Source organism: Camelus ferus, chromosome 17 (genome assembly GCF_009834535.1).
Source record: "Camelus ferus isolate YT-003-E chromosome 17, BCGSAC_Cfer_1.0, whole genome shotgun sequence".
NCBI classification, from domain to species: domain Eukaryota; kingdom Metazoa; phylum Chordata; class Mammalia; order Artiodactyla; family Camelidae; genus Camelus; species Camelus ferus.
The window spans coordinates 22,444,680-23,021,260 of record NC_045712.1 but is presented as its reverse complement, the minus strand read 5'-3'; the positions used below and the strand labels follow the sequence as shown (position 1 = coordinate 23,021,260).

Genomic DNA, 576,581 nt, shown 5'->3' with positions numbered 1-576,581 from the left:
ATCATTTGAAACTTCCGTTTCATCTGTAAAATGGGGATGAGGCCACATGGTACTCGGTGTAACTCTATCTCTCATCTCTTGTTTATCCCCCTCCTTGCCAGAGGGGTCTGTGTCTGAGTTCTAGAATGTATTTCTCAGGAGCCCTTGCCTACTTGGGAAGGGGAAGGAGCAGGGTAGGAGAAGAAAGGGAGAAGTTGCCACCTGGCTGGGTGAGGCTGGGAGCCGAGCTCCCCATGTGCCCTCCTGCAGTGAGGAGACTGCTGGTGTCCCCCTGAGCTCATGCAGCTCTCTGTCCCCACCTCCTCAATGTCCCGTTCTCAGCTTCCTGTTTCTTTCTCTTTGGCTGTCTCTGGGCACAGGCCTCAGGCGGGCCCATCCTCCAGCGCCTCTGGTCCAGCCCTCCGCCCTGGTCCCTGGTGGTAGGTGAGGTGCCCCAGCGCCTGATTGGCTGGCTCTGGCAGCCAAGCAGCTGACTTCCAGAAAGTTCATTTTTCTGGGCTGAGGTACAAGTTTCCACAGCTGGAGAGGAGTCTGGTGAGGTGGGGTGGGGCTGGTGCTGGCCAGGGGAGGGGGCTGGGGGATGGGGGCCGAACCTTTCCCAGAGAGAACAAGTGTCCCCCTCCCCTCTCCACTGCCACCCTCTCAGGAAATGTTTGAATCCGTGCTGTGCATACAGCAGTGAAAATCCCAGAAGTGGGGTTTTGTCCCCTTGGGCTCACAGTCTGATGAGGTGTAGACACAGCATGGCGTGGGCTGTGCTGGGGGGGCGCTGGGGCTGTGGGAGCCCACAGGAGGTGCCTGGGGATCCCTGTCCCGTACCTCTGCTGCAACACACAGGCCCCAGAACCCCCTGGGCTGTCCAGTGTGAGTTTAGAAGAGAAATATGGTTGGTGTTTGAATCAGAGCCTCTCACCATCATCCTGCAGCTCCAAAGCAGAGCCTTGCACCCAGAGCCCCAGTTTCCTCCTGTGTGGAGAGAGGGAATAAACAGTTTATTAGCCAGAGGCAGTGGAGGATGGTGGGAAGAACACAGTGCCTGGAACTGAGGGCCTGGAGTGTGAGTTCCACTCTGCCACCCACACATTGTCACCATGGTTTCTTCATCGGGCCTCAGTTCCCTCATCTGTAAAACGGGACCATTATTCCCTGCTGCCTTGAGCTCCCAGCTCCAGGGAGTCCCTTGGGGACTGATGCTGGGTACCCCGTGGTGCTGGGCAAAACCTGGGGGATGGGGAAGCAGCTGCCGGGGACACTGCCAAACTGCCTGGGAGGTTGTGCAGCTCCAGGCCTGTTCCCAGAGTTGGGTAGGTGCCAGGCTTGAGTGGTGGCCTCAGGAAATGCCTATCATACCTGGGCTGGGCCCAGAGCCACCCTTGCACTGGGGTCTGGGGGTCTGGAAGCAGGCAAATAGCCCTCCACCAAGTAAACGTGCCAGCAGAGCAATGAGCTTGGTCCCTGCTGCCCCGAAATGTGTGCCAGGCCTCACTCAGTGCCAGGCAGACTAATACAGATGCAGGAGGGCCTAGGGGGCAGGAGCAGGACACTGCTGTCAAATGGCCGTGTGTTCAAACCTTGCATGTCCCTAGTTGTGTGACCTCAGTGACAACCTCCTGCGGCTCGTTTCCTTTACGGTAAAATGGGGATGCAGGCTGACCTCACTTTGTTGTGTTTTGCTTTATTGCACTTTGCAGACATCGTGTTATTTACAAATTGACGGTGTGTGGCAACCCTGCATCTAGCAAGTCCATCAGCATCATCTTTCTAATAGCACTTGCTCACTTCGTGTCTCTGTGTTGCATCTTGGTAATTCTTGCAGTATTTCAAACTTTACCATCATTATTCTATTTCTTATGGTGAACTGTGATCAGTGATCTCTGATGTTGTAATTGTTTTGTGGCACCACAAACCACGCCCATATAAGGTGGCAACCTTAATCGATAAACGTGTCTGTTCTGACTATTCCACTGACTGGCCGTTCCCCCATCTCTCTCGCTCTCCTCTCAGCCTCCCTATTTCCTGAGACAACAATTTTGAAATTTGGCCAATTAATAACCCTTCAATGGCCGCTAAGTGAGTGAAAGGAAAAGTTGTGTGTTTTAATTCAAAGCTAGAAATGATTAAGCCCAGTGGGAAAGGCGTGTCAAAAGCTGAGACAGGCGGAAAGCTAGGCCTCTTGTGCCAGTTAGCCAAGCTGTGAATGCAGAGGAAAAGTTCTTGAGGGAAATTAAACGTGCTATTCCCATGATCATACCAATGATAAGAATGATAAGAGCTGAGGGAGACTGGATTCACGCTCGTCTGAGAAGAAACCACATCCTTACAGAAGAAAGGAGTTAGTGTCTGGAGGGATAAAGGACAACATCTGGAGATGGAGTCAGTTCTTCCCTTCAAAAAAGATCAGAATTGACTTCCAGTAAGGGGAATTACTTTTCCCAAAAGAGCGGCCTGAATCCCGCGATAAATGGGCAAATCTCGCGAGACTTGGCTCCACCTGCAGAGGATTAGTAGTGATCACCTGAGAGAGGCTGGGCTAGTGCTCGTCTGAGAAGGGAAGACAAATACACTGTTTAAAAAAAAAAAGTTTTGTTTCCAGGACTGCCAAAGGGATTCCTCTCCCCTGAACAGGGGACTTAATCTCGCGAGAGTTCGGAGGCTCTATGAGAAGTTTTGTGTTTATGAAGCCGAGGGAAACTGGATCCATGCTCGTTTCAGAAGAAAACGCATCCTCACAGAGGAAAGGAATTAGTCTCGGGAGTGATGAAGGACACCACTCAGAAATGGAGTCAGTTCTTACCTTGCAAAAAGATCAGAATTGATTTCCAATGACGGGAATTACTTTCCCCTGAAGAGCGGCCTGAATCCTGCGAGAAAAGGGCAAATCTCGTGAGATCTGGTTCCACCCAAAGAGGATTAATGGTGATCACCGTCGAGAGTCTTGGCTACTATTGGCCTGAGTATGGAAGCCATACATACAGTGAAAAAAGCTTTTATTCTCAGGAGTGCAAAAGGAATTCCTCTCTCCTGAACAGGGGGCTTAGTCTGTACTTTTTTTTTTTTTTTTTTTAGAGCTAATGCTATTGCAAACTTAACAGACTGCAGTATAGTGTAAACATAACTTTTATGTGCACCGGGAAACCAAAATTTCATGTGAAATCATGCTTTATTTCAGTGGTCTGGAACCAAACCTGCAAAATCTCCGAGATGTGCCTTAACCATGCTGCTGCTTGTGGACTAGGATGATTTCTGTAAGCACACCTCACTGGCTCAGGACACAGTAGACGTTTAGTAAACAGCAGCCACTGTGACTGCATCTCCTCAACGGGATGAAAATGTTCAGGGTAGTGGGCCTGCCAACTGTACATTGAACTGTATTGCAGGAGGGCACCTTGGCAGTTTCAGTTAAAACCTAAAATGCACCCACCCCATGGCCCAGCAATCCCCCTTCCCAGACAGAGCTACCCAGAGGAACCTCCCCTACAGGCCCCAGAAGGCTGGCCAAGGATATCTACCACCGCACGGATTAACTGAGAAAAACTGGAAGCAAGAACATCCAGCAGTTGCAGAGGTGATTGATTTTCCTGTTGTAGAAAGTGGTCCAGGGCCAAGAGATCAAGAAGAGCAGGTTAGAGACCCAAAGTTCAGAGTGGTTCCACCCTGTGCTTCCATGTGCCAGCTTGTGAGGACACCCAAAGGTCTGGGAGCACAGGGCAGGGCTGCTGAGATGAAGGATGAATGAGTGAATGAATGGGCTGCCCAGACCCCAATCCCTTTAAGGCAGTGACTGGTAGTCCGTGTGCTAAGCATACTGATAAGGTCCACTATGCCAAGTTCTAACCAGCAGGTCTCAGCCCTGACGCTGCATTGGAACCCAATGCCCATGCTGCCCAGGTCTATTTCTAAGATCTCTGGAGGAGGCCTCACATCAGTACTGTTAAAGCTCACCACAGTACAACATGCGTGCACCAGCATTGAAAGCCAGATGGTTGAGGTCCGGAAAACTGCATTTTGCCCAGTCTTGGTGGAGCAGGGAGATGCTGCTCTGAGCGGCTCACACCCTGGAAGGCGAAGCAGCCAGTACCGCCCAGCTCATGGAAGGCCCCACCGTGGGCCCCCGGGAACCCTGCTGGAGCGCGGACCAAAGGCGGAAGGAGCCCGCGGCCCTGGTGATTACAGCGCCCTCTGGTGGGCAGCGGCTGCAGACCCAGGGAGGACCACTTTGTGCTAGGTATGGTACTGGGTTCTTAACCAACCTACTCCCTGTCATTAGTCCCTGGGGAAATATTCCCGCAAGATGCCTGAAGACCATTTTTCAGAGACTCAGAGATGTGGAGGTTACACATCTAGACGGCTCCCTTGTCATTAGAGAGTCTCTGGGCTGCCCCAAATTTCAACCCCTTTCCCTAGCATCCATCACACTACTAGAGTCACATTTCCCCAATTTATTCCTTATTAAGGTGTGAATGACGGATATGAACTGGGACTCCGTTTACCACAGGTGTTAATAGCAGGAGGGGGTGTGCCACATTTATTTGCCAGAGTGGGAGGGGCTTTGGACTCCAGCACATCGTCCCCACTACTGCCCTTGGCCTCATTCCAGCAGGTTGGGGTTTCCACCACTGCAGCCCACTGTGCACCTGCCTCCTCTTCAGGCACCTCTAAACTTATGGGGCCTCCGACTCGTTCCTGCACCCTGACTGTGCCCAGCAGATTACCTCAGACTGCCCTCTGTGAGCTTAGAGGCTGGAGAGCTGGTTTGGGGGGCTGGGGGCACTCCCTGGGTCTCTCATATGATTGAATGCAACCCCCACCAACTGTAGCCTCCGTGACTTGTGTTTGAAACTTTAACACCAGTCCCCAAATCAGGCTTCTTAGAGAGGCATTAGAAGACCCCTCTGCTGTGAAACACATACTCTGAAGGCCCTGACACTTGCTGCTCAGCCCACATGAAGCACTGTACAAAGCCCAAGGCCTCTTGGGGAAGCTGTTTTTCTTTTTTCTTCTTCCAAGAGGGACATTTAGCCTTCTATTGATTTCACCTGGGATGAGAGGCGCATGCACTGCGGGAGGGGCAGCAATGTCGGGCTCTGTTTCCAAATTCGTACATCCCTTGGTAGATCAGGTGCCTGCTGTGCCAGGAGCCTGGTGGGTATCACTTGGAACTGTCACTCAACAGGCATGATCACTGTGTGTGGCTCAACGGATCATGACAGTGACCCTCTGGGTCCACACTGTGCTTGATGCCACCCCTGTGGTGTGGACTGCTGTTAATTCTCATGACAACCCTGTGAGGAAAAGAAATGCTAGTTAGTCTCCCTGTTTTACCAGTCAGGGAGCTGAGGCTCTGAGAGGTTAAGGAAGGTGCCCAGCGGCTCTGGGCTGGAGGTTCCCCTGTGATGCTCCTCCAGAGATGAGCACCTCCCACAGTTCCCCAGGCTTGTTCAGGCGCTCTCAGGGAGAGAGCAAATGGGCCCCAGGAAGAGGTACGCTGAGCCTGGTGGAAGGCATGGATGGCAGAGGGCAGCTTGGATGAGGTGCAGGTAGGCCATCTTGGAGCTGGAAGGGCCTTTGGGGATCTCTGTGAATTCACAGGGAAAAACAGGCTAGAGAGGGGGAGAGGCTGGAACAGGTCGCACAGGGAGACCCTCAGAGGACGCAGTGAGGTCCACCCTCCGCATCCTCCCTGCCATAAGGCACAAGCCTGGCTCCCTCTCCTCTCGGCCCACTGCAGGCTCACGGTGGGTGATCATTAAACGCTGATGAATGAGCACAAGTGAGTGACAGACAGGATATGTCCACTGAGAGTTTACTGAGCTCCCAGCACCCCCAGTGCTTACTCCTGCCCCTTGCTATCTGCCTGCCTCCCCTTGCTCTGGTAATGGTAAGGAGTAGGTAAAAACAGGGGTAGCTGCCAATCCTACCTTGTGGCTTTAGCAGTAGCAGGTGACTAAACCCAAGGAACTCAGAAGTCCATGTCCTCCAGCTGGTGGGTGGCATTGGCCCACTGCCCCAGCTGAGGGTTGGGACCTGGTTCCAGAGCAAGACAGCCTATTAGAAACCCGCCATTAGTAGTATCAGCTAGACCTCTCTGAGCCACTTCCTGGGTTTTAAATCAGGAGTTCAGAAACAATTAAGCCAATTAGACCCACTTTGCATCAATAATAAATAAAAAATAACTCACTTCACAGAAGGTGTGCACTCCATGAAAAGTGGATCTTGTTAGCTTTTTTTTTAACATTTTTTTATTAATTTGTAATCATTTTACAATGTTGTGTCAAATTCCAGTGTAGAGCACAATTTTTCAGTTATACGTGAACATATATATATTCATTGTCACATTTTTTTCTGTGAGCTACCATAAGATCTTGTATATATTTCCCTGTGCTATACAGTAGAATCTTATCTATTCTACATTTTGAAATCCCAGTCTATCCCTTTCCAGCCCCAGATCTTGTTAGCTTAATTGTTCTTGTGGAAACAAGGTATGTTAAAAAGAAAGATTGTCTTTAAACCCTGGCTCAGGCTTGCAATAGCTGGGTATCACAAGTGCATAGTGCACCCACACTCAGACTCACCCCAGCGTAGGTCAGGAGATGGCAGCACTGATGACAAGCTGTGGGATGCAGGCTTGGAGTTGGATGTGGGGCTAAACCTGCCCGCTGCATCCCAGGCTGTTACTCCACCTCTTTGAGCCTAGTGTCCTCACCTGCAGCTTGTGCATAATTGTACCCTCTTTACAGGATGGTTATGAGGCTAAGGCTCACAGTAAGTACTCATGAAATCGATGATTGTTCTCATTCTTAACTCTATGAACACCTTACCTCTGTCTTCACGCACGTTTGCCGCATCACTGTGCTGTAAGTACAAGGCATGGCGGGGCCCAGGCTAGTGCCCAGAATCTTGTAGAAAGAGGACACAGTTTTCCTGGGTGGGAGTGGAGTGGGTTCCAGACACAGCAGCAGGGTGTGTCCCGCCCTCCCTCGCCACGGACTTGGGGCCACCAGCCAGAGCCACAGCAGGAAAGTTAAGTGTCGAAGGCTGATATGAATGGCAGGTGGGCCTTGTATGGTTTTAAATTATAGAAAAGAATATTTGAATGTCAGATGCCTCAGTTCTTGGCACAAACTAAAAACAAATGATATGAAAGGCAGTAATTCCCACTGTCACAAGGTTTCACTGGAAGTTGCCACAACAGCAGACAGAGCGACAGATGCCTGGAGTGGGGCCCCTCCTATGCTCCCTCTTGTTTGCTCTTCTGGCCACACTGAAATCTCTCCCTCGACCCCCAGAACCTTCCCCAGCATGTTCCAGAGGCAGAGCTGGAGGACCCTCAGGGGGCCCCCCAAATGTATCCCCTACTGGTAGCATCTGGGACACAGACACGTGGGTTGTAACGATGTTTCTTGGGCAGCTACTAAGGTCACATACTGCACTGGACGCTTTTCTGGTACATTTGTGGTGGTGACTCTGAAGTGAAGGCTAGACTCGTCAGTTCACTTTGTGGGCATTTAGCAAGCTCTGACTGCGTGCCTGGGGCTCTGCAGGATGGTGGGGAACTGTGCAAACAGGGAACAGACTTGCGGTCTCCTGGAGGAGGCAGATTGGTCAGCAGACAATTACAGTACAAGGGATGGGGAGGCCTGTCCTGCGGGTGGTCGGGTGGCCTGCCCCCCGCCCCGCGCCCCGCGCCTGGTACAGGAAGGTGGGGGTCGGGGGTGGGAGGCCTGATTCAGTCCTGAGGGAGGCTCTGTAGAAAGTGAGCTCTCAGGGTAGGGGAGTCCGCTGGAGGTGAGGCAATGGGCTTGATGGAGTGGCTTAACCCCCTCCAGGTGTGGTAAGAAGCGGGCGTGCGGCCTGCAGGTGGGGATGATTATAAGCCTGGCAGGAGGCGGCGGCGCTGGTGCGGGCGCGTGGCAGCGTGGCCGCGCGGCGGGGAGAGGGCTGAGCGTCCGGGGCGGAGGCGCCGAGGAGCAGCTGCCGCTGAGCCCCCGAGGTTCCGCTGAGGCCGCCTGCACCAGCTCGGTAGGCTTCTCCGGGGCTTTGGGAAGGTTAGGGGAGACGCAACGCGAGCAAGGATGGTGGGACTGTCACGTTTTCCCAGCGGAAGCAAAAAACAAGCCTCAAGGGGAAAAGTTATTTCTTAAACTCTCCCGCGTTCCTTCTGCATCAGCGATGGGAAGTCAGACCCCGTGGGGTTGCTCAGGGAAGGAGGGGCACTGGCATCGCGGGAAATGTAGGGGATTTATCTGACAAGTCATCTTACTAAGAGCACTCTTAAAGAACAGTGTAGAGAATGATCCTGCCCCAGACTAAGAAATGAAGCATTAGAGATAAAAGTGCTGCCCCTTGTGCCTCCCTCCCCGACACCCCCTCCTTTCCTCTGCATCCTTCCAGAGGGAACCAGCACCTGCTTTTAGTATGTGGACCATTTCTGTGCCATAGGCATCCCTGAACATTGTCTAGAGTATTGTTTTGCACGTTTTTAATCTTCTTTATAAACAGTATTGATGCAGAGGATTCTTCTGCTGCCCGATTCCCTCCTCCCAACCCCGCCCCACATGCTTTTGAAACTGACCTTTACTAACCCTGTAGCTCAAGTGTATTTTCTTTCTTTTTGTGAGGGCTTTCGGATGTAATTCATATTACCATACAATTCACCCATTTAAAGTGTACAATTGAATTGTTTTCAGTATGTGCATAGAGTCATACAATCATTACCACAGTCAATTTTAGAACAGTTTTATCACCCCAAAAGGAAACTCCATATCCTTTAGCCATCAGCATCCCACTTCTCCCAGACCTGTAGCTCTTAGCAGCCACTAATCTACTTTCTGACTGCATAGATTTGCCTACTCAGGACACATCATATAAATAGACTCATATGATATGTAGTCTTTTGTGACTGGTTACACCATTCCTTTTCATGGGCATATGATATTCCATCACATAAATTTACCGCACTTTATTTATCCAAATAATTGATGCAGAATCCTGCTTTCATCCTGCGAAGATGGAGTAAAAGGGACTGTATTTACTTTCCTATCTGAAAAAAAAATTTTTTTAAGGTAAAATTAATGAAACAACAGTTCTACAGATGCTGGACATGAGGCAACAAAGGGCAATGCTCTCTGAGAGAGGGGAACATGGAGGTGAGCCCTGTGATTGCCCAGCTTCACTGCCTGGAGACAGTCAGTCTCCAGGCTGAGGCTCAGGGAGGGGAATCCAGGTGGTGCCCAATGGGCTCCTCAAGTTGAGAAGACAAAGCTAGGAGTTCAGTGAAACCAAGGTGGCTAGAATTCACAGTGCAGCCTATTGGAGACAAGAGAGAAAAGCCCAGAGATCTGCAGAGAATCCTTCTGGAGTACTCAGCGAAGTACTTTTCCATGCATATGTGCGAGGAAACACACCAAGGCAGGGGAAAGGATCATCTGAGTGGATGAGAGGGAGAAATTCTCAGAACTCACACAGGCTTGGGAACAGTGCCCATTCCCAGCAGCCAGACTAGAAAACCTCATGATCAGCCCCTCAGAGTCACTGTGTAGAGTACTGAGAGGGTACCACACCCTAGAAAAAAAAAAAAAAAGAATACTTATGGAAATATAAAAAGTATCCAGCACCCAATCAGGTAAAATCCACAATTTGTGGTATCCGATCAAATATTATCAGGCATCAAAAGAAACAGGAGAAACATCAACCGATTGAAACTTACCCAGAACCAACACAAACATTAGAATTTGAAGACAAGGACATTAAAACAGTTATTATAACTGTATTATGTATGTTCAAAAAATTAAGTAGAGGATGAACAGGTGAAGCACAGAGGATTTTAGGGCGGTGAGTGAAACTGCCCTGTATGATACTGTAATGATGGATGCATGCCATTACACATTGTCCAAACCCATAGAATGTATGACACCAAGGGTGAACCCTAATGTAAATATGGACTTTGGGCAATAATAATGTGTCAATATAGGGTCATCAATTGTGACAAATGTGCTACTCTGGTGGGGGATGTCAGTAGTGGCAGAGGCTATGCATGTGTGGAGCAGGGGGTATATGGGAAGTCTACCTTCCACTCAATTTTGCTGTGAACCTAAAACTTTTTTTTTAAGGCCTATTTTTTTTAAAAAAAGCAGAGATACGGAAGATACAGAAAAACAGCCCAGTCACACAATGATGTCTGAGATTAAAAAAATATGCTGACTGGAATTCATAGCAGATTAGACAATAAAGATAAACAGATGAGTAAACTTGAAGAGACGGCAATAGAAAGTATCCAAAATGAAACCCAGAGGGGGAAAAAAAAGGATTTAAAAAATTACCACCACAGGTGATTCATGGTATAATTTCAAGCAATCTAATATATATATAAGTGGAATCTCTGAGGGAGGAGGGGGTGATGGTACAGGAAAAAATATTGGAAGAAATGATGGCAGGGAATTTTCTGGATTTGAAGAAAACTATAAATCCATGGCTCTGAGAAGCTCAGTGAACTTAAAGCACAGTAGACACAGGGAAAATTACACCAAAGCACATCATCATTGAACTGCTCAAATCCAATGATAAAGAGAAAGCCTTAAAAGTATGCAAAGGAAAAACGCATGTTATAGGCAGAGAAACAAAAAAAACAAGGATGACAACAAATTTCTCTTTGGAAACAATGCAAGTGAGGAGACAATGGGGCAAGTCTTTAAAATAATGAAAGACACACATACAGAATTTTATGGCCACCAATGGGGTCAGGAGTTTTTCAGACATCCAAACCTAAAGTAATTCATCTCCAGCACTTATAGAAAATATTAGAAGACTCCATCAATCAATCAGAAGGAAAATTATTCCAGCTGGAACACAAAGGAACAATGACTAGTAGAAATAGTACCATTACAGGCAGCCTGGTAGAGTAATGAAGTTTAGGGGAACTGTTATCTGGAATTGCAAAGGCAGGCCAGGCCAGTTAGTTTCAGAGGTCACATGATTTAACATTTCTTTATAAAAACATCATTACTGCTCTCAGGGGTGGACACAAGGCAGGAAAACTGTTTTTGCAGATAATGAAGGGCAGGAACTTAGCCACGCATCTGTATGTGCACCTTCCTTGACCACCGCGATGAAGTTTCTCAGATTCATTAATACTCTTTTGCTACTCGTTTGTCTTTCAAAGATGAACCAGAAAATTACCCGGGCTTACAGATTTCACAATCTAGAACAAATTGCCATAAAAGAAGGTAACAAATACAACTCCCTTATGAAAGGAAGAAATACAGAAGAGGGCAGGCAGGGATTTCTCCCACCCAAGGAGCTAAGGAAGGCCATTTCCTACGTCACCCTCCAAGGCATGAGACTTTAGAAATACTTAGTTAAGAAAGGTTGCCTCTTATCTGTCATTTGTTGGCAACTTCTGATTAAAACATTAAACTTATGGTTAAAATAGAAAATTTCTCCTCCTGCTTCATCCTCTTGCCTTCTGTTGCCCTAGTAGGTTTTAAACTGGAGAGGGGAGAGGATGAGGAGGGGAAGAGAGAACAGATAATGAATGGAGAGCCTGCAAAGTGGAGGAAGATTGTTTCCACCACCAGAATATCTCAGTTATCTCCAGAGGTGGCTGGTAAGAGGGTGAGTGGCCTTGGAAATTATGACTGCAATTTGGGCTGGAAGATTTCTGAGATGTGCAGGGGATGTGAATAGAAAGATGATCTTTTAGTTTGGGAGGTTTGGAACCTGTGGAAAATTCTGATTCATTTTATACTTCAAGTATTCTGAGTTTATTTCCCTTTGTTTTCTCTTGGTTTAATGAACCCTCTTTTGAGAATGTCAGCCTGTCTTGTCTTTGCTCAGGAAAGCCACAGAAAGGTGATGATTTGGACCTGGGGCTTGATGTGTGTGGAAATCTCCCATTCTGTTCATTAGCCAGGTTTGGGGAATCACTGGCTTGGAGCACAGGAATTAGGGCTGGTCCATCTTTGGGTTCCTCTTTGCACAGGACCGGGTCAGTGGAAAGCATTCAGTAAAATGTTGGTTGGAGACGTAAAAAGAAATTCCTCTTCCTACAAAGGTAAAATTGGAAGTCTTTTCAGGCATCGTTGATATCTAAATCAGTGAAGTCAGCATTCAAGGCTGCATCCTTCCACCCTCTCCATGTGCCCTCTAGTCAAGCTAGACGTGGACTGTCACCCAAGTAGCCTGCACTGTCCTCCTGGGAGGCCTTCACCACTGCCCCCACCCCAGCTCACTTGCAGTCAAAGCCCAATCTGCCCCTGATGCCTGGCTTAGGCACCATCTCCTCCCAGAAGTCTTCTCTGATTCCCACCTCCCCCCCAAGCTTTCTCTTCCTCCTCTTCAGTCAGCATTTTCTTCCTCTTGCCAAACTGCCTTATTTTCCTTGGTGTTAAGGGTTCAATCACTCACCCGGACTGGGGAGGGTTGGGAGGCAGAAGAGGGAGTGGGAGAGACCACGGAGGAAGCAACAAAGTGGGGCGCCAGGGCCTGGAAGCCAGGGGGAGCGGGTGTGGGGTGAGGCTGGAGCTGGGCAGGAGGAGGCCGTTGGGGCCAGAGGCTGGGCTTCATCCAGGTGGAGTCATGGGGGAGAGGATGTGCTTGTGTCAAGTTCTAGAAGGTTCCCTTCGAGAGAGGGGTGGAGGTTGGAAGCCATCTGGAAGCCACTGACTGTTGCTCCGTGCAGGGAGAGGTGGAGGTCTGGGCCGGGATGAGGGCAGAAGGTGGCATATTTGGGATCATTTAGGAAGCTAAACCAATGGGGCCTGGACGTACTGGGGCAGAGTCTGTCCAGGCCCATGCGGTTGAGTAATTGCCCCAAAGCTCCCTCTGCGCCCCAGCTTGCATCTTGCAATGTCAGTGTGGTGTGACTACTGGGAGGCATTGCTGCAGCCAGGGTCTCTGGTCCGTAAGTTAGCCCCTCCCTGGCCCTACAGGTAGGGGTGCAGGCTCCTCTCCCACCTGGGCCACTGCTTCCCCCAGTGATGCAACTTGGGGCTCTGTGAAGCGATGAAGAGACAGGCTAGTTGCTGAGGTCTGTGTCCCTGGGATCAGCTCAGATGAAATTCTTGGTGGTTCTAAACTTCAGTCCCACTCACCACCCCCAGCCTGGTGGACCCGGGCTTAAGCAGGTGCAGAGCCTCTGGCTTGTCTCCAAATACCTCTTGTAGAGCTTCTCATCCAGTTCTGAATTGTGGGGTGGTTTCCCCAGTCATTTTTTCCCCCAGACTGTTCAGCCTTGTGGAGTAGAGATGGAAACTTCCTGAATTTAAGGTGCAGCATGTGGATAGGAAGTTTTTGGTAAAACTCTGGTCAGCTGCCCCCTGCCCCATGAAGATATGTGAAAAACGTATTTATTGCATGTTCAGCTCTGAAGTCACTGATGGCAACATAAAAATGCACCATGCACAATTTATGTACTAATAAATTTATCCTTGTTACTTCGATGAGGACTGAGGCAGAAAGAGACATTTTTTTTCCCCAGAAAAGCATTTACTTATGTTGGAAACTGTTGCTCTTTTTTGCAACAGTTAAGTGAGTCCTGGATGAAGGATGGGGCCTCTGGGCTTCCTTCGCCCTGGGCCCAGGTGTATGTTGGGGGTGGTCAGTGACCTGTCGATGAATTTCTTCCTTTTTAAAGAACCTTCCTTCTTCCCCTATATATTTATCCCAAATATTTTCCTTTTTCTCTTAAACATCAAGTTCTAATGTCCAGATGAGTGTGCCCTTGGGAGATGATGGGTGAACCGTGAACTTGGCAGATTTGGAGGATGCTATGCACTGAATTGTGTTGTTCCCAAAAGTCATAGGTTGAAGCCCTAACCCCCAGTGGGATTGTATTTAGAGATGGAGGTATTTAAGGTTAAATGATGGCATAAGGGTGCAGCTCTGACTGACAGGATTAGCATCCTCTTACTTAGAAACACCAGAGTGCTCTGTCTCCACTGGCACACCAAGGAAAGGCCACATGAGGACCACGTCTACAAGCCAGAACGCAGGCCCTTGCCAGAAACTGAATTGGTTGGCACCTTGATCTTGGACTTGTAGCCTTCAGAACAGGGAGAACTGAGTGTCTTGTTTAAGCCACCCAGCCTGGGGTATTTTTTTTTTAATGGCAGCCCGAGCTTAGACTCGGGTGTCAGCAGCTCTTGGGGCCCTCCTTACTGACGTTGTCCCTCCCTGTTCCCAGGGGGCTGGGGACAGGACACCTCCTGTCTCAGGCTTGGGTTGTAGGGCCAGTAGCAGAACCCCTGACCCCGAGAGCCCTTACCTGCCTTGCCAGCTGGACCAAAGCCTCACTCTGTCGAGGCTGTGCCTGACCTAGAGGGAGGCAGCACCAGCCCGGCACAGCTGCAGACCCTGCGCCTCCATCCAGGACTAGACTCGAAGGAGACACATGTCCCTCCTCTTGCCCTTAGGGACACATCTACATGACCTCCTTTCTCTGGAGGACAGTGGGGACATGAAACCTGGCTTGGGGGTCCCACTAAGCCACCATATGTGGGGGAAGGAGCCTTGTCATTCATCCTTTTATTGCCTCATCCTTTGCTACTTTTTGTACTTACGTATTTTCCCAGATTCATATTTGAAATCCACACGTCTGTAACACCTAGATCCCCGAGGATCAGTGATTTCTGGAATCCTGTCCAGGGCACTTGCCATTCAGTGTCCCCTTTTTCTCCTATTATCTTCCCCCTTCCCAGAGAGGGACTGAAGGGCACAGGGGAGCCCCAGGCAGGGCCTTGTCTTGGGGAGGAGGACTGGAACCTGCCTTTGAAATGCTTTAATTATTAATACCCTCTAACCCCCCTGAGGATGCAGGTGTTGGCTCTCTTTGTGGCAGAACCTGGATCCCCCTCTACGCACACGATGGGCAAAGGGGGGGTCTTTGGTGGGATGAGGGCACAGTTGTGACCCCAGCCCTCTGGAATCATAAGGGTCCTCACGGGGTTCAGGGGGAAGGAGTGCTTAACCTCCTGGCTGCAGTGAGGCACCCCACACTCTGCCGCCGTGTCCTCATCACAGAAAGGACAAGATGGTAAGACAGGAACTGGTGCAATCTGAGTGAGGTCTGTGGTCATCTGAGACGCTGTGCAAATGCACATGTCCTGGTCTTGGTAATGCACAAGGGTTCATGTAAGTCGCCACCCTTGAGGGAAGCTGGGTGAGACCTTTTTTTTTTGCAGCTTCTTCTGAGTCTACAATTATTTCAAATGAGAAAGACTTTTTAAAATGGCAGACCCCTGGAATGGGAGAAAATATTTACAAATCATAAATCTGATAGGGACGTGTCTCTGGAATATATAAAGAGCTCTTAAAATTTGTCTTAGTCAGTTTGGACTACTGTAATCAATTACCGTACATTGGGTGGTTTAGACCAACAATCATTCATTTCTCACAGTTCAGGAAAGTCCGAGATCAAGGTGCCCTCAGATTTGGTGTCTGGTAAAAGCCTTCTTCCTTGTTTGCAGATGCCTTTTTAGTGATGCCCTCACATAACCTTCCTGTGTGCACACAGGAGAGACAGATTTCTTTCTCTTTGAAAAGGGCATTAATTACATCATAAGAGCCCTACTCTCATGACCTCATCTAACCCTAATTGTTTTCCAGAAGCCCCACCTCCAAATTCCAGCATACTGGGGACTAGAATTTCAACATCTGGATTCTTCCTAAGCATCGCAGCCACACAGCCTAGTGCCAAATGCCACTCACTCACCCTGCCAGGCACCCTTGCTGTGACTTGTTGAGAATCACAACTGTCCTCTGAGCCCTTGATTCCCAGCATCATGCTGCCCTTCTTTAATACAGCAGCCTTATGAGGTGTCACTGTTATTCCTACTTAACAGATGAGAAAACTGAGGCTTGGGGAGATGGTACAGAGCTGAGAGTGGTGGAGGTGGGATCAGAACCCAGACCTGTTAGGCCAGAGCATTTTGGCCTGTGGAGCTTTGTGTGGCACTTCCTGCCCCTTTGTCAGGCTCAGCCTCACTTGAATGGTAGGAGGACTGAGAAGTCCCCAGGGCACCCTCATCCCCAAAGCCCACACACAAGCATGGCTGTGGTGTGGTGTGAAGACACATGGTCTCTGGCCTCCCCCCCTACCAGCTGGGCTGGGGGGCCCTTCACTGGTACCAGAAATTTGTCCTGAGGATGTTGGGGGACCCTGCTGACTTGCCTCCTTGGCCTTTCTTAGGCCATGCTGACCTCCCACTCTGACACCTAAGCCATGAGTCCTGGCCAGGACTTTCTGGCTGAGAGTTTGGGCCAAAGAGACTTGGGCACTGTCCTGGCTTCTCATACCCCAGGCCAAGGGCTGAGGGGGAAATGGTTCCTCCGGCTCCCAAGAGGGCCCAGGTGCCTGGGCTTCCTGCATGATCGTTACCAACCACATTTTTTACTAAGTCTTCTTAGCGAAAGAGAGGAAGCGGGGTTCCAGTGGCTCATCATGGCCCCTGGATCCCTAAATGTCCCAGTTTCCTCTGTCCTTGATGTCCTAGGACTGGGTCTGAGACCTTGGGAATATTGTCACTCCCTCCGTATCCTGCCCAACCTGGCCTTTGTCTTCTCCTTCACAAGATGTGTGGGCTTCTGAGAGGCTGGGCAGGCTGGGCTGAGGTCAGCCACCTCTCCTGTCCCTCTGCGTGGATGAGCCAGGGCTGCCCAGGTCCCTGGGGCCACAGCTGATGCTGTCAGGCCCAGCAGGCCTACCCCAGCCTCTCTGCAGACCTGGACCTGTGCCCATGGCTCAGGTGTCCTTGTACCACCACTTGCTTCTAGAAACCTCTCTGCATGGGCCTGTAGGCCCCTAGGACCACAGGTGGCTTCGTTGACAGTTGTATAGAATCCGAGCTCCAAGCTGCTTCCTGTACACTCCCCATGGCCACTGTCCTGCAGGACCCAAGGCCCTTCTCCAGGGGACTGCGGTGCAGTAGGGTGCAGAGGCTGGAGTCAGAGACCCAGGTTCCAATCCTACCTCTGCGTTTTACTCACTGTGCTGGAGTAACTGGTGTCTCCTCTGAGCCTCAGTTCTCCCTCATTTATGAGGATAATCCTGTTGGGAGGGCTAAATAGACGTGTTCACATAAAGCACTGGCTTGCAGGTGTTCAGCAATGTCACCTTCACCTCCCACTCCTCACCGTCCCTGGCTGGCCCCTCAGTCCTCAGACTGAGCCCCCGCCTCACTCCCGGGCTCAGCTCCACATAGAGGCTCGGTTCCAGGCATCACAGTACCAGTGGTGACCACCAGGTGGCGCCTGCCCCCAGCTCCCCATCCCCAGGCTGCTGCTTGCAGAACTTCAGGGATTTCTTTTACTTTCCTTTTAGTTTACTGTTTTTATTTTGTTTTGGTTTTTGTATATATGTATTTTTATTGAAGTACAGTTTACAATGTTGTGTCAATTTCTGGTGCACAGCATAATGCTTCATACATGAATATACATATATGCATTTTCATATTTTCACCATAGTTTACTACAAGATATTGAATATAGTTCCCTGTGCTACACAGTATGAACTTATTTATCTGTTTTATATATAGTAGTTAGTATCTGCAAATCTCAGAACTCCCAATTTATCCCTTCTCACCCCCTTACCCTCTGGTAACCATAAGTGTTTTCTTTGAGTGTTTCTGTTTTGTAAATAAGTTTATCTTTTTTTAGATTCCTGTTGTTTTTATTTTGGACTATACAAGAGGCATCTCAGTTGTGTCAGGACCCAGGGCTCTGGCTGAGAACTATCCTCTTACCCCCACCCCACTGGTCCTGGGCAGGAAGAGAGGGCCTGCCTGCTCCCCTCTCTTCCCCCACCCACTTGGGCTTCCTACAGTGCCCGGTGCCCCCAGCCTCCCTGGTGTTTGCCTGGACCTCAGCTTCTAGTGCTGAGGTCGCCTCCAGCTGGTGCCAGTAGGCTGAGCAGCCCTGGCCCAGGCCTCCTCCCCAGCCCTGGTCTTTCTGGCACCCTCTGGAAATGGTGCGGATGAATGCAGAGGACAGCCAAACCTGGCTGCGTAGCTGTGTGAGCAGCGGTTTGCTGGCTGTGGGTGTGACTGGTTCACTGTCCAGATTGTTGGATGGACAAACAGACATGTCTGTGAATATGCCTCATCCTCCCCAAGGACTCTGAGGATTTCCTGGGAACCCCACCAGTGGCTGAGAGCACCTAGCCCTCTTTCCCCAGTGTTATTCTGTCCTAAGCCAGGACAAAGTTCTATGCATCTGGCTCCAAGCAAGGCCCACCCCAACTGATCCCAGGCAGCAGGGGTGAAATAAGCTGTGGTCACAGGAGTGAGGGAACCAGTGGAGTGAGCCAGCAGTGGGTAGGGGCTGGAGCTTAGGCCTGCACGGCTTTCTAGGTGTGGCCAGAAGTTCCTGGAAGAGCTGCACTGGACACGTTGAGGGGAGGCAGTTCTGTACATTTGGGATTGAAGACTCCTGGCCTGTGGTGCCGGGTAGAGCTGGACCTTCTTGGTTTTCCTGCCGCTGTGCAGCTCTGATGCCAACCTGAGAGCCACCTTCTTCCCCAGGATGGGGCTTCCTCTTTTCCTCTGCTTCTCCCAGGTCACTGGTTAAGAGGGCGTGGGGAGGAGCTGGGATAATAAGCAAGTGCCCTCCTTCCCCCAGGAGACTTCTGACCACTGGGCCTAGGGGCCTTGGGGAAGGTGAGGCCGCTCCCCAGCCCCTGGGGCCAGGCCAGCTGAGGGTGAGGGTTTCAGTGAATGAAAATGAAAAACATTTCAGGGGTCAATTCATTTTACTGAAAACATGTTTACCACTCCTCTCAGGACATCTTTGAGCACCTTTGCCAGGATCTTAGGAATGTGTGGAACTCCCTTGCTGCACCCCGCGCCCTCTCTAGGCCTTGGCAACCAGGCCCCGCACGGCTTGTGCAATTGCATCCCTGTCAATACCGAACATCTTCAGCAGCTCCGCTGGCTTCCCGCTTCTTGGCACCTGGCTGACAGCCAGGCGAGCGACAGTGACACCAGGCTCGCCCACTACCTGCAGAGGCCACTGCCTCACCTATGCCACCTGCACAGGGGAAAGAAGGTGAGTGAGGTGATGCGGCCTCAGGGTGAGTGATGGGTGGGTGCCCCTGGAGCCCCCAGCTGGCCCTGCAGTCCTAAATCAGTCTGAGTTTATTCCCTTTCTCAAGGACGGAGGGACAGCATATACTCCAACCTGCCTGTGCCTGGGGCCAGAGCAAACACCACCACCAATCACAGTACTTATACTTTTCACAAGCTCAAATGTGGCCTCAGATCATTTTTAACACTATCCTCCAGGCAGCTGTTGTTAACCAATGAGCATCTGCACATGACATCAGGGTCTAAGCCCATCTCTTCCCCTGGGGCCTGCCTTGGAGGAAGTGGCGATGTGTGATGGGGGATGGCGGCTTTGTGAAGAACTCATCAAGACGGGAGTTTAGGTTGCTTTCCCAGTTTGATTCTGAGCAACAGCCTTAATTTTCACCTACTTCAGGGACACAGCCACCTTGCACTCTTAGCAAGGTCAGAAGCCTCATAGGCTTCCTGGGTGGCAGGGGCTGCAAGGAGCCATTCCAGCAACTGAGTTCTGAGGCCAAGCCTGAGGTCAATTAAGAGGCCAAGTCCCAGCTGCTCTGGGTTTCCTGGGCTGCGGGGTCCTCCTGGGGCTGGGATAAAGGGAGGATGTCTAGCCTGTAGACTCCAGCCCCATGCCCTGGCTCTCTGGCCATTACCTTCATAGTAGTGGTCCTCCACAGTGAGAATCCTGCCCTTGGTGGCACGGGCACTGTCGAGAATGAGTTTCTTGTCCAGAGGCTTGATGGTGAAGGGGTCCAACACACGAATGTTGATCTTCTCTGTGAGGGGAGGAGATGCACTGTGGGTCTGCCCTTTGATGTGCCCCCCTCCTGCACAGCTATAAGTTCAGCCCGCAGCCTGTCCCCATCCTTGGGCTCATGGTTGCCCACCCTGATGGCTCACCCTGTTCCCTGCTGACCTGGGATGCCCGCGTCCTCTGGGATTCCGCACCCACCCCTCCACCTGGGAGCCTGCCCTGGCTTGATTTAGGAGCAGCTCGTCTCAGGGAAGAGAGAAGAGAGCCCCTCTCTCCCCGACGCCCTGGGCTGCGGGATCTCAGCCATCAGATTGTCAGAGAACTTCCCTCCATCCTCCTAGGTGCCTTTGAAGATAAAGGGGAAGTCACAGGGAAGGCTCCAAGGCTCTGGCCCAAGGTAAGGCTGGTGGGGAGATGGGGAGGGGAGCTGCAGCTGCAGGCACTAAGGGTTCAGGTCAGGGGGACAGGTCAAACGGCCACGCCTGCTTCAGACTCTCAGCCTGGATCTCCACCTGGCCCTCCCCCAGCTCCTCAGAGCTCTGTATGCACCGGTTCTCTAGCCTGGGCATCAGTTCCCTCCCACACTGAGGACACCCACGTCTGCCCTCTCCTGTGTACTCAGCATGGCTGAAACGTGGCATCTGTTGTGATTTTTCTGCACGGGAGGCGAATGCCTGTCACTAGCTACCACATGAAGCTTGAAATGATGGTAACAATGCCAGTCACATTTATTAAGTCCTCAGGGCAGCCCCATGGCGAAGGTGATAGTACCTCCATTGTGGATGGGGAAACTGAGGCACCACAGTGCTGAAAAGCACACTTAACCAGTGGCCCGCTAAGTGGTGATTTGAGCCCTGCTGGCCCCAGGGCCTTTGATCTGGACAGGTGCCGGGCATGTCATCCCCAGGCCGTGGGGCAGGGGCTGTGCCACTGCAGCCCCAGCACTGAGCACCACGCCGGGCACCTGGGAAGGGCTCCCAGCCTAGCTCTTATTAATATTGTCATCATTTAGTTACACGAGATTCTTTCTCACCCCCAAGACCTGGTCCACAGCCAGTGCACCATCTAAGACTTCTTGGGTCCCACCCTCCTTACCTTTCTTTAGCAGGTCAGCTGCAGCTAAGGCCTCATGCAGGGTCACCCCTGCCCCGATCACAGTCACGTGGTCATCCTTGCTCTTCAGGACCACCTGGGGGTGATATGGGGGATCAGTGCGGCTTAGGAACTGGTGGCCTGGGGTGGGAACAGACCTCGGGCTCGCTCTAAGGGGCCTCACTGGGGCACCAGCCACGCTGACCTTGGCTTGTCCGATTTGGAAATCCTCGTTGTTGTTATAGATAATGGCGTTTTCCGGGCGGCTGGTCCGGATGAAGCAGATGCCCTGGAATGAAACAGAATAACAGGATCCAGGACATAGCACGTCCAGTCTCGAAGACTGAAGTGTTTCCTCTGTAGCGTGTGCCTCTCCAAACACTCATCCTTAGACAGAAGCCCCAGACAGAAGATGATGTCTCCAAGAGGGCCCACCGCCTGCCCTCAGGCTGGGGAGTGGGAGGAGCCCACACAGGGCACTCTGGTCTATGGCAGCCCACCCCTGTCAGGACCATGTAGCTCCGCTCGTTCTGTCTTGGAGAAACCGACTGTCAGGTATGGCAGAGAGGCGTCAACCCCCAGCTTGGCAGGGGCTGCCAGGGTAAGATGTTCAGAGGGGAAAGAGTGAGCTGATCAGTTAGCATGTCTGCTGAGCAGCAGGAAGGGTGGTGTGTATTCCATTTTTCCTGGTCTAACTTCTGCAGGTGAACACCAGGGGCCAGGTCAGGGGACACCACTCTGAGGCAGCAAATGACCAGCTCTGGGCCTTCCTGCTGGCCTCCCCTCCTGTCCCTCTAGGGGAGTGCTAGCTGCCAGCAGAAGAAAGAACAGCCATGTGACCCACCTTTGTGTTGGCTGCTAATTCCACTGCCTTCTCCGTAGACACTCCATCACTTGGGTAAAAGACAGTTGACATGGGGACGGACCGAAACATGGCCAGGTCTTCCAGGGCCATCTGAGAGGGCCCGTCTTCCCCTGAGGTGTGGGAAAGGACATGGTGAGATTAAGACTTCATCCATGGAATGGACTCCTGGCCCTACCCCCCAGCTCCTCCAAAGTTCAGGACATTATGGGTATAAGCGCCCCGGCCCCACTCACCGATGGACACGCCACAGTGGGAGCCGCACAGGTTGATGTTGCTCTCGGAGATGGCCTGCCATGCGGATCTGGTCGAAGGCCCGCGTGAAGAAGGCTGCAAAAGTGCTACAGAAGGGCACGGTCCTGCCGCGTGTGGCACATCCCACGGCGATGCTCACCTGGGGGCAGAGTGGGCGGTGTCAGCCCCGGTGCAGGAGAGGGTGGCCGGGGAGCCCAGGACCCCCCAGGGCCACTTCTCAAGGGTGGGGGGTTCAGTCATCCTGGGAGCTTCATTCTCCTCTTCCCATGCAAGCGTCCTGTGTGCCCACGGACTTCACGGTCTGTTTTCAAAGTCCTCTGACTTGAAACAGCCATTTCAAAAGTTCTCATAACTATTCTATGTATTTTATTTTTATATTTATAGCTAGTAGTTAAGAGAACTTTTGAAATGGCTATTTCAAGGTGAAGGACTTCGGAAACAGACTATGGAAAATAAAATAAAAAAAAAAGTCTTCTTAAGATCATTTTCCTTGGGGGAGGGTACACCTCAAGTGGTAGAACGCATGCTTAGCATGCAGGAGGTCCTGGGTTCAATCTCCAGTACATCCTCTAAAAATAAATAAATAAACAAACCTAATTACTACCCCCCCCAAAAGGCCATTTCCCTGGGGAACACTTCTAGCAACTTGCAAAGCCTTTGACAGAGTGGGCTAAGCTTGGGCACAGATGGTCATCCTTCCCAGGTGGATGGTCCCTCTACCATCTCCCTCACCACCCCAAGTATACCTGAGGAGGCCCCAAATCCCTGACCCAGAAGCACTGGGCTCTGAACCCTGCCACTTGACATAAGGCCTCCTTCCCCAGGCCCCACACCCCACCAGTTTGCCTGGACCCTCCAGCTGCCAAGGCTAGAAGCCAGACACCTTCAGGTTCAGCTGGAGGAAGAACCTTGGATGCAGTAGAGCCTGGTGGCCTCCCAGAGTCCCTGGGGCCTGCAGGCCAGGCTGGGCTCCTTGGCCAGAAGGGACAGATATTTTGAAAAACAGGACAAAACATCCTTCGTTATTTCACAATCTCAGTTCCTGACACAGGACTGCTAACCCAACTGTGTGCATGGCAGGGGCCCACAGAGTCTCTTATCTCTGCACCCCGCAGGGTAGCAGGGCCAGAGCCTTGTGCGTGAAAGGGCTCAGCAGACTCTGGCTTAGACCCACATGTTCCAGCCTCCTGCCTGTGCCTGCCCTTCCACCTGGAGGGCCCTTTATCCCCCAAAAAAGCCAGTCCACCATGCCTGGCCTGTGTGCAGCATCCCCTGCATGCACCCGCAGCTCCATTCAGCTCCCCTATTTGCATTCACCCAGCGCTTGGGTATCACACACACATTGCCCTCACCACGGGGGGTTACTTGAGGTCGAGAGTCAGTGCTGGATCCTAGCTGTTCCTGGGATCGAACAGGCACCTAGCACTGCCACCACAACCCCTCAAAGCAGCAGGAGGGCTTCAGCCCTGCCCCTGCACCCCTCAGACCTCAGCCGCAAGCTGTTACTGGCCCCGCACCCACCATGTTCTGCTCGGCAATGTAGCACTCGATGAAGCGGTCCGGGTGCTCCTTTTTGAAGAGCTCTGAGAAGGTGGAATTCTTGGTGTCCCCATCCAGGGCGATGATGCGGTCACTGGCATGGCCCAGCTTGGCCAGGGCCTGCCCGTAGGCCTTGCGGGTGGCTATCTGCGGAGGAAAGTGGGAAGGCTGAGCACCTCTGCGGGCCTGTGGCCTGCAGCCCTGCTCAGCCCCCCGGGCCACAGTTTTCAGGGAGGAAAAGAATAAATTAGGGAAAGAAAAAGGAAGGCCAGCAGCCTATGACCCTGTAGAAACTTCTGTGAGGATGCCAAGAACTGGTACAATGACTGTCTAGGGAGTCCCCACAGGCCCTTGTCCCCAGCCGGGCTGTGAACCATCTAAGCTTCAAAAGATGTCCTAACTCCCCTTTCCCCCAGCTCCATGACAGACGCCTGTGGTCTCGCCCTACTCTGCACTGAGGGCCTGGGAGTCAGAAAGCTTGACTAAGGTGGCATCGGGTCCACACAGGGAAGGGCCTGGAACCGGGCAGCCCTGCTGAGCCTTTGCCAGATGTGGGAAGGTCCTGAGCTCAGGTCCAGGCCAGGATGAACCAGGGCCGTGGGGAAGCAGGACCTGTGGGCTGTGATCCCAGTGCTGCCAGAGATTTGTTGTGTGACTGTGGGCAAGTCTCTTGCCCTCTCTGAGCCTCTTCAGGTCAATAATCCCAGAGATAACGAGCCAGCAGGAACACCCTGAACTAACCCCTCTCTTCCCTTTCCCAGCCCTTGAGGAGCTGGAGAACCACTGCCACCCCAGCCCAGCCAGTCCAGAAACGTGAGGGCCAACTGGGTACCTTGTCCCCAACTTTATAGCTGGGTGGGGTGGGCATGCGGATGTTGGTGAGGTCCACTGAGGGGGCGTCCTCCTGTGGGGGAGTCGCCAGGATCTTCTTTTTGCTCTGGATCTGGCTGTAGATTTCTTGGATGATATGATCAGCCATGTTCTGGGGGAGGGGCTTCCCATGCCAAGACTCCTTATCTTCTATCCCTGCAGGTACAAGGCAGGAGGGCAGGTAAGATAAAAGTTCCCAGAAGGCAGGCCACGACGGGGTCAGGAAAGGAGGACCACGGTGACAGCACCCAACTGCAGGCCCCCACTGAGTAGCTGCCCAGTCCTCTAGGCACTCCCAGTGGGGAGGGGGCATGCCACCCCATCCCATTCTCCCCCACGTCACCTCCTCACCCCAACCTACATGGTCTGTCTGCTATAGAAATCAGTTTGTTGAACTGGTCGGGAGGGGAAGCCCTGAGGCCCAGGGCAGGGCGAGCAGCAGATGGGGCTCTGTGAGCCTCTAGGTGCATCCCTGCCCTGGTGTCTTGCTATGTGGGGACCAGCGAGGCTTAACATTCCTCTCCTCCAAGGTCACCTCAGATGTCACCACAGCCCAGGGAGAACCAAGGACTAACCGTCCCAGGCAGCCCCTAGAGGTGGCAGTGGTTAACACCTGAGGGGTCAGTGTTAGGCAGCAGCGCTGAGGCTGTGACAGTATCCCAGAGTCCTCTTCCAGAAGGCTCCCAGATAGCAGAGAATGTCCCTAAGCCCACACAGGCAGAGGGAGATGTGCCCCCCCAGTGGGCAGGGGACAGCCAGGGCAAGGAGTGCGATGGAGCCGGCCCGGAGCCTGCAGCTAGCCCCTTCCAGTGCCAGACTCCCTATATCTCTGGGCAAGTTCCTGGCCACTCTTAGCCCATTTCCCCATCTTTACAATGGGCAAGGGCCATCCCGGTCCTGAGGTCTGGAGCACGTGTTTGGGTACTAGGGAGGGACTTATCCCTGCATGGCTCTCAGGCCAGGTGCAGGAACCAACTTTCAGACCCTTCTAGGTTCCCCACCCACACAGGCCTCTGGGATCACTTTTCCATTGCACTGAGGTGGTACCCTGTTCACCTCCCAGGGGAGGATCGAGGTCTCCCCAGGCTCTCTGGGACTCTCTGCATCAACCCTTAGGCTCAGTAGACAGCTGGCACTGTCAAGGATGCTCCACAAATGCCAGCTGGGGAAAGTGTCCTCTTGCCTTATCCACAGGCCTCACCAAGTCCCTCCTCTTCTCCTGCCTATGCACGCCCCCCAGTCCAGGCTAGCTGACCAGGGTCTAAATCCTGGCTCAGCCACGCTGCCCAGTCATTGCAGGCAGCACAGGGTCTCCTCCCCCCCACCGCCGTTCCTTGGCCTGGGTGCACTCTGCAGAGGAAACAAAGGGCTGGTGCTTCCCAGACACAGGCTTTCAGAGGCACCCCCAGCCCACCATTGGAAGCCCCCACCTCTTCAATCAGCGCAGGGCCCAGTCCTGGGAGTGGGGTGGGAAGGGAGGTCGTACAAACAGACCTGAGATGCCTCTGCCCTTGAAGGTCTTGGCAATGATGGCTGTTGGCTGGTTCTTGACCTGCCCGAAGGCCTTGCACAGCTCCTCCACGCTGTGTCCATCCACGATGACAGCGTGCCAGCTGGGGAGAGAGGGGGCGTGAGGGGTGAGGGCCGAGGGGAGGCCCGGGGAAAGTCTTGCCCTTGCTCCACGGCAGGGCTGTGAGTGGGTGAAGAGCTGGAGGGGCTGGGAAGCCTCAAACGTGCCTGTTTCGAATTTGGGTTTAATTTTCTCTTTTCACATTGTTTCACTTCCTCTTGTTTGCCTTTGAACAGACTTTCTTTCTCTCTCCTAAGTAATGCAAAGCTTACTTCACTTATTGTTTTTCATTCCTGAGCTATTCATTTCCTTCTGAAAGCTGCTTTGGGGACAATGAACTGGGTTTGGAATCTCCTACTAGATTCTTGATGAATTTTTTGTCCAATTTTTATTTAAGGGACACAACTGATCACTCCACAGAAGCTGAACATGGTGCTGGAAACTTGTATAAAATGAGCCATGTTGTCAAATATCCAGAGGAAGGAGCATTTCTCTTTTTTTAACTTTTTTTTTTCGGGTGGCTGAGCAGGGGGGTTAGGTTTATTTATTTGTTTTTAAAAGAGATACTGGGGATTGAACCCAGGACCTCATGCATGCTAAGCATGCATTATACTTCTGAGCTACACCTTACCCCCCCACCAGAAGGAGCCTTTTGCTTTAAGGCAATCCCTTTTGGACTCTTTTGGCATATTAATAGTAACAGAAGTAACAGCTCATACTCTGTGTGGGTACAGGGCTGAACACTGCACATATTAACCAATTTAAGCCTGTTGTTGCCTCCATTTTATAGACAAGTAAACTGAGACACTGAGGGTGGAGTAACCTGCCCAAGGTCACAAAGCAAGTTAGCGATGGCTTCAGCCCCTGCACTTGCAAGGCCTCTAGCGCAGAGGTCTTCCGTGCCATGTGCGTGCTCAGGCCACGGCCTCGTACATACCCAAAGGCCTCACAGCGCTTCTGGTAGACGTCCATCTGGTGCTGCAGCGGGGTGGGGTCGCTCTGGCCCAAGCGGTTGATGTCAAGAATGGCGACAAGGTTGTCCAGCTTGTAGATGCCTGCGAAGGCCATGGCCTCCCACACGGAGCCCTCTGACAGCTCCCCATCTCCCAGCAAGCAGTAGACGCGGTAGCTGCAGACAGAGGGTGGGTTAGAGCCCGGCCCCCTCCCCTGGCCCACAAGCCCCTGGCCTTTCCCTCTTGGAAAAGGAGCAGACACGCACATGCAACAGCATCAGCTGTGCCCACTCCAGGTCCACACTCTGCGAGAAAGTGGCTGTGAAGAAAGTTGTCAGGAGCTCCAGAAAGAAGTACTGGCTGCCAAGAAACAGAGCTCCGAGACAACAGACCCAGAAAACTGGGGGTTGTCAGGACGTGAAGAGAATGGTGATCGTTCACGGGAACTAACTACTCACGATGGGCAGGGGGGTAGAGGGGACCTGGAGCTGCCTGCTGCAGGGGTGCACCCGTATCCCTTTGCCCTACCATGAACCAGGAGTGTTGGGGGAGCCCTGGGACCCTTCTGCTCAGAGGAGCTGGGCGGGGGAGGCCCAGGCAGCACCCAAAGCTTCAGGTGAAGAATGGGCTGGGACCAGGGTTGGGGAAGGTCCTCTCAAGGTCCTAGGGCTGGTTCTTGACCAGGAATGGAGCTGGGCCTGGGCTTTCTCTACCCCAGGGGCCATCTCCTGCATTCAACACAGGCAGCCATGATGGTTCCAAGGCAGTGTGACATGGTAGAAAGAATAAGGAAGCTGGGATAAATTATCTAGCAGAACAGAACCTTCCCTGGCTGGAGGCCAGGAGACCAGTTCAGGGACTCTGACCCCCCACCCCCTCTCCCCTCCACCTCTGCTTAGTGCTGAGTAATCCTTTCAGGAAGGTGAGTGCAGTTGTTATTCCCCAAAACCACAGACAAGGAAACAGGCTCAAAGGTCAAGGGACTTGTCTGAAGGCCACGCAGTTGGGGAGCAGCTGAGCTAGGATTCAAACACAGGCCTGACTGCCCAGCCCAGACTCCACTCCCTGCTGCCTAGGATCGCACATGGTGGGGCGGGGGGAGTGAGGCTGGTGCCTGGACAGCTCAGAGGGGACACAGGAGCTGTGCAGCTGAGCGGGTTGGGCCACCAGGCTAAGGCAGGAGGAGGTGGAGAAGAGGCGGGGACAGCCAGGGCACCGTCAGCATGACTCAGCACCCCCGCAGGCCTCCAGTCAGGGAGGGCTCCGGCCTCCTTCCCCTGCCATGCCAGTGCTATGCCTTCCCTTCTGTGGCCTCCAGCACCCGGGCCACTGGCTCCTTGGCCAGGAGCAGAAGGTCCCAGCACCCACACTCACAGAGGCTAGTCTGAAGCTGGGCCTTGCAGGCTGCAAGGGGGGCCCAGAGATGCTGCAGGGGGTGGGAGGATTCTGGCACAGGAGCTCCCAGAAGTGACCAACTTGATGGGGCTGAGCCAGAAAGGCCTATAGGGAACTCCGACTTCCCCAGAAAGGGATTCTTGAGAAGCAGACTGGATGCCTTCCCAACCCTACACCCACTTCCAAGGAAGTTGAAGTGGGTCCAAGAGCAGAGTCCGGGCATAGCCTCAGATTCAGGTCTGGAGGGCAGCCTGGGATCCTGAGGAGACCCTGGGGGAGCCTGAGAACAGAAAAGGGGGCCCCACAGAAGCCGCATTGCCTGAAGCTATTGTTAGATATGGGGTTGGAGGCTGCAAATACCCAGAGTCCTGAACCACCAGGAAAAGAGACTCTAACGAGACGGCCAACATTTGCTGCCTATGAGTTTGGAAACCACCTCAAATATCCAACAACAGAGGACGGTCTAAATGTGTGGAAGAAGCCCCGTAAAACATAATAGCATGCACTCATTCAAACTAGTTTGACAGCTGACGATGCGAGAAAGTGTTCACATTTAGATTTTTCTAAAAAGCATATAGTAAAATCATACAAATACTAGGATTACAAATCCATAAATTTCTCTTCACAATAATATGGATGAAATATGATATACACTGTTAAGTGAGAATGAAATGGGGGGAAATGGTTAAGAATAAGAAAAATATTTGTTTCTTTGTAATGCATTTCTGTATTATAAATGAGTAGGTATTTTATAATAAAAAAAAAGAAAGAAAGAAAAGAGAAACGGAAGAGAGCCAATCTGACGGGTGCTGCCTGGGAGACGTGACTGGACGTCTCTGCTCTATCAGGACGCCAGCTCTGGCAGCAGGCATGGCCTAATAATTCCCTTGACCCCAAGGTACAGTCTGAGGGCCTGAGCCTTAGCCAACCCTAGCCGCTGGGAACCCAGCTGAACCCCCTCTCCCTACACTGGTTTGTTCCATCGCGTTACGGTCAGGAAATGACTCTTCACGAGGAATTATTTCAAGCAACTGTAGGGAATAATTAACTCACAGCTCTGGTTCTGTGCCAAATAAAATACTCTTAAACATACATCCCGTTCTCTGTGACTTTCTCTCACTTCGTGGTGAATCACTGCTGGGTGTAGCAGAGCCCGGCCCCAAAGCCCAGCCCGGGAGGAAGGCAAACGCTGTGCTGCCAGTGACACTGGCCGGAGAGCCTGGAAGGCCTCCCAGCCCCAGCCCACCTGGAAAGCAGTCTCAGGAGCTGCTTACCCTGCACTCAGTAGGCGCTCACTGGGGTGGAGCATCCAGTCAGGCTCCCCACAACCACCTGTCCTCAGTGGGCCCCTGTGACTGCCTTCGCCGTGGCCCTTCCCGCTGCCTGCAGGCCAGGCTCCCTCTATCTCTCTAGGAAGCTTCCTACCCACTGGGCTCCCCGGCCTCCTGTGCTTCCCTTGGGCCCCTGAGAGCAGCATGGGGACTCTGAACATGGACTCTGGATGGACACCCTGGATTCAGATCCTGCCTCCACCACCAGGCAAGCATTTTACCTCAGTTTCCCACCTGTGGGAGGGATAATTAACACCACTCAGCCCACAGTGCATTGAGCAGTGTGAGTATAAAGCCCCAAACAGTAAAGGAATGAGGAAACCATCTGCTTTCCTTAACAGCCTGAAGCCAACACTTCTCCCTCTGCAACAGAGACCTGTCTGCAGGTGTAGGGGACAGCCTTGTGGCTGAGATCTGCCTCAACGGGGTCTTGTCCAGACTGCCTGGTGCTGGAGCAGCAAACCTTCCTGATCAGGCTGCTCACCCATCCTCCACAGGCCAAGTTCTTCAGCGTTTGTTTCTTCCCTAGCTGATAGATGGGGCTCAGGGAGGCCCAGAACCCTCCAGAACACGCCATCTTCTCCTTTCCCAAGGTAAAGGCGAGGGGCTCAGGCCTGGGTTCACGGTGCTTCATCAGGCACTGGGGGTGGGGCCTTCTGAGACTTCAGGGTCCGGGCACCAGGCAGGGGGAACTCAAGCCAAAGCACTCTGGTTGAAGAGCACGGACTCTGGATGCAAACTTGGCCCTGCCAGTCACTATCAAGGGAACCTGGGCAAGTCCCTTCACTCCTTTGAGCCCATTTCCTCATCTGAAAACGGGGCTGGTCCTGGCACCAGCCTCAGGCCACACCTTAGTTACTCAGCCCCTACTCAGAGGAGGTGCCTGCAGGAGGCGGGTAAGGCTGGGTCGTCAGGACCCCTTCCAGGGTGGGCTGGAGGTGGGGAGTGGGAGTGTTACCTGGCTTTGTCGAAGTATTTGCCCGTGTAGGCCATCCCGCAAGCAGCCCCAAGACCCTGGCCCAGGGAGCCAGTGGCCACATCGGTGAAAGCTTGTTTCTGTCACGACAGAAGACCCCAGTTAACTCACGGGCAGGAGGAAGCAGTGTTTCCCAGAGGCCCCTCCCAAGATCCTGGTCCTGTGGGAGCCACACAGCCATACCCGACCCAGGCCTGGGGGTGCAGGCGAGGTCTGTAGAAGGCAGAGTGTGACTTCCCCATTCTCCCACTGCAGTAATTGTGGGTGCGGTTCAGATAGCAGCTCTGCCCACCAGGGAGCTGTGCGACCTCTGGCTGGGGACTGAAACTCAGTTCCCTCCTCTGTAAACAAAGCCCATATAATCCACCTCACACAGTGGCTGGGAGAATTCATGACAAAACTCAGTAATTGGCCCTAGGGGGTGCTCCAATGGGGGTTGAGAGGTGAGTTTTCATGGTGACACATGAACTCCAAACAACTGCAGGGATTAGCGCCCTGAGGAGCACACTGGACCCCTTCCCTGGGGCGTCACCAGCAACCTGTTGTGACCTCATTAGACATTCCCTGATGAACTCCCCTCCCAGGCTGTGTCAGTGGCCAGGGAGGCCCAGTGTGGAAGAGAACTTGGGTCTCTGGTGCTTGGGGTGAATAGAGTATGCCCCCCAAACACCCACTTCTTCCTTCCTCACATCAGTGCGCTCCTCCAACTCCCAGCAACCTCGACTCCTTGGTGGGTACCCTGCCCTCCTTCCCGCATGCCTCAGGAAACAGGAAGTGGAGGCAGAGGCCCGGCGGGGCTCCTGGTGGGGCACACTTACCGGGACAGGGTGCCCGTCCAAGTCGGAGCTGATCTTCCTCAGGTTCAGCAGCTCTGTCTCGGGCAGAAAGCCGGCTTCAGCCCAGACGGCATACAGGATGGGCGCTGCGTGGCCCTGCCAGGGACAGACAGCGGCGGAGGGGGGGTCAGATGAGGAGCTGCACACTGAGACCCAGAGCCCAGCTGAGCCTGCTGGCCAGGGTATCCCTTTCAAGGAAGGAAGCAAGAGAAGGCTACTTCCTCAGCTTTGATCCCCCTCCAGCCCGAGGTTCCCACAGCCAAGGCTGAGCCCTAGGACAGGTGCAGGGGGAGCACAGCTGTGAGGCCGCTGAGGCCAAAACCCCAGCAGGCAGCCGGCTGCCCTAATCCCTGGTTTCTGGCATATGAGCAGACTTGGATAGACTTCTAACTGCTCATGCCCGCCTCGAGAAACCAGAGGCCATGGAGCCAGGCCTGGGGACAGGTGGATTCCGGGGGTTTGTGGCCATGGTTCTTGTGCAGGAGGGGCGGGACAGGGCACCAGCACTCCTGAGGAAGCGAGCCTCGGCCCAGGGTACTGGCTCAGCACAGACAGACGCGTGCAGAGCTGTCAAGCTGTACCCAGTCCTGCCTGTCAACACCAAAAGTGGGTGGAACACCCAGAGCATTCCCACTGTCCCCTACGTGAAGGGTGGCAGGCTGGCCTCCTACCTTGGAGAGCACAAAGCGGTCATTGTGAGGGTTCCGGGGGTCCTGGGCCTTGTAGCGCATGGTGTGAAAGAAGATGACAGCCATGATCTCGGCGGCGCTGCAGCATGACGTGGGGTGGCTGTGGCCCAGGAGAGAAAGACATGTGCGTCACGGCTCTGGGCCCCTGACCGACAGGGCTCACCTCAGGCCCGCGGACAGTGACCTAGGAGCGCACGTCCCAAGGAGTCATGGGCCTGGCTTGTCAGAGAGCCATGTGCTCTGGCCCCGAGAGGGTTGCATGGGGTCTCAAGGCCACACTGGCAGCATGGGGGCTGTACCCTCCCAGGGGCCAACAGTCTGGACCCTCAGGGTCACGGCAATGGAACAATTCTGGGGTTGGACTAGAGGAAGAAAGGAAGAGGGGTCCCCTCGTGACCAATGAGCTAAGTCCCAATGAGACTGCCCAGAACTCTGCCCACTTGTTGGGGTAACTTGCCCTCTCATGCCCCCAGGGGCGCTGGGCCTCAAGGACACAGGCAGGGGCTGTAGGGGCTGAGGCTCCCAGCAGCCTCCACATACAGGGTTGGTGGTCTGAAAACTGGGGCTTCGGGCTCTCCCAGAGCACCACTGGGCCACACGGCAGCTTTCCAGTGGGCATTCTGAGGGCTGGTATAGCCACTAGAAACCATGCGTTTGCACAGAATTTAAAAGGCAAAGCAACTTCTTATCTTCGACAAAGGCTACAATTATGAAAAAAATAAAAATGCCTTCTGCCAGAGACCAGGGCTGGGATAGGGCTGACAAGAGCAAGGGCCTGCCCTTCCAGCCCTGGAGCAGGTGGGGTCAAGGGGTCTCCCCTTCTTAGGCTCTTGTTCTAGTCACTACACAGTTATCTGAAAGGCTAATGGGCAAAGGACTTAACCATAGAATAAGGATTACGTCTTACAGGTGAGACTTGTTCAGGTTTCTTAGGACCCACTTGATTAATCTTGTTCCAGCCCCCAAGAGTGGGGCTGGAGACTGGGGTTCCTGGAATGACATTCCTGTAGCCCTCTGGCCCACAGTTTGGTTCAGCCTCAGGGCACGTGCCTCCCAGCCGCCCCCTCCATGCAGCTCAGCACAGCCCTCTGACGCTGCTGAGGTCCTTCACACTAAAACATGCCCACTGCCAAACCCAAGGGCACATGCACCACGTGGAGTTCACGCGGGCCTCCCTCCTCCCTGCCAGCCGGCTCCCCGCACGGGTTAGGGGTGAGTCACTTCCAGAGCAGACACATTAGTAGAGAAATCCAGAACTGTCCATGCTGGTTTAGTACCCACGTCCCCAGCACACAATTGTCTTATACTTAACCATTTCTATGAACTCCTGGTCATGGGGAAAGACACTAGACCTGAAAAAGGGAGGTGAGGAAACGTAAACAAGAAACCTTTCCCTGCCTGGCAGGGACCCAACTCCCTGGTCCCTAGGGCCAAACCTCGGCTGGCTGGGGGACATCCAACACTGGCCAGGCTGACCTCCTCCCCTTTCCCTCCCAGAGCAGCCCCATCCCCGAGGAATCCTGTTACAAAAGTCATGACCCTGTTAGGAGAAGAGCAGGGGAAGGATGTGGGTGGAGAGCGGGCCAAACTGCTAGAAAGAAGGCAGGCAGGCCCAGGTCAGAGGCTTCAGGGAGAAAGGGCCGTGGCATAAGCACTTTCTGCAGGTGGCAGGAGCACATCCCAGCCTGGGCAAGGTGGAGGGAGGGAGGTCAGCCAGGAAGAGACCCCAGAAGTTGAAAAGCAGTCGATTTTAACCCTTCCTTGCTAGGCCTTCCTTGCTGGGCAGGGAAGCCTACAATATTTGATTCCCTTCAAAGCCTGCATCCTAGACATACTGCTGGCCCTACCTTCATATCCGCCAAATAAAAACATACAGAATAGTGGGGAGGGTATAGCTTGAATGGTAGAGCGCATGCTTAGCATGCATGAGATCCTGGGTTCAATCCCCAGTACTGCCTCTAAAAATAAATAAACCTAATTACCCGCATCCCCCCCCCACAAAAAAAAACTTAAAAAAAAAAAAACATACAGAATTAGGGCTCCTTGGAAGCCAGTTGTCTGCCCCACCCCAGAGGTTTCAGGGAACCTCTGCGAGGTACCCCAGGGTGGGAATAGGGGCCACATGGGCTTTGCCACTTTGGCAAGTGCTTCACCTCCCTGAGGCCCAGCTTCCTTACTGGTAAATGGGGTGCCATGCCGGAGTGCCCAGGAGTCCCTAAAACAATGCCAAGTGCCCAGGTCCATCAGTCACCATCATCTGCTGGAAGACCAGATGCTACCCCTCTCAGTGCCTCCAACCCCTCATCTGCACGCTGGGACCGTGACCCCCTGCTGACCACATGGCCAGCAAGAGGGAAGAAATGAGCTGAGGATTGAGACAGGGCTCTGCAAACTCCAAGTGCTGAACACACGGGAGACAGTTACCTTTAAGCTCAACCTACTAGAGGGACTTCATCACAAAGGGCCTGAGCTTCTCCTGTAGCCCTAGCCTGCCCCGGGAGAAAACTGCAGGTGGGGGCCCCACCCCAAGGTGCTGCATAAGGACATAAGGACACACCCTAGAGCAGGGATGGGTGGGGCCAGGGAGGGAGGCTGTGGGGAACTTGATCTGCAACTCTTTGTGATGCACGGGGGCTACCAATTTGTTCCAAAACCCTGCCTTACTTACTCCCAATTAGTTCAATCTATGAAGGTGGTGCTGAGGGCTTACAGCTGGGCCAAGTCTCCCAAAGGCCCCCCACCCAGGGGAGGACACATACTCTTCCAGATGTTCGCCCTCTTCCCTACAGCACTCACTCCACCTGCTCACGGGCTGCCCCACAGAAAAAAAATGCAGATCCCTCACCCCTCTGACTGGACTCCTCTACATTATCAAAAAATAAAAGAGAGATAATAATCATGAGGAGTCTCAAGGCCCCAACAAATGAACAAACCTGGGAGGTGAGCACCTACAACAGCCTCCGATAAAATGCTTAAAAATACAAAGACAAATAATGTTACGAAAAAGAAATAAGTACCCAAAAGAAAAAGGAACACAAGAGTTGAAAACCAATAGCTAAGGTCCAACTTAAAAAGTTAGGAAAACAGTGAGCTCAAAGACAGTAGAAAGATAACAAAGAATAGAAATTGATGAAATAGAAAGCAAATATACAATTTTTAAAAATTGAAGCTCTTAAAAAAAAAAAAGACTAAAAATTTAGCAAACTTCTGATAAGGCAGGATCCAAAAAAAGGATAGTATTAGAAGTGGAAGGAGGAATATAAGAATAGATGACAAAATATTCCAAACAACCTGATGCAAACAGATTTGAAAACAGGAAAATGTCTAGGAAAAAAACAATGTACCAAAATCAGCTTAAGAAGTAGGAAACCTGAAACATCTTGTAACTGCTAAAAAGAAACCAAACCAATGACTGCAAATGAGCAGTCCCAGCAACTCGACCCCTGGGTGGGTTCACACCCACAGTGAAACCACAAGAGAATATTTGATGACAGAGTGGAATACTATGCAGCAGCGAGAATGAGTGAGCTGCACAGACCCAACCTCAACAAGATCTCACAAATGCGACATGTGGACAAAGCACATCACAGAAGGATCTGTACGGCAGTTCGGAAGACCATACTGATGATGAATATATACAAACAATATAAAACTATAAGGAAAACAATAAAATGCAAAATTCAGGGTATAGTTCTTTCTGGAAGAAACCCTCCTTCTATGAGGAGGGAGAGGAGGTTCTAAAGTGCAATAATGTCCTAGCTCTTAAACCTGGTGGTAGATACACCCAGGTTCATTATTTATAACATGTACATCATTCATATTATTTTTAAGGCATATATTCTACCATAAAAAGAAATACTCAGGTGAGAACCCCAGGATGCCAGGGAGTAACCTCAGAAGCAGTCCTTGTTCTTCCTGTTCCTGGAACCACCTGTGCTAGCTAGCGCCTAGGATGATAGTCTCCACATCTCAGATTGCGAAGAAACAGGTCCCAAGCTACCTCCTCCGAGAAGGCCTCCCTGATTGTACTATCTAAAATGCCTCTTCTTTCCCTCACTCACACTTACCACCTAACATTATATGGCGATTTGTTGCCTGTCTATCCGAGGTGCCAACTCTAGCTCCATCTAGGATAGGAGGACAAGGAGTTTGAGCCTCTTCACTGTCGTAGCCTCGAGTCTGAACAGCTCCTGGCACAAGCAAGAGTGCACCAATGAATAAATGATGTAACCTGGCTCCAAGAGCCTAGGGATGTGTCCTCTCTGAGCCTCAGTTTCCTCAGTGTAAAATGGAGATAGTAGTAGAAGCAGACTGACTGAGGTAGTGTTTGTGTAAAACAGAGCTGGGCAGAGTGCACAGAAAAATGGCAATTACTCAATAAGCGTTCGCTTGTAAAATATCGGCTATGAAGTCTAACTTCCTCCTCATCTGAGAATGTGACCACCTAGGTCCACAGAAGGAAGTGCCTCGCCTAGGGTCACAAGTCTGCCATCAGCTAGGATAAAAGCAAAACGCTAGGAGAAAGTAAAGAATGGCTAAACAAAATGCAGCACTATCCAAACAATGGAATGTTCAGCAACAAGAAGAAATGAAGCACTAATTCATGCTACAACATGACCTTCCAAACACTGTGCTAAGTGAAAGAAGCCAGACCCCAAAGACCTCATTTTGTAGGATTCTATTAACATGAAATAGCCAGAAGAGTTAAAATGGGATGTAGCAAATTCACTAAAACTTACTGTAAATCACCATCAACATACATTTACTAAAAACCACTGAACATACATGTAGAAATCAGACCTCACTAGAGCTGTTAAAAGATTTGTCTTTAAAAGGAGGAAAAAGGTGCTGAAAGCCCAGTAGAGGGTGCTCTTTACTGTCCACACTCCCCTGCCCAGGTGTGCAGCCCTCAAAGATTACGTCCAGGCCATGGGTGCAGCTGACTTCTGAGCAAGAAAGCCAAACAGCGCAGGCCCTGGTTGGCCAGATCCATCTGCTGGTAGAATCGTCAGCTCCCACAACCCACCCCACTGAGTGGGCTTTGCCTCACTGTTCAGGGCAAGAAGCTGTGTGTGGTCTGCAGCAATAAAAGGAGTTCCTGATTTTGTGGGACTGGGACTAGTGACAACCGGCCTGCCTAAATGGGCAAAGTCCAGGGGGTCAGAGCTGCAACAGGGGCCACAGTGTGGTCAGCTCACGGGAATGTCTCTGCCAGACCCTAACCAGGTGGTGGCACCAGGATCCCAGCTTCAGGAAACACTGCCCATCATCGGGCCTGCTGCGATCAGAGGTAAAGAACTTGGTCATTCAGGACAGTCAGGTATCTGCACGAGTTGGGAAAGGCTGCTGCTGGGGTAATCTCAACGGGCTTGCTCTTGCCTCAGCCGGGGCTGGGCTGGGGTGAAGAAAGCCCAAATGGAGAAGCAGGCTGAGGTGGCGGTTTTCTGTCCAGAGAGGCTGGCCTACATGGGCCAGAGACCCAAAGGGGCCCTCTGAGCTCTCAGACAAAGCCTCCCTGCACCCAGAGCTGGGCAGCACAGATGCACTTCCAGCCACTTCAAAGTTACGTGGACTCCCAGGATGTGAAACCCACAATAGCAGGTGGCAGGACCCCAGAACTTGCTCATTCTGATCCTCCAGCCCCACTTCCAAGGGACCCAGTTTGAAAACCACATATGTATGAACCTCTTCTTTAAAGATGGGGAAACTATGGTGCTGGGATGGGAAGGGCCTTTCTGACAAGAGCACAGACACTTGGAACAGAGCCGGAGTTAGATCTCTTTTCCTGTGCCCACGAGTCAGGTCTGGCCAGACCTTATGTCTCTAACCCCAACACTGTGGGTCAGAGCCCTGGGGACCTATAAGCACAGCTGGCACCTCCAGATTTAGGCCTGATTCTGATGGCGTCCTCAGATGACACTTAGCACTGTTTGGATAATGCCACAGTCTAGCCCTGGAATCTTCACCACGAGCCCCAGGAGTCAGGCCCCCTCTGACAAGGCCATCAGGGCTCATCTTTTTAAAGCCTGGATGAGCTGGACCCTTGCCACAGCTTCCCCAGCACGCAGAGGGAGGTGACCTGCAGCAGCTCTGGCCGCTGTGGGTGCTGCCTCCACAATAAGCCCTCTGTACGGGCTCTGTCCCTCAGCTCTGTGACACAGAGGCCAGTGTCTTCACTTCCTGGGGCCTGGTGAGGCCCACTGACACTCAGTCAGCGATGGCACAGGGAGGGGAAAGCTACCGAGAAATCCTGAACCCTATGGCCTGGTCCTCACTGATCCAGTGTCTGAGTCCAGCCTCGGCAGTGACTGTGAAAAGACTTTGGCCAAAGTGCTGTATCACCACTAGGAGTAAGTGCCCCCAGAACGGGGACATCCTGACAGGGTGATCACTTTGGCTATGACTGAACAGCACCAGGGCCTCAAGACAAACATCTGGCAATGGGAGCACTGCCATGTTCTCAAGTCTTCCTTTACTGTTTTTTGTGCACACAGAGCTCTTGGCACATACCTTTCAAAATCCCTCTTGTGACAGGGATTGCACAGCAATGTTACTTCCTTCTGAAAAATTAAGGTTTTTTCCTAAGTATTTCTTTTCTGCATCTTTGACACATGCTCACAACACACAGGAATCACTGTATTTTACACATTTCCTTTTTGCAAATGGACACTTTTTTGAGTTCAGTGAGTTCTTCCCCAAGGCATTACAATGTAAATCTGAGTGTAACTCTCATAGAAATCCAAGTTTAACGAAAAAAAAATACAGCGAACCCACTGGACAACCTCTCCCTTTGGAGGCCCTCCCTACATTTATTTATTGTATATCTTACCAAGTGACTTCAAACTGGCTCCACCTGGAGCTGCCCACCTGCCCAAGAAGTCTTCCTTGATGTGAACTGGACAGCATGGAATAGCCACCAATGACCAGCCTGGGCGAGTCACTTAACCCACTAGCCTCAGTTTCCTTATCTATAAAATGGGATATAACAGCCTCTGTCTCATAGGGTTATTCTCAAAATGCACTAGACAATATTAGCAACAAAGGATGTTCTATGTCACACCAGGATTCCTATTTGGTCACTCAGTGACCCTGTAATTGTCTATAGGTTGTATCTAGCCCTGTAAGATACTCAAACGTGTAACACTGTTTAGTTGGGTAACTGCTGTGTCTCTCTAGCTAGATCCTCAGGAATCTGGCCAGACAGCTCCTAGCACACAGTAGGGTTCAACAAGGCTCTGCAGTGTGAAGGATCCCTTGAAACAGTCAAGGGGACCAAGGAGCACTCATCAAGCAATACAGGTGTGCAGACCTCTGTGTGACAGGCTGGGGGACAGGGCACAAAGAGTAAGCCACGTTCCCAACGGGGCAGGGTATTCCTCACACAATGGGTAGGACTACATAAACCCAATGGAGATAAAGGTTCCCAAGTGTGCATGGGGAGGGGGGTGCTGGGGGGATGAGAGGGCAATGATCTGCTAGGAGAGTCTAATCCCTTCTGAGAATGGGTGTCTTAAAGGCACACAGAGTGAGTGGCTACTTACTCTGAAGGTCAAAGGAGGTTTACTTATTAATAACATATCCTGTATGAAATTAGCCAGAGGCTAGAACCTAGTCTTTGTTAAGGAAAAGACTCGGTTAGGAAGGTTCCTGGAAACCATCCCCCACCCAGAACTCAACCATTTCATGAACCCAGCACATCACTGTCTTGGCAGCCTCATGCCAGGCCCCAAAGGAGGGGCTCGATCCTTGAAACCATACAGTGTGTAGGAGCTACCGTTGTTCCCATTTTACAGAAAGGGAAACAAGTTCCGAAGTAACTCGGTGGCTCACGCTCTAAACTACCCCCATTGCATGGTGGCCGGTTATTATCACTTTCCCTGTCACCAGCCACCTTCAGAGGAGGCTCCTGGGATCTGTAACAGCCTTTCTCTACCTTCTGAGCCAGAAAGGCTGGCTTGGAGCTGGGCTCCTGTATTGGGGAAAGCTGTATTGGAAGCACGCCCTGCATTTTCACCCCAGAACCCTGGGACTCGTTCCTCGGTTCTCTTGGCCTCGCAAGTCTCCCCTCCTCCACCCCTCGCCCACCTCCCGCCCCCGCCCTAGAGATCTTAGACCTTTCTTTCACACCAGGTGCCAGAGTTCTGAAACCACGTGGTCACCTTCTTCCCCACGACTACTCCCCATCGCCTGGCTTCTCAGCACCCCTGCTCCAAACTCGGCCCCCAATCCAAGGGTGGCAGGAATGTGCAGTGGCGAAGGGGAGGGGTAGTTTGAAGTAGGGAGAAGGCCGGGCCCCAGGCTCCCTCCAAGATGAGACGTTAAAATAGGCAATCTCGAGTTGGGCAGGACGAGTTCAAATTCCAGACCTCAACGAGTGCTACCTCGGGCAAATAACCAACTCTGAGCCTCGGTTTCCCCACGTGTGGGTGGAACGGGTCTTGGGGCCGCGTGTGCAGAGCGCACGGCACTGGGCCGGGCTTTCGGCGAGAGCGAGCGCACTCATGGTGACCTTCCCGGCACGGCCGGCGAGGGGCCTCTGCGATGCCCTAGCCGCGTACCCCTCGCCTTACAGCAGTGGGGAACAGGGGCGAGCCGGCCTGAGGCGGCCCAGGAGCCGGGCCCCAGCGGGCGGAAGCCGGGCTGAGAGCCGGCGCGGCGGAAGGCGCCTCCTGCCCGGGCCTGCGAGGCGCGTGCTCCGCCATCTGACCGCGCCCCCGGCAGCCTCCCTCGTGGTAGCACCGTGCAGCGCGCGAAACGGAGCCGGGGAGCCCGCGGCCCTGACGCCCCCGCCCCGCGCCCCCCTCACCCGGAGCCGGCCGCCGTGGTGGCCTGGATGGAGCTGATGCGCAGGCGGTTGGCCGTGTCCTTCAGGGCCTGCAGCTTCTGCTGGTCAGGCTTATGATAGGCCTCCATGGCGCGGCCGGGCGAGCAGGCGTGTGGAGACGCCGAGGACCGGGACGAAGACGTGGAGACGCAGAGCCGCGCGGCGGCTTCAGCAGCAAAGGACAGCGCCGGAGGGCCGGCGACGCGCGGACGCGCGTTAAGACACTCCCCCAAGCGCCCGCCGGGGCGGGGTGTTCGCATCACCCCAGATTGCTCCGCCCCTCCCTCCCCGCCCCCGCCCCAGCCCTCCCGCGCTGTTAAGGAAACTGTGAGTTTAGGCGTCTCCGGACTCAGCCTGTCCTAATCTCTTTCTCCCTCCCCCGAAATCTGCGGGGCAGCTGCGGGCTGCGAGGCTTCTGTGAGTGACTGTCCTGCCGGGATTAACCTCACGCACTAATAATGTGACCGTAATTCCAGGTTCTAGGCTTGGCTCAGGGTTTGTCTGTTGACTCGCATCTTCATTGCAGACCACTCGCCTTCCTCCACACAGGCCTGGGTGGAACTGAGAGCGGAGGCTTCACTGACAATCCTTTTTTATGGACGAGCAAATTGAGGCTGGCTAGGTCAATTAAGATCACGGGCCTGGTGGGTGCGAGGCTCTGCCCTAGCAGACGCGCCCATCCGCAAGTCCCAGCCCCAAGAGAAGGAACCCAGGGCTCGAGGGGCCTGTAAGGATGATGGAGATAACGAAAATGAGAATACAGAATAATAGTAATGGTGATACCAGCTCGTGTTAACTAAGAAATTACTAGAGTCAGGCCCTTTGAAAGTTACTAGGGCTTAATAGCACTGCTGACTCTTAGGGAGATTACTGGGTTTGGTTCCAGGTCTGGTTCCAGGAGCACCTACCTCTGCTCTTATCCAGATCTGGCCTCTAAGGGATGAAGGTCCCCAGAGTAGGGGTAGGGAGGGCACTGTCATCACAGACACATTGGTGGAGTCCACCCACCCCACAGGCCCCATGAGGTTGATACCATTTACCACATACAGGAAGAAGCTCCATTTTACAGAGAAAGACAGCCTGTCAAGTCAGTGGCTGAGCAGGGCCTGCATCAGAGAGAGCCCCTGAGGGAGCACTAAGAGAACCAAGGGAGGCACGTGGCCAGGCGCTGTCTGTGCTCCCTCTGCGTCCTTTGCATCACCCACACTCTGAGCCATGGGTCATGAGGGACAATGGACTGAATATGAATGCCTCACCCCACCTCCGGGTGCTCCTCGGCTGTTCCTCTGCTGGCCTGGCTTCCAGATGCCCAGCCAGACCCTAAGCCAAGTGCATCCCATAGCACTTGGCTCCTGCTGGCCCAGCCCACGGAGACCTGCCTACCTGGCCTTTAGAGCAGTAGCTTCCTATTCCAAAATTCAATTCTTCCATCTGCCCAGTGGGACTAATCCTTGCCACTCTGCACCCACCCTGGTCTCTAATGGTGGTACAGGTCTCTCCATGGTGCTGAGGGCCCAGCAGTGGTGAAAGAAGATGCCCCACCACCTGCCCTACTTTGGGGCTCTAGGAACCCCTGAGGCAGCTTATTCTCATCCTGGAGTTCCAGGTGAATGAGTCCCAGTTTGGTGTCACCACAAAGCCTGGGTGCCTCAGCTAAGGCACAGGGCAGAGCTTAGGTCCAGCTCCTCCTGTTGCTCAGCCCTGGGAACCTGTCGGACCCTCGGACACAAAGGCTCCCACCATGCTTGTGTACTTCCACTGGGAACTCTGTGCCTGGGAGATGATGCTGAGGGAAGCTCCGCCTGCAAGCATGTCTGTGATGGCAGAAGGCAGGGGCTGTGGCCACCTGCCTGGTCATTTCACCCAATCAGTGTGAAGAACATACCTCCTGAGACATGGGTATATTCTGAAGTATATTGGAGGGATCTGCGGGGAACTGTAGCTCCTAGTGTCCTTAATCACCAGACATGACAGTCCCCTAGCTGGCTGGGTCATAGAATTGCCTGCAGCAGTTATTCCACACACAGATCCCGGGGCACCACATCTAACCTTCTGAATCAGAATCTCGGTGCAGGGCCTGGGACTCTGCGTTTCTAAGAAGATCCTCAGGCAATTCTGTTTGGGGTTCTGAGAACTCTTCAGAGGAAAACACTAGAAGACCATTAGGACTTGGATTCTGGAGCTGGACAGACCTGAGATCAGTGCCTTGCTGGGTGCCCCGTGGGCTGAATGAAGAGCTGAAAGTTCAGCATGTGGTGGGGAGATGTCTGTGATGTTAATGAGTTAAAAGCAAGGTATAGAACAGCAGGTAGAGTGTGATATCCTATTTCTGTTAAAAATAAATAAAAGCGTGTGTGCATGTGCACATATGCCTGTGTGCGTGTGCACCCATGCATGTGCATGTTTGTAAGTGTGCCCGGGCTAAACAGAGGCTGCAAGACAAGCTCCAAGCCATGGGGGACTCGCAGGGTTGGGTTGAGGGGCACTTTTGGTTTCTACTTCACAAATTTCTTTTGTTTGAATTTAGTGCTACTGAACATTGTTGACTCTTATAATCCCCAAAAAAGCAAAATGAAATTCCATCTTGAAAAAAGTACTGTTGAGATTGGGAGGTGCACTTTTATGAATGTGCTTTTTTCTTGTAATTTCTCATGATTATGTAAGGATGCCCCTGTGTTTTATAAGCCAGGCTGCTGCCTGTCCTGGATGTTTTCGGGTTGCGAGCAAACCCCCAGGCGGTGGGCGCTCACCAGTGAGGGCCCCTCCTGCCCTTGCTTTGCTAATGGCATGAAATTCAGGGCAAAGCCATCCCAATGTGCCCCGGCACGTTCCCTGAGTGGACACCGATGAGGCGTGAACGGGTCCTAAGCAGCTGTGTCCCTGAGTGACAGCACTGGGCATCACTTTGGCAGGTCAGGCCTATTTGTGTGCTGCTGAGGCACGCCTGGGCTGGCACTGGGGGCCCAAGCCAGCACTGGGCTTGCAGTGGAGCCAACATCCCAGTCTGGGTCCTCAACACACTTTTCTTAACTCATATCCAAGGCTTAAGGCCTGCAGGGGCCTGTTCTTGGACACTCTGTATAGGCTTGTAGGTTGATTAATTGAGTTTAAATTTTATTTTGTTCTTTTGTTTTTCGTTTGTTGTTGTTGTTGTTTATTTTGGGGGGAAGGTAATTTTATTTATTTATTTAATTTTTAGAGGAGGTACTGGGGATCGAACCCAGGACCTTATACATGCTACCACTTGAGCTGTACCCTCCCATGATTGAATTTTAATGAACCCATTTCTCCTCTCAACGCCTGAAATTTCCTTCCAGAGGCATTTTGGGGGAGATGTTTCTTTTGATAACGTTGTCTCCAGGAAAGTGAGATCACACACACACAGTTCAACTCACAGAACCTCCTGTTTTTCTTGATTTGACTTTTGTTTTTGTTCTTGTTTTTTAAAAAGCACTTTTCCCCCTTAAACATAAAAGTAAAATATGCTCATTGTAAAAACCTGAAAGGTATAGAAAATTTAAAAGTAAACTCAAATTGGGGGATGGGGGTATAGCTCAGTGGCAGAGTGCATGCTTAGCATGCATGAGGTCCTAGGTTCAAGCCCCAGTTCTTCCACTAAAAAAAAAAAAAGTAAATTCAAATTGTACCTGATCCCAAATCCTACCCAAAGAGGACCACTGTTAAAGTCATTTGTTCACTTGACAAAGATCAACTTATTATAATTGTTATGAAACAATAAAACAAGGTCAAAGGTCAGGGGCTGAGCGAAGTGGGGTTATTCTCAATGTGTTTGCTATTGTGGGATTTTTGGGGGCACATTGTCAGGATCAGATACAATTTATAATTTTTCTCTTCCATTTTCCCATTAGCATGCCAAAATTTTTCAAAGATGTCATTTTTACTAGCCGTTTATTGTTCCATCATGGAACTGTGTCTTCATTTCCTAACCATCCCTTAGTGAGGGCTTCCAGTTTTTTCCCCAGGATATATTATCCTGCAGTTAACATGTGGTACCTAAATCCTTGTCCTCCTGGCAGGTCATCTCCTAATCAGAGTTCTACTGGGTCAGAGGGTGGCGACCCTTCTAATGCCCTTGATCCATCTTTGGCAATGAGCTCTCTAGAAAGTCTGGTTCTGTGACCTTTGCCTTAGTAGAGAGGTCCCAGCATGTGCTGGGGGAGAGGGGAGGCCTTGGGTGGAATCCCTTCATGTCTTTGGGCTGCTGTTTCATCACATCTGTAAAATGTTCTCAGAAACACACAGAGGTGTTTTCTCATTTTCCCTTCTCTGCCTGAGGGAACCAAATTCAAGGGTGGAAGGCTGCCGTCATTTTCACAGGACAGGAAGCTCTTCCCAGCAGTGGTATGTAGGCAGCGGAAGGTATTGAAACCCCCGTGGCCAGTGAGCAAAGGGAAAATCAATGAGAAGAGAGTATTCTGGGATGAGTTTTGTAGATGGTTTTCTTCAGGACAGCTGCAGACTCTGGGGTCCTGGGCCCTGGGCAAGAGCTCCATGACAGGGAGGTAAGGGTGAGAAAAGGAACCGGGAGACAGGATAATTCAACAGCAACTCGACTTTGCTGGGAAGCAACTCACCCAGGTACATGCGGCGCTCTCTCCTCCTTCCTTTCTCATTTATTGCTTAAAAAAAAATAAAAATCACAGCTTTATTGAGATATAATTAACATATCATGAAATTCACCCTTTTAAAGGGTACAATTCAGTGATTTTTTGGTATATTCATAGACTTGTGCAGTTATTACCATGATCTAATTTTAAAACATTTTCGTAACTCCAAAATGAAACTCATACCCGTTAGTGGTAGTTCCCTATTTCCCCCTCCCCCACAGGCCCAGCCACCTCTAACCTGCTTTCTGTCTTCATGGCTTTGCCTATTCTGGACATTTCATCTATGATGTGTGGTCTTCGTGAGTGATTCCTTTCACTTAGTTTTCAAGGCTCATCCATATTGTAGCTTGTATCAGTACTTCTTTTTATTGATTAATAACTTTCCATCCTATGGATAACATCCATTTTGTTTATCCATTCATGGGTTGCTGGACATTTGTGTTGTTTCTACCTTTTTGCTATTGTGAACGATGCCGCTCGAATGTTGACACAAACATTTTTGTGCGGATATACTTTCAGTTCTCTTGGGTATATACCTAGGAGTGAAATTGTTGGATCATATGATGGTTTCACGTTTAACTGTTTGAGGAACGATCAAACTGTCTTCTAAAGTGGCTGCACCATTATACAATTTCACCAGCAATGGATGAGGGTTCTGATTTCTTGGCTGTCAATATTTGTTAACATTCATCTTTTTTATTTTAGCCAGCCTTGTAGGTGCAAATTGGTATCTCATGGTGGTTTTGTCATTTACTGCTATTTTTAAAAAAAAAAAATTATATAAGTAACACATGTTCCTTGTAGAAAATTTGAGAATTTAACAAAAATAATGTGATGGTCTTTCTTATGTGTCTATTTGGCTGGGCTACAGACACAGTTTGATCAAACACTAACCTAAATGTTGCTGTGCAGGTATCTCTTGTAGGTGTGATTAAAGTTTGTAATCAGTTGATTTTAAGTAAAAGAGATTATCCTAGATAACCTGGGTGGATCTGATTCAGTTAGCTGAAAGACTGAAGAAGAAAAGGTATTCTGCCTGTGGCAGCTCACCTGAGGGTCCAGCCTGCCCTGCAGCCCCCCCATGGAGCAATCCAATTCCTTGCCACAAATCTCTTAACTGAGGTCTGCAGGTTCTACTTCTTTGGTTGGACCCTGACTGATACACAAAGAAGACAACTTCATTCTCCATAATCTCACCATCCAGGGGTCATCACGGACATCTTGGTTATTTTCCTTCTAGTCTTTTTTCCCCCTTTCTATCCATGAACATGAATGTTTCAAATGAAGTCATGACCCTTCTGTACGTCTTGCCAGTTTACATTGCTGGGCATCTTAAATCCTTCGTTACAGAGTCCATGTGCTTTTCTCTCCCAGGAATATGACTGGTGAAGAGGAAGGTCACTCAGTGTCCCACCTTGGGTGGACATTTGTGTTGCTATCGTGTTTGTATGGTAACAAATATCACTCATGCTTTCACTCCACCAAGCATTGTGCTTCCGGAAAAGAGGACTTTTTTCTGGTCACACACCACTGTGTGTCCCTTGGCCAGTCCCAGGACCAGGTGTAGTGGCTGACCTTCCGAGTCATCTCAGAGGGCCAAGGCTGGAGACACCTGGCACTCCTGAAAGGTGAGCACCAGCATGGAGCCTGGCCAAGCTATGCTGGGCCTGCTTTCCTGGCTCACAAAGAAAAAGTGCCTAGTCACTGTAGCTTGTAACTTGAGGAGTGGAGCCTGGGCACCTCCCTGGGTAGGGAGCAGGAAGCAGCCTCAACAGCCCCCATCAGCTGCTGCCTAGGGGCGCCAGGCCAGGCTGGCTAGGGCAGCCCTGTTGGCGCCTCTAGGCCAGCTGGGTCCCACTTGCACCACCTGCGGGAGGGAGTGCAGAGAGATCACCATCCTGTTCCCTCTCCTGACAGCTCCTGGTTTCCCTGGGCAAGCTGGCGTGGTGGAGGTGGCCTTTGTTCCCCTGGATATTAAAGATGAACGTTTTTGCTTTGCTGTGGGGAGATGAAGTGGATTTTCTCCTGCACAGTTGTTGAATAGCTGAGGTGATGGTTACTGAGGGTAGGGCTGGAGCACTCTGGAGAAGGGCATGGTTGTTTCCCTGTTCTGAGCCACATAGCTCCTCCTGGGAAACGTGAAGCCATACCAGCGCCTCCCTCATAGGTTGGCTGGGAGGAGGAGGAGCTTTGGGAAGGCCCAAGCTCAGGAGGGTTACCCTCCAAACACAATGGCTTTTACTATCTCTCAGCCCACCCCCACCTTCAGAATTAGCAATGACATCTAGCCAGCCATCCTGTTCTTGTGACTTAGAGACTCCAAGGCCTCCAAAAAGCGTTTGCTCTATGCTACTGAGCCAGACAGAAACGTACTGCTGGTGCTGGTCACCCAGGCAAGACAGTGACATGGTTTTGCCATCACTGACCCTTTGATTCACTCATTAATTCACTTGTTCGTTCCATTTACCAAGGCCTGTGTGCTGGCACTGTGCTAGATGCTCAGGGAAGATGATCCTCTCTCGGTTTTTGGTTCATAGGTCACAGGTCACAGGTCAGCAGGGGCTGTGTGTCCTGCGGCCCTGTCCTGTGATCTGTACAAAGAATTGCCTGCTAAGGCTGCAGATCAGGGAAGGCTTCAAGGAGGAGGTGACCATCAAAAGCACATTTTGAAATAACAGTATTCCTTGTCACAAAACTGTACCTGTGTCAAGCTGGGATGGGTGAGAGGGACTGAGACAATAAACTTGTTTCAAATCTTAAAACCCTGACTTGGAAAGCAGCAATGGTGGTGGAGGAGAAAGGAGTGCTGGATTTGCACCCACCTTCTGCCCTGGGCCTCGGCTTCCTCACTCCACCGGTGTCCTGGCAGGATGCCTCTGAGCCCCGCTGGCCCTCCTGCTCTTATGAAGCAGGATCCATAAACAGTGAGTGAAAACATCACCAGAAACAACCAGGAAGCCTAAAATCCCAACCCCTACAGCTCTTGTTTAGGACCCGGTCACCTTAGTTTTTCATGAAATCCTGATGAACATGATTCCCTGGTTTCCTAGCTCATGACAGCTGAAAAGTAGCAGGTGAGCAAGTCACTCTAGCTTCGAATAAACAGTGGTAACGAGTGACCTAAGGAACTATAAAAAGCAATCTAGAATATCTGTCATGGAGGCAACAGAGTCAAGAAAAAATTCTAGACCAGCTCTCCGGTCTGCTGGGCTTTAGGTGCTCCACTCACCACTGGCTTAATGAGCAGCTGCCTTTGGCACGTCCTCAGTCACGCTCAGCTTCAACTCCCTTCTCCCTCACATGGGTTATTGTGAAGATCAAGAAAATAACGACAGCAATCCTTCAGTGGTGAATGAGCTTGCATTAGTGATGACTGGTATGTGTGTACAACATAGTCACACAGCAAGAGTTAAGCCTATGCTCTGCCCCGAGAAAGCAGGCAGGTATAGCAAATATTTTAGGGAGAAGTATTTGGAAACATACTTAATGTGAACAATTATTAGGGAGACAGGATTAACGCTTTTTTCCCCCTCTATTTCCCATAATAATCATATTTTACTTTCTTCCCACCCTCTTTTCCTCCTTCCTTCTCATCCTGGATGCCTGGCACATATGACAGCTCATTACACATGAACTGAGTGAATCTGGGAAATGACCCGGCTGGAAAGCCCCTATAAAACAGTGTTTTGGGCCGTAATTAGAACTGTACCCTCGATCTGGGGACACCTTAGAGGAATAAATAAAGTTCTCTAGATGTCTCCTCTTGAGTTACACACTGAAAATTTAGCTACCAGGGAGAGAAGTGCTCATGTAATGCAGAAACCCTGGGGCTCAGGTTGGAAACAGGGAGACAAGAGTTTGTTGGTTTTGTTCTCTTACCCCACACCCCCTCACAGTATGAGGCTCTGGCAAAGTGCAGCAACTCATCCAAAAGTTCCTGTTTCTGTAAATGCAATAAAAACACAATGAAAATATAGTAGGTGCTAAAACTTGGTTTTGAACTTTTATTAAAAAAATATATTTGCAAACATATAAAATTTAGGATGAAAAATGCTCATTTGAAAACAGGTAATAACTTAATATTTGCAAACATACACAGATGGTATAAAATCCATACCATTAAAAATGTTAATGATGCCGTATTGCGCTCATGGAACAGAAATCTTGCTGTAGTTCAGAGCTGCTCACCCCCACATTGCAGGGAGCTGAGACTCTGGTACACTGAAAATCATGGGAGCCACATGGCCAAAGCAATAATACAGAATAAAAAACCATTTAGAACACATATTTTAAAAACACGTTTCTTAAGGAATCACACAGATAAAAGGGAAACACAATTGTGCATTTTCCCCATTCAAAGTGAACGATATTGCATCTCAGCATTTCAAATGAAGATGTCAAATACAAAACCGAGTGAAACATTGCACACATCTCTCCTGCTGAATTTGCTGAAAAACAGGCTCCTTGAGGCCCCGGCCCACTCAGAGAAATGTTCTCAAGCACAGCTTTTAAAAAGCCAGTGTAAGTTGCTTTACTTGGTTCAGATCTTAACATTTTAGACACCTGAACACACAGGGCACCATTGATTCCAGAGGGCCCTCTGAATACAAATGAAGAAAACCAAAGACAGGTAAGAAAGAAACACATGCTCAGCAGCAAATGCGCAGCAAGAACGTGGGACGCACGTCTCTGTGATTCCTCGTCTTCGCTCACGCGGGCTGAGCCCACTTGTGCCTGTGCCACCTCTCATCCCTCTGTGTTCTACGTCTTGCCCAGAGATACAGTATGATGGCTGATTTTGTTTTTTAAGCAGGTAGGCACCTTCAATTTCATGTTGCATTGTTAGTAATACAATGGCAGTTATGGCCTGTACTACCAAAATGAGAAAGTTTCAAACTACATTCTTTGGGGAGGAGAGTAATAAAGCTGCATGGTTTAAAAATATTTACCTAGTAGAAGATCTGATGGGGTTTACAATTTTTACAAGAAAACATAGGTGGAAAAAGAACAAATACTTCACATGCAAAATCGGGTCATATTCTAAACTAAGCCTGTGCATCCTCTGGCAAGTAAGGACCCAGGTCAACTTAGGGCTCTTAACAAAACCCCTTGGTGATGGCTACCCAAAAGCCTTCGATGCTAAGCTGTGGACATTCACGCTCACATGCAGATGGCATGAAATGCTTCTCCTGACACTGACAGTCACTTGAAAACTTCAGATTCAAAGTCAAACCTTATAAACCTTGGGAGAGATGCACAATGAGGAGGAGCTTCTGCCTTAAAGGAACAGGTTGTTTGGGAGGTGAGAGTCCATTCAAAGACATCACATTTACTACAACAAAAGAGTAGTGCCATCCACAGGGGTGAGGGTGGGTGTACAGATAGGGGAGCCTAAACGCCGGTCACCTGGAGTCCTGCAAACCCAGCAAGAAGCATCTGTTTTGGTGTACATTTTGATTCAACTAAGGTTTAAAACTAAGATTCCAGTAAAGTCACTGCAGTAATGTAAACATGCAACCTAAACGAGCATGAGGTTCTGGACAGAAGCCTGAAAAAGGAATAAGGCAACTGAACCACAACTTTCGGGCCAGGGTCATCCAACTGCAACTATTCAGGCTTGGCCTGACTTCTCTAGGGACTCATTCTGGCCTGAACTTCCTGGTAATAATGACGGTGAACTTCTGGCTCCTGAATTTTCCCTAAATGCTTCCCTAATGAATATATAAATTTGGGAGTTGAAACAGGTTTACCCTTTTCAAGCCTCCATGACTCGGGCACTTAAAAGTTTACTTTCACACTAAGGAAAACTTATCACAGATTCTCTTTACTGTCTATCATATTCATTCCTTGGATTAGAGGGTGGAATTAAACAGATTTGATTACAGACCCCCTTCAGGATATTCTCTCTTAACTCTATCATACTATTACACATACTCAAATCATCATTTCAATTCAAATGTCTATCGTAAACAGAACCCTTTGATTCTTCCATTTACCAAAGCCCAGTGAGACTACACTTGGGGGTGAGCAAACCTACTAGTGCAACTGTTTTCTGAGAGCAGTCACGTGACTACATGGACACCACCTCCTGGCGTCAGCAACACTCCTTATCTTACTGTAACTTTCTCTTTCCCCGCTGATGCACGAGCAATTCATTTTTGGTTGCTGAATATTTATACTACCTTTGAAAACAAACTATTCCTAATTGAATATGAGAACTTAGAAGCTTCCCTGACATCTGCACAATTCACAAATAACTAGGCAGACAGCAATAAAAGACACTAAATAGGGAAGCAGAGAAGCTGTACAGGAAGTGTGTTTAGATTAACAAAATCCAATCAAAGTATTCTTTATGCTAAAAAACTAAGATCAAACTCAAACAAGTATGTCATTCACAAGTAATTTTCTAAAATCTCAGCTAGAAAAAAAAATCTATGGATTTATGATTGAGTTACCATTAAAGCTTAAATGATTGTTCCCGAGGAACCATCACATCTGTCAGCATTATTCACAGCTAATCCTTACGCTAGCTGGTTGAGCCAATTGGGTTTTGACCCCATCATTAAATAGTGCTCAGAAAAGTAAGCAGTGCATCTTAATTGGTTAAATACTACAAAATGACCTGTATCATAGAAATGAAGACACTTTCATTCAAAGAATATCTTAAAATTACTATTGCTGAAATAAATCAAAATCTACATTAAAATATTACTAATCACCATTACATGCCATAAAAGAATAAATATAAATCATGGCAGATCAATAGCAGCATAACAAAGCATCTTTACATATTTTCACACTTTGGGCTGCAAAAGTACTCAGCCTAGGAATACATTGGTAAAGTTCTGAATTTTACACTTTGTTTTTAACTCCATATTCTACAATAACGTAAGGGCAGTGTGAGTAACAGTTCCCTTTTCTGCATAGCTTTAAAACTAGTCTCAGTAGACTTGAGAAATGGAACCAGAATGGCTTTGTCAGATTGGTCCACTGGTCTTTTTGTCCAAGTGTTAATAAGGAAAACAATTAACAATGACTTGTAACTGTGTTTAGACAGAAAAGGAAAATAAGGCTATGATTCACACACAAACTTAACATTTTCAAAACTACTGGAGAGTCTAACTTATAGTGAAGATTTTTGATAGAATTTGGGCTTTAACCCAGCATTTACTTCAAAGGTGTGCCATGCCTGCTCCCACACCACCATGGCCCAATAGGGCCCAATTCTAATGCTATCACTGTACTGGGAGCCCGCTGCATGGCAGCACTGGGAACACTTAAAAACAAAACACAATTAAGAAATTTCAGAACTTTTAAGGCCCAAATGGGGCAGTCACATAAAATATACTTCACTTGAACAAAGCAGTCTGAATTTCTCAACTTAACCTCTGATCCTTAAAACTCGAAGCTACTTTGCACAGAGCTGACTTCTGCTCTTTTCAGAAACTGACTACCAGCCTAACACTCAAGTTTTTAGGGGGGACTGGAGGGGAGAGGAGTGTGGGTTGGGCTGAACTCTTTTGCAAGGCTGGTGGTGACCCCTCTTCCCCAAGACCTTGAATGTAAAAGCGAGCTGAAAATCAGATTTCTTATTTCACAAACTTGCTTAGAGCTGATGAAAACACCCACACAACTTAACTTAACACAATGGTCTTTTTTTTTTTTTTTTTTTTTGTCAAAACAAAGGTCTGCTGGTGATGCTTCACAGTGAAATCTCCATTATCACTGAGAACGTCACTTGGAAAACATTCTTAAGGAATGAGTCTCTCATAGGCTCAATTTCAGGATTCTCAAAACTCAGTGTTCTGTTTAGAAGTTTCCATGATGAGGCCTATTTGTTTCTGAGGTCAACACTGCCTTCAGATTTACTCTGCTCCAGTCATAAGTTGTGGTTTTCTTTGTTCTTGGTCAGAACCTGCAAGTAGACTTCATGAAGTGTACTGAGGAAGCTGGAATCATTCTGGAAGAGATGGTAATGTCACGTTTTCCTCATTAGAACTTACTTCCTTAATAACACCTTAGGAAAAAGCTGTATAAATGATTTGTATAACTAATTACCCAAAGAATTCCACCACCCAGAGACAACCATGATTAATATTTTGGAATTCACTCGGGTATTTTTCCACCAGGAGCATATGCTCAGGAAGAGAGAAACATGAGTCCTGGCTAGTCTTGAATTTTCCTTATGAACTGATTTTCTAAGAACTCATACAATTTTTTTTTAAAGAATGAAAATTCAAAGACTAAACTGATATCCTACATACCTTGATTAGATGTATCAGTGTATCCTGGAGCTGAGACTTGCTGAGGATAATAGAAGGCTTTCTCTGATTTTCTGATGTTCCAACAGTGAGAGGAGAAGAGGAGCTTGCTTTCCTCTCAAGGTCTGAGGACCTTGTAGCTGTCTGCTCAAAAACACTTGGGGACAGCAGGACTGAGGACGCTGCTGTGGTTGTTGCAGTAACCAGTGGGGGGCCTGCCACCTGCAGGGGAACAACAGTCATTCGGCACGGAAGTGTGGAAGCCAGCAGCCAGGCCCTACAGTGGGACACCTGACAACAAGCCTGAGCAGTAGGAGACTGGAGCGCAGAGTCCAATGCTAGCCATTTGGGATTCAGATAAACACTCAGGAGCAGCATTTGAGTATTTTACATCTGGTTAGGAAGCCTGTTAGCTAAAAGATGAAGAGCCCATTTGTATGATGAGGACACTCTACAGTTGTTATCAGAAGCCAAGTCTGATCATCACAGAAGGGGAATCTGATAAATAAGAGCAGGATATGCACAATAAGAACAGTCCTATGAGAAATCAAAAATGTAAGGTTTTTGAATTTATGAGGGGGCAGAGAAATGACTGGAAGAGGGTATGAAGGAACTTTCTGAGGTGATGGAAATGTTATTTATCTTGATTGGATGGTTACCCAAGGGATATACATATGTTAAAACAAAAAAAAAACCTGTATTTATTTATTTATTCATTAAAATTTATTTTATTAAAAAAATTTTTTTGGGGGGGTGGAAGTAACTGTTTATTTATTTATTAGTATTTTTTAAAATTTAACTAATGTACTGGGGATTGAACCCATGACCTCGTGCATGCTAGGCATGCACTCTATCACTGAACTATAACCCTCCCCCCCTGCATTTTATTGTATGTAAGTTTTACTTCAATAAAAATGGAATTTTAAAAAACCCAGTTATATGAAGTATTAGTTTCTTTTGTGGTGTTCAATATATTTATTACATCATACAGATATCAAAGATACAATTAAAAAAAATTAACATCTACTTCCTTCCCCGACTTAGATGTACTTCTAGGCTAATAATGGCTAACCATCAAAAGATACCAAACAGTCGTAATGAGTTTTTAAACAAATAATCCTCACTTTTGATACAATCAACAGAGATCTAAATTTTTCTTTTCCTGCCACCCTCCTCATCTACAAAGAACCAAGAGTTTTAAAAGCGTAGTTTCTGGGTTCTGAGCCATGTAGTTTGTCTTCTGGTGCAACGCCAGGCTGAGCGCTCCCACCAATCACCAAGCAGCAGGACAAGTTACAGAAAAGACCAGTTAAGGCCAGTGAGAGCTGGCTTTAGTTTAAATTCTGAGACTTGAGGAGATGTGTAAAGACTCAAAGGCAAATGGAACACAAAAGTTTAGGAACTGAAAAAGAAAAGAAGTGTGCATGTCAAGGCTGGTAGGTAATGGAGGATGGGGACAACTTTTAAAAAACAAGGTGGGGGAGAAGCAGCAAGGGACAGAGGACAGGCCTGGGAGGCTCTGCCATCAGAGCAATGGGAAAGCCAACCAGAGCAGGGCAGCCACACTGCCCTCTGCTTACCGGGACACCACAGCTCTCACCACAGCTACTCACAGAAACCAGGCCGACATGCTCTCAGCCGTGGCCCACTCGTGAACACTGATGAGTGCCCACCCTGTGAATGGCCCTGCCCTCGCACACACATAGTCAGGAAAGACATCGTTACAGAGATGACTTGAGGCCAACAAAGGCCTCAGCAATGAACACTGCCTGGGGGAGGCAAGGAGCGCTGCTCTAGGAGCGGGCATCTAAGACAGGTCTAGGCTTGAAAGCTAAAACTTTTCCCTCAAGTGACAATGTTTTACTTCATACACAGCATAAGAATTTAAACATAATGTGCTCTTCAGGAAAAGGGAATCCTTACCGGAATGGCACTGGATAACACCTTAGGCTGGGCAAAAACTTCAGGATCCTGGTTTTGCTGCATAGACTGCAATGTTTAAAAAGAAAAGTCAAATAGATGTAGCAAGCTTCAATTAAGATTTCTTAGTTACTGGGGAAAAATTGAGCTTAGCAGCAGTAAGGAACAGTTCAGACATGAACTAGATCCTAGATTCCTGAGGGGAAAGGCCGACAAGAACTGTGACAGCGCAACCACTGACTGGACTGCAAGATGAGAGCCACAGGACAGCCCCCGGCCTCCTCCAGCTGCACCTGAGAGCAGGGGTGTGTGCAAAGCCTTTACGGCGTCTCTAAGGAAAAACCTGAAACCTGTGTCTCTTCTAAGAGCTAGGGACAGCACAAGCACGTTTGTGCTGTTGAGTCTGGCAAGATACTGGCAGCATGATCTCTCTTGATAAGGTGATTAAGCTCTGGACAGGTGGCACTAAATAGTCTTCATCCAGTGTTACACTTCCATGTGCTAAATTCTATCCTCATTCATTGGGAGACAGAGAACTTGTTGTAGAGCAAACACACTAGAACTCAATGAAGCCCCAGGTCCTAAAATTCACCACTGCCATGTAAATGAAAACATACATGTATGCAAGCTTCCGTGCAAGGAGGCATGCCGGAGAGCAGGGTGCTGACCCAGAGGTCAGAATCTGGAGGGGGCGGCACTCAAGACTGCTGGCTGTACTTCCAGAACAGTAGGAACAGTGGCAGCAGGCACACTTCAGGGGTGGGATTCCTATCTGTTACACAGAACATTCTCTCTCCTCCTTACATTGCAGAGCGCCTCAACAGAAATGGCAAAAATTGACAATTTAATGATGAAGCTAAGACATTAAGTTCTTTCTCTTTCTGTACAGAATTTCAAAGGAATGGAACAAAATACTCCTTTAACTAAGAAATAATGTTCAATTATTATGATAGGCTCTTTTATATAATACTATTTGGCAAAATGTTAAGAGTTGGAGACTATTACTATTAAAGGGCATGAGAATGAAACCCTGAATGAAGGCAATGAATATTGTGATCTTGCATAAGTCACTTCAACTCTGACCTGATTTCCTCATTTGTAAACTCAACAACCTTATAAATTATCATGGGCAAACCTCTCCTTCACCCCCACAGCCAACCTACCACCAAGTCCCATCGATTACACTTAACAAATCCACTTGTCCACACTCCCCATTGCAGAGCCCCATCAGCTCAAGCCTGGGTGACTGTTCCAGTCTCCTTCTTAAGAGCTGTCCCACTTCCGTCTTCTCCTTTCCCAGCATGCCACCCTCAGCTCAAAGCCCTTGAAAGACTACCCAGAGCCCTCAGAAGAAACCTCTAACTCCTTGACACAGTTTACAAAGTTTTGCTCATCAACCAAATACCTGCTCCTTCAAGTTTCCTACCACATAGATCCACCAGCACTACAGTCCTTTAAGTTCAGAAAACACCTTCTCATGTCCAGGCCTCTGCATGTACTGTTTTCCTCCACACACTCTTCCTACCGCTGGCTAATTTCTACTGAGTTTTCAGATCTCAGCTGAACATCAGTTTCACCAGGAAGCTTTACTTGACCTCACAGCTCCAAATCTGAGATGCTCTCAGGGCACCCCTAAGGAGTTGGGCACAAGGCAGGCACTCAGTGAGAATACTGAGGGAGCTGGGAGTGGAACAAAGCTTGGGATACTCTGGGTCCATGGCCCTGAGTCAAATAAGGACTCCTGGAACTATCAGGTAAAAATGAACAAAACCCCTAAAATACATACCCTGGAAGGAAAATACAAATACCGTGTCTTAGCTTTTACCAGCTGAAGTAATTCTGCGAAGTGGAACTGCGTTACAACACCATCAATCAACCATCTGGTTAATCACTGCAGGGGTTCTCATCTCCCCCTTTTTCTAGCCCCTGCCAGACTCAACATTTGTCTCTTTGAATGACTGTCTCATGTCAGTCAAAATCTAGGTTATTATAGTTTCATTCCGTCTAGTTATGGTCACCCACCCTCCCGCCAGTACCTGAAGGGGAGCAAGCACCATGTTGCTCAGGGAGGCTGAGGCTCTCGCTGCTGCTGTCTTAGGGGGAGGCTCTATGAAGCTCTCAGGCGTGGCCAGCTGGCCAGCTGCTGGAGAAAAGCTGGGTGCCACTGCACCTTTCCCAAGTGACTGTGTCTGTATTTGGTCATGCTGTGGGGTCAACCTGAGTTTCTGGAGAAGATCAACGTTTGGGAGGGGTGTCCCAGCTGTGTTTGCCATGCTCAGCGGGCTTCTGAAGGGACTCTGGTTGGCAGTCAGACTGGCGTGGCTCAGCTCAGGGACTGGCTGACTCAGGAGTGGAGACCTCTGTCTAGGCGTGGTCTTCACTGCCTGCATGATGGTGGTGTTTCGGGGTAGGCTGGGAGGAGCCTGTGCAGTAGAAGCTTCTGCTGGTAGAGTGGGACTCAGCACAGGGTGTACGTGGATCGCATAGCTTGGGGCCTGCTTTTCACTGGACTGTGTGATGGAGGCAGGAGTGATTAGCACCGGGGTGGTGACTTCAGGTTGGACTGAGTGGTGGGCAGCAGGATGGACACCCAGGTTTTCTGACTGAGGGACCCCTCCTGACTGCTCAAAGGAAAATGGTAGGAACGAGCTGGGCTCTTTCTGGGAGGCATCTCCTGGCAGTTTCTCCACTTCTTCTGAATCCAGACCCACAACTGTTGGCTGATCCTTTGGCAAAGAGGTTCCAAATAATTCTTCCACTGTCAGATGTTTGTGTCCAGATGGAGCAGACTGAAAAACAAATCAAACCACTCAATGAAAGAAATCTCTTGCAAACTAGTGTAACTAAACTTCTTTTCTATCAACCAAAACAATTTGCTGAGGCAAGGACGGATGGAGTCTGAAAATAAGGAAATGGAACTATAGATGTCCTCAGGATTAAGGCCAAGGTGCCTCTAGTCCCCTCTACCTGATGGATAGAAATATGCATTAGTCATAACATTCAAATGTCAGGGATTCCAGGTCAAGTAGCTTATACTTCATTTACATTCTTATAAAATATTGGCTATACTTCCTATTATATAGTATATCCTTGTATCTCATTTATTTTACACATAGTAGTTTGTACCTCTTAATCCCCTACCCCTATTATGCCCCTCACAATTTAACCATGTTTTTAAATTGCAGGCCATTCTTCCTTCCTACTCCCAAATCACAGAATTCTTAAGAAAAAGCAAAGCATTTAAGCCTAAAAATGTTTAATTTATATATATTTTAGTGATCTGGCTTATTGATACTACTGCAGTGATTCAAAGGAGAAATGTTCAAGTTTTCTGCACCTTCCTTTCAAGCAGTATTGCCAAATTCATTTAACATTTACTGAATACCCACAGAATGACAGGTCCTGCTCTGACCTGGGCCCAAGGGACATACTAGGGAGTAACAACAAAAAAAAGCCCCACCCTGACAGAGCTTATGTTCTGGGGGGAGACAAACCTAAGTACTTTGAGAACACAAGTAGCCTCAACTTACGGTTTTACTCCTGAAGTGTGTGGACTAAGTGTACTTAGTTGTTTATATATATGTTTATATGGAAAAAAAATTCACTGAAACACATGATTTTCAGGGCCTCAGAAAGTCTATAAAGGTCCTAAAGTACACTGCATCTGAAATGTAATAATGATAGCACCATGGTATGATCACATTTCTACAGGAAAACAAGCTCATTTTCCCCCAAACATTGGTTGCACCCTCTTGACAACTAATTGTGGCATTAACCAGGTACCACTGTACTGTGAAGGGCTGGAGTGGGGAAAAGAAGAGACAGGGAGCTTTTGGGCAGCAGGAAGGGAAGGGAAGGGGGCTTAGGGATCCCCTCTGTTGAAGAGAAACAACAGGGAAAGGAGGTCAGCACTGAGGACTAAGGATGCAAAGGAGTTTTACAGGTGAAGGACAGAAAAGTTTCGCGGATTTTGTATATTTTCTCTGGTGTGAGGACAGCATCACCTGTGGGGTGAGAGAGACGTAGCAGAGCAGGTCTGAAGAGATTGTAGATGGTGTGAAATAACTGTGGAAGAGGCAGAAGTCTCCTCCAGTTGTAAAAAATTTAAACTTCACACCAGACCATCATAGCATAGAAAATATTCAATAAAGAGAATTCTTTTAATATTAAAAAGCTAACATAATATATCTTGGCAAGTTAATGTGACAAGAGGCTTTGTTTAAGTGAAGGAACTCTCAAATGGCAAATTTAGGTCCCCCCCACTAATAATGCTGTAGTGAGACTAGCAAGACTATCTTGTCACAACACTTCCTAGCACTTCCAGGGATTTTCCAGACTCAGACTCTCACTTCAAATATTAGGCAGCACTTATACCTAACTATAAACTGTGGATATAAAAAAATGCAAAAAATCTTACATGGTTTAATTTCCTTACATTTTTATTTCTGGAAAAATGGTAGCGCTTGGGGTCTGAAATCAAAAATACTTAGGTTTACTACCTAAGGAAGCAAAAGACCTGTACTTTGAAAACTGTAAGAACACTGATAAAAGAAACTGAAGATGACACAAACAGATGGAAAGATATACTGTGTTCTTGGACTGGAAGAATCAATATTGTTAAAATGGCCATACTACCCAAGGCAATATACAGATTTAATGCAATCCCTATCAAATCACCAATGGCATTTTCCATGGAACTAAGAACAAAAAATTTTAAAATTTGTATGGAAACACAAAAGACCCTGACACAAAATAAACCCAACCACTATGGTCAATTAATCCATGGCAAATGAGGCAAGTATACACAATAGAGAAAAGACAGTCTCTTTACTAAGTGGTGCTCTGGGAAAACTGGACAGCTACATATGAAAGAATGAAATTAAAACATTCTTTATACAAAAATAAATAGATTAAAGGCCTAAATGTAAGACCAGATACTATAATATTCCTAGAGAAAAACACAGGTAGAACACTCTAAGACATAAATCGCAGCAATATTTTTTTGGATCCGTCTCCTAGAGTAATGGAAATAAAAATAAAAAGAAACAAATGGGACCTAATTAAACTTAAAAGCTTTGCACAGCAAAGGAAACCATAAACAAGATGAAAAGACAACCTACGAACTGGGAGAAAATATTTGCAAACAATGCTACTGACAAGAGATAATTTCCAGAATACACAAACAGCTCGTACAGCTTAAAATCAGACAAACTATTATATAAAGCAAAAAGAACAACAAACAGCCCAACCAAAAAATAGGCAGAAGATCTAAACAGACATTTCTCCAAAGAAGACATACCAATGGTCAACAGGCATATGAAAAAATGCTCAATATCGCTAATTATTAGAGAAATTCAAATCAAAACTACAATGAGGTATCACCTCAACATCAGTTAGAATGGCTATCATTAAAAAGTCTACAAATAATAAATGCTAGAGAAGGTGCGGAGAAAAAGAAATCCTCCAACTCTGTTGGTAGGAGTGTAAATTAGTGCAGCCACTATGGAGAACAGCATGGAGGTTCCTTAAACCACAAAAATATAGTTAACACATGATCCTGCAATCCCACTCCTGGGCATATATCCAGAGAAAACCCTAATTTGAAAAGATACTTTGACTTCAATGCTCACAGCACCACTATTTACAATAGCCAAGACATGGAAGCAACCTAAATGTTCACTGAGAGATGAATGGATAAGAAGATGTGGTATATATATACAATGGAATACTACTCAGCCATAAAAAATTGAAATAATGCCGTTTGCAGCAACATGGATGGACCTAGAGATGATCATATCAAGTGAAGTCAGGCAAAGACAAATTTATATCACTTATATGTGGAATCTTAAAAAAAAGTGATGCAAATGAACTTATTTATAAAACAGAACAGACTCAAGATATAGAAAATAGCCAAAGGGGAAAGTGGAGGGGTGGGGATAAATTGGGAGTTTGGGATTAACATATGCATACTACTATATATTAAACAGATAAACAACAAGGATCTACTATATAGCACAGGGAATTATATTCAGTATCTTGTAATAAGTCATAATGGAAAAGAATCTGAAAAGGGAAATATATATGTATAACTGAATCATTTACTGTACATCTGAAACTAACACAACATTGTAAATTATACTCCAATTAAAAAAAATAGTTAAAAAATACCTAGGTTCAATTCACAATTGTTAACTGGGAAAATAACAGGATTTCTATTCAAAAATGGGGGCAACTGGTTAATCATCTCACAGAGCTGTTGTGAACATTCAATTCTCAATATAAAATCTGGTGCGTGACAAGCATTCAATAATTGGAAGTTAGCTATTATCATCATTATACTGAATACATTTTAAGAAACATCAAGTAATATACTGGAATACAAAAAATCCATCAAATCCTTCCGGAATGTCATACCCCATAAAGCAAAATAATAACAACAAAACCACTTGATGGAATATTGAGGCTGTACTATTACAAATCACCTTCATTGTTCCCTGATACAAGGAGTCATTAAAGACAGCTGTTTGTTTAAAACTCACTGGTAACATTTCAAATCCATTCAACGTAATCCAAAATAGACAATGAATCCTCAATTGGGACAGAGGTCTCTTTCTCTGTCCAGGCCACATTAACTGTAGTAGAATGCATAGGTTCCATTATCCAAAGCTGAACACTATGATTTATTCACTTTCAGATCCCTAGCATCATAAGTGTCTATTGATAAGCACAGAGATAATTCTTCCCCCTCCCATTTCTAAAAATTATGGTAAAATATATGTAACAGAAGTTACCACTTTAAACATATTTAAGTGTAAACTTCAGTGGCATTCAAAACATTCAAATGTTGTGTAACTACCACCACTATCTATTTACAGAAAATTTTCACACACACACAAACCAACAAAAACATGGACCATAATGGGACTATTTTGCAGAAATTTAAGTCTTTTCCAGGTAAGGATACTACTTTATGTTTTAAGAAAAGGAGCTATCAAACAACAGGACATGGAGAAGCTTCATCATAAAATACACCTTAGGCTTCAAAAATGACATGATCCATGTAGAAATTTTCACTTGTCCAGAGGAACACAAATCAACTTTTGAACAACTAAAATCACCCACATTTACATGTGAAATGTTCCTACACTTATACTTAAAAACAGGTATTTCTAATGGTTTAAAATCTACTTCATATTAAAAATGAAACATATGGTGGAATACTGAACCCTGACTACAAAAGCAGCAGAAAGTTTCCAGATTTCTCCATGCTGTCTCCCTGCAACTTCTGCCAGGCCAGAAACAGGTTCTCAGACTTTCTGTGGAATAGGGTGTGTGGCAAAGCATTAGGGTTTCAGAGGTATCTCACGTAAGTGAAGCTGCAAAGGCAGTAAGTTACCACAGACAGAAAGCTCATTATATGGAGGCCCCATGCTACACACTTTACATGCACTACGCAACTAATTGGTGAGGGCAGTACTATTATTATTGCCATTTTGTAGATGATGCCCAAGAACAACAACGGAACCAGACTCCAACCTAGTTCTAACAAGACAGTCTACATTCTCAACCACTATGCCACCACACTGAGATGTCCATGAAGCAGATTAGACTGCTACCTAATCAACCAGTGATATGATCCCCTGGAAAACAGAGGTGCAGCTAAGGCTTGAATAATGAAGAGGTAAATATAGGTCAAAATGTACCAACTTTTGGAAATATGTTAACTGGCTGAATCAGTCACAAGAGGCTGAGTGAGCACAGCATGTGTGTCCACATGAGCTCCCCAAAGCTTCATAGCCTGGAAGTTGGAGAGGACTCTCTCCACACTGACAAGAAAAATTGGCCACATTCCTCTAGTAGTTGAGCTTATTTATTCATGGATTCATCTTCCATCATCCACAGAAAAGCTGAAATTTTATTCTTTACTCATGTCTGAACATGCTTAAAGTCTGGATTCTGAGTTAGGCAATGCCTCACTTGATTATCAAGTTTTAGTCTGACCATTCCCTTCGGAAATGGAGTTCAGTGAGTGACAGCACATCTGGTACACAAAAAATTCTAATAAACTACATCAGGTGTTACATTGTTCCTTCCTCTCCCCATAGCTCTTGCTGTTCAGAGGATTTCCTATTTCTGTTTGGACTTACTGTTTCCAGGTCAGATTTCCTACCTGACAGTAAGTACACTGGTCACACTAGAAGGTAAGATTATTCTTAACCACAGGAACCAAAAAACAATACAAAACAAACTAGGGAACTAGTCCCAAGTGAATTTTAATACATGAATTATGAAACTGAAATAAAATGTAATACTATTAAGGCTTGACAGCAATATTTGCTCCTCAGCACTAGATGGCAGTGTTACTAAACCAATGTACTATTTGTGTGCAGGGGCTGATTATGGATTTAAGCTAATTTTACTCGATCACATGGCTCTGACAATATCCAGATCTCGATCTGACAATATCCAGATCTTGATTTCAATATTTTACGAAATGTTGTCAGTCTAGCCTACAAAATGGAGTTTTTGTGGGTCCATTTCTTCATTTGGGCCTCACAGTAAGTCTGAGTTAGGCAGTGCAAGAATCCTTAATCCCACGATTCAGAAAGGAAAGGGAAGTGACTGGCCCACTGAACATTCATGGCTGAAAAACCAGACCAGAAGGAATCTGGCGACTCTGCCCATTCCATCCCTGCCTCTCTTAAAATACATTTTTTAAAAATTAAATTTTACATAGCACTGCTTTTAATACATGTTTGACCTTCAAGATTCTAAATCCAAATACAGTAAAAATGGAGCACAGGAATGTATTGTATAAAATTTGGTTTAAATTAGTTATCATTTACACACATGAAGACATTGTTGATACATTGCTGATGGGAATGTAAAATGGTACAGCCTCTCTGGAAAACACTATGGCAGTTTCTTATTAAACTAAAACATGCTATTACCAGATTATCCAACATTTGCACTCTTGTACATTTATCCCAGAGAAAAGGAAATTAATGTACAAAAACCTGAATACAAATGTTCATGAAAGCTTTATTCATAATAGCCCCAAACTGAAAACAACCCAGATGTCCTTTAACAGGTGAATGGTTAAAACATTAATACCACTCAGCAATAAAAGGGGACTACTGACATACTTCACAATTTCAATGAATCTCCAGGAGTTATGCTGAGTGAAGAAAGGCAATTCCAAAAGGGTATATACTATATGATTCCATTCATAGAATATTCTTGAAATGACAACATTTTAGACCTGGAGAAAGAGCAGTCGCTGCTCGGGATAAAGGATGGGGGTGTGTGACATGGAAGTCAGCGTGGTAACAAAGGGCAACACGGAGGATTCCTTGTGGAGATGGAAGTCTTCTGTATCTTGACTGTGGTGGTAGATACACAAAGCTCTACATGAGATAAAACTGCACAGAACTTGATACACACACACACACACACACACACACACACACACACACACACACAAATGAATATAAATAAAATTGAGGAAATGTGAACAAGATGGGCACATTATGTCAATATCCTGGTTGTGACAGTGTACTCAATTTTGCAAGCTATAACCAGTGTGGTCAATGTGTAAAGGTGACATGGACCTTTCCATATTATTTTTTACAACTGCATATGAATCTACAATTATCTCAAAATAAAAAATTAATGAAAAATTATGATTTTCTTTTAATATCTATTCACGTATCAAGCCATCAGTTATGAAGAGAACTAATTCACTCAACAAATATTTACAATGCTAGATGCTGAGGATACAGCAACAAACAAGGTAGATGAAGCTGCATACCGCCAAGGAGCTTACATTTTGGTGGGGAGCAGATGGACAGTAAACAAGAAAACCACAAACCCTGTTAGCCGGGTAGAAGTCTTTGGGAGAAAATAAATCACAGGAGGACAGGGGTAGGGGAAGATTGTTATTTAAAATGGGTAGTCAGAGAAGCCCTCACCTATATGGAAGACACCAGAGACCTGAAGGAAGAGAGAGCAAGCCACCTCTGGGAGGGAAGTCCTCCAGGCCAACGGGACAGTAAGTGCAAAGGCCTACCCTGAGGCAGGGGCAGGTCTGGCACATTTGTGGAAAGGCAGAAAAGACAATGAGACTGGGAGCAAGGCAGAGAAGTAGATGAGGCTAGGGGTAGGGGACCCAGATCAGGAAGGGCCTTGTGGACACTGCCATGACCCTGGCTTTTGAGTGAGACAAGACACCATTTGAGGGTTTTAAGCAAAGAAATGCCGTGATCTAACTTACGCTATACCAGGATTATGCTGGCTGCTGGGTTAAGAACAGGGAAGAGCATCAAGGGCAAAAGCTGGGAAACCAGATAGGAGGCTACTGCAAAATCCAGATGAAAGGCAGTTACATGGACCAGGGGATATGACATGAAAGGATGACATTATGTTGCTGTTTGTACATAAATATATACCTTGACAGATGAATGGCAAATCAAACTTACATTGTGTTAACAAAATCCTTACAAAATGTTAACTCTGTGTTTGGTTACCTCGGACAAAGCTAGGGCTTTAGCTGTACAAACCTTATCCTGTGACCCTGATGGCGTCTCTTCCAGAGTCTCAGTGCTTCCCAGATTAGAGATCTGAGTACTTGGCTGTAACCCAGGGCTGGAGATATGTGACTCACCCAACTGATTCTTAAATTAAAAGGAAAAATACATCACGTGAAACAGTTTGGCTTACAAAAAAAGAGTATTCAAGGTTATTAGAAACACTACTTTAAAAATCAAGCAAAAAAATCCTCCAAAATGTTTGCTTTGGACCCCCGTGTAAATAACACAAACAATAAAATTTCTAGAAAGCTGAACACTTGATTTCAGACAACAGTGTTAGTAACAACTGTTATTTTTGTAACCCCTTTAAGGAAAAACCAACAGCACTACTTTATCATGTATTCTTTTCCATTTTATTTTTTAAGTTAACATATGGTGAAGTTAACTTTAGGAGTGTACAGTTCTGTGTACTCATCACCACAATCAGGAATATAAAACAGGTCTATCACCCCAAAAAATCCCTTTGTGCTATCCCAAATGCAGTCATGCCCTCCCTCAACTCCTGGCAACAAGTGATCTATTCTCTATTACTACATTTCTGTCTTTTTGAGAATGTCAGATAAATGGAATACTGGCTTCTTTTATTTAGCATAATGACACTGAGATTCATTCAAGCTGTTGTATGGTATTAATGTTCATGCCTTTTTATTACTGAGTAGTGTGCTACCATATGACTGCATTATGTTTTTTAACCTTTCACCCATAGGAGGACATTTGTATTTTTGCCAGTTTTTGGTGATTAAATACAGCTTCTACAAACATTCATGTACAGGTTTTTGTGTGGACAAAAGCTTCATTTCTCTAGAGTAAATTGCAAAGAGTGGTATTTCTGGGTCATATGGTAAATAGAGATTTTGCCTCAATTTTTATAGTTTTATGTTTTACATTTAGATCTACTGATCCATTTTATGTTGATTTTTGTACAAAGTGTCACATTTAAGTTGAGGTTTTTTTTTTGGATATGTGGATATCTAATTACTCTAACACTACCATATATGGCTAAAAACTAAACTAAAAAGGTCTCTAAATATTACTATCACAGATGACAAAACAGTTGTCAAGTGTACAAAAATTCCTGTTAACTTGTATTTTTGTTCTTAAGAAGAATCCTAAAAAAAGATCACTAGATGGACATGGGATTTTTAGAAACTTAAGTTATATCTGGGCTATCTGACCGAGCATCTAGTGAGCACTATCTGTGTCAAAACAGACACCAAAAACAGTTTAGAACACTTAAGAGACTGGCTTAAGTGGCTTAAGAAAAAAGAAGCAGTTCTGAACTTCAGAGACACATAACTTTCTTGATACCATATTATGAAGATATATGCTTAGTATAGGAGTAGGTACTGAATGCTAAATGAATGGATAACAGGCATTTTTTCCTATTCAAATAAGTTAATCCTTGTATTAGAATATTATTTATTTAACATTCCCCATTTAAATAGGAGTGAAATCGTCTATGAAAGCTTATGAAACATCTTATCTTTTAACATACCTCTTTGTGAAACATAATCATCAACCAGTATCAATACCTTATGAGGAATGTTTGTAACTGAATTATATTAGAGAAAATATAAACTCAAAACACTGTTCTTAAAATGGAAGGTGTACATGTTTAGGAAAAATTTAAAAAATGAGAATTTTCATATAAAAATCCCTGCTTGTCATTTTCAGAGAGAAGCTGGATAATTTGGCAACACCAACCCATTTGGTAATAACTGGCTGGAACTGAGCTACAACTGACCCAGTGACACAGGGGGCAGGCTCTCCATTCGAGTCAATTCCACCCTGGCCCACTGTGGGCACCATCAAGGCCCACATGGTTTTGAGGACATTGGAGTTTGCAATACTTAATTCAACAGGAGCTAGAAGATGGGTTGTACTTTAAATGGTTTCCAGTGGGGGATGGTATATCTCAGTGGAGAGCACATGCTTAGTGGGCATGAGGTCCTGGGTTCAACTCCCAGTACCTCCATTAAATAAATAAATAAACAAATACATAAACCAACTCAATTACCACACTCCCCCAAAAAACCCAACCAACCAATCAAAAAAAGGTTTCCAGAACTTCAAATATTTTCTTACAGTTTTGCAGGGCCATTCTTGGAAGGCTTTTTTTGTGTGTTTGTTTGTTAATGAGAGTAACCAGTGTTTATAAGGATTGAGGGAAACGGACAATCACAAACAAACTTTCTGGAAGATAATTCTGCAATATTTGGTAAAAATCTTAAAAATGTCAAAATCTTTTGATCTACCAATTCCACTTCAAGTAACTTATCTTAAGAGGAAATTAATACTAATTAATACACCTTGCTCCTTGAACACTGGGTGTGGTGAGGCTTAAACAAGAAAAGCTTAACTACCAATGTCAGTAAAGAGTAAAATGAAAATGATAATTATGCAGAAACAAATTGCAGCAGTGGAAACCTTCACTCCCACTTCAGTGAAGCTTTGAAGGGCTGATGTCAAATGAAAAGCCAGGACAGTTCCAAAGCCACAAGGTTTGAAGACCACTGAGGAGAAGCTTGGCACGTAGCGGACAGTTCATAAATATGTATTGAATAAATTAATGAATGCATCACAACTTCCATTTTATTCAACTTTGGGGAGAGATGTTATCAGTTAACTTTAAATTAAAATACAAAACAGAAAGAAAAAAAAAGAATTCTAGAAAAGCCTCTCATTTGGGTAAAATTCCAAATGATGCTTAAATGAAGGCTGTGCATCCAACACCAACAACAGACTGTAGATATATGCTTTAGTATTACAGGGTGCAAATTATTAGAGTACTTTTCAAAGACTACAAACATTTCTAAGACCTAGCAGAGCCTACAGCGGGGAAGAAGAGGCGTGAAACTTTTCCAGAACTAACTCCTGCAGTCCAAAATCATTTTCTCCCATAGTAATTTTACAGAAATAGAAAAAGAACATTCTAAATTTTCTAAGGTATGAAAATCTCTTTCCCTATCTTTTAGGCTTAAAACTATAAGGTACATATACTTATTTCTTTTTGAACTACTTATTTCTGCTGGCCTGGAGCTGGCTCCCCAAGTCCACAAAGCCCCTGCAGGTCTCCTCCTCCCTTCTGGTCCTCCCAGTCAGCATGCATTCTCACCCTCTCATACTCATCCTTGGCTCTGCTCAGCATCTCCAGGATGTCGATGGGCCTATGGTCACTGCAGCCGTTGGCCTGGCTGGGACTCTGCTTATCCCGAGCTGCTTGCTGGGACCGCCTTGTCTCCTCTTCTACCACACTAGAGGAGGAGAACCAGGTGTTAAAAAGACCACTTTCAACACAATCTGACCTAAGAAATCTTTTGGTGTCCATCTTCCAAGGCTACAGGAAGAATGCCAAATGATAACACCGTCTCTGCAATACAAAACACAATGCTTGGTTATCTCATCCCAGGAATAGATGACTAACTATTTCACCATCTCATTCACAACAATAACAATATATTTCACTATCAGAAGGCCCAAAATTCCAAATTTCTTTCCAGAGTTGGTAGAAGTAGGTACCTTAAAAACTCTACTAAATTATATCATCATCATCTCTCTCTCTCTCTCTCTCTCTTTTTCAAAAGTATCTCAAAACCAGTCAAACTAACTGGGAAAAAAATTTGAAATAGACAATGCCACCGAGATAAAAGAGGGCTGCACAGCTGAACAACCTCTGTGGAAAGTGGGTATCAATATTGGGCTGGCACAAGGAGAAAGAAAAAATGGAGGTCTTGGTGAGTCTTCAAAAGTTAATGAAATCTAAAAAATAGTACAAATGAACTTATTTACGAAACACAAACAGACTCACAGACACAGAAAACAAACTTACCAAGGGTAAGTGGGGGGAGGGATAAACTGAGATTAAGAGATGCACACCACCATACATAAAATAGGTAACGATCTACTGCAGAGCACAGGGAACTATTCAATATCTTGTAATAAACTATAATGGAAAAGAATAAAAAAAACCCAGATATGTACATATGTATATGTATATCTGAATCACTTTGCTGTGTACCTGAAACTAACACAACACTGTAAATCAACTATACTTTAATAATAATAAAAAAAGTTAATGATAGCACTGCAAGCAAACTAAAGATTTCCCTTGATCTTGCCTTAAAAATCACTAAGTGGGTGGCTGAGGTCAGCGTGATTGTGGCAATGCTCTTTATTCTGACTGGTGCTGCTGAAGCTAAATTCTGCACTTGAAAACATATGAAGCAAGCACAGTTGAGGGCTGGGGCCTTCAAATCTATCTGAGGGGTTTCATTTCTTAGGAACATCCTCTCTCCCCAGCATAAAAGAGCTGAAGCAGTTGTAGCAAAATGTGAGAAACTGAAAGCTAGGTGGTGAGTACATGGATATTTTCTTGTTTCTTATACTTTTCTTTACGCTTGAAATAAAAACAATTAACTTTAATAAGGCAATTAATCTTTTTTTCTTTTAAAGATCCATTTAGGTTTCAATCCCAACTGTAATGAAGAGGCCTACCTACCACAGGATATTATGGGCACAGTCACAACTTGATAAATAACTGAGAACTTTCCAGACAGTGATGATGACAGGCAATAAAATAATTCAGTAGTAAAAGGTTTGTTCTTAGGGAATAAGAGGAATGGGACAAGAACAGGCCACCCAGTGTGGGCTCACTGCCTTAAAACAGCCTGTCCAGAAACTCCCATCAGTGTGTGTGGGATGGTTCTTTTATTTGAAAACACTAGGTTAAACAATAGTAAACAGTTTTTTTTTTTAAACAGCAAAATCATTCTGAGTTTTTAACATGCTAAAATGTATTATGATTCTCTAAGGATAGGTTTCTAGATTTCCCCAAATTTATTTGACCATAGAATCTTCTCTTGAAGCAGGATTCATATTTGGAAAATGCTGCTTTAAGATAATGGCATCGTTTCTCTGTTTAGTCTTACAGTTCTTAGTAGAATTATTATTTCTAAAACAAATGTAGAATCATGGACTTAATGGCAGACTCAACGAAGACTAGCATGTGATACGAGGACCAGACCGATTACAATAAATATTGCTTCTTTTCTGTTCATACTGGTAGTCAACTCTTGGGAAAGAAATATTGTATGTGACGACCGTGAGGCCTGCTGCAAAGGAAAAGAAGATTGGAGAGATATACACTGGTTATCTTTTGATGGTAGATTACAAGCAATTTCACTTTCTTTTTTTGTACTTCTCTTCATTTTCCATAATTAACAGGCACTCCCCTTTAATAATTAGGAAAAAAGAGTACTATTAAAATAGCTTATTATTTAATGTTCAGTTACAGGCCACATCAACCTGCATCCACCTTCATCAAGGATGGGTCACATAGCCTGTTTCTACTCAACACCTGCCATGCTGCCTGGCTTGCCCATGTTGGTATTCACCTCTCCCCTGACCTGGACTGGATCTGTGATTTTGGTTTAAAAGAAAAACATTTCTAATAATCACCGCTATTCACTCAGGAAAAGGTCACCTTAAAAACCTCACCACTGCTGAAAGCAGAAACTGGGTGGTGTGGAAGGGACCATAGCATGAGCCAGGCTTGGACTTTAAGGCCTCTTCCAATTCACACCCTGTGAAGAGTAATCTTGCCTCTCTTCCTTCCTCTTGAATCCCTAAATATGCCCCTAAAGACTTCTGTAAGATCAGGAATAAAGCTCACTTCCATGAGTTCTCCAAATTTTATAGTCTATGTATAGGCAAACATTCAAATAAGTTCTTGTTAAAATAAGTTTCTGGCAGACTGAATTTCCTCTTTTAGGAGAGTCAACATTTTCCAAGTTTAGTGGATTTTCAACTTTGCCACTGATCAAAGAGAATTTCCAAATTTAGATAAAGTACAGGTCTAGAAGTTTGCTTGTTCTCCTATATAGCTTCTCAGTTCTTATTAATATCTTTTGGAATAAATCGATTTTTTATTTGGAGAATTTTTATTTTATTGCAGCTGTCAAAACAGTGATGGGAAGAACTAAATTTAATAGAATGGGCAATGACAGGCACATTCATTTAGACACACAATGTGCCAAAAACAATTCTGCCTGTATTTCAGGTTAACAGAGGTAATATTCTGAAATATGTAGCAAACAGAAGCTGTATGCAGGCAAAGTTAGAGCAAAGAAAGATAAAGTACACGTTTTTATCTTTGGTGACCAGAATGTCATTTATCACAAAGTTAATGTTAACATATTAGGTATTCTCTTCTGCCATAAATAGGCCAGACACTTGAAAACTCACTATCAACACTTACACAGGGCATTTGTTAATCACTTTCAATACCACCCCTGCTTCTAGTAATACAAGCTAAAAGCTTAAGCAAATGTCTCTTTTTTGAGCATTTCTAGTGAAGGAATCCTGAATGCCCTTCTTTTTCCTCTCTGCTTCCTGTTTCTAATTTCTCATCCTATTTCTAGGTTCAATACAATATTTTCACATAGGTCTTCAGATTTCTGCTTCATTTACCATCTGAAGCCTTGCCATAGGGGTATACCACCTGTCCTGATAGAGAAAAAAGCTCAAAATAGTTTCCTGTGAATAGCTGTTACCATATTTTCTCATTTGGGTTCCAAAAGCTCTCAATCTGCAGGAGAAAGTCTATATATTAATATACTCCAAAGTTTAGATATTTAAGAAAAATATTCTGGATTTCAGGATAACCAAGATTCAACAAATCTGTGTCTTCAGAAGTAATCTGTGTAATCAGAAGTAAGCTGCCTCTACTATCACTTTCAAAAAAGCAGTCAGCAAATAAATGTCTTTGTAAAGAAGTAATTTTTATCTTTTTTAGAGAAACCTTCTAAAAAGAAAGTCTGGTTCTAGAGAGCCAATATATTTTCAAATGAACAATACAAATTCACATGGAACAATGTCCTCCGGGTGCACACAGTAATAAATCTGGCCTGCCAGTGAGCAAACAAAGCAGGAGGCTGATGAACATCCAACTGAGACATACGAGCAGTCCTGGACTAAAACTTGGTTGTAGTCATGTACACATGTTTTAAAATGCAAAAATACCTGGAACTGAGATTTGGGGCCTAATCATTTATTTACACTTCCGTAGGAACTAGTTAAAAATTACACTGTTAAAAAAAAAAAAAAAAAAAAGACTGTTTTCTCCCAACATGTAGGTAAAAACCTTGTAAGCAAAGGGAATCTTGATTTGACAGAAGGGGAAGAGAGGTCCGCATTTCTGAGGTGATTCAGGCAAAAACTGCAAAGGAAACATAAGTGCACCAGAATTCACTGCCCATTGTAGCACCTCAGGGCCCCTCTAGCATATAAGTGGCCTGGGCTCCCAGAAACTGGACTGCAGACTGGCAGTACCAGCAATACAGATAAGCCACAGGGGTGGGAGATGGGGATGGGCGCTTCTGTGGGCCACTCTGAGAAAGGACAATGAACCTGAACCATCCCTTAGAACATCAATCCAATGACAATTAACTTTCCAAATTTCAAGATTCTGATTTAGAAAAACTCAATTGGAATATAATCCATTAGATGATTGGGGATTACTAAACGTAGAATCTGTATCAAAAATAAGTTCACTTACGAGATAATACTGTATAGCACAGGGATCTATATACAAGATCTCGTGGTAGCTCACAGCGGAAAAAAATGTGACAATGAATATATGTATGTTCATGTATAACTGAAAAATTGTGCTCTACACTGGAATTTGACACCACATTGTAAAATGACTATAACTCAATAAAAAAAAATGTTAAAAAAAAAAAACACCTGGGGACAAAAAAAAAAGTTCACTTAAAGAAAGCAGTCATGGATTTGTGTGAGATGAGCCACTAAACACAGCTCCACCTGCTCTGGTGGAAATCTGAAAAGAACCCAAGTCAGATGCACTGCATGTGGTAGTTAGGCTGTGCACTGGATGTACAGGATACCCTCTGGAGCTAGGCAGCTCCATGGCCCTAACCATATGTTTAACAGTAAGGTTCTGGTTAAGTTACGATCTGTCTGTAGGATTGGATACAATGTAGTCATTATAAATACTAGAGAAGACTATATAATGCCCTGGAAAAATGCTGTTGACATGAAAAGTAGGATGTACAGTATGATCCTTTTTTGTAAGTGCAAAGAAAAAAGTGTTGCCCATCAATTCCAATTCTACAAGGATCAAGCCATTGGCCACTGCAGTTGCCCACTGACAATACACCCTGAGAGGAATTCAGTATGCATAAAAATAGGAAACATTCTGTGCTTTGGATATACTGGCCCTTAGATAATTAAGATGCATAAAGGAATGATTTCAATGACCTCAGATCCCTGCATCTTCAAAGCAAAGCACTAAAATCATTAACTTGAGATATCTGTCCTTTATTGTTAGCAGTAATCTTTTGATGTTTGACTAGGTGTTTTTCTCATCAAAAAAGTTCATGTGTATCCTGGCTCCTTCCTTACCTCTTGGGAGCAGTAGTTCCTCAGAGCTATCTGAGAGGCTGTCTCCCAGGTTATAGTAAGGTCACTGAATAAAAATTAACTCACAGCTTTTATGTGCATTTTTCTTTCTGGATGTAAGAAATAATCACACACCTCAACCAAAGTACATGCAAAGAAAAAGACTAGAATGAAACAGACAAAAATGACAATACTGGTATTAGTAGGATTATAGATAATTTTAGATTTCTTTAAGCTTTTCTTTTTCAAATTTTTGTCAATAAATAGGAAATTGAGGGAAAATACATGAGTTAGTAGACTCTAGTAACAAAAAAAAAAGGGGGGGGGGAGTCTTTTTCATCTCCCATATATAATTAGTTAAATCTATGGAGTAATAGAAATACTTACTCTGCCATGAGTTTGGCTATGCGGTGACAGTCATTCTTGTCGTAAAACCAGATACTGTATATTGACACTTGAAAAACAAAGGAAAACAAGATAAGGGGAAATGAGGTTTCAGTATTTGGGTATATGTAAGTAATATATTATATATCACAGAATTTACCATCAGATCCTCAAACTGTTAACAGTTCCTCAAACAAAACAAAACAAAACAAACAAAAAAACACAACCCCCCCAAAATCCTCCCCCCAAACTGTTTAATAATAATAAAATTATTAATACATTTAGGACAGGTAAAATTTTCAGATGAAAACTGTAAGAACAGTTGGTTTCAGACATCATTACCAGATCTCATTGAACTTAAGATGCCACTAAAGTGTAAAATGCACTATAAGACAAATTCAGGATAGAGACAAACAGGAAACATTCCATGCTCTGGATACTGGCCTTAGATAGTTGCATATCTAAGGAATAATTTCAATGAGCCTAGACTCCTAAATCTTCCCATACTTGAGATGTTTGTTTTTTTGTGATCATCTTTTGATGTTTCAGTAAAAAAACTTCTATATATCATTGCTCCTCCTTTACCTTTTTAGAACAGTTCTTCAGAGCTGAGAGGCTGTCTCTTGTGCTACAGTCCCCAGTAAGGTCCCTGAACAAAACTTAACCTGCAACCTTTGGGTTGTGTGTTTTTCTTCAGTCAACAATTTTAAGGTAACTTCCAAATTGATAGTCAAATATGGGGGAAAAAATGACTTAATCGTTGAAAACCAAGTTTTAAAACCAAACATCAGAATTTTTACGAGTCTCTTGAAACTTAAAAGTATAAAATTGATACTATATTACAGTAAAAACAAAGCTTTAAAAACAAATACAAGCTCCAGACTCATCCTATGATGAACCCTAATCACACGTGAAATGGAAGTGCCAAGGCTGAGCTCTGTGTAACACTTCACCAATCTTTTATTCCCAATATGGAGATCACCATAGATAGCCCCCCAAAACACTCGTGAATGGATAGATGAGTGTTATTATTAAAGATAACTATACATAAAAACCACTGTAAATAGCTTCTGGATAAGGCAGATTATAATACTGAGTATATACATCAAAACAGATATATGGATAGGCATGGCTCATTGGTACCATGTGCACCCACCATGACACTCAAAGCGCATCTTAGACTGCACTCCTTTCTATACTTACCATGAGTCTCTGGCACAGGAAGGGCAGGTATAATTATGCTTTTTTTTTTTAAATTAAACTTTTAGTTTTGAAATGTAGCTTCACATGCAACTGTAAAAAATAAAAAGACCCTGTGTGCCCTTTAATTTGTTTCCTCTAATGGTAACATTTTGTAAAACTATAACATAATATCAGGCCAGACTACTGACACTGATACAATTAAGATACAGTATAGTGCTTACTTTGGCAGCACATATACTACGTATTACAATTGGAAAAACACAGAGAAGATTAGCATGGCCCCTGCGAAAGGATGACATGAAAATTTGTGAAGTGTCCATATTTTTTAAGGGATAAATTGGGAGTTCGAGATTTGCAGATACTAACCACTATAAATAAAATAGATAAACAACAAGTTTCTACTGTATAGCACAGGAAACTATATTCAGCATCTTGTAGTAACCTATAGAGACAAAGACTATGAAAAAAAAAAAGATACAGTACATTTCCATAGCCACAGGGATCCCTGATGCCCCTTTATAGTCACACCCATCTCCCTTGGTCCCCGTCCCCCTCTCTGACCCCTGGCAAACACATTTGTGCTCCATCTCTATAATAATGTTGTCAATTCAAGAACGCAATATAAATGGAATTACAGGGGATGCAACTTTTTGAGATTGACTTTTCTGACTCAACACAATTCTCTGGATATTCATCTTAAGTTGCTGCTTGCATCAATAGTTTGTTCCCATTTTTTGCTGAGGAAGTATTTCATGGTACGGATGTATTAGTTCATTTAACCATTTATCTACTGAAGGACATCTGGAGTGTTTCCAGTTTGGGCTATTATGAATAAAGATGCTATAAATGTTCACGTACAGGTTTTTGTGAACCTAAGTTCTCATTTCTCTGGGTTAAATGCCCAAAAGTACAGCTTGTTTTCAGTCTTAGAGGGAAAACATTCAGCCTTTCACTTATAAAATGGTGGATTATACCGATTGATTTTTAATACTGAACCAGCTTTGCAGATATGGAATAAAGTCCATTTAAGGCATAATTTATATTTCTTTTCTATATGTTGTTGGCTTTGCTAATATCTGGTTAAGGATTTTTTTTCATCTAAGTTCATGAGATACTAGTTTGTAGTTCTTTGTACTGTCTTGTTTGGGTATTAGAGTAAATACTGGCTTTACAGAATCAGTTGAGAAGAGTTCTCTCCTTTTCTGTTTTCCAGAAGAAACTGTGTTAAAATTCATGTTAATTCTTTGAATTCTCCAGTAAAACCCATATGGGCCTGGAGATTCCTTTTTTGGGAGCTTTAAAATTATGAATTCAATTCCTTTCATGGCTACAGGATTAATCGTGTTATCTATCTTATTTTGGTTGAATTTTAGTTTGTTGTTTTCAAGGAATTGGTCTATTTCTTCTAAGCTGTCAAGCTGATGAGTGTAAAGTTGTTCATAGCATTCTCTTACTACAGAAGACATATAGTAACATTGTAAGTAGATAGAGTAGAGGGTTCCCAGAGAAAGAGAACCAAGCTTCTTGACAGAAGAGAAGCCATTTTTGGCCTAAGCCATTTTGTGATCTAAGCCTGGCCACAATGCTTGCCCTTGAAGAGGTCTCAGTTATTAATGACCCTAAGAGAATAAAAGAATGCAGAAACAAACTCTTATCAGGCAAGAGAAGTAACAGGAAAGACAATATATCAGTTGTAAAGCCTCCCAATTCTGTTTCAATGAAAAGATTAGCCTGAAGCACTCAACCACCAAATCGACTGGAACCTAAGGGATGATGATGTTGACCCTTTCTGACCCTCATGACTTCAATCAACTAAAAGCTTGGACTCTGTTGACTGCCCAAGCCCCATCATGAATATGCATGTATCCTTACCTTAAAATTTCCCCAATTTTGCTGCTGGGGAGACCCAGCTTTTGGAAAGAGCCCTGGTATTCTCCTTACTTGCTGCAAGTAATAATAAATCCTTCCTTCTCCTAATCTTCCTTCTCTCCAGTCTTTGGCTTGGTTGTGTCTTTTGGCTCAATACCCACCAAGAGGTGAACCCAGTTTTCGGGTAACAATATCCATTATTTCATTCCTGATACTAGTAATGTGTGCCGTCTTTTTACTTCTGTTAGTCTTTATTAAAGGTTTATCAACTTTAGTGACTTTTTCAAAGAACTTTTGAGACAATGAGACAACTTTTTGTCTCATTAATTTTTTCTCTATTTTCATACTCTTATTAATGTCATTGATTTCTGCTCTCATCTTTGTTCTTTCCTTACTTCTGTAAGCTTTGAGTTTATTTGCTCTTCTTTTTCTAATTTCTTCAAGGGGGAATTTAGTAGGCTCTCAGTCAGTGTTGCCTGAAGGAATGGGAGGAATTTCCCATGGCTAGGTCACCAGGTGTGCCTTCAGTGGGGAAGGAAGGATCTGACCCTCAAAAATGAAGAGTGTTTCCCAGGCAAGGCTAGTTGTGATGTGATTCCTCCCCTACTCCCACCTCCCGTTCATGGAAAAGGAGGGAAGATACTACCCCAGTGGTCATTACTGTCAGTAGGACTTCCACTCCTTCCTGCCAATCTTGCTGGGCTCACCCGGTGTTGTCGGCAGGATTCCCATTCGGTCTAGGAGAGGAATGAGCCTAGCTGGGATACCTTCTGTTGCTATGTTGGAGGTCAAGAAACTCCAGGCCTGGGTCCCCATCCTCTGCTGGGTGGGAGGGCTGTAAGACAACCTGCTGCTGTGTTCTGCTAGTTCTGGGTCCTGAGCCAGTCTTCTTTCTACCTTTCAGAGTTTTCCTGATTGGCTCTTATGTTATTTCTGGTTTTTATAATTGTACTTAGCAGGGGAGAAGCAAGGGAAGAAAAACCTATGCCATTTTGTTTGGATCAGAAGTCTTATTATGTATTTTTATTTGAAAGGATGGGAAAACTGAGACTTATTAATTAACAAAACCAGAGAAAAACAGTCTTATGAGAAGAACTAGAACTCAGCCTTCTCATTCCTAGGCCAGTAATCCTGCCACTACATACCCAATGCCTCATTAGTTGAAATAACATAAAATATTTTGGTAGAAACAAGAAGTTAGTAACCTTCAATTATGTTTGAAGGCTAAAGCAACACATAAAGTATAAATAATTGAAGAAGTTAAAAATTATACACCAAAATAATGACAGAATGTAGAAAATACAAATGCAAGCACAAGAAATTTCAAATGAATTAAAAATCCCCTTTTTATAATTACAATTTGAATTCCATCAATACATATTAATATACATTTATACTACCAGTATACATTAATTTAGAAAGCCACTGTTAATAAAAGCTTTTTTTTTAAAAAAATTGAGGTATAAATGATATAACATTATATTAGTTTCAGGTGTATAGAGTAATGATTTGATATCTGTGTATATTACAAAATAGTCACCACAATAAGCCCACTTAAAATCCATCACCATATTATAATCACAAAGAAGATTTATGTGGTGAGAACTTTCAAGATTCACCCTCTTAGCTACTTCCAAATATACACTGCAGTATTATTAACCACAGTCATCATGCTGTACACTACACATCCCCATGACATTCATTTTATAACTGGAAATTTGTACCTCCTTCACCTACCCACCGATTTCACCTTTTTGCCTCCCCATCTCAGGCAGCCACCAATTTGTTCCCTACATCTATGAGCTCTATTCTTTTTATTTTTTTTTGAAGATTCCACATATAAGTGAGATCATATAGTATTTTTTTCCTCCTGTCTGACTTATTGTGCTTAGCATGATGCCCTCAAAGTCCATTCAAGTGGAAGGATTCCATTTTTTTTTAAATGGCTGAATAATATTCACACACACACTCTTTATCCATTCATCCATCAATGGACATTTAGGTTGCTTCCATGTCTTAGCTATTGTAAATAATGCTCCAGTGAACATGGGGGTGCACAAATCTTTTTGAATTAGTGTTTTTATTTTCTTCAAATAAATACCCAGAAAGTAGAATTGCTGGATCATATGGTAGTTCTAATTTCAATTTTTTGAGGAACCTCCATACTCTTTTCCATAGTGGCTGCACCAATTTACATCCCCACCAATAGTGCACAAAGATTCCCTTCTCTCCACATCCTTGACAACACTTAATATTTCTTGTCTTTTGATATTAGCTACTCTAACAGATATGAAGTAATATCACATTGTGCTTTTGATTTGCATTTCCCTGACAATTAGCTATATTAAGCATCCTTTAATTTACCTGTTGGCCATCTATATGTCCTCTTTGGAAAAATGTCTACTGAGATCCTCTGCCCATTTTTCTTGAATTTTTGTTCTTTTGCTATTGAGAAGTTGTCAGATATTATCAAAGGTATGATTTACAAATATTTTCTCCCACTCAACAGGTTACCTTTTCATTTTGCTGACGATCTCCTTTGCTGTGTAGAAACTCTGTAGTTTGATATATTCCCACTTGTTTATTTTTCCCTTTACTACTTTTATTTTTGGTGTCAAATCAAAAAAGTCATGATCAAGACTAATGTCAAAAAGCTTACTGACTGTTTTTCTCTAGGAGTTGTATGGTTTCAGGTCTTATATTCAAGTCTTTAGTCCATTTGGAGTTAATTTTTGTGCATGGAGTAAGACAGTGGTCCAGCTTCATTCTTTTACACGTGGCTGTCCAGTTCTCCCAATACAATTTATTGAAGAGACTGTCCTTTCTCCATTATCTTTTCTTGGTTTCCTTGTTGTAAATTAATTGGCCACATATGTGTATGTTATTTGTGGGTTCTCTATCCTGTTCCATTGATCTATGTGTCTGTTTTTATGTCAATACCACACTGTTTTAATTACTATAGCTTTAAAATATAGTTTGCAATCAAGGAGTGTTAATACCTCCAGCTTTGCTATTTCTCTGAATTGCTTTGGCTCTTCAGGGTATTTGTGGTTTCATACAAATATTAGAATTGTTTGTACTATTTCTGTGAAAAATGCCATTGGAATTTTGATAGGGATTGCACTAAACCTGTAGATTGTTTTGGGTAGTATGGACATTTTAACAATATTAATTCTTGTAATCCATAAGCATGGAGAATATTTCCATTTATTTGTCTTCCTCAATTTTTTTGATTAATGTCTTATAGTTTCCAGGGTACACTAAAAGCTATTTTAATGGTGATTTTTTAAAATTCAATTTGAAGATTTATTTTGAGTGTTTAGGTCCCCTGACTAATCCAAACTAGAGTTTCATGCTGGGGTAAAAACCTTTTATTATTAAGAAAAATCCTAAGGGTGAATTTCTTTTGTCTCACCCTGAATTAAGGTCATTATATTCCTCAGGAGACACTATGGCCAATCACAACTTTAAAAGTTTCCTTTTCAATGGAAATAAAAGTTTAATTGGCTTTTTCTATTGTCACTGTAGAGTTAAAACATTATTGATATACAGAGTGAGTAAATGACTTCATTTTAATCAATGAAGATCAAAAACATGGATATTTTTCTCTATCCTGTTCACAAGGGGGTTTTTCTGACCCCACGTCTGGCCATGTGTCCTACAGGTGACCGCATGTACTACCATGAAGCAGCTCATGCTTGCTTCTGTTCTCTGAGTCTTCAGCACACTGCTAATAGTCCCCTGTGTTCAGAATCCATTTTTATAGCCCCTCTTCTGTTCACAGAACTTCAGAACACTACCAATACTTCAAACAGAATCAATGTCCAATTAATAATGGATAATTCTGGAATATTTTACATGGGACACAAGTCAACAGATTAAATTTAGTTTTGACATCCCAATGGAAGAAGCACAGAAGAAGCTTTGTTACAGAGGAGATAATTACTTAGCATTATCTACTGCAGGGTCTTAGTTAATGTTTCTAGCAGCTAAGGATTGCTCCAACTTAGAGTGTATCAGATTGGGGCTCTGAAAAGACTCCATATATGGCAATTACATACAACTACCTTTCTGTAAGTATGCTTCTTCCAACCTTGGCTAAAGAACATACAAAACGTAAGAGACCAAAACCAAAAGATTCCAATTTTTCTCTAATGGACACCTCATACAACTTATAGGAATGAGAAAAATGATGATATGCAATACACCAGGCTCAGAGAGGACACAACATTTCTAGGGAGCTAAACAGAGGTTATTTAGGTATGTTTTCATATGGGATTTGCAAGCCAAATTTTAGGAAAGAATTCCACATTGATAATCAAAATAAACCCGTCAGACCTATCAACTTATTTTGACAAATCTTTACTTAAGCCCCCATGTCCTGCTCCTTTGAAGAAACACAGTATAATTTAGAAATAAGACACATGCTTTCCACTCTTGTACATTATCAAGTAAACTGCTAAAAAAGAGCCAAACACTTTCAAAGGCATGTTGCAGAAGAAATAAAGATAAGGAAGCCATAATGATAGCTTAATGGGTAAAGGATAAGAGTCACACTCGATTCTGCCAAAAGCAGACCTGTAGAGGTTCAGACACGCATCCAAGAATCAGCTCTGTCTGCCAACATATCAAACGCTCAGTCCATGCAACTGGCAAGGAGGGCCAGGGAGCTGCCACTGAGCCTGTCACTGTCACTGGTGAGGAAAGACAGACAAGTTTACCAGATAGCTAAAACCATGGAGGACCTTGTCTCCAAACCAAAGCTAAGTATTTTTCCCTCAAGAGAACTCACACTCAAAGGCCCAACACATTCTGCCAAAAATTTGCTTGCTGAAACATCCTCAAATAATTTTCCTTGACTAATTATATCACAGAGGACTTAGGGATTTGGCAATACAGTATTATTTTGCTATAGTAATGATGGCATCCTGTTTTATAAACGGCTTTTCTCAAGATAAAAGGAAATTATCCAGTTATTGGACACCCATCATATAGCATGACTATTAATAGTTGTCCCAAGTAAATCATGCTGTATTGGCAAGTCACTGAAGAGTCAGGGGGTGTGGCAAGACATTTAATTACCTTTAGGCTGTATTTCCTTGAAAAATACTAAATGCAGAAAGTATAATCAAAATTAAATATTTCCATTGCTTTTCAAATGACTGCCCTTTTCTTTTGAAAGTATAAAAAATATGACTGACAAAGATTAAAATTATTGGATTACTTGATATCGAGAAATTTTGAAAAGCTGAGGAACAAGATTTTCCCATTTCCCTAGAGAACCCATCTGAAGTTCCAGCAGCCTACTATGATTTGACGTTATACTTCACTCTGCTTCTCATCTTGAGTGGTATATGGCACACATAAGATCAAGATCAAGATCAAGTGGTATATGGCACACACAAAATCCAAATTAATTTGGAGCCTCTGTAAAGTCCCTTGAGATTTCTAGACATCCTGTGAAATGTCACAAAAAAAGAGCTGGGAATCACTCTCATGCACATGTTGTCTTTTTGATTCATTTATTATTTAGATCTGACCTACTTTCTAAAAGGATTAGAGGAGACTGGAGATTTTCTCACTATGGTGCCAAGCAGAAAAGGGGGTTTGATAAAAGCTTTTTGGCAATGGTTTTAAGAGTTATACAATTTCTAAGGAGGATACCAACAAAGATCCCCTAGACCAGGAAACACAAACATGAAAATGCACTTTGAACATAGCCAAAAACATTTACTCTAGAGCAAGGAAGACCTTTCTGATTATAAAAGTACTATAAGAATGGAATGGATGATAAAACCGAAGCCTGCCCTCACAAGTGAAAAAGCAGATGCCTTGACAGATCATTTCCTTTAAGGCAAGAATAAACCTGGTGGCTCCACATCAACATCAATATGTTGGGAAAGAAAGAGAAGAGAAAGGCTCTGAGGCGGGGGTTAGAATACACACTTACAGCAAAAAAGGACAGAGCCAAAGACTGACCGACCTGGGGTTACGACAGGAGACTGTGGTAGACAGCAAACAAGCAGGTGAGGAAATGCCGTGAATCTGTAAGTTAAGGCTGGTAAACGTAACTTGGGTACCTCAGCAGCTTACCTTTTCTGGATATGAGAACACACATACTAAAACAGTACTGAACACTAACATGGTAGAGAAAAAGTCTATTTTCTAAAATTTAAATTATAATGTCTATTTAGTGAAAATTGATCAAAAGACAGGCTAGGGAATTTTTTAAATGCATTCTGCAAGTTCTTTGGTTTATTATTTTTAAATTTGGTACCCCACCTCCAAATTAAATCAAGTCTGAAAATATTCATCAGCAAGTGCTGCTTCCACAGTTCCTTTAATCCTGTAATTTCAGTATAGGATTCAGACACATGAAATGACCACTAAACTTTTTTGGGGAGTAGGAAAATAAACCTCAAAATATCACAATTGATGATTCCTATTTATAAACTTTTTATTCTTAAATCATGGGCAACCCTGAAAAAAAACAGTGAATGACACTAGGGTTTACCTCTGCTGTTAGGATTTCTTGCCACTCTTGTCACATAGCACTTGCCACTCCTTAAGACAGAGCCTCCCCTAAATGTATGCTGCAAGTGATTAGGGGAGTGCCAAATGTTGGATCTACCCAATCCCTACTAGGGGTCTATTCACCCCAGTGTCCCATACAGATTCGTATTATCATTTCTATGTATCATGAGGGACAACAAAGGGTGGGAAGCATGGCCCTTGGCCTCCGTGCAGTTGAGATCCTGTTTCCTAGGCTTCCAAAAACCTACACTTAAGGCTTTGGGAAATAGGTCAGACACTGGTGTAAGAAAAAAAGGCAACTTCTTTTCTCTCCTTTCCCTAACTTCTCTCCTACATGGTTTTCTACCAATTTACTAAGGGATCATCCAAACCAGGGTTGTAAGGCAAATGCTGACAGGGGTATAAGAGACCTCAGGCAGTGGCAGATCAGAGAGGCTGGGGTGGGCATAATGGCTATTAGTGCTTGCAGGAATGCAGGTGCTGTGTGGCCATACATGCCATTTTGCCACAAGAAGAAAAGGCAGATATCCAGATGTGTGTGTGAAAATACCCTAATTTTAAAATGTCGGCAGCAAATGCTTATCCTAAGCCTTCCTTTAACAAAAAGGAAAAGCTGAACATGCCTGGAAGCACTGATTCTGTAAGTAGCTCAGATCTGCCTGGACCCTCTTTAGAGGGCTGTCTTGCGGTTTATTCTGCTCACTCCAGAGCAGCTTCAAATGTTCTTGGACTAGTGGTTACTCTGTGTTTCAATTTTTACCTCCACAATGCACTTCACTTTATTAACACAAGGTGAAAACCTACAGACATACATATTAAGAACACATTTCTGCCACTTAGATACAAGTAATCGTTGCTTTCCTTTGTGAATTCTCAAAAGAGAAAACTTTAATTATCTAAAAGGGATAAATGGAGCACGCATGGTTAACTTTTAAAATCTTTACAATTAAGATAACACCACACACACAAAAAAGATAAAAATTCTTTTTTATCTTTCATAAAAACCTGACAACACTGCCTTAGGCGGGAAAAGCCTGTAATTAATGAGGCATAATGAAAATAGTCTGCTTTGGAAATTCTGAAATGTTCATGAACTCACAAAGTTAATAAGAGAGTACCTGATGGAGGTTCTACTAGAATACTCAGTAGCAGCCTATGACAGAAAGCATGAAAGATTTTTGAAATGTCTGACCTAACAGTGTCACCAGGACAGCCTTGGAGTCTAAGTCACTATGTTTTCATTGTGTTTTTACCTCTTCAATCTACAAATGTGACAACAGCAAGGCTCTTTCCTTATCTTGGTCCAGAAGGCCAGACTAATGCAGTGCCACAGATCCTTTCTCTTTCACTGATTGCAGAATCATACCAACCACAGCAATCCTGCTGCTGCTGATGGTGGAAGACTGCCTGCCTTTCTTCAGGCTAAGTAAGAAGCATTGTGCTTGATTCAAACATCACAAAGAATGAACTGTGGAACTTTAAAAATTGTTTATAAATTCCTCTTTCAGTTTGGAGGTAGAACTCACATTTTTTTGAGTTGACAAATTATAAACTTCTCTTGCAAGGAAATTTCCTGCAGTATGCTTTAAGTCTGAAGATTCATGCCACATGCCAACAGCCACCTACCATCTCTACTGTTCTGAATTTTGCCCTTGAATTGAGAAAGGACAAGCAGAGACTAAGGGGAGGGGGGAAGCACACACTACAGTACTTCTTCTGCTAAAACCTTCCATTTGGCAGCTGCATTTTCAACACTATGGAAATGAATCTCTCTTTTTCTAGTGATCTAATTTTAATTAAAAATGCTCTATATCAAAAGACTGATGCTCGATACAAAGGAAAAGTTGTAAGTGAAGCGGAAACGAAGGGGTACTTCGCGCAGGTTTTTGGAGGTAAGTTTTTAAAAATATTCAGTAGCAATTATATTTTTATTTTCAATTGGTCTTGTTATGATGATTTTGTTGTTGCTGTTAAGCAGGTTTTAGAGTGAAACTTTGTTGACTTTCCCAAAAGTACTTTTGGACTAAAGAAAACATTTTAAAATATAAAAAAAAGTGGTGTTTAGTAGAGATCCATGCCTTAAGGTTGGGTGAGGGAAACATAAAGAGCTGTCCTTGTTAAAATCATTTTCTTTCAGTAAAAAGATATCAAGTCTAACATGCAAACAAAGTAAAACAGTCACTTCTCTTTTGGCTAAAACCACCACCACACACTTGTCTGAGGACAGAATAGTTAGGTGTGAGAAGAGAAAATCTAGACTGTGTTACTCCTTCTAATTCATGGATCAGTACTGTTGCTAAAAATGAACAGGAAAAAAGCCACATAAATACCCTCATAATCTCTCCAGTGGATCACATTTTCACTATAACTGGCTTAGTCATTCAAACTGGCTACTGATTAATCTCAAATCACAGATCTTAAATCATTAATTTTTACCATTAATTAACAGGGTTGTTTCAGGCAGAGCTCTGACGTGAAAAGTTCTAAAGCAATTTAATGACTTTTGCTTATAATTTTCTAAGAAAATACAACAGAACCTCAGAACTAGAAACATAAATAAAACTCTTTGAAAGTACACAATAGTTTTAATCAAAATGACATGGCACGTGGTAAAGTGCTTAGCAAATGACATTTAATAAACATCAATGAATTAGGGTGTGTATCTGAATTAAATAATTACCTTGTTTGTTTAAAAACAAAGTAAAGGACAAAACAAATAGTTTTTGCAAAAGAAAGTCATTAAATGCCAGAATTGATTTTACAGAGCTCAATGGTCCTACAAATCTTTATCTTAATATTTTGATTAACTAGGTTATACTGTAGACTGTCTAGCTGAAAAGAGAAAAACCAGTTTTGCTTGCTTTTATCTTCTTGTTGATACACACATTAAATTTTGGATTTTTAAAGAACTGCTCAGAACCAATCTTACAAAATATTCTTGAGGCATCTCATAATTAAGTCACAAGTAAGCATATATATAAATAACAGATCCAGGTTACCACGTTTACTCTGAGAGGTACCCACAGAAGTGGAGACTTTAAACCAATTATTTTACTGTGAGTCCATTTATTCCTAAGTTTTATTACAGCATGTTTTTTCCAAGAAACTGTCCATATAATCGTTCTTCATTATAATTTGTTTTCACAAACTCTGTATCATCTTTAGTTGCAATATATATAATATGTATTATTCCCAATATTGCCTATTATGTCTCTCCTTACTCTTTGCTGTTGGATCAATCAGGCTATAGGGGAGTTTTTGTTTTACTGATTTGCTCTACTGTTCTATGGCAATTCCTACTTTCTGCAATTAATCTCTACTCATCTATATTTTCCTTCAATGTAACTCAGATTTCTCTTTTTTTTCTTTTTAACTTTTGGGGCTGGGTGGCCTACACATGGTAATTTTTATACAATTCTATATGTACTTGAAAAAATGCAAATTCTTGAATTGCTAGAAGCAGGGTTCTTTATGTATCCATTAGATTAAGCTTAACTGTATTGTTTAAATATCCCATAACTTTACCGAATTGTCTGCTCTATCTGTTAATTACTGAGGTGGCCTGTTTAAATCTCCCTCTATAATTACAGATTTTAAACACTGGGTATGTAATTCTGACCTATACTAGGTATATACCAGTTTGGGAATTGTTTGATCTTCAATGTAATTTACTCCTTTTATCATTATGTGGTAACTTATTCCTGATGTTGTTTATCTTAGAATTTATCATATGTGATTAATATAGCTACATTAGCCTTGTTTGGTTAATAGCTGCTTGATATGTCTCCATCTCTTCACTTTCAACCTACTCTGGTTTTTGAGTTTTAAGTTTCTTTAAACAGCATTATTGCCATACTCTGTATCCAATCTCAGAATCTCTTTAAACTAGCAAGTATAGTTCACTTAACTTTTGTTCTAATTACTGATTTATTTGTTTCTGCCATTTTATTCTGGGCTATTTCCCATGGTTTCTATTTACCTTTTTTCTATCCCAATTTTATACCGGTTTAAAAGTTAAGACATCCTATTTTTGTTCTGCAGTAGTTACCCTGAATCTTTTGAACATACATAGCTTGATTTAAGTCTAGTTAAATTAATCAATTTATTTACCCTCACTTCAGTCTTGGGATGCTTTAGGTTTGGAAAGCTTTTATGTTAGGTTATTGCTGTCTAGTATTTTTGCTTCATCTTTTTAATACCTCTACTCAAACTGGTCATTTTATTATTTTATACAGTCAATGCTTATTGTGATTTACCTCCTTTTTTTTTGCTCATTATTGTTTCTTAAATCTCATTACGTCTATGTTGTTTTATTTCTGAATGATAGCCTTTAGAACTGCACTATTAAAGTTAATTAAACAGTTTAACTTAGTTTAATTAAAATTAAATACAGTTAAAAGCTCAGTTGCACTAGGCATATTTCAAGTGTTCAACAGTTACATGTGGCTACTGGCTACCGTACTGGGCAGTACTGCTTTGGAAGCACTTACAGCAAGGGTCTGCTGGACACAAAAGTTCTGTTTTTGTTGAAAAATGTCTTTATTTTGTTCTCTTGAATTACTGAATTATTGTTTTTTCCTCAATACTATGACAATATTATTCCTTTGTCTTCCAAGCTCAGTAGCTGCATCTAAATATGCTGTCAGTCTAGCTGGTGCTCTTTGTAAATAATCAATCTCAAGCAGCCTTTGGTTGCTTCTGCCTCTTTGCTTCTGATGTTTTACCATGTGTCCAGGTGTGTATTTATTTCTATTCATTTTGTTTAGGGCCTTATTTTACTGCCTAAGTCTGAGATTTATGTCCTTCATGGATTCTGGAAAATTCTCAGTCATAATTTCTTCAAATATTCTCCCTCTCTAAATCTATTCTATCATTCTGAAATTCTTCTCTGTCATATGTTAGACTTTCTAAGACTTTCTAAGTCTATCCTCTCTGTCATATTTTCCATTTTTCCCCTTTCTAGGGTGCATTCTGGATAATTTTCTCAGATGTCTCTTCCAGTTCTCCAATTCTCTTTTCAGTTGTTATAAAATAACTGTTGACTCCAGGTAGAGAGTTTATTTCAATAATTACAATTTTAATTTTTAGAAGTTTTACTTGGTTATTTTTCAAATCTGTCATTTTATTTTACAATCTACACCTGATATTTATATTCATTAACATCTCTATCTGATCATTTCATTAACTAAAGTTTTGGGGAAGCACTGGCTACTCCTGCTGTTTGTTGTACCTTATCTTTCATTGACTGTGAATTATTTCTTTGTACATATAGTAATTTTGGATCAGAAGGCTTAGCAACAAGATCCCTGGGCAATCTGGATTAAGGATATTTCTCTCCAGAAAGGTTTTGCATTCGCTTTTGCCAGGTGTCCTAGAATATCCAACAGTTAAGGATTAATTTTATGTTAATTTTTTGGTCTGGGTAAGAAATTATACCAAATGAATGGTATAACTTGAACCCCAAATGTGTACAAGAGAAAGCTCATGGTTTACATTTGCAGAAGAGACATTTTTCTTTTAACTCGTAGCCTACCTTGAGATGGATAAGCTTGCTTGTCATTTCCCTAGGTTAGTGGCCTGATATCTTTCTAATTTATTAATATATAACCCATTAGGGTACCTGGCTATATGTTGGTATTTGCATCTCAGTTCCAATGTGCCACTTTGTGAGGGTTCAAGGTCTTGCCTCCTGATCCCATGAAATTACAATGGAGTCCTCATATTAAGGAGAGCTCCCCATCCCCAAGAACCCCATAGCCAGCTGGCAGCAAATGCCAGCATACAAGCTTCCCACTTTAGCTTTCAGTTTCCACTTTGATGCTGATCCACTGAAATGTCCCCGATTCCCTTTTAGGCTATGCTACACAGTTAATATTTTATATAGGATTTCTAAGTGTTTGTAGGAGGAAGGTTTTCTGACATCGTATTGCTGGACAGGAGTTGAAGAATATTTTCTTTAAAGTGCCTATGCCATAACTCCTAGAAGTTCACAGTCTCCAAAGAATGATTTTATAATCCAGTTAGTAAAATGGGTTCTGTTCACAAATGAAAATAGAAGATCAGCAGACTGGTAGTAATGCATGTTTACACAGCAAAAGAACTATGGTTTTTCAACTAATCACAGGTAAAATTAAAACTATCATAAATGTTTTTTAGGGAGACGTGCCCACAGATTAAAACAACAATACATTAATCCAACAAATTTTTGCCCCAGGGGTGTGCTGTGTTCCAGCACTGTGATGAAAACGAATACCATGACCCACAGATCAGAACTGCTTCTGTTGTTTTAAAAAATTTGAAGGCTTTAAGATTTCTCTTTTTAATATAAACATATTTTCAACTTATCATATCTCAGGCTGTCTAGTAATTGCCCTTACAACATTTGGATATAATATTTGTAAAGATAAACAAACCTCCAGTTTGTCATGGTGCTAATCAGAATGGATGGGAAGAAGCACACTATGGGCCTGGGTTATAAGAGAGCCCAGATAATATTAAAGTCCTTATGACTCTTTCACTAATAAGATTATTTGGCTTTCGTCCAAGGTGTAGACACAGTCTGTATATATTTTGTATTTGTAAATGCCTAACAAAATACCTTCACATATGATGCTCTCTAAAGATAAGTGGGTCAGATCAGTGGTTTCAGTGATTTATCCAAGGTTACAGTTGGTAAAATGGCAAAGCCTAGAACAGAATTCTTGTCTGCAAACTAAATTCCACGCCAAAGAGTGTTACCATGGCAAAGCCACCCTCAGGGATATCTTCTGCAGCCTTTGTATCTAGAAATCATTTGTAAATTTTAAAAAGGAATGACTAAATGGGAAGCACAAAAATCTAATCCAAAGCTTCCCAAGTGCTTATTCAGTTCAGGTATGGTACAACAAAAGGGTGTATTTCAGCACAGATCCATGCTTTAGACCTCTGTTGTCCAATATGGTAGCCACTAGTCTCATACTGGCTATTTAAATTAAATAAACTCGGATTTTTTTTTTCTTGACTGCACCAGCCACATTTCAAGTGCTCAACAGTCACATGTGGCTGGCTGATGGTTGCTATATGGGACAGTACCAATATAGAACATCATCACAGAGTTCTATTGGACAGCATTGTTCTAGAATGTGGACTGATGAAGTAAGTAATTTTATAGTTGCAATAAAGTAGAAAGAACATTGGCTTTGAAGCTCAACAGACCTAGATTTGAATTCTGTCTTTGTCATTTATAACCTTTGTGACTCTTGAGCAAGTTTCTTAACTTCTCTGGGACTCTTGTTTCCTCATCTGTAAATTGGGAATCAGAAAAAAGGTGCTGGGAATATCACTTCTGTTTAATAACTACAGAATCTGCAGTCTCCTCAACCCTCACTGAAGCCTCACTGGGGTCCTGTGGCTACCAAAAGGTCCTTGCACAGTGTATAAAAATAGATTGCTCCCAAAAGGTTCAAGAGAATCCAAACCTAAGCCTCTGGTGGGTGTAAGCATTTCCTCTGTAAGATTTCACCTTTTGCTTGGTTTAGGGGGAGGGAGGGTTGTATAAAGAAAAACTAAAAAAATAAAAATAAAGTAAAGCAAAACAAACAATTTAGAACTGGAAAAAGCTATAGCTCAATATTTTATTATATTAACTCTAAAAATTGATTTGAGTGGAGGAAGCTGGATCTGAAGGTTGTAACTTGAGTAAAATGGGTCAGGTGTCTTGGTGGTATTTCCCACAAGAAAATGACAGAAGAGCAGCTACAGAATCATGTATAATTACCTATACACAATCAGACCCTAATTAAATTTTTACTTAAAGAACAAATCCCTAAATAACTCTACAGCTTGCTGACCTGACAAGACTACTTTCTACTATTAAGACTAGGTAGACAAAACATATACTCAAGAGAGGTCTTAACACTTCCAGAATCAGTATATGCTGTCTTGCCACTTCTCCCCTATATACCTATTCCTTTAAATACTTTCCCCAAGCTCCTCTTCTAGACTGTTTCTAATATACCCAGAGTGTTGTACTTGACCTTTTCAGGCTTTTTTTCTGGTCTGAAAACAAGCTGACGTGCTCCTGAATTTCTAATTAGCAATATTAGAAACTGTATGATCCTTAGGAAATGATTCAGTGCCTCAATTAACTGGGGAACGGAATGACTGGTTAAGTGTGTCTTCTGTTTAACTAAGGAAACCTTTGTTTCAACCTCTTATTGAAAATCTTTCTAAAATAAAATGCATTACTGCACTTTTCTGCTGAAGAATATTTTAATTAACATAAGAAACTCTCCTGATGATTTAAGGTCTTACCTCATCTTTACAACAAATTAATCTATGATACTATAGTGGGGTTAAAGTTATAGAATATTGACCCCAAGTAACACTTGAAAAATTTACTAAATTTTCACAAAATAAAACCAAACATTAGCTTGTTTCCTTATAATTTGCCTTCATTTCTTCCACACATGGACTATAGAAACATTTCCAGATATTTCAGGCTCTGGTTAGTTAAATTTTGGTTAATCATAGTTCAGCTATATTTGTGTTATCTTGCACTTTCGACTTCATGAACTTTATTTGTGAAAGAAATACAATGATTCACTTCAGCTTATGCTAAATGGTAATTAAGTTCACGAGCCTCTGATAATTTTCGCTACTGACTACTAATCAAACTTTTCTTAGAGACAACACCTAGATTAAGTTTCCAAATAATAAAGAGCAGAATTAAGCAAATTTTCCTTTAAAAAAATCTATGTTCATTTGCAGAATTTCCCCTTTAACAGAAAGTCAGCAAAAGGAAAACAGCCATCTGAAATAACTCTACTGTTAACATTAGTTTAAATAAATCCATCTCAACCTCCACACAGAGGTAGTAAATATTAGTCAGAAGACAGGCAGTTTGTTTGGCATTGATGGTAGGGATATCAAAACTGGCTATAGTAGTAGGGTAATTGTACTGGAACTAGCCTCTAAGGAGATACATTGCTTCTAACTTTCAAAGTTATGGTATTTGAATTTCACTTGGCTGCAAGGTAACTGGCATGAAGGGATTGTAAGTATAAAATGTAAAAAAAAAAACAAAAAAAAACTACTAGAAATTATGCATCTTTTAATTCCCTGAATGAGAAATGACAAGTGTCATTTTGAAGCTAGAAACCCCAAATTCTTCTCCCTAGCACACTTTTAAGTATCTAAGTGAAATAAAATCTCTTTACTACCTCTGTCTTCTGTCCTCAGATACTCATACCTTCAATATCCATGTAAAAATACTGGAACCACATATACTTTTTAGTACTTTACTTCTTGAAAGGGCCACTCTAGAATTGCTGGCCACATCCAACCATTTTTAAGAGTCTGTAAAATGCATGAAAGGACCCTGGACTAGGAAGCAGAAAAAAGCATTACAATCCTCACTCTCCAACTGAGTAGTCACCACTAACCCCTGAGTCTCAGCTTAACTTCCTGTCTACTCCACATAGGTTACTGCATCATTAAAACTAAAGTACAATAGCTCTTGGCCCAATGCTCATACCCAATAGACACTCAACAGACTGAAAAATACCATAGTCAGGACAAAGATAGTATTTTCTTTGTGGACAGAAATACTAGTATCTGTCCCCATTCCATGTCTCTTAAACTAAGTTCTGTAGCTCAGGGGCATGGGCAGCCAATAATTCACATCATAACAAAGAAAAAAAGGATGGAACTTTCAAAGAACAAACAACAAGAATATAATGTAATGCTATTACATGGAATAGTATAGTTAACCAAAGTAATGTCACTGTATACAAGAGTGTTTCAATTTTAGAAACCCACTTTAAAAGCTTTGATCTTAGTAAGAGACTCATTTATAACCATGAGTATACAGACCATATTTTTTATTGTACCTTCAACTGCCAAGAATAATGTGCTGATAGAAACTAGTCACTCAGTTTTAACTGCAAATATATGAACTGTAATAAACAGATACTTACAGCTTGCATTTCTATACAGAAGAAATGGTTCGTGGAGCTGAAATTCCAAATCTTTATTCACTGGTTCAACTAGATTGTGCATATTCAGTCGATTCACAATGGTAAAACCATGGTAAGGTGAAGCCGACCTTCGATTTAACAGAAGAAAAAAATGTGTTGTTTTATTTGCAGAAATGTTATCTACCTCTTTATTTCCATTTCAAAGAATGAGTATGTTACAGAACTTAAAATTGTAAACAAAAAATTTAAGTCAGATCATACCACTCCTCAAAAGCTTTCAAGGGACTCAGTCCCTCAGAGTAAAGGCCAAAGTCCTTATTAAAGCCACCAAGGCGTTAGTTGATGTGCAGCCCCTTGACCTCATCTTCTGTGCCTCCTCCCTCACTCCTCCTGCTCCAGCCACACTGGGCTCCTTGCCATTCTCCCCACAGGTATGCTTCGACCTAAAGACCCCTGCCTGGACTACTCGCCCAGTATCTACAGTTATCTCACTTACCATAAGCCTTTGCTCAAATGTCACGTTCTCACTGAGGCCTACTTGAGAACTATCCTTTTTAATGCTCCCAACCTCAATACCTCTAAACCTCTTTTCTTTTTTCATACCACTTATTATTTTTATATTTATTGTCCTTCTCCACTAGACAATAAGCTCCATGCAAATATGGTTGCCTTATTTTTCCAGATATGTCCCAAGATAGACACAAAGTAGATGTTTAATAACCATTTGCTCAATGAAAATATCATTTACTTACAATATGGTACAGGTTTGGTTATAATAATTACTGCCCCTCATGACAATGATTTTTATTGCATCAAATATGAGAACTATGGAAAGACTTGAGTTAGAAAAAAATGCCTGGAATCCTACAATACAGAACATCCCTAGTTCTCACATCAGGGTGATTCAGTACATGATCCTTTAGAAATTCTTCACTTGTATATGACACTTCATGGTTTCTCATTCCGTGTACTTGGGAGATTTTAGAATCCTAATCTCTAGATTAGGAAATAAGCTCAGAATGATTCAGGCCTGCACCCAAAGTCACATAAATAATGTAACCAGGATTCAGCTATAGGTTTTCTGATTCCAAATCCAGGCTTCATTAAGGTCTCCAAAGCGATTTTCTGACATCTTGATATATCTTTATCCAAAGAACATAAAATATTCACACACTTCCCAAATAGAGTTTCTTTAGTCTCCTTTTATTATAATTAATACTATGTAAGCCTCCATAATTTTTTTTAAGTCACTCATTAAGCTAAATTTCACATTTTTTTACAATCAGTGGATCTGTACTCTACTGTAACAATAACACCAGGAAAGTACTTTCCAAATACCAAGGTTCTAACAAGAGTTTCTACAGATTTATATTGGTAATGAACAATAATGAAGTAAGTAAAGGGTAAAGGCCTTTTTTCTTTTAAAAGGAGAATATGACTAACAAGGGACAAATTGTCAAAAAATAAAGAGTAATATCAAAGCAGTTATAAAGGAGGAAAAAGATTGGTGTTTTTAGATAAGATCTCAAAATTATATAACAAAATTTAGAAGAATATTTGACAAATTCTTGTTAATAACCATCAATGAAGAAATGAAGGAAGGCAATCCTAAAAACATAACTACACACACACACACACACACACACACACACACACAGAGAACCAGATGTCCCTAATAACTCCTGCTGAGTTCCCTAAGCTGTAGAAACCATGGGAAGGAATCTGCCCCAGTCAGAGTAAGACCTAAGAGGGATATAGGAAAACAATGAACTCCAATGACAAATATACCCTGTCAGCTGCCTTTAGGCCATGAAAGTTGCTGAACAAAACAAAAGTTGCAACTTACAAAACAATCATATTTTAAGATGATAATTAATTCTCAGAGAAGTAAAAAATAAAAAATGTGCAATTATGAATAATCTAGGCTTTCTAAAGGACTCTCAAACTAAAAATATACACTACTAAAGACACTGTATACAATCCAGAACTTTGTGGGGGAGTTGGAAAGGGGACAGAACCAGAGTCATAGAAGATAATCTCTCATCCAGTAATCACACAACAGCTAGTCCAGGCATTATATTTGTCTCAACTATGTATCTTTGTTTTCCTAAAATGGGGGGAAGAAGGCATCTGTTTTAGATTTATTTATTACTAGAAAATGTTTTTGATTCTGTTAGGTTTCTAAGTAAGTTCTAGTTCTGTCTGATTCTGAATCACAGGAAGGGTCAAAGAAGGGACATTACTTGGTTAGGATCACACAGCTAGGGATGGATGAATACTCAAATGGTAAAGCAGTAAAGCTCCAAAGACAAACATACAGTAGGGCTGAATCATTCCATATGACACTGTTCATCATTACATTAAAAAAAAAAGCTTTTTAAAAAAGCTTACCTTCGATATACAAATAAGGTCCCTTCTATATCTGTCTTCTCCTATAATAGAAAATGAGTCAATTAGTTTTTTTTCCCATAATCCAACCCATATAGTCCCAAAGGAGAAGAAATACTCCATGATTAGGAACAACTTATTTATATTAAAATCAATCACTTTGAACAGGTCAAGTAAGTCTCTCTTACTCCACAAACTAGAGTTACGAGTTTCTTTTGTATCCTTTCTAGTCTATTGATGCATATTAATGGATATGCAATGTTCAATCCAGCAACATGCCTATGTCTGCAGCATTTTTCTTTTTTTAAAATTTAAAGAAGAAAATCCTAGGATTAGATTTCACTTTTTAAAACTGAAATGTTTTAGCCAACTTTCTTAATTTTAAAGCTAAGGTCTTGTGTACAGCAATTTCTTCATCTTTAAAATTTATCAAAGTTAATAGAAAAAATGAGAAATTTTACCTTATAGTCTACTTTGTTTCATCATTGGGGTATTTTGGTATATTTTTATCAGCAGCAAATATTGTGGTTAGTTAAGAATTGCTATCAAACACAATTAGTTATTTTTTAGAATTCTGTTGAAGAATCATGAATATTTAACTGTATTCTGTCTTAGTGTAATTCTTGTAGGGCTTACAAATAATTAAAAACTTTTTTTTAGCTTAAGGTGAATGTTTTGATCAAAAGTACAACTCGTATCATCTTTCATTTGCTGTGACTAGAGTGTATCTAGACTTTAAACAAAGCTACAGTGTTTTAAAAAAAAAACCAAATAAACATTAGTCTGTAGTTCAAAGCTCAGACAGAACCTAAATATTTTAATGTAACCAACAGTCAGGAGAGTTAAATATTAGTCATATTAAATTGAATTTGCTGAGATGAAAAAAAAAATTTTTTTAAAATATTTACCATCTTGATTTCTTACAGTATTGCCCTAGCTTAAATAACATCATGGAAATTTTCCTTCCTAAAAATTCAGAGGATTTTTCTTGCATTTCAAATGCTAAGTTTTTAATATAAGAAATTGCTAATCAACTGTTTCACAATGAAAGAAATAAACCATTGTGCAAAAGTTACAACTCACTGTGAAATAATAAAGGAAAAAAATTTGGTTATGTTCCACGTGCCATAATCCAAATGAACAATGGCAGCTTATTTTTCAATTCAGATTATTATAGCTTGTATTTCATATTCAAAGGAGAACTCCACAATTAAGATTCCAAAATATTTCAAGTCTGTGACAAACTAGAAATAAAAGCTTGTTAATAATAAGTCCCTGCCCCAAATCTTCACCACTTGTCTGCCATCTATATTCCACAAATCTATATAAAGAGCAAGAAAAGAAAAATGATTCAGAACAATTCGAAATAGAGCGATATCTTAAAACAGCTACACTTAAGAAGATAAAATAAAGCAAGATGATTTTGAAAACTCTCTTCATCTGGATTAACTGTTTATAAATGCCAAATGATTTTCACTAAATTACTGATTAAATATAATCTATGTATCTTGCATTACATTGTAAAGGACATATTATGATGACAATCTTTCAGAGTTCTGTTATTATAAAGATTTCATTTCTTACTGAAACGTGAACGTCAGTCATTTATTAATTCAACCCAACAAACATGGATTATTTTCTAAGGAATGCCTATAGCTGAATGAGTTAAGAAGGTTCAACTATTTTAAAAAAGGGAAATTATGTCATTTAAACAACAAACGAAGCTTCAGACGAGCCAACAAGTCAGTGAACAGAATGAATGTAACTTTTCGGATCCCCTCCCTTGCAAAAAAGTCCGAAAGTACTTAGTCTGATGGGAGTATTCAGACGTGACATCACCACTAGCATAGTCGGAACGGACACATTTACTGGGTCTCTTTTTCAAAGGCTTCAAGGTAATCCAACTAACATGGAAGCCCTTTAACTAAGTGCCTTGAAGTCTTTTCCAAACTCTGGAAATACTGTGTAGTTCGAGAAAACCGGGACTTACCGCCACTCCTTTTCTTCCAAGAATTTAAATCACCGGATTTCAAGCTTTAAATCTAAATGACCTCTGTGAAGGGGGCTCTTATTTATGTGTCTGTTGAGGGGAGGAGTGTTTGCTTTATAGATTATGTATATATAATTTATCTAATAATCCTCAAAGCATCAAACACAATCTTTCAGGCATCTTTCTGACTCCACCAGTCTCAAATTCTCGAACACACCTGCAAAGAAGGCAGGTCGCCCACGTCCTCGGACCCGACCCCATGGGACTGATCCTCCTCCAATCCTCCCCTCTATCGGCTTTTCCCCCGGATGTTCAGCCCTACTTCTCTCGCTCCCCTCTCCGGCTCCCCGGGGCCCCCGACACCCCTCAGAAGCGGGAGAAGCTCTCCTCCAGTCCCTGATCTCGCCTCCGCCGCCCTGGCCTCCAGCATCGCCCCCCACCCAGGGCGATTTGCACGGCCCCTTTAAGAGACGGCGGACGGGCGGGCGACCTCAGCTGCCTGGCCGCACTCACCCACTGGTTGGCCTTGGGACAGAAGGTGTACAATGCGACCTGGCCCGTGAGGTCTGCGATGCTGGTGATGTAGGGGTCGTGTTGCTTCAAGGCCGCTAAGCTCATCTCCTGCCCAGCTCGACTCAGAGACTCCATCTTGAATTCCGGAGCCGAGCCCCTCTGGCGGGGGCGGAGTCGTGGACAGGAAGGTGCCATCTAGGCAAAGTTCCCCCAGCAGCATCAGGCCTTCCACTTCCGCCTCTTCGCCGGGCCTCGCGGCGGGTTGGTACTGTAGCTATTATGCTCCGCTGTTCCCACGTCCGGGGCGCTAGGTTCCGCGTCGTCAGGTTCCACTGTCTCAACGGTCATGGACAGCGTTCGCCGCTGCGCGTCCGAGCTGGCATGCGGGGCCCTGTGCTTCCTTTTCGCGGGCTGAAAGGTCCTGGCGCCAGGATCAAGGCTACTCAGGAGCTTTCTCCGTGGAGGCTCCCGGGGCCACAGAATGAAAATCTCGCTGTGGCAAGGCAGGGCTCCACTGGCCGTTTAGAAAGAGCAGGGAAACGGAGAGGTCAGAGGGAATTCCGAAAATTACCTCAGATCTCGGATTTCGCTAGATCACCACCATTAGAAGTTTGGTGTTTTTCTGAGGGAAATTTTTGAAAAAAGCCAAACTAACCCACCTGTAACTACTCGGGAGTGTTGTCTACTATCCATTTTTGCTCCTTATTTTCCTCGTCTGAATTCCACGTAAATCATTTCATCCAGTCTTGGGACGAGCCGGTGAAGGCTTGAACTTGTCGTGCATTGTTTAAAGCTCTGAAAAGAGAACTTATTCTTTTAGCAAACATCTGTTGAGCATTTTAAGGGATTTTCGAGAGCCAACTACTAGCTAAAGAGTGAAACAAGGTATGGAGTCTATAATATGGGGCCCCTTCCACGACCCCTCCCACCAGACTTGTTAAAAATATTTTCTTATATTGAAAAGATATCCCAGTGGAACTGAAATTTTTTGAAAGAAAAAGACGGCTATAAATTTGTATTGTTTATGATTTTACATCCCAGGACCATTTGTTAATGGGAGGAGACTTCATGTCTTAACGTTCTTCTCAGAATCCTGTGAAGAAGCCGTGCACGATGCAGACAAGGAAACATGTATCACTCATTGACCGTTCATTAAGCACGTGTTTACTGAACTGGTAGCCCCTGGGAAGCTTCCAAGACTGTTTAAGACAACTTCCTGGCCCTGGGAGAAACTGAAAGAAGTAGGATAATGCAAGGAAACTGGGGCAATGCTAGAGACCTTTCTCTCGAAACCCAGGGGATGAAGTCACTAACTCCATCTGGTCAGGAAGGGGCACGAAGGCTTCATGGAGGTGGTGGTGTTTGAATTAATATTCCAGGGATGAGTAGGAGTTCATCAGAGAAGAAAGGCAAGTGCTCCCTTTCATTTCAGTTTAATGGTAGAGAAAATGTGTTCGTTCTCATTTGACAGATGTTTTAATTGAATTTGGGTGGAGAAGTCACTGGTTCAAAAGTGCGACACTCCTCCCTGGGGATCTGGTATTAGAATCCAGGGCTACTGCCTTCTACCTGAGTCCTTTCCTCCACACCATGTCTGCATTTCTTTGTCCCGGAGACAGAGCCTTACTCCCCTTCATGTACTTTCAATTCAACATTTAAACAATATGTACCCTGATTTTTTTTAATGTGTTTTTTGAATAGGTAATACATTCCCTTGGTACAAAATTCAAAGGCACACCTGAAACTGAATTAATTTTTAAATTTTTTTTAAAATTGGGGCATAATTAACATAATATTATATTAATTTTAGGTGTATAACATAATGATTTGATATTTGTACATAGTGTAAAATGATCACCACAATAGTCCAGTTAACATCCATCACCACACATACACACTTTTTTTTTCTTGTGATGAGAAATTTCAAGATCCACTCTTGTAGCCACTTTCAAATATGCAGTGCAGTATTATTACCTATAGTCATCATGCTGTATGTTACATCCTTGTGAGTTATTCATTAATTTTTTTCTTAAATAGATTACCTAAAGTCATCTAAGACATTTCCTTTTTTATTTATTATTTTTGATTCAACAGGGCCAGACTAATGAAGAACACAAAGGTATTTTAGGGATTTTTCATATTCAGACTAGAAAATTGCTTCAAAATACATGTTTTCATGGCTCCAAACATGTTAACATTGACTTTAATGTGCTATACAGCTCTTAAGATATATTAAAAAGAATGTGAATATTTTGGAATTGAAAATGTTTCTCATTTACTTGGAGGCCTAACTTTATATTTGTGAATCAAACCTTATGACCTTTCTTGTGTATTTTAGACAACAGGCTTTGAGAGGTCAGAGATTGCATCTTAGTCTGTTATGTCTCTGGTACCTAGCATAGTATCTGGCACAGCGTAGACAATACATACAGGTGAAAGATTGTCATCTTAAACCCAACTCCTTTAGGAAGACTAATGGGAGGGGAGGGGAGGTGCCTGGTTGGAATCATGGGATCAGGAGTGGGAAGGAGTCTTACACTGCCCTGGAAAACCTTCAGTCACTTTTAAGTTGTGTCCCATGAGTGACAATTTTTTAAAAAATAAATAAATAAATAAATAAAATATGAAAACCTAAAACCCAGTCAATCCAACCCCCTGTTTCTTCCACTCTGAGTGGCTTTGTGGTAAAAAATAACACTTGCCATTGAAAATTGTGGGGTCTAAGGTAAAGGATACTAAAATACCAAGTCAGAAGATCAGTGTTTTGGTTCCAAATCTGCCAGCTGTGTAGCTTTGTCCATCTCAGACTTCCCACTTCTCCAGTGTAAAATCCCAGGTCCTTGTCATGGCCTAGGAGGAGATGTTGCTGGGCTTGGTCATCTGCTATCTTTCCATCTTTTCATCTTTTCATCTTTTCTGTGAATTGCTCTTTCAATTTTTCCATCCCAGCCCATTGACCTATATGTGCCAAACAAGTCTTGCCCCAGGGCTTTTGCACTTGTCATTCTCCCTTTCTGGAACGTTCTTCTCTCTGATATCCCTGTGATTTAATGATGGCTCATATCCTTGCTCTCTTCATAGCACTTATCAGATGAGCCATAATTATTTTGTTTACCTATGTTTTTTCTGTCTCAGCAGCTCAGAGAAGCAGGAACCATGTTTGTCTTATTTATTATCACATTCTGGCACAGAGGCTAGGCCTAACAAATATTTGTTGGATTAAATAGAATGTTAAGATATTGTCTATCTGTCACATTAAACCTGAGAGAAGGGATGGTTGGTTTCAGCTCCACATCCAACAAAGCGTTCGTTTGTCATAAATGCTAAATAAATAATCATGCCTGATTTACTTGTATTAATATATTTGATTCTTAGACTCTGTGCTTATTGCTTTTAGTATAGCTCAGAACAGTCATTCAACACTTTTTCAGTCTTGCAACTTTCTCCCATCTGTTTTCTCCCCATCTGTCTCCCCTTTCTTCCCCATTCTCCCTCTCCCTTTCTCTCTCAGATTTTAAAGATTTATTCTAGAAGTATCTGCTTATTACTGCTTTCCTTTTTGGGCAAAGAAACCAAGCTAACTAATTTTCTCAAGGTCATATAATGATTCATTTGCTGAGCTGGTTATTAGCATCTTCCAGCCTTGGTTTTCAGGTAGATCATGTATCTTGCTTCTAGCCTGCCAGGTACACTCTTAAATTACACTGTCTACACGTTAGGGAAACTTGTTTTCCTTGTGCTACTGTGTCACTACTGATACTTATTTTACATGATTGATACCGAAAGATTGTGGACTTACTATAAAACTTACTACCTCGTCCTTACCACGTGGTTAGGATGGTAGTTCTTTTCTTTGGTTTCTCCAGAAAGGTCTCACTCCTCTGTATTTTTACTTTATGGAAGTATTTTAAGTGGTGCTAAATGTTTTCTAGAACAATATTTCTGATATGTTGAACTAGTTTAGTCTGTCAGTTCTGAAGCAGAAATAATTATACTTTCATCTAGGAAGAAATAAATAGCTGTCCCATATGGAGTAATGTAACGAGAATACAAGAACGTGGGATTAGAACACCATATAGTTTACCCCTCTATGGCCAGGCAAGATTTCATTTAAATAGTCTTTCTTTCTTCCTTTCTTCCTTCCTTCTTTCTTTCTCTCTCTCCCTTTCCTGTTTCTTTCTTTCTTTCAACATAATGTTTTTGATAATGTTCTTTGGTAGAAAATTCTATGTTGTTTACTGTTACTTTACGCAATGTAATGTTTAAACTGACAATAGCATAGCAGTGGCATAAACTGTAGCAGTATGTATCCATGGAACTCAAAGTGCTTCACAGGCAGACCTTGAAAGGAAAATGAAAATGAGTCACTATTGCTAAGAAAGCTCTCTAAAATGTAGCCTGGAGGCCACTGAGCAATTGTGACTTATGCACTTCTCATACTGTATGGAATCTGACCTTCTGACCACTTACTGTCCTAATGCAAGCATCTGAACATCTGCCAGGAACTCAAGATACTTATCAGAACCTTACCCTAAAATAACTCATTATTCTTTAAGGACAAATATTTCATGACTTGCGTCAGAGTCAATCACAGTTCTTACCAGGCAACTTTAACAACGTTGTGGCTTTTGTCTTCATAAGCCCCTGACTCTTTCTTTTCCATGGAACATTCTTTCAGTTTTTCCTGAATCTGTGTCTCCTAGATTCTCCAGACCTCAAATAAACTCTTTTCTTGTTTTCTGCCTTCTGCCTTTTTTTTTTTTTTTTTGTCGATGATACATATTCATAAGCTCTCAACATTGGTATTTGGATATAGATCATTGTCACCCATTTGTAAGTGAAAGGAGTCAGAGGCACAAAATTAATTGACCTGCCTGTGGCAGATTTTCTGCAGTTCACCAACCATATTTTTATCCCTTTCCATTGACTGAGGCATAGCTGGGCTTCATCTCCCAAGCTCCTTTGAGTTAGGTTTGTCTCTATGACCCAAGTCAGGCCAGTAGAATGTTAGCAGAAGTGCTGGGTGTCTTCTCTAGGCCAAGGCTTAAAGGAGCACGTTGATTCTGCTCACTTTCTTCTCCCCCTGCACTGGGTTGCAGGCCACTGGGAGACCAAGAGGAGTGGCAGAGGCACAGAATGAAAAGAGCCGACACCCTGAATCACAAAGAGGAGAGCTGCCTGCTGCTCAGGGCATCCTTCTCAAACTATTGTATGAATGAGAAGCAGACTCTATTGGGTTTGAGGGATTGTATACTTTGGAGTCTTTTTGTTAGCTCAGTCTAGCCTATCCCAATTAATTTTACTCCTCCACATTGTTTAGAAAGTCAGCAGTAACACTTCAGCCTTCTGAAGTAAAATTAAAAGGAAGCATATGATTTGCTAGAACACTGCTTAGTGCTTTGACAAGTCAAGATTTTAAAAGAACTCCAGCCAGAGCTCTGCATTTACAGTCAGTTATAGGCACAGATTTGCAGAGTCACAAAGTGGCTAAAGACCAAAAGTATTTTTATGTATACCATTAGGCAATTGATTTGGCAATTGCATCGTGAAGTAACCTGCTAAGCCAAGTGGGAAACTGTCCTTCTCCATGTAAAATGCACTTCTACATGGGAATTTCCACAGATACTCTCAGATTTCTTTTAATTTTGCCTTTTCCCCCCCCTTAAAATACAAGTGTCTCTTAAGTCAACATCGTGAGGAGTTTGAGTTAGGTAGCTATCTGTTGTGTCAACTCTGAAACCTGAAAGCTTTGTTGTTCACTCTCTAGATAAATATGAAAACTCAAGAAGTACTGATAACAGAACCTATAGATTCTCTTCATGAATTCTCTTCTGTAGCTCCCAATTTTACTCCTGGGTTGCTTCTAGTCTTATATTACCATTATTTATTTACTAATATTTATTTATCTGGCAAGATTAACATCCTAATCATTTATACCTGTGCATTTAATTCATTTAATAAGCTTTAGTTCCCTTGAATCTGAAATTTGACTGTTCAGTGGCTAGGGCATATTAACAAGTTGTAGAACTCCTACGGATTGAAATTGCACAGAAATACCTGTAGGAATGAATTATTTATCTTCATTCTACCCTCCCACTTTGAGATAAAACCACAGTGTTACATACTTAAATCGTTCAATGCTTTCTGTTTTTCTGTTTACACGTTGTCTTAATTTGAGTCTCTAACATGTGGTCTACTTGAGGCAAAACTGATGGAGGATTCATTGGGAGTCTTTTTTTGTGTAAACCACTCGTTATATGATTTGTGGAATAATAAATGTGGTCCAGATACAGTTTATGTTAAACCTGAATTCATTTGTCCTAAAGCCTCAAGTACTAGGAAATTCTCTTTCCCCATTCGATTGCTCTTATGAGATAGACATTGATGTTAAACAGGATACATTAAAAATCACTCTGAATTTTCAACTGAAGCACTCTAACTTTAATGGAGATTAACTGTCACAATATGAAAAGCCATTCACTTATCTATACATTGCCTGCAGCCTTGAATTTAAGGAATATTACCTGTTCTGGGCTTTGAAGGCCATCTCAAAATTCATTATCTAAAGAGAAGGGCGTAAATTACACTTTGCCATTCAATAAGCATTAACCCAAAAGATAATAGGATAACCAGTTTCTCTTGCACAATAAAATTATTGCCACAACTGTGATAAAAGAGGTTGAACTAGGTCAGGAACAGTTCTTTTTACATTGCTAAAGAACACTAGAAGAATTAAAAATTTATAGATTACCTCCTAGAAACAATGATCTGGTACAGAAATGTAATAAAACACCCAACTCTCCTGTATCTTCCTAAGCTGCTCTGTGCCATTTCATTTTGTGATTGTGTTGGTGTGACAACTTTCCAAAGCTCTTTCCAAACTGTCTTTTGGCAAAGATGATTTTCAGAGCAAAGGATTTTTTATTGAAAATCCAGAGGCAGATGGTGTAGAAAGGTAATGTTAAAATGTGAACCAAATAGAATTTCATTTTGTGTATATTCTATATACTTACAATTTAATTTTACTTATATTGCTGATAAGTACAAGACAAAAAAAGTGAAGAAGAAATTAAAAATGGCATTAAAATATCTTAGAATATAAATATCCTTCTGGATAAGATAGTATGAAAATACTATAGAATTATTTTTATGTGATATCTTCCAGTAGCAAAAGCTGGCAAAATTAATTATTAAAAGAGCTATACCTAGTTTTGAAAAGTTATTTATTAATGTTTCTTTAACCTTTCAGATACTTCTAAGTCTGTTGTTTAGAGTTCCTTAAAGCAGGTATATTTGTGTAATATTTAATGCTGGAAAATAATCTAAGTGGGCTTGTTTGGTGATAGACATAACTTGGTTTTAATGGATTCGGGAGGAAACTGGGGTATTTTATTTGCAAATGTCTAAAAATCATATGATTCCTAAGTGTTGATAGACGCTTTTATATAGAAGGTTTTTTGTTTTTTATTTAGTGACTCCTTTCCTATCTTTGTTTTCCTTTGATGGCCTTTTATTCTTCAATAATGAAACACATGAGAACATACACAGTTTCAAACTTTCCATTGATCTGTTTTGAGCTAAATCGCCTTATGGTTTAGTAAAGGTAGTGGAAATATGATTACTTAGGTGAAACATGACTGCACAGGCATTTTCTGCTTGCCACAGATTTCTGCATTTAAGTATCTACTGAAAACTGAGACTTGGGAAGAAAAAATGCCCATCTACAGTTTATGCCAATAGAATATATGTGAATAAAAATCTCAAAATTTTTAGTCAGTGAATCCCTGAGAATGGAGGTACATCATCCTTAGAGAGCAGCCAAGAGATCTGTTGAAAGGCATAGCACATCAGAGAAATGAGCCGTGTAGCCTGCAATTGCTAGAAATACATCAGCTGAACCAAACTGACAGGTAATCTCAATGTCATATTTTGGCATGCCTTCTCAGAATAAGCCAGGAGTCTTTTCTTTCCCCTCAAAGAAGTCAACTCATTTTTAAAGTGTTTGGAATAGCATGGATCTTTACTGGTGTGAGCTGGAAAGTTTTTTTTTTTTTTTTAAGTTATCATTGACCATGAAAAAGGAGCAGTCTTTGGATGTCATCCTTCAAACTGGAGATGGGTAGTGCAAAAGAGGTTTCAGAGGCAAAGCCAATGAGTTCATGCCATTCTTCTTAAGTCCGGCAGAGTGAAACAGAAGAGAACTGACCTTTTATGAAAAGGTAGGTTAGGCTTGCATCTATTAGACCTAAGTATTTTATAGGACTGAGCAGAGCAAAACTAGCTGCTGACTGTGCAATCTCATGGTGTGGCTGAGCCTTCTGCTGTAGGGTCACCTGTCCTCCAAGATGCAAATGGGGTGAGAAGAGCATTTTGAAAGCTGAGGGAAAAACACAGATAAGGCTTTGTTTCACTCTTCTATCTAGCTTTCGAATCCAATTTTATTTAAAACCATAACCATGAGATGTATGTACACTAAAATACTTTTAACTTTAAACTGAAAATATAAACAACAAACTTTTGAGGACTCAGTTGCATTGCTTCCAATAAATATTTAAGCAGTTTGATTTTGTATAGAATTATTTGACCAAACAACCTTGACCTGACAGTTCCAGGATAAGGACATTGATAAGCTACATCTGAACTTTGCCGTGATGAAATAGCACCAAATTCTGGCACTTTGGTCTTTTAATATGCTCCTTGCTGTAGGGAAGGAAAGAGTTTTCCTCAACCTTTTTAGGGTCCATGGCTGGGTCTAAAAATTAAACTGATGAAGATTAACGGGAGAAGAAGTGTACAGATTTATTTAAGTTTTATGTGACACAAGAGACTTCATAATGAAATGAGGACCCAAAGAAATGATTAAAGCTGAGTGTTTTTGTGCTAGTTTGGAGGAAGAATGGAAGCCATGGAAAGATGATGGGATGAAGAGTATGAGCTAAGTGTTGTAAACTGGAGGAAACTCAGCAAATTCTGAACTGTTTGTTCAAATTCCTCTCTGTCCCTTTGTCTGCTGAGATACTGATACTCCTTTCCTCTGGGCATTGAGAGGGCACCTCTCACATGAGGGTTTTATGACCTGCTTTAGGGAAAGGTCAGAAAGTTCTTCCTACACCTGCCATTTCTCAAGTTCCTTCAGCTTGAAATATTCAAGGTGCCCTATTTTGGGGTAGCATGTCCTGAACCCTATCACTGCCAGAGAAACATTTGTCTCTTCCATTGAACATCCATACATATTATTTCCTTTAACACTCAACCCAGGACAAGGCAAGGATGTTTATCCTTGTTTCATTTAGGGGAAAATGGGTGCTCTGATAAATGAAGTGACAGAGCCTGCCTCCACAAAGGTGGAGCCGGCATCCACCGCCACAGGGCCCGTCCAACTCTGGGTACAGGGGCTGATGATACAATCTGTGGAATGCCCAGGATCTTTACTTTTTTTTCAACCTTGAAAAAGTTGAGATATAATTGACATACTGTGTTTTAGGTATACAACATAATGATTTGATATTTGTATATATTGTGAAATGATTACAACAATAGTATTACAACAATCACCATATATAGTCACAATTTTTTTTCCTTGTGGTGAGAATATTTAAGATCTTACTCTCTTAGCAACTTTCAAATATACGATACAGTATTTTTAACTGTAGTCACCATGCTGTACATTACATCCCCATGACTTATTTATTTTATAACTGGAAATTTGTACATTTTGACCACCTTCACTTGTTTTACCACCCCGCCAACCCCTCCTCCACCCTGCCTCTGGCAACCATCAATATGTTTTCTGTATTCATAAGTTTTGTTTTTGTTTTGTTTTGATTCCACATACGAGTGAGATCATACAATATTTGTCTGACTTATTTCACTTAATGTAATGCCCTCAGGTTCCATCCATGTTGTCGCAAATAGCAAGACATCCTTCTTTTTTATGGCTAATACTCTGTTGTGTGTATATATACCACATTGTCTTTATCCATTCATCCATCAATAGAGATTTACTTTTTTTTTCTTAGCATTTCTCTGCTTATTAGAATTTCCATTAGGTAGCTAAGAGTTCAGAACATAATTAGAAGAAAGGAAAGTAGTAACATAAAGCAGTATATGGTAAGTGCCAAATGAGTGGTACTGCTAGCCAGGGCTGAGTTCCAGATGAAGGGCACTCAGAGGAGCCAGCGGAGGAGGCAAGACTGGCACCGAACCTTGGTGGTGGGTGGGGTTAGGATAGGCTGAGAGAGAGGAGATGCCAACTCCCTTCTTTTTCTACATATTTTGTTACAAAGAAAACCATATGGATTCTCTTTGTGGTTACATTCTCGAGTAATATTTCTTGGAACACTCTTGGAAAGAATGTTCTCCTTTTCTCCTATTTGCTGGGATATGCTAAAGCAGTATCTCACCAGTAGCTTTAAGACACCCAACATAGAGCATTCTAAATCAGAAAGTCAAATGAGAACTCCAGTCTTGACTCTACCACCCAATGGCTGGCGCCTCCGGAGAAGTCATTTAACTTCTCTGGATCTGTTTATTCATCTGAAAAAATAGGGTTAATAATACCTACCTCCCAGGCTTGTAGAAATTGAGAAATTTGCCCACATTGAGAAAATGTGGGCAAATTAACTAACATAGTGCCTAACGCATGATAAGGGCTCAGTCAGTGACGAGGTGCTCCTTCCTCCTCAGTAGGCCATAAACGATAGATTTGTTTTTTGAGTAGGGAACAACCAGCATAGTTCCTGGCAGCATGTGAAGAATGTGATACCTCTGCTGAAATGCTTGTCTCTAGAATTTTGGTCAGCCTTCTTGGAAACCTAAGGCTGACCTCTTGCAGGTGGCCGCCCACAGACCCTTATCCCTGTCTGGAAAATAAGTGGGGGCACAATGCTTCACACTTCCTGGTACTTTGCCATCCACAACCATTGAGAGCCCTGGAATACACACACACTGTCAAGAGGATTAAAGGGCGAGTTTAGGACTGAAAAGTGCTGAGGCCAGGCATTTATGGTAAAGTGTGGACAGCTGTTAGCCAAGGACAGGTGCATATTGCTGGGTAATTAGAAGTTTCCCAGTGAGCTAGCACAGGACAGAGCTACAGTGGTTTTTTTCTTGCATAGATTTTTTTCTGGGCAGCCTTCTAAAATCCTGTGGTAGTGCCATCAGATGGGGCAGATGCAGTGGTTAACCCTGCTCTCTATTAGCAGACAGAGAGGGAGAAATGGCCTCAGTGATCGTCTTAGTTAATTAAAACATCTTACTGGGAAAGTGGCTGTTATGAAGGGGAGAATCTGGTTTGGGAGCTTAGAAAGTGGGAGGCTGCGTTAGCACAGGCACCCCAGCAAGCTAAATAACATCCCTTTGAAAGCTAAATATAATTTCAGAGTGAATCAGGTGCACACTATCAGTCCTGTGTCTTTATGCTCCAGGGTTTCTGTTGTATTAACAATAATACCAAGAACGATAACAACAAATGACAAAATACTTCCAGTCAGAAAAACAGATCCAAGAAAAAACCCCCCCTCAAAGCCCAAAAGTTTTAGCGTTTACTACTAACATAGGAAGGGAGGACCTTTTGTGGCTCTGAGGGAATTGCTTCTACTGGGAATCCATCTCTGGCATAGCAAGGCCACCATCTTCCAAGTCTGCAGGGGCCTCTATTCTCTATTTCTCCCCTGAACACTCAGAGAATCGGTAGAGAGGGACTGGATTCATGTTTAAGAAAGTATTTATTCTTTGGGAGATGAGGTTAGAGTTGGTGCTGGGGACAGGGCCTTAGAGAAGTTCTTAGAGGTGAGAAAATGATGTCATTGTTATTGGCCTCTTTCCCTCTTTTTCTCACCTTATTAAATAGTGAAAAGAGGGTTGCTTTTTTGAAATGCTTGAAAATAGCCTTTTAATGCTTTAGGCAGCTGGCTAAACTCTTGTTCTGAGTGGCCTTTGGACTGGAAAATTGGATAGTCATTTTGTGGAAAAGGGAAATTAAAGGTAGTTTTAACCATGTGAAGAAAAAATGGATATGATCCTTTATTGTTACTTATTGATGTTGTTATATGCAGACTCCATTTCGATAGGGATTTGAGCCTCAGGAGAGCGATACCATAAGACCCCTCAGAAAAGGGAACCCTAAGGAGAGAAGAGGATTTGAAACGTGGTAGAAGAAAGATTTTCTTTAGGAGGCTGTTTTTCCACCCAAAAGTCATAGGTAGGTTACACTTTCTCTGCCCCTAAGGGTCATATTTCTGAAGTTAATGATTAATTGATGTTATAATGAATCCTCTATTCCCTCCACCCCTCCTACCATATCCAGAGTCTGGATTTTTGTTTGTTTTGGTTTGGTTTTCAGTGTAAGTGAAGACTCAGCATCAAGTTATCACTGTATAATGTAGGTCAGACCTTAATTTCAATATCTTTTTTGTTGAATAACTTTTTCATTGGAAATTGAAATTGAAATGTAATTCTGTTCTTTTAAAAAACATTTGAAATAAAACATCTCAGTGTTCAGATAGCCTGAGGTAGTTGAGCTTATACTGAGATATCCCTAAATATCCAGTCAGGCTGAGAAGATTTGGCACATATGTTAAATTGAATTAAAAGCATGTTGTGACACTGACTAAAATGTTGTAGACATACCTGGGTGTAGAAAAACTAGGAGAGGAAATCATGATTGCAGTGTTTTAGATGGCCTTTAGAAATTCTGTGACTGCCCTGGGATTAGAAACAATGTTTTGTGTATCTGTGTTTTTGTCTCAGGAGAGGATTGGTGGCTCCTATCGGATTCTCAAAAGGGGCCATATCTCCCGAAAAGAATAAGAACCACAAATATAAAAAATGCTCAGTACACTGGACTAAATTTTAAAAACTGAGAAAAAGAAATTTCTCTGGGCATCTATACGTTCTTTCTACATTAAAGGCTTAGAAATTATGTATTATAGGATATACAACTTACTATTCTAGTATGAGTTTTAAATCCGAATACAATAATTATAAAATTATTTCACAGAGAAGCTTGATTAAAAAAGAGATGCCTTGTCTTAAGGTGTGAGATGGTCTTTGTTGTTGTTGTTGTTTTAGGGGGTAATTAGGGAGATGGTCTTAATAAATTCAAATAAAAAATTTCCTGGGAATTGGTGGACTCTGAAAAGATGGAAGCCCTGGTGTTGTGGGTGGAAAATGTCACCTGAGTGCCACTAGGAGGCGCTGTGGCACAGAGAGTGAAAGGAACCCCGGTCTGATAAGGCCTCAGCTTCCAACACCAGTGAGACCTTGAGCAGGTCATTTAGTCTTACCCTGGATCAGTTTTGTTATCTGCAAAATAGAGAATTCTGCTTCAGTGTGTTCAGTGAGACTAAGATATGATAGATAGCAAAGCGCTTTTAAAGGAGTGCATTGTGGCCATTAAAATAGCTGTGTTGATAAGGATTGCTAAGATGTGCTATTAAGCATAAAGAGTAAGGTGCAGAGTTATAGTATAATGGTTTCATGTATGAGTTTTTATTCAAACACACATATGCTGATAATATACAGCATTATTATTTTTTACTAGAAAGATAAAAAACTGGTTTTGTTGGGGGAATAGAACTAGGAATGGGGAGGGAAGCGTCTACTTTTCATTTTATTATTATTTGTATTAAAATATTTTTTATTACCTTAAAAATTTTTTTTAAATGAAAGTACTGGGGAGTGAACCCAGGACCTTGTGCATGCTAAGTATATACTCTACCACTATAAGCTGCACTGCATCACGCCGCCTCCCTGCCCCACCCCCACCCAATTAAAAATATAAATGGGTTATTTGAGCAATGGAATTGTGAGGTGTTTTTAAATTATTATTTTTTCTTAAAAAACTAAAAAAAATTTAAAAAATGAAGATGAAAGACCCTTGGGAAGAGAGTGCTCTGGAGGTGTTAGGTGAAATTATTATTACTGAAGAATAACCATGGCTGACTTAAGGCCTGATCACCCGTCTGGGTGTTTTCAGGAAGATGCTTCCCAAGGATGAAGAAGTACTTCAGACTCACTTCGCTGGGTCCCTGAAATAGGATGAACCTGGAGACAGGTTTTCCTCTCTAACCTGTATATAGACGGTATGTCCTTGCCTAAAGTGACTGTGAGAATTGTGCTGGATTTATTTGCAGGTAACAGCCTGATCCCTTCACTAGAGCACGGCTCCAGCAATTGTCCCATCTCCCAGAGTTCTCCCTTCCTTCTGGATCATTCTCTCATCGAATAGTAACCTTCTCTAACATCAGCCATTTTCAGAAAACATCGATCCCAAGTTCTTTTCTGGCAGCTACCCCATTTCTCTGCTTCTCTCCCAGCTTCTCTAAAATGTAGTCCGTACTTGCTGTCTTCAGGTCCTCTCTTCCCATTCTCTCTTTCAACTTGTGAGTGAGTGAGTTTTAAACTGATGTCATTGCAGAGAGAATAGTAGAAGAAACCCCTAGATATCCTCACCCAGCTTTAATAGTGAGCAATCACCGCCACTTTTGTTTCGCCTATATCCTATTCACTTCTCCTTCCCCATATTTTGAAGCAAATTTTATATATCATATTCCTTCATCTGTAAATATTTTAGTGTGTGTTCCTAAAAAATAAGGACCCTTTTATTATAACCAATACCTTAAAAATTAATGATTTTTTAATATTATTAAATATCCAGTCAGTGTTGAAGTTTCTAGTGGTTTCATCTATGTCATAACTTTTTTACGATGTTTGAAACAGGATTCAGATAATGTCCATTTAATGTATTTCTTCTCTCTTCCTCACTCCTCCCTCCCTTGTAATTTGTCTTTTGAAGAAATCATGATCCTTATCCTGTAGATAGTCTGGATCTTGCCAATTGCATTCCTGTGGTGTAGTTTAATGTGCCTTCTGTATTTCCTAAAAATTGGTAGCTGAATCTAGAGCCTTGATCAGACACAGGTTTGATTTTGGGGGTGTGGAGCTAGGACGATTTCATAGGTGCTGGTGTGTTCTTCCATCAGGAAGCTTATAAAGTCTTGTTTGTTTCTCTCTTGGTGATCAGTGCCTATTTCCTATTAATTCATTAGGGGTTCCAAAATATATTAGGTGATATTCTACTTTTATCATTCTTTTTTCATTTATTTATTAGTTGGAGTACCTTTTAAAAGAGAAATTTACTTTCATTTACTATTTGAATACCCAATGGTATAATTTATATAAGAAAATCAGGATAAATTCTCGATTCTTTTTTTAATCACTAGTCTCAGAATAATGAGTTGGTTACCTAGCATCCCCAGTTTGATTTTGGATTTTTTTGTGTGTGTGTGATTTTTTTCAAGAATCATTATGAACTCTTTCTTGTATTTAAACATATTAGATGTGTTTTAGTCCATTACATTTTATCCATATTGATGGTCAAATTTTCCCATTCTCACTCTCTCTTAAACTCATTTCAGTAATCCCCACCACTCTTGTCAATGTCACCACTGGCTTAAATGTCACAAAATCCAATAGTCAATTCTGGGTTCTCTTTTTAAAAGATATTTTAAAAATGAAGATATAATCTACATACTGTAATATTCACCCTTTCAATGTATACAATTCAGTGGGTTTTTAAGTTTATTCACAAAGTTGTGCAGCCATCACCACTCTCTAATCCCAGAATATTTTCATCACCTCCCCAAAAGAAACCTCATACCTATTAGCAGTTAGTCTCCACTTCTCCCTCCCCTAGCTTCTGGTAACCAGTAATCTGCTTTCTGTCTTGATGGATTTGTATATTCTGGACATTTTACATAAATGGAATCATATGATATATGACATTTTGTGACTGGCTTCTTTTACTTACTGTGCTTTCCGGGTTCATCCATGTTCTAGCATGAATCATGAGTCCTCATCTTGACCTATCAGGAGCATTTGACACGAGTGATCACTTTTCTTTGTTCTTTTGACTTCTGGAGCACCCTCTCTCTTATGTTCTTCTTACTACACTGCCTACATCTCTTAGTCTACTTAGATGCCTCCTCCTTTTCTTCCAGTCTTCTTAATGTTGGTGAACCCCAGTGCCCCAGACATCAGACCTCTTCTTTGTACTCACTCTCCTGGCGCCTTCATCCAGTCTCATAGGTTTACATCCCATGTGGTATGCCATCAACTCCTAAATCTGGATCCCCAACCAGGAACTTTCCTCTGAATTCCAGAGCTTAATCTTCATCTCTTCTTGGATAATCTAATATGCATTGCAAAAGCAACATGTCCAAAATTGAACTCCTGAGTCACCACACCCTCCTGCTTTCCAATTTGTTCCTCCCACAATCTTCCCTTTAGGTGTTTAAACCAAACTTTGTAGTCGTGCTCGACTATTTTTCTTTCTCCCCACATCACCTCTGTCAGCAATCCCGCTGGCCTTTCTTTCAAAATACATCCAGAGTTCAGCTCTTTCACATTAACTTCATAGCTAAACCCCTTGTCTAAGCCCCCGTCACCTCTTGCTGGATAACTGCAATAAGTTCCTGACTGCTGTTCCTGCTGCCACCCTTCTATGGTGTATTCTTAGCAGCCTGAGAGATCATTTTAAAGCCTAAGTCATGTGTCTCTTCTGCTCAAAATTATTCAGTGGATCCTTACGTTGGTCAGAATAAAAGCCAAAGTTCCTACAGTGTCTTCCAAGCCCTATGTGATGTGTCCTCCCTTCACCCCATCACACTCACCTCCTGCTACTCTCTGCCTTGATTCCTCTGATTCATCCTCACTGGATTCCTTGCTCTCCCTCAGAGACAACTCACATGTTTTCACCTCAAGGCCTCCACACTTACCGTTTTTCTGCTAGAATGCTATTCCTCCAGATACCTCAATTCCTCATCTTTCAGTTCTGTGTTTATATGTCACCTAATTGATAAAGCCCATTCTGTTTAAAATAATAACTTGCACCTAACCCCTTCCCATTCCCTATGCCACTTTCTCTGCTTTCCTTTGTTTCCCAAGCACTTACCTACTAACACATACACACACTCATAAGTATATGTTTCCACATGCTCACATCTGTGCACACATGTACATCCACTTGTGTACTTGTTTGTCTGTTGCCTGTCTTCCCCACTAGAATGGAAGCTTAATTTTGTTCCCTGCTATATTCCCAGCATCTGGAATTGTACTTGGCATATCATAGGCTCTCAATATATTTTCATGGAATAAGTGAATGAATTGTCTGAATTTGTCTTTCCCTCACAGAGACAAATGGCAAGAAGCTTTAAAGCACTATTTTGGTGGCCATATAATCCAGCAATTTCATTCCCAGGAGAGTTGAAAATGTATGTTTTCGTATGAAAACAAGTGCATGAGAACTTGTACATGAATGCTCATAGCAGCAGCATTAATAGCTAAAAGGTGGAAATGACTGAAAATGTCCAGCTTCTGATCATTAGATAAACAAAATATGGTGTGTCCAAATGATGCAATATTATCCAGCTCATAAAAAGGAACAAAATACTAATACGTACTACACCATGGATGAACCTTGAAAGCATTATGCTAAGTGAGAGAAGCCAGGCAGAAAAGGCCACATATTGTATCATTTCATTTATATGAAATATCTAGAATAGGCAAATCTATAGAGACTGAAAGTAGATTGGTGTTTTCCAGGGGTGGGGGGAGTGGGGAAGTTAGGAGGAACTGCTAACAGATAAGGGGTTTCTTTTTGGTGTGATGGAAATGTTCCGCAATTAGATAGTCATGATGGTTGTACAACTCTGTGAATATTCCACTGTGTTATACATTAAAAAATGGCTAAAACAGTGACTTTTATGTCAAGTGAATTTTATCTCAGTTGAAACAAATGGCATTTTACAAGCTTTAAGTGATTCACATATTTGAATCTTCTTATTGAAATTAGGTTTCTGTGCTCTTTATTGCAAGCAAGCTTTGCTTCTTTTTATATCTGTCAGAGTTTGATTTTAAGGCAATGCCAGGTTGGGGTTAGGGCATGTGCTACTTGAGTTGTATCAGGCTTTTACTGTGGTTGCTTTGCCTCAACTCCTGCCAGGCTAGTTCTATAGTACAACCTTCAGAAGGTAGGGGGAAACCTGGACATCACCAAAACTGGGTCTGCATAGTGGCAAAACATTTGATGGATTTGGTTTAAAGCTGGAGAAAATAGGCTCTTAGAGGTTGGGATTGTGGTTTTTTGCCCTTGATGATCAGGGGAAAAGGCATAATGGTGTCTCAGAAGGAAACATGAGGAAGGTTTCTGTAGCACTGTAGATATTGTAATTTTTGATTTGGATGCTGGTTCATGGGTATGTTCAATTTGTGAAAATTCATCCAATGGTACACTGATAATATGTGCCCTGTTCTGCATATTTGTAGTATTTCAATAACAAGAGAACAATTCAGTTTAACCTCCATATGTGTTTATGATATCAACAAACTGCTGTGATTAAATGGGGACCAGAAGTCACTGAATTGACCTGTTGCCTTGGAGATGACATCTAGCCAGAGCCATTCTGAAAGTTTGTTTCCATGGATAGGGCTCTGTAAGTGCTCTCTGAGCTCTGCATCAGAGCCCTGTCTCTAAGGCAGTGAGTGTATCTTCACCATCTCCTAATCATTGTTTTCAAGAGCAAGGTCATGGCTAACCTGTGGCTACTGTGCATTGGGGCTGTTGGAATATAAGACCCCTAGACGAGGTGATGCTCTGAGTCAGGGATGGAGCTGCCAGGCAGGCGTGCCCCACTCCCTGCTCTGTCATCAATGTCAGACACCCAGAAGCTACCCACCATAGTGCTTGCCCTTTCTACCTGGGCCCAGAAATGTCCTTATGGGTGCCCACTACAAGCAGATCTGATTGGCTTGTTAATGGGTTTGAGCCCACAATCTCATACCTAAAATACTTGGTGCCAGATGTATTTTGACATCCAGGCATTTGGGGGTTTTAGAAAGGTGATACACCATATATTATGTAATAAGAGTTGCATACACCGTATATTATGTAATACTGCCAACATGGCTTGGGGAAGCTCTCTGCAACAGACAATGATGAATATTTACACTGAGTAGGATAAGGACTACAAACGGTGTCATGTCAGTTCAGGCCAGGACATGCTGTCAAAAGCGTTTGCATCAAAGCTCAAAAGGTTTTTTTGGTTTCAGAGTTTGGGAATGTGGAGTTGCTCATGAGAGAACATGGATCAGTATCAGTCAGTGTTACCATTAAGTGAATGAGTCCCAGTTCTTTCTGGACAGAGGTTTCAGTAGGCAGAGGTGCTGAGTAGTCAGGGGAATGGGCGAAGGTATCAGATGCAGGGGGTGTCACAATCTGCTTAGGTTGAGGCTGTGCCTCTGAGTCAGTAAATGGAGGTGGAAGAGTTGCAAGAAGGTAACCTTGATGAGGTGGAGCAGAGATGACTGGTGGAATACAAGCCTTCTTTGGATTCTTCTCTCCTCCATGGCACCTGTTGAGCTGTCAATGCTTGTTAACATTTCATTGATTCCTGCAACCCATTAGGGCCTTCCTGGAGCATTCAGCTGTAGCTAAGTTTATGATGTAAAACTTCTGGAGGCTAATATTTATCTAAATCAATTTAATTATAGGGATGATAAAGCTCACTTAGACATATGTTTTGAGGAGATTAGAGTTGAATTCCCTAAATGAGGAGCCTTTCCTGGAAAGCAGATTTGCCATCAGTCCTGCTGATCATTCAACAGCATGTAAGTTTACTGTGGGAATGGCTTCTAAATGTCTTTCTTCAGGATTGTCGATAGAGGTTGGAGGGGAATAAACAGTTAAGTCTCACATCACACTGGGAAAGTGTCCTCTATGACCTCAAACATGTTAATCTTGGTGTGAACTGTTTAAAAGGAATGATAAAGAAGGTGAGGGGTTGTTTACGTGCTTCTGCAGGTAGAAGATGGTAGCCAGTAGTGGGGGTGGTTTGTTAGCGGACCCTAACTGTAGTTGGTGATTAGATTTTACTGTGATATAGTATTTTTTTAGTTATGTTACAACCTCAGAGATCTTTTCCTGTCTCCCTCTTGTCTCCTCCACCATCTTCTGCCCATCATCATATCTCATTTTGATCCATTCAATACACATTTGTTTACTGAGTGCTTTTGGTGGTGCTGGAGAAGCCACAAAGGTGCAGTAGGTGCTAGAGAATTAAAGCTGTTAAGATATGGTCTTTGCCCACTAAAGCTTATGTCCTGGTGAAGAGAGACAAATAAATTTAACAGTTGTGTGCATATAGTGTCGTAAGTTAAGTCCTGTGACAGAAGTATTTGTAGAGTGTTATGCGGGTACAGAGCAGGGGTATCTGAATCAGCTGGTATTAGAAGTGGGGCTTAGGGAAAACTTCCTATAGGAAATGACACTTTTTTTTTTTTAACATTTTCTATTGACTTATATTCATTTTAAAATGTTGTGTCAAGTTCCAGTGCAGAGCACAATTTTTCAATTATACACGAACATATATAGATTCATTGTCACATTTTTTTCTCTGTGAGCTACCATAAGATCTTATGTATATTTCCCTGTGCTATACAGTATAATCTTGTTTATCTATTCTACAATTTTGAAAGCCCAGTCTATCCCTTCACATCCTCCACCCCCTTGGCAACCACTAGTTTGTATTCTATGTCTATGAGTCTATTTCTGTTTTGTATTTATGCTTTGTTTGTTTGTTTGTTTTTAGAAAAAAATACATATGAGCGATCTCATATGGTATTTTTCTTTCTGTTTCTGGCTTACTTCACTTAGAATGACATTCTCCAGGAGCATCCATGTTGCTGCAAATGGCATTATGTTGTCAGTTTTTATGGCTGAGTAGTATTCCATTGTATAAATACACCACATCTTCTTTATCCAGTCATCTGTTGATGGACATTTAGGCTGTTTCCATGTCTTGGCTATTGTAAGTAGTGCTGCTATGAACATTGGGGTGCAGGTGTCATTTTGAAGTAGGGTTCCTTCTGGATATATGCCCAGGAGCAGGATTCCTGAGTCATATGGTAAGTCTATTCCTAGGGAAATGACACTTTGAATTAAATCTTTTCTTGTTGCTTCCTGTTATAAACAATTTAAATAAAATGTACAGATTGTAGCATAGTTCAGTGAATTTTGACAAATGCATACATCCATGGAAATGCCACCCCAATCAAGATACAAATCATTTTCATTACCACAGAAAGTTCTTTTGTGCTCCTTTCCAGCTAGCACCCCTGTCCTAACCACCACCTCATAGGCAACCAGATGAATTGCCTTCGATCTAGGAATTTACACCAAGAATAAGGGAGGAAAGGCAATTCTACTGAGGAAACAGTTTGCAAAGGCATGGAGATGTGAGAAATTGTGTTATTTGTAGGGGACCTCCTGTCCCTTGGTTATCGTATCTCTGGGGCTGAAGCCATATCATCTTTATTGGATGGAAGTTTGACAGAGGTGAGGCTAGGAGCCGGGTCACTTGGGATGGGCAGTCAAACAACTTCCATACTATAAGACAAAGTAGCATGGAAGGGATTCAGGCAGGGTAGTGGTACTAAGACCAGTGTATTTATTATTATTATTATTATTATTATTATTATTATTATTATTATTATTATTATTATTATTATCTAATTAAAGTTTTAAAAAATTACCCATCTTTTTATTGAGGTAAACACACACACCATCAATTTTACCCTCTTAGCCATTTTAAAGTGTACAGTTCAGTGGTATTAAATACATTCATATTGTTTACAACCATCACCACCATCCATCTCCAGAACTCTTTTCATCTTGCAAAACTGAAACTCTACCCAGTAAGCAATAACTGCCCATTCACCCCTCCTCCCAGCCCCTGACAACCATCATTCTACTTTCTTTCCATATGATTTTGACTGCTTTAGATACCTCACATAAGTGGAATCATATAGTATTTATCCTTTTGTGGCTGGCTTTTTTCACTTAGCATAATGTCCTCAAGGTTCATCTGTGTTGTAGCACATGCCAGAATTTCCTTCCATTCTAAGGCTGAATCCTTTGTATGTATTCAGTGTTTTGTGTAAATGTATTTTGCTTATCCATTTATCTGTTGATGGACACTTGGGTTGCTTCCACATTTTAGCTATTGTGAATAATACTGCTATGAACTTGGGCATATAAATATCTATTCAAGACACTCTTGCAGTTCTTTTGGGTATATATCTAGTGAATGGCTAGATTGTATGGTAATTCCTTGTTTAATTTTTTGAGAAATCATTATACTGTTTTTCACAACAGTTATACCATTTTACAATCCTACCAACAGTGCACAAGTGTTCCAATTTCTCTAAATCTTTGCCAACACTTGGTGTTTTCTCTTTTTTTTTTAATAATAGTATCCTAATGGGTATGAAGTGGTATCTCATCAGAGTTTTGATTTTCATTTCCCCAATGATTAAGACTTTAATTTTACAGAGATCACCTTTGCACCCAGTGTTTGGGGAAATGGAAGCAGACCTTGAGTAGAGGCAGAGAGATCCCGTTAGGAGTGATTATGGCAACCCAGAAATGATGAAAGCCCAAGTTAAGACAGTGGGTGGTGGAAATGGAGAAAAAGAAATGAATGGAAGAGGAGTTAAGGAAACAGACTGTCCAGTACTTGATGATTAGGTGGAAGTCGGACCTACAAACTAAGGCACCTACAAGGCAGTACATACATGATATTTTCATTAGTAACACCAGATTTCGTGCCTCCCTATATTTCAAGATTTTGCTTTTTCAAAGATACCAGCAGACTAGTGAAGAATACTAGAACTCAGAGCCCTGGCTCCCAGCCCAGGTGGGGAGAAGTTTTTTCTACCGTATTTTTAGGGCCCCTTAAATATCTCAGAAATGGGCCTATTGTTATACTTAAACAGATCTATCCTTGTCTCCCTCAAGATGTGATTGGTATAATCAATCTATGATTTTTTTTTCAATTTGTGATTTTTAAATGACAGCTTTATTATGATTCACATACAATGCAATTCACCCATTTAAAGTGCATAATTTAATGGTTTTAATATATGTGCAGATTGTGCAGCCATCACTATAATCAATGTCAGAACATTTCGCCACCCAAAAAAGAAATCCTATACCCATTAGCATCACTCCCAATTTTCCCCCTGCCCCAGCCCCCAGCCCTAGGCAATCACTAATCTACTTTCTGTTTCTATAGATTTGTCTATTCTGGAATGGTCACATAAATGGAATCATACAATATATGGTCTTTTTGTGATTGGCTTCTTTCACTTAGCATAATGTTTGCAACTTTCATCCGGCTGTAGCTGGTATTAATACTTTATTTCTTTTTACTGGTGAATACCATTCCTGTTTGGATATGCCAAATTTTGTCTGTCCATCAGTTGATGGACATTTGGGTTGTTTTTACTTTTTGGCTAGTATGAATAACCCTGCCATGAGCACTCATTTACAAATCAGTCTATGGTTTTGAACGGGAATAGTTACCTTATAGGGTTGCTGCAAGTTTATCTCCTTTCTGTATTCCTTTCTCTCCCTCCCCCAACTCCAATTCATATCTTAACATTATTGGTGGTTCCCTTATGTATGTCTTAGCACTTGGTAGCTTGAGGACAGGGCCACAGTCTGTTACTCTTTGGGAATGACAGTGACTAAGCCTAGGGAGCATATTAGGTGATGGCCAGGAAATTACTGCTGCAAAAAATCTAGAAGGATTTTTCTGGGTTTTAGGGCTCTTAACCAGGTGGCAGAACCTAATGTGAGGTTTTCAACCATAATTTTCCAAGTTTTACAGTTTCTTTTTTTTAGATGCAAATGCTCAGAGATTTTTGTCCTTTAATCAAAGGAATGCTTGGGTGTTTTCTACACTACTGTGCAAGATAATTAGCTTTCAAAGGTATTTGTCTTAATATTAAATTATTTTTATTGATGCAAAGAAAATAGAAAACAACTGTGGAGACAATTTGCATGTTAAAGTTCAAGAGGTTAAAACATTTTCAGGGCAAAGTTTTATTTTATTGGTAGGAAGTTGTTAAACTCCTTCCTCTGTATAATACAGTAATTGGTCTTTTTACGTGAAGAGAGACATGTATCTAATTAAATAATGTTCCTTGACATCAAACAATTGATCTAATATCTCAGTGAAGACAGTTTTATGTCCAGTGTTGCTGTTGGATGGTGTCTGCATCTGAAACTCCCTTTCATATTAATTTAATATGTCACCAATCTCTCTCTTTGACTCACACAAAGGAACAGAGATGAGTCTTTTCTGTAGGGAGGACTTCAAAAGCAAAACTGAACTGACACTGCAGAAGAAATGAAAAAAAATTTATCAGGCCTTTTTGAAGGTATGTTGTGTGGGTGCACTTTCTTCTGACTAAATTGATAGTTTATTTGCTTTTGAAGTATGAAAGGGAAAAACAGTTAGTTACCTGAAAGAAACTTCCCATCTCAGGAGCAAAGATGACCTGACTCTGGGAGTTCTTAGTCTGTTGTTGACAGGGTGTTGTGAACTGCTTTTCCTTATTCTTCTTCAAAGAAAACACTACAGTGCAAATTTGTTTTTAAAATTAAGTTGGTTTTCATGCTTCAGAAAGTAAACTTGTGTGAGTAACCACTCTCTGGGCCTCAGTGTTTTTATGCAAAAACAAAGGGAGTATAGACAATGAAAGTGTACCAGAAAGACATGCTGGAAGAATAGTCAAGTAGAGCCATATACTGTTTCAGAAGGACTAAGAGACATTAAGAAAATGATAAAAGATGTAAAAGAACCTTATTCATCAGAATTAGAAAAACTTACAAATGAGGTGACAGAATTCAAAAAAGAACTAGAAATAAAAGGGAAAAAAATCACTTTAGAAAAAAGACTCAGTTAGATAGAAGAAACAGTAGAACAGAGATAATAGAAGGTAAAAAGAAGTATAATTTAACAATAAAAAAGAAATGAAGAAAGAAATGAAAAGGACTTGAGACTTACCTGTCTATACCAGATAATAGGAGGGGAAGAAGACCAAAGGAAGGGAAAAAAGAAGTGTTAAAACTGAAAGTCGTCCGGAAGATGGCGGAGTAGAAGGACGCTCGCAGGTCACCCTCTCCCACAGATACACCAAGACCCACAACTACAGACCCACTCAGCCAACCAGAGCACCTGTGGAACTCCGACAGAACATCGCCCTCTTCAAAAGATAAAGACGCCAAAAATCTGGTAGGAGAAAAGGAAAAAAGAAAGAACAAAAGGCAAAGCAGCGCGGGACGGGTCCCGCGGGGAGGGAGCGGCAGGGGAAGACTGGCGCTCGCTTGCTGGGTCTCCCCTCTCCAACTGAGAGGCCAGCGGCACGGAGGGGGAGCCTCCGAGGCTCGGATCTGTACAGAGCAGCCCTTGACTAACAGAACTAAGTTAAACGGGCACAGAGCGTCCCCCCGACACCCAGCCTGAGACGCGGGCCGGCAGCCGCGGGCAGGGCCAGGCTGCACAAGCCGGGCGGAGGACGGAAGTGGCTGCACGGAGGCAGCCCCGGGGGAACGCAAGGGGCTGCGCGCCGTGGCTGTGGGTGCACAGGGCAGAACAACCTGAGCCCTCCATAAAACAGCAAGGTTGATGTGCTCTCGGGGGAAGGGTGCACACCCCCATCTCTGAAAACCCGCGGAAAGTTTTCGGGGGAAGAGAGGCGGGGCTCAGGCACAGCCGCCATATCCTCCGCGCTGAGCACTCAGGTGGGGGCGGGGGCGAAACCTGCATCCCCACCGAAGGGCTTAGCAGCCTCAAAGGCCAGACTGAGACTGGCCTGCAGCCCGTGGCAGATAGGATCCTTCCATCCTGGTCCCTCAGAGAACTTGCTCCACAAAGACAAACAAGGAGCTGGGTTTTGGCTCGGAGCAGGGACAGGGCTGTCCCTCGGTCTTCCCCAGCCCACCCGCAGAGCGCCGGCCAGGGCGGAGCGCCGGCCAGGGCGGAGCGCCGGCCAGGGCGGAGCGCCGGCCAGGGCGGAGCGCCGGCCAGGGCGGAGCGCCGGCCAGGGCGGAGCGCCGGCCAGGGCGGAGCGCCGGCCAGGGCGGAGCGCCGGCCAGGGCGGAGCGCGCAGCCGCACAGAGCAGCGGAGCTACCGGCGGCGGCGCAGGTAGAGCGAGAGCGGCCCCCGCCTTTCGGGCAGGAACACAGCCCCTGGCCGAGGTGCTGGGAGGGGGCACGACCCGCCCTCCTACCCGGCCAGTCTGCAACATCTGACTGCGGCATCCGGAGGGGCAGCGACCCGCCCGCCCACAGCAGAGACCTGCACCTGACCCAGTGTTAGGAGGAGGCGCGATCTGCTTGCCGACAGGTGCTGGGAGCAGCACAGAAGAGGGCGCCAACGGAGGGCCTCTGAAAACAGCAAGCTGAGCTTCCAAAACAGGACGAAGACAGAAAGACTTCACATTAAAAGCACACAGACTCCAGGAGAACACCGACAAACCACCCCTCCCTTTTTTTTAAATCTGTTTTTACCTGTTCTATTTTCTATTACTCTCTTAATCTTTACTTCTTAATTCATTTCTATTTCTCTTGGGTTTTGATGTCCTGCTATTGATTACACACAGGTTTCAAATACATCTATTCATCTCCCCCCCCCCTTTTTTGTAAAGGTTTCAAAAGGACGTCTCAACCCGATTAATACTCTGCTTCAACTCACTCTTCTATTATTCATTATACACTGTTTTCAAACCCTCTTTCTCCCTTCTTTTAAAATTCTTTCTCTCTCTCTCTTATTTTTTTTCTTTTTTTCCTAAGTTCTATTCCTAAATAGTCATCAGATAGATAAAATCATTAAGGACCAAAATAAACAACTGATAATCCATAAACCACAGTGCCAAAGAGGTATGAGCAAGATGAAGAAGCAGAAAAACCTTTCCCAATTAAAAGAACAAGAGAAATCCCCTGAAAGAAAGATCAACGAAATAGACATCGATAGCCTACTAGATCAAGATTTCAAAAAAGGAGTGATCGAATTGCTGAAGGAATTAAAAGAGATAGTGTTTAGAGATGTAAAATATGTCAAAAATGAAATTGAAGCTATAAAGAAGAGCCAAGTAGAATGGGTAAACTCATTGACAGAGATGAGGAATGATCTAATAGCTGTGCAAAGCCGACTAGATAATGCAGAGGAACGAATTAGTGATGTAGAAGACAGGGCAATAGAAAGCACCCATTCAGAAGAACTACAAGAGAAGCAAATAAAAAATAATGAAAATAGCATAAGGGACCTATGGGATAATATAAAGCGTCCCAATCTTCGCATAATGGGGGTCCCAGAAGGAGAAGAAAGATCAAAGGGGATTGAAAAGGTTTTTGAAGAAATCATGACTGAAAACTTCCCAAACTTAAAGAAGGAATCAGATATCCAAGTACAGGAAGCTCAGAGGGTCCCAAACAGGAAGAACCCAAACAGACCCACACCAAGATATATCATAATCAAGATGGCCAGAGTCAAGGATAAAGAAATGATTCTAAAGGCAGCAAGAGAAAAGCAAAGAGTAAGTTACAAGGGAACCCCCATAAGGCTCTCAGCTGATTTCTCTACACAAACACTACAGGCCAGAAGGGAGTGGCAAGATATATTCAAAGCCCTGAATGAAAAAAAGATGCAGCCTAGGATCCTTTATCCAGCAAGGCTATCCTTGAGGATAGAAGGAGAAATAAAGAGTTTCACAGACAAAAAAAAGCTGCAGGAGTTTAGCAACACTAAACCCATGCTAAAAGAAATATTGAAAGGGCTATTCTAAATAGAAAAGTAGCAGGATGCTACAGAAATGAGAAACACACAACTGGAAAGGTGATAACTCATGAATTACAAATAAAGTAAACATGAAATTATAAAAGAAGACATACAAATCACTGAGAGTGGGAGAGGGAGGCAGGGAAATATAGAATATTTTTTTTCTTTCTTTTTTAAAATTTTTTAACAGTAGGATGGGTTTGAGATCATGTTACTATCAGTTTAATAAAAACAGTTACAGTAATGGGTTGATAGATTTACAAAAAAGGGTAACCACAAGCCAAAAATTTACAAAGGAGTCACAAAAATTAAATAAAATCCATGATAATACAAAGGAAAATTACCAAGCCACAAAAGGAAGAAGAAAGGAACAAAGAGGATATACCAATTCAACTGCAAAGATAAGTTCAAAATGGCAATAAACACACATCTATCATTAATTACTGTAAATGTTAATGGACTAAATGCTCCAGTCAAAAGACACAGAGTGGCAGACTGGATAATAAAGCAAGAACTTTCAATATGCTGCATACAAGAGACCCACTTTAGGGAGAAGGACACATATAGATTGAGAGTGAAAGGATGGAAAAGGATATTCCATGCAAATGGAAAAGCCAAAAAGCAGGTGTTGCAGTACTGATTTCAGACAAAATAGACTTTAAAACAAAGGCCATAAAGAAAGATAAAGAAGGACATTTTATAATGATTAAAGGAGTGATACAAGATGAGGATATTACACTCGTTAATATATATGCACCCAATATAGGAGCACCTAAGTACGTGCAAGAATTACTAACAGAGATAAAGGGGGATATTGATGGGAATACAATCATAGTTGGAGATTTTAACACTGCATTAACATCACTAGACAGATCTTCCAGACAGAAAATAAACAAGGCAACAGAGAAATTAAATACTACAATAGAAAAACTAGATTTGGTGGATATTTTCAGAGCATTACACCCCCAAAAATAGGATATACATTCTTTTCAAGTGCACATGGAACATTTTCCAGGATCAATCATGTACTTGGACACAAAAGAAACCTCAACAATTTTAAGAAGATAGAAATTATCTCAAGCATCTTTACTGACCACAATGCCATGAAACTGGAAATCAACAACAGAGAAACAAAGGAGAAAAAAAGGAAAGCATGGAGATTAAACAATATGGTATTGAAAAAACAATGGATCAGTGAGGAAATCAAAGCTGAAATTAAAAAATACCTTGAGACAAATGATAATGAAAGCACAACCACTCAAAACCTATGGGACACAGCAAAGGCAGTGATAAGAGGGAAGTTTATAGCGATACAGGCCTTCCTCAAAAAAGAAGAACAATCTCAAATAAACAATTTAACCCACCACCTGAATGAATTAGAAAAAGAAGAACAAAAAGCCCCAAAAAGCAGCAGAAGGAAGGAAATAATAAAGATCAGAGAGGAATTAAATACAATAGAGATTAACAAGACCATAGAAAAAATCAACCAAACCAAAAGCTGGTTTTTTGAAAAAGTAAATAAAATCGACAAACCTCTGGCCAAACTCACAAAGAAGAAAAAGAGAGAGCACAAATTAGCAAAATAAGAAAGGAAAATGGAGAAATTACAACAAACAAAATAGAAATACAGAATATCATACGAGAATATTATGAAAAACTATATGGAACCAAACTGGATAACCTAGAGGAGATGGACAAGTTTCTGGAAACATACTGTCCACCAAAACTGAATCAAGAAGAATCTGAACACTTGACCAATCCGATCACTAGAAAGGAAATAGAAATAGCAATTAAAAACCTCCCTACAAATAAAAGTCCAGGACTGGACGGCTTCACCGGGAAATTCTACCAAACATACAAAGAAGAACTCATACCAGTCCTTCTCAAACTCTTCCAGACGATTGAAAAGGAGGGAATACTCCCAAACTCATTCTATGAAGCCACCATCACCCTGATACCAAAACCAGGCAAAGACACTACAAAAAAAGAGAATTATAGGCCAATATCACTGATGAACATAGATGCCAAAATCCTCACCAAAATTTTAGCAAATAGAATCCAACAAGACATAAAGAAGATTATACATCATGACCAAGTGGGGTTCATCCCAGGGACACAAGGCTGGTTCAACATACGCAAATCAATCAGTGTAATACATCACATCAACAAGAGAAAGGACAAAAACCACATGATCATCTCAATCGATGCAGAAAAAGCATTTGATAAAATTCAACACCCATTTAGGATAAAAACTCTCGCCAAAGTGGGTATAGAGGGAACATATCTCAATATAATAAAAGCTATATATGACAAACCTACAGCCAGCATAGTACTCAATGGTGAAAAACTCAAAAGCTTCCCACTAAAATCTGGGACAAGACAAGGATGCCCACTATCACCACTCCTATTCAACATAGTCCTGGAAGTCCTAGCCACAGCAGTCAGGCAAGAGAAAGAAATAAAAGGGATCCAAATTGGAAAAGAAGAGGTAAAAGTGTCATTATATGCTGATGACATGTTACTATATATAGAAAACCCTAAAAGGTCCACACAAAAGCTACTAGAGCTGATTGAAGAATTCAGCAAGGTAGCAGGTTACAAAATTAACGTTCAAAAATCAGTTGCATTTCTTTACACTAACGATAAATCAACAGAAGAAGAAAGTAAAGAAACAATCCCCTTTAAAATAGTACCCAAAGTAATAAAATATCTGGGAATAAATCTAACCAAGAAGGTGAAAGAATTATACACAGAAAACTATAAACCATTGATGAAGGAAATTAAAGAAGACTTTAAAAAATGGAAAGATATTCCATGCTTTTGGATTGGAAGAATCAATATTGTTAAAATGGTCACACTGCCCAAGGCAATCTACAGATTTAATGCAATCCCTATCCAATTACCCAGGACATATTTCATCACAGAACTAGAACAAATCATAATAAAATTCATATGGAACCATCAAAGACCTAGAATTGCCAAAGCATTACTGAAGAGAAAGAAAGAGGCTGGAGGAATAACTCTCCCAGACTTCAGACAATACTATAGAGCTACAGTCATCAAGACAGCATGGTATTGGTACCAAAACAGACATATAGACCAATGGAACAGAATAGAGAGCCCAGAAATGAACCCACAAACTTTTGGTCAACTCATCTTTGACAAAGGAGGCAAGAATATACAATGGAATAAAGACAGTCTCTTCAGCAAATGGTGTTGGGAAAACTGGACAGCAGCATGTAAAACAATGAAGCTAAAACACTCCCTTACACCATATACAAAAATCAACTCAAAATGGATTAAAGACTTAAACATAAGACAAGATACAATAAACCTCCTAGAGGAAAACATAGGCAAAACATTATCTGACATACATTTAAAAATTTTCTCCTAGAAGAAATAAAAGCAAGAATAAACAAATGGGACCTAATGAAACTTACAAGCTTCTGCACAGCAAAGGAAACCAGAAATAAAACAAGAAGAAAACCTACGGAATGGGAGAAAATTTTTGCAAGTGAAACCGACAAAGGCTTGATCTCCAGAATATATAAGCAGCTCATACGACTCAATAAGAAAAAATAAACAACCCAATCCAAAAATGGGCAGAAGACCTAAACAAGCAATTCTCCAAGGAAGACATACAAATGATCAAAAAGCACATGAAAAAATGCTCAATATCACTAATTATCAGAGAAATGCAAATCAAAACTACAATGAGGTATCACCTCACACCAGTCAGAATGGCCGTCATTCAAAAATCCACAAATGACAAATGCTGGAGAGGCTGTGGAGAAAGGGGAACCCTCCTACACTGCTGGTGGGAATGCAGTTTGGTGCAGCCACTATGGAAAACAGTGTGGAGATTCCTCAAAAGACTAGGAATAGACTTACCATATGACCCAGGAATCCCACTCCTGGGCTTGTATCCAGAAGGAAATCTACTTCAGGATGACACCTGCACCCCAATGTTCATAGCAGCACTATTTACAATAGCCAAAACATGGAAACAGCCTAAATGTCCATCAACAGGTGACTGGATAAAGAAGATGTGGTATGTTTATACAATGGAATACTACTCAGCCATAAAAACTGACAACATAATGCCATTTGCAGCAACATGGATGCTCCTGGAGAATGTCATTCTAAGTGAAGTAAGCCAGAAAGAGAAAGAAAAATACCATATGAGATCGCTCATATGTGGAATCTAAAAAACAAAAACAAAAACAAACAAACAAACAAAAACAAAGAGTAAATAAAGGACAGAAATAGACTCACAGACAGAGAATACAGACTTGTGGTTACCAGGGGGGTGGAGGGTGGGAAGGGATAGACTGGGATTTCAAAATTGTAGAATAGACTACACTGTATAGCACAGGGAAATATACACAAAATGTTATGATAACTCACAGAGAAAAAAATGTGACAATGAGTGTGTATATGTCCATGAATAACTGAAAAATTGTGCTGAACACTGGAATTTGAAACAACATTGTAAAATGATTATAAATCAATAAAAAATGTTAAAAAAAACCAAAAAAACCCCTGAAAGTCAAGAAAACTTTCCTGAAATATTTCCCAGAATATTTTGCAGTACAGATTGAAAGAGCACACCATGTACCTAAATATGTTGACCCAGAACCACAAACACCAGGACACATTCTAGAACAATTGCTGGGCTTTAAAGAAAAATAAAAAAATTTCTTTGCACACTTAAGGCACACATAGCATGTGACTTATGAAAGAAAGGAAATTAGATTATTATCAGACTTTTTGACAGCAAAGATTTATGCCAGAAGAAAATGGAATAATATACTTAAGATACTCAAGGAAACAAAATGTGAGCAAAAGATTTTGTATCCAGTAAGATTGACACCAACTGTGATCAACATGCAAGAACTCAGGGAATATTGTTCTCATGGGCCCTTATTAAAGTGTCTACTAGAGATCAAGTCCACCAGAAACATTAGAGAGACACTGATGCAAGAATTTGTGGTGAACCTGAAATAAATTGTTGCTTGTAGAACTAAGACTTAATTAGGGTTAAAAGAAGGATATTATAATCTGTAAAGTTTATATGATCTCTCAGCACAGAACTAGTACAACCATTAAAAAAGGGGAAAGTGAGGTTAGCCCAAGAAAAATATTTTTAAAGTGTTTTCTCTAATCGTATTTTATGGTGGTATTATTATTATTGCTGTTGTTATTACTCCAAGATTAGTGTACAGTTATCATAGCTTAGAGAAAATGATGTAATATTCTAGTTCTATCACCCTCTGGGTCCTTGAGAACTAGGATTCTTGGTATGGGAGAAAGTGTTCAATCCCCTAGTAACAATGAGTAGCTCTAGTGCCAAGATTATGGCCTTGAAATACTATGTTCCACTAAAAGAAATTAGGGTTTCCTGGAGAAATGGCTAGTTCTAGGTCTGGAGTAGGAAAAGTACAAGATGAACTGGGACATCTGGACCTACCATGTTGCAGGAAGACTACCAAAGTCAACTAGAGGGGCAGATAGAAGGCTCAGGGGCCATTTTGAAGAGATTCCCACAGGTCAAAGGTGAAACAATTTGAGCCTTAATGAGAATAATGTTTATATATATTTAAATCCATGATTTCATAATAGTATCTTAAAAGAAAACTAATTAGGTCACCTTTTGAGGCTGGCAGATAACCAATTCATTATTGTGAAAACTATACGAATAAAAACAAAAAACTGACTGTTCATCTTGCCTCTCTTTTATGAATTGTGCAACCAAGTGGGTAAGCAAATGGAAGATGAGGGAAAGTCTTTCTTTATGAAATAGTTCCAGCCAATAAATGAAAACACTATGATAGAATTAGAATATCACCATCCTAACTATCTCAAAGGAACTAATTAACCCAGGCATTGAGCACTAACAACAGCCAACATTAAAAGAAGATGAAAACTAGACATTATGTACCCCCTGGTGAAAGAACACACCACCACTTCATTTTGTAAAAGAAACAGAATCTGAGTGTCTTCAATCCTCTGGATCCAGCAGTCAGTTTGCAGGAAATATAGAGCATAGAGGAACATGCTGACCTGCACCATCAGCAAGCAGTCATAAAAGTCCAAATTGGAGGAAACTGTACAGGTGAAACAATCTAGATCCTTCAACAAATATAGTGTAAGGGAAAGAAAGGGACAGAGGGGGATATACCAAGTTAAAAGGAGAAGTAGACTAAACTAATATGCCCACTTGGGTGATAAAACCATAAAGTAACAAGAAGGGGATTATATTTTCAGGGGGAGTTGAGGCACCTGGGGCATACTTCAATGCAGTGTTCTATTATTAACATACTGCTATACTTGCTTTATCGTATATGTAGCCAAATCTATCCCTCCATCCATCCATCAATCCATCTTAATTTTGGATGATTTCAAAGTAAATTACAGGTATTTGTATACTTCCTCCTAAGTACTTCAGTCCTCTGATACCATTAATCAGAGTTTAATATTGACTTACAATTTTTTCTTTTGATGTAAAATTTACATAAAGTGAAATGCACAAATTTGTAGTGTACATTCACTGAGTTTTGAGAAGTGCATACACCTGTGGAGCTCAAACTTGTATCAAGATATACATTAACATCACCCCCCAAATGCCCTTATGTTCCTTCCAGTTCTCTAAAATCGGAATATATTTTCCCTCAAATGATTAAATTCAAGAAAAAAATTGATTTCCTTTTGAGTAAAATGAAAAAATAAAGCCTGTTTTACTTTCTCTTTCCTTCCCCTGATATCACTAATTTTTGTAGATATACTCCAGGAATCTCACTTTGGATTATTGTTAGTAGTACTGAGAGGAAGTCTAGAATAGTGGTTAAGATTTTGGAACCAGACCAGTTGGGTTTGAATTCCAGCTCTTTCCCTTATCAACGGTGTGATGACATTGCTTACTTACATTCTCTGCCTCAGTTTCCTCCTTTGATAGATGAAGGTAATAATAATACCTTTATCAAAGGGTGTTTTGAGGATTAAATGAGGTAGTACAGTCGGCCTTCCATATTGGTGGGTTACATATCTGCAGATTCAACCAACAACAGGTTAAAAATATTCTTTAAAAAATTCTTGAAAGTTCCAAAAAGTAAAAAAGTAAAATTTGAATTTGCCACACATTGGCAACTATTTGTGTAGAATTTATATTGTATTTACAATTATTTACATAATTTTTACATTGTAATAGGTATTATAAGTAATCTAGAGGTGATTCAAAGTGTATGTGAGGATGTGTGTAGGTTATATGCAAATACTAAGCCATTTTATATAAGGGACTTGAGTCTTCATAGATTTTGGTATCCTCAGGGATCCTGGAATCAATGCCCCATGGATGCCAAGGGACAATTACATGTGTAAAGTACTTACAACAGTACCCGGCACATAGTAAACAAGATATAAGTGTTTACTTTATTGTTATTAAATCATCATTTTACACTGTGTATTATTCCATTCAAGAACCATTTTGATGATTGCCTTCAGATTTAAAATTACATTAACAAGAATTATATTAACAAGAATTATTCAGACTTAACTAGATTTGAGGTCTGTTGGAGGCATCCAATTGCTTAACTATAGGTCATCTTTATAATCTGGAACCATTTGTTCTAGTATCCTTCAGAGACCATTCTTCTAGTATAGGTCCCATGTGGCCTTGAGGAGGCCTTGTACCTTCTTCTCTCTTTGGTTTCCTTTTCTATGAGATGTGAGGAACACCATAGACTCATACAGGAGGTTCATCAGACTCATCACAGGAACTGCTTGGTTATAAATTAGATAATTCATATGAAAACTTGTGGAAGTCTCTGGGAAGTCAATACTCTTACAAATATTTGTGATTGCTGTTATTTATCATTCTCCAAGTGAGTCAGTCCTACTCATCAACCCAGGCAGTACTAACATTAGCAGACAGGGTCAGCTTGCAGATGATCCATTATTGGTGCCTCCATTTTTCTTTTTCTTTGCGTCATTCTCCCCAGTCATGCCCCCCTCCCACTCCACCTCCACCTTTCAGCCATTTCTCCTATGTGACAAGGTCAGCCACCGTTACAACAACTCCAGTCCATCCAGGACTCTCTAGAGGCCAGATCTACATTTTTTTCTGTGCAGGAATATCTCTACCATTTCTTTGAAATAATTAGCTTTGCAGCTATGGAATTTTGGGCAGTCATTTGGAATTCTGTTTGACTTTTACCTGGTGCATGTTTCCTCCTATGTGATCACACTGCTGAGGTTTACTGACAGAATGTGCAGCAGAAAATTTATTCCATCAAGATGGATTTTCTTGGGATAATGTTAAAATAATTCTTAATTTCTCCTTACTCTCAGACAAGAACCTACATTTAAAGTTAAAAACCACATCAAAGCTGTCAATATTTATTGTCTTATTAAGCAGATTGAATTTTAATTTTTGCATTTCATGTTCTCTGCATATATGATAAAGATCTATCAAATTCATGTTAAAAATTTCAAAGATTCAGTAGACTCTTATTTCTGCATTAAATTTTAAAGTGTCTAATATATAAAAATATGAATTCATAGTACCTCTAGAAAACTGACAGGAAACAAGCCTTAAGAAGGTTCCAAAACAATCTGTGATGTTCCTCAATCTACAGAAGTTCAAGTGTGTCATGTCTGCAGAAAGATTACACTTTTCCTTCCCTTTCTGTTGTTTCTGTCCAAATAATCTGCCCTTTGTCTCTGTTGTGTTCCTTATTATCTGTATCTGTGAGATACTTCAGGTTACAGTCTCATGGCTGACCATGCTATATATGAGAAAAGCAACTGGATTGTCAGTTATGCCTTTTTTGTTGTTGTTAACCAACTTTTGCATGAAGCTTTAAAAATTCAAGTGCATATAGCCTTACTCTCCCAGAGGCAACATGGCTCAACTCTTGCTCATTGCTATGGCTCTGGGATTATTTTTCACTTCTGGCATCTGGATGTTTTCCTTTCTTGCTTTATAGATGCTCTAATTGTTTTTAATTTATTTAAAGTAGATTAGTCAGCATTACTATGTGTTCAAAGTAAGAGCAAGAGCTTCTGCTCTATTAAGTCTGTTCTGTAGCCCAGAAGTCTGGCTCCTCTATTCCCTCAGTCTGCTTCTTTTTGAGTGTCTACCTACTCAATAGCCATTGGCCCAGTGAGCAGATATTTTATGCTAGACCGCATCATATGTTAGCAGCTGGTTTATGGATTTGTGGCTTTGGGGCCAGTCTAAATTACTGAAGTTATGCTTCTCTGTCTTCCAACTGCATGAGCTCACACAGCACAGAAGCGTACCAGCCAAGAGTACCTTATCCTTAGCGATGTGCAGAAAACTATCCTGACCCCTTATCTCCCATCTGGCCTGTGAATTTCCAGGTGTTATGTTCTCGTGGCCACCTCTAGGTTGTTCCTTTGAACTCTAGATTTGACTCAGTTCTTGCCTCCTTTCAGATATTCTCTCTCTCCTTGATGCTTGCCTAGACATGGCGCACAACACTTTTTCTTTGCACGTCCCCAAATGCCATATGCAAAAAGCATTGTGTATCACAGATTTAGAATTACATGGCAGTTTTTAAAACTAGTTTTCAGAGACTGCTGTCCTTCATTGCCATTCCTCCCTGGGGGTTCCCTCTCTCCCATCACATTGCTAGCGCTGCTCCTAGCCCTCTCTGCCACTTCTCTTTTCTTACTTCTCCACCTAATCTCATCCCTAAGTTTCTCTTTATTTTCTGGGCAGAAGAGTCTAGCTATCTCTTGGCTTCCTAGTTTTCTTCCATCTCATGAATGAGGCCTCACTTTTGGGAACCTAAATCAATGTATATTGCTACATAAAAGTTATGGTTCTGGAGAGAATTGTACCAATTCCACTGGGTTAGAAGAGATTACACCCAGAAGTATTTTTAAGTGGCTGTGTTCAATTTTTTCCTGTACCACTCAGTACGGCATCCAGAAGTTGACTATGATCATGTTGGAATTTTGCTAGCAATTGATCTTGTCTTAGTTGAGTCTCTTTTTTTGATTCTAAGTAAAGTAATATTGAAGGTCTTGGTTTTACCTAAATAGCACTCTGAAAACACTAGATTGACTCCATAGAGTCATTGCTTTTTATTATAGACACTGTCTCTGTGTTGACATTTCTGCCTATAACTTAATCACTTCTTATGTAATTGAGAGGTGATATCTTGATTCAATAATACAAATTTATTAAAATTGATTTGGGCTGCTAGTTCTGGAACAAGATGCGGGACGGTGTAGGGGTGGGGGGTTAAATGCACGTTTCTCTGATTCTTTCCTCCAAATACAACTAAACGCACTTGGAGTTATTGAACAGACAATGATAACAAGACTCTGAAAGCTAGAAAGAAGAAGCAGACTGGTAGGAAACGTTACGACATGAGGAAGGACAACATGATGAGTTCCTGGGGTTTTCATTTTATTCCCTATATACTCCTGGCCTGGGTGCCACAGGGGCCTGCAATCTGGAACCACCAACAAGGTTAGACAAAAGAAATCAAAAAAAGCCTGCCCTCTCTGGCCAAAGGTCCAGGAAAGGGGAAGCCCAACAGAGACCCAATGGGGAGTCACAATCTCTGTTTTACATCTCGGACCAGTAGGCAGTCTAATCTGTTGGCAACAATGCCAGTAGCAAAATCCCCAGCCATTCTAGACACTGTTCCACAAGCAGGGCACTGGAGGCAGTCTGATCTAAGCACAGCAGCACAGCAGCACAGCAGCACAGCAGCACAGCAGTGAAGTGTCTCCCTGCCCTCTATCCATCAGCATAAGACGACCCAAACCCAGTTGTTTCTGCTCCAGCTCCTCCCCCAGAAGATCATCCGGTGACAGAAGTGGCTGAAGGAAGTGCCTTCTGCCCCTGCACACGGCACCAGAAGGAATTGAGCAGGAACCCTAGCAGCTCCAGAAGAAACAAGAAAACCAGAATAGCATTGTAAGGGCTCTCAAAACTGAATTGTCACTGGATCTAAAGCCCACAAAGTAGGCTAGCACTTATAGGCTAAACCTAAACAGAGTGACAGTCTGCTTAAAGAGAAACTTAAAAAAAAAAAAAAAAGCTTTGAATAGGATCAAGAATATCAACACTATAACCAAATTGTCCAGTGATTAAAGAAATCACTCATCATACTAAGAATTAGGAAAACCACAATTTGAATGAGAAGAGACAACCGATGCCAATACTGAGACAAATCAGATGCTGGAATTTATTATAAGCATTTTAAAGCAGCTGTCATAAAAATGCTTCAGCAATCAATTACAAATTCTCTTGAAACAAGTGAGAAAGTAAAAAAATGTCAACAAAGAGATAAAAGTTATAAAAATAACCAAATGGAAATAGTAGAATTGAAAAATGTGATAATTGAAATTAAAAACTCACTGGATATTCTCGATAGTGGAGTGGAGCAAACAGAGGACAGAATCAGTGAACTTGAAGACAGAGCTATAGAATTTACTTAATCTGAACAACAGAGAGAAAATGGACTGAAAAGAAATGAACAGAGCCTCAGAGATCTGTGGGGCACTAACAAAAGAACTAACATTTGCATCATCACAATCCCAGAAGGGGAGGAGGAACTCAGTAGTGTTAGAAGAGCATTTGAAAGAAAATGGCTGTAAATGTCCTAAATTTGGTAGGAGACTTAAACTTTCATATTCAAAAAGTGAGTGAACTTGAATAGGATAAATAAAAAAGTCCACACCAACGTCTGAAATCTACCAAATTCTGAAAAAGAAAAAGAAAAAAAAATTATAACAGCCAGAGAGAACACACTACCTATAAAATGACACTAATTTAAATAATAGCAGTTTTCTCATCTGAGACCTTGGGGTACAGGGTGAAGTGGCACATTTTTCAAGTGCTGAGGGAAAAGAATTGCCAACCCTAAATCCTATACTCAGATAGATTATTCTTCAGAAAATGAAGGGAAATGATGACCTTCTCAAAGGAAAACTTGAAGAATTTGTTGCTAGCAGAACTGCCTTTAAAGAATGGATAAAGAAAGCTCTACAAACACAACAAAGGATAACAGAAGACCTTCAGAAAGGATAGAAAAACAGTAGAACGGGTAAAAATAGATATAAAGATAATAGAATATGCTATAACATCATCTGATATGGTGCTTGATATACATAGAGGAAATACTTAGTATTTGAAAATGCGGAGAGTAAAGCCATCTAATGGAAGTAAGTTTTCTACACTTCTCTTAACTTGAAAATATCAACACTAAGAGGCTGTGATGTTTATATATATATATATATTACTAAAAACATTATAAACAAAAATGTACCCAAAAGAATTGAATATATGCCCAAAAGAATTCAAAACAGGGATTGAACAGATGTTTGTACACTGATGTTCACAGCATTATCCACAATAGCCAAAGGGTGGGAACAACCCAAGTGTCTATCAGTGGTTGAATGGATAAACAGAATGTGGTATATACACACAGGGGAATATTATTCAGCCTTAAAAAGGAAAGAAATTCTGACATGTGCTACAACATGGAGGACACTATGCTAAGTGAAATGTCAGATACAAAAGAGCACGTACTGTATGATTCTACTTAAATGTGGTACCTAGAAAGTAAAATTCATAAAGGCAGAAAGTAGAGCAGTGCTACCAGAGGCTGGGGGAGGAGGGAATTGGGAGTTATTGCTTAATGGGTATAGAGTTTTCTCTTTGGAGTGTTGAAAATTTTCTGGAAATAGATAGTGGTGATGGTTGCACAAGACTGTGAATATAGCTAATGCTACTGAACTGTACCCTTAAAATGATTACAATGGCAAATTCAGTATTTTATATATACAGATATATGACATAGATGATAAATATTATATGTATATACTTTACCACAATAAAAAGAATGTAGTTACAATATGCAGCTCCTGTAGCCCACTGGTGAAGGCTGGTAAGGGGGAAGAAACATGTAAGTTATTACTATCCTTTACTGGCCTGGAGTAGAGGATCTTTGCTCCAGGTAGGTCTCATGGGTAGCCTGTGTTTAGTGGAATCTTAAGCAATTAAGACAAGGGATAGTATTTTAGAAAAGCTACTTTCTCAACTGTCAGGTATGAGGATCTTTAAGTAGAATGTCAGTTCTCACCCACAAAGTTGGCTGATCTTGGTGTAAACAGGTGAGTGAGGCGAGCTTTGCCTCACTTATTTTCCCTCCTGTGATTTTCAAGTACAAATCTGATTACCAGCTGCAGAGTGATAAAGCAGATGTGCTGATCTAGAGAAGAAAGGGCTCAGTGTTCACAGCCAGGGCTACTGGAAAAGCTCATGTTGGCCTGATCTGACTCCACTCCCTTTGTGTTCCCACATCGATTAAGTCTCCATCCTTGAGCCACCTGGCATCTCAGTAAAGTGGAATGCTCAGACTCCACTTCACCATGGGATCGGTGTGTCACACTCTCAGTGACCTAACGCATGAGCTGCGTTCCTTTACCAAGACCCAGATTCCCAGGGCCCCTTAGGTTGCACAAATAAGGCTGTTTTGATGGCCCATTGACTGAGTTATCTTTGAAGTTTGGCTGTTGAAAGATTAATTTGGCCTTAGCCTATAAAAAAAAAAAAAGAGAACATTAATATAACTTGTGAAGCATTAAATATATGATTTTCAAGAACCAGATCCTTTATATAAACATTTGCTGCACACTTTGCATGTGTTTACGTTGAATTATTAAATGTGTCAGTTAAGTTCCTAGACATTACTATGGTTTAAATTTATCTGGGTGTGTTGAATCCCATGCAGTTTGTATCCAAGGAAGCATCTCATACTGTGTATTGCCAGCTGGGAGATCATTCATTCATTCATTCATTCAGCATTAGTCAGTTAGTATATTCAAGGTTCTCTGCTGTGCCTTGAGTCCAGATCTAAAAGCACTCTCCCTATCATCTTTACTGCCATCAATACGACAGAAGCAGGGGACTTCCCTGGGAGGCCTTGCAGGATGCCTCACCCTGCACAAAAGCCGCTGTTCCCTAGCAAAGCTAGAGTTGCTTTAATGACTTCCCAGGAATTCAGAGAACAAGGTCACTGGTTCTTAGTGTTTGGTATATGATTTTCTCTTTCTTTTGATCACATCAATAAAGATGTGATTTCTTTTTTTTCCCATTTTTAAAAAAAACTGAAGTATAGTTGATTTACAATGTTGTATTAGTTTCAGATGTACTGCAAAGTGATTCAATTGTATGTGTATTTCAGATTCTTTTCCATTATAGGTTATTACAAAATGTTGAGCATAGTTCCCTATGCTATACAGTAAATCCTTGTTGCTTATCTATTTTATATATGGGGGTATGTATCTGTTAATCCCATGTTCTTAATTTATCCCTCACATGCCTTTTCCTCTTGGTAACCAGAGTTTGTTTTCTATGTCTGTGAGTCTGTTTCTGTTTTATAAAAAAATTCATTTGTACCATTTTTTTAGATTCCACAAATAAGTGATATCATATGATATTTGTCTTTGCCTGACTGCACTTATGATAATCTCTAGGTCCATCCATGTTGCACACACACAATGAAATACTACACGGCCATAAAAAAGAATGAAATAATGCCATTTGCAGCAACATGGATATCACTTATTTGTGGAATCTAAAAAAATGGTACAAATGAATTTTTTTACAAAACAGAAACAGTCTCACAGACATAGAAAACAAACTTCTGGTTACCAAGAGGAAATATATATATATTACACACACACACTACATCTTCTTTATCTGTTCATCTGTTGACGGACATTTAGGTTGCTTTCATGTCTTGGCTATTGTAAATATTTCTGCTATGAATATTGGGGTGCATATATCTTTTCAAATTAGAGTTTTTATCTTTTCTGGATATATACCCTAGAGTGGGATTTCTGGATCATATGGTAACTGTATTTTTAGTTTTTTAAGGAACCTCCATGCTGTTCTCCATAGTAGCTGCACCAATTTACATTCCCATGAACAGTGTAGGAGGATTCCCAATAAAGGATTTTCTTAATTTTCCATGTCACCAGGCATTTTCTCCTAAACACCTCTTGAAAACAGACAGGCTTTATCTCCCCTATAAGGTGGAACTTGAAATATAGATATGAATTGGCCAGCTTGAATCAAGTAGCAAGTCATCAACAGAATTGGGGCTCCCAGGTTCTAGGAAAGGGAGGCTCATCTCATTCACCCTTCAAGGTCCTGACAGTCTCCTCTCCTTTGAGAAGGCTTCATGTTCCCAATCACTCCTGATCTCTCCACCTCTTCCCTATGGAACCCAGCCTTCAAGGTCTCAAGTCACACAGTTTTGTACTGTGTCTCATTTCCACAACTGAATTGTAGGCTTCTTTTCTCTCAAGCAGAGTGTAGCACAATGTGCTAAGATACAACACTTTTATAACTTTTTATCTTCTCCACTTTCCCTTGCAAAATGTATCTGTGCTTTTCTATGTCTCATAGAGTAAGAAAGAGTGATATTCTGACACATTTGGTCTATATTACAGTTATGATTGGCTATTCTTGGGACAGTCTCTTACCTGTGTCTTCTAATTGAAAGGAACTATTTTCCTTTTGTAGGGGCTTTGAAACACCTAAAGGAAAGGCAGAGAATTAAGGTCCAGCTAGAAAACATGGTTTTCTGTCTTTTGAAATAATTATTATAAATATTTGACATATACCTACATGTGTGTATATGTATATATATATATGCATGTATACACACAAACCTACATGAAAGTCATGAAGGTTAATAGTAAAATGAATATCAATGAAACTGATACTCAACTAAATAATAAAAGATGACCAATACTTTTGAAACTACCTTTGCATTTCTCCTTAACTTTATTTCTCTGCTTTCCCAACCCTGCCCCAGTGAATCACTATCCTGAATTCTTTTCTTTGTAATTTTAATACATAGGCATATATCACAAAACAATGTGTCATTTAGTTTTACATTTTTAGACTTTAGATAAATTACATCATACAGGTTGGTTTTTTGTTTTTTGGTATCTTTCTTAGCTTTATGATTTTCAGACTTTAATGTTCTTGTGTGTACCTGGTAGTTCACTTATTCTTAGTGCTGTGTGATACCACTGTGTGAATATTCTGCAGCGTTTTAACCATTCTTCTGTTGATGGACATTTTGGTTGTTTCCAGTTTTTTACTAACAATGTTGTTAGAACATTCTTGTTCCTGTCTCTTGGTAAAGAGAAGGATGAGAATTTTTTTGTTTTTAAGATTGGATAATTTTTATGATCTGTCTTTGAGTTTGCTAACATTTTCTTCCGTCAAGTCCATCCAGTGAATTTTTAATTTCAGTTATTGTTCCTTTTAATTCTACAATTTCCATTTGGGTCTTTTAAAATATTTTGTTTTATCACTGAGATTCCCTATATGTTCACTCAGTAAGACCATATGCTCCTTTAAGTCATAAAATATACTTATAGCTGCTTAAAGTTGTCTGCAAAACCTAACATCTGTGCCATCTTGGGGTCACATTTTCCAGTTTCTTTGCATGTCTAATACTTTTGAATTGCATACTGGAAGTTGTTCCTGATACATTGTAGAGACCCTGAATACTGTTGTGTTCATCTGAAGAGTGATGATTTTTGTTCTATCAGGTGTTTCAGTTACTGGCAGGTCACCTTGAATTTGTGCAAAATTAGTTTTATGATGTCTTAGAACAAAGCCCGTATCTGTGGCAAGCCCACACCCAGCCCCTTGAACTTGGCAGGACTCAAACTCCAAAACTATGTCTTCCTCTCAGATCTTATCAAGGCTATTAAGTAGTCTTTTTCTTAGATTATATACTCTGGGTACAAATTCTTTGTTCCTCGAATGTGTTGCAAATACATCTTCTCAGATTATGGCTTGCCTTTTCATTTTCTTTATGACATGTTGGTGGATAGAAGTTATTCTATCCATTGTAATGCAGTAAAATTTCATTTCTTTTTTTAAGGATAGTGCTTTTCCCAACTTCTTTAGGAAATCTTTTCTTATCACAAAGTCATAAAAATAATCTCTTCTAAAAATTTAAGTTTACCTTCCCCTGTTAAGTCTTTAAGGGATCTGGAATTGATTTTTATACCTGGTGTGAGGTAGGAATTCAATTTCCTGTTTTCATATGGATACTCAGTTGTGTCCGCTCCATTTACAGTCCATCTTTTCTCCAATGTCAGTTTTGAGATATATGACATATGCATCTAACTCTTTCAGGTTGTTTTGTTCTATTCCACTGGTTATTTTGTCTATCTGTGTGCCAATAAACATTGTTTTCATTACTATAAGTTTCCAAGTCTTGCTATATGGTAAGAAAGTCTGCTCATACTATGATTCTCTTTCAAGAGTGTCCTGGCTGGTCTTTGACCTTTGCTTCTCTCTCTCTTTCTCTCTCTTTCTCTCTCTGTGTCTCTGTGTCTGTCTCTCTGTCTCCCTCTGTATATATTTATATATATATATATATTAGAATCAGCTCACTCATCAAATTCCTATGTATGAGGGACCTATCATGTTTTCAGCTGAAGAAGAGTGGTTTAAGAATATGTGATACGGTCTTTATTTATCATGTGCTTACATTCAAATTGTAGAGAGGATTAATATTCATGAAACATTGAAGAACATAAGATGGTATGTAAAGTGCAGTATTGTTTGGAATGTGTTAGATGTAGAGGAGGAGCCCAGAAGAGAGTTGGATAAAGAAGGTAGGAGAGATTAGTGAGACCTCAGAGAAGAGGGTAGGGCTTAAAGGGTGAGAGGAAGAGAAGGAGAGGTATTCTCAGAGGTGATAGAAATAAAAATAACCTGAGTGTTAATGCATATTCGTTTACAAAGTGCTTTCATATATATTATCTCATTTGGTCCTCAAAGAATACTACTGGGTAGCATTTTAGGGGACATAGAGGGAAAGTGATTTGCCTGAGAATCCTGTTTGTAAATGCTAGGCTGAAACTTCGGACCAAATCTTCTATTTCTAGTCCAGAATTCTCTCCCCTGTATCCCCTTATCTCTCTGTATATAAGAATTGTTTCATATAAAAGAAATCCAGGAGGCCTGGAACTGAGGTCTGTGTTATCCATGTGCCTTTTTCCTTACCCACAGTGTGTCAGGAATCAGGACAAGCTGCTTCATTTGAGACTCTGTGTAAAGCTTTTAGCATCCAGGCAGACTTAGCTAGGGGGCCTGAAGAGGGGATTTGGGGAGCAAATAAAATAAGAGTGGCAGATAAGAATCACATGGCCTCAAAAAAATCTTGCATACCTCTTAGGAAATTAAATTTAATATAGAATCAATATGTTGATACCATGGCTCTATTATAACAGGCTTGTTTTTCCTTAAAAAAAATGTCATGAAGTATTTGTATATTTTTATCAGGCAAAATTTGCTGGGCTTACATTTGGCACAATATTGGTTTGGGCGCAGAACTAGTCCTCCAAAGCAAAATAGTTGAAGTTTTAAAGTTAATTCTCACTGCCAGCAGTTTCCCTTTCTTCATCTATCCCTAACTCTTCAATCGTTGAGTCCCGTCTGGTAGCCAGTGCCCTCTTCAGGACTCTCCCTCACTCTTAAGCAACACCAGTGTTCAAGGTTGAATGTGACTGATGCATGTTAGGGTAAACTGATTTATGATAAGCCATTTTGATAGCTTTCAGAAGCATATTCATTTGATTAAAGCAAAGCTTCAAGCTGAAGAGATAAAGGTATGTGATAGTGGACTTTTCTAGCAGTTACCACCGTTGAATGGGAGGCAGGCAGCACAATTAGAGAAAGAAAATTTTAGTTTTAGTCTTTCACCTTATATCTGAAGTCACAAGTCAGCAAGTATTTGCTGAGTACCTACAAAGTGCAAATCAGCAAACTTTTACTGAATGCCTACAATATGTCTCACTATGGGATGTATGGTTTAATCTCAAGAAATTTAGGGTCTATTAGAGATGATATAACTTGGGAATTCTTTTTAAAAAGGTTTTTATTTTTTATTGAAATATAGACCATTTACAATGTTGTGTTAGTTTCTGGTGTACAGCATCATGATTCAGTTCTCTCTCTCTCTCTATATATATATAGGTATGAATATATATGTATATTCATATTCTTTTCCATTATAGGCTATTACAAGATATTGAATATAGTTCCCTGTGCTGCATAGTAGGACCTTGTTGTTCATCTATTTTATATATAGTAGTTTGTATCTGCAAATCCTGAACTCCCAATTTATCCCTTTACCCTCCTTCCCCAGCTGTTAACCATAAGTTTGTGATCTATGCCTGTGAATCTGTTTCTGCTTTGTAAATAAATTCATTTGTGTCATGTGTTATTTTTTAAGATTCCACATATAAGTGATATCATGTGGTATTTTTCTTTCTCTTTCTGCCCTATTTAACTTAGTATAACGATCTCCAGGTCTATCCATGTTGCTGCAAATGGCATTGTTTTATTCTTTTTCATGGCTGGCTAGTATTCCATTGTATATACATACCACAACTTCTTTATGGGAATTCTTAATTTGGGATCTTTAGGAATTCTAGGAACTGTCTAAAATTCATGCAGTAGTATTTTTTTTTCTGGGGCGGGGAGGGCAGAAGGGTCTAGGTCATTCATCAGAATCTCAAAGGAGTCTATAGCCACCTCCCTCCCCCCAAAGCTTAAAAATTACTGGCAAGAAGTTCTGTATTCCATCTGCATCCAGACTCCAGGACTATGGTAGGGGTGGGCTCGTTTCCTTCTCAAATAATGACGTCGCGGTCAGGATTTGGAATCACTTCTCAAGGCTTGCTCCAGCTTTGTCACTGCTACAGGTTAGGTTGGGAAGCAGATTCTGCAACTGATAATAGCCTTTAGGAAGTTTATTAGGGAGTGCTTCTGAGATTAACACTTGTAAAAGGGGAGGGAGGAAAGCAGGATTGGACAGAGGGAGAAATTTTAGTGCCATCTCAGAGGATGCTGTGGTTGATCACACAGGGAGTTCTGAAGCTTGTCTCCTGAGCTGGGGCCAGAGGCTTGGCCTATGCACCTCCCATTGTTCAGTGATTGGATGAGGACTGCCCCTGTGAGGAAGAATGACCTTGGGGGAGGTGGCCATCTCCATCTAAGGTAGTTCCAGGGGCAAGGGTCAGGTAGGGAGGGACAAAAAATGGTGTAATTCCTTCCTTTTCAGTGTTCACAAGAGTCTAGCTCTGTGCTGCTCAGATCCATTTTATTTGTGTGTAAGGTCTGGGAGAAACTCCCCCAGGATTCTAATTAGACTGTCCTCTTGGGTAAGCTGATTTTACGGGTGTGACAGTAAATTTTTGTCGACTTTATCTCCCACCTGTGGAAAGCATATGTCTTAAAAGTCCTCCAATATGCTAGCCACTTGTCCATCTGATCCTATTATCAATATAATCATCATCTATATAGAGCATCAGTGTGATGTTCTGTGGGGTTTTCAGCCAGACAACCAGGTTTCTTCAGAGAGTGGGAGAGTTAATATAGCTCTGGGACAAGGCTATAAATGTCTCATAGCCACCTTAATCTGCTCTACCGAAGACAGCACATCTGGAACAGCAGCTGCAGTTGGGGATACTACTTGGTTGGGTTTGCATTGATTTCCTTTCATACTCCAGGACTTGCCTTATTTTTTTTTTTTCAGGAGCCAGACTAGTAAATTAAACAAAGACATGATGGAGACCACCCTCTTTGCATTGTTTAGATCTTTTAAGGGTAGCACTACTTTTTGCCATTTCTCCAGGATGCCACATTGATTTGGCTTTATTATCTTGGCTTGTTTGTAAGCCAAGGGGTGGGGGTCAGTTTCAGAGTTTTCACTTGGCCTTCCTCATTATGATAGCTCTTACCCCACAGGCCAAGGAACTGATACAGAGGATCTACCAAATCTTAAATGTGTCCTTCCAGTTTTACGTTTGGGGATCCAAGAAATGACTGCTGTGGGTATTGCAGACCCAGGGGATTTTCTGTGAATAGGATCTGGGCTAGGACAGTTTTTACTAAATCCCATATGACCCCACTGTAATGGGGGACCTTGTGCTGTTTTAGGTCTCCGGAAATTAATGTCAGTTTTGACCCTGTGTCCAGCAGTCCTTTTGGAAAGTCCCTTTCCTCAGTGCATGGTTACCTGAGTAATGGCTACAGAGGCCCACGTGGGGAGAAAACATGGGGAAACATTATGTGTTCGCTTGCTGTTATGTTACAGGAGCATTCCATTTGGGAATCTGGCTTCTCTTTCAGGCAAGTATTTCTGTATCTGAACACTGGCTCAGGTTCAGAAACCAAGCAAAGGACCATGACGTTTTATTGGGACCTCGGACCTCAGCTTCCTGATTATCCATCCTTGATTTATTTTGATTTTATAGTTTTATAGTTTGAGTAATACCCTTGTCACCATTCCACTTATTTTGTCCTTAGGGATTGTTTGTTCTATTAATCGTCTCCGTAACTCTGTGTCTCAGGCCTTCTGGCTATCCCCCAACTTGCCCGTCACTGTGATAATTACATCCACCTGACCTCTGCCTGTTAAGCATTGCTACCTGGCTATGGAGGCAGGGGAAGGTGCTGGGCGTGGGCCCTTTCATCTTCATTCTCATTGTTATCCATGAGTGGTTTTGTGATGGCATCCGTACCATCAGCCCTGGTTCACAGAAGGCAGCCACCATTGAATTTCTCAGCTTTGGTAAGTGCTGTACCCTCTGGGGTTTCCTGGCCTTCCGTGGTAGATCTGTCTAGCATGGCTCACCCCTGCCTTTCAACCCTTCTTCCATGATCTGCCATGGAAGTTCTGGTATTTCTACTTCACTTAGTGTGGCCCATTGACTTTCCTATGCTTTTTTTTGGTCTTTAACTCTTATTTTTTACTGAAGTGTAGTTGATTTACAATGTTAGGTTCAGATGTACAGCAAAGTGATTCAGTTATACATATATATATATATTTTTTCAGACTCTTTTCCATTACAGCTCATTAAAATAAATTGAATATAGTTTCCTGTGCTATACAGTAAGTCCTTGTTCTTTATCTATTCTGTATATAGTAATGTGTACCTGTTAATACCAAACACCTAATCTATCCCTACCCCCTTCCCCCATTGTAATCCCAGTTTGTCTTCTATGTCTGTGAGTCTATTTCTGGTTTATAAACAAAATTTGTATTTTTTTAAAATTCCATATATAAGTGACATCATATGATATTTGTTTTTGTCTGTCTGACTTACTTCACTTTATATGATAATCTCTAGGTCCCTCTATGTTGCTGCAAACGGCATTATTTCATTCTTTTTTTATGACTGAGTAATATTTATGAGTGAGTAATATATACCACATCTTCTTTATCCATTCATCTGTTGATGGGCATTTAGGTTGTTTCCATGTCTTGGCTATTGTAAATAGTGCTGCTATAAAGATTGGGGTGTATGTGTCTTTTTGAATTATAGTCGTCTCCAGATATATGCCCAGGAGTAGGATTGCTGGATCATATGGCAAATCTATTTTTAGTTTTTTAAGGAAACTCCATGGTATTTTCCATAAGGCTACACCAATTTACATTCCCACTAACAGTGTAGGAGTGTTCCTTTTTCTCCACAGCCTCTCCAGCATTTATCATTTGTGGACTTTTTAATGATGGCCATTCTGATTGGTGTGAGGTGATACCTCATTGTAGTTTTGATTTGCATTTCTCTGATAATTAGTGATTTTGAGCATCTTTTCATGTGCCTGTTGCCATCTGGATATGTTCTTTGGAGAAATGTCTGTTTAGGTATTCTGCCCATTTTTTGATTGGGTTGCCTTTTTTTTTTTAAATTAAGCTGTATGAGCTGTTTGTGTATTTTGGAAATTAATCCCTTGTCAGTGGCATCATTTGCAAATATTTTCTCCCATTTTGCAGATTGTCTTTTCTTTTTGTTTATGGTATCCTTAGCTATGCAAAAGCTTTTAAGTTTAATTAGGTCCTATTTGTTTATTTTTGCTTTTACTTCCATTACTCTAGGAGCTGGTTCAAAAAAAAATATTGCTACAATTATGTCAAAGAATTTTTTTTTAATAGTGGTATTGGGGATTGAACCATTTAGCATGCATGCTAAGCATGTGCTCTTCCACTGAGCTATTACCCTACCTGCTCTTTTGCTTTTAGGAACCATCCTAGGAATGTGTCTGCACATCTCCTGGGATCCTTGCCAGGGTGTTATATCATGTATCCAAAGAGTGTGTTCCCAAAGTGATACACTCTGCATTATTCACCCTCACGTTCTGCCCTTCTTGATGGAGCATGCTCAGGGTCCAGGCCCTGTGTGCCCTCCTCACCCCTGCTGCTGCGTGTGGACTGGGCCCTGCAGCTTCTTTGTGGCCCCTTCCTTCCTACCAGGCTCCAGGGCCAGATCCTTTTTTCTCCCTTCCTTCCCAGCTTGCCTACACTTAAACAGCATTTCCTATTTATGATTACACAGTTGGATTATGTTGTAACTTCAACCTTGTTATTGGCCTAATGATTGGAAGGGGAGGTGAGGGTCAGTCCTGAAGGGGACACACGTTGTTTTGATCGGGAGAAGCCTCAGTGTTACCTCCAAGCAAGAGGAGGGTACCAGCCCCTAAGAAGGAGGAGTGGGCCACTCCTGCAGGCTCAGAAGGTTAGGGGAAGTATAGGAATTTGGCATTTTCAGGTGGATCAACCCAGATGCCTCCATCCCATGTGTTGTGATCTGGTTCTTTTCCAGCCAGGACTCTCTACGTGGGTGGGGAGTTTAATCTACTCAGTGTTCAGCTGCTCTTACTAATAAGTTCTGGGACTGACCCTCAGCCTTTTCTGCCCTCCCACTGCAGGTGATGACAGCCTCTTCATACACTATGAAAGATGCCATCTGGCTTTTACATTTAGCCTTTCATTGATGATTAATTACTTTCAGCTTTTTATTATCTTTTCCCACAGTGTCCATTGTGTTTAGCAACAGCCTCACAATTTCGTTATCTCCATTATTACTATTTTGTTTAAATTTCTCCAATGCATGATACATCATGCCAGCCGATGCCTTTCTTTCCACCAGTATAGTACCCCAGTTCACCCCAGGTAAAAATTGTAAGAATTACACTGCTACCTTATGCCACCCAGTACCATACAACCCCACCAGTGTTGGGATACTCATTGCCAACTAGGTGATCCAGTTTCAAAATCCTAACGTCCACTTTCTCTGACTACCCCTGGTACCAACTGAAGATTAGCGTGCAAGGGATTTGCTAGGAATTGCTATTAGGATCAAAATCTATGGAAAAGTAGGGAAATTGTGCAGTCCTAGTGGAAGCTTCAGCTGATCCCAGAGTGAGTTCAGAAGCTGGGATGGCATGGCCCTTTATGATTACCCCAAGCTGGGGTAATAGGGTTTAGTATTAAACCCCACATATCAAAGAGTCATTGGATGCAGGATGGTTTGTAAGGGCCCATGACCTTGGCAATACATCTGTCTTGGCCACGGTGATGCGTGTAGGGCCTGACAGCTGAGGGCTTTGTGCTGGCAGCACTCCTAGGAGCTGGGAGTGACTTTCATCCCAGAAGGGAGATCCGTGTGGAGCATCACACTATTTAAATATAGGCACTAGTTAGGATTTTTAAAATCTTGCAAGTGACATCCCCAGACCTCATCTGCCTTTGTTGATGAAATAGATGTCATTGTCTTAATAGTAAAGAATAAATAGTAAACTTATAGACTAAATGCTCTTTTAAGGTTGGGCAAGCTAGTTGGAAGTGATAAGAGCAGGACTGGACTCTATGTTCTTGAGCAAATCACTTCACCTTTGAGCCTCTTTCCCTCTCTGTAAACTAGAATGCCAGTCCCTGCCCTGCTTGTCTTCTGTTGATTCAGGGTCTCATTAACCATTTTAGACAATGTATTTGAACGTGATCTCTGATTTCAAAACTTCAGCCAACCTAGCACAGTTCCCTGTGCATAGTAGGACCTGTTACAAGTAATAAGTGGTGGCAGGACCCCCTTATCCAAAAGGGTTTCCGTACAGTTAAAATTTTATTTCATTGGAAGTCTTTTCAGAATGCTAAACCCTTGAGAAAGAAAGCATATTAAGTTCCTATCGCTGGTTCACACCCTAGGATGTATGGAGGAGCCTCCCCATGTAAAGAGAGGGGTCCCAAGAAGGAGATATGTGAGAATGTTGAAAATATGCTGCCTGGCCCTGGCTCTGCATCAACACTTGCATTGCTGGCTGGGTTAGCTGGGATGAGTGGGCTGTCACTTATTGGTTTGCTCTGATGAGAAGCTTGGAGCCCTCCTACAGCAAGAAAGGGCTTGCCCATTTTTCCAGTTAGATTCTAACTCACCTAAGTTTCATTCAAGTCTACTGAACTCTGCAGGAACCCAGAGTCCCTCAGAGATCTCCAAATCCTAGCAATCCTGGCAGTGTGTGTAAGGGACTGGGCAGGTATGAATAGACAGGAATTGCTCACTGTCTATTCAGTAGAAATTGAGTGGAAAAAGCAAACTGATAAAACACAGTCTCAAAATTTACCTCATTCATCATTTCTAATGTTTTAGATTACAGCTAGTGCACTCCATTCAGTCACTCCTCAACTCCTGGCAGGAGGTAATAATGACACCTATTTTTGGCAGAGTGGATAATGATAAAAATCCTTTGCATCCACAAAGAGACTGTTTGCAACGTTGTTCTCTGCTCACAGAGCCCAACTAAAATCCGCCTGTGTCTGTTCAAGTCCATGGAGAAGCAGACTCCAAGGTGGCATGAGAAGCCCAAGTGATTTCTTGAGGGGGCAGTGGGGAGCAGGAGAAGGCAGACATGGTGATGCAGGTCTGACACCTGAGGAAGGAAGAAGGGAAGGAAGCAAGACTGGGTAAGAAGAGTCTTTGCAGCACAGTTGCAAAAGAGGTTCAGCCAGGCCAATGGGGAGTCCTCAAGCTGGTTATACACTGGGGAAGTCCTGCATCTTGCTGGACTGGGCCTACCTTAATCTCCTCACTGTGCTTAATCATTGTCAATTACACACCCCACAGCAGGAGTTCTGAGCTGTGCGTTTTCGTCACCACAAGCGTCCAGGCCATGCACTGCACAGATCTACTTCTTTCCATAGCTCAGGGAGCAGCTTCTGCATAGTTCCCCATAGCCTCTCTTCCTGAGAGGAAACCTAGAAGAGTTTAATGGCCCATCCTCTCCCTCCTCCACCATCCATCCAAATTCCCCTCACTCTCAGCCATCACCTTGGCAGGTCATGGTAATTCCCAGTATTGTGACCCAAACCTTCATCTCAAGGGGCCTGAGCTCTTAGTAATCATACCCTTCTCAGGCTGGTGTTGCTACAAATATCTGTTTACAGTTATAAGGCAAGGGAGTTCCAGTAAGCACGACTTGACTCCCTTCCTTCCTGAAGTAAAGAGCCAGCTACTGGTCACAGCTCTGGAATCTATTCTCACTTCAGGCCACTTTGACACCTGTGCATGACCAAGAGCTCAGCTTGTATCTTCACCCACTGGGAAGGTTTTTCTTCTCTGTTATCTTTCTAGGACAATTCTGAATGTGCCTGTAACGCAGCTGCGATCCGTTTTCAGCTTGTATCTACATACAGCTTGTGACCAACATTTTAAAAATTGAGATATAATTCATGTACAATACAAATTTGTGAGTCATTGGCAAGCAAAACTTGGGTCTTTTCCTGCTTCTTCAGCTGGTGGTGTAGGACTCCCTGTATGGCCATAGATGCAAGCTGAGAGAGAGGCATTGGTGCAGCCATGGTGGGTGATCGGGCGTCTATAACCTCTGCTCCTGCTCCGGCTCAGTCACAGATGTACCATCTCATCTGAAGACGGACCGTGGCTGGGCCTGTCCCACTTTACGACTTGGCAGGTCCAATAGCATGCAGCTCTTAGTGGACAGCTGTGTGGTCACTTGATTACCCCAGGGCCAAGCATTCTGTCTCTGTCAGGGTCCCACCAGGAACTATTTTTCAAAGGCATAAAATTCTCCACTGCAGATGGCATGGCCTTCCTCCAGAATCCCAGGGACCTGCTTTGTGATTCTCCAACTGGGGCTTGCCATAGATTCCACAATGTATCTTTTTTTCTCCTGCTAACACCCACTACATGATAGGATCTGCTGGATAGTATGGCCCAAATAGCAGGACAGGTCTGTTGTACCTGTCCTGTAGCCCTTTCCTGCTCTGAGCTCCACCCAATCAGGCACCCCCTTATTATTAGACCTCTAAATGGTTCTCTGAAGTGGCAAGCCACTGGTGCTTCAAAGGTTTATCTTCCACCAGTGCCACACATGTGTTTTATCAAGACCTCTAGTGTACTAGTGACCTTTTGTTCATCTTGTCATTGATAGAATGGATCAGCATAATGTTCTGTGGGATGGCCAGATGGCCAGATCTCTTCAGACTTTATCTCAATAGAAGGCGGGAGAATGAACATAACTCTGAAGCATTACTGTAAGTGTAATATTGTATTGTCATTGGTCTCACATGAATGCTGAATGGAAAAGAATGCATTAGTTAAATAAAGTCCCATACTCCAGACCTTATTCGTCTGCTCTAGCATTAACACTAAGCCCAGCACAGTGGCTACAGTTGGGACAACTACTTGGTTGAGCTTGTAGTCTACCTGCATCCTCTGGGAGCCATCTAGCTTCTGCAGGGGTGAGACTGGTGAATTGAGTGAAAAAATGATAGGTCTTAACATCCTGTAGGTCTTTAATGAAGGCACTAATCTCCATCCCTGCCAAGTGATATTATGTTTGATTCACTATCTCGGCTTGCGGGGACTCACTTTCAGAGTTCCCACTTGGCCTTCTCCACTCTGACAGCTCTTACCCCACAGGTCAAGGACTCAATGTAAGGATTACTCTGACTGCTGAGTATATCAGTTCCACTCATATGTTCAGGCACTGTGGGAGTGAGCACTGAGTGGGTCCGTAGACCCTGTGGGTTCACTGTGAGTTGGACAGTAGCCAGGACTCTATTTACTATGTGGCCCCACCTAAAATAATAACGGGCGGAGTGATGATGCTTTGGGTCTCTAGGTATCAATGTTAACTCAGATTCTGTGTCCAATAGTTCTCAGAAAGTCTGGAAATTTCCATATCTCACTATATAATCACATGAGAAAATGTCCCTAGGTCCTTTAACTGTCCCTAAAACTCTGCGTGTCTGGTCCCTGCAGCCACTGTTACTTTGGGCCTCATCCTTCGCATAGATATTAATGAGCCTGCCTATGCGATGGCCTTTCCTATCATGAGATCTGACCTGCCAAGGAGAACCATCACTCAGCTTCTTAGTGACGCCAGGTGGATGGGGAGTCCTCAAGCCAAAGCTGCCTGTCTGTCTTGCTGAAATGAGCCTGCCTTAGTATCCCTGCTGTGCTCAGTCATTGGTTGGGAGTGGCCAGCAGAAGCCTGGCACAAATGTGGTGGCAAATCTAGAGGAGGAGTAGCTGAGCCGTCAGTCCGTGATGCTCCCTGCAGCAGGGGGCCTCGGCACTTTTCCTGGCTGCTGCACAGCCTCTCTCAGGAAGCATCCAGGAGTGGAAAGGGCCTCTAGTTTAACATGGTAACAGGAAGGAACAATTGTACCCAAGACACTAGGCATAGTTTCTGTTTTTTTTTTTTTCCCTAAAATATTTCTGGAAAATTCACTTTCAAATACAAATTCTCCTATATGCCTGACATTTAAACAATTGAGATATAATTCACATACCATAAAAGTCACCTATTAAAGTATACAATTGAGTGGTTTTTACTATATTCACAAAGTTGTACAAGTACCACAACAGTTTCAGAACATTTCATCACCCCAAAAAGAAACTGGATACTTCTTAGCAATCACTCCCCACTCCTCCCTTCTGCCTCATCCCAGGCAACCACAAATCTACTTTCTGTCTCTATGGATTTGCCTATTCTGGATATTTTATATAAATGGAATCACAATACATGGCCTTTTTTGTGGGGCTTGTTTCACTGAGCGTAGTATTTACAAGGGTCATTCATGTTGTAGTATCAGTACTTCACTCCTTTTTATGGTTAAATGATAGTCCTTTGTATGGATATACCATGTTTGATTTATCCATTCGTCAGTGGATTGTCATGTGGATTGTTTCCACTCTTTGGTTATTATGAATAATACTGCTCTGAATATTTGTGTACACACTTTTGTGAATGTATGTTTTCGTTTCTCTTGGGAGAAGAGTGAGTTGCTGGGTCAGAAGGTAACTCTATGTTTAACTCTATGAAGAACCGTTTTCCAAGCTGTTTTCCAAAATGTATGCTTGACATTTTTATAGGCATTTTGGAAGATACGAAAGTGAAGATAATCCCTCATTCCAAAGAATTTATAATTTACAGTGGATGAGGCAATGAGATTAACCTCCATACATTAAACCATAATTATAATACAGCTTATAATTAAGAGCCAAACCATGCAGCACTAAATTAAAAGAGGCTCTACAGTGATACACACTTTTAGAGCGGGAAGGGAAGGATGCATGTGTATTAAAGGGCTATGCCCCTGAAAGCCTGCATTTCCACAACCCTCTTCAACAAGATCAGCCTGGGACTACTTGAGACAAAGAAGTGGCAACTATTCCAAACTCTAGAAAGACTGCCCTGTGTCAGGGATGTTTCCTGCTTTCTTCGTTTTACATAATTTTTTAAGATAAGAATCTGATATGGTGGATGTAGTTTGAACTTATGTTTTAGATACTATCTTCAAGAGCGAACATAAATTTGAGTAAAACTACTTCCACTCTCTGATCTGGTCTCCCTTGTGACGCATGGTACACATTTGCTGACTCACTTGTTAGAGCTATGGTTCAAATCTGTGGCGAGGAGCAGAAGAAAGTGACTAGTTCACAGAGGGAATGAACCCGAGGCCATGTTAAGAAATATCTTGGGACGTTTTCTATTTCATGCTAAAACAGTATTGGAGCATTAGTATTCTACCTCCTTTCCTTCAGTGGTCTTCTTAATGGATGGGGTCTCATACTTTCCATTTGCTGTTTGTTTATTTTTCAGAGACCAAATACTTGATAGGATGGGAGTTATTCCCACTGAATTATTCTGAGGTACTTATTAAGTAGGACTGGCATCACCTCTGGTCCATTTCATGTTGATGTTTGCAGTTGATTTCCCACTCACTGAATTTCCTAATCCCCCTCTCAGCATCTGGACCTTGCTGTTCTCCTTGAGGAAATCAGCAGCTGCTGGCAGCCCTAGAGGGCTCTGCTAACCTACACTCTCACCTGAAATTGCTCACCCAATTTGTCCTTCACGGAGAGATTTGTTTTGAACCTTACACACCCTCCTCTCTGAGCTCCCTCCCCTTCTTACGAGGATGACATTCATTTTGAATTTTAAGTAAGAAAATATGGGGAGTGGGGGAGAAGAAAGCCTTTTCTGTTTGTGCACTAAGGAGCGTGTTCTGTATCCCTTTTTGAAGGAGCAGAGACTTGATAATGGACTCGTCCCCTCCATTTGTTAAAATTCTCATCTTTTAGTAATAAAAAAACCCCAAATTGCATAGTGAATCTGTCTTTATTTTCTCCATGACTAAACACTGCATTTTTCAGCACTTAACAAGTCTTTGTTCTGAAAAATTGGTTTCAGATCAGACCCTGCTTCCTAATGAGGCAACGACTTAGTTGGTAACACATTTTTTTCCCCTGGACTGTAAACAGCAGCAGACATGTAAAAAGGCACAGAAGATGGATGGGAAACAAAAGTATGCAATTCTCCCTTTCCTCACAGGGACTCACAGGGTCTGTGAGTAATAAAGGATTGATGAAAGACCCAGGTCTTTGATTGAGATTCTTCTAATTAGAAGTGCTAATTAATACCTACTATATAACCAGCCCTGGTCATTGTTTTTTGAGGACCCCAGAAAAGACTTGCTGCAATCTAATCTGAGAGGGAAGATTTGAATCTTGTTATTTCTAGGCTTCCTATCTGTCACATCAAGTCGGAATCCTTCTCTTTGCTTGGAGAGCTTGTGTAACCTGTGATTCACTTGCCATTTTAATTTTACTTCCCATTTTCTTCCCCCAAAGGAACTCTTCTAAAATCTGTCTGGTCTTCTGGGTCATTTTCACTGACCTTCACTCATTGCTTTCTAGCTCCTGCATTCCAGACCCCAAGCTTTCCATCTTTCAGAGTCGGACTCCAAAGAAGTAGCTTTCACTTCTTTTGGAAGCTTCTCTGATCACTATAGCATTTCCTGATCATTTCAGTCTATTTTCTCAACGCTACAGCAGGAGTCTCTGTTAAATAATTTGGTTCTTTTTAAAACTGAAGCATAGTTGATTTACATTGTTGTGTTGAGGGGGAGGGTATAGATCAGTGGTAGATGGCATGCCTAGCATGCACGAGGTCCTGGGTTCCATCTCCATTACCTCTGTTAAAATAAATAGATACATAAATTTTAAAAACCTAATTACCCCCCCCAAACAAAACAAAACAAAATGTTACGTTAATTTCTGGTGTACAGCATAGTGATTCAGTTATACATATATACATTCTTTTTCATATTCTCTTTCATTATAGGTTATTACAAGATATTAAATACATAGTTCCCCATGCTATATAGCAGGACCTTGTTGTTTATTTTATATATAGTAGTTTATATCTGCAAATCCCCAACTCCTTTTTAAATTTTTATTTTATTATTTAAAAATTATTTATTTATTTATTAAAAACTTTTTTTTTATTGAAATACAGTCAGTTACAATGTGTCAGTTTCTGGTGTACAGCACAATGTCCCAGTCATGCATATATATACATATATTCATTTTCATATTCTTTTTCATTAAAGGTTATTACAAGGTATTGAATACAGTTCCCTGTGCTATATGCACAGAAGAAACTTTTTTTTTAAAATCTGTTTTTATATAGTGGCTAATATTTGCAAATTTCAAACTCCCAAATTTATCCTGTCCCACCCTTTCCCTGGTGACCATAAGATTGTTTACTATGTCTATGAGTTCATAGTGTCCTTTTTCTTCTTTTTTTTTTTTAGATACCACATATGAGTGATAATCATATGGTATTTTTCTTTCTCTTTCTGGCTTACTTCACTTACAATGATGATCTGTAGGTCCATCCGTGTTGCTGCAAATGGCATTATTTTATTATTTTTTATGGCTGAGTAGTATTCTATTGTATAAATATACCACAACTTCTTTATCCAGTCATCTGTTGATGGACATTTAGGTTGTTTTGATATCTTGGCTATTGTATACAGTGCTGCTATGAACACTGGGATGCATGTATCTTTTTGAATTAGAGTTCCCCCTGGATATATACCTGGAATTGGATTGCTGGATCATATGGTAAGTCTATTTTTAGTTTTTTGAGGAATCTCCATACTCTTTTCCATAATGGCTGCACCAAACTACATTCCCACGAACAGTGTAGGAGTGTTCCCTTTTCTCCACACCGTCTCCAGCATTTATTGTTCAGTGGATTTTTGAATGATGGCCATTCTAAATGGTGTGAGGTGATACCTCATTGTGTTTTGATTTACATTTCTCTGATAATTAGTGATATTGAGTATTTTCTCATGTGCCTATTGGCCATTTGTATGTGCTCATTGGAGAATTGCTTCTTTAGTTCTTCTGCCCATTTTTGGATAGGATTGTTTGTTTTTTTCTTATTAAGTCGTGTGAGCTGCTTATATATTCTGGAAATTAAGCCTTTGTCAGTCATATCATTTGCAAATATTTTCTCCCATTCCATAGGTTGTGGTTTTGTTTATGGTTTCCTTTGCTGTGCAAAAGATTGTAAGTTTAATTAGGTCCAATTTGTTTATTTTTGCTCTTATTTCTATAGCCTGGGTAGACTGCCCTAGGAGAACATTGCTAAGATTTATGTCAGAGAATGTTTTCCCTGTTTTCTTCTAGGAGATTTATCATGTCTTGAGTTATATTTAAGTCTTTAAGCCATTTTGAGTTTTTGTGTATGGTGTGAGGGAGTGTTCTAACTTCATTGATTTATATGCTGCTATCCAGTTTTCCCAACACCATTTGCTGAAGAGACTGTCTTTTCTCCATTGTATATTCTTGCCTCCTTTGTTGAAGATTAATTGACCATAGGTCTGTGGGTTTATTTCTGGGCTCTCTATTCTGTTCCATTGATCCATATGTCTGTTTTTATGCCAATACCATGCTGTTTGTAGCTCTGTAGTATTGTCTGAAGTCTGGGAGGGTTGTTCCTCTAGCTTTGTTCTTTTTCTTCAGTATTGCTTTAGCAATTCTGGGTCTTTTGTGATTCCATATAAATTTTAGGATTGTTTGTTCTAGTTCTGTGGAAAATCTCCTGAGTAGTAATCCCCAATTCATCCCTCTCCCCCCGCCTTTTCCCTTTGGTCACTGTAAGTTTGTTTTCTATGTCTGCAGAGAACTTGGTTCTTGATTATAAATTATTCTGTATTGTTCAATAGTTCCAACTGCCTTGTGATAGTTTCCTTCAGAGTTGAGAAAATATCTTAGGTTGCTTGTCTCTCTTAGGGCACTTAACATTTATCTATCAAGTCAACAATATTTATACTCATTCTGTATCAGATCCAGTTCAAGGCATGGGAGATACAGTTCCTGCCCACATGGATCTTCTACTTTAGTGGGAAAGGCAGACAATATATAAAGCAAACAAATGGATAATCTAATATCAGATAGTGGTAAGTGATAAGAACAGTCTTGAGTACATGTAAATTCTTAATCAATCATTCATTTTGGAGAATGAGTGGAGACCAATTAGAGAATAATATAGTAAACAATCTCATGCAAATTATTTGTGCATTTTGCAGCATATCTCTGGTATCATCTTGGGTATTTGATTTTGCAATGCTTCTTCATCTCTTCATCATGCTCATGTTCCATAATGTGTATACACACAATCACATCAAACACAATATCATCATCATTTCCACACTCCAGTGATGAGACTTAGTTTTACTTGCATAATTCATTGGTCTGCCAACTGTTTAAAACCAAGCTTCTGATAATTATTCTCTGTTTTGATTCCTGTTGAATTAAAAGGACTTTAGAATCATCTGATCCACTCCTTTACATTATAGGTAGATAAATTGAGGCCCAAAATATGTGTCATTTCCTAAAACTTTATAGTAACTTATTGGCAGAATTAGGACTAGAACCTGAGTTTCAGATAGTCTCCCCAACTCCCACCACATGATTTCACCATCTAATCTGAAATGGCTTCTCCTTGACCCTTACCAGCTGCCAAGATCAGTACTGTATTTTCTGATGTGGGACTATTTTCCCACTAAAAAAATGCTCTGAAAGCCCACCTTATTTAAGGCTGTATCCTCACTGTTTACTGTACTGCCTGGCACATGGATGTATCCACTAAATGTTGGATGAATGAAGGTATTAGTGAATAATTTAAGTACATCTTACTTTTGCAAGAAATGCATTTCTAAAAAGTGGTGTGTAAAATGAATTTCAGCAAATAGAATGTGACTTTCTTCTTGATTTCCCATTCAAAGAAGAAAGATGACTATCTTTATTTTTAATTTGCCCTTGATTCAAAAGTAATTCCTTATATTTTAAACTTTAAGTTTTTCCCTCCCAGCTCAGGACTTTGTAAAGCAGTTCATAGCATAAAAGCTAACACTGTAGTATACTAAAGAACTGCTACTTAGAGTCACTGTGGTTAACTTTTAGTACGTTGGGGCATGATTTATTCTGTCTCTTTCCTCAACCTATTATGTATCTACTTACCACTCCTGGGTTTCCCATATTGAATTTTCTTAAAGTGAAGCCCACCTTTGAGGTATGTGTGTGTGTGTATGTGTGTGTTGAGAACCAATGCCAAGGTTGGAGTGGCCCAGGAGTGAGGAAGAAGGAAGAAGTGCAAGCCACATCACAGAACAGGAAGTGTCAGGGTGAAAGGCTAGCAAGTGAGAAGGAAGACCAGGAGGAATACTGAGTCACATTCCATAGAGCCTTGAGTATCAGGAGAAGGAAAATACATTTAATTTGGTAAGTTTTTGAGGAGTTTTAGCAGAGTTTATAATATCCTTGATCTGCTCTCTACAGTTCTTTCTAGCCTCACTCCTTATACATCCCCACTCGCAGGCACACACCCAGTGAAATGATAAGCTACGTGCAGTCCCTGTTCTATTGCTTCTGTGTCTTACTTTCTCTCCCATCCCTTTATTTATGATGAGGTTTCACCTATCATTGCCTCAAAAGTCTTCTCTCTCCCCTGCTGAGTTGGACACTGGTCCTGTGTGTCCCCTTGCCCCATGGTCACCCTGTCATACCACCTGTTTTTGAACTCTAACACTTGCTGAATGTCCTGTATCTGTCTCCAGATAGTAAGCCCATTCAGGAGGGACTGTGACGTGCTCACCACTGTATTCCCATTGCCTGGCACCTAATGACACAAGTATTTGATATAAGAATGAAAGAAAGAATGAACAAATAAATTCATGGATGGAATGATATAATTGGACCTGTACTTTAGGAACCTTATCTGGCAAGATGAATGGAGAAAAGAGAAAGATGGGTTAGGCAGTTCCTGTGGTATCCAGAGGGAAAAGGAGGAGGCTTAAATTAGTAGCAGAAAGAATACAAAATGGGGACGTAAAATTTCAGAGGAAATCTAGCAACTGATTGAGGGACCAGGAATATTCTAAAGGCTGAGGTTTTGAGCTTGGAAGAATAATGGCACCCTGAATGGAACGAGGGAAGTCAGAAGGAAGAGCTGGTTTAGGAGGCAGTGGTAGGGGGATAAAAGTTTGATTTTTAGATAAACACATGTTTAATATTATCTACTAAAGCTAATTTTATGGTTAGTTTCCCCCGGAAGTTAATGTTGTGAGCCTGACTCAAGGTGTTGGAATTTAGCCCATTGCCATAAGAGTCCTCTCAAGTGTCATGATATTGACTGGTGATGTTACCTTCCTTCCCTGCATCCTGGGTCATATGTGTGCTGAGACTGCAGAAGTGGGACTCATCGGTCATGGCAATGCCACTGCTAGGTCAGACGGCAAATGAAATGTCCTCTCTAGTAGGACTGCTGTCAGGATTAACTTTTGGCTAAAGAGTACTGCTGAGGACGTTTGTCTGTGGCTTTACTTTTGGTCACTGTTTCTCTCCACATCCTTTCTTATTGGCCTTCCCCACTTAGACATGCTCCCCAGTGTCTGATCTGGGCAGGAACCTTCTCTAAACTTCTGGGCTACTTGACAAGAATAAGATCATACCATTCAAACAGAGCTGTTAATGATGGACATTATCTTACCTCTCTTCTCTGTGGCATTCCTATTTTAATAGATTCTTAGTAATATCTGAGAATGTTGGAAAGTTGCTTGCTCCAGTGTTATGGCCCCTGAAGGTAGAGAGAGGTCCTGGGTTCTGTCCCTCACACTGTGATTGACAGACTTTGAAACCTGTACAGATTAAATGGGTAGAGCCCCAGTTTCTTTATTTATGAAATGAGGCAGTTAAACTTAATCAGTGATTTTCAGCCATATCAATGTCTTCCCTTTTTGAAGCTCTTCTTTTACTATTCTGAAATGAAATTCATAGATAGCATGTTACTTGTATCCATGATTTAAAAAATCAATACAGTACCTTAACTTTAACAGAAAAATAAAGGGAAAGTATTTTATATAAATTAATATGTATTTCAATATTTAAGTGCTCAGGCCCACATACACCAGAAGATATAAATTCATCAGATATTTGCAGCTATATATAGAATCACCATAAATGTGACAGCTACAAATGCTACAACTATGAGTGTGTGGTGTTGACATTCATTTATCATTTTTATTGGCCATCAAATACAACTAGTGGCATTGTTGTCAGTGATGTGATTTTCCAAAATGTGAAAGTTTCTTGGTAAAGTTCCAAACAAAATAAAGCATGATCTTCCCTTCTGGGTTGTTATCCTAAAAAAATCCAGTATATGTTTAAACTGTGCAAAAAAAAAAAAAAAAACCTCTAAAAACAAAAAACCGTGTGTTTATATGTAGAAAGGAGCTTTTGTTTTAGGCTCAGATAACTGCATACACACTTTTCACTTAGGTAATTTACTGGATGGACATTGGGGAGTCAGGGGAGAAGTGAGACTATTCCCTCTGGGTGGGACTTTTCTCTGTATTGCAGGATGTTGAGTACTCCTCACTAGCCCCCACCAAATGCCACCAAAGTTTCTCTCCAAATTCCTGCAAAAACAACAGAAACACTCACCACAGTTTCTAGAACACATGCTGGAGGTGGGGAAGGGATGGCAGTACTACCTTCCTTGAGAATTACTGAACTAGATGATATTCTAAGTCTGCAGAGACTCTATCATGGGCAGGTCCAGTTATTGTAGGGCACAGAGTTTATTCAGTTTGGGGTCCCCTTCTTTAAACAAAGAATCAAAATTACAAAATTAGGTAGAACTTGGGCATTTATTTACAATAAGAAAAGAAACAGCAACAACATACAAAAATTTTTAAAGCTGGTAAGTGTCACAAATATCACAAGCACCTAGTATTTTTTTAAATTAATAAACTGCCTGTCACACCTAATAATTCTTCCCTACATTTTGGGCAATGTACTCTGGTCATCTCTTCCCATCACAATGCATATTATTTTCTATAGAGATAAGGAAGGATAATTCTGTCTTTCCCTTAACATGGTTGATCAAGTTTTGTTTCTATTAGTGATAATTTAGAAAAGTTTCTTTTAACTTCATAGCTCATTATTGGTTACCATGTAAATTGTTAAGATTGTTATCAAATCCAGGGAAACTTCCAGTTTCTTTTATATGCAAGCTATAACCAATAGCTTATACAGTAACCAATCATAAATAGTCCTTAAATTGACAATACTCATTAACCACTTTGTCACTGACGTTCTTGTTGTAGTGGCTTAATGTTAATAAGCACTATCTTCATCAAAGTCATAGTTCATGTTAAGTCAGCAAAAAATTTAAAGACAAGAATTCTGATAAATTCTATTTTGTATGATTCCCACCAAAAGAGGGGGAAAAATGGGTCTTTTGTATTTATATTGGCCTTATTATCAAGTATGTTTCTTTTAGGAGAGAACTTCTCTTTTGACTTGGCATCAGTGAAAACTTTATCCTTTGTTCACAGTTTCACATGACTGGTGGTTGGGAGAATTTTCCATAGGCTGGCTTCTAGTTGTGTACATTTCAAACCTTGCTTCTCCACCACTACTCACATACTTCTGGGGCTGGAGGATACAGGACACGTTCATAATCATGATATGGCCTTACTTCTGCACCTCCATACCATGAGAGATACCAGATCAGCCAGCCAAGTGGACAGTAGGAACATTCCTGGAAGTCTTTCTTAAATTGGAAGTGAAAGCAAAAAATTAACTCTATGTAGAAGTGACTCTGAGCCATACAACCCATTCCAGATATTCCAGAATATACCAGATAACCTAAGTGTTAAATGGATTTGGAGGAGAAAGTGAGAAGTACTCTCTACAGTCAACAGTTCTGATAATTCATACCTTTTGACCCTGTAATTGCCTTTCTAGGACTCTGTCTTAAAGGAATATCAGAAACTTGGATTAAAAAATATAATTATGTTCATCACAATGCTAGTCTTACTGTCAAAATGATAGAAATCAGAGCAAAATAAAATATGATACTTTCGCTGGAATATTATTCAGACATTAAGAGAGATATTTCTGAAGATACTTCTAAAAAGTCAAGAAAAGAGATTTTAAAAGACTGTTTAATGACATAAGAAAGAGCTCACAATATGTTAAATGATTAAAAACAAGATGCATATACATTATGTTTATTGTTAAGAGAGCTTTGAAAGGTACAATTAAATGAAAAGCCATTTAATTTATTTTAAACCAGTTAAAAAGATTTTAGAAAAACAGTTAATGAGATACACAAAATGAATGTTATATGCACCAGAAAATACCAAAAACAGAAAGCATCTGTTCTTTCTTAGGTACCTATTGCTCCTACAGATACATGTGAAAGGGAATAAAGCAGTTGCTCCTTTTCAAGGAAACCAATTACCTTTCCTTCAGACTATTTGATAAACTTATAAGCCTTTACCTTCCAGCTTTCCAAAGTAATCTTTGTACATACTTTAAAAGAATGACTTTTTCCAATAGTCTGCTAAACTTTTTAAAAAGCCCTATTCTTAACCAAATTTGGAAAAGCTCATCAATGTTCACTGCACAGAAAATCAGTGCGTTAAGTTCATAGAAAAGTTCTTCAGCATGTAGGACAGTTTTAGAGTATGCAGATGACAAGTACTCTAATATTAGTTATCAATGCTTGAAGAGTTTAATTCAGGGGAAAATTATTTACTTAGCGAAGATGTCAGTTCTTGAACCTAAACTCTTCACTACATAAAATGGATGTTGGGAAGTGTTATGGCTCAGGAAATAATCATCACAATGAACTTTCATGCTCAGCCTGCATTCATCTGCCCAATTCACAGGCATAGTAACTAAGAATGTTCTAGGAGTACTTCTTTGCCCTTGGGGGAAGCAAAAGCAAAAACAAGAAAAAGTTATATTAGGATTTTTTTGTCCTTGTTTTCCTTTCTCTTGTTCGTTTTGCTCTTTCTCTCCTCCAAGCTCCACTCCCCTCTATCCTTAAAAATGGAGGTAGGGAGATATATACTATCTGTTTGCATTTGCTGTTCTAGTTCCAGAGGAGCTTCTCACACGCCCATGGCCTGACAATTATCTGTTTCCACCCTTCCTCTCTCCTATATTAGTACTGAGCATCTTAGTATTTAAGGCATCATGTGAGACTCATGGCCCCAAGGAGCTTATGATTGAGCTCACAACTCAGGGTAATTCACTGTACCATGTTGTGGTACAGGTCGACATGTAGAGAGTGCATAAAGTTATGGGTAGGTGCCATAGGAAAGAGCTTCTGCTTTGGGCATTTAGCTTTTTGGAATAGAGGGGTTTTCCTCCTTTGGAATTCCTCTTGAATTTTATTGTTACAACCATGGTTTTGTATCAGACTTCTTTGCCCAAGAAAGTTGGAAGTTGACTGCTGCACACTTGGAGAGAGGAATTTCCCTGCATTTCCAAAGAATGGGAGGATTTGTTTGGTAGAAATATTAGACATAGGTACTTCAGTTAAAAATATAGAAATGGACTAATTTAAAAAGGGTGATATTCTCTCTTTTTATATATTTCAAACACTTGAAATTGTTTTTTTTGTTGAGAAAATTTTACTGATCAGAGTGAAATTTCTGAATTAGTCACCTTAGAGCTTCCATATTCCAGACCTTTTAATTCTCTGACTTGACTTTGAAGGATCTAGCATCTCTTTAATATTCTTGGATCCATGTGGCAGTAGCCATTATTTGAAAGGGGAGGTTTGGGATGACAGTAGCATTTCCGTAGTTCTGTTATTAAATCCTGTTCCCAGATCTCTAAATATAAAACAGATCATCCTAGAGCCCCACTACAACAACTGTAAAGTTGAGTTCAGTATTAACTCAGTTTGTTTTGGACCTTCACAAGGAGGTTTGGTCACTGAAAGGCAGTTAACACTAAATGCATAGGAAGAGTTTAATATATAGTGATTCCTAAACGGATGAATCTCTTGGGAGCAATGCTGTTATATTTCCAAAGAATTCCCATATATTTTGTAAAGCATTGACCTTTTTTGAACAACTTGTTTGTGCAGCTATGTGGGATCAAAAAACTATGGCTGATGCACCCCAACGTATATAGCAGCACTATATACAACAGCCAAGACATGGAAGAAACCTAAATGTCCATCGACAGATGAATAGATAAAGAAGTTGTGGTATAGTTATACAATGGAACACTACTCAGTATAAAAAAGAATGAAATGATGCTATTTGCAGCAACATGGATGGACCTAGAGATTGTCATTCTAAGGGATGTAAGCCAAAAAGAGAAAGAAAAATACCATATGATATCATTCACATGTGGAATCTAAAAAAAAGAAAAAAAGAGGACACTAATGAAATCATCTACAAAACAGAAATAGACTCATAGACATAATAAACAATCTTATGGTTACCAGGGGAAAGAAGGTGGGAAGAAATAAATTTGGGAGTTTGAGATTTGCAAATATTAGCCACTATATATAAAAATAGATTAAAAAACAAATTTCTTCTGTATAGCAAAGGGAACTTTATTCAATATCCTGTAATAAACTTTAATGAAAAAGAATATGGAAATGAATATATGTATGTATATACATGACTGGGACATTGTGCTGTACACCAGAAATTGACACACTGTGACTGACTGTACTTCAGTTAAAACAAACAAACAAACTACAGCTGAAAGCAAAGAGGGACTGCCCTACTCTACAAGGAGAAAGAAGGGAGATTTAGATACATTTCAGAGCCCAGCTCAATCCTGTGAAGGCTTCTCTTTTCACCTGAGTGTTCATTGCTCTCCCTTGGCTTTCAGATCTTACAGCCTCTGCACAAAATTTATGGCTCCATTCATAAGTACAATAGCCACAGCTCTGTTTTGGTAACTGCTTTGTTACCAGGGCTGTACCAGGAGCTAGATGACCAAAGCAGACATAGTGATTCCTGCCCTCCTGGATGTTAAAAAGGAGTAGGCAAGACAGGCAATAAACAAGTAACAAGAATAAACAGTTCGTGGATTCTCAGTTCATTTGGATTTATATAACCTTGAAACAGCTTAATTTTTTCTCCTAGTGACTGCTTTCAATCTTGTTCACCCAGCTTCCTACCCTTTAGTGAATGTTTGGCAGATCCTATAAATTTCCAATCAATTTGAGTGGTTAAAATACAGTTTAGGCAAGCTTACAAGTCAACCTGACATCTAATTCAAAGTAAACTCCTCCCCCACTTACATGTGGTACTTCTGTTGGCCTCTTTTCCTGGGAAAAGAGGTTCTGGTTGGCCTCTTTTCCTGGGAAAACCTTTAAGAGTGAAGTTAGAGGGATGAAATACCTTTCTACTGTAGCTGGTCTCAAGGCTGCAACTGACAGTGTGTCCCTCCTCTGTGTTCATTCTAAATTCCCCTCCCCCTTGGCTAGCACAGCTGCTGGCTTACTTTATGTGGGGAGGGCTGAACCCCTGGTCATTCCTGAAATATCTGAGATCCACATCTGCTGTACTTGTCCATGTATCATCACATTGGGCAGTGGAATACCAAGGGTGAGATGATGGTCACTGGGTCCCTCTTGTGTAGTAGCTGTCCTACCTCCTGCTGATGAGCAAGATCTGTGACCTCTGCCAGTATGGTGACACCTTCCCTTGTCTGCTGGTCTTTGACTGGGTGGCAGCTGTAGCTTAAAGTGTAATGGAACTCTCATGTCTCCCCGACAGAAGTGTCCTCAAGACAGGACCTCAGGACGCACAGAGTCTGAAGTTGCAGGGAAAAGCAAAACATATACCCTTAGTGGTTCGCTGGGGACTCTTCAGCTGAAAGCAAAGAGGGACACTTCAATGTTTCCCCTATAGTTCCCAGACCCATGCATTCTTTCTCTTGGGGACACAGCACAATGTAATGGTCATTGCTTTCAGTATAAGCTGTGTATATATATATATATACCTGTGGGTATCATCTCCAAGCTGGCACCTCAGTTGTCCCTTCAATAGGCTGTTCTGTCACTCTGTCAATGTGGCAGCTTCTAGAGAGATGAACAACGTAGTAGGGACCAGTGGATTTCAAGATTTTGTGCCATACTGCATCACCTCCTTAGCTATAAAAGGAGTCCCTTGGTCTTGTGCACTGTTGTGCAGGATCCTATTGGTAGACCAAACACTCTGAAAGTCCTCTGATAGTGATGCTTGCCAAGGCCTTGTAGGCATGGAAGACAAAGGTAAACTGTCAAATTGCAACAGATGAATTGCTGCCCCTTCCAAGGTGAAGGGGTCCAGTGTAATCAACTTGGTGGCTGGTCGGTCTTTCCAGTGAATAATGTTGCATCAGGCACTCAGTGTTGATTTCTGTTGCTAGCAAGTTAGATATTTGGCAGATTCAGTAGCAAGATTAGGCTTGTTGAATGCATTCTGTTGGACACACGTATATCCTTCATCCCTGAGCCATGGCTACTCCATTTGTGAGCCCATCATGCCAGCCCTGGAGTAGCCAATGACAGGCTGGCTGATATCAGCTGGCTACATCTTTCTGCTTACTTGATAGCTTAACATCTTTTCTGGGGTGGATGCTATCTGGGGAGCATTAGTATGTGATATAAATATCTCCACACTTTTGTTTCTCCCCATAGTTCCATCCATATGCCTCTTCCCTAGACCTCCTTGTCCTTGACCTTCCATTTTTCTTCCATGCCCCAGTCGAGTCATTCACTGATGCTGAGAAGTCTATATGTATTCGTGCTGCAGGCTACTTCTCTTTCCGCGTACAGTGGATGACCAGGTACAACACACATAGCTGCTATCTTTCAGTGTCACCCCAGAGTGCAAAAGCACTCCACTTTTGGCTTGTAGCTACGTATCAAGTCATTCTACCTGTGAACCATGTTCTGCCTTTTTCCTCCTCTGTCAGCAGTTCACAAAGGACTCCCAGGTGGCCATAGGTGTGAGTTGAGGGAGAAATGCTTACAACAGTGGTGGAGCACATGGGTGTCTGGACTACCTGCTTCATTTTTTTAATTTAAAAATTTATTTTTTAATGGGGTATAATTGATTTACAATGTTATGTAAGTTTCAGGTATACAGCATAGTGATTCACAATTTTAAAGGTTATACTTCATTTATAGTTATTATAAAATATTGGCTACTATGGAAAACAGTACAGAGGTTCCTTGAAAAACTAAAAATAGAGTTACCATGTGATCCAGCAATCCCACTCCCAGGCATATATCTGGAAAAGATGAAAACTCTAATTTGAAGAGATACACACACTCCAATGTTCTTAGCAGCAGTTATTTACAATAGCCAAGGCATGGAAGTAACCTAAGTGCCCATCTACAGATGATTGGATAAAGAAAATGTGATACATATATAAAATGGAATATTGTTCAGCCATGAAAAAGAATGAAATAATGCCATTTGCAGCAACATGGATTGACCTAGAGATTATCATACTAAGTAAAGTAAGACAAATATCATATGCTGTCACTTATATGTGGAATCTTAAAAATGATACAGATGAACTTATTTACAAAACAGAAATAGACTCACAGACATAGAAAACAAATTTATGAAAAAGAATATGAAAACAAATATATATATATATATATATGTATGGCTGGGACATTGTGCTGTGCACCAGAAATTGATACATTGTAACTGACTATACTTAAACACACACACACACACACAAATTTATGGTTACCAAAGGAGAAAGGGATAAATTAGGAATTTGGGATTAACAGATACACACTACTATATATAAAATCGATAAACAACAAGGTTCTACTATATAGCACAGGGAACTATATTCAGTATCTTGTAATAACGTATAAAGGAAAATAATTGGAAAAAGTTATATATATATAAAACTTTATCACTTTACTATACACCTGAAACATTGTAAATCAACTATACTTCAATGAAAAAATTAAAACATCTACTTAAAAATAAATAAATTTATACTCATTATTAAAAAATTGGCTGTATTCCCTGTGCTATGCAATATATCCTTGTAGCTTATTGATTTTATACATAGTGGTTTGTACCTCAATCCCCTACCCCAACTTGCCCCTTCCCCCCCCCTCTCCCTACTGATAGTCACTAGTTTGTTCTCTACATCTGTGAGTCGTTTCTTTTTTGTTATATGCATTAGTTTGTTTTATTTTTAGATTCCACATACAAGTGATATTGTGCAGTATTTGTCTTTCTTTTTCTGACTTATTTCACTATACCTGCTTCATTTTTTGTGTCCTCTGTCCCTACCCATGCTCAACCCTAGAGATACTACTTCAGTCTTACGATGTGTCACTGTTGTGCCCATCCTATGAGTTGGTGGATCTCACAGAACTCTGTATATGCTGGGCAATTTCAGCTACATGGTCACTTGATGTCTTATGACAAGACACTCCATCTCTCTCACAGCCCACTAGCACATTAGAAAATTTTAAGATAGCATATAGTTCTCTGCTGCAGATATCATGGTCTTGCTCCAGAACCCTTGGGATTTCTGTTGTGATTCTCCTGCAAGAGTTTACCATAAATTCCTCCTGGCCTTTTTTCCCCCTACCAAATACACCTCTAGAATCACAGGTTCTGCCAGGTCGGATGGTTAAGTTACAGTACTGAATGCATCACTGCTTGGACTTGTTATAGAGTCCTTTCCTACTCTGGACCTACGTAAAACTTGTGGTCTTCGTGCCACTTAGGAAATGAGTTTGAACAGTATTTCCAGATGTGGAATATGCTGCTTCCAGAACACAGGGGCAGACATGGTGAAGGAAGGTGCCTAATATATGCAAGCAGGGAGGTTTGTCTGAGGTGGGGAGAGTACAACAATACAAGGAGAGGGGCAAGGATATTGAGGGCGTTTGCAAGGACGTGGTTATTAAGATGGAACATGGAATCCAAAGAGTATAGGAGGAAACTAGTGAGGGAGAGAGAGAAAAACAATGGAATGTTGTGAGAAAGTGCATTGCAGTTCCAAAGTGATATTGAAGAATTGCTCTAGTTGAGGTACTTGAGCAAGTAGATCAAAAGACTGGGGGATTGGAGTTTGAATTTGGAAAAACAGAAGCAATGTGTGTGAGTGTGAGTGTGTGAGTGTAATGATGAGGTCCAGGATGTCATCATGAGAGTAGGTAGGTTGCTGCATTGGAATAGAGGAAAGAGTTTGTTTAAAATTAGAAGATACACTATTCTTCTTTATTTCTTGTAAATTTCATCGTGGTGTATGTCTTCCCTAATAGACTCCAAATTCTTATATTTGGCACCAGACACAGTGTTGAGCCCATTGTAGGAATTCAGTATATGTATGAGAGGAACAGCCTTGAGACCTTACGTTTCACAAGGAAAGATCAACATGAGATTCTAGACATAAGAGCAAGAGCTATTTAAACTGAAGCATTTACCTGTTGGCAGACACAGTGTTACTGTTTGTATCAAGGCCACAAGGAGCAGCTATAGAGGGTAGATTTATTTGCATTTGGCAGGGTGCCTGGGGAACAGGAGACATGACCAGAACATAGCATCGGTACAGAGGTATTGTTGTGTATTATTTCCAAACTTACTTTTTTTTTCTTGTACTCAAGTGTCTGGTTCATTATTTTTAATGCCAAGGAGAGCCTGTACAGATATATCTTTTCCCCTTATGTTACAAATTTTTGTTACTCTTCCTCTCTTCTTCCACAGAAAACAGGATAGCTTTGATTTTGGGGGCACCAAGAAATTCTTTAGCTAGGATGTGTTTCTGCTGGGGGGCATGTGGAGAGGACTTTCCTAAAAGGGGTTGGCTAATGCTGAAAATTCCTTTCAATAGTATAATGTTTTTCTTCTATAAAAGAAAAGGCTTAAAATGCAAACTCCTGGGGGAAGATAACAAAGCTCTATGTAACAGTAAGGTGCAAATCACTGAAGCTAGAGTCTTTTCTGAGAGAAAGGTATATATCTTTTGTTGAGAGAAAGGGGAGGAGGGTCAGAAGACAGTGATGGCATGGGCACAGGGAGAAATTGCTCTCAGGGGAAGCTGAGATGCAGGATCCAAGCTTTTTGCCTGGTGCTGGCTCTGCCACCTATGAGCCTCTGGGTTGCAGGGTTCAGTGGTTGTTGACCTAAAACAAAGATTGTCAGATACTTCTCTAGCAAAGATAGGTTTATTAGGGGAGTAGCAGAGAACTGCAATTCAGGGTTTGCAGCCATGACAGATCACATTCAAGTTCCCCTACACAAGGCAAGGAAACCACTTTTATAGAGGGGAAAGGAGGCTGGGAGGGTTATAGTGAACAGAATCCATGGCTTCTCATTGGCTGAGTCTTTACTAGGAAAAAAAAGTCTTTCTTCTTCTCCTGGGCTTTACTTCATGATAGGGCAAAAGAGCTCCCCCTTCTGGTCTCCTGACTATTTAATTGAGGTTCTGTTTTTTAAATTTTTGTTTGGTGAATATGGTTTATGAGCTCTGAAGTCATGGTAGTGGTCTCTGAATGACTTTGAGGCCATGGAAACATTCACCTCCCTATAGGGCTTTGCTCACTCACTCTCTCCTCTAAGAATTCATCTGGCTTATCAAGTTTACATTTCCTCAAATGGCTGAGAATTCTACATCTGCCTAGTTTTCCTCTCTATGTGTTCCAGATCATTCTTTCAGCTATTTCTTATGACCTATGTGTACAAATGAGCCAGTTTACATAGGCACTACTCAGCCATCCAATTAAAACAGGACCTGTTCCAATGCTTAGAAAAGTGGAATTCTGAGCTTTAAAACAAGTAAAGTCTTTCAAGAAATTGTTTTCAAGCTGAAGTCAACTGAGATTCCAAAGCTCTGAGTTTTATTTCTAGCTCTACTACTAAATAGCCATATGACCTTGGATGAGTTATTTTATTTCAGGGGCACAGTTTCCTCATCAAACACGAGAAAGACTGCATTCATGCAATTAATGTATATTAATTACTTGATGATTTCAAAACAGCTGTATTAGATGGCATCATTCATGCTGTGGTTTGAATCCTGGTAAATAGCCCACAGTTCACAGCTGCTTTGGAATCTGGTCAGACTTCTGCTACTTTTGGTCATTTGGTTTTTGTACCTGTTCCAGGTGGTTGAGGGCAGAATTAAAACCATTGATGAGCTTTTATTCTGGCCATGCTATCTTCCTGAAAGCTAATTCCCATGCTTAAAAGTTACTGCTGAGTCAGATCTTTCCCGCTTTTCTCTCCCAGAAGTGGTGTTGATGTTTCTGACTTTCTACTTCTGCTCTCCCTTGAGGCCTCTTAAGTTTGAAAACTCATTTAATTCCCCATCTCCAGCTGGGAGTGTTCTTGAGTTCTGTTTTTCCTCCAAGATCTTTAAGGAGACTGCTTGCTCGTTCCTAGATAGGCTTTTCTTTGTATTTTCAGAATTGAGTACACTGCTTGACTTTCATTTTCTGCATTTTCCTTTTCTTTTCTCTATTAGTCTAATTTTATAACCATTGCTGCTTCCATCAAGAATCCCCTTCACCTTTAGTTAGATCCAGTGAGTACTGGACACCATGGTTCTTTCAACATGCATTATTTATAGCCTAACTCCTCTACTTCAGTTCCGACCCTCTTGACGTCATGAAAATTTAAGAGTTGCCTTATTCCCTTTCTTTCCATATCTAACCTTATAGCTCTGGCTTGACCAGGGAGTCTGGTAGCATGCATAGAATTATACCACTTTGTGTTTTAGATGGATTGAAATTTATCTACCAATCGTGGAGTCACACAATATGAATTTTCATTCCAATTTGCCATCTACTTGCTGTGGGATATCAGGGAGTTCACTTACCTTCTCTTGAGTCTCCTGATTCCTTAACTGTTCAATGGATGTAATAATTTCTTACCTACTTCACAGTTACAAAGATGAAATTAAATGTTTTATGATATGTAAAGCTCTATATACATGTAAGTGATCTTTGTCAGCATTATTAGTTATCGCTGATTTTCCAGGAGTTTACCATCAATATTATCATAATAATGTATTTATGGAGCCCTGAGATTGACTGGCTCACTGGAACACAGGAAAGGTACTGATAGAATATTTGAGAGAGACAGAGTGACAGAGTACTGCTGAGGTACACGAGGTGCCAAAGAACGTGAGTATGCTAATGAATATAATGACTCGGACACTAGGTCCTATCTTTAGCCCAAGGTTAGGACCCTCTGTCTTCCTTAGCATGCCTTCTCCAGTCTCCCTCATCTTAAAGCCCATTGGCAGTTTCTCATTTCCTATAGCACTAGCTATCCATACCACTTATGTGATTAAATCAGGGTAATCAATGCTGTTTATGTTTTTAATTTTCACATTCTTTCTCCCTTACCAAATTGCAAGTATTTCAAAGTCTGGAACCATATCATGCATGTCTTTTATCCCATAGTGATAGCATATTATCTTGATTTGTACCGGGTTGGCACCAGAAATGTGTGGTATTGCAGTGCTGGACCATGTTTTTCTTTGTTGAAGATTAGAAAGAAGTGTCTTCTGTATGTGTTCTGTTATTCTCTAAATTTTTTTATTTTTAACAAAGTCATAAGTGAAGATACATTAAAAAGTTAAATAGTAGTAAAACTTATAAAATGAGTACTCCCTGTCAACCACACATTAGAATCTGTTCCCTAGAAGTAACCATTTCTCAAATCTTTAACTGTTTCCCCCTCCTGGGTATTGTTATAAACAAATAAACAAACAAACAAATACACTATCTTCTGGTTTATCAATTTTATACATTATATACTAACCTAAACGTTGGTAGATGAAGATTTTTTTTAAGCTCTTTTTTACTCCTCTATTCTCCTCCTCCTGTAATCTGATATACTTATAACCAATTTTGGTTAACTTTATTGTCAATGTTCTGGTTATCTACTGATGCTTAACAAATCATCACAAAAGTTAATGGCTTAAAAAAATTACAGTCAGTTTATTTTCTCCCACAGTTCCTATGAGTCAGGAATTGGGAAGGGCTTGACTGGCTGGTTCTAGTCCATGTGTTTCATGCAATTGCAATCAAGAAGGAGCTGGCCAGAATGCTGTATAGTCAGTATAATGCAGTATGCAACCTTTTCAAATTCGCTTCTGTCCCTTAGTAATATGCATTTAAGTTTCCCTCATGTATTTTCATCATGTGGCAGCTCATTTCTTTTTAGTGCTGAACAATATTTCATTGTTTGGGTGTACCAAAGTTTATTTATCTATTCACCTACTGAAAGACATCTTGAATGCTTCCAAATTTTGTCAATTCTACATAAAGCTTCTATAAACATACATTTGCAGGTTTCTGTGTGGACATAAGTTTTCAACTCTTTTGGTAAATGCCAAGGAGTGTGATTGCTGGATCGTATGGTAAGAGTATGTTTAGTTTTGTGAGAGATTGCCAAGTTGTCTTACAAAGTCCTGTATCATTTTGCATTTCCACCAGCAATGAATCCCTACTACTCCACATCCTTGCTAGCTTTTGGTGTTGTCAGTGTTGCAGATTTTGGCCATTCTAGTAGGTGTGAAGTGGTATCTTCATTGTTGTTTTAATTTGCATCTCCCTGATAGCATATGATGTGGAGCGTGTTTTCATATACTTCTTTGTCATCTGTATATCTTCTTTGGTGAGATGTCTGTTAAGTTCTTTGGCCTGTTTTTAATCACATTGTTTCTTCTCTTATTGTTGAGTTTTAAGAGTTCCTTGCATATTTTGGATAACAGCTCTTTATCATATGTATCTTTTGCAACTGTTTTCTCCCAGTCTGTGGCTTGTCTTCCCATTTTCTTGTCATTGTTTTTCACAGAGCCAAAAATTTTAATTATAATGACATTCACTTTGTCAATTATTTCTTTCATGGATTGTGGATTTGGTATTCTATCTAAAAATCCATTACCCTGTGCAAAGTCATCTTAATTTTCTCCTATGTTGTCTTTTAGGAGTTTTGTATTTTTGCGTTTTACACTTAGGTATATGATCCACTCTAAGTTAATTTTTGTGAAGTATATAAGATCTGTGTCCAGATTCATTTTTCACATGTGGCTGTCCAGTTGTTGAAGAGACTATCTTTGCTCCACTGTATTGCTGTTGCTTCTTTGTCAAAGATCAGTTGACTATATTTATGTGGGTCTATTTCTGGATTCTCTATTCTGCTCCATTGATATTCCACTAAAATACCACACTTTCTTGATTATTGTAGTTTTCTAGTAAGTCTTGAAGTCAGATAGTTTCAGTCCTCTGACTTTGTTCTACTTCAATAATGTGTTGGCTGTTCTGGATCTTTTGCTTTTTCGTATAAACTTTAGAATCTGTTCATTGTTCTCTACAAAATAAATTGCTGGGATTTTGACTGAGACTGAATTAAATCTATAGATCAAGTTGGGAAGAACTGATATCTTGACAATATTGAGTCTTCCTATCATGAACATGGAATATGTCTCCATTTATTTAGTTCCTCTTGTTTTCTTTCATTACAGTTTTATAGTTTTCCTCATATAAGTCTTGTACATGTTTTGTTGGACCTACAATTAAGTATTTCATTTTTGGGGTGCTAATGAAAATGGTGGTGTGTTTTCAATTTCACATTCTACTTATTCATTGCTGGTATATAGGAAAATGATTGACTTTTATGTTTAAATTTGCATCCTGAAACCTTGCTATAATTGCTTATTAGCTATAGGAGATTTTTTTATTCTTTTGGATTTTCTACACAGATGATCATGTCATCTGTGAACAAAGACAGTTTTATTTCTTCCTTCCCAAGGCATTGGTCCATTTCATCTGGGTTATCAAATTTGTGAGCATAGAGTTAGCTGTTCATAGTATTCCTTTATTAACCTTTAAATGTCCATAGGATCACGAAGTGATGGCCCCTCTTTCATTCTGATATTAGTTATTTGTGTTCTCTCTTTTTCCTTAGTTAGCCTGGCCAGAGGCTTATCAATTTTATTGATCTTTTCTAAAAACTAACTGTTGATTGTATTGGTTCTCTTTATTGATTTCATGTTTTCAATTTCATGGATTTTTGCTCTAATTTTTATTTTTTCCTTCTGCTTATTTTGGATTTAATTGTCTCTTCTTCTAGTTTCCCAAGGTAGAAGCTTAGATGACTGATTTTAGACCTTTCTTCTTTTCTAAAATATGCATTCAATGGTATAAATTTCACTCTAAGCACTGTTTTCACTTCATCCCACAAATTTTGATAAGTTGTATTTTCACTTTCATTTAGTTCAAATTATTTTAAAATATTTTCTTGAGATTTCTTCTGTAACCCATGTGTTACCTAGAATTGCATTGTTTAATCTCCAACTATTTTGGGATTTCCCACCTATCTTTCTAGTTAATCCCATTGTAGTCTGACAGCAGACATTGTATAATTTCTTTCCTATTAAATTTGTTAAGATGTATTTTATGTCCCAGAATGTGGTCTATTTTGGTGAATATTTCATGTGAGCTTGAGAAGAATGTGTGTTCTGATGCTGTTGGGTGAAGTACATTATATCAGCTGACTGACAGTGTTGTTGGATCTAAATGTCCTTACTGATAGGTCTGCTGAGTCTGTCCATTGCTGAAAGAGGGGTGTTGAAATTTCCAACTATAATAGTGAATTTATCTATTTACCCTTGCAATTCTGTCAGTTTTTGCCTCATATAGTTAGATGCTTTGTTGTCACATACATACCCATTAAGGATTGTTATGTCTTGGAGAATTGACTCTTATCATTATATGGTGCTCCTCTTTATCCCTGATATCTTTCCTTTAAAGTCTGCTCTGTCTGGAATAAATTTAGCTTTTAAAAATTACTGTTAGTATGGTTTATTTTTCTTCATCCATTTACTTTTTTTTGAAGAAGACTTTTAAGCCCTAGGGGATGTGGCAACTCCAATTCCCTAAATCAGTGAGTGGAGAAGAACCTCCTGTTAACCAGAATGTTTATGCTTAACTGTTAGATGAATGTGAAATAAACATTTATTTGGCTAAGTCACTGACATTTTGAAGTTTACTAGCAGTTAGCATTTAGCATTACCTAAATAATAAATTTATCATTGCTAATATTGTTAATTTATCTGGTCCCTTTTTAAAAATATATTGATCAACCATGGTAGAGATTTATCTGTTTTACTGATATTTTAAAGAAACATCTTCTGTGTTTGATAGTACTCTCTATTTCATTAATTTATATTACCTTCAATATTTCTTTTCTTCTATTTCAGTTTAGTCTATTCTTTTTCTAAGTTCTTGAATTGCTTGTGTAGATCATAATTCTTAATACCTATCATGTTTTAATATACGCATTCAAGCCTATAAATCATCCTTTAAGTATTAATTTAGCTGTATTTTATAAGTAGTTCTAATTATTTAATGACATTTATTATAATTTAAAAACTTATTAATTATTCACACATGTGTTTTATTATTTTTCTAATGTATGATCTTTGGGGGGTCCAATTATGTCATTGCTTCTTAGTTGAACTATATTGTATTTTTAGAAAGTCCATCCATTTACTTTTTTTTGTTCATTTACTTTTTATTAATATATTTTTATTTAAGTATATAGCCTCATTTGCTTTTAATCTATGTGTGGCTTCATATTTAAAGTGGGCTTCTTGTAGAAAACATAGTTTGGTTTTGTTTTTTGATCCACTCTGACCATCTGTCTTTTAATTGGTGCATTTAGCCTGTTGACATTCAAGGTGATTATTGATATAATTGGCTTAATAGATACCATATTTGCTACTGTTTTCTATTTGTTGCCCTTGTTCTTTGTTATAATTTTGTCTTCCATACTTTGCTTTTTGTGGTTTTAATTGGTCACTTTATATGATTCCATTTTCTCTCCTTTCCTAGAATATCGGATATACCTTAAAAAACCCCTTTTTTGTGGCTGCCCTAGAGTCTGCAATATACATTTATAACTAATCTAAGTTCATTTTAAGATAACACTACACTGCTTCACTGGCAGCATGAGTACCTTGTAATAACAAAATAATCTTGATTCCTCCCTTCCATCCCTGGTGTCATTGCTCTCATTTGTTTTACTTACACCTAAGCATACACAGATACATGAACATACATAACCAAATGCATTGCTTTTATTATATTTTGAAGAAACTTTTATCTGTTAGGTCAATTAAGAATAAGAGAAATAAAACTTTTAATTGTACCTTCACTTATTCCTTCTCTGCTGCTCTTCCTTTCCTTATATAGAGCTGAATTTCTGACCTATATCATTTTCCTCCTCTCTAAAGAACTTCTTTTAACATTTCTTGCAAGGCAGGTCTACTGGCAACAAATTCCCTCAATTTTGTTTGAGAAAATCTTTATTTCGTCTTCACTTTTGAAGGATAATTTCACAGAGTACAGAACTCTAGGTTAGTAGTTTTTTCTCTCAACACTTTAAATATTTCACTCCACTCTTTTCTTGCTTTCATGGTTTCTTAGAAGTCAGTTGTAACTCTTATTTTTGCTCCCCTATAGGGAAGGTGTAGTTTTCCTCTGGCTTCTTTCAGGATGTTTTCTTTAGTTTTACTTTTTTTTTGTAGTTTAAACATGATATACCTAGGTGGTTTTTTTTTGTTTTTTTTTTTTGAGGGAGCATTTATTCTCCTAGAGTCTCCCTCATGAAATAATAGTACAGTGTCAGCAAAGGATATGGGTAGAGTTTATACTCAGTTTTGGGATTGTACCCTCTGTGGAGCCCTTCTTTCTGGGGTTTCCCTTATAATTCTCCAACCTCTCTGAACTCTGTCCTTTAAAACCTCAAGGCAGTAAGACTACAGCTTTTTGCCAGCCCAGACTGCACAGATAAGGAGTGTCCTCAGGCAAAAAGCCACATACATCAAATCTCAGCCAGTACATTTCCCATCTTTCAAGGATTGACTTTCCTCCAGTTTCTGCCTCCTTTTGGTCACTCTCCAATATTTTCATAGTTACAAAAACAGTTTTTTGGTCCTCATTTCCTAGGAGTTATCTGTAGGTGGAACACTTTGATCAAGCTCTTCTACTGTAATCAGATTGAACTTCAACTATAGCTTTTTACATTACCTGGTAACCCAATTCCTGTGATTTTCTGTTCTTTTGTATGTATTAGTTTGCTTCCTGTTGAAATGTCTTTCTGGAGGTACCAAATTTTTACCTTCCTCTGCTCTGCTCAGTCATTTACCTTTCTTGTTATGTTTTCTCTCTTCATGTATTGTGATTCAGGGTTACAAATGTCTTTAAGTTTCATCGAAGTTGAATATTTTTCCTTATTATTTTTATAGTAATTTCTGGGAGGAGAATGAAGGTAGCATATCTTTACCTGGTCCTCTTGAAACCTGAAGTCTCTTGAGTTATTCTTAAATATGTTTGGATTGTAAATTCTTCTTGGACAAGGACAGTCTCTATTTTGTGTTCTCTCAACACCGTGCATTTATAGGAGCGACATTAACAAAGTGCATGTTGAAATCCAGGTGCTTTGGGCACACAAAGCTCTCCGAAAGGTGTCTGTGTTTCTTGCTGGTTTGACTTGCTGCTGTCCAAGAAACTGACTTCAACATTCCTGCCTTCTTGGAACCACTGCTCTTGGCCCACTTAGCCAGTTTTCTTACAGGGCTCTAGCTACCCTTTGTGCTTTCTCAGGGATGTGTAGATCATCCGGAGAGAGAGATGAAAATCTTTTCATAGGCAAGGCTGAATGCTCTCCTTGGTTTCAGGAAAAGTATCATCCTTTAAGCCTTTTAAACGGTGTATGAGTAGGAGGTTTGCAGCAGTGCTAAAGTTCAGCATTGGGAAAATATGTTTATTCTCAAGGTTTTCTCATACCTAAGACCTTTCTGAGAAAAATAATGTGAAAGAATCACTTCACATATCCAGTGGCAGATCTGATCTGCCAGAGCCCTATTCATCTTGAAGATGAATCTAGCAATCTGGGTTCGTGGCTGCACCAGATACTATCTGTCTCACAGCAGCAGCTGTGGGTTCTCCTCCTTAGCCACTAACTTTCTCATGAACTGATAAACTCCTTTGTGCTTGGAAGCAGTGATGCAAGTAGACATCCTCGTGTGTCCTGGAAATGTCTGTGTTTCTGTGTACAAGTTTGGCTGATCCAAGGATGAAGGGTGTACGTGGGAACCTCTGTTTTTAATTAGCCTTTTGGGCATAGCCAGCTCTCCATGCGCTGTCACAACAAAGGGATCTTTATTTCTTTAGGAAATAGTATTAAGATGCAGGAGTTGGAACTGTATACTTGTCATGTTTGAGACAGCTTTTATCTGCTTTTTCATCAATGATCTTTGACAACTGATCTTCAGTTCTAGCTTAACCATTTACTAGTTGTATAACCTTAGGCAAACTCTTGTTCCAGCTTAATTAATCTAGTTTACTGCTTTATAAACTGGCAGAGAGATATTTTCCCTGACCACTGACCTTAGAGGCTTAGTGAGGCTTAAAGGGTAGCATGGAAATGGAAAAGTGTGTTATTAAAAATACAAAAATAAATTATTGATATTACAGCTTATAGAAGTTTTTCTCACGAGGAGGGATAAGTTAAAAAAGGAAATCTTGGTTGTCTCCTGAGAGAGTCCTATTCTTGGGGGTAAAAACGGAACATGGGAGTGGGAGGGTATAGCTCAGTGGTAGAGTGCATGCTTAGCATGCACAAGGTCCTAAGTTCAATCCCCAGTACCTCCATAAAAAAATAGATAAATAGATGAATAAATAAATAAATAAACCTCCCTTCAACCCCCCAAAAGACCAAAACCCAAAACCAAAATAAAATAAAACACAGAACATGGTACAATGTGGCACTGAGTTTGCAAAAGATTCTGCCACCACTGCCACCTTTCCCCTCCTTTTCTCAGCCCTCCCTGCCCCCAGGTGGAGACAGAAATTGACACTGGGCAGGACACCCCTCCCTGTGCTGCCAGGCCACCTATGCTGGACGGCTTTGTCAGAGGGCTGACAATCAGCTCCCTGCTGCTTTCTGATCTTTTAAAATCCAATTAAACATCTCTCGCCACAGCGTGACAATTGTCTGGGCTCCACTGAGTGGAACTTCACCCGAAGTGGCATTAGGAAGCCAGAGGAGAAAAGAAAAGCTGCTTTATCCTGGAAAGATCACACCCTCAGTTCCTGAAAGGGTGGGATCTTTGTGAGGTCTGGTCTCATGTTCAGACTGAGCAGTTGGCCAGCTGAATTCCAAACGTCAAGATGATAAAGGTCATGGAGCAGATTTAACCTTGTCCACATGGGCTCTTGTGCCTAGGAGTGGTCTGATGGTTTAAGAATCAGCAATGGCATAAGGTGTGTGTGAGAAACAACAAGTTTGAGTATAATGTCCCTGCAGGGAGGAGTGCTGGAAGGTTAGGATGGAGCCAGATTATAGGGGACCTTGAAGCCAGATTATTGGAGTCTTACAATGAACTACAGGGCCTGACCTCTTATGGAAGGCAGGAGGATTCTGTCGTGGGTAGAGTGTACTACCTTGCAGACTGCCATCTTATAACATCTTGCCATTATATGTGTTTCCTAGGTTTATCCAGCCCCTCTAGTCACAGTGCATTGACACATTGTTTAATACAATAGTGACTCACCTTAAACACTAAGGAGATGCTATATCTGGAAGAATCAAAAGCTTCTTGTTCTGAAATAAATGCCATACAATTACTGGATCAACAAAACAAAACATATAAAACAAGGAATGTGTACTCTGATCCTGAATTTGCTACTAACCAACTGGTAATGTGAGGGACCTATCTTCTGCTTGAGGGTTCAGCTTCCTTATCAATCAAATGACGGAGAAAGGGACAGCTAGAGCAGTGATCTCCAAAGTTCCTCTCAACTTGAATGTTCTGAGGAATAATTGTAGCTGCTAATTTGTGTGCATTTTGTTTATTATCATTTGTTTTATATGTCCATAAGACCATTCTATTGGACCAAGTTTCTGAGGATGTTTTAAAGATAAAGTGATGTTAAAAAAAAAAAAGACTGCTGATCTATTTTGTCTTTACCAGGTAGACTTTCACCATTTGGGGCATTTTAAACGTTGAGATATAACTGACATACAATATTATATTGCTTTCATGTGTACAATGTAATGATTTGATATTTGTATATATTGTGAAATGATCACCCCAGTAAGTCTAGTTAGCATCTGTTCCATACATAGTTATAGAATTTTTTTCTTGTGATGAGAACTTGTAAGATTTATTCTTTTAGCAACTTTCAAATATGCATTACAGCATTATTAACTATAGTCACCATGCTGTACATTGTATCCCCATGACTTATTTATTTTATAATTGGAAGTTTACACCTTTTGACTCCCTTCACCCATTTTGCCCACCTGCCCACCTGCCTCTGGCAATGACAAATATGTTTTCTGTATCTATGAGCTTTTTTTTTTCTTTTTTACTCCACATGTAAGTGAGATTATACAGTACTTGTCTTTTTCTGTCTGACTTATTTCACTTAACATAGTGTCCTCAAAGTCCATCCATGTTGTTGCAAATGGCAAATTTTCATTCTTTTTTATGGCCAATATTCCATTGTGTGTGTGTGTGTGTGTGTGTGTGTGTGTGTATAAACACATATATACATATAAATACATGTGTGTATGTATGTGTGTGTGTGTGTGTGTGTGTGTGTGTGTGTGTGTGTACATATCACTTCTTTATCCATTCATCTGTTGATGGACACTTAGGTTGCTTCCATATCTTGGCTATTGTCAATTATGATGCTATGAATATAGAGATGCATATACCTTTTTGAATTAATGTTTCCATTTTCTTTGGATATATGCCCAGGAGTGGAATTGTTGGATCATATAGTAGTTCTATTTTTGGTTTTTTGATAAACCTCCATACTGTTTTCCATAGTGGTTGCACCAATTTACATTCCCACCAACACTGCAGGAGAATTCCCTTTCCACAAGAATTGTTAATTCTTGTCTTTTTGATAGCCATTCTAATAGGTGTAGGATAATATCTCATTATGATTTGATTTTCATTTCCCTGATGATTAGTGATTTTGAGCATCTTTTCATGTACCTATTGGCTATCTGTCTTTCTTTAGAAAAATGTCTATTCAGATCCTTTTCCTATTTTAAATCAGGTTTTGTTTTGTTTTGCTATTAAGTTGTATCAAATGTATGATTTGCAAATATTTTCTACCATTCAGTAGTTGGATTTCATTTTGTTGATGATTTCCTTTGCTGTGCAGAAGCTTTTTAGTTTGATGTAGTCCCACTTGTTTATTTTTGCTTTTGCTGCCTTTGCTTTTCGTATCAAATTTTTTAAAAGTGATGGCAAAGACCAATGTCAAGTTTATTACTGCCTCATTTTCTTCTAGGAGTTTTATGGTTTCAGATCTGACATCCAAGTCTTTAATTCATTTGAGTTTATTTTTGTGTATGGTGTAAAATAGTGGTTCAGTTTCATTCTTTTGCATGTGGATGTTCAGTTTTCCAAATACTGTTTGTTTAAGAAACTGTCCTTTCCCTGCTGTGTACTCTTGTCTCCTTTGTTGTAAATTAATTTGACCATATATGCATAGGTTTATTTCTGGGCTATCTCTTTGTTTCACTGATCTATGTGTCTGTTTTTGATTATTTTAGCTTGGTAATATAGTTTGAAATCAGGGAGCATGATGCTTCCAGCTTTGTTCTTCTTTCTCAAGAGTGCTTTGGCTATTTAGGTCATTTTGTGGTTTCATATAAATTTAGGGTTGTTTTTTCTATTTCTGTAAAAAATTTCATTGGAATTTTGATAGGGATTGCATTGAATCTATAGATTGTTTTGGGTAGTGTGGACATTTTAAGAATATAAACTCTTCCAATCCATAAGCACAGAATATCTTTCTGTTTATTTGTGTCTTCTTCAATTTCTTTCATCAATGTCTTACAGTTTTCAGTGTATAGGTCTTTTACCTCCTTGGTTAAATTTATTCCAAGGTATTTTATCCTTTTTGGTGTAAATGTAAATGGGATTATGTTCTTAATTTTCTCTTTCTGATGGTTTGTTATTAGTGTATAAAAATGCAACAGATTTCTGTGCTTTAGTTTTGTATCCTACAACTTTACTGAATTCATTTATTAGTCCTAACAGATTTAGGGTGGAGTCTTTAGGGTTTTCTATACACAGTATCATGTCATCTACAAATAGGACAGTTTTATCTCTTCCTGTCTAATTTAGATGCCTTTTTTTTCTCTTTCTTGCCTGATTGCTCTGAGTAAGACTTCTAATACTATGTGGGAAAAAAGTGGTGAGAGTGGGCATCCATGTCTCACTCCTGATCTTATAGGAAAAGCTTTCAGATTTTTACCTTTGAGTATAACTTTAGCTGTGGTCTCATCTTATATGGCCTTTATTGCCTCACAAGGCAATGTTGAGGTACGTTCCCTCTATATCTACTTTGTTGAGTTTTTTTTTTTATCATAAATAGATGTTGAATTTTTGTCAGATGTTTTTCTGCATCTATTAAGGTGCTCATATTATTTTTATCCTTTATTTTGTTAATGTATCATGTTGATTGATTTGCAGAACTGAACCATCCTTGTATTCCTGGAATAAATCCCACTTGATCGTGGTGTATAATCCTTTTAATATATTGTTGAATTTAAGGGCATTTTTCAGAAAGGGAAAATGACCTGCCAACAGTTACAATGTGTCAACAATGGTGCCCAGTTTCCATATCTTTCTTCTTCCAGTTTTCTTCTTGCTGTCAGACTGTAGAGCTTATCATATGATGGAATGATCACCACACTTTGTATAGTTGTGGGAGATTAGAGGAAAAAGGAATTAATAAACCATAGAGTGGCTGGGGAAGACTAAATGGCAGAAGAGGGCCTAGGTTGGGTACTGACTGAGGGGTAAGATTAAACTAGGCAGAGAGATGGGAGTCAGTCTTTCCAAGTAAACCAGGATAGCAAGGCAGGGCTAGTGTGTTAGGAGTCAGGAGCTGTACTGGTGACAGCAGGAAGCATGGGAAATGAGGAAAGGCCTTATAATCATCAAAGCCCCCAGGTAATGCTGAAGCTCCTGCACTTGATATGCTAGGACCTTGAGACCCAAAGTATGGCCTTGGAACTAGTCTTGGGGCTTGTTAGAAACATAGCATCTCAGGCCCACCCTAGCTCTATTGAATCCAGAACTTCATTTTAACAAAATCCAAAGGCGATTCCTGTGCACCTTAAAGTTTAAAAAGTGCTGCCATTCAGGACAATGGTTTTCAGTGATGTGATGTCTGGTCCCCAACACATAGGCCTCCTGAATCAGAATTTTCTGGGGATGGGGCTTGGACACTGGAAGTTTTGAGAAGCTCTAACCTGTAGCCAGGGTTGAGAAGTACTGTTTTCATGGCTATAAAACAAGAATGAAAATATTGAATCAGAGAATAACACAGTGAAAGATTTAATAAAGATCAGTTAGGCAGCAATATGAAAACTATACTCAGGAAACAGAAATTAGTGGCAATGAAACAAATATACAGAATGAAAGAGAAGACAACTCCACCATGCTGAGTCTTGATGGTTGAGAAAATGGTTGGGCTAGAAGTTGCTTGGGGGAGCTGGTTTGGCTTAAGATACTTCTACTTAGATTTGTTGGCAACTACATCTGGAAGGTCTTAGATGGTGTGGCATTGACGCTTAAATTAAAATTAAAGTTACAGGTTAAAGGGCAGCACTGAAAGTGTGGATTTGTGATCCATTATTCCAGAGTTGGGAGCTTGAGTCATACAAATGGTACAAGAAGACCAGATAACAGAATAAAGGCTTTTGTTGTGTGTAAATAGAATGGTAGGTATGGAGGAATTTTAGAAAACTTTAGACCAAACTTCTGTGCATGATCCAAGTGTCCTCACCGCAATGATAGTACAAGGAATATCCTTTCAACTTGACCTCAGTAACTGTCAGCCTAGATCAGAGAAGGACCATGCCCTGGGCCACCTTGTAGAGCCCCACAGAGTTCATTGCCAGAAGAGCCTGGCCTGTGTGAAGTTCTCTTGCCAGCTCTGTGACTCAGCTACACACTTCCACAGGGATATTTTCAGAGTACTAATTATGTGTGGCAGAATCTCTTTTCCATGGCTGACAGTGTTGCCCATCTGTGGAGCTCTGTGCTCTAGAAATAGGGAGGAGGTACTCAGTGGGAGAAAACTGGGAGCCTGCTTCGATGATGGGAGCCTGGGATTCATGCTCTGCACCAGGGCTCCACAGCCCTAGCACCATTTCCTAAAGGAATGGTGGGAGTTGAGCAGTAACACACAGACCACCTCAGTGGTAGGATGCAAACCAGACTGGAACCCTGAGACACACTGAGACAAAAGAAGTAGGCTTGGAGTCGAAAAGCCATGGTTCAAATCTAAGTGAGTTCTACTACTTACTGACAGTATCCTTGCCCAAGTTTCCTCCTCAGCAAAATGAGGAATTTTCTCTTCATGGGCTGTCAAGAGCAAATGAAATATTGCATGGAAGAGTGCTTTGCAAACTAAACAAATATTTTTATAAGTACTATATTTTTTTTACAAAGGACACCAGAATGTGAGAGGTACAGACAGATGAGGAAGAAGAGGACCAAATGAAATTGGAAGATATGTTTTCATGATAGTTTGGGAGGTTTTCTATCTTTCCTAGTGCACCAAGAGTAGGAATCTTCCCATTTGGTTCTGTCTCTGTTGTGGTCTGTTCATTCTTGCTCCTTCAGCCTGAGACTCCCCAAGCCAATCATTAAGTTTTTTTAACACACCTATGATGAACACCTGGTTGTGTATGCATACCTGTCCTTGGGCAAAATTGTGAAGGAAGCAGAATCGCCTATGGTGACTCCAGATCCCCCTTTAAGGTATGATTCCCAAAGCAGATGTGGGTATCCCACTTTCTGAGAATGAGACCCTTGTGTTCTCTTCCTTCCCTTTCCCCTACCTGGGAAGTAAAGGGCTCACTGTCATATTTCCAGGGATGCTGGCATTTCAGGTGGAGGACCAAAGTTTTAAGCTGTGATGATGAAATTTCTGGCATCATTGAGCTGGGTGGAAATATGTGGAGTTAGATTTTTCTGCTGTCTTTGAAACTATAGCTTTCATCGAGGTGTTGGTATGGCTTTGTGGTGGTATATTTCTGCCCTCAGAGGTCATAAGTCATACAATCCCTGTTATAAGTGCCCTGGGATTCCATGAAATGCATCCAATTGCTTTACTTTGTCGGATTTTGTGAGAATCAAGAAGAGAACAGACGACAGTAAGCCACTGTGCTCCTCCTGCAATAAGTACCACTGCAATACAAGGGCAGTAACATTCCTGATACTGGCAGAATCTATTCAGAACCACAGGATTCTACAACCAGGAGAAATCTCATGAAAAGCAATTCATCTGCAGTGTATTCAAACTTTAGCAGGTACCAGAACCACTTGGAGTACCTGTGAAAGCTCAGAGTTTCTGACTGAATAGGTCTGGGTGAGTTGGAGAATTTGCATTTCTAGCAAGTTCTCAGGTGACCACTCATGCTGCTTTTTAAGGAGCTACACTTTGGAAACCATGGGTCCTGTACTTTGTAATATATAAAACACTTCCCCCTCTCAGTCTTCTATGAGCCTCTTATACCTTGTGACCTCGTGAGGCAGGTATTTCACAGATGAAGAAGTAAGTTTGAAAAGACTGTGACTGCGAAGTTCACTCAGCCAGTGGCAGAGCTGGGACTCCTAGCCGCTCACTCTTCCTGCCATTTCTCTAGTTCTAAAGTGTACCATTGCCAAGTTCTAGGCCGTCAGTGAAGTGTGGCCAAAACGAGAGGCTCAATCTTCTGACTCTTTCTGCAGGATTCTTTTGATCACTTTGCCTTCTTCAGCAGTCTACAGTGAAGCAGGAGCTGAGAAAGGAAGCCAAGGAGAGGCCTGCTGAGGGGAATGAGAAGGGGAAGGTGGGCAAGCTGTGGATAGGAAGTTTAGAATCCTGGAAGACCTTTCATACCACTCAGGCATTTAGCTTCACAGGACAAGATGTGCAATGTTCTGTTTTCTAGCCACTCGGTTACTCTGCCACATCAAAGTCTAGTCTGTTTCTGATGTACAGTGTTTGCAAAGCCCCTCCCACCCACCCTGGCATTCTTTGCTATTTACTATTAGTGTCAGCCTTTGAAAAATTAAGAAGCTCTTGATATGTTTCCCTCTCAGCCCCATGTGTTCCTTGTATTTATCAAAATGGAACACTAACAAATATTTATTCAATTTTATAGACATGTTGACAATAAAGACTACCATGTGTGTCTTCTGCCATGGTGATTATTTTGCTCAATACATGATTGACTGAGATGTCTTCTGTATCATAAACACACATTAAAAATAGCAACCTAAAAAAAGATAAAACTGACAAATAGGAAATTCCATATTTTTGGATGCAATACATTGCCAACCTGGTTATTAGGACACAAAACAGATAATCCTCAGTGAGTTATATAAGCTTGTATAATGAGACTTCAAATAAATGTCTTTTTGGCTTCTACAATGTTCATTTTCATCTATAAAAGTTTTCAAATTGGAACCCTTTTAAAAGTAGCATTTTCCCCCCTGTGTCTATGTTCTAATAACCTAGGGTATATAAAGATCTGGCTACTTTATCAAAATCACAAACTCACGGTCCAATTCCAACTTTTAACATCTACTTATGACCATAATCATGAAGCTAAGAGAGGTTACTGCATTTTCATATTGCATTTTGTCAACCAAAGAAAACGTTCTTAATCTGGCTAAGTATGTTCTACTTTGCTAATCAAAGGGGATTAAGGGAGTCCAAAGCACTCAAGATTTGTGCTGCTTATTTCTAAGTGTGTTATTAAAACAATCTAAAATTGATGAAATGAAGATTCTTAATATTTTTATCATCTCCTACTTAATGTTCCCCCAGAACATTGATTTAAACGTTAAAAAGGCATATGTCAGTATCAAGGATTTGTAACTTAGATTTTTTTTAAGTAGTAAGAAAAGTAAACAGATCTGCATATATTGCAGGTGCCAGTTCTGAGAGATACTGGTGCCATTTATGTATGTATGTATGTATGTATGTATGTATGTATGTATGTATGCATGTATTTTGGGGGAGTGTATTAGGTTTATTTATTTATTTTAATGGAGGTACTGGGGATTTAACCCAGGACCTTGTGCATGCTAAGCATGAACTCTACCCACCTCCCCCCCTACCCCCGCCCCAATGTGGTGCCATTTAAACTTCAGTTTTTGTTTTGCGAATTGAATAAACAACTGCTCTGAAGAAATGAAAGGAAACTGTAATGTTTGAACTATAAAGTTTCTGACGTTTATTGACTCTCTGGATCTCCCAAACAACTTCCTGTCCTTGTAAATTTGCTCCTGTGGTTGATCAGATACAGACTTGTGTTATTTTTCCATTACAACGTGTGAGTATACCAGTTTTATTCCTAGCAGTTGGCTGCTTTTAACCTAGAGGTGACTGTGCAGTTGTGCTGACTAAACCCAATGTTGGATGTGCTGTGCTCTGTGTGTATGTGTGTGTCCACTTTCACATTCAGTATGTGCCGTGGGGCTGCACTTATGTGCATGGATGTGAATACCTATTTCACTGCTATCTCTGTCTTTCTATTTTATCTCCTGTTGGGGTTGTAAGTATTGACTTGAATCTTAAATACTAAAGTGTGTATTGGAAATTAAAATCAAGCAAAGTACAAAGACCTTAAAATAAATCCAACTGCATTCTATTGCTTTGGGACTATGTGGAATGACAAAATGCTGTGAATGAAAAGGAGAGCTTCACAGCAGATTGATCCTAATGGAGGCAAGAGGTTAAGTTTTAAGGTCAGGGCACAAAGGTAAGAACTAAGACCAACCAAAGGAAGGGCATACTCCTGTCAGCACCATTTAAATGGTGCCCTCCCTCCCTTCCTTTCTCTCCCTATTATTGTGTATACTTAAATTCACATAAGGTATATGATTCAACTTGGTGGTATGTGTCAGTGCTTCTACAACAATATTTTAAATCCTTGCAATAAATCAATGAGTGATACTATCCTTGTTTTACCAGAAGAGAGTAAGTGCCTCCCCCAAAGCCACATAGCTGGTAGCTGGCAAGGCCAGGAGTTGAGCCCAGATCTACCTGTCTCTAATGTCTGGGCTCTTTAGTACACCTTACTTAGAATGGTAAAAATCCTTAGAGATCATGTTTTATAACCAATTTATTTCACAGATGGAAAACAAGACTTGCCCCCTTCACTGCTTGCCTCAGTCAGCGTGGATAATGGGGTGTCAGCTGTATATACTAGACTGCCAGGATTTCCCAACTGGGGAAATAGAGAGGATTTGGTGCATCACAGAGTGATGGGTAAGATTTAAGAATTGGGTCAAGGGGGATGGAAATGAACCAGTTAAAGGAACTGGAATTACAGATCCTGATGTGAAACATAAATCCTGCTCTTCAAGTGAATATTTAAGTTGATGAAGGATAAAGACCAGCTGGGCTCCACTTTCCATCCGGCCAAAGCAAGAAGAAAGGCCTTTAAATGTTGCTGGGTAGGAGTATAAGTCAGTTGGAATCAAGAAATCCTGATGGTGGGGTGATGTTGGGAGGAGGGTGGCTGGTTAACACCATGGGATGGGGCCCCCAGCTAGGCTGGAAGCTGCCTTCTGCAGGTCTTCCTGTTTTCCTTGCCCAAGGTTAGAATAGCATTGCCTCTCTTAATAATTATAGTTAAAAAGTAACATTCTTAATTGACCCATCAGAACTTTCTACACCTACGAATGTTTCTACTCTCTGATCCATCCCTGGGGATTAGAGCTATTTTCATGAAATACAACTCTGACAACCATGTCTCTGACCAAAGGTGGCCCCAGAATAACTATTTTCAAAGTGTAGTTTTTGGAACTCCAGAGGTAAGGTTGCCATTTGCAGCAAATAAAAGTATAGGATGCCCAACTAAGTTTGAATTTCAAATAATCAACAAATGATTTTTGTATATTTGTATACCTATAGGTCCCAAGCAATATTTGAGCATCTTGTATTTTATCTAGTAACCCCACCTAGGGTACCTTAAAATATTTTTCAAGGGGTTTTTGAGGTCAAAACTATTTTCACAGTAGCACTAAAACTTATTTGCTGTTTCCACTGTGTTGACATTTGCATGGATGGTGTAAAATCAACAGTAGTTTAAGGTGCTGGCGTCTTAGCATGAATCAGGGCAGTGTAATGGTGGACATCATGTTATGCACAATCTCTGTCATGTACTCACAGTTAAAAAAATTTCCAGTTTTACTTAAGATTCTCCTTGATGACACAGTAAAAATTATTAGTTTTATTAACTCTCAATCCTTGCATAGATGTCTTAATATTCTGGCGTGACTATTGGGACATAGGCATAAAACGTCATCGCTGCATACAGCGTACTGTTGCCTCACTTGTGTGATGGTTTGAGGTGCAAAGCTGACTGGCTAGTTTTTCGGGGAACACCAATTTTACTGACAAACTTCAGTTATTGAGACCTAAGTATTTGGCAGATATTTTCTTGAAAAATGAATGAAGTGAGCCAGTCACCTCCAAGGAAAAAAACTTGACAGTATTTGTGCCAATTATAAAATTTAAGCTTTCAAGTGAAAATTAGAATTTTGAAAAACTTCTGTCTACCACTGAGAGCTTGACAGCTTCCCAATGCTGAAAGACTATCTGATGAGACTGGTGGTGATCACAATGAACGGTGGTTTTTTGGATACTGTGTAACAAAACATGTCAACATTTGGAAAATCTGTGTAACTCAGTGAGCCTAAATGTTCCAAATTACCAATGCATGATGTTACCAAATTATGCCTGGGTAGAAATATCCATTGGAAGTGCAATAAAACTGATTTTAATGTAAAGGTGTAGGAGAAGTTTCAATGTTATGGTTTCAAATTCCACATTTCAGCTAACCTTTAAAAATCGAGTTTTGGTGTCTTACCAAAGAAGAATATCCATAATTATCTAAAAAGGCTATTAAAACAGTCTTCCCTTTTCCAAATACATATCTATGTGAGGCAGGATATCTTTACTTCAACACCAACATTCTATCACCACAGACTGAATGCTGGATAAGAGAATCTGTCTTCTTTTCATCCCGACAGTAAAGAGATTTGTAGAAATGTAAAAGGATGCCATTCTTCTCACCATTTTGTTTTGGAAACTAGAGTTACTTTTCTTTAAAAAAAATTATGTTAACACGGGGGGGGCAGGGGTGCTCAGTGGTAGAGCATGTGCTAAGCATGAACGAGGCCCTGGGTTCAATCCCTAGTACCTCCATTAACCAAAATCCAAAAACAAAACCCCTAATTACTTCCCTCTCCCCCACAAAATTATGTTAACACATAATGGGCTTATTACTATTTTAAAGTGAACCATAAATGATATTTTAAATGTTCTCAGTTTGAATTTTGAATATAGTAAACACTGAGTGATAAAATCTACATGGCAAAAGCTCTTTGGGGGTCTACCATAATTTCTAAGAGTGTGAAGGTGTCCTGAGACCAAAAAGCTTGAGAATCACTGGCCTAAAGGACAAGACCTAGACTGGTGAACAGACACTGGGGACTTTCCGCTATTCTACTCCATCCTGCCTTTGCAACCTCACTTATCACCACTGTCTCTGAAGTGCCCCCAGGTCCCAGCCCAACCACTTACTGATTCCTGCACATGTTCTGGACCTGTCTGCCTGACTCTGTGCATGCCGTTCCTCTACCTGGAACAGTGTCCCTACCCCCTTTCTCCACCTGTCTGGCGGTTAGTGGGTCAGGGCTACCTTCTTAGGGCCTGACAATGGACAGCCTCATTCAGACCCAATTGCACAGTTTGTTTATGGCTATATTCTGCATATAGCCTTCAGGATCTGTTTGTCTTTTTAAATTAGAATTCCTGGAGTGTAAAAGACCCAATTTTCCCTCTGTTTATATTTTTTACCATCTAAGGGCCAAGTGTCCTGCCATAAACTTTATGGAATTTTTGTAAATATTAGCTGACAATTTCTAGCCATATCTGTGGCCTTTTATGATCCTGAGCAGATTAATCAGAGTATTTAGTGCCTGCTGTGAGCAGAACACTTGGCAGTGGGGGGAGGGGGCTAAGGAGGTGATCCTTGCTTAAGGACCTACACTGTGCTTGGAGAGACAGGATTTATAGCCAAGAAGTAATCAAACAAGGCACAAGAAGGTATATAACCGAAGTAATAACCAGGTGCTGTAGGCTTTTAGTGAAGGGGAGGTGGGGGCCATTATGCTTGGATGTTGGCAGTGGCTGGAGAAATCTGAGCAGGCTCCTGGGAGGAGGCAGGGACTTGCTGGGGACTCTTTAAATGGGGAGGGTTTAGTTAGAGGTCAGCAAGGCAGGATTTTGGGTCAGCGAATAAACACCAGCAGGGGCAGAGTCAGAAATGAGCACAGCATGTTCACGGCCTAATGAGGGGACTGCTGACCAAGGTGAAGGTGAATGGTGCGAAATGATAAGGTTGAAAGCTTGTCAGAGGAGTTTGGATTGGGGAAACCAACCAACTTTTTTTGTTTGTTTTTTTGTTTTTTGTTAGGGAAGTGACATGGTATATTTTGAGCACAAGATGGGTTATTTGTGGGAGGAGGGATGGAGATGGGGCATGTTAATGGTCCAGGGGTGTGAGGTGGTGAGGCTCTAGACTAGGGTATCAGCAAGGTTTTTTGAATGAAATTAATGCAGGTCACCATGTCTAGAATGCCAGCGTGGTGCCTTTAAATGGTGTGTTTTATACATAAAGGCCTGGGGATTAAAACTCCACAGTAGTATTTTAGTGACATAATTTGGTCTTATCACACGTGGCTGATTTAGAGCTGAAATCTTATATTCTAGCCTTTCCTCATGTCCTCATGTCTTATTGCTTCAGCTACTAAATAATTGTGTGTGGTTTTGGGCAACTTACTTTAACTCCTTGGTGTCTTGGTTTTGTCTCTTGTTAAATGAGGGGACTAAGAGTACCTGTCTCATAGCCTCATTATAAGAATTACGTGAGGTAATACATGTAAAGCGCCTATATTTGTGCCTGGCACCCAGGAAGCCTTTACAAATATCAACTATTGTTATTTATTTATTCAGTAATTTGTATTATGGGTATATAAATAGTTAAATTACCCAATGGGCCAAAGCATTCAGAGCTGTGCTGAATTAAGTTCCTTAAGCTAAAAAAAAAAACACCTTGCTGGAGACTTTGCAAAGATGGGATTCAGAAGCTGGGATGGAAAATTGTTAAAAATTCAAATTCCATCAACTCATTAAGATCTAAAAGGTAAAACCAGGAGACCTGAATCACAATTTAATCATGTCCCTCCTCAGCTTAAACACCTTCGCTGGCTCCATTGCAGAGATAAATCTGGTCTTCCCAGCAAGCCAGCAAGCCTTCCTGCACTGCCCTTTTGTTGGCCATGGCAGCCTACCTCCCCTAGCCACCCCACCCCCAACCTGGGCCCGGTGGTCAGCACCTCAGCTGCTCTGCACTCCTGCTAATTTTCAAACACATCCTGTCCTGCACAGCAGTCTCCCTTGCCTTCACTTTTTCCCCCAAGCTCATTCCTGATACCCCATTTGTGCCCTATAAAATTAGTCACCTGTTGTTTTTTTTTTTAAATAGACTTTATCTTTCAGAGCAGTTTTAGGTTTACAGAAAAATGGCATAGACAATAGAATTCCCATACTCCCACCACCAACAGTTTCTCCTTTTGTTCACCTCTTGCATTAGTGTGGTCCATTTGTTACAACTGATGAACCAATATCGATACATTATTCTTAACTAGGGACCATAATTTACATTAGGGTTCACTCTGTGTTGTACATGCTATGTGGGTTTTGACAAATGCATAAAAATAATGTCCTACATCCACCATTACAGTATCATACAGAATAGCTTCACTGTCCTAAAATTGCCCTGTCCTCTGTCTATCCCTCCCTCTTTCCCTCTCCATCAGTTTTTAAGAATCAGTTAAAATGCCATCTCTTCTGTGAAAATGTCTCAGATTCCCTCAATTTTGAATCTCTTTGATGCTTGCATAGCACTTTCTTCATAGCTGTTATAGCTCCTATCTTCCAAATAGTATTAGAGATACACACACTCTTTTCCTCCTTTACTGGATAGTATGTCCTTGAGGGAAGGGCTGTGCCACATATTTGTCCCCACAAAACCTAGCCTAGACCCTGTTCTTAACAGGGTGCCTTATAAATGCTGGCTGAATTGAATTGCGAGCAAATATTAGGGTAGGATTTTGCAGAATAGGTCTCAAGAGGCAAAGCTTTAGACCTAGAATTCGGAAAGTGACAAGTGTACTTGTGAATTTTAAACATGCTTCAGGCTCAGGGGTCCATGGATCAGAAACTCTTTCAAGGGAACCAGCTTCTATCCCTTCAGATCTGGGCTCAGAAGCAGCCTCAGTTGAGGTGGCCCAGGACAGCATTCGATTACCAACTAGGCCTCAGGGCTGTCTCTCTCTGCCTCTCCTCCTCTCCAAAAACAAAGCAAAAAGAAGAAAAAAAAAAAAAAAAAAAAAAGAAAGAAAGAAAGAAAGAAAGAACAAGGAGCTTGGTTGTTTCCATCCTCTAGTCCTGATGCCCCTTTCAGGAAGGCCCCTGAAGAATCTATGTTTGGTCCTCACTTTCTCTCCTCAGGTGGCCCCCCAAATTGAGGGGGCTCTGTGTGACTTCTCTGGCCAAGAAGCACCTTCCCTTAATTTCTTAGTTCACGCTGAGCTTTTTGCTTTATTTTTGCTTTAAAGATGCTGTTCTCAAACATTCTAAAACGCTGTAGGAACATGCAGATCGGAACAAAAGCAAATAAATAGAATCTTGGGAAGTAACAAAGCAAATGTCCTTATCCAAGAACTAGTACAAAGCTAAATGAGAAATATCAGTCATGCACTAGAGACAGTAGTTTCCTCTGTAGACGGGAGCTGCCCTTTGCAAAAACCCTCATCCCAAAAATAAGACAATGAAGGTACCATAAAACAAACTACTCTCTTCAGCTCCCGCACGGGAGTCAGCAGTTTTAGCAGGACTGCCTATTCCTTTAAGCGACACAAGCAGTTTGCAAGACCTAGGCTTTTATTTCCCTGTACCTGCCTCCTAACACCCGTGGCGGTGCGGGTGGAGGAGGGAGGGAGAGGGGAAGAGAGGTGTCCCCCTCCCAACCGTCTTAGAGCCCACGGCTGCGCCAGACCAAGCGCTGGGCGGAGGTGTGATGGGGGACGCGCTGGAAATCAGATTACATCCAAAGGTGATGTTACCTGGGGCAGTGAGTGCTCCCCAGACAGCCGGGCGCCCCCATCCTTCCTGCAATCGGAAAGAGCCTAGGAAAAACGGGAGGCTCTCGCCGGGCTCCGGAGCGTTTGGGAGCCAGGCAGAACCCCTCGCAACCCAAGCAACTACCGCCTGCCCGCACCTGTGCTCCCAGGGGGCGGAGCCTCCTTCAGGTGTGCTGCAGGGAGGACGGCGCGGAGAATCGAGGCCCGCCGCGGGAGTCTAAGTGTCCCCTTGCCCCCGCCCCGAAGAAATGCCAGGGGAGGAGCGGTTAATCCGCACCCGGCCACAGCGGGATCCACAGGCTCCGCCTGCCTCTTCGGAGGAAAGGGGAGAGCCCGCGGCGGCGCCGAGGTGGTTAAGAGGACTGCCCGCAGCTAGAGCGCGCTTAACCCTTCGGCGCCCGCGGGTCAGCCGAGCCAGGCCGGGGTGGCGGCCCCCCGAGTCCCACGCGGCGGCCACCGCGACCGCGCGGGCCGGGAGGGGAGAGCTGCGGGCAGGCCTCCGATCGCCCGGGCACTGCACGGCCCGTGGGAGGCCCAGAGCGGGCGGGGGGAGGGAGGGGGACGCGGCGGCGGGCGCGCAGCGTCGCCAGGGCGAAGCCGGCGTGCGGCGCGGCGCGGCGGGCGCGGAGCGAGCGAGCGAGCGCCTCCGTCCCCGGATGTGAGCTCGGGCTGCCCGCGGTCCCGAGCCAGCGGCGGCGCGGGCGGCGGCGGCGGCGGCGGGCACCGGGCACCGGGCACCGCGGCGGGCGGGCATGGGGGGCGCGCGGAGCGGCCCCGGCGGCCGGACCGACATCCCCGCGGCATCCCTCCGCTAGAGGAGGAGACGAAGCCAATTCTCCTTTGCAGCAAAAAATTACATGTATATATTATCAAGATAATATATACATCTGATCTTATTTTTTTTTTAAAAAAAGTTTATTTTGCTCCGATTTTGAAAAAGAGGGAGCGTGGGTGGCCAGCGGTTTTTATAAATTATTCTTATTTTCTGTTATCTGTCCCCGTCCCTCCCCACCCCCTGCTGAAGCTTAAATAAGGGCAGGGACCGCGGCTCCTACCTATCGGTCACCCCCTTACCCGTTCCTCCCCCTCCCCAACGCCCAGCACAGTGCCCTGCACACAGTAGGCGCTCAATAAATGTTCGTGGATGATGATGATGATGATGATGAAAAAAATGCAGCATCAACGGCAGCAGCAAGCGGACCACGCGAACGGTGAGCAGCCAGAGCCTGGGCACCCGCTGCCAAATCTAATCCTTGTCATGGTCCTCCTCTTCCCACCCCCTCTTCCTTCTCACCCCCTCCCGTCTCTGATATGCTGGTGGGTTGAGGGGGTTGGAGAGGCTGCTTCTAGCTCGGTGTCATCTACATAGGGGAGATGCGTGACAGCCACTTCGTTCTCCCCTTCAGGCCTTGAATGTCAGAGTTAATTCTGCATTTGTGGGGTGGGGGCGGCTGTGGAGTCCGTGGAGTACTGTGCGGCCGGAGGGATGGTGAGCCGAGGTGATTCGGGTTTAGTGTCCTCGGGCTCAACTTTCCTCCAACGCTGAGCGATGGAAAGGGGGTGGCTGTGAGTCTTTAGCCTGAGCCCCCTTACCAGCCTCTTCTCGCCTTCCCCTCCTTCCCCGCCCCTTGGTTGACTAGAAAGAAGGTCTTTGGTGGCATCCTGAAAATTCTAGGATTGCCGGCTTTCACCCTTCCCGCCGGTGGGTAAAGCAACCCCCTCCCCTTGAGAGGGAGGCTGGGTCTTAGAATCGCCGGCTAGGGGGTCGGGTGGAACGCGTATTCCCGCTCCCTGCGCTGCTGTGCACACGTCGGTAACCTAGCAATGCCCGGGGAGTCGCTGCTGCTGTGGGGCTCCCCTCCCGAGCCGGCCGGGCACCACGTGCAGTTACCACGCTGGCCCGGCTGGATCGAGGGAAGCTGGAGCAGCTCCTGGCCAGCCCTCCTCCCTCCTCCTTGGAGGTCGCTTGAGTCCCCTACAACTCCCAAGGCTCGAAGCCTTCCCGTGGAGCGCTCCCCAAGGGAAGGCTTGGCACGAATCCTCCCCTGGCTCAGACCTCTGTTGCCCTTCCCTGTGAACCCCTTCTCCGGCGGCTGGTCAGGCAGACCTGTGCTTACTTTGACTCTCCCTTGCTCTTTATTTAGCAAGAATTGGTCTTGCAAATGCCCATTCCTCTACCGCTGTCACCAGTCTCACTTTGACTTGTCTCAGTGAGGAGGTTGTGACCCAAGGCAGGCAGGTGCCTGGAAGACTTGCCTGGGTGTTGGCCTGACCCCAAGCTGGATGGGGCTTTGCACATGAAGCCCCTGTGGAGTTCTACCCTCTGTGCACTTGGATGCCATCCGACACTGAGGTGATTGCTGTTTAGGCCTTGAGGGCCTCTGGCATAACCCAGCCTGTCTATCCTAGGTGTAAGGGTGCAGGCTGCCTGCCTTGTCTGTTTCTCTGGATGCTGGCTTGGCTGCTGCGGCTGCAATTTAAAATGCAAAAAAGCCCTAAAGATGTTTTCTGTTTTCGGAAGCCTGTGGAGGAAATGAGTCCCAAGCATCATGAATTTTCATTTGCAGGAAGTGTCAGTGCATAATCTAGATATTTGTTGTGGGGCTTTTGGTATTGCCCTGGTGCCAGTGGAGGATTTTTTTCCATGCTGAAAAAAATGCATTTGTGGCTGTGGAAAGATGTTGGAGTAACACCCTGAAAATGATTAAGACTATTGAATTATTGGCACTGCCTTTTTTGTGTGTATGTGATGGTAGTTATTTTGAAGAAAAGCTGTTGTGTATGTCTCTGTTAACTCATCAGAGATAAATGGGTTTTAAAAGTGAAGAAAGAAGTGGAATAAAATGGGGGAATGACCTCAGTTTGTCTGAAGAAATGCACTGAAAGGCTCCTTGTGGAGACAGGGATGTAGAGAGGTACTAACCCACTGGGTGTGATGCAGCAGTGGTCCTGTGTTACTGACACTTTGGGCAGAGCACGGGGACTTTTCTTGCTGCTCTGGCTGACCAAACCCTGCTTCTGAAAAGTAGGACATGAGGTCCCAAATGGAACCATGGGGATGATTCCCCCTATTCTTGATGGGTAACCACCTTTGCTTTCTTCTGACACTGGAGTCTTACTGTTTTGTTTTGTTTTTTAATTTTTCTTTTTCTCCTTCTTCCCAGAGGCAAACTATGCAAGAGGCACCAGGCTCCCTCTTTCTGGTGAAGGACCAACTTCTCAGCCGAATAGCTCCAAGCAAACCGTCCTGTCTTGGCAAGCTGCAATCGATGCTGCTAGACAGGCCAAGGCTGCCCAAACTATGAGCACCTCCGCACCCCCACCTGTAGGATCTCTCTCCCAAAGAAAACGTCAGCAATACGCCAAGAGCAAAAAACAGGGTAACTCGTCCAACAGCCGACCTGCCCGTGCCCTTTTCTGTTTGTCACTCAATAACCCCATCCGAAGAGCCTGCATTAGTATAGTGGAATGGAAGTATCCTTTTTTAGGGGAAGTCTTTCTCATTTTCTCTTTTACCATCTGTTCTTTAAAAGGATTTGCTTTCTGAAATGGCACTTACAAAGTGATAGCAGTCTGGAATGTGAGCAACAGAGAGGCTGTATGTAGAAGGTTTCATGGTATATAATTTCCTGTCTCCTCAGGGTGCAGAGGGGTATCTCTGTGGGTATATTTAGAATACTCTGTGTGTGTGTGTGTGTAGTGGTGGGGGAGGGAGTGACAACCTGAAAATTCAAAATGGTAGATAATTAAAATATGAAACTACCCTTGGTCATCTGACTCTAGATAGTTCCTTTAAACGCACCATTGTTTTTCAGCAGCGGTATGCACTGAACCTATTGCAAGTAAGGTGTGCTGATTAAAAAAAGACTACTAGAAATAAATATGTTTTTGACCTTTAGTGGCATCTTCTCATTCTACTGTTTGGAATTTACTTCGGAAACTCCAATTAATACTAAAGCTACTTCTAGGTCTGACATTTGGTGAGTCTGATGTTCAGGTAGCTACAAATATGAACGCTTGCTTCACAGGGAGGGAGCGATTTGCTCCTCAGTGCTAAGACTTCCTGGAATTTCCTTTTGACAAGTTCCCAAACAGCATTTGAAACGTGAGCAGGAGGGAGCCTGTGAAGGGAGAGGTTGGTGTCTGCCTCTTCTTCCTGAGCCTGGCTAAGTTAGAGCACAGCCCTCACAGTGGAGGAATTTGCAGTTGCTGCCTTTATAAAAAAAATTCTGTCTGTGTCCTTGGACTGGAGTTACATTTCTGGGTGTCTCCTTTGTATTTTTAAAACTGAACTCCAAATGCCTCAAGAGGGCTGTTAGCTCCCAGATCTTGGAAAACTGGGTGCTTTGCCTGCTCACCCCCTTCCCCAAACCTAGAGGCCAGGCTCCAGTGCCTGCCACCCTTCAGAAGAGGTTGACTGAGGCCTTTCTGAGCAAATGGCTTTCTAATTAGGCAGATGATTCACTGATTTGCGTAAAACACAGCATTTCCTTTTCCCAGAAGTATTGTGGGGCTACCCAGGGCCTTAGAGCGATTCCCAATGATAGGAAGGAGTATGAACAGAGGGCTTCCCCACTGAGCCCAGTGAGGAGGGGCCACGCTCCACAGGGAGGCGGTCGGAGCCCTGGCTGCAAACTGGAGCTGTACCCCCCTTATAACTTGAGTACCTAGCTAGGCAGCTCTTTGCACACCCTCTGTCTCAGCTGGCTGTTTTCTGTGCTCAAGGATTTGCATGAAAATGAGGTAACTGTCTAGAAAGGTTTTGGAGAGAGTAGCCAAGGGTCAGATTTGAGGGGTTTTCATGTGCATTTCCTTTTTTCAACAGTTGTATCCTCTCTAGAAGGAGTTGCAGAGTCTCTCACATGCCTGGGGTCATGTGGATGTGTTTTCTCTTTAGGTTCTTTTTTGAGCCTGAGGAAGAACACTGGTGTTGGCCCAGGAGGGAGCTAGGTCAACAGGGTGTCCCTCAGCGGCATGGCTGGAGTCAGAGGCAGTAATTGTACTTAGCCAGCGCGATCTCCTCCTCCTCAGGTTGGCTTGACGTGACTCTGAGTAAGCAGAGACCTCTCGGTAGCGTCATTAATTTCATGTGTAGTGAGGTGGGAGGCCTGATGCTGTGTCTCTTGGTGCACAGTAATTTGTATATAGCAATTTATGTGAATGGAGTGAATTCCTGGATCGTCTGGTGGATTCCTGTTCCTGCACTGCGAGGCACATGTGTACAGGAACTAGGGGCTGTGGCTGCCAGTACCGGGAGAAGCCGACCTACCATTGGGACAATCTGTGGAATAGATTCTGAAACGATATATGATTTGTTTTTTCAAATGACAGTTTCCTTCAATTTCAGGGAGCAGGATGCAGACAGCCTCCTAGAGCCAGCTGTGCCAGACTCCATCAGCACTAGGAGAGTGACTTTTTACACGCTTTTAGAGTTTATGTGCAGGCTCGGCATTGTGTCCTGCACTTAGGGGAACGAGGAAGGAATATTTAGGATCAGACCCATCTAGTTCTCTATTGCTCTGTTCTGCTTGGCTTGTGAGAATCTTGGGGCAGTGAGATGGCATCTAGCAATACCTGGAGTCTGAAACTGGACCACCATAAAGGAAAAAATACTCTTACGTTTGGCCTTCCTGAACAGCATTAGTACTTCTCAGATTTGCTGGCTTCTCATTTAGGTACTAGGAAATTAAAAAGGCAGAATGGTGGTGTGGGGGAGAGAAGAGACAGTCAGTGTTTTTCTATGTAGGATGACATTAAGGCAGTTGACTTTTAAAACTTTGGTAGGAACTGCCAGAAGGAAAAATGAAAAGAAGATTCTGAAGTTTTTGAGGTGGACTGTCTTACAATTGGATCCCAACGTAAGAGATTTTGTAATACTAGATGAGTTAAAAGAATAAATATGAGGGAAGGATAACTGGCTTTAAAAATAAGCCCATCGGATGAATAAGGGAATGATGTATTTCACATCCATATTTCAGTGAGTGTTCAACTTCTTCAGGGGGCAGAGGTTTCATGAAATTCAAGGTACCCCCAGAGACGTGAGGGGCCTTTGTTTTCTTTGGCATCATTGGATTTCCCAGAAGGAAATCAGGATGAATTGGGAAGGGTCTGTTCATACCCTCAAAGCTTTAGGACTTGGAGGTGTCTGGTTAAATGGTGGCCTTGTCTTTTGTGGGTAAGCATATGGGAGAAACAGTGCTGTACAACCAAGTCCAGAGTTGGAGATTAGATTGGTATTCATGAAACCTTGCATTTGAAAAGACTGAAAACCGAGAGAAGAAAAACAGTCATTTTGGCAGATGTCAAATTTTGTATTGCCAGTTTTGACAATGTCTCTGAATAACACCAGAATGTTTAAGCAAGTATCTGTTGAAGGCTGCTCTCAGAGTGATTCTTCCAGACAGACCCCCGAGATTTAGAGATGTTAAATTGAACTCTGAAGACGTCTGGTGCTGATTTCTTATTACTTTTTATTTAATTTGGTTGTAAGTTGAACACAATAACAGTACATTATATACAGCTCCAGTCCAGCTCTCATCTGAAACAGTGATAACCACTGATTAGTAAAAGCAGGAGAGGGAGGTGAAGCCTGGTTTGCTTGTTACGGTGTCTGAAGTATTGGAACTGCCATGAGATAGTCACAGGTGGAATGGAAGATGTCTTTGCTGACCGGCCTGTGCCAGTCCAGACAGGAGATTCAGACTGACCCAGCCAAGAATAGCCTCCAAGAAAACAGCTCTAACACATGGTGGCAAGGATTTGTGGAAGAGATTTGTCTCACGATGGCTTCTCTTTGTGTCTGCAACAGCCAGGAATTTAGCTTTCTAAGGCCCTTGTTGCTTTTAAAATGACAGGAAGCAGAAGCTTGGTTTGCACAGTGCCCTAATTGGATGTACTTTTAGGTTTTCATATAAAACGTCCCATAGAAGAATGAGTGTAATGTGAGCCTTGGAACAGAAGAAAAGGACATGGGGAGGTCATTTGATAGGAAGATCCACAGTGAGTTGACCACTGACGATTACTCCTGCTGGAAACTTAGTAGTTGCAGCAGTCAGTGGAATAAGGATTTGTGTGTGTAATTTTAATTTAAAAAGCAATTCAAAAGTGGTGTGATTGGGAGTGTGATGAGAGAGATGGTGTATGCTGACATAACACATATATACCTTAACAAAAATTTTCAGACCATTTGACATATTTATATTATTGGCTATTTTTGCCAATTGTGTGGCCTTAGCTATTTACATCCCATTCCCTGAAGATGATTCTAATTCAACAAATCATAATTTGGTAAGTGTCCTTAGAGTTCCTGCTTATCCTGGTGTGTGTTTGTCATTTGCCTTTGTACCGAAGCTGGCAGCTGGCTTTCTGGGTGGTTGAAGTTTACAGCTACGCATGTGATGTTTCACAGAGCTTTGAAACACTGGTGTGTGTGTGTGTTTTTTTTTTTAACCTGCATTCTCAAATTTATACTGAATGAAAGTGTTTAAAGACATGAATCTTGTATAAATAGATGTGGACCTTTTTATGGAAGACATTTGTAGCAGATTTAAAAATAACTTTTCTCTCCATATAGGCTTTCTTTTGTCTACCATTCTTTCCCTCATAATGTTAGCTTTTTTTTTAATTAAAAAAAATTTAACCCAGTGTTATTTGGGAGCAGTGGGTACTTTGCTCAATTTTTCTGATAAGTAGAGAGTTATTGTAGTTATTATATATGAACTGTTAATTTTTACAGAAGTAGAATATAACAAAACTAATCCACATAGAGCATAATTTGGAGAATAATACAGTATAGTATCAAAGTTCCTGCTCTTAGCCTATGAAATGCTCCAAGATAAAATGATTCTACGGTGAAATAAATTGAGATACTTCCAATACTTTATTGCCCTCTTAAAGATTTATGGTGCACATTAATTCAGTAAAAGCTCCAGAAAGGTCTGTAGTTAAAAAACCAGTTTCATTTTGTTTAACTCAGCTAGTCCCTAAAAGTAATTGGTCATGGATTCTTTAAACATTTTTTGGCAGAACGCATCACAGTGTTTCATGGAACTTCCTTTGGGAAAGGTTGATATAGTTAAAAAAAAAAAAAAAAGAAAAAGCACTAGAGTGGGACTAGGAGTTGTCCTACTTGGCTGTCAACTGGCTGAATCTTGGGGCATTTATTTGCATACCCTTTCTGCACTGCCCACCTGTCCATTGATGGGATTGGGTGAGACAATCAGGAGAGTTGTTTTTACCTCTGACATTCTGTCATCTTTCCTTGATGATTCAGAAGCTGTTTCAGGATTTTTCTGGGGCTGTAGCATCGCCTTTGTAGGGCTCAGTCCTTCCTAACGAGGCCATGCAGAAAGGAGGTAAATGAGGGGCTGGGCCTGGATAACAGGAAACCCTCTCTCTTTTATTGCTTTCCCCTCTTTTAGCTGGTTCCATTTGTTTTTGGTTTCTCGTGTTGAAGCTGTATTTTCGTCTGGCTGGATGTTCTTAACTGAGTGTTGTAAAGGAAAAACTAGTGTGGGGAGAGCTCTGCTGGGTTCTGAAGATGTTGACATTGTGTTCCTGTGATTTTAGACTTCATAGTTTACGTATAGGATATCATATTACACTTAAAATGTGTGGCATATTTCAGCATGATGTCTCTTCATATTTGGCCTTCTGTAGTCTGATGTCTAGAGAATTTTAAAACACTTTGGATACTGCTACTGAAAGTACAACTGTAAACGGAAGTTGGATCACATATACAGCCTCATTATTAGTGTATATTCATCCTGTGCTAGAGATGAGTTGTGTGATTTTGGGTATTTTAAATAGCTTCTGATTTGGTCGTAGACATGTGACATTATAGATAGTCATTTCAAAGGAAAAGCAGAAGTAGTGAAAAGCCCCCATCAATGGGGCTAGGCCACAGATGGTGTCAGCTTGTTACCAAATTTAACAACGTGGATGGTGACCCAGTTTGTTGCTTTTTGTAGCTCAAGAGAACATGATTAAACAAACTTAGAAAATAAATATCTTTCAGAAAGGCAGATTAATTCAGATCAATGGAATAATTAATGTAGCTGCATGTGTAAGTCAATTAATACTCTGATTCTTTTTTCCCAGGGAAATTCAGGGCACTAATGTAAGTACTGTCAGACCATTTGGATTTCTCAGCTAATAAGGGAGGGAATAAAATATAGGAAATGGATAAATCTCCTTTCCTCCCTCTGGCAATCCCTCCCCAGTGGATCTTTTCTTGACAGTTCTTAAACACTGGTCTTTTTTGGGTGGGAGAGGGAGGTGTGTTAGTTTGGCAGGCCTTCCTAAAAACCAACACGTATTCCTTTGACCTCTCAGTATCCTGAAACTCATAGCATTCAAGTTTGTGTCTTGTGCTCACTTAAATGGTCCCATAGTTAGATGAGTTTTGTCTCTGCCTAACTCATTAAATATTTCCTTTCCCACTGTGGGAAGGGAAGATATATGCGGATTTCCCCCTGACTCTTAGCAAGGTCCCATGCCATGTCAGTCCTCTTGCCAGGGAGCAGGTTTTTTTTGTTTTGTTTTGTTTTTTAATACATTTGACCCAATTTGTACCAAAGTGATTGCTCTATTTTTGGGGTTGGTTTAGAGGCAGCTGAACAAAGCTTATTTTTCATCTGTAGTAAACACCTTTCAATTAATGTGAACGGCAAAACAAAGGGCAGAGACCAATACAGTTGTATGTGTCAGGGAGCTGGTAGTTTCCTCTGCCTCTGAGCTCTGTCAGGAATGTGGATGTTGACCACCTGGAGTAAGATTCAGGGCCATCTTGGTGGAAGATGTTTCTGCCTGTTGCAGGTAGTTTGTAGGGAGGTTATTACTTTTGTTGGAGAAGAAATGCGGCTGTCATCCTTGATCCAGTGTGTGTCTGGTCTCGGTTATATGTAACTCATCTAGCTTTGGGAATTTGGAGACTACCTTGGGTGCAGTTAGGTTTTCCCAGAGTTAGATTAAAAAAATATATATATGTATATAAACAGTCTCAAGTTTTTGTACAGCTTTCATTGTTGGACTCTCAGGGACTAGTGGAGGCTGAAGCCATGGAAACGGTGCAGCTCAGTTCCCACAGCAATATCCCTCCTAGATCAGTCAGTAGCAGGGTTTCCTCTCCACTTATTGAAAGTGTATATCATTTATTTAATTTTCTTCCTGGCATGGGGCAGGGGAAAGGGAGTGCTTCTTCAGCAGAGTGTCAGAGTAAGGATGATCACAGTCCTGTACTTCAGTGTGCTAGAAAATGCTTTATTTTGCTTCCCAAACTTCAGTTTCTCATAAGCACACTGCTGTGGCTGAACCGTGTGCATCTGTACATCCTGTTCCTGGTACTCCCACACCCACCCCCAGGCTGCCGCCCAGTTCTTTGTAGTGCTGAATGGCCTCAAATGAGAACTGTCCAGAGAGGGGCGCTCACCAGCCAGTCCAGACTTTCCTTGATGTCTGCTGGTGACTGCAGCCTCTGAGGACAAGGCGTGCGGCCCATGGTGCTCTGTCCCTTGACCAGGCCAAGTGCCTGGTGCCTATCAGGTGCTCAGTAAATGCTTGTTAAACTCAGCGAAAAGTTTACTAAGTCTTTGATTCCCTTTTTGTCCCCTTTGCTGTTGAGCCCATTTATTTGTGGTTTTAGACTGTTGACACTTGGCCTCTGCAAAATCCCTCACATCTTCCCCTTCCTCTCCACTCACGTTACAGCCATGACTTCTGCTAGAGGAGTGATCCTGAGGCTTCAGGGGCTGCCCCTGCCCTGCCCGAGGGGAGGCCAGACCCCATGGCCAGGTCTTTCTTGGTCCGTTCAACCTGTTCTGGTTTATCCTTCACTCCTCTCCTTCATAGTGCCCCCCAACCCCATTTGTCTACCAGCCGTTCCTCAGCACCCTTCCCTCCTCTTCTCCACCCATGGCCTTTTCTCCATTTGAAATGCCTCTTCCTCCTCACCACCCTTTCATCAGTGTCACTGTCCTTAGAGCTGTTCAGGAGTAATCTCAAAGGACGGCTCTTCCGTGAAGCCTTTTTCTTTCTTTCTTTCTTTTAATTCTTATTTTTTATCAATGTGTAGTCTATTTACAATGTTAGTTTAAAGTGTACAGTAAAGCGATTCAGTTATACATACACATTATACATATATATATATTTTCAGATTCTTTCAGTGAAGCCTTTTCTGACCCTGATTGGAAGTAACACACTTATCTGACTGTCTCTCGTGGCACTTGGCACATAAAACACCCTGTATTTTAATTATTTATGTGCACATCTTATCTTCATCTTATCAAGCATCTTTGCAATACAGTTCATAGTGAATCACTTTGGAACCCCAGCAGCGCCTGCCCTGACGGTGTGCAGTGGATCTTCATAAAGGTGGGCGGGTTGTTGATGGCTGAATGCACGCTCTCTCAGGAGAAGCACCTCACCCAGTCTCTCCTCTGAGCCATATTTAGGATTTCCTTGGGTGGCAGGTCTGTCTCTGGACTCCTGGAGGTCCTTGGCTGTGGGTGGGTGGGAAATTCCAAGTGTTTTACTCCTGAAGAGCTTAGGGTCTCGTGACCCTGCTTCTTGTGCACCTCTTGCTGAAGGAGCATCAGAGCTGGGTTTCTGAGCAGAGCAGTCTTGGACATTTTGTGCTCTGGCTCAGAGCTCAGGGTAGCAGAATGGTGGGAGCATCTCTGGAAAGCAGTGCCAGCTGGGGACTCTCGTCAGTGGAACCAAATGCCTTACAATGGCCAGGACCATTGTGGGACAGCCCACTTTGATTGCATTCTCTCCTCCATGGCTGAGACCTCCATGCACAGTGTTTCCTGTGCTTAAAAAGTGAGGTCATTGACTCTGTATGATCGGTAGTTTAGCATCTTATGTAGTGAGCGGTGTGGATCAAAACACCTGAGACACAGTTTTATAACTTGGGTCCTTGGGCTTTGCCTATGGGGTGACTTTTAGTTCTGTACCTCATCTACTCTGCATCTTTGCTCTGTTGTCTTTCTGTTTGAATTGCATGTTCTTCCTTCTTTGTGCCTGGATTCTGTCTGTTTTTCTAGGACAGCTGGTGTGCTGCCCTCAGTTCAGCCTTCTCTGATCCTTGTCCCCACCTCCTACCCCACCTGCTGTGTGTAAGTAATACTTGCTTTCTCCCTGCAGTCCCATAAGCATGGTAAATTCTCCTTTTTACAGATATTAGCCCCTTTCTGCCTTATTTTATAACTGCTGCAGGAAGTGGCTTGGTGTGCAGTGTGTGGTTCTGCACATGGGCTCTGGGGTCTAACAGCCTGACTCTTTGGCTGGTGAACTGAGTGACTTTGGATGAAACCAGTATATTCCTAGAGGCTGAGGCTGGAGCCTGATTGATATCGACGGTGTGGTGAACTTAACCCTGGGTGGCACACAGTAGGCACATTAGGAAATGCATGTGTGATGACTAGGTACATAAATGAATGAAGGTACAGAGGCTCCACGGTATGTCCTTATAGATCAGTAGTTAATTTTCAACAATTGGCTAATGATTAATGTTTGCTCGAGAGGCTGACTTTCATTGTCCAATATTAATGAGAATCCCAGGAAACACCTGTCAGAGTTTGCCTTGAATTTCAGAATTGATCTTTCTTGACAAATTTAACTCTATATCTGAAGCAAGAGAGTAGGAAGACAAGTACTTGATACTTTTTGAATCCCTACGTCATAAGCTAACTTCTGTATTCAGAATTGTGTGTGAGCCATGTGTGAGTAGTGGTACTTGGGTAGGTGTGTGTGTCACATTTCGTGTGAATGTTGGTGGAGGAAGAGCAGCAAAATGACCAGAGTAGATGGACTTGTGTAGTAACACTTAACCCAGAGCTGGTTTCCTGATCATAAACGGTACATAAATATACCTTGTACAAATAATTGCATTTCTTTTGTAGTCTTACCTCATGTTGACAAAGAACAAGTTACCTAGCTTGATCTTTTATTGAACAGGCCTTGAGTATTAGTTGTTTTTCAGAAATCAAACCCAACTCTTAGAGAATTCAGATTTACAACTATTTAAATTCCTTAAGAAGAATTCCAGAAGGGCCTCACTCTTTTGATTGGTTTGTTAAAAAGTGATCTCATTGTTATATAGACACTCTGTGAATACTAGAACTTCCCTGCTCAGACCTTTTAAAAATGAGCCTATCTTGGAGTGAGGCTGTATTGGTGTATTGGCCAGAACTTGTGTGTGTTTTTGTAATTTATTAACTTAGCTAAGGGACAAGTCCAAGAGGTAGACACTATATCAGATACAACTGGAAAGGGGGCTTAAAAGAGGTTATGGAGCAGGGGAGGGTATAGCTCAGTGGTAGAGTGCATGCTTAGCATGCACAGGGTCCTGAGTTTAATCCCCACTACCTCTGTTAAAATAAGTAAATAAATCTAATTACCGCCCCCCGCCAAAACCCCCAAACCAACAACAACAAAAACAAAACAAAAAAAGAGTTTTTTTTTAAAAGAGGGTCTCAGGATCCCACCCTGCACCCCAGCCCTCAAGTCTCTGAGGCAGAGTCTGACTGGCCTCCAGAAGGTCCCCCTCACACACAGTCTGAAATGTGCATCCCCTCAGTCCATTTGGGGCAGGGTCTTCGGGGAGATGCATTCCTTCCTTAACCTCAGCTTAAGTGTGATATTGTAAAAATGATTGTGTGAGAACAGGAGACCCCTGTAGCAGATCTGTGGATAGTTTCCTATTTTAACCTTCACCATCTCCCTTTAATTTTTTTTTATTGAATTATAGTCAGTTTACAATGTTGTGTCAATTTCCAGTGTAGAGCATAATTTTTCAGTTATACATGAATATAATCATTGTCACATTCTTTTTCACCGTGTGCTACCGCAAGATCTTGTATGTATTTCCCTGTGCTATACACCTTTAATTTTTAACTGTCTGTACAACATAAGAAGTATCTGATACAGAGGGGTCCACTTGCCCAGCAGTAGAGACACGTCTTGTGAACTACTGTTGGTGGTGGTGGGGTGGGGACTCCATCACAGACCCTCAGCAGCTCCTCCTCTAGGAAAATCCCTAAGGAAATTGCAGAGGCTCTGAAATCCTGGTGGCTGAGTGGAGTGTTACTGTTGCTTGGATGATGTGCCAAGGGAGGGGATGTTGGTGGGTGTCCTTGCCCTGTGGGGTGAGGGTGGGGGTTGGTAGCTCATCTACAAATAGATGTAAATCTCCTATCATGCTCCCACTCTTGGGGTTCTCTGCTGTCAGCACTATAGGATATGTCCCCAAGTCCTGTTCTGACCTTGTGATCAAAATAAGGAAAGTGCCAGAAGGCATCTTTCCTTTTTAATGTGAGTGAGATTGGTATTCTTGCAGCTGGAGTTCTTGTGGGCAGTGAGGCTGTTTTGCTGGGCAGGTGGAGCTGGCACTGGGAGGTGGGGAGGTGGGCACAGTGAGAAAAACTGAAGATGGGTTTGAAGGAGGAACTTTCTGAGCGTTTCTGTGTGTGTGTGTGTGTGTGTGTGTGTGTGTGTGTGAGAGAGAGAGAGAGAGAGAGAGAGAGAGAGAGAGTGTGAGAGCGAGAGAGCGAGAGAGAGAGCTGGGGGAAAAGTGTAGTGGGTGGATGGAACCTTGGGTGTTTTTGACATGCACCTTCTAGGATGCAGCCTTCTTCTGGTGATGTTAACCAAGCAGGGCCCCAGACACTGCCCATGTGGGGAAAATGACTTTCTTCTCCAGAACCTCAAAGCAGTTATTTCTGCTAATTTCTTTTCCTCCTCCCTTCTGGCTGAGTGGTCATTTTAGAAGTTACCTGTTTAAATTATTGAATGAGTGAGACTCAGACTGGGGGGAATTGGAGGGCTGACCTGAGGGAGGGAAAGCAGGCTGCAGACCACTCAGGGAAGATGCAGCTGGCAGGTGGACCCTGCCTGGGAAGGAAGGCGGAGGTGTCCTGGGTCAGCTTGGCCTGGGGGTTGAAAGCAGGTTGGGTCTGAGGCTCATGCCTTTCCCTGTCTTGGTCATCTTCTGAGGGGTCCAGCCTGCCTCCTTTCCCTACATCCACGGAGAAGTCTAGCATAGCATACTCACAAATATGTTTGTAGTGCTGTAAGAACCCTTGTTTATAAGATAGGAAGTCAAGGCACCATTATTCAACAAATATTTATTGAGACCTGCTGTGCAGAGCATACCTACCAGACTCATGGGTCCCGGCTTCTAGCTGGTGCTGCTGCCAGCTCACTGTGCCCAGCTGCTCTTTCATTAAAGAAAACCCACAACATGGGGTCAGAGAGCAGCCGCCTTTGTTTTTCATATTTTGCATTCTTTAAATCATCATTTGAACTTACACAAGTAATACATGAAGATATTCTTCTGAACAGTTAATACAGATAAATTGATAATCTCCTTTTATCTACCCAGCTCCTTCTAATCACGGGTAACCTGTTTCAGAATTGTTTTTCACTGTGTATGTGTACATGATCTGTGCATTTTGAAATATATATCTATATAGTTTGGGATATTTTAAATTTTACACAAGTGGAAGCAGAATGTATACATTACAGAGCTTTCTTTTTTTCCACTGTATGTGTCTTATAGGTCTTTCCATACCTGTATTTAGAGCTCTCACAACTTCTTAGTTGCCATAAAATATCCCATGTATGTGCCATGGTTTATTTAATTGTTCTCTATTGGATGAGCATTTAGGATAGTTCCTAAAGTTTTAACTATTTTAAACAATGCTGCATTGAATATTTGTCTATGCTTTTTGTGCATACAAGTAAACATTTCTCTGGGGTAAGTACTTAGAAGTAAGCTCTCTGGGTGGGAGGGTAGTGCGTTTTTTTCCATTTCCATACTTAATGCCACATTGGCTTCCACTTCGCCTTTATCGATTTACGTTCCCACCTCCGCGTCTCCTTGAGATCAGCTGTCCTTTAACTCTGATGAGTGACATCATTTGTTCTTTATCCTAGGCCATGGAAAAGGAAACCTCTGGTGGGGGCTGAGGGGGGAGGTACAGGCTCTTTCTTGGATGGTTGGGAGACACCTGGAGCATGTGGTTACAGCAGAAAGTCCAGGAACCCTGAGTGCCAGACTTGTCATCTTTTTTGAACCACAGACCCAGATGAAAGGCACCAAGGAATATTCTTTCCTTTGCTTTGGGTGCCACACACTTGGGGACCATGATTCTTTCAAGGGAAACACTCATTCCAGGTAGCTAATAGGTAAATCAGTCCCTAATGCAAAAATTGAGCCTTAGTTTTGTAGTGTTTGCTTGCTTCCATTGAGTACCAAGACCAATACTGCCTTTATGTTCCCTTTTAGTTGTGGAAGAAAAATATCTCGCCTGCTTTGTTTCTGCTGTCTGGAGGTCTTTGATTATTATTTTTTCACACACACTAGAACTTTGCTTTTATTATGGTATTTATCACAGGGTTTGTACCCCTCTTACTTCCAAAAACTCTGAGGTGACTTAGAAAATGGAAGTTGATGAAAGATGGGGCAAATCAGAACTCCAAACAAAAAGGAGCTTGTCCAGGTGCGCGAGGTGAGTGGATTGCTAACACCTGGGCACTGAATTGGCTGTTAGGTTTTCCAGCAGTGGTGGCAAAAGGGAGCACTTCTAACTTACAGTGTTTTTATTCTCTCAACAATAGGAAGCAGCTGTATTCGTTGAGAGGGGAGCTTTCTAGGAAGCAAATCCTAGCGGGAATCAACAGCATGGGTCCTTGTACAAGGTACTGTTGGGGCAGTGCTTCAAAACAAAAGCCCTGTCTTCACTGTGCTTTTGTTGAAGAGAAATAAATGCCCTGCAAACAGATGGTCTCTGGATTCAGAGTTCTTAAAAGGTTAGGGCACAGCATTAAACTGTGGCATACTGGAGGCACTTCTGTATTCTAGAAGAGTTTTGCCTTTCTTGATTATATAAATTACTATAGAACTCAGGTTGGGAAGATTAAGAGAGTGGTTTAAAACAACTGTCATTTAATCATACATAAATTACTTTCTTGAGCATTTATTTTGTGTAAAATATGGTCTATTAAATACATTCACTTACTGTCTTAACTTGGTTTAAGCCAGAGAACAAAAGGATACTATGAATTAACACAAGGAACCCCTTCCAAACCCTCATTTTGGAAGAGATGTGGTTTTACTTTTTTAATCTCATGTGAACTAAAGAAGTGACCGATATTTTTATAAGAAGACAACCTTGAGTGTTCTTCAGTAAATAGATAACAATGGGGTATAATGAAACATTGTTTATATTTAAATGACTTCTTTTATATTGTACAAAAACAGCTTGAATGGGTAAATTGTTAAAATGCTGCCCTTTTATACCATTAATTAGTCCCTTGGTCCTTTTTTTTTTAAAGGTAATGCAAAAGTGTGCTTCTTTTTGGGTGTTCACAAATTCTAAATTATTGAAATATAAATTAATATGAATCTATCCAAAGCTCTTTTCAGAATGTTTATCTGGTGGGAGTGAAATTAAAACATTTAAAGTTCTAAATTAGAATGTGGAGAAGTAGTGACACCCAGCAAGAATTTGGTAAAAAGAGAGGTGTTTAAGAAGTCTTTTTCTAGAAAGCCACGTGGGATTGTTACTGCTGTAGTCTGGGCAGAGAAAGCTTTGGTGTTATTTTAGGTTGGCAGCTGAATAAGCTAATTGATAATCATTAAAGGCAGGGGTGGGAGGGGTGGGGATAGTAGGTTAGATGGCGGTTCTGATTTACCATGAATGGCACTGAATGTGGATCACAGACCTGGTGAGTTTGGGATTGAGAAGGACCCCAGTGACCTTCAGACGAATGTGTTCCTTTTTCAGACCCAGCAGTTGACTTGCTCAGGGTCACACAGTGAGAGAGGAGCCAGGTGGGGACTCAAGCCAGTGCTTCTGTCTCCTGGTCTATTTCTTTTCCATTCTCTCCAGTTTCAGCTGGGACTCCAGACTGAAGTCAGGCTCTGGGGCAGGGACACTTGAGACATCTGGAAAATCAGATGACAAAAGCATGTTTCTTCCAAGCAAGCTGGGCATTCAGTAGACTTTTATCTCCTCGATTTCTTATCGTCTAAAAGATAGTTTTGATCACTCCTCTCTGCCCTGTTTTACTTCATAAATTATTCCCTTACTTTCTTCATGCATATTAACGTGCAGAAATCATTTGGCCATAGACAGCCTCATGATTTTATGGAGAGAGCCAGCGGGGGGAGGGGGGATTCAGCCAGGCTGGTTCTAGTGTGGCCGGCAGGCTGTGTCTTTCTGACCATAACCGGAGGCACATGGATAATTACCTTTGTTACTAGCTGGTGGCTGACATCTACCGGGCTAGGTGGGCTCAGCATATGTAATCTCTTTAGTTCTCCCTTAATCCTCACTATAAACTCACGAGGAAGAGACTACTGAAATCCTCATGTTGCAGGTGAGGAAGAAAGGCTCGGAGTGGTCAGATTGTTCCCATGTGGCCACGAGGCCTGGTAATTGGCAGGGCCGGGACTCTCCCCGGGCTTTCGGACCTAAGGGCCCAGGCTCCACCCACCGCGCCGTGCGGAGAGGTCAAAGTTCGCCGGGCGGCTCGCGTCCCGGACTCTCCTCAGGCTTTTTGGCCTAAGAGCCCACGTTTTACCCACCGCGCCACGCAGAGAGGTCAAAGCTCCCGGGCCGCTGGCGTCCGGGATTCTTTCCCTGCTTTTTCGCGTAAGAACCCGCGCTCTACCCACCACGCGGTGCGGAGAAGTCATAGCTCCCGGGCTGCTGCCGTCTAAACACTCAGCAGCGGAGGGGGAGGCCAAGGGGCCGAGCGACAGCGGGACCTCCAGGTGGGTCTCTGGGCAGGCTTCACGGTCCTGATTTTGGTTATGGCATGGAACCCAGGTTCGGGGACGTTCTCGCTACCCAGAGACATTTCGAGGTGGAGAGAACCTGGGCGGCCCTCTGCCCGTCTTCTGAAGCATCTTGTGAATCATCCAATTAAAATGGGAATTAGAGGAGTTTAAATTCGGGCATGAAGTAGATTTTATTGTATTTTAATTCCTTGAAAAGTGTTACTTGTGAAAGGCAAGTCTGGGGCTTCTTGGGCACAGGGCAGTCGGAGGAATGAGCAGTCAGGGTTGTGGGTCCCTGAGTTGCACACACCCGCCACTCAGAGCCTGTGAACAGTACAGCCACTCTTCCTCACCCAGCCTGTCTCTTCTGTAAAAGAGGAGATTAAGCGGTCTGTAGGGTTGGCCTGGGCCCTGGCTTCTAGGAGGCATGGACTCTCTGTGGCTCACTATTGCTGGAGCCAGGGTGATGCGTCCTAAAGCCTCAGCGCAGTCCTGGGAGTTAGGGGTGACTGTCCTCAGCTTCACAGGTGAGGAAGCGGAGCTTGGGAAGACGGACCTGCTTGCTCCTGCCCCAGTGAGAGAGTGACACTATGGGCCTTGGATGAGGGTGGGACCCTTCTAGCCACATTAGTTTCCTGAATGGTTTACGGGGTTAGGGGTTTGCTTTCCAAAGCAGTTGTACGGAAGATGTTTTCACCAGACTGACCCAACCTGAAGGGCTTGAGACCTAGCAGTCAGAAAGGGTGTTGCGGGAACCTGGTGAATTAGTGACGGAAAGTTACCCAGCTGGTTGTAGGAGGCCCTAGACCTGGACTGCACTCCATCTTCACTTAGGCAGCAGTGAAGTGCTGTTGATTTCCCTTGGGACACTGTGGGTAGAAGGGGCTGGTTTAGTGATCAGAGTCTGATTTCCACAGCCAAGAAGTTATCCCAGCTGGAGTAGGGCAGCAAAATCTGGAGCTCAACATCCTCCTGTGATGCTTGGTGGTGTCCCTGCGGACACTGTCTCAGCTGCTCGGGCATCCACTTGACCAGCTGTATCTTGTTCCTGTGAGGCCCAGCTGGGAGACCCCTGGCCACCTCTTGATTTAAATGATACTCAGAAGGGGAAAGAAAACAAGTGCTAAAGAGCAAATCAGATGTCAGGGGAGTTCTGGTCTGATTGCTGTGCTCTCAGAAGGGAAGGTGGGGCAATTCTTAGAACCAGAGTAATGGCAGTTATCACTGGTGCCCGTGTGCTTCTGTTACAGTGCCCGTGCATTCTCACAGTGTGAGTAACTGCCTACAGGCTACAGAGCAAGGCCGTTAAATGACTCCCCCAAGACCAAACATCTAGGATGTGGCAGAGGTAGGACACAAAGTCCCTGGGCATAGTGGAGGCCTCCTTGCAAGTGGTTCTGCTGGGAAACCATGGCTTACAGATGGAACATGACTTGCCAGAGCTCAGGGTCCCCAAGACCAGGGATACTGTTTGTTCTTCTCAGCCATGTGACCTCAGATTCTTCACCTGTAAGGTGAAAGTAATAATGCTAGTTCTGCCCCTCATTGCTGAGATGGTTAAAGGGGATTTTGTAAGGGAGCCCTCTGTGCACAGCAAGTGTTGTATGTACTGTGAATTTCCTTATACATCAAGTCTTGCATTTGTAGTTTGCTCTGATTGGACTGCCTCCCTTCTTCTCTTTCTGTTTGTGTTATCATGTCCTTTGGAGAGCAGAGAGTCTGGAGGAAATTGGTCTAGACCTGGGTCTCAGGTTTGCTGCCTACTAGCTTTGTGACAGAACAAATTGTTATCTCCCTTGGCCTTGATTTTCTCATCTGTAAAATGGAGGTAGTCATGCTTGTCTTACCTTTAGCATGAGGTCTTCGAGGAGTCAACAAAATGATATGAGTGAGCCCCAGTTCACCCAAGATGTTATTAATTAATTAATTAATTAATTTTTTAAATTGAAATATCAGTTTACAATGTTGTATCAATTTCTGGTGTATAGCACAATGCGTCAGTCATACATGAACATACATATATTTGTTTTCATATTCTTTTTCACCATAAGTTACTACAAGATGTTGAATATAGTTCTCTGTGCTATGCAATATAAACTTGTTTATCTATTTTATATATATACCAGTCAGTATCTGCAAATCTCGAACTCCCAATTTATCTCTTTCCACCCCTTTCCCCCTCGAAACCCTAAGTTTGTTTTCTATTTCTGTGAGTCTGTTTCTGTTTTGTAAATAAGTTCATTTGTCTTTTAAAAAAATTTTTAGATTCCATGTATAAATAATAACACATGGTATTTTCCTTTCTCTTTCTGGCTTATTTCACTTAGAAGGACATTCTCCAGGGCCATCCACATTGCTTCAAATAGCGTTATTTTATTATTTTTTTTTATGGCTGAGTTGTATTCCATTGAATAAATATACCATGACTTTATCTAGTCATCTATCGATAGACATTTAGGTGTTTCCATGTCTTGGCTATTGTAAATAGTACTGCTATGAATGATGGGGTACATGTATCTTTTTGAATTAAGGTTCCCTCTGGTTATATGCCCAGGATTGGGATTGCTGGATCTGATGGTACATCTATTTTTTGTCTGTTGAGGAATCTCCATACTGTTTGCCACAATGGCTGTATCAAACTACATTCCCACCAACAGCGTAGGAAGGTTCCCTTTTCTCCACAGCCTCTCCAGCATTTATCATTTATGGACTTTTGAATGATGGCCATTCTAACTGGTGTGAGGTGATATCTCATTGTAGTTTTGATTTGCATTTCTCTGATAATTAGCAATATTGAGCATTTTTTCATGTGCCTCTTGGCCATTTGTATGTCTTCATTGGAGAACTGCTTGTTTAGGTCTTCTGCCCATTTTTGGATTAGGTTGTTTGTTTTTTTGTTATTAAGTTGTATGAGCTTTTTATATATTCTGGAAATTAAACCCTTGTCTGTCTCATCTTTTGCAAATATTTTCTCCTATTCTGTAGGTTGTCTTGTTTTGCTTATATTTCCTTTGTTGTGCAAAAGCTTGTAAGTTTATTTAGGTTCTATTTTTTTTTTTTTTTTTTGCTTTTATTTCTACTGCTTGGGTAGACTGCCCTAGGAGAACATTGCCAAGATGTATGTCAGAGAATGTTTTGCCTATGTTTTCTTCTAGGATATTTATTGTGTCTTGTCTTATGTTTAAGTCTTTAAGCCATTTTGAGTTTATTTTTGTCTATGGGGTGAGGGAGTATTTTAACTTCATTGATTTACATGCAGCTGTCCAGTTTTCCCAACACCATTTGCTGAAAAGACTGCCAAGACGTTATTTAATTGGTTAGGAATGGTTGTGGGGAGGGTCTCTTTGCCAACTTTCAGGGTCTGAGCATTGGGGGAGCCTCTTTTCCCTCTGCCCTTAGGGGGCTGTGGAGTTTTTAAATCAGTCCCACGCCTGTTAAGCCCCCTGTTCTCTCATGAGTGCTGCATTTCTTGGCCCGAGGATTTTTGTTTCCCTTTTTCTTAGTGTGTCCCAGTACATGGAGGTGGAGAGAGCAGGGTGTGTGCCCTTCCCCTCTCTTTGTTGGAGCCTGGCCTCTATGCCTGGCCCCGGGCTGGTGGGCAGGGTGAGCATGTGGCTGCAGGGGAGAGGCTGCCACTGATACCACCCCGGTGTTGAGCTCAGGGCTCAGCAGCAGGAGCCCCATATTCCTGGTCGTCAAGGACTGAAAGCAGACCCCCATGGTTTGGGGGTTCTGGGTTGGCATTCGTGGCCACACTGATGTTTCAAATGGGAGCACCCAGGGGCCATGTCTCGAAGCTCCCACCGTTTGATTTCAGGCACCAGTCTCAGATTCTGTACCTGTTTTCTTGTCTTCACAGCAATTCACTCAGTAGTCACTAGTACTCCTGTTTTACAGATGAAGTACGTGAAGCTCAGAGTTAACTGAATGAATCTTTGCTGAGGTCATAAACCCATAAGGTTGTGAACGGATCCAGTGGTCTCTCTGTCTGCTGTTTCCGTTCTGGCACACCAACCCCGCCTCCCCCGGCCCTGTGCACACGAGGCATGTCATGGGAGGATCAAAGAACTTAGAGTTCAGTGGCCTACCTTTGTGTTCCTGCTCTGTAACATCACTCCTTGTGACTCCCGCTATCCTCACTGGTCACAAGGTAGGGAGGGAAAAGTCAAGTGGGAGCTGTGTGAAAGTGTTTTATAATGTAGAAAGCAGCGTGCACACGTGAGGCGTTATCCTTATTATTGTCTGTGAGGGAGTGAGTGACTTCCCAGGAGAGGAAGGCTTTGCCTTTCCCTCTGATCGCTTTGGAAAGCAGTGCAAGGCTGAGCCCTGATCCACCCCAATCCACTCCCATCTCCCCATGAGGCCAGTGCTACACACAGGCCCTGCACAGATGAAGAGCCGTACCCATTGGGGCAGCGCCCCCCCATCTCCACCCCCGGGGTTGTGCTGGGGGGAGGCTGAGGTGCGGGTATGAAGAACTGAAGATACCCGTTGAATCCACAGTTGGAGCTGGCTCTCCCCCTCCACGATTCTCGAAGGCCAGCTGCCATGTGGAGTCCTGACTGTACCTTGAGCTCCTCAGGATTTGTGGACCATGGGGCTGGGTGGCCATTGAGGCTGGAGGTCCTGTTTGTGGTCTCGATTCCTTCCCGTCCTGGTGGAGCTGGTCACCTTCCCTGGGGAGCCTCATGGACTAGCCCCTGGTGGGACCAGCTCTGTCCCCTGAGGCATATGCTTACTTGGGTTTGGTCTTACGCGCTTTTCTTACTTTCAACAGCAGCGTGAACTTGTGTGCAAGGAACCAATGTACCCTTGTCTTCATCCTCCATGGTCCCTGGCACAGGGTGTTGGTAAATGATGGACCATTTAGTGAAGCATCACTGTGACTGCCTTTGGCGTACTGAGGTTGCCTTATCGCTTTGCTGCTTTCTTAACATGGCCTGATAGTCTCTCTTCCCAATCTGGAAACAGAACCCTGGGGAGGGGGATGGAGGGACAGAGCGGGATGGACGACTGGGCAGAGATGGGGGAGGAGAGACAATGATGAGGGAGAAGGAGAGAGACATGAGAGACATAGAGTAGGGAGAGGAAGAGAGAGATGGGGAGAGTGAGAAGAGAGAGTTGGAGAGATGGGGAGTTTGGAGGGAGGGAGGGAGACAGAGAGATACTCCCTTTGGGAGAGACTGTAATTGCTTAATGAGAACATCAGAACCTACAAAACCAAAATGGAGTGTGCTCTTCAAAGTAGTTATTCTGAGGTTGCACCCTCGTCCCAGTGATGCAGGACTACTTGTCTTCAGAATTGCTTTCAGAGCCAGTTTCTATTTTTCATTTTGCTCTACTTCAGGCTAAAAATGGGGTGATTCAGGTTGATCCCTGACCTTATCCAGCAGGCTCTCGAGAGACACGTGTCCTGGGCTCTGGAGAAGGTCCTCGCTGGCATTTTGGAACGCTCTGAGGAGTGGCTGTATTCCCAGCGCCACACATCCCGCCTTCCGAGCTTCCTACTTTGAAGGGAACAACACTTGTTTATGCGACTCTGGTGTGTTGATTAAACAAAACAGCCTTCCTACTTTGCCGTCTCACTTCCCTAAGTCTGCAGTCTCATCTGGCCTGTCTTCTCCTGGTGCCAAGAATCCGTTTACTGAGGCTTTCATCTTTAGCCCCTGGCCCCAGGAACACGGTCAGGTGAGATGTTTTACTCTCAGCTAGAGAATGGCTTCTAAAGGCCTCCCTCATCCCTGGAAAAGCAGGTTTTCATGTTACCCCAGAGTCAGGGGTCTTGAATGTCGGCTTCTCAGGAGTTGGGGATGCCTGCCTGACCCTTGCCAGGGCTCAGGGATCCTGGGAAAAGATGTCAGTGTACCGTTCACAGCTGTTGTGCAGGTGGTTTACACAAGTAGACAGAATTCCTTCAGTTCCCCAGAGTGTTCCTTGGACTTAGAAGAATATGTGTCTGCATTGCTTCTTTTCTTGCCTTTTAAAAAAATGCACTTTTTGATCCCAGTTAGGTTAGACATTTTAATCTTAGCTGCAACGAAGAGGGCTCCACCCTTGCTGTGTGTGAAGCTGTGCGGGACAAGGACTGCTTTAAAAATAGCCCCTTGTTTATAAGTGGGGTGACTTCGACTTAAGTCATGTTCTGTTCAGGTGGTTGCCACTGGCACCTGGCACTGGGACCTGGGGGCAATAAATAACAGAAGTAATTGGTCTCCATTAAGTAGATGGGATGAAGCCATGCACATTTTTTCCTGAACAGCCTTATTGAGATATAATTTACATACCATACAATTCACCATTTTAAATTATACAATTCAGTGGGTTTTTTTTTTAACTACATTCAGAGTCAAGCAACCATCATCAAAATCAATTTGCCAACATTTTTGTCACCCTGAAAAGAAACCCCATACCCATTAGCCATCACTCCCTATTTCCCTCCAGCCCTCCCTTCCCCAGCCCTAGGCAATCACTAATCTACTTTCTGTCTCTATAGATTTTCCTATTCTGTACGTTTTATATAAATTACATAATATGTGATCTATCGAGTCTGGCTTCTTTCACTTAGTACAGTGTTTTCAAGATTCAGCCATGCTGTAGCCTGTGTCCGTACTTCATTCTTCTCTGTGGCTGAGTGATGTTCCATTGTATGGCTGTGCCACATTTCCTGTGTCCCTTCGTCAGCTTGTGGACATTTGAGTTATTTCCATTTTTTGGCTATTATGAATATTCCTTTGAACATTCAGGTACAAGTTTTTGTATGAACTTGCATTCTCAGTTCTCTTGAATATATGTGTGTGTGTGTGTATATATATATATATATATATATATATTCTACTCCTAGGTGTATGTCTATGTATATATACACCTAGGACTAGAATATGCTGGGTCGTAAGGAAACTTGAACATTTTGAGGAACTGCCAAACTGTTTCCCAAAGCAGCTGCATCATTTTACGTTCCCACCAGCAGTGAATGATGATGGTTCCATTTTCTCCACATCTTTCCTGACACCTGTTAATGTATAGCTTTTGGGTTTGAGCCGTTTTAGTGGATGTGAAATAGTATCTCATTACACACTTGCACTTCTCGTGACTAATGATGTTGAGCTTTCCTTGTGCTTATCAGCCATTTCTGTGTATTCTTTAGAGAAATGCATATTCAGATTCTTTGCCCATTTTTAAAATTGTTCTTTTTTTTAATTGAGTTGTAAGAATTCTTATGTATTCTAGTTACCAGTCGCTTATCAGATACATGCTTTGCCAATGTTTCCTCTCCACTGGGTTGTCTCTTCATTTTCTTGATGGTTCCTTCGAGCACCAAAGTTTTAAATTGTGATGAAGTGATTTGTACATTCCTAGACTCTTAGGGCTGACTAGGGCCTTTGAAGTTGCCTGTTTGAATTCTCTTGTGCTGGTGATGGGAGGCTCTGTGGTTCAGGGAGGAGGCACCTTCCTCAAGGTCACAGGCTAAAAAATAGTCAGGACTGGAGTTTAACCTATGGGAATCCTCAGTTTCATCCCCACTTTCTGAAGGTAGGAAGTTTAGGTTAGGTGTGTAGGGAAAGAGAGTTGGTAGTTCTGAACCATTCTCATCTTCCTGGAAGCACACAGATTCCAAACTCTGCTTCTAGATGGGCTGACCCTAAGGCCCCTCCCCATAGTTTGTTTGTTTTTGAATAGAGGAGGGTCCTGTCAAATTTGGTCCTTTCTTTGAGAGGATGCATTATATAAGAGAGTAGCATAGATCAGTGCTGCCTGGAATGGTCTTTGTCACTAGTCACTTGTAGCTATAAGAACATGAAATAGATTTAAATTTTATTTAATTTTAATTTCTCAGTCACATAAGCCTCGTTTCCATTGTTCAGCATCCATGTAGGGCAATCGTATGAGACAGCACACATCGGGAACATTGCCATCACTGCAGCGTGTGCTGTTAGATGGTGCTGACTAGAGAGGTCTGTGGCCCTGTGCACTGGTGTTGTGTCCTCACCTCTGACCCAGGCTGATGCCCTGGACTCACAGCCTTGGTCTGTCCTCTGTATGTTCCTCCTCCACCTGCCACCCAGACTTCCTATTTGTGTAGCTGCCTCTGGGCTTCTTGGCAAAGCCTGCGTGCACCCCCCCCCCCCATTAGATGGTTTGTGGGCCTTGCTGGCAGAGACACTGCTTTTCTTTAGCTTCTGGACTTGGTTGCTGGTAAAGAGACCATTGCCTTTCCTCACTTCAGCCAAAGGATGTGACCCACAGAAATAGCACTGAAAGATGCTTAGAGAGGAGTGTGTTCTTTCTTGGAAAGACTAACTCCTGAAAATGAATGAATGAATGAAATGATGTGCTCTTTGGACATGAAGAAGAGGTTGAAGAACTTTTGAGTTCAGTTCTTTTGGCTATGTTGGTGGATAGCCTTTTGAGTGGGTACTTCCCTTTAGAGGCAGTTGGTCCCAAGAATTTGCCACATTGTGAAGGGCCGTGGGGAGGGAGGCAGGAGGAGTTGGAAGCCCAGTGTCTCAAGATGGTGACATGGCAGATGCTGGCCTAGTCTTGCTTAGCACCCCGGTGGGGGTCACCTTTATTTCTCGTGCCTCTAATCCTGAGGGACATTCTAATCACTGATCTCAAGGTCATCAGGGCCGCTCAAAGAATCTCAAAGGAAGTAAAAAGGATGGAAGACCTTATGGTGGTACCAAGTTGGAGCATTAGAGCAGAGATGAGCTGGGAAGATATCAGCGAGGAGAAGGGATTCACCCAGGCTCACCGCAATTTAGTGGTGGCAAAACTGAGATGAGAACCGGGTCCTGTGGCATCTGGCCTTATGCACATTCCACCAGGGTGGCATTTATACAGCGGCAAACACGGCGACTTCTTGGAGATGTTGCCCAGGCTTAGACACGATTTAATTTAACCCACACAAGGCAGGTCTTGCCTTCAAGCCCTCCTCTGCTGCTCTCATCATTAGAAAGTATTAAGAAACCTTTCAATTAAGGCGGGATCACCCAGGGTTCGCATTCCTTCTCTCCGGCCTATCTCCAGGATCTGTTTTCTGCAGGGAGGTCTGTCCTTGACTTTAAAGAAAGCGCTGGGAAACAGAGACTTGTTTTTGTCCGCAGGACTTCGAGAGCCTTGAGGGCAAGGCCAGCATTGTTTGTCATCACTTGGGGACTGGCACAGCGTGTTCAGTTAGTGAATATCTGTGGACTTTCTCTTTTTCAGGAAAATCCCCTTTTGGATGGATTTCTGAGGTCCCTTCTTTCTGTGGTCCTGAAACTTCGTCAGTTCTAATTTAGAAATAGTGACCAGAAGAAATGGGATCGTTTCTCTGTCTGTAGGGAGAATTGCCCATTTTGCCTTTGAACTTTATAAGATCTGGAAACTTACATGTTTATACTGCGAAAGTCAGTGTTACTTTTTGCTGAATTGAGCAGTAGGTAGATGTAACCCAACAGGACATCCCGGGTAAAATTCCCAGAGCAGTGAGGGCCGAGCAGGGAATTGTGGAAGGCATCCCTTGCCATAAGCATGGACTATCTCGCCTAACAGTGAACATTTCTGCTGTCTTTTCCAGGGGTGAAAAACTGTTCTTTTCAAAGGCAAGCTTAATGACTACTGTGCCAAGACGTGAAATGATTAGATAAATTTCTGTACCAGTTTAGCACTAGAAATGCAGTTTACAAAAGATCTTAAAAACAGTCTTAAAAACAGGGTGAAACATCTTAGGCTCAGCTGGTGTACTTCTAGTTTAGTTATTAGAGACAAGGCTTCAGGGACAGGATCATGAACAGGGATGTGATCCAGGTCAGAGCACCTGTCTACCTGGCCTTTGAAGCCTCTTTTTGGGTTCATTTTAATTAGTTTCTTGTTTCAGTTTTACCAGTACCTGAATTTCTCTGGTTGGAGCAGAGTTAAGTTTTCAGGCTGAATTACTTGGATGATTGCCTTTGTTTTCTTTTTCACATAGCCTTTGGATATCTGGCCTTTTCAGCCAAGGAAAATGGAACTGGTTTTAAACACTCACTTGAGCCATGAATTTCAACTGTGTATTAATTTGCTGCTCATTCTTTGATTTTCATATCTTTTGAGAAGCAGTGAAATGACACTGGGGCAGGCCTTCAAGTTTCCTTTGGAGGGACCTCAGGGGCTTGGAGCTGAGGGGAGTGGCTGGGGAGAGTGGAGCTGTGCCCTCCCACCCGTGTCACCCACAGAGCAGCTCTCCCTCCTCCCTCCCGCCTCCCTCTTCCCCACCACTCCCTCCTTCCCCCTCTTCCCACTCCTCCCTCATCTTTTTTTACTTTCTCCTTCCCTCCCTTGTGTGTTTGGGGGGCAGAAAAGTTTCTGAAACTCATCTTGTAGGCAGTAGAGAAGAGGTTGGTCTGTGTCTCATCCTCACTAGAATCAGCACGGACTCGAGACTGAACACTTAGGGCTTGGTTCTTGCTGTTCTTTCCTCCTAAGAGTCAGCCACAGGCGAGATGCTGTACTAAGGTCTCAATTTTGCCTCTCAGAGCTGTTATTTAGCTCTTCAGGGCAGCAGAAGTAAGAAATCTGGTGTCCTGAGTGAGCACAGGCCCTCTAACACGTGAGTTCCTGTGTTTTATGGACATCTTGAAAAGTATTCGGTGTTATCCCCATTTTTTTTTAATGTGAAAAAAACCCTCCAGTTAGATCAGAGTATGAACTCATTCCTGACATCTTCCAAAATTGTTTTCCTAGGGAGGAGAAGGGCCATATATAACGTGGAAGCTTTGCAGTGGGGGAGGTGGGGGATACAATGGGAATAAGCTGGAACTAACAATTAAATGATTAGTAACAGGCTTTGCACATTCTTACTGTTTTCTGCTTTGGGTATAAGTTTTGCTCTATAAAGACTGGAGGTGACCTGTTTCATCCCCTATATATTGGGAACTCTCAGAATGTGCCAAGGATCAGCCCAATTCACTGAACGTTAATGCAAGAGTCAGAAGTCAGTCTCTGACTGCAGGGAGCTCATAGTTCAATGGGGACGGATGGCCCTTAGGGAACCCGTGTACTCAGACTCCTCTGGTGCAAGTAATGGGCCCAATCCCAGTCAAAGAGGAATTTATTGGCTCACATAACTGACCAGTCCAGAGATAAATCTAGAGTCAGCTTAGGGGCTCAAATGATGTCATCAGGATCTGGTTTCTCTCTCCCCATCCTGACTCCACTTCCTGTGTGTTGACCCCATTCTCAGACATGTCCTCCTCTTTTAACTGCAGGATGGCTGCCAGAAGTTCCTAGGCTTGCATCCGTTCACCTTCCTTCCAGCCAAAAAGAGTGTGAGAATCTTTGTCCAGCCCTGCCAGACAGTCTTGTTTTATCTCATTGGCTCAGACAGGGTCATGTGCACATCCTGACCCTGTCACGTGGCCGGGGGCATGGGAGGCACTGTCTGACTTCAGCCCTGGTCCTGTGCCTCACTCATGAACCCAGGATGGAGCCAACTCTACTCTAAGCCTCTGGGCTAAGAATAGGGAGAAATCAGAGCCTTGATTTCTGGGGGAAGGAACTCCAGACTTGATCCCTTGTCAGGGCAGGCAGAACTTGGGGATGTATTCCCGTCTGACATATCCGTGAGTCAGAACTTAGTCCATGATGAGCAGAGCGTCTTGTTAAGTGTGGTTTAGCTGCGCCATGGATTTAAATGCTGAGCCTTGTCTGTCCTGGGAACATGGTTCTTGCTGGGATGGGGAGGGAAACATTTTAGGGGAGCATTAGAACCTTGACCTTGCGAACATGTTCACAGTGGTGACTGAGACTCTCAAACACATACAGGTGAATAAAGACGGTGCATGGACACCCCTCCAGTCAGCCACATTACTCAGATTAACATGTTTTAATCTTTCTGGGATTTGCATAGCGGAGTGGGGATTGGTATATCCTGTAGAGATTTTGGAGAGAGACCCAGGTTGTTCATCTTGGCTTCATAGCCGAGCCTCATGTTCCTCACCTGAGTTGTGGGAAGTAAATGACGTGCTGTGAGAGAAGCCTAGTGCCTGGAACATAGTACACAGTCCATCGAGGGGGCTGCTTTTATTTCCTCGTGTTTCAGATGAACAGGATGTGCTGCCACATAATGTCTTTGGAGTTTGTTTTCATGTGACCATGCTGTAAATCTGTGAAAATCATTCTTCCACAGCCCATATCTCTGAGAGTTGGAGAGATGCATCTTCAATGGGGATGAGATGGTAGAAAACTCACACACATCATAGGCCTCACCTCGTAGTTCACTGAGTACTTTTGTGTTGGTGCTCTCATTTGATCCTCAGAATAGCCTATGATAAAACAGGCAGGAATCACAATTCCCGTATTACAGGCAAGGAAGCTCATCTATGACTTATCCAAGGTCATTGTGATGGGAGAGGGCAAGTCCTAATCTCAGATATCCTCTGTCCATTGTAGCATTCTGCCACACCAGTGTAGATCTGCCTTTCTGATACAATTCACTGAATTTGTTAGGTATTTACTGTAGTTTCAAATGAGTTTGACTAGAGAACCATATTGTATAGTTCATCTAAATCAGAAGCCTTGAGTTCATTTAGTGAAAAATAAAATTGTCCTTTTCTTTCTTTTTGTTCATTGGCCTGATTCATTGGGATTGTTCTGCAAACCTCTATTGCCATTAAAGCAAATTAGCTCAATTTGTGTTGTTATGAAGTAACATAAGTCAACTTTATAACATTTCGAAGTTATATTCAGTAGCTTCCCAATTAGAGCCTGAAAAGCTTGCCTTTCTGAGGTCCAAGTCATTTATCCTGGTAAAGGTAAAGATTTTTCAGGAAGGTTGGACTCCTGGGAAAGAGTGTCAAATGCTAAATTCTTATTCTGTTAATACCTATCTCATTTCTTCCTAACCATACCCATCAAAGTGTTGTGCACCAGCATATTGCAGTACTGGATAATAATTAGGATGGCACTGAGTATTTGAGAAAAATTGAGGATGCCTAGCAGCCAAGAGACCATTAGAATATTAACATTATCATGTACAGATCTTCCTCAGTTTACGACAGGATTATGTCCTGATAAACCTATCCACTGTAAGTTGATAATGTTGCAAGTCAAAAATGCATTAAACGCACCTAACCTACAAACATAGCTTAGCCTAACCCACCTTAAAAGTGCTCAGAACATTTACACTAGCTCACCACTGGGCAAAATCATCTACCACAGAGCTGATTTTATAATAAGGTGTTGAATATCTCATGGAATCTATTGAATACTGTACTGAAAATGAGAAACAGAATGGTTGTGTGGGTCCACATGGTTGTAAGTGTACTGGTTGTTGACCCTCATGACTGGGACTGACTGGGAGCTGCCCAGCATCCGGAGATAGTGTCTGTCTAGCCTGGGAAAAGATAAAAATCCAAAACTTGAGGTATGGTTTCTACTGAATGTCTGTGGCTTTTGTACCATTGTAAAGTTGAACCATCGTAACTTGGAGAGGTCTGTAGGTCTTTTGGATAGGGCTCTGTTTGAAGATATTTGAAAATGTAGACCAGATTAATCAAATGCATTGTGTGTGCTAAGTGTCTCTGTGTTGCCCTCTTATTCATGTGTGAATGAGGTGGCCATGAGAACCTGCAAAAGCAAGATCATCTGGAGTAAGTTCATCCATTGTTAGGTGGTTTTAGGGTGGGTCACATCTAGTTGACTGAGGGTTGAGACTAAAGCCAGATTACTGGGTTCATGATACACTAGGAACAAGCACACAATGCCTTAACCCAGACTTTGACTCTTAAGGTACACAGATGTCTCTGTGAATACCTCTCCTGTGGTAGAACAGACCAAGCACCTGAGCCCAGAGCTCAAATGAATAGCAACTGTGCTTGGGGTGTGCCATACATCTGGTGAGGTGCATGGAGTGCACAGATATGAACCTTTTCATGTACACACCATGTAACCACCTTGCAGACCAAGTTATAGAGCATCTCCAGTACTCCAGAGGGTTCCTTCATGCCCTTGCCCACCTCCACTCCTTTAGACCTCCACCCAGGAAATCACTATTTGGACTTCTACTAGCATCAGTTAAGATTTACCTATTCATGAACTTCATTGTAAGTGGAATCATGCAGTAGGTACTATTGTATGTTTGGTTTCTTTTACTCACTATAATGCCAAAAGCGCAGGTTTACTGCAGTCAAGATTGGCTTGAGAACTCACCTGGAGTCAAAAGGTTTTGAGAAACCTTGGTTTATGCAGCTTGGCAACATACATTCTGAGATAAGATATCCTGGAACTGTCATGAAATGAAATAATATACATGCCAAGGAGAGCAGAGATCACCTTAAAAAAAAAAAAAAAAACCTTCCATGAAGTTACTTCTAATTGCATATCTTTTCTTTACCTGGTAGTGGGAATTCTCCCCATAACTCCCACATCTTCCACATAGACACTGGAGAGTCCTGGCTGCTTGGGTATAAGGTATATAACATCATGTGTGAATGACAACATTTGAATGAGTATGTGGTGGAGTCAGGGAATGTGTTAGCTGGTATTCTGTTTCAACTATTTCTTCCTGATCTTGGAATAATTCCCTTGTATGTGATGTGAATGGTTGTAAAAGACCTTCTAGAAAGAGATCTTATTTGTTTTTTGTTACTCATATACCTTGTCTTACAAGTTCCTTCTCTTCTCTTGATATCTGTCATTTCCTGTCTTTTTTTGACTTTGAATAAATCCTGAAGAACCTGTCTCTGTTTTGTCCAACTGTAGTCCTTTAAAGTGGAGAAGCTAGAGTTTTAGCTATATTTGAAAGTATTTTTCAATAATGTTAAATATAATCTATGCAACAACTTGGTTTCTTTCTTTCCAGAGGTCTTAGAGCATTCTGGAAATGTTCTCAAATATACACAGCCAGATAATACTAAATAATGCTTATAACCAAAAGGGAAGAGTTGAGTTTGAAGTACAGAATATTTGAAGAGAAATCTAGTCTTGTTACTTTTAATTTTGAAATCAATTTTTGATTTTTTTTCTTTTATGGTTAGTATTTTCTAGGTCCTGAGAAAGACCACAAAGATACTCTGTTTTCTTCTAGAAGCCTTATAGTTTTAGCTTTTACTTTCAGGTCTTTGGTCCCATTTCAGATTTTTTCCTATGGTATGAGGTAGGGGTCAAGTTTCATTTTTTCCCCCAATGGATATTCAGTTCTTCCAACAACATATGTTGAAAACATTTCCCATCTCCATTGAATTGCTTTGGTACCTTTGTTGAAAATCAGTGAACCATATAAATTTGATTCTATTTCTAGACTTTTTCTCTTCCATTGATCTACTTGTCTGTCTTTATGCCATTTCTACACTTTTGATTACTGAAGCTTTATTGTTATAAGTTTAAAATCAGACAGTACAATTTAGTTCGTCCGTCCGTCCTTCCTTCCTTCCTTCCTTCCTTCCTTCCTTCCTTCCTTCCTTCCTTCCTTCCTTCCTTCCTTTCTTCCCCCCCAAGAATCTATTGGCTATTCTGGGCCCTTAGCATTTTCATATAGATTTTAGAATCAACCTGTCAATTTTTGTAAAACAACTTTCTGGGTTTTTGATTGAGATGACATTGAATCTATAGATCAATTTGGGGAGAAGGACATTTTAGCAGTATTGAGTCTTTAAATCACTAAATATTGTGTATCTCTCCATTTACTTAGATCTTCTCTAGTTTTTCTCAGCATTGTTATTAGTGTAGAGGCCTTACACAGTTTATTAAATTAATCCCTAATATTTTGATACTATTATAAATGGAATTTAAAAGGATCTTCCGGTTTTTTTATTGGTACTATATAAGAACAGCTTGATTTTATATATTGCCCTTGGACCTGTTACCTTGTCAAATTTATTTATTAGTTCCAGTAGTTTTGAAGATTCTTTAGGATTTTTTTTGTGAATGCATTCATTCTGAAGAAAGAGTCTTATTTATTGCTTTCTGATGTGCATATATGAATGTATGTATTTTTCTTGCTGATTGCATTGGCTGGAACTCCAATACAGTGTTGAAATCGAAGTAGTGAGAATGGACATTTTTTTTTTTTGGATATTTTATTTAATCCTTTTTTTTTTTTTTTAACATTTTTAATTGATTTATAATCATTTTACAATGTTGTGTCAAATTCCAGTGTAGAGCACAATTTTTCAGTTACACATGAACATACATATATTCATTGTCACATTTTTTTTTTCTGTGAGCTACCGTAAGATCTTGTGTATATTTCCCTGTACTATACAGTATAATCTTGTTTATCTATTCTACAATTTTGAAATCCCGTCTATCCCTTCCCACCCTCCACCCCCTTGGCAACCATAAGTCTGTATTCTATGTCTATGAGTCTATTTCTGTTTTGTATTTATGCTTTTTTTGTTTGTTTTTGTTTTTTTTAGATTCCACATACGAGCAATCTCATATGGTATTTTTCTTTCTTTTTCTGGCTTACTTCACTTAGAACGACATTCTCCAGGAGCATCCATGTTGCTGCAAATGGTGTTATGTTGTTGGTTTTTATGGCTGAATAGTATTCCATTGTATAAATATACCACATCTTCTTTATCCAGTCATCCGTTGATGGACATTTAGGCTGTTTCCATGTCTTGGCTATTGTAAATAGTGCTGCTATGAACATTGGGGTGCAGGTGGAAAATGGACATCTTTGTCTTGTTCTTGAACTCAAAGGAAAGTTGTTTAGTCTTTCATCGTTGAGAACAATGTTAATTGTACATTGTGTATAAATGTCCTTTATTGGTTGAGAAAATTTGTTTCTAGTTTGCTGAGAGTTTTGTTATGAAACGGTGTTGGATTTTGTCAAATGGTTTTTCTGCATGTATTGAGGAAATCATATGGTTTTCCTTCTTTATTAAATTCCTTAGAATTTTGAATGTTAAGCCAAATGTTTTTCCCAGGATAGACCCCTCTTGGTCCTAATATATTAACAATTTTATGTATTGCTGGATTTAATTTTCTAATACTTTGTGAAGGATTTTTGCACGTGTGATCTTGGGGAATATTGGGGTCTTAATTTTCTTTTTTGGTGATGTCTCTGTCTGGTTTTGGTATCGTTATTACGCTGGCCTTGTAGAGTGAGGTGCAGTCTGATACCAGTTGCTCTGCTATGACTGGCAGCAGAGTTCTAGCTTTCTTACTTTGAGTGCATAGAGTGATGGCTGTTGGGTGAAAGAGGTGGAATTACTTTAATAATTGGTTGAGAATTTCTGCTTTAACATATGAAACATCTTTGGAATAGTATATTTGTTGTATATTTCAAGGATGCTGAGAAATATTTTATCTTGAGTAGGATGAACAACTCTTAATTCTCCTTATGCTAAAATTGCATTTATATTTAAGTAGCAGAATTTTTTTTATCACCAAGGGAATGAATTGTCTATCTGACTGTCATCCATTTGTCATTTATGGAATATTCAATTAATAGGTTTTATTGTATGTCAATATCTGATCTCATTTTTTCCTTTCTCTGCCTTCTTCTGGTTATATTTCTCCCAAATAAAAGCTTATATTCATAAGTCAGTGTTTTTTTTTTAATCTGTTGAGTTATTTTACATGAAGTTGGTCACATGGCCTCAGGTAAAATAAAAATATTTTTTCATCTATATTGGTAGCATTGTAGGTTGCCACTACTGCTGCGGTTTCTGTTTTGAGGAGACTTTCCTTCAAAAACGAGGATTATAAATTCAGTCTAACTCAGCAGTGGTTTGGTATAGAACGGAGGTAGAAGAAAACAAACCATCAATTTTGGTGAAGTGGGAATCTTGTGTTAAGCAAGCAGTGAGTGAGAGGGAACTGGGAGCAACCATTCTGGTTCCCATAGTGATGGTGCACCCAGAAAAAGTACAGGGTTAAAAGGAATCATTATGAAAGAGTTTTGGGGGTGTGTTGTGATGCTCCAGGAAGCACGCCAACTTCTACACCTCTGGCTTCAGAATGACGTGTTTAGACACACATCCTACACAATGTGTTCAGCAGTACTTATTGCGCTTCTCTTTAGCCCCTCCAGTCCTGGAGGGTGGTACCTCTGGGGAAGTTAGGTCCCCATGTGATGTAGAAGGATCTTCCCCTCTACTTCTTTCCAAGAGTCCAGGGAAGGTGAGTGAGTTATGGAGCCTAGAGACAGGGGCCCAGAACATTGCCTGGGGCATCTGTTGACCTCTGATGTTCCCTCCCTCCTGGTCCTGGATGGTAGGCTGAGTTGTTCAATGCCGGTGAGGTGGGATGCATGTTTTCAGATGCCACTGGCCTGACCTTGGTGCTGTCTCCTATATCAGTCTCCCTTGTTCCTCTGGGGGGGTCCTTATGAAAAAGGCTTGGGATTGGGGACCATTTCCACATTTACCTAAAATATTCCCCCTGCTCTCCATTCATTCATATCCCATCATTCTTGAAGGCTTACTTTAAGTCCAGCCTCCTTCAGGAAGCCTCCCCTAACTAAATACTTGGGCCCCCCACTCCCTTTCTTCCCTTTAAGGTCTACTTTTTGTGTACTGTTTTTATAGTCCCAAGAAATAACACACTTTGAATTAAGCTGAGAAGATCAAGTTTATATCAGAGACACAGTCCAGGTCTGATATTTTTAACGTGATGCAGAATGGAAGCTCTTTGTTCACTTGACAAGAGGGAAAAAAAAAGTTTTTATACTACGCAAAGGGAAATGAAGCATCTGCAACAGCAGAATTTAGGTTATAATGAGTGTGAAAGCAGAGAATTAAGGCTAAAAGAAGCAAAGTAATTTGGGTCTTGATTTCTCTGGCTTGACCACTCTGGGTTATTGCCTTATTCCCTTTTCTTTTAGACACTGTGGTCAGATTTTTCTACAGAGGTATTTTCTTGTCACTGAATTCTTTACACCACACCCACTCTGTTTGGATTTTTGAGTTACTTTTCCCTTTTGGTTTCTGTACCCTAGCTCTTTTTATTATGGCTTCTCTGCAAGTTGTTTTTAGTGTATTGGTATCAGAGTCAGACATCCCCAGGGCCAGATCCCAGGCTGTGTCATCTCGAGCAAGTCCATCTCACTGTTCTTCTTTTTATTCCTTTAAAAAGGATGATGAAGCTTGCCTAGCAGGATGGTGGCAGAGTTGGAGAGAATGCAGGTCCCGTGCTGGCACATGGCAGGAGCTCTGATGGTGACTAAACAGGTCTCCAGTTGCTCTACCCCAGGGGTCCCCTCTGTCCTTGCATATCAGAGGCGCTAAGTAAGTGCTCTCCCAGTGGGTTACTTAACATTACAGGTAGGGTGACCTTGATAGCTGACAGCCAAGGGGAGGTGTACCCTTGAGCTTGCTGAATTGTTGCAAAGGCATTTTTCATGGTGTTTACTTAGTTGCAGGTGTGACATGAGCAACATAGCAGCCCCGTGATAACAGAACCCATTAGGGTAACATTTGGAAGTCATTAAGGCCACGAGAAGTCAGTGGGTATCTTACTCTGTGTCCTGCAGGGGATCTGGGGATAAATAATGAGAGAAAACATGGAGCAGATATTCCTGAGAAGGTGGGACTTTAACCACAATAATAACCGCCACTTACGGAGCAGCTGCTCTGTCCCAAGAGCTGTCCCCGGTAGTTGCAGCCACAACCATGGGGCAGAGAAGTAAACTGAGGCTCCAAGAGGCTATAATGAGGTGGGTGTGTAAAATTCAGAGAGAAGTGTAAAGTGGGCACTTCAGGGCAGGGGAGGAGAATGAAGAGATGGATAAGGGTAAGAGATTTTAAGCACTTGAGTAATACTAGAATTTTGTCACCTCTTTTGATGTTTAAGAGACATGTCATTGGCTAGAGTTTGAGGTTATGATGTTGTGGTACTGACTTTTGCATGTGTGCTGCTTTTATGTTTATTTTTGATACTCATTTTGTGAAAACTCTTTACATTCATTGGATTTTATATTCTTCTGAAATGGGATGCAACTGATACTTTTATAGCCGGGAGGAATGGAGAGGCGTGGTAAGTGTGCTGAACAGAGGGCTCTGATCCCTTTCCTGTCACCTGGCTGTGTGATCGGTGCCTGACACACCACATCACTTAGTAGGTTGGACTTGGGAGTCTGGCCCCATGGGCTTTTCTCTGGGACCCTTGACTGACCTAGGGTTTGGAGCAAGTTTTTGCTCTGGTGGCCTTGGCAACAAGTGCTTGGCCAGTTAGTGAGGATGGTAGAGATGGAGACTGAGAACCAGGCTCTCGACCAGATCAGACTTTGATGTCTCAGCTGTGCCCCTTTTGAGCAATCTCTCTGTCAGTTGTTCACATATCTGCATTTCCCATCATGTTTTCCTTTTTGTCTTGGCTTCAGAGACGCTCAGAGCTAAATTTATTGCTTGATTATAGTTGCTGGGTTGGCCAAAGTTTTAAATACTTTTTTTTTTTTAACTTTTGTATGTGATTTTTTTTCTTATTTTTATTTTGGTAATCTGCTTGTTTTTGTGTTCTTGATGGCGTATCACCTTAAATCATTTTGAGAAGTAGGTCAGGTATACATTTAAGAATTATTTTTGTAGGAGGAGAGCCATAAGATAAATGAAAACAGATTTGGGTGACCCTCATTTTAAAAAAAAAGTTTGGGATAGGTTTTGTATTTAAACTCCTTTTTATGTTATTGGCTATCAGATGGTCTGTACAGCTCATTTTACTGTCCTCTCAAATGCAGTATGCGTCAGGGGAGAGTTTCTCTTTACAAAAGTTGTTTCCTTGGATATGAAAGTATTGGTGTGGTAACTTTCAGTTCTGACCTTGAGGGCAACCTGTGATTGCCTGAGATTGTGGGGGCCACACCCCTCAGTCTACTCCCTTGTTGGGGCCTGAGGCAGCTCCCTTGGAGGCCCAAGGCTGCTGTAGAGGTGAGGACACTGAGCATGTGCAGCTGCTGGCTAATCCTCCTTGAATGTGGAAGGAGAAGGTTTGGGGCATAGTTACCAGGTGTCACTGCGCCTTTGTTCCAGCCTGGCTCTTAGAGTAGCTCTTATGCACTTGACAAGCAATTATTTGGCATCAACGGTACGCTGGGCACTGAGATAGGTGCTGTATTCTTTAAGCACTAAATGATGACAGCAGAGTTGTGAATAATTACAGATGGGGTAGAATCATCACACAGACAATAAATTTCAGAGGAATCATATTGAAAATACTCCTAGTGGCAGATGTGGGCAACTCGAGTAGATGACCCGAGGGCCCTGTAGAAACTGAGATGGTTACAGTGGGGCGACGTAGGGGAGCAGAATTCCCATTGCCCGGCTGTGCTTCTTGTGTATGAGGGCCCGTTGGGGCATCTCTTCGCAGTAATTCCAGGTATTTGGGCTTATGAAGCAGGTACCTCAGGTCACTCAGCCCTTTGGTGTGGCCTCCAAAGAGATTCTTCCAGAAGTTCTGTGGGGGTGGAGTGTGTAGGCTGGCTGTGCTTGCCCTCCCCTCCCCTCTTTGTGGCTGTTCCTTTCTGTGATTCAACTGATGACTTTTCTTGACAAATGGCTGGCTTAAGCTTTATTTTATCTACTTTTATCTTCTCCAGCCTTGTGCTTCCAGAGCATCACGGGCCTGTGCTCATTCTGTCCCTTCTACTTCTCCGGTGCTCCCTCCACATCCCAAGGGGATTGGGACTGTATTTGCATCATCTCTGCATTTTCTGGCACTGCCAGGGGAGGTGGCTGGCCAGGTGCTTTTCAACCTCTAGAACCTCCCCTCCTCCTCCTCCTCATCATATGTCACTGAAATATTTTGCTTCTTCTAGGCCCAGTCCTGTTCCTCTTTCTCCATCTCTCTCTGCTGCCTTTTGACCCATATCCTTACCACCCCAATCCTGCCCCTTTTTGCTTGCTGACTGGTTTTTCTTACCTTCTGTCACATTTACATGCTCAGTATTTTTTACTCCAAGCATCTGTTCATCTAAATCATGAACTGCAGTTGGTATAATTAAATTTGTAATATGTTTATTTTAATATCAACATGTCGCTTCGTGCATGTCTCTGTAAGAGACCTGACTGTCAGCAGGGGCTCAGAGCACTGTTTGCAGATGTCCACTCCTGCCAGCCTCCCTGGGATGTTCATCAGGTGCCTCATCGGTTGTTTCTCTGCTCTGTGTCCATCTCTCTGGCCTTCGCTGTCTTTCTCTCTCCAACACACATCGCTGCTATAGGCTGGACCCTTTCCTTTCTGTAAATCCTTGTCTGTTGGTGCACACAGATACCTGGGGGAGTGAGGAGGAATTGAACTGCTCAGTGAAGAGGTCACATGCAGGAACCAGCAGAGAACTAGAATTTCTTGCCCTCCTCTTTATTTTCCTTTGTGTAGCTCCTTTAAAACGGCAGCACGTTAATAGTTGGGAACGTGGAGCCTGGGCACCCTCCCCTGAGTATATTGCTGATGCAAAGGAAGGCTGGCAGGAGCAATCAGAGCCTCTCCTCTCTCCCTGCCTCCTGTGGTCCCCAGTGATCCCCCTCCCCAAATGTATGGGAGGGAAACCAGCCCACCTGAGGAGGGGTGACAAGAAGTAGAGGATCCCGTGTTAGAATAGATTATGTGCTGGCTGCTTGTCACTTCTGTTTAAAGGTAAATAAAAATCTATCTCTGGCTTAGAATTCTAGCCTCCTGGCCTGTGGGTGAATATTGACTGGCTAGTATTACCTCCCATGTAGGAAAGCTTGCATGCAAGGCTATAAATTAGAGCTCTGCATTAGGCATATCTTCTTAATGTTTTCTGCTGAGTGGAATTAGAACATGTTGTTTCTTTTGAGGTTGGGAAAAGCAAACAAGGATCCCTTTCCTCCCAGACTAGTGGAAAGTAAACTAATAATTTGCTATCCCGTTTTATCAGCCATAAAAGTTAGATGAAAGCTGGGGCAGATATATTAGAAGATTGTGATGTGTCTTGGACCACAGATTTTTATTCCTTTTCTGGAAGAGAAAAACTGCATTTTAGAGTTAGATAATTTGATTGAGTTTTGTAGACTATCAGATACACAGAACGCTGGGTTAAGTTTCTTGAGTTTTGAGTTTTTTAGCACAATAATGGGCAGGTCACTTGACCTCCATGGGCTCTGGCTTCATCAGCTCTCTAAGGGAAATACAAATTCCTGCCTTATAGGTGGTAGTGATGATCAATGGGAAATTTGTGCCAAGCACAGAGTATGTGTTCAATAAATACTGGTAACAGATAAGCACTTTGATAAGCCTACAGAAGGCCTGGGTTCTTTGGTTTTTGTTTGTTGGTTTTATTTTGTTAATTATAACATATGGCTGGACTTAAAATAATGCATGCTGTTTCTGCTTTTGTGGACACTGGTGCTTTTATAGTTCTTACTGAATTGTCACAGAAATTTTGAAAGAACTCATGACTTCAAACAGTTTTGAATTTCCTTTTTTTTTTTTTTTGGTTTGCAAAAGATTTTGAAGCTTAAGTCATGTAAGTAATAACAGGAGAAGTTAAGAGTCAAAGATTTTTCTTTTACTCTTGTCAGTTTTTAAGCTGAACTTGGCATGGGTTGAAGCAAATCCGTGTCATCTTGACCGTTCACTTTTGTTTTCTTTAACTGAGAGAATAGATTCTATACTCTAATGAAGTAATTGCAAACAGTCCTGTTAACGTATGGTATTGATTTTTCGCAGAAGAATTGTTGAAGTGCATGGGAACTACTAGGTTAAAAGACGTAAAAATAGCCAATGCTTCATACGGTCCAGATGATATCCTCCAGACTAGAGGATCCAAGAGGCACGAGAAACGTTTAGAGCATCTAGAGCAGGAGCGGGAAACCGTGGTCTTCAAGCCAAACCGAGCCTGCTGCCTGTCTCTGCACGGCCTGTGAACTAAGATGATGTTTTACATTTTTGAATGGCTGAAAAAAATCCAAAGATGAATACTGTTTCTTGACGTGAAAATTACATAAAATTCAGATTTCAGTGAAGATAATTCTTTTTTTTTTTTTTTTTTTCTTTTTGGTTGCAGCCACTCCCATTTGTTTACATACTGTCTATGGCTGCTTTTGTGCTACAATGGAAAATTGAATAGTTGCCTAAAATATTTACTGGCTGGGACTTGACAGAAAAAGGTTGCCAATCCCAAATCTAGATGGTGAGGAATTTTAGTTCGAAGATACATGAGTTGATACATGGCTTCTTTTTGAAGTTCAGCTTTTGAAAGTATTAGCTTATTAATGTCCTTTAACAGTGACTGGTTTGTTTTGTTTTTGTAACTTAGAAAAGTATTATGCATTTAAAGCATACTTAATGAGTTCCATTGAAGTTATCGATGCTCATATTTTCCCCTTTTTGGCTACTGTGAGACTTTTTATGTTGGTCCCTGAGTCCTTTTGACAGGAGCTGGTAGTCTTTGATAGCTTTCTTTTTATCTGGTATAAGCTGTTCAAGATGAGATTTCTTGCCCTGGATCTGGAATCAGCCATTTCTCCAGGAAGTCAGTCCTATTTTATTTTAGTGGATAATAATATTTCACAACTACAGTCTGGGCTCAGAGGTGCATATCCACAAACAGCTATTTATAGTAAACACACACACACACACACACACACATAGAAAACGTGTAAAGTACAACACTTGTGTAACCACCACCTTCGTCAAAAGGTAGAACATGGCAGAAGCTCAGAAACACCTACAGGGTCCCTTTCTGACCACAGCCCTCTCCCTTTTCCCCTCAGAGTAACCACTCTCTTGATTTTGATGGTAATGACTTCTTTGCTTTCCTTTTTTGTTTTATCATTTTATATCTCCATCCCTAAGCAATGTAGCTTAGTTTTGTCTGTTTTGGCATTCTATACAAATAGATCATGCTGCAAGAATTCTTTTACATTTTCTCTCATTCAACGTAAGATTAATTTGTTTTCATTTTCTTGTCAATATGATATTCCATTGGATGAATAGGCCATAATTTATTTATTGATTCTACTACTGATGTACATTTGAGTTGTTTCTAGTTTTGAGCTGTTAAAAGATGCTACTAAGTCTATCCTTGTGTCTGTCTCCTGATGCACATGTACATACATTTCTGAAGAGTATGTACTTGGAAGTCGAATTGCTGGGTCAAAAGGTGTGTGTCCTCTTTCCAAACTCTCACCAACGGTGTGTGAGTGTCCTATTGCTTCATATCTTTGCCCACACCTGGAATTGTCAGACTTGTAACTGTCTTGCCAATATGTTGATTGGAAATGGTAGGTAACTCTGCGACTTTAGTTCAGTGTTTCCTCAATTGCCAGTGAGGTCAAAAACCTCTTTATATGTTTAACTAACTGGATTTCTTCTTTGTGATGTTTCTATTCAAGTCTTTGGGTTATTTTCCCACTGAACTGTCTTTTTCTTCTTGATTTGTAGGCATTTTGATTTGTGGGCATTTTTATATGTACTGGATACAGGTTGTCATTGGTTATGTGGGTTATGGGTGTCTTTTCCCATTCTGTGGCTTATATTTTCACTTTCTATATGGTGCCATTTTTTAATTGAAGTATAGTTGATTTACAATACTGTGTTTCAGGTGTACAGCAAAGTGATTCAGTTATATATATATTCAGTTATATATATATATTATTCAGATTAGTTTCCACTATAGGTTATTAAAAATACAGAATATAGTTCCCTGCACTATACAGTGAATCCTTGTTGCTTATCTATCTTATGTGTAGTAGTTTTTACCTGTTAATTGCATGTATCCTAATTTATCCCCCACTTTGGTAACCGTAAGTTTGTTTTCTATATCTGAGTCTGTTTCTGTTTTATATATAGAGTCATTTATATTATTTTTTAGATTCCACATATAAGTGATATCATATGGTATTTTTATTTTTCTTTCTGACTTCTTTCATTTAGTATGATAATCTCTAGATCCATCAATGCTGCTGCAAATGGCATTATTTCATTCTTTTTTATGGCTGAGTAATATTCCATCACACACGCGTGCTTGCACAACCCCCCCATCCTAAACCAGTCACCTGTTGATGGGTATTTGGGTTGTTTCCATGACTTTGCTATTGTAAATAGTGCTGCTATGAACATTGGGGTGCATGTATCTTTTTGAATTAGTGTTGTTGGTTTTTTTGGATATATATGGTGCCCTTTGATTAACACAACTTCTTGTGCTTTTTATGTATTACTTTAGGAAATCTTCCTCGACCTTGAGATAGGTTAGAACATATAATAAAGATATAAAATATTCCATAGTAAAAATGTATAATAAGAGCTGATCTTTTAAAAGCTTTATAGCTTTGTCTTACTATGCACGTTCCCTTTTTAAAAATCTACACAAAAGCAATAATACTGGACCTTACTTTTTCATAAAAAGTTTTATTTTAGAGATCTTTCTATATCATCCATATACAGATCTACTTTTGTTTCTAGTTTTATTTCCTATTAAAACAGTGCTGCAGAAAAACTCTTGTGCTAATATTGGCATAAAATGTGAGTGTATTGATAAAGCAAATTCTAAATAGAATTTCTAGGTCCAATAATTTGGTTGTGTTAACAATGAATAAATATTAATGTATGCTCTCAGGTAATACATGTAAAATAGTCAGTAGTCCAGTTGACCACATCCAGAGAAACTATCTGGATGGGAAGTGAGTTCTTTAGACCTAACTTGCATTAATTGCAATGTGATTATTTTTAAAAGATTGACATCAGTCTCCATGTTTCAAAGGAAGAAATGGCTGATTTAGCTGTGTTTTAGTTTGGAACAAATTTCACAGGAGAGTGTACACTTGAGTAGAGTGTACGTCGTAAAGAACAGGGAGGCAAGCAGATGCTTAACTGTGCTGTAAACTCAGCACAGAGAAGCCACTTTGAATGACTGTGATGTTCTTTGTGACAACTGACTTGAGAGTTCTTGGATTTTTGAGTAATCATCCTCGCCAGAGTAGAGACTATCACCAGCCTTTTGGATCTCAGATTTTATTCAGATTGAAATGATTCCCTTACCCCTCTCTGGCTTTAATAGTTCTTTGAGAATAGCTGTTTTCCCCCCATACATTTCTTACGTACATAACTGTGTTCTAGGGAATAGAAAATGCTGTGGAGAAGATGGAGGATTGGGGTTATGAGATTTAATGCTTGTCTTCACACAGATTGCCATTGCATAGAGTTTAGGTAGTAGTTTACTTGTATAGTGGGCTATTACCATTAATTTTCTATTACTCTCTTCAGGGCATCATTTTTTGGGGGAAAATTTTTGTCTTTTATTATTTTATATTTTATTTTTTAATTGAAGTGTACTTGATTTAAAGTATTGTTAGTTTCAGGTGGGAAGTATAGTGATTTTTTGGGGGGGTTATATTCTATTATAGATTACTATAAGATACTGGTTAAAATTGCCTGTGCTGTACAGTAAGTCCCTATTTTTTAATCTGTTTTATGTATAGTGGTTTGTATCTGTTAACCCCAAATTCCTAATTTATCCCCTTCCCCTGCTTTTGCCTTTGGTAAACATAGGTTTGTTTTCTGTGTCTGAGTCTGTTTCTCTTTTGTGGGTAGATTTATTTGTATTATTTTTTAGATTCTGCATATAAGTGATATATAGTTTTTGTCTTTGTCTGACTTCACTAAGCATAAGCAAATATTCTCTAGGTCTGTCTACATTGCTGCAAATGGCAATATGTCATCCTTTTTTGGCTGAGTAATATTCCATTGTGTGTGTATATGTAATATATATTATATTATATATAAACATTATATATATATACACATACGTATACAGAACACTTCTTAGGCCACCAGTGTGTTGATGGTTACTTGGGTTGATGGCAAACTTAGAGCAGCTGAGCCAGTCACAAAGTCACCATATGTTGTATAATTCCATTAACATGAAAGTCCAGAATAGGGAAATATATGGAGACAGAGTAGATGAGTGCTTGCTTAGGGCTGGGGCAAAGGGGGAATTGGTGGTGATAGCTAAAGGGTACAGGTTTCTGTCCGAAGTGATGAAAATTTTCTAAAATTGGTGAGGATCATTGCACAGATCTCTGAATACACTAAAAACCAATGAATTGTACATTTTAAATGGGTGAGTTGTATGGCATGTGAATTACATCTCAAAGCTGTTTAAACAATGTGAAAAAAAAATCAACGCAGCTGGTTTTCCTCAGGGGGCTCAGTGAGGTTTCCCTGTAAGTTCTGTGGTTGCTTACAAGAATGGACGATATAGAATTCCCACGTTTGGAAGAAGGGTCCTAAAACATATGCCAGTTTCTTACCAACAGATAGGAACTGGTGATTTTTCCTTCTTCATCAAATAGGAGTCAGTGCTGTTCAGAGGCTCTTTAAAGAAGGGGTCAACATTATTCTTGTTAAAAGGGCAAAAAACCCAATCCAGAACATTCCCCAGAGACCCATTTAACCCAAAGCTGTGTGACTTCTCTGAATTTAGAATTAATACAGATTTTAAATGCTCCCACCCCCTATTGCTGAGTAACCCTTTTCTGATGTGGAGGTGAAGAAGAGGGATAAAGAACTTGAGTGTGTACAGCTGAGTTAGTCTTTGTTATTCCCCAGGTGTGCAGGATTCAGGGCCCTCTCGCCAGGTAGGTGTGTGGTATGTACCCAGGAATTGATGTGTATTTATTGAAGTCTTAATACTTGCCTGTCCTTGTGCAAGACACTGGCTTTACCCAGGAATATAGCACCTGAGACAAATGTGAATAATAAACGTTGTCCTAATAACTGACATATGGATTGCTAGCTGTGAGCTTGGCCTGTCCATTTTAAAGTTGTTACAAAAGTGGAAAAAACATTCCTGACAGACAGAGGTCTCATTATCTTGTTTAGTTCTCATATCTGAGGTGGCGAAGTCACTCTTACTGTCGTTTTACAGGTGAAGAGACAGATACAGAGAGGTTACTTGTCTTGCTCAGGATCACATGGCCAGTGATGGGTAGATTCACTCCTGGATCTGCCCAACACCAGACTTTCTTGTTAGGGGAGAGGGGACATGCAATTGATAACATTTGTATTACACAAGTAATATACATTAAAAGACAAGGAAAAGCACAAAGAAGAAAATAAAAGCCACCCATGACTACCACATGGGCATAGCCGTCTTTACTGTTTCTGTTTATTTCCTTCCAGTCTGTTTCCATGCCTTCTGATTTATTTTTATATCCACCCTACCTCTGTCAGCCCATTGGTGAAGGCCATGGCTAATTCATTAAAGAACCTTGGGACTGAGGACACATAAGTAATAAATCAGGATGTTTCATAGGCTGGAGACTAGGGGGCAGAGGCAAAACACAGACCCAAAAGTGCATACCATTGGCCATCTCGAGGAAGGTCTTACTTGTCCCAAGTGTCCCCTTAATCTTTCTCCATTCCCCCAACCATTAAACTACCCCTCCTGTGCAACATTTAAAGAAAAATATCTACAGAGGGACACGTGCTGCAGCACATGCATTTAGGAAAGTGTGGAAAAGTGCAGTGCTAACAATGACGGCTTTGGGATTTCATGGTTGAGTGAGGTGGGTGGTAGAGTTGAGGTGGCTGGAGGCTTCCTGAGAGTGCTGGGACTAGGTCTGGCTCCCAGCAAGTTGAAAACCCTGGGAGAGAAATTTCCAGGTACTATGAAGAGGTTGTGAGAACCTCCAGTCCTGGGAGGGCTAGGTGAGGGAAAAAAATCAGATGCAACTTTACCCGATGAGTCATCAGTCTTTTGCTTGGTGATTGGTGGGGTCAACTGCCATTGTGCCTATTTCCAGTGTTGGGCTGCAGGGTATTGGTTAGCACTTCTTCTCTGAAGTAATATCAAAAGAAGAGCTATATTTCCAGATCGAGCTGCATCTCACATGTGCATATGTGTTTATTTATTTTTTAATTTATTTTTATTTTTTAATGGAAGTACTGGGAATTGAACCCAGGACCTCATGCATTCTAAGCATGCGCACTACCACTGAGCTATCGCTCTCCCCATTATACATGTGTATTTAGATGTAAAGACTGGAGTGGTGGACAGACCAGCTTGAGGGTAGTAAGCTGTCATGGGGAGGGCTCAGGTCCTGGTCCTCTACGGCAGTTCTGATCTCAGCTGTGCTACTTACTAGTCATGGCAGATTGTTCAGCCTCTTATTTGTAGAATGTGGGGACGCCCACGACACCTGCATTTAGTACTGTGCCTGGCCTAGAGTGAGTGCTCAAGAAGGATGAGCTAATGTTGTATAATTCTAGAGGTGGGAGAGAGAGATGTTCAGGTTGGAAAACTATAGATTCATCTCTTTGTGTTCACTCAGGAAACCATGTTATAAGACCTACACAAGTCACTTTAATGTTTGGGGCCTCAGTTTTTTCAACAGTGAGATGATGGGTGGTTCTAAATGATCTCTTTGATTATATTTGTGACTGTAATTCTACAGATCTTTAGTTTTTTTGTTTGTTTTACACCATATATAGTTAAATTTTTTTCTTGTGATAACTTAAGATCTACTCTCTTGGCAACTTTCAAATATGCAGTATGGTATCATTAACTATCGTCACCATGCCATGTGTCACATCCTTAGGACTTATTTTGTAACTGGAAATTGGTACCTTTTGATTCCCCTCACCCATTTTGCCCACCCTTCACCCCAGGTACAATTCTGTCATTTTAAAGAATGTCTCATTGAACACAAGTTACTTGTCAGAATATTTCCTTGTCTGAGCCTCCCCACAACATTGACTGGCAATGACCAATCCTGCCACTTTCTCAGTTAAGGAGGCAGGCTTACAGACCTCAGAGTTTGTGAGAAGAGCTTATTCTAGAAAACGAAGGCCAGGTTCCCTTCAAAATGAACGTGTGAAATATGGATGTACCTCGATTAAGCTTTTGCCCTTGTAGCGAAACTGAGCTGGAAAGGGGTTCTTGGAGGAGCTGTGTGAGGATTTCAGGAGACATGATTCCCAGGAGAGCTTCAGGCTAGGACTGTCACAGTAGAGCAGTAATTTACAGGCTCCTGACAGCTGGGAAAAGGTCATGGTGTTCTTCTTTGTTTATAAATGAAAAAGTAACTTGGGGTTCAGGGGAAAAATGGAAGGGCTTGTAAAGACTGACCTCAGAATCCCCATTATGTCAAAATTCGATTTGTTTGATGCAATTAGCTCAATCTGGACACTTTCTTACTCTAAAAGCAGCTGGGATTCAGGGCACAGGATAAAGCAGCGTTGGGGCAGGGGGGCGGGGAGGAGGCCCTCTGGCAACAGTGGAAAGGCCAGATTGTTTCTATTGTGTGCCCTGATGTAATTCTTTGTCTGTGTGCCCTCTGTGGTTTATCACTTTCCATTTCATGCACCCTTCTTGTAAAGCGATTACAGAAGCAGGGACAAATAGGCAGTAGCAGTGGGGATTGGAGCCTTTTAGAATGGCTAACCGATGCAAACTGGGCATCAGCTGGTGGAGGATGAGGAGTGTGTAAGGATGGGGAAAGGAGTTTCTTCCTTAGAGGAATGATGGTTAAGAAGGGTCATGAATGTTGCATATTGGGTCTCTTTGGCCAGGCCCTCCAGCCCCTGAGTTCCTTCTAGGTGCTTCCTGGCTTTTGGCCACAATGGTGGCTGCAGCAGCTGAGCTGTAATTTAGATGTTACCACTGCTTAGCCATGAAAGGGCAGCGCCAGGCTGCTCTGTCACAGTGCTGGGGGGGAGATTTGGACCCTGGGGGACTGGCAGCTGCATTTGGAATCTGGATGATTCCAGGAACCCTCAGAGCAATGCTTGGACCACCTCAGTGGGTCAAAGTTTGGGTGGGGTCCCCAAACCAAACTGTACCTCTAGGTGCACTGAGTTTATAGCTTTTCAGTTGTCAGGGTTCAGATTAATCTCTGTCCTTGGTTTTATCATAGTAGACTGGCTTTTGGCTTAGGCTTCTGGTGACCAACTGCTCACAACCATAGTTTAGTCCTTGAAAGGCTGTGAGGGCCAGGATTTCACTAGCAGGGATGAGATGCCAACTCTGAAGAGATCTTGCTTCATTTTTGATTGGGCATTTCATCTGCATTTTTTTTTTTGCCCCTTGTCTCCTCTCTGTCCTCCAGTGTCTTTGCGGAAAGTTCTGTGTTCTAGGGCTCAGCTCACCAGCCTGGCCCTGTCAGCATGATTATTATTAAATCCATTGCATTGTCCAAAGAAATTGCAAAGTAAATGGATAGTAGACGGCCCTGCACCCTGACATTGGGCAAGTGGCTGGCGTTTTGTGAGTCTGTGCTTTTTTTTTTTTTTTTTTTAATTTTCATGGTGGGGATAGTAATGCACCATGGTTATGAAGAAACACATGGAAAAATTATTCAAACAGTGGATCATTTATAGACCTAAAATGGAATTCTCAAGTGAGACTTTCTGTAGAAAAGTTGTTTGTAGTAAATTGCAATGCATACGCTACTTATATAGTACTTAATATTTGCCCAGAGAGTCTTTACTTTGTTATTCCTTTTTGATCCCATCAATCATACTGCACAAGAAAGAGGAGGCAGGACTCACTCTCCCCCACCATTTGACAAATGAGGGGAACTGAGGCTCCTGGATATTGTGACTTGTCCAGGGTTATTGACTGAATAAATGCCCAAATCAGTAATAAAATGAGGCATCCTGAGTCTGAGTCCAGTGCTCTTGCCGTCACTGTGCTAAGTGCATAGCACTAGGGCTCTTGGTCATGGCTCCGGGGGCTCACCTGCCTCTGTCTGCCAGCCCCTGTTTTTTGCTTAGCAGCTCTTGATGGAGGGCAGCTGGTGCCCAGGCCCTCTGTTGGGCATTAGAAATGTCATTAATGAGGGGGCCCAGTCACTACCCTCTGGGAGCATACCATCTCATAAGGGAGGTGGAATGTAATAATTACAGTGTCTCTCGATCCTCTTTTTCTTCTGCCTCCTGTGAATGTGCCAGGGCAGGGGGTGGACAGAGACTTGGTTCCCTGACCTTGGCTTTGTCTTTCTCTCTCTCCTTGTCGGAAGTCCTGATAGCCCCTCGATGGGTTCCTCATCTAGGGTTCTGCTTGCCTCTGCTGGAGGCCATAGAGGGTGCACTAGTGTGTGCTGGAGGGCTGGGAAGACAGAAGAGACAGGGAGTTTTCTCCAAGGAGACTCATTTGGAACCAGCTCTTAACGTTGATGACAGTGGTCCCTTGGGGACAGTGCCTCTCCTGCTGGCTATCATGACCCATGGTGGGACGTTGACAGCTTTCGCTGAGACCTCTCGTCCTCCTTGTGAAATTTTAGTACTGGTTTACTTACTCTGAGTAGAGCTGGAAATTACAAGGCAATAAAGTTCTGCCTTTGTCCCTCTAACATCCTCTCCCTACCAGAGCTTTCTCCCAAGGGTACAGTAAGATGGGACCACTTCCTGGCATTGCTGGGCAGCCTTTCTATCATGAGCAACAGGGATTGGTCCTGAAAAGAGGATCTGAGGACAGTTATCCCAGATTTTACAGCTGGCTGGGTGGAGGGTGATCTAGGCTCATCAAAAAAGGAGTTTTTTCCCTTCAGTCAGAGAGTAGAGGTGATGTGCAGACTTCTCTGTGGTTGGTTTTCCTCTTCCTCTCTTGGTCCTCTGATTCATTGTGCCTTATGTCTTTGTTTTCCCTCTTTGCATCTTTCTCTCCTGAAAGAGGATTTGATGGAATGGTTAGAAACATGTTAAATACACTAGCTTTGGGGCTTAGTTGTTGGTGCACAAAGAAACTGAAGAATACACCTTGGCTGTGTTCCTTCACAGATTGTATCCTTCCAGAGAGCCAAATTTTCCAGAGTGCTGAAGCTGAATTTTTATCCATTATGAGGAGCAGACCTTTTCTTTATTTTTAAAAATCCATTTTGCAAGGAAATTCTTTGAAATGTATTACACATACACACACATACACAAACACGCACACTGCTTTTATAAGCAGACTGCTGGGAACCTAACCTGATGTTCTGTCACACAGGGTCACTGTTTGGGACATTGAAGATTATCCTCTGCTGGAGGAATGATGCCTTTGGGTTGTTTGTCCCTATTTAGTAAAAGGCTCCAGTCTCATACTTGGCTGATTCTTGTATCTGGGTCTTGTTTTTTCCTTCCCTCCAGTATGTTAGGTGTTACTTTTGCTTGCAGTTTATCTCCCTTTCTAATCTGCTGTTTAGGAACAAGACAGCAATTTTAGAAATGTAAGAACAACATCTACCATATAGTGGGTTCTTACTGTAGGCACTGCTATAGTACATTACATGAATGTTCTCATTTAATGCCCACACAGTGCTAGCAGATAGGTAGTGTCATCATCTTTATTTTATAGAAGAGGGAACTGAGCAGCAAAGAAGGCAACCACATATCCTTCTTGCCTGAAATACAGGAAATTAATTCAACAGGCATTCATTGTGAGCTTCTTTTGTACTTGTTAAGCATCATTAATTAAAAGTAATTGGTGTCGGGATGTTGAGCAGTATAAGTTAAAGTTTGAATAATGGATTATTTTTAAATAGTCTGGTTATTTACAGGGCTTCATAAATCTTTTTTTGTTGAAGTATAGTCAGTTATAATGTGTCAGTTTCTGGTGTACAGCACAATGTCCCAGTCATGCATATACATACATATATTCATTTTCATATTCTTTTTCATTAAAGATTATTATGAGATATTGACTATAGTTCCCTATGTTATACAGAAGAAATTTGTTATCTGTTTTTATATACAGTAGTTAACCTTTGCAAATCTGAAACTCCCAAATTTATGTCTTCCCATCCGCTTTCCCCTGGTAACCATAAGATTGTTTACTATGTCTGTGAGTCTGTTTCTGTTTTGTAGATGAATTCATTGGTGTCTTCTTTTTTTCTTTTTTTAGATTCCACATATAAGTGATATCATATGGCATTTTTCTTTCTCTTTCTGGCTTGCTTCACTTAGAATGATGATCTCTAGGTCCATCCAAGTTGTGCCAAGTGACATTATTTTATTCTTTTTTATGGCTGAGTAGTATTCCGTTGCATAAATATACCACAACTTCTTTATCCAGACATCTGTGGGTGGACATTTAGATTGCTTCCATGTCTTGGCTATTGTAAATAGCACTGTTATGAACATTGGGGTGCATGTATCTTTTCAAATTAGAGTACTCTCTGGATATATGCCCAAGGGTGGGATTGCTGGATCATATGGTAGGTCTATTTTCAGTTTTTTTGAGGAATCTCCATACAGTTTTCCATAATGGTTGCAGGCCTCATAAATCTTTGTGTTGTTTTACAGTACTTAAAGGGATTTAAGAATGATAGAAACTGTCTGTAATAAAGTGCAAAAGTAGTCTTCTCACTGCTGCTTGGGGTTCAGCTCTGCAGACCAGAGGACAGTTCAACACAGGAGTCATTTTTTGTTTGTCCCCCCTGATGTCATAGTAATTTGTGTTTGTTTATGCAGTCTGATTGTCCTAATCTTGAATGTGCCTTAATGTAAATTCGCTTACATTGCTTCTGCCAGATGGAAATGACATATACCTATGTGTTTGAATTTCCATATGCCTGAGCCTGTGAAACCCTGTAGATATAGTGGACCTGGCTCTAGATAATTAGACAGTAGACTTAGGCTCTTACTTCATGTATACTACTTACTTGTTGCAGGGCCCTGAGCAAAAATGGGTATTCTTCTGGGCCATAAGCTCCTCTACTTTAAAGTGAGGAGGTAAGGAAATGTGGTGGAATTTTTAGTTTGGGACATTCTATGAAGAGCTGATTCTATCTCAAATGACTGTGACAAGAGATATATATCTACAGGTGCTTGCTCTAAAGAGGGCTATGCAAGCAGTAGTGTTTAACCACTAACTTATAAAATTCTCTGAAAGTTGATTCTTTGAAGGATATTATACTTGCCCTTGGAGTCTTACTTGTTTAAAAAATTTTCTTCATATTCTCCACTGGCTTTTCAAGCATTTTCTTTGTAGATAGCCCAGAAATGGTTTTCAGACCTGTTTCTGATGAGTTTATCATAAATTGATAGATTGGTAGGTTTTCTGTTAATGATGCTCTTGTGCTGGCTGGCTGTTCACCTTGGCCCTTTAACACTGAGTAAATTAGAGAGCATCGATGAGAAGTCTTCTTTTCTTCAAATACTCAAAGGGTTGTTTTTTTCTCCTGAGCAGCTGTGCATGTCTGCATAGGACAGAAGTAGAATAAAGGGAGCTAACGTGAAGGCGACTTCAGCTGGATGCACAGATGGGTTGACAGCAGCCTGATTGTTGTGCTCAAACCTCGCAGAACTGCTGGGAGGAAGAGGTGGTGTGTGGTGTTGGCCTGTTCTGGATGGCCCCATGTAAAAAAGAGTGTTTTGACATTCCCCGGGGGAAGGACCTGCTGGAGGAGAGGAAGGAGAGCCAGGGATCCTCTTCCAGGGGTGCTGCTTGAGGGCAGATGGCAGCAGGGTGTTGGCTGGCCTTCAAGGTTCCTTCCTGTGCTTGGGGCTCTTGTCCTGAGCTGATGAGGTATGGCACCTGGATCAGGCAATTCAGAGAAGCAGTCAGGTTCTCCTCTGTTTTTTAATGTTCCCTGATTACCAAGACATTCAAGGACAATGAGTAATGGTGCTGAGTTCCCCCCGGAACCATGGCACAGGGATGACAGCATAGGTTTTTTCCTTCACCCTAGGTCCAGTTCTCTCTCCCTTAGCAGCATCGTGCCACCCGGAGGCGGGTAAGTCTCCCACTCGGCATTCCTTGACTCTTAATGAACTATCAGGCTTTCCCCTATAATTGGGTCAGGCAGCCATGTGACCTGCTCACTGCCAATTTCTTTTTTGAAAAGATGTTCATTTCATGGATCATTTTGAAGATTCTCCATGGATATATAACATGGTTTTAGGAGGTTGGATAATTTTTCAATTGTTCTTTGAGATAGGTTATTTTGTCGGTCTCTTTGCAGTCAGCCGCTGTAGACTTTTTAAAGAAGTTCTCTCTTGCCATCTTCATTTTATTGCTTCTTGTCCAAGGACAACCACGAGAAAAGTTCCCAGACCCACGTGATCCTAACCTGCTCCAGAGGCGACAAGAAGGTTGGGAGGAAAGTACAGATTTTTAAGTTACTGATATTTTAATAAGGGTTGGGGGAGAGAGGTAGTCAGAGACTGAGACCCAGAAGTGTTTTTTCACTTACTTGAGCTTGGAGATGGAAATATGTTCTGAAATTTGTTTTGTCAGCTCCCTCTGAAATAAATAAAATTAGTGATGATATCATTCCTATTTAAAATGTTTGAATAGGTATCAAGGCAAAGTGATTAGAGCCTAATTGTTTGCCAGATTTCCTTTAAAGCTATGTTTTTTTGGGGGGGGATTTCTATGCCAAAAAACATCTTAAACTGATGAACATATAGTTGTCCTCAGTTACTCTGGCCAGTTTTTAATTAGATGACTGTTTTCATCGTTGAGGAAATACATTTGCATTGGGCCCAAGCCCCACGGTGCCAGATTTCAATCCCAGAAAGAAATGCTCTTAGTTTAGTGCGGATGTGCACTTAAATAGCACAGGAGTGAACGCTTTTCCTTGGCCAAGGTCACATGGCAACTTTGCAAAGGGTTGATTGGTTTTGGAGTTGGGCAGGTTTAGGGTCGAGTGCTCCAGCTAGCCCTCTGTCTGGAGGACCCAGGGCTCTCTCCACCTCCCTGTGAGTGCAGCCTCAGAGGAAGTTTACTCAGGTTCCCAAGCCTCTGTCACTGGGGCCTGACTGCCGGGAGCAGAGGGGGATGGGGACAGAAGCACGGTTGCTACAGTACAAACCGACCTCCTTCTTATCCCCACTCTGACACAGCCGCTGCCAGTGAATCACCAGCTCCCTCATTTGTGTGCCTGTTGGTCCTGGGTGCTGGTAATAAACTGTGAGGTACTCACTCTTTGCCACCTGCTGTGCTAGATGCTGGGAAGGATCAACTGTAGTTTTGCTAAAACCTAGCTCTGAGGCTTACACCAATAATATTCTGCAGTTTTTTGCCAACCCCCTGGTCAGACCCTTTCACTGGTTCTTGTTACCCAGGACACGAAGGCTGGACTCTCAGCTAACGTTCCATCCGCTCTGGACAGCTGGGGCCTGCTTCTCCCCCAAACCAGCTCTGCATGTTTGCCAGGCTGTTTCTTTTCACTGCTGGATATCTGACCTGGAGCCTGACACATGGCTTAGATGGTGACTGGGTGCCAGGCACCCTGCCTGCCTTATTGGAACAGTGTGTCTCCTCCTGGGCTGCAGGTACAGTGCTGGGGAGCATTTTCAGACTTCTTTGGCATGTGAGGTCTTGGATGGCAAGGGCTCTTGCTGGAGGCCTGTTTCTTCCTATACCCAGGCCCACTTTTCCACCTGTGAGTGATCCTCTCCCCGGGGCAGTTCAGTCTGTGCCTGGGGAAGATGACAGACTCCAGGCCCTTTTTACCTCTGCCCATGCCTTCAGTGTGGGGTTTCACTCCTGAGGGCTTTATTTCATTTCTGAAGACCGGGGGCTTTCACCTTCTCAGCCTTCTTCTCTCCACCTTGGAGCCTGTGAGTGAGAATCTTTTCTCAGGGTTGCCCTCAGGAGCCTGGGCAGGGTCAGGAGCTCTGCCACACTGCCCTTTCCACCAGCTTTTTCTGGTTCTGTACTTGACATATGCAGTGTAAGTTTGATTTCCTCTTCTTTGATTGCTCCGGGTATTTTTTTTAACCTTTTTTCTAAACTATCTTATTAAATTCATTTTGCTTGACTTTGGAGTAGAAAGATAACAGTAGAAAGATGACTTTACCCTCGTCTGAACTTGGAACTGACAAGATACACTTTATTATTTTTTATTGAATTATAATTGACTTACAGTAGTGTTAGTTTCAAGTGTACAACATAGTGATTCCATATATTTATATATTACAAAATAATCATAATTCTAGTTATCATCTGTTACCATGCAGTTATTATATTATTGATGATATTCCCTGTTCTATACATTATATCTCTGTGAGTTATTTATTTTATAACTGGAAGTATGTATCTCTTAATCCCCTTTACCCATTTCATCTGTCCCCTCAACACCCTCCCCTCTGGCAACCACCAGTTTGTTCTCTGAATCTATAATTCTATTTCTGGTTGTTTTTTTTTTTAAGATTACACAAATAAATAAAATCATACGGTATTTGTTTTTCTCTGACTCATTCCACTTAGCATAATACTCTGTGGGTCCAACTATGTTGTCATAGATGGCAAGATTTCATTCTTTTATTCGGCTGAGTAATATTTCATTGTGTATATATATACACACACTACATCTTCCTTATACATTCATCTATCAGTAGACAATTAGGTTGTTTCCATATTGTGGCTTTTGCAAATAATGCTACAGTGAACATGGGAGTGCATATTTTTTTTGAATTAAGTTTTTGTTTTCTTTGGATTAATATCCCAAAGTGGAATGACTGGATCACATGGTAGTTCTGTTAATTTTTTGAGGAACCTCCATACTGTTTTCCATAGTGGCTGTACCAATTTACATTTCCAGTAACAGTGCACAAGAGTTCCCTTTCTTCCACATCCTCACTAATACTTGTTTCTTATTGTCTTTGTTTTTTTGAGGTGTAGTTGATTTACAATATTATATTAGCTTCAGATATACAGCACAGTGATAATTTTTATAGATTCTGTTCCATATAAAGTTACTATAAAACATTGGTTATATTCGCTGTGCTGTACAATATATCCTTGTAGTGTGTTTATTTTATACATAGTAGTTTGTACCTCTTAATTCCCTACCTCTATTTGCCTTGCCCCCTTCCCTCTCCATAATAACTACTAGTTCTCTATAGCTGAGTTTCTATTTTGTTGTATTTATTGGTTTGTTTTATTTATTTTTTTTCCAAATATATTCCAAATATTCCAAATATAAGTGACAAAGTATTTGTCTTTTTCTGTGTGACTTAATTCACCAAGCATAATATCCTCCAGGTCCATTTATGTGTTTCAAATGCAAAAATTCCTTTTTTATGGCTGAGTAGTAGTTCACTGTGTGTACGTGCATATGTGTGTATATGTATACACACACACACACACACACACACACACACACACACACACACCCCACATCTTCTTTATTCATTTCTGTTGATAGGACACTTAGGTTGCTTCCATATCTTGGCTATTACAAATAATGCTGCTATGAACATTGGGGTGCATGTATTTTTTCAAATTAGTGTTCTCATTTTCTTTGGATATGTACCCAGGAGCGAGATTGCTGGATGGTATAGTATTTCTATTTTTAGTTTTTCGAGGAACCTCCATATTATTTTTCATTGTGGCTGCTCCAATTTACATTCCCACCAAACAGTGTTCGAGGGTTATCTTTTCTCCACATCCTTGCCAACATTTGTTATTTGTGATCTTTTTGATGATAGCCATTCTGACAGGTGTGAGGTGATACCTCATTGTGGTTTAGATTTGTGTTTCTCTGATGATTAGCAACATTAAGTATCTTGTGCCTGTTGTTTATCTGTATGTCTTCTTTGAAAAAATGTCTAGTCAGGTCTTCTGCCCATTTTTATTTGTTTGTTTTTCTTGGTACTGAGTTGTATGAGCTATTTATATATTGTGGATATTAATCCTCTTATTGGTCATATTATTTGCAAATATTTTCTCCCATTCAGTAGGTTGTCTTTTTGTTTTATTGATGGTTTCCTTTGCTGTGCAGAAGTTTTTAAGTTTAATTAGGTCCCAGTTGTTTGTTTTTGCCTTTGTTTCCTTTGCCTTAGGAGTCAGACCTCCCACCCAAAATTGCTATGATTTATGTTGAGTGTTCTGCCTCTGTTTTTTTCTAGGACTTTTGTGGTTTTCAGTCTTACATTTAGGTCTATAATCCATTTTGAGTTTATTTTTATATATGGTATGAGAAAATGTTCTAATTTCATTCTTCTACTTGTAGCTATCCAGTTTCCCCCAGCACCACTTAGTAAAGAGACTATCTTTTCTCTGTATATTTTTTTTAAAAATATGTTATTTATTTATTGGTTTTGTTTTGAGGAGAAAGTAATTATGTTTATTTATTTACTTATTTATTTTAATGGGGGTACTGGGGATTGAATCCAGGACCTTGTGCATGCTAGGCATGCACTCTGCCACTGAGCTATACTCTCCCCCTCCCTTTTCTCTGTATATTCTTGTCTCCTTTGTCATAGATTAATTGATCATAAGTGTGTGGGTTTATTTCTGGACTCTCTGTTCTGTTCCATTGATCTTTGTGTCTGTTTTTATGCCACTACCATACTATTTCAATGACTGTAGCTTTGTAGTATAGTCTGAAGTCAGAAAGTGTGATACCTCCAGCAGTGTTCTTCTTAAGATTGTTTTGGCTCTGAGTTCTTTAGTGTTTCTATACAAATTTTTTAAATTATTTGTTCTAGTTCAGTGAAAAATACCATGGGTACTTTGATAGGAATTGCATTGAATCTGTAGATTGCTTTGGATAGTATGATCATTTAAAAAATATTCTTTCAATCCATGAACACTGTATATCTCTTGATCTGTTTGTGTCATCTTTAATTTCTTTCATCAGTATCTTCTAGTTTCCAGAGTACAAGTATTTTACTTTCTTGGTAGTTTTATTCCTAGGTATCCTTTGTGATATGATTGTAAATGGGTTTGTGTTCTTATTTTCTCCTTCTGATACTTCATTGTTAGTGTATAGAAGTGCAACAGGTTTCTGTGCATTAATTTTGTATCCTGCAACTGTACCAAATTCATTGAGCTCTATTAATTTTTTGTGATGTCTTTAGGATTTTCTACATATAGTCCCATGTCATCTGCAAACTGTGACAATTTTACTTCTTCCTTTCCATTTCCTTTTTTTTTTTTTTTTTCGGTCTGATTGCTGTGGCTAGGACCTCCAATTCTATGTTGAGTAAAAGTGGCAAGAGAGCTCATCCTTGTCTTGTTCCTGATCTTACAAGAAATGATTTCAGTTTTTCACTGTTGAGTATGATGTTAGCTGTGGTCCTATCATATATGGCCTTTATTATGTTGAGGTATGCTTCCTCTATACCTTTGTGGAAAGTTTTTATCATAGATGGATGTTGAATTTCATCAAAAGCTTTCTCTGCATCTATTGAGATGATCTTATGGTTTTTTACTCTTCAATTTGTTAATGTGGTATATTGTATTGATTTTTGTAGATATTGAACCAATCCTTGCATCTCTGGGATAAATCCCACTTGATCATGGTGTATGACCTTTTACTGTATTGTTGGACTCAGTTTGCTAGTATTTGAGGATTTTTGCATCTATATTAACAGCGATACTGTTCTGTAATTTTATTTTTTTGTGATATCTTTGTCTGGTTTTAGTATCAGGTGGTTCTGGCCTTATAGAATGAGTTTAGAAGTGTTCTTTCTTTTGCAACTTTTTGGAATAATTTGAGAAGGGTAAGTGTTAACTCTTGTCTAAATGATTTCACAGAAATCAACCGTGAAGCCATCTGGTCCTGGACTTTTGTTTGTTGGGAGTTTTTAAATTACTGATCCAATTTCATTCCTGGTAATTGGTTTGTTCATATTTTCTATTTCTTCTTGGTTCTGTCTTGGGAGATTATACCTTTCTAGGAATTTGTCCATTTCTACTAGGTTGTCATTTTATTGGCATATAGTTGTTCTTAGTAGTCTCTTAGGATCCTTTGTATTTCTATGCTGTTGGTTGTAACTTCTCTTTCATTTCTGATTTTATTGATTTGGGCCTTCTGTGTCATTTTCTTGATGAGTGGCTTAAAGTTTATCAGTTTTGTTTATCTTTTCAAAGAACCAACTTTTAGTTACATTGATCTTTTCTATTTATTAGTTTCTATTTCTCTTTTTTCTGCTTTGATCTTTATGATTTCTTAACTTTAACTTTTGGTTTTGTTTGTTCTTTTTCTAGTTACTTGAGGTGTAAGGTTAGGTTGTTTGATATTTTTCTTGTTTCCTTAGGTAGGCTTGTATCACTATAAACTTCCCTCTTAGAACTGGTTTTACTATGTCCGACAGACTTTGGATCATTGTGTTTTTGTTTTCATTTGTCTCCTGGAACTTTTTGATTTCTTCAGTGATTCATTGGTTTAGTAGCATATTGTTTACTCTCCACGTGTATGTATTTTTTGCAGTTTTCTTCTTATTGTTTTCTAGTTTCATAGTGTTTTGTGTTGTCAGAAAAGATGCTTGATATGCTTTCAATTTTGTTAAATTTACCAAAGTTTGTTTTGTAGCCTAGCATGTAATTATCCTGGAGAATGCTGCACGTGCACTTAAAGAATGTGTATTCTGCTGCTTTTGGGTGGAATGTTCTCTACATATCTTAAGTCATTCTGATCTAATGTGTCGTTTAAGACCAGTGTTTCCTTACTGATTTTTTAGGGGGGTCTGGATGATCTGTCCATTCATGTAAGTAGGGTGTTAAAAGACTCCTGCTATTATGTTACTGTCAATTTCTCCCTTGATGTCTGTTAATATTTGATTTATATATTGAGATGTTCTTGTGTTGGATACATATATACAGTTGTTATATATTCTTCTTGGGTTGATCTCTTCTATTGTCTTTCTTTGCCTCATGTAACAGTCTGTTTTAAAATTTATTTTGTCAAAGTATTACTACACTGGCTTTATTTTTATTTTCATCTGCATGGGATACTTGTTTCCATCCTCTCACTTTCAGTCTGCATGTGTGTTTAGATCTGAAGTGAACCTCTTGAGGCAGTATAGATATGGATCTTGTTTTTTCATCTGTTCAGCCACTCTGTCTTTTGATTGGAGCATTTAGTTTTTTACATTTAAAATTATTGATAGATATGTACTTAGTGACATTTTGTTAATTGTTTTGGGCATGTTTTTATAGCTTTTTTTTTCCCCTCTACCCTTTTGATTTGATAACTATCTTTAGTGTTATGTTTGGATTTCTTTATCTTTTTGTGTGTATCTATTATAGATTTTTGGTTTGTGGTTTCCATGGTATTTATATATAACAATCTATATGCATATGTAATTATTCTAAGTTGCTGATGTCTTAATCTTGAACACATTGTAACAATCCTGTTTCTTTACTCCCCTCCCCTTATGATTAGTTTTTACATCATATTTTATGACTGTTTGTTTTGTGTATCCCATAACTGCTTATTATGCATCTGTAGATGATTTTACTACTTTTGTCTTTTAACTTTTCCACTAGCTTTGTACGTAGTTGATTTACTACCTTTAATATATATTTGCCTTTACTGATGAACGTTTTCCTTTTGTAATTTTCCTGTTATTCTAGTTGTGGCCTTTTCTTTTCACTTTCACTTAGAGAAGTCCTTTTAACATTTCTTGTAAAGCTGGTTTGGTGGTGCTCAGGTCTTTAAGCTTTTGCTTATCTGTAACACTTTTTATCTCCAACAAATCTGAATGAAAGTCTTGCTGGGTAGAGTATTCTTGGTTGTAGATTTTTTCCTTTTATCACTGCAGATACATTGTGCTACTCCTTTCTGGCCTGTAGAGTTTCTACTGAAAAGTCAACTGATAGCCTTGTATGCAGCTTGTTGATTTTTCTTTCTGCTTTTGATATTCTCTCCTTTACCCTTAATTTTTGCCATATAATGTGTTTTGGTGTGATCCTCTTTGGGCTGTTGCTGTTTGAGATTCTATACACTTCTGAAATTTGGATGTCTGTTTCCTTTCCCAGGTTAGGGGGAAATTTTCAGCTATCATGTCTTCAAATATGTTCTCTGTCCCCCTCCCCCCACCTCTTCTCCTTCTGGGACCCTATCATGTGAATATTAGTATACTTGATGTTGTCCCAGAGGTCTCTTTAAACCGCTCTGATTTCTTTTTTATTCTTTTCTTTTCTGTTCAAATACAGTGATTTCCACTATTTTGTTGTACAGCTCTGTGATCTATTCCTCTGTATAATTTAATCAACTGTTGATTCTTCTAGTGTATTTTTCATTTTAGTTATTGTATTTTTCATCTGTTTGGTTCTTCTTTATATTTTCTAACTCTGTGTCAAAAAATTCCAATTTATCATCCTGTTTATCCATTCTTCTGTATTCTTTGATTGTCTTTACCATCATTACCTTGAACTGTTTCTCAGGTAGACTGCCTATCTCCACTTTGCTTGGTTCTTCTGGGGTTTTGTCTTGTTCCTTCATTTGGAACATGTTCCTCTGTCACCTCATTGTGTTTAATTTGCTGTTTTTATTTATGTGTATCTTGTAGGTTGGTTACATTTCCCAACCTTGGAGAAGTGGCGTTTTGTAGACTTCCAGTGTTTCCCAGCAGTGCACTTCCCTCTGGTCACCAGAGCTGTATGTTCTAGGGGTATTCTCCTGCGTGGGCTGTGTGGGTCCTTCTGTTGTGGTGAGCTGACTACTGTGGGTGGTCTAGTAAGTGTGACTGGCCCCTGGTCTGGTTGGTTGTCAGGCCCTGCCTTGTGTAGAGGCTGCTGGACACTGGTTGGCAGGACCAGGTCACTATGCAGCTGTCTGTGGAACCCTGGCAGGTCCCAGAGTTAGGCAAAGCTGGGTTCTGTGGTGGGTGGTTGTGACTCTGGATCTTCTCAGATCTAGTGTTGGCTTGCTGGAGGGTGGCGCCATGGCTAGCTGTGGGTTACAGGGTGTCCCAAAGCTGGTGCTGGCTCACTGGTGAATGGGGCTGGATCCTGGGGTTCCTGGCTAAGGAGTTCACAGTATCTCAGAGCTTGTGTTGCCCCGCTGGTGGGCAGGGCTGGAGCCCTAGAGGTGCCAGTGCTTGTGCTGGCTCACTAGGGGTAGAGTGGGTCCCAGAGACTGCCTGCAGGTCTCTGGGGGTCCTGAAGCTGGTGTCAGACCACTGGTAAGTAGGGCTGGATCCTTGGGTTGTTGGGCGAAGGGCCAATCGTGTCCCACAATGGACCTGGCCTGCTGATGGGCAGAGCTGGAGCCCAGAGGGTGTCCCAGGGCTGGTGCTGGCCTGCTTGTGGGAGAAGCAGGGTCCTGAGGTCTCTAGCTGCAGTGCCCATGGGTCTCAGAGCTGGTATCAGACCACTGGTGGGAGGAGCTGTTTCATGACACAGATGGCTGCAGGATCCAGGGTGTCCCAAAGCTTGTGTCAGCCCACTGGGGAATGGGGCCTGATCATGTGGAGGCTGGCTAAGGGGCCCAGGGTATTTCAGACCTGGTGTTGGCCTGCTGGTGGGTAGACTGGTCCTGCCATGGCAGTATATAGATGGGTCTTGGTTTCTTTTTTTTTTTTTTTTTTAATCCATTCAGCTACTCTGTCCTTTGATTGGACAGTTTAGTTTATTCATTTACACTTACAATAATCACTGATAGGTATGACTTTTGCCACTTTGTTAATTGTTTTCTCATTTTTATAGTTCCTCTGTATTCTTTTCTTCTCTTGTTCTCTTCCCTGTGGCTTGATGACCTTCGTTAATTTTATGTTTGAATTCCTTTCTCTTTTGTATGTATGTATCTATTATAGGTTTTTATTTTTTGGTTATTATGAGGTTCATATATAAACAACAACATATATATGTGACAGTCTATCTTAAGTTGATAGTTGCCTAAGTTTGAATGTATTCTACAAACTCTACCCCCCTCACCCATGTTTCATAATTTACATCTTTTTATTTTGTTGATCCCTCAACTAATTATTGTAGTTATGGTTGATTTTACTACTTTTGCTTTTTAACCTTCATACTAGCTCTATATAAGTAGTTGATCTACTGCATTTACTATATATTTGCCTTTACCAGTGAGATTTTTTCTTTCATGTATTTTCTTATTTGCAGTTAAGGCCTTTTCTCTTATGCTTAAATAAGTCCCTTCAACGCTTTTTGTAAAGCTTCTTTAGTGGTGATGAACTCCTTTAGCTTTTGCTCGTCTGGGAAACTCTCTCTTCTTCGATTCTGAAGGATAACCTGGCTGGGTAGAGTATTCTCGGTTGTAAGTTTTTTGCCTTTCAGCACTTTGGATATGTCATGCCACTCCCTTCTGGCCTGGAAAATTTATACTGAATAATCTGCTGATAGATTTGTGGGGTTTCCTTTGTACATAATAAATTGGTTTTTTCTCTTACTGCTTTTAGGATTTTCTCTTTATCCTTACATTATAATTAAAATGATAAATTTTATCTTGGCGTGGTTCTCTTTGGGTTCATCTTATTTTGAACTTTCTGGGCTTCCTGGAGCTGGATATTTGTTTTCTCCCAGATTAGTTAAGTTTTCTGCCATAATATCTTGTGGCTTTCTGATTTGTGCTTCTACTTCATCCAGTCTGCTGTTGAACCTCAAGTGCATTTTTCAGCTCAGTTATAACCAGTTTGGTACTTTCTTATATTTTGTATGTCTTTGAAGTTATCACTGTTCATCCATTCTTCTCCTGAGACCAGTCAGCACCTTTATGACCATTACTTTGAATCCTTTATTGGGTAGGTTCTTTATCTGCATTTTGTTAAGGTCTTTTTCTGGGGATTTGTCTTGTTCTTTGGAATATTTCCCTTTATCTGGTCATTTTGCCTGACTCTCTGTGTTTGTTTATGTGTATTAGCAGAGAGAGATACCTCTCCCAGTCTTGAAGATGTGTTCTTGTGTGCGAGATGATCTGTGGGGCCTGGAAGTGCAATATCCCCTGTCTTTGGAGCCTGGTGCTCGGGAGGGGGGGGCACCCCTCGTGCAGGCTGTGTGCCCTTGTGCCTGTGGTGGGGCTGCAGCAGCTGCATCGAGGGACCAGGGTGTGGTACACGCCCACCGGAGCTGGCTGGCTGGAGGGAGAGCGCCAGAAATGGTGCCTGCCAGCTCTGTCATCAGCAAGTTAGAAGGAGATTGCAAAATGGTACCCATCAGTGTTTTCCTTCCTGGAGAAAGTTACTGCTGGTCCCTGCCTTTCTGGCATCTGCTTTGGGATTAGTTACTGATTCTCCCTCACTTAGGGTCCTAGCACTTTCCACACTATTGCTTCTGCACTGGATCTCAGGGTAAGCGGGTCTGCACGTGAGCTCTTTGAGATCAGGCTCTCAGTTCCCACAGTTCTGTGGGTCCCCTGGACTCCATCCCTGTTGATTTGTAAAACCAGACATTTTGGGGGATCTTCTTTTGGTGTCAGACCCAGGGGCTGGGTGCCTGATGTGTAGCACAGTCTCTTCACTTCTTTAGGGAGAGTTTCATATTTTGGGGATCCCTACCAGACTGTGGTACACCGTGCTTGGGTGCAGTCCTGGGTGAGATTGAGTCTTTGCCTCTCTTACCAGTCTTGGTGCATCTCTATCTTTTGTTATGGAGCTACTGTTCATCTAGCTCTTGGGTCCTTTTCAGAGGACCATATGTAGCTGTAAACCTGTGTCCATGGGAGGAGGTCAATTCAGGGTCTCCCTATACTGCCATCTTGAGCTCCTGATTTCCATGACACACTTTAAGAAAGATTTACCATTCCTGTGAGTTTTCTTCCTTCCTAAACTATAAACTTCTTCAGGCCAGAAACTACGTTTTATTCTTTTACGTGTCCCCACTGTACCTCTACCTGCTGGGTGCTTAGTAAACACAGGACAGAACAATGCAATGCTGACCTTGTATAAGAGAACAGGTACTTCCAAGTTATGTTAAAAGCTCTCAGGCACACTGAAAAATTACTTGCAGACACAAATCAAGCTGCCGGCACATGCATTAAAGCCAGGACACTAAGAACCATTGCGAGACAACACTATCTTAGCTTAGGAAATAAAGTTTACTTTAAAGTAATGCTGTTTTATTTATGTTAACATATTTTAGTTGACACAATGATGCAGAATAGACTTGCTACAAATTAGTGGAGCATTTCAGTGAAGTTTTTAATAAATTCCTAATTTCCGTGATTTGTCTAATTAGGCTAGGCTTGTGTTTAACACAACCCTCATTTCTTCATTATCAGGTTATAAAAAGTGTTTATGCTGTGCTGCAGCCTATGTGTGTGTGTTACTACCTGGCCTCAGAGTCTCCAGGAGCACCTCTTGGTTCTTCCTGTTCCCCCTCGTATTAAGAACAAATCCCTGCCATTTATCGAGGGTACGTGCTCGTGGGGGTTGTGGAAATATTACTGGCACTGCTGCTGTAACCACTCCCCCCAGTCCTGCCACTAATGGGAGCTAGCGTTTGACAGGCACTCTTCCTTTGCACTGTATTCTAAGCAGTATATGTGTGTTGTCCCACTTAAGCCTCATAAGAATCCTATTACTTACATTATTACTCCTGGTTCAGTGGAGGTTCAGAGAGGTTAAGTGCCTTGCTAAGATCACACAGCTTGGAAGAGTGGGGAATAGGCTTCTTTCCCTTCAGGCTACATTCAATGAACTGAAAAGTAATCAGAGCCTACTGGTAGGAAAAAGACATTCCCCCAGGGTGAGAGCACCAGCTAAACATGACCCTCTTGTTTGTGAATCAGACCTAGAGGATGGGGGTGGAGTGGGAGGAGAAGTCCAGGAGGGTCATCAACTGAGAGTTACCTGTGTGGTTCAGGTAGAAGATAGTGCAGGTGCCAGAATTAGGATCAAAGGTAAAACTCTGAAGTGTTACCCACACAGTAATGACAAGGCACACATGTGTACTGGAGTGGAGGAAATGTGGCAAAATTTAAAATTCTCCTGGGTAGATCCAGCGTACCTATTTATACAAGTCTGCATGAATATCTTTAGACTAGTCACAATATGGAGACTCCAAGGAATTGCCCCTGTGTCTCTTTAGAACATAGTAAAGTATATGTGTGTGATTTCCAAAATTTCTACAAAGAATACTTATTAGAAAAAAGATAGTTATTACATTAAAAACTTGTAAAGAGAACCATTTTCTTCTCAAAGCAATTGAAACAGTGTAGCACCAGATAGGGTCTTTTCCCAGCTATTTTACCAGGCACTGGCACACACACCGCACGTGGCTTTCAGATTCTATAATGTTTAGCCCTATACAGTCAGCATATTTGATTCTCTGGCAGTCAGCCTCTGCATTGGAAGAGAAGGTACAAATTAGGACTGTTAAGATTCCATTCAAAGATTCTTCTATGGACCATGATAAGCGTTTGCGATAGGAGCTTTCCATACTCCATACAGGTTTTTTTTTTACTTAGAAACTTGTGTTAAGGTAGAGAATTATGCTACAAAACACAACTGTGTAAATACTTCTTGAAAGTGCCTTAAGTTGTGTGTATGTGTGTTTTAAAACTGGAATTTTCAGTATCATACCACAGGAGGAAAGATGTGAGGTAAATACTCAACATGATTTACAAAAAATTGGACAGAAGTTGGGAGCCAGTGAACTGCTTTGACACTAACTAGATTCTCAGTTGTTAACAATCCCATGTGGTTCTCGTGAATCACGCTGCGTCTGGCCTCATATCACCCGAACAGATGAAGGGGACTGCTCCTCCTCTCCCGGCACGACACGTGTGGGCTTTGCCCCATCTTGATGAGTTCACAGACTCCTTTCCTTGAGCCCCCATCTTTAAGCCCACAGCAGAGTGGCTATTGGATTCAGTGTGCCCTGGCGAGTTCCTTACCATTTCCTCGGTCTTTTTCAAATGTGTTCATCATCCCTCCTCAGTGATGTTTAAGTCTTGTCAAGGGTAGGCCTAGGTGGTCCTTTGTTCCTTCTCTCATAGCACAGTGTTTGTGGCTTTTACTGCATGAGGTTAAAACACCTCGATGGTTGACATTTTATCTGTTCATCACTCAGGAACCAGTATGTGGTCTGGCACCCAGGAAGAAATCAATAAATATTTTGTTGATTAGTAATTCCTAAAGCCAATTCCTGCATCTTTTGAGTTTGATGACTGTTTCTGATTATGAGTGGGAAAGGGTTCTGATTGGCGTGGGGAGATAGCAAACTCCCTTTGGCCACATATTGATTCAATCACAACTCCCTTCTTTTGAATTTGCATTCTAAATGTTAACACTATTGGCAAGTATATAGGACTATATAAAAATTTAAAGAAGGTATACTGAAATATAATAAATGTGAAAAGTTGTAACAACTTTATAGCAAAATCATATTTCTTGTAGCTTAAGTTCCCCAGTTTCTGGGTTCTGGGTAATATTCTAACAGTGTCCCATGAGGGTGCTCTACCCAAATGATTGAATGAGGAACTGAAAAGACTTATCAGACGTTTAGTGTCACAGACTCATGAGCTGAATCAATACTGAAATTTCTACCTATGTTTTTTATGGCTCCACATTTTGTAAAACTCTGGGACATATTGAACATGTGAACAGGGATCTCAGTCACAGTGGTAGGACAAGGTGTGGGATAGGACTGTGCTAAAGGGTTCAGTTTGGAGGGTGGATCTCCTGTCCTTTTCCTCATTTCTTTCTGGCTGCTTTTCCTTTTTTCCTATGAGGTACTCCCCAGGGAATAGAGAAATAAGTGGACAAAAAGCAAGTATGAAAATGGGATTTATGACTTTCTATACCTAAAGCTCATAGCTCTTTCCTTTAATGCTATAATGACCCGTCTCTTTTTTTCTCTTTAAGTCCTGCTCAATGATGTTCCATTTCTCACTTTGCTATCTTTCTCTCATCAGTTGCACATGACCTATTGAGAGGGAAGACTCTTCAGACCTTGTTTGCCTCTCAGCAGAGAGCCTGGCTGTGTCTCACCAAGGGCTCTTTTCTCTGTCCTTAGTTGTTTTTTTTTTGTTTGTTTGTTTTATGTGGATAGACCTTGTCCAGATGATTCTTTCATGTATTTTCCCCAACTTGGAATATCCACCTATCTGTTCTCCATCACTGTAGTGTTTTGTTTTTTTTTTAACTTACTTAATGTAAGTACTGGGAATTGAACCCAGGACCTCATACATGCTAAGCACGCACTCTAGCACTGAGCTATACCCTCCCCCTCCATCACAGTAGTTTTGTCTTGTCTAGAATGTCATGTAAGTACAGTCTCTCAGTATAATGCCTTTGAGATTCATCCATGTTCAATAGTGTGTGTCAGTAGTTCCTTTTTATTGCTGAGTAGTATTACATTTATGAATATATCACAGTTTACTTATCCATTCACCTATTGAAGGAAATGTCATTTCCAGTTTTTGATGATTAGAGCAGCTGTAAACAAACATACACATGTTTGTGTGAATATAAATTTTCATTTTTCTAAAAATTTTTTCTATAAATTTTTAGATTTCTGTAATTCTATAAATTTTCCTATAAATACTGAGGGGTAGAATCATATAGTAAATGTGTGTTTAATGTTACAAGAAACTGCTGAACTCTTCTCCAGAATGGCTATATCATTTTGCATTCCTACCAGAAACATATGAAAGTTCCAATTACTTTCGATCCTTGGCAGCACTTAATAGTGTCAGTATTTTTGAGCTTTTCTAATAGCTGTTCGGTATCTCATTTTGGTTTTAATTTTCTTTTCCTTAATGGATAGTGATGCTAAACATCATCTCATGTGCTTATGTGCCATCTGCATATCCTTTTTGGTGAAGTGTCTGTTGCCATCTTTGGAAATGAAAAAATTGGATTTTTTCTTACTATTTAGTTTCAAGAGTTCCCCATGTATTTTGGATCCAGGTCTTTTATCATATATGTGAATTGCAGGTATTTTCTCCTGCTCTGGCTGGTCTTTTGTTTTTCTTGTATGTTTTATAGAGAAAAAGTTTTCACTGATGACACCAGTTTAATTTTTTTCTTTGATGGATTATACATTTGGTGTCATATATAAGAACTTAGTCTAACCCCAGGCCATACAGATTTTCTTCAAAGTTATTTAAAAAAGTTTTCTAGTTTTACATTTAAATCTGTGATCCATTTTGAGTCGTGTGTGTGTGTGTGTAAAGTATGATGTTTAGGTTGAGGTTCTTTTTTTTTTTTTTTTTTGGCTCAAGGGTGTCCAGTTGTCCCAACATCATTTGTCAAAAAGCCTATCCTTTCTCAATTAAATTGTCTGTATACATTTGTCAAGAATCAACTGGCCATACTTGAAACTTTTAATGGATTCTCTATTCTGTTCCATGGATCTATTCCTTCACCAGCACCACACTGTTTTGATTACTGTAGCTTTAGTGTAAATCTTAAATTGAGTAGTTTGAGTTTTCTAACTTTATTATTTTTCAAAATTGTATCTGTTCTAGTTCCTTTGCCTTTTCACATAAATTTTAGATTCAGCTTGCTGATTTCTACAAAAAAAAATCCTACTATGGTTTTGATTTTAATTGCATTGAATCTGTAGGTTTAGGGAGAATTGATGCTTCAATTACACTTGACCCTTGAGCAGTGTGGGGGTTAGGGGTATTAACCCTCTGTGCAGTAAGAAATCTGCATATAACTTTATAGTCGGTCCTCTATCCACAGTGCTACATCTGTGGATTCAACCATCCATGGATCGTGCAGTACTGCATATGTATTGATTTAAAAATAATCCATGTGTAAATGGAGCTGCACAGTCCCATCCCTTGTTCAAGGGTCAGCTGTATATTGAACTTCCCAATTCATAAATATGGTGTATTTCTCTATTTATTTAGGTTGTCTTTGATTTATTTCATCAAGGACAGTCTCTGTTTTCATCAGTGTGTTTAGATCATCTATACTCAATATTATTTTTGATATGTTTATATTTAGGCCTACCATCTTATTTTAGTCTCTTGTCTCTTTTTCACTCTTCTGTTGCCCCTTTCCTGCCTTTTTTTTGGGTTATTTGAATATTTGTTAGCATTTCATTTAAATGTATCTGTTGTTACTGATCTTAGGGGGAAATCTCTAAGTCTTTCACCATTATGATGTTAGCTATGGTTTTTCATAATGATCTTTTTTTTTTTTTTTTTTTTTTGGATTGAAGAAGTTTCCTTCCATTGCTAGTTTGTGGATTTTATGTATAGTTGTTTTTTCTTGTGATGGCCTTTATCTGGTTTTGGTATCAAGGTATGGTTTCTAATTTTTGTGGAAGTGTTTGTGAAGGATTGGTGTTAATTCTTCTTTAAACATTTAGTAGAATTCACTAGTTAAGCCATATGGGCCTGGGCTGTTCTTTGTGGGACATTTTTGGTTGCTAGTTCAGTCTCCTTACTTATCATAGACCTGTTCAGATTTGCTGTTTTATCTTGTCACATCAGTATTAGTAGTTTCTTTCCAAAAACTTGTCTGTTTCATGTAGGTTATCTAATTTGTTGGCAGCATTTCTTGTACAGTAGGTCTCCTGGAAATGAATTCTCTTAGTTTTCAACCTCTGAAAATGTCATGCACCTTCATTTCTAAAGGATGTTTATAGAATTCTGAGTTGACAGTTCTTTGCTTTCAGCACTTTATAAATACTGTTTCACTTCTTTCTCACCTCCCTGGTTTCTTTGGGAAAGTCACTCAAATCATTGTTCCCTATATGTTACATGTTTCCTCTGGTTATTTCTAAGATTTTTTTTCTTTAGTTTTTAGCAGTTTGATTATGATATGTCTGGGTATGGATTTCTTTGAGTTTATCTTGTTTGGAGTTTGCCGAGTTTCTTAAACTGTCAGTTTAGGTCTTTTGCCACATATAGGAAGTTTGCAGCCAGTATTTCTTCAAATATTTTTTTCTCAAATAGCACTCTTTCTTCTCTTCTTCTAGGACTCTGATGGCATGAATATTAGACATTTTGGTATTTTCCTGCATGTCTCTGAGACTCTTAATTCTTTGTTCATCTAGTGATATTTAAAATACACTTACTGTATTTTTCAGTTCTAAAATTTTAATTTGGTTCTTTGTCTTTTTTTGAGGTGGAGCTGAGATTTTCTATCATTCCATTATTTTCAACAGTGTTCACCCTTTCTTCCTGGAGCATGCTTATAATAGCTACTTTAAGTTGTTTGATTCCAGTACCTATGTTATCTTGAGGTTAGTGTCTTTTAATTGTCCTTTTCCTTACAAGTTGAGAGTTACCTGGTTTTTTATATGCTGAGTAATTTCAAGTTGTATTCTGGACATTTGGATATTATGTTATGCTTTTCTGGGTCTTGTTTATATCTTACGGAGACTGTTTATTTTTTCTTTTGTAAGCAGACAATTGATCTGTTGCAGGTTTTGATCTGGATTTCATGGGCTGTGTTTCTAACATCAGTTCAGTTTTCAAAGCCTTTTTGGTGTCATTTGAATTTCTCCTGTGTGTGTAATCCATTATCTTTTCCAGAGTGCAAATCTCAAAGCTGTTGGCATGCTGTTTAGGATGAGATACACAATAAACAGCTCTGAGGTGAGCCCAAATGTTAGTATGTCTCTTTGTGGTAAATTCCCTTAAGTTGCCTTCTCTCTGCAATCTCTCTGACAATTTCTGGTTCCCTGAGGCCCTCTTTTGCTTCTGCCCCCTGCCAGAAATACAGGACTGTGGTTCTCCTTTTCTGCTGTGTACTTTCTGTGACTGTCCAAAGATCAGCAGCAGAAGGCTGGCAAGAAAAAGAAGCAATGGGCATTTATCCTCTTGTTTGTGGAACTACAATTTCTCTTCTTGGAGAAAGTCATTCCCCCTTTTCTGAGTTCTTTGTGCCTACTCACTTCTGCTTCTGTTCTGTGGCTCTGTGGGATTGCCTGGAGCTGAGGTAGGAGAGATCAGAAAAAAGCAAAACCGATACAGGGGTTTTCTTTGAACATTAGGAGTTACTATTTTTTTGCTCCTTAGGCTAGAAAGTGAGGGTTTCTTTTCCAACTTCATTCTGTCCATAATAATTAGTGAGCACTTCTGGGTGCTGGGCCTTTGAATCCAGCCTGGGTGATACCAGTGGGAACAAAAACAGTAACTGAAAATTGACTACTGGTTTGGTGGTCCTCTGTGTTCTAGTTTTCTTCCTCAATCTACTGGCTACCATTTACTTTGCAGAGTCCTCAGATGTCCCATGTTTTCTGTCCAGCTTTTATATTTACATGCAGTTAAAGAGATAAGGTGGGTGTTCTTAGTCCATCTTGCCTGCAACCAGAGCTGCCATATTAGTCTTAACATCACTGCCTATAAAACAAATCCTGAGTAGGGTGGGATTTACCAGGCCTGATTTTTCTGAGACCCTAGGATGTGTTCATAATGTGTATCATGAGATTCTCACAGAATCCTTATGATTAAATAAGCTTACTTTTCTTTAATTTAAAGGAAGGGTTAGCATACTGTTTCTGTAAAGGGCCAAATGGTAAATCTTTGTATCCTTCCAGCCATACAGTCTCTGTCACAAGTTCTTAACTTGGCTATTGTTGTGTAAAAGCAGTGATAAGCAATACATAAGCTAATACATAAGATGGCTGTGTTCCAGTACAACTTTGAAATTTAAATTACTTATTCTTTTCATGTGTCAAGAAATATTCTTTGTTTTTTACTACCATTTCATAGATGATTAGCCAGATTCAGCCCATGGCCAAAGTTTTCAATGCCTGACCTTTGTCATGGATGGCTGTCTGACCCTAACCAACAACCTTTCTTGATCATAAGGGTTGTGTTTCTCCATAACAAGTAAAAAATAGGCAGGAAAACAACAGGGGTTACAGAAATCTTACAGAGGTGTTCATAGATATAACCTGTAAGTCAAAGAAGCATTTCAGTCCTTTTCTGTGTTTCTTAGATTGTGTAGCGACTGAAGGCCTTTTACATGTTTAATCTCAGTTTACCCCCATACTACTCTAAGGCAAACGCTTTCATCCTCATTTTATGGGTGAAGGGGCTGAGGCACGGAGAGGATTACTAGCATGGGCCACGTCATGCCTAAACTGGGGTTTGCACCCAGGCCAGTCCAGTGCCAGAGCTGCTGCTCTTTACATTCTAGGGCAGTGCTCATCTCCTCTCTCCGTTTTGACTTGTGTCCTTACAAAGAGACCTTGTTGATGGCCAAGTCATCAGAAGAGCTGGTACTCAAGACCTCTGTGTTCTGGTCCAGACTAGCTCGTGTATTATTGTTTGAATCTGGGCAAGTCTCTTTTTTTTTCTCTGGTCCTAGTTTCTCTGCCTATAAAATAGGAAATTGGACCAGCCAGTGTCTGTTTTTGTGTCGTTGTGGGTTTTGTGTGGTTTATGTTGTGGATTTTTGCAGCAAACTTCATGCACAGTGACCCTGGGAAGAGGTAGTGGTGTACTTTGTCCCTGGAGGGCTAGGGAAAGTTGTAGGGAGCAAGCCTGACTGTTGACTTAGAGCTCTGTAGCTATAAAGAAAAACAGCTTAAATACATTACTTCTTTTTTATCTTCAGTTTTTCACAGTATACTCCTAGATTACATTTTGCTTGATTTAGTGTTAGCCACAGAAGTTCATGCCATTTTCTTTGAATTGTTATTAGTGGAAGTCAGCAGGTGCTTAAGAAACTGTGGGTCTTGATGAAGTAGTGGTATACCTTGTTTGAAATCTATTCTGCAAATAGTGAAGCATTTCTTAAAGACTTTATGAGATAATATGAAAATGTTCATTGCTTTCTGTTCATTCCAGTATTTTAAAAAGTTACTTTCACATCATGTCTTAATTATGTAGTTGATTTACTGTTCTTTTGAACATGATGGAAGAGGAACATGTAAACAGTCTTAAAAAAACAGAGGTGAGAAATGAAGTCACATCTGCGTGCTGCTTTGTGCTAGCGATTTTTGTACATACTGTTGTACGAAGAAGTCCCAGTTTACCATGATGAGTAAGACTTGGTCTCTACCATTAAGGGGAATTTAGAGTTTAATAGGTTTAATTGTTCTCAACTGGCATTACTCTCCTTCAGTATTTGGAAATGTATGGGGCAGTTGTAATCGTCACAAATACTGAGAGTGTTATTGGACTTCAGTGTGTGGGATTGCATTATAATGAAGAGTTGGCCCACCACCCAAGTCTCTTGTAGAGCCTCTCTTGAGAAACACTGGGTTAAGCGAAATAATAGTAATGATAATAAACACTTGCATGTTGAGCACATCCAGTATGTTCTGAGAGCTCTACAAATATAGGTCTGTATTCTCTGATCTGCAGCTCTAAATTAAAAAAATCTCTAAAATTGAATTGGATATTTTTTATGAACCCATTTGGTATTAAAACGTGACCTGAATTGGTGTGAGACTTTTTTTTTTTTGGCTGAATATGTTTTTTCTTAAACAGCTTTATTGAGGTATAGTTTACATGCAATGTAATTTACCTACTTTAAGTATATAGTGCAGTGATTTATCAGTAAATTTTTAGAGTTGTATTACTATTACCACAATCCAGTTTTATAACATTTTCTTTATCTCAAATTCTCTTTAGCCTGTGTGAGACTATAATAAAGTTTTTTTCCCTTTTAGTGTCAATTTTCAGATATTCCACTGAAGAAACAAAAAGTATTTGGTTTTAGGGTGGTACTCTGGATCCTTCTGGACCCTAGGTATTCATTTTTGGAAATCTGAAAAATTCTGAATTCTAAAACCTTCCTGGGCCCAGAAGTTTCTGATAAGGGATTGTGAACCGTATGAACACATCCAGTCCTCAGAATAACCCCATGATGTAGATACCATTATTGTTCCTCATTTACAGTTGTGGAGACTGAGGCACAGAGGGTAAGACCACTCACTTTAGGCTGTAGATTATGCTGTACACAGAAATTGACACATTGTAACTAACTATACGTCAATTAAAAAAATATATATAATGCTGTTACGTGAATGGTAAAGCCACATTTAGAACCTAGGTATGGTCATACCAGTTTGCCTTACCCCTGCTTCATTTATCCAAGACTGAAATGAATGCTGCTGGGAGTCCAGAATAGAAAACCAAGAAAATAGCATGACAGCTGGGCCTGTAATAGTATATGCCTGCTTAGAGATGGAGGAAATCATGTTCTTCTTCTGTTTTTATTTGAGTTGATACTAAAGAATATTTTAAAGTTCAACTAAACATACCATGAAAACCAGCAGACCCACAGTCCCCATTCACTAAATCGTCATTATCTTCACTCCTCTGTGTATCCCTCCCCCTCCCCTTCTCTCCCCACACAGAGGGGACCACTATCCAGAATTTCATGTCTAACTTCTTTACTATTTTTCTCTTTCTGGCTTACTTCACTTAGAATGATGATCTCTAGGTCCATCTATGTTGCTGCAAATGGCATTGTTTTATTCTTTTTATGGCTGAGTAGTATTCCATTGTATAAATATACCACAACTTCTGCATCTAGTCATCTGTCGAAGGACATTTAAGTTGCTTCCATGTCTTGGCTATTGTATATAGTGCTGCTGTGAACATTGGAGTGCATGTATCTTTTCGAATTAGAGTTCCCTCTGGATATATACCCAGGAGTGGGACCATATGGTAAGTCTATTTTTAGTTTTTTGAGGAATCTTCATACTGTTTTCCATAATGGCTGCACCAAACTACATTGCCACCAGCAGTGTAGGAGAGTTCCCTTTTATCCGCACCCTCTCCAGCATTTATCATTCATAGATTTCTGAATGATGGCCATTCTGACTGCTATGAGGTGATATGTCATTATACTTTTGATTTGCATTTCTCTGATAACTAGTGATATTGAGCATTTTTTCATGTGCCTATTGGCCATTTGTATGTGTTCACTGGAGAATTGCTTGTTTAGGTCTTCTGCCCATATTTGGATTAAGTTGTTTGTTTTTTTTGTTATTAAATTATATGAGCTGTTTATATATTCTGTGAAATTAAGCCTTTGTTAGTCACATCATTTGCAAATATTTTCTCCCATTACATAGGTTGTCATTTTGTTTTGCTTATGGTTTCCTTTGCTGTGCAAAAGCTTGTAAGTTTAATTAGGTCCCATTTGTTTATTTTTGCTCTTACTTCTATTGCCTGGGTATACTGACCTATGAGAACATTGCTAAGATTTATGTCAGAGAATTTTTTCCTTATGTTTTCTTCTAGGAGATTTATCGTGCCTTGTCTTACATCTTCTTTACTTTTCTTGGTAGTTATACCACATGTTTTAATCCCTTCTATCTTTAGTTGTGCACATTTTTGAAGTTCATACAAATGGAATTATATGGAGTACATTCTTCTCTAACTTGCAGTTTTCTCTCAATTACAGTTTTGAAATTTATCTGCAGTTCATTTGTTTTCATTGCTGTACAGGAGACTATATTGTCATCTATTTATACGTTTTCTGATAATCAACGTTTGTGATGTTTCCTTTCTTTTCATAACTTAAATGGTGCTATGGTGCATAGTCTTCTGAATTTCTCTTGGTGCACCAGGGCAAAGAATTACCTCAGAGTGGAGTTACAAGATGCGTGTGCATGTTCAACTTTACTGGATGATGGATATTTGCTTTCCAAAGGGTTACATAAGTTTATGCTCTCCTCTAAGGATGTACGAGTGTTGGATTTGCTTTCATATTCTTATCACTTGATATCACACTTCGTACTTTTTTAAATCTAATGAGTCCGAAATGGTATTTCATTGAGGTTTTAATGTGTATTTCTCTGATGACTAATGAGGTTAAGCATCTTTTTCATGGCCGTTTAGTTTTTCTCTTTTCTGAAGTGTCTGTCTAGCCCTGTGCCCATTTTTCTGGTGGACTGCCTTTGTCTTATTCATTCACTGATGTCCTTTATATGTTCTGCATACTAGTCCTTTGTCAATTCTATGCTATACAAATATTCTTCCCAGTTAGTAGCTTGTCCTTTTGTTCTCTTTGTGGTGTCTTTTGATGAACAGAGTTACTAATTTTAATGTAACTAATCAAGTCATCTTTTCCTTCATGAATTTTTTCCCCCTTAGTTTATTTAACAATTGCTTATGGAGCCCTTGGTATGTGCCAGACATTTTTCTAAGCACTTTCTGTAAATTGAAAAACAAGGTATCACATCTTAGGAATTAAGTTGCCTTATTTACCAAGTAAGATATAAGGAACACTCAGTTGGTCTTAATGGCTGATGTACAGTTTGGTACTTATGTCATTTTGATTCTATTGAGGAAATTGAGCTAGAATGCTTTTAGTCTCCACTGGGAATACTTCTGCTTCCCAAATGTTCCATCAGAGTAATAGAAAATGCAGTGTGTATAATATATATTCAGGCACACACTGCTCTTTCCTGTGACCCTTCTGTCTGTAGAAAGTATCATTTATGCCATAAATATCAGTTAACTTTCAGATAACACCAGTGCTCCGAGTCATAGCCTTTCCCAACCTGGTTGGCCGAAGTGAAGCATGATTGGGCTTTGTGAAAATTATGATTACTGTTTCTTTATGATGGAGAGTCTGATAATTCCTAGACAATGGGGAGCCATTACCTTAAGTAAAACTTGACAATCTGGAGTCTTTCCAGCCTGAAGACCACAGCAAGTTCTTATCATGGACCAAAGAAATACATCATCTCCCAGTGCTACTACCACTTCATCTCTTACATCTCCTTTTCAGTCCACTCCAGCCCAAGTTAGTCTTCAGAATAGGCCCTCCTCCTTCTGCCTGGAATGTGCTTCCCCAGATGTATTTTGGTTCAGTCCTAATCACCCAGGTCTCTGCTCTTAAGTCATCTTCCCAGATATGTCGTCCCTGACCAGCCTCTAAAACAGCTTCCATGCTACATCTTGCTTGCCTTTCTGTTGGAAACTTCAGCTCTCTGGATAGCTCTTTCTATGAGTATTTCTTTCATTACACACTAAGCTCCTTGAAGCAAGGTTCTGGTTTAAATTTTTTCTTCTGTCATCCCTGCTGTCTTCCTGCAGGGACGTAGGACTGAACCCTGAATGCTGCTCTGCTCACGGTAGACTCTCTAGCTGTCTGGGAGGATGCAGGTAGTAGTTGTCTTCCAAGGAGGAGAGCAGTAAATTAGGCAACACTGTCATTTCTTACACAAACTTCTGGCCGAAGTAGCATTTTCACTCTGAATTCCTGTAAGTACTTTTCTTTCTTCTTTTTTAAAATTGAAGTACAGTTGGTTTACAGTGTTGTGTTAGTTTCTGGTGTACAGCATAGTGATTCAGTTATACATATATATACTCTTTTTTATATTCTTTTTCATTGTAGGTTATTACAAATTATTGAATATAATTCCCTGTGCTATACAGTAGGACTTTGTTGTTTGTCATTCTGTATATAGTAGTTTGTCTCTGCTAATCCCAAACTCCCAATTTATCTCTCCCCTCTTCCCCTTTAGTAACCATAAGTTTGTTTCTATGTCTGTGAGTCTGTTTTTGTTTTGTAAATAAGTTCATTTGTGTTACTTTTTAAAGATTCTACATGTAAGTGATATATATTTGTCTTTATCTGTCTGACTTACTTGCTTAGTATGATAATCTCCAGGTCCACATTGCTGCAAATGGCATTATTTTATTCTTTTTCATGGCTGAGTAGTATTTCTGTGTGTGTGTGTGTGTGTGTGTGTAAGATTGCTGGATCATATGGTAACTCTCTTTCTAGTTTTTAATGAATCTCCATATTGTTTTCTATAGTGGCTGCACCAAATTCTTTATGTACTTTTCTTGAGTCTCGTGTAAGAAAATTCGATTGACTATAATCTTGATGAGAGAGGGGCTGGTCTGTTTTGTTCACAGTAGAATCTCCAGTTCCTAGTGCAGTGCCTGACTCATGGTACCCACAAAAAAATGTTTACCAGTAACACATGGCTGAATCTGACTTTGGTGTATGTGAAATTCATTATTGTTATTGATGTCAAAAATTATACTTTAAAATTACAAGAATGACACTCTCCTTACAGGATCTGTAAGGAACAATAGTTTCTCATTGTCAAAGAGCCTTTGTTGCTCACGTGACCTTTGGTGTTAGGCAAAAAGTATGACAGACATGTACCCAATTCTGTATAGCTGGTGTATTCATAGATGTTCAGACCTCAGAGTCTCTTCTGAGCACTTTACTGTTTTTACTTCATTTAGTGGTGCCCTTATAACTTTAAAGAATTCATACACCTTCCAGAATACTTATGTTCCTACTCCTTCCTCATCAGAGAGTTGAAGCCTCAAGTGTTTGTCAACTTTAATAGTAGAACAGCCAGTTATTTTACCAGCAAAAGCCAGCTTATTAAGGAATAGCTAGAGGAATTTTGATACTGGATATGCAAACTGTGGTGGACTACAGACAATTCTCAAAGAAGGAGAACTTTCTTTTGTGGGGAAAAGGGGAGAGTTGAGAGGGGCTGTAATAACCAAGGAGTCCATTGGAGGAAGCTGGGAGTCCAAAGTATGGAGGCTTCTCATTGGTTAGGCTACTACAGTCTCTGGGCTTTTGTTGGGCAGAGTTTTCTTCCTGCAGGATAGTAAGGTGGGAGACACCTTCCTGTTGGAGTAATTGATGATGCATGGCTGGTCCTGAGAGCTCACTCTGTAGTCCTGTCTTGACTTTAATTTTAGCTGAGGTTTTAGCTGAGAGATTACTGAGGAATGAGAACCTATATTCTAGGATTAATGTAAGAGATCAAGGGAAGATAATCCAGCCACTGATAGAAAACTCTGTATTTAAAAAAATAAACCAATTGTCTATAGTTTAAAGCATCCTCACTAATAAGCATTTTCTTAGGATGAAAAGTATACCATGTCTGGTATGTATTTTGCCTGGGTGTGGCTATATGGTGCTGAGACAGGAGCAAGGGCCAAAGCTTTTGCCAGTTTTTCCAGGCAGGATTGTATCAGGAATTCCTTGAGAATGAGGAGTTCTAGTTTATGGGTTTCTTTCTGACTGGAAGGAGCATGGGCCTGGGCAGAGCACTCGGCTAGGCGTCAGAAGGCCTAGTCTTGTGACCATAAGTAAGGCATTTAACTTAATTAAGCCTCAGTGTCCTCACTTAACACAGACAGAGACATCATGGGGTTGATGTTTGGATCAAGTGAGAGAATGTGATTCTTTGTGGACGATGAATTTCTGTGAAAATAAGATGGTGAGGTAGTCTTGCATATGTGATTGGCAAGACCCCAAACTTGGATAACTGCAACTGTTTATCCTTTTATGTCCCTGCACCAGTGCAGCTAAGAATGGTTGCAGATGTCATCTAGCTGTGTTGGTTGGTAATCTTCAAAATGATCACTAACTCAAATGAGAACTTCATGCCATTGGCATTTATACTATGTTTAATCAAGACCATTCTCTCTCTCATTTCTTGACACCAATTTCATACATTCTCCTCTCTCCTTAAAACTCCAGAACCTCCTTCCCATCCTTGTTCTCTGCTGATGGCCTTATTTCCTGTTCCCTGAGAAAGTTGAAGCCATCAGTAGAGAAATTCTGAGTTCCTGCCACCACATCCACCCATCTGTCTGCCTTTCTGTCCACAGGTGCTGCTGCCACGTCCCTGTTACCCAAGCAAGCCCTTGGCCTAGGGCTTGATCTCCAGATTGCATCCTGCCTCACCAGTTCAATACAGGCATGACAGTTCTCTGGCTTTGTTGTGCATACTGCATCTTTCCTGTCAGTGCACAAACATGCTGTTATTATTTCTCCCATTTAGGTACAGACCCTCTCTTGAACCCTTTTCAGCCACTAGCTGCAAATCCATTTTTCTCTTTAGGTAAACTTTTCAAATTTTCTATGTTCTCTGTTGCATTCTTCTCTCCTCACATTACTCTTTGAACTCATCTAATCATGTGTTTGCTACCACCGCTCCACTATAACTGCTCTCATCAAGGTGACTGCTGATCGTCTCGTGGCAAAATCCACTGGTTTGTTTTCAGCTCTTTCTGTACTCGAAGTACTTGCAGCTGAAGCACTTGCAACACCCTCCTCCTTGATACACTGTCTTCTCACTTGCCACATGCTGTGGTTTTTCCCCACCTTACCTGCTGCTCCCTTTCGGTCTCTTTTGCTGATTCTCCCTGATCTCTTCCTGCTGGAGTGCTTGGGACGCAGGCAGCAGACCACTTCCTCTTCCCATCAGCGTTCCTGTCCTTAGTGGTCTTACCCAGTTTGTTGTTTTAAGTATATTCAGAGGCCGAGATCCCAGGGACTTCTGGCTCAGGCCTCACTCCTACACTCCAGGCTTGTGTATCCACCCTGTCCCTGGAAAGGCCTGTCTCATCCTGCTCGCCCCGCATGTTCTCCTCTGAAGCACTTGTGGCCACTGACAGGCTGTCGCTGTGCTGCCTGATTGGTGGTTGTCATCTCTGCCCTGCACTAGAATGGAGGCTCCACAGGGGAGGTTTCTCTTCATCTGTAGCCGCTGCACCTAGACAAGTGATGTGTTAAAATGCAGTTCTCAGTCACTGTCACCACGCCCTGTCTCAGCTCTCCCTACATCCGACGGTGCTCCAGCCCTTTGTCGATAGGGCTGGTCTTGGAAATCTCTTAATAAATCCATTTTGGCAAAATGGTATCATTATTTCTGTAGAATGCTGTTTAATATCAGACATTTCTAGTATGCAGTATGAGGTACATTCTTTATGATTAATTGAGGGGGGCCATTTGGAGTAGTAGAAAGATCTTGACTTAAGAGCCAAATACTTCTGAGTTTAAATTCTTGCTGTGCCACTAAATAGCTACAGAGCCTTAGTCAAAACATAGCAACCCTAGGCCTCAGTTTTCTCTCATTTGTGAAATGAAATATTTGTTTCAGAGAGCTGTTGTGAGAGATTGTGCTGAGGATGTAGACTGCATCTGGCATAATTTTTGGCACATGATACATCTTCAGTAATGATGACTGTTAGGATTACTGTCCTTGGTTGTATAGACGATCTGTAAGATTGCTCACAATTTAAAAATTTTGAAATAAAAATTTTGCGATTTTTCAATGTTGGCAGTTGGTCTTTGGTTGAAAACATGACTGTTTAATACAACATTGTTTCTGTGGTAAAAATTAGATTTGATTTACATTGTTTCAACTTACAGAGTCTTTTTCAGGAATTTATTCTGCTGCAGAGTTCAAGGACTGCCTTTCAGTAAAATTTACTTAACCAGAGTGCTTAGGAATGGAATGTTCTGGAGGGATTGAATCTCCTAATTAATGAAAAGAACTCATTTTGTGGGGGAAGTTATTTCTAAAATGCCTTTATATGTACACCGAGCATAATTCCCAAGTGTACACCGTGTGCTCAGTCACTACTTGGTTACTTGTCTTTAGCCTGGAAATACTTACCTGAGCTTCTGTAGTGATTACTCTGAGCTGTAAGCTATAGGAAGTGCCATTGATGCTAATAAATATGAACTCAGTATAGATACTTACTTTAAGTATTACTTAAAATACTTTTAAGCCACATTCATGATAATTATTGATTGGTAGTACCCACTTGGAGGAGGAGGATTACAAATGGCCCCAGCTCAAAGGGAGCTGAGCAGGAAAGTCAAGACAGTGCGTGTGAACACACATATCTGCGTGTGTCCATGCACATGTGGACTCACGTGGTTAAATGACAATGCGAGTGCAAAATGCTGAGTGCAGAATACAGTCCAGTATGTATCACTGGACAGTGTGTGGTAAGTGCCAAATGAGCAGGATAAATTTAAGTACTGTGATTTCAAAGAAGGAGTAATTAGCAGAGGCTAAAAATGGGCAGAGAAAGCTTCCTGGAAAAAGTGAGATTGGAGCTGGGCATTTGGCTGAGTCAGAGCATGTCTCTGTGTGATGAAGTTTATGAGGCTGGTCCAGCCAGGAACAGGAGGATGGTTGTCCAGCCAGTCCATACCCACGTCTGGAAGGATGGCCTGGCAATCACCTTACAGCTCCGGCTGTGAACACAGCACATCTTACCTAAGTCATGTCCTTGTTTGCCACTTGTGATTTTGATTATTGTGACTTCAGATCAAGACTGGTGGGGGGAGGCAGGGTTCTTAAGCTGGAAGGGCAAGGGAGGGAGTTTAGGACCAGGTTTGTTGTGAGGAGTTATTTGAACCATTGGTTTCCTGTGTGTGTCTGACTCTTCCTTTGGATATGGGTCCGTGAGGGCAACCTTTGGCTGTGTGTTTCTCTCTGGTGATGTGATGGGTGATTGTGGGGGAGAAGAGAAGGAGATTTAGTCTTCAGACAGAAAGAAACATGGCACCATTCATAAATACATTCCCCCATCCACTGAAAGCTAAACACATAGATTATACCATGTGGCAGGGATGGGATGAGGGCAGTGGGGCAGCCAGAGAGTTGTTTTATATTGATTCACTTGCTCAACTGTCTGGATTATTTACTGGGAAACCGTGGCTGTCAGTAGTTGTTTATACTAGCTGGAAGGGGAGAGTGTGGCCAAGAGCCTACAGTCTTACACAGGCATTTGTGTGAGTTGTAGGGGGCTTTCTGTTGGCAGAGAGGCTAGGATGGAGTTGGGGGCTGGAAAAGGAGGGGCCGTGAATGTCACAAGGTGACAACCACACTTCTCCGGAGGAACCACAGGTGAAAGATGCCTGTTTAGGTTAAATATGAACCCTAAATAGAAAAGTAACCTTGTCTTTTTAGGACCTTCTCAATTCAAGTGCCTCTCTGTATAAGACAGTGATCTTTATTGCAAAGGCTCACTTATGAAAAGGCATGAACCGTGTCACAGTGATGGTGAATCCCAGGCAGTTCAGCTCTGATGGGGCACTGCTGACCTGGCCCTTGGCTGCTTGGCACCTACTCTCTAAATAGGTGCTGGGGAACTTCTGACCCTGAGTGACTGGGACTCATAAAACTCCTTGGATGTGCTTTAGACATCACTCTGGCTTTACAGTTGAGAGAGCTGCTACTCAGCCTGTGGACTGATTTCTTTGAGGTCTCCAAGGTGGTTTTGCCTGTCTGTCAGTTGGTCTCTCCCTCTTCATATGCTGTCTATTTGCTGTTGAGTCCCAAATTTATGTATCTACCCATGACCTATTGATCATCTCGACTTGTGTTTCAAAGACATCTCAAACTCAGCACATCCAAAATGGAACCCAGGTTTCCCCACAGCCTTCCTGTCCTAGCAGATGGCATCCCATCCATCTAGGTGCTGGGACACTGAGTCTCAGGATCTCCTGGACCCCTTCTTATCCCACATGTGCCATCAGAATCATTGCCGATCCTGTTCTTTCTGCCTCTGATTTGTCTTTATTCTGTCCACATCTCTTCCTCTCTGCTACTACCTCCCTAATCTAACCCACCATCATCTTTTGCACCTCCCAGTCTCTGCTCCACACAATGGCCAGATGGCCTCGTAAGCACAGATCTGAGTGTGATACCCATCCATCTAAACACCATTTTATAGATCCTTCTTAGATGAGTTGGATGGGTTTCATATTGGGGTCCCAAGGCTCTGTGTGATCCCTGCCTCCTCTCCTACATCCCTATCTACTCTCTTCTTTGCCTATCTATGATGCTTCAGCCAATCAACATCCTTTTAGTTTCTTTAAAATAGTAAGTTCTGATGGCCACAGAACTTTCACACACGTTCCTTCCACCTGGAAACTCCTTTTTTGTCCATTAGTTCCTGGCTTAAATGTCACCTCTTTTAGGCCTTAGATAATTCCTCTACCTAAAAAGTTCTCCCATATTTTCTCTGTCATTGTACCCAGCTTATTTTCTTAATAGCATTATCTATAGTTGTTTGTTATTTGGTTATTTCCTATACTGATTGCTGTCAGGGAAAGGCCTGTGTTCACCCTTGTGAATCCCCCTTTGTCTCCAAATCATGTGCTGTTACTCTGCCTTTCCTTCACTCCGGCCACATTTAACTCCTTACTGTTCTTCAAACATGCCGCTCTTGCTTCTGCCCTAGGGCCTTTGCACTTGCTGAGTCACTTGCTCAGAAATTTTTATTTTTAAGCCCAGATATTGGCTGCCTTGTTTTCCTTATATTTTTACTCAAAGTTACCTTTTTGGTGAGACCTTATCTGGCTCCTGTGTCTAAAATTGCACCTACCCTGACAGTCCATGCTGCCCTTCTCTGCTTTATTTTTCTTCCTTGTGTTTATCACTGTCTACCATGTCACACATTTTACTTATCTTATTTATTGTCTGTCTCCCCCATGAGAGTGAAAAGTGAGAGTTTCTATTCTTTTACTGCTGTATGCTCAGTATCTGAAACAGTTCTGGGCACATGGGCACTCTATGAATGTTTGTTGAATGAGGGAGCAATTGCATGAATAATGTATGCTCAGCAAGTGGCGCATATTGACCGTTCTATACACTTTCTTATTGTGGTAAAATATACGCAAAGTATACCATTTTAACCATTTTTATGTGTGCAGTTCAGTGGCATTAAGTACAGTCTCACTGTTGTGCAACCATCACTGCCATCTGCTCTGTACTCTTTTCTGAAATGAAAGAATCCAAGAATAAGTGAGGAACTGAGTAAATGAAAAGCAGGTTTACAGTAACGGTGCTGTAATGTGGGGCCTCATGTTCTTCGCACTGCAGCGTGCAGGCCAGGAGGGCTGCAGGTGAGAGGATGTGTCTCAGGATGCCAGGTGAGGACTGCAAAGATACTCAAAAATTTGGCACATGCTTTATGTGGTCTGTGTTGTAAATGACAAGGGCCTTGCCCTGTTTCCTCTTGTCCCCACTGTGCACACCCGTGCTCCCTTGTGGCATCACGCACAAGCACGTGCCTTCTGAAGATGTGACTTTGTAATGTTTTGAGTTCGTGGGGTGATGGTGAAAGGGCAGTGCTCATTCTCCTTTGAACCTCACTGGATTGGCGTCAGGAGAGGACCTTCCTTCCTCCCTTGGAGCACTCAGCCGCTTAGGCTATTCCGTTGATGGCAGGATGTTTTAATTCTAAGTAAATCAGATTACATGGAACACAAAATGTTAAGTGTGGGTCAAAATCATTGACTATGAAGTTCTCCCAGATAGATGGAAAGGGAGCATTGCTTCAAGCCCTTAAAACTTTTTTCTCATGAGCTTGTTGGATTCTATAGAAACGCACATTTTTGGGCACTTCACCATTTCAGGTCCTTCTCTGCTGAAACCCATATGGTGTGTTCCTGCTGTTGTCTATCACATGTGCTGCTCTGGATTCCTTGGTAACACTGCAGTGGTGTCTTTTCTTTATGACTCCACTGAAGTCTTAAGATAGAAGCACAGGGCAGGCACATCTAAGTGTTTGGGGTCTTCTTTATTGAATCCTCCATTTTTTGTCCATCCCTGTGATAGGCTCAGTGCTGTGTCGGTCTGGGGTGTTCAGAGAGGATTCGAGTGTAGCTGGGCCCTAGAGAAGCTTACAGTACAGCAGTGCAGATAGAGCTATCCCTACCTGACTACTTCTTGGTGCCACAGATGCCGGCCTCTTCTGTGCACAAAAGGCTGTGCGAGCTCCAGGGAGGGAGAGAAACTTGCTGTGTGGGGTGGGAGTTCAGGGAAAGGTTAAGGGAGAGTTCACAAAGGTACCTGTCAAGGCCAGAAGCCTGCTGGTGTGGTGGGGGGCTGTGGGGGGCAGTGAGGCAGAAAAGGCGGGATGCGGGGCAGGATTGTGGTTGAGGCCAGCTTTCTGTCTGGTCTCGTTAGTGGTAGACAGGAGCTGGATTTAACCAGGATTATGTTCATTTCTGTTGTCAGCTCTAATCATCTGTTATTTGACTTGCCTTCACTAGAGATATTAGTATCTGTCAGGAAATGACTAAACTTCCACAAATGTGTCTGTGGTGCACAGTCTTGTGGGGCCCAGGGTCAGTGGTCATTTGCCTGGTATGGACAACATTCAGTTCCCTAAGCTCACAGGATTCCCCAGCCCTGTAGGAAATAGCAGTATGCCTTTAGGTCATTAAATGTTACTCCATGAGAGTAAAGACACATACTAATTGGTTTAGTCTTTTTTTTTTTTAATGGTTACATCCATTAAAAAAAAATAACCAGTTTATTCTCTTTGTATATCTTAAAGGGTGCTAGACACTTAGAGTCATTGATGTAGTAAGGCTTGGTGCTAGATTGTTAATTGCAGTATTGATGACACTTATACCCTACAGCAGAGTACACACCTTTACCTTTTAATCAGCAAAACTCATTAAGAGAAAGCTTTGATTGTGTTGTTGGAAAGGGAAAAATATCCCTTAACTGGCTTAGTTTTTTCTGTTCTCAAAATTAGCTTGCAGACAAGAAAAATTATTAGTTATTTTCCTGAAGCTATGTGTCATATTGTAGTTGAGAGGAAATGCTTGTGTCTCATGGGCACCTTTCCTCTTACCACTGAGACTTGACAAAGCTGATGGTCCTTGTTGCATCTTTGCTTTATTTGCTCTTCTGGGTGTCTTGGTTTCGGGCCAGATGCAAGACATGAAAAGAGTTATGCTCCTGTTTTCAAGTGGGACATGTTACTATTTGTTTCCATCACAAAGGCCCATGAAGATTTTGGAAGATGCCACTGACATTTTTGTAATATTTTTTACATATTACACAAAAATAATGAGAGCTCTCAAGTTTGACTTGTAGCTCAGTTTGCTTTCTTAAAATGGCGAGCAATGAACATTTTCTAGTGAGTGCATCCTCTTAAATTTTAAATGGATTTAAGTAAAATTTGGCCTGTGGATGTGCTAATTCTCAGTGAAATCTTCAGTGTGCAGAAATACTAAAAGCCATCATATTCAGAGACTCATTGCTTTCTGTAATGATTTCCTGTAAGAACATAAGAATCTACATCCTCCATCAGACTAATGGGTTTTCCAGTCCAGCCTTCTGACACTGAGAGTGGAATTAAGGGAGTCACTGTGGGAGGACCTGGTGACCCTTTTTGCCATCACCTTAAAAAATTTAGGGGTGTGGTTTAAATATGGATAAATTCCCTTAATAAGCCATTATGGAGCCACTACTCATGTTATTCTTGAATTTGACTAAATTGCTTTTGCAGCAGTTTTTATTTTTGGCCTTGACCATCTGGAATGTGGCAGCCAGTCTGAGCAGCAGCCAATCAGAATTTACCCATGTCAGCAACGAAGGGTTGACGTCCTTTTCCCCATTCCATACTTACTCATTTGATTCCCTAGGTAGAATTCATAAACACTTAAATTGTTCACTTAAATTGTTTGAGATCTTTGTAAGGACATATTACTTTGAATCCTGTCACCAGTACACTTCCGAGGGACATTTTCTCCCCCTTCTTGCTGTGGGGGCTCTCAGAGCTGCAGAGCTTCTGCTCAGTAACCTCCATCTTTAAGGAAGTGAGACATGGGCATCTGAGAGTCCTGGGTTCCTTTCCTGGCCCCACCAGGTCCTGGCTGTGTGGCCTTCATGCTTCTCCAAGTCTCTCTCAGGCTCAGCATACTCATGGGTAAGGTGGGGGTGCCATGTACCTTCTCATAAAATTGTATTCATTTAGTTTCAGACTCCTGGAGTTGCGAGTGGCAGAAGCCCAATTCAAACTGACATGTACAGAATGGGGGAATTACTAGTTCATACATGTAGCCAGGAGGCCGGGGGGCTGCTCACTTGGGCGTCGCCAAATTCCAGCCCTTACAGTGCTGGTGAGGGGCTGTCTGTTTATCCCTCAGCAGTGCTTGTCTCTGCTTGACTGTCTTCTTGAATGTGGTGGCTCGATGGCCATTGGCAGCTTCAAATTCATCTCTTACCGACTTGGCAGTCCAGCCAAAAGAAACAGCATTTTTTCCAATAGAAAAATTAGAGAAATCCCATGCAGTCTCTGAGTCCTTGGTTTGGGGCACAGCCTGGTCTTGTCCTTTTCACCATGGCCAGGGAGTAGTTTTGGGCCTTGCAGTGGCCAGAGGATGGAGTCATGTCAACCTAAACCACATGAGGAAACAGTTTCCCACAGAGAAGTAGGTTCTCACTGGGAGAGTGGGACGGGGAGTTCAAAGCAGTGTGCGGTACCAACAGTGGCTCTCCTGGTGGAAGGGGATGCTGGCAAAGAGCCTGGTGCAGTGCCCGGCAGACACAGTCCCCTGGATGGACTCTTCCTCTCATATTCTTCACTTACTCCTCAGGGATGCAGCTTCTTTAGATTGCTTCTAAAGCCACTTCTTTAAGGTGATTCTACCCTTAATATTTCCACAAACTTTTAATTTCACTTACCTGCAACTTTGAAATGTTTTGAAAAGGTCTATATTAAGGGGGAGGGGTGGTGTGGGTATGGCTCTCAGGAGTTCTGAGCAGGGAAAAGCCCCTTTCTTAGGGTGTCTACCGGCCAGTTGGTGTAGGTAGTGGGTCATGTGTGTGTAGCAACTGTGGTGTGGAGTAGAATATGGGAAAGTGCTGCCAGGGAAGAGGGAGGATGTGGGGAGAACAGACTAGAGCATGACCCTGTCCCACTGGGAGGATGTGGGAGAACCTGATAGGATCTCATCTCAACTGGGCCTTGAAGGCAGGATCGGCTGGCTGGCTGGCTGTCAGGAGCAAGATGGGGCAGCAGGAAGGAGAAGGGAAGGAGAGGGAGCTGATTCATCCTTAGGCTCTGAGTATGGAGTTGGGAGGCGCGTACCAGTTCCTTGATGTAGTAGGGGAAGGATGTCACAGTCACGAGTGCCCAGACAGAAGTCCGTATGGATCTGGGGAGGGGGAGCTGGAAGAGGGAATCTTCAACTCTCATTCCAGATGGTGGAGGGTGCAAGCAGAGGCAGCGATAGGATGGCGAAAGATGACAGTGGGACTATGAGCAATTTTGTTTCTGGAGCAGGAGGCTCACCTGGAGGAGAAGAGCTGGAGCGGGCAGAGTTGGACCTTGAATGTCAAGTTCACACATTCACTGTGCTTCTCTGGGCAGTAGTTTTCAAGGGAGGCTTCATGGGCATGTGATCTCTGCAGCTGCACAGGGCCCCATGCGGCTTAATGCTCTGCTGTTGTCATCTTGAAGTTCTTAGTACTTTTAAAATAAAGGGCCCTGCATTTGCATTTTGCACTGGGCTCCAAAAAGGATAGAGCCTGCTGTGGGGTGATGTGGTAGTGGTCTGTGCTGTGCTGCGGGACACGTCCAGCTGGAGTGAAGAAGGGACTGGGAGCAGAGGTGGGACAGTAGTTGGGAAGTTTCACTTAGTTCTGAGGAAGAGAGAATGGGGGCCTGAGTGAGGACTAGTGTTGCACTGAGGATGGAGGGAGAGGCACGCATCTGACACCTGTGGCCAGGCCTGAGCAACAGACTGAACAGGATGGGTTGGGGGAGGGAGGGGCCACAGGTGGCTTCAGCTCTTGACTCGGGGACTTCTTGTGCTGTGCTAGCCTTGGAGCTGGGGGACTTCTGGTGAATAAGCCTGGTTTTCCAAACTGAAATTTAGAAGACTGTCTTAATATTTTTACTCAGTAGTAAGCTAAAGCTGACACTGGCAGACTCATTCAGTGAATGTAAAATAACCAGAAAAGACATTCTGGAATCAAACAGATGGACCAAGCAATCATGTTTAAAATGGCAAATCACAACTTGAACTTCAGTTAATCATAATCACATTTCTGTTTCTTGATTTCGAAACATCTTCCTAGGTAGTTTCCTGTTTTTGTTTCTTTTATTTATAAGGCCTTATTATAGGGCACCCCAGTTAAAGATGCTTGGTACATGATATCTGATCCCCTAAAACCTTACATTTAGGACATGATACTCTTTTTGAGGTTTTCAAAAGTGGTTATTTAACCTCCTACAAAGATTGATGAGGGAATTTATTTCCCGCAGCTAACATAGAAATTAATACAACTGTGTATTTACTTAGTGATTTTTTCAAAAACACCCTTTAAGTGGGTCAAGGTTGCCCTGAACTTAGGGTCCCAGCCAGCTGTGAGCAGGGCTTTGAGAAGTGGGGCTGGGAGGGGAGTGTGATTTTAAACTGTCAAGTCTGACCCTTAAATACTGAACTGTTTCCTGCCTGGTGCAGACATAGACAAAGCACTTTTGTTGCAAGGACATGAGGTCAAGGCAGTGCTGTCCAGGCTCCAGATGCTGTGCTGGGACATCTTGAAACTGGGGAAACAGCTCAGGGCCCGAAGGAACCAGGGTGTGAGGTTTGTAAAAAGATTAAAGGACTTCACTCCCATCTCAGGGGAAGGGCAGAATGCCTTTTCAGAGTTTTACAGAAAACGGGCTCCAGGGAGGTAGAAAGACCCCTGCAGCTTTTGTGCCCTTGTGGTGCCGCCCACACCTGGTCATCCAAAGTGGCTTTCTCTGACCTGGGCATCTTTTCCATGAAAGAAGTAATTTGGTGCCATCCAGATGTACCACGCTCTAAAAATGGGGATTTTACCTGCTTCTTTTTTAAGGGGGTATGGAGGGATGTGTGATGTTATAAATGGGGGCCCACAAAGTTAGGAGAAAAAGGAAGGGTTCCCTTCTTATGCTCTTCGGCCCTGGATGGTTGCGATGTGTTTGAATTTGTCTTGATGCTCCTGTTGCAATGGGCTCTGCATAGTTAAGAGCCTCTCTCATGATGTCTAGCACTGCGAATTGGTGTACTGCAGACACTGGCCAGCTCCTTGGTGTCTCCCATGGCACCAAGTGTCTTGCTCTGTGCACAGTAGGCACTTGTTGGATGGATGGATGAATAAATGTTCCATTGAATGAATCCTGTTTGATCCGTGTAAAGAAAGATCCCTGCGCCATCTGCAGAGGGAGAATTGTGACTCCTGTGTGCAGGAGAGCTTTGTGCTAGAGCATCCTCGTAACCTCACCTGACCCTTTTTGGCACCAAGAACTGCAAAGGCAGAGACCATTTCTATTATGCTCAGCATTTATTCCCCAGTGCCTAGTGCAGGACTTGGCATGAAGCAGGAACATCATAAATATTTGTTGAGTGAATGAACAAATGATTGGGATACTCCTGTCTTTCTTACATTATAGTAGAAGCTCGTTTCCAAAAGAGTCATGTGTGAATGTCTCCAAGTTCCTTTAGTCCTCAAGAGCTGCTCCTTCACTTCCTCCTCCTTGTCCCCCTTCACCACCTCCTCTTTCTTCCCCTCCCCTTCTCCCATGCTCAACACAGTGATTGACACATAGCAGTCATTTGGTGTTTGTTCAGGGAATGAAGTAAGTGGCAGTAGGTAAAGGAGAGTGCTGTGAGTAGGAGTTAGAAGTTCTGGAGTACAGCCAGTAACCAGTCTGGAGACCTTGGTGAAGTAGGCTGGGTGTCCCATCTGCACCCAGCAGAGTCCTCCTTTGTAAAATGGGGTTACCAGTTGCTGCTCTGGTGACCTTGGGGGCTGTTAATGTAGCTCAGAAGAAAGAAGGGATAGGAACTGCTTGGGAAGAGTTAACTCTTGTACCTGTGAGAGGACTACTTCTTGTTACCAAAACATGTCAGAGTCCAGTTGTACTGGATGTGTGGCTACTGGGTATGTACCTCCTTCCCAGTCTGCCCTGAGAACTGGTGGCTTTATTTTTCCTAGATAATGAGAACTAGATAAATCAGATACACCATCAGTGTGGAAAATTTGGGTATCACAGAAAAGTGCAAATACGAAAACCATAATTGCCCATATGAGGTGGCCCAGAGATAACCACTGTTAACCTTGTGGAATAATTAAAAACTGTCCCCAAGCTGGTGTATACATGCACCACACATCACACCTTACACATGTCACACACACATGCATACATGAGATACGATTGGAATCATCTAACAGTTATTTTTCATATGCAATTTTCTGAAGTAAATTCCTGTCTTAGCTTGGGCTGCTGTAACGAAGACTATAGCCTGGGTGACTTAAACATTTATTTCTCACAGCTGTGGAGGCTGGGAAGTCCAGTCAAGGTGCCAGCAGGTTTGGTGTCTGGTGAGAGCCCACTTCCAGGTGTGCAGAAGGCCGCCTTCTTGCTGTGTCTTCACATGGTGGAGAGAGATCATGTCTCTGTCTCTTTTTACAAGGGCAGTAGTCCTGCTCATGAGGGCTCACTCTGATGACCTCTTTACCTCCCAAAGGCCCCACCTCCCAATCACAATGGGGATTAGAGCTTGAGCATATGAATATTGGGAAGATGCAAACATTCAGTCCATAGCAATGGCTGGTTCCAGGAGAAGAAAGAGCCTTGACGTTTCTTCCTTAACTTCCTCAGGGCCTAGCCTGGTGTGAGACAGAGCAGGTATTTGCTAAATACTTAAGATTTCTAGAACCTCAGGGCTGGAAAGATTCTGAGTTATAATTAAACATTCTCATTTTAAATACAGGAAAGCTAAGGCCTAGGGAGGAAGACAGGCCCAGAGCCCCAGGGCTGGATGAGAGCAGAGCTGAAGCTCAGAACCTCGCCCACTGGGACTCCCTGCTAATGAGTGCAGGTGCCAGGAGCTCCGTGGGGTTGGCACTTCCAGCGGATAAACCAGTGCTTAGTTAAGTTTGCCTTTATCTCTAGGTTTGCAGGTACTGCTCTGTCCCAGGATAGGGCCTGCATATCTCCAAACAGCTGTTTCCAGTGGTGCGTTTGGACTGTTCTCTCAGCCTTACACTGATTTCTGTGTCAGTTGACATCTGGGGCCTTCCTGCTGGCTCTCATCATTTGTATTGTACGCAGACTCTGCACTTGATTTAACATACTCGACTTGGTGGGAATATATTCTCCTGTATTTGTCACTTTTAGATGTTCTAACATTTGTCTTTCCTCGCCTTTAAAGCACAGTGGAAAGTGGTCCTCCTTTCTGTAGGTGGTCCTTGCCTCAAGCTCTCACAAGTGTGTGCATCCACCCCCTCCCTTTCCGTGGCTGTCTCCCTCAGCACCCTCTTGTTCACCAGCAAATATTTCATGTGTTAGGTCCCCAGGGAGGCTATATTGTGAAAGATTCTGCATCTGTGAACCCCATGCCTTTAAGGATGTGAGTCTGAAGACAGTGGCAACATGTATATAGGAAAATTCTAGCTCAGTTTACGCAGTGGCCGGGGACCCGAGAGAAGGGCCAAGAAAGTTCTCTGAGTACTCAGTGGCAGGAGGGTAGGGAGATGGGCAGGTGAGGCTTTGAAAGGAGGGGTGTTTGAGCTTGACTTGAAAGATCGATGAGGATTTGAGCACTGGGAGGTTGCAGGGAGAAGCACCCCGGAGGAGGAGGAGGAGGATGAGATGAGAAGAGTGAATCCCTAGCCTGGGGCACCCAAGGAGGAGGGAGCTTCAGGAATCCTCGGGTCTGGGACTCAGGGAGAAGCAGCTTGAGTCTTCGCCATCGCAGGCCGTGACTCGGGGATCACCTGCCTCATCTTTCACTCGCTCCTGCCCTCGTGCTAAGGGTGCATACAGCCTGTCATGCTGGTGCCAGCTTTCCTTTGGGACAGGGCTCTTGACAGGGGCCCATGACCTCTAGGTGCTTTCTAGTGGGTTTCAGGTGGTCTGGGAACTGCCTGAAGTTGTGTGCATGATTTTGTATCTGTGCTCTTTTTTTCCCTCCAGTTTTCAGGTCTCTGTTACCCTTGGAAGGATACACACCTTGTAATCAAGAAGGAAGAAAGTTGGCTTGTGGATTAATTTTCATGACATTTAAAGATCTTGAGTTGTATAAAGTTTACTGGGGCCAGTTTCACTCAGTTGGAAAGCCTTCACTCTTCTCAGGCAGGGACACTGATCTCAGACTGTCTGTGCTCCATGAGCAGGACCGTGTCTTGTTCTTTTCTCTGCTGTCCCCTAGCCCCACTTCCTGGCTCTTCTAGGACTTTCTGCTTGGTGAGTCTGCACTGTTGACAATCGGGAGCTCTGCCAGGTGGATGTGAGGTGTCCAGCAGAGGGCAGGGCTGCTGGCAGCTGCCTCGACATGCTGTTCAGTAGGCAGGTGAGTTGTGGCCCTTCAGGGAGCAGCACAGAGCTGGGTTGGTGGCAGCATTTGTTATCCTACCCAATGTAGGCTGCTCTGTAGCTCCATGGAGGACATGACGGGAGGGCGGTGGCGCCCCTTCACAGTTGTTTAAAGTCACGTTTTTCCTTTTTGGAAAGGCACGAGGAGAGCATTTGGTTTCCACTGTTAAGGGATTTGGCCTCAGAGAGCGACCACAGCTGCAGTGTGTAGTGTTCTAGAGTCACAGGCTAAGTTAGGCAATGCCTAATCCAGGTGGGATCTGGGATCCCATGTTATCACTCCCACACACCCTCTCCTCTGTATCTCATTCGTCTAACAACTCATTGATTGTCTAACCTCTGCTGAGAGGGAGGGAGTGAACAGATATACACAGATCCTATCTACAGGGAGCCTTCTAGAATGCAAGGTAGCATCTCAGTGTCCTAAAGTGTTTTGAGATGTGTGCTAGTTGCGGAGGTCAGGGGCAGGTAGGGTGAGAGGTGATGGGAATTGATGCTCCTGCTTCTCTGGAGATGCCCCCGTTTTCTTTCTGTTCTCCTAAACCTGCAGAATTTTTACTGCTTGTTTCTGTCTTCAACACCTTATTGCATTTATAGTCCCCTCCATCATCTGCCATCCATCCATCCATCCCTTCATCCCTTTACCATCCAACATTTACAGGCCCTAAGACAGGAATGCAGAAAAGAGACTCGGTCCCATCTCTCAGAAGTTCATCTTTAATTGTTTTCTCGTCATCCAAATTGCCCTGGGGGTTTTGTTCCCTAGCTTAACTGTAAGCACCTTGAAGGTCAAAGATGAGCTCCTCTTTGATAGCCATGGGAGACTGAAAGATTTGTTGTTCAGTAGTTTGCTAGAACTGTAGTCCTGATGTCTTTGCTTAATGAAAACCTTGAAAGACTTTGTGTCTGCAAAGCACGTCTGCCTTCCTACTTGCCACATTGCGTAGATGTCTCTATGAGAGGCTTTTAGTTCTGGTTTATCAATCCAGAGTGCTAGGAGGGACTTGGGGGAAAATATAATGTCTCAATAGGCAAAGATCCCCAAAGTGTATTTGTGCTTGAGAAATGAAAAGACTTAATTCATGTCTTTTCTTTATGCTTCTACCACTTTTTCTGTTGTTTAAAGAAAGGGATGTGCCAGTTTAAGCTGCCTAATTCATTTTTTAATGTGGGTCAGAGCTGCTGTCTTCATGTGTCTTTGTCTAATCACACCTAGACTTCTGCTGAAATGTTTGCTTCATAAATTAAGTTTAATTAATAGAAATAGGAAGGTGAAACACAGGGCTGCCCATGGAGGCCTTGCTGTCTGAGCTGGATTTGCAGTCAGGGAGCCAGGATTCTGGCAGTCAGGCTGGGGCATTCATCAACAGTGTGTAGTGTAGATTTACTTCTTAGCAGAATCGGCTGGCCCACTTACGGTCCCGATGCCAGAAGAATTGTCATTGTCTTTAAAAAAAAAAAAAAAAAAAAGATTTGACTTAAAAAAAAAATCAGACTCAGGGTTGAGGCCAGGTTTGAATCTTAAAGCAGGTTGACCTATTTTCATCACAGCACCATCAAAGCCTGCTTTGTGAGTCTACCTCCCTAACGTGCTTTTATTGGAGTCACATGAATGGAGCACCTGATTCAAGCAGGAGAGAGTGAAGACCTTGTCCAGGGGAGCTCTGTTTCTCACTGGGCCTGAGGGCCCAGCCTCGAGATAATGCCTCCCAGAGCACCCCCCAACTAAGGCTTGCTCCGTGCCTGGGGGAGGGCCTCCTGGGAGAGGGCAGCAGCCTCTTAGCCCAAGTATGGGGGTTACCTTTTACAAAGTGCTGTCACATATCCCTCGTTGACCTTGTTGGTGGCCTGGGGAGGGAGACTGGGTGGGCCATGTTATCCTTGCTCTACAGAGAAGGAAAGGGATGCTTGCACAGGTGGCTAGTGGGAGGCATATGGCACTGGCTCCCCTCGGGGACTGGTTGGGGCCCCTGCCTCAGGGAGCTTCTGCTCCCTTCTTTGTTCTCTTTCTCACTTGGTTGAAGCAGTTCCAGCTGTGCTTGTGGTTCCAGAGCGAAATAACTCTTCAACTGCATGTGGGATCTGTGTGTGATGGGCTGGCTGGTGAACTCTCCTGAGCATTCCGTTACCTAGCCGACTCTGTGTCGAGATGAGGGAAAGGGCTTCAGTTCCACGTGGGTGGTGGACAACCCCATGGCAAGTGCGAGAGGGAGGAATTCACATAGAGGAGACAATTTGCTCACCAATTTTTCCTTATCTCTATTCTGGCTTTTCCCCCTTGGAAGATGGCTAGCTCCTAATCCCCAGGGGCCATCACCTGCCTAGTTATCAGTAAAAGCCTCCTTGTCTGCTTCTCTGACTTTCTTGTTTCTCTCTGGGGCAATGGTTCTTCACCCTTACACGGTCTCCAGGGATAAGAATGGGTATCATAAAAAAAAAAAAAAAAGCAAAATTAACCCACTTTAGCTTTTAGAATTCATTGTAGTCCACAGAAGATATTGACAAGAACTGGAGACTATGTGTTAGTCTTATAAAAACCAACAGTAATAATAATCCCTTACATTCTTGTAGAGAGCCTTAAAACTTTAGACTGTCTTTACTTGTCTTACTTGTCATTTCCAGAAACCCTCTGGATTAGATAAGTCCATGTTAAATATTTCCATGTTATAGATGAGGAAATTAAGACCCAGAGAACATAAAGTACTTGCCTAAGGTTACTTACCAGCTAGTGAGGAACTGAACCCAGATCCTTTAATTCAAAACCAGACAGGCAATATCTTTAACTTCATGAAGCTTATAAGCTAATTGAAAAGGAAGCTATTGAACAAATACTAGGACAAATATCTGACTGAGGGATATATCAAGAGGGACCTAAACTGCAGGCTGGGCCTCCCTGAGACAGTGGTGGGCCAATGAGACCCCGATGCTGGGTTGACTTCCTCTAAGTGAAAAGAGGCATGGAAATTACTCAGGGCGTGGCATGCCTGAGGAACTAGATGGAGCTTCACATGGCTGGGTAAGCGTGAGCAGTGGTTGGGAATCACAGGGTCTCATCACAGAGGGCCCTGTGAGCTTTGATTTGGTCTAAGGAGTGTGAGAAGCCACTGAAAGGTTTTAGGCAGGGAGTTGACGTGTGTTTCAGGAAAGACGGCTTTGACCATTGGGTGGATATCTATTGGGGGAAGGGCAAGAATAAAACTAGGGAGCCTGGTTATGCAGCTCCTGGAGTTGTTCAGGGGGGAAATAATGGTGACATAGACGATGCTGGTGACAGTGGGCATGGATGGAAGTGGAAGAGTGAAGAACTGCTGAGCAGAGTTTGGGATTATCTGGAGGTGGGAGAGGAGGAGGAGTAAGACAGACTCAAGATTTTGGCTTGGATGGGGGACAGGGCCATTTTTTTGAGTTAGGAAACCCTGGGGAAAGGGCCAATGTTGGGAAGGAGGATGTTGGGCATGCTGAGTTTGAGATGCCTGTAAAATACCAAGTGAAGATACCAGGTAGGAACTTAGGAGAGCTGGAGGCTTGAATTTTGGACTCATTGACACAAAGTGGATTGTTGAAATAGGGAGCATGGATTAGGTCACCAAATTCTGTTTTCCTTACTGTACTTCTAGACAGGGTGTTTTCTCAAGCCTGAATTAGAGCTTTGAGGGAGTTATTACCACATTTGGAGACAGTTTCATAAAGACTATTCCTCAGGTCTCAAAGAAGACCCTGTAATGCAAAAGGCAAATCAGGTAGGTGAGTGGACCCAACAAAAGAGCTTAGTGTTATACCTGAGTGTTGCTAATTTCAGAACTGGTGGTTGGTTGAAGGAATGTGGGGACATGGTCTCCGTGGTGACACTTTTCATTGCTATGTATCGTCCACCCAGTTGTTCTCCCCAAGTTCACTTCCTTAGATCCTTGTGTTATATGTGATGCAATTAGAAATGATTCTGAATACTTCCATAGTGTTTCAGTATTTTGGATCAATTCTTTGGGTAGGTGCCCAGCGGTTGCCTTCTGTGGTCCTAGAGTACACACACGTTTTATGACTGCTTATTGTTACTGAGACAATCAGTTGTTCACATCAACGAGAGCTCTGGATTTGCTGGGGTAACAGCTTCACGTGTCTCCCTCTGAAAACCTCAAAGAGTTGCCCTCCAGGTTTGTCTGTGAGGCACCCTGAGGATGGGGGAGCCAGCATTCTCTCATTGGGGCAGGCCGAGTACCTCTGTTACCACTGGGATTGTGAACCTGACTCAGACCTGGCCATGCTCAGAGCCTTGGGCTGGAGCCTGATAGCTGAGAGGATAGGACACGGATGATTACCTCTGAGGGTGAGCTCTGCTTTGAGTTCTGTATGAGGTGGGGGGGGAGTTTCCAGAAGGGAGATGCTCCTTCTGCTTGGGGAGCAGAGAAGTGTGTCATAGAGATTATGTCAATAAAGTGAGTTGGTGGAGGTGACTGATGGCTCTGTGCCCCTCATTCAGTGTTCCCCTGTATCTGGCAGATTCAGGGAGCCCTGGCCGAGGGGGCACAGTGGTCAGCCAGTAGAGGCTCAGTTAACCCAGAGCAGGCAAAGGCCCAGGTGAGGACCAGTGCCCCACACCCAGCCAGCTCTTTTCTACCTTCTAGTTCTTGAGGTATGAATTTTTAACCAAGCATTTTCTGACCTTAACTTTTTTGATGAGAAATCATTCTAAAAATTGGAAATTTTAAGTTACCTATGATTTATTGAATCAATCCATCCAAATACTCATAGTTAGAATTATGTAATACAGGCATAAAACTATAACAGAGTCTTATCTCCTATGTGGGGGGAAAAAGTAAATCTCTTTCCTGGTAGAAAATGAGAGAAAAGGGCTCAATTAATATTGTGTCACATTCACATTTTTTGGAGAGCATCTTCCATTTCCTCAGAAGGGGACCTGCGTGTACTTTTCCATCTCGCACAGTGCCACTGCTCTGTTTCTAAAGCTTCCAAATGGTGACAGATGTGGGATTCTTTAATTCTTCAAATCTGTAGGGTTTTCCCTTGTGCAAAAATCACTGCCTTTTTTTCAATTTAATTAAACCTTTAATGAATATTTTATCAAATGAGCTCCATGTCTTGTATTTCATTATTAATGTTGTTTATGAGGCCTTCTCATTAGCATAATTTATAAACTAAGAGATTACTAAAGAAGGGTGACTATTTTAGAGACAGTGGTAGGGGAGCACATCTGCACATCTTAATGTGTGCAAAAGTGGGCATTTAATGATGCCATGGGAGAATAGGGGCTGCTGGAGCATGGGGGTCACATGGGGTGAACGCAGTTGTCCTAAGTGCATGGCTGTTCCTGCAGCAGTTGGGGTGGAAGGCAGCTGGGAGGGATCATAGAGCAGGGCTCTGGAGGCAGAAGGGCTGAGCGTGGGTCAAGATCTGTCTGGTCCTCACTGGCTCACTTTAGCCGAGCTCCCTTCCCCCATTCAGGGTCATTTTGATCTGCCCACTGGCCAGATAGTGTTCCTGGTTCCCCGATGACCCTGGAACTGGCTTGTAATCTTCCTCTCTGCCTGTTTTGGCTCCATTTTGTGGGTGATGTACGTGTGACACTCTGGCTTCTATTTCAAGGGGACTTTCTCCTTCTTTCTGGAGTCACTACTCCCCGTCTCATCCCTTGGACCTTGTAGTCATGCGTGATGTTTCAGCTCCTGAGTACCTACCTCATCACCCCTCCCTGCTCCACACTGCCCCTGGGCCTATTCTCCCTCTTATGTAATCCTTGCAGACCTTTGCTTTCCTCCTCGTCCAGCCTAGGTTCCAGACTTTTCAAGTCACTTCCCCAACAGGTCTCCCAGTTGGTCCTTCCCTGTGTATCTTCCAGGGAGTTCCCAGCCCTGGGCGAATCAAGCCAGCTCTTCTACCCCTGGCTGCCTGTCCCTTGGTTACTTTTGGTAGCCTTTTCTGTTCCTGTGGGTTGGGCTCCTTCCCACCTAAGAGCCTCTTTACAGACTGTTCTGTCACTTTGGGTTGCTCCTCCCTCACCTCATCAGCTGCTGCTTCATATTCAAAACCCTTATTTGCTTCCTGCGGGGGGGCGTCCTCTGACTGCCTGGTTGAGGTCAGGGTCTCTCCCTGTCCTGGTTCTCTATCTGTGATCATCCCACATCGTGTGTGTACTTCTCTGTTCCAGACCTGGCCCAGGCTTCCCAGGGCAGCCCTGTCATCAGACCTTCTGTTCCTTCGTGCCCATGAAATTCCCCAGAAATTCTATTACTATAGCATCCAAATGCTGTTTCCCAGACTGTCTGTCCTACTCAGAAGTGGCTCAGAAATCTTTTGTCAGCACGTGTCTTGATTCTTGGTTCCCAAAGCCCCATGGTCCTCATTGTTCTAACCCCTGGTGTCTGGAGGTGTGGTGAAGTATTAGTGAATGGTGTTGGCTTTGGACTAACTTGAAATCATGACCTCTCTACTTACAGCTGGATGGCCTTGGGTCAGGTCACTTCTCAGAGTCTCAGCTTCCTCATCTAAAAAGTGATAATAGTAACCACCTCCTGGTCTATTGGGAGGATGACAGGAGAAGGTACAGGTGTGGAGCTCAGAGGGTTCAGGACATAAGGGAGCATTCAGGCAGTGTTGGCTGCCGCCATGAGCTGTTCTCCATTGTGGGGACATAAAGCTCTACCACCTGTGCTTCTTGTGGTTCCCTTACATGTGGGCTTTCGGTAAACACTTGGAGAGCGAAATAAACATTTTAAGAAGACATTGAACCCCCTTGAACCTGCAATGCAAAGCCCTCTCCACACCCCGTGCAAAGCGTCTCATTCCCACGTCCCCCAGGTCTGCCCCCTTGACATCACTGCCTTCTCTCCACCATCAGAAAATAAGTGACTCTTCATGTCTTCCTCCTCTCATTCTGTCTGGAATACCCTGTCTCTTTCCTTGGATCCAGCATCATGTCCACCACCCCCTCTACTACCAACTTCACAAACTCTCAGTGTGTGTCCGCCAACTCTATTGACCCTTTGTCCACTCAATGCTGTGTTGATTTGCCCTCGTTCGTTGCTTTCTAATTGTGAAATTATAGAGCACTAAAGGCAGGAGTGATGCTTCCGCTTTCCTGGGAACCACACAAAACATAGAAGAACTCAGTCCCTTCAAGGCATTCAGGAGAAGCTCGCTGACTGAAGGAAATAACCAGTTGACCTAGTTCTGGTGTTGATTAACTAATACCTGGATATCAGGGGTACCCTGGGATGCTTGTTAAATGCATGTCACTCAGCATGTTTTGTCACCAACTTTTGGCAAACCTGAGTGACAGGATCTTGCCCTCCTGCCCCCTTTCTATTCTTTCCCTGCCTTTCCAGGAACACCTGAGCCTTCTCTGCATGAAGGCAGCCTTGTGTGCATTCATTCAGATGTTCAACAGAAGTTGGGTACCTCCCTGCTGTGTCACAGGCAGGCCCTCATCCAGGCACCAAGGAGCAGCAGCGAACCAGTGAGGGTTCCCGTGGAGCTGTGTGGGGTCAGGGAGAGACAGAAGCGGGCACACACGACAGGGCTGGAACTTCTGTCTTATATTCTGGTTGGGGAGACGGAAAGAGTGAGGGAATGAGAGGAATAGGAGGCGATGCACATTTTGGGTGGCCAGGAAAGGCTTCTTTGCTGAGGCAGTATGTGAGCAGGAACCTAAATGCAAGGAAGGAGCAAGCCTTGTGGATGGTTCTGGAAAACAGTATTTGAGGCAGAAGGGACAGTGTGTGCCAAGGCCCCAAGGAGGAGATGGGAGTGAGTGTGTTGTCTTGAGAAGACAGCAAGGAGGTGCATTTGGTTGGAATGGAGTAGCGGTGGGACGAACTGAGGCAGGGAATTAAGAGAGGCCAGGATGCATAGTGTGTTTTCAGCTCCCGCCAGAGCCTAGCATTTTACTCTGAATCAGCTGGAGAACTATTTGAGGGTTTTGAGGATCAGAGGGACAGAATCTCATTTATGTAATGTAACCCCACATCTGTTAGGAGCTCAAGGAAATTGAACAAACTTCAGTAGTAGGAGGAGGGGAGTTACTTGTATTGTAACAGAAGGGCACCTTCCTAATTGCTTTATGGGTAAGGCCCATAAGCAAAAGGAGTGACTCCAAATGTCTCCTGCTTCTCTCTTAGCAGATATGTAAGTGGTAAATGCTTTGGAAGAAATTCACGCTGAAACCAGTGGTTGTATTTTTTAATTGTTTTTTGTCACCATATAACTGTCTTTTACTAACTAAAGCAAAGATCCCCAATTTGTGTGGACATCACTTTTTTCTTTCAGATTTTAAAATGCTATTGCACACATACCTATTTTTAAAATTCAGGTGCATTTTGGAGGACACAAACAAATCCGAGAAATCGGTGTGAGCAGTTCTGAGATCTGCATTCAGACATTTAGAACCATTCAGCTGACTTCTGTAAAAACTCCCACAGGCACTTGTGCCTTTAATGGTGGTGAGAATGTTGTTGATCGTAGCTCTGTATCAGAGGGTGTGTTCCCCTCCGCCTGAGGATTGTAAAATTATCAGGAACATCCTGTTGGTGTTGAGGTCATGAGCAAGTGAGAGAAATGAGAGGGAGGAAAAGAGTGGCTGTTCTTCCCCCTTGAAGGATGAGAAGGGCTGGGCTCCAAGACCACCCAAGCAGCTGGATGGTTTGCCTTCTCAGCCTGATCACTCCCCACCCCCTCTCCCAGCAAGTGGGCAGAAGGCGCTGCCTTGCCTGCCCCTGGGCTGAACTAAGGCTTAGTGTCCTGCCTGTGCACCTGGGTCACTGGCAGGGATGGCTGCAATCCCAGCCAGCTTTGCAGGGGTCAGAAATAATGATGTTAGACTCCGTTCTTCAGGGAGCTGTTGCTTTTCTTAGAAGGTATAAAAAAAGAAAGGCGTGAGTAAGGCAGAATCTTAGAAGAAGGAAGAACAGAAATGAAGTTCAGGGACAGAACCCACTGGTCCTGGCAAAGTCTCTGGGAGTACGTGAGGGAGGGAGCTTGTGTGTGCATGTGTGAAAAGGCAAAAGGAATGGGTGACTCTCTTGGACAGAAAGACCCTCAGCCATAGGTGTGAAGTCTGGTTGACATTAGTAACCAGACTTAGACAACACCTGGTCTAAAAGGCATTGTCTAAGTCTTGAGGACGGAGACAAAGTCACCCAAAATGCTCTGGGCTTACCGAGACTCAAGTTCCAATGAGAAGTTGGAGCCCAGATTTCTCAGGCCATGTTCTTCTATTAGTTCAGTCACTTTAACAAATGCTTATCACTTTCTTGGTGGCAGGCACTGTTCTCGATACTGAAGCTGTTTGGTGAACAGGCTCCACGTGGAGCTTACATTCTACTGGGTGTACAGGCAGTAAACAGATAAACCAGAGAAGATAGCTTCAGAGAGCACCTGCCTTACGAAGGAAGAGAAGTGAGCTCATTTGACGGTACCAGGTGGGTGGCCGGGGATGGGGCTCCAGGACAGAGTTTTCAAAGAAGGAAGATACAAAGACTGATGCAGAAAAAACTTTGGGGGGAGCAAAAGGAAGGCCCATGGATACGGTTGTTTGCATGCACGAGAGAACAGCAGGCTCCTCAAGTCCTCTTACTTCCCTCCCATTCTGGCGGAGACCCACAGCCTTGTATGTGTGCAGCAGGTATGGTCATAGGCGCCAAGGGACCCTCGTTTTCTAAGCTCTTCATCTTCCCCTTGGCCATGTAAAGAGTTCTCATGAGAGCATGGAGACTCTTGAGACTTGGAGATTGTTCTCCGATTGCTTTCCCCCCAGTCACTCAAATAGGAAAATTCGACCTTCCCAAATTCCCCTATTGATCTGGAATTGTGTGCTGGCAGGGGTTTCCCTCTCACTGCTCTCCTGTCCTGTTGTTGCTTTCCTATCAACAGCAATTCTGTTTCCTCAGGTTCTAATTTCTGTTTTCTCCATGTCATCTGTCAACGGGGTCTCTTTTGGTGGAGCTAATTGTTTAGCCATTAGAATGGCTCATTAGTTGAGCACAGCGATCGTACACAGCTGTTTAATAGGGAGTTTCACCTTTGTGGTTTCAGTCTGTCTTCGCGTCAGTAGTCAGGTTGTGACGACCAGCCCCTCCCAGGCAGTATGCTGTTTCCCTCTGGAGAAGACAAAGGACACATCCGTGAGAGGACACTGGTGGGGACATTGAGAGGGAGTTGAAGCAGATGCTAAGAACACTTTTATGTGGAAGGAAAGGATGAGCCAGAGGTTATACCAAGGGATGGAGGAAATGCCACCTCCCCTGGCCCCCAGAACCCTCACCCAATGTAACCAGCTCTGAAGCCCCAGATCACGCTAGAGGCCCCAGAGAACCAGGAAGGACCATGTCTGTGTTCCTGGTCTCCAGCTGGCCTCAGGAGCTACTCGGCATCTGGAATTGCTTCCCTCTGCTCCCTAGCCCAGCTCACCAGAGCCCTGACTCAGCCCAGACCCACGGCTGTCCTGGGCCCTTGCCTGCCTGCCTTCCATCACCCACTCCAGTGTGACCCCAGCTCCTTAGTGACACCTGCCTGACCACATTCAATTTATCTAGAATGCAGTGGAACTTGTAGCAAGGGAGATGCCAGGTAAGAATACATGAAAAAAGTTGTAAAAGTGTTTTCACAGTTCTTGCCTTCAAGGAATTTACAGTCTAGTGCTCATGAGGACATGAATGATAAAGGCATTTTGTGACGTGTGCCTGGGGGAGTGGTTCAGACAGCCTGGCTGAGCAGGAGGGCGATGTGGGGTGTGTATGGTAAGATGTATTAGTAGGTGTGGGCATCTGTTGTCGACAAACAACCCAGGCTGGTATCAGGATAGACTTTTGTGATCTCCTGGGGTTTCTTTTCAGTTGTAGAATGCTGTCATCATTAAAGAAACAGGGCTTGGCCACTTACTGCTTTAGATGTCAAAAAGCAATGGAATGAATGAGGTCAAGATCCACGGGCACTGAGAGCCTCATAGCATGTGCACCACAGGAGCACTCCTCCTGGCTGGTATTGGAGCCGCACGACACCGGGAAGGAGGGCTGGACCAGAGAACTTGGGTCACCTCAGGCTTACTGTATAACCTTCAGCCTGGTCCTCTGACCTTTGGGGAACCCTGCTTTCTCTCTCTGCAGTAATATCCTCTACAGTGTGTGTGTGTACACATGTGCACCCATGAGTTTGTAAAGAGGTAACTCTAGTGTCGGAGGAGATTTTGTTAGGAGTCAGGAACCCTGGTTAGTGGTCCTCCTTGTCATTTTCCGTGTCATCTGGGGGAAATTGAGCAGAGTAACAGCTCCCCAAAGATGTCTGCATCCTTGTCCCTGGGACCTTGTGAGTATGTTACCTTACATGGCAAAAGGAACTTTGCAGATGTCATTAAGGAACTTAAACTAGAGAGATGACACTGGATTTTTCAGGTGGGCCCATGCTATCCTTGTAGGAAGGTCAGAGACAGATGTGTTGGTGGAAGCAGAGGTCAGAGGGATGTGGTCACAAACCAGGGAATGTGGAAAGCCTGGAGAAGCTGGGGGAGTCAAGTGAACAAGTTCTCCCCTAGAGCCTTCAGAAGGAGTGCAGTCCTGCCCAGGAAAGGAACCTTCATTTCAGCCCCAGGAGACCCATCCTGACATCTTACCTCCAGAACCTCTAAGATAATTTTGTGTTGTTTTAAGCTACTACATTTATGGCAATTTATTACAGAGGCAACTAATACATTACTTATTCCTCTAGACTTTAGTTGCCTCAATCCTAAAAAAATCTTATCTTCCTGATGGCTGAGAACTGGACCATGTGATGATTTTTTCAAGTTTCCTCTAGTTCTAAGATCCATGAGATGAAAAAATAAGCCTAACAGTACATTGAAGAGTTTAAAAGGAGAGGGAGGAAATGGAGAGTTAATCTATGTGTGCCGGATGTTTTCCACCATCTGAGAAACATTTTAATTTCTCATTTTAAAAAACTGATTCAACTGATATTGGAGATGCTGTTCTGGGTGCTGGGGATACAGCAGTTAATAAGCTTGACAAAAGTCTCTTCCTTCTTGAAGGTTCTGTTCTTTAGGGAGATGGATGATAAACTGTGAGCATCATAGCTAAGTAAATTATGAATAATGTTGAGGCTGATATTGGTCTGGAAAATAGAGCAGATTGAGGGACTAGTCATACCCACGTTGGAGATGTGAGAAGGAAGCTCAGAGGACTGAGGATTTGCTCAAAATTGCAGCATCGGGAAGTGGTAGAGCTGGACTTAAACCCAGGTCTTTTGGGATCCAGAGGCCTGGTCTGCTCTTCCTCTCAGGTGGGCAGAAAGCTATGCTCTACTTTGCTTATTTGGATTTTACCACTTTTCTGAGGGAGAAGAGTCCCTATCGACAGCTGGTGCTTAAAAAAAAAAGTTGCTGCCCTTCTGGATTTCATATATTTAACTCCTTCCCATCTCTGCAATAAAAATGCCAGAAAGTTAGGGCCAAGGAATGTGGGCAGCCAGCCCAACTGGTGGTACAGCACGGGGCCTGTGTTCTATTCCCTCCGAACACCTGCGTCCCATCTCAGCAGAGGCCTGAGAGCAAGGCCGTAACCCAGGGAGAAGTGGTGGTCAGTAATCATTGTCTCTTGCACGGCCTTTCTCCGGCAGTTTGATGTGTATCGTTTCCCATCACTGAGGGATATGTTTTTCTAGGGAACTGTTGGGTCTTTAGAAGGAAACACGTGTTATTCCTTAGAGCCTCTCTGCATTCACTTCTTGACCACATTCGGATGTGACAGTGAAAGGTGCTTGGCGGTAAGACTAATGGGAAGTCAAATATTTCAGCATTAAACATTAACAAATCATAATTAATAAGAAGTTAGTAAGTTTTATTAATAAGTCTTCATAGGCTCAAACAGTAGAGTTTAGAGGTTGGTTCTGGAGTACCTTCTGTTGAAAGGAGTTTGAAGAAAAGCCTTGTTTTCTGGTTGTACTCGTGTAGAGACTGCATTTCTCTTTTATTTCTACTTACTGCTAGTTCTACACAAACCAAAAGAAAGGCATGTTTCGGAAAAATTAGCCCCGGGCTAGCTGCAGTGAAAGGAATTGAACTTTTGGTTGATCTGTGGAGGCTGAGGAATAGCTGGACGAGGTATGTGCCCAGGCCTGGGCATTGAGAGATTGGGTCTTGGCATAGCTCTGCAGTGGATATCCATGTCATCTAGGAAGACCTTTCTGGGCCCTGGCACAGCTGAGAAACTCAATTTCATTTGAAAATGTTCTTCAGAGCACTAGCAGATTAGCCAATCCTGGAAGTAAATAAGTTTTAGGTGGCCAAATTTGGATACATTATCAGTGTGCCTTAAAAAAGAAAACCACAGGTATGTTCCTGGTAAAAAGCTGTATGTAAATTGAATTTTAAATAGTTTTCCAGTGGAAGGAATCTTTTCCTTTTTTATGTATTAGTTTTTCCTGAAGGTGGGGCTCTGCCTGCATTTCCTTTTTCACACCAGGGTAGAAGAGTTTCAAAGCAAAACATGTTCATTTCCGAACATGAAGGAAACATAAAAACAAAACAGTGTACATTTAAAAAAAATGAGATCATTTAAACTATACTATTTTGAAACTGAATGACATATTGTGAATGCCTGTGGCCTGTTGTGTGATCTTCTATAATATTATAATAGATATAATTTATCTGCATAGTATTTCATTAAAATGTTTGTTCCATTTAAGCCATGGTCTGTTGGAAATTTAGGTGGTTTTCTTCTTTTCATTACTGCAAATCAGGTTGTGTTGAATATCTTGGTGGCAAAATCACCATGTACATCCATGATTATTTCCTTAGAATAAATTTTTAGATGTGCAATTGTACAACAAAGAGTACACAGAATACAGAGTTCTGTGGTTTTGATGTGAGTTGCAAATTACTTGCTTTGTTGATTTTTTTTTAAAAAAAGGGGGTTAAAAACTTGAGAAATTTTGATGTTAAAGTAATCGAATATTCGAGAACTCAGACTATTGAGTTATTTCACACCTCTAAGCCTCAGTTTCCTCCTTTACAAAATGAGTATAATAATACCCTTAAATGAAATGTGAGCATTAGTTACATAGTATAAGTAAAATCACATAGTATAAGTAAAACATACATGGAAGTCTATTAATTTGTACTGGAACCTCTCCTCATTCACCAGAGGCACATGGGGTCTTGCAGTCTCCTCTCTGCCCCACCCAGGCTGATGGCAGCTGCCATCAGCCCAGGCAGGCCCACCGCCATCATGGTGCGCTATGACCAGGGCTGAGATGTCTGTCCTAGTTCTGAAAGCCTTCAGACATTTATATGTTCAGACAAACTAATCAGGCTGAAATTTCTCATGCTTATTTGCAGCTAGCTGAAGCAATCCATTTAGTTGCTTTGGAATTACCCAGGCATGGAAGAATTTGGTTTCTCAGCCTTGTGAAATTTTGCAAATAGTAAGGTACTGACAGGCCCTGGTGAAATCAGAAACAGGGGCCGTGGGTGTGGCCCTTGATCAGGACCTCTGTCCATGGCTAAACTGGTGACTCCCTAGGACTTCACATCTGCTTCAGCTCTCCTTTTAGCCAGCATATATCATGAAGAGGTTCCTGATATCCTCCTCTGAGCTCTGAGCTTCTTACTGAGAAAGCAGAGCTTTGGTTTCCTTTTCCTTTCAGTTTCGTCACTGATCGATGGAGATGAGAGAGTTGCTGATTCTGTTTCTCCTCTTCCTGAGGGAGAGGCCCGGAAGCCCTTAAGTACATAGTTGGTTTCTTTTAAAACCCCACCGATCCAGTATTTGGGCTGTCACGCAGGGCTGGGGGCCAGGAGAGCTGGGGCTGAGTTGGGGATTGCAGATAACAGAGTGTGTAATACCTAGTTTAGTCAGTCTTCATGGCCCATGAGATAGGGACAAATCAGGAGACTGAGGCACGAGGAGGAATGTGCCCAGGGACAGGCAGCTGGTGAACGGCAGGTGTCACCGTTGCATGGGAGCATGCTGAGACAGAAAGGTACGGTCCCTGTTCCTCGAGGAAATTTTCATAATCATAGAAGCAACAAAATAAGTTGTTACATGAAAGTAACTAACCTGTTCGAGATACAGATCTAAACCCCCAAATCTCTGAAGAATTTTGCTCTGAATGATCAAAATAGTTGATTCCTGCGTAATATACATGCGTCCTTTATGCGCTGTCCCCACCCCTGCTCTCACTTAGTCTATTGATTCTGTCCTTTGTTGGCAGTCTCGCCATGTTGGGTTACCTGCTCTGTAACTCCACCGTTAACTCTGAATTTGACATGAGGAGGGATACCATCTCAGGCACGTACAACGTAGTGTTTTCCTTTTCCCCTTGTTGAGGTCATGCCCTTTTGTCATGAATATAAAAACTCCAGCCCCAGCCTCAAAGATTCTGATATGCTTCCCAGGATTGTGTGCATGCTCACTGCTCTGCCCCATCCTCTGTGAGGTTCATTAATGTGCGCAGAGTGCTGTGTTTCTGCTCTGTACATCCCATCAGCAAAGGCTGGGTCAAGCTTTGCTTCCTGTCATAGGTATTAAGGGTTTTAATTTTAAGCTACAAAATTACATTCTAATGCTAGATACTCTCCTTTCATCTCTACCCACTGCTGTGAGCCTATCCACGTTACCAAGATGTGCCTTCTCTGGGGTGTGCCCCCTGGTTCAGAACCACTGGCTTAGTAGCAAGGGAGAAGGCAAGAAACTGATTAAAACAAACCCTAGGATTCTAAAAAATCCTAGGATTTTAGAAATCCCAGGATTCTAAAAATAGGTAGGATAATTTGGGGTAGAGGAAGAGAGCCCTGCAAACCTCAGCCCTGAGAATACTGTTCTCTTGTAGCTTAATGGCTGATTTTCCTGACTCCATGCAGAAGATGTTAAATGATGTTGTTAGTGATGATGATGATGATGGTAGTAGCTACCACTTAGTATGTGCTAAGCATTATGGGAGGCACTTTTCATACTTTTATTTCATACAATGACCCCGTTATAGGTATTTCACTCCCATTTTAGATTGAGGGGACTGGCTCATGGAGGTAAGCTTTTCCTGTGCCCCACAACTAGGTAGGGAGGTGCTACCTGAGATCAAAGGCCTGTACTTCTAAGGCTGACACCCCGTTGCAGCGACACAGTGCTCTTATAAATTCGTGCCTGCTGCCGTCCCCTGCCGCTGCTGCATCACAGACGTTTACTCACCTGAATTGTCCTGTATTGTCCTTGCTGTCACAAACCCTTTCTGGAATGAGGGCTACAAATAGTCTTATTCACAGATGGTGAGGTGTTTTGTGATCAGAGCTGATGACTTTTTATCTTTGTAGCAGCAGTTAATGGAAGTTCTTACCAGCCTAGAGTTTTTGTTTTGTGAACAATTCCTGGACTTCAGTGCAGGAGCCAAGACTAAGTTCTGGGTCTTACTTGTCATTAAGTGGTTTTTGGGACTTCGGGAAACTCCCTTCCTGTCTGTCCATCACTAATTGGTCTTGGTTCCCTTCTCTTCCTTTCCCTTCCCTTCCCATCTCCTCTGCCAGTTGATCAGCGCTCTCATCTGGTTATGTAGCAGGTGCAGCTTTGACAAAACTCTTTCTCGCTCACTGACCAAGTTGTCCCTCACAGACAGTGAGGGGCAGCTGAGGTACAGAATGCTGGGTCACATGTCATGCATGTGGTCTGGGTAGGACCCCGAAGCCGTGAAGGCTGGGAGGGCTGATGGGGAAGTGGAGGCTTTCACATAACAAAACTCAGCTCTAGATTGTGGTTTTGCATCTGGGGTTTTCTGAGTGGCCTGAGCTCACACATGGAATAGATACAGTCCCCCCTTGAGAGATTGTTCCAGGTATTTTGATGAGCTAGTACCTAAACTCTTTAAAGTAGGAATAATGCTTATGCTTACTCTGGAAGGCAGTAGAGCAGAGTGGTTCAGAGACTGCTGGGGCTTGAATCCCAGCTCTATTGTGACCCGTATGACCTCGAGCAGGTTCCTTAACCTCTCTGTGCCTCAGTTTCATCTGTAAAACCAGAGATGATAATAAACCTACCCCCTCGAGTTGATGTGAGGATTCAGTGACTTTCTACATTGGAAGCACTCAGAACAGTTTCTGGGACATACTGTATGATAGATGAGACCATATTGTTAGGTCATCTGATTCTCTAAATCAAATGAGAATGCTTCATAAATTGCAAAATACCATTCAGATACTCTTCATGATGGAAAAATGAAGAAATAGAATAATGTTCTAGTCTAAGCTATAGCCAACAATCCCAATTCACACAGCAGCAGTAAAAGCGACCAGTTGGAGGTGATAGGGAGTCCACAGACATGGCAGGGGAACAGTGATGCCCAAACTCAGCTGTGTACTTGAAATCCCTGGGGAACTTCAAAATCCATAGCACTTCATTCCTTTCCAGACAAGTAGAACCAGAATTTTGTGGGACAGGGTGGACCCAAGAAGTCATCATCATTGTCATTGTTACTATTTTATAAAAAGTTCTCCAGGTAATTCTGGTGCAGCTGGTCTGTGGACTAGTGTTTGGGAACCTCTGGCTTGCATGTCCTAACAGAATTAGTTGGTTATATTTAATGGAGTGTAAGAGAACTTGGTAGAGGGTCTGATAGCATGTGTCTGTATTTAAATAAATGTTCATAATGTTGGAGAGGCTACACAAGCAGGCTTGTCTGAAAGAAATTCTAGACATCTGAAGACACCTGAAGCCCAGGATTGAGAGTCTGGCACTGTTTCTTATTGAGGTCAGTGTTCACTGGCTTACTCATTCCCTTGTGTTGGGGATAAAGTGATGATGGAGACTGCTATTAACTGGTCGAGCAGTGGGAAGTCAGTGTAACTGAGATTTGGGAGTGGACAGTTTTTGGATCCTGGCTTGCAGAAGGAACACTGGATTCCCACGTCTGAATGTGTAGATGAAATTGCTCTGTGGGAATAGGATTTTGCAGAAGTGGCAGCTGCAGGTAGAGGGCATGGTGCAGAAGATTCAGGGAGCAGGCATTTGGGTGACTAGACCACAGATGGAGAGCTAGCCTAGTAGAGAGTCATTCTAAACTCATTAGTCTGGGAGCAAGGAACAAGCTGGAGGTTCTGTGCTCAGGGAAAAGAGGGGGCTGGCATATCCTTGAGAAGGAAGATCACACATGGAGGGCTTTTTGAAGGGTCACTGAACACTTCCTCATCCCCCTACTCTGCTCTGCTCCCTGTAGCTAAAAAACTTAATGAGGAGGTCATAAAAGCTATGTGGGGTGCCAGGATGGGTCAGTGATAGCCCTTGGACGAGCGTCTGTCAGCTGGTTTGGTTTTACTAGCCCTGGCAGTGAAATGGGGTAAGTATCCTGACTTCACAGAGTGATCGGAGAGTTGGAGGAAATGGTGGTTATGAATGGTGGCTTTGTTACCTGTAAAGTGCCGTTCATACATATGGAAGCACTGCTTGTGATGTAAACATAGTGTGCCCCTTGGTATTGGAGGAGAGAGCAGTCTCTATCCCTGGGTGGAGTGGGGGATCCTTGCTGGTGAGGGTAGAGCCCCAAATCTAAGGATCTTGAACCTTATACAATCACCTTTGTTTCATGGTCTGAGATGGGGAGTATCGCCTTCCCAAGGCCCACTGCAGGGCAGAGCACTGTGCTGACTCCTGTGGTTCAGCTGTCATGGCCCATCTGTGAGCGTTTCTCATTGTGGGTGTTGCAGTTAGGTGGCTGGTTATGCCCAGTTTCCAGAGCTCTGCTGTGACTCCATTTCTTTCTCTTTTACACTATTATTACATGTAAGCTAGAGTGAGATCATTAGAGGTAACACCAAATCCCTTTAACTGATTAAAAAAAAACACACAAAAAAATAGCCTATTCAGATTGTGCTCCTGTCTTGTCAGAAGTAAATGGATTGACACCCCACACAGCAGTTGCCGGGGCAAGAACCATGACTTCAGGTAGGCAGAACCTTCCAGACATCAACACTTTCCATGCATTTGAGACCACCATGGTAGGCTCCTGGTGTGTTTGGCACTGTGGAAGTTCTTGAGGAGATAGATTGGGCATTATTTTTCTGGTCCTTAAGTACTTTAGTCTTTCTAGGAACATAGTAAATGATCTTGCACCCAAATGATTGGTAGGAGTTGTTTGGAAAGACAAGAGGACTCAAAGTAATTGACATGGTGTAATTGATCACAGTGAAGGACAGGTAACTATGGATCTCATGAATCAGAGTAATAATAACTTGTATGCAGAGTGTTTTAAATTTTACAGTTTTCTACAAGGATGGTGAACTCTGCCTTCAAGGAGCCAGACAGGTAACAAAAATCAGGGAAGCAGTTAGATTGGTGGGGACTGTGGTACCTGAAAACACAGCAATTCACAATTTAGAATGGAAGCATAACACACTGCTTCTGATTTTCAAAGACCATTTGTAAATATGATCCTGTTTAATGTTCATGGCATCCTTATGACACAGGACTATCCTCCTCTTCCAAGGATAATAAAACATCAAATACAGTCAAAGCAAGGCAGAGATAGCATGTGGCCTGGAGCCTGCAGTGCCTATTTGCAGAGCTGTGTGGCCCTTCCCTTGGAGGCCTTGGCCCTCGGGACCGAGCCATTTGGGAAGAAGATGTTGTATCTTCTAGTGTCCGCCTGTCCCCAGAGCTGCCTCCATTGTTCTGAGCATGGCTCTAGGGAGACAGGCCCCTGGGCTGTTTGTTTCTACTCTTACCAAGTTTCTTAAATGACCCAGGAGGAAAGGCTTGGAGAAACCAGCAAGCCTGCACAGGAGTTGAAGAAGGCCATCAACCGAGTCAGTATTTGGGTCGTTTTGGACATCATGACAGGCCCAAAGTGCTGAAGTCAGCTTTGCTACCATGTCAAATTGGCTGACTTGTGATTTCCCAACTGTCTCTTCCTTTTTATCATTCAGCCATCTTAGTCGTTTTTCACTGAAAGAAAAAGAGAGATTGAGAGATCCAGTTGGGGTTAGTTGAACCCAAAGCAAAGAAACCCATTTACTGGGGCTGGATTCCCCTGAAGGAGGGAAGAGGTGTCAGTTACAATTAATGTGAACAGCATCTCTGGCTCCCGAGACCTCTGGTTACAGCAAATGTGACAGCATGAATTACCTTCAATTACAGTGAACTACATTTAACTGCATTATTGCCTGCACACCTTGATGGGAGCTGGCTGCTTGGATATCCTTGACCCTGGAAGAAAAAGAGAGGAGGGGAGACTTGGAGATGACAGATGTTGAGGATCTGGGCACAGAGCATAGCGGCAGGCTGGGGAATGTGGACTTTCGGTACTGTCCTTAGAGGTTATGGGTGGTTTGGGGTCTGCTTCCCATAAGTGCTTGAGGAAGGAAATGACCTGCTTTATTGAGGTATAATTTACATACAATAAAATGCGTACAGTGTACAGATCAATGCATTTTGATAGCTGTATACACCTCTGTCATCATCACCCTGATGAGGATACAGAACATTTCCATCATACCATCAGGTTCCCTGGTGTCCTATCTGGTCAGTCTCCACCCCAATTCTTGACTCAGAGCAAACAATGATCTGATTTTTAAAAATTATAGATTAGTTTTGTCCTTCCTAGAGTTTTATAGAAATGATTCAGAGTGTTCTCTTGTCTGTGTTATCAAAGGTTTGTCCTTTGTATTGCTGGGTGATGTTCCTCTATGGATATAGCACAATTTATCCACTTAGCTCCTACTGGACATTTGGGTCCAAACATTGGAAACATCCTTTTGGCTGTTAAAAATGAAGCTGCTGTGAACCTTTTTACACAAGGCTTTGTGTGGACATACACTTTTATTACTCTTGGGAAAAATAGATTAGGATTGCTGGGTCATATGGTGTGGTGGGCAGCATTTTGGCCCCCATGATCTTTGCCCTGCAGGTGATATACCTGTGAATATGTTTACAAAAGAGACTTTGCAGATGGAATTAAGGTTGCTAATCGACTGACTTTGAGATAGGGAGATTGTTCTGGGTTAATGGACCCAGTGTAATTACATGGGCCCTTAAAATTAGAAAAGGGAGGCAGAAGAGGCAGTTACAGGGATGCGGTAGAAGGAGAGGTCAGAGAGATTCAAGACTGAGAAGGACTGGAGCCAATGCTGTTGCTGACTTTGTTTGAATGTGGATGCACTTGGGCTCCTGTATGACAACGTGACAACCATTTCTACCTAACGATATACAACTAACTTCACTGTGAGTGGAGAAATTCTCACCCATAACCCCAGTGAGGAGACACACAGTCCATTGTATTCCTCTCTGGCTTGGTTAATTACTCCTCAAATTCAGTCACAATCCCGTGACATATTCTGTTACCTAAAGACTAAATTGTTAACTTAGTTAACTTCCAACAACTTGTACATAAAATCAAAATGGGAAGGAAAGCGAAGAAAATAATTAACATGTACAAATAGAAACTACACATATAATAGGCAAATAGAAAATATGCAAATCTACTGTAGTTCTAATTTCTGTAATTGATCATGTGGCCACAGTTGCCATCAGTGGCTTCCTTTTCCCACTACGCGTTCTGTATTTGACCTGCTCTCAGCCACATCAGCTGATTGGGGTTCTTTAGTAGAATGACCCACACCTTCCTTCCTGAAGGGTCCAAGCCTTCAGTTTCCTGCCTGGTTTAGATTGCTGGAGTTTTCTATTAACCTTTAGTATAAGGCATGGAAATACTAAGAGGTATCCCCAGAAAATGACCTGGTTTCTGGACTGCCTCCTGGCCTCCATTGTGTAAAAGCAATGCAGGTTCCCTCTGCTAATCAGAACTAGTCCCTATAGTCGGTGAATTAGTCCCTTCTCCCTGCCGATTGATTCAGTGGCATAAATGGACCTAAGCGTCCAGGTGGTATTCTCATGTTTAAATTCATTGTACTCTGTTCGAAGTTTTCCTTGCATGGGGACAGAGGTCTCCAAACCAGCAGATCACAGTTACTGAGATGGGAATCAGATAATCCTGTGAGTTGGATATTAGATGTAAAGTAAAAGAAGCCGCGCTCACTTCTGTCCCTTAAATTCTGGATGCATGTATTCTGGCTATGAGAGAGACCATCCTGTGTGTTGATTTCTGACTCAAGGCATATGCTGCATCCTGTGAAACAGAACCCCATCCTTTCTGGGTATTCTGTTCCTCCTGGTTCCATATTGAGTCTTTAGAAGCCTTTCCACCTTTCAACCAGCCAGCCATTTCTGGGTGACAGGGCACTGACAGTTCTTGATGTTGTACTGATACCAGGTTTCCTGCAGTTTCCGTGTTCTTTGTTACAGCTGGCTTGTTGATTATCCCGTTTCTTATCTCATCTGCTTTCTACCATTCCTTGATGTGCAACCTTAAGTACATCCTTTCCTCTCTCTGGATCTTCAACTCTCCATCTGAAGAGGGGGAGGTTGGGCTTGATGATCCTTTGAAAACTTTGCAATTCCAGTGTGTTCTTGCTCCGGTGACCTTGCAGGGTTAGTTTGAGATTGCTTGAGACATTGTGGGTACAAGTGAAGAGTTGATGCGAGGGGTTGTCATGTGGTGGGAGGGTTGGGACATGATGCATTCCCATTATATCATCATTGTCATCAGTGTCCAGGGCTTGACTTCCATTCTCTCTGGACCCAAGGGAAGGGTACTGGCCCTCTTATACCACGTTGCCATGTCTTTGCCCCAGGACTTTAGGATCAGTGCTCCTTTCCATGGGTGTGGGTCAGGAGCTGTTGGTAGGGATGGGGAAAGGGCCATATTGTGGAGAGATGGTCAGAATAGGACGTGGAGTAGTTTGACATTTCCAGTCCGTGTCCTGCCTCCCTTTCCTCATCCCACAACACAACAGAGTTGCGCACACTTTCTCTCTCTATCCCCTTTCCAGACAGATACAGATGCTCTGAAATCAACCAGCCTTAGTGAGGAGACAGCCACTCCAGTGTCTTCTGCCTGCCCCTGGCCTGTGCTATGCTTGGCAGTTGCAGCAGGCCTACGAGGAAACACGCTATGCTCTCCCTGGTGGTTGGGTTTTTTTTTTTTTTTTTTTTTTTTTGGAGATGAAGACCTAAAAATATTCTACTCTATAATGGGTTATCCAATCAGCCATGCAAATAAGCACTGTGCTAGAGCCTATAGGAAACAAGGCAGGAAGCCTGAACTCAGAATCGTGCCAGCTTTGCCTTTTTTTCTTTCTTTCTTTTTTTTCTTCATGTGCTTAGGATCTGAGTTTGGGAGTTGATGGGGGAGGAGAGTATGCTGGGCTGGTTTCCATGGAGGCAAGCACTGGACACTGATTTCTGTCTATCTGGTGGGTTGAGGGCAAAGAGGGTAGGATTTGGTGTCACAGGGAGTTTTGGAGGTAGTGTTACTGAATATAGTTGGGACGATTTGACTTACTTTGCCTTGAACATCTCTTCCAGCCTCTGGGCCTTTCTTCCTTATGATGCTCACCTACCCCAGTGCAGCTGCCTAGAATGCCCCCGTCTTGTTTTACACTTTTCCAAATCCTGCACATCCCTCAAGGCCCAGCACTTACGTGATATTGTCATGACCAACTATGCATAGTGAATGGCTGCCTTACAATACTCTTTGTCTATAACAGAAACAGCCTCTTCCCTGTAGCTCTGTGTGGCGCTTGTGTGTACATTATTCTTTGTGTATACGGTGTATCCCTGGATTCTCCTAGAGGCCCTCTGACACCAGTAGGGGTGGGGGTGCGGGAGGCAGCGAGAGATAGTTCAGTGTTTGGGCTCAGAGCACATGTTGGAGTGACATCCTTGCTCCTCTCCATGACCCTGGTTAAGCTACTTTGCCTTCTAAACATGCATCAGTTTCCTCCTCTGTAAACCACTGAAGGTGGTATTTCCAGTTTCACAGGGTGTAGGTTTATGACAGCTGAATGACACAATGCCTATGAAGTACTCAGCAGAATGGCTGCCTCAGAGGCAGTGCTCAGAAATACTCGGTGGTGGTGATATAATTTTGTAGTTTAGGGGCAGGAGTAAGTCTGCTCTCACAGTGGTGGCTCCTTCGCAAGGACTGTGGGTGGTTACCTGAGTTGTTCAGTGCCAGCTCTGGGCCCAGCCCCAGGATGCTGTGCTGGAATGGTGACTGGTGGTCAGGGATGCAGCCGGGAGGAAGGATATTGCCGTGAGCACCCAGTGTGCTGGGAGAGGTGGGTGGAGGTGTCTGTGTGCTGTGAGGAGAGGACTTGACCTGGACACAGCGCAGAAGCTCCATGAGGAGAGTGCCCATCTGTCCTTTTCACCTTGTGTTCCCAGCACCCAGGACAGGGCCAGGCACATAGTAGGTGCTCAGTCCTTCTCTGCGGAAGGAATGTCCAGGAGCCCTGGGCCACATCTCTGGCTGTCCCTCTGACCTGGTAACCCTGACAGCTCCCGCAGCCCCCTGGTCACGGGGACCCCCCAGCGTAGGATGGGTTGGGCCTTCCAGGATGCAGTTCTCTGAGGTGTCCTGGCAGCTGCCCTCCACCTAGCATGCGTCTTACCTCAGTGGTGCTTTTGGAGAACTGGGTGGAGAGGCAGGAGCATGAAAGCCCGACTGGCAGCAAAGGGCGCCAGGTGCTGGCAGTGCTGCAGGCTGCGTGTGGCTTTCCTCAGGTAGCCAGGTGCTCAGCTCATGGACAGTCCTGGTTATGCTGACACTGAAGGACTTCCCTGGCAGCCAGATTTGCTGCTGTGGCTGCTGCCTTGTCAGAGTCCAGAAAGCATTCTGACAACGGGCCCCCCATGTTGCTGTCTCTACTGATCAGGAGCCCCCAGGATCTTTCTGGCCACAAGGTAAAACTTCTGAGCACCATGTTCAAGGCTCTTGAGATGCTCTGGCCCCACTGGCTTTTCTTGTGTCACCTGCTCGCTCCCAGTCTGTAGGCCTCCAGACCCAAGCTGCGGCCACCTTGACTGTTTGCTGGTCCCCAAAAATATGCAGAGCCCTGACTGTTCCATAGGCGTTGATTGTGCCCATCTCTCCCCTGTGCACACCATTGCTCTTTTGGGTTCCACCCTCCCTGTTCCTCCCTGAAGAAAGTACATTCTTTCCTTCCATTTATAACCTACATCATTGGAATGTACTTGATTCCTGCCTGGCACTTTTCACCTGTAAGGCAGTGCAGTTGTGTGGGGCGAATGTTGGCTTTGCTGTTGAATAGACTGGGATTCTAGCACTGTCTCTGCCATTCTCAAGTTGTGTGATCTGGGCAAGTTCTGTAACTTCTTGGGGCTTTACAATGTCGTTGGTGAAGTGGGGATAACAACTCTGACATTGTCAGGTTTTGTGAACTACGGTATTTGTAGCCCTTTGCAAGTGTCAGCTAGTAGGCCCCAAGGGAGCTCCTACCAGTGCCATCTCTCCTTTGCTGGTTTCACTGGCCAGCTCCACCTCCTTCCATGTAGAAACAGTGCCTGTGGAGTGTCAGAGGACAGCGGGTCCAGTCCCGACGCAAGAATCACACCAACAAAACACTTACCACGCCCCGTGGCTCCAGTTTCCACTCCCTTCCTAACCCACAGTCTTCACATCTCGCACGAGCTGTTCGTGGACCCGACGTTAAGCAGAAAGAGGTGGAATTCGATTTTGTACTTGCTCATGCCTTATGTCTCCTGACTGTCAGGAAATTACTATTCAGAATTAGGATTAGTTATGGAAATTTCTCCCTTATCTGCCCTTTCCTTTCTCTGTGAAGATCATAGTTTCAGGTTATTTCCTTGAAGTAAATCATTTTGGCCAACCTTTGTGAAGCATTGGGAACATGCCAGGGCTGTGAGGTGCTGGAGAGGATAACCTGCTCCCAGATTGGGACCTTCACCGGGGCTGACTGGCTGGTCCTCACAGCGCTGGCGGTGGCTGAGGGGGCCGCTAGTGCTATCCCATCCTTTTACAGGGGACTAGGTCTTCCTCCCTCATCTTCCAGCACTAAGTCAGGTTTTCTTTCCCTACTCCACTCCTCCTTCTCCCCTTCTTGTGGGAAGGTCCTCGGGGGATCCTTTTACAGAGCTTACCCTGGTCACCAGTCCAGAGTGGAAGGCTTCCTTTTGTTCCGTTTCTCTCCGAAGTGTGAAGAAGCCCTGAACAGGTGGAAGATGGGGAAGATGTGGCCCCTTTCTACTGGAGGTTTATAAACTGACCACGGTAGATGGCGCACCCCTGTTTCTATTGAACAGATGGTTATGGAGTGTCTGCTCTGTGCCCGGCACTGTCCTAAGAGTTGGTAATATGTTGACAAAGTAGACAAAAAGTGTCTCCTACGGTTGTAGCTGTGGGCATGTAACAGGGAGAGATAGTCAAAGTAGTTATAGATTGTTATAAGCATTAGAAAGAAAATTTATGAAAAATTAAATAGTGATACAGGTCTAATACAATAAGAATATACCAAGACAAATTGTAGGATCATCAAGTATCAGCTCTGCAAAGGCCCTTGTCCTGCTTCCCTATATTTAGAGAGATCTAGGCTCTGAGAGGGTGGGGCCCACGTCTAGTGAGCAGGCTGTCCCTAGGCAGTATGTGTGGAAGGGCCTGGGGTGGGGGTGGCCTTTTTTGAGGAGGGTATCAAGATCATTAATCTCTATCATTTTCACCCAGTTCTGGCTCCTCTTTTAAAGCAGAAGAAAACCCAAGGGGATAAAATTTGTACTTTCGTGGTGTGGAAATGTTTCTTCCAGCCGAGGACTACCCCTACTCCAGCTCTTACAGTCACATTTGTATAAGAATTTGGTTTGCACCCTACATTTGGGGGATAAGCAAATATACCTGGACTTGTACAACAGCAAAGACTAGTTCAGGATGGCTTCTGAAGGATTCCCCTGCTATTTGAAAGATACTAAAAACTTTAACATCAGGGGAGGACTCGGGGCAACAGAGAGGAGGGAGGCGGGGCAGGATGCAGGCTCTGAGGCCCAAGTTCTCCCATTGCACAAGGGCTGGCCATGGCTCTGCCAGAGGAGCAGAGGCCCTGGAACCTGGAGCATGGAGCAGGAAGGGCACCTCCCCCATGAGGATGAGAATAGATAGTTGCTCACAAAGCCTCCAACGCCAGGCTGAAACTCCATTTCCTCTCCTGCACCGCTCCCTACCCCTGCCTTAATAGTGAAAAGCTTAGAGAATACCCTTTTATTACAAATGAAAACAAATTCACCCTAAACACTGGGTTTGAAACCCATAACTGCAAATAAAGGAAAATAGCAGAATCAGCCAGGTGTGAATTCACGGAAACCAATGTGCACAGGGTTGAGGGTGCCACTCCCTTCATTGGAGGCTAAATCTAGGGGGCCCTGGGTTTTGGCTAAGTGTCTCATTTTTATTTTTTCAAGATTTCTGGATCTAAGCCAGAGGGAGCTCCAAAGAGATCACCTGAGGGTGTCCAGAGCCAGCCCTGCTTGCATTGCAGGCTCTGCTGGGTGCTGATGGCTGCCTAGTCCTGGTGGGGAGGAGGTCCTTGGGATGGTGGTGCGGAGAAAAACCAGGTGTGTGCTGCTCAGAAGTTGCCTTGAGAGAGGAGAGAGGGGAAGCAAACCATTTAATTCTACTTATGTGAGGAAAATCAAAGACATAAGCAAAGATTCCTAAGACAGCACAGAAAGCAACCATAGAAGAAAACACCGATGCAGTAGACTTCATCAAAGTCACAAACATGGGCTCATCAGAAGATGCTGTGAGGAAGATGAACAAGCAAGTCCCCAGTTGGGAAAAATATTTGCAAAATGTAACAGATGAAGGACTTGTATTCAGGACAGGTAAAGCATACATACAACCCAAAATAAAAAGACAAACATTTCCATTTTAAAAAAAATCCAGCAAAAGATTTAACAGATATTTTTAATAGAAGATACAGATGGCCCAAAGGTCCATGAAAGAATATTCATCAGTTCTGTTATCAAGAGAAATGCAAGTTAAAACCATAATGATGTGCCATTACGGTACCCACCAGAGTGACTCAAATGGGAAAGGGTGAGGATGCCAAATGTTGGTGAGGGTGTAAAACAGCAAGAAACTCCTACACATTGGGATACAGTGGTACAAACACTTTGGGAAAATCCTCAGGCAGTTTTTTGTATGGCCTATAACACAGCAGTTTTATTCCTGGATATTTACCTAAGAGAAACAAAAACATGTCCACAGAAAGATTATACACAAATGATGATAGCAGCTCTACTCACAATAGAAAGAAATCCTAGACACTATAATAGGTGTCCCTCAATAGGGGAATGGATAAACAACTGTAAAAATTCATACAGTGGAATACCACTCAGCAGTAAAAAAGGCATGAATTACTGATACACATGGTATCATTATGCTGAATGAAAGAAACCTTTCATAAAAGAGTAAATATACTAAGTCCATTTAAATAAGTTCTTGGACAGGCAAAACTAACCTATGGTGGTTAAGAGTCAAACAGTTGTTGCCTCTAGAGAATGTGGGGTGGGGACTGGGTGGGAAGAGGCCCAGCACAGCTTTTCGAGGTGATGGTGATGTTCCATGTGTTGATGGAGGGAGGGCATGCATTTGTCAAACTCATTAAATGGCACACCTGAGATTAATGCGTTTCTCAATGGGAAATTTTACTTTTAAAATCCTATAAATAAGTATTGAACTCTAGATAGTGACATGCATGCTTAAGGGTTTAAGGATCAAGTATACAGAGGTCTGTAACTTAAAGTGTATCTAAAAACAAGATGTGTTATGGGTAAATAGTGTGCTGATGAGATACGTGATAAGATCTATATAGCAGAATCTTGAAGAATTTAGTCAGTAGGTATGGGGTATTCACTATAAAATTCTTTCAGCTTTTCTCCATGTTTGAAAGTGTTTGTAATAAATGTTAGCATAAATCTGCTCAAGCGGAAGATGCAAGTTGCAGTAATACGGATGAAAAATAATTGTGATTCATTGCTCTTTGTTACATGGGCTGTTTTGCTAATTCTTCTTCAGAATGCCATTAAAACCCACCACAGGAGCCTCTGTAATCTAGCTGGTTTATCAAATTCAGAATCCTTCCATCTTTTGTGATTGATTTGATTTACCTGGGTACCTTGGGGTCAGTTTTCTCACCACATGATTCTCTCTCCCCCTTTACTGTGAGCTCCTGAAGGTGTTTCCTTCAGTAATAAGGCGTTGGAGTAGTTTCAGAATCGTTGCCTTCTCTGTTAGTTTGGGGAACAAAAACCAACAAGTAGGAGATTGAGAAGTAGTGATGGGGCAGAGACTCTGGGTTCACTAAGTAATCTGATATGTACTCAGTGACCAAAACAAAGTTCTAGCTTTTCAACAAAGATTTAAATAAAAAGATGAAGTAGTTCATTCCTTCCCTTCTGTCAGCATTTACCCACCTACAGTGTAGTGGTCAGTGTCGTGTACAAGAGCTGAAATGGCCGATCATCTGAACTCTCAGGGCCTGAGACAAAAGTGCTGGAGATACTGTTCAAATTAGCGATTTGGGGTAAGCATTTGAGTGGGTAGGGGATGTTACAAGCCACTGTAGATAACCATGGAGTGAACCGAGGACAGAGATTAGATCAACACTCATTCCTTTCTCTTTTTTCCTGGAATGAAGTCAGACCAGCATTGTTCTCATTTTTATTTGCAATGAACCTAGGTTTTGAACTCATCTATGTAATAAGAACAGGAAACGCAAACTAGAAGAAAGGAGAGTCCGCACATTGACTGGTTAGGTCTTACATAATAATGAAAACAACAACAGAAAGTGAACCCATGCCCTCTGGCCAGCCAGGTTCACTCTGCCCTCTTCCCAGGCCCCATCCCCTTCTGCCATGCAGAGCCTTTCCCACCCAGGTAGGTTTTCGGGGCCTTCACTATCCCTCTTCCTGCCAGCCTGAGCCCAGCTGTAATCACTCATCTGAAAGGTATGTTCTCCTGGTGTTTACTGCCCTTTACATGGCTCTTCACCTGGGAAAAGTCCACCCAGGCACTCTGCTGTATCCCAACAGGCTTTTAGTTGGTGTTAAGTTAGTTCAGTTACTCAGCATAGTTAGTTCACCTACTCAGCACACCCCGTAATCCTTGCGCTGTGGCTCTGATGGGATTAGTCATCGGAAATAGAACGTCTGTGAGGGACAGTGAGGTCCCCTCAGATAGGCCCGAGACTGGACTTGTGCAGGTGATGCCAGTGGGGTGGTAGAGGGGCATCGTGGAAATGAGCGCCCTTTTGGTATGTTGAGAAACTCTAAGAAACCCAAAGCATTCTGATGACCATGAAAATTGCATTGGTAGAACAGGGGTGGAAGAAAGCAGATCAATTGCTACATTTTTATAAAGGGGTAGAGAGGGAAGGGGAGAAAAGAGTGTGTGTTTATGTGCAAGAGTGTCACAGAGGCCTAAGGGTTTCTTCCATTGTTTTCAGCCCTGAATGAAGAGGGCTCAACTTGTCTCTGAATCGTGGGCAGTAGACAGAACTCAGTACAGCAGAGCACGAAAAGGCAAAGACCACATTTCATTTGTGTCTGGGTCTGTTTCCATGTCCCAGCTCTGAAAGAGGACCCGGCAGGAGCCGCAAGGGCAGTGAGGGTGGCTGGATCTGAGCGCTGGTGCTGATGCTGGCAAGATAGACCCTATGGTCTACCCTCCCTATGTTTGGCAGAGCCACCTGGTTATCAGTGTGTCCATGGCCATGTCCCCACTGCCTCCTTTCCTCTTGGTGGTTTAGATGTGCTGCCTTGCTTTTCCACAGCAGCCCACATCTGCCTCTGGTCTCCAGCTCGTCTCCTGAAGACGGTTGTTTCTCTACTGAGCTGTGTGAGGGCCATGGTGGCACTGTTTATACTTCAAGAAGGTTTGCTGCTCTGGGATTTGGGGGTGTTCTCTGCATCACTCCCGTCTCTGCCAGGTTGGTGCCCTGTTTCCTTTCTTTGTCGTTTTTTTTTATTTTATTGAAATACAGTCGATTTATAATGTGTTAGTTTCTGGTATACAGCATAGTGATTCAGTCATATATATATTCCCTTTCATATTCTTTTTCATTATAGGCCTTTACAAGATACTGAATATAGTTCCCTGTGCTCTACAGTAGGACCTTGTTGTTTATTCGGTTTCATGAAGATTTTTCTCGTCGCTCCACTTGTACTAGATTTTCTGCCGGAGTTCAGTAGGTGTTCTGCGAGAGCTGTTCCACATGTAGATCTATTTTTGATATATTTGTGGGAGAGGATGAGCTCTGTGTCCTTCTAGTCTGCCATCGCAAAGCCCTCTCCCTCTTTTCAAATATAATCAATTTTAGGAGGGTGGGCGTATTTGTTCATTTACTTGCTCATTAACTTAAGTGCCCATTTTGTCTCAGGTATAGACAAAAGGAATTTGCTAAAAGTACAGACAATTTGCGACCACCCAGATTTCTACTTGACCTTCGGATCTATTTATGAGTTTGCAACAAATTGAGGAGATAAGTCCTATGATTGGGCCACTGGTCCCCTGGTGATGTGTTGTTGAGGGCGTGGCTAACTGGTATACAGAGAGGTTCAGGACACCCAGTGCAGAGAGAATGTAGGGGCACGTGGGGTCACATGGTCCAACTCCCTGCCTTCAGGGCCAGAAGGGAGCCAGGTGAGAACATTCATAAACTCTGGAGGGAAAGGAAGAGTTTTGCTTTCAGTGCTGCTGCTTTGGGATTTTCTAGATGAGTTTTGAAGCTGGAAACTGACCAATAAGATATATAGAATTAGAGCAGAAGAGTCTGAAGCTCACTGTATCCCCCCTAATTAAAAATGGGGCTCATCAGATGTTTCGAAGTCTGGGCTCTTAGTGGCATTGTGCGGTGGGCTTGGGTTGTTCAGTGCTGCCCTGGGCCCCCTCCCTCATGATGAGAGAGGTGAAGAGGAGGTGGTGGCTGATGTCCAGGTTCCAGAAAGACCTGCTCTAGAGTCATTTCCTGGTGGCCCTGATCTGGAAATAGCCGAGAATCGTAACCGAGGCCTGAGTATTTGGGGACAGTGTGGCCGAAAGTAAGGTCCTGATTGTCAAAGTGAATCAGATGGAGGGGGAGGTGGGGCAGGCGTAGCAGCTGATAAAGGCCATCTGCATTGGAGGGTGGGAGAGAGACAGGAGAGGGAAAGGCTGAGTGGTGAAATGAAGAGAGAGAAGGAGGCTCTCTTAGGAAAAACCCTCAAGGAGGGGAAGACCTGTAATCTGACCTAGACCCTGAGCCAATTCCTCTAAAAAAATTTTTTTTTTCAAATTAAACATGGATGCAAGTCACACTCAAGTGTCGTCGTGCTGGGGAAAGTTTCAGTGTAGCTACTGTCATGGTTTATGATGTCAGATAAGTTCTTTCATCTCTTTGAACCTCAGTTCACCCCTCCAGATTTCACCAGCTGAGGAATCTCATGTTTTAACGTGATGTGATTTGATGTCTCCTGTCACTGCTTTCACCTGGGCTCGGTGACTCTCCTCTCTTGCTTACTTCACAACATCCTGGGAAGACCCTGTACCTTCCCAGTCAAGCTCAGTTATTGAAACTTCAGTGTTAGAGCCTGATTTAGGCTCCCACTTGCTACCCCACCCGCCGCTAAAGGAAGCGAGTGGGATCTGTGCTCTGCACCCCCCTCTCCAATATCGCCTCGAATTCCTTCCCTTTTTGTGGAAGCAGTAAAAGGACAAATACCTTTTCACTTAATTAGGCTTGACTAAGGATTTCTTCCTGGTAGGTTTTGCAGCTTCTGTAGCTAAAACTAGCCAGGTGGCAGACTCCATCTGGCAGGCATCCCCATGCAGTGGCCTGGGTGGGGTACTATGGGGTCTGCTGAGCCCTCCCCTTTCACAGGCCCTGACCTGGGACTCATGGCTCTGGCTCAGTCCCTTTAATCCCCAGTGCCCAGCCTGTGCTCCTAGGGTGACCTCTCATGGTGACCAGTCCCCTCGGGTGAGGTCCCAGAGATAGCTCAAGCCTAGGACCCCCTGGGGTCCACTTGGCTTGTGGGAAGCTCATGGATCCCTACCCGGCCGGCAGGCAGCATGGTGACTGTCCTGCCTCTACCTCTCCCTGTTCAGGGACGGGGACTGGTGGTTCTGGACTGCGGCTGATGCAGAGTCCCCAGGGAACAAGGAGACCACTTTTATGATTCTCTTAAGTCCCTGTCACTTTGGTTTAGGAAGGGGACCTCCCTCTAGCTTCTCCTCCTCCCCGACACTGCCATCAACTCTGTCTTCCCCTCAAGCATCATTAGACCGTGGCCGTGGGGGTGGCAGGTGGTTGATGGCAGAGAGAGGGCTGGCTCAGTAAGCCCTGGGCGGGAAGGTGTATAGTCCTATTTCTTGGTTACTTAGAAAATGAAGTACTTTCGGCAGAGAGCCTTGTCCTTTAATATCTGGGTAACAGCACACATCTCAGCCAACTCCTTTTCAAGTACAAAGTGAAGCATTTCACTGTCACCAACACTGCCTGCCATAGCTTATCTGCACACGTGCATGAGTATCAGATGTGGAGCCTGCACCCTTTGTGTGGGACTGTCTTTTCATGGCTCTGGTGTTCTCTCTGTGATAGCATTACTGAGGACCATTTCTTGTAGAAGGATGAATGTTAAGTCTTATTTAAGGCTGTTACAATGTTACCCACCCCCCAAGCCAAACCTCAAAGGATCAACACGAGCTGTTCTGGGTCTGCTGTACGCTGACATCAGTGCTGACAGACCAAATTATAGTACTCTCTCACCTAGTTCTAAAGGATGAATGCCATGGCACTTAAAGTATTTTGCAGAAACTATTATTTTAACTCATTTTCACAGTGTCTGTGTGTGTGTGGTTTTTTTTTTTTTTTTTTTACAGTCTTGTAGGAACTTTGGTTAAATACAGAGTAAAAACTGAAAGCTTGTTTGGAAATAATGGGGAGTCAGGTCCTTCAAGGTCTTTTAAAAAATATTCCCTAAATAGCAGTTTCTTTTGTGCCTGCAATTCTGAATTGTAGTTTGTGCCTCCAACGAAGACAGACACCATCTGGGACAGCGCATGTGTGTGTTTCCAAAGCCTCGGCGGTCACTGTAATTTTAGCGCCTGTGTGTTTTCACAGGAAGCAGTAAGGAAGGACTGTCAGGACCTGTTTTTAAAAATGTTTGTGTTTGCAAAGATTTTGGCTAGTATTTCACACATATCTTAGCCATGAAGCAAAAATGTTACACCATATTAGAAAGATCAGGGCTGGATAATCACTAGTATTCTCCTTGTCTTTATCTGGCAGAGAAGCAAAAGCCAATAGCAGTGTATCTCATGGGCACTAGGGGTCCAGAGCAGGGGGTCAGCAAACTTTTTCTGTAAAGAACCAAATAGTAAATGATTACGGCTTCGTAGGCAGTGCCGTTTGGGTTGATATCACTCAGCTTTGGTGTTGTAGTGCAGAAGCAGCAGTAGACAGTACCTATGTGAATGAGCACAGCTGTGTTGCAGTAACATTTTAGTAACAAAAATATGGCCAGTGGACCCAGTGTGGCCTGTGGGCCGTGATTGACCAACCCCTGGTCTAGCGAGAAATAGGAGTTTTGAGTAGTCACTCCCCAGAAGGTAGCTGTGCTTACCTGATGGCCTTTTATACCAACACAATCTCCCCCAGCTGATGATTCATGAGGCAGGACTGGTCTTTGGTCTATCCGGAGAAGATCACCCTAGTGGAGATTTACATTGACTCCCGAGAGAACGCCTTATTTCCCTTCTTCATCCTACTTCAAGAACTGTATATCACACAGACTGCAATGTAGAATGAAAGAATCCTTGATAGCATAAATGAAGTCATGGTGAAGGTGAGGCATTAGCAATCGGCACCTGGGCGATTTTTTGGGCATTTCTAACCAGTTGTGTTTCCACCAGAGGCTGCCAGCCTCTGTTCCCACATGTGACTCTGTGCTTCTCGCTTAAATACGTTCTCTTTCTCACTTGTGTTCACCCACATTGCCTCCCTCCTTTCCTTTTTCTTGCCTCAGCACATAATGCTGCCACTGCTACCATGTGTGCCCCTCTGGCACACAGGAGGACAGAAGTGATGACCTAGATTCAACTTTGGAGAGTTTGCCGCCATCAAGCTCGAGTCCCTAGGTGGTGGCACTCGGTGCTCTGTCAGGGCTTCACAAGTGGTCACAAGAGCAATATGGTATTCATTTAAATCTACATGCACTGATGACTGACAGTGCATCTGGACCCTATGATGCAGTTTCTAGAGACAAACTCATGGTGAGCACAGTCAAATGCTATACCTCAGATTGGAGCTGAGGACAAGGTGAGCCCTGGTTAGTCTCTCCAGCCTCCTGCTGCACCTGCTTTTTAATCTGATCCGTAAGTTGGTTATTCTAGAAAGTCTGATAGGGAGACTCATTTAAAAAGTTAGGCTCTCTTCCTCGGCGCTACCTATGGAGGTGGCAGCCATCTCCTAGTCGTCATCATGGCCGCCCTCAGACCCCTCGTGAAGCCCAAGATTGTCAAAAAGAGGACCAAGAAGTTCATCCGGCACCAGTCAGACCGATATGTCAAAATTAAGCGTAACTGGCGGAAACCCAGAGGCACTGACAACAGAGTGCGCAGGACGTTCAAGGGCCAGATCCTGATGCCCAGCACCGGCTATGGGAGCAACAAGAAAACAAAGCACATGCTGCCCAGCGGCTTCCGCAAGTTCCTGGTCCGCAATGTCAAGGAGCTCGAAGTGCTGCTGATGTGCAACAAATCTTACTGTGCTGAGATTGCTCACAACGTCTCCTCCAAGAACCGCAAAGCCATTGTGGAAAGAGCAGCCCAGCTGGCCATCAGAGTCACCAATCCCAACGCCCGGCTGCGTAGCGAAGAAAACAAATAGACAGCTCGTGCACATTGTATTTGTGTTAATAAAACCATGAAACTGGAAAAAAAAATTAGAAACACTTTTTAAACATTACTTTAACCTGGGCTATATAACTGAACATTTATTTGCCAATCTTTTGGTGTAGGTATGAAAGGTTGTTTTTTTTTTTTTTTCCAGTATTATGCATCTACTGGTCAGGGTACCATTTTCTTTCTTGTATAAACTACACCTATCAGGTACCTACATTTTCCAGTTGTATTTTATTTAAAAATAGAATAAGAACTTAAAGGTATATGAGAAGAAAGCAGAGAGCAATTCTAAAAGTGTACGGTTTCCCCTTATCCCTTGCTGTTATCTCTCCTACATCCAACCCAACAAGAAAACAGACCTTCAGCAGCATTGCTTACCTAGGACTTCTCAGGGATTCAGCCGAGTTTTTGTGGCAGCAGTGACTCTTTGCCCTCATGTTTCATCATTTCAAACAGCATACGATTAAGTTAGGTAGTTAAAGTAACAAGCCCACCTGGTATAAACTTAGGAGCAAACATAACCAGTTCTTAGTAAGCATACAACTCAAGCATTGAGGACAAAAACGTGTGAACCTTCTAGAAATCAACCTGGGAGCCACATGGGTTCAGTGTGGCATGGGCATTAGTCATTATCTTTTACCCAGAAGGAACAGGAATATTAGTTCATCTGACCAGATGGTTAAAAGCAAATTAATTTAGAGAGCTTCTGCCGTATTAGAAAAGAGGTCAAGACCTGAACTTCTACCCTCAATTCCCAGTAAAATAATAACCATTTATTGTGTGCATTCTCTGCACTGGGCATTGCACGTTAGTCCACTAATTCCTTTGACAGCACTTTCACTGATTGGGAAACCAAGGCTTGGGAGGATTAAGTGCTTGTCCACAGCTATATAGCCGGACCAAGCAGGAACTCTGAATCCAGACTGTGTGACTCTAAAATTCCTTGTGCTCCCCAGTTTAAGATGGGTAGTCAGAAGTCATCCAGCTAGCCTGTGGTTTTCCTTATCCTGGCTTGCGGGTCTGGTTGTTTCAAAGTCAGTAGCAAGCTGGTGGTGTGTAGGCCCTGCAGGTTTTCAGAACCCACCTATTTACCTTTTCCTGGCTGTAATGAGGGGTAGACTTATCTCACATCTTTGGCTCTCTCTGTGCTCTCCTTTGAGCTGTGAAAAATTCAAGACTGGGTTTTAACAGTTGAACTATTTGTTCTGGATTTGGATTTTTTTTTTTTTAAGTTTGGCATTTGAGCAGAATCACAAGTTGTGGAAGGTGGTAATTTCCAGACATTTGAGGTCTGATTCATCAACACTACTATAATTAAAGGAAAACCTATATTTGTTTGCTCCATTTTATCCTAACTCACTCACTAGGATGTTTTATAAATAATGAACCCAGATATTTGGAAAATAGCATCTATTTAGCTGTTGAAGCTTTCGTGGGATCTTCTGTTCATATGTCTCAAAGTTATCCTGATGACGAGTTTGCCTGAACACTAAATTGGTAGGGAAGTGACTATGGAAAGTGAACTCTACTGGTGTAAAAGGCAGCTTTAAAATACAGAGAATGGAAATTAAACAGCTTGACAGCTCTTTTAGGAGGTCCATTTATGAAGCATAGCGAGCTCAAGTGCAATGATTTCAGTTGGTCACAGGGTGTTAATGAATTTTGAATTGAGGCAGTTGTGATTAAGCCTGTTGCCTTTTCCAACACTAATCATTATTAAAATGATGATTGATCTTAGTGATTATGAAACCATTAAAAAGGCATCCGCCTATGCCCAAATGAACAGGATGGATGTCGTTTTTGTAGCTGTAGCCAAATGGGACTTCAGTGATTGTGATTACAAGGTGCTTGTTTGTTTAGGCTCTTTCTTGTATTTTCAGAGCCTTCAATACTATTTTTTGTCACAGGCTTCCAACATTGGGGCTGGGGAGTAGTGCTTGGTGTTCCCCCTGGGCCTCAGTGCCTTGGCCTGTAAACTGAAGCAAGTATGGTGACTTCTCAACTTTCCAGAACCCTACCTTTGATTGGTAAGAGGCTGGCAGAGACTCTCCTGTGTACCGTTTACAGCACAGCCACATGGTGACAGCAGCCACTTTACTGAGAGCAAACCATGTGCCAGGCATTTCTGCCATCAGTGTTAACCCTTAATTCCCTGTTGAGGGAATCAGGAAATGGCTTCCCGAGAACCTGAGCGCTTTCCCTCGGGCCCTGCAGCCAGTCTGGCAGAACTGGGATTTGGACGCGTTCTTCACTATCTACAGTCTTGTGCTTTTAAAAAAGCTTTTCCTTTCGGGAGATCACTGCACAGTCTGAAGAAAGCTCAGGAAAGACTTCATCTCATTCAGTGAATAAAGACACAAGAACAGTCTTCAAAAGGCCAGCCTCAGACTCTGTAGAGCTCGCCCAGCTCAGAGGGCCAACCACCTTTCCCATAAAGCCTCTGGGGAAGAGGAGCCCCTTCTCTCCTTCATGTCCCTGTGTAATTGTAGATGCCCCTGCTCTGACTGCCCTCTTCTCACCTGAGAGGTGTGTGTGCTGACAGCAAGCAGCCCAGGCCTGCTGGGGGACACACATGACCCTCCTTGGCCTATAAGCTCCAGGCTTGGGTGGGGACCATGGCCCAGGTCTCAGATGCCCCTGTGCTCCTATCCTGCTTCTCTGACCTGCTGTCATTCCTCCAGGTGGACCAAGGAAGGCGGGCAGGCTGTGAGGTAGAAAGTCAGCTAGGACCTTCCCTCCTTTCAGCGTCCAGGGCCCAGGTGTCTGCTGCTGCTCTTCCTGCCCCCCCGGTGCTTAATGTGCTCTAGCTGCTATTTCATTCTGTGGGTTTCAGTTTCTCCATCTACTGGAGGGCAGTGCTGCTGGGTCCCCAGAGTACCTTCTGGATCTGTGACTCAGAGCCTTCCCCACCCTATCCTCCCTCCTGCCTTCAGTGCCACACTGCAGACCTGTGTCTTCTTTCCCATCTTGGTCTCACCCACTCTCCTTTCCTTCCTCTGCGGATGACCCTAGAGACAGCTGACTCCCACTGTGGCCCCACTTCATCTTCTGGGACTGGGAGGGAACTCACTGCCCAACCTTGGCCCCAGCCTCTGTTTCCTTACCTGAAGATTGAGTTCTTCCAGAGAAACAGACTTAGGACATGTACCTCCATCCCTATCACTTCCTGATTTGGCTCTTTTTGAGTTTTGGAGTTGCTTCTTGGGTGTTTGGCTCTGTAGAGTTAGGGATTCTTTAAATACCTTTTAACTTTAAGGTGTTGTGTGTGTGTGTGTGTGTGTGTGTGTGTGTGTGTGCGTGTGTGCTGGGAGAGTATGTGAGGAAGCCTGAGAATAAGAGAGTGGTTATTCATCCCCACGGGTATCCACTGGTAGGGCCAGATTATTGGCTTCTAGAGCTGTTTCTTAACATTAAAAAAAAATTTTTGGCCAACAGTAATAGATACATTTTACATTGTAGCTCCCAAACTATCTAACTATCTATCTATCTATCTATGTCATCTGAAGCATGAGTTTTATGAAAATATACTTACTTTTACTGAATTCTGATATTTGCTGTGCATTCTGATGTTTTTCATGCTATTTTATTTCATTTTCAAAAATTGCTGGATGTAAATCACAAAATTAATTTCATATGTATTCCATTTTAAATGTCTTCTCCATTATAGTATAAACTCTGTGAACACAGGCAAAATTATTTTAATTCCTATAATTGGTGCTCAATTCATATTGTCAGCTGATTCTTCTCTCTAGGCAAATCCTCTGGAGAAATATTTCTAAGTGCTGAGAAACAATTTCATTCAAAAGATGAGGTGACTTTTGTCACTGGTCTGATTTCCTTTCACATTAGCTGCTAGAAATCCCAGTGATATTAATAAAAATGTCCTCATGTTATACATCTTTGTAATGGTCCTATTCCTGTTTCACTTTATTTTCATTTCCTTGTTAATTTATTTTTACTTCTCACCTTATTCATTTGTCCTAAATATTTAGAGTTTCAGCTGATTTTAAAAGATGCTCAATGAGAAAAAACTCACTCAAATCAGACAAATCTCTAATCACACAAATCTTTAAAAGTAGAGACAGAAAGTCCCCCATGATCTTGCTCTCAGAGGTAAGCTTCTTCACTTTCTGGTGTCTGCGCTGCAGACTGGCTTATTAAGAGATCTCGTCAGACATCAAGGGCATCGTATAGTTCATATTACTCCCGTAGTCATGTGCCATGGACATCCTTCCCTGCCCTTACATGTGTTTCTGCCACGTTCTTTTTAAACAGCCATCTAGCATTCCCTTTCTTATCTACTTCACATTTTTATATTCTTGCTGCCTGGAGTTCTTTTTTAGAGCAAGATAGGTATTGAATAAAAATTTACCTTACAAGAAAAAGTAGAGATCATTAACTAGCCCTAGCCTCCTGACCAAATAGAATCCTCCAGTAACTTCTGGAGCCACCGATTTTCTTGGGAATGGAACTGCTTACAGAAAACCCGTGTGGGTCCCGAGCTTGGAGGATGGTGGCAGAGCCCTCCCTCTGGCCTCTGGAAGGTGTTAAGTGGCAGTTGAGGGAAAGGTTTGACTGGCAGGACCAGATCAATGCGAGTGATGCTCCCCAGCTTGGAGCGAGTCTGCAGACACTGTGTTCTGCTTAGTCTTTGCCTGGTGTATTGATTTCCACTTCATGGCCACAGTTAAGCGGTGCTTGGTTTTTAAGCCACCCGATGTCTTTTAAATTAACTTAATTTTACTTTCTAATACTAAAACCATGATGAATTAGAGGCATGGAGTTATTAATCTTCTGAGTAAATGTATCACACATTTTGTCTCAATTATAGGTGACACACTTTATTTTTAAACTTTAATTTATGAATTTATTCAGAAAGAAGTTATCTATGTTCCTGTGGTCTCATGACATTCCCTGGAGAAAAGGTGCCCACGAATGAGGGCTGTTCGTCCCAAAGAGTAGCTTTTATGATGGAGAGAAACAACCGGTGAGCTGAATTCTCATGCCCATTCCCAGCTGCCCATTCTGCCCTGGACCACAGACATCTGCTCTGTGGCCTGCACAGTGAGGGGAAGGGGTGACCCGGGGCCTGGGAGCTGGGCCCTGCTTCACCTCCTGAGTGTTCTGCTCTGTGATGAATTGTAGACAGGCTTTACTGCTCAGTCCAAGAGGCGTAGGAGCTGGCGTGGATAGGGAAGCTGCCTCCCTTGGTGTGGAGCCGGTGCTGACCCTGGGGTGATGCCTGCACTGTGGGTGTGCAGACCTGCCACATGGACAGTGAGCTAGGCTATTGTCCTGGTGTTCACGTGGTGAGTTGTTAGCAGGTGCTCTGTGCCAGGCGCTGTGTTGTTCCTGGGGCACCACAGGCCAGGACTGCATGTTACACGGATGCAAAAGTAAAAGGAGCAAGTGTCCATGGGTGTGAGGTCCACGCAGACCCTGGCTCACATGTTTTTGCATGTGTTGCCTCATTCACACTCAAGAACAAACCTGGGCTGTCTCTGCCTTTCTTATTCTTATTTTGAGATGAAGAGGCAGCGGCAAAGAGGGGTGAAGCCCGAGTCCACAAACCCAGTAAGTGGCAGAGCTGGAACCTGACCCAAATCTCTTTGCCTCCTCTGGACAAGGTCAAAGTGCACCCGAACTCATGACTGTGAACATTTTAAAATGGGAGCAGCTCTGCTCCCCAGGTCCCAACACTTGTACAGTCAGCAGCTCCTCCTCCAAGGTGCATCCTCAGGTTGCTCAGTCCAAGTGGCCTGGATGACCCTAGGCTGAGGTCCTGGTGTCACGGAGCTGGGACTCTGTAAAAGCCCAGATGAGGCTGGGCAGGCCTGGGACCAGCAAGGAGGTGGTGGACTTCCCCACCAGGTAGGTGTAGTCAGGCTTTACTGCTGTCTTCAAAGCAGAGGGCATCTTACTGTTCTTTTTTGTTCCTGTTGACTGTGACCCTCATACATGAAAGGAATAATAATCCCTTCTTTGGCTGTCTTACTCCATAGCTTCGAGAATCAGCTGAGAGAAGGGCTTGGAAAGAGTTTCTTTTCCCAAGTGCCGTGTCCGGGTGTGCATGTGGTATGTTTACAGGGATACAAGTAAGCATCTGGGGCATGAGATGAGATTACATTTATAATTCATGTGTGAGAAAATTTAACCACATACAAATGTGGAAGATTTGTCTAGCTCTGTTAATGGAGAAATGGAATGACTGCTTTCTTCTCAAATTGAAAATGTTTGATTGTAAACTTACTCAGTTCCTGCCATTGTGAAATGTTTGCTCATTTCTTTCCAGCCACAGAGGACATGTTGGAACACTTGGCTCATGCCAGGCAAATGAAGCAATGCTAAGAAAAGACTTCTTTTCTAAAATAATGGGGTTTGGCAGTTTGTGCATGACCCGAGCCCCCTAGATCCCAGGGAGGCAGCGAGCAACTTTGATCAGCCCCATGTAGGGCCCATAATCCCACTGCCATTTGCCTTGACCTGAGCTGTCAGAATGGGATGTAAAGGCCTGACATGGTTTAGGAAGGAAGCCTAGCTCTATAACTCTACCTCAGAGAGGCAAATGGATCTGGGCCTGAGTGTGAGACGGTGAGACAAGGTCTCAGCCCAGGTGCTCAGAAGTGCAGCATCAGGCTCTGCCTGCTTCTTTGTTGTGGGTGATGCCGTCGTGGTATTTACTGAGGCTGAGCGCTCAGGTCTCTGCTCCATGTGATGAGGGGATCTGCAGAGGTAGATACAATGGATCTTGCCCTCAGGGTACTGACAATCTATGAGTAAAACCTTCCCAGCTGAAACCAGGAGCCCCTGAAAAAAGGGCAGCTCCTTGCCTCTCTGCTCTCTTTCATGACCTCGTACATCCTTGGTGCTCATACATGTGTTACGATTTACTCTCAGTGATTAAATGCATGTGGTACAACTTTTAATTCTGGGGTGGCAAACAGTTTTGACTCACGTGCCTACTCCAGTCTGGGGGTGATGCCCAACTGGGTACTTTGTGGAACTGCATTAGGATGCAGTGGGAGGAGTGCCTGCGCGAGACTGAGTGAAGTCTGCTGCAGGGGTGCCTGGGGAGCAGAGGCAGTAGGCACATGATGATCATTTGTGTTTCCCATAAGTGCACAGGCTTGCAAAAGGAGGGGCGGAACAGTGCTCAGAGGAAGTGAAACTCCCTACTCTTCCCTGAAAGGGTGGAACAGGATTAGATAAACAGAAGGAAGTACTGTCAGTCATGGAGGAGAGCAATGACAAAGACTGGAGGTTCCAATGAGTATGACACACATTCAGGGTGTCCTGGGAGCTGACGGACTGGAGCAGAGGGAGTCGTGAAGGAGGAAAGGGAATGGGGCAGCCTGGAGGCCCTGTTCCCATTGGAGTAACATATCAGTTGGTTGGTGGTAGGTAGAGCATAGACAGATTGTGTAGAGGTCCTTGGGGATGCCAGATGGAGGAATTTAGATGTGATACAGCCTTTTCAAGCTTTCCCAAATGCTCCAGACACAATTAGTTGCTCCATTCCACATCTCCCCACAGGGGATTCCCTGCTTTGGCTTTGATTATCGTCTGCTATGTCTGGAAATGTTTGTGTGTATGTCTGCTGTCCTCCTTCAGGACACAGACAGTGTCTTAGCCATCTTTGAATCTCCAGTGCTTAGGACCACACATGGCATGGAATAGATACTTGATGAATGTGGTTGGACGAAATTGAAATAGGGTGCCTTGACTGCCAAGCAAGGTAGGGTGGAGGCAGGCGGTGCCTTTGTGGTCAAGCTGGGTGAGGAAGTATATGGCTGCTAACTATAGGATATACTGACTACCAAGGGAAATCCGTCTGTGTCCCAGGGTGGGTGGGATGGGAAGCAGGGCAAGTCTGAGGCATCAGGTTTATAGGAATGTATAGAGTCCAGGAGACCAGCTGGAAGTGAAGACAGCAACAGAGAATGAATGAGATGGAAGGAGGAAATTTGGAAAACTGAGCCTGGATGAATTCCCAGAGGCAATAACTTGCAGGGCTCATGGGTCCTATGCATAGAGAACCATCCCAGAGCCCAGAGTCAAAGGGAATCATCCAAGGAATTGAATCTATTGAGAAGTGAAGATTTCATATCTGTTGAGATTCTCATAGATACTTCAACTTTCAGAGAAGCAGAGTGATCCTGTAGGCCCTGGGTATTTAGCTAGGGCTCTTTGGTTTGCATGTGCACCAAAACCCCAACCCTAACTGACTCAGTTTATTAGCTGTTATAACTGAAAAGCCTAAGGTTGGGGGAGAGTTTTGGCTTCAAGTTCAGCTTGATCCAGGGGCTCATACAGTGGCATGAGAACCAGGTGCTTGCCTCTGTCTGAGCGTCTCTCTCTGTTTGACTCTCTCCTCATTCTTTGGTTTGGCTTCCCTTGATGTTGACACTTCATCTTCATGTTCCCCTAGTAACTCTAGGCTTATAGCCTCTGAAAGCTGAGTCCAGCAGCCAATGACAGAACTTCTGGCCTAGTGGCTACAGTGAAAATCCAGGATTAGCTCTGATTAGACCTGGTTGATGGGCACTGGGTCACAGGCCTATTCCTGAACCAGTAACCTGGGTCACATGCCACCCCTGTACTTGAAAGTAGGAAAGGAGCAGTTCTCAGAGGAAAGTCAGGGTGCTGTTACTCTGCGAGTTTTGCTGGATGACAAGAACCATAATGAGCCATCCTGTGCAGCTGCTTGCTTTAGTCAGGGCAGCAAAGCAGCAGTTGCCTCTGCTCTGCCAATGAGTAAGGAGGCCACATCCAGAGAGAAGGCCCTGTCAGCTTCCTCCACCCTCTTCCTACAGACCAGATGTCTTTAAAGTTGGTCTCCATGGAGCAGTCAGCCAGGTCACCTGCTAGTCTCCTCCGTTTGTCATGTCAGGTACATTCTAGACAGCATCCTGGGCAGTGGCCCAGCCCGAGTGGTCATGGGATCATTGTGCTGGCATTGGTCCTGTGAAGTGTCTGTCCCATCTTCTGATCCCCACATCAGGACTCCACTTCCAGGGCCCAAGAGTGTGGCCTCACCCCATCCTGTCCTATCCTGGGCGGACTCTGATGATATGTGTCTGACAGTTCATGGAGCTCTTCCCTGCTTTCACATAATCTGATTTTTATTGTAACCTGGGTGGACCAGGGTGAGTATCCCAGTTTTATAGATGAGGAAACTGAGAAGCAGAGGGTAAGAGACTCAGCCAGTGGCAGCTGCAGGGACTACAAATGGACTCACATGTCCTCTAGAATCATACTTTTAAACCAAAGGTGAAGAAGAGGGAAGGCACGCTGACTATTCCAGCCAGTTTCTTCATGTAAACATGGCATTCAGCTACCCATTGGTGGCCCTCTAGGTACTTCATTCATATGTGCAGAGGAGAGCATCACTTCTCTGGGAGCGACCTCCACGACCTGGTCACCTGATGAGGCGGCAGCTGCTCTTAGGTCTTGCTGCTGCTGGTTGGCTGTCCTCCCTGGGGTCCCGGGGCCCTCACAGGATCTCGCTCTGAGGCCTGAGTCTGGACCTTGCTCCTCAGGTCATGGAGAATTGTCGTGTAACAGCTGGGAGACATCTGATTCAGGCTGCTTGTTTTACAGGCAAGAACCTTACCTCACACCCGTGCTCCTGCCGCTCTGGGCCTCTCGACACCCTTGACAGAATTGCCTTTGTGGGTCTTCCTCCCTCCAGCTGGAGGTGGGGAGCCTGTGGGTGCAGACATGAGCTGTGAGCCTCTTCCTGGATGTGCAGTTGTGGGTGTTTTCCTCAGACTGGGCCTGTAGAATCATTTTGGGTGGGATGTTCATGTCCCCACACACTCACGTGTTCAAACCTCAACCCCAGTGGGACGATGTTTGGAAGTGAGGCCTTTGATCTCTCTCTCTACCTGTGTATACCCACCAAGGAAAGGCTAGATGAGGACATCATGAGAGGTCAACCATTGGGAAGCCATGGAGAGGGCTCTCACTGGATACCAGATCTTGGCACCTCAATCTTGGATTTCCCAGCCTCCAGACTGTGAGAAATGAGCCTCAGTTGTTTAAGCCACCCAGTCTATGGTATTTTGTTAAGGCAGCCTGAGCTAAGACAGTTATGAAAGTTCTAAGCGGGAAAGGCCATTGAATAATGTTTGGTCAAATCCTCTCATTTTGTCCATTTATTTATTCATTTGTAAATACCGAATATTTTTGTGACAGGCTTGAGAATTCAGTGATGCATGAAATAGAAATGGTCTCCGATTTTATAAGAAATTACCATTTATTGGGAGAGACAAATATCAAAGAGAGTTTTTTTCAATTTAGATTTTCCATTGTGAGTAGGGCTGTCCAGCGGGCCCGAATTTTGTCTGGGAAGTCAGCAAACGTCTCTCTGAGCAAGTGTCATTTAAGCTGAGCCTTGAAGGACAAGTAGAACTTAGCCTGGTGGAAAGGCAGGATTGGGGTGGGGGGGCATTTTACAGAGAGGGGACAGGGTGTAGCCTGAGCCAGTCAGCAGCTGAACTGGGGCTAGCGGAGAACAGATAGAGCTCCAGGCCCTGCATTCTCTCCACACCCCGTGCAGGGCTCGTGGTAGCCCCGTGTCAGACTTGTGTGCTTACAGAAGAGGGGAGCTGATGTACATATGTTGGGGTGGGCACACCAGGTGGGTGAGGCAAGGTGGGCAGAGACATGGGGGAGGGGAGGTGACTTGGGAAAACAGTGGGAGGGAGCAGATCAGCCCCTGACTTGGAGTGGAGGCTCCTACAGAAGAGGAGTGAGCAAGTTGGAAGGCACAGGTGGATGGAAGGATGAGAACATTCGGTTGGGATCGAAAGGGAAGGGCCTGTGAGACACTGGGATCAGCTGTCGTCTCAACAGTCTGAACATTTATTCCAGGCTTGTTCTAGGAGGGGTTTATGGTAACTTAGAAAGATTCCTACTCTGATTAGTTTGCTTTTGGGTACATAGGCTAGAATCCCAAATTCTCATGTTTTTATACCCCTCATTAGGTCTGGCTTTGCTGCTTAATTCCTTCGCTTTTTTCCTTCTCTACCTCCTGTCAGGACCCGTGAGCACTTTATGTGTGCCCAGTATGGTCTAGATGCTGGGGTTACAGAGACAGTAAGAGATAATCCCTGCCAATGGGGAGCCCCAGCCTGAAGGACACAGAAGGGATATGTGTGTGGAGGGGAGACTATCTTCTCCTGCCGGGGTGTAAGCCAGGAGACCACTGCGAAGACTTGGGGCCTGTGGGTGGATGAGTGAAGCAAAGAGATGAATCTTACCAGGCTCATCAGCCTCTGTTGATCTTTTGACAACAGGTTAGGTAGGGATCAGGCTTTCTGAGGAGGACCCAGGTGCTCAGGGATGAATGGGTGGATGATGGATGGCTGGATGTTCACAGCACTAGTCGAGGCTCCTTGAAAAAAGGACAGCTGACGACCAAGTACAGTTAAGGATCCTGGTGTCTCCTACTCCCTGCTAGTTGACAGTTGCTGACAATAGGTTCTGTGTAGGGTTAACTGGTTTAGAGACTGCTGGTTAAGAGTTTCTCCTGTTCGGTGAAATTTCACTGTTTAAAGAAGATAAATGAGGTTTCATAGTTAGATTTGGAGCTTTTATTTCTCTGGTGGCTTGAGTCTCAGAGGGGACTTTAATCCACGGGTAGGGTGGTCTCTGGTAAAGAATTTGTGGTTTCTTAAAAGATGATTTGCTTGGCCCTGCCCATTGCAGGCCTCCCTGTCGGTGAGGAGAATCCCCGCTGGTGGCTGGGTGAGTGCTGCGGCACATGGCTGTACCTGGCAAGTGCAGGGAGGCTGGGGTGCAGGAATCATTTATTCTTTTTGTTTAGCCTTGGGGCAGACTTGTAAGGTGCAGCCTCTACTGCGAGGGCACCTCATTTCGGGTTCAGTTCCAGAGGGTTCTTGCTTGCCTTTCGCCAGCCTGCTCATTCCTTCATCCTTACCCTTGTTTCTTCTGCGTGCTCCCCTGCATCCCAGCCACAGACTCCGTGCCTTCCCTGTGCAACGTCTCATCCATCCTTCAGCCACTTACATATTCCCAGCTTGCCCCGTGAGGAGCCTGACTTTCTTGGCGGCTTCCATTTCAAATGACTGACTCAACATTCTTTTCTCAAATGAACAATCCTCTTGTGAAGTAATTACCCCTGCTTCCCATGACTGTTGTTTTGCAAGGTTTTTTTGAACACTGCATTGGCTTAATGTGGAGGTATATTTGTTTTACAGGAGTCCTTTTAAACGACAGGGTTGGGAACCAGGATGACACTGGCTTCTAGGCAGACGGGTCTGACGTGCTCTCCAGGCTATGTTGGCATTATGATCAAGACTCTGTAATAAAGAATCACATTAAAACAAGGTTATATTTCTTATAATCAGTTCCATCAAGTAATGGATTGAGGATTTTGGAAAGAGAAACCAAAGTCTTCAAAAAGGAAAGAGAGGAGAATGAGAGAAGGGGATAAAAGAACCCTAAACAACTTAGTTACACAAATGGCTTTTGTATTACTGCGACAAAATTGCTTAGAAATATAAGCTAAAGAGGGCAAACAAGCTGGGTTTGGTAGGTGTACTCTCTGTTCCCGTGTCTTGTTTTTCTGCTCTAAAGTATAGTGCTATGTTGATGTAGGGATGTAACTGCTTTGAATATTGATGGCAGCAAAAGCTTTTTTTTTTTTCTTTCTCCTGCCTGGCCCAGTAAATAAAGCACAAAGGATAAAAAGGGAAGAGAAATTGTAAAATCAGTGTGCTGTTTCCAGCTTATCTTGTTCCCTGAGAACTCTAACTCTTGAAAACATACTGACAACCTACCTGTAGTGGTCAGGGTCTAATTTGGGTGTAGCAGGTTGGTATTTTCAGGGATTTTTGCTTCTGAAAAAATCTCAAAGTTAGCATTCAGTGTTAGTGTCGCTGCTTCATTCAAGTCTTCCTGGATCTCTCCTCTGTAGCCGGCAGCAAAGTCACTTGCTGTTGCTGAGAGCATCCACAGTGGTGTGGGTGCACCTCTGGTGGAAGCCTGCCACTCAGGGCTGTGGCAGTGAGTGGGAAGACGAGCCCTTGCTCTCATGAGGCTCACAATGGACTCCAGATTAAACAGAGGAGTCCTGGGATGTGTGTGTGGGATGTGTGTGGGGCACAAGCGGGCATGTGTGCTGCTGCTCTGGGAGATTTCAGCCACTCATACTGGCCTGGCTGTGTGGAGGGAGTGGGTTAAGTGGTCCAAGAAGGTCTTCACACCCTGCTAAAGGGTGTAGGGTGCACGGAATGAGCCAGGCTGAGAACAGGACCTGTGGGGAGATCTGGAGGAAGCATGGATGTGGAGGCTGGGGATGAGCTAGGCTTTTAAAATTGAAAACACATTGACTCTGGCTAACTTACACCACAAAGGAATTTATTAGACAGCTAGGATGGTGTTCAGAGCATCCAGGGATGCTCCGAGGGCAGGTTAGGAACGACCTGGGGACTTGGGGGTAAAGAACTGATGGAACTGGCTTTTCAGCATGACCACTGGGGAATCAAGGTTGAAGATAAAGGCTGGGGTACAGCTGAGTTTGGATGATTCCCCTACTGGTAAAGAGAAAGAATGCTGTTGCAAGACATGGGGAAGTCACATCTAGGACTGGGTCTCACCTGCGACAGAGGGGTAGCCCAGCATGGCTTAGGTGAAATAGTGGTCACATATAACAAAGCAAGTCCTTGCAGGGGAGAAGTGGTTTAACCCTTTGGCCCTGTCAGAGGGCTCAAGATGCAGAACTGCTCTTTGTCAGTTACGTCTCCTAGAAGGTTCTCTGAGCGCACATTAGAAACCCCCACCTCCCCCACCAGACTAAACTTTTCGAGGATGGGGACCATAATGGAGACATTTTTCTAATCCTGGCTTCTGGTATGGAGCACATCACACAGAAGAGATGCTAAGTATTTCCAGAAACAAATTGATTTGCCCCCTTGCATTAGGCATCTTGATAAGTGAATTCTGTGAATTCCATTTTCCTAAGGCATTGGTGACTTTCCCTGTGTCCTACAGAGGAAAGTTTATATTAGAGGACTTTATGGCCCATATGCAAGAGTTTTAATTACCGATGATTTTTCATTTACTTATTATTTACATAGCTTTTTTGCTAGCCAATGCCTCTTGTAAAATTAATCACACACATCCTAGTTAGTCCGTATTTCTTTTGAAACCAAAGTTGTATGAAGAAACCTTTATAAAAGAGACAAGAGCCAACATTTTTAGACTTGCTGACAGATGCATTTTCTACAGCTCATGGAATGTCATGAGCTGGAACTGGAAAGGTTCGAAGAGCCCTCCAGCCCAAGGGTGGCATCTGGAAGGTCTTTGGCAGTCCAGCGGGGATAGCTGCTGGGTCTGTGAGAAGTGGATTCAGAGGCTGAGTCCAGGCTCCCTGGAAACGTGTGGTGACCCAGCTTCCCTGTCAGCCAGGAGAGGCGGCAAGCCAGTGAGGAGGCCATGGGTTTGCCATCCAGATTCCCTTCCCTGACTGCGCTGGTGAGGAAACTTAGGTCCAGAAAGGAAGAGGGACTTGCTGAGGTCACCTTGTTGTTCAGTGGCACAGCCAACCCTGTCTTAGAAGTCAGACGGAAGCCCAAGAAGAATACAGGGTCAAGCGGATGCATCTTCCTTTCTTCCAAAGGACGTTCAATTCAAAGCCCTGTGGGAATCTCTGTTGTCCCCTTGTGCTTTTCTGGGCCTGATTTGGCAATCTTAGGAGGAGAACATGCTACATTTGGCAAATGTATGCAAATAACAAGCATGCCATTATGTCCTAGGCAGAGTCACTGCACACACATCAGGGCAGGTGGCAAAATGCAGTCATGCAGCCTGGGATGAAAAGCATATTACACTCCGTTGCATATGAGAAATTCAGTGTTAGAATTAAAATGCTTTCCTGGTCCAGATACAGTTTTTATAGTTCCATTTCTCTTAATGAAGCTTTGTTTGGAGAAAAATGCTCTGAGATACTGATTCTAATCCCTATTTCTTTTTCTTCCTCTTCCCCACCCATCCCCCCATTTTTTGTTTTATTTCTTTGTTTCTCTTTGCAGGAAAAAGTAGAATATGCCTTCCTGATTATTTTTACAGTCGAGACATTTTTGAAGATTATAGCGTATGGATTATTGCTACATCCTAATGCTTATGTTAGGAATGGATGGAATTTACTGGATTTTGTTATAGTAATAGTAGGGTAAGTCCCTTTCATTTGGGGAAATGTTTGGAAAATGGGAGGTGGGAGTAACAGAAAACAGTCTTCTAAGGAAACAGTGTTGCTCCTTTATAAGTGATTGCAGCCAGAACCTGTCATGAATTCTTTGAAGCCTGGTGATGCTGTTGTCAGTCTCTGGGCAGAGACTGACTTGAAATTCTCTCATTGTTACTCCCTCTTTCAGTAATGTGTTCTGGAAGAAAGTTTAAGCTCAGCTCGTGATGTGAGAGGGTTCATCTTACCACACCCTGGGTCTCCACATATAGGCCAGCCCCGCTGGTGATTTGAGTCAAATGGGTAGAGTTCTTCTACTTAGCACCTTGTTAAGTTAAAAAAAAAAAAAAAAAAAACCAACAGTGAAAAAGTAATAAATCCTTCATAGGAGTGAGGTACTCTGCCATTTAACATCCCTTGAGCAAAGCCATTAATTTTTTATGCTGACTTGGGGGAAAAGCTTTGGGACGCCAGTATCTCATTTTAAATAACAAAACAAGTGTTTGAAAAATGTCAGATATCCGGCATGAAATGAAATAAGCCAGAAAATGCAGAGAAGCAGGCATGTTCCCGGAATCCTGTCACGGGAAGAAGACACCAACAGTTTCAGTTAAAGGAAAATATTAAAATAAAAAAGTGGCCTGTGTTATTCTGGTCCTTCAACACCTGGATGTGTTGCCAGCAGGAGAAAAATGAATCATTGTCAGAGAAATACTGTGTCTTTGGACCAAATACTCGCATAGGAAAATAAAATCTAGCCCTTTGCTGAGTCTTAGTTACCCAGCTATAAAATGGGTTGCTCCTAAATTATATTTGCTCCTATAGAGAGAGATTGTTAAATGGCCTTTGTGTTTTTGTCTCCATGACTTCATTCAAATGCCTTTTGCAGTGGAGCAAGGTGATTATTCTTTTGGATTATTCTTTATCATGAATCCTTTGACTTTTCATGAGAGACTAGTACTGATGGATATTGAGAAAGTGGGATAAATTTTGAGCCTGTCTTTTCAAATTTAAGAAGTTAAAGTGGGATCCAAAGTGGTGGCCCAGCAGGATGATTAGACTTCTGGAGAAAATGTTAATGTTAACTTTTGCAAAAAACACCATAGTAAATTGGAGTCTGAGGCATTGCTGCAAAGGTAGTGCTAAAAGCAACAGGTAGTAGTTATATATGTGCCATGCCTTCCTATATTTGATGAACTCTAAGAAGGAATGGCAGACAGGAGCCTTGCAGGTCTGTTGGTTCTGGAATAATCTTGCTGGGCATCTTCTGACTGGACTTTCTGTTTAGCTAGAAGATGGAGATGCTTAGCTCCATTTCTTGTGTTCCTACCCTACAATCACCTCAGCTTTCTGGCTGGAGGCATTTTTCAGATTGTCACACAGCCCAAAGACAGGGAACTCAGCAGAGTGTGGTGTTCTCATTGAGTTGAAGAGATAGAGTTCAGGAAGGCTGAGGTGGCTAAAATTTAAGAGGCATATATGAGAGTGGGGAGGGAGCTATTCAGAGAAACAGCTCCATAAATATGCCCTGGGGTCCTCTTGAGTTTTGGCTGAAGACTTAGCTACACTTACGTGGGGTAAGGCCAGGCAAAGAATACTATTGGGGAGGAAAGGAAAGCTGGGGGTTGGAGGGGGGACTACAGCTGAGTAATAGCTAGAGATCACGTAGGTCTAGGAGTTGTTTAAGTTGAGACCAGCCAGACTGGAAAGCCCTCACTGAATACCCTGGACTGTCAGTAGAGATCCCAGAAGGGCCATTAGTAGCAGGGCTAAACTAACTTTAGAGCAGAGGTTGGCAAACTATGATCAATGGGCCAAATTCAGCCTGATACCAATTTTTGTAAATATTATTGTCACACAGCCATGTGCATTTGTTTACATAGTTGAATATTTTAGGTCCACAAAGCCTAAAATATTTACTGTCTGGCCCCTTATGAAACAATTTTGCCAACTCCTGCTCTAGAGTGAAAAACAACTGAAGCCCTTGCTGCTAATGTTTGAAAAGAAGCCTGAAAAGGATCAAGCTGACGTGCAAGGAACTTAAGTGCTTAACAGAACAAAACTCAACACTTTTTAAAGGAAGACAACAAAATCCAGATACTTAAAGTGTTTAGCATCTGGTCAGATATTACTAGGCATATGAAGAAATATGACCCATGACCAGCATGAAATTCCATCAGTAGAAAAAGACCTAGAAATGACAGAGACGATGAAATTAGTAGAGTATTACTTTATAAGACTTTTAAAACAGCTATTATAAATATGTTTATGGATTTAAAGTAATACATGACTACAGTGAGAAAAGATGGGACAATGTAAAAAAGACAAATAGGACTTCAAGATCTGGAAAGTATATCTGAAATGAAAAATTCCTGGGTTGGCTTAACAGCAGATTAAATACAGTAGAAGAAAATAATCAAAGAATTTGAAGACATACTAGTAACTCAAAGAATAATGATGGAGACTGAACGAACACCATCTTAGTTACCTGTGGGACAGTATCAAGTAATCTAACATACATATGTTTGGAGTCCCAGAAAAGAGGGGAGATGGAGGGGAGACAAAAAATTTTTGAAGAAATGAGTCCAAATTTTCTAAATGTGATGAAAAATACAAACATAAATCCAAGAAGCTCAACAAAGCTCAAGCAAAATAAACATGAAGAAAGCTACATCAAGGCACATCATGTTCATAATCAAATTGCTCAAAACCAGAGATAAAGGGAAAGTCTTAAAAGTGGAGAAAAAGACATTGTAGACTTTTGTCAGCAGCTGTGCAAGCCAGAAGACAATAGAGAGATGTCTTTAAAGTGCTAGGGGGAAGTATCAGTCTATAATTCTTATTTGATGAAGATATCTTTAAAAACTGAAGTAAAAAAAAAATTTTCAGATAAACCACAGCTGAGGAATCACCACTACTAGACCTGCACCTTAACAAAGGAATTTCTTCACATTGAAGGGAAATAACAACAGATAGAAATAAGAATCTATACAAAAGAAATGAAGAATACCAGAAAGCATAAATTCATATGTAAATATAAAAGCATTTTTCTCATTTTAAAGTATTTTTGAAAGTAATTCATTACTTAAAGCAAAAATAATAACAGTGTATTGTGGGGTTTATAGCATCTCTAAAAGTAAAATATATGACAACATTAGCACAAAGGACAGAAACAGGGAAATAGGTATATACTATAGAAAACTGCTTGTGTATTTGGTGGAGTTATTATTTGAAGGAAGACTGGTAAGTTAAAGTTGTAAGCCCTAGAGCACAGGCCAGCAAACTTCAGCCCATAGACCAAAAATGGTTTACTGCCTCCCCCACTCACTGACACCACATTGACAAAGTATTTTGCTGTCTGCTTTAGGAGATTAAGTTTTATTGGAAGACAGTCACACTCACACATGTTTATGGCTATTTGGTGTTAGGATGGCAAAGTTGAGTAGTTGTGACAAAGACCCTATGACCTGCAAATCCTAAAATAGTTGCTAGCTGGCGCTCTACAGAAAACTTCTGCTGACACTTGCCCTAGAGAAGTCACTGGAAAAATAAAGAGGTATAGTTAATGAGTCTGTATTGGAGATGAAATGGAATTTTTAAAAAGCTCAATTAATTTAAAAAAAAATGGAAGAAAAAAATGACAATGGACAGGGCAAATAGGAAACAAATACACGAAGCACACACTGATAGAACTGAAAGAGGGGATAGACAAATCGTCAGTTGTAGCTGTATATTTTAATACTCCTCTTTTGAGGAGTGTTGCTAGACCATCTAGACAGAAAATCATTAAGGATATGGGGAGAGTTGAACAGTACTATCTACCAACTTGACTTAATTGACTTTTTTTGAACACCATACCCAACAAGAGCAGAATAGACATTGTTTTCACATGCACATTGAACATTCACCACAAGACATATTCTGGGCCATAAAACAAGTCTCAGTGAATTTAAGAAGATAAAAATCATAAAATTATGTGTTTTGAATGAATTTAGAAATTTTTAAAAAATAAAGTCAGTGTAAAAAAGCATGTGAATTTCTGTATCCTAGTCATGAAAAACTGGAAAATGAAATTTTAAAGATAATGTTACTTACTATAACATCAAAAAACATGAACAATTTAGGGATAAATAGCACACTGAAAATGACTAAACCTGCTGAGAGAAATTCAAGAAGATCTAAATGAATGAAATGATGTACCATATTCATGGACTGGAAGACTCAATATTGTTAGGATATCAGTTCTTCTGAAATTGCAGTATAGGCTGAATCCTACTCTAAATTCTGGCAAGGTTGTTGTAGAGAATGACAAATTTATTCTAAAATTTATATGGAAATTAGAGAGGCTCTAGGATAACCAAAGAAATCTTAAAGAAAAAAACTGGAACCTGATTTAAGACTTCCTATAAAGCTACAGTAGTCAAGATAGTGTGCTAATAGAGTAAGAAATAGACATAAAGATCAATGGAATAGTCTAGAAATAGATCCATATGGATGTGATCAATTGATTTTAGACAAAGGTGCTGTGATGAGTCAATGGGTTGAGGGAACAGTTTTCAGTGAATAGTGCTGAAACAGTTGTTTATCCATATGAAAAAAGACTTTCCATTCTGACCTCACACCATATACAATTATTACCTTGAAATGGATCATAGACTTAAATGTAAAAGCTAAAACTGTAAAATTTCTAGGAGAAAATATTTATGACTTTAGGGTAGGCAGAGATTTCTTAGGACCCAAAAAGCACTAGCCATAAAAAAAAAAATTGAAATTTTGAACCTTATTAAAATTTAAAACTTTTCCTCAAAAGGGATACTATGAAAAAGATGAAAAGATAGGGCACAAAATGGGAAAAAAATATTCCCAGTATATATATATGACCAAGAACTTGTATTCAGAATATATAAAGAACTCTAACCACTCAAAGTTCAGAAGACAACCCAATACATAAATGGGCAAAAGATTTGAACAGATCTTCACAAAAGAAGATATGTAGGTGGTCAACAAGAACCTGAAAAGACGTTCAGCATCATTAGTAATCAGAGAAGTGCCAACTAAAACAACAGTGACACGGCACTACATATCCACTAGTATTAGTAGAAGGACTGACAGTTAACAGAAGTTAACCACCATATGGAGCAGCTGGAGCACACTGCTTATAGAAATGGAAAATGGTGTATCTCTTTGGAAAAGATTGCTAGTTTCTTACAATGTTAACCATACACTAACCATATGACCATATTACCAGTACAGCTTTTGGGTACTTACCCAAAATAAATCAAAGTACATGCTCACAAAGAGACTTGATTCATAATAGAGAAAAACAAGAAACAGTCCAAATAACTCTCAGCAGGTGAATGGACAAGCTCATTGTGGTATATTCACACAAAGGATTATCGCTCAACAATAAAAAGAAATAAACTGCTGATAAATGTAACAGCTTGAATGAATCTCAGAAATGTGGAAAGCAGAAGCAGATGAACTGAAAAGGAGAGCATGCTGTGTGATTCCATTTATGTAAGATTCTAGGAAAGGGAAAAACACCCCAGACTGATAAATAGCCAATCACTAGACCTAAAGCTGAGCTTGGAGGTAGGCAAAGAGGCAAGAGAGAACTGTTTGAGATATTGCAAAGGCTCTCTGTCTTGGTTATGGTGTTTTGTTACTTGGGCTTATGCATTTGTCAGAATTCATTGTACACCTTAAATGGGTGTATTTTATTATATATCAATTAAACTGTAATAAAGTTGGTTTAAAAATAAAAAAATCATCTAGGAAACTTTAAGTAGAACTGGACTTGGTTTTTTTCTCATTAAATATGAAAAACTTCAGAACATCAGATTACTCTTTATCTAAAATATGTACTAAATTGTAGTCAAAGAACTCAGAAGGAAAGTTTAAACAGAAAAAGAAAAATCAAATTATTATGTCTTCCCTTGACTCAAATTTCTACGTACTTAAGTTTCCAACTGCAGACTCTATCCTAATCCAATGGAGTTTCCATTCCAAGTCAACTGTGACCTATTGCTTTTGTCAAGGTTCCCAGGAACAGAAACGTTAAGAAAGTAATTGATATTTCTAAAATGTTAACTGTTAATAATGTTCAGTGTGTCTACCAGAGCTGATACTATTCTCTGCATAGAAAAGTTTGATCTAAGCCAATTTTTATCCCACTCTTCAAATTTTTAAAATCAATATATTTGTTAAGCATTCATGCTCATCACTAAGCTTTTGGGAGCATGGGAGGTTCACTCTGGTGCTTCTGATTTGTATTGGTTTGGGTAGCTCGTCGCCTTTTTCTCCTGTCTTGCAGTAAACTTTTTATAACAACCTAGGATCAGATACTTTCTCCTCTTGTACTCATCTCTTCGGGCAACATGGTCCTTATTTTGGTTGTGGTGGGGGAGTGGTGAAAGGGTAGAATCACAGAGCATTAGAATGGGAAGGTCAAGGCTCTGGATCATTAATCCAGTTTTCTCAGTTTACAGAGAAGGAAACTAAACCCCAGAGAAGAAGAGGGACTTTCCTAATGTCCTAACTCTTAGAAAGAGAAGCCAGCCCTGACCCCTTACACCCTCTGGCTGTCTGCACACAACAGCCAGCTTCTCTCTCGGACTCAGGCTCCTCTGATGGGAGAGAGCCATTGTTCACCTGTTTTCAAGGGCATTGCTGAAGAACAGGAGATAAAAGGACCATAAAGTGTACACTGCAAAACACCAATACTTGAAAGCAATCTTAAGTCACCACCGGCATAAAGTACTTTCCTATCCCTTTGGGATGAAAATTCCTGTGGCTGCTGCATTTCAGAAGAGTTTGAGGTTTTCTTTCTTCCTTTTCCTTTGTTTTTGTGACACTGTGAACTTGTTTTGGAGGGGACTTTTAACTTTAGCCTTGCTGCAGGGAGTTACAGTAATTAAAAAACTATGCTAATGAGAGACCTGTCATAAATTTGATATATTTTCCCAGTCATAACCAGGGAGAGCCCACCCTCTGTAGCTTTGAAAAGGTAAAGACCTGACTGATTCCCTCCCTGCTCCTCCACCCACAGCCTAGGTTCCTTGCTAATTGCTGTACTGTTATTAAAACAAATGACTGGTCTTTAAATGCCCCGGAATGACATGACTATGCCCAATCAGGACTGTAATCAGACCACCCTACGTTTTATGGACTCAATGTCTTGGTGATCCTGAGGCAAGCCAACGGGTGCAGAGCTTCTGCTTTGGCTGCTAATTAAACTTTAGAAACCTTTGCTTTGTTGCTGGGCCAATCATACCCACAATCTGATAGGCCAGAGTTGATTCTATTTGAAACAGACAAATTTCTGCTTATTCTGAAAAACAAGCAACAATTCCAAAGAACAAATGCTTATTTGAAAGAGCAAAAGTAACTGTCAGATGAGTGGATTGCCTGGAAATAGCTTTACTCAGAAAACCTTCTGAGAGTAGGAAAAAATTTGTCGTGGCTGCCAGATACAATATTATTCACATTTCAAAAGAGAAAATGATGATATTAATACCTTCCTTTTGGTTACTGCTGTTGGCCTTTGCACAGCTCCTTAGCATCTGGATTTACATCATTCCCTGAACATCCCTCTGGAGGTGGAGGGGTGCATGTGCCAGTGACTGTATTGGAAGTGGTGTGATATATTGATTAAGATTTGGAACTTTGAAGTCAGTCTTCATTCGTGGATTAATTCAGGAGACATTTTTTGAATGCTCCCTGTGTGTAAGGAACTGTTGTGCGCACTAGGCTAGAATAGACTAAATGAAAACATGAAGAAACAGACTACAATTCACTGCCCTTACGGAACGTACATTCCGATGGGGCCAGCATACCTGGATTCGTGTTAGATCTGCCACTCGTTTTGTGCTTCTAGCAAGTTACTTGTTCTCATCCAGTTTGTTTCTTCATATGTAAAATGGAGTTCATGATTCCCGTTGCATAACGTTTTTGAGGATTCATGAGGTAATGCATGTTAAGTGCTTAGGATATACTGACTGCTCCTGAATGGTAGCTGCTACGATTATTGTCATCGTTATTGCTATTTGGGCAATTCCACTGTCATCATCGGATACCTGTCATCATCAGATACCCCTCTAGCATCCAGCCTCCAGGGGGCTGACTAGGATGCTCCATTGGCAGGAAACTGGGTGAGATCAATCCCCGACCCCAGTCCTTTTAGATGTAGGGGCCACGGCCAGGGGTCACAGTCTGATTCTTGCCTCTGCATTACCTTCCCTTTATTTAAGCAGCAGCCAATACAGAATTAGCCCTTGTTCAAAAATAACTACTATCACCATCCTGTTTTGCTTCCCTGGGTGACAGACTCTAACATTTCTTCCTCTCTTTTTCTTTCAGATTGTTTAGTGTAATTTTGGAACAATTAACCAAAGAAACAGAAGGCGGTAACCACTCCAGTGGCAAATCAGGAGGCTTTGATGTCAAAGCCCTCCGCGCCTTTCGAGTGTTAAGACCACTTCGACTAGTATCAGGAGTGCCCAGTAAGCACATTTCGTTTCCTAAAGCCCAGAGTTTGTTGATTTTTTTTTTTCCTCCTGGGTGGGTCTCGGAATTATGAAATGGGGTGTGATGAGGTGAGTTGTTGTGTAGGAGTCAAGGTCTCATATGCCTTTGCCCTTTATGAAGCACTTCTGCTTGTATTGTCACTTTGGGTCTACGTGACAGCCCTGATTCAGGGGCTGGATATGATTGTTGTCTTCTTGATGTTGTGGGAGAAATTTCTCTTGTGGAGATAAAGGAGGTGGTGACGGGAAACCTGGAGGTCAGGCCTCCTGAGTCCAGTCTGGTCTTTGTTCTCCAACACCACACTACTGTCACCTCCTCCCACTCCCAAGTCTGCCCCTCTGCACGTGGCTGGTTAAGTAGATGAGGGTGTTGGAGGGCTCAGCTGACTGCCTTTTTTGCAAAATGAGAGCAACCAGTGGCTAGAATCTTGAAAATTCACTTAACTCTCTAATAGAGGAACTGTTCCTGTCCACTGTGGGGAAGAGGTGAATGCTTCTGTGTCCTCCCCCACATGCAGGGCACAGTAGTGCCTGCTTAAAGGTTGTTGTGAGGACTGAGTGCAGTGATGGAGGGAGAGCCCATGCCAAGGGCTGGAGCATAGTCTTAGAGTGAGAGGTGCTGTTGTCATCCACTAGGCTACGCTACCTGTCCAGGCCAGGCGCTAGATATCTGGGCCAAGTTCAGTGCTGCTTGAGTTGAAACATGCCCCACCTGTGCCCTGGCCAGGAACTTCCATAAGGAGCATGGAGTGTCCTTCACCGAGTTCTGTCCCTGAGAGTACACCACCCACCCACCTCCTGGGGACTTTGGAGGGTCGAGGTCCTCCTGCCTTTCTAAGGACCATGGCTGTGAGGTGGCTGCCTGCTTTCATCTGGAGGACGGATATGGGACTGTGAGATGTGCCTTTTTTTCACAACTCGTAAAGCCATCAGAAGAACACAGATCATGTTTTTGCCTCTCCAGAAGTTCTTCATGAAATTTTATTGAACCTGCTGGCTTTCAGAATGCACCAAAAATTCTCCAGAAAAAAAAATTCCAAATTTAACATTTTTAAATGTAGGAAGTGGTGTTTTGTTTTGTTTTTTATGTGTACTTGTTTTTCCAGATGGTTCATTTATTTTCATTGAAAAAGATCAGTGCAAGTCAAAACCACAAAACTGTCTGGAAGCAATTGAGAAAAATAGAAATACGTTGGAAATGATCAGCCCTGTTGTGTGTAATATGATTATATGAGAAGTTCAGTGAGCAAACATGAGGTTTCAGATTCAGTTGTTACAGCTTAATCTAATTTAAAAGTAACCACGACAACTTTTTTCCCCCAAAGAGCAAATGACAGGCCGGCCTGTCTGCGGTATGTGCTGTGAGCTTCGTGGATCTGAGTCATACGTAAGGACTTCTCAGCCCATGTTCATTAACTGCCCTGGTGGGGAAACTCCAAGTCTCTCCTCAGGCCTGACTAGGCTTTGGGGAGATGGGTCGGGCCCTCTGGGTCAGGCTCTTTCCTGTGCTGGTTTGCAGCTGTGGACCAGTGATTTCTTAAGTGCCTGAAATTGTTAAAAATGCCAGGGAAGGTGTGACTGTTTACACTTCTCTGGGAACTATCTAATCCCTTTTAAAGAGAACTTGGACTGGCCTACAAGGCATGATTTTGTGTGTGTGTGTGTGAATAGATGTTCATTCATGGGAAGGTAAAAATGTGTTTCAAATAGAGCCCTTCAGATGTTTATGGAGCTCTTAACCACCCATACTCAGCTGATAAATATGTGTCTGAATCCTCGACTATCAAGTGGGAAAGAACCCTCAAGATCACCCAGTCCACAAGTACCATCTTCTAGATGAGGAAGCTCGTGCAAGAAAGAGGTAGTGACTTAAGCAGGTTCTTACAATTAGTGGGTGGCCAAACAAGGCCAGACCCGTAGCCTCCTAGCTCCTGGCCCAGTGTTCTTTCTACTCCATTTCACTGCCTCCTTGGTTAGAATCCCATGAGATCAGCTGTACATATTGGTTGTATACAAAGGAGCCTAATGTCGTGAAAGTGTACACGTTCACATTACATACAATGTCATTATCTCATAAATTTGACTAATCCAAAATATTGAAAATTTGAAATATAATAGTGATATTGTATTTAACTGTAACAGTAATTGTTACGTTGCACTTAAATGAAATGTATTAAACATAACCACATTTATGAAACATACTGCTCAGTGCCATACAATTAAGAATAACTACTGGATGATGATTTTGGATGGCCCATCCATGTCTTAAGAAAACAAAAATGAAAAGACAAACAAAAAGCTCTTTGTCCAAGTAGATGAGAGCAGATGTTTCTTTTCCACACCGTCTATTCCTTATGGAAGATGAAAACATTAAAAGTCATCCTACTGATCATTTTTTTCCCCAAAAGAAACCACTTGAACATTTAAATATCTGAAGGCAGTACTGAGAATTTTTGTCATAATGAGCATCTGGAAAGAGGCTCTTTGCAAGTCCGAAACTCTCTTATCACTCTTCCCTCCCCATCCCTGCCCCCACCTTTTCCTGTGTACTTCTTATCATGGTGAACTTTTCTTGTAATTGCTGTTTTGTGTCTCTACATGGTGTGTTCTGACTTCTAACTCATTTAATTGTAGCATCTCAACTTCTTATATTCTTTTGTTCGTTGAGTATGTATTGGGAAAGTGAGAAGATATTAGAAAAGGCCAGTTTGAAAGAGTTAGAGACCATGAGGAGAGGAAGAGACAGACAAGAAAGGGGGAAAAGAGTGAGTTATACGGAGGGAAGCTGAGGTCATGGGTGACAGGAGGAGCGCAGGGCACACAGGCGCCTGGTGGATCAGGCAGCCTGGATCTGGTGGGGCTGTGGTTTCCTGCTAACCACTCTCCTTAAGTCTCCTATTTCCTTCCACTCAGTAACGAGTGTTGCCCAACCATCCCTCTTCCCGTGGTCTTTTCTCTTCCTGTACCATGGCTCTGAGTGTTACTCTGTGAGTAGCTTCCAGGTTTCTGTGTTCCTCCCTCATCTCACAAGTCCATGTGTCAGCTGCAGGACGCTTCCCTCTTTGTGTTAAGCCAGTGATCAAACTCACTGGGTCTAGTTGATCTCACCCCTTCCATCCTCTGCCCCTCTCCTACCTCCCTCATTCCTGAGGAGCCTCCTTTTGACAGGCTTATCTTTGTTCAGGCACTAGGATTAGCATCATGACCCTGCCTCCCCGGGCACCTTCCTCTCCCTCAGACTTGCTTGTTGAGTTCTGATCTCATCTGGATCCTTACCCTGTCCTACCTGGAGGCCCCACACCCTCCAGCTACTTCTCTGCCTCTCTTGCCTACAGCTACCCCACTTATATTTCTAAAAAGACTGCCTTTTGAATTTTCCTGGATCTCCCCCATGTATACATGTTATTAAACTTTTGTTTGATTTTTTTTACTGTTTAAAAATAAAGAGACTTCCCTTTGCTGATGGTCTGAAGTCTGGCGCTGTAATACGAATCCCAAACTCAGAGCTACCTAGCTTGCAATCTGCTTGTCTTTCCTGATACCCTTTCCCACTGTGTGACCGCCAGCTGAGACTCACCACCCCCAGCCCATGTGGTGCAAGCTTGCTTCTGTGCTTTTGGTGCTTTCTTCTCTCTGCCTAGGAGTAGCCCCTCCCCCGTGCATGCCCACACGCCAGTGGAAATCCACCCTCCTCAGCCTTCAGGCCCTCCTGAGAGGGAGACTGCTGCCCAGTCCTCTTTCTTCTTTCATCTGTCTTTAATTTTAACGGTGTGGTATTACTCACCCAGCATCTGTGTGCTACCTTAATTTGTGTTTAATTCTTACGTCTTCTCCTAGAAAATAACCTCTTTGAGAGAAGCCACGTTATGTAACACATCTCCACACTCCGCAAGGCACCTAAACCTTGCGCTTGCCGCGAGGTAGATGTTCAAGGAATTTTGTTAAATGGATGAATGAATGTGTAAATGAGTGACTTTCATATCCAGCAGTCCCCTCTCCCGGCCTTAGTTTTTCCATCTTTTAAGTTGAAGGAGTTGGATTAGATGATCTTTAAGGTTCCTTTTTAACTTATCTCACATCCAGGCTTAATGTTAAAAGCTATGGAAAAAAAAGAAAAGCTATGAAATAGCCCTTCGAGTTTTATTACTATGTGTCATACACAGATCAGGCATGATTAGGAATTTTATACACACACACACATAAACACATATGTCATTGAAATATTTCCTAGCTCACTAACTTATTTTTCTCTTTCCTAGGTTTACAAGTTGTCCTGAACTCCATTATAAAAGCCATGGTTCCCCTCCTTCACATAGCCCTTTTGGTATTGTTTGTAATCATAATCTATGCTATTATAGGATTGGAACTTTTTATTGGAAAAATGCACAAAACATGTTTTTTTGTTGATTCAGGTGAGTAATGAAATGGTAGATAACCTTACTTTTTAAAAATTCAGCTTTCCCAAAAATAACTTCTGCAGTTTGGGGAAAATCTAAAACAAAATGAGAGAGAGAGAGAGAGAAAAGAAAGCCAAATACACCAGTAAATCTAAGCCAGTTGTTAGTTTGAATTATATTCAGAATAAATGAGAATTTAGTCTCCTTTTCTATCTTAATTTCCTATGTAATGTATTCTGACAAGGACTCTGAAAACTAGACCACGAGGTGAATCAGCAGTGTTGTTTTGTATAGGCTGAAGAAAGGTTCTGTAAAAGTGAGGACAGAGGAGAGAGCAGTGGACTCTGAGTAGAGGAAATGGACAAATCCCATGAAGGAGGGAATATGTGAAGTGAACCTTGAAGGACAAGAGGAGTCCAAGACAGCGTAGCTGGGACGTAGGGCGTTCCAGGGTCTGGCAAGGGGACAACAGCTTCTGTGGCTTGGTTTCCTGATGCTCCCCTCTCCCTTGAGTTCTGAAGCCTTCCTCCTCTGTTGGCAGATGTTGTAGCTGAAGAGGACCCAGCACCATGTGCGTTCTCAGGGAATGGACGCCAGTGTACCGCCAATGGCACGGAGTGTCGGAGTGGCTGGGTTGGCCCCAATGGAGGCATCACCAACTTTGATAACTTTGCCTTTGCCATGCTCACCGTGTTTCAGTGCATCACCATGGAGGGCTGGACAGACGTGCTCTACTGGGTAAGCAGCTTGAGGAGAGAGTCTGTGGAATGTTCTTTCCTTGGATAGAAGTGTTTCATTAGCTAGAGCCATTGGCTAGAAAAGAAACCCCAGAAGTGAGTTCTTTGGGAAGGAATGCAGACCCTCCCTTCACTCAGGACCTGTCATCCCCACCTCAGGGCCTTAGTTTCAGCTCTAGAAAGCCGCTACAGAATGTTGGCTCTCTCCATCCCCAGTCCCACTGGGCTGGTTTTGCCCAGCAGTCTGGTTTTTAGGAGGAACTCCAGCAGGCCAAGGCTGTCCTGATTAAATGCTTAGAAAGCCAGAGGTCATTTCCCCAGTTAAGAGGCTCCTGGACTCCATGGACTAAATCTTGTTCTACTAGGCCCTATACAGGAGATAGACAACATGAACTGGATCCTTTTCATGCTTTCCATTGCTTAGGACAGCCTTAAAGCCAAAGTCGGGTTTTCCCTTATTACAGTATTTCCCTTTTGCATCTTCAGTATTACTATAAATCAGCCCAGCATAAGCCCTCTGCTCTCTCCGTTCTTTCTTTGGAGTCAGGACCTCTGGCAGAGCATGCAGAGGTGGCTCGTCAGCCTTCCGGGGCTGGTGGAGCTGTCTGTGAGCACAGAGGGATACCCTTTGTGTGGTTGCCGCCTGGTTCTTATTCCTGATGGAGCCAGGGGGTTGGCTATAAATGAAGAGCAGTCATATTTTAACAGCCTTTTCTCAGAGCAGAGTTTGTTTGTTTACTTCTTTGCCTGATAGAGTTGGGAAAAGCTCATAGAAGTTTAGAAATGATTTTCCACGGCACAGAGTTGCTGGAAAAAACAGCCGACTTGCGGATTTTGAGCCTAAACTCAAGTCCAAACAGGATTAACCCAGATTCCAATAATGATTTGTTATAAGGCAGTTAGTAATAAAATACTTCTTGAATGAGCAGTCTCTAGTTAGAATGCCTGCAGATTGAGAAGGAGCTTCTGACAGGATCTAACTTTCAGACACTTGATTGAATTTCCCATTACTCTGTAACTTCAGAGATTGTAGCATGTAATGGTTATGAATAGAGTTTTTGCTTCCCTTCACCAGTGAGCACCATACTTACAGGATTGTAGGAGTCCCTGTATATTCAATGTTAAGCAAAGGAGGTATGTTTTTATTTTCATCCCTCAAGTATGAATCTAGTTTGGTAATAAGGTTTTTTTAAGCATCACCAACATGTTCTATCTTGCCCCCCTCCTTTTCTTATTGTCATAGGAGAGTGTGTGTGTGTGTGTGTGTGTGTGTGTGTGTGTACGTGCACACGAGTGTGTCTCTCTGTGGGTATGCACATCTGTTATTTATATCCATAACACAATGGCTTTCATGAAGAGGAAGAAGGAAAGAGATTCTATTGGATGAGCCAGGTCCATGGCCCTGCAAGGGGACCCTCTAATTATGTAAAGTGTTTGTTTTCACTGTTACTTCCTAAGTTGCAACTCCTACATAGATTAGTGACATTCTCATAACCAGTCTTCCCTTGGAGTTTCTGATAAATAGAAAAAGTATCATCCAACTAGCCCAAACTGATCCTTCCCCCACACAAAGAGTACAGAAGACAACATTCTGATTGAAAACAAACAGACAAAAAATCTGTGACTCCCCACAGCTCTGTTCTCCCTATTGTCATAGTGAATTGTCCGTTGCCGATCCAACATGCCTTGACTAATGGACAGTTTTATCCTTTATTATGTTTCTGCACGTTGATCCTCTCATGACGATGTTCCTGTTGCCACGCAAGTGAAAACTCTAGGAGTGTGTGATGAAAGGAGAGGAAACTCCATGCACCCAGAAACAAAAGTTTCACTTGCTTTCCTGAGAACCGTTAAGTATCACCTAAGATGATATAATTATTACCTCTATTATTCATATGACAATCACAGAGCTAATAATTTGACAATATAATAATTACATTCTCTATGAATTACATGGCATCTTTATTCCAACGGAGGAACTCCAATAATTTACCAACATTATTCCAGTCTATATCCCTTTATAGAACATCTCAGAAACAGTGGAATACAGACCCCTGGACATCCCCAGGGTCCTACTGCAAGTGCTGTGGTCCATGATCTAGAACAGGGGTCTACAGACTTTTTTATAAGGGGCTAGGCCATATTTGGTCTTGCAGACTGTAGTGTCTCTGTCACAACTACTCCAGTTTTGCCCATGTCACTTGGAAGTAGCTGTAGACAGCATGGGAACCTGTGGCTTCCTTCTGATAATTACCTGTGGACACTGAAATGTGAATTTTGTAGCGCTTTCCTGGGTCTTAAGATACTGCTGATTTTTTTCCTCACCATCTAAAAATGTAAAAGCCATTTTCAGCTCATGGGCCATGCGGAAGCTGGTGATGGGCTGGGTTTGGCCTGCAGATCGTAGTTCAGTGACCCCTGGTCTAGACTAGAACCCAGCCCTCTGTCCTTGACATTCTTCCACTGTCAGAGGTTCATGAGCTCTTCTCAAACACTAGGGGGCAGCTCAGTAATGTCTTCCAGAGTGCTCAGAAAGATCTTATTCTCTGAAACATGTCAGGTTGCTTTTAATTACTTGTTGATTGCATTTATTAACTCAGCATAGACTAGGCAGGAGCCAGGGCCCCAGCCTTTTCCATACTTTATGGGCCACGGTTGGCTGGAAGCCACACAGTTCTGTTCCAGAACAGGACATCCCTGCCCAGCACAGCACCTGGCCCAGAGCAGGTGCTCGGCAAATACCAGTTACACTTCAGGTGTCTCATCCCATTGCTTCAGTGTAGATGCACCATGTTTAAATGCCATTTTTATCCACAACCAGGATGTAAAGGGAGCATCTGAGACAGAACTAAGGAGATTAGATTTTAAATGTTGATTGCGAGGAGATTTCTCAGTCCTTTAGGTGTTTGTATATGGTGGACAAAGTCTTTGCAGGGATGATTTTGCATCTTGTCAAGATCATATTCAGTCAGTGTTCTCAAGCCCGTTGATGACACAACTCTCCAGAGTGCCTGGCAAGTGGCCAGCAGGGTCTTGACAAGGGAAATGCAGGGGGGCCCAGTATGCAGAATGACACACATATAACAGAGCCACGTGGATGTGTGGGGAGGGGATTCTTAACTTCTGGAGAAACATAATTTTTTTTAGCACTCTCTTACGAGGTGAATTCCATAGACATAATTAAGCTGCCATCTGACCCACATGTATTTGATGTCCTTAGAGGCAGAAGGGTGAAGTGCAAGGAAAGAGCCTTGAGGCTGCCTAGGGCCAGGCATGTGACCTTGGGTAGGTCACCAAAACTCTTGGGCTTCAATTTTGTTGTCCACAAGATGCAGAATAACACTACTTGATTTCATTTTTTTCTTTCAACTTGGAGGAAATGTTTTTAAGTATAGGAAATTAAGTAAAATAGTATTGGTTTCAGGAGAGAGCTATCCATATAAATCGTTTATGGCCTTTTGCTTTAGTGCCAAGCTCTTTTCTCAGCACATCCATGGCAGCGCTGGCTGTCAGACCGAACGGGAAGTTCTGTCTCAGCCAAGCTGACAGTCTCCTTCATTCCTGTTATCTGGGAGACCCCTCTCTATTTCACCAACAGCTTGCCTTTCTTCGCCTTTCTCTTATTCCATGCTCAGGGAAGTACCACCAATATATCAAGTTTCTAGTAGTGTTAGCAACAGTTAGAAAAAAACAAAAAGCCTCAGGTTAGCCTTTAATTGGAGACATGGATGTGCATTTCAGCCTTTGAAGTGAGGGAAAACTGAAACCAAATGGATTATTATTTCCTGAGTACTGGGTGACACCACATGAAGACTTTGATATACTTCAAAAATCTAAATTGAAATGCCTGAGCTCATGCCGATTTCTCCATTGTTGACAAAGACCATGCAGACAAAATCCCAAGCACAGTCTCTATTTTCATGTGGGGGTTTGGGGGACCAGCTTGCCAGTTCTGACTTGTCCCATGTGTGTGGTAAGGTCTAAGAAATACTAGCCTCTGAAAAGAGACCCTTGTTGAGAAGGTTTAGTTGGGAGAAAGACTGGCCCCTAAAGCTTAATTTTTGTTTCTCTTTCCCACCTTCTGGAAATTTAAAGTCTCCTGTGGCCTTGGTTTTCCCCTCAGCCCCCAGCTGTTATTCCAGGTAATATTTCTGATTTGAGCAAATGAGAGAATAGGAGTCTGTTGAACACTGATTCCTAAACAATTAAAAGTTTCTTTATTTGGAGGAAAAGTTCCCTCTCAAGTGGGAGCAGACAGCTGTTCCTGGAGCCATTCTCTGGGCCATGGGACTGAGGCCTGAAAGAGGATGGGCAGGGCAGAGTGTCGGCTGACGGCTGACCTACTTTGCCACAGTGTGGGAGCACAAAGTCTCCTGGTGTGGGCCCTGGACGTGCACATCCTTCCCTCCCCATGAGCACACACTGCCCTGCCACGTGCATTCCTCCTGCTCCAGCAGAGAGGAAATGGGCCCACAGAGGTCTCTGTGGAAGGGTCTGACTTCAGGCTGAGCTCTGGCCACTACACCAGGCAGCCTGTTTCTTCTCCTCTGCTCATGGGTTTTTAAATAAGTTTAGTGGCACAGTTGCTTTGGAAGAATTACCCTGGGCCTTCCTGCTGAAATTAGTTTATCCAACTTAATTAGATCAACAATTGCAGCCACGGCCCTGGCTCATTCATTACCCTAATTGCCAATGTAAGATGTGCAGACTGATATGAGTTCTATTGAGCACATCAATTTTCATGTGGCCAAACAGGTGTTTCAGAAGGGATTTAATGCCCTCTCCTTCAACTTCAGCAACAGATGTTAGTTGTTTGTTTTTTTTTTTTTTTTTTTTTGATGTTTTCTTTTTCTATTTGGTTTCTGCATGAAACAAACAGTGAAATGCATGAGCTTCATTCTGTAAAGCTAAAACCTAGAGCCGGATAATGTAGAGGAAAGCGCATGCTTTAAGTCCTAAGGGCTTGACCCTGCACACAAGAACTATGAATTGGCCCAGACTGTATACTGTTCTATTAGCTGGAGATTCTGGGTGTTCTAGCAAAGTCAAGCATGACGTCATTCATTCTGTCCCCTGACTGGTCCTTAACAACTTCTTTCTGGGAGAAGTGTTTGCCCAATTTAATGCTAACTTGTGCTGCTGTTAAGTTCCATCCAGCCGTGAACCTTAAAACACCTGTTTATTCCAGCAGGGAAATTGCTCATGACTGAACCTCTCCCGGGAAGATGTGTTGGGGCAGCCATGTCTGACTGCGCTGCTTGAGCTTGTCCCAGAATTAGGGGCGCCAGATTCCTTTGGGAAGCTCACTGCTGGAGCCAGCTCTCCAAGGGTGGGTCTTGTTGGTTCAAGCTAGGTGTAGGGGAGAGGGGCTTTTTTCTTTCCCTTCTCCTAGATCCTTCCCATGGATGCAATTGGGAAAAATCTCATTCCCCAAAATACCCTTGAATGTGTGTCAGTTAGCTGACTTCTGAATACTTTCCTTCTTTGAATTAATTTAGCTGTGCTTGCACTCACTGATTGCAGATAATACAGGTTTAAAGTGGATTAGGTTTCCTTGGATAGGTTGGCTACTAATGGAAAGTTATTATTTCAGGGTTGTTTTTTGCGGGGAGGAGGGAGAGGAAATTAGTTTTATTCATTTATTTTTAGAGGCAGTACTGGGGATTGAACCCAGGACCCTGTGCATGCTGAGCATGTGCTCTATCGATTGAGCTATGCCCTCCCCCCTCAGGGTGTTTTGTTTGGTTTTTAAGAAAAAAATTTATAGAGTCAAATGTTGCAAATTTGTCCCTGTAACTAAGACTTTTCCACCATCACAAATTTTGAAAGCAAAAATAGTACTAATAACTTGAGAAGAGTAGAAAATAGTTTCCAGCTAAGCAGCAGTTTTTCTTCTACAAAAATCTTTTCTGAAAAAACCCTTATCAAGACAGTTTCCTGTGAGAAAGAGCCAAATCCCAGCTGATTTCCCTCCCAGTGGCCAAAGGTTGCTGTTGCTATTATTTGCCCAGAAAACTTTGGTGACTGTGTGTGTGTGTGTGTGTGTGTTGAGAATATATAATGAATGTGCTTTGGTTACTGTTGTTTGATTTGAAGCAAAGTAAATGTTTCATTCAATGTATAGAATGCTGTCTCTAATGTGATCCTCTCTCCTTATTAGATTCTCTTTTTAACCCACTCCTATGAGACCGTCTTATTTCTTGCAGATGAATGATGCTATGGGATTTGAATTGCCCTGGGTGTATTTTGTCAGTCTCGTCATCTTTGGGTCATTTTTCGTACTAAATCTTGTACTTGGTGTATTGAGCGGGTAAGCTACACCTCTTTCATCTTGAAAGCAGAGTTCTGAGGACAGTTGCCAAGACCACACAGGCTTTGTTGGTGGGGGCCGCCAGGCGGGTGCCAAGCATTTTCTGTGTCCTCCAAGATGCTTAGCTTTCTTTTCTGCTGAGGCTTCCCAAATCAAGCTGATTCCTGGAACCTCACCAGCCTTCAAGAAGGAAAGCTATAGGATAGTTATTGACCAGAAATTAATCAGTGTTGTCACTTGGGATTTAAATAGTTGGCATTGCTTGCCCATTTGTCCGTCCTAAAAGGAGATATATCTAGTAATTGCTTTATTGGTCTGGATCCAAATGTAATGCAGATTAATTGGTACAAAGCAGTAGCTAAATGACTTTTTGTGGGCCACATTGGTAGGTTTCAGCAGCAGAACATGTCCTCACTGAAGGAACCAAAATGGAAGGCCCTTGGCGGGGTCCCATCCTAGGAGCACCAGTCTTCGGTCAAAGCCCTAGTGGTCTGGCAGCTGGTCCTGGGGCTCTGCTCTTTGGCAAATGGATAACTGATAACTGATCTCCTTACATTTTACAGGTAAATGATGCGATAGGATGGGAATGGCCATGGGTGTATTTTGTTAGTCTGATCATCCTTGGCTCATTTTTCGTCCTTAACCTGGTTCTTGGTGTCCTTAGTGGGTAAGCAGTTGGATCCATGTTCCACATTCTGCTGCTGCCACATGTCAGGCGGCTCTGCGTGTCCCCTAGCTGCTCCCTGCGGCTTTCTCTGCATGCGTGTGGACTCTGATGTCCCCTCTGTGTGTTGCTTTTGGACTAAACTGTGATTCTTTCTGCTTGTATCTGTTTGTGAGATTCTGTGTTTATGATGCTTGCCAAACGCAAGTAATTTAATGAAACTGTTTCCCTGAAGCTAGTCGCATTAATATGCCCGTGTGTAGAAGTAGATTAAAACTGAGTAAAAGGATTCCCAGCCTTGGTCTCACCCAGGAAAGGGCCTTTGTCTTTTGTGGTTTTCTTCCCTTTGGTACATATCGTGGCCTTTTTAAGTTACCCACAATGTATCATGAATGTTTCCAGTGGTGTTTCAGATTTCATGGTAAAGGAGAAATAGGCTTAGGTTAGCACATAAATAATAAACAGTTTCAAAATCGCACATCCTTCAGATCGGGATCATTTATTAGCTCAGGATCATTTTCTGCTGCTGTCATTGTGAGAATGTTCCCTCAAATTCATTTTTAATCATAACTTGTAGAATCTTTCTTTAATACAGAGTAATAATCAGCTTTTGCATCTAAATTCCTATAGCCTTATCCTTGTCCTTGTCACTCAGTCACTGTTTTTGACATTTCATTTTGTTGACCACCTCGGCTCTGTGGATTGACCGTCCATCAAGGGGTTTCAGTGGAGACTGGGTCAGGAGGGGGCCTTAGCCCTGCCGGTAGTCACCATCCCAGAGCCCTTCTGGGCAGCCGTGCACCCTTCCCGTCCCACAGCCACCCCAGACAGGGGAGGACCTCAGACAAGGGAGGAACCCCAGAGAAGGGAACTGGGGCTCCCAGACCCTCAGGAGCAGTGCCAGGTTATCACCATTGATGGGGGGACTTGGAGTGGCCAAAGCCCAGGAGGCGCCCATGTCCCCAGAGGAGCCTTTGTCACTCCCTGAGCTCAGACATCCTCAGGAGAGAGATCCTGTTGATAGACTTGATTCCAAGTCAGTTTATCTATTCCTCACTCTCTTTATCTTTGTCTTTCTGAGCTTCTATCTGGGGGAGGTGATGTCTTTATGCAATACTGAATCAATGGAGAGACCTTTATCGCACTTTTCTAAACGCTGCTTTTTCCAGAGCAGAAAACAGAGCTAGTTACCCATTTCTGCTTCCTTTCCTCATCTTCCCTCTAGCCTCCCCAGCCTGTTTTCAGGGGATAATAAATTTAGAATTCTGTTTGACTAGGTGTGGTCACTTTTTACACCATGGGCACACCCTGTCACGTGAAACCCCTGTCCAGGAGCCTCTGTCCCACAGTGAGAGGAGTGGGGGGATGGGCTGGGACTGAGGTAGGGGTGTGACAGCATACCCCTGCCCACCACCCAGACCAAAGCTTCTTTCTGCAGATGAATGGCCCCCAGGCCTCCTGTTCTTTCACTTAAAACTTTGAAAAGTACCTTCCTCCTAACACCTTCCATCGCCTTAGGTTAGCGTTGGGATTGTAAGGGTGGAATTTATCCCAGGAGAAACAGTCTCATGTTGATTTCACCACAGGGAAGGCCCATACAAGGTTAACAGCAGCTCTGTTGTGAATTCCTTGGCGCCCCATGTCTTCTAAACCCAACTAAACTGAGGCCATGGAAACGACTAATTTTAACAGTGCCTGTGACATGCCTTATCTTAGAGCTCCCCAGAGCAGGAACATCACCCCAGCAGGATGGAGCATCTGAAAAAGATGGAAAAAATGGGGGGGAGGGACTTCTCATTATCATGGTGAGTTTTAAATATATGCTTCCCCCCCCCAGGGGGTACCCAAAGCTGGAAGATGAAAATAGGCACCCATCATGATAAATCGAAGAGTTTACTTAAACATAGTTTAGGAAAATAAGTAATTGTAAAACATTTTTGTGTCAGAACAAAACTAGATCCTTTATGAAGGAGTCAAATGATATGTGAACTTTAAAAATAAAATCTAAGACTTCCCAGCAATTGTCCATGAGTTCCACATTGTGCCCCAGCTCCTGGGGGCTGCACACTGATTCTGCCCTACCTGTAAGGCCACTTGGTGGGAAATGCTGGGGGGCACTTTGTGGAAAGTAAGAACCACGTCTGCAGAGCAGTCTCTCAGCGGTGTTCGCTCATTTGGTCAGCATTTCCCGAGTTCCTGTTGAGTGCCCGGCTCTCGGCCAGAGGCTAGGGTGCCAAGATGTCTGAGACATAAATGGGGGCCTTATGCTCAGATGTTCATCGTCTGGTGAGGGAAACATTGTTAAGCAGTGCAGGATGGCCAAGCTAGAGTAGAGGTGGAGACTGAGGGGCTGTGAAAGCTGCCTGTCTGTGAGCTAGATCTTAAAAGATAAGGCATCTGCGGGGGCGTGGGTGGGGGGAGTGTGACTGGGGGTACTGATGATGAGCTGGCATGTTCCTTCCTCCCCTAAGAGTTAGCTACCTGGGCTTCTCTGTCCTCTGTCCTCCTTGCCTCTGCCCTCCTTCCTCCTTGACTTTCCCCCAGAGCAACAAAAAAATCTAAATGGGTCATTTGTATTCATTTTCTTGTTAAAGCTGACGTAAAAATTTTTTGATTTTAACCTTAGGGTTCTTCCCAGTTTTTTGGGGGGGGGCACTCTAGAGGGAGTACAAAACCTGAAGGACGTAAATGTTAAAAGGAAGATGACTTAGGTCGGATGGTCCCTTAGGGACCATCAGACTGACACAGATGTAATCTGGAAAGCCCTGAATTAGAAGGCTCCCATTTTAGACACTTAAGACTGTGCTGCTGCTTTCTGATGAAGAGTCATTAAATGATGCTGTGTGTCTTTAAGTCTGTTAACCATGTGGAAATATTTGTTTCTGCTCCTTGGCTCCTCCTTTTTCCTGTATGGCCATGCCATCCTATTGTATCCTTGAACAGATTTTAATCTACATGCTTAATTTCATGTTGGTACATTTTTAAAGCATTGTTAAGACTGATATACGTTGGGAAAACATTGGTTTTACCACCGACCCTTTTTCTCAAGGTGAGTATGAAGTTTGTGAACTTCAGCCCCATGTAGCTGAGCACGGTCCTGGGTAAAGACTTATCTCTGGTGATTGTGTGCTGTGGGAGGAGCCGAGAACATCTGTAACCAGGGTGGCTATTTCACATTAAGTCGTCTTTAAGGAGATGGTCCCATGATGACCAGGGTTTGGAAAGGCTGTCTCAGTGAAGCCTACGATTCAGACAGATTATGTCTCTTCTTAAGGTGGCTTTGATGGTTTTTCACTTCTGAAATGGTTCACCTAACTCCTCGTCCCCTTTGGGGTTTGTGCCAGTAGGTAGGTCAGATAAGAACACGCAGTGGTGTTTCAGAGCTTTGCTTCTTTAGACACACTGCCGGGTTCCCCGGGGAAATGGTGGTCATGGACAGGGGCCCACCCCATGCCAGGTATACCCGCAGTTAGGCAGAGGGCCCTCCGAGCCCCTGAATGGGAGTGAAGACCCCCAGGAAGGGACTGGTAGATGAGACAGGAACTGGAAGGCCTGGTTTCTGGTCCTGCCAGTGTCACGCAGCAACTCTGTGACTTCACCGAGCAGCCAGGACTTCAATCCCCTCGCCCTCAAACTGGGGTCCTGCCGTGCTGCCTTCCCTGCAGGGTGGCTGACTTGAGGTCAACTAATGAATGTAGAAGTGCTCTGAAGAATATATCCTATGAAGAATTGTACTCATTGAATGTATCTTAAATCCACGGACCTCCTGCTAGTCCCCTCCCTGAGTGAAGTGGGAACAACTAAGGGGGCTGTTTGGAAACTAAAATATACCGTTTTCTGGACTTCCCAGGAGGTGACCAAGAGAAACATCCTTTGTACGCATGTTAATACTGTACTCAGTGTCCCAAGGAGGCTGTGGAGGTTCTCTGTCAGCTCTAAAGTATTATGCAGCTCTAAATTATCATTGAGGTTATGTCTGGTTTTTCCTCTTGCACAAATAGAGGAGAATGGCATTTCTGTAACATAGTGGTTAAACATCAGCTTTAGAGTCGGATAATCAAGACTGGACTCTTTGCTCTAGTTTTTACCAACTGTGAGATTTGGTAAAATGACTTGGGTCTTTGAGCTTTACTCTCCTTGTCTGTGAAATGATGTTAATAATATGAACCATGTGGAGTTGCATGAGGAGTTAGTGAGCTGGAGAGTGGAGAGAGCTTGGTCACTGTTAGGATACTTGCTTGAGGAAGAGCGTATAGAGTGAGATTTGATGCAAGAAAAATCTAATCAACTCAGTCTTTTTAAACTAAATTTTTTCCTTGAGAACCAAGCCTATAGATTGGGGTTAATTTGCATGTCGATTTCACTCAGGAGTTAATAAACTAAATAGTCTCTGTGCTTTCTGCTTTTAGAGGATCTAATGTTCAGCAATGCTATTAGAGGTGCAGGAGGATAAAATGAAAATTATTAAGAAGTTGGTCAATTATACGACCTTGTTAAGGAGAGATTTGATTCGCCTTTGTCTCTGCCCAAAATAGACTAAGGACCCACAGTGCTTAGATAGGTTCTGATGTCTATTAGATGGATTTCTCCTGAGAAGTTTAGATAATCTGATATTTATATAGTGGCAGTCATATCCCTGGCATTTAGCAGTGGCCAGAAAGAGATTAGATAAAAAGACCCTTAAGAGATTAGTGTAATGTAACCCAGACTTTGATGCATCTGCTTTCTGTTAGCCTTTGAAATCAGGCCCACATGCCATTTTTCACAGTGAATCCAAAGGGCAATTTTAGGATCCTATGGTATGAATAGGTTTTCTATTCAGTTGTTTTTAATACTGTTGTCTTGGTGCTTGGATCTTCCTTCATACATAAAATATTTATCCACACAGATCTCTTTTCTTTTATAAATTCAGTGTCATAAAATGAAGGCTCTTTAATTGTATACCAAACTGACCAATATTGAGATGAACCTCTATCTTAATCACTTTTTTAAAGAAAAAAAAAAAGCCTGATTGATTAATTTCATCTCCTAATCCTCAGACTTCATTCACATTTGTCCAGGACACTCCCATTTTTCTTCAACCCACTTGGTTTCTTTTAATCCACAGTAACTGGGGGAAAAGGATGCTTGGTGATAGTGGAAAGAGTTGGAATACAAAACCTAGATAGAGATTTGGTCATGGTTACTTTACTTGTGTAACTTCTGGTCCAGGGGGATGCAGAGGGAATGTGGTGGTGGTGTGAGACTGTACTGTATTACATCAGAATTTTACAGAATAGGTTCAGATTTAGGAGCCAGCATAATTTACACCCAGGTCCATTAAATTCACACCATTATGAGCCATGGTAAATCAGAGATTGCCTCTGATTGCCTCCCCTTAAATGTTGGCAACCCAAGTAGGTAGATGGTGGTGGTTTTGCTTGTGATGACGTACCCTCTGGAAATAGGCATTCTTATAAATTATTCATGACTGGGATTAGATTTTGCTCTCATTCAATACTTTACCAACATCTGAACAACAAAATTTCCTGTACATACACATATCTGCATCTTAGAAGAGTAGTCGAATTGCTTACAACATTGAAATAGAGTATTGTTAGGTAATGGGATAACCAGGCTATCAGCATGATTGGTTACCACTATATTACAAAATAAAATTGTATTGAGTTAATGAGTTGCTTCCATATCTTGACCAACAGATTATGAAGGCACATAGAGGTCTAGTCTAAAAATAAAGGGTTCTTTGTAGAGAGTTCATCCAGTTTAAAAAAAAAAGATTTTCCTGTGTGTAATTATTAATGATGGTCAGACTGGCAGAATTCCAGGCAAAGATGTCCTGAATGATCACTTGTAGCTAAATACTTGCCCATATTTAGCTGGATTTGCCTTTGGTTTGATTAGGCTAATATGTGAATGATTTGTCCACACAGTCAGAGGTCTCTTTTCTTGAACTTGGAAGTAATGTTGTGAGTAGGGTTGAAAGGCTGAGAGAAAGGTCTGTGGTCCTTTAGTAACTTCACGTGGTTTGGCTTTGGTAGAACAAGAAATTAAGCCCCATTTAAGCTTTACATGGAAGAATGCTAAATTTCCTTTTTCTAATGAAGAACCAAGCTAAACATTTCCATATACTTTTAAACACTGAACTTGCTTGTTGCAGAGTTAAAAGGCTGTCGGAGGTAGCTGACAGCAAGATCCTGGTGCTGTTGGTACTATGGCACCTGAAATGCACAGGCCGGTAGCCACATCTGATGTCAACAAGTGAGTGGTAACCTCTCTGCTGCTGGCTCGTAGCTGCTGTTTCCATAGAAATGGCTGTTGGGATCAGTGGAAACGAGGTAAGTGAAAGTTTTCGCTGATCCTTGTTTCCATCAAGCTGACGTCTGTTTCCCTGGCAACAGCAGTGGACAGCAGCCAGGCACTAGCAGCAGATTCAGCAGAGCTCTCTCACTCATCAGCTGCGGCTGTCATCTATTCCTGACTGAATTCTTTTTTTTATAGCACATAGCAAAAACCTCTGAGGACCCAGGAGGCACCTCTGGCCCCATGTGCCCTTCTGAGCACCCATTTTGCCAGTGGAGAGCTCTGTCCTAAAGCAGAATTCATCACAGTGCTTTCATGCAAAGGCTCAGCTCTTGATAAAACTGCTGGTACCTTAATGGTTGAAATTAAAGCCATAATTTTCCTGTGTTCCCTGTTCGGTTGGTGGTACTAACAACTGCGATTACTTCTACAGTGAAAGGGTTATTTATGAATTTAATAATTTAACTTCTGTGAGAAATGTATTGACAGCTGCCCTAAGGTGCTACTGTTAACCTCTGCCAGTTTTTTTTCTCTTCTGTGTAATATTCTTTTATAGGCTGATAAAATTGCTTACAGAAATCAAATATTGGTGTAGTGGGGGCAGCTCAGTGTACCAAGACCCGTATGTCCGTAGTACAGGGAGCTCTTCTTAAAGTTCAGCAGTTGTTCCTTTCCTAGAACATTTTAGTGTTTAAGCAAATGAGGCACCCAAGATGAAAATATCCTTCTCCCCTGTGAGAGCACTTGCAGGTCCCACCAGGCAAAGGAGAGCCGTTATTATTGCCCTGGTCTGTAAGATGAGAGTTTGTGGGGAGGGGCACAGAGTGAGTTGTTGGACACTGTCTTGTTTTAAACTCTTAAAGATAGTATTAAAGATATTTCCTCTGAAACAAACAAACAAACAAACAAAAAACCCCTCTGAGAGTCAGAGCTATATCTCTGAGAAGGAAATGAAGGTACAGATCCACAGTGTTATGAGAATTTGGATGGGTCAGGGCTAAAAGAGCACTGGTAAATGGTGAATTACCTGTCTTGGAGGGCTTTCTGAACAACTTTGTTCCCAGCAATCTGGACGAGGGCAACTATGTGTGGCCTGGAGGTGATATTAGGGCTGACCCTGTACTACCTGGTTGGGTTCAATGTAGCAGACTAATAAGAAGCAGAAAATCTTGCTAGGTATTTTTCTCTTAGATTCCTTAGGAAGAAATTGCTTAATCATCATTCAATGAATAGTTTTAAAAATTTTTAATGGAGGTACTGGGGAATGAACCCAGGACCTCATGCATGCTAAGCATGCACTCTACCACTGAGTTATACCCACCCACCAATGAATATTTTTTGAGTGCCTACACAGTGGTAGATGTATTTGCCAAGCACCTTCCTAGACACTGGAGTTTCAGTGGTGAAACAAAATGGAGACTTGTCTTCATGAAGCTTATATCTAATGAGGGAGACAAAAATTATAAACTTTTACGAGTTCTTTGAGAGAAAGGTACATGGTGCTGTGAGAGTGTTTAACAGGCACAATGGATGTCCAGGGTGAAGAGTCCTGGAGGAATGGAAGGATGAATGAAGAGCCATTATATCCAGGCAAGATGGGAGAGGATGCTAGGGGAGGGTATTACAGTCAAAGGAAAAGCCCATGCAAAGGCCCTACAATGGGAAGGAGTAGAGGGCGTTGGAGAAACTGAACAGAGCTGGAATGGCAGGTACCCCGGGGGCTGGGAAGGAAGAGGGGAGAGAAGAGAGACTGATGAGCAAAACCCAGATCATAAAGGTCCTTCAAGACCAGGTCATGAGTTTTGGCCATTAGCTAAAAGGTAAAGGAACCCGTGATGATTTTTAAGCCAGAAGTGATGTAATTTATATTTGTGTTTCACAAAAATTACTCTGTGTTCTGATGTCTTCAACTTACCTTAAAATACTTCAAAAATAAAAAGGTAACTTTATGGTTGTATAGAGAGAGATAAGAGATACAAAAAACATTAGCAAATGTTAATTGTGGAAACTAAGTGGTAGGCATCTGTGTTCACTGTATAAGTCTTTCTACTTTTATGATTGTTTAAAATTGTTTCCTAATGTTGGGGGGGGATCAGCTTGTAAAAGTCACTCTGGCTGCAGTAGTATGAATGGACTGGATGGATGCAGGACTGGATGTGGGTGGTTCGAGGCTATTGTAATCCTTTTCTAGCCACAGTAGAGTAACAGGGCCAGAATGGACCTTTTACTATAAACAACTATAAAACTGGCCAAAATATATGAAGCAGGTTTTTTTTTTTTTTTCCAGAGATGGAAATAGGCAGCATAGGATTGGGTTCCTTAAGAGAAGGGAAACACATGAAGTAAGCGCCACAATTGTCCTGGCTTTCTGCCCAGCGATGCTTTTAGAATTGTGGCTCAGGGAGGCAGAGCCCAGAAGAGGATGGTGGTCTATTTGCTCAAGAGGCAAAGAGCAGATTATGGGCTGCCGAGATAGAGATAGCTGGAGTTCTCAGGGAAGAGTACTGGAGAGAGGTGTGCAGAAACAGGGCTCCGAAAATCTGAATAAGGATTCTCTGAAATATTTGACCATGTACTAAGCTGCCGTGTACCAAGTGAATTTAGGGAGGCGTGGTAGAGAACAGCTACTACAAAGCTGGGAGCTGCTGGAAATCTCAGTGTTGGGAGACAGAGGGATTCTGACCAACTGGAGAAGGTTGATCTTGATGAATACACTGGACGTTCAGTTGAGACCACAGAAAAGCCAGGCATTAGGGGTGAGACTGTAGCCCTGGAGTAAGAGCCGCTCTAGACTTGCCTTAACAAGTCTTATAAACAAGCATCAAAAGGATCAGGTCAAGTGGTCAATTAAACACCTGCCAAAACAAATCAGCACCCATTAAAGGAAGACACCAAAATCCAGATGTTCCCCAAATGTTCCCCTGTATCATTTAAGTTACAGGACATAAAAAGAAGCAGGAAAACCTGATCTATAATCAAGATGCAGGCAGTCAATAGAAACAAATTGAGAGATAACAGATAAGGAAAAAACATGGAATGAACAAAAAAAGCCAATAGTAAGATGGTAGACATAAACCCAACTGTATCAATAATTGGATTGAATGCAAATGGGTACATTTTAATTAAAGGACAAATTGTCAGGCTGAATGCAAGATATTACAAATATAAAGACAGATTAAAAATAAAAGAAAGGGGTAAATACATTAGTACCAAATATATAAAATAGACTTCTATACAAGGAATATTTGCAGAGATGGAGATATTTCAGAGATAGAGACATTTCATGTTCCTAAAAGGGTCAATTCACCAAGAGAACGATGATTCTGAATGAGTTTGTATCTAATAAGCTTTAAAATACATGAAGGGAAAGCTGTCAAAATTAAGTGGATAAATCAGTTCACAAACAGATAAATTTTTATAGTTCTCTTTCAATAATTGAAGAGCAAAGGGATGAAAAAAACTAAATATAGATAACATCTGAATGCTACCAACCGAACTGACCTAATTGATACTTATAGAACACTATATCCAATAACTGCAGAATACACATTCTTTGCAAGTGCACATAGAACATTCACCAAGATAGATGACGTCTTGGCTGTTAAAAATAAAAAGTCTGTCTCAGAAGATTGAAATCTTGCAAAGTGTTTTTTTTCTAATAGCAATTGATTTAAAATAGAAGCCACTAACAATGATCTGTCTAGAAAGTCGTTCACAATATTTGAAAATTAAGTAACACATCTCTAAATAATTTAGAATTTAAAGAAAAATAATTTAAATGAGAAAAATTTTAAACTGAATAATGAAAATACATCTCAAAATTTGCATTATCCATCTAAAGGAGTGCTTAGAAATTTACAGCTTTAAATACCTATGGTAGTAAAGAAGAAAGGTTTAAATTCAGTGATCTATATTCACATCAATGGCTCTAGAAAATAAAAGCAAATTAAATTCAGGGAAAGCAGGAAAAAAAGAACTCAGTAAAATAGGAAATGCAAGTAATAGGAAAAGTTAACAAAGACAGAGTGTACTCTCTGAAAAGCTTAATAAAATTAATAAGTCTTTAGCAAGACTAATCAAAAAAGAAAAATCTGTTAGAAATGATAAGCTTAAATTGTGTGCATTTTATTGTTCACAACTTGTATCTCGATAAAATTGATTTAAAAATACCGTTAAAATAGAATTAAGAGTCTTCTGCTTCTGGTCAAGATGCAGTAATGGATACCAGATTTACCCTCCCACTTGAAACAACTGTAACAAAACCAAAACCAGACAATATATGTAAAACAATGGTTTTCAAGACCCTGGACATCAGGCAGTGAAGAACATTTCCCTGAGAACCGGGAAATCAAATAAGCTCCATGATTGTCCCGGTTTACTGGCTAAAGAGAATTCCTGGGCCCCAGGACAAGGAGTGGGAACCAAGGCAGAGCCCTGTGATCTTCCTGAGTTGAGAAGATGAAGCTAAGACTCTGAAGAAGCCAAAATAACTAAAATATGAACAGTGTAAAGCAGGATAGAGTACTAGAGATGAGAGAATTTCATAGAGAACTTCAGAGATCAACAGAAGGTCTCCCTTAAGTATTCAGCAGAGTACTTTTCAGCATGTATGTGAGGGATCTAACCCAGAGCTGGGGAAAGAACGTTTGAATGGATTACAAAGGATGGTTTTGGTGTTCAGTGCTCAGGAATATTGCTTATTTTCTCCAGCCAGACTGGAAAAACTCATGATTCACAGGACATTGGGTGGAATACTCAAAGGATATGCCTCAATACTGAGGAATTAATTTGCCCTAGACTAAGCAGTGCTCCAGAATGACCTAACAAATCATTACAGCAAGACCTGAAAGGATCAAACAGTTTGGTCCAAGTTACTTAACTGCATCCCAGAACAGAGTACTAGAGTATTTGTAGAAATACAGAAGTACCTAGCACTCAACAAGATAAAACTTAGGGTCTACCATTCAATTAGAGGCCACTAGGCATGCAAAGAAGCAGATACCATGGCCCATAAGAGAAGACTTAATCAATCAATCGCAACAAACTTGGAACTCACTCAGAAGTTAGAATCAGCAGAAAAGGACATGAGAAGAGACGTAGCTATATTCCATGTGTTCAAAATGTTAAACAGAGACATGGAAGATGTGAAAAATAGACTAAAAAAAATCAAAATCCTAGGAATAAATTTAATGAAAGGTGTAAAAGATCTCTTCACAAAACTGCTGAAGGGAATTAAAGAAGACCTCAAAAAAATGGAAGGACTAGAAAACTGAATTTATTAAGGTGTCAGAAGACAGGTAGTATTAGGAAAAAATGCTTTTCTTTGTAACAAGAAGAAAGGAGGAGGAGATGGGGCAGATGTCAGTTTGGTTTGGGAGTGGGAAGCTAGGAGTAGTCCTGCGTAGTAGTTTCTCTGAAGCAGGAGACGGGGTTCACTGTTGATGATGCTGGGGTAGGTGGCAGAGTCGGGTCTGAGGAGAGAGAGTGGGGGAAGGCTCAAGGTAGTCACTGTAGGGAGCTGGGAGCAGAGAAGTGAGGTGGACGATAAGTAGCATTGAAGTCCTATTTGAAGCTGGCAGTGGTGGATCCACACTGGTGTCAGTCCATCCCACTGTATGGCTTTCTGTAGCCATGTTTGCCTGCTCTTACATATGGAGAAAAGGGGTGTTTGAGTGCATGTGGGGTGAAAGTCTTGCTGTCTCTAATAAAAAGATGGAAGACAGTTTAGGGTATCAGCAAGAACTTCATTGAATGGATTACTGATGGATCATGAAATCTAAGGTAGATCAGGAGGGAAGGAGAGGCCTGATGGACTGAGAAAATGGGGGAGGTCAATGGACTGGACATTTCAAAGAGGTTAATGTTTATAGTGGGAGTAGTTAATACAAGCCAACTTTCTGAGAGGAGGTTGTGGTCAGAGAGTGGAGAGCTTGAATTTATGATTAGGGGTGGTAAAATCGAAGGGTTGAAAATATATCAAGGATTTGAAAAGCCGAGGGTTGGCAGGGTCAACCAAGGGCTACTGGAGTCCCCCAGGAAGATGAAGATGGTAGAACTTGGGATGGGGAGGAATGTTGGGGGCCAGGAGCCTAAGACTTCAGGGGGTTAGTAGAAGACAACACAGAGGAAGGGCGAAAGGTCACATAGCCCATTGGCACTGTCCTCAAAGGAACAGGGTTTTTTTGGTGGTGGTTGTTTGATTTTTATAGCAGGATGAGGGAGTATTGGTCAAGATGTGAGAAAAACAGAAAAGCAAGGGGGCTGTCAGCTCCACCTTGAGACCCCGAGGTAGGTGGGGTCTGGAAGGGACTGCAAGGGAAGCAAAGCAGTAAGCTCCAGGGTGACCAATGTTTCCCATGAAGTAAGGAGGAAGGGGGATCCCTTTGAAGAGGTGGAGGGTACAGGAGAACGTGCTCTCTGCAGCAGCAGTTTCTGAGGGCACAGGGAAGGGCTGAAGCGTGAGAGGAGGCCGAGTTGGTGACAGGACTTCAGGGATGAAGATGCACTTGGTGATGGGGATTGGGCCTTGGACGGGTGCCCTGCACTTTAGGCAATTACTGATGGCATCAGCGAAGAGTGCAGAGGCTTAGTGCGGGTGAGGTCTCCCAATGAAGGAGGGTCCTCGGTTACCAGAGACGCTGGCTGGCTTGGTCTGGGACACTGTTGCCCAGCCCCTGTGGTCTGGGCTCACCTGGCCTGAGATGTGTGCCAGAAGCTTCAGTCTACAGAGACAGCCTGGAGGTGCTGGTAATTCCAGCAGATGTGGATGGCCTAGCCGAGGGTCATGGCCTTGCTGTAGCTGGGGATTCTGAGTGCCCCCCACACACACACACACACTGTGCTGACTCCTCTGGCCCAGGGGATTACTAGTTGCTGTGGTTATTGGTCTTTGCATGTCGTAGTGGGGAAAGTGTGAGTTTGGAGGTCAGGGTCCTGGTTCTTGTCCCAGTGCCACACTTCCTGGAGATGTGACTTCAATCAATAACTTCACTTCTCCAAGTCAAGGCTTTCACCTGCCTAAAGTGGCCCCACGTGCTGTGCAGTTTTTCTTACAGAGCTGTCCTGAGAACCGAGGAGAGAAATGGATGGGAAGGGGCTGTGTAAACCATAAAGACCTTTGCAGATATGAGGTGTGCTCAGCGTTGGCTAGCTTGTTGCCTCCTTCTAGGAGGCTGCTCTTGTGAGTTTGAAAAGCCTTATTTGCAGTCTGAACATTCACTAGCCAGTTCTTGTCTCCAGGGCCCCTCATCTTTCTGGGACCTGGAGTGGCACTTAAGCACTAACCTAATTTCTCAAAGTCTGATTGTCATAAGAGTTTAGTTTGGATTCAGGGATGAAATATTAATCCACTCGGAACTAGATCATTCCCTTGAAATTCTGCTTTAAAATAAATCTTTGTTTAAGTTATCTGCTGGCACATTCAGAGCCTCTAAGCATTTGGGGCTTTTCAGCTTCTGAGTCTGGGAGGCTTTCTAGAGGGATCTGAAGGATTCTAATCCAGTGGGTGATGGCACCCCACCTGCCCAGAGGCCCACCTGTCCTTGAGTCATATGCCGTTACTTATGGACAGGCTCACGGAGATAAATCGAGGAGCTCCATGGCCCTCCCTGTGAGGATGCCAACAACTACACGCCGTCCCGCCATCTGTCAAGTAGCCTTCAGCGCCATCTGTGCCGAGCAGTGTGCTCTGGGAGAGCAGTGGAGGGCTGGCAGGGCAGACAGGGCTCTCCTGAGAAGCCGGACTCAGGTGGGTCATTGAAGGAAGGACATTTGTCAGGATGTAAAGAAAGGAGGACTTGGCCCAGATCCCGGAAATGGTGGGGAAAACAGGAGCTTCAGGAGTTGGCCAGTGGGGCTGTCGGGTGCTCTGTGTTGTTGGGGAGCAGTGGGGCACAGGGAGGGATGTGTAGTTGGGAATGCCAAATGAGGGAGGTGGGGTTTTGTCTTTAATTTATGGGAGCTGTTGAGGTGTTGGAACACTAAGGTGATGGAGGCGAGCTGGGCCTAGAAGGCAAAGCTGGTGCCTCCCTGGGTGGAACAGTGGGGGCTGTAGTAGTGGGGTGGGCGTGAGGAGCTGGAAGTCCAGGCTGGGGTAGAAGTGAAGGAGACCACATGGAAGATGGTGTGGGCCAGTGTCTCTCAGATGAGGGGAGATCTGTGGATTTGTCAACTCTGGAGTATGGATTATGTGAGAGAATTTTTCTTTACTGCTCATTGTTAATATAGCAGCTAAGATAGATGCCCAGTGCTGGGCTAAGTGCCTTATATAGTTTGGTTCATTCCATCTTCTCACCTACTCCAGTTAAGTGTGTTTTGCCTCAGTTTTACAGATGAGGGAAGCAAGGCTCAGAGAGGTTTCGATTTTTCTCAAAGTCACACAGCAAGTAAGGAAGGGATTCTGAGTAAGCTCGGGATGAACTCTGGATCTGCTTGTCTCCAGAGCCCAAGCTGCTCTCTCATCGGTTGGCAGCGTTTCCTGTGTGTGGTGAGGGGGAACCCCCTGTGGGACCCCATCTACCAGATGGGGTCTGTGCTGATACATCCTGACCTGTTCCATTCTTCATGCTTTGTCAGTTTCTTTCTCTTTTCCAAATTAATTACTCAAAGTAAAGGAGAATCATGAAATATAAAGACTTCAAAGAAACTGGTTTCTTTTTCCTCTTAAAACTGCTTGTGAAGAAGTCCCACTCTAGTTCAAGTGGTCCTTTGGGATCCTGTTTCTGAGAGGTAGGCCTCTGAATCTCTGAGTCTTCCCTATGATAGGATGCTGTTGCCTTATTCTCAGATAAGTCCGGTTGTTCAGAGAGGACACTTCACCCATCCTGCCCTTCAAGGAGGAACTCCTGGGAGAGAGCCCACCTCCTCTGGTGCCTCTTTCCAGGCACTTTGCCTTTGACGTGACCAGTGAGTGGGGCTTGGGTGGGAACTCCTACAGGGATTGCTTTGAGGACATCCCTGCTGGTGGGCTCAGTTTCAGCTTCTTCCCTGGGCCAGTGTGGCTCATCTGTAGTCAGACCCAAATCACCCCCTGCCCAGCTGCCCTTGAACAGTGCAGCTGTCTGTCCATCTCGTTCTCTTTAACCAGGCCCTTAGCAGCAAACTGTGTTGGCGCATAAGCAGGATGGGCCCTGGGCTTCTGGTCCCACCCCACATGTTGATTTTGAATGGTTCTGCTACCTTCCCAAGTCAGACTTCAGGTACACGTTTTCCTTATTTTTCTTTCAAACCAGAATCTGACAAGTCTAGGCAGGTATATTTCTCAGGTGACTTCTTAAGGGGCAGTATTTCAAGAAAATATGTAATGAGGTTGACGTGGCTCACTTGATTGAAATATTTCTCTTGGAGAAAGGGATGTCAGACAAGAGGCCCATGTTTCTTGAAGAACAGCTTTTAAAACACGTTTTTTAGAAAACAGATTGAAACAAGAAGTCTGACTTTTTAGCATGCAACCCGCATGGATCCTTACCATTTGGGGAAATGTCTGTGGTAGCCATGGAAACTAACTCTTCAAAGAAAGAACAGCTCTTCTGTCCTCAGACAAGATGTGGGGAAAGGAAAGCATATTTCATTCTAAGACAATTTATTTCCCTGGATAACTTCTTAGACTTGTCCAGGGCTCTGGCTGGCTTAGATTTTTTGTTTTTAATGGCAATGATGGATGTGGTTTTAGGAGATGGAAAGTTACATGGGCATTTGTGGTCAAGTATGTGCCACACAGAGCCCACAATCCATGTCATTGACATGATTATCATTAATGTGGGACCTGAGCCTATGAAACTAGGCATTAAATTCAGCCTATTCTTATCGGGCAACTACTAATGGCCAGGGTTTGTGATGAGGAACCGATAGACCAAGATAAGACATTCACAGCCCCTTCATCACAGAGCTCACAGTCTGGTGTGTAAAAGAGACTATTAAATAACAAATTGCAGGGCAAATTGGAGAAATGTTTTTATAGGCTGATCCAGTCAAGTAGGGTGGGATCTGGAAGAGCAGTTAGTTGAACCTCACTTAGAAAACAGCTCACAGTGGCCTGGAGCTGAAAGAGGTCTCCGGGGCCTTGGAGAAGATGAGGGAACTTGAGGACAGCTGGAGCTCCAAGATAAAGCCAGGGAGTGGTCAGAAAGGACCAAGGGGAGAGATAAGAAAGCCAGACAGATAGCGCATTGCTTCACTTGGTCCCCACTCGTGATCCTCTGGTGCAGTGTAAGTGCCACACGTACCCGTCCCTGAGGTTTGGTGTGTTCAGTCCACCTCACTGTTGTTCACAGCAGATAACTCCACCTAGTCATTAAAAGCTGGGAAACACCTACTTTGAAAATGGTTCATCTCGAAATGTGGAAACTGTTTTCTATATAAAGGATCTTCACTTTTAAGTCAATACAAGCGGTCAAGGACATGAAAAGGGGAGGGTTGCCTTGAGAAAATCTCTTAATGCAGCCAAACCTTTGAGAACAGAAAAATTAGAAGGCACCGAAGCCCTTTATGCAAGGAGTCTATTTCAGTAATGAAAGAATAGTCATAATGTAGTTGTATTATTGGAAATGTGATTGTTTTTTTTTTTTCACTCCTTCCAATCTGCTGAAATTTTAATTTTCCATTATTTTTGCCCTGATTCCATCTTTTTCTTTCTACTGGAGCTTCAAGTGCTTAATCTTAGTCCTTCTCAGTGCTTTCATGGCTCCAGGTACAACTTCATACTCTTGTTTTACTTTTCTTTCTCCACCCAAGAAATGTGACTGTTAAACATTTTTCTCAACATGCTTGCTGTGTAAACAGGGGTCCTGCATTTTCTCTTGCCCCTTCTGCTGGCCAGTGGCTCCCCTCCGCTTCCTGGTAGCCAGTGCCTAACCCCACTGACGAGCGCTGTCACAGGTTAGTCCTCTTTCCCTCGTGAGCGTTACCTGCAGGCGAGCAGATCTTACTGCCAGTGCTGCCGTCCAAGGCCCTCCGCCCCCAGTCTGGCCTATTTATTTCATGCAGAGAAAACATGTTCTGGCTACTCCTGGTTTTTTTGTGGTTCAGAGAAGACTGGAACAAAGCCAACGATTTTGATGAATTTTGAGCCAAACCAGTGCCAATAGTTAAAAAAAAAAGAAATTGGTATGAAGCATCACACATTATTGTTGTTGTTGTTTTTTACAAAATACCTAGTTTCTTTGAACACGAACTGAACTTACATACTTTCCAAAAAATTAAATGTAAACATAAAAATTTTTTTTGAATCAAACTACTCTTTCATTCTGTTTTATTTCCTTTATGTCTGTGTAGGGGAAATAATTTAGGTCTAAAGAAGACTAGCCTCTGCTGATAAAAAAAGTATCAGTGTGTTAGCTCTTCTGTGTCCCCCTACTCTTTGCCTTTTTATAAATGCTGCTTTCTGGAGGTTTGTTTTTGTTTTTGATGAATTTTTGAGTCATCCGTTTTATAGAAATCTGAGCCCTACTGATTTGGTTGGCCTTGCTCACTAGAGGCTTTTACGCTTGTTTGTGTCTGTTTTCTCTGCACGCGTGCGTGTGTGTAAATTTCAAAGCATTTAACTTGCCTAAATTTTATTTGTGTGGGTTTGGTTGAAACAAATAGTATTACAATCCAAGAAAAAAACATCGTCTCTAAATCACCGTGATTTCCAGTGGCCCACTTACTTTATGCGGCATATGAGAAATTCCAGAGCAGACCGTGTGTCGTCCTTCTGCATTTGTGGCAGTCATGTTTGACCTGCACGATGATAGTTTTCTTTAGGCTACGTGCTCTCTCTACGGTAGTGTTTACTGAACCAGGGCTTCTGGAGGTTGGGGTGTCAGGCCTTGTAACTCCTGGGCAACATCGGGGTTTGGGAGGCTCTGCAGAGTGTGGGGTGTGTGCCCAGCTCCTGGGGCTGCTCCATAGGGGCTCCCAGCAGGAAAGCTGGCTGGTTCCAGGCAGGGAGACTCTCCCTGGAGTGGTACCCTCTTGGGAGTGGGTCAGCAAGTGGGGAGATGAACAGGAACGGTGCTGCTCACTTTCTCTCAGCCCGAGTTGGCTCTGGAAGAAAATCAGAATGCGAGGGTAAATGCTGCTTTCCATCCCACCCCTCCCTTCCTATCCTGACTAATAAGTGTCCATCCTATGCATCTCCTGAGCCAGGAGGCAAAGATTGGGAATCCTGTGGAAAAAGACCTAGGTTTGGAGCTGGGTTCAGAACCTGGTTGTCCTGTTTACCTGGCATGTGACGTGGGTCAGTAATATCACCTTGTTGAAGCTTAGTTTTGACCTTTGTGAGATGGGAGTGAGGATCCTCATCCTGCCGTCCCACACCGAGTTAGTGGGCCCTGTGGACAGTGAACATTAAGACCCTCTGAGGACTCCAAATAAAGATCTCAGTACAGAAGAGGTTTCTTTCCGTTACTGTCAGAGAACCTTTGGGAAACCATGTCAGCCCCAGCCGTGAGGTGCAGGCTCTCTGGAGCTGCTGCTGGTGGTTAGCTGGGACCCAGGGCCAGTGAGTGTGCTTATGGCTGAGGGGCTGCTCTAGGTGGCAGGGCTCAGGCTGCGAGAGCTTCCTCTTGTCCTCTTCTGTTGGCCTCTCTATCAGTGGAAGGTCTTTGCTGTGGCCTCTGTGAGTACCAGCAGGTGGGGCAGAGGGCTATACCACAGCTCTGCAGCCAGAACCCCTCCTGGCCATTCTTTCTGATCATTCTCAGCCCTTCTGCTTTTTGGCTGCCAGGTCTAAGAGAGGGTGCCCAGCTGCTGCCCAGGGAAGGGACCGTTTCACAGCAGTTGGGTGTCCTGCATCCCTCTGAGCCACAGAGGAAGCCGGGGAGACTCAACTTATAGCTACAGTCAAATGCAACGCAGGGCAAGTACTGTCCTGAGGGGGATAGGGGATGTGGTGGGGACTGGGGAAGACAGACAACAGGTCTTTACAACACCCCGTATGCCAGCTTCTCCACCGATGGCTAGTCCTTCTCTACCACAGGTCCCCGTCCGCACCCTCTGGGAAAGTTGCTGCTTCCAAGGCTCTTCGTTCCACCTTTGATGGACTTGGACTGTTCAAAATTTTTTCTGACGTTGGCACTGAAAGCATCTTCGGAAACGTCCACATGCTCCCTGGGGCCCACAGTGGGTCTGCTTCCTCTTTTCCGTGGCAGCTTTCCAGAGGCTGAGGACCAGGAATGTGGCTCTTCTGAGACCTTTCTTCTCCACTAACCTCCTGTTTGCCCTTCCTCTGCCCTTAGGTCCTCCTGCCTTTCTTCTCTGAACACTTAGGCAGGGAATGTTTACCTGGCATGTCCTGCAGGAAGATCCGCATTAGCTGAGAGGTCAGCGGTGGGTGTGCGAGTGAGACCTAGGGGGCTAGCAAGGACAGGGTGGAGGTGAAAGGGACCGGTGAGTAGGGGGTGTGGGTGCGGGGATCAGTGGTGACAGGCCTCACAAGTGCTTTTCCAAATAGTAGCGGCAGAAAGTTGGGAATTTTATCAGGATCCTGTTATTTTTACTCACATTTTTATTGATGTTTAATCTAATCCCTCACCCAGTGTTGACTGAATTCCTTCTGGCCTCCTTACCACCATTTTCTCCTTATTTTGTTCTGTCTCCACATATCACTTCTGTGAGACAAAGCTGATGGCCGCTTTCTCCTATCAGACTTCTGTTGGTTCCCCATTGCCTACAGGGAAGCAGATCGCTCAGTTTGGGGTTTAAGGCCTTTCCTGGACTGACTGTAAGCTCATTTTTTATCCTCATCACTTCATGCGTCTGCCCTCTTCCTCCTCTGCCTCCTGTGTGCCATGTTGAGGTCCTTAGGAGGGTGGATTCAGGAGTTGGATGGGTTGTGTGACCAAACTCCCTGAGCCTCAGTGTCCCTGTAACAAGAGTGACAACGTCCTTCCGTCACCAGCTGCCCTCTCCAGTGAGGATGAGGTGCGAGGAACTGTGCTGGACTCTGAAGTACGCCACTGAGGAGGCGGGTGGGGTGAGGGCACTCACAGGTCCACGGCTAGTGCTCAGTGAGGGGAGCTCTGATGATTCGGAGGAGGGCAGCACTCGATGGCTGGGTGACCAGGGAAAGCTGTATCTTGAAAGGGGAGCTGGAATTCAAAGATAGGAGAGGGATGCTCAGTGGATGGAGTTCTGTGGACAGAGGCTCACAGGGTTGGGAAAGTGGGGAAGAATGTGGCCAAAGTACAAGGTGTATGTTTATGAGAACGGGAAGGGAGAAGGCCAGAGGGCCCTGAGCACCAGGCTGTGGAGCTGGATCTTGATTCCTGAGGGCAGCAGTGAGACGCCCTGAGGCATTCCAAGCAGACAGACAGCGTCCAGGTCTGCAGTGGTGGTAACCAGCCGAGAGGGAGGCAGGCCCCTCCAGCTGTCTCAGTGGGCGAGGTGTGTGCAGACGGACCAGCATGAGCCCTTGGGGATTGTCAGGTCCGGTTGACAGGGAGGCTCCTCACTGAGAAACTGCCCCTTATGGGACATAGACCCAGAGGGAAGATATTCTAACAACCTGAGACAGAAAATCCCCCTCACAGGCCTGTAAGTGATTAGGGAAAGTGGCAGCCTGGTGTGGAGGCTGCTCGATAGTGCCCATGGGCTCAGACACTCAATTCGTAGGCATCTATCCACAGAAGACTCTAATTCAAAAAGATACATACACCTCAGTGTTCATAGCAGCACTGTTTACAGTAGCCAAGACATGGAGGCAACCTAAATGTCCATTGACAGATGAATGGGTAAAGATGTAGTATGTATATGTGTGTGTGTACACACACGCGCGCGCGTGTGCGCGCGCGCAATGGAATATTACTCAGCCATAAAAAGAATGAAATAATGCCATTTGCAGCAATGTGGATGGACCTAGAGATAATCATATTTAGTGAAGTTAGGCAAAGACAAATATCATATGACATCACTTACTTGTGGTATCTAAAAAAAAGTGGTACAAATGAACTTATTTATAAAACAAAAATAGACATAGAAAACAAACTTCTGGTTACCAAAGGGGAAAGGGGTAAAATTAGGAGTTTGGGTTAACAGAAATGCTATGTTATAACTACTGTGTATAAAAATACATGAACAAGGACCTACTATGTAGCATAGGGAACTATTCAGTATCTTGTAATAACCTATAGCGGAAAAGAATCTGAAAAAGAATATATAAAATAACTGAATCACTTTGCTCTATGCCTGAAACTAACACAACATTGTAAATTAACTGTATTTCAATTTTTTAAAATATACACTTATTTCAGGCGTATGAGTGATCGCAGGAACCATGGGCTCTCTGTCCTGAGGCATTCTGGCCTCTTCAGGAGTAGGGCTCATTTTGTTGTGTGTAGTATGTTTTTTTGTACCTAGTCTTCATGCTTGCTTGAAGGGGCCTCCACAGGGGAGCAGAGACGAGGAAAGGAAAACTTAACGAGATGGATAGCATTGTCCATTCCCTTGAGGAGCCTCCAGTCTACCTGGTGAGCTGAAATGAATGTAAAACAACATAAACTGGCATTTGATTAGTATGGTTACATTTTCTAAACACTTCGAAAAAATTTTTATTTGGGAAGTAATTTCAAATGTACAGAAAAGTTGTAGGAATAAGAATAGCTTAGTGAGTAATCCATGTGTCCTTTACTCTAATTCATTTATTATGAATATTTTATTAATATTTTATCTCATTTGCTTTTTAATTTGTAAGGGGTGTGGACTGACTTATTTTTAAATATTTAAAAATTTCTTACTGTTTTTAGTTATTTGGAGGTTCAGATTATCCCAGATCTGGCCAGTGGGAGGTGCTTCTCATGCCCCCATCATAATATTTTTTGGCTGGTGTTTTTTGTGTGTTTTGTTATGTGTTTAGCACTTTCTTACTTTCTTAGTCCTATATCTACCCTGTCCCAGCCTTGGAATCAGCCATTTGTCGAAAGACTGCTTATCCCTTTAACAGGAAATGGTATTGGAGCCCGAGATCTGGGTGCCAGGTGTGCTCATAGCTACGGGGGGGATTTCTTTGTTTCTAGATACTTCCAACAGAGCTAAGAGGTTCATGCATTTACATACACATCCTTACCTTTATACATGTAGTCACATGCCTACATCTTTAGAAGTCATGAATCACATCAGTACCCAGAGGGTTCTTTCTCATCTTCTGCCTCTCATCTTTCTATATCCCTTCCACAGGGAGAACCCTGGCTCCCAACAGCATTGACACATTAACTCATTTGTTAAATCCTGTAATACATCTAAAATAGTTTCAGCATGATACCATCCATATTGCTACAGAAAACCAAGCCGACTAAGAAGAGCTCAGCATTTGTCTGTGGTTCCACCCTCACTCCAGTCCTGCCCACAACCGGGAGGATGCAGTCACGTGTTCATGAGCTACTTGAACTAGTTTTATCTTTCTTCTTCAGGGTGGTTGTGGTGTTCCTTTGAAGTACAACCAGATTCATTTGTTTCAATTCACTTCTGTTTTAGAGCTATTTTTCCCCCATCCCAACATTGTTGGTGTAATTTAAAAATTTAATGTGTAGAACAGTTAAATGATTCCAAATGTCCAAATTATAGAAAAAAGTATATTTGGTGTCACTCCTACTTTACTCCCTCTGCTCCCTTTGTCCCCGGCAAAGGAGATGGCAAGAAGTAAGGGTTAAGGAAAATAGTGGTTTTCACCAGCGATCCATTTCCTGTCTGGGAAGGGAGAACAGGGCTGTGCAGTGGGGTCTGCCCTGACCCTGTCCAGTGCTCTGGCTAGAACCTGCAGGTGGTGGGGGGCTGGGGTCTCAGGGCTCTTGGTTCACACAAAGGGGTCAGTACACACTAGGAGTGCTTAGTGTTACCTGAATTTATGGAAGAAGCCCTCTTTGACCTTATTTTATGCTTCATCCTTCAGATACTTCCTGTGGTAATATTCGTATTTCCTTGTTTCCTCTTCTTTTGCATCCAAGGGGAATGGCACAATATATGTGCTTTTTGGTCCAAGCACTGCTTAAAATCTTTTTTTTTTTCCCCTTACGATCTGGAACAGGTAGGCTTCTATCACATGTGAGTTGTCAGGTCTCTAGTCACTTGTGAAAGCCGGATGGTTTCTACCAATAGCTTTGTCAAATTAACTTTTATAATAGTGACTATTATTTAATCCCTGAGTCATAGGGTTCTAGAATGATGAATTCTGATGTAAATGGAAAACTGTCTTTTTCGTCAACCACTGAGGGTGATAAAGATTCATTGGACTCAGGCGAGATTTTCTGGAATGCAGGGTTTGTTGTGACGGGAATGAGTTATTTTCCACTGAGCAGATAGTGGTGCAGGGCTGGTAGGGCGCTTGCTGGCTTATCGAGGTCACTCTGAGCCCTAGGATCCCGTGTGTCCTTTTGTGCTTCTCCCAGTTTTGCAGGCATCATGCAGCTTAGAGCCCATTCAGAGCGGTTTGCAAGTTTTCTCCTTTTGGTATTTGAGAAACCTCCTCCAGTGGCCTTTTATTCCCAGGTTCAACAACTGTGATACATTTGAACTTCACATTGGTACAGTGCTTTCTGATTTTCACAATAGCATTTTATTGAATGTCTTACCTGTTCTCCTGTCTCACAGGGATTAAGTATCACGTCTGCTTTGCAGGTGAAGAAACTGAAGCTCAGAAAAGGAAAGTGACAGAGAGGGGCCTAGAATCCAGATCCTCAGACTTAGAGCCCAGCATGGTCTGGGAGGACCAGCAGGCCAGCTGAGATTATCCCAGAGCCCCCATGTCCCTGCACCTCCTCTTCTGCAGCTCATGGCTGACAGGAGGAGATGCATGCCTTGTAGATCTCAGTTCTGTCCACATCAGCAAATGTTATTTGCCTGCTAAGTACTAGGTCATTCTAAAGGGACTGTCTCAAATCAGTTCAGATCATTTATATTAACAGTTTTGTTATATGAACAGTTATAATAGTGATTATTATTTAATATAAACGGGCTAAAAGCGAGGACTTGGCAGTGTGTTCTATTCTCAGAAATTTTAGTTCATAGTAGGATTTTACCTGGGAATGCCTTGCTATACCGCAACAACCAAGAATGTACAACAGTGATACAACTTGTTAGAAGGGATTTGTTTGTTTGTTTTTTGTATTTCTAATGTTTAAAAAAACTTCGTAAAGTAAGATATTAAAGCAAAATTCCCTGTGAAACTTAAGGGTAACTCTTCCATTATTTTAGTTTTTTTTTTTCAAGAATTCAGATCAGATATGTAACCAAAATAAGAAGACCCTGTCTTATGTGATGTGAATTGGGTACTCTAAGTTCAGAACCGAAACATGCAAAAAGATTTTTTCCTGGGATATTTTTGGTAAGCAACAGAATTGAAGGCCCACAGACTTGGTCTTTACAACGTATTTAAGAAAACAGACAACATAATGCATCTTCATGTTGACATGTGACACTCCAGGCCTCCACGTGAGATTCTGGTTTGCATGTGACATTCTCAGAGTTCAGAGGCATCTGGTGAACTACCCAGGACATTACACTTATCCTATATCTCAGGAAGCCAAGGCTCTGGGTGTGGTTTCTGTGAGTGACAACATGCCTGCAAAAGCCTTTCTATTTTGAGATGGGAAGATGTTCTCTCCGGGAGGAATGGCCCTGGGCTGGGAGTGCAGAAAGCATCTCTGGGCCTTGATCAGCTTCATGGACCCCCTGGAGTCAGCTCCCCTGCTCTGGGTGCCACACAGCCTGGCCTCCTCACTTCCCAGAGAATGAAGGTGGGAAGGGCCAGCTCTAATAGAGCCAAGGACAGATCCTGGGGTGTCTGAAAAGTGGGTGATTTGGGGGCAATGAGGGTGTTCTTTCTATCTGGGGACAGAGGGTGGCACCTCGGTGAGGCTTCCAGTGTCTTACCTGAAGTATCAGTGTCCCTGGGTGTTCAAGCATCTGCTCAGCCCCTCGACAGTCCAGAGTGGAGAGTGGGAAGGAGGAGAGAAAGTAGAGGTTGGCTTTTTATGTAAGCAGGTGACCTCCCTTCATCAGTCGGGTTGGGTAAGATTAATGAGGTCCCTGAGAGGGAGATTTGCCAGCTTTGGATTGGAAAGGAAGACAGATGTAGTGTCCGTCAGAATCCCGGGGTCTGTGTGCAGAAGTTGCACTGCCTGTAACCTCACCTGCTTTCTTAGCTGCTCTTTAATTGTACTTACTAAATCCATAACATGCATAACTTGGCTCCTCTTACGATTCACTGATTGGAAATGCAGATGGTCCCTTGTATATGAAAATTGGGTAATCAGCCACCTGACTCTCCGACTTGCCTGAGCGAATGTGGGATTCTGTACATACGCAGAGATATAGGCCTGCGGACATGAAACGTAGAGTAAACGATGAACAGTTGGAAACATTGACAGTCTGCCAGAGCCTTTCCAGGCAGGTGTGCCCATAAATGGGCAACAAATCGTACTGCCTTTTCACCTCCTACAGGGGAGACTTTTGGGGAAAAGATCATGGCAAGAAGCAAGGGTTAAGGAAAATAGTGGTTTTCACCAGCGATCCATTTCTTATCTGGGAAGGGAGAACAGGGCTGTGCAGTGGGGTCTGCCCTGACCCTGTCCAGTGCTCTGGCTGGAACCTGCAGGTGGTGGGGAGCCGGGGTCTCAGGGCTCTTGGTTCACACAAAGGGGTCAGTACACTAGGAGTGCTACGTGTTACCTGAATTTATGGAAGAAGCCCTCTTTGACCACAGCTTGGCCCTGTTGGGTCCTTTCTTTCTGAAGTGTGATGCTGACTGTCTGGGGAGGGTCTGGGGGAGGTGGGACATCTGAGTCCAGGCCTCTGGTTGGGGGTCAGGAGGCCTGCCGTGATAGCCTGTGAGGTTTTGGGCCTCGGCTCCTGGAGAGCACAGAGCTCCTGAAGGGAGTTCGTTTTCTAGATACGGTGCATGTGTTGGTGTGGTCTCTGCAGCTCTGACCCCCACGGTCTTGCTTGGGGAGGCACTGTCCTGTGTCCTGTCCACGTGTGTGGCCCCTTTTGCTGTGCTCGTGTGGCTGTCCTTGGTGCCGTGTGTCCCGCCACAAGACTGTTTGCGGCAGGGCAGATGGCTTGTGGCGCAGGTCCCGGGGGACGTTCTGATATGTGCTGTTCTCTTTGCCTCCTTCAGAGAATTCTCAAAGGAAAGGGAGAAGGCTAAAGCCCGGGGAGACTTCCAGAAGCTCCGGGAGAAGCAGCAGCTGGAAGAGGATCTAAAGGGCTACTTGGATTGGATCACCCAAGCAGAGGACATTGATCCTGAGAATGAAGAAGAAGGAGGCGAGGAAAGCAAACGGAATAGTAGGTGGTGCCCCTCCCACTCTGGACCCGACAGAGCCTGCGTGCCGTTCAGACACCCTCCCACAGCCAGTGTCTCCCTGTGACCCAGTCTGAGGCCGAGGCCTTCCTGCAGCCACTTGGTTCCCCTGCTGCGCGTCAGAGAGAGCAGTGCCTTTACACGGACGGAATTTCTGCCTGAGGTGTGGGGTTTAGCTGCCTGTCTCACCATGAGGCTTTATGATTGAGGGGGGTCAGCCAGATGGGCTGTGGGCCCCTTCTATGAGGGCAGAGGCCTGATAAGACGTGTATTTGCTGTGCACTGGAGGAGGAGAAGTTGAGGTTCCTTCACCCTAGAGTGAACAGGGCTGCTGGAAGGGAACTTGAAGAGCAGAGTCCCTCCCACCCAGCAGCTTGAGCCATGGGGCGCCAAAAGCTTAGCCCATCAGGGGACTGGGAATGCACCAGCTCACCATTCAGGGCAGTGTTAGGAGGCACGTGAGTCAGTGGGGCTGCTCCGGAGCCCACCCTACCAGTTCCCCAGTGGGACGCTCAGCACCGTAAAACCCTTTCTGCAGTCGTGGGGTCCCCAGACTCCCTCTACCACTGGAATTAATTGCCATTGTCAACCAAAGCATTTCTTTTACCATACACTTTTCCGGCTCTCATTCTTCCCGAGGCCATCTGTGCCTCAGGTGAAAGAGGCAATTGAAATTCAGCAGCAGAGTTGACTAAGACATTTGTGATGTGCTTCAAATCTAGACTGGCTGGTGGTAGAGACTGAGGGTGCTTGTCCCTTGAGAGGCCTGAGAAACCAGGTTAGGCCTCAATCCATGGAAAGTGGCTGAGTCAGCCCCACCTGGAGCACAGCCCCTTGATTCACTAAGGCCAGGTGCGGAATGCCAGGAGAACCCCTGAAATGGGCAGGATGAGGTTTGCTCCTTCTGGGGAAGGCATTCCCTCACACACATGAACGCAGCACAAGGAGACAGGTGCAGGTGGCACGAGGAGGCAGGACGTGTACTGAGGGGCTGAGGGGAAGAAGGGCTGGCTGCAGGGGGCTAGGAGAGAGCTGTGGGGTCTTGGGGCCTGGGCCTTGAAGGATGGATGGATCTGAGATAGGTGAGGAAAAACACTGAGTCAAGGCAGTGGTATGAGAAGGACCTGGAGTTTGGGCAAATGAAGGCTCAGGGAGAACGTGACAGGCTCATCCTTTAGCTGGAACCCCAGGGGTGTGCAGGTCAGGGCAGGTCAAACTGGGGAGGATGGACAGGCTGATGGGTGCCCCCTCCCTCAGAAGTGGAGTGGGGAAGCTGAGGCCAGGACCTGTGGTGTAGAGGATCCCTAACAGAATGGGACTCTGAGTCTGTGCTTCGGCGGAGAGTGGGAGTTTCCTGTTACCAGGGGTATATGCTCAACTCAGTCCTGTGTGCTAATGGTGGGGCAGTGCGTGCAGGCTGCGCCCCGCCCCGCTTCCCACTTCCCAGGCCACACCCACTGCCACCTCAAGGAAGAGCCTGAGGGTGAGGAAACCGGGGAGATCTCTAGGCAAGGTTCATTGAATACGAGATGAGAGTTTATAAGTGGATGTTCACAGGCACTCCACACCCATGACACGTCCTCCCTGTGATTAGGTGTAAGGAGTGTCTGCGCATCTTTGGTGCAGCTCCGTCCCAGGCATTGGAGCCAGAGTCCTGCGGCCTTCCCGGAGCTTCTGCCCCTGCGGCAGGGCCACAACAAGGCAGCCTGCCCCACTCTTATCCTCTTCATTCCCAAGCTTTGGGAGTGACGCTGCCCTGCAGAGGTCCATGCTCTCCTCAGCTCAGCACGTCGCCTGTGTTGTGTAAACCAGCAAAAGCTGTGTCCCTTCTTCTGAGCAGAGCACCTTGCTTTGCCAGCGTAGATGTGTCTGTAGGGGCAGAGCAGGGCCCTCTCACAGGCAGGTGTCCTTTCGTCCCCCTATTGCTCAACCTCTAGAAACAGACAGGGGTCTGTGTGAGTGTTGTCATCGCCAGTTGTGCTGGAACTCTTTTTATGGCTCGTGATTTGAGGACTTGAACCAGCCTCTTTCAGTAGTCCTGAGGGTCCACCCTTGTGTCTTGGCCCCACATTTGCTGTGTCCCGCCTCTGTAAGGAACCTTGGTGTGTGATGATGAAATCAGTGCCTCTGCCTTTGGAGACCTTCCCGTTGGGGGTAGGTGTGGAGGTGGTGCCTTAGGTGAGACAGAGCAGAGAAGCTGGCACTGTAATCAAGGGCCAGCAGTCTGCGGTGGGAGCTGAGGGGTGCAGAGATTCAGGGAAGGCCCTTGGGAGAGGCCAGGTTCCCACTGTGCTCTGAGGGACAGGTGGCCTATGGCTGTGGAAGGTCAAGGAGGGGGGTGATTTTCAGGCTGAGGAAATGGTATAGACAAAGGGCGAAGTTTACAAATATTCAAAGCCCTCAAGTGCATTACTTAGTAATGTAATTAAGGAAAGAAACAAAGCCCCTTTAAGGGTTGTAGAGCCTTAGAATTCACTGTGTAACTAGGGCTCCAAACCCCATGAAGCCGTGCTGTGTCTCTGGAAGGTCAGCATCATGGCTTTTGCTGCGTGCTGGGATGTATAACTCAAAACGTGGGGCCAGCTTGGTGTTGGGTCCGGAATAGCATCTCTTTCTGGTGCACCCTGGTTCTTCATCAGCTCTTTTGCTAGGTGCTGGACTTCCCTGTGGAGTGAGGCGCACAGTATTTCTCCAGTTGTCAGAGTCCCAGTGCCTTGGTGGATTAGGGTTAGAAATGAAGCTGAAATCCCAGGCTTTGGGAACCATGTAGAGATTGAACTGGCTTGAGAAGGAGGAAGCCCCCCCCAAGGAGGAAGTGAGCCTCCCTGAGCACATTTTCCAGCAGCGCAGAAGTTCTGAGAAGCCTGGGACCTCAGGTGGCTGCCAGCTATTTCCTCCTCACAAGCAACGGTGTCTGACAGCCAGAAACACAGGGGGAGAGGGGTTCACTGTGGCCCATGTGGGCCTCCTCACCAGCAAACCGTGGCTGACTTACCTACCGCCTGCACACTGTAGATCTGGTCTCTGTCACCTGTTTGCAGATAGTGAAGTGTGGGCATTGCCAGCGCCAGCATCCTCCCTGAGTATGTAAGACTCACCATACACCTTCCACCCTGGCCCTGCCCTGTCTTCTCTCTAGGGAAGGAGGGGCTGCTCCCTGGGGCTCCTGACTGTCCACACGGCTTCAGGATATTAACGCCACTGACTGTCGTTTTGGGTTGGATCCTGGATGCATTGGGACCGTTTTCCCCCAGACATGAAGGATTTAAGTGACAGTGTGAGAAGCCTCCCTGATGGCTGAGCCCAATGTAGAAAGAGGGGAGGGGAGTATTGGAAGCCATTAATAATGGCTGATGGCATAAGCCCACAGAAGGCAGGGGCTGGGCCGGTGGGCACTGTGACACTCTTCTCAGGAGTTGGCTGCAGTTGAGTTTGGTGACTTGGATTTTGGACATGGAGTGTTAGGCACATCACCCAGCATCTCTGAGCCCCAGTTTCTTTGCCTGCAGGAAAGGGATAAAGATATTTGCCCACAGGTTTGTCATGAGGATTAAATGCTCGATAAGGAGCCGTTGTAGCGGCAGGAATACTTGCTGCTGCTGTTGTCGTCAGACTCCAGGACAGCGTGACCTAAACAGAATTCTTCTTGGGGATTCCACTAGACCTCTCCCCAGCCTCAGGCTGAGGACCCCTTTTAGGACCGGGTCCCTATACTTTTCTATTTAGGAACTTTAAGTTTCTCGAGTATTGATGGAATATAAACCTGTTGACTTTCGAGATACAGTAGCACAGCTCTCTGGCCCTTGAAGTCCATTCCTGGCTTGTTGCTGCTTGCTGTCAGAGAACGGATGTCAAATCAAGCTCTTGGAGATGCGCTTACATTATCTTTTCTCTCTGATCTACTGAATGTCACTGTCAGCCTCTGTGGTACCCAACTCTGGCTGTACGTGACAGTCACCCGGGGAGTGAGGGCACATCCTGATGCCATCCCCACCCCCATGCTGGTTTGTCTATCTGTGGTGTGACCTGCGTGTGGTTCCCTGGAGGTTCCAGTGTGAAACCGGGGGTGGGAGCTCCTGAATGCCAGCACACTGAATATTATGTTTGAAAGAAGACAGACAGAGAGGCAATCAGGTCCCTGACTTTAGGGCTGTCTGGTAGCTGTGGTGACAGGTAGCTTCCGCTTTGTGCGTCCACACACTATTTACATTGTCACTTCCCTAGATTTGCTGTTAGAAAGCTAGTGTTGCACAACTAATTGAATGGACAAGATTCCCTTGGAAGTTAGTTCCTGAGCATTTGGGAAATTTTCAAGGATAATTTTATTTAATTTTTTGCTGAGCTTCGAGTTTCTTAAGAAACTCTGCCAAATCTCAAAGTGATTTTTGAGACATGTGCAGCTGCTTCTGAGTTAACAATGGAGTTTTGCTAGGGCCATTAAAATCTGAAAGCCTAAAATTCTATTTTAAACTCTTCTCATTGTCAGTGATTAGTCTTTTTAAAAAATAGCATTACAAATAATGAAATCTTTTTAAAGGAAGTTCATTTTAAAATTCTGGCCAGAAAAGCAAGGCCTTTTCCTGGGGAACTATGAATGGTCAGTAATCCCTGCGAGGATATTTGATGCCCAAAGGAAAGGAGGGGATACCTGAAACTCCAGCTTAACCACAGCACAGAGCCTCTGTCTTCTCTTCTTCAGATCAGCCATCCTGGAGGCTGGGAGCCCCTTGCCCGCCTCTCACTGGGACACTGCCCCCCCCCCCACTTGTCTCAGTGCACAAGGTTGTCACAACTGTCACCTCTGTTCTGCATGTGCCACCTTGATGCCTTTTTCTGCAGTGTTTGATTTGGGGGTGGGCAGAAAACCAGAGATTGTATTAACTGTTGGCAAGCACCAAGCATGGACATTTGTTGGTTCTATTTAAAAAGGTTGTGTCTCCGAATTTTGATTTAGGAAACTACTTTCATCACAGTTAAAGTACCTCAGGGCACGAGTTCAAAATGGAAAACATTCAAGTAAAAGCTGTAGAGCAAACAGCAGCAGTGAGAGCTGCAGGTGGTAAACACTTGTCCAAGATAACACCCTCTCTGGGGAGAGCCCAGTACTGGAGTTACAGGAGACACCCTCTCCCTGGAGTTGCTGGGAGTCGTCCTCTGCCCAGGGCCGGCCTCACAGGAGCTGGTGGGAGATGGATTTGGGGATGGTTGCCCCGCCGTGGAGAGAAGTGGGCCCTCCAGCCGGGTTTTTGGAGCCCCAAGTCCGGGTTGTTTTTGATTTTAATATATTTTGATTGCATAAGCAATATTTGTCCACTGTAAGGAATTCATAAAACAGCAAAGTATATAAAGAAAGAACATCTCTCACCCCTATCCTTAGAGAGAAGCAGGCTTGGCAGTTGGGGCCTGTTCTTTCTGGCCTTGTCTATGCACATGAGAACCTGGTTTTGCACGCGAGAACCTGGTTTTGCACACGAGAACCTGGTTTTGCACAGATGGCACACTCACTGGTCCCCACCATTAGGTCGTCCAGTGCAGGTGGTTCTTCAACTTGCCTTTTTCACTGCACCAGGAACCATAGACATCTTTCCATGTTTTTAAACAACATTTTGGCTATTTTTAATAAATGGCCATTATGAAAGCTGCTGCAGTGGACTAGATCATCTGTAGAGCATGTGGACTCTACTTGAGCAGTTGTCGGAATGGCGATTTTACACTTGTCGTGTGATTGTCTGGTTGCTATCTTCCTCCACCATGAAACTGTGAGCTCCAAGGGAGCAGAAGCAGGGTCTGTTTCTGTTCTGCACTGTGTGGCTGGCACCTAGTGTGGTCTTTTTCACCTGTGTGAGCTCCCAGTGATGACTTGCTGAACGAGAGAACACCAGTTGGTACCTCACATGTATCTAGTGCTTCCTGTGTGTCAGACACTGTTCTGAGGGCTGTGGGGTACCTTAGTCATTATTCCTCACACAACTCTGAGACCAGAACTTGGCAGAGGAGGAAAGCAAAGCACAAAGAGATGAAGGGCCGAGTGATGGTTAAGTGGCAAAGCTGGGATTTGAACCCAAGTATTGTCACAGTCCACACGGTAGCCACCATTCATCCCCCAAATGCAACACCTGTGTGTCCACCCATGCTCACCTTCCTAGGGGAATGGTGACCAGAAAGGGTTCTGCTGGGTCCAAGAGAAGGCTCATTTTGGAAATGTGAGTGGTAGGCCAAGTGACCCTAGTTTCCGTGCCCGCCAATCCAGTGCAAGTGCCTGTTTCTCCTGAGTCCTTGCCCACCCAGCATTCCTTCTGCTGCCCCAGCAAAGGTTACCTAACCTGGGGCGGCCATTATATCACAGAGCTGGAAGGGGCTAGAGACCCTAGAAACATTTTTTTGTGTGTGTGACCCAGTGGCCATGGGGGATTGACCAAGGTTGACTATGCTTCCCCAATCTTGTATCACTGTATCTACCATTCACCGCTTACAACAGCCCTTGGAAGTGTGGGGTCAACTGTTACTAATGTCTTACGAGTGAAGAAACTAAGGCTTAACGCAGTGGGGTAACCTGTCCACAGTCATCCGTCCAGTGAGAGGCAGGGCTGGGTTGGGACCTGGTCTGCCCAAGTCCAGAGCCCACCACTTTAATCCTGCATGTCCTGCCGCATATAGCGGTCCTGGCTGCACTCACAGAGCCAGTCAGCACCCAGGACTCCTGATGAAGCGCCCTCTTCCTAATGTCCTTCCTAGAGGGGAAGCTAAACCCGAAAACCTTTGTCCAGAGTGGGTTAGGACAGATTCTCGAAGACAGGCATATGTAGACTAGCTACAGAAAGTGCACGTCTGCTCTGCGGGTCAGATCCTAAATTGTAGATTTCTGCGTGGGAGGAGGACAGTTTGGGGGTTCATGTGCCAGAACCCATGATGGGGCTGCCTCTCGCATCCTCAGGCCTGTTTGCATTGCTCTTGCTGCCCTCTACTGAACCATAATGAAATTGCCTGTGTTCCACCCGAAGGGGTCACAGTGGCCGATTTGCTAAAAGAGGATAAGAAGAAAAGGAGGTTTTGCTGCTTTCGCCAACACAGGGCTAAAGATCACGGTAAACTGCAGAGACTGAACTTTCTCTTCGGGAGACTCTTCTCCCAAGACCTCTGATGCCTTTTCCTTACACACGGGCATGGCGTGGGGTGCATGTGCTGTGTGGTGTGTTTGTAAGATGCCCATGTTTTAATTTGATTTCTTTGAAACTTTGTTGTGTTGTTTTCCTCTTGCTTTTCCCCCAGATGTGTGTTTTAGCCAAGACTGCCCTGGAATTTCCTCTTTGAACTGTACCTTTTAAAGAAGCAGCTGAACCAACTCAGAAAATTTATTTAATTCAGCATGAATATTCTTAGCCTGGAAGACAGACTTTTTAAACACTTTTCCCCAAATGATGCTTTTTAATCTAAACTGTTTAGAAATTCCAGCGGTGGTGTTTGATTGATTTTTCTTTTCCAGGTTCCATGTTTCAAATGGCCTCTGGGTCTTCCAGTCCCTGGCTGGTTTGCCCAAGACCAGGCTAAAGCTAGTAGTGCCAGTTTCAAGAATGAAGTTAAAAATAGACTTCTCGGATACCAAAATTTTGGGGCATTTGTCTTTGCGAGTAGGAATGGGGAAGGGCTTATGTGGGAAACACTTAGGTTTCAATCTATGCTCTAAAATAATGCTTAACGTAGCCCCTCATCAGAAGCCCTGGGATTAGCACAGGACCATCCTCATGCAAGGCAGTTATGCAGACAGCTGTTGTCTTGCCCCATCTGCCTGAGCCACCACTGTGGTCCCCAGCCCCACAAAGCTCTGCCTGCGCACGCACGCTAGTTACCGCCACTGAGGTCGGCCCTGGCCAGACGACTCTGGAGGAGGAGCCTATGTGAGAAGAGTCAGACTAAGGGACACAAAACCAGCTGGTAAGAGCAGAGGGGAAAAATTGCCCTGTTTTCTCAAGAGTGGTCTCAGCCATTCGTGGGAATGCCGAGCACAGAGGTAATTGGAATTAGACTTGACTAAGCCCTGGATGGTCTGAATGAATGTTGTATCAGAGTCCTCCTCTCATCAGAAGACCTGCAAGTGGAAAGGGACAGTGAGTGTCAGATTCGAGCCCTTTGTCATTCTGTGAGCATGTGGTGGCCCTGAGAGGAAGAGCTTGCCTGAGGGTGGGAGCGAGTCTGGGTCAGAGACAGAGCTGACCTGTGCAGCTTTAGTGCTTGCAGAGGGTTTGCAAAGAAGAGGTTGGGCTTGGTACAGCCGTGAAGGCCTCTGCAGGTAAAGGGGGCTTCAGTTTAGCAGGAAATACTGTGATGGCCATGAGAAATATGTTTTCAAAGACTAACTTAGCCCTACAGCTCCGGGTGGGTTACCAGGAGCAGACGAGTGGTTCCTGTCCCAGGGGAGCAGAGACCACCTGCCTTGGGCATGCAGGCATCCATCCTCATGGATGGGGGGAGCGAGGTGGGGTTTGGGCCTCGTGGCTTTTCAAGGTTTCTTGAGGCTTCTGGGTTAGCCTTGAGATCTGTAATAAGAGGAAGCAGCCTCATGTCTTCAGGAAACTCTGTATTTTGTGTATGTTTTTGTGGCGGGGGGTGGTCTTTTATTGCCTGAGATACTATGGACCCTAAAGAAGGCCCCTGACATTGCTGGTGATCCTGCCAGGATGGGGGCCTCTGTGAGGATGCTGTGCTCCCCATGTCCCTGGTCTTACAGAAATAGTTCTTGTCAGGGTATAATTCTTGCTTTAGACACAGAAACCTTGGTCTGGCCTTGACCCACATTATCCAACAAGAGTCTGGCTTCTTTACAGCAATGAGAGTCTGTTACCCTGTGACGGCTAAGTGTGTCACCACTAGCAAGCACAGGCAAATTCCTGCAGGGGATATCATGGCACTGCTCATGCTTGTCATGAAAATAAGATAAAAACCCAAGATCTTGGCTTCAGAGCCCCTGTCCCCGAGGAAGGCAGCCGTGATCCTGCCACTGCTCAGTTGTCTAACCTCACCATCTCCCCTCCTTTGAAAGGGAGGAGTGAGGAGCTTTAGGCTGCTGGGGCACGGAGGGAAATGCTGAAAGAGACCTCTGAATATGCAAGAAAGCCCATTCTGTAGAGAGCAAGGGAGCTGGGGTCCTAGAGGCCAGGGACATCTGTGAGTGAGGCTGTCTGTGTGATTGGCTCCAGGACAGGGTTGGGGAGTCCTGGGCTCACTTGGCAAGGGGCCTAGGGCTGGCAGAGGGCTCTCGGGAGATGCTCCTTCCTGTGCGGCTCTACTCCCCAGGGCGCTCTGCCTAGAAGTGGCTTGGAACCCTGAAGGGTGGGCAGCCATTCACAGTACTGCTCATGACCTGCTGTCGTTACTGAGCTGGGGGTGGGGGAGAGTACAAGGGAAACCCCCTTGGTGATGGTTGTAAAACCAGACAATCTGTGGATGTTTTCTCTTTACAGACATTCTGTAAGGTCAGAGGTAAATGGGTCTTAGAGATGAGATTGCCTGACAGCAATAATAAATTGGGTACCTAAGTCCGAGGAGGAAAGGGGACTTGTCCTGTGTGGCCAGTGACAGAGACCAGGCTTCTCTGACTTTTGTCCTAGAGTCTACGGGCTCAGTAACCTCCATCATTGAAGGAATTTGGTCTGAGATTTTGCTGTGCCTGTTAGTGGTGGGCATAATTTGGGGGCTGCCTATTTGGACCCTCACAGACTCATTCACCAGTGTGTGCGCACGTACACACAGGCCCATGCACATGTGCATGTATCTATTTTTGTGTTGGTTTCCCTCTGGATTCACAAGCCAGGCAGATAAGGTTGAGAAGCATGTTGTCCTTCAGAGTGAGAGTAGATAGAGGAATGTTCCCATGTTGAGGAAGATGCTCTTGTGCTCGTCTGAGAAGCGGCGTGTTTCCCTGATTTGTCTTGTGTGGCATTACCCGTGATGGCATCCGGGCCCTACAGTTAGATCCTAAAGAGGAATAGCATGACCCAGTATCCAGAGACAGTGCTCCGAGTGGGGGCTGAGCCCAGGCTGCCTGGGGCAGCCCCGGCAGCTCTCATTTACAGTCTGGGTTGTGCTGGGCTACTGGCTGGCTGGCACCACCCCTCGCCGACAGCAGCACTGGGCATGCCCACACTCACAGCCTGAAGGTCTACCCTGGAGCTCCCCCCAGAGATCCCAGTGCCTGGAATCGATTGCAAAGCATGGGCCCTGAGCTTGCCCAGATTTTCAGCAGGCAGATTGCAGTGCAGGTCAGCATCCCATCACGGGCGACACGCTTGTCCTAATGCCTGATTTCAGCCAGAGTCGTTGAAAATCGTTTTCACATTTATGCTTTAAAAAGTGGAAACTTCCTCAACAAGTCTCTAAAGTTTCCTGAAATGTGTAAGGGAAAAGGACTTAGAGAGTGTCTCTGTGTGCAGATGGCCCTGGCTTCTTCTGCAGGAGGGACTGGTGCCTATAGGTCTGAGGGTCTCTCTGCTGTACCCCTAGTTATATCTAGCCACTTCCCTGCAGCAAACGCTGAATCCCTGCTGAAGGGGACAGGGCATTCACCCTGAATAGGGCAGTCATGGTGCTGTGGCAGCCAGTTAAGGAGAAGGGCACATGTTCTGATAATTCGCCCGTGGGTTTACTCACTTAGGTCTTTATAATTCTTTCTGTTGGCATTTTTATAAAGTCCCAGTTGTCCCCATCTCACCTGGATTTTTGTACTCTTTCCAATTGCTGGGCTGATCTCCTGGAAGTGGTCTGGCTGTACACCTGGTTTCTGGGGGTTAATAAAGGTCATCAGGACAGCACACCAAGGATAGTGGGTAACAGGCTTTCTTGGTTTCTGGAACTTCGGGATTTGTGTTTTTTTAGGTATGTGTCAACACACACACCAACACATACCAATACCGACACATACGGCAGCATATTTAAGTAGGTACTGGAACCACAGGGGTGGGTGGTGTGGTGGGAGGGGCGCGGGAGAGCTCTCTCCTCACACATCTGAGCTGCATGTCCCGAGGCAAGTGGGTCAGTGCTCTCATCTGTGAAATCACAGGGTTTGTTCATAAACGAACATGAACTCAGAAGCCCCCTCCAGTTCTAACAGTCTGTGATTTTCCTCTCTTGGATTTTTAAAACGTAGACGAGATCTTATTGGGGCTGAATGAAGTGAAACACATATCAATTTATGAACGTTAAAAAAATGAATGCCTGGTGCCAGTGAAGGGTGAAATGTTTTAATGTACAAACAGGCTCTGTGGTTGTGCCCTCTGGGCCCGACGTCTTCTGTGTTTCTGAAAGAGGAAGTGCTCTCCTCTCCTGTGGCCAGGAGGGAGAGGCTGGGGCAGAGGGAAAGGCTGCCGGACCCCCCGCCAGAGTCTGGCTCCTTGGCTTAGATGGAGGGACTGGTATGAGATCTGTTTCTGGGACCAAACAGGGTCACCACGTTCTAGCATGGTCACTGTCACTAGCCCTCCTCCTGCCCCATCCTCTCCTCCTCCTAAGCCCTGGTGACATAATTCTGGAGCAGATTGATTAGATTAGGGGCCTGTGGCTCTATGGGTGTCAAATAATTATGACAGAAAATTTGCTCTCCTTACAGCCGGCTAAGTGAGAAGTAACTCAGTTTCAGACAGAAAAGATTTAAATTAGGAGTGGTGGGCAAGGCTGATGCAGAAGTATGGGTGGTTGTTCACACACGAATCCTCTGTGCGGTAGTGGACATGGACAGCGTGAAGTGACACTGGGTTCAGACCATCTGGGGGGATGTGGCCTTGCTTCCAGGGAGCTCCAGGAAAGCTTTTCTGAGATGATAGATTCATTTACGAGCCTCGCCGATTGCCCAACACCATGGACCCCTCTGTATCTTACCTCCTGTAGTTCTGCTAATGTCCCTGTGAGGTAGGTACTCCCCGTTTTACAGGTGAGAAAATGGAGCCTTGGAGAAGGTCAGTCACAGACATGGGGTTAAACTTAGATCTGGCCAAGCTGAGAGCCTGCTCTTAACCACCGTCCTACCCCACCTGAAGGATGGAGCCTGCTTGGAGAGTAGGAGGACCTCTCTCCACCAGGGTAGCCCTGACATGTGCCCCACAGTTAGCCTCTCTGTTTCTGCTTGGGGAGTTGGGCTTTATTTCTTATTCCCCATTTAGTCTTAGTCTAGGGTGCAACTTATACATTTCATTCACTGGTGGTTGGCACAGAGCCAGGAATGCAAAACAAGTTGATTCAACCCTTGAAATGTCACAAACGTTTTCTATAGGCAGGGTGTAATTTGTAAGATTATTTGAAAATCAAAGCTTTAGGAATGAAATACAGCTATTTTATTGATACCATCATAGGATATGGCCTCAAAGTCACAAAGATTTAACCCATTCAGAAGAATTTTGCTCTTCTGGAAATAATGACTGAAGCTACAATATGATTAATAACCATGAAGTATTAAACAATTAGAGATGGAAGGGGCCCTCAAGAGTGTGGAGTTAGTGTCCTCATCCTACAAACAGGACACTGAAGCCTGGAGAAGGGTAGGACTCTTCCCTGGGCAGAGCCAGGACCTAACTGGGGCATGAGAACCCCCCCAAGCTTTCCCCCATGTTCTGCTGTTTTCAGCTTCTGTCCCCTTAGTAGTGGCAGTAACCACCAAGAAAGACGTTTCACAGAGATGACTCGTCACACTTGTCAGGGTCTCCCACCATGATTTTTCTCTGTCCTATTCCTGGAGAGAAGGGTGTCCGTATGGGAGGTACCTGTAATGGTGAACTTTGCTGATTCTTACAATTTTTTAGTCTTTTGCTGAAGTCAGAGTACGGGACAGTCATGGGGAAGAGAATTGCATGGACTGCCTCCTGTGTGTGTGTGTGTGCCTCTGTGGAACTTTTTAATCAAAGGTTTTTCTGTGGTTGGACTGTGGATTTTTTGTTTGTTTTTGGTTTGTTTGGTTTTGTCTCTGTTTTTTGTTTTGTTTTGTTTTGTTTTGCATGAAGTTATAGAAAAAAATGAATCAAAGTTTGTAGTTGGTTTCCTCTGACTTAACTGAGGAAGAAAAAAGTTATTCTATGAGAATACAGTAATATACCATGCATCTGTAATTCTGCTCATTTTGCCTTCACTTTTGAAACCTTTGTCTAAATGTGCCTGGAGATGGCTGTTGAGAACTCCCCATCCCAACCCCCTGCCCCGGCAGGCTCAGTTCTCTGGGTGCTCACAGAAAGAAAGAGTCTTCTTTCATGCCTCAGAAAAGATGTTTCTCAGCTGTCTGGGCTGTTTGAGTCAGGTCCACGTTCATCCATGTCATTCACATCCTGTCTCCTGAGCAGGGTCAGCAGAGATGCAGCTGCCCAGACAGCTCACTGGTCCTGCTCCTTTGCCCTGTATGCCTGGGCTGGCCTCGTACTCCTCACTGCAGCACTCCAGGCACTGCTGCCAGGTTTCACAGATGAAACAGAGGCATCCTTCCTAAGAAGAGCCACATAGGCAGAGCCCATAGCGGAAAGGACCTTCCTGTTGACACCATTAGGTCTATAAGAACGATAGGCCGCTGTGGTTCAAAATTATGCACCAGGGAAAAGAAGTGCATGTGTTTGGGTGATTCGCCTGTGTTTCGACTTTCGATGACCCCAGAGCAGCATTAGTCATTCCTTACTATGTGTTTCTGGAGCTCCTGACCCCTGCGGTAGCTCTTTTCCCAGAAGGTTGAAATCCCCTGGGGGCTGCCTCTCCCACTGGGCCTCCAGGGCAGGTGCAGAGCCTGGGCTCTCATTGTATCCTGCACCTCCTTTACTGCCTGGTCTCCTGTGCACATTTGTGACATTTCTAGGGTTGAATCAAGTGGAGGAAAAAAACACCCATGTGCCAGGTGGTGGCTCTGGGTGGGTCTCTGGGCCTCCCAATGCTAGTGGGTGCTTTTCCATGTTTCCTCTGCTTCTGCTCAGCGTCCTGCTGTGGGAGAGGGAGACTTACCCAGAGACCCTGGTTGCACTGGGACCACAGTCAGCTTTGCTTTCTGGTTGCTGATTTGAGGAAAAACCCTCTTCTACCCATAAGATTATACTTCTTGGTGCTCTGGTGCCAGCATCTTTGGTCTGCATTTTCTGCATGTGGGTTTTACGAGCTTGGCAGAAGAACAGCAGCTAAATTAACTGAAATGATTCTAATTCTTTAATTTTTGAAAAGATCATGCGCCTGGTACCTTCATGCACTCCCCCCTCTATAATACTGTCTCTCTTTCAGTGTATTTAAAATAAGAATTTGTTTATGAAATAATAGGTTTATTCACAGATTTTCTAGAGTACACCTGTGGGGATGAGAAAAGGTGTGGCTGTAATGGAGATATTTTGGGGACCTCTCAGCACAGACCTGGAAGTCAGAAGAGTTGGCTGGTGCCAGGCACAGCGGCAGGGTTCCGTGTGGTCCCTAGGTTCCTTGGAAAGTTGGGTGGACAGGATTTCTTCCTCTTGGGGGACTCTGGGCTTCCTCAGCAGATCATGGAAGTGAGGCCCCCCCACCATGGAGGCACCTGGCTTCTCAGCACTTCCTTTTGCTGGTCCAGCCCATGAGGACCCTTCCCCACCCTCCTCATCCTCTTGCCAGTTTCCCAGAGGGTCAGCCTGGAGGCCGAGGTCACATCTGTCCCTGCCCCAGGCATGCAGTGCATCCATCACTGCATCTCCAGTGTTTCTTCTCCCCACAGCCAGCATGCCCACCAGTGAGACAGAGTCTGTGAATACGGAGAACGTGAGCGGGGAAGGCGAGAACCAAGGCTGCTGTGGGAGCCTCTGGTGAGTGTGGGAGCTCCTTCCCTCTTGGCTCCTTCTGGCTTCTTAGAGAAGCAGTTCTGAGGAAGACATCCCGACTTCAGTGGAGCCCTGGGGCCGTGGCCTCAGTGCAGGAGGGGTGGGCAGGCTCACTTTGGACCCCTCTGTCCTCCTCCTCCTCCTATCCTAGGGCCCCCAGGCCCCCAGCATTTCACCTCCACTTCATCCAAAGCAGTCTGTCCTGCTGAGGTGGAGCCTGCTGTGGGGTGAGCCAGGTAACCCAGCCATCCCTTGTGTCCACTAGGTGCTGGTGGAGAGGAAGAGGCGCTGCGCAGGCCGGGCCCTCTGGTTGTCGGCGGTGGGGGTAAAAGGCCGATTCTCCTCCAAGTTTGGGGCTGGCATCAGTGCTTTGACTAAGAGCTTGTGTGGCAGAGATGCTGATAGAATGTGCTACACGTTTAAGTTTCCTTCACTCGCAGGGTCTCCCACCCTCATGCATAGTGGCTGGATGATGAGGCCACGCCCTCCTCCACTCCTGCACTCTTTCTATGGAGCCCTGCACCACCCTCTCCGCACCATGGAGGACACATGAACACCCACTGGCTTATTTTCTAGCTGAGCTGGCTTGCAGCAGTGGGCACACCAGCAGTGTGGAATGTTTAGAGTCCCGCCTGCCTTGGGGGAACCCCTTGCAGTCCTGTTTGCTTCCTGCTGGTGTCCTTTAGGTCTTAGGTCTGTCCAGTACAGATGTCATTTCTAAGAGAATCTGATCTCCTTGGCAGAGGTCCATAAAGATAATGTGTTAGAAGCAGAAAACTCAACAGCTGATGAAGTGAGTTTGCCTCCTTTCTCTTGCTCTGCCCTCCTACAGTAGCATGAAGTAGGCAGAGGATGGGTTTCTCTTGCCCTTTTACAGCTGAGAACACTGAGGCTTGAAAAGGTGAGCTGCCTGCCGGAGCTCCCACAGTTAGTGAGAAGCAGAGCTGGGACTCCCAGCCCAGTGCTCCTTGGGGTATAGTAGCAGCAGCATGTGCTGCTGGTGAGACGCGAGGCTGGGCTGTGGGCGGGAGAGGCCCTGCTGGTTTCAGTTTGAGGAATTTAGGGTGGCGGGGAGAGGAACCCCTGACTTCGCTGCCTGTACCAGGGCTGCTCGGGGCATCCAGCTAAGAGTGTTCTCTTGCCTGGCCCCCTGCTTGCTCCGCTGTCACCCTCGCTGGCCAGCTGCAAGAGCCAGGGGTGCTCAGGCCAGGCTTCTATGCATGGCTTTTACAATATCTCTGCCCAAAGGTCCGGGGAGTGTACGCTCAAGCCTTCCTAACAGGTGTCATATTCTTTTTGTCTTTCTTTCAGTCAAGCCATCTCAAAATCCAAGCTCAGGTCAGTATCTTCTTTCTATTTTTTCTTAAGCCTGTGTGTGGGTTTTTTACATTGTAACTTCTTAATTTTACATAGGATTGCTCTAGACTTGATTTTCACTCTGTGGGCTCTAAAATTCACATGGAAGATCAATCTGCCCAGTGAACAGTAAGTACCTGCTTTGGAGAACAGTGTAGTAAGGGCCAAAGATCTCCCACCAAAACAAATAGACTGACAAGATGCAGCAATGAACGATGTTTTTGCCTACTAATCAACCTTTCCTGTCCCCTCCCAGAGTCATTTCTCTAAGAGATACCTTGTCATTTTTATGCTTAAAACTTTTCCATGGAAGTAGGTTCAAGAATTTTTCTGAGTTGCTTGTAATGTTCTGTTTCTTGCTCTGGGTGCAGGTTACATAGTCAATTAGTAAAAACTCATTGAGACATATACCAAGGATTTGTTACTTTTCCGTATAAATACTATTTTTCAATTAAAGACAGCATTTTACCGCTGTATACAAAAATTAACTGGAAATGGACATAGAACTAAATATAAAACTTTAAAAATTCTAGAAGAAAGCATAGGAGAAAACCTTTGTGACCTTGGGTTAGGCAAAGGTTTCTTGGGTATTACACCCAAAGCACTGACCATAACAGGAAAAATGGAAACTACTTCTCTTTGAAAGAAACAGATCAGCTGCAGACTAGAAGAGAAAATATTTGCAATATTTGCAAAACATAATTGATAAAGGACTAGTATCCAGTATAAAGAGTAGTGTCAAAAATAAGAAAACAACCCAATAAAAAATAGACAATAGATGTTTAACAGACATATAGCCGAAGAAGAGATATGGATGGCAAATAAGCACATGAAATGACGACTGGTCATTAGGAAAATGCAAATTACAATCACAATGAGATACCACAACACACCTCAAGAAGAGATCAGATTTAAAAATCGGGCAGCCTCATGTTTGGCAAGGGTGCAGATCAGTGGAAATTTTTACACACTGCATGTCAAATGACACAGCCATTTGAAAAGCAAGTTGGCAGTTTCTTGTAAAGTCAAATATGTATTTACCGCATGACCCAGCAGTCCCCCTTCTAAGGTATTTTTATAAGAGAAATGAAGCTAGATGCCTACACAAAAAATTTTGCATGAATGTTTATATTCATAAACATTAAATATGTATAATTTATAAATAAAAAACTCCTGAAAGATCAACAACACAAATGAATCTCCAGTGACTCACAACACACATGAATCACAAATGAATTTTTGCCAAGAGAAGGAAGCCAGTCTCAAAAAATTATGTATTGTATGATGCTATTTATAGGACATTCTGGATTAAGCAAAATAAAAGAGAAAGAAAACAGATCAGTAGTTGTCAGGGGCTGGAGTGAGGAGAGTGGATTAACTGTAAAGGGCCATGAAGGAACTTTTTTGAATGATGGAAATATCCTACATCCTTTAAAAATTAAAAAAAAATTTTTTTTTTTACAGTTTTAAAGGTTACTTTCCATTTATAGTTACTACAAGATATTGCCACTATTCCTTGTGTTGTACAGTATATCCTCGAGCCTGTCTTACACCCAACAGTTTGTACCTCCCACTCCCCCACCCTGATATCGCCCCTCTCCCCGCTCCCCACTCAAGGAGTCCAAGCTTTGGACTCCCCAGATGTCAAATGGAGGGCGCCCTATTTCTTCCCACCTGAGTCTGTTTGGGGGAACTAAGTGGAGTGCCCTGCCCTCTGCCCCCTGGCTAACTCTTACTCAGCTATTGAGAGCCAACCCAAATCTCAACTTTTTGGCTAAGCCTTCCTTGACTCTTCCAAAGATCTGTTGCAGCTCCTTTCTTGTTCCTGAACCCAGTACCCTGGGCATAGTACTTGGTGTGGATTTGTAATTGCCACAGCCCAGCGTGCTATTCATGGGTGGGGGCCATGGACTTGCCTTCTTCATCTCCACATGCCCAGTGCCTGGTGCAGGGTTTCAGGGGCTGTGACAGTGGGGTTGCCTGAATTTGGGAGGCACCTGTGTCTTGTCACTGCAGCATAAATAGACCCACCTCTTGTTGAGGCCACCTTGCTTGTGTGTCCTGAATTACGCATCACAGGAGAAGCCCAGACTTGCAGGGAAAGTCTTTAGTGTCCTTGGTGGAATTTTTCTACAGTTATCCTGTTTCCAGCTGCTATTACCATAGGAAACCACACAGCAAGAGAGATAACAAAATGTACCCTGCTTGCCCCAGGTCTTGCTGAAGAGTTGGCACAACTGTTTCTTTGGTCCCTGGGTTACAGTGTTCTTAGCAGAGCAGTGCAGCTGAGTCAGCAGGGCTGCAGCCTGGAGACAGCTTAGAGATTCCTCTGACTCAGGGCTCTAGAGCAAGTGCCCACCACCCCCATCACTGAGCACAGGGCTGATGTTGCTACTTGGCTGGCTCCTCCCTGGGACCCCCTTCACCAAGCCATCCTGTGGCAGGGAACGTTGCCCATCGGGAGATAGCTAAGGGAAAGAATACTTTCTCTGATTACATATGGAAACTGAAAGTTGGTAGAGGACATGCTACTTGTCTGTTTGGCTCAGCTCATTTTATTTGTATGGAAACATGATTCAATATTGGCTCTTCTCCTAAAGGTGTATTTTGAGCATCACTAGTTAGAAAGGGCACCTGATGACTCAGTAAGACTCACGTCCTACTCAGCATTGACAACTCTGTGTCAGGCTCCAGAGGAACCTCCTGGATTTAAGAAAGGACTGAAAGTTTCTCTAAAAGGAAATCTCAGGTTTTTGAGCACTTCGCTACCTGGTAATTCTGTATGACTGATTGAGATAGATGCTGTGAGAGATGTGTATGGAAAGCTAGTGTCTCTCTGCACCAAGAGCATGGACAGCTCCATGGGCCACACGGTGGAAGTGTGAACCACGTACGTGTGCGAGCTCAGTTTTGCATCTGCATATGATTCTCTGAATATCTAGATTTCCTTACCACTTTGAGGACTGCATATGACAGATTATGGAGTTATCTAAAGCCATAGGGAGGAAACTGATTTCATGATCAAGACAGGACTAGTTTTAAAAGTTGTCTTACAAGCTCTGGTCATTACTGTGCTGTTTGTTCTCCTCTCTCCTTTCTGCACGCCCACCCCTATCTGGGCCTCTGGGGCGCAGTTACTCCTCAGTGGTGGTGATCGGGGCTGTGTCTGTCATCTAGGAAGTAACGTTTGCTTCTCTTTCAGCCGACGCTGGCGTCGCTGGAACCGCTTCAATCGCCGAAGATGCAGGGCTGCTGTGAAGTCTGTCACGTTTTACTGGCTGGTTATTGTCCTGGTGTTTCTCAACACCTTAACCATTTCCTCCGAGCACTACAACCAGCCTGACTGGTTGACACAGATTCAAGGTATAAGAAGAGGTTGTTCTCTTTTTGTTCTGAAGAGGGGATTCCCTGAGGCTGTCCAGCTGCGATATAGTCTTTTCTGATCGATGTGTAATAGTGTATAGGAACATTGCCAGTGATTAACTTGGAAGACAGCAGAAACGTGCAGATACGAAGTGCACTTGGAGGGGGTTGTCATCTGTGCCATGAAGCACCTTGGAGCTGATGAACTTCAGAGCATTTCACGGGCTTGACCCTGGGACCAGCCGAGGATCACAGAATCTTGCAGCTGGAAGGGACTTCATGTCCTTTCTCCATGTCCCCTCTGGAAGCTTTCTTTTCCTCTCTTGTATCCTTTGCAATGATAACTGTTCCTCTACCTCGAATGCCCCAGCAGTGTGGTTGGAGGAGCTCATCCCATTCTGAGTTTTAACGGTTTTGAGCTCTTGTGAAGTCCTGCCTGGCATTGTCAGATCTGTTCAACTCTCCAACCTGCTGGGTGGTATTTTCTGAAATGACCTTGATAGGCAACTGCTTCTTAGATCATGGTACTGTAAGCAAGACTAGACAGATCTCTTGGTGACTAATTGAAACCAAAAAGTGTGATGATCTAAATGCAGAATCATAGCTCTTAGTGCTTGGAAGCATCAGAGATTATGTGGTCAGCAGCCCCTCCCCATTTCACAGTCAGTGAAACTGAGGCCTGGAGAAAGCAAGGAACTTCTCCAAGAGCCACATGTCTAGGTAGTAGCAGAAGCAGGACTAGAACCTGGCAGACAAATGGACTGTAAACATTCATGCCGTATTTCTATCATGGGGAGAAACAGCAAAGACAGGGACAAAGGTACTTGGGGGCACTTCCGGCAGGGGCTGGTGGGAGGGAGATGGGCAGAGGGGAGTGTGAGCCTCTTCCCTGATGAGACCCTGAAGACGTGTGCCCCTTTGTCTTTCCAGACATTGCTAACAAAGTCCTTTTGGCTCTGTTCACCTGCGAGATGCTGGTAAAAATGTACAGCTTGGGTCTCCAGGCGTATTTCGTGTCTCTTTTTAATCGGTTTGATTGCTTTGTGGTGTGTGGCGGAATTACCGAAACCATCTTGGTGGAACTGGAAATCATGTCTCCCCTGGGCATCTCTGTGTTTCGATGTGTGCGCCTCCTGAGAATTTTCAAAGTGACCAGGTGAGTACCAGCACATCTCACTGGAGGCATTTTCTGAATGTGGGTGGTGGTCAGCCCTATCCCCTGTCCCTGCCCTTGGGGACGTTCTCCATCCCAGGTGGCACTCTGGGCTCACCCCCTTGTCTTGACTTGCAGGCACTGGACGTCCCTGAGCAACTTGGTGGCATCCTTGTTAAACTCCATGAAGTCCATCGCTTCGCTGCTGCTTCTGCTTTTCCTCTTCATCATCATCTTTTCCTTGCTTGGGATGCAGCTGTTCGGTGGCAAGTTTAATTTCGACGAAACGCAAACCAAGAGGAGCACCTTTGATAATTTCCCTCAAGCACTTCTAACGGTGTTCCAGGTGAGTCCTGCCCTCCCCTCCCCGGGCCGCGCCTTGTGAGATGCCACTTTGTCCACGATTCAATAGGACAGAATGATTCCATTGTTACTGTATGAGGAACCTCTGCCCTAATAACAACTCTGATGAATTTTGTGTCATTTAAGTCATTTGTTTAGTATCTCACTCCAGCAAATCTATGTGCTGTGATTTCATGTTTTTGTGAGACCTCTGGATGTATTACAAAATGACAAACTGAAAACTTCTGTGTGATTCTGTGAGGTTTCTGAGGTTCCTGTGAGATAGACTCTAAAATCCTCTTCTTGTCCTTTGCTAATATTTGATTGCAGGCAAGTTTTATAATCCTGGTTATAACGGATTTATGCAAAGAAGTGACTCCTGAAGCCCTAATACTTTGGTCTACAGTCAGGGGAATCAGGGTGATTAAGGAGTTGTGACAGCTTTCTTCCCCTTTGTTGTCTTCCCTTGTGTGATGTAATGGGGACACATGGACTCTTAGGATGTCTCTGCTGTTGGGGTCTTTTCAGGCATCAGGCCGAGAAGGGAGCAACAGTGTCCGAGGTTCCCAGGTTGCCCTGCGCTCAGAGGCCAAGCCTCTCCACCCAACCTGGCTCTAAGCTGAGTATTCTAAACCCCCTTCTTGTATATTGTGACCTGAAACCCTTCCTTGGCAGGTAAATTTAAAAGACATGTATGCCTTTGTTGGTTTTCACTTGCGATCTCTCCCCTCCAGGAGAGGCGGGAAGGCCTGGTGGGAGGGGCAGTGAACATGGACGTCCCATGTGCTCAGCTCTGTGACCTTGGAAAGTCCCTGTTTTATGAAAAATGAGAGCCTAGACAGAATGATCACTGAGGTTCTTGCCCACGTGGTCATTTTGAAGTGATTGGAATTATTGTCACTGTTATATAGCAATATAGTATGATATAATTCAATTTTTTGAACTATGCTTAATTTTTGGCCACTGACAAGTTATTATTTTTTCTGATTTCTTTCACAGAAATCTGTATGGTGGTTGTTGTTTTTATAGTACTTGTATGTGTGGCACAAAATTCAAATATTAAAAACATATAAAGTAACAAGTCTCCCTCCAGCCCAGCCCCCAATTTCCCCTTGTAGGAGGCAACTACCATTACACGGATTCTTGTATGTTCTTCAGACATAAATACATTTGCCCACCTGCATACCTACATAGATGAATTTACACAGATGGTAGCTCATTCTACATGCTTTTTTTTCACCTTTCTTTTTATCGCCTAGGGTGTCCTTAAGACCCTTCCTTACAGGCCCATAAAAAGCTGCCTCCTCCTTCTCAGTGCTGTGTATTTTTTATGGTGTGAATGTGCTATAATTCATGAAGCACCCCCTGCTGGTGAATATTTGATTGTATCTAGTCTTGGCTCAGTGGGTGACCTTTAACATACACCAGGGGGCACGTGTGTGAGTAGATCTGTAGGATAAATTCCCCCGGGTGGAATTACTGGTTTAAAGGATGAATGTCCATATGCACCTTTGACACTCTTGCCCAAGTATTCTCTTTAAGATTGTGTTAGTTCAGCCTCCAGGGATGGGGCGTGGAGACTGCCTGTGGCCTCACTCCCTGTCACCACAGTGAGTGTTCTGACTTTTTGATGGGTACCTGTCTGGTAGATGAAAATGGCATCTCATTGTAGTTGCAGTTGGTATTTTGTCAGGAGTGAAGCTGGATGTCTTTTCATATGACTCAGAGCCATTTATAGTTCGTTTTCTATGAGTTGCTTTACTTTTTCAAATCTGAGTATGATTCACATCGTAGATACAGCTTTCCATTTCCACAGTTAATTAGCTATGAGGAATACTATGCAGTGGTTAAAAACAATGACCATGAACCTATTGACACAGAGGGTCTCAGGAGTATGTTGTTGAGTGGGGGGAATAAAAGCAAACTGCAGAAAATTCCAATAGTATGATACCCTTTATGTCTAAGAAATTAGAGAAGACACCAACTTCCTGCTTTCTCAGAATGTGTACATATGTGTTCAAATGCACAGACAGAGGTCCTGGAGAGATGCAGCAGCAGCATGCTCCTGGGGAGGGGACTGAATTGGCTCGCGTATAATCAAAGGGTATACACGTCTTATGTGGAATGTTATCTTATTTTCACCACAAGAGTTAACTCATGAATTTGTGTGGTTGAGAATAGTGTTTTGAAGACTTTATGGAAGAGTGGATGGATTTGTTCATTGCAAACTGGATTGTGAGAAGCACCTTACAGCAGACATGGGCAGCCACCAGGAGCACTGGGAGGACATGGGAATTGTGACTCCACCTGCCAGCTGACCCCAGTCTTGACCTCTTAGATTCTGACAGGTGAAGACTGGAATGCTGTGATGTATGATGGCATCATGGCGTATGGGGGCCCATCATCTTCAGGAATGATTGTCTGCATCTACTTCATCATCCTCTTCATCTGCGGTAACTGTATCCTTCATAACGAGCAGGGCCATCTCGTCTCACGGTCTTGTTGGGGGTCTTCCTCTCTGAGTTTTCCGGTAGCAGTGGTGGTAGCAACTGTGGTGGGGAGGGGAGTTCATATGCTCTCCTTCACTGTTGCTGGGAGGGCATGGGAGGAGCAAGTCTCAGACTTTGAGGAGTGAGCGCAGCCAGTGGGAAGGAGCCTGAGAAGGCAGGTGGCCGCACCAGTGGTCACCTACTCGGAATCACGTCACGTCTCCAGCACAGGTCCTGAGGGAGGGCTTCATGCAAAGGCACGTTACTCTCTGTGTCATCACCCTTAAGTGTGGAGGGAGTAAAAATGTCCCTCTACCTTCTAGGTAGAAATCCCGTAGGTATGGGACATAAGAAGTGACCAAAGCAGGCTGCTTGTATACCTTTTTAGAGAAGGAATCAGTTCTTTGTGAAGATTAGACAAAATGGAAGGGTGTTTGCTTGGAGTAGCAAGTTGATGGAGAAGTAACAAGCACTGTTTATATATAACTGTCTCAGCCTCACATTCCCTGTCTCCAACAGCAAGGATGTTCTACATCCTCCTGGCTTGGGGAGGATGCCTTTCTATGGGAGCTTTGTTTCCTGCTTTCAGGGAAACAAAAGGCAATTCAGAGTTTTACTTGTACCAGCTCTTTCTCAAGTAACTTTAATTCACAATCATCAATATGCCACCTTGGCATGTTTTGGGATGACCTGGTCCGAGCCCCATTAAGAGGTTAGGGGTACATCTATATTTTCTTAAGACCCTTCATAACAGATGGGGACCCATCTTCAGTGGATTGACCTAATTCTGCTTTGCTGACCTGTACGTCTTTGGGGGTCAAGCACCCATTGGCCAACTGCTCTATCCCACTTAGTGACTTTCTCCAACTTAATCCTTTTCCCTGCCAAGAAGTACTCTCTAATTCTAGGCTTCTGAAAATTCAGGTCTCTCGTTACCTCACTCTGCCCCTTCATGACCCTGTGACTTCAGTTGTGTCTGCTTTCTCTCTGCCCCCTGCCCTAGCCCCAAACCTGGCATGTGCAGGTCCTCAATAAAGGTTTGGTCAAAGACCAAAGGAGACATCTTCATCTTCACTGTTTTATTTTAAAGAATCCTAATCTGGATTCTTCTCCTGAGGAGTCCTAGATCCTTTGAGCTGTTTTCCGCTTCATCTTCTCTTGCTTGTTAGTGAATTTTCTTCAAGGTGGTAATCCCAGTGCAAACCTGTGGGGAATCATGCTTTGTGCTGCAGTTTATTCTATGGAAGTCCCTCTCTCAACAGAGAAATCCTACAGCGCCAGCCTCTGCTGCTGCACGGAGCCACCTCTGCCCTCCTCCTGCCCAGGGGTGAGCTCTCCTGCCAGGTTCTGTGCCTCTTACCGCCTGTGGGATCTGCTGTCTGTTGGATATTGGGGTGACATTCCTCCATCTTCCCAACTAGATGAGAATTACCCTGAGTCAGGAATCTTGTTTTGTGTTCACATCCCTCATGGCTTACACCACAGGGTCTTGCACATTCAGCCCTTGGTAAATATTTATTTAGTGAATAATCAGTATTTTCTTTTACTGCTCACTTCATGATTAGGCCACAGTGATATACTGGCTTTAATCTGCAGACAAGTGTTCCATGGCCCCTTTCTATCCAGTTAGATGCTGTGTTTTCTTTGTAGCGTGTGTACCGCTCTCTGAAATACTTAAATCATTTATTTTCCGTCTCTCTCAACTAGAATGGATGCTCCTTGGGAGCGGGGACTCCAGTCTGCCTGTTTCCTCCCATGTTCCCAGCACCCAGAACGGTGCCTGGCACCTTAGAGGTGCTTAGCAGGTCTTTTCAAATAAACTCCACAGCACACCACTGTTGAGGAGGATCTGGTGGGTAATGCCTCCAAATACAGATAAAACACAGGGTATTTGCTCTTAGAAACCATCTGTTACATATATGCAAGATTTTCCTGTGCTTTCTTACTCTAGATTTGCTTTCCCCTACCTAAGAGAGTTTCATGTCATTGTGAGACTAGAGATGTAGTGTTTTTTTTTATCGGGATCACTAGTAGGAATTCTCAATACAGGTAGTCCCAGGATTCATTATTCTCTGAGCCACAGTCACCCCACGCCCCTCAGAAGAGTGTTCCTCTTGCCGACCATCACCTAGTCTGGGACAGACTGCTGCCTCAGGCTCATTGCAGCTCTGTTTAGAAAATAGTCTAATGTGTCAAAGGTGTTTTGAAAGTCTTAATAGAATTCACTCACATTTAAGCTAGCTCACCATCGGTCCTTTGTTGGATTATGTTTGTTTACATGCTGAGAGACCTACATGCGAGTTCAGATTGCTCAGGGCTTGTGGGACCGTGGTGTGCCTCTTCTGTCTTGGGGTCCCTGGGTTTCCGTCATCTTGCATGTGGGTGGCTGGGCATCAGCCAGAGGGATGCATTAGTCGGAGAAGGGAATCCTCTTGACCTTTGGCCCTCTGATCCCTGTGCTTCTCAAAAATGTACAGAAATGCTAGCAAATAAGAAATCTTCTGATTTGGGAACCTTATTCATAGTTTTTTTTTCAGTCACTCAAGGAAACCACGCATATAGCATTATAGTAAGAGCTCAAAACCTTTTTCCTATTTGCAAAAATTAAATTCAACCACAAGAGTCAAAGATACAGCCACAGTTGGACAATGCAAAAGAATAGTCAGGCATGCTCTAGACAGTGTGGAATGAATGAGTGAATGAGGTGTTCACAGATTCGGATGATCATTTCAGATGAGAAAGGCTCAGACTGTCTTGTGTGATGGGATCATCATTTGAATGATGTGTATAGCCTTTCATGGGGTTTATTTTGGAAAACACCCCAGATAAACAGATAAATAATTGTGGGTGGTGTGTGTTTTAAAAGAAGTAAAATGCATAGAGTGAGATGCATAAAAATGCCATTTGTTTGTCATAGGTTGTTTTATGCAACATGTGTCACAGCCATAGAGACCTAGATGTAGCGACACGCACATGCCCAGGCACACGCAGGGGTGGAAATGTTGACGTTTGCAGGTTTTCTTGGGTTTTGGTGAATCTTAATTTTGCTTTTTTCCAGATTATCTTCTACAGGCTCTAGTCCTTTTTGAAAAATGTGGCTCTGGCCCCCTGGCTTTACCAAGTGAATATAGCACTAGGGGACAGTCACCTGTCACCAGCCTCCTGAAACACTGAGGGGTGTGATGTTGCCATTGTTCACTGTATGTAGCTGCATTTTGAAACGTGTTGTACCCTTAAAACATTCAAATTAGATATTCTACTGAATGTCTTTTTGGCCATTGCTGTAGACAACTTGGCTGATGCTGAAAGTTTGAACACTGCTCAGAAAGAGGAAGCTGAAGAAAAGGAAAGGAAAAAGATTGCCAGGTAACCCCGTTTTCACCTGAGGGTTCTAACCCACGGAGCCAGTTGCAGGTGGGGCTTGGCGGGCAGCACGGACTGCATGGCAACTCCCAGGCTGCTGTGTGGTGGGGATCGTGGATGGCCCTGTGAGGTACATCAAAACGGGTGGAATCTTAGGCAGAATCCAGGCCCTTGGCTCTCAGCCCCTCAGAGCTGGGAGTGGGAGTCGCACATCCCCATGCTTAAAGTATCACGTGGTTAATTTTGGTGTCATAAAATAAATGATGCATTCGACGCTGATTAGCTCTTGGATGAGAATTTTAATAAGATGATCTGTGTAATGAATTCAGTGCATTGAGATGAACAGGAAGCTCTGAGTGGGTTGTGCTATGTTCTTGCTGTTAGGGTTGTTTCCAATTAATTTCTGTCCTTCATTGGGCCACTGTTGATTCAGAATGCTGATTAGCTTTTTTATACAAAACAATATGGTTACTTGGTTTCTTTTGTTCTGTTCCCTTCTCCATAGAAAAGAAAGCCTGGAAAATAAAAAGAACAACAAACCAGAAGTCAACCAGATAGCCAACAGTGACAACAAGGTATATGTTATGTTCTCCCCTTTGTTTCAAAATGATTCTGTTGATACCGCCATAAATGTGCCCTTTACACCGTGACAGTGTTGTGTGTGACATTTGGGTGTGAGAGGATGTCACCCCATCACAGACGCTGGCTTTCCAGGGGCTTCTGAGTGACTCGAGGCACTTGGCTGGTGATCAGTAGTATTTCACCAGGGAACTGGTATGATAAATATTGAACTGGTCTGACCACTTGTTTTTTCTTGATTGGAATAATGTGGCCAGACCTGACCTGTGTTAGTGTCTTCTCAGTGAGGCCCCTTGTAGGGAGGCAGGAATCTGCAGTGTAGTTCTCGTACAGTGTATGTGACGGCGACGGAGAGGAGGAGGGCAGGGATGGTGCCGGCTGTCCGTGGCTGGGTAGGAGTGACACGTCTTCTCCTCGTCTGCCCTCAGAGCAGAGTCATTTCTGGGGGGCAACTGCCGTCCCAACACACTCACATACAGCACACACTTTGGAGACGACTTCTCTGCCCTGTGCTGAACGGCAGGGTCAAGTCTTTGCCCCTCCCCAGTACGTATAAGTCAGAGGCTCCCTTCCTCCCCTGACCTCTCTGTCATCCCAGGTTACAATTGACGACTACCGAGAAGAGGATGAGGACAAGGACCCCTACCCGCCTTGTGATGTGCCAGGTATGGTGGCAGAGGCCAGAGACAGGCTCTCAGCTCTTGAGGGTGTGACTTTGCTCCCTCTTTGATCAGTGGCTGAGTCTGTGGCCAGTTGGCCCAGCTGGGGCACACGCAGGGCTGCTGAGGCTGCCAGGGCCACCAAGGCCAGGGATCCAGTCCCCATGTGGGCCAGTTAGCTCTGCCTTTTCTCATGGTTGTAGGCAGCTTATGTAACCCAGAATCCAGGTGGAGAGGGGAGAACTCGGAGGTGGAGCAGGGCAAGCCCCACCTTGGCCAGGATATCTCTCAAGGAGGCAACCAGTTATCAACATTCACCTGACATTTTGACGTTGACCGGGACCTTTGTTGGGTGACATAGAAGGGACTGTGACATTGGGGAGCCTTGGGGACTGACTGTGTGATTTAAAATCCCACATAGTTTTTCAGGCTAGAGCTGAGCAAGGAGGTTACTGGGGAAGCAGCCAGGTGCTCAGGACGCGGCAGTGGGAATCCCACTGCTGCCACCTCTACCTGTGCTCAGATCTTAAACGGATTCCCACAGCTCCACATGCTCACCAGACGGGCATCCTTTTCAGGCCCGCCTCACCCCCTCGCACTCTCAGTTCATATATGGAAGGGTTTTGATGAATCTAAGCTGATAGGTGATGATACATTTTAAGCCAAATTTTCATGTGAAATTGAGAGTAGTAATTCCAAACCACATGCAGTCTTTGTTTATTTCATGTAAAAAAAGTGTCTCCTTTAAAGTAGGTGAAGAGGAAGAAGAGGAGGAGGAGGATGAGCCTGAGGTTCCAGCTGGCCCCCGTCCTCGCAGAATCTCTGAGTTGAACATGAAAGAGAAAATTGCCCCTATTCCCGAAGGGAGCGCTTTCTTCATTCTTAGCAAGACCAACCCGTAAATATCCCCCTTCTAGTCACGTGGCTGCCCCGTCTCTCCCAGGACCCTACAGGTTGCTTGTGGGTGGCTGGGGATGGGGTGAGGGTAGGTGGTTCACAGCCCCTTTCTGCACCTGAGCATCAGGGCCCCCGGGCTGCCTCTGACCCCTGTCCTGCTCCAGCCTAGCTTTTGCCCTCTGTTCATCTCTTCCTCACCTTCCTGTGCTGGACCACGGGCTATAGGGGTGTGACCAGGTCCTGGGAGGAGGGCCATTCCAGACTCTCCTCCCCGCTAAGCCCTGCACTAGGACAGCAGGGGTACAGTGCCTGGGGCTTGGTTGGAGCCCGCAGCTCTGGTGCTCCATGGGTTGTCGCCTGTGTTTTCCATCCAGAGGAACTTTTCTCCACCAGGGGTCTTCTGTGAAGATGGGGCTGAGGATTTTTGACCAGCTTCTGCACAGCATCTTCACCCAGAGACCCAGTTTAGTTGATTACTTTTCCCTATTGAGTTTTATGGTGGTAAAGTAATATCAGTCAGTGATATTTTATAGGTGGTATCTATTCAATTGAGCTCCATAATATCCTGCTTAGAGTAGCATTTCTCCTGTTAAAAGATAAGGTGCTCACCAGGAACGTGGTAATTACTCACAAGTACTATAAGAGGAGATGGGGGTTTTCTAGCTGGTTTCTAGGCTTTAAATCACCTGGGATGGAGTAAAATGCTAGAGGGAATAGATGGCTCCTGTAAAGGTGTCTAGAATTGCGGAAGCAGGTCTTGGCTGCCAGAGAAGAACTCTGTCAATTCACAGGCTCCAGGGAGAGACAGGTGGGAGGCAAGGCAGGCCACAGTCCTTACAAACTTGAAGATTTAATGATAGTCTTCACAGGTCATCACTGTTGAGAATTTGGGTATCTCTTTAAAAAAGTTAGTCAACCGTCATTACTGACACCTACAGTCTCCTTATATTGGAGGAATGGATTGATTTTCCCCCAAAGCTATGAGCACTCCTTCCTTCGTAGCCCTGGGAAGCCTTCCCCTGCTGCTAATAGCTTGCAAGCTCTCCAGGAGAGACATCCCAGCATTAAGCAGACCCAGAGGGGTGATTGGAAGCAAGAGGTCACCTTCATATAAAATTTGACTCTGGCTGTGAAAGTGAAAAAATCTTTTCAAAGGAAAGCCTACATGTATTCTATAGGGGGAAAAAATCTTTAAATCCAAAGTCAGATACTGAGGTTAAAGGTAGTTAGGCACTGACTGCACTAACTAACCCATAGGCCCTCAGGGGCAGCAGGAAAGGCTCTGATGGCTCACGGAGCCATGGGGGGAGCCAGGGCTGGGGTGCTGCGCACGTACTGCTCTGCCTTGCTGCCCAGGACCGTGGGACCCTGTGATGGCTCCATCACATAGTGCAGTAAGATCTTTGTAAGATTGTGTAACTGTCACTTCACCTTCTCAGAGGTACTTGTTGTGGGTCACCTCCCTCCACCAAACAAGAAAAGTAGCACTTAGTACAGAATATCCACGTAATAGGAGATTCCACCAAGCCCCGCTTACTGTGGTCCTGTTTTGGTACGGCCCACGTGCAGTGCAAGAAAGGGGTTGCTTGCATTCTTTGTGAGCTGTTGTGATGGGCTCTGAACTCCATCTCCTTTCCAAGCCAGGGAAAGTGAGCCGCTGGGCTTCTTGTTATGGTGAGAAAACGTCACCATCAGATCTGGATTGGAAATCTGTCCCTGGTCCCTACTAGTTGTGTCACCTTAAGAAAGTTCTTTCATATGCTGAAGCCTTACTTTTTCACCTTGAGAAGGACCATATCCCCACTTCTAAGGACTCAGTGAGTGGTCTCTATGGTGTGGCCACTCAACTCCTTGAGGTCTGCTGTCTTGGGGTTTCAAGGGCCCAATGGTTCCAATCTCCTGGGTGGGACAGCTGCCCTCTGCCTGATCAGTCACCACAGTGGACCCAGCATGCTGGGAGGCGGGGGGCCGTCTCCCCTGGCCCTGCCTGGGGTTGCGTCTATGCCACGGCTCTCCCCACAGGATCCGAGTGGGCTGCCACAAGCTCATCAACCACCACATCTTCACCAACCTCATCCTTGTCTTCATCATGCTGAGCAGCGCTGCCCTGGCGGCTGAGGACCCCATCCGCAGCCACTCCTTCCGGAACACTGTAAGCCCCCCAGCGAGGTCAGCAGGGCGGGGCTCCTGGGGGTCAGTTCTGGGCTCTCAGGCAGAGGCTGTGGTCCAGGCAGGACCTGCAGGGGCCACGAAGGTAAAAGCTGGAGTAGACCTCTCATTCACCTTCAGGCCTTTTATGTTTCAGGTTTGTAAGTGCCAGACAGCTTTTGTTTAATGGGCACAAACCTTCATGGACTCATGCATGTTACACTTCATTTTAAATACTCTGCAGTAACTTAGTGTATTCAGGGACTGTGCCTCTCTGCCTCCCTGTTCCTTGTTGCCAATGTTTTGGTCCTTCTTTTCCCCTCCCTGGTCAAATTCACAGGCACACCTATTTCGAGATTTCTGCCTGGTGGCAGCATCCAGCAGGAGAGAAAGTAAAATTGAAACCGAGGGTGTCACATGCCCAGGAGCTCTTATTTAGGGTTGGCGGGAAGACTTCTCTTACGTGGATTTAGATTCCCAAAGCCACATGGCTCCATTACTAAGGAGAAATACAAGTTTGGGAGGTGACAGATGTAGGACTGAAGGGTTCATCAGAGAAGAACTATGTTTTGGAGGGGCAGGAGGTGACTTGACACAGAAAACAAGCAGAGGGTTTAGTCTTCTATCATTAATCAGTTTCATAGTTTAGGGATAGCACCCTTCCTAAGCGTCTATGCTGGGCAGAGACTGGTACCTAAATTAGTTCCTGCCTGAGCAGTTCAGCCTCAGCAGGTCAGCTCACTCAGCACTGAGAACAATCAGAGGCAAGACAGCTTCAGAGGACAGTAGCCTGTTGCCTCTCCAGTCTTGACCGTAGCGCAGTTCCAGGATGATCACCAAGAAACCCGCCCAGGGAGGGAGGCCTGCGAGTGTGCGAGGCTGTCAGCAGTCGCTGCCTTGCCTGGTCGGTACTTCTTTCTGTACAAGAGATTTTTAGAAGTGTGAGGATTTGGACATATCACTAGATCGGTGCCCCCCCCCGCCCAATTCCGATTGTGATGACGACACCCCGTGTTCTTTCCATTTCCTGTGCTCTTGGTTTGACGCCTGGCAGACTCAGCCTGTCAGACTGAAGGAGCATCGGCACTCTGCTTTGAAGATGAAAAGATCTTTCCCTCAAAGCATGTGTTGGTATAAAGATGAAGGCCCCTAGCCTGTCTTAACCTGTATTCACATGTTAGGGCTTTTGTTAGAGATCCCCGAGGCTGTCTCCTTCTAAGTGCTCAGAAAAAGCAAAGACCTCTGTGTTGTTGAGTCCACCATAAAAAGAAGCCCACAGCCGGAAACACTGTTTAGGAAGAAATACTGTTCTGTGACAGACTAGGTCCGGAGCCAGTCCTCGAACACAGATTATCAAAGAATTAATTTAGATGGGGGCCTCATGTTCTAATTTTTTATTGTAATTACTTCCCCATGAGTTTACTTCCCTGCTTCTTTTCCCAAGAATGTTACTGTCCTTTTTTAATAGACGTGTGTGTGTGTTGCTTTTAAAATACCAGTGTTTTTATTCTACTGTGGTAAGAACTCTTAACACGAGAGCTTCCCAAATTTTTAAGCACACAGGACAGTATTTTTAACGCTGGGCACCACGTTGTACAGATCTCCAGCTCTTACTCATATGATGGAAACTCCCTGCTGAACAGCAGCTCCCCACGTCCACCTCCCCTATCCCCTGACAAGCACCATCCTGCTTTCTGTCTGTGAGTTTGACCACTTTGGATACTTCATATGACTGGAATCGTGCAGTGTTTTGTTGGTGGTGGTGGTGTTTATTTTTTTTTTTAACTTTAGCTGAGTTACTAGTGAAAAAGAGAAAGGAGGCAGAGTAAAGAAGAAACAACCTGAATGCAAGAGCTTTGCCCGTGGGTACCAGGCTGAGTTGTTGACTTGTTGGCAGCTGGGTCTTTCTTGGCTGCCCACGTGCTTTCCGCATTCACAGCTCTGCCGTGACTGAGGAGGGGCAGGGTTCCCCGTGGACAGCCTTGTTAGTGCCCTTGGAGGTACTTTTCACTGCCTGACCACAAACAGAAATACACAGAAGTGTTCCAGTAAAATGTATGCATCTGAAAATGGGAACAGTTTGGGAAACAAGTAATAGCCTCTGAGGAGAGAACTTCAGTGAGGAGGGCTGGCCCCTGAAGCAGAGGTCCTCGCCTCAGTGTAACAGCAGTCAGGGCTCCCCTTGGGTGGGTCCCACATGTACACAGCGGGCCCATGGCTCCTGATGGCACCCCGCAGCCTGGCTCCCTGCTCAGCGGTGCTGTGACTGGTGCGTGGCCTGAGCAGCTGCCCCTGTTCTCAGCGGCCACGTCTGTTAGATACACAGAATTGGCCTGGGTGGGCTCCCCGGGTTACCTTACCTCGCTGATCTCTGCGGTTCCTCCAAACCACAGAGCACAGTTATCATGCAGATGAGCAGCCACGATGGCCTCTTCCACCAGCAGAGCTGCAGCTGCCGTCTTTGTGGCTGAGGGTTCCCTGTGAGCAGCCTTACTTGAGTTCACACAGACTTGCTGCTGGCCTCCTGTCCTGCCCACCTGCCCCCATGGCTCTGAGTAGAAGCAGGGACCCCAGAAGGGGTTAGCTAGACTCCGTTGGTTGGAAAGTAGACGGTACTTTTAGGAGTGCTGATGAAGTGGCCTGGACTGATCATTCAGAAGCCAGGTCAGTCTTGTCTTTGAGTGGGCCCAACAAGGGAAAAACCAGCCTGGAGGCAGAACAGTGTTAGATGCACAGCAGCGCACAGGGGGAGGCCGATAAATGAAAGCCGCCCTCACAGGTTTACCCAGCCTGGCACATCGACGGCGGAAGGGTTTGCTCCCTGATGGAATGAGCTGGAATTGGAGGGGCAGGCGGCCTGTTTGATGCCACTACGTCTTTGTTTACATTTGCCCTCCAACCTGAAGCTCAGCTGAATGACAACATATTTCATTCAGCCAACAAAGCAGTTCAAAAGCTAAAATGTGTGTGAGACCAGTTTACCCAGTGCCACATGTAACTCTGTATAGTCACAGAGTATAGTGTGCTGATAAGCAAAGGTTGTTAGTAAAGTACTTTTGTAAGTGATCGTCTGTCTGGCCAAGACATGAGACTGGCGGGGGGCGGGTGGGTTCAGCACGTGTGGTCACAGGAGGTAAGTATCCCCAAAGCTCTTATAGGTTACAAAGATGAGCTGTAACTGGACGGGATGGGGCACTTTGAGCATCTCTGCACTTCCCTCCAGGGTAGCAGGCTCATCTGGGGAGAATGGGTCTCAGATCACAAATGGGGTTCTCCCCACGGGCGCGGAGCTGTCGGGGTTTGTCTGGATGCCTTTTTCTCATCTCCCGTGTTGTGCCTTGCAGATACTGGGTTACTTTGACTATGCTTTCACAGCCATCTTTACTGTTGAAATCCTGTTGAAGGTAATGGCTTTTTCATTGATCCTCGCGTATGCTAAAGCAGCCGTAGCAATAATGGTTGCAATTCTTTGTTTACCTTCCAGATGCTAGGTTATGCAGATTATGTCTTCACTGGTACTTTTGCATTTGAGATCGTTTTGAAGGTAACACGTTCCACAGGAGTGTGTTTTAGGGGCCTGCTCCTATGTGTGACACACAGCCAAGACGTGTGACGTGCTTTTGGCCCTTTTCAGTTTTTGTCCTCTGTGATCAAGCTCCACTTTTTTTTTAACCAAAGAATTTTTTTCTGTAACCATTCAACTTGGTTTTGCTGTTTCTTTTTAACCTTTGAATGCATGGGGGAGCTACTCTGGCTTCCTAATAGCAATTGGAAATTCCTTTTTGCTCCATTTTTTTTATATCCCCTGAATTTGTCAACTGGTAACAGGTACAACACTATGTGTGAACTTTCTTCCACCCTTCCTGACGTCAAAGTCAGAGGAAAAGCATTTATTTCTTCGACGAAGGGGATGTCTCTCTTCTCATTTCTTTGACTGCATTTTCAGTGCCCTAAAATAGTAACACACTATTTTCTTGCAAGAGGATATTTGCAAGACAGTGTTGGTCTTTTTGTGTTAAGATATTTTATATCTGTGTTACGATATTTTAATGGATGGGCTTACATTTGCTCAACGAGAAGAGCTCCCTTTGGGCAGGGCTTCCGGAATGTACTGCCCATGCATGAGCTACGCGTTGCCATTGCTGCATGTGGTTTGTGTACTGGTTGTGAAGGCCACCTTGGGGTGAGCTCATTCCGATGTACTCTGAGGTCTGGAGACCCGCAGCAGAGAGCCCAGAACCCCCAGACTTGCTAAGAGGTGGGCATCCCAACAGCCCTGGGACAGTGTGGCCTCTGACAATTGTCAGAGCAGTCATCTCCTAGTGGGGAGGCAAGCTGGGAAATGAAGGCTTTGAACCACATTTTTTTAAAACCATTTTGGGTTTTTTGTGTGTGCATCTCAGGAAAAGAATGTATTTTATGTTAGACTACTGTGGAACTTGGGCTCTTTACAAACTCTTCTATAAAATGAAACCTCAGTTAACATTCCAGGCAATAGAGTATTTAGTTATTTTCTTTCTTTCTTTCTTTTTTTTTTTTGTTAGTGAAAATATTAGCACAAAACCAACCAACACCTCTTTTAAACCCTTGTTAAAAATCTTCTAAATATTCGAGTTCATTTTCTTGCCTTTTTTTGCCAGTAAACTTGGTTAACAGTTGTCCTAAGTGAGATGTGTGCCTGGGCCAGTGAGTGGATTCTAGCACCTCTCCGTGGCACGGGGCATCGATGCAGAAGGCACAGGGCATGGGGTGCAATGACCCTCGCCTGGCCTCTGCTGGATCCTGAGCTGCCTCTTTCTCCACCCCCCCCTTTTTTTTCCTTTGTAATTCGCCTTCTCCTCTAACTGAATAGAAAAATGTTCTACTTAACCTGTTAGCCTGGTTAATTGAGGTTTTATTTTACTTTCCACATTTTTAAGTTGTTCAATGAATATAGTTACTGTTGGGCTTCAGAGTTTTCCTTTGTTTAAAAGAAAAAACCCATGTCACTGCTTTTCAATTTCTGTATATTTGTCTCAGTGACTTAAATCTTTGGAGTCAGTCTTCATTTTGAAGATATCTTGGAGAACAGAAAATAAGCTAAAATAAGAAGGATTCAGAAAGTGGGAGGTTCTCCAAGAAGTAGCTGACATCTGAAAGGGTGGTTCCTGGGGGCCTGGGGAAGATTTGGGAGGCTGTTTGGTTACTAGGTTAAACCATTTGAAGTGGCCTTTTTTATGTGTTAAAAAGGGTTAATTCAGTATTGGCAGATCCATATGGTCCAGGGTAATTAGTTCCTGGCTCTGCATCTCTTCTCTTGTACTTATCTGAGCCTTTACCCATTTTTTTTTTTAAATAAGCAGTGAACTTCATATTTTAGAGTGTTTACTCTAGAGCACTTCTTTACTAAACTCCTTTTCCAGAGGTGCCCGCAGTGGTGTCTGGGCACACAGGGCTGTGACTTTGAGAGCGGTGAGGCTCACATGGCGAGGCCAGGGGACGGCTTCCTAGCCACAGCTGGCACGTGCTAGAGCAGCTGGGCTTCAAGGAGCCTTTTAAAATGGCTGTATCACCAAGGACCATTATCAGCAGTAAGGGGCCTGGAGAAGTGATTCAAGTTTCTATGTCAACAGAGCGTGGGAGCCCGGGACTCCAGTGCATCTTCTAGCCCCGACTAAGAGGCCTGGATGGGAACAGTGTGCGCTCTCCAGGGGTCTCCGAGGGGCCAGAACCAGCATTTTGTGGGGAGGCCAGGTTGTCTGAGCAGCGATTATGTCATGACAAACCTGGTCATGTGGACTCTTTCCTGAGACAGAGCCTTAGGACATGCCAACGATATATTCATACTTGAAATGTGTCGTCGCTGTAACGAAGTCCACATTGGTCTCTTCTTTTAAAATGTATTGGAAATGAGCTGCCTTTTTTCATTTTTGAACAAAGCATTCAGTTGCTCTGCCTTGTTGGTTTACATTTCTGGCACACTTGTTCATAAAGTCATATTTTGCTCAAGATTTTGTAAAGAGCCCAGGTGTCATTTTCTCTGGAGAGGAAAAAAAAAACAGTAAATTCCTCATGTTTCTGCTTCTAGATGACAACTTTTGGAGCTTTCCTCCACAAAGGGGCTTTCTGCAGGAACTACTTCAACTTACTGGATATGCTGGTTGTTGGGGTATCTCTGGTGTCATTTGGGATCCAGTAAGTATTCTGGGGGGGGGGGGGGTGTACACAGGACTGTTGGGCAGGACGGTCTCTGCGGGGAACTTTAACATAATGCATAAAGCCTTGGCATTGTTATAATGATGACACTCCGCTATCTGGGAAAGCTTAGTTAGCGCCCATGTCAGAAAGCATTGGGACAGCTCCTGCATTTTTGTGGTTCTGTTTTTCTTTTCATGCCCTCTGCTGGGATGGGCTCAATACTCTGTGATATTTGCTTTCAACAGAGGGTGAAAGATGTCTTGACTAGGAGGGAGAGCAGCTGGGCTCTATTCTGGATTCTCCAGGGGCTGGCCCAGGGCCTGGGAGCCGGGGATCCTCTCCCAGAGTCTCAGTTCCCCATCTAGGAGGGTTAGGACTAGGTGGCCTCTCAGACCAGCTTGGATATTGAAGGCTTTCCTTTATCTCCAGGATAGATCAGCTGCTATGACCCTTTTCTTTTGGCCTCTACAGTTTTCATCTAGGAGGGGCCAAAGCTGCAAGTCAGAGCCCCAGGGCCTCTCCATGGCCTTGTGGGATTTCTGGTGGGGCGTAGCCTGAGCTGCACACTGCCTGCCTGCTGTACCCTGGGGTTTGGGGCAGAGGCTCCAATGGGAGTGTCCAGGGGTGGCCTTGCTTTCCTGATGACTTTGAAGCACCTCTGCTTAGGTGCTGACCATCAGTAGCCCCCATATGAGAGTGTGGGTACGTACATGACTTCTGAGCTAAAGGTGAAGGAGAGACTCTGTCCCCCTCAGAAGACCAAGGACCCCTGCCTGAAACTGCCCTGTGTGCTCATCTTCATCCTTGCCTCCCATCATTGCCTGGTGGGAGGAAGCCACATAGTCACAGCTTGGAAGGTCATTCTCACTAGTGTTTTTGCAACTCCTCTAAGCTCCCAGCTGTGCCTACACCCTCCAGCTGCTGCCCAGTCCACTGCCTCCTAGGCATGTGCTCGGGCCGCACTCAGCCACTTGCCACTGCATGAGCTGCAGCTTCCAATCTAGAGCCTTTGCAGGTGCTGCCCCCTCAGCTGGAGCCCCTTCCCCCTTTGTCTAGCTAAATCCCACTGCCCCCCTGGGATTCACCTGGACATCACTTCCAGGGAGCCTTCCCGGACTCCCTAAGGCATGGTCCCCTGACATCACAGACCACCTTCCCTCTGTTGTCACACCTACATGCTGGGTTACAGCTGCCCATGTCTCCTACCAAAGAGTGGACTCTTAGGCCAGAGAAGCCTGGCACCAGGGCACTGCAGCAGGCCTCCAAACAGAAAACCAAACCAACACAGCTGAAGCCTAGAAGCCAAGTACTACCTAGTGTTCACATCAGGTGGGAGCCATGGGAGAGATGAGCTCTACTCCCACGTGTTGCATAGTCCATATTAAAGTGAAATTATCTCCAAGTATTTTCTCCCATTATAATACATCCTGCTTGCTTGCTTTCCTCTGTTCTTTCCCTTAGATCCAGTGCCATCTCTGTTGTGAAGATTCTGAGGGTCTTAAGGGTCCTGAGGCCACTCAGGGCAATCAACAGAGCAAAAGGACTTAAGGTTTGGATTCCTCTCTGTGTTGGGCGGGCTTTTGTTGGGGTTAGCTGTCCTCACTGACCTCTCTGGACTGGGGCTGGGCTGAGGCCTGATGGATTTTCAAGTGGGTTATACATTTGAAAAGGACATTTCTGGGAGGACATAGCTCAGTAATAGAGTGCGTGCTTAGCACGCACAAGGTCCTGGGTTCAATCCCCAGCGCCTCCATTAAAATAAATAAATAAACCTAATTACCTCATCCCACCCCAAAACAAACAAAAGTAGCCTGAACATGGTAGATTAATTAAAGCAGGTTATTAAAAAAAGGAAAAGAAAAGGACATTTCTGACCAACGAAGCTGCCTCTGCCAAGTGCTAGTAGCATTTTTTAAGTTATTATTTATTTTTGTTAATTTATTTTTCTTTATTTGATTACTATTTATTACTTTTTTCATTATTAATAATATTTTAGCCTTTAAATCTGTTCTCATGCAGTTTATATGGAAGGCCAGAGGGTTTGGCACTTCTTCTGACTAAGCTCACTGCTTTAGAGGACACCAAGGAGGGGCTGCTAACAGGGCATTCCTCCCTGGTGGCCACAATGCACTGGGGGTAACTCCCCACAGATAGCTACCTGCAAGAGGAAACACAGGGAACTGCCGAGTTGGAAAATCATATAAAAACTCCCTTAAACATAGGAAATCCTGGCTGGTATTAGCTCACCCTGTGGCTAAAACAACACAGACAATTAACACTCCCCTGTACCCTCCCTGCCGCATCTCCCCAGCACGTTGTCCAGTGCGTCTTTGTGGCCATCCGGACAATCGGCAACATCATGATCGTCACCACCCTGCTCCAGTTCATGTTCGCCTGCATTGGGGTTCAGCTGTTCAAGGTACTGGGAGGGCCTTCATGCTCAGATCCCATCTCCTCCTGTAGAGGAAGCCTGCGTTTGACAGTGTGTGTGTTTTGTACCCAGGGAAAGTTCTATCGCTGTACCGACGAAGCCAAAAGTAACCCTGAAGAATGCAGGTGAGCGTTCTGAATGCAGGAGTGGGGAATTTGGAGGGACAGACAGAAAGCTTCAAGAATTTGCTCATCCCAGTGTTCCATGAGTTGTCGTCGTGGACTATAAGAGGCCTGAGTGCTCACCTCATGGCTGAGAGGTGGAGAGGTTTTGTTTGGAGGTGAAATTCACCTAACAAAATTAATCATTTTAAACTGCAGTTCAGTGGCATTTCGTGCAGTCACATTGTGGTGCAAGCACCACCTCTATCTAGTTCCAAAGCTTTTCATCATCCTAAAAGAATGGACAGATGGCTTCTGATGTTTGGTATAGAGTCAGTAAACTGGGGGGGAGGGAGGCACTAAAACTTAAAATAACATTATGAGATGCCCCAGAAAACTCTTCTCACAGACATGTGGATAACTTTTTCCCCAAGCCAGAACTCGAAGCATAATTTCGGGGTGTTCAGGAGCTGGCTGCCCTCTTCTGACAGGTCCCTGGCTACTTCTTCCCTTGCTCCCATCACACACATTTAGGCCATGTTTCTATTCACAAGAACAGGAAGAGGAGAAAACAGGTGGGAAATAGTCACCCTTTATCCCAACCCATCCAGAAGACTATGAAGACAGATCAGAAACCACTGCCTGAAGTTCTGAGACTGTGCAGAAGTCCCCGTGTCCCTGCCCTTTTGTGATGTCCCTAGTCAAGGCCTGGCACTGCTTGTGTTCGTTTGGGGTTTCTTCTCAGCAGAAGGTGCTGTCAGAGAGCACCAGTTGCCACGTAACTGACAGTGTACCTCTGGGGGCACTGTTCTCACTGTGGGTGAGGGTGTCTCCCAGAGGGGACAGCACAGCAGTCGTATGAAGATGCCTCCCCTTCCCTCCCTACGTCAGCTTCCTCATCTGTGAAACAGAGATATTGGAATCCTTCCAGAAATGAAATTCTGTGAGCAATCTTGTGTGCCAACCATTACAGAGTTCTTTTGGAAAGAAAAGTGGGAATATTGTTAGTGTAAGAGAGGAATTTGATTAAAACTGAAATGCAGACAAGAAGGTTCCTGGGCTTGTTTCCCAGAGCTTGTGGAATTCTCCATGGCCAAAGCTTTTGGGTCTTCATTGCACACTTGGAGCCCATTGTATGAGAGATGGGTCTTGTTGGCTAGTTTTCATTTGTGATCAGGCACATGCTGGGTGTCTGCCTGGTCACTGTGGAGAATACTCATGTAACTAACCATTGCTTGGCAGTTATTTGAACCATAGAGTAGATTAAATGCAGGGCAAGATATGGAGAAATGCAGCCTATGAACCAGTGAACCGAGCATGACCATGATGCCCGGGGGAGGGACTGGGCAGGGCGACCAATTCCATGTTCAGCTGGGGTGACCCCCACTTCCTTTCCTCTCTAGAGGGCTCTTCATCCTCTACAAGGATGGAGATGTGGATAACCCTGTGGTCCGTGAGAGGATCTGGCAGAACAGTGATTTCAACTTTGACAACGTCCTCTCAGCCATGATGGCTCTGTTCACAGTCTCCACGTTTGAGGGCTGGCCCGCGTGAGTACTGGGATCTCACGGCTTTGCCGCCACTCTGGGCTCAGCCGGCTCTCCTGCAGTGAGTCCTACTGCCTTTCTCCACTTCTGCTGGCCTTTTCTATGACTTGTTAACTTTGGGCTACTTTTCAGTCATTTCCTGGCCCAGGGGGCTCCTCTGTCTAATTAGGCAAATGATTGACCTCTGTGGCCAGCTGCCTGGACTCTCGGATTTGAGAAGCAGGGGTGGGGTAGATCCCAGGTGGTGGCGCATCTCAGCGGGCTCCTAGGGAGCGTCCCTGGAAGGGAATGGGGAGACCTCAGAGGCATTTTTCATGTCAGTTCCTGTGTAGCCACATCAGTAAAACTGCCATTATGCTGTTCCTAAAGAGGGCCATGACAGTGTCCCAGATGGTTAGTTCATTGATCTATTCATTCCTCACACTAATAAGAGTCATTGTGCCCTGTCTTTCACTGATGTACTCACTTGCTCCTTCGTAAAATGTGCTTTTGAGACCAGCTCCATGCAACATGTGGAAGGAACAGAGCTGTCCTGACATGGTTTGCCCTTTCAAAGTCCTTATCTAGTCAGTGTCTGGCAGCCAAGCCAGGCAGGAGGGTCCTGGTGCATCAGAGACATGCAGCACATGGTCCTGAGGAATGGCTAGAATTTTGTGGATAAAGTCAGAAAAACTGAAAGATGGAAGAAGACAGGGTACAGAAGGAGAGTCTCTTACATTTTTATTATTCTCTGCTCTCTGATAGCCCACCGACTCCTGCTACCAGAGCACGTATACATAGATGCAGTTCTGAATGTCAAGTTCTCATGCTCAGAAGAACTGCAGAAGGTGGCCAGGCTGGCAGGACTCTCTGGGTGCACGGGGTGTCTAGAGTCCTGCAGACTGAAAGGACAGTTGGGTGGGGCTTGTTCATTAGGGAATTTATCTTGGGAGAAGGGGAGGATAGAGTGAGAGCCTACATTCTACAGAGCCACGGGCTGTAGTCTCAGATTTTAAACAGTGCACTGTAGCAAATATGGGTGGCCACTGCCACCAGGGATAGCAGTAACATGAACAAACCTGGGACTTGGGGCTCAGATGAGTTGATCCCAACTTCCAGCTCTGCCCCCAGGACCGTGACCTTGGGCACTTAGGTCTCTCTCTGAATTTCCTTCAGATGGGGATGACAGCCTTTCCAGATGGATGTGAAAGTGTCTAGCACAGTGCATCCTTGGGGGCGGGTGCCTGGGAAAGGCTGAATCTGCATCAGAATGGGGGTAAATTGAATTGGAGGCTGTTAGAGTAATTTCCCTTCTTCCTGTTCAGAGTTCTCCTTGGCATATATTAATTTTAGTGCACATTTCAGTCTGGGGATCCTCTCTTAGTTCTCTAGAATTACCCTGGCTGTCCTGTTTACAGCTTTCAGTTCTGCCAGTGTCTTCCACATGATGTTCCTCCTTTATTCTATCTGTGAATAGAAAGGAACATTATTGAATATTTGTAAAATCTTTTGCAGCCCTCAGAGCAATCAGTCAACGAATATATCCCAGGTGCTCACTCCTCAAAGTGCTGGGCAGGCTGGCCTAATGCTAAGGAGGCTTCCTGAGAGACTGCTCTGTGTCCAGGGACCTTGGGGTGGGCACTGACGGTCGCTGCCCCTAAGGTGTTGGGAAGAGGGACACCTGCAAAGGCAGTGGGGCTGAGCTGCTGGGGCCGAGCGGTTGGCGGTGCTCACTGGGCACTTGTGCTCCCCAGGTTGCTGTACAGAGCCATTGACTCGAACGGAGAGAACGTCGGCCCCATCTACAACTACCGCGTGGAGATCTCCATCTTCTTCATCATCTACATCATCATCGTAGCGTTCTTCATGATGAACATCTTTGTGGGCTTCGTCATCGTCACTTTCCAGGAGCAGGGGGAGAAAGAGTATAAGAACTGTGAGCTGGACAAAAATCAGGTTAAAGTCACACACTGTTTGGGCTTCCATCCCTTGAGCAAAAGAGGACTGATTTCTCTTTTGATGACTTTCCCCTGGGCAGAGAGGGGCGCCCACCTGCTGTCTGTCCCTGGGCTTGGCTTCCCATTCAGAGCACGCATGCAGCTGGTTTGAGTCATTAGTGTTGAAGGTTAGTTTCCCAGATGCAGATTAGAGTGTAATTTTGAAATTTACCCAAAGACTTGTAGGTGAGAAGTCAGAAGGCTGCCTTCTGTGGTTATGACCCACTAGTGGCAGCTCAGAATCATGTAGGGTGGTGTGGCTCGGGTCCAGAAAGCACTCACTGACACTCACACAGTCCCTACTGAGGGAGTCTTTTATCTCCTCAACCTCTGGACTGTTGACATTTGAGGCTGGATAATTCTTTGTTGCGCTCTGTGTCCTGTACAGGATGTTTAGCAGCATCCCTGGCCTCTACCCACTAGATTCCAGTAGTACCTTCTGCCCTCCCTCACCCACCATTCCCGTGCCGTTTCCAGTGACAACCAAAAGCATCTCCAGACGTTGTCAGATGTCCCTAGTTGAGAACCATTGACCTAGGAGGAAGTACCCTATCACACCATAGGGAAAGTTGCTAAATTTAAACTCAGGTCTAAGATTACACCGGCATCACTCTCTCTTGACCTATCTGATAGAAGCAGGGCCTTTGGCTCTGATTGTGTGATGATGTGAGAGAGCCAGGAGACCTGCGTTCTACCTGCATTTACTCTGTGACTGAGGGTGCAGCCCTGCTCCTCTCTGGGCCTGCTTCCTTATCTCTAAACCAAGGGTATTAAGGAGTTACTCCTAGAGGTCCCTTTCAACTCTAAAATGTTGTCTGTGAGATGGAGATTGTGTTCTGGGAGTTTCCCCCGGTCCTCTATCAGGAGCCATCTCTGTTTGGTGATGACTTAGTGAGCAAGAATCATCGGGCAGCTCGGGCTTCCTGCAGGGAAGTGGCCGTGCCTGGTGAGGCCGTCTCTCTGGTGCGGCTGTGAACCCACTGGGGGAAACACGAGGACAGCACCTAGTTTGTTTGTAGGAAGATGTTGCTGTGAGTTGTGAGGGCGTCCCTGCAGATCCATCCACATCAGTCTGAGGGAGGCCTGGCCCAGCTGTTCCCATCCCCTCACCCCTGCCGAGGAAGAAGAGTGTCAGGCCCAGGCCCAGGCCAGCCAGGCGGCACCAGAGCTGAAACTAGGTCACCACCCGAGGTCCAGAACAAGCTCCTGTCAGGGGTCCCTAGAGTCAGCCTGTGAGGTCACAGCAGGGCCAGGTCCTGGACAGAGGGAGCTTATCTGAAGTCAGAGCCAAAGCAGGAGAGCAGGGTTCAGGCTGGACCTAAGAGCAGGTAGGGCCTGATACTGAGCTGAGCTGAGGGCTCCTGGGGCTGGAGGCTCCCTCTGGGCTTTGCCATAATGGGTGGACCAGTCTCAGCTGCAGCGAGAGGAGACAGGGCAGTGTTCTGCCATCATCATGGACCACTTCCTGGGGATTCTGACGTGAACACTACAAGCTCCCAAGTCTCAAAAGCCCCCAGATGGACACACAGGTGCCTCCCCACTAGACACCCAGGGTTAACACGCTCTGGCTCCTGAGAGGCGTCTCGTGTGGTTCCATCCTGGAGCAGCCAGGGACCTCCAGTCTCAGAGTCAGCCCAGTTCCTCTGGTTCTTGAGGATTTCTGTGCCTCTCACCAGGGGCCCTTTTCCGTGATGCCCAGTGGTCCCTGTGGAGGGTGCTATGGCCATTTCCGCCTTGTCCTTGGTCCCTCTCAGTAGATGTGTACCAGCTCTTGGAGGGCAGGCGAGAACTGTGTCCTTCTTCCATAGACATGCTCAGGACCCCCGTTTCTCTTTTCTGCCATTGCAGCGTCAGTGTGTTGAATACGCCTTGAAAGCTCGTCCCTTGCGGAGATACATCCCCAAAAACCCCTACCAGTACAAGTTCTGGTACGTGGTGAACTCCTCGCCTTTCGAATACATGATGTTTGTCCTCATCATGCTCAACACACTCTGCTTGGCCATGCAGGTAAAAATGGAGACAGCCACGAGGATCACGTCTGGGCCTTGGGCGCCGCCCCATGCCCCAAATTCTGAGGGTGGAGTGCACTCCCTCACCAGAGGAAGGGTTTGATTTTCTGATGAGTCTGGGCTGTAGTTTGGCCAGAGTCCCATTCTGGCTAACAGTTGCCACGGCAGGAGTTTGCAGTCTCTCTTTTGCGTAAGAGACTGACTGTATAATGTGACCGTAAGCAACATTTACACGGAGCCCAAGCATGGCGTTCAGTTGTGTAAACCTCGGCTGAGGGCCTCCTGTGGCCAGGGAGCAGTGGAGGGCTGAAGCTCTGTCTGTGTGGAGTTAGACAAACAGGGATTTCAATCCTGGCTTGACCCCTTACCAGCTGGGTGATCTAGGGAAAGTTATATCCCCTGAGCCTGGCTTTCTTTATTGGTTGAATGGGAACTCTGTCACACCTACATCAGAAACAGTTTGCTGGGTCATTCGTGTCAGGCCTTTTGCTCTGGGCCTGTCGCAGAGTGATGTTCTGTCCTCAAGTCGCTCTCAGTACGGCAGTGGGAACTCATCCAGTCCGTGGGATATTGGGTCTGACCTGCATCACAGCTACTCTTTGCTCACCCTGGAGGCAAGGAATACAGCTCACCTCACTTGGCTGTATTGGGTCACATGGAGGTATTAACCGCGAGCGTTTCCAGCACTCACGTTGTCTAGTGGATGTTGCACTGGGACAAGAGAGACCAAGGTCTAGATTCATTTCCCCACTGACTTGAAGAATTTGAGCAAATCAAACCAACTCCCAGTGCTGTCTGGAAAATGTATCTAAAGACAGCCAAGGATACATTTTCTGGCCCTTGCCTTAAATTTTAGAATTCTTTAGGAATGAGAAGGCCCATGTGCTGATGTAGGGAAAAGCGTGAAGTCAGGATAATACTGACTTTGATGGAACATAAGCCTGAATGGGATAAAATGTATCCCTAACCAAACCTTCCCTTTAGTTACAGACTGTGGGTGTGCTCTGCATTGTGCCTGGGCCGAGGCCCTGAACATAAGTCCTGCCGGAAGAAAGGGTGGATTCCCTTTGTCCCGAGCAGAGGAAATGGATGTCTTTCCCCTTCATCGTTCAATCAGTCACCCTCATCTTGTCAAGGCCTTCCTGGGGGCATTAGCCGTGTGCCCTCGCAGTGTCAGTGACATCACTGGGAGTGGGTGCTGGCCCGTGGGGTTGCCTCCGTGTCCAAGTGAAGGACAGACGCCTGCAGTGGGTAAAGGGCTGGGGCGCCTCCTTTTGCAAGTCGGGAATGTGCCTCTGAGAACTGTGCCTCTGTCTTCATCCACACAGCACTACGAGCAGTCCAAGATGTTTAATGACGCCATGGACATCCTGAACATGGTCTTCACTGGGGTTTTCACTGTCGAGATGGTTTTGAAAGTCATTGCTTTTAAACCCAAGGTGAGTCGCTGAACCTACTTTTCAAAGGCTGTTGCTGAATCACCCCAGAGAAGCACCCACTTCCTGTCAGTCTTGGGTTGCTGAATTGTGCTGAATTGTTCTGGCCGTTAACTAAGTTATCACCTGAGAACTTGATTAAATCAGTTAAAATCTGATTAGGGCATCTATGTACATATGAGAAAATAAATCTGCAAAAACAAAACCTCATAAAAACAATTCTGAGAAAAAGAAGGGAAGAGAGAGTTGGGAATTTGTAGAATTGAGAGTGTTTTGAAACCTGATGTTCTGTTTCTCGAAGAGTGTTGTCATGCTATCTCACGGAAACTTGCCTCGTTACTCGAGCTCTAGAGAAGTCATCTTATATAACCCCTCAGAAATAATTCAACCCTGCTTTTACTTTTAGATCTCCATCATAGAGACTGTGGTTTTATTTGTTCTTGGTCTACAGCATCTTTTTCACCTTTTATGGAAAATTCTGCCAGCTGCAGACCTCTCATGACCATACCATCTTTCGTTTGTTTAATTTAGAAAAATTTCACTTGACTTTAAGGCAAAACAAGACATGAGCCTTTTAAACTTTGTTGGATGGCTCAGCATATTATGTCTCCTTTAGTGGGGAGAGAATCCAGTCCCACAGTTGTCAATGTCTGTAGTGTAAGAGACAGATGGTACAGTGTCCAAGGGCACGCGTGGTTCCGGAACGAGACTGGATTCAAATTCCCAAGCAAGTTACTTAACTGTTCCGTGCCTCTATTTCCTCATCCATGAAATGAGGACACTAATAGCCCTATTTCATAGGGTGGCTTAGAGGAGTGAAGAGTAACCTTATGTGCCATACTTAGAAGAGTGCATGTCATGTAGCACCATGCTGTGGATGTGTCAGTACTGTTACTGTGACCACCACCATCACTGTCATCGAGTGATGATATTCCCTTGTCCAAAACCCCAGGCAGAGAAGAAGCAAATCCAGGCTGAGCTGTGGGACCCTCAGTTTCTTTTCTAGCAGAGCCTCCACCTTTCAGAGTTAGAGAATTAGTGCAGTGACCCAGGTATCTGTTCATTGGTGTGTAAGGTATCCAACAGCACTAATTGAAGTAAGACTTGGATTATGAAATGATGGTTTCACGTCCTCCATACTTGCGTGGAATTCTAATTCAGAACTGTTCCTTTCTTTAATTTGAATTAATTTCTATGCAATCTTTGTCAGATCTTTGTGGACCAAAAAGAAAGGACACTTGTAAGTGATCGATTGGGGTGATTGCAGTGGGGTCAGATTTGGCACTTTTGCATGGCCAGATGCTGTATACTGTGACTTGTCCATATCTCCATCCAGACACATTTCCTCCCCTCCCAAATGCCTCTGAATTTCTTTTGAGACTTTGGTTTGCTTCCCCCTCCCCTTTCCGTCTTTGAACAGTATTTGTCGGGACTAATGGCAAGGTTGCCAAGTAAGAACATCAGAAGTACTTGAGGTGTGACTCGGAACGTATCTGTGGAACATTTCCTAGGTCCGCTTGCCATTCCTTCCCCTGCCTGGTGATTAAGCCCTGAGAAGGCATGTGTGTGTGAGTCCGTGTGTGTCTGTGTGTGCCCTCCAGCAGCCCAGGTGTCAGTGGCTGTGCCCGATGAACCACTGATACCAAACCTGGGAGGAGAGTTGAGTGGCGTGTGAACAGACTGGTGGGGCCAAAGGGAAGTGAGTAGCTAATCTATAATCAGTACTGATCGATCAGAGTTTTAAAATGAGTGATTTCCGCTAGATGTGCCGCTTTGTGGTTTTCTTCCATGAGATATTTTCATAGCAGAAGACGTCCTCAGATGACAAGTGAGAGAAATTTTAAAACAGCAATAGCAGCATCTCTACGCTTGAGGGGCGCTGTCACTGTGTTTGCAAAGCAGAGAGATTTTATGCTGTTATTGTGTGTCTGGAGGAGTGGGAGTCATTTCACGGAGAAGCGAATCTCTTCTTAAAACTCTCCCTGACTGTCCTGTCTCATCTCCAGTGTCGGCAAACCACGGCCAGGCGAGTGGTCTTCCACAGAGCAGTCGGGGGCAGTGGGGCTGAGGAACCGTGCAGCACAGGCGGCCGGAGCTCCAAGGGGATGGCCGCAGGGGTAGAGGGCTGGGAATTTGGCCCCTCAGTCTCATCTCAGGAAGTCTTTGTCTCTCGTGAGGAGCTCTGTCACGGGGTCCTTTGGGGCAGCGTTCTCCACAGTGGGGGTCACACCTTCTGGGAGAGCTTGTCAGCATCTGTTAGGTGAGACGGGGGTGGCTGTTGTCTTGTAATACAAGTAGGAGAGTGAAGTTGGACAGACTCCTTCCTGGTGAGAAGGCGTCACAGGAGCCCGGGTTCGAACAAGTGGAAGATGTTCCAACAATCCTGGCGATGCCTTCCATATTCGAGGGCCTGACAGGTAAATGGGGCCTCCTGAGAGAGCACATTTAGAGGGATGTGGACTGAGGTTGTGCAAGGTGAGGTCGCCCCGCCTGCCTAAGCAGGAATGGCTGAGGTAGGGGGACGGGAATAGGACACCTGAGCCGGGAGCTTCCCTGGTTGGGGAGGCAGGCTCACCCCAGGGGAAGAGTGTGGGTTGGATGAGTGTGGAAGGTGGTGAGGAGCCAAAGAGCCAAGGAGTGAGACCAAAGCAAGCAGGCTCTTTGGTGGGTAGTGTCATCTCCCCAGGGAAGGCCCACCCATTGGACATGGACCTCATGCACTTGGAGTGACCGAGCCACCCTAGGATTGTGAAAGGTGGGCTGTGTTGTAGGTAAGAGACCAGCCCTGTTCCCCAGGCCTTCCCCTCCAGGACTCTCAAATGGCAGCCACTAGAGTTCTCCAATGAGTTCTTTTGCCCCAAGGAAGAAGATTGAAGAAGGGCCTTTCCCAAAGCGCTGGCTCCTGCAGGTATAAAGAGCACTTCTGATTTGCCTGAGGTCCCCTCTCGTGCTTCCAGAGGTGCCCATCGGATGCTGGGTCCAGCCCATGTTGGAGGCCAGGTGCCCTGCCTTGGATGTGGGCTTTCCCCTGGGAGCCACACTTCATTCCCAAATCTTAGACCTGAAAGCATTTTGATCTTGGTTCTACAGTTGGCCCTTGAACAACATGTGGGTCAGTCCAGGTATAACTTAAGAGTCACCCCTCTGTATCCAAGCTTCCTCTGTAACCATGGACCAGTGGCTGTGGTATTTACTGTTGAAAAATATCTTTATATCAGCGGACCTACACAGTTCAAACCCGAGGGTCACCTATACTTTTAAAATGTCTAATTTACATGCCCAGCCACTTGAGCTTGGAAGGAGAGTTATCAGTTTTGAGGAAGGAAGAAAGTGGTTTAGTGCTGTCCTCATGCTTTCGGACAGGGTGGATATGCAGTGGACACTGGGTCATCCGGTCCCGTCAGCCTGTGGGGACAGCACTCCGTGCCCAGAGGCCCTGGCAGGAATGCGACTGCTTCAAAAGCCCCAGCAGCTTTCCCGGAGTACAGAGTTCCTAGAGTGACTTATGTTAATGCTGAATAACACCCGAGAGCAGATATTTTTCTTCTCCTTAACTAGAACTTTATGCCAGACTCCTCCAGGGGCTCAGCCTGCCCCTTCCGTGTCGGGGTTTCCCCGCGCTCTCTCCTGGTCCCCTTCTCACCTGGTAAAAGGCCAGAATGCCCGGGGTGTTAGTGGCCAGCTCCACCTCGCCCCAGCCTGCGCTGCCCTCCTCCCTCCTGAGCTGCTCTGATGGCTGAATCATCCCGGCCTCTGGTCTCAGCCTGCCTCCCTTCATCCCCCACGCGCTCCCTTTGTAAACCCAAAGCTGACCGTACTACCTATGGTGTGAAAGAAAAAAATCTGTAATTTCTTAATTGAATATTCAAAGTCCTGCACCAAACACTAGCCCACTTACATTTCTGCCTCACTCTCCTGGCCATTCCTCCTCTCCACCACGTCCCCACTGCTAGCATGCTGGACCTTTCCTTGGCACAGGCTTCTGTGTCTAAAGCCCTTTTTCCACCTTGTTACCCTTTAAGGCCTGTCAGGAATGTGGGCTCCTCCATGACAATGTCCCCCAGCCCAGCCAGGTCAGCTCTCCTCTCACATGTGCTTCTGTTAGATGCTCACGGTACGTTGTCGACATCAGGACCACCCATGTCTCTCTCCGTTAGCTGATGAGCAGCTGCTCAAGGTCACAGGTAGGGTTGTGTTTGTCTCACGCGATGCCTGCTACACGCTGGTTACTTAGTGAAAAGTGATGGAAGGAAGACAGGAGTGAAGGGGTGAGCCTGTGGGTGTAGCCTCTTGGTATCAGATACTACCTGCTTTTCTGTCACAGATTTGGGCAGAGCAGAGTGGCCAATTGTGAATGCATTTTCTTCTGAGCCTCCACTTGACCTTTGGAAAGGCTTATGCTGGTTAGAAAGCTGTCAATTACAGTTTCTGCCCAAAGTTGGCACTGTGGTCATCCATTGGGTCAAATGCTACCCAGGCAACCCCTGGAAGGAATTGGTAAGTGAGCTGACTGCCTTAGTAAACAGCAAGATGCCGATCACTTGTCCAGGTATCTTCAGACCTGCAGAGGTGAGAGACCCCAGGCAGCAGAAGGAACCTGGACTTGGGCTGCCTTTCTCATTTCCATTGCACAGACCTTGCCTCTTACTGTGTGCCACGCCCACACTCTGTCCTGTTGGGGGTCCAGGCTCTGTTTCCAGGAGCCTAGAGTCAGGCGGGAGACCACATTGACGACAGTCAGGATAGAGTTCTTAGAAGCAAGGGAGCTTCCTGGCCCCAAGCCCATGTCAGTCTGGTTTATGATATTAAATTTCTGGAGTCAGAAGTGTTTCTGAGTAATAGATGTTATTGCATGTGGCTGACTTGCTTGGTCCTTTCAAATGGGTGAGGCTGGCTCTGGCCGGGCTGGTAGGGACTGCTGGTTCCACTGAGGGGACCCAACTCAGCATTCAGTTGTAGGAGACCCTGCTGTCACCGGCCAAGAGGGGAGAGCATGGAGGTGGGCGCATGGTGGAAGCCCTTGCCTCACCTTCTGGTTACCCAGACACTGCGGTGACTTTGTCAGCAAAGGGGAGGGGGCTGAGTCATACTCACTTGACAGTGATTTTACTACATAGGCGGCTACTAAACAGGGAAACGAGATGTGGGAAGAAGGGGCGGGCTGGCATTTTCTGCCTCCCGTGGACCCCTGGCAGAGCCACCTGGTCAGAGCCTGTGACTCCAGCCACCTGCACCAACTGAAGCCTCCTGTCACCTAGATTAGTGGAGTCAGCTTTCAGTCGAGGAACCCTCAGGAATTTCGGCACAGTTTTGTGAGTGCAGTTGGACACTCTGGAGAGAGTGAGGATGAGATGATTGGAGAGTTCCAGGACCCCACACAGTGCATCAAGCCCTTGTTGTGCTAATTTAAAGTGACTTTCCACACCACAGTGGGCCAGGACTGGCCAGTTGGAGAATGGTTTGTAGGCTGATAGGAAGGACCCAAAGGTGAATACTGATGATTCTGCAGAGACAGAAGCAGAGAGAGAGAGGAGCTATTCAGGAACAAAGTCTAAAGTAGGTGAGAGGGGCATTGAGTCCACAGTGGGTGGGCATGGCCTCGGTAGATGGTGGATAGCAAGAGGTGGAGCAGAGCACGTGGAGCGGCCGCGGGTGGGGCTGGCCGTGTGCCGGGGCGGGAGAGGAGGGACACCGGGTCTGCCACTGTTCTGTACCCTGGAGCCCCAGTTACTGATGACCATGCATTTATAAGGCATCAGCTCCTGCCTAGAGGTGCAGGGAGGGATCACCAGGCTCTGGAGCCTTGGGTTGCTGTTAACCCACATAAAAAAGGTCAGACCCTGCCCTCAGTAGTTGGGAGAATCTTACATTATTTAAGATGGAATTTGAAAAACAATCTCAAACCGTAAGTCAGTGTTATAGCTCCTCCGTAAACGCACTTGGGGTGATTAACAGTGACTAGAAGGAACATCCCAGTTACCAGAACAGCCAATGTGTCCTCGTTCTCTGCAGTGTAGTAGAAGGCGGGGACTCCGCGGTGGCTTCCTCTGGGCCTGCACTGGATCACCAGTTCATGGGACCTGACACTTCAAAGGACTTTCTGTTCTGGTTTTCTGGATCCAGCACTAAGTGTACCCAGTTGTAAGCACGCTGGGCTCCTTTTTATGTAATTCAGACCTGAATTTTTATTTCCAAAACATGCTCCAACTTGTTGAAAAGATGCAGTTGAATTGCAGACAGAATCGTTGACCTTGCACCCAGAAGCCTCCGTGCTCCCCAACACCCACTCCAGTTGAGAGCTTCCTGGGGGGTATCAGGAGACAACAGGCACTAATTTAGCACCTACTGTGCTGAGCCCAGAGGAGGACATAAAATGTATGCCATGTATCTACAGATTTATAAGTCACAATCTTAGGGATGTTGTACCTTCAACAAGATACGAGGACCTGAAATAACAGGAACCAGGTAGAGCTGAATGACAGGAGGGTGCAGGTTGGTGGAAGGAGGAGGCGTTGCCACAAGTCAAGCACTAACTGGGTTCATGGCTCTGGGCTAGGTGGTGGGATTAGTGGAGGAGGGGACAGAGCAGTCATCACGGTCCCCATCAGAGGGCTTTCTGCAGGATAGGCCAGCAGGCAAAGACCCCAAATTCAGACCTGAAAGAGATGCAGAGTCACCATGACAGTAAGTGCATCAGGAGCATCTGAAAAGGAGCCATCGGGGAATTGGCATTTGATTTGACTGTGAAGAAGGAAGTGGATTTGGGCAGATAGAGGCCTGGATTGCAGAGATGTCAGGAGGTGGGGAAGAACCTGGTGGTGGTTTTGAGGGATGGAAAGGTGTCCTCTTAGCCTGGAGGATGCATAAGGAGGGGAGGAAAGCCAGAGCTGTGGTGGAAGGAGAGCGTGTAGGGTTTGGGCCTTCTTTGGAGGACAGTTGAGTGGCAGCATCGACCCTCAGCACTTCTTTCCCTGGGAGACCTGCCATGGCCTCCCTGCAGCGATCCCCAGGCCCCACACCCACCTCTGTGCCTCGGACCTCATGCATTGCTGTGCCTGTCTCCCTGTGAGCCGTTGCCACATGTCTGTGTCCCTTTAGACCCAGAGCTCTGTGAGGACCACCTGCCACAGGGCACACCCTTTGCAATAGTTGGACTAGTGGACAGGAGGAAGGGATACTGGTTTGTTTCAAGGCCACAGAAGTGACAATGTGTGAAATGTCAACCACAGTGCTCTTAAAGTGGGAGAAGAGAAGAAAGTGGGATGATTGGGGACCCTTCTCCATCATCCAGTGAGGGGTTGGGGTCACGACCCTGGGTGCCAGGGCATGGTCACCAAATGCCTCTCTCTGTCCTGCAGACACTCAGCTTGGTTCAATGCTGTCCAGGGCCGTGATCTTCTGTGTGTGTGTGTGTGTGTACATACGTGTGTGCCCTCTCACACATGCAGGTGCCCCTGCCCCATGTCACTCTCCACTGGTGGCCAGTATCATCACTTCCCTTTGGCCCTTGAACCCCACCGGGTTGCCGTGGGTGCCGCGGGGCCCAGGTGTGTCCCCACGTGGTCGGCATGGCGTCTCATTGCTATGTGCTCATAAACGTCTGCCCCGCCCACTCTGTCCAGGGGTACTTTAGTGATGCCTGGAACACGTTTGACTCCCTCATCGTAATCGGCAGCATTGTAGACGTGGCCCTCAGCGAAGCTGACGTGAGTATGTGCCCGCCTGGGGCGCCCGCCTCCCATCCTCTCTGTCTGTGCACCTCCACTCCCGCCCTGCACTGCATCACCTGGACAAGTCACAGAGCCCAGTCGTACTTGGTCGAACACCAGGAGTTTTCTAATGAGAGATGAACAGAAGAGGCCTTTTAGGGTAGAGCCTGATCCCGGGCCTTTCTTGACACAAAGCACCTTTGGGAGGGCCGACTGCTTTGCACTATCACCCAGGTCACTGGCAGGCAGGGCAAGAGAGGCATCTGGAACTGTTTTATCTGCTGTGTCAGAAGTGGTACCCAAAGTGATGTACCTACAACATGTTTGCTTTAGGGCGATTTTTCAAGTAGCCAGGTGGCTTAATGCTAGAATGTTCCCCTTTTATAACACTGTCCTTTTCTTCTTTTTTCCCCCGTTGTGCTTCCTCTCTTCTGTGGCTTCTGAATGCTTGCCCTCACAGCACTATTTCACTGATGCATGGAACACTTTTGATGCCTTAATTGTTGTTGGTAGCGTCGTTGATATTGCTATAACTGAAGTGAATGTAAGTAGCAAACTTTGTGTCCTATAACCTGATTGTTTTCGTTAAGTCTAATGGGGAGGAGACCAGAAACCCTCCCCATGGATCTCTGAGCACTTTAGAAATTCATGCACACATTCATTTCAAAAGGCGAAGAACAGTTTGTCGTCTTCCCTCCCTCCCCCCACCCCTCTCCCCTGAATGAGAGTGGGGAAGTAAGTGTAGAATTGCTATTTTGGAACAAATACACCATTTTAAAAGGAGACCTTATTAGGACAGTATGGAGGTTCCTTAAAAAACTAAAAATAGACACACCAGCAATCCCACTCCTGGGCATATATCTGGAGAAAACTATAATTTGAAAAGACATATGCACCCCAGTGTTCACAGCAGCACTATTTATAATAGCCAAGACATAGAAACAACCTGAATGTCCATCAACAGATGACTGGATAATGAAGATACGTGTGTATACACACACACACACACACACACCCCACTTGATGGAATACTACTCAGCCATAAAAAATAGTGAAATAATGCCATCTGCAGCAATATGGATGGACCTAGAGATTATCAGGTTGAGTGAAGTCAGACAGAAAAAGACAAATATCATATGATACCACTTATATGTGGAGTCTAAAAATAATGATATAAATTCTATTTACAAACTAAAAACAGACTCACAGACATAGAAAACAAACTGGTTACCAAAGGGGAAAGGGCAGGGAGTGATAAATTAGGGGTTGAGGGGTTGAGACACACATTACTATATATAAAATAGATAAACAACAAGGATCTACTGTATAGCACAGGGAACTATATTCAATTTCTTGTAATAAGATATAATGGAAAAGGAAAAAAAGACCTTATTAAAATGTTAAGGGCCGGGAGTTAATTATGTGAGTATGTGAACATTATTGCTCACTAGCTGTGTGACCTTGGCAGGACACCCGGCTGCTTTGTGCCTCAGTTTATCCATTTGGAAAGTAGAGCTCATAATATTTGCCTTGGTACCCACTGTGGCACCCACCATGGTGGGTACCAAGGCACAGGGGGGATGCCCCACAGCTGTGCCCTGAGCACGTGGCCACCACCTTGGGTGTCCTCACCTGTACCCTGTGTCTGCCAAGTCCTTCCAGTGACCCTGGGTAACGTCCCTGTCCTAGCTCCCCAAATATCGATGCAGATTGAAGGCTGCCCTGGGCTAGGGGACAGAGGGCATAGTGTGTATCAGGGGAGGGTGTCAGTGCTTGCTCCTTTGTTGCACCCAGTTGAATTCTTTGTTGAGGGAACAAGTGCAGTAGCAGCGTGGTAGCTAGAGTGAACCTCCTGTAGGAAGCACCCTGAGAATGCTCCTCAGCATTCAGGGGCTCCAGAAAGGGGAGCAGTGCCTCCCACTCGCCCTTCTTGGATCTGACCCATGCCTAGACTGGAAGGGCCCGAGACCAACAGAAATGGCCCTGCCCACCTGGCCTGTCCCCGGTTCATCAGCAGGTCTCTGTGGGTGTCCAGCGTGTGCCACTAGGTTGTGTGAAGCCCTTTTCAGGGATGGGTGGAGCATGAGGGGAGCTGTTGGGCTGTGCTGGCTTCTTGCTCCACACTGCCAGCCTGGCCTTCCTTCCCCAACACCTGGCCGGGAAGGGGTCACCATGCTCTGCCTGGCTGACATCTGTGGGACTGCATGGTCCATCCTGGTGCCTAGACAGCCTGCCTCACATAAAAGTGATGGTGTCTCTGAGTGCCACCAGTCTGGGGGCCAGGCTGATTGTGGAGTGTAGAATAGTGGGACAGCCACTAGCCTGGACCCCAGCCTCTGTTCCCTCGTGGGTCCACTGGGGTGAATGACACCTGCCCTTCCTACTTCGTAGGTACATTGCAATGATAAAATGATAGGAGTAGTTGTGAAGATACTTGTTCAAAACCGAAAGTGTTAGGGAGACAAAATGGAATTATTTTAAATGTAGATTTTCCCAGTATTAATAAGGAAAATGAACTGTAAGACTTTACCACGTGCGTGAGGGTGTGAGTTGAGCCTCATGACACTCAAATTCATGCCATGACAAAGGAGTAAAATGGCATTTTCCTAGACCTCAGTACATGCATCCTCCAACCTCCAGAATCTCAGACTTGTGAATTATTTCACACAAAGTGGAATTCGTATAAATCACCTATAAAATTGACACTCATAATATGTAAATTATGCTTGGTTATAAAATAATCTCATACTAATGGGAGAGCAGCAGGGCTGCTCACCAGGCTGCCGTGGGCTCTCTCCTGAGTTTATGACCAGACATCCACCTGCTTAATCATCTCACAACATAAAGCACTTACAGCCTTCATCAAAGTATGCTTACTTGAACATTCTGGAACCAGACCCTTATGTTAGTCAGAGGCAGCCTACAATGGAAGTGGAAAAACCATAAACAACAATTTCAGCACGTCCCTCCGTGCTTCAAGTGTTGTGCAGGTGGTAGGGTGAAGGCTTCGTTTCTGGGCACCAGGATGTGGCCAGGGTTTGTTCACCCAGCAGACAGCCCAGCTCTCTAATGCCTGACCCACACACTGGCTGCCGGGTGCTCGGTGACAGCACACGCCAGCTTCTGGGCTGCCTCGCCGTGTGCTGCGGGCTGGCACCCACTGCACCTTCCCCTCTGGTTCAGCCCTGCTCTTCATTGTCTCTGACATGTTCCCCTTCACCTTCCATCAGTCAGGAAAGCCACAGGTCTATAAAAGCCCACATGAAGTTTTTTAGGTAGCACTTGACATTGGAGTGTCCATACAATCCAGGCTTTCGTTGACATTCAGTCATACCAGTTAACTTCCTTGTACTGTTTTTCAGTGTGTAACCATTCCCCTGGTCAGATGAAGGCTGAGACCAAAGCTTCCTGAGCCCAAAGCAATGCCAGTTCAATGCCCTGGGCCAGTAGAAACCCCCTTGGGGGACCTCGGTATTCCTGTGCTGGGCCTCAGCGCAGAGGGAATGCTCAAGGGCCCCTCTTGATTCGGTCCTTTGTCACATCTTTGTTGGGCATCTACAAAAAGATAGAAGAGACTGGGTGCCCCTACCCTCTGCTGACATAACTGTCTGCGGGGAGTTGGTGGTTCTTCCACCCCATCTCCTGCACATCAGGTTCCCCAGGGAAGCAATGCACATCATTTTCCTTGGTGGCCTTGCCCCCCAAGCTCCTGCGTCAGCTGAGCATGAATATTCTTGGTCCATTGTTGGCTGTTTTTAGCTACCATACGTCATCATTTTTTGCGATGTTTAACTTGCTGTGCTCTCTCTCCCAACCTCTGTTGATCTTTCTTTTCTGTTGCCTAATTGATTTTCATGTTGGTTTTATTTTTAGAAAATTGTAGCGGCAAGTATATATAAACATATATACGGTGAAGTCGTTGTTAAAGCAAAAGCGCTCGAAAGACTGTATACTTGTCTTTGGCTTCCCCACCTTTGGTTTTCACTGAGTTTCACAGGAGTGCAGTGGGTTGTGGTCATCTAAATTGTGTGCTGTGCCCTATTTCATCATCTCCAGCCTGGGGCCTGAGCTGGGACCATCTTGGTCTGTCATGCTTGGCTCTGTGACATGCCAGAATAGTCTTCAAAAATGAGTGATCTGGCCTGGAAATGAGAAATTGAGCTTGCGTTTGCATCTTTGTGCAGACATTTTGGATGGCCCTTTCCGTTGTCCTGCTTGCACGCTCACCCAGCCCTCTCCATCTTGCTGCCCCGCTCCCACGCCCCACACCCTGCCACGGTCATGGTTTGATAGCTTTCGTGGACTTGTCTTCATCACAGTTGATCATAACTCCACCAAGCTGCTAAAATGTCAGATGAGGAATGGCAGGCTCACTTTTTCCCCTTCTCCGATGCTTGTTTGTCCCTTGAATAGTGAAATGACCCAGCGTTGTAGTCACCCTAACCTAGGGAATGGCCGTGGCTGACATTTAGTCTTTTCCATTATCGTTATTGCCAGGGAGGCAAAATGCTTGTTTAGAAGCCATGCCTGCCTTGTTATTACTTAAGAGCATGTAAAAAGTCAGTAGGAAGCTCACTCCCAGGGACCCAAGATTGGCCCCTGACTTGTCATGTACTCAGGTTAGACCAGCTGGCCAATAGCTACACTCAGCCTCTTTTCTGAACCCCCGATCAGGTTGTTCAGCCCTCCTATTCCTTATGCTACCCTTTTCTAGGGACCAGATTGCTGGTTTGTGGACACAAACTCAGCAATCCCAAGTACAGAAGCCCTCCATTCCAGAGGTGTTACAAACCAGGTCAGAAGTAGTCAGAGGGGGCTCCTCCCAAAGATTCTCCAGGATGCCTCAGGGTAACTGGTTTGCTGGGATGCTGGTTTGCTTCTTGTCTGAAATGGAAGACTGCATCCTTTCAGCTTTTCCAGAAAAACATGGGAATGAATGCAGAAGGTGCAGACCCATCCCTTTGATGGCACTTGGGAAACTCAGGGCTGGTTTGGCTCCGTGGTTGCGGGGGGCTGGCCCAAAGCCTACATTGCTAGAACCTGCTTGGGAGCCCTGTGGGGAGGAGCTTTGCAGACCCTGGCATATATTTTGGCTTCCTGAGGCTGAAGGCCCATTTCCCTGTAGGGTTTCTAGATGAAGGATGTGGCATCTCAGGAAGGAGTTACCAAAGTCATCTAGTCCAGGCCCTGGGATGACACTGGAAATCCCTCTATTGAAAAGCAATCACTCAGCCCCTAGCGCTGTCTTTGGAAAGGCCCCTGGGGAGTGAGTTCTTCCCCAGTTTCCCGGGCTCTACAGGTGTCCTGTGATCCATCCTGGGAGTCTGGCAGGACGTCAGCTTGCTGATGGTCCATTCCCACCCTCCACCAGCTCCCTGCATTTCCAAGCCTCCTCCATCCCTTGTAGGGAAGGCAGAGAGGGTATCTCCTCTCTCTGTACCGTTCTGAGTACTGAACCCTTATCAACCCCAAAAGAACCTTTGCTGAGCTGTAACAGCCTGAGTGAGCTTTTCTTGTGCTGCCACTCTGTGTGGTCACTCCAGACCTCCAGGGAATGTGTTGGTGTGGGTGACCAGCTGAAGACATGGCCCAGCTTTACCCTGGCCAAGGGCCACCATCCTCAGCTCTGGCTGTAGGTTGGTATCACCTGGGAGCTTTTAAAATTCCCAAACTCGGGCACATCCCAGATCAATTCCATAAAAATCCTTGGGGTGGGACCTCGGCATCAGAGTTTGTTAAAGGTTCCCAGGCAGTCCCAGCGGGCAGCCTGGGGTGGGAGCTGGCCTGCCCTTCTCATCAAGCTGGCGTTTGTAGTTTAGGCAAAGCCATCCTCAGGGTCCCTCAGTGTGTAAGATATTTTGGCAGCTTGCACTTTCCCCTAGTGCTACCCGTGACATCCTGCCCTGCGCAGTCCTCCCTGCCCAACATGGCGTGGGGGGAGGGAGGTGTCACAGGCTGCACTGGGGGTGCACGCAACCTGGTGTGCCGTTTGCTCTGCCCTTCCTTTCTTGCATGTTGTGCTGCCTTGCCCCTCCACAAATGCTGTCTCTTCCTCTTTTTTTTTTTTAAACAAAAGACTACCCATGGTTTCACCTTCATAGCCCAAGATTTGTCATGCTTCAAAGATACCAGTTGAAAAGGAGATGTGCGCTTCAAAAGTCAATTTGGCTGCTGACTTCCCCGTATAAGAGGGGCATAACAGGCCCATCAGACTTGGGGTAGGCTGGGGAGGGGCAAGCAGGAGAAGCCGTGGCCTGAAAGTGTCTTCCTCAACCATACAGCTTCCTTATTCTCTTGCAGGTCCAAAGTATAAGTTATGGACATTGCAAAAGTATACTGTAGAGTGTCTGTCTTATGCACACTCTGGTCCCCTTGAGCATAGGCAAGCATACAAACACACCCCCACACACTCCAGCTGCATGGGCGAGACTGGAGCCTCCTGCACACAGCCCTTAGGGAGATGGTGTGGGAGAGATTGAGAACTTTGGGAAATAAATTCCTTCACTTGATAAAGTCATTGAGTTAAAAAACATCATCTGTCCCTTTAAGGAGATGAGATAACAGAGGGAATATAGAAAGAGTGACTGGGCTTTAACCAGCCTATTGGAGAGTCCACATTCTAAGCATCCCAAGTGAAGCAGAAACCTCTTTAGCCCCAGCAGAACCTGTTAGTCCAGTTGAATTTCAGTTGTGATGTGATATGCTCAGACTCCTTATATTTTTTGAATTTTATAGAGTTTTATGTTTGGTCTCAGGAGGCAGCCATTGATGAGAGTGAGACTTTAGAACGGAGTTTTTCCTTTCCCTGTATCTCCAGGGAGGAGAGCCCATCAGATGAGGGTGTGTGGCCATGCGTGCACACACATCCCTTAGCTGTGCAGACACCATGCAGAGAGGCTCCCTAGAGCCCTGGAGAGTACTCAGCCATCCAGGCCCCCAACCAGAAGAGCCTCCTTCCTTTGCTGGCTGCCGGGTAGACAAGCTGCTTCAGCTGAGGTGACCCCCCCCAACCCCCACCTTGAAGGGAAAAGAATGGCTGTCATTTCCCGGCTCTTGTTCAGTCTCTACTGTTTAAAGATGCCTCCTGATATTTGTGAGTTTGCTTACAATCTCTGCATTCTCATAAACACTTATTGAACCTCTAGTAAGTTCCAGACACCATGGTGGGCACTGAGTGGAGTGAGGCAAGGTCCCTGCCCTCAGGGGGCTCACAGGCTGAGCGGGGAGGCAGATGACCACAGGGTGATGGTGCAGGGATTCTGCACCCTGGGGCCCAAGTGGCAGGAGCCCAGCCAGACCTGGGGTGAAGCAGCACTGCTGAAGTTCAGGGCAAGCTGCTGCTAAGTTGTTTCTTCTCAAGAGCCACACAGAGCTAAGCTTTCTGGGTTGGGCAGTGAAGGCTTCTGGAGGGAAACCAGCCCCTCTCCTGCAGTGCCCGGCTCCTTGGCTGCCCCACCAGAGAGGGCCCCACTGGACACGTGCTGCCTAGGTGTGCGGCTCCGGGAAGAGAGTGGGGTCCAGGAGGCTTGTGGACCACAGGGAGCTCCCACCCTGTTTGCCTTGTTTAGTAGAGCCTTTCTGTTCCTCAGGGTTAGGGATGGCCTGCCGCAGAGTGGTTAGTTCCTCAGACCCACAACCCTGACAAAGAAAAGAGAACCAGTCTCCCCACAGAAGCGGAGTCCTCCTCTGCATTTTCGGGTTCAGGACAGCTGAGGTCTTGCAGCATTACCCTTTACTGGATGTCTGTCAGCCTTGGAACATTACGTCCTGGGTGTGAGTTAGAAAGCAGCATGTCTGAGCCTGTGTCAGCACTGCCCGCCCTCAAGTCAGTTCCAGGCAGTGCCGCTGGTGTTTCCTCAGGAAGGGAGCAGATGTATTACCCTAAGACATTCACCACAAATTTTTAAAAAGAGGGAGGGGCCGTCCTCCTGACCACCTGCTTCCTTCCCAGTTCATTAATACATTTTCAATCTTTGATTTCTTAAAGCCAACTGAAAGTGAAAGTGTCCCTGTCCCAACTGCTACACCTGGGGTAAGATCAGTGACTAGTCCCCGGGGCCTGGGCCTTTTCCTTGAGTTTATTTGACCATGCTGAGTTTTCCACTAGTTGTTCTGTATTCTCCATGATTGTCCTTCCAGAGCAGTGTCTGCAGTGGTTTGCATTCATCATCAGTGTCCAGTACTCTTGACCAGCCCAGCGTCCCCCTCTTAACACACTAGACCGTGTGGACATGCATGTGCTGTGTGGACGCGGTTTTCCAAGCCCTGTGTTGTTAGCATGTAACTTTTCCTTTCATATCATGCTTCTTAAGGTGAAAAGGCCCTAGAAACACATCTTTAATTCTTACCTCTGCCACCTTTGTTTGCATCTTTTGCTGTTTTTCTGAAAGTGTTGCATGTTCTACTTTCCATTGGGTTTGACCTCTCCATAATAACCCTTCAGAACTCTGAAGAGAGCAATAGAATCTCCATCACCTTTTTCCGTCTTTTCCGAGTGATGCGCCTGGTGAAGCTTCTCAGCAGGGGGGAAGGCATCCGGACATTGCTGTGGACTTTCATTAAGTCCTTCCAGGTAAGCGCCGTGCCCGCGACTTCTTTGTCTTTGAAGAATATGTGTGAGTCGGCAGTTGTCCTCTAGTGTGGAGGGTCCAGACTCCCTTCTGGGTGACCACCTGGGTCTGTAGAGAACATGGGATGCTGAGGAGACCCGGCCCAGCGTTGCTCGGGTAAACCCAACAGGATTACTTGCTTAAAGGAAGCAGAGGAGAAAGAAGTAAGGACCAGTGGCTGAGAGGTGGGCAGCATTTCCCAGGCTGACTGAGATGCGAGGCTCCCCACCCCTCCACCCTCCTCAGGATGCCCTGTGTGATTGGTGATGTCTGAGTGCGTGAGGGTCCTGGCCAACCTCTGGAAGCCAGACAGCTTCTCCCCTTAAGTCTGCCACAGTCTTTGTTGTCCTCTGTTGGCCAACCTAGATACGAATCAGAGACCACTCGACTGGGGCCAGCACGCCATCCCCAGTCACGAGTTGTCCAGTGCCTGGGAGGGTTACAGAGTGGGGGACATCTGGGTATGAAGTAGGTCGTCTTTGTCATCTGGGATTCTCCAGGCTGGTGCATCCTAGTTCCAGACTGTTCCCCAACAGAACCCAGCTTCTCCTGTACCTCCCAGCACGCACCCTAGATGTTCTAGCCTCCTGGACTTGCACCACTGGGGAGGCGCACAGATTCTTGTCACTAGGCGCACCAGGTGGGGGGTTTGAAGGTGTGCATGAACAGCAGAAAGTGAGTCACTGATCTTTGTTTCTTCGTCATTTGACTATTTTTAATTCAAAGGTAGTACATGCTCATACTAACCAAGGATACACAAAGCACAAGTTCCACCCCCACCCCCACCCCCACTCCCACCACCTCTGAGATAACTGGTGTTACTATCCCAGGAAACATTTTTCCGCAATGGGTGAGGTGGTAACAGGTAAAGAGAAGAAGGGATGACATCTAGGGAATGAGGTAGATTCAAAAACTGAAAGAAGGAAAATCTCAAGTCCTTTTGGGGAAAATGAGGCTGTAGGAGGAACGGGAATGCAGCTCTGAGAGGGGCAAGGGCAGAGCAGGGCCTCAAGCAGGTGAGCCTTGGTCCTGGAAATGGATAAAATCCTAGATGGTTGCTATAAACACAAAGTACCACAGTTTGTGGACAAACTTCTATAAAAATAGAATGAATTCATGTAATAATGTCATTCTTACTTTTTAAAAGAAACAATTTAACTTTTTTTTTTAAGATTTGATTATTGCAGATAAATTCGTGTCTCAGAGTAGCAGTTGATAAAAATTGAGAAGCGGTGCCAACTAAATTTTTAAACATTCACTAATCTAGGAGAAAATGCATGTAGATATAGTGAGGATAGCCTGGAACCAAGCTTGTGGGACCCTGTTAGCCAGTCCAGCTGTGAGGATGGAGCCGCTGCACTGGGCCAGCTGGCAGTCACAAATCCAGAGTTGGCACAGTCAGAAAGATTTTTAGCCATTGGCTTTCAGGTGACCTTTCTCAGCAGAGAAAGTGGAGGCTTTACGCATGTGTGCTTGGCATTAAGTTTAACAATCTGGGCGCTCCCTGGAGGCCTGCCACGCACACGGACACCTTCTGTCACCTGCGGTGAGGTAGAAAAGCAGTTGAGGAACCTTGGATTAAGGGACCAGGGGTCTGACCCGACGTGTGCTGGTATTTGATGTTCCTAAGGGGAGCCCAGGCTTGGTGACAGCTCAGCCAGCTCCTTTTCTTTCCTGGACCAGCCGCCAGCTCTGCTCTTCTTTCAAAAAGTGTGCATTTTAAGAAAGGTGCCTTGCCTTCAACAGCCACAGCCAGAAAGTGGTTCTTCCACTCTGTCCCAGTGATTCCACTCCTAAGGCTTCACGCTGAAGAAGTACTTCAGCAGATGTCAGGTGATTTTGCATAAAGATGTTCCTTTGTAAAGTAGCCCCTTGGTCCAACCCCAAACACCCCCACAAAAGAAAGTGGAAGCCATCTAATTATCCAGCATTTTGGAATTGTTTCATCAATTACAGTAATTTCACAAAGGAATCCAGCAGTGAATTTAAGCATTACCCTGCGAGGGAATAGTCACTGTTTGACACTGTTCAGGATTAGGATATGCTGTTAACAACTATGTAAAGCACGTCCCACCTGCAGCTTCGTAACACAAGTGTGCACGGGCTGCTGCATGCAGGGCTGAAGTCATCCTGCTGGGCTGGAGTTTAAAAATCTCTTCCTCACCGTTGACATCCTTTCAATATAACACAGACAAGAATACTGTGTGTGCCCCACGTGGGTCTGCAGTCTGTCCCCGAGCAGTTGCTGTCAGGGTTGGGGGCAGGAGGCCCGCATAGAGCCAGGTGCTTCCTCTCTTCCAGGCGCTCCCCTATGTCGCCCTTCTCATAGCCATGCTGTTCTTCATCTACGCGGTTATCGGCATGCAGGTAAGCTCCAGCTCCTCTGTCTCTGAATCCCCTTTGCTGGGTCGCCCCAGATCTGTGGCAAGATGTTCCTTGGGCAGGTGGGCTGGAAGACAGGTCATGATTTTTCAGCCAGCAGCGATGAGAAAGATGTGGTCCAGGGAGCCGGGCCCAGAAGGACATGGGTAGGTTGGAATATGTCAGGGGAAGCTAACCTGGGGACCCTCCCCATTCCCAGTCTGCATCTCAGGAGAGCCAGTCAACTGAGAAAACCCATTATTGATTGTTGCAACAGCAAATGCCGTACTGAAAGAAGCCCTCATTGTCCTATTTTCTACACCCATGTTGCTTAGAAAGTAGTGAGTGAGACAAAAGTCTGTTTATCATCTGAAAACATTACAAATGATTTCCAGATGCTGGCTGCTGAACTCAACTCAGCAGCACCCCTCTAAAAAGAAGCATGAAACCAGGCCCTTCTGTGGCCTGGGCCTGGGGGCTAAGGGGGTGCAGGATGCTTTCCAGCCCATCCTGGGGTGAGGAAGGGAATTAGAACTTCACTCACAGCTAAACCCTGCACGCAGTGGGTGGGTAGGGGGCAGAGCCTCCCAGGAGGAGAGGGTGGTGGAGCAGCTGGTGGCGCTGGACCTCCCCTGAGGCTTCTTTGCTACATTCTCTGCTGGTCAAAGTGCAGCCTTTCAGATAAGGGAGGTTGTGAGTGACAAATAGGTGAAACATCCCCACAGCAGAGAAATGGTGGTGTGTGCCTTTTTATTCTGAAGACAGAGAAGTATTTGCAAGTCATTAGGAATCTTACCAGGAGTTTGGAACGAAGAGTTAGCATGCTTGAGTCCCTCCCTGTAATTCAGCAGTAGGGGATGCCCTGAAGGGTCTTTGATGCCTTAATGTCCTCTTACAAAACTAGAGTTGTCTCAGAGAACCCCAGACTCCTCACACACGCCACCACGGGTTTACTCTTTGCTAGGCATCATGCCCTTCTAAAATGTCAGTCTGTTTCTGTAATTCCCACGAATGAAGTATTTACTACCTTCCCCTGGCCCTTAGGGCAAAGCCCATCCTCCTTCCCGTAGCCCAGCGGCCCCCCAGGCTTGTTGGCAGCCTGGTCTTTGGTCTGTCCATCTGTCACACTCATGGTCTTTTCATTTCCTGGAGCACCTGTGCCTAGTGGCCTCTGTGCCTTTGCAGGCAGTGCTCCCTCTGCCTGCAGCACTCTTCCCCTCTTGTCACCTGACTGGCTTCTCCTTATCCTTCAGTTCTGAGCCTTCACCTCACTTCCCCTGGAGGCCTACCCTGCCCTCAGCCCCGATCTGTGAGCCTGGCTGTGCCTCCCTGTCGGGCTGGACTAGCCCAGCTCTCATCGGAAGGGGCTGCCTGTCTGGTTACTTCTGCGCCCCTTCTCCCAGGTGGGGACTCCTTGAATGGAGGATGTGCCAGACCTCGGCACCATGTGCCCAGTGGTCAGTATGGTGCCTGGCCCAGTTCTGTTGAATGAATAAAGTGCCAGGCACTCCGAGCAGGCCCTCGTGGGTACTGACCAAACTTGAGTTCTAGATTCATATACAGAGTTTTGGAGAGTTTTTTGCATGACAAAAGCTTTTCTTTTTACCCTAATACTTTCTCTCTATAGATGTTTGGGAAAGTTGCCATGAGAGATAACAACCAGATCAACAGGAACAATAATTTCCAGACCTTTCCTCAGGCAGTGCTGCTGCTCTTCAGGTGACTGAGTCCAGCCCAGAGCAAGCCTGTCTCCCTCTGGGCTCCCAAGTGACAGAGGACGTGTGTTACTCCAGCAGCTGGTCATGGTGGCTTTTTGTATTTGTTTTGTATTCTCAAACAGACACACGATCATTTTAGTCACAGGGGAATTTTGCTGGATTGTGGTCATTCCAATTGTGATGGGCTTAAGGTTTTCCACTTGGGAGTGAGAAGGTCTAGGGAGGCCACCGGGAAGGTACAGGATCTGTGCTTACGCTTGGGAGCGAGTGCCTGAACACAACCAGGAGAAGCGGACATTTAGCAGGAACATAGGGCCTTTTCAGAGCCAACACGGAACATCCTGAGATGTGCAATTTCAAGTTTTATGGGATTTTTTTAACTCCATTTAATAACTGCAAGCAAAGGGCCTTAAAGTGAGAGAACTTTCTAGAAATCATACAAGTAATTCCTAATGACTCTAGTGAGTGGAGAGCAAGTCATCTGTGAGTTAAATGGTTTCTAATTCTTTGCTTTTAACAGAATTGGATGGGGATCTTATCAAGTTGTCAGATGTTAGGTCATTAAAAATAATTAATAATCTTTTAAAAATTATAACATGTGTTTAAAGGAGAGAAGACACCAAAACAAACATCCCCTTATACAAAAAGAATTGATGTACTTGTCTCAGATGGTTAATGTCAATCAGAGGGAGTTGCAGCAGGGCCTGTACTCACTGACAGAAGCTGCATTTGAAAACCAGTAGGAATTTCAGTTTAGGAACTCTCACTAATTCAAACTGGCTTTTTCCCCAAATTACTTATGTTTTGCTCTAAATTTAAAAAAATTTTTTTTCCTTAAGATTTCTTAAAGGTTTAAGCCTCAAAAGCCTTCTTCCCCTATAAAGACCTTTCTTTGCTTAATCCAAAAAAGGTGTGCGACGGGGGAGGCCTGGCAGGAAATCATGCTGGCCTGCCTCCCAGGGAAGCTCTGTGACCCCGAGTCGGATTACAACCCTGGCGAGGAGTACACGTGTGGAAGCAACTTCGCCATCGTTTATTTCATCAGTTTTTACATGCTCTGTGCGTTTCTGGTAAGTGATCAGAATCACCCCACCCCATCAATGGACAGATGCTCCCATAGCTTTTTGGGATTCAGTGATGTCCCGTCAGATGGCTATAGAGTACTTCATGCTGACCGGCACTTTAGACTCCACCGGGCAGGAGAGGGTTTTGCTGAATGAGGCCTGTTTTACTAGCACCTTTGTTGTGAGCAGAGGTTGGATGCTAACTAACAGGCTTCGCCACCCCAGCTTGTTAGGGCTGCTGGTTCCTTTATAAAAATGTCAAAGCTGCTGCACGTAGCAGTGACTTGAGTGTGAGCTATTTGGTGCCAAATTATAAAACTGCAATGTGCTTCAAAAGGTCAGATAATACATTCCTCCTGTCCTCCTGTGAAACTATACGCTATAAAGCTATTTTGGAAAACTAGAAGCCTACCTTTTTCTTAAGTTCTCCAGAAGGAAAGTTTTTACAGCCTCTCGGAGAAGTGGGTCCAAATGTTTTGTGACCGTTATAATTGGGAAGCACTTTCTAGGGGCTAACCCAGCTCAGCCCACTAGAGCTGAAGCTCCCTCTTGATTGGCTTTTACAGATCATCAACCTGTTCGTGGCTGTCATCATGGACAATTTTGATTATCTGACCCGGGACTGGTCAATTCTGGGGCCTCACCATTTAGATGAATTCAAAAGAATATGGTCCGAATACGACCCTGAGGCAAAGTAGGTTGTGTGGCTTGTGTGGGCTGTCTCTGGATATTGCCTGTGCATTTTGTGGAAAGTGGGATGGACTGAGAGCTCAGGCTGGCCAGTGCTGCCCCACACTTCATGCCATACTTTGTCTCCAGGGGAAGGATCAAGCACCTGGACGTGGTCACTCTGCTCCGCCGAATCCAGCCTCCCCTGGGATTTGGGAAATTGTGCCCACACAGAGTAGCCTGTAAGGTAAGTATCCTGTTCTCATGCCTGACAGCCTCTCTTGCGGGGACTCCCAGCTTCAGTCGGCAAACACTAAGTGACTTTCTCCCAAGCCTGATGTCAGGCACTGGGGCTGCCAAGATGAGTGATGTGTGGTCACTGTCCTGAGGAGCTTTCAGATGTGTGACTCTTAGGACACTCTATCAGCCAACAATAAGAATAGGAAAGGAATTACGTAATTTGTCATCAGGTGGCAGGAGTGGGTGCTAACAAGTTGCATCAAGTCCAGCAGAAGAGAAGTAGGAGTTTGTCAGAGCGGGAAGAGTATTTTGCAAATGGGGAGTCTGGATAGCCCAGATGTGGAGGCAGGAGAGTAGGGGGTCATCGGTGTGGCTGGAACACAAGAGAGAGCAGCAGAAAGCCCCAGGCTCAAGCTGAGCATGGCTGTGAGGAGCCTTCTATGCCAGGCTGAGTCCCTTGGAAGAAACGCAAGTAGACTTCCATTCTAGAAAGTTGACTCTTGGCAGTGGAGACGTGAACTGGGGACAGGAGAATGCCCAGGAGACCTGTTGCCATCTTCTCACTGAGAAGTCCGGAGAGCCAGAGGGAGGGCAGTACAAGTGGGCGTGGAGAGGAGGGAACGGCTGAGGGAGCTCCTTGGGAAGCAGAAGGGAGAGGACCTGGTGGCCTGGGCATTTCCCAGCTCGTGTGATGGTGGACGTGGTGACGTGCCCCTCCACTGCTGGAGCTCCTTTGCTGGTGAGCCTGCATCAGGCAGTGACTTTGCAGGGTGGATTCAGCTCTCCCACCTCACCCCTTTCTGAAGTTTTCACATCAGACTCTCTGCGAGCCCTCATCGAGATTTGTTTTCCTTCCACAGAGCTCATGTTGAACCACCTTGAGTCAGTTGTCACAACAGAAAGGATTCCCCCTTTACAGGAGAAGTGCAAGATTTGGCTTTGGGAAGTCTATCCTATAGAAATCCGACTAGGAATTTAAATGGGATGAATCCTGTGTACACAAGATTTTAGTCCATTAATAGGGAGGAGAAAAGGCTTTTAAAATCTTTCTCTTAGAACACCTTGTCAGCCAAAAATAAGAAATTTGGAACTATTAACATTTATAATTCTTTAGCATTTACCAGCCAGGCACCTAGCTGAATCTCAGTGTCTGTGGTCTCCTTTAACCCTTGCCCGAACCCTTTGCCATGAGCCTGGCATCTGCATTTACAGAGGTTACTGAGGCCAGAGAGGATGTCATTCATCCAAGTTCTCTTCAGTTCTCAGTGCTGGTGTTACAGGGGATAGGGGAGAAAAAAGAGAAGCAGAAAGTGGGGATCCAGCTCTGGACGACCAGACACTCAGAGAAACCACATGGTCTCGTACACAACACTCCCCAGTGGTCTCATCAGGGCAGGGTCCTTGAAGGATACTCCGTCCTTTAGGAATAGCAGCAGACCCTAACCCCACAACAGCCTTAAGGACATGCCCAGAATGGAGGCCTGACCCCAAGACACTGGGAGAGACGATTAATGAGAAAGGGAGAGGAATGCGTGAACAGTAAGGGGACTGAACAGTTTTGAAAAACAAAGTGCATCATCCAAGTGCCAGCTTTGTGCTTCATGACTAAATCTTTGACCTTTGTCATCTCAGAGCCCCTTAATTGGTAGATGCCCCCTAGAAGGCCGTTGAGCTCATTGAGGATTGATGAGAGAGAAGCAGAGTAAACATGGAAAAGGGATGCGGCTGTCATTCGTCATTTGCGTTCCATTGAGAAACATTTCTGTTTGCAGAGACTAGTTGCCATGAACATGCCGCTCAACAGTGATGGGACAGTCATGTTTAATGCAACTCTGTTTGCTTTGGTTCGAACGGCTCTTAAGATCAAGACGGAAGGTGAGCCCTCCCTGGAAGCAGGACAGGTGGGAGAAGAGGAAGGGGATGCTGTGTCCCACCTTGATTCCCATCCGGGTCTTTTCTTGTGCAATAGGGGATGTCCAGGGAAGGGGGCAGGGAGGGTAGTGAGACCGTCTGTGCTGGACCCTCTGGCCTGGCCTCCCTCCCTGCCTCCTTCCTCTTTTCCTCCTTCCTCCCTCCCTCCTTTCTTCCTCTCTCTCTCTTTTCCTCCCTCCCTCTGTCTCTTTTTGTCCTGGAAGGTTTACAGAGGGACTCATGCTGCCTGCAGCCCTGGAGAACAGAGAGGCATTGCTGAGTAAAAGAAGCCAGGCTTGTTTTCCCCTCTTCTTTTTGAATTCAGGGAACCTGGAACAAGCTAATGAAGAACTGCGAGCTGTGATCAAGAAAATTTGGAAGAAAACCAGCATGAAACTTCTTGACCAAGTTGTCCCTCCAGCTGGTGGTCAGTGTAATTTATTTCCTAAGTAGTTCTTGGCCAACACACTGGTTTCAATGACAGAGTCTCCAGGAAGCCCAGCATGTTTGCAGAACACTCAAGGTATCAGCCAGAGCAGTAAGGCCAGCAGCCGCAGAAGGCCCTTTGGCCATTGGTGCAATTATCTGGGTTAACGTGAGACCATTCCAGACAAAGGAGAGGGTTCAGTGACTAGGAAACCAAGACCCAGATGACTGAAGCTGGGTTTTCTTGTGGGTGGAGGAACTAGGAGAATAAGCTTACTGCCTGAAAACCAAAAGCCTGTATTTTGGGGGCCCAAAATGAAATACTTAAAACTAGTTTCCATTTATCCTTCAACGTATTGTTGAAAAAGTCTCACAAAAAAAAATTTCAGAAAATGATATTTTCAAAATGTTCTTGTCAAAACTGATTCTATTACCATAATTACCAAAAATGTCCCTTTAATTAGAATTTAGGGTAGAGACAGAATAGGCATGCTTATTTCCTTCGTTGTTTATCACAAAATAACTTACTAAACTTTTTTCAGATTTATATATATATAAAATACATATATATATATATATAAGACAGATACTGTTTTTTCATTTTGGTTGAAGTACACATGAACTTAACAGTGGAGGTGGTTGTTTTTTGACTGTTTTGTTTTCAAGTTTTAAAGGTGCAGGATCGGTTTGCTCAGCGCCCCTACCCCTGGGCGCATTAGAAGCGTTCCGTGCGTTTTATAACCAACTGAACTTTTACGTGTCACTGTTCCTGCAGCCTTCCAGATGGGGCTGGCTCAGGTCTGGAAGCTGACTCCGGAACCCCAAGCCAGGACGGTGGCCACCGTCTCTCTCTCTGAGAAGGTGACAACTCTGGCTCTTGGTGGGGCAGAGAGAGTGGCACGCTGGCCAGCTCCGCTCCTCAGCATGACTCAAGAAGCAATGTGAGCTTTTGTCACTGCCACCCATAGCTGGCAGGGCCACCGGCTCAATGCTGGGAGAGATGGCCCACAAAGAAATGATGAAAAGAAAGTGCAAAAAAAAAAAAAAACAACAGAAAAAACACAAACCAAAAATCCTCCCACCTAGGGAGAGAACCCTGGCTCTCCACAGGAGAACTGATGCTGCACTTTTTAAAACAACTCTTTGGTTTTCGTTCTTTTCTTTTTAGCTGCACACCCAGGTGCTCGCATGGCTGAGATGAATTGCTTTTTCAAATCGTTGTAATGATGTGCTTGAGCTTTTTCTGCAGCCTCCATTCCTTTCAACTCTCAGTCTTTCAGAATATTCTGAAGCAATTCTGTTTTAGGGTGGTGGCATGGAATCGGAGTTATCTCTTGCCAATTGTATTCCCCGATATGTTTCTCAACATACAGATGCATGCTTCAGAATAGCGGGTCACACCTGTCTAGGTGAACCTCCTCACACGGTCCCCCCACCTCCCTTCTCTCTTGAAACGCTCCTCTCCTTCCAGACCAGTCTCTCTCATGTCAGTGCCCATCCTGGCAAGACTCACCTGGGGAGTGTCATTCGCATTATTGTGACACTTCATGTCTTTCTTTTTCACCAGAAAAAAAGTCCAGTATTTGGCTCCCTTCCTTTGAAAAACTGATCAACTTTTTACCCTCCTAGGCTACGTAGTCTTCTGCTTTCTTGGCCCAGTAGTGGCCCCTGGCTTTTTCTCCACATTTCTTAACGTGGATTGAGGTTTAGGATGACGGGTTCATCCCTTCTAGAATGGCGGCTACAGTACCAAGAAACAGCGCCTTAGCAGGGGATGGAATGCCCCAGAAGCTCCATGGCATGGGTTGTGGGTGTGCCTAGTGTAGAGCTTACCAGGAAGAATCTCAGATAAATGCTCTGTCACTGAGTTTCCAAAGGCAGTGACTTTTAGCCTTTGGTGACAGACTTGATTGAGTTGTTGGCCGGGATCTTAGCATCTGCATTCACCGTTTATCTCTTTATTTTTCTCTTTGACCTTCCAGTAGACTGTGGGTCCCAGCCTTTCCCACACTATGGGGCACTTAGAAAACGAGGACATTTATATAGCCCTCTGGGCCAGCGGAGGGGTAGCTCCCATAGCTGAGGGGCTCAGTGTGCCACTCAGGTTCCAGGAGCCTGGGACCAGCCATTGTGGGGCACTCAGAGAGTGCCTTACACCCCTGGTGGCAGAGCAGAGTAGGTGCCCATTTTAGGAGGCTTTGCCGGCTCGGGGGTGATGGGAGATGCCCCCCAGGCCATTATGAGCTGGATGAGATGATACTCGGGAATGCGCCCGGAGCCCAGGTTGAACTCCATGCTCTCAGTGGTACCTTTGGCTACAGGGACAGCCTGTCTACTCTCTCCGCACTGAGCTGTCTCATGTCCCATTTGAATTTTTCACATGTTCTTACCTGCACTCTTGAGTCTTCTGCCATTTCACTGATCTCTCCCCTCCTTCAGAAGCCCCCTCTTTTCCCAGAGACTGTCCTTTCCTTCACTCCTGGACCTGGGTCTTCTGTGCCCTGAAGAGTGCTCGGAGCTGACACCATCATTCTCTGCAGCCCCGAGCCCACATAGCCTCCCTACATCCTTCCTCTGCTTCCTTCCTTTTCTGTGCTTTTGGACCTTTGGTTTTTCCTGTTCTTCAGACTCTTCCTGGGCCTGGTCTCAATAGCTCAGCATCTCGGTGTGGAAGACCAGGTGACCCTTGATCGCTGCCCTGCAGAACCCTAGAAGGGTGCCTCTGCCCTGGAGCTGCCGCTTGTGCAGAAACACGGGCCACCCTCTTCACTGAGTATGTCGTAGCCCCAGACTCTGGGCCAAGGGGAGCCAAGACCCTCCCAGAGGAGCCCCCCTGAGCCCTTCCAGGTTAGCACCATCCAGGCTGGAGGAAGGTAAAAGTTAGGCCTGCTTTTGCTGGAAGCATTCCAGTGTGGAATGAGGTGGGCCTTCTGTAAATTCAGCAAGTGTTTTTCTTGGAGCCCACAGAGAAGGCTTGAAACCCTGGCCTGCAGAGGCTGGCTAAGGCCCTGGGATTCTCTGCTTGGTCCAGTCAATCTACCTCCCACATGGAGCCCAATAGAGAGGTAGACTTGGACTCTGGGAGAGGCAGCCCCAAAGGAGCAGATGGCCCTAGCAGTGGAGGTAGTGGGGAGGAGAAGGAGACCCCGGGCCCGGGGTACCTACATCCCAACTCACCTGGCCTGGGGCAAGTCATGAACCTCTGTCCACTGCCCTCTCGCCTTCCTGCCTCTGGACAGTGCATTGTTAGACCATTTAGACCAGCACAAGACTGATGAGGGACCTGGTTTTACATGGTACCCAAAGACTTAGGTTCACTTTGGTGGCCTCCATGCCACTGTAGGCCTTGCCGTTTTGGGTTTAAAAGGAATGCAACACACTTCTCAAGGCTGACCACCCCAGGGCATCTCGTCACATAGTTAACACTGAGTACCTTCTGACAAGGGAGTTTGGGGGCAGCCCAGAGTGGCCCAGCAGTGTCCAGGCAGGGATACTTACCACATGGGCACAAAATGAGCCCCAGCCAGGAGGGTCCCAGTGTCTCCACCTGTCATGCTCTCTGCTCCACTTCAGTGGATGTCGCTGTTGGCGGGTTGTAAAATAATAGTGACTCTGATGGTTCACAGTCACGTGACCCCTGACACCTGCGACCACCCAAGCCAGTGGCTGAGTGCTTTATGGGCCTCTTCTGCCGTGATCCTTACAGCTCTTCCAAGAGGCTTAGACCCATTTAGGGATGAGAACACAAGCCCAGAGAGGCTGAGTCCCTTGCCCCAGATCACATGTAATTTGCAAGGGCAGCCTGGCCCTAAGTTGAGCTATGCTATAGCCTGAGGGCAGCAGTTGCTACTCCTCCCAGCCTCTGCAAGCCATGGTCACCAGTTCCCAGCTCATGGGGGGTGGGCTTCCCAACCAGGGATGCACCGACGCTGCCAGGGTAGCTTCTGAGAGACAGCCAGAGCCTCTATTCTGCCTCATGCATCACCTTGTCATGCTCAGGGAGTTCCAGTCCCCCAACAACACACATGGGGGTTGTTTCTGAACAAAGCTGAAGTAAGTCAGCTCAACTTTGAGGTTAGTTGGAGCTGTCTCTTGCAGTATCGAAAATAAACAGTTGTGATTACAAACCGAGAAATGGTCTACGGAGGCTATTGGCAGAGAATCAAGGGGGCACATGAAAATCTGGGTTTGCAGTCACTCTTTGGAAATTTCTTCTTCTGAGCTTGTCTGTCACCTTTCTTGAGTCTCTATCTTTATCTCCAGGCATCGGGATTTGGATGGTTAATTGTCTTTGGTGTTCGTGGTAATTACACATGCAAATCCCTATGCACAGGGGTGAAAATATGACCCATGAAACCTTTTTTGTTTGTTTTGTAATTTTCATTTTGAGTCAATAACCAAGATGGCACTTCATAGTGTTACTAATATGCTGCTCTGTTGATCTCATGACAAGTATGTTATTTTCTGCAATTTTGAGTACCAGTTTATTTAACTGACTCTAATTTTGAGCCTTAACTGCTTTGCAAAACCTTGCTTTTCGCTAGATTTAGTCTCCTGAGTCCCAAGCCGAGAGCTCAGTGCCTCCTGCGCTATCCTGCCCCACCCCACCCCCTAGCCAGCAGCGAGTGTTAAGGCTCTTGGTGCAAATGTGCTGATTCGGGAGAGCTCTGTCTGGTCTCTCCGTTTAGATGATGAGGTAACCGTGGGGAAGTTCTATGCCACTTTCCTGATACAGGACTACTTTAGGAAATTCAAGAAACGGAAAGAACAAGGACTGGTGGGAAAATACCCCGCGAAGAACAGCACAATTGCCCTACAGGTGAATTGTTGTTTTGTCTTTTTCTCTTTTCACTAACGATTTTACAAGCTTATTTGAAACACTAGAGAGCTGACTATTCATGGTTGAGCAGTACCATCAGGATTTTGTTTAAAGTGAGATACTGCACACTCCCCCAAATGTGGACTAGCCATTTCTGGGCCACCAGGTAAGTGCCTCCCCTCCCTGCCTTCTCTGTCGCGCCCCTGCATCTGCATCCACTGCGGCCCATGTGGCAGGACCTCCGGGACAGCGGCCAGGGCACATCCCTGGCAGGAAGGGAGCCACAGCTGCCCTCGCACCCTGTCTCCCCCAGGCTTCTCCAAAGGCAGTGTCCTCTGAGCAGGCACCCACCTTCCCCCAGCCCCGGGCTTGGGCCCCAGCTGCCCACAAAACAGCTTTCCATCTGAACGCAAGTGCTTTGTTTTGTTTCTGTTTGTTTCTTACCCCACTGCTTGTTGGTTTTTGGTCCATTTCAGTAACATCCATCACCTCCTAGAGTGTGTGTGCGTGCGTGTGTGCTTGCGTATGTGCGCAAGTGTGTGTATGTACGTGTGGTGTGTGTGTCTCTGTGTGTTGTTTCCTGACGGCCCTGAGGCTCGCTGTGCAAACATTGTTCTCTTGCATCTTGGCCAGCCTCTGGCCCCTGTGTCAGCCTGGGCCCTGCCCAAGCTCCTGGAGGGGCTGTGGTTCCAGGAACCCCTGGTTCTAACTAGGATCTTTGCATTCAAGGGTATAGAATCCTAGGTAAACCTAAAGCCCTGGGTGGGAAGCAGGTGTGTGGGAAAAGGGAGTCAAAGTGGAAATCTGCTAAGAGGTGCTAGGAAGAGAAGTTGGTGATTCCTGTGGTGAAGAAAGAGGGGTGGAGAAGGAATGGGGAAAAGATGCTAAGCACTGCAGAAAGGGGACTGCACAGGTTGGCAAGCTGTCAAAGCAACTGTCCAGATTAATCAGAAGCCCTGTCATCTCTGCTGTCTGGAATGTGTTAAGTCCATCATGAATAAGATAAAGAATCTTTCCCTTTTAAATTTATTTCCTCCCAAATCACTTTTGTGTCCCTGTTATCACCATGTGTCTTAAATTGGGCCTTGTTGGTATGGGTGAGGTTCAGTGTGAAATAGTCCTTCACTTTTCTTCTAGGGGAAAATGCCCAGCCTTGTTTTGTGTTCTAGGTGATGGTAATTACCAAAGTGTGAAGACTTGTCTGATCTCTCTGAGAGAGAATGAACACAAATAACAATGAATGAGTGAAGGAAGGAGTGGGGGTGTGTGCATATGGGGGGTTCGGAGATGACCTGGTATGACCGTGACTTGTTGATTCATGACGAAACCTGGGCTCTGCCCAGACAGCTACAGGGCAGGGGGAAAGGTGGATGCTGAATCTGACCAAAGACAATTTCTGGTCTTTCTTCCTCTGATCACATCTTTAAAGGTAGCTTAGTGAGTCACAGGCTCAAAAGCTGACTGCTATCTCAGGTTGTAGAATTTGAGTAAAGTTCTTTCACCTCTGGCTGATCAGTTTGCAAAAATAACAGCCCTTCTCCTGATCACAGTTCACAAGTAGACTCAGAGAGCCTAGCACACTGAAAAGATGTGTTTGCAAATTTAAACATACGTTCTTGAGGGCAGTGTGGCCAATTAGGGTGCAAGGACAGGGAGTGATAACGTGCTTCCACAGGCTTTTCCCTAATGTGGCCCTGGGCCTGGAGGACTTGGCTGGCTGGATTTCAGAGTGTCGTGGTGCCCCCACCCACACCCCTCCTGTCCACTTATAGGGGACCTGCTTGCCGTTCTCGGATTCTAAGTTGGTGGGTGTGGCGGAACTTGATGACTTTTCTAGAGGGGGAAACATACTCTTTCATGGATGACTATGTTGTAATTCACAGTAACCAAGGTAGCACTGTGTTCTGAGACCTTCTGTTTTCTGTGGAAGGCCTGTGTGATGACCACCTGGATACAGAGTTATACCTTCACTGAATCCCCAAGATTTCCCACTTAGATGGCTTCAGTGCTTGCTCTGGTAGCTGGATATAATGTTTGGGTGTTCTAAAACCTGAACAATAACACATGGCTAAGTAACTCATGGTCACATCTCAAGGGTGGGTTTCACTGAGTCTTCAAGTTGAAGGTTGGAATGATGCTTAAGCTACATGTATAAGTCATGGGTTAAAGACTGTTACATTGTGTCACAGTAATGTTTTACTTTTTTCATTTTGTTGTTTATAGAAAGTTTCATTTCCTTGGTGAAATTAAAATATTTTCAAAATAATATCAACACACTCTCACATGGTTCCACTGAGAGTTGAGGCTGTGACTATAATTTATGTTAAGTACCCAGCCTAGGAAATTAAGTTGTGTTCATAATCTTGACAGATACATTCTGAAAATGCGTTTGATTCCTTCAGCAAACATCAAAAATAGAAAATTTTTGTCTCCTTGAAGGATAATTCTAATTACATTTTTGGCTTCCGCTGCTCTAGAAAGGGCTCTAAATGTGATTTGTCACTTGACTTTGAATTAGCACGACAAGGCTCTTCCTTTCTGCACTGGGGAAATATTACGTGACAGTGTGGCAGTTAGGGAAACGGGGTCTCAGGGCAGTGGGAGGAGAAATGGATCAACAGTGTCACTAGGCTGAGTACACAGATCCTCAGCGAAGCTCCCCAAAGCGGGCACGGCCTATTGAGAAGTGGAATGAGCTGCTCCTCCTGGGACTGGGGTGCCGTGAGGCTGATGGCTCCATTGCTGTTGGAAGGTGGAGTGAGCGCAGGAGTCAGGACGTAGGCAAGTGCGTGCTTGTGCTGCGTAGAGTGCAGTCTGTCTGAGCAGGGTCGGAGCTGGTCCACGTTCCCGGCCCCACCCCACAATGGAATGGTTTTCGAGGGCACACAGATGCACTCTGGTTATCAACCTCGTGGGCTCCATTCGGTATCCCTCTGTTCAGACCAACCACAGTGCCCCTTCTACATGAAGGGGAGTGGCTTGAGGAGGTACGTGCGGGTAGGAGCTCGGCACCCAGTGTCCTCTGGCCTCTGTGGTCTGAATGAGTGTGCAGTTTCCATCCGTACATCCATCTTCATCCTTAAAGCCAGCCTTCTCTCCAGCCCCTCTCCAAAGGGAGTCAGAGAGAAGCTGCCTCAAGCTTTTTTTTTTTTTTCTCACCCATCCCCTACATGCCACATTCACTTTAGTTTGACTCAGCCTTTGCTCTTCATCCATCGTTGCTGCATCCCAATGACCCACGAGTTTCCACAAGGAGCAAGTAAATAAAGGAACACAGCTCTGCAGCCACGAAAACTCTGTCCCTTCCCAGCAAATAGCAGTGCCCCATCTGACCTTCCAGATGAGGACTTCTGTGCAAGATACAGGCGTGAATTCATCCTGTGTCTCATGGACTGGGGGGGAAAGGAACCCAGAGTGGGGAAAGTTTTGTTCATTTCTTTTTCTTTCAATACTCAAGGATGTCCTTTATGCAAAAGACATTCTGGTGGAATCTGAGGAGACTCTGTTCTCCACTCATCCCAGATGGGATCCTGCCCATCTTCATGACAGGAAGACTTTAGAGGGATAGCCTTTCTTTTTCTTTCTTTTTTTCTTTCCTTTTTTTCTTTTGTCTGTTTGGAAGTTGAGTTTAAATAGGAGACCATCATTTACAGCTTGTAAAGAATTAGGCGGTTAGGCTTTAACCTAATGTGAAAGCCAGAGACCCAACAGATAGTGATATAGGTGGCCCAGTGGAAAGGTGGGTGGTGTACCAGGATCAAATGACTCTTAGTCCCTCCTGAGAGAGGCTCAGGCCTAAAGACAGAGGAAAATGGGACCCACAGACATTTAACCTGTAGAGTATCCGACACCTGTTGTGTAGTCCCCTTATTCTAAGAAGTAGCAAGATTTTTTGGTCTGTTTTTAAAGCATGATTCCATCTAAAGCCATAAAAAGGCTTTTCTTTTTTAATCTAAGAGAACAGATGCTAACAGATGAGATTTCACTGGCTGATTCATTTGTTTCAGATGCTTGAACGGATGCTTTAGAATTTTCTGCCTGAGCTACAGCACCAAGCTCGTTAGTCGGAAGGCGTTTGTGGCTAAGGCCTTGAAAGGGAAAAGTCTCAAGTGGGCTTATTTCTACTGAAACAGCATTTCGGGAGAAATGCAGGAAAAAGCAAACCCAAGGCCCCAGGGAGACCCCTTCCAAGCAAAGCACTCCGGAAGGTGGAAGCGAGGCCGTGGCTCGACTGTGGAGCCGTGGCCTCCTGTCGCGGACGCTGCTCGCGGTGGCTCCTTTTCATGAAAGGGAACGTGCAAGGCTTAACAGTTTTCCCTTCCGAGCAGAGACTCAGAGAAAGGGAAAGAGTGAGAGAAAGCAAAGGAGGTGGGCAGCCGCCCTGCAGAGAAATGAAATGAACACAACTTCCTGATGCTGGCCAGTAAAAAAAAAAAAAAAATTAAAATAATAAAAAGATTAAGCAGACCTGCCTAAGGTGGGCAGCTGACTCCATTCCAAAGCCCTGCATCCCTAGTTTGCCCGAACTACCAAAGACTGGCAGGCCCCTTGGCACTGAGCTGACAGAGTTCCTTTTCTATGCCAGTCCGTCATGACCTCCTGACCATCCAGCTCCGCTCTCTGCAGTGACCAGTGCAGGATGCAGTGAGACGGGGGCGGGACAGGACGCTCAGACACACCCATTTAAACTAACACATATACCTGCATGCCCAACCAACCCAGGCAACACCTCAGGTTCCATCTTAATGCGTCCACGGGAAATACCACCACACCCCAACCTCATCCAACATTGTCCGTCTTTAAGTCAAAGCCAGTTTGGGGATGCCTCTTTGGAAGCAGTGTGGTCTAGTTTCAAGGACACTGGGAGTCAGGGAACCTGGGTTCTAGTCCCAGCTCCAGCGTCCACTTGCTGCGTGACCTTGGGCAAGACACTTAACCTCTCTGTGCCTCAGTTTCCCCATCTGTAAAATGGGGGTAATCATGTCGACCTACCTCACAGGGCTGTTGTGAGGAATAGCTAAGTGATTGTAAAGCACTTTGAACGTATAATTGCTTATTATTAAGACTTCAACAATAATAATATCATATGCCTGTTTACTACCAGAACTTTAAGAAATTCTTGTTTTTCTTTGATCTCTTTTCTGTTCTGTACTTTAGTGATCCATTGAGAAGGAGAATTCTCCCTTTTTTGAGATATCTAGGAAATGCATAAAGATGTAAACAGAAGTAATTCTACAGGTTGTGTTTTCACATCTTATGGAAAGTAGATTTTTGCCCGAGAAGTTGCTTCACGAGGGGGTCTCATCTGAAACTCTCAGCCAATTCTAAGCAGTGGTTGAGGAGCCAGTACATCTAATGCTGAGCCCATGATACCCAGAGGAGCCAGTTTATGTTTTAAAGTCAGTACTCAAGAGTACCCTTGAATTCCTGAAGTGTTAAGGGTTATAAGCTTGGTCTGTGCAGATGGGGCTGCGTACGTGGCGGGCGCAGAGAGCGGCGGAATGTGGGGAGCCGGGCCCTGGCTGCGCTCATCCCTGACCAGGCAGAGCTGGGGAACCGTGTCGCCAGTGGAAAGAGTGGTGCTAGCGGAAGCCCCCCGGGCCTGTCCTATGCGTGACTGATGGAGTCCCTTCCAGCCTTGAGATTTGTTCCAGTGATGTCATCTGTGCTGTGACCTTTGCCCTTTGGCCCCAGTGGCTTACAGTACCAAGTGGTCTGCCCTGCCTGGATTTAAGTGGACTCCCTGGCCCCACTCTGGAAACAGACCCAGCCCCAGATTCTGCTCCCATGTGTGCAAACTGTTGTCAGTCTAGGAGCTCATGGTGGTTTTTATGGCATGGGGATGGTGGTGAAAGCCAGCTTGCTCCACTGTGGCTGGACCCCTGTAAAGATGTTGAAGCTTGTTTGTATCTGCTGGGTGACAGCTGTAGCCCCAGCACCTTGAGTCTCCTCACCCCCTGCCAGTACCCAGCCCCTCCCCAAACCTCTCTGTGATCCAGTAGCTAAAGGGCTAATGCTTGTTGTAGTGGAGGCCTCTGGGACCCTATTTTGGGCTGAGAGCCCAGCTCTGCTCTGACTGGGTAGTGCCCAGAGGTTCCAGTTATAAACTATTTGGTGTATCATCCCTGAAAAGGAAGCTGGTCAGCCCTGTGGGCACAGGTGAGGGGTTTATCCACCATCAGACAAATGGTCCTTCTGTCTCTGGCCCACTCTGATATCAAGTTTATGAAACACTGAAGGGAGCATATGTGCTCACCCCTCTGTGTGTGGCCCTGGTCTCAGGAGGCCGGTTGACCATCTGTCTTCTAGATGTGAGTGTCTATGCACTAAAGCCTCATAGAGCAGCCCCAAGCAAGTCGCGTGGCTGGTGTTTCCTTCCAAATAAGTAAAAACTGGAAAACAGTAACTTTCTAGCTGGGATTTAGGGAATGATTTAAATGAAACAAGAGCATCTTGCCCCTCGTGGGCCTGGCCGTGTTGCTGAGTGACAGCACTGGCTGTGGTCGGTGGCTGAGGCCAGTTCAGGAAGGACAGCCAGAAATTGCAGGCGCTGCCTGTGGCCTCAGCTCAGAAGGGAAACAAGGCTTCCTCGAAACTTGGTTTACAGTCAAACTGCAGACACCTCTTTCCTTTTCCCTAAGACCCTGGCAGACGAGTATAGCTTTAAATGTAGAGGAGTCGTAAGAGACGACTCAAGTATATTATGTCAGAATCTTCCAGACTCACTGAGCAAACTCGGTGCCCAACCCCAGAATCCATGGTGCTAAACTCTTAAGCTCCTGGATGAAGACACGATGCTGGCCAGTATCCTTCCAGGGAAGTAGACGGAGGATTGGGCATTGGGCTCTTCTTAAATAACTTATTCTATGGTGTGACCTAATCAAAAAATTAAATTGATCTGCAGGACTATGGGGAACTGGATTCTCTACTCTTTCTGAAAGGTGGGAGATCTTTCCCTTCTGAGAATAGTAACTGTTATTGTCAGAAATCTTTGAGAAGATAGAATTGCTGAAAAGAAGTAAAGGAAAGTTACGTTAGGTAATAGCAAAAGGTCCTAATTACTGAGGCGTCTTATTGAATAATACCCACCTAGTACCCCTCATCAGTGCAAATATCCCAATTCAATTGCCCAGGGGGAAGAACTTGCTGACCCTGACGGTTCATTGACTGGGGAGGCACCTGCATGAATTCGTTCTCCTTGGCACACCGTAGCCCTCAGAGAAGTGGCTGTTTGCGGGTAACGAGGGCACATCAGTCTATGGCACAGTGCCAGAGGCTGGGTCAGAGAAGCCGCGAGAAGGACGTTTCTTCCCAAAGCAGAGAAAGGTCAGCGGAATCCCAGGGGTCCTGGATGGGGTGAAGAGTCCAGTGCCTGAGGAAAACATGGGGTTGTCTGTCTGAGGGTGGGTTATCAGCAGTTCTCCAACTCTTTGGTCTCAGGAATCTTCTATGCTCTTAAAAAGTATTGAGGACCCTTATGTATCAATATTACTGCATTAGGAATTTAAACAGATTTTAAAAACACAGAATATGCAAGCACAACGATGCTGGAGAGATGAGATCCTGTGAAAAACCCCACTGTGCTCTCAGGAGCGAATGAGAATATACAAGGCTGAGAGCATTCTAGTTTTTAATTATGCAAATCACAGTGACCTCACGGACCCCTGAAGGTGTCTCAGGGGACCCCAGTGTCCCTGGGCCACACTTTGAGAACTGCTGCTCTAGGGGATTGATCCCATACTCCCCCTAAAGGAAAAGGGTGCTGGAGCTGCTTTATGATCTGTGTACAGCACTGCCCCTACCTTGAACCGTTCCCTCCCTCCCAGGCCCGTCCCAGGCCCGTCCCAGGCCCGTCCCCAGCCCTGGCCCACTCACCTAGACACAGAGCTGCCTGGGCCCCCAGTGTCTGGCCAAGTTCAGGCTGATTGTCAGACTGTACGTGCCACGTCTCACTGCCTGTGCTGATCTGAAAGAAGGATGATCTGAATTGGTATATGACAGATAAGTATTCATAAGACTCACAGCTCCTCAGAGTGGCACGGCTGAGACAGGAGTGTGCTGAGTGTAGCATCGGTTTGCGTGATACCTGGTGATCATCTGTCATTGCCGTTGTGACTTAGTGATGCAGGAGCTCTGCTAAGTTAGTTGAAAGAAGGTTAACCTTGATTGAGTGGCACTGCAGTCATGTGGAGCCAGTCATGAGTGAGCACGTGATTGAGACCTGATCCCAGCACTCTTTACAGTAGACCCAAGAAAGTGGGGTCAGCACGGGGTCAGTGGAACTGCAGGCCTGGGGATCAAGATTCCTAGCTGAGCCTTCGCCAGCGTGGGCAGGTCCCTTAGCCAAATGGGAGTAGTCTTGGCCCACCCGCTCTCCCTCGCAGGGTGTAGTGGGATAAAGTATGGGATATCATGGGGGCAGGTACAAAGATGCCATCAGAACAGAAGTCGTGATTTGTGACTTCTGCCAGGCCCACTCTCTCTGTTAATCAGGAAACTGACAAGCAGTTCTCCGATTCTGGTGTTAAAACCACAACCAAGAATCAAGGTGGAACTAAAACAGGTAGCGCTGTCAGATCATTTGCAGGGAGACGTCAGAGATCGCTTCAGATAATTTTTTTTGAGGTTTCCTTTATCTTTTAGAGTGATGGTGACAAACCTGGTGTATACAGCTGAGTGCCCCCTGCCAGGGTAACTTCTGTGGTAACGTTGCAGCTGACTTGTCAGTGAGGGTCAGAGTCACTGTGGATGACTCACAGGAGTGCCGTGCTCATGATTCTAGCCCTTTATGTTTATATATAACTCGAGGATGGTTCATAATGGGACACAAAGGCCATGCCATCCCATTTTCCCTGGCAGAGAGCAATGACAAAGTAAGGGGTGTGCCTGTGTGTGCTGTGTGTGCGTGGGGAGGCGGGAGACAGCTTGTAGATGAGCAGGTGTATTCTGTGAGAGTTTCATCTCCAGTCCTTTCTTCTGAGGGAGCTAGTCTACAGTGATCCTTTCTGATTGGGTAGGGGCAGTATTCTGCTAAAGGGTTAACCAGAGCTCGCCTTTAACCAGATGACCACAGGGCCAGCCCTAGCTGAGCGAGACCTGCCTGTGGTAGGGAACAGGCTCTGCCAGACGTGGGCTCTTAAGGCTGGAGTCTGGAAGCCTGGCACTCACACCCGAAGATGAATGGCCTGGCCCAGTCCCGACTGGAGGCTCACATCTCTTATCTGCACTGTTATAGTGTAGGTTCGGGAGGGGTTCCTGGGCGTCTCTACGTGCTGAGAGCTGGCAGATGGCGAGTGTGTCTGATGGCGCTAGCTTAGGGGGACAGGCAGTGAAAGCATTTCAGATGCACCAGGTAGGAAAAACTTAACCCTGAAAGTGGGCAAGAGAAAGGAAGGTAAATGAATGTTCCTGTTTGATATTAAAATATCATACTTTAATGCTATTGCTTCAGAAATATTTAGAGAGATTTTATAGTTTGGGGGGGTTGGTGACTTTATCATTCAATAGAGTAAATATCGATAAAATTCCAATTAAATGGTGTCTAAAATTTAAAGCAGCAGTCTACAGGCAAAGCGCCAATATTTCTTTGAAAAAAAAAATACTCATGAGAACATCTAGCATTTAAAAATCAACCAGAAACTAGGCTTGATTCTGTTTAATGTTTTATATGATTGGACGTCTTAAAACAAATCAGTAATGTTTATACTTTCTAGCAATTCTGTGTTTCTTCAAAACCATAATTCTACTGTGATGTTAATGGAATGACTTTATATGGCTTTAACTGTGTTGGGTTAAGTGCTAATGACCACGTTTCAAATTAAAATAGTATTTTGCTAATAGAGGTAGACACAGATATGAAATACGAAAGAATAGATAATTTTACTGATTGTAAAGTGTTTGTTTCAAGAAAAACATAGTTTTGTTTTGTTTTGTTTAGGGCTGTAGAAAAAAGTAATTTTTTCAAGGGTTTAAGATAGATTCCTGCACTTTGGGAATTGGAACTTGTGCCTATGGAATTTTTGGAGCAGCCTAAGCTACCTTTTAGCTGGATATGTGTGCTAGAAAATTTTTCATTATCATGTTTTGTGATATGTAATAAATTCAGGGTGCTGTGCTTAAGCTTCGTTTCAGTTCAATTTTGGGAACATGTGTTTCCCTCCTTCCCAGCCCTGGCAGATACCCCTGTCCCCTGTAGTGTCCCCCCGCCCGTCCTTCCTCCTCTCCCCTGTGAAAGAGTAAAGTCAGTCCCTGACTGTTAGAAGGTATGTTTCTTCCTGCGTGGAACAGACGAAATATAATCATGTTCTCTAAGCCTCTGCTTTCCTGTCTGGGAAGAGTGATGCTTTCTCTCCTCCTTTGATGTCTCTTTAATAAATATGTTGTCGTTATTTGTCTTTGGAAGCGGTCTCTCGGACCACCTCTCAGTTTTCTCTGTGATTTATGTTGCAAACAAATCCTCTGTCCTGTGTCTGTTCACTGCTCTCTCCTAATCTTGTGTATCATTGAGAACATGCTGAAGACAGTTTTTATTTTTGCAATTATGTTATATGTGTATTTCAGTGAAATGTCAACCCGTCAACAGAGGATGATGTTAAAAATTATCCAAATAAATAGTTTTCTATTTCTTCTAATCAGACCTAGTCCAATCAGTTGAATGACAGTGAACAGGATGATCTGGTGTTATTTAAACAGAGTGTTCCTGGCCCACAATGTACATAGTTTACCTGGGGGCGTTGACTTGGTGCACTGTCACCTGTGTGTGTTTTGTGGCACTGGCAGTGGGTGTCTCAAACCTGGTCTCTTGTTTAGGAGCCTCAGATAGGTAACAGCCCTTTCTTCCCAGTGATTCAAAATCAGATGGTGAAGCCCTGGCTTAGTTTATCTCCCCTTGATGATTGTGCCCTAGAAAGCACTGCCTGCATGAATGGCAGGCTGTTGGGTAGAGCTGGGCTCAGCCTTGCTGCCCCGGCTGGGGCAGGAGCTTTCACCCACTTGGCATTCGAGTTGCTGTCTTGTTGTTTCCCTGAGAGTGGTGTGGGTCTGCTGCTAAGCCAGACAGTTCCCCAGGCTCGAATGTGCTGGAGGCGGGGATCCTGAGAGGAAAGAGTGAGTGATTGTGTGTGCGTGCATGTGTGTACATGTGTGTGCATGAGCCTATGATCAGAGGGACAGGAGAGTGAGAGGCAGCCTCACTGACTGCACCACAAACTGTCCAGGGTTTGGTCCTGGGACACAAGTCATTCCCCTGCAAGACCACAGCATTCCTAGCCTCGAACCTTAAGGCTTTGACTCCAGGCAGCTGTTTCACCCCCACGATTCATAAAATGGAAAGACTTGCTGTTCCAATATTCAAAGAATGGTTCAAACCAGACCCAGCCTGGTGTGCCATCTTTAAATATATTTTTTTGAGGTATATTCAGTTTACAATGCTGTGTCAACTTCTGGTGTACAGCACAATACTTCAGTCATATAAGAACATGCTTATATTCGTTTTCATATTCATTTTAACCGTAAGTTACTACAAGATATTGAATATAGTTCCCTGTGTGGTGTGCGGTCTTTAAAAGGATCCTCTCATAGGCTGAGTGCTATTACGGACAAGGCCATTTGCCTAAGAGCCTCTTGGGAAGGTCTGTACCCCCTTGCTGTTCTAAATTAGTGTCAGCACCACTGGCGCCTGCAGGACACCAGGCTGCACTTTCCCACATCAGTGGGCCTAGGCTTGTGGAATCTGGCAAGACTGTGGCCACCATCCCCTCCACCCTGCACACCCCCTCCACCGCCAGGCATGTCTCAAACATGGCTATCACTCTCTGTCTGTGTGCTATCCCCACCTGCTGCTGGGGGCTGTGGAGGGGGGACGGGAAGTGGTCCCCTCCTCTGATAACCCCCTGCTCAGCCTAGTTCTCCTCTGCAGACTGCCCTGATGTTGGGGAGTATTAGCTACAGAAGGAAACCCTTACAGCCAAGGTCTCAGACGCTTTCCAAGCCTTTAGCAGCTCCTCAGGGACAAGCAGACTGCCAGCAAATGAGGGAGTACTGCCTGGGTACCGGACTGGTGGCCTTAGACCCGGGGCAAGGAGGAAATGCCTCTTTCAGATGCAAATCTTTTTGTAGCAAAGGCTAGAGGAGCTATACTGTCCCTATTAATGTGCCATTTTTCTTCAGATTGATGGTCAAAACATAGTCTTCTTAGAGCCAGCAACTACCTCTTCCCCATAGATAGTCCGTAAGCATCTCGAATATTTCTCTAATGAAGGCAGTTACATGGAAGGCTTCTCCCAAGGGCTGTCTCAAAGGAACCCAGGCCCAGGGTGAAGAAGGGCGGCTGTGAGAGCCTCAGGGAAATGCAGACTGTCTGAGCGGCCTGGAGGGGTACCCTGGCAGACCTTGCACTGCCTCCAGAGGTGTATGAGCCCCTTTCGGTGTGCTGTGGTCTTGAAGAGGGTGACCCGACCATTGGCAAGTTCTCAGCTTGAACACAGACTGCAGGCCAGGGTGCCAGGAGATGGCCACAGAGGCTGGCCCTGCACAGCGGCCCAGGTCTGTGTGTGTCCGTCTGTTGTGTTGTGGTCCTGAGTGTGCTCGTGGTGGCAGTGTGCTGTGTCGCTCCCTTGTTCCCATGGCTTTGTAGCAGGACCGGTGGCCCCGATGGCTGCTTGGTCTGCCTGCCCTCCAGTCTCTGCACAAGCTTCCTCGTCCTGGACGCAGCCAGCAAATACTTGGCACCCTCCCTGTAGAGCAGCCTGGCCCTGCTCCTCCCCGCACCTGGGGCTCCAGGAGACAGTGCTCTGCCGGCCAGCCTTCTGTGAACTGTCGTCTAGGTGTGGGCCTGGGCTGTGGCCATGGCAGACCCTAGGACTAGTAACCAGGGCTAGTAACTGTTCCCTGTAAGTGGGGGTATTTGAAAAGGAGGTCACTGGCCTCAATTATCCCAGCATAGGACCATCCTGAACTCCTGGCCACACCCTACAACCCTGAGGGTGTAGGGACACATTTGGTTACATTCGAACAAGCGGTCAGGTCACTGCTGTATCCTTTGGAGAAACCTCCCCCTCCCACAACGGAATCAGGCAGGAGCACAGCCAGGACCAGGCCGGCCCAGGGCTCCCGTGTTGTCTAACCTGTTCTGCCATTTCCGTTGATCTAGGCGGGATTAAGGACACTGCATGACATCGGGCCAGAAATCCGGCGTGCTATATCATGTGATTTGCAAGATGACGAGCCAGAGGAAACAAAACGAGAAGAAGAAGAAGATGTATTCAAAGTAATTATTCCACGCCTAGCTACACACTGGCCACTTGGAAATAGTGGGGCAGGAGTCCAGTTTGGGCAGTTAACGATCTGTGAAAGAGCCTGGAGAATGCACACCAGCCCCAGGACCTAGAGGCCCTGGTGGCCCATACCCTCCCCAACCCAGCAGACCCTGCCCATTCACCAGCACCCCTTGGAGGGCCCGGCCTGCTCCTTCCCTGAGCTTGCTTGCTCCTCTGCCCTACACTGGCCACTTCAGAGGAGCTTGGCCACAACCACCAGCCTGTGTGTATGAGCATCCTGGGTCCTTTCAGCAGCTGCCGGCTCTCCCTCCGTCCTCTTCCCTGGGCCAGTTTTTTGATCTGCCAGCCGGCCCTGTGCTTCCCAGGCCCCCCAGCCCAGAGCCGGGCCTGCTGTCCAACCTCAACCACTGGGGCTGCCAACAGTGCTGCTGGGCAAGTCGGCTGACCCTGGAGCAGCTGGAAGAGCCCACTCGAGGGACAGCAGAGAGCTTGCCTCCCCAGCCTAGGAACCGGTAACCTTCCTCATTCCAGGGGGACCAGCTGCCACCCAGTCACCCTGATCACTGAGGCACTCAGATTGTTTTACAGGGATCCTACGGAGCTTACCTAGAATTTGTTGTTCATGTAGAAAAAATTACCTGACATAGCTAGCCTGCATCAAATATTTGTTAAATTACCTGGTGTTGTCTCCCATTATTTTGCAGAGAAATGGTGCCCTGCTTGGAAACCATGTCAATCATGTTAATAGTGATAGAGATTCCCTTCAGCAGACCAATACCACCCACCGTCCCCTGCATGTCCAAAGGCCTGCAGTTCCACCTGCAAGTGATACTGAGAAACCGCTGTTTCCTCCAGCAGGAAATTCGGTGTGTCATAACCGTCATAACCATAATTCCATAGGAAAGCAAGTTCCCAGCTCAACAAATGCCAATCTCAATAATGCCAATATGTCCAAAGCTGCCCCTGGAAAGCGGCCCAGCATTGGGAACCTTGAGCATGTGTCTGAAAATGGGCATCATTCCTCCCACAAGCATGGCCGTGAGCCTCAAAGAAGGTCCAGTATTAAAAGGTAACCTTGAAAATGTATTTGTACTTGGTAACACAGTGTTGGCCCAAGGGAGGGGGGTCTGTCTCCCTCGTGCTCTGGTACAGGCAGGAGATTCCCCATGGGCACTTGCAGTAGGACCTGTGAGTGCGTCAAGGTAACGGCCTCACCAGGCACTGGCCCTGTGACAAGCCTGTAGGATAGCGGGCCTCTTGCCAGCCTGTATCCTGCTCTGTGAGATGCCCCTGAACACAGCAGCAGCTGCAAACTCTGCCCTCTCCAACTGTACCGCATACTCAGGGACAGGGACTGGCAAACTTTCTCTGTCAAGGGCCAGAGAGTAAACATTTTAGGGTTGGAGCATTGGACTGTTTCTATCGTAGCTACTCAACTCAGCCGTCGTAGCAGGAGAGCAGCCGTAGATGTAAATGCGTGGGTGCAGCTGTGTCCCAGTAAGACTTAATTTGCGGACACTGGCATGAGCTTCACATGGCCACACGTGATGAAATATTTTTCTTCTTTTGATTTTGTTTCAGTTCTTTGAAAGTATAAAAACTGTCTGTAGCTTGTGGGCCATACCAAAACAGGTGACGGCCTACATTTGGCCCTTGAACCATAGTTTGCCGACCCTGCTCTGGGAAGTAGCTTGATAGCTGCTTTTTCAGTTTCATTGGAAATATTTAACTTTTATCTTCTCCCTCCCTCCCATGGTATGCCTTTCCTGGATAGAACCCGCTATTATGAAACTTACATTAGGTATGTGCTCATTGCCTGTTTATGTGTTAACTACCATGTGTTTTAAGTGTAACCAACTGGCCTCTCTGAATGCTAAGAGATGAGAAATTCCTGGGAGCCAACTAGCCTAGGGTAGGGTGTTACAGCCCCTAACTGTGGACTCAGCAAAGGTGGTTGCTTCTTTGTAAGCAAAGGAGCTTTCAGATCCCTCTCTGCATAGACTGTTACCACCCAAGGACCGACATGCCCCACAGGCTCGCCCCCCAGGCCTCATCACTGTGCTAGGAAAACCCACTGTGCACTTTCGGGGTGTCTAGTCTAGGCCTGTGGAGCTGAGCAGTCCTGCTGGTCTCTGGGGTCATCTCATGGGGGCTTCATAAAAATGTGATGCCCATCTCCTGAAGACCAAGAGCCAGGCCTTGTCCTTTGTCTCTCGGGCAGCCCTCTAGCCTCGGGCAGTGCACCCACTCCACGTCTGTTGAACCCAGTTGAATTTGGGATGGGATGGTCATTGTGTCAGGGCCAGGGAGGGTAGATCTCCTGGTTTAATTATCTCAAGTGATATTAGAAGTCACGTGAGCTGGAGGAGGGCAGTAGAGAGTGAAGAGCTTGGGGGAAGCGCAGTCCTTTCTTTGGAGAGTGGTGATATCACAGAGCCTGGCTGGTTTTCCTGAGGACTGAAGCCAGGACAGCTGGCTTTTGGGGGACATGACAACAGTCGTGGGGCAGGGCAGTCTTTGAAAACTCAGTGGACATTATGCGGGCACATCTCTCTCCCCTGGAACACTGTATTCAAAACTCCTATCCCTCTTTCTGGGTCAGATGTGGTGCCAAGTTTGGATCCTCTCTTTCCCAGGCTCTGAAATCACATTGGGCCAGGTCAGGAGGACCAGAGTTCAGAGCAGGTGACCTGGGCACCCATCGCTATAGGTTTCTAGGGTGGGTGCCCATCGCTATTGCCGAGGCCCGGCTGTAGGAGCTGTCTGCCGCCTGCCCAGACGCTCAGGCCCTCCCTCCTACTGCAGGTCTGACTCAGGAGATGAGCAGTTCCCAACTATTTGCCGGGAAGATCCAGAGATACACGGCTACTTTAGGGACCCCCACTGCTTGGGGGAGCAGGAGTATTTCGGCTGCGAGGACTGCTACGAGGGCGACAGCTCGCCGACCGGGAGCAGGTGAGGGCGCTGTGGCGCGGGCTGCCATTAGGAGGCCTTGCCATCCCCTGTCCCTAGGGCTCCTGCGCTGTGCTCGGGACGGTCCTGGGAAGCGAAACAGGAGCACAGTCTCCAGGTGACTGCAGAGGTCGGGGCAGGAGAAAGAGGGCCGCAGAGAAGCAGAGTGGAGGCTGGTTTTTCAGGGCTGTTGACTTATTTCCACCAGGAGCCTATGCAACTTTTAGCAAAGGTTCCAGAAATGAGAGCCTTTACTAAACCCTGGGGGCTCTGTCCACATGGCAGCTCATCCAGCCCAGAGCCTACTTCCTACTTCCGTCCCCTGGAGATGAGGGGACTTGAGGACAGAGTGGCATCACTGAGCAGATGTGCCTCTCCAGGCTTCTGAGACAGGAACACATGAGGTTAAAGTGGGCCCTTTGCTCAGGACATGTAGCAGGCAGTGCAGGGAGACAAAGGCCACCCACCACCCTCTGCTCTGTAAACTGCATCTCACGGTGACCCGTGGCCCACAGTAGTGGGCGTGGTTCTATGGTGAGGTCACTCTGGCTTCTGAGATGTTAAACATTAGCTTCATGTTCCAGGCCAGCCACAGCCTGACCTGCCCTCACCCTGCTCTCCCCCGCGTCCTCAGATAGGCCTCCCAGCGCCGTACTTCCGGAACTGCTGGTCCTGAGCTCATTCTGAGTTGCCTTCTTCAGAGCCTTCCTCACGTGTGACCAGCCCTTGGACTCCCTTCCCCCATCCCAGCTGGCCTCGTCCCACCCTCTCTTCAAGGGCCTGCTCCGCACTCCCGTGACTGGAATCGAAAGGCCTCCCCCGCCCCTAGAACTCACAGAGTCCACCCTGAGCCCCCTCTTCCAGCGCTGACCCCCACCAACCTGCATTAGAATTCCCCGCACCTGTGCTATTTGTCAAGTGCATTTGGGGGAGTTGGAGGGCACAGTGCTTTCTGCATACTCACGTCCCAGTGCCCAGCCCAGCAGCTGGCTGAGGGCAGATGCTCCAGGAGGAAGTGAGTGGGTGATAGTCAAGCTTGCAGGGCGTCCGCAGTGCACATCTGCCCTGGGTCTGAGGCTGCCGCGGGGAGGGAAGCCACCGGCACCTCACTCGTCACAGGCCTGCTGTCCTGAACCTTCCTGTAACACCCCTTGCCCTCGATCTAGAATCTTCCATGGAGCTTGTCCTCAGCTAGTCCTACTATGTCCAAGGAAGTAGGGAGAGGACAGTGGGACTGTGCGAGCTGAGGGCAGCCTTGTTCACTACATCCTCACGTGCCCCTCGCTCTCTCTTCTGGCCTTTCCGACCACCAGGCAAAGCTATGGCTACGGCTGCAGCTACTACAACCGACACCCAGGCAGCAGCTTGGATTTCGAGCGGCCCCGAGGGTACCATCACCCACAAGGCTTCTCGGAGGATGATGACTCGCCTGTTTGCTACGATTCCCGGAGATCCCCAAGGAGACGCCTACTACCTCCCACCCCAACATGTGAGACCAGGTTTTTTGTTTGGCGGGGAAGCTTCGCAGAGACCAGTGTGCCTCTCCCCCTGCCCTAGCCTGCGGGTGGTGATGCCACGTCAGGGGCTTTCAGTCCTTAAGACCAGTCCCCTGGTTGGAGGTCCTGTGGGCTCGCCTTTCTTTCTCATCCATGTCACACATGGCAGGCTGAACTGCTTCAACGCTGAGAACAGAGAAAGGTAGGATGGGGCCCTACAGTTGGACAGTGTGTAGTGCCCGATGGGGGGCTCTCTGTGCACATCATCATTGCCTTTGACTGGGGATCTGCCCTGAGAGGTAGGCAAGATGTGCCCAATGGTGTAGACAGACCCGCTCCCTGGATTGGGTAACTGACCCTCAGAGGATGGAGGATGGGCCTGTACTCAGAATGGACCTGAGCCCAGGCCTGTCCTACCAAGTCCCAGGCCTCTGAGGAGCACCTGGGGATTCCTGGTATCCATCCCTCCTCCTTCTTCACCTCTCTGGCTTCTTCTCTCTCATCTTTGCCTCTGTCTGCCAGTACCCTGTGCTCACGGTGTAGGTTTTGGCCTTGGTGATGACCTCTGGGGTAGGTGCTCCCATCCTGGATCCAGGGAGTCCCGTCCCGCTGAGAAGGGGCAGGGGCTGGCTGCTGATCTTCTGGGGCAGGTGGCCTCACTGGCGCTGCCAGGAGGCCTGGGCCACCCCCAGTGAGGAACTGGGGCCAGGGAAGGAAATGCAGCAGCGGCCCTACCAGCTCCCGGCCGGGCGCTTTGATTTGGGACATGTGGGCATTTTGATGATGGTGAAAGAATATCTGTTTCTGGTGATTCTAACGAATGAGGCATATTTAGGGGCAGGACTCTAATCAGTAACCAAAAATAGCCAAGACACGTCGGTTTTGAGTCTGCTGTCTACGTGCACGGTAACAAGTGCGGCTGGGTGGTGCCCAGGGCCTGTTCTCTCTCCAGCTGTCACAGCCTTGCTGGGGAGTGTAATCAGCCCCATTTCCATGGTTAATATTAATTTCACAGCCCCCCAAACAAGCTGCTAAACATAGCGGCTCTGGTCTCCATCAGTACGGGGATGACGCACTTGCAGGCGAGGCCGGGAGGACCTCGTGACTTCCACTGCCCTCCTGAGACCTCCCTCTCTCCCCAGGGTTCACAGGCACTGCCTCCATGAAGCAAGGACTCTTGAGCAGGCAGCTGTGGCCACCCTCTTTGTAAAGGGGAATAAACTAAATGCATTTTATTTGCTTTGCTACCCATCCATTCGGACCTCAGGCAGGGAGAACATGAAACTCCTGTGTTCTGTACTACAGGGGGTTACTTCCGCTGTTAGAGATGGGTGTGCAGAGCACACAGGTTGATGGGTGCACGTGGACTCATTTCCAGAGCTGAAAGGCGCTATCTGAATGCGAGCGATGCTGGTTTTCCTCTCCTGGCTCGAGCCTCTGGCCCCACCATCTGCTCCTAGGAGGGCCTAGAGTTTGTGCTGACCGGGGTCAGTGGGGTCCTCCCCTCACAACACTTAAGTGCGGCCCTGCATGGTGCATGGAAGGAAGGCTGTCTGATGTGGAGAGCAGGTGTCTGTGTCCCATATGGGCAGCTGGACGAGGAGGCCCAGCAGGCCCCAAGGTGTATGTCGGGCCTGTGAGAAGAGACTGGTTGTCTGTCTGGTCCCTCCCCGTTGGGCAGTGGCCGGCAAGGGCTCAGCCTGGTCTTCGTTCGTGTTTGGAGCCAGGCCCTCACACAACCTGCTCCTGCAGCTTTTTGTACAGCCCCGGGCTTCCCCGGGGGCCCTCCCAGGCTGGCCCCTGCAGTTTTCCAATGCAGGAATTAGGGGTGTCTGGAGTTCTGCTAGGGCGAAGGCAGATTCAAGAAAGGAGTGTTGAGGTGACTCAGTGCTGCCTTGCAAGTGTCTGGAGAGGCTGCCGAGGCAGCTCTGCGGTGCCAGCACCTGTGGAGATGTGTCCTGGGGAGGCCTCTGGCCTGTGCTTGCGGGCCCAGAATTCAGACCCATCTCCCAGGCCTGGTGCCCTGTGAAGCCACGAGCTCCGGATCATCTTGTCATCCCTCAACCTGTTCTAAGCCTCTGTTCGAAGTGGCCATTAACAGGACAACCAACCACATTCTTTAAAGTTCGACGTTTCCTTTCTTGTTTGTTTTGTCTTTGCTGCTGGGGAAGCTGGGTCTTTCCCAACCAAAGAATCTGCTTATTACCTGAGTGGGTGACAGGGCAGGTGGCAAACAGAAGTGTAAGTGCGGGAGTCCCAGCAGGGTGTCACGCCTCCCACATACATTCAGGAGGCCTGGAAGGTGAGGACAGGGCCGTTTGCAAGTGGCTCTGGGATTCTAGAATGAGGTCATGTACTTGACCTGACATGCTGTGTCCCCACCTCATGCAGGGCCAGGGGCTTCAAGTCAGAACAGCTGCCCTCTGGCTGCCTCTAGTTCCTGCCCTGGAGAGCAGGTGCAGCAGGGATGAGAAATCAACTTGCACTTTTTGAAAACATCCCTCAGTTGGGCTTCTTCTTCCAAAGTTCTGAGACCTCACTGCCTAGTGCTTTCTCTCAGATGTGGTGCTTGCTTCTTCCTGGGCTCCCTGCTGAACATCCAGGGGGCTGCCCCGACCCTAGAGCCCCGGGGCCCTGACAGAGCTTGTTTCACAACTGCATGGTGTGCTCTGATTTCTCAGCCCACCGGAGGTCCTCCTTCAACTTCGAGTGCCTGCGCCGGCAGAGCAGCCAGGAGGAGGTCCCGCCCTCCCCCGCCCTCCCCCACCGCGCGGCCCTGCCTCTGCACCTGATGCAGCAACAGGTGAGCAGGCCCACCGGGCCCTGCCCCTACGGCCGATGGGCACCCTCTTCCCCTTGGCCCCTAGCGCCGGTGGGAAGTGGGGAACCTTCACATGCACTCTGGTTCAGTCCTATAACAACCCCGCCAAATAGAAACAATCGTGAACCCTCTCCTATGGACGAGCAAACATCGGAGAGGGAAGGTGACATCCCTGAGCTCACACAGGAGGTGAGTGGCTGACTTGGCTTTTGAGTTCAGGGCCACCAGCTTCCACAGCTGGGGTCTTATCCTCAGTGCACACCTTTCCTCGGCACTGAAGGCAGGGCCTGGGACAACCCACGCCCCAGGGAGTGGCGGACACTTGACTGACCCTGAACAGTCAGTGCTGCCCTTTGTTTGCTCTGAGAGGTTGTCCTGTCACTTATGGAGCCCTCTGGGGCTAGGCCCTGGGGTCACGAGGGTGGATGAGCCTCCAACCTGCCTGCAAGGGGGATGTGGTCCAGGGAGACGGACCTGTCCAGTGAGGGCGGCCAGACAGGAAGGAGCCTACTCTCCGGGGCTTTGCCTCCAGGACAAGAATGTGGTACTTTTTCTTCCTGAGAAGAGCACATGAGAGATGCTGTCCTCTCAGGTCTTTGGGTCTGGGGACAGGTGGGAGCACACACCGTACAGTGAGCGTTGAGGGCCAGCCTTCCCGGCGGGCTTCCTACCCCAAGCGTCCTGAACACATGAACACCAACTGCCATTTCAGAGTCTCTGTTCAGGTTTCTCTGCCAGCCTTTTCCTTTTCTGCCTTCCATTTTTATGTTAACTTTCGTGTCCTGCTTTGTCGTGGATAGAGGACAAACGCTGGGAAGGCCCAGGCCCTCAAACGCCACATCCCCCACAGGCATGGAGGTCTATCCTGGCGGGCTTGCGGGTGACAGTGCCCTTCCCTCTGCTGCCCACCCTGCCTCTCTCCAGCCATCCTGGCTTCTGATTTGGCTACAGGCCTGGCTGTTCACAGGACTAGGCCTCAGTGTGCCCCTCTGCAGAGTGGGACACCAAGGCAGACCTGCGTGGTACCGCTGTGGGTAGGAGAAGCAGGTTTGTACTCGGTGCTTCAGAGCAAAGTGCTGGCCGTGGGATGCGTTGCCCTTAGGAGAACCAGCCTGTTTCCCTATGAGCGCTGGGCGCTGTCAGTTTGCCCTGAGTGTACTTCCCTGTTCAAACCCAGAGTGAACTGGCTGGCATGTTCATACCCCACGGCTGGTGTGTCTTCCCTGAGCCATCTTTGTTATGAAACAATTTCACAAATTAGCAACTGATTCCTACTTGGGAAGTCATAGGAAACATGTAGACTTGGGGAAAAAGAATTCCCAGTTTGTGAGAAAGCCAAGTGTTTATGGCCAGCACTCTGAATTCCTCAGTGTGCTCCTGTCCTTCCAAAGCCCTGTGAAACAGCGCCTCATGCCTGGCCTGTTCTCAGGGGGCCTAAGGCTGGGACTGCTGAGGACTTCTGGTCTCCCCACTTCCTCTTTCTCCTCAGATCATGGCAGTTGCTGGCCTAGATTCCAGTAAAGCCCAGAAGTACTCGCCGAGCCACTCCACCCGGTCGTGGGCCACCCCTCCAGCGACCCCATCGTATCGGGACTGGACGCCATGCTACACCCCCCTGATCCAGGTCGAGCGGCCAGAGGCCCTGGACCAGGTCAACGGCAGCCTGCCGTCCCTGCACCGCAGCTCGTGGTACACGGACGAGCCTGCCATCTCCTATCGGACCTTCACACCAGCCAGCCTGACCGTCCCCAGCAGCTTCCACAGCAAAAACAGTGACAAGCAGAGGAGTGCAGACAGCTTGGTGGAGGCAGTGAGTTGGCCACGGGAGGGCGCAAGTGGGGAGAACCACGCACAGCAGGAGCGGGTGTGGGTTCTGAGGGCGGACAGGCTCAGAGTCACCCTGCCTGGCTTTTGAACCTGGGCACGTCTACTCCTTAGCAGCAGGGATGGTACTTAAAGGATGAATATAGAAACACCACCCCTGCTGGGTTTCATCAGTTAGCTATGCCTAGGATTGTGTGTGCTGCTCCTGCAGATACTAGTTTATACTGAAGTACTTGCCCCCCATGCATTTCACTCGTTGGGCCACGTGCAGTTTTTGAACTCTTTAGGTTTTCAAAGCCATTTACCTTCACCCTGTTATCACGTATGGGGTCACGTATCGGGGACGGGCTGAGTCCCAAAAGCACATCATGCAGTCGGTGCTTCAGGTGGTTTTCCTGTCATTTTCCATTCACACCACTGATCCTCTTTCCTGTCTAGGTCCTGATATCCGAAGGCTTAGGACGATATGCGAGGGACCCAAAATTTGTGTCGGCAACAAAACACGAAATTGCCGACGCCTGTGACCTGACCATTGACGAGATGGAGAGTGCGGCCAGCACCCTGCTGAACGGGAACGTGCATCCCCGGGCCAACGGGGACGTGGGCCCTGTCTCACACCGGCAGGACTATGAGCTCCAGGACTTCGGGCCGGGCTACAGCGACGAGGAGCCAGACCCTGGGAGGGATGAGGAGGACCTGGCAGATGAAATGATTTGCATCACCACCCTGTAACCTCCAGGGAGGGGCAGACTGGCTCTGGCCTCAGGTGGGATGCCAGAGGGCCAGGGGAAAAGTGCCTCTGTAGTTAGGAAGATTTAGGCACTAGTGTGGAGTCCCTATTCAATTAGACTTTTGTACAAGTGATGTCATGCCTCAAGGAAGCCATAAACCTGGTAGGGAACAACCGTGTCCATGTGCTCAGCCCCAGCCCAGCTGCAGGCAAGAGCAGGTCCAGCCCTCCCGGAGAGGAACAGTGAGGAGGCCGGACAAGCCTGCCCGCATGTGCTGGTCCGGAGCGCACACCCACCGCCCGCAGGCACGGGGAAGGGGGGGAGAAGGTTTAAGGTGATGACGATCACCATACCTGTGTCATTACCTCAGCCGTCGGTCTAGCATATCAGACGTTCACTGGGCCCAGCATATCCATTTTTAAACCCTTTCCCCCCAAACACACTGCTTCCTGGTTCCCGTGCAGCTGTTCTGAAATACAGTGTGTAATCAGGACCTACCTACCAGCCGCCGTCCTGAGGGGGAGCAGGACCCTGTCGACAGGGTTTTCTGTGACGTGAGGCCAGTTTACAGGAGAGAGCATCACTCTGACGGTCGGTCTTTGACTGTCGGGCTAAGAGCAGCTGTAAACTGGAATAATAATGCACTCGCAACCAGGTAAACTTAGATACACTAGTTTGTTTAAAAATTATAGATTTACTGTACATGACTTGTAATATACTATAATTTGTACTTGTAAAGAGATGGTCTATATTTTGTAATTATTGTACCGTATTTGAAATGCAGCAATATTCCTGGGTCCTAATAATTGTAGTTTCCCACTGAAATCTAGAAACTATTAGTATTTTTACTCGGGCTATACAGAAGTAGAAGAAATAGAGCCAATTCTCATTTATTCAGTGAAAATCTTTTGGGGGTAAAATTTTAAGTTTAAAAGAACTTGACACTACAGAGATTTTTTCTAAAATATTTTGAGTCACTATAAATCTATCTTTACACACGAGATACCAGATGACTATCTGCAGTCTTTTCTTTGGGCCAGGGTTCTGTGATTTGATATTGTACTTTCCGATCCACCATGGGTTGCAGCTGTCTTTTGTTTTACTTTAATACCCCTCCAATGAGTTCACTGCAGAGTAGGTCGAGCTGGCTCCTCTGACCCTGGGGCATCACAGCCGTGGTCTTCTCAGCTGCCCCCACAGGACCTTTTTGCCTTTCCGATGCAGAAATAATCTCACAGGTGAATGAACTCTCTCTGCTGTCGTCCCCCGAGGACTGGTGAGGCTGCTTGCTTGTCTTAGGAAATACGGAGTCCTGGGGCAGGGGGCCGAGGGGGCCAAGTGCTGATCTCCAGGCCCAGATGTCGGGGTCTGTACGAATCATATTGTTGCCTTTTTTACGAAACACTGCTGTACTGTGTGTTCTCTTTGAGGGCTTTTATATGCAACTGAACGAGGGCTGACGTTTTCATTAGAATGCACTCACTCTCCAGCTGGACTTCCTGATGAAAACCCACTTTTGGATCATGAGACCCATCAAGGATTCCTTTTCTGTTCACAGAATTATGCCAACTTTGTCAAGTTAGCGACCTTGGCAGGGATTCCCTGCAGTCAAAAAGACTGGTAGCAATTTTTGGTTTGAAATTTTTAATTATATCATCTATTAATTTTTTTGGGGGGGGGGTTTGGTTTTGTAAATAACACTTTGTTATGAAGACCTTACAAACCTCTTCTTAAGACATTCTTACTCCAGATCCAGGCAAAAACACTTCAAGGTTTGTAAATGACTATTTCCTGACGTAACTTCTTTTTTATTAAAATGTAAAATCAAACTGTGTAATAATTTTATTGTATTTGGGAGCTCTCCTTGCAAAGAGCTGGTGTTCGTCAGTGAAAGCTTCAAAAGGGGCAGGTACTCTGAGGACATGTCTGTAATTATGTAGATTTTTTCTTATCCTCACAGCTCCTTGGATGCCAACGTTAACTTAACACCAGCTGCCGGTAGCACTGTTTCTCCTAAAGGGCTAACTCACTGACACCGTCATCTCGGACTCTGTCTCTTCACCGGGTACTGGTTGACTGCATGGCTTACTGTCATCCGTCCACGACTGCCCTGCCCGGACGGCACTTCTTGGCACAGGTGACGACCTTTTCTAGTCAGCACTTAAAACCTGGCATTTTCAAAGGCTGCACCACTCCTCATGTCTGTCAGCTAACATTAAATTTTCTTTTGTGAGAAAAACTTGAAGTTGCAGAGCATGGTTTTTACCTTTTAGGAGTTTTAAGATTAAATGTCTCTCCTCTTTGGTTCCTCTCCCCACCCCTAAAAAGTCATTTTGTTGTGTCCCCAGGAATAGTACATTGTTTTTTTTCATCTGTGTTTTCTGTGATATCATAAGATAGAAATGGCAGCTCTAACTACTGACACGCAAGAACTTCATTAACAGCCGTCTCCGTGATTTCCATCAGACAGCCGAGCCAGAAGGCACCTCCCAGCTCCACCCTGAAATGTTTCAGAATCGGGCCAAGGCTGGGAGGGGTGCATTGCGAAGGCCCCAGAAGCTTCTCGGTGTACAGAGTGGGCTTCAGCTGCCCAGCGAACCTACTTTATGGCTGATCCTGCACTTAGGAGAGAAACCAGAGCAGTTAATGTCATACTGTTTGTTTTACAGTCCTAAGTAAGTGTCTTTGCCTGTCTTCCTCAAAGGTTTTCATTGTTAGGATGTGTGGTCAGTTTGTTCTGAAAACTGGTTAGTGTCACAGTTCCAGCTCCTTTATTAGCCTCCCTAGATGCAGACTCCTGCTGTGCCTTCACCTGTTGAAAAAGTTTTAATTTCTCTAAAATGATACTCCTTTCCTACCGGGACTAGGAGGCAGGTGAGAAAGAGGAGCAGACCTGGGGCCTTTGCTTCCAGCAGGGAAACAACAGTGTTAAGTGGCCTTGAGGGCGCCCCGCGGGGCCGGGGGCAGGAGCTCCCCTGGGAGACTGCCTGGGTCTCAGTTCAGGGCCAGTGGGGAAGGCTGTGTGCTTTTCTCTGGCTTTTAAGAGAAAAGCTCCTACTATGAGATCTGATGTTCAGCTGTTCAGTGGAAATAAGAAACAACCTTTGGGCAGAAGACCATGGTTTGGATGGAGAGAAGACTATATTTATGGACAATTCCTGAGCCTGCACTGGAAACAGGAGGGCCGCACATGAAGGCACCAGAGCCCCGCTTCGGGACCTGCCATTTCCTGGTCATCTGCAGGTAGGCTGCTCCTTTGCCCCTTTTTCCAACCACGAATGACCTGTTGAGGCTGCAGCTTAAACACTGGCTTCTTCACATGGGTCCGTGTTCCTCAAAGCGTGGGCACAGCTTTCTGTTAGGCTTTTTCAACCATTTTTTTTAATGTACATTTTTCCTTAAATGTACATTTTTCCATGTTGGGGGTCTTGCAAGCTTGCAGCTAAGGGGCTTACCTGACAGTCTCCATGGTTCCTCGAGAGGCTGAGTGCCGGCTGGCCTCTGTGCCCTTGGGCCTCTTGACTGTGGTCGTCCTCCGTCTCTGGCTTCCTCAGCCAACGACCCTCCCTTCTGAGGTGGAAGGTTCCCTCGTGGCGGTGGGACTTTCAGACAGCCCGTTGCTGGGACACTGCTCCTCTCTGCCCAGGTGGCCACAGCACTCACCTGTCAGGGCTCGAGTGAGGAACCACTTGCGGTCACAATATTCTGTCTGTCCGCGGTCTGAACCCCAACAGCAGTTTTCCTGTGGGGTGCTGGGTCTCTGACACTCATGGTCTCCTGTGAAAGGTATTTCTGTGTGTGGCGGTGCCGTGGGCTTGTGCGGAACAAGGCCTGGGAAGCAGGCGGGGGAGCGGGGCCTGCATGTCCCTCCGACTGTACAGGCTCCTTGGGGCACGTCACTATCTACCAAGTCAGCCACTGTGTCAGAGGCTGGGCCCGGCCCGGCACGCAAAGGTGGCAGAATGAATGACCAGCACCAGAGATCAGCAGTCACGGTCAGGCCTGGGACCCCTCTCCCCACACACATACCGCTAAGGTGTCACTTCGTGGCCCTCAGAGTGGTGGGCTGGCACCTGCACTCCTGCTGCTCCTTAATCCCTGCAGGAGGCTCCAAGACCCAACAGATGCCTGTGGGGAAGGTGGAGACGTCTCTAGGAGAAAGAAGGCTCTTGGCAGATTTAAAATTTTCTTTCTTGACCCTCCCTTGGAACAGAAAACAAAGATACAGTTCAGATTAAACAAGAATTCCTTACACATTTTTAAAGGAAGCAAGGTGTGACAGTTTTCTTCTTTCCACTTTTCTGGAATCTTTCTCAGAAACATAAATTGCAGCTGTCAGGCCTCCAAGCCACCTCAGTCCACTGTGATCTGGGTGAAGCCTGGAATGTTCCACGTTCCTCCCTTCTTGATTCTGGGCCCAGCACGACAGGTTGGACTAAAACTGCAATTATCTTTCCTGCCACAGACTGGGTATCGCCAGAAAAATCAATCCAAAGTGTTTTCAAGTTTTCATTACCTTGTAACAACAGTCCGGATAAGGCATCTCAGTTCAAAAATAAGTTACAGAATTGCATTGCTGAATTATAAATTTAAAGATCAGAGAGCTATTTTAAATGCTACTTTGTATCTGTTTTCCCCCTAACCTCAAATCTTCACCAATTTATTTTTCTTTCACTCAGTTGTGTTTTTTACAGGATCAGGATCATAGTTTCACTTGACTGCTTCTTCCATCAGTCTGGCTCCCGCCTGGCCCGTGGACGTGGGGAGGATGAGAACTAGCCAGCCATGGCCGCTGCGGAGCCGCTCCGTTCCCCAGGCTGAGGGAGGCCTCCTCGCAGCCTAGCAGGTCTGCATGGACCGGGGCCAGGGATGCCGGTTTGCTCTGGGTTTCTAGGTTTCCTGGCAACAGGAGAATCTTTAAAAATGCTAAATCATGAAACCTATGGTAGTGAAGAAGCCTTCCAGACTCGTTTCCTGGGACAAGATCCGGAACTCCTCTCATTGGGCTGATGATGTTAGTAAGAACTGAGCATCGAGACGTGGGTGGCAAGCCCCTCAGCAGGACCTACCTGAGCACAGGTTCCTGCCTCGCTGTGGGACTGAAGTGGCAGAGGAAGGAGAAGCCTGTGTCTCCCAGGAGGCAGCTTTCCTTCTGGACGGGGATGCTGGCGGCTGTGCCCATTGCAGCTGCACTTCCAGTTTTCAGCCGGAGGAGGAGGACGCCCCAGCCTCCGTGCCAGCACCCTGCTCTTTAAGGAGCTTGCCTCCAGCGAGAACCACCGTCTTCAAGTCCTCCCGGGCCAAGGGAGGCAGCAGGCAGGAGGACACTGGGTTGGAGAGCACCACAGAATAGAAGACAAGGACCTGGTAGGAGTTAACCCTTCTCCACCAGACTCCCCTCCCCTCTGCTGTCCCACCAGGAGGCAGGGAAGAGGGGCCCCAGAGAACGCTGGCCTTCCCCAGAAGGCCCACAGGGACATGCTGGGAAGAAGGAACCTGATTCACTGACCAGTACTGGTCTCATTTCTTAAGAAATTACCCAGTTCTCAGCCACTGAATCATGACATGCTAGAGAAGTTCAGGGAAGAGTATTTAAAGCAAGGGCTGTGCTGGGCCTTCTCAGGCAGAGACAGCCTCAACGCTGGGTGGCCAGGGTCCTGGGCTTGTAGACGGGGACATTCTCGTCCCAGAGTGCCGGCCGCCCCCTAATGATGTCAGCTGCCTTCTCTGCGATCATGATGGTGGGGGCGTTCAGGTTGCCACTGACCACACTGGGCATGATGGAGGCATCGACCACCCGGAGGTTTTCCACCCCGAGCACCCTGGTCTGCGGGTCCACCACTGCAGTGGGGTCAGAGGGCTGGCCCATCTTGCAGGTGCATGCCGGGTGGTAGGCGCTGTCTGCTTTTGCTCGCACGAAAGCGTCTATCTCCTTATCTGACTGGATATGGCTTCCTGGCTGGAGTTCCTGCCCCCGGAATGGTGCCAGGGCTTTCTGTGCAAAAATTTCCCTAGTTAGCCTCACACACCGCCGGAAGTCATCAATGTCAGCTTCTGTCAAGGAGAAGAAAGAGGTGAGATGCCTCCTCTTACCATGCTGGCTTTGTAGGAAGGTTCTCTAAGTGAAGAGGCTCAGTAAGCTGCCTGAGACGACACTTCATGGGCACAGAGGTCCGAGCCACCAGGTTGCCTGTCACCTACCTATTGGTGGCTACAGGTCAACCAAGCACAGTCCCATGAAGCCCAAACAGGCAGCATCCTTGACCAACACAGCTCGCCCCAGAGGCCCCAGGTTTAAATCAGGGATCTACATTTTATCCATAAAATGGAGGTAGGAATACATGCCCTGCCCTGTGGGGACCGTGCATTTTTGCTGGCCGTAAAGGGGCAGACCCAGGAATGTAACTGGCTTTTAGAGGATGTGCACAGGAACAGTACAAAAAATGCTCTACGAGCCACCTATACACAGCCAGATCCCTTTGTATCTCTTGGGAGATTGTTCTGAAAGCTACACATTCCTTGTAATGTGTAAAGTGATGTCCCAGAGTTACTATAAGTGACCCACACACTACATAGCGGCATGGGCAAGTTTACAGCCCAGAACTATGGGGTGGAGAGAGGGCAGGCAGAGCATGACTTGTGTCTCAAAAAGTGGGGGCCAAGAGTAAGATTTCAGGGTCCAGTATGAACCTCATAAAGGCATTCATTCATTCAGTGACCCAGCAAGCCCAGACCCAAGAGAGACAAAGGTGGCTGGTGGATTACCTGTTGACAAGTAGTTGGGTTGGATCACAGGGTGGTCGTGGGGGTTGGCACTTCTCAGTTTGAGCCAGCCCACACTTGTGCCCCGCATGGTCCCCACGTGCACCTAGAAGAGCCCAGAGGAAGCGGTGACCTCCATCAACCCCCCCAACTTGGTCATTTAGAGAGGCCCCAGGTCTCCTGTGAGGTGGGGCTCAGCACCAAGACAATTAAGAGCGGATACATTTGAGCATCTGCCTGCATCTTACCTCCCCCACCCCCACAAGGGATCAAGCCACCTCCATTAATCACTCCTGCCTCCTGGCTCTATACCTAATTGTCCAAAATGTTCAGGGGCTGGCCGTCCCTGGGCAGAGCTGACCTCTTTGTCCACTTCTAGTACTCAGGCCGCTGAGCTGGGTGCAGTTCTCACCTTCCCATGCACCACGCAGTCTGTCTCACTTCACCTCTCGCTCCCCTGTTCCTTCCCCTCAGATACTCTGAGCAGCTGGAGGGCAGGGTGCAGGCTTCCGGGCCACCCCTCCCCCAGCCGAAGGCCCTGCTGCAGCAGAGAGACCACCTGCCCACCTGGTAAGCCTCCTGCTGCGCGGGAACCCGCCCGTGGTCGATCACCTGGGACGGCAGGAAGTGGAACTGGATGTCCGGATGGGGGACGCCTGCCTGGCTCCGGATGAACCCACCTGTCTCCAAATGGGCTGTGGCTCCATCCCCTGAGAACCAGAAGATGATGAGGCAGAAAAGCAAGTCCGGGTCTGGTAAGTGGCCAGCCTCCTCCTCCTCTTCCTGTCCTATATTCCAGTGCCTGGACCCAAGTCCTCAGCTCTGTCCTCTTTCCTCCAGGTGGGCTTACCCAGCACCAGGGCTTTCAATATCAGCTCCGGGCCAAGGGGCTTCAGTGTTGCCTCCTCCCCTAACTTCACCGCTGCCACCTTGACTGTGGGACCTGAGGTCCCATGGGCATCTCAAGCCCAGCTCAGCCCCGCGTCCACGCCAGACTGCTCCTCTCAGTCAAGGCTAAAATCAGAAACTCCTCCCTCTACTCCATTGCTCATGATCAAGCCCATCAGGAAGTCTCATTAACTTCAGCTCCAAAATCGACTTCACTCACACCCCAACCTCCAGCCAAGTCCAGATCGCCTCTTAAGTGGTGGCTCCAATGGCATCCTTGATGGGATCTGACCTACCTCTGTGCTTCCTGCAGCCCACCCTTCACACACAGCCCTGATCAAGCTCAAGGCCCTCCTCTTCCATCCAACCTCCCATCACTGCTGCCTCCTCCAGGTGCTGCAGTCTCCCTGACCCAACAAATTCATTATTCACTCACACACACTAAATGCGTAGCCGCAGGGCCTTTGCACGTATTATTCCTGCCTCTCAGACCCCCTGCCACCATTCTCCAGCTTAATTAACATCCTGATTGTTCCTTCACTGTACTTAAAACTTAGCATGTTGCTTGCATCATTAGCACTTCTCACCATGTAGCCCAGCACACAGTAGGTAAGCAAGGAATGCATGCTGAGCACGCAAAGCACCATTTCCTGGCAAAACAGTTCTCTGAGACAAATGATGAGAAATGGAGGCTGATTCTGTAGTCTGCCACCAAGTGCTTTTTCCATACCTTTTGTCCTGGCCCCTTAGACCCCAGACTGTGTCCAGCATGAGGCCATCCCCATCCATCTGTCAGGGAGAGCAGCACCTTACCCCTGCGGACTCACTCCCTGGGCAGGCCCTGTGCTACCGTGGCTGGGCCTCACACCAGCCGCCAGGCAGGAACTGTGTATCTCGCTTCCGCAGATGGGAAGACTGAGGCTCAAAGAGCTAAGGTAATTCACAGCCCAGCTTTAAACCAGGAACCTGGGGCCACAGCCCTTGCTAGGCACTTCAGGAAGGAGGCCGTGCTGGCACAGACCCTCTCTCCCCAGGTCGTGGACGCGCACACCCACCTGTGAACTTCCAGAGCCACTCCAGGCCAATCCGGACCTTCCTCAAGGGCTTCTGCGCAGAGTGGAGGGTGATGGGGCGGGTGCACGCCTGCTGGATGTACACCTCCAGGTGATCTTGCAGGTTCTGGCCAACCCCTGAAACGGGAGGGAGTGGTTAGGAAAATGGCTCCTAAGGCAGCTTAGCTGAGCTCTCAGCGTCCCCTGGTCTTGAGAACTTCTCCCCCATCCACCTACCTGCCAGTCTCGCTCCTGCTCATTCCCAGGGACACCATTCCCACACTCCTGGCCACCTCTGGCCCTCTCAGATTCTGCCAAAGCTGCCTGTCCTGACACTTGCCCCCAGGGCAGCACCTGTCACCCTCCAGGTCCTTCCTGCCCAGCAGCACCCTCCACAAGGGCAGGGCCCATGCCTACAGCTGGCTCCATGCAGCGAGCTGTCCCAGCACGGCTGATGGCCAGATGGCCTGACAGCCCACCCTCACCCCTGGCCTGGGGAGGAGGGAAGGCGACCTGTGCCGACCCCACGTGAACTCATCCAAGCCCGGGGGGTGCTGGGCAGGGCAGTCACAGACCAGCACTTCCACAGGCCTCTTACAATGAAGCCTCGATGCAAAAAGGCCCAGGCCTCTGACTGGATTATGAGAGAGGGCAAGAGGGACAGGACCCAGCCCCGCAGGACATCAGGAACAGCCTATAAAATAAACATTAGGCCTGGGAGAACTGTCGTAGCATGAAGAGCATGCCAGGGTAACTGGTGAGTCCTGAGGATGGAAAACACCAAGGCCTGGACCCCTCTCACCACAGGGCTGCCCTGGTGACCTGCCTAAACCTGGCCCAGTCGGCTTTTCAGGATGAGGCTCCCTGCCAGTGGGACATGCTGCTGGGATGGATGGGCTGGCCAGAGAAGGGAGGAAAACCACGCGAGGGCTTGGGGTCCCCCTGGGAGTAGGAGTCCAGGGAGGCATGGGGACCTTCAGGCTCATGAGAAGAATGTGACAGTTCTGTGAAGCCCTGACTCTTGTTCCCTCCCCACCCCATGCTAATAAAATACAATAAACCATTTTATGTAGCAGAGACTGCTCTGGGGTGCAGTGCGGAAGGGAGCTCACCAGGAAGGTGGCACACCACCGAGATGCCCAGTTTCTTGAGGTCGTCTGCGTTGCCCACGCCGGAGAGCATGAGCAGCTGCGGAGAGTTGATGGCACCTCCGCTCAGAATCACCTCCTTGCTGGCATAAGCCTAGAAGAGGCACAGGGGCATGCAGGTCACACAGTTCCCAAAAAGCCAGTCAGAACCCCAAGAATGCAGCCATGACATACCCCAGTGGTGGCCGGGGGTCCTGCTCACAGGCCCAAGAGCGAGGAAGAAGATGCTCAGGGCGCCACTAAGTGAAAGCAGCCTGCACGTGCAGCTGTGGGGTATGTGTGGTCATAAACAGTGGTTCATACTCATACATTCTGCAACAGCCAGGCAGTAAGGATGGTCTTAAAAACAGGGCTGCAGAGCTTAAATTAGATAAATGAAAGCAGGCACTCAAGTGAGCAGTTGAAATAAAGCACGTGATGACCCAGGTCTTCACGTGGGATGCAGAACAGTCCCCACATGCTAGTGGAAAACAGCACAGTGCAGAAATAAGGAGTGTGAGCCCATGGACGGTTTTTAGTCTCTAACAGAAACCTGCCAATTTTTGGACAAGTGTAGAAGGCAGAAGCAGCCAGAGGCTCATGGGGGCACTCACACCAGGGCACCACAGGCCCTTTGCAGGTGGCTGGACTGCAGCTTCTTCACCTCTGCCAGGTCACCACCTCCTGCAAGGCACTGGGGGGCAGTCTTTCAGGCCACTGCCACCAGCTGCTCACTCCTAATCACCACGAAGATGGGGACTGGAGCATGGCTCCACCCACACTAAGCACGACCACGAGGTCACTGCCCACTCTCCCTGCCGCGTGAGCTGTCCAGGCCTGGCAGTAGTTCACTCACCCGCTGGCTCTGGCCGTTCTTGACATACTCCACGCCCACTGCACGGGTACCTTCAAACAGCACCCTCCTCACAAATGTCTGGGCCTCGGCCGTGAGGTTGGGGCGGCTCAGCGCCGGGTGCAGGTACGCACAGGCCGTGCTCCAGCGCTTGCCTGCACAAAGAGCAAGGAGGTGAGGCACAGCCCTGTTTGTTCCTGGGCACCTATCCTACAGGAGGAATTGAGTAAGGACTAGAGAAAGAGGGAATCTGCCCTTCCCCTGACCGTGCAAGCTTTGCCTTCAAAGTAAGGCTGAGACCAAAACACCCTTTCCAGCCAGAATCCACATCTATCCGGGGCCCCTGGATGCAGGTGGAAAAACATCCTTCACCCTCTACAAGATGACAGAGACCAGGAGTGGCTCATAACGGGGTGAGAACCCTGTAGAGGCAGCAGGAGCCCTGGGTCCACCCCTACCTTGCATCTGCCCTGCTGCAAGCAAGGCCCATCACTGCTTTGTGCCTCCGTTTCCCCCCATCTTAAGTCTCTAAAACGGGCTATGTAGCCTGAGAGCTGACTCTCTATTGTCCACACCAACAGGGACCAGAGGCACAGAGGATACTCAAGGAGTCACCCTCTTTGAATCACTTCACATTGGCTGTGGGTGGTATTCTGTCACACCCCCCTTTACCTCATACCACCCCAGTCTGTCCACACTTACTGACCACGACGGGTGGGGGCAGAAGGTACGGGGCTGTGACAGAGCAGCTTCTTGTTTTTAGAGGAGGAACCCAGGAGATGTGGAATCGAGGGCCCCGCGCTACCTTCGTAGATGGTCATGTCCATCCAGCCGAAGCCCTCTTGCTGGAAGCCATTCATGTCCTCGGTGAGGGGGTAGCCGGCCTGCTGCGCCGCCTCCAGGAACGCGCGGTGCAGCGGGTGGCCGCTCTTGGCCCGGGACACGCGCAGGGGCCCGTCGCCGCCGCGGTACCTGCCGGCGCCCAGCTCGTGCGCCTGCGCCTTGCGGAAGTAGGGCAGGCAGTGCGCGTAGTCCCAGCCCGCCGCGCCCTGGCGCTGCCAGCGCTCGTAGTCCTCGGCGTGCCCGCGCACATACACCATGGCGTTCAGGGACGACGAGCCGCCCCAGACCCGGCCGCGCGGCCAGTACAGCACCCGGCCGTCCAGGCCCGGCTGCGGCTCCGTGTGGTAGCACCAGTTGTACCTGTCGTCGCACAGGTTGGCCACGAGGGCCGCGGGCATGTGGATCTTCCACAGGAGCCGCTTGCTCCCTGCGTACAAGTCCTTGGGCCCGGCCTCCAGCAGCAGCACGCGCCTGTCGGGGTCCTCCGTGAGCCGGCCGGCCAGCACGCAGCCGGCGGAGCCCGCACCCACCACCACATGGCTGTACTCGTCCGCATTCCGGGGGCCCGCAACGGCCAGAGCACGGATGCCCGGGGGCCAGTGTGGCCCCAGGGCTCCCCATGAACACAGGCGCCCTCGCCTCCAGCCTTGCAGGATGCGCCACATGCTTCTAGCCCAAGTCTTCTTACATCCACTGAGGGGAATGTGATGATTTACTTTTCCTGAAAGAGGAAAAGAGGCTTTGAAAAGTTTAACTCAGCATGCACGTGCAGAATCAGCCCAAAGCTGGGATAGCCACACTGGTGCAGCAAAAGGCCACTGCAGGCCCTCCCAGTGCCCTGGGGAACTGGGAGGAGGGAGCAGATGCACAAGCAGGAATATCAGTTTTGTGAGATCTGTGCCAGGACTGACAAGCACAGGGCTGGTTGCACAGGAGACAGGCCCCTCCCCAAACCGGGGGGGGAGGGGGTTCCCCAGAAAGGCATCTCTGTGACACATGTGCATGAACCTGGAGGTGGGGCAGGACTCAACCTGCTAGAAAGCAGGGGTGATAAGGGCTTTCAAGGTTTGCACTCACTCCTCATCCATTCGAGATAGTTGCTGAGCACCTGCAGCATGCCAGGCACCATTTCATCTATAGCAACACTCAGAGAACAAGACATCTGCCCTCAGAACTGATGGTCTGCAGCCAGGGAGACAGACAAGACATATAATTGAAGGTCAGGTTGACAGGCTGGAGACTACAGAGCTCAAAGCCTTTGACCTGAGAGCCACCGAGTGCACAAGAGGGCTTCTCAGAAGGGATGGGGTCAGAACTACAATCTTCAAAGATCAGTGCTGGAGTTTTAACAAATGCCAGTAGCTTCTGGATGGTCCTTTCCCAAAAATGTTCATATCAAGCCCAACATGCGCAGTGCACAGAAGTGGAAAAGAGCCAGGATAGTCCATCAAGGCCTCTCCTGACACAGGAACCTCTAGAAAAGCCCCACCCATGAGACTCAGGCACACAAGGTCTGCCCAGGACTCAGGCTGCCATAAGAGAACCGAGAAACCTCAAGAAAATCCTGATAACCCCCCCCCCCATGAGCCTGCACCAAGAAAGAGCTGCAGCCTATCACTGGAGGCAGGCTAAGAGCTGAGAGTGGAGAGAAAGATTCCCCCCTCTTCCCACCCCTCATTCTTGCAGGCACAGGAGAAAGACGCAGCTGGGCCTCCTAAAAGCTAAATCTGAAGCAGGAATTCTGAGATGACTCTTCCAGCACTCCAGGCCTCATGCCTGCACAAGGGAGCACCAGCCCACCGCTCAACTCCCAAATGGGTTGGCTCAATATTCCACACTAACGACCTGATAGAATAAAAGACATGACCTTTTCTAGGCATAAACACTGTTTACCTCAGTCTACTATCCTGTTACCAGGTCATGCAGTCAATAAAAAATTAACAGGCACAAAAATCAAGAAAAATAAACGACTCATTATAAATTATGGGTGGTTGTAGTGTTGGTCCCATCCTCTGTGGGGGAAACCACAAGACAAAACAATACCACTTACAAGAACATCGGGAAATTTGACATAATTAGGATTAGATTTAACAAAACATGTGCAATACATGGGCAACACTGAAGACTACAACATTGTTGATAGAAATTAAAGACAACCCAAATATAGAGAAAGAGATGACATGAATAGGAAGATCTCACATCTTATGTCAGTACTCCATAAACTGATTTATAGATTTGGATGCAATGCCAATCAAACCTCAGTAGGAATTTTTTTTTTGGAAATTAACAGGCTGACTTAAGAATGTATACGGGAATAGAAATGACATAGAAAAAGTTGCAGTCAGATACAAAGAAACTCCATGCAGCAAGGAAAATGAAGGAACCACACACAGCAACTCTATCAAATATGGCTGAATCCTAAAAATACGTTCAAAATATAAAAAGTACACTATAAAAATATGTTCAAAATATAAAAAGTATGACCTGCATGAGACAAAGTTTAGATAAATAAAGTTTTAACCTGAAATTGATATATGCACCCAACATCAGAACCCCAAAATGTATAGAGCAAATACTGACAGATCTGAAGGGAGAAACAGATAGTTCTACAGTAATAAGCAGAGACTTCTATACTCAGATTTCAATATTGGATAGAATAACCAGACAGAAGATCAGTTAGGAAATAAAGAACTTGAATAACATTACAAACCAATTGGATCTAACAGATAATTTATAAAACATTCTACCCAACAAAGCAGGATACACACTTTTCTCAAGTGCAAATGAAACGTTCTCTAGGACAGACCATGTTAGGCCATGAAACAAATCTTAATAAACTTTGAAAGACTGAAATAATACAAAGTATCTTTTTTTAAACTTTTTTATTGAGTTATAGTCATTTTACAATGTTGTGTCAAAATCCAGTGTAGAACACAATTTTTCTGTTATACATGAACATATATATATTCATTGTCACATTTTTTTTTTTTTTGCTGTGAGCTACCACAAGATCTTGTATATATTTCCCTGTGCTACACAGTACAATCTTGTTTATCTATTCTACATTTTAAAATCCCAGTATGTCCCTTTCCACCCCCCGCCCCCTTGGCAACCACAAGTTTGTATTCTATATCTGTGAGTCTGTTTCTGTCTTATATTTATGTTTTGTTTTGTTTTGTTTTGTTTTTAGATTCCACATATGAGCGATCTCATGGTATTTTTCTTTCTCTTTCTGGCTTACTTCACTTAGAATAACATTCTCCAGGAACATCCATGTCGCTGCAAATGGCATTATGTTGTCAGTTTTTATGGCTGAATAGTATTCCACTGCATAAATATACAACATCTTCTTTACTCAGTCATCTGTTGATGGACACTTAAGCTGTTTCCATGTCTTGGCTATTGTAAATAGTACTGCTATGAACATTGGGGTGCAGGTGTCATTTTGAAGTAGGGTTCCTTCTGGATTTATGCCCAGGAGCGGGATTCCTGGGTCATATGGTAAGTCTATTCCTAGTCTTTTGAGGAATCTCCATACTGTTTTCCACAATGGCTTTTCTTGCTTCCCTCTCCCACTCTTAATGATTTAAATGTCTTCTTTTACAATTTTGTTTACTCTTTTTGTAATTCATGGTAGTTATCTCCTTTCCACTTATGAGTTTCTCATTTTTGTAGCATCCTGCTTCTTTTCTATTTAGAGTAGGCCTGTCAATATTTCTTTTAGCATGGGTTTAGTGTTGCTAAATTCTTAGTTTTTGCTTGTCTGTGAAGTTCTTTATCTCTCCTGTTCTAAAGGATAGCCTTGCTGGATAGAGTATCCTAGGCTGCATCGTTTTTTCATTCAGGACTTTGAATATATCTTGCCACTCCCTTCTGGCCTGTAGTGTTTGTGTAGAGAAATCAGCTGAGAGCCTTATGGGGGTTCCCTTGTAACTTACTCTTTGCTTTTCTCTTGCTGCCTTTAGAATCATTTCTTTATCCTTGACTCTGGCCATCTTGATTATGCTATATCTTGGTGTGGGTCTACTTGGGTTCTTCCTGTTGGGGACCCTCTGAGCCTCCTGTACTTGGATCTCTGGTTCTTTCTTTAAGTTTGGGAAGTTTTCAGTCATGATTTCTTCAAAAACCTTTTCAATCCCCTTTGTTCTTTCTTCCCCTCTGGGACCCCTATTATGTGTAGATTGGCATGCTTTATATTATCCCATAGGTCCCTTATATTGTTTTGTCTTTTATTTGTTTTTCTCTCAGCTGTTCTGATTGGGTGCTTTCTGTTGTCCTATCTTGTAGGTCACTAATTCGTTCCTCTGCATTATCTAGCCTGCTTTGTACAGCCTTTAGATCAGCTCTCATCTCAGCAAATGAGTTTACCAGTTCTACTTGGCTCTTCTTTATAGCTTCAATTTCATTTTTGACATATTTTGTATCTCTAAACACTATCTCTTTTAGTTCCTTCAGTACTTTGATCACTCCTTTTTTGAAACCTTGATCTAGTAGGCTATCAATGTCTATTTCACTGATCGTGCTTTCAGGGGATTTCTCTTGTTCTTTTAATTGGGAGTGGTGTCTCTGCTTCTTCATCTTGCTCATCTCTCTCTGACACTGTGGCTTAAGGAGTATCAGTTATCTATTGTGGTCCTTAAGGAGTTTATTTATCTATCTACAGTCTATGCAGGAATAATACTTTTAAAAAAGAGAATTTTAAAAGAATGAAGAAAAAAGGGTTTGAAAACAGTGTATAATCAATAGAAGAGCAAGCTGAAACAGAATAGCAATTGAGTTGTCTTTTTAAAACCTTTAAAACCTTAAAAAAAGAGAAAAAAATCAGAAAACAGTATTTGAAACCTGTGTATAATCAATAACAGGACATCAAAACCAAGAAAAATAAAAGTGAAATCAGGTGGATTTTTAAAAATAATAAAAAGATTTTAAAAGAAAAATTTTGAAATGATTAAAACTGGAGACATATACAATTGTTTAAAAAGTAAAAATTAAAAAGTTAATAGAAAATAGAACATATAAAAAAGATTAAAAAGAAAAAAAACAGGGATGTGTTCTGGAGACTGTGCAGTCTTAATGATTTTATCGAGAGGTCTTTCTGTCTTCACCCTGTTTCCTGAACTACGGTTGCTGTTTTCAGAGGCCCTCTGTTGGCATCCTCATGTGCTGCTCCCAGTGCCTGTCGGCAAGCAGATCGCGGCCCCTCCCAGCAGTGGGTCAGGTGCTGAGCTCTTACCTGGTGGGCAGGCGGGTCACTGCCCCTCCTGATGCCGCAGTCAGATGCTGCGCTCCGGCGAGGTAGGCGAGTGGATTGCGCCCCCTCCCAGCACCAAGGTCAGGTGCTGTGCTCCTGCCAGGAAGGCAGGTGGCCACCCGCCCTCTCCCAGCACCGATCGCTCCGCTGCTCTGTGCAGCTGCCCGCTCTGCCTCCAGTCGGCGCTTTGTAGGCGGACTCAGGGAAGACGGCGGAACCACCCCGCCCCTGCTCCATGCCAAAACCCAGCTCCTTATTTGTTTTGGCGGCGCTCGTGTTTTCTGAGGTACCAGGGCAGAAAGATCCTATCTGCCTCAGGCTGTAAACAAGTCTCAGTCCTGCCTAGGAGGTTGCAGAGCCCCCAGGTGCGAATTCAGGTCTTGACCACGCCCCCGCCCGGTACCGCGCACAGGAGGAGATGGCGGCTGTGGCTGCGCCCCGCCTCTCTTCTCGCGAGAAGTGCCATTACTGGCACCGCGGGTCCGAAGAGACAAAGGCTGCGGCGCCCCTCCCCCCAGGACACATCAGCCGCGTTGTTTACGGAGGGCCCAGGTTGTTCTGCCCTGTGCTTCTGCCCTGTGCACCCACAGCCACGGCGCGCAGCCCCCTGCAGTCCCCTGGGGCCGCCTCATTGCAGCCACCCCCATCCTCTGCCCGGCTCCGGCCGCCTGTCCCAGCCCCCAGCTGCCTGCTTGCGTCTGGGGCCGGGTGTCGCAGGGACCCTCTGTGGCCCATTTAACTTAGTTCTGTCGGTCAAGGGGTGCTTCATACAGATCTGAGCCTCAGAGGCTCCCCCTCCGCCCTGCTGGCCTCTCCGTTGGAGAGGGGAGACCCAGCGAGCGAGCGCTGTTCCTCCTTTGTGGCTCCCTCCCCACAGGACCAGACCCACACTGTTTTGCTTTTTCTTCTTTCTTTTTTCCCTTTCTCCTACCAGATTCGTGGTGTCTTTGTCTTTTGAAGAGGGCGATGTTCTGTTGGAGTCCAGCAGGTGCTCTGGTTGGCTGGGTGGGTCCGTGGATGCGAGTTTTGGTGTATTTGTGTGAGAGGGTGAGCTACCAGCGTCCTTCTACTCCGCCATCTTGGCTCCTCCCAGAGTATCTTTTCTGATCATAATGGAATGAAACTAGAAATCAACATCAGAAGGAAAACTGAAAAATTCACAAATATGTGAACATGAAACAACACGCTCTTAAACAACAAATGTGTCAAAGAAGAAATAACAAAGGAAATTAAAACATACTTTTAGACAAATGAAAATAAAACCACAACATACCAAAACTTATGAGATGCAGCAAAAGCACTGCTAAGGGGAAATTTATAGTTGTAAATGTTTACATTACAAAGGAAGAAAGATCTCAAAAAATTACCTAACTTTACGTCTTAAGGAACTAGGAAAAAAAGAGCAAACTAAACCCAAAGCTAGCAGATGAAGGAAATAATAAAGATTAGAGCAGAGATATATGAAATAAAGAACAGAAAAGCAGTAAAGTCAAGCCTAAAGTTCGTTCTTAAAAAAAATTTTTTTTTGACAAACTTTTAGGTAGATTGACTATGAAAAAGAGTGAAGACTCAAATTAGTAAAATCAGAAATTTAAGTGGGTACATCACTACTGATTTTACAGATATGAAAATTATAAGAAACTACTGTGAATGACTGCATACCAACAAGTTGGATGACTTAGATGAAATAGAAAAATTCCCAGAAATATACTATCTACCAAAACTGAATCATGAAGAAATATAAAATATGGTAAGCCTATATAATTAGTAAGGAAATACTTAGTAATCAAAACCCCCTCAACAAAGAAAAGCCCTGGACGAAATGGCTTCACTCATTAAGTCTACCAAATATTTACAGAATTAACATCAATTCATCTCATATTCTTTCAAAAAATTGAAGAGGATGGCAAGTTTCCTAATTCATTATCTGAGGCATCCACTAACCAGATAGCAAACCCAAACAAAGACACTAACAAAAGAACTACAGACCAATATCTCTTATGAATACTAAACAAAATATAAGCAAATTGAATTCACCAGCATATTAAAAAGGATTATATACCATGACTAAGTGGAATTTATCCCAGAAGTGCAAATATGGCTCAAGATACGAAAACAAATCAATATAATACACCACATTAATAGAATGAAGGAATAAAAACCACATACTCATCTCAATTGATGCACAAAAAGCATCTGACAAAATTCAACACAGTTTCAAGATAACACTCAGTACACAAGGAATAGGATGAAACTTCCTCAATATTATAAAAGCCATATGTGAAAAACCCTGGACTAACATCATACTCAATGGTAAAAGGCTGAAATCTTTACCTTAAGATCAGGAACAAGACAAGGATACTCACTCTTGCCACTTCTATTCTTCACAGCACTGGAAGTTCTAGACACAGGAATTAGGCAAGAAAAGGAAATAAAAGGCATCAAAATTTTAAGGAAAGAAGTAAAATTATCTCTGTAGATGACATGATCTAACATGTAGAAAACCCTAAAGATTACACACAGACACACACAATAACTGTTAGAGCTAATAAGCAAATTCAGCAAAGCTGCAGGATATAAAATCAACACACAAAAATCAGGTGCATTTCTAGACACTAACAATGAATAATCTAAGAAGGAAATTAAGGTGACAATTCCATTTATAATAGCAGCAAAGAGAATAAAATGTATAGAAATAAATTTAACCATGGAGTTGAAAGATTTAAGACTGAAAACTACAAACCACTGCTGAAAGAAATTAAAAAGAAGACATAAAAAAAGGGCAAGACAGCCTGTGTTCATGGACTGGAAGATTTAATATTGCTAAAATGAAATACTACCTAAGGTACTCTACAGATTCAATGTAATCCCTAGCAAAATCCCAACACTGCTTTTGGAGAAATAGAGAAACCCAGCCTAAAATTCATTTGAAATCTCAAGGGACCCCAAATAGCCAAAACAATCTTGGTAAACAGCACAGTGGGAAGACTAACACTTTCTGATTTCAGAGCTTCCTACAGAGGTGCAATAATCAAAACAGCGTGGTGGTGGCATAAGGACAGACATACAGACCAACAGAGGACCCAGAAATAAACCCTCCTATAGATGGTTAATTGATTTTTGACTAGGTGACAAGACCACTCAGTGGAGAAAGTATCATCTTTTAGGCAACTGGTGCTGGGTTAACTGGATACCTATATGCAAAGGCATGAAGTAGGATCCTTACCTGAACCTTGAAAACATTATGCTAACTTTTATTATAGTAAAATATACATAACATTAAAAATTACCATTTTAACCATTTAAAAAATGTGTCCTATCCAGCAGCATTATGTATATTCAGTGTTATGCAGCTGTCAGCAATATCCATGTCTAAAACTTTTCATCAGCCCAAACAGAAGTTTCAAATAAAAGCTATTTATGACAAAAATAAAAGCTATTTATGACAAACCTACAGACAGCATAGTACTCAAGGGCGAAAAACTGAAAGCCTTCCCATTAAAATCTGGAAAAAGACAAGGGGGCCCAGTCACACCACTTCTATTCAACATAGTATTGGAATTCTAAGCTGGAGCAATCAGGCAAGAAAAAAATAAATAAATAAAAAGGATCCAAATTGGAAAAGAAGAGGTAAAATTGTCACTATATGCAGACAACATGATACTACATACAGAAAATCCTAAAAGCTCCACACAAAAACTACTAGAGCTGATAAAAGAATTTGGCAAGGTAGCAAGATACAAGATTAACATAAAAAAATCAATTGCACTTCTTTACATTAACAATGAATTAGCAGGAAAAGAAGGTAAAGAAACAATCCCTTTTAAATCGCTACCAAAACAGTAAAATACTTGGGAATAAATCTGACCGAGGAGGTGAAAGACATACATGGAGAACTACAAAACACTGATTAAGGAATGAAAGATGACTTAGAAATGGAAAGATATCCCATGCTCTTGGATTGGAAGAATCAATATAGTTAAAATAACCATACTGCCCAAGGAAATCTACAGATTTAATGAGATCCCTATCAAATTATCCATGACACTTTTCACAGAATTAGAACAAATAATTGTAAAATGCATAAGGAATCACAAAAGACCCAGAAATGCCAAAGCAATATTGAAGAAAAAGAATGAAGCTGGATGGAATAACCCTCCCAGACTTCAGACAATACTAAAGAGCTACAGTAATCAAAGCAGCATGGTATCGGCATAAAAATAGACATAACATACAGATCAATGGAAAAGAAGAGAGAGCCAAGAAATAAATCCACAGACCTATGGTCAAATAATCTTCAACAAAGGAGGCAAGAATATACAATGGAGAAAAGACAGTCTCTTCAGCAAGTGCTGTTGGGGAAACTGGACAGCTGCATGTAAGTCAATGAAGTTAGAACACTCCCTCACACCACACACAAAAATGAATTCAAAGTGGCTTAATGACTTACATATAAGACAAGACATGATAAATATTCTAGGAGACAACATAGGAAAAACATTCTCTGACATAAATCTTAGCAACGTTCTCCTAGGGCAGTCTACGCAGGCAATAGAAATAAAAGCAACAATAAACAAATGGGACCTAATTACACTTAAAAGCTTTTGCACAGCAAAGGAAACCATAAGCAAAAGAAAACAACCTATGGAATGGGAGAAAATACTTGCAAATGATGCGACTGACAAGGGCTTAATTTCCAGAAAATATAAACAGCTCATAAAACTTAATAACAAAAAACAAACAACCCAATCCAAAAAAGGGTAGAAGACCTCAACAAACAATTATCCAGTGAAGACATACAAATGGCCAACAGGCACATAAAAAAATGCTCAATATCACTAATTATCAGAGAAAGGCAAATCAAAACTACAATGAGGTATGACCACACACCAGAATGGCCATCATTCAAAAGTCCATGAACAATAAATGCTGGAGAGAGTGTGGGGAGAAAGGAACTCTCCTACAGTGCTGGTGGGAATGTAGTTTGGTGAAGCCATTATGGAAAACAGTATGAAGATTCCTCAAAAAAACAAAAATAGACATAGCATATGATCCAGCAATCCCACTTCTGGGTATGTATCCAGAGAGAATTCTAATTCAAAAAGATACATGCACCCAAAGTGCACAGCAGAACTATATACAATAGCCAAGACATGAAGCAACCTAAATGTCCATCAACAGATGACTGGATAAAGATGTGGTATATTTATACAATGGAATACTACTCAACCATGAAAAAACAATGCTATTTGCAGCAACATGGATGGACCTAGAGATCGTTATTCTAAAATTAAGTAAGCCAGAAAGAGAAAGAAAAATACCATATGATATCACTTATCTGTGGAATCTAAAAAAAAAAAAGGCAAATGAACTTATTAACAAAGCAGAAACAGACACACAGACATAGAAAACAAACTTACAGTTACTGGGGTGCAGACTGTGGGAAAGGATAAATGACAGTTCGGGATTTGCAGATACTAACGACTAAATATAAAATAGATAAACAAGTTTATACTGTATAGCACAGGAAACTATATTCAATATCTTGTCACAACATATGGTTAAAAAATATGAAAACGAATATATGTTCCTTTTTGACTGAAGTATTGTGCTGTACAGCAGAAACTGACACAACAGTGTAAACTGACTATACTTCAATAAAAAAATTTTTTTAAAAAAGTCCATGAATGATAAATGCTGGAGAGGGTGTGGAGAAAAAGGAACACTCCGACACTGCTGGTGGGAATGTAGTTTCATGCAGCCAGTACGGCAAACAGTAGGGAGATTCCTCAAAAAACTAAAAACAGACCTAACACATGATCCAGCAATCCTACTTCTGGGTATATATGCAGAGGGAACTCTACTTCAAAAATATACATGCACCCCAATGTTCATAACAACACTATATGCAATAGCAAAGACATGGTAGCAATGTAAATGTCCATGGACAGATGACCGGATAAAGAAGTTGTGGTATATTTACACAATGAAATACCACTCATCCATCAAAAAGAATAAAAAAATAGCATTTGCAGCAACATGGATGGACCTGGATATTGTCATTCTAAGTGAGTAAGCCAGAAAGAGAAAAAAAAATACCACGTTATCACTCATATGTGGAATCTTAAAAAAAAAAAAAAAAAAGGATACTATGAACTTATCTACAAAACAAATAGACTCACATACTTAGTAAAGAATCTTATGGTTACTGGGGAAAGGGGGTGGGAAGGGATAAATTGGAAGATTGAGATTGGCAGATACTAACTCCTATATATAAAATAGATAAACAACATGCACAGGGAACTATATTCAATATCTTACAGTAGCTTACAGTTAAAAAGAATATGAAAATGAATATATATATGTTCCTATGACTGTAGTATTGTGCTGTACACCAGAAATTGACACAGCATTGTAAACTGACTATACTTCAATGAAAATATATATGAAAAAAAAAGTCCACAAATGATAAATGCTGGAGAGGGTGTGGAGAAAAAGGAACCTTCCTACACTGCTGGTGGGAATCTAAATTGGTGCAGTCAGTATGGAAAACAATATGGAGATTCCTCAAAAACTAAAAATAGACCTACCACATGATCAAGCAATCCTACTTCTGGGTATGTATCTGGAGGGAACTCTAATTTGAAAAGACACATGCACCCCATGTTCACAGCAGCACTATATACAAGAGTCAATACATGGAAGCAACATAAATATCCATCGACAGATGACTGGATGAAGAAGATGTGGTATATTTATACAGTGGAATACTATTCAGCCATAAATAAGAATAAAATGGTGCGATTTGCAGCAACATGGATTGACCTAGAGATCATCATTCTAAAATGAAGTCACCAGAAAGAAAAATACCATATTATATCACTCATAAGTGAAATCAAAAAAAAAAAAGAAAAAGAAAAAAGGACACTATGAACTCATCTACAAAACAGAAAGACTCACAGACATAGTAAACAATCTTATGGTTACCAGGGAAAGGGGGTGGGAAACTTCAGAGTTTGAGATTTACAAATGTTAGCCACTATATATAAAAATTGATTTTAAAAATGTTTTTTCTGTATAGCACAGGGAACTATGTTCAATATCTAGTAATAAATAACCCTTAATTAAAAAAATATGAAAATGAATTTATGTATGTATATGCATGACTGACACATTGTGCTGTACACCAGAAATTGCCAGATTGTAATTGACTGTAGGTCAATAAAATAAATAATAAATAATTTAAATTAATAAATTAGTAAATAGTGACCACATGGCTCTGTTAATACAGACATGGCTTGAGCAGACCTGGGTACAAAGCTCAGCTGCTCATGGACACTAAGCCCCTTGGTGCCCTGAGGCTGGCACTGTCCCCAGAGGTACTTGACATTCACATCTGTCTCTGAATGCATGGGCCAGGGTGGTGATGACAATTCCAAGAGAAAACTGCAGAAAGAGCGGTGGGGGCACTGCCATCCTCCCCTGTCTGGGGGTCTTTGCGGGTTGTTGTCTAATGGAGGATTCAGGGCAGGCCACCTGCCCTTGACCTGGCCTTCTAGTCCCAGCTTTGACCTGCTCTCCTGCAAGACCTCCGACAGGTTCTCAGCCTTCTAGGCTAAGCTTTGTGTGAGTCAAATGAACAATGCTCTGTAGCTCCCATTACGTGTTCACAGTTAAGTCATGGAACCAGAGTTATAATTATAATATATATACAATATATGTAATTATAATAATAATAATGGGGCAGCCACCCATCCTGAGCACCTCGTGTGGGTTACCACACACTCTGAATCCCCCAAAGACGCTGGGTTGGGGGCTTTATCATCTTCATTGTCATCACCATCAGTCCCACATCACAGAAAGAGAAACAAGCCTGAGGGGGAGCCCCTGTCCCTTTTCAAGTCAGACGCAAGACCTGCCCAGCACAGGCCTCACCCACAAAGCCACATCCCTGGAGCTAAAACGTTACCATCAGCATATGGAAAGGGTACAAGGTGCCACATGCCCACCAGGGCTCTGGAGGCCAAGAAGTGGTGAAGTTCAGTGGCTTCCCTGAAGCTTGGCAAAGCTTTGTCAAGGGCAAGGCCACCCAATTGCCCAGCCCTGGGGGTGGGAGGTGGTGAGTTTGGGATGGTGGCCCAGGGTGGGACGGGTCTCGTTCTAAGAGATGAGACCTCGCTAGGTGGTAACAGTCCTGTGAAGAACCCTGGGCAGCTGTCTCCTCCTCCCATAGGAACCTACCACCACTCTCAGTCCAGGAAACCCTCCCTCCCAAGGTGGTAAAATGAGCTTCCTCACAGCCTCAGGGCCCCTCTTGTCTCAGGAGCCCTGCCCTACCTGTCTCCTGCCCCACCCACCCCTCACCAAACCACGAGCCTCACTCTCTGTGTTCCAGGCACCTGGACCACCTTCCCTCCCCTCTCCCGCCAGGGCCTTTGAACATGCTGCTCCTTCTTCCAGGTACAGGGTCCCCACCTCCTTGCACCTGGGTCCCTCCTCACTTTCCCTCAGGCCCCACTCAACTGACGCTTCCTCCAGGGAGCCTTCCTTGACCACTGGCCACAACCATCCTGGGACTTGTCTTTGTACTACTGACTGGGACCTCAATCCTACGAGTGAAATGAGCTGTTGAAGGCCCATTCTCCCAGCTGAGGGCTCTGTGGCCTTGTCCTCAACACGGAGCCTGGCCAGAGGCTGGCCCTCTGTAATGCCGGCTGAGTGGACACACGTTGGAGACCAGCCAGCACGCAGCCTACAGCTCCCACACCTGGGTAGGCTGAGACTGGGACACTGAACTCATGCATCTGTGCCAGGGCGGACAGAGGCACCACTTAGAAGGGGAACAAGGAACGTTCTGGATCCTGACCTGGTAGTAGTCACCTGGTATATATACAGATAAAAATACACTATCAGTACACTTTTACTGTATGTCTGTTGTAGCTCAATTTCTTTTTAATTAAAAAAGGCATTTTCTTCAAAAGTCAACTTTCTCTTCCTAAAACTCTCATCTCCCACATATTGGTGCAGAATAAACAAATGAGTCACAATTAGCTAATCATTTTTCTCCTGAAATAGCTAATCGTTTGCTGCTTTGGAGACGACTCTGGGCTGCTTGGGCAGGGTCCACTTGCCCCTGGGCCCTCCTGGTGCTACAGGTGGGACATGGGACAGGGCAGAGCTGGTCAGGCTGCCAAGAAAGCCCCAGGGGGAGCCTCCAAGTCTGATGCCAACCAAAGGCCAGGCTTTCATCCCCAACTCTGCTGGGACTTCTGTGTGACCCGGGTCAAGAGTTTCCTATTGTTGACACATGGGCGCCAGCTTCTGCGGGGCCTCTGATGTTTGCAGCTCCTCCTTCCTCTCTTCTGTGGCCCCACGGTGCCCACAGGACCTTGCACCCTGCATTCCAGGCATTTGCCCTATGCAGCCCCCACCTCTCTCTAGTTAGCCTCCCCCCTTTCTAAAACCTCCACAGTGGTAGTCCCACCGAAAGCAGTGTAGGGTAGGGAAACCCAGAGTCCTAATACCCGAGGGCAGCTCCTCCCCCGCTTGCCTGCCATCTCTTTCCCTCGCCGGCGTGTCTGTGGATCCAGTCTGAGCAGGTGGTGTGTATGCATGAGGTGTGTTTGGGAGGCAGGTGTAGTATCTAGGTCACTGCTGAGGGAATCAATTCCCCCAGGGCCTCCCCCAGAACCAGTCGCCTGACGGACTCAGGGGCAGGGTAGGAGCATCTCGGGCTGGCCTTTGACGTGAACCTCCCTGAACTCTGGCCTGCGCGAAGCCTGCGTGGGTGGGCTCCTGTAGCACAGGAGGCCCTGGTGAAAGTAGGAATGTGGGGGACCCAATGGTGGGGGCACTGCCAAGTCTGAGTCAAAACCAGAGGAGGGCTGCGGGGACAAAAGATCCTGGTGCCCTGCCCCTTACACAGAAAAGACGTAACACCAGAAAGAGGAACTGCTCTCCCCTCTCTGCAGTGTTGAAGGAGGTCTTTGGGACAGGCACAGTGGCCTTGTGGCCTCATGAGCTGCCAAGATTTCCACCTCACAGGGTCTGTGCCCAGAGCATCAACCATGTTTGCTCACTCTCAGTCAGCAGCGGGGAGCTCATAGCTCCCAGGACCAGGCACACAGCAGGTGTCCGATAAATGCTCCTTATGTGACTAGTGTATTAAGAACACATTGTTCACTTCAGGAGAGGAGGCAGGCATGGAAACTGAGGCACAGCGGGGCAGTGATTCTCTTTAAGGCATGGGACCGGCACTGCTGAATCTGCCTACTTTGGTCCGCCCATAGGTCAGGCTCCATCATCTCCCACCCAGACCCTCCTGCCTGCGTCCTAGCAGCATCACTGCATCCACCAAGTCCCTTCCACGCCACCTCACCATCTGTCCTCCACATAGTAGCTGGAGGATCTCATAATGGACAGGAGCCTGGCAGCCGCGGAGGGGTCAGCTTGGGCCTCACGAGAGTAACTTCACGCACAGGGAAATATTAAAAACACAAATGATTTCTCCTTCAAGTGGAGACAGGGGTCTGAATGAGAGAAAGTGAAAAAGCCTCACCCAAAACTCCAAACCGGAATCTGATCATACATCTAGGTCCACCCACTGATTCAGAGGAAATTCGAAATTCAGGGGAACATGTGGAAGGACACTCAGGGACACCACGCACCCAATCCAGGCCAAGGGAAACCTCATCCAACAAGTTCGAGTGAAAAAGAAACAAGACAGAGAGAGATGGAGGGAAATCCATAGATCACGGGGAATAACGTATGGATCTCATTCAGATCCTGGGATTCAGACACTGGGTATCTGAGGACGTTAAGAAGTCACCGTTTGTCAGATGTGACCCCAGTCCTGTGGTTCTGTTGTTTAAAATGACTCTTTCCACGATACCTACTGAAAAATTAACAGAGTAAAAATGAACCATATTTGTGATTTGGTTTAAAATAATCCCAGGGATTCCAGGGACAGACGAAACCCATGAGGTTATAGGACGTGGGGCTCAATCCTCTCTTCTGGCTAATTTTGTACGTGTTCCAAAATTTTCCACGACAAAAAGGACTTTTGTTTTTGCTGTCTGTTTTAAATCTCAACTATCCCTGCTAAAGGAGTGAGGGAAAGAAGGCAGACTGGGAGCAACTCACAGGCCAGAGCCCCGTCCAGGCTGAAGGGCTCCTCCCTTTTCCACAGAAGTTCGGGGCCTTTGATAAAGGCTTGCTACCCACTTCCTCTTTCAAGCATGCTTTCAACTCATAAAAACCCCCACCTCACACCCAGAGGTGAAGGAGTCGGGGCTCGGAGGCCAGGGCCAGCCCATGTGCTATTTTCCTATTTTTCGACTGTCTGAGGAAGATAAGCACAGAATGGAAAGGCAGGGTTTGGCAGTCTGACCAGTGACTTGTCAGCAGAGAACCCTAATAAGGTAATAGGCTTAAATGCGGTATATCTTTGTTTTTATAACAATTTCTTTTTTTTTTTTAATCAGCCCATTCAAGATTAAAATTTAATAATCACACAGATGTGGTCCTTCACCACAGGGAGTCTGGGATGGTCTATTAAGGACTAGACATCAATCCCATGGAGGGCAAACCCACGTGTGCAGGTGGTACTGCCCAAGGCCCAGGGACAGAGCTTCCCTCCCCACCACATGCAGCCGGATTCCCACCTTTGCTACAGACACGGCTGGGCAGACAGCAGAGAGCAGCAGCGCTGTGGGGCCAGTTTACTCTTTAACCCATGGTCAATCAGGCACTGTTACAGGCTGGGAGTCACACTCCACCAACGGCCAGCGAGGCCCAGAGGCACTGAGTACCCCGGGCAGGGTGTCAGCCCATCCGCGGAGTGGCAGGGGGCAGGATCACAGCCCAGAGCCAGCCCACTTTCATTTATAAACCAGCAGCAAGCAGATGAGTCAGCCAACTTTCCCACACACGCCCACTACTGTGTCCCTTTCAAACACCTGGAGGGGCTTAACTGCAGAGGGTCCTAAGGACTGACAGGCGAGCTGCTTAAACAACGCCCACTGCTTCCTTGCGTAGACACAAAGGGCTCTGTCACTGAACGGGGGCATGGGAATCAGGCAGCGGGGCCAGTGCAGGCCGTCAGTGAGCACCCACACGCCCCCATTTCAAGGATGTGCTAGGGGAAATAGCATCGCTATTCTATGATATGCAAAAAAAAAACCCCACAAATATGAACTTATAAGATAAACTCACACCAATATGCAGCATCTCCTGTATCTGTTTCACATATTGCAGTTCCACGTTCAAGTTTGACTACTTTTTTAAAAAGTGAAAAGAGATGGAGGTCAAGATCCTTGGTTTGCAGCCCCAATTCTGTCACTATTGGTTTAGCAGCTCTGGGCCTCAGTTTCCATATCAATAAAATAGGAACAGAGCTACCCATTTCATAGATTTGTTAGCAGAGAAAAAGAAAAGAGCCAAAACCACCCTCCAAAGAATTACGAGTGCAAAGTCAAAAGCACGTGGCGGCGGCTTTATCAAGTTCACAGCGTGGCCTGGGTCCCTCCCTGCTCTCTTCCTTCCATCCTCACTCATTCCATTTCCTCCTCCATAAAGTACAGAGAGTGATGCTCCAACTATCAGCAAAATATTACTCATAACAGAGTAGTTAAAGTATCATTGATCAAGAAATAGTTGGCTGTCCCTGCCATATGAGCCCCACACATGCACACCGCTCCACCCCCTGCTATCTCCAGTAATCCTCCCTCCAGCCCTGGGAGGCTGACTCTGTCACCCATGTACAGATGGAACTTTGAGAGAGAAACAGTACTGGCCTCCTCTGTGTTCTGGACTTCCTTCGAGGCCCCACTGTGACAACACATTTGAAAATCGATGCAAGTACACACAGGCTGTGACCTCCCAGGGTTCCATCCTAAGAACTGGTGGGAGTAGTACTGAGGTGCAGTGACACCACAGCCTGCATCTGTGTGTGCTCCTAGGCCAGCCCCTCCTCACTGGAGCAGAGAAAACGTCTGCGGTTCTGTGGCCCTGCTGGGAACCAGGAGCAGGCACTCAGTGTGGCTTCAGAGTCCCTGGCTCAAAGCAGGCACAGCCACTGACTCTGCAAAAGTCAAGCAGCTGGAGCAGAATAGGGTGCGGGGTGGTACTGAGGGCAGAGTGCTCCCAACAGACCCTGCCCCACTTCAGGCAGGCTGCCTGGGCCCTGGGAGGTAGCCAGGGTTTGCCAGAAACAGCTTGCTCTTCACAAGACAATAAGTCCACTGTTGACTGGCTGGTGCCTTGATTAATATTTGAAAAAAAAAAAAAAGAAGTGGAAAATTCCACCTGTGTGGGCAGAGGCTGGGCCTGGGACCTGTCAACAACCCCAATGGCCTTGTTCCCTTGGTGATGGACAGGGTAGAAAAACAAAGGTCTGATAAAAGTGACAGACCTGAGGACATCACTGCACTTGGGTCCAAAGAAATTTCCCTATTTGGGCCATGAAATTAATTTGGTTTTTTTTTTCCTGTCCTGCCTCTCTTGTCCCTAAATTTACACAGCACCTTTAAGTCCTTCAACTTTCTTCCCACCGCTTCATAGTCTTCCAATAGCCCTACCAGGCCAGGGGAAACTGAGGCTTCAGCCTCACCTGAGGCCAGCACTGGTGAGTGAGTAGCACAGCCAGGCGATCTGAAATCCTGGCCTCTCAACTCCCAGCGGTGGCACAGAGCCTGTGCCCGGGGGTCTGGAGTCAGAGTCATGGGAAGAGTGGTCTTCCAGGCTCAGTAGAGGCGAGCTTCACCTACCAGAGGAGGAAGTGGGGAGAAAGACGAGGAAGCCCAAACCAGCTCTCTGGCCTGGCAGGCTTAGGTGCAAGCTTAAGCACCCGCCTCAGAGGAACGTGTGCCTTCATTCATTCATTCATTCATTCAAGCATTTAACAAATGCCTACTAAATACCCAGACATGAAGGCACACTGCACAGTGGCTGTTCCAGAAACCCGGATCTGGCAGAATTTATGACCGAGGTGGGAAGGTCAGAGCATCTGCAAAGGCTGCTTCCCTTACAGACTTGAGTCACCTCACTTCAGTGTTGCCATTACACTGTCTCAACTGCCCCACTTTACAGAAAAGGAAACTGAGGCTCTGAAATAGGCAGTGACTTCCAGAGGTCAGAGAGAGAGAGAGAGGAAGCTTTGACCTCTCGACCCGCAGTGGCCCTGCCTCCAGTTTACAAAGTCACAATGCTACTGGGCTTAGGCAGTCAAACAAATGTGTCCCTTCCAGCAGGCCACGTCAGAGGCTGCACGCTTAACCAACAAGGACTACTCATGGAGGGACACTTTTTGGAATGACATTCTGATCCAGGGCAGACCCCTCCCCCTCGAGAAGACAGGCAAACACACCTCATCGGCCAACAGAGAACACCAGCCGTGGCTGAAGTGCTCTCCTCAGGACTGCCCACTCTGCAGTCCTGCCTACAGACTGCTGTGGGTATCAGAGAACCAGGGCCAAGGTGGTACTATTTCTGTGCCCACACACACCCAACCCAGGACCCAGGACACTGGCAGGGCTTGCTCAGTCTGTGTCCCGCGCCAATGGCCAGCATCCACTGCCCAGGTTCCCTCCTTCCTCTTCTATCTGATGCTCAGCCCCCTGAGCACCTCGCTCACCTTATCTTCCCTCTCCTCTTTGCCCATCAGCTTCATCCCCTGGAGGACTCTCAGCCTCACCCTTTCTTGAAACAAAGCCACCCCACTCCACTCCCATCTCAGAACCCACTTCCTCCCATGCCTGTCTCATTCCCTCTTGCCAAAGACACTCCTGATTGCCGAAGACCTAAGGCAAGGGCCTACCTCAGACCAGGCCACCCTGGCCCCTCTGCCCCATGTGACATCATGGATGCCCCCTCACTCCTGGGTCTTCCTGGTGCAGCACCTCCTAGCCTTCATCTCCAGGAAGTTCTCCTCCCCTAGAACCCTATCCTCCTTCCTCTCTACCACCCACTATACATGTCTGATGCACAAACTGGATCTCCAGGACTAACCTCTGCACCCCTGGTTGTCCCCAAAGCCTTCACATTCAAGGGCCCAAGCTCCTGCAGCTAGGCCTACTTTGAGGCATGGCTGTAAAGCTGGCACAGCTAAGAGCCTGGCCCAGGGCAGACTCAGCTATTGGTCCAGTGAATGCATCTGGGTGAGCAGCTGCCTCCTGGCTGGTCTCAGAGGGGCTGGTCTCACCACCCGACATAGCCACGCAGGAGGCCTTTCTGAAACTGAACACTGACCACCACCCAAATGTCTGCCATGGTTCCTGAGCACCATGGGACAAAGTTCATAATCTCAGAGCTGGAAACTGTCTGCATCTGTGCTTCCACAGCAGGGCGGACACATGTGCCCTTGAACATGCTCTCACCACACTCATCTTCAATCTGAGAGCACCTGTCAGCCAGCACCCTGCACATGACTGTTAAGACAACTATTAGAGCTGGAAATTATCTCAGGGACCATAGGGCTCAAAGCAACTCAGAGAGGTTGAGTGGGGGGCCCAGAGTGGCCCAGCCCCAGTCAGACCTGAATCACTCTTTTTGGTCAGAAATCAGACTAATCCCTTGGAAATGTCACCTGCAATCCACATGTGTGCATGCCAGAGCCCCCAGCTGACATTGAGACTGGCTCCCACTCCATGCAGGCCCAAATCTGAATCAGGCACGTGGGCCAGGCCTGGTGCAGAGAACCTCAACAAAAAGAGCTGCTTGACCAAGTCAACCTCTCACAATCTGACAATCCCATCCTTAAGTCCCACATCCCTGCCCAGGTCTTGGCCTCTTCATCTAAAGAATGGAATTAACTTGGCCTACGAGTTTAACGGACCTTGGGTTGGTCTTGTTCTTTGCAAACAGTGGAGCTGAAGCAGCAGAGTTGCAAGCTCTGCGACCCACTGTTGGCCCAGCTGATTTTTATTAACCTTTCCCCAAACCACTGTCTCAAACAATGGTCCTGGTCCACCTGCACTGAATTACAGGGGAGGTCTAAGTTAAATGCAGATCCCGGACCCTGCCCAGACCTGAGGGACTGTGTTTGCTCTCTTAGAAGAGGCCCAGAATTTGCATTTAACGCTGGCTCAGAGATCAGGGATGCCGTGAAACTCGAGAACCCCACCTCCAAACTTTAGGGTGAAGGCTTCCGCCTTCCGGAGACCCAAGTGTTAGTGTCAGGACTCATTTTGTGGTAATACACATTGACCAGAAAAACCTGGGAAAAGGGAGAGTTTCATTACACGAATTACATATTACTTAGTTCCTGCGAGGAACTAGTTTCCCAGAAGAACTCAGACTTTGCTGCCCGCATCCCACCGCTTTTGTTTCCTAGGGCTCGGCAGTAGCGCCCAGTGGGGCCCCAACTTTGGCGTTCAGACCAGGTCCTCCCAACCTACCCGACCTCTGGGCCTGAGGCCGCCCGGGATTCCGGGCTTCGGCCAAGTTGGTTCGGGGCGGGTGGACCGGGGGTCGGGCGCGTCCCCGCTACTCACCGTGGGCAGCTCGGTCGGAGTGCCGGGATGGTCAGTGGTGGAACCGGAGGAGCTGGCGGCGGCGGCGGCCTGGCCCTGCCCTGCCTGCCCCGTTACACTTTAACTGAACGCGCCGGTGCTCCGCGCGCTACTGGCGGCCAGGAGGAGCACCACGGGCAGCTCGCACCCAATCTGCTCCCGGCCGGCCGGGCTCGGGAGGGCGGGGCGCGCGTGCAATCTTGCACCTGGCTCATTGAACGCACGTGTGCGCCGGACGGGCGCGCCCGAGGCGACTCGGAGCCGCTCGGACGTGGGTATCCCTCCGGGCCCCACCGACCGGGCGCTTCTCCATTCCCCACCCCGAGGGGGCGCCAGAGGGCCTCCCCTGACAGGGTGGCGCTGGCGGGGTGGGGGTGGGAGGCGGAGCCGGGAGGGATGGCCTCGCACCGGGATAAGAGCGCCGCACAAGGCTGCGTCGAGCCGGAGCGTTGGCGGGTGGTGGCTCCGCGATGTTGTTAGTGATGCTGAGTCTGGCGGCGTTGTGCGGGGGTGCGGCGACCTCGGAGCCGGTAAGCCCCCTTGCCCGCCCCTTTCTTTCCAGCATTCCCGTCCCTTGAGCCCGAACCCTGAGAGGTCGGTCAACTCAAGTTTCTCTGGGGTGCTTGGCGAGGACCCTTGGGAGGGAGTACCTGTGCACTCTCTGGGGCAGCCAACTGGTACCGGCCGGGAGGGCACTGGGCATCGGGCTGCTTGAGTCAGGGGTGGGGGAATCAGACAGACCCGGGTTCAGATGCCAGAGTACTCTGGATTCAGCTGGTTATGCTCACTGAGCCTGCGTGTCCTCATCTGTAAAAGGATACATCAGGGTGTAGTAAGGACAGCAACAGGGGCTGCAAAGCAGCAGCAAAGAGCCTGGCACATGGTAGGTGTTCAGTATGGTTACTGCCTGGGGTCTTGAGGTCTGCCCACTTCGTCGGCTAAGACCTACTTCTCCATTCTACTTGCCTTTTTGGCCATGTTGATTTGGCTGTGCTGGGGCCCTTGCCCCCAGAGCTAAGCTCCTGAACTCTACCTTTGGGTTTCCTTCCTTCCCCTATGACTTGAAGGACTGAAGGAATTTTCTGGGTCATCAAAGAAGAAAAAGCTTATCTGCAAAATAGCATTTGAAGTTATCTCTCTGCCCTTTTAGCACAGCACATAGCATAAAAGCATGGTGTTACTTGATGATGATGGACAGACCCCATTCCCTGCTCTGTCTTCAGCTGCTCTCCTTGTCCTCTGTCTCAGCAAAGAGACCCCCTGGCCTTTTCCACTAGAGGAAGAATTCATTGTCTTTGCAGTAGTTGCTATTAGGCCAACAGCTTGAACTCTGTAAAGTTTAGAGCTGATGCTTTGCTTCTTTCTAAATTTTGTCTCACCAGCCCTTTGACAAAAACTTAGCTCCCAGTGTGCTGGCTCATTTGTTCAAAGAGAAAAACAAAACTGATGATACCCCCTTAGAATTCAGCTTTAAAAAGACAAAGATGAGCAACTGAAGTTTCACCCAACTCAGATTACTCGAACCATCAAGTCTTGCCTTGTGTCTTACAAGGCATTTGGAAACACTGAGGCTGAGAGGACTCAGATTCCACAACTGGTGGGGTTATCACCTTGGGTCTTGTAGTTGGAATGTTCTGCTGCCTTTTAGGTCCAGTTTTTTTTTTTTTTTAATTACAAAACCGAAGTACTAATTATTTTTTCTTATGAAAAGACATAAGCAGTTAACCTCAAAGGATTTAGTGCTGGCCTTTCTTAGACATTGATGATACTATTTATTTTTTTTAAAGTTATTTTAAAAAGATAACATGATGAAATCACAGTTGCTTTATGATTTTGTAAATAGCTCAGGTGAGTCTTTTTATATTAAAAGAGGATTTTTTTTCTAAGAACCTGGGGAAGGTACCACAGACTGCATTCACAGCTTCCTTCTCCTCATCTTCTTGGCACAGCCAGTCCTTAACCTGGGGAAACTCAATAAATATTATAGACTGTTCTGAAAACCTACAGTGAAACGTTAGCGTGAAGGGGCCTTCATAATGGTCCAGAGTTATCTCCTGCTTGCAGCGCGGAAGGCCGAGGTGCAGAGCGGGTGGAGACCTACCTGTGGTCTCTAAGGGAAGTGATGGGCAGACTTGAGGATCATGCATACCGGTGGCTAACCTACGGTCCACCACAGCCTACCATGGCGACACTTAGTCTTCCCCAAACTGTGAACAGAATCCAGTGAAGTGGAACTGGCTCAGCTTTTATTTGAACATTCATCACTTGTATATGCATTTAAGGAAAAAGATGGTGTTTTGTCTAATTTGGCAAATGAAGGCTTGTGGTTTGCCGGCATTCAACATGGCACTTGGTTTCTTTCTCTCTTGCAGACAATTCAGTGTGGCTCTGAATCCGGTAGGTGCACTAGGAAATGGGTATGTGGGGCTTTACATTGAAAGCACAGTTGCACTTTTAAGGGACCCAAATCCTGGCAGTGGGTCATTAGGGACCAGGCGCAGGGTAAACCATTGCTTTGTTAACTAATGCGGGTGAAGCTTCTACCTGCCCAAGGCAGAGCTCTCAGGGTTTTGGGTGGGCTGGCCTCCTGGCAGGAAGAGGCACAGGCAGGGCAGGAATCACCATGCAAGACAGAAAAGAAAGGCTGCCTCTCCTCAGAGGGAGATCAACGGCCGTGGGATGGACGTCACTTATAGCTGGGAACAGGAAGCAAATATTTTAGAGAAGGAGGAGTGTTGGGGATGGTAGCATCTGAAGAATGAGTGGGCTTCTGCCCAAGAAATATGGATACACAGCATGAGCTGAAGGAGAGATGGTACTGGCAGAAACTAGGAGGTAGGAAGGAGTCATGTGGGCCAGCTGGCTGGAGTCCAGGCTGAAGCATGAGGAAGGCAGGACTGATCCTCATAAACATACCAAATACATCAGATGCAGACATACGTACACAGGGACCTGGAGTGATCCCACGTGCTCTGCAGGCTGGGGCCAGGAGGTGAGCATCACCTCGGCTGTATACCAGCCAGCACTGAGAGGTGTCTGGCCTACCTTAGCAGGAAGAAGAGATGAATTGTGAGTGAGGGGTGGGTCAGAGTGTGTCACACAGAACAACAGGTGGCACTAGACTGGGCTGGAGAGGGGGTGTCATGACCAGTCTCACCTTCTCCTAGGACCATCTCCAGAGTGGATGGTCCGACATACTCTGACCCCAGGAGACTTGAGGGGCCTCCGAGTGGAACCTGTTAAAAGCAGTGATGTGATGGAGGACTATTCAATTTTCATGAACATAAGCTGGATACTCCGGGCTGATGGTAAGTTGCATCAGTTAAAGATAAGGTCTGAAGTGTTTACTAAAGCAGAAATGGGCAGATTCTACGACTCATTACTTCCCCTCTAGTCCCATACCCAACAGGATACATACATGCATGCACCAAAGCCACATACTAGAATGTTCATAGTAGCAGTATTCCTAACAGCCAAAAAAATGGAATGCATCAAATGCCTGACAGTAGAATTGGAATCACAAAACAGAATCCAGTATAGCAATGAGCAAGAACAATCTATAACTATACACAGTATGGAGGAATCTCACAGACAGAAGAAGCACACATGCCTGCAGTCGCAGCCATCAAATGATTCCATTAACAAAAAGAGCAGAACAGGCAAAACTACTCTAAGCGGTCGGAAGTCAGGACAGTGGCTACTCTCGGGTGAGGAGTGACTGAAAGGAGGCCTGGGGGACACTCCTGGGGAGTTTCTTTACCTGGGTACTGGCTGCATGAGTGTGCAAACTCATCAGGTACTACACTTGTGTGCTTTTCTGTATGTTATGCTAGCCTTCATGGAAAAATGGGTTAAGGCCAGAGAAAACCCCCCAGGTTTAGGAAAACGTAACTTTTACACCTCCCAAATGGCATCATGGAGGTCCTGGCATTTCCCAAGGCACCTTGTGAGTTCTTTGGAAGAACCAATCCTTGAGGCCTAAAGACCATGTCTGTGTGTTCCACCCACTAAATTCAGCGAAATTCCATCGGGTCAGTAATCTGGGAGTGCCAGGCACGGATTGATGAGTCAGCTATAGTCCCTACCCAGTTGGATTCTCAGAGGGTCAGGAGGAGGCAGACACTGGCACAGACACAGTCAGAGGGATCCCAGCAGGACCTGTGCTCCAACTGAGGGGGTGGGAGGGAGAGCAGGAGAGGGCCCTGGTGAAACCACATTAAAGTCAGTGTTGCAGTAAGGCATTTGGCTTCATCCCTGGCATAGAGCGAGCTCGTTTTTGTTAGCTGTTGTTATAGGTGGTGGTGCATGAGTTGGGCCTTGAAGGAATAAGATTTGGAGAGGCAGAGAATAGGAGGCGAGGGCATTCCAGGGAGAAGGATCAGCATGGATAAAGGTGCGGCCTGAACAGGCACAGCTGGTGATGACACTCTGGAAGGCCTCTGTGGTGTTCTACAAAGCAGCCTGTTCCTCTTAAAAGAGACCCAAAATAGTGCAGAGTTAGAGTCACCTCTGCAGGTTATCTGTGAAATCAGGCTCAACAATGAGGAAGAAAGGCTTTGGAACTGGAATCCATATTCTGCCGCTGATGGACTCTGTAAGCTAAGGCAACACTCCCTGAAATTCCCTAAGCCTCACTCACCCCATCTGTAAACTGGGGACAACCACAGGGCCTACCCTGGAGGGCTACGGTGAATGTGAACTAAGATGAGGCAGGGTAAGCTGTCTAGCATCAAGTCGGCCACATAGGAAGTGCTAAATATACAACTGCCCCCTTGCTACCTCGGCAGCCAGCATCCGCTTGCTGAAGGCCACCAAGATCTGTGTGACGGGCAAAAGCAACTTCCAGTCCTACAGCTGCGTGAGGTGTAATTATACCGAGGCCTTCCAGACTCAGACCAGACCCTCTGGCGGCAAAGTAAGCACTTGGAGACACTTGGCTAATTGTCACTAAAGCCAGGTCCTTTGCTGGGGAGTGTGGATCCTGTGCCACACACACACACACACACACACACACACACACACACACACACACACACACACACACACACACACACACACACACCCCACAGGCTGGTGAACAGCTATAGCCTGGAGACTTGAGCAGGCCCCCTGGGTTCATATCCCATTTCTGGCCACTTCTCTGCTTTGTGCCTTGGGCAAGACAGCATCCCTGGGCCTCAGTTTCCCTAACAGCAAAGTGAGGGGAACTGAACTTAACTTACATCCGGGCTCTAGAATTCCACACTTCTCTGATTTTATGAGTTATACTGGCAAATTTTGTGGGGTCTATTTCCTTAGCAGACATTGGCTAGAGACATGAATTTCAGCAGGAGGTTAAGGAATGAAATCATAAATGAAAAGGACTTGGAAACTCAGGGGTTCCTGCTTTGCCTTGCAGTGGACGTTCTCCTACATAGGCTTTCCTGTAGAGCTGAACACGCTCTATTTCATTGGGGCCCATAATATCCCCAATGCAAACATGAATGAAGATGGTCCCTCCATGGCTGTGAACTTCACCTCACCAGGTAAACTTCCTCACTCTTTTCTTATTCTTGTCTGGCTGGGACACCTGCTTTGGGGCATGTGGTTTGGTAGAGAGGCCAGGGTACCCTGGACATGGTGTTCAGCCTTGCGGAGCTTTGCTTACTCATCTGAAATATGGACACAATAGTAACTGCACCTCACTCACAGAGGAGAGGACTAAGTCAGGGAAAATGGAGGGGAAAGCCCACTCCCGTGTGTCAGGCGCTGTGCTGAGCACTTGACATGCATCATCTCACGTAAGCCTCCAACAGCGCTGAGGTGGGGATAGCCCCGTTTTATAGATGAAGAAAGGGAGGGCCTCAGTAACTTGCCCAGTGTTACACACACAGTAAAAGTGAAGCTGACCTTTCAAACTTTGGTCCTTCTTGATTGATGCACTGTAGCCACTCTTTGTCATTGATGTAAAACGTTTGTTCTGGTCTCGGCTTCCTGGCAGGCTGTGTAGTTTGACAGCGTGTGGCTGGTCTCTGAGGGTGTGTGGACTCCAGGAGGCTCTTAGGCTGCAGTAAAGAGGCAGGGTGGCACAGCGTGCTGGATTCTTACCCCTGCTCTATGACACCCGATCAGCTCTCTGGTGTCACACCTGCAGTGTCACGTATGGGACTGGGGCAAGGCTGAGACAGGATCGTGCGTGTGCAGGGTCCAGCATGGTCCTTGGCTGCAGCAATTCCCATGCCACCTCCACCCAGGCTGTTGGGGTGTTCAGTACCTGTTCAGTACCCCATGCCTGACCCTGTCTCATGTACAGCATCAAAGCCAAAGGGGGCAATTTCTAATCTGTCATTGTTCCTTGAGACTGTGAACCAGTATATTCTTGGTATCACATCATTTACCACACAGTCGTTCCCAGCATTCTTGATGAGACTAAATCTCATTTAAAAATTTTTATATTTTGGAGTAATTTTAGATTTACAGAAAAGTTGCAAAGACAGTACCAAAAATTCCTGTATACTTTTCACAGTTTCCCCTATCGTTAACATCCTACATTTCCATGGTTCATTTGTCAAAACTAGGAACCAAACTTTTGTATATTTTTGTGACTCTAGACTTTAGTTGGGTTTTACCTTCTTTTTCATTCATGTTCCAGTTACTTTTGGTCCCCTGTGCCTCCTTGTGTCCTGTCTGGTATGTGACAGTTTCTTAGTCTTTCCCTGTCCTTCATGACCATGACAGTCCTGAGAAGTGCTGGCCATGCACCCCACAGGATGTCCCCTGATCTGGGTTTGTCTGACGCTTGTCTCATGATTAGGCAGGGGCTCTGGGTGTTTGGTGAGAATCCCGCAGAGGTGAAGCAGCCTTCTCATCACATCTGGTCAGGACGTCACCACTGGTGCTCACCCCCATCATTTCCTTAAGTGGTGTCTGCCAGGCTTCTGTATCAGTCTACTCTTATTTTTCCCTTTCTCTAGTTTTTGGAAACAAATCATTAAGTCTACCCCTCCACAGGGATGGGGGTGTTCGGGGTGGGATTGAACTCTACCTCCTCTTTATGGATGTTACCAAATCTCATTTTTAAAGAATGGTTGGTTTCCAAGTCTTCTCTTGAGGGGATCACAGATACTGTTTTGATAGAGACTGTATTTAAATTAGACTCTGGTTATCACCTCATGGGTAGATAATCTTCTGTTTAATAGTATAATGTTAGCATCTCATTTAAATCTGCTCTCTTACCTCACACCTGGAACGTTCTGGCAATTTGTTATAGGTGTGATGAGCATATATATGTACACACTTATTGGCAAGGGGGAGGAGCAGTTTTTGTTTTCTAAAATGTAAAAATGTTCAAATTTCCAGGCTGCCTAGACCACATAATGAAATACAAAAAAAAGTGCATCGAGGCAGGTAAGTAAATACAGCATTTGCTTTTGTTATTAGAAGAAACTCATAACTTGAGCCAGCACAGCTCAAGTTTTTTTTTTAGGATCAAGGAACTGAGGTCTAGAGTGGGGCTGTTATGAATCCAAGTTGCTCAGACAGTGAAGGCTGATCCCCAGCCAGCCCTGCGCCCACTGAATCCAGCAGCCTGTCCAAGGATGGACAGACTCTTGGTAGGTTTATGTGGGGAGCAAGTCACAAAAAAACACCCTCAACACCTCCCACCCTTGGTTAAAGTAACATTTTAGCCCAAACCAAAATTAAGGTGGTGCCAGTCAAAGGCCCTTCCTGCCTGGACGGGAATCTGTAAGTCCTTCCCCAGCTCAGACACCACTCAGTACCACTGAGCTATGGCCATTGGGATCCTGTGCACCTTCAGCCTGGGTTTGCAAACATTCAAGGTGCTAGTGTTAGCTACAGTAATGACCTAGAACCATGCTTTTAACCTGTGACCTCACAGGACTTCACCTCTCCTAGGCCAGACTGTTAGAACCTGCCCCTACTCTTTAAATTTTGAAATAATCCCCTTCAGAATAATCAGTCCTAAGTATCCAATTTCCAAGGAGTTTACCAGGATTTATGCATTTCTGGGTAACACAGTCTTAGGGTGCTAATGAGATCAGTGGTACTTGGGGGGATTGGTCCCTGTCTTGCGGCACCCACACCCCCAACAAGGCACCGCTGCGAACCCTGGCTGACTGAGCTTGCTGGAAGGCAGACTTCGAGCACCGTGCTTCCTCTCTTGCCTCCTGCTGTGAGAGATGTGGAGTATGAACACTGGGGGATGTGAGGGGGTCTCGGGGTCTCCAATCAGTCCTAGTTCCCAAATCCTAAAGACAGTTCTGAGCTAGGGCCTGAAATTGTCTCCTGGGTGGGGAAAACAATGCAAACTATTCTAGATCCTGTTCCTGGAAATTTACTGAGTGCTAATTTGCAAGCCACATGAGTTGAAACAGCCCACTTTTTCTTAGAGTAGGCCTGTCAGGGTATCGTCTTAAGCTATGAGGCATTTCCTTGTCTCCTGATATTGGGTAAAGCTGTGGCAGGATGCTCTGAAGGAGGGAGCTCCTGGAACCCAGAATGTTCTAGTAGCTGTGGTCCTGATCCTGAATTCACTTGCTCTATAAACTGAGATATGTCTAACCTGTGGCTCCTGCTACCCATCCTGGAAAGGAGGAAATCCTGACCCCAGCCTTTCACTCAGAATGATGTTGAGAAGTGAGCTGTAGAACCCGGCCTATGCCTCCCACCACCCCCAGCCCAGGAAAGCTGCTTTCAGCAAAAGTAGTGACATAGGTCACCAACTTTTGCTTAAAACTTTTCTGGGCAGACATTACATTAAGATGATAAATAAAAGGTACCTTGTATAGAAGAATCTGGATCTCTTGGATGTGTGCCTGAGAACTTAGAGCTGTATCTGTCAAGCCCTTTTGGGGACTGAAATGCACCTCCATCCTTGTGATTCTCTCTCAACTCACAGGAAGTTTGTGGGATCCAAACATCACCGCTTGTAGGAAGAGTGAGAAAATGGTAGAAGTGAATTTTACAACCAGTCCTCTTGGAAACAGATACATGGCTCTTATCCAAAATACCACTGTAATCGGCACTTCTTATGTGTTGAAGGTACATTTCCCCTGCTTCATTTCCCTACCAACACCCCCATCCTCAACCTCCAGCCCTCCCCACCTTGTTGAAGAAGAATGCAGATTCCCTGGACAGATTCTTTTGAGAGAGCACAGGCAGGACTGTCTGTTATCCAGATGTGCTGGGCTATTTTGACTAATTTAAACAAAGAAAAACAAGTCCCTGGGGGTCATCCCCAGAAACGGCCCTGTGAATCTAAACCCAACCAAAACTAGAGGTCTCAGAAGTATGGCATGAATCCTGATTCACAGTTTAATGAGTTCAACGCCAGTTTGGGAAGAGCAGTGTTTTCACTGGCAGTCTTTGATCTGCCATCTCATATGGCTCCTAATTCTTGATTTTGTCTCACTCACCAGCACCAGAATGAACAAACTCGAACTTCTGTGGTGGTTCCAGTGACCAGGGAAAGTGAAGGTGCTGTGGTCCAGGTAAAGTTGAATGAGATGCCCTGGGAAGGGGCGAGAGGGGACTGAAGACCTACGGCACCGCTGTGAGGTACCTTGGAGGAGTCCTTTCTAGTTGGAGCAGATGAGTTCTCTCCCCAGCTCGCTTCTGCCAGCAGTCTACATTAAGTGATGCTCACAGGGAGTCCTGGCCTCAGTCTTCACAGTGAGGTTGGGAAGCTGACTTACTGTCACAGTCCTTTTTGCTTCTGAGTGGCTGTTGACTTTCCAAAGTGCTTTTATTCCCATTTTCCTCAGAGGAATTCTGAGACAGGAGTACCAATTTATTTCCCCAAACCTCTGTTTTCACCACAAATTGAAGTAACAAAGGATTTGAAATCAGAAGGCTGTGGTTCCCGATCAACTTATGAACTTTGCAGGGCAACTCTGTTCTCTCAGGGCCTGAGTTTACTCTGCTGGTGAACAGGAAATTGGAGTAGCCGATGCTCTCAGGGCTCTTTCAACTCCAAGCTTATGCCATGGGGCCATGGAGGGCCTGGGTGGGACACAGCTACACACAACATAAAAGGAGCTTTTGTTCTTCATCCTCTGGGACTTACAGGCAGCGCTTAGACACACCAGGTGGAGCAGATAACTGTCAGCACGTTCTGACCGCACCCCTTTTCCAGGGAACCCGACTCTCCTTGTCCCAGGGGACTTACCAGTCATAAATCAGACTTGGGTCAAGAGGAGTCCCACCACTGTTTTTTTAAGAGGACATATTTGCATATGTATTAGGATGTGACCTAACCCTTTTAGATAAGGAAACAAACATGTTAGCAACATGTACAAGGTTTAGGGTCACAACCCAGGAGTCTTAGCAAGTGTTTGGTCTTCGGCCACTGGTCTGGATTTTAGGGCTTTGTTTGAAAGTATGACCAAGGGGGAAAAATGTCCTATTAGAATGCTAGAGAGGGGTTGAAGCCAGAGAAAAAAATGACGAGAAATTCTGGTGGAAGTAGGAATCATGCGAGACTGAAGCATGGTGAGAGCTTTCTGAGCCCCTTATTTCTCCGCAGCTGACTCCGTATTTCCATACCTGTGGCAATGACTGCATCCGACGCAAAGCAGTCGTTATGCTTTGCCCACAAGCAGGGGTCCCCTACCCTCGGGATCACAGTAAGTGCCCAGCCATTTCCACGAGCCCATCAAAGAGGCTCAGGAAAGGAAGGCCTGTCCCCACCCCCATTCAACATGTGACCGGCTGTGTGTGGGGGAACATGAGGGAGAGTCCCTGCCTCCGTGGGCTGAACAGGGTGCCAGAAAAGACAGCAGTGCTGTGCCCAAGAGCTGCAATCTGAGTAAGAATAAGGCTTTGTTTATAAGACTGAGATCCTTTACCTAGCAGGGAATAACAAGAAGGGGAAAAAAAAATCAATAGTGCAAAACAGATGTTCAAAGTGCCACAAGGATCTGCTGAAAAGTCACTAGTGTAAAAGGACCGATTATATGAGGGAACCCATGTTTCCTGCGTTCTGACTTTCTTATCTGTCTCAGTGGCCCAGGCCTGGCTGTTAATGTAACTTGATGTGGTTACACAGTCAACATTTGGTTAACAAATTAGGAATAGTGGCACCAAAAGACACTGGTGTCTCACTGGTGTCTGGGAGCAGCTTATTCTGGAAAATGTCTCTCTAAATTTAGAGATGTTAGTTTTCACTGCAGGTAAACAAATAAAATGCTTCCAGAACTAGCCCAGGGGTGGTGTCAAAAGTGGAAAAGTGTTTTTCTTAGAAACCCAGCCTCCTAACAGTCCTGACTGCTATGTGGGCCTAGTACCTATGGATTCCTGAGCACTTTGACACGCTGGAGCTTACCCGATCCTCAACATTCCTGTGATGGGGTGGCATTACCCTCCACGTTTGTCAGCCTAATAAACAGCCTTTAAAAACACCGTCTGTGCATACTATATATTAAGTAATTGCACCCCAAATTACATTAATTTGTCAAAGAACAAAAAAACGAATGTAAACTCTGGTTACCAGAGTGAAAATGCCTGCGTAAATATGGAGTGAGAGGCCAAAGTGATTTTAGAGGACTGTTCCTAATCTCCTGGGTCCCCTAGCCCTATTGAGAATCTAATGAAAGACCTGGACACTTTACAGAAAAACATACCGATCTGCAGACCCCCTCTAGAGATCTACTAACCCCTGGTTTTAAAGGGACCAAAACTTACACAAAGCATTGAGCAAAATTTTGTTTCCAAATAGGAGAAAAATTTGGATTGTTTTGCTGAAGATGAGCGAGTTCTGTTTTCTCTAGGCAGAAGCGTCTTGGGTGGCTGGCTGCCTCTCCTCCTCTCGGCTCTGCTGGTGGCCACATGGCTGCTGGCAGTTGGGATCTACCTAACCTGGAGGCATGGTAAGGGTTACAGTTCAGTTCTTTAGAGAAACCTAGATGAGGAAGTAACAATGAATTTTTTGTAAAAGAGATTCCTCCAGAGGCAATCACATTTTGGCATTAGACAAGAGTCAGACAACATTTATTTAATGCCTTAGAGCTCCCCTAAAGACTGATACAATGACTGGACTGCATCTGCTAAGGGAAAGCGGGGATCGGGACCTCCAGAACTGCAGACCATCACCTGTTTCCTTTTTTACCATCAAGGCATCTACAAGGACTGAAATGGGCCAAAGATAGCTAATAACAAATTGCACTTTACCGGTGATAGGTACTCTATGTTAGTTCCTCCTTTTTAAAAATAGTTCTTCCAATAACACTCACTTGGGTTCATATACTCTAAGGATATGGCCGACTCTAAAACACTGAGGACCTGAATAAGAAATCAGAGTATTTATATAGATCAGAGTTAGAGGGAGGTCCACTCAAAACCTCTTCTTCTCCTCCCCTCCACACATAGACAATATAAATGCAGACTTTGTGCTGTCACAGATAGGACAAGATTAATCCAATGTTGTTTCTGAGCTAAGTAAGCCACATGGAAGTCTGACCATAGAAATACTTGTATTTAGGGGGCAATGTTTGACCTGTATCCATAACAGTAGTTTCATACCTAGTATCTGCTTTGTAGCACACACAGGACAGAATCCCAGTTGAATTCCAGCTGAAATGGGCTACCACTTAACCTTACAGAACTGTAAATAAACTCCACCACCTGTAGGTAGAAGATGGAACAACTTCTGATTTGATCCAACTCAAGATGAGATGTGAAGGACAAGTGGTCAACTGTTCCTGTTCATATATGACACTAGAAATACTAAAGTTACAATCACCCACCTGACACAGACCACCTTAAACCTAAACAGTTTCTATGAATTTATTTGAAAAGATACGGCTTGATTAAGAATTATTCAGTGACAGGGATTTAGAAAATACATCTTTTACAGTATCTTTAAGGTTTAAGCACTGGTGTGTTTCAGCTGATGTGTACAAAAGGAGCATCAGGGATCTCTTCCTCTCTGGCAATAACATCCCTGGTGCTCCAGCAAGGGATCATTTACCAGCGATGGTTTAGACTAGAGTGAAAGAAAGCCTGCTACTTGTTATTCACAGATAACAAATGTGTTTCTCCCCCCACAGAAAGGATCAAGAAGACTTCTTCCCCTACTTCCACTCTACTGCCCCCCACTAAGGTTCTTGTGGTTTACCCATCGGAAATATGTTTCCATCACACGGTTTGTTACTTCACTGAATTTCTTCAAAACCACTGCAGAAGTGAGGTTATCCTTGAAAAGTGGCAGAAAAAGAAAATAGCTGAGATGGGTCCCGTGCAGTGGCTTACCACTCAGAAAAAAGCAGCGGATAGGGTCATTTTCCTTCTTTCCAATGATGTCAACACCATGTGTGATGGTACCTGCGGCAAGAGTGAGGGCAGTGCCCGTGAGAACTTCCAAGACCTGTTCCCCCTCGCCTTTACCCTCTTCTGCAGCGATCTGAGAAGCCAAACTCATCTGCACAAATATGTGGTGGTCTATTTCAGTGAAGCTGATACCAGAGACGACTACAGTGCGCTTGGCATCTGCCCCACGTACCACCTCATGAAGGACGTTACCGCTTTCCGCAAAGAGCTTTTCCATATCAAGCAGCATGTGCCGGTGGGGAGAAGGCTGCAAGCCTGCCACAACAGCTGCTCCTCTCTGTAGCCACCCACGAAGCAGGTGACCTTAAAGCCTTACTACCCCTCCAATTACAGGGAAAAAAGCATCTGTGATGATTCTGAAGTTTCCTGTACAGGTTACTTGTAGGGAGAATTACAGTCAAACCTTGAACCACCCAGGGATTAAGGGTTCTGACATTTTAACTCTTACAACTTTTTCTCTGAAAGCATCTTTTTCTTAATGCAGAGATCACCAAAAGGCTGTTTGTATTAGTATTTGTATTTTCCTAGGAATGCTTATTTTTTTCACATAGTCCAAGACTGTGTCTGCTCTAGAATGTGGATCAGTTACAGGTGGATGACTCTTAAAATGTAAATTATCCTTAAAGGGCCATGCCACTCCTTCCAATACACGTCTTACAGATAAAGACCACAATGAAGAAGCATAGTGTCCAGATTCATAAGCAACTACCTCGTACTGCCTGAGACAATACATTTAATGTGAACGTTCACTTATTTGTCATAATCAGTTTTCTGTGCCTGTAAAAGGAAGCAGACATGGCTTATGTCAAAACTTGGACCAGAAACCAACTTGAATCAACACCTACCAGTTATAAGAGCAATATGCTATAAGGTGAAAAACTATCATAAACAGAAATACTTAATATGCTTTTAGAACTAAGTAGCCAATACTAAATTGTATTGAAGCAGCCTAGAAACATAAATAAGAAGAAACATAAATAAAATCAGTATTGTATAAATTTAATTATTTTGTTAAAAACCTAAAAACAAAAAGCAAAAAACAGCAAAACAATTTTAGATTGAAGGCAAACATCCCAAGTAGTACTAGCACGTAAAAATTCTGTTACACTGGCAGACTCTTCGTTTCCGACCTACTGAGCAGATCCTTAGGATGATTTATGTAAAATGCTCCAGTGCCAGCATTTTTCCACGTCCTAAACCTTAAACCTCTCACCATCCTTACTCTTTCTATATTCCCCTTCACCTGCATCTCTTATTTGTACCTACATTCATCTTACCCCACCCCCATTCTTGGGAGCGAGAAGGTGCCTAGCAGAGAGTGGCAGGAATCACGTATCCTCTGCATCCTCCCAGGTGTCTGAGCCCCCAGGCTGTGCTCACTGGCTCCTGTCTCCAAACCTCCTTCCTTTTCTCTGGCCAGGGGCTCAAAAGGCTGGACCAAGGCCTGGACCACTGGTGGTAACAGCTGTCTGTATTTAAACTTTAGTTCAGACTGCTCACAGATTAAGGTCAACTGATCATACTGAACAAAAAGAGCTCCAAAAACTTTCACTTCATTTTCAGATAAAGGAAAATTAGGGACCTGATGATTCAGTTAGTAATTCCAACAGTCACCTTGCTTTTCTGTATGACATATTAACAAGTCTAAATTATACAAAAATCATTTCTACTTGGCTTTAGGAAGAAAATGAGTTTCCTTTTATAGTTTTTGTTCCATTTGGGTCAAATAATGATTGTTCTCCTTCCCAAGCCCACCCCAGATCATGCTGGTAACAAAAACCAGCCAGCCCAGACTTAAATCTTTGCCTCTGAAAATCTAGACCTGAATGGGCCCCAAACTTTTTTGTAATCCAAGAGAAAATGAAAATTTTTTTAAAAAGAAGCTTCTCTTCCTATCTGGAATTCCAGCAGCACACAAGAGTCATGACATAAGTGCTTGTTGTACTAGACAAGAGAGAAAATGCGTAACCAGACATTGCTCACAATTTGGGTACACAATCACACACCCAACCCTCACCGTCACATGAGACTGCCTGATGACACTCTGAAGGCAACCTATATGAAAGACTTCACCACTGAGAACTGCTCTACTGCAGCATTTTACATCATCTGAAGTTTGAGACCCTGAGAAAGGCGCAGAGTTTACCACCGGAGTTAATATTTATTCTCAAATGTCCTGACTACAAAAGCAGCTCAGTTTTTACACCAATGTCATGTCCTCACATAAAAGTTAAAATTCATTAAAATAAAGTTAAAATTTTCATGAACCTTATGCACTAGGTCAATAAATTAGAATACAAATATTCTATAAGAGTCTTTTATACCACGAGGCATGTTTTTGGTCTTCAACAGCGACTGTTCTGTCCATTTCACCACACAAAAGCAGCTCGTTCTCGTAGCATGCGAACACCAAAACGCTGCCATTCTCTCTGATAAATCCACAGTTCCTGTGTCGTATCCAAACAAGCCAACACTGCCCCTCCTTTCCATGCAATCAGCCGGGGATCCATGTCCTAGGGAAGTGATACACAAGGATATTTCGATGTAAGCAGGTGACACATACACTTAATCATTTATTTGAATTTGGGGGTAAAAAGAGCCCCGCTGAGTCAATACCTAAAAAGCCAGATTTTCAACTTGCATTAAAGACCCATGAAGGACCCATGAAGTACAGACATCTTTCTATTTCAACTGACAAGAAAACTTTTTAGTTTTTATTACTGAAGATGCTACTATTCACTACTCACCATCATTCCACAATGGTTCCTATAGTCAGGAACATATGTAAGGAAATATTTTAAAGTTTCAGTGTAATAAATATATCCCACAATCCCTCCCTGAAGATTAAAATAAACATATTCCCAGGAATTGTCAGTGAGATACAATAAAATACAGGAACAATCTGTTTCTAAATTCCTGAATGTGTTTCTTTTCAAGACAGTTCAACAGCAAAAGATCTCTGACAACCACCTGGCCCATGGAGCAGCAGGAAAGCCTCAATATGAAAGAGATAAAGATGGAATTGTTCTGACTGACAGCTGAGAAGGGTCAGACTTTTCCCTGCTCCACCCAGTGCTTTTACAAAGGTGGAAGTCAGTCATGGTAGTCTGGAGGACACAGCAGGGACTAAAACCCAGTAATCAGGATCCCTAGTCCACAGCTCCTTTTACCACCTCTGTGACCTGCTGAAAGTAATTCTTCCACCCGCTCCAAGCCCTCAAGAACTCCCCAGACACAAACTCATGCGTCCCAGGATTTTCTGTCCACATATGACATAACAATTAATCAATGCTGTTTCATCTGCATAGAGTCCAACTTGCACTAAAAACAACATACCTTCGGTCTCGTGATCACATCCACATTTTCAATAATTCGCCTGAATGAAGGTGGCATTTTATTGAGAATTCTGTGCTGCAGAAATTCTTGAGCTTTATGAAACATCAAACCACCTCCCACCACCAGGATGGAGCTGTACATCTTCTTTTTGGTATCATCAGATGCTGAAAAGACAGTGAAATCCCTTCCACACTTTTTCTCTGTCCATCACCGCCCTAGACCAAGCCACCATCATCTCTTGCTTGGATAACTGCAGGAGCCTTCTTGGCCCTCTACAACCCATCCCTCAACAATGCTACAGTGCAGCCAGAAGAACCTTGCAAAACACAAATGTGGGCATGTTGCTGTCCCCACCCCTCACCCTGCTAATAGCAGCATTAGGACCAAAATCTCTAAGGGGGCCTACAAAGTCCAGCAAGGTGTCTACCCAACACTTTTATGGCCTCCTCTTTGCACCCTGCTTCCCAGCCACACTGGCCTTCACATAGGCGGCTTCTTCTTCTGCCTGGGATGCCACCCAACCTGTGACAAGAGAACACCCCACTCCCCGCTAGATCTTTCTCAAGTGGCTCTTCTTCAAGAAAGCCTTCCATGCCTCGCATTCTCCACACCTCCTCCTGAGTAAAAATTCCCTATTAAATCCCTCAATCAGAAGCTCTCAAAATCAGTACCCTTTAGTTCAATTTTGTAGCACCTGCTAGTTATAATTTCACACCGTGTGATTATTTGACTTCTTTTGGTCTCCTGCACTAGGCCTCTATGAGGCCAGAAACCAATTGCTAACATCTGACAATGCAGGCATAAAGTTGGTGCTCAACAGTTTTTGAATTAATATGCTGCAGTGCAAAACTACACCCCAGCCTGAACCCTGCTCTCTCCCGGCTCCCCAGATGTGCTTACAACAACAGTCTATGCTATGAAGGATGGCTTTATCCAGGCCCAGAGCTTTCCCTTCAAACAGTGAAATGGCTGTCTTCCTGGACATCAGTGCAGTGAGAGCCTCCTCAGAATCATTGCCAGGCATCAAGCAGTCTCCCTGCGAGGACCCCAAATCCACCTCCTGGGAATGCAGTCTTTCTGGAAGATCAGAGGACTGGCCACGAAGATCCCCTTCAAATCCAATGGGTTTAGATGCAGACTTTCGATCAGCAGTAGCTTTTGCAGACTTTAAAGCAATCAAAAGGACAATCAGAGAGATGATAAGACTATAATAGAACACTGTTGATGTTTCCAGCTAGATCCACCCCTCCCTACCTCACTAATCTACACCACATAAAACAAAAGCTGTGCCTGCAGAGAGGAAACACACCACAGTATATGACCAAGCACCCAGTTCCCACCCCTGGATAATCTGGGAGTGACACGCGGTGTGCAGAAGATGAGGACATGCTGACAATTCCAAAGCAATCACTGGCAGGCAGGCAGATCACAGAACTTTACTCTTATTGATTGGGTTTTGAAACTGAAAAGTCAGCGTAGATCAACTTTTTCACCTTTGAACTGAGTTTTTATGTGGACTGGTGGCTGTTACAGATCCTCATTTCCAGATCTTATCTAATAACTTCATGTTCAGCTTTGGGATAGGAACCAAGACTAGAAAAGGTTTACTGCCCTCTACTTCTCCCCATCATGAACTGCTGTTTCATCAGCAGACAAGAGCTTTAATTTGTACCGTTGCATCAGACATCCTATTCTTAGAATCAGTTTTGGACAAAGGAATTCAGCTCTTTGTCTATGCTACCCAACTTCTAAGTGATAATTAAAAAATAGATGGGATTTTATTGAAAATACCACTGGATAAATATTCAAAAGAAATAATGCACGCCAACAGGGAAGTATCCTCATTAAATTAACTTTAAAATGTGTGACTGGTATTCTGAAAACTGGTTTGATGTCTGCTGAATAAAGACATCTGTCATCTGGATTTTAAACATAGACTTCATTTCATCTACAGCCCTAAAAACAGTTATCAGCTTTAGTATGCTGTCAGACGAGAGTGACTGCAATGATCCATTAATTCGGGCAAACTTCTGCACATCCAAACTGCCTCCTCTCATACCAGAATTAACACAGACCTGTTCTTGCTTGCTCTGAGTGGCCAGCAGGTAATGTTCATCATGAGGATCCTCAGGGTCACCCTGGGATCTGTGCTGCAAAGTTGTCATTTTCTGTCCAACAATTCCAAAAGTTGCTGGATAAAATAAAGCCATCGGAGCCTGTGCATAGAAGGAAAGAATGACCAACCAAGAATACTGCCTCCTGAAAAAACTGGTCCATCAAATTTTGTTCTTCCACAAACTAAGTTGGCAAATCAGGTCCTATAAGTTAGACCAAGTGAGTGCTCTCTTTTGGGAGTAGCATAACTTCTTCAGTGCATGACAGGCCAGAAAACTCACTTCTCATCAAACTGAATGGGTGATATGACACCAGAGAGAGAGAGATCTCACAGTAAATGTAAAATAATTGCCTAGTAATCTACTTTACAATTTCCTAATAAGAATGGTGCCTCTCTCTAAATAACAATTCATCACATAGTGGCCAACTAAAAAGATGGTCCTCAGATCTGTTCTAATCTGTATTTTATCAGTGGCTTAAATGTTGGGTTAGCAGCTAAAAAATCTACAACCAGCTGACATTCTGACCTCATAAGGTTTCCAGCAAGTACATATCCTCTCAGTCTGACTGAACCTGGCTGGCTTTCTATCCATAGAAATATACACTCATATGTTACCTGGAGTTTTTCATCTCCTAATCGAAACTGGTAAAGAAGGGCAGGGGAATCTGGATGTCGAATCTGAAACTCATGGTCCTGAAGGCCAGAGATGTCCTGATTTCAGGAAAAGATGATGTCAGTCAATCAGTAAAAGTGCATGTAAACTCCTCAAATGACAAGCCTCTCTGCCATCTAAATCTCACCTATAAAAGGGGTGCCCTACAACTTTCTATCACTCCCATTGGAACTTAACGAGAGTTCAACCGTACTTTGCTTCTTTTTTAACATTTCTGAAATTCCCACCATCTGTGTTCATGTTTTCCCCATTATCAATACACACTAATACAAATAATGGCCCAAACCAATAAGCAAATTCCCTTAATAACTGGGAAATGTTACTCTGTCTTATGTTTCTCAAATTTCTTTTTAAATTCAGAATTATATTTGAAAAAGTTAAAAAAAAGTCTAAAACAAATAGCATAAAAAGGTACCAATTCACATGCAATGATTAAATGCTGACTGTTTATAATACTAAGAAAGTGCTTCAGATGAGGCCATTTCATTAAATGTATGTATCTACATATTTACCTGCTACTATTCTTTCCACCTAAAAGTTTACCTTCATCCTTTATTAAAATGACTAGAGATCCTAAAGTGAGATAAATTAGCTAAACTCTCTTAAAAAAAAATAGCTGTGTTCCAGAGCCTGAGACATATTATTACAGCTCTGATCTTACCAAAAACTCACTCAAGAGCTTCAGCCTCAAGGCTTTATCAACTTAGATCGAATGGGTAGCGTAATATTGTTAAATTTTTAATTATCTTTAAATATCTCAAATTTTTCCTGAAAACAAAAATAATCAGCAATTTTGATTCTGCTCCCACCTGATCTAAATGACAAAAAGTTTCTTTAAGGTGCTGCAGAAGAAGGCAATCCATTTTATTTGTTAACTGGCATTCTCTGTAAGGAAACCCAGCTCGCTGCATCAGCCAGTAAAAACATCTTGACACGTCAGATCCACCATATGCCAGACAGAGCCTAGAGTAAAGAGAAAAGGGCACATGGAAATTCTGCTGCTTAAGAAGGTGCAAAGGGTGTTTTGAAAACTCAGGCCCAGTGAAACATAGCAAGTTTCCAGAAATGTTGTAGGAATAAACTAAAGAATGAAAGGACAGAATGAATGGATCAGAGGAAGAAAGCAAACCAGCAAAGACCAGTGGTGAGCACCTAGAAGCAATCATGCTATTTGCAAAAAATCTCCAAGAAACAGAATACGTATTAAATCTAGCTCATTTCCAAATCAGTATGCTTAGCACATTACATGATAGTCATTTGCCTGTTTATGCTCACCAGCACATAGAGATGGCAGGGACACCAGAAGACAAACTTACGGGAGAAAATCTTAGAGAATACTATCCACTAACTGAATGTTTCTACAATTTGGAAAGATCACTGCTGTTTGTTTTGCTGGTAGAAGATCTGGGTCCTGTGTTTTCTCTATACTTTGGGAACTAATGTCATTAAATAACATACACAGATGAGCCAAAACAAGTCATACTGGGTTTTAGAATGCACTGTAACTTGGCATGGCAGGAAATCATTCTCACGGACTGCTTGGGCCCTCATTTAAATTTGTTTCTATGCCGTAGGATTCAAACTACCTATGTGAGGGACAGGAAGAATAAAAGCTTCCTGAAGAAGCCATCCTAGGAGCACAAAACGCTGCAGGGAATCCATATGTGCACTACCTCAATGTGCTCACCTCACCTGTGCTGGGCTTGTCTCAGAAAAGACAAGCAACAAACCTGCTTCTGACAGATATCTTATTAACTCCTCCATCAGTGATGACATAATAAAAGGACTTGACAAGTATAAAATTACTTATCAATCACCAAACATAATTATGACAAGAAAAGCAAATACTCAAAATGCTAGCTAGCTAGAGAAGTCAGACCAGAAAACTTATTTTCCCCTACATTACTTGCCTAAATAAAGCTTTGCTTTGAATGTGGTTGGTATTTTTCTGCTAGACTACAGCAAAAGACACAAAGCTAATATACACAGCTCGTCTGTGGAAAAGCACACAACACACACTAGGACTTTCAGGACCTGCTGATTTGAACTCAGATTAGAGACTCCCAATGGGAAGGGTAAAATCAGTTGTTTACAGCCTTGTTAGAATTTGACAGTCTTGCTGGTTTCCTATGAAAAATTTAAGTATGTAATTCCTTAAAAAAAACTTCTTTCTAACTCGTGATGCTTTCTACTGAACAGGCTGTGTGGAGAGGAGCAGGGAATACCACCTCCCAAGTTCCTTACCGAGTGTTCCGATGGGAGACCCCATCCTCCACACAGCACACGCTTGTCTTCTGGTCTCCAACATCTACGATACACGTGCTGCTTAAACCACTTCCAAAGGTGGCGCACACAGACTCCTGATGGACCACAATCCCTAAAAAACAAAAGGTAGGAGAGCAATCAGCTAGGGAGCAGTAAAAATCCCAAGACAAATAGCCAATTAAAGCCTGGGAATCTCTGGGCAAGCATCCAAGCATAACCAACCCTCCCAGAGTAAGTATTTCAATAAAGCAGTGAAACAGATTAACTTTGTCAGGAAAAAAGACAAACAATCTCATTTCAAGCAGATTTCACTGGAATATCAGACATACCTGAAAAACCCATCTTCATTAGGATCATATTCACTAATTCTTTCACATGCTGTTTATTATAGATATCAGGAATTAACAAGATACATCTATAATACTAAAAAGAACAAAGGGAAAAAAGATAAAATGGTTAACACTCAAGTTGTAAAACTTGTAAAATGAAAAATAAGACAACTGATGTGTCCAAAAAAGGTCCAGAGTGAAGGCATCAACGTGAGCAAGCTTGCTGACTGTGCAGAGCAGTAGAAAGAAACACTAAGAGACAAACAGAATGGGGGGAGTTCAGTGAAGAAGAAAAGATATCCTCAATACTTCAAGGTCAAGAAGGCTTCAAGGATACTGCATTATAGACAACTGAACACAGTGTACTTCTATCAACCAAGAATCTGAGAGACAATCCAATAACTGGGAATTTGTTTACCTTTAAATCTTTCAGGGGGATTTCCAAGTATTTTTGTATTGCATGAGACCATATTACTTCAATATCTGCCAGAACAGCTGTAAGGGAGCCCCCAGGTCCTGGGTGAATATTTAACTGACCTCTTCTGATAGGCCAGTGAATATTGTAACAGTCCAATGGATTGACATACAAGGCCTGGAAAAGAGGGGAAGATGAATACATTGTTAAAATTCTTCTCTCTAGGTTTTCTGGTTTCACATTAAAAAATCCTAAGGCCAGAAGTTATCATTAACAATGCTGACTGTTCTAATTTGAGAGTAGAGTATATAAAATCTCAGGAGCCACTGTCAGTATCTGGTCCTCAGAGCAGGATTACAGAATGGTAGGAAACAACTAGAACTGCCTGGCAAAGCAAGTAAGTTTTAGTAGTAGGATCCAGGTTTACTTCTTCCATTTCATTGTAAAGAAGTATCCTACCTCTTCTCCTACCAGAAACTCAGGATGATGAGATGTGTTCGTCCACTTATTTCCAGAACAGTGATCTAAAATCGCAGGTCGCATCTGCTTGTTGTAGGAGCGTGCCTGAAATAAACAAGGACCAGAAAATTCTCTGAATTTATGCAAGAAAAAAATGGGCTGTCCTCTTTTCTTCACTCTCACAGACCAGATAGAGTGACAAATTCTAATCGTTAATCCAAGATATCTGGCAAAATATTGATTAGTCACAAGTGGATTCTCCTGCCCTTTTTCACAATCTTGATTTTTCCCATGATGTGAACACTCAGGCTGTGATTCACAGCCAGTCCAAAATTAATACTGCACTCTGCTTAAAATTGAATACAGATTTGTATATCATACACTCATGCCCACTCCTAGCAGTACTGGTTTATCACAGTAAAGTGACAAATGTCCCAAGAATACACCTTCCCATTAAGATACACTTAAGACTGTATAGGTAAAGTGTAAATCTTCAACAATTTGCAGTAAGAAAGACCACCTTACAAATTACTTGGCTTGCCTACACATCTGTAACACTGATTCAGGTATTCTATAGGTGGTTAAGAATGGTTTTTCCTCCTTTTTAAAGGAAATCTCATCTTTAACTTGCATAATGAAACAGGGAAAGCACATGAATGCATTGTGATACAATAGCACTGGTAAAAGAATGAATCAGAAGAAAGCACTGAGGCTGAACCTGCTCAGGGGACACAGGGATCCTTCGTGTACCATTTGACATCTTTTTAGACCATATTGCTTGATCCACCATTTTAAGGCCATTTTGTCTTTGTTCGTTACTTTCAGGTTTCTGGGGAAAAAGGAGGAGAGATGAACAGTATAAAGGATTTAGTGAAAAGGGAAAGAAATATGGTAAATAACTAATTTAAAAAATCCAGCAATAGCAAATGCTCCCTCATCAACAAATAAGCACAGCCTTAATTTCTGTCTTGTGTATTGATCTTAAGAATTCAAAGTAATCTTTTTATTGTTTATTAATATAAAACTCAGAAAGGAACCATCACCATAAACTAATTATTTGCAAAAACCTATATAACCTCAAGTGACTTCTGACTTGACAGAGCACATCTACTTTATGTTTACAAAGTATTTCAGAGACTTTTCCATGTATCTATATAATTCTGATGTTTACAATTTTTTAACATTTTATTCCTTCACCTGTTATTTTGCTTAAGTAACAAATCTTCAAGTTATTTTAATACTGTACAACACATAGCCATGAATATTTTTGTGGAGATGTTATTTTGTTTTCTTTCAATTTTCATTCCTGAGGTTTATTCCCTAAAGTAGAATTATAACATCCAAAGATGTAAATGAATTTTAGACTCTTACATTGTCATTATATTTAAGCTTAGAAATGGACTTAAGGACAGCCTGCTAGTTATGCCTAAAAGTGAACCCCTAAGGCTTACTATCAGAATTATAGAAGCTGCAAGTTCCTAAAACTTCCCCTGATTTAAAATTTAAAAGTAGATTACAATGCAATATACATATTTACCATCTATCATGAAAATGCTTCCTGATAATTACCTCTGCAAAACTGGATGCTTACTATATCACAAGTAAATGCTTACTTTATCCTTGTAAGGAAATACTTTTTTTTTGCATTAAAATTATGTTTTGATCTGAGATCATAACAAGTGCATATTATAGCAATTCAGTTTGCTTACAGATTGGAAATATGAGCTCAGTTTAAACTCTAAGTATCTGGGAAAAAAAATATGGCGGTCAGTTAATGCATCACTTTAAGTGAATGACAATTCTGCATCTTCCACTAAAGTTCACCTTTAGTGATACCCAAGTTATATCAACAATACCCAAGTTATCCTGATGGGTTAAAAAAAAAACAACAACTGGATTTACTTTTATTATAATTATTTCTGTACAATCTAAAATTGCTAGCTTAGTTAAAAGAATGATATTTGTAACCCCAAATGATGTAATTACTTTAAAACACATTAAGGCTATGAAGATGTTCAAGATTACCGCATATACTAGAAAGTCTAAGTCCTCCCAAGGGGACAATCCTGGGCTTTCTCTCCAGGTCCTCCATTTCTGACTTACATTTAGTCCCTCCCTCAGAAGCCAGTTGTCCTTGTATAGGGGCTGCCCTTGTTGTTTGTGTCTTCGTGCAATGACATGAGGAATGCTGGCAGGAAGTGTGTCTGTGGCTCGACCGATCCTTAGAGTTGTTGAACCTGGATGTATGACAACAATGAAGTTGCTCTGGATTTGCTGCAAATATAAAACATAGGAGTGTTTTACACGCAGTTAAAAAGTTAAGTAACATAGAGGTAACAGGCTAGACTAAGAAGTCAGTTTCCTGTAATGACTATCAGACTCAAAGGTACCAAAATAGTTCACTAAAGGGAGTTCTTTGAGAGGCATCCAATTACTGCTCTCTGCCCAAATACAAACTCATTTTGTATCTCTATGTTCCCAGGATCTGACTCAGAGTACACAGATCAACAAATATCTGTTTAAACGAATAAAATCTTATTTATCCAATGCAAATCAACCTACAATTTTTGTACATTTCTGTGCCAAGCACTGTGGGTACCATGGTGACCAGGACAGAACTTTCCTTTAGTAGGGAAGATAGTTAAACAAAGAATAAGAAGAGTGTGGGGAATACTATGACTTGTGAAGTGCTGAGCTGCCTAAATATGCATCACTTAAGATGCTTGTTTTAAAAAAATTCCTAAAGACCCTAAGACTTCACTATGAATTTTCTGATTCAGAATCTCCAGGGAGAGAAAAACTAAACATCTGCAACTTTTAAAAGCTCCTAAGGTGATTGGTATGATCACTCAGATTTGGCAACACAGATTGAGCAGGTGAGGGAAGAAATTAATGTAAGAACAGAATCACTACTTTATAATGCAGGGAAGTATGGCTTTATACATTAACCACTTCCAAGGATATACAGAAACCGTATTTCAGTCACTGTTCTTAAAGCACTTTATCCTTGTTGGTTCTGTGCTACCTACCTAATCAGGCAAGAGTTTAGGGTTAAAAAGCCAGAGTTCACAATTCTATCCTCAAAGGTCAGAAGACTCTGCTGTATGCACTTCACTTTCCATTCTTTGGAGACAGTGAACAAGGACTGACAAACAGCATCAATCAGCACAGTGGAGTGGCGACTGTGAACTTTTGGAGGATAATTATTTTAGATCTGTAATTCTCAAGGGGGCATGATATAATCTGAATTGCCTGGGGGAATCTTTACCACGTAAACTTGTTGAGGGACCCAGTCTCAGTAGGGAGTGAGAGAGGGAGGGACTCTGACAATCCCTTTGACAACAGGATGCCTCTGTTGGATTACCATTCCAGTGTGACTCCTCAGTCAGCAGCTCCTCGGCCCTGCATTTAAGCTATAGTTGTGTCTTCTTGGCAGGTCTCTATTCAAACATCTCTGTAACTTGCCAATAAGATAAAGTCCAGAACCTGCAAGATGAAGAACCTGCCTACTTCTCTGGGCTTCCTCTAGAACCACTTCCTTTTCAGTCTTCTTCATCTTCCCAATTCAGATGTCTCCTGATGTCTTAGCTCACCATGCTGACTTCCAGGCCTTCACAAAGGCAATTTCCTTTGCCTGCAATGTTCTTTCTCCGTGTTAAATATTACTCCTCCCTTCAGGTCTGCAGTTAAATGTCATCAGACCAGGTTTGTTTGTCCCCCTGCAATCTAATCTTACGTCACCCCTTCTTTTCATGACACTTTGTCATTCTTGTAGTGATTTACTGTCTGCTCTCACAGCAGACAAAACCCTTCACATAAGGGGTTACTGTCTTGTTCACTAGTCTACGCCCAGCACATGGAACACAGAAACCTAGAAGGTATGTGTGAATGATCACGGCACCACTTTCACATGACATGGCGCTATGTGGTACATTTCCCAACCTTTTGTGTGCTACGGCAGAAAACATTTGTCTAGCAGACTGAGTTAAACAGATGACGCTACTTGCCATCATGGATACTTGTACCTTATTAATGGGTACACAGGCAGTAACACACTGACTGGGAAGCTCTGGGGAAGTAAATGCAATTTTTCAAAGTGTGGACAAATATTTTTTAATAATTACATATTTTAACATATTGGAAAAAAACTAGCCAGAAAATCCCATACTTCACTTCCTGGATATTATTGTATAAGATTGAGTAAAAAAGTTATTCAGCAAATAATGGTATGAGAGCCAAAGAGGATATGGAAAAACCAAAGGGCGTTATATAACTGACAGAAGTTAAGCAAATGTTGCTATGGTGGTTAAGAGCCCAGGCTCTGGATACACAGAACTGGCTTTGAATTCAGACTGTGCCACTTCCTTGCTCTGGATGAAGTTCCTACCTCAGAGAGCTACTGTGAGGATTAAACGAACCTGGCTAGCTCTGTTCTACATTGCCTTCAAAAGAAGTCAGATTTTTTGGCTTACATGACCCTCATAATAATAACTCTGTTAAGATCTTCAGTCTTCCATGGTCCTCCGCACTAGCCCATCCCACACCACACCCTGATACCTAACGCCTAACCCCCACTGTGAGCTCTCCCCTGCCTCCCCCTCACAATGTGGGAGCATCCCAGAGGGTGGGAATTGGCAAGGCCCTTACACACCATCCAGTCTGCCCCCTCAACTAGAAGTCTGGAGAAACTGAGGCCTGTGCAACAGTAATAACCTCCCTGAGGGTTTACCATGTACCAGACACCGTGCTATTTATTTTAAACTGCTGGGCCGGCTGAGAATTATCCTTAACCCATCTACCAGTAAGGAAGCTGCTTCAAAGATGTCTAACTTAAAATTCTGAGCTTTTAAATACCTCCTTAGTTTTTGCTATGAATTTGCCCATTTTCCTGTGGGAATGTTTTCTTCACTAATTAGTAAGAATACACACACACACAAACACACACACACACACACACACACAAGGTCTTCTGCCTGCCATGCTCCTACAAGTAATTTTTTTCTGGTTAGTATGCGTTTATCTTTTTCTGGTTTAACACACAATTCTTAATGTCTATTTAGAAAACTGTATACCTTCTCCTTGTTTGTGCTTGAAATGACCTCCACTACGTGAGATTTCCTTAACAGAGAAAAAAGCCTGAACTCCTGAGTATCCCTTACCAAGGCGCGGTGCTAAACTACCTGAAATCACTTAAACTTCAGTTGCTAGGAAAGTGACAGCCCTGTCCTGGTCTCAAGACCAGGAAGGCTGGGGCTCGCACAGCGGTTGGTGGGGGCGGGCGTTAGAGACGCAGTCAGCGACCGGGTCGTTGACCCTGTGCCCGCGGAGCGACCGTGGGACGACCTCCCCCCACAGCACCACCCACGAGAGTTGGGGCCTGATACCCTGCAAACCTCAACCTCCCCACTCTGTCCCCTGCGCCCAGCACCGCGGCCTCCACCCCGGCCCGGAAGCCGAGTCCGAGGCCCGCCCCGGGCGCACCTCCTGCAACGACTCCGGCACCAACGCGGGCACAATGGGTCGTTTCACGCCGCGCTGCTCCTTCTCCTTCTCCCCGCCCTTCTCCTTCCCGTTCTCGGCGTCCCCTTTCTCAGCCTGGGTCATCTCGGCCGCCGACGCCCACCAGCCTCTAACCTCAGGGGCGCGCCGCGACCACCAGAGAAGAGCCTCCTGCAGGGAAAGACGCTCGGCCGGCTGCCCACAAACAAGATGGCCGCCAGAAGTCGGCCCAGAGGATTCCGGGAAGGAGGAAGGGCGGAGCTGTCCAGAGGAGGGCGGGGCAGGGACTGGATTGGGTGGCTGTTGCCGTGATTGGTCTTGGCTGGAGCATGCCCACAACGTACTTGTGTTTTCTTTCGAGCGCTTGCTGTGGAACACCTGACAACAGGAATCTCACTTGGTCCTCACACCTGTCTCTCCTGGATTCTCAGACACCACTCACAGTTCTGCTTATACTTCACTGCCATGCTTAGTCCAGCCTCTGATGTTAGGATTCATTGGAGTTAGGGCTCCTCTCTACACACTCCTTGAATGACTTTATCCAGTTTCATGGCTTTGAATGAAGATAAATACCAAATATATACATTTCCAGTTTGGATCTCTCCCTAAGATCCAGACTGATAACCAATTGCTTATTTAGTACTTCCACTTAGATGTCCACAAAGCATTGCAAACTATGTCGAAAATGGAACTCTTGATCTCCACCTCTGGAAAAAAATCTACTCCCACTCTTACCATCTCAATAAATATCACTTTGTTTCTTCACTTGTCCACATTTTCTACATTCACATCCATCAGCAAACCCACAATCTCTCAAATGTATCTTGAATGCATCCACTTCTCCATTTCTATTGCTTCTACCTAGTCCAAGTTACTATCTCACCTGGATCACCACATCCTCTAAACCCAAGTCCCTGCTTCCAGTCTTGTCCTCCTGTGGTCTACTTTTGATAGTTGCCCACGTGTCAACTTTTAAAATATCATGAACTAGTTAAAACAATCAATACTATGTACTCAGCACTTCACTTAACAATGCCAATGAGTTATCTCAAACAAAAATTAAACCCATGCTTTAAACTCTCATGATTTCCCTTTGGTCAAGGAACAGAATCTATAGCCCATAAAGCCATACTTAATCTAGTTCCTACTACATTTCTAACTTCACACTCATTTCTTCTCTCCCCCTCTGGCATTTCGATACTCGCTTTCTTTCAGCTTCTCAGACATGCCAACCCCTTCCCATCACCAGGCCATTGAACTTGCTGTCCTTTTTGCCTTGGATGCCCTTCCCTCAGCCCATTCTCCTGTCTCAAATGTCACTTCAGAGAGAACTCTCCATGTACCTTGTCATCTTGTTTCCTTTGAACTTGTCTGCCCAGTTAGTGTTTCCCACACTAGACAGTATGCCCCATGAGAAGAGGGACTTTATCTTAATCATCAGTTAGCTTCAGCACATGATAGGTGCCCAATAAGCACTTGGTGATTAATTACTGCTGAGTAAAGAACCTCCTGAGGCAGGAATTTAATCCCTATCTTACAGATGAGTAAACTGGGAGAGAATGGCCTAACTCACTCAAGAGCATAACTATTGAGTAGCAATGATGTGGACACAAACTACTCAAGAGGCCATGTTCTGTACTACAGTAGCATCCCTCACATGCAGAGGGAAACAGCTAATGTCCAATGCAGTCCTGACTCTAGGATAAGCCATAAGGAAGAGTCCTTGCAGCAACAGTCCAAAGGGGCAGATCACGGGTCATGTGCACAGAAAAGCCACCACTTTCTGATACTGCCCTGGTCACCCCCACCACAGCCTTAAGTGGAGGTTTGACAGCATGACTCTGCCATTCACTAGCCATACAATCTAGGAAGTTACAAAACTTCCCTGAGCCCTTGCATGTATCTGTATAATGCACCTATAACCTACCTACCTCAGTGTGTCAGAATTAATAACACGTAAAAGGTAAAATGTCTGACACAGACCTGAGTCATCAACAGACTATCTTTATTAAACCTACCCTTAAAATTGTGTTCTAATTGCCTCTTTCCTTATCTTTGAAGACCAGTGTACTATGGCACTACAACTCCATTTCCTGGCAGAGTTGAATAAATAGTTATAAACAGATATTAAAAAGCTCTTACCTTTTCAAAGTCTGTTAAACATAAATCTGTATTATCTACCTTACCTATAAATAGTTCAGTGCCTATTACATGTCATCACTGTTCAAAGCACTGAGAGAAAGAAGACAAAATCCCTAACCTCAAAGAACTTCTAGTGAAAGAATGAGTTACCAGCATTCAGATGGGGTTAAAGCCAACAGGCAGTATCTTAAGCAATGGTTTAGAATTAAAATTGGTCAAAATAGAATTGAAATTCATGATTTTAAAGACCACCTAGCAAATCTTCATTTTGTAGCTCAGGTTTGTTAAGGCTTTATAAATACCCAGATAATTATATTTGGTAGCAATAAGACACACTGTATTAAAGATCCATGAATTAATTCAAGATAAAAATTAATTCAAGAGCACAGATAGTGTATGCATACTAATGAGATAAATACAATGTGATTTATTTATAAATGAGAACAAAAAAAACTATTTCAGAAGCTGAAAAAGGTGACACTAATAGTACTCAGTACACAGTCTTTTATTTTTCTTCAAATTTGGAATTTTTTTGTTTTAACTCTATAAAGATGAGAAGTAAGTTTTGTAACCTAAAAATATTTACTTATTAAAACTATATTAATACTTTCATAAACGTTACAAAAAGATGAGACAAACATGTGCATTTATAGAACTGCATATCAGTCATGCCAGTTCCCTGCGGAGGGAATTCCCAGCACGACCTCATTCGTCTGTGAGGACACAGAGCAAAACTCTTGTTTAGACATACACATTCATCTACTTGTCCAGCATGGTCAGCACTCCATTTCCTGATGGTTTCCTTCTGCTATGAATGTGCATGTCCAGTTGTCTGCTTCTTAGAGCAGACATTTACCTGCAAGAAAATGTTATAATTAGCTACTAGTTAGTAATTTGGATCTGTATGAAAAATCCAGTCATTACATACATGCTTTAAAACCTTCTTCAAAAGACATTTTGATTCAATTTTTCAAGGCTTAAAATATATTTTTCCAAATAAGATGTCTGAGTAGTTACAAAATGTTGTGACTTCTGTTTTCCCAAAGAAAACCTTCCTAAGAAGGCATTTTCAAAATGAAATCCCTGCAGAATAATTGCAGATTTTAAGTTACCTTCCTCATCCTCCGGCCATTGGAGGAGGATTCGGGCCACGCAGATGATTAATTCGACCCATTCTTCTGGGGGGGTTTCCTGGTGGCCTAATAATAAGACAAGTTAATTTCTACTGTTTAGTAGACATTACTCCAATTGGTTCCTTTTAAACACTCAAATAGACCTTTTGCTTTGTTTAAAACAGGAACTACCATTTAGGTTGGGAGTCAGAAGTTCAAATACTGAAAGAGATCAAACGCACATGAGAAAAGAGAGTCCAGCAAGGATTATGATAAACTGAACAGAACCTCCTGTAAATGGCCAACTGAAACCCAGCTCCAGCAGAGTTTTGCCATATGGAACCACAAGCCCCACCCAGTGCTGCTCGATCTTCTGAGAATTTCATTAGCAGCTAGAAATCCGGATTCTAAAGTGAAATCTCTAGATTTTAATGTTTAATATAAATGGCCATCAGTTTTCATCCTCTAATTTAGACTTTTCCCATAGGATATTTGATATACATTTTAATTTTGTCAGATTAACTCTGGTTATCATTAATTTACAGTAATGCATTAATCTTGTGAAGTAGAATTTAAGCCTTTAATTTCCATAAGCCTAACTATGTCTATCTGTCTGTCTACCTATCTATCATCTATTTATCTATAGTTTAACTAAATTGTATGGAGAAGTAAAAACATCTTTTATCAATGTAAAAAGCTATACCCTCTTCCATCATCATATCTGGAGTCAGATGAGCTTCCATAGCCTCTTCTCGTTTTCACATCTTGCTGAAGCAGAGTTCTGAAACTGAAACAAGGAGCAGAAAATAACAGAATTTCTAATTTCAACATTATAAAATGTATTTCCATGGCTTTAACTGTCATCTCTGTGGGAGGATGACTAAACTAACTTAGCTCCAAACTCACATTTTTGGAAGCCAGCTGGACACCACGACCTAGTGCAAGCACATGTCTAAACAGAGTGTGCTATTATGTTCTGTGCCAAACCACCATTCCTTGTCTTATTTGCTATAACTCTTCTAGATAGAGTCTAGGAATAACTCTGAAATCAGAGTCATCTCCAGCTTCCTTCCTCTGCTCTCTATTAGCTGTCAAGTCCCAGAGTCTGCTCTTACAGTATTGCAGGTCCATTCCCCTGCAGACAGCTTACCTAATGTTACCTGGGGGAGGGAGAGGTGGAGGTGGTGTGCCAGTGGCAAAGGGCCTACTTTGAATCCATTTCAATGGAATTTTCTTTATTTGTGGAGGGGGAAGGATTTAACTAAATTAAGATTTTAAATAAACAATATGGAGTAAGTGAAATCTTTAAGAGATTGCCAAGAAGTTTTGCAATAAGTAACTTAACTTAGGGCCTTTCTCTCCCGTTTTGTTTTTCTATGGAACTGCCTCTTCCGTTTAGCACTTCTAATTTATGCTACATGCAGCCATCAGATTAATCTTTCCAATCCACAGCTACAATCAAATTAAATATAAAGATCACTGCCTGATTTTCAAAATTCTGTCATCTTTCCTATGTTTCTTCCACCTGGAATAACTTCCTCTGATGTTTACCTCCCACAATCATGCCCACCCCAAGGTATTCTGTAAAGTGAGTATTTACTGACATTTAAGTCATCAAAGGAAGGGACTGTCTCCCACATGTCTCTGCTCATGAGACACTCAAATGTGTATTTAAACTTTGGATATTATTAGTAGCTGATGAACAATTTTCGTAAAACAAACAGCATATGAAAAAGAAGTTTAAATTGCTGTCTCCTCTGTATCAATGTTAACAGTTCATTAAAAAAAGTTTACGACTTGGGAGCTTTTAAAAATCAAGATCTAATTCTCCTTGTTTACTTACTGTACAATACACAATAAAAGTGTCACATACACACTAAAGGTGGGAACAGCAGAGAGAAAGCGAGATGCTGACAGTAGAATGAGCAGGCCTGGCCCCATAGCTGCAGGCTGAAGTGGTTACCACTAGAGCTCAGGCATGGTCAAGCTTACTAACTCAAGGAACATATTTATAATCCTAAGTTGTTTGGGGGCAGTTTTATCGCAAGACAAGCCCTCACCTCCCTTAGAAAAGCTATGACTTAAAAAAAAAAAACTACAGTTAAAAACTGCTTCTGGAAAGCTGAGCTTCTTTTAAGATACCAACATAATGTACTTAATGTACTTCTGTCAACTTAAATATCAGGGCTACTAAGAGCACTACTACACTTACAACAAAACCACAAACTCAGCTATTCCCCAGAAGAAATCCGTTATGAAAGATAATCTCCATGGGGACTGACTCCGGCTGTCCAACACTTGTCCTAGAAACAAGAATAAAGAAACTTCAGTTAGTGCTACAAATCCCTGATACAAGATGCATAACATTTTATCAGCTAGGTAACACTCATGGACTTAGTTTTCAACTCGTCCATTGTTCCAAATGGTCAACACAGGAGAGGTCTGTTACGTGCACGTCATTCTAAGGAAGGGTTCAGGGAAGTAAAGCTCTGTGATCTAAGGTTCACTCCTTTATTATGTCTAATTATGCCTTTTATAGTTTGTAATTTTGGTGGGTGACACTTCAAATTTTTTCTTTTTTTATTGTGTTAAAATATACACAAAAAACTTTTACAATTTTAACCATTTAAAAAAGTATACAGTTCTATGGCATTCAGTACACTTACACTGTAGTACAACAATCAACACCAGCCACTTCCAGAACTTTTTCATCTTCCCCAACTAAAACTCCACACCCATTAAACACTAACTCCCCATTTCTCCCTTTCCCCAGCCCCTGGCAACCACCATTCTACCCTGTCTCTTGAATTTGACTGCTCTAGTAACTTTATATGAGGAATCAAAGAGTATTTGTACTTTGGCAACTGGCTATTTCACTTAGCATAATGTCTTCAGGGTTCATCCATATTGCAGCATGTATCAAAGTTTCCTTCCTCTTTAAGTCTGATTAATACTCCATTGTACATACTTACTATATTTTTGTTCATCCATTCATCTGTTGATGGACACCTGGGTTGCTTCCATCCTTTGGCTACCGTGAAAATGCTGCTATGAATATGAGTGTATGACTATCTGTTTATTCAAGTATTTTGAAGAAACAAATGGGATGGGTGTATATAAAGAATGCTAACACCACTTCAGAATATCTTTTTCACTTATGAGGTCTGTTGCCTATATAAAAAGATTGTACATACTCTTAAAATCCTTAGAATCAGTTGTTATGTTAAAATTCTTATAAATCAAAGATCTGTGTGCTCTAAGTACTGAAGAGAATTTGGCTTGTTCATTAAAATGACCACTATTTTTCTTTATAAGAATACTGTTGATCCTAATTAAGATTCCAGCTTTATCTTACAGAAAAACGGATCTATTTTTCAAACCACTTTAAATAACAGAAGCTACAACAGAAAAAGTTAATACTCTAGAGTTCCAGCTCTGCAAATCATCAGGTCAGAATATTTCGGGAGAAGAGCAATCTGTCAACTCCCTTTCCATTTTTCCTTCGGCTTCACCACACTCACTGCCATCTCCCCCACCCCCAACTCCAATATGGTTTACTTTTCTTCTTTCCTTCACCAGCTTATTTTCAGGCATCTACTTGGACCTGAGCTCTCACAGACCTATTGAGAAAAAAGGGCTACACTTAAAAGACAGCATGAGTGATAGGCTTGGTTCTGCCTGTTACTAGCTCTGCTTTGTTAAGTGATGTGACATTTTCTCTGAGAAAAGTATTGCAAGGCTAGTCACCATATAGGATTGTGGAAAAAAAGGTCATCTGACACTAAGAAATATTTTGTCAACTATGAAATGTTGATACAGCCCTTTTAAGAAAAAAGATCTAACTGGAACCCATCAAATTCTTCCTATGTGATTCTAAAGAACCTATTGCATGCATTTGTATCATTCTGACTTTTTACACTTTTACTCCTGGTTTCTGAAGGCAGAAACCTCCCCTCTCAATATTCTTAGAAATAGATTGCTTGAATGCAACTGGCATTTCTCAATTATAAAAATGAGATTAAAGGTCCTAATAGGAGCTTTATGTTATTTATGTAGATCAATACAACAGTACATACACAATAAGACACACTACAAATACAAAGAATTATTCAATAATGCATCAGTAATAGAAGCTGCAGCCTTAAGCATAGAGGATATAACACAAAGTCTGCAAGTGCCCAAAACTAAGATGAAACTCTGATCCTTTTCTTTAATGCTCATCAACCTACTTGTTTTGAAAAATTGTAAGAGAGAGACGAGGAGGAGGAGAAAGTGAGACTTTGAAAAGCAAAGAAATGCAAAGTGCACACAGCCAGAAGACTTCTCACTGACTTGAACATAAACAAATGATTCAAACAGAACCAGGACCTGGTTCCAGTGACCCAAGGACTACTTGTTAAGAGTGCACTAAGGCATTTATTTCACCTGAGTCAAACAGGTGGGCAGGCAGTTCTGATATTGTTCTGACCCAGTCATACTGTGTCTTTCCTTTCCACTCCCTGCCTTTGGGGAGTCACAAAATTAAGTCTCTCTCAGAGTCTCCATTCCGGTAATAATCAACTTGCTCCTACAGGGAGTGGTGTTTCTCCCCGTGCTCCTTGAAATCAAGGCAAAAAGTTACAGGCATGACGAACTACCTCTCTCCTGAGGGAAAAAGCTTTCACCCAATTCTCTTACACCGTTTAGAAAGAGGCAGTAGGGTAAATAACCGCAAGGACGCTGACGTCAGCCCACCTGCGTACGAAACCCAATTGAGCCCTTTGTGACACTGGGCAAGCTATTTAATCCGGCTGCGCCAGTCTCCACTCCTAGAGCATCAGATAATAGGGTATTACCCAGATAGTGCGAAATAAAGACCGAATAGGTGGGTAAGAGAACAACGCTAGAGCAGTGCCCCAGACATAAGTGCTACGCAAGAAGTGTGGACACTCCGGTCATTACTAGTTAAGGACAACGACGCCCGATAGGAAAGACCTCTTTCCGAGACCCACAATCAGAACTACCACGACGACGAGGAAGCCGGGCATCCGGCACCGCGGTTACCACAAAGGCCTCGGCCTCCGCGGCTGGCTCAGGGATGATGGGCTGACGCGCCGCAGGCCGGGGCGACTTCACCTCCAGCTCCGCCTAGCCAGGGGCCGTATCCGGGAAAGCCGTGCCGGGCCCGGTGGGCAAGGACAGAAGAAACTCGGGGCCCAGCCTCAGAGGACAAAGGTCGCCCTAGTATCCTCTCCAACTCACCATTCGAGATGTAAACCATCTTGCCTCCTCCCAGCCTCCGGAACGACAGAAGTGTCTGGCCCCTCTCAGCTTCCGTATCCCTCTTTGCGCCCGCCCTCTGACGTCACAAGGCACGTAGCGACAAAACAGCCAAGAGGAGGGAGGTGGGCAGAGTTCATTGGCTCTGGGGAGACACGTCCCCCGCCGGCGTTTCGTTTCGTCAAGCCAGTGACTTCCGGCGTAAAGCGGAGGCTGACGGGCAGATGACCGGATATGACGTTAGGATTTAGCCTGTAAACACGGTAAACTCGCGCATTCCTGTCTCCTTTAGGATTGGATTTTGGAGAGCTCTTTTGCACCACCTGGAGAAGAGATGCTGGTTTCTAGTTGTTAGAAAGGCCCAGGGTTGGGGAGTAAAGGCCACATGTGAAGTGGCTTGGAGAACCGCTAGCAGGAGGAAGTTGCTAAGAATTTTCCGGAATTGTGGATCTTTGAGGGAGTTTCGGGCGGAGGCGGTGATCAAACCGTAAAGAGCTTTATTGTCAAGCCTTCGGGAATACACAGACATCTCTAGATGACGTACTTACACTCTTTAGAATCAGCGTTTCTGCTCTTGGTTCACCAGAAGTGGTTGGAGTTTTTATCAGCTCTTGTGAAACAGCTGGAAAATACTGTAGCCCAGAATAGCTCGAGACCTTTCTATGCTTCTCATTCCTGGCTACTGCGTGATATGCCAACATTGTGGAGGTGAAGGACGAATTGATGTCTCGTGGTCTTTGATTATACATGGACTGCATACAAAATGCTGATGGGTATTTACTCTGCACCAGCCACCGGGTTACTTTCTGGTCCTTGACAGTGGCAATTTAATTCCTCTCCTTTTGCTTTTGTATTTGGCTGTTCTTTCTGCGTGGAGGCCTAATTTTTCCCCCTAGTTCTCAAGCCGTGTGTCGTTTCCCCAGAGTTACAAATCACCTTAACTAAAATGAAATTGAAATTTTGCTTTTAAGAGTGTGCTAAGATTGTATGTTCCAATACCTGAACATCTTAATGTTGACTTTTTGTAGCATTTTTCCTCCTAAAAGTGCATGAAAGAACAAGACACCATCCTTTATTTGAAATTTTTGCAGCGGTATCATGAAGGGTTATTTTTGCACAAATATTGGGATGGGATCATTACTTTTCCCAAGGACCTTTCTTAACCTCAGCCATAACCACCACCATCTCTTACCTGCTCTTCTCTAGTTGCCTTCTACCTAAAATCACAGCTTCCACCTTTACCAAGCTTAAGCAGCTTTTCACACTGCAGCAAGAATGATCTTAAAATGGAAATCACTCCATTCACTTGCTTGCAACCTTTTAGACATCAAAATTTTCTGATTTGCTATTGTTGTATGATCTAGTTCCTTGTCATGGTCTAGGCCCATCATGACATATCTATTTAATTGCCCCTTTAATTACACCTCCTACCACAATCCCCACCCAAACTTTGCTCTAGTAACATTGTTCTTTAAGTCCTGAGCACCCAAGTTCTTTCATGCCTGCAAGACTCTGCACATGGTGTTACTTCTACCAGGGTGCTCCCCCGCTGCCTTCTTGCATATCCAGCTCCTTTCATCTTTTAGAGCTCAGCTTAAGTGTCACCACTTTTGAATTCCTTTTCCTGGCCAATCATCTCCATGCTTATTTTCTTCATAGTACTTACCACAGTGTGAAAATATTTTATCTCATAATTGGCTTTTGTCTCTCTAGAAAATTTTAAGATGTAAGAGCTCAGGAATCTTCCCTGCCTTGTTCCCTTTTATATCTTCAAGGTCTGTCATAGTCCTTGGCAGGTAGTAGGTACTCAGGTATTTGCTGGTAGAGAGGGAGGGAGAGAGACCAAGAGCGATCTTTCTAAAAGCTTCCAAAAAATCTCTGCAATCACCAAAGGAGGAAGGAAACTAATACTGGGATCTCCTGAGTACCAGACACTACTGGGCTGTCTCTTCCTCTTCATCCGTCTGCCTAGATTGTTTCTTCCTAAGATTTTAATACAGTAATTCCCTAATGAACTACCTCTAGCCTCTCCCACTCCACTTCGTGCTCTATTTAGTTACTCATTTAAACCAGTCTTGCCTCTTTCCCGCTCACACCTTTGGTTTCTCCCCACCACCTGACAGCTAACACCCAGCCTCCCTGGTCTGGTATTGATGACTTCCGTGATATATTTTCTTAGGTTTATCTCTATGACTTCTAATTTCCTAATAGATCCCTTATTTTCCTTCCTTGTTGTTTCTGCTCATTTATTTTTCCTCTTGATGGGAATTTTCCCCACTTCTTAAAATCTAATCCATCCTTCAAGGTGAGGCATGTTCCTATCAAATGAAATAATGAATATGAATGGGCTGCAAATTAAATATATATATTTATAATATAATATATATATAATTAGTAGCAAAATGGGCTGGAGGACAAAGAACATTTCTCCTTTCCCAAATCTTTCATGTAAAGAACTGCAGGTTAGTTACCAGACACATGTGGCTGTTGAGCGATTGAAATGTGGCTTAAGTCTGAACTGAGATGTGCTACATGTGCAAAATATTCACTAGAGATTTAGAATGAAATAATGTCAAATATCTCACTTCTTATATTGATTACATGTTGAAATGATTATATTTTGGGTATTGGATTAAAATATTTTATTAAAAGTAATTTTGCCTGGTCCCTTTTACTTTTTTAATGTGAGTGCTAGAAATTTTAAATTACATACTTGACTCACATTTATGGTTCACATTATATTTCTTTTGGACATCACTGGTTTATAATGAAGACATTATTGGCCTGGCACAGAAAAGATACTCATTAAATATTTATGGAATGGATGAATGAATTAATGAATGAATGGTCTTAATAGTGGATAATATTTATGCAAGTTTTATTATGTGTCAAGTACTATTATTTCATTTAACCCTTACAACAACAATAATAATAGCTAACATTTATATAGTACTTACCCTGAACCAGGCAACGTTCTAAGTGCTTTTTATGTATTAATTCATTTAAACCTCAACCTTATTAAGTGGGCTCTACTATTATTCCCATCTTACAGATAAGGAAACTGAGTCATAAAGAGCTCAGGTGACTTGCCCAGGGTCACACAGCTAGTAAGAAGCAGAGCTGAGATTAAGACCAAGAGTGTGGCTCTATAGTTTGTGCTCTTGATTCCTATGCTACCCTGCTTCTGCACACATAAGCAGAAGTATTGAAATAGGAGGACACAATCCAATGTGGTACTCAAAATATAGAATGGGAGGTGGTTTCTGGAGACAGTTTAAATGTATCTCAGTTTTCTCAAAGATACAAAATAACTTCCCACAGTTTGTCTTTTCTAGACACCCTAAGCATAAAATTCCCCTAAGCATCTCTAAATTGTTACCTACACATCTCAGTACCAATTCCTTGGCCAGAGGGATGGGCTATTCTGAATGACAGCTATCTCGAGCTGGAACTGGAATCAATCCCACTTAAGCCACATTGGTGAAGAGAGGTAGTGCTAACCACATTATAGTGAAGGAGTGCTGGGTTACATCAAAACAGTAAGATGCCTTCAATACTGCCTTCAGGGAACATGGGAAACAGATGGCATTTATACTCTTCATTAACCTTTTATGTGTTTGTTCTTACAGTTACTGCCTTTGTATTCTTTATTTCATCTGGGCTCAGATATCTTAGCTCTCTGTCTCATTTTTCTACCGTATATTCTTTACTGATGTTTTTCACAGTAACTTTTATTTCTTGTTTTTATTTCTTTTAGTTTATGTAGCCTCAGGCTGGACATGCTGTGCAAATCATTTTTGAGCCAGTAAGCACCTCATCCCTTCAGCTGAACTGATGGTTGTACTGCTCTACAAGTCGCTTTTTTTTTTTTTTTTTTTTTTGAGTAAAGGTAGACTCATTCAGAGAGATACATACTCCATAGACAGAGTGCAGGCCATCTCAGAAAGTGAGGGAGCGAGAGGCTACAAGTCACTTTCTTAAACTACTTGAACTCATTTTCTGCATCAAAATGGGAAAATGTTCATAGAAATTCACAATGCTATCTTCCTGGGAGAATTTGGTGGATTAAGAAGTTAGGGATTTAATCTGTAATCTCTAAAGTATATCACAAAGTTAATTATATTATCAGTTTCATTAGTGTGCCTATGTGGTTAAGTTTAAACAGTATCTTTAAATGAATAAGGAATATCTAGATTCAAACCGTGGTTCTGTTACAGGAAAAGAAATACTATTCCACTTATAATTTCTAACCTTCTAAACTCATGATCTGGTTTTAGCAACATGGTACTGTAATGGAAACTGTTACAATGGTAAATAGAAAGAAATCCTGGGGCCAGTTTGTAAAGTAAAACCATCAGAGATTTAGGTCTTCTATTATAGATGCATTAACTGATTATCAAAAACACATTTTTAAATATTTTTAGAATTATATTCTATAGTACAGAAACAGTATTACTTTCCAAGCCTTATGTCTAGATTCCTAAAAATGGAGTAAAGAAATATAACAGAAGTGTACTTTCTCTCACTGTGTCCGTAAGTCTCAAGATAAAATTGATTTTTATATTTTGAAAAAGTTAGAATCTAGATATGTGCCTGTTGAATTTAAGAAACATTTAATTTTTCTTACTCACTAAATGGTTTGGAGCAGAGCATCTGATAGTCCTCAGATCTTTTTTGTTTGTTAATGTGATACCTGTATATAATATAAAAAGCAAAAGATACAAATGGCTAGTCCATAAAGCATAAATCTCCTATCTTCCCCTGTAAGCCAGGATTCTAAATTTCCATACTGTAGCTTAGCGAAGCTGTTATTAGCATTGCTTGGCAAATTCTTTTTGGGCAATAGTAGCCTCAGTGAGAGACTCATCTGTCTGAAGTTCCATCTTCTCTGGGATCTTGGCCAAGTAATTCTTCACTTACTAGCATATTTAATGTTTAAACTTTTCCCCCCTTTATTTTATCTGGATTTTTAAAATTGCCCTCAGAAGAAGAGTTAATATAAATTACTTAATCCTTCATGATGAAGTGGAAGTTGATGTGTTGATTTTAAAAGTTCTGCTACTTATGTGTAAATAAAATTTCCAGAGCAACTGCTGTTTTTTCTAATACAGTCAAAACACATATGAACAGAAAGGATTATTATAAGTAGTAAATTAAAATGTGTGGGTGATTTTAAAATATATTTGTTTGGCCAATAAACATTCTGCTTTTAATCTTTCCACAACCAAACAGATGAACAAAACCATACTCTTTGGCTTGACATTCTTGGTCCTTTTTATGAAAGGTTCAATGAAAATGGACTCATTTTGTGGTCTCTTAGGGAAAAGATCTTTATGACCCAGGGATAAGTGTTCCTTGAGAAAATTGTTAGCGAAGCTCAAAAGGATACTCTTAGGGAGATTGCTGTTGCCTCAACAAGGTAACTAGGCAGCTGGCTGTTGCTGATGCCTCAATATCACCTTACTTTTTCTTACTAATTATATAACACAAATTAGTTAATATCACTCAAGGTCAAATATGGCTCTCAATTTCAAAAAATCATCTTTCACAATTATCAGTAATTCATCTCTTTTGCTATTAAACTCTAACTTGTTTTTAATGAGAAGTATGAAACTGAGACTCTGAAAATGGAATCTGGCAACTGCAAAAGTGTTGCTGGATGTTATTTTTCTCATTTCATTTCAAATGCATTTAGCTACTCCTTGATGGCACCCAGTCTTTCACATTCAGAGACATTTCACAAGTGTGTTGGAGACCATATGTGCAGAAAAGTGGAGGAGCAAGTGGAAATGGCTAGAGTCACCTTGGGTTGCTGACCTATTTGGTCTCCCTAGTTCCTGTGCTGTAGTCAGCTGGCTGGCAAGGGAGCGAGCAGATGTAGAGGCTGCCAAAAGGGCTGGCACACAAGACAGGCTCAGGCTTACTGCTTCAGTGGTGGGGCAGTGTGAACAGTTCACACTGGCATTTAAAAGGCTAACCCAATACCAGGGAGCTCAGCTTTGGAACTGTTTCTGCACAAGGAAGCCATCCAGAATATGACTCTAGCCATTTAAATTGAGTCACTGCTTTTAGAAATGTAAAATTATTTTAAAATCCAACTAAAGTACATTTTCCATCATAAGTCTTGAAAATGGTCATATCCTTAATCCAGCATTTCAATTTCTGGAATTTATTCTAAAGAAACAATGAGAGCTGTTCAAACATGAATTCATGTACAAGGACATTTGCCCCAGTGTTTTTTGAAATAGAAAAAAAAAGCCATATAACTGTGCAACAACGGGGGACTGGCTAAACTTTGGAATACACAGCATATTGTATATTAAAATAGTGGGAAGTTACTTATGATATATTAAGTGAAAAGTGCAGATTATGAAACAGTACGTAAAGTATGCTATCAATACAAAAACATATACAGAAATACACTAAATATTATGGGAGCTGTAATTTTTTCTTTGTGTTTTTCTATGGTTCCCAAATTTTCTACAGTAAACATGTATTCCTTTTGTAATTAGAAATAAATATCAATAAATTTTTAAAGATACATTTGCTAGAAACTGAGGGTTTATCTCTAGTCTCATTTTAATTGCTTGGAAAATTCTTAAAAATATCTTCTTCTAGCAGAAGTGATAGGAAATTAATAGCCAAAGAGTTTACTCAGGTAGTTGTTAACTTTCAGCATACATTTTAAAGTCATTTTATTCTAGGTTGTCTTTGCTTTGTCTGATTGCTCCAGTACACACAAGCATACACATGGGCACCCCAGTCAAGTGAGTCAGTGTTTTTGGTTTTCCCTAAGGATGAATAGAGTTGAGTAAGAATCAAGTAAACATAGTTTCAAATTCCTTGCTATTTAGCTCAAAATAATTCTGACTGCTGATCAAAATAAAGACTTATGTGTTCACATTTTGTAAATGATCTATTGGCAAGGTTACTGAATAAAACCCTCCATTTAAAACATTCGCTTTTACGGAGAGGTCTATCATACTGCTAAATAAACTCTTTTAAAAAGAGTCCGAATAGGGCTAAGAACCATTATAGCTCTTTAGACCTTCTTCTGGGCAGTTGCCTGATTGTCAATAGACTGTAGAATCATCTTACCAGTATTCTGACCATGCCAGAAAAAAACGGCCTGTGAAGCAAGAAAATTTATGGTATTTGCTATGATGGCAAAAAAAAAAACTTAAACAAATTCTCAAAATATACAAACAAAACAAATCCAAAAGGTTGCTGTATGAGTGTTTGATCTAATGTGCCTTCCTTTAAAATAGAATTTAGTGGGTATAAAAAGTACATTGTGACAACTGAGCCTTATTTTCAGGAGATGAAATTAAAGTCCAACTCAAGAATTTTTGCCTCCCTGCTGAAAGGCAACCCTGGAAAGAGCAAGCAGGGAATCAATGCTGAAAATAAGTAATTTCTTTTAAATATGGATACAGTGAAACTTAAACCTGATCTGCCTTCTAAAATAGAGAACAAAAGAGCTGCAGAGACCCTGGTTTGTGCCTAGGCTCTACAAGCACCAGGGACAATCTGGGGAGGGAGGTCTGTCCATGTAGTGCCCACCAAGTATGCTTTGGACTATCCTCTATGGGCAGTTTGTTTCTTTAGCTCTCACTCCCAAATGAGCAGTATCTCAGCTTTAGGGATAAGGAAATTATTTTTTGAAATCTGAGACTAGTGAAGGAAATGGCTTCCTTTGATCCTCTGGGTGATACAACACCTATTTAAGAGCTTGCCTGGTTTTTATGATATAAGCCAGAACAACAGCAACAAAAAGACCTCTGGATGCTTTAGGGTATTCTCTTTTCTTTTTAATGAGCTGTAGATTTCAGGAGAGAGATTCAAAAAATATCTGGCAATTTACTTTTTGCCCTGGATCCTAAAGATCCATTAAAGTATTCAATCACTCCTACTATGAATTCAGTTCAACTTGACAAACATTTATCAGGCTCTTATTGTATACAAGTCATCATGCTAGGCAATGGCACAGATAGTAGTAATAACTAATATGTATTTAGCATTTTGTGCCCAGTATTGTTCTAAGCACTTTCCATATGTAAACATTGTATTGAACAAAACTTATGGGTTGTGATCAAGAATTTTATTTTTGTGTTCCAGCACTCTTTTCATTTTGTTCAGTGGGGCGTTCTTCTATGTTCCTAAATAAAAACTTGGTAAACCTCTTAGAAGAAAACAGGCAAAACATTATCTGACATAAATCTCAGCAACGTTCTTCTAGGACAGTCTATCAAAGCAATAGAAATAAAAGTCAAAATAAATAAATGGGACCTAATTAAACTTATAAGCTTCTGCACAGCAAAGGAAACCATAAGCAAAACAAAAACACAACCAATGGAATGGGAGAAAATATTTGTAAAAGAGAAGACTGACAAGGGCTTAATTTCCAGAATACGTAAAGAGCTCATACAACTTAATAAGAAAAAACAAAAACCCCAATCCAAAAATGGGCAGAAGACCTAAACAAGCAATTCTCCAATGAAGACATACAAATGGCCAATAAACACAAGAAAAAATGCTCAATATCGCTACTTATCAGAGAAATGGAAATCAAAACTACAATGAGGTATGACTTCACACCAGTCAGAATGGCCGTCATTCAAAAGTCCACAAACTATAAATGCTGGAGAGGCTGTGGAGAAAAGGGAACCTTCCTACTCTGTTGGCGGGAATGTAGTTCGTTGCAGTTGTTATAGAAAACAGTACGGAGATTCCTTAAAAGGCTAAAAATAGACTTACCATATGATCCAGTCCCACTCCTGGGCATATATCCAGAGGGAACCTTAATTCAAAAAGATACATAAACCCCAATGTTCATAGCAGCACTATTTATAGTTGCCAAGACATGGAAACAACCTAAATGTCCATCAACAGATGACTAGATAAAAAAGTTGTGGTATATTTATACAATGAAATACTACTCAGCCATTAAAAATAATAAAATAATGCCATTTGCAGCAACATGGATGGACCTAGAGATTGTCATTCTAAGTGAAGTAAGCCAGAAAGAGAAAGAAAAATACCATATGATATCACTTATATGTGGAATCTTAAAAAAGACAAAATTATTTACAAAACAGAAACAGATTCACAGACATACACAACAAACTTATGGTTACCAGGGTGGTAGTGAGGTGGGAAGGGATAAATTGGGAGTTTGAGATTTGCAGATACTACTATATATAAAGCAGATGAACAATATGTTTATACTGTACAGCACAGGGAACTATAGTCAATATCTTATAGTAACTTATGGTGAAAAAGAGTATGAAAATGAGTGTATGTATGTTCATATATGACTGAAGCATTAAGCTGTACATGAGAAATTGATACAACATTGTAAACTGACTATACTTCAATAAAAAATATATATACAAAAAAACCACAAAACTTGGGCAAACCCCATGACTTCTCTGGTTTCTTATAGGTCACACACTTGGTCTCAATTTAGTAATAAGAATGTCCATTGCTAATTAATAGTAAAGTATGGAAACAGGATGCTTGACTGAAAATTAAAATTTTCCCCTTCCCCAGGTGAGGCTTGCAGGAAGTTTGTATAACTAGACAGTTTCCTCTCCTTGCCCTGTACCTGGAGCTGACTTACTGTGGCTTTTGACCCTTCTAGGGATGAGAAGGGGAGCTAAATGGACCAGAAAACTTACCTATGGTCCTTCATAATCTGGGCTGATACTCTTTCAATCAAGCTTTCGTGGGTTCTTTGGAAATTCTCTTAATTGCTGGGAATCTTGTCACAAATAGTACCTTTGATAAGGCCAAAAACATCTCTATTCCTTTTCCTGACTTGCTCAAAGATCCTTCTTTTATTCCTGGTAATCCAGGGTTTACCTCCAGCCTTTCCTGCTCAAGTCTCTCCACCCTGCCAGGCAGCCACCTTGGCAGGGCCAGGTCAGCCCATGCCAGCTCTCTCCCATATCCTTTGCCTGACAGATTCTGGGATTGCCAGCTAAGTCCAACATAGCAGTAACATCTTCACTCCTGCCTTTAAGGCAGCCATCCAGACCATCCCTCACCTTTTAGGTCTTCTAGGCAGAAGCCAGACCTACTTCTGTAGTCAAACCTAGCCTATTGTGTTTCTGTCATATGGGAAATTACCTTGACGCAAAGGTACCTTCTGGTACACCCACCAGGCAAGCTATCCCAGAAGTCACAGAATAGAATCACTCACAGACCAAAATGGGATGCTCAAATGATACAAATTAGTCAATCAATTTAAAACACAACAAAAAACAAAGGTAAGGAGACGGGGAGGCTTATCACACCTTAGGGTAGGATACCAGCAGGGTAGGAGGATTACATTCCTGAGTCCTTTGTCATTCATTGTTCATTTGTCCTCACTTTTTGCACCTCCAGCTCCCTTCCCCTACTCCGGCCTCAAGCCACAGCAGCCTCCCCACTGATCGTGTGGTTATAAGAACCAGACTTGAAAATGAGTGAAGGGGCTCAGCAAATGGAAGGTACAACGTGCTTCCTCGGTCAGAGAGACACAGGGGTCTGGCCATTAGCCATACCTTGACAGTTAGCTCATTGAGCAGCAATGGATTTTATGTGTATCTCCTGGGGAGAGCACAGTGGGTTCATAACGGGACCATAATGGGTATCACAGGTGGGTGAACAATTTAGGGATAACATACCTGTCAGTCTGGAGGTGGCCTGATCCATTTCCTTATAACTTGGTCTTTCCATCCTTTTCTATCCATAAGATATACTCCTGTTCTATTTTTTAAGAATCATATAATCCACTTATTCTCTTTAACATGTCTTAGATGTTACTAATATACTATCTTTCTAACATCCATCCTATTGATTTTTTTTGTCTTCTATAGCAAAGCTGCATTGTCTTAAATATAATAAGAAGACATTACAGTCCTTTCAAAACGTAGGGATGCATATTCATCTCTCCAGGTGGTTTCCTTACAGACTGTCTCTCACGACTTGAGATGAAAGGAGCGAGCCTTTGGGTGGGTGGGATTCACAGGATAACTATCTCCACAGAAGTCTTCTTTTAAAAAGCCTCCTCAGAATCTACTCTTGAACACTTTTGTATCCGCACGTGAAGGGCTTAAGAGTTAAGGAACTGGTTTTCAGAGGGCTCCTTTGAAAAGATACAGCTTGCTCTAGGTCCTCTTTCCAAACATCAGATCTACTTAATCCAGGTGCCTCAGTCAAGACTTCCATTTTAACATGCTGCTGCACATGTATCATTCCCCTGAATCCTCACAACCACCTGATGAAGCTGGTATGTTCTCAGCTCCATTTTTATAGATGAGGAAATTGAAGCTTAGAGAGATTCTCTAACTTGTACACTGCTAACAAATGGTAGAACTGGGATTGTAACCCAGGAATCTGGCTGCAGAGTCTCTGCTCTTCAAGAGTCCCTTTCATTCTCCACAAGAAGGAAGGGGCTTGATGAAAGCACAAATGACTACTATACAACTGAAGAAGGTCAGGTGTCCTGAGAGAATGACACACTAAGTACCCATGGGGTGAGGAGGAGGGAGAGCAAATGAGACCTGGAGGGAATTAGAAAAGGACTTCTGAGAGTGATAGCTGAATTGTGTTCTGTGAGATAAAAGAGTATTTTGACAGGGGCAGTAAGGAGCTAGAGATGAAATGAAGGAGGTATGATGAGGTTGTATCTGTCCTCCAGAAATCCTTTCACTTCAGCTGCGTCTCCAAACGATCACATATCTTAAACCTAATAAGACTTATGGACACCCTTTTCACTTTTCCAATTGGACATATGTCTTTATTGGTCATTCAGGTGGGACAAAGGAGATATTCTTTTGAAACTCAAGCAGACTAGGTGTTTGTCTTGTAAGCTGTCAGAGGAAACAAATTGTGAGGGAAAAAAGACTTACAATAGAATTAACTTGAACTGACTGATTTTTTTTTAAAGCATCCTGTTTCCATAGCTTATGAAAGACAATTATATTGTCATTGACTTAGATTTGTTATCTACCTGTTAAAACCCACCTGGTAGGCTGTCGCATTAGAAATGTTTAATTAGCATCAAGTTGCCTATGATATTTTTCTGCCTCCTTGGAATGCTTTGTATATGGGCAAATGTTATGTCTTAAATCAGTTTTGTTCTTCAGAACCAAATGTATAACTGCATTATCCACTGACTAAACTCAAGTAGACTTCTGGATTATTGCTCATTGTCATCTCCTATTGTCAACAAGCCTTTGAAGCACACTAAGGCAGGAGCGCACACTTGGGTGGGAACTGTGGCAGTTAGAGAGTACCTATGCTTTCTAAAGGGGACAGAAACTTTTCAGCTTCAGCTAGTTTTCACTATGTGGGATGGGGGTCCAGTGTGGCCAGTGCTTCTGATGATTTCAACAGAAGCTTGAAATCTGGATGATAATCCAAAATGTCCCTGTTTTAAAATGCTAAAATATTAGTAACTAATTTATGTTT

The 576,581-nt window shown here is 44.1% G+C and overlaps 8 protein-coding genes, 5 long non-coding RNA genes and 3 other non-coding genes across 33 annotated transcripts; 8 read left to right on the top strand and 8 right to left on the bottom strand.

Moving 5' to 3' along the window:
- Positions 1 to 18,720: 18,720 nt before the first annotated feature.
- TKT (transketolase) lies at positions 18,721 to 41,220 on the bottom strand. The gene is given in 16 exon segments (XM_032458272.1): positions 18,721 to 18,987; positions 18,989 to 19,017; positions 19,706 to 19,828; positions 20,902 to 20,995; positions 21,104 to 21,187; positions 21,743 to 21,873; positions 21,997 to 22,051; positions 22,053 to 22,154; positions 23,537 to 23,701; positions 24,387 to 24,580; positions 25,919 to 26,037; positions 26,932 to 27,123; positions 30,632 to 30,729; positions 31,468 to 31,581; positions 32,157 to 32,274; positions 40,981 to 41,220. Coding segments are annotated over 16 exon segments (1,872 nt in total). The 5' UTR covers positions 41,088 to 41,220; the 3' UTR covers positions 18,721 to 18,840.
- Positions 41,221 to 49,602: 8,382 nt separating this feature from the next.
- DCP1A (decapping mRNA 1A) lies at positions 49,603 to 99,893 on the bottom strand. 2 transcript variants are annotated; one of them, XM_006190380.3, is made up of 10 exons: positions 99,652 to 99,893; positions 97,152 to 97,192; positions 94,761 to 94,888; positions 75,202 to 75,268; positions 69,512 to 69,650; positions 66,367 to 66,480; positions 57,844 to 58,596; positions 55,811 to 55,876; positions 53,891 to 54,109; positions 49,603 to 53,586 (listed from the first exon to the last, which is right to left on the bottom strand). In XM_006190380.3, the coding sequence occupies exons 1-10, from the start codon at positions 99,844 to 99,846 to the stop codon at positions 53,506 to 53,508; spliced, it is 1,803 nt and encodes a 600-aa protein (XP_006190442.1). In that variant the 5' UTR covers positions 99,847 to 99,893; the 3' UTR covers positions 49,603 to 53,505. The 2 variants fall into 2 exon arrangements, with proteins under 2 accessions (XP_006190442.1, XP_006190443.1); XM_006190381.3 differs by lacking the exon at positions 66,367 to 66,480 and having other exon boundaries at positions 99,652 to 99,830.
- LOC116657339 lies at positions 76,626 to 76,728 on the top strand. The gene has a single exon (XR_004312460.1). It is a non-coding gene; the product is annotated as a U6 spliceosomal RNA (small nuclear RNA).
- A 99,963-nt stretch (positions 99,894 to 199,856) lies between the features above and the next one.
- CACNA1D (calcium voltage-gated channel subunit alpha1 D) lies at positions 199,857 to 494,634 on the top strand. 2 transcript variants are annotated; one of them, XM_032458261.1, is made up of 48 exons: positions 199,857 to 200,366; positions 202,320 to 202,629; positions 206,337 to 206,442; positions 347,103 to 347,242; positions 355,613 to 355,755; positions 360,039 to 360,191; positions 360,718 to 360,914; positions 367,787 to 367,890; positions 394,277 to 394,446; positions 409,152 to 409,239; positions 409,520 to 409,579; positions 410,566 to 410,592; positions 413,813 to 413,973; positions 414,904 to 415,129; positions 415,265 to 415,472; positions 417,807 to 417,927; positions 421,209 to 421,323; positions 421,826 to 421,895; positions 422,498 to 422,564; positions 423,309 to 423,456; positions 425,478 to 425,607; positions 428,948 to 429,007; positions 431,671 to 431,777; positions 433,242 to 433,329; positions 434,092 to 434,199; positions 434,284 to 434,336; positions 435,716 to 435,862; positions 437,593 to 437,794; positions 439,684 to 439,842; positions 441,173 to 441,283; positions 448,903 to 448,986; positions 456,977 to 457,021; positions 457,433 to 457,561; positions 459,900 to 459,965; positions 461,587 to 461,678; positions 462,588 to 462,747; positions 463,308 to 463,435; positions 463,561 to 463,657; positions 465,423 to 465,525; positions 465,887 to 465,988; positions 470,676 to 470,806; positions 483,957 to 484,073; positions 484,788 to 485,152; positions 486,889 to 487,038; positions 488,349 to 488,524; positions 491,213 to 491,334; positions 492,842 to 493,162; positions 493,615 to 494,634. In XM_032458261.1, the coding sequence occupies exons 1-48, from the start codon at positions 200,300 to 200,302 to the stop codon at positions 493,906 to 493,908; spliced, it is 6,528 nt and encodes a 2,175-aa protein (XP_032314152.1). In that variant the 5' UTR covers positions 199,857 to 200,299; the 3' UTR covers positions 493,909 to 494,634. The 2 variants fall into 2 exon arrangements, with proteins under 2 accessions (XP_032314152.1, XP_032314151.1); XM_032458260.1 differs by lacking the exons at positions 367,787 to 367,890; positions 409,520 to 409,579; positions 456,977 to 457,021 and adding an exon at positions 367,120 to 367,223.
- TRNAS-AGA lies at positions 247,749 to 247,820 on the bottom strand. Its single transcript has one exon. It is a non-coding gene; the product is annotated as a tRNA-Ser (tRNA).
- On the top strand, positions 265,486 to 268,262 carry LOC116657129. The gene is made up of 3 exons (XR_004312134.1): positions 265,486 to 265,495; positions 266,740 to 266,744; positions 268,178 to 268,262. It is a non-coding gene; the product is annotated as an uncharacterized LOC116657129 (long non-coding RNA).
- LOC116657127 lies at positions 327,326 to 345,132 on the bottom strand. Its single transcript, XR_004312132.1, has 3 exons — positions 345,122 to 345,132; positions 340,905 to 340,907; positions 327,326 to 327,428 (listed from the first exon to the last, which is right to left on the bottom strand). It is a non-coding gene; the product is annotated as an uncharacterized LOC116657127 (long non-coding RNA).
- On the top strand, positions 331,572 to 332,058 carry LOC102504592 (60S ribosomal protein L32-like). Its single transcript, XM_032458271.1, has one exon. The coding sequence runs from the start codon at positions 331,622 to 331,624 to the stop codon at positions 332,027 to 332,029; it is 408 nt and encodes a 135-aa protein (XP_032314162.1). The 5' UTR covers positions 331,572 to 331,621; the 3' UTR covers positions 332,030 to 332,058.
- LOC116657128 lies at positions 414,878 to 437,754 on the bottom strand. The gene is made up of 3 exons (XR_004312133.1): positions 437,684 to 437,754; positions 416,183 to 416,189; positions 414,878 to 414,889 (listed from the first exon to the last, which is right to left on the bottom strand). It is a non-coding gene; the product is annotated as an uncharacterized LOC116657128 (long non-coding RNA).
- A 920-nt stretch (positions 494,635 to 495,554) lies between the features above and the next one.
- Positions 495,555 to 527,485, bottom strand: CHDH (choline dehydrogenase). 11 transcript variants are annotated; one of them, XM_032458264.1, is made up of 10 exons: positions 527,174 to 527,485; positions 513,018 to 513,084; positions 511,615 to 511,806; positions 505,395 to 506,153; positions 504,593 to 504,744; positions 503,722 to 503,851; positions 502,613 to 502,747; positions 501,237 to 501,379; positions 500,673 to 500,775; positions 495,555 to 499,961 (listed from the first exon to the last, which is right to left on the bottom strand). In XM_032458264.1, exons 4-10 carry the CDS (start codon positions 506,095 to 506,097, stop codon positions 499,543 to 499,545), a joined length of 1,785 nt encoding a protein of 594 aa, XP_032314155.1. In that variant the 5' UTR covers positions 506,098 to 506,153; positions 511,615 to 511,806; positions 513,018 to 513,084; positions 527,174 to 527,485; the 3' UTR covers positions 495,555 to 499,542. The 11 variants fall into 11 exon arrangements, 9 of the variants coding, with proteins under 9 accessions (XP_032314155.1, XP_032314156.1, XP_032314154.1 ...); XM_032458265.1 differs by having other exon boundaries at positions 511,615 to 511,786; XM_032458263.1 differs by having other exon boundaries at positions 513,050 to 513,084.
- On the top strand, positions 497,031 to 501,270 carry LOC116657125. Its single transcript, XR_004312130.1, has 3 exons — positions 497,031 to 497,150; positions 498,602 to 498,753; positions 501,144 to 501,270. It is a non-coding gene; the product is annotated as an uncharacterized LOC116657125 (long non-coding RNA).
- LOC116657126 lies at positions 501,291 to 502,729 on the top strand. Its single transcript, XR_004312131.1, has 3 exons — positions 501,291 to 501,424; positions 502,308 to 502,492; positions 502,592 to 502,729. It is a non-coding gene; the product is annotated as an uncharacterized LOC116657126 (long non-coding RNA).
- Positions 527,486 to 527,586: 101 nt separating the features above from the next.
- Positions 527,587 to 541,502, top strand: IL17RB (interleukin 17 receptor B). Its single transcript, XM_032458259.1, has 11 exons — positions 527,587 to 527,721; positions 529,564 to 529,588; positions 530,359 to 530,499; positions 531,979 to 532,106; positions 532,590 to 532,716; positions 534,530 to 534,577; positions 536,091 to 536,233; positions 536,611 to 536,682; positions 537,717 to 537,816; positions 538,960 to 539,058; positions 540,238 to 541,502. Exons 1-11 carry the CDS (start codon positions 527,662 to 527,664, stop codon positions 540,798 to 540,800), a joined length of 1,506 nt encoding a protein of 501 aa, XP_032314150.1. The 5' UTR covers positions 527,587 to 527,661; the 3' UTR covers positions 540,801 to 541,502.
- Positions 541,496 to 555,855, bottom strand: ACTR8 (actin related protein 8). Of its 5 annotated transcripts, none has more exons than XM_014559606.2 (13): positions 555,745 to 555,855; positions 552,214 to 552,384; positions 550,861 to 550,939; positions 550,111 to 550,215; positions 549,655 to 549,828; positions 549,237 to 549,330; positions 548,887 to 549,019; positions 547,452 to 547,605; positions 546,585 to 546,680; positions 545,929 to 546,069; positions 544,754 to 545,018; positions 543,854 to 544,017; positions 541,496 to 543,030 (listed from the first exon to the last, which is right to left on the bottom strand). In XM_014559606.2, exons 3-13 carry the CDS (start codon positions 550,909 to 550,911, stop codon positions 542,887 to 542,889), a joined length of 1,521 nt encoding a protein of 506 aa, XP_014415092.1. In that variant the 5' UTR covers positions 550,912 to 550,939; positions 552,214 to 552,384; positions 555,745 to 555,855; the 3' UTR covers positions 541,496 to 542,886. The 5 variants fall into 5 exon arrangements, with proteins under 5 accessions (XP_014415092.1, XP_014415094.1, XP_032314149.1 ...); XM_014559608.2 differs by having other exon boundaries at positions 550,829 to 550,939; positions 555,745 to 555,854; XM_032458258.1 differs by having other exon boundaries at positions 550,829 to 550,939; positions 552,214 to 552,347; positions 555,745 to 555,839.
- Positions 555,856 to 558,148: 2,293 nt separating this feature from the next.
- On the bottom strand, positions 558,149 to 564,251 carry SELENOK (selenoprotein K). Of its 2 annotated transcripts, XR_001366066.2 has the most exons (5): positions 564,105 to 564,128; positions 561,076 to 561,166; positions 559,567 to 559,650; positions 558,864 to 558,950; positions 558,149 to 558,607 (listed from the first exon to the last, which is right to left on the bottom strand). XR_001366066.2 is itself a non-coding variant. In XM_006185060.3 (4 exons), the coding sequence occupies exons 1-4, from the start codon at positions 564,121 to 564,123 to the stop codon at positions 558,860 to 558,862; spliced, it is 285 nt and encodes a 94-aa protein (XP_006185122.2). In that variant the 5' UTR covers positions 564,124 to 564,251. The 2 variants fall into 2 exon arrangements, 1 of the variants encoding a protein (XP_006185122.2); XM_006185060.3 differs by lacking the exon at positions 558,149 to 558,607 and having other exon boundaries at positions 558,860 to 558,950; positions 564,105 to 564,251.
- Positions 564,252 to 575,871: 11,620 nt separating this feature from the next.
- LOC116657358 lies at positions 575,872 to 575,998 on the top strand. Its single transcript, XR_004312477.1, has one exon. It is a non-coding gene; the product is annotated as a small nucleolar RNA SNORA27 (small nucleolar RNA).
- Positions 575,999 to 576,581: the final 583 nt, after the last annotated feature.

Coding starts and splice junctions, on each gene's coding strand:
- DCP1A (XM_006190380.3), bottom strand. CDS start 99,846: ATGGCACCTTCCTGTCCACGACTCCGCCCCCGCCAGAGGGGCTCGGCT. Junction 97,193..99,651: donor GTCCCAAGGCCAACCAGTGG/GTGAGTGCGGCC, acceptor TTTCTATTATAG/GAGAAGACAGATATAGAAGG. Junction 53,587..53,890: donor CACTGATACATCTAATCAAG/GTATGTAGGATA, acceptor CATCTCTTCCAG/AATGATTCCAGCTTCCTCAG.
- CACNA1D (XM_032458261.1), top strand. CDS start 200,300: ATGATGATGATGATGATGATGAAAAAAATGCAGCATCAACGGCAGCAG. Junction 394,447..409,151: donor CGAGGAAAGCAAACGGAATA/GTAGGTGGTGCC, acceptor TTCTCCCCACAG/CCAGCATGCCCACCAGTGAG. Junction 488,525..491,212: donor ACTACCTCCCACCCCAACAT/GTGAGACCAGGT, acceptor CTGATTTCTCAG/CCCACCGGAGGTCCTCCTTC.
- LOC102504592 (XM_032458271.1), top strand. CDS start 331,622: ATGGCCGCCCTCAGACCCCTCGTGAAGCCCAAGATTGTCAAAAAGAGG.
- CHDH (XM_032458262.1), bottom strand. CDS start 506,561: ATGGTGCCTGGCATGCTGCAGGTGCTCAGCAACTATCTCGAATGGATG. Junction 504,745..505,394: donor GGACATGACCATCTACGAAG/GTAGCGCGGGGC, acceptor CTCTTTGTGCAG/GCAAGCGCTGGAGCACGGCC. Junction 501,380..502,612: donor GTGGCTCTGGAAGTTCACAG/GTGGGTGTGCGC, acceptor TCTGGTTCTCAG/GGGATGGAGCCACAGCCCAT.
- IL17RB (XM_032458259.1), top strand. CDS start 527,662: ATGTTGTTAGTGATGCTGAGTCTGGCGGCGTTGTGCGGGGGTGCGGCG. Junction 534,578..536,090: donor AAAAAAGTGCATCGAGGCAG/GTAAGTAAATAC, acceptor CTCAACTCACAG/GAAGTTTGTGGGATCCAAAC. Junction 537,817..538,959: donor CCCCTACCCTCGGGATCACA/GTAAGTGCCCAG, acceptor TGTTTTCTCTAG/GCAGAAGCGTCTTGGGTGGC.
- ACTR8 (XM_032458256.1), bottom strand. CDS start 555,714: ATGACCCAGGCTGAGAAAGGGGACGCCGAGAACGGGAAGGAGAAGGGC. Junction 545,019..545,928: donor CTCAGAGCAAGCAAGAACAG/GTCTGTGTTAAT, acceptor ATTGCTTTAAAG/TCTGCAAAAGCTACTGCTGA. Junction 543,031..543,853: donor ATGTGATCACGAGACCGAAG/GTATGTTGTTTT, acceptor TCACTTCCCTAG/GACATGGATCCCCGGCTGAT.